Raw genomic sequence first — 485480 nt, forward strand, 5'->3', positions numbered from 1 at the left:
TACACAGGTTTCACTGTATAACTTTTTAAGGAAACCATATTCTATATAAACAATTAAAAACGCATGTTCTCCATCCTTTCATCCATATTGCTAAACTGCTGACTAAAGTTAATAGCTCATTTCGGTGTTGAAGTTGATAGACCCGGCCCCTTTAAGTTTGAGAGGATAATTGTTATTATTGTTATTAGTGCTTTACAGTGACCAGCACTGAAGGTCTGACAGCAACATGTGCTGCAGCCTTAGAATTACCTAACCTATAGCTAATTTCAAGGACTTTTAGACTTAGTGACTTATAGCTGAAAAGGTGTAACACAAAAAAAAGAAGAAAAGGGGCCAAAGTATATAAATTGCTCAAACAGTGGGCAGAGAGGCAAACTCTGCCCAATCTTGTGATGAAGGAATTCTTGCTTTGGGTTGTCAATCAATTTGCGGTAACGTGATCCAGCAGCGTGACGTCATCCCTTGACGTTGGTTCCTGTCTATCTATCATGTCGGAATTCCTCTTAACGCTCGTTTTCTCTGCAGTGGTGGGCCTCGCTGTCTTCGTTGTGGTGTACTGCATTGTCAAGTCATCTCGCACTGTGGTGAGTTTTGCTGTACTACTGCTAGTGTACCGACAGTACCTCGGATTTAGCCTTGCCGGAGTCAGTGCCAGCCGGACAGTTTGTGTGGGGGCAGAAACACATACACAGTAGCACAAGCTAAACCGTCTGGCACGCTGGAACATGTGGAGCCACGTGTGATCATGATTTACCGCCCGCCGGCCAGGCCTTGGCAACAGTTTTAATCAGTTGCATGATGTATAAGTCATGTTGCTACAGCTACAGCCTTGCTAATAAAATCTTGTGTGTGAGGGAGGGACATGTAGAGTGCAGCTACACTGCATAAACACTTGGAAAAATATCTGCAAATTGATCCCCATCTTCAGAGTATATTATACCAACTGATTGCTCACTGTAGAGTAGAGGCAGACATTCACAGTGTTGCTGATAGACAAGTTAATTTTTGCCATGCAAGCACGCATGCAAGCTTATTTGCAGTTTATCTTCATCACCCAAGGTTGGATGAAAATTTTTTATGCATATGATCTGAAACACATAGCTATGCAAAACGTAATTTCAGGAGTACAGACTGACCTTATTGCTTCCGTTTGAACTCTTACATATTGAGTGAGCCACATGACTGTAATAATTAAGGTGTAGCTACTGTAATCATATACAATACGCAGGTGTTCAAACGGAAAGTATAATGCCACACTAGCAGTTGAGTTGTTTTAGAATACATTCCTTGTAAAACAAATTAACACATTGTGAGCGAAATTTAATATAGTCTATATATAATGTTTATCCTAGCTGCCATTCACTCCATCAGTAACTGAGTGGGACAAGAAAAATCCTGTTTTTTTTAAGGGACTGAAAGACCATGTGCTTGTGGTCAGATATAGCACTGCATACACTTGTGCTATATAGGGTGGCTACAATATTGATAAGCTGTTGTTTGACCTATGTCAGAAGTATACCAATTTTGCTCTCAGAAAGGAGTATCTCTATGAGCTTTATCCGAAATTACGTCACAGACATAAAAATGGCCGCTGTAGTGTGGGGACATTCATAAAAATTGTATGGGCGACTATGGGAAGAAAATTTTTGAACAGCAATATCTCAGCCAAGAAAGAAGATATCGAACTCTAACTAGCAGGTATGGCTATAAGACATTACAATAAGTGCGTAAAAGCGATTTTCGGTTGATTTTCAAAGCAACGCTAGATTCATATTCTTTCAGCTAATTTATAACCATACCTGCTGGTTAGAGCTCAATTTCTTCTGTCTTAGCTGAGATATCATCATTCAAAAATTTTCTTCCTATAGTCGCCCATACAAATTTTACGAATGTCCCCACACTACAGCGGCCATTTTATGTCTGTGACGTAATTTCGAATAAGAAATATACACATGTAATATTACACCATGCACTCATGTGATTTATAGTGAAGTCAGTGTTCACCATAGTTTGATTATATTGAATTGCATACCAAGCCAACAAATCAAATTCATTTGCCATCTGGGTGTTGCAGTAATAAATCAAATTGCCTTGTATAGTTAATCTGATAGCAAATGGTATGCACTTGTACTGCTGCTACATGTGTTTCTGATGTCTGACAATTTTTAGGTAGCCCTTTCAGTTCAGCTTTTAGGGCTTCTTCACTCATAGACTTTGCTGTTTATACAATCTTCTCAAGCTGTGATTTCTTCATGCAAATTCATAGTGTGGGACCAACAGAAGTCTGGGGCCAATATGTGTGTGCACTTCCAAGCTCTATTTACAAGCCTACAGAAAATGAGGGAGTCGTAATCATTGCAGGGGCGGCGGAACCAGGTAGGCAATGTAGGAATGCATATCCAATTTTTAATGGTAGCTACCAAGCCATGTTCCTAGTCCGTAGAAAGCAGTCTGGTTGCTCCTGTTTTCCAGGATTGCTTTTGGATATTCACTCAATATACTCTAATAGAACAGTCAGTGATACTCTAATAGAGCAGTCAGTAACTATTTATTCTATTTTTAGCAGTTATAATAAATAAAAAGTTGTAGATGTGAAATTGTCTCCAGATTCAATCTCAGAGTGCAATATTTCGAAGGGCTAGCCTAAGCATGCTGCAAATGCTGATTGTGCTTGCACAACTGGTGGTAGTGATAGAAGTGTGATCTCACAGTTGCCTACGATGCTTCCTCCGCCCCTGCATTGGTGAATTGTCCCATACTATCCTAGTACTACCCTGTAACTGGATGCTTGAATTTTAGTTAATTATATAATACCTTATACTATATCACCATATGTAGGCCAGTAAGAACAGCAACAAAGCCAATAAAACAATTCCAGGATGGGATCAAAAGCCAGCTAATCCAGGGTATGTAACTGATGTCTATTGTGTGATTGTTACTGATGAGTGTCTGGACATTTACTGGACTGGAATACTGGGATGGTCTACGGGACTGACATATTTCTGGGTTTTCTTCATTGGATTTATTGAGTCTTGCTGCCTTCAGGAAACCACCAGGAAGTTAAAAACTGTCTTTTAAAGATTTCACCACTGCTCTGCAATACTTATACACTCCTTATTGTATATAGTGTTGGTACATATTACCAACAGACCTTTGGTGTGTTTACACCATAAAGCAATAAAAAAAAATAAAAAAAGTATGTGGTAATGCTGCAGGAGCGTCATGATAGCAATGGTCTCTAGGATGGACTGTGTAGCTTGTGTATCTCAAATTGTGCAGCATCCCCAAATACCATATGTCATTCAGGGTATCATTGACAAGTTGATCATTGGTTGAACAATCTACCTTGTTTAAAAGTTAAACTTTTAATCTACAAAACTATCACACAACTAAAGAGTTTCTCTGCCTGCCATACTAGCATGTGCTAGATGGCCTACTAAATCTGAGACTGAATTTTGTAGACTTGCCACTCTATAATATACCACTAGTTAACCACTATCATGACCTGAAGCACCATACACCAGTATATAAGTGTTGTAGAGTAGTGAAATGCTTAGAAGACAGTTTTTGCATATTCCACTGTTCCTATCCAGCATTTAGTAATGAGCTAAAGGTTCCCTGAATGCCAAGACCAACCATATAGTGTGTAAAAACTAAAAATATGTCATTCCAGTAGTCCAGTCCACTGAATAGTAACAATAGCAAGATTTGTGTATTTATTCATGTATATAGGATGGGTGATCTAGTTGAAGTACACAAACATGGTAGTCTACATGAATATCTACTTCACTTACACAAGAATGGTCACCAACCTATTGCTGCATTTTGGTGGGGTCAGCAAAGAGTTGTGAGTATCTGTAGTCCTGAACTGATCAAGGATACTGTTAAGTTGATTAATAAACCAAGTATGTGAGCTAACACTTATAGTGAAATATATTACGTGTTCTTATTGCAATATTTTCATTCATTCCTTTATCCTTGAATTTGTAAACTCCTTGATGATATGTTTTTAGCAATAATTGAAATTCAATGGATCCTCAGTCATCCAAACACCACCGTTTTTAGAGGTGACAAAGTGAATCTGTTGAAGCCATACACTGTAAATTGATGGTATATGACTCCTGCGGTCACTTAGTATGATGAACATATCTCATCGTCATACTCAAAAGTACGATCATCATGCAGGAGTCATACCATTAACTTACAGTGTATACGGAGCTCTGTACTGCAATGCACTAGTGATGAAACACTCTAATTGAACAGTCTTTTTTTTTTCGATGTGAGATGTTCAGATGACTAAGGTTCAGATAACCAAGGCATGAACTCTCTATATATTGAAACATCAGGAGATATAGTTACGTATCTGTTGTGAGGTATACTGTGTAGCATGAAATATGTATAATTACTGTACAGCAAATCATATACTATCTATAGGATCTCTCTGTGCTGCCATTACAGTGATAGTGCATTACTATTCTCTCTTTGTGTGTTCACTAAATTATAGAAGAACTGATGACATTGTTTGAGCCAGTGACAGGACCAGAAACTATTGGCTATGCCAATGGAGAAGAATGGGAAGAGAGAAGGAAGTGGGTATATGACCCGTTGAAAGGAATGCCTCTTCTAAGCTACATGCCTACCTTTGTTGAGGTATACTGACTATGTACTATTGTAGTAGCTCACTATACTGGCTATACCAAAACAGCCAAGCTGTGAAAAAGGGTGTGACCTTCAAAGAAACCATTGTTTAAAAGCTGTGAAATCAATGGTGGTGAATTAATGTACTCTTAGCTGACTACTGTAAATGATGAAAATTTGGTGTATGCATGGTATTTGCTTGGGGTATGCCAAATTTCTCGTAATATGGTTTTACAGGGTATACAAAATTTCACCTACAATATAGAGGCATGCTTCATGGTGTAGTGGTATGACAGAGGAGACACAACACACGTTAAGTGCTATCAAAAATAATCATGTTTTAATTTAATTGACTTTTTAACTAATGCTTAATTTGATTCTTACTGGATAGTAAAGTAGAATACCTTTATAACACAATTTCTTTCACTCAGCAAGCTCTTCATCATGTGATAACATCTCCAATTGCCACGTATACTAATATCGAACTTCTATGGTTCAGTGTAGTTCACTGCACCATTACATTATGCATAAGGCACTTAAATATCCTCCTAAAGTAGCTTTTTAACTGCTCTATACAAATCCTATCAACTCACATGAGTTTGTTGTACATCCTCTGGGGGTACACTATTTAACCACAAGTATATACGTTGGTGCATAGAGTACACAAACTTTTTCCTATATGTACATAGGAGAGTACACATCTGATTAGAGTAAACTTATACATTACTTTTGCATTCTTTACTGAATCGCAAACTCTGAACTTCATTGTTATTGGTGCAGATAAAGGAGTATGAAGGTACATTCACATATCAACATTCATAAATTATTCACAATTTTAAGAATGATAATTTACATTAAAAGTCAACATTCTGTCATGACTACAGGGCAAAGGGCTTGTGGAAATAGCTTGAAAAAAATTAGTGTGTACATAGAGCACAAATCTTTTCTTCAAAATCGGAGTTCCATGTACAGAATTATAAGGTAAAGACCAAAACAAGTGTAGGATTGTAGGGCTGAGATACATTCTAATAGAACAGTCACTGAGGGATTCAAATAGTGCACAAAAGCTGTCAATAAAAGCTCCAAGTTTTGAATCTGGTACCTAACACCCAAACCCTTATAATTACTGAGCCACCACAGTCAGTTGCTCACCTCACTTAATATATACTCTATGTCATATTCTAGTTTAAATAGTAGTAAAACTTAATAATTTCATAAGCTCTAACACATTCCAAGGCTACGGTGTTGGTAACAATGATATCCTAGGGTGTGGTTTAACTAGCAACTTACCGTATAGTAAAAAAAACTTTGGTGAATTTGGTGAATAGGGATTCAATCGCTAAAGTTTTTTTCTGCCAATTTTTGTAGTAGCAATCACACGAGCAGATATAATGAGACCATGTGTCATCGGTTGAAATCGGTCCTGCAATATTTTACACTACTAGCTACCAAAAGATAAGAAAGAAGGCGCAGTTCACCACATGAGGAATTTGTGCATGATAATCTGCCTGGCACTGAGCATGAGATCACTGCACCTGGTCTCGTGCACCTGACCCATATTGGTCGGGCGCAAGACTACACTGCGCTGGAGTGCAAGGTTCACTGTAAAACTAAACATTGCTCTCAACATTCATAACACCGGAAAATGGCACACTTGCACATGGTACTTTCTACCAATTTTTCAATAGATGGTTTTTGCCAGACTTTTTTACCGCCAAAGTTTTTTTTATTATACGGTATGCAGATTTATCCCACACTTCATTAAAGACACAATTGTTTGGTTTCAAAATTTTGATCATGGTTTGATGTACTCAGACACGTTAATCCAAAAATACAAAGATTCATTGTCCTGGTACTGATTGTTAGGTACTTCTCAATTATTGCAATTATCTAAGCATATAAGCCTAATAAATAATCTTTTCATAAGTGTTAATTGACTCTGGTGGGGCAGCTTGATTTGTAGTCACCACATACATCAATGTTTGGAGTTCAGTTTCTGTGCAAATGCTTCATATGGAGCCTGAGTTTCATAATGTGGAAGACTGTTTTGCTTGGTAACCATAGTGTTGTTATTAGCCTTGTACCACAAGTATTGCACAGTTGACAAACCCTCTAGCTGACTCTAGTATTTCTTCTCTCTTGTATAGCTGCTCCTTATGTTGGAGCTTCATGTTCATCCGCATGTGCGAAAAACAAACATGACAACAAGAAACAAGTATGTATTTAATAAAATTAATAACATGTTCTTAACAACCAGACTCTATTATATATCGTTATCATTTTGTTTGGGAAAGTATAATTGCTGTGGTGTTCCAGAGCCAATTGCAGTAAAGTGCAAGAAACTCAGTTTATTGAAGAAGAGCCTAAGCCGTTATCTCCATCTGCTTATTTTAATACCGCTGTGAGTAGCGAAGTAATACAGCACTCCTTAAAGGAGTGTGTTCCAGCAGGTATAACTAAAAGTGTAAATTAGACGGTTCATGGCTTATTCAGAAACAAGTATATGCCACAAGAAGCCTTTGAAGTATTTGTCTTTGATATTTAAGATTCTTACCTACTAGGATTCAACTTCCATCCCAGTTTAACTCTCAGTTTTTTTCTTTGATGTAGGGATGCTTCAGTGGGATAGAAATCCTCAAACGTGTGGATGCATTTTATTGAAAATATTTAAATAAACTATGACTGTATAATTTCTCTCTTTAATAGCCATAGGGATGAGCCTATTTTGCTTCTTTTCCCACCTATTTTTCTTTCCAGAAATTCTTTTATTTCTTACCTATTTTGCTCAATAATTTGCTCGATATTTTTCTATTTTGCTGAGCATCAGTAAAAATTAATTACAGTATCTCAAGCTTACAAGCATGTGTGACTGCTCTATTAGATTATTGCGTACATAGTGACTGTTCTATTAGAGTATCTCGATCTTTAGTCACGATTTCCTGTAAGTGTATGTTGTCCTAATGCTATGCATGACTGTTAATCTATTAGAGTATCTCGATCTTTTTCATGCAAAATGTGCCAGATTTCCATTCCTTGGTGCCCATTTTTCCAATTTTCCACTTATTTTTCTAGCATTTTGCTCTTTGCTTTTACCAAAGGCGCATCCCTATATAGCCATCATTATATCTGCATATAAGAAGAAAGCATGCCCTTTTGGCTGGTTTTGCAGCTAATATAATGCAGGAAATCCATGCCAATACAACCAAGCTATGAAAATGGAGTACAGCCTTCAAAAAACTTTAAACTCAGCCTTTTGAGGGCACACCTTTTCTCACAGTTTGTCTGTTTTGACATGCATAACGATGCTTCAAAGGTATTTGTTATTTTAGTTAGGATTATAATGACACATATAAACTCAGTACATCAGGTTATGTTTAGCTGCTGTTTTAACACATCTCACTGTAACAGATTGCCAATGAAACTGTGAGTACCTGGTCACAACGTCTTGGTGATGATAATATTGTGGATCTAGAAGAAGAATTTTTAACTATGACTCTTAAAGGTATCACTAGGACATGTTATGGAAGTATGTTCAGTGATGAAGAAGAGGTCCGCAAAATGTCCAGTGTTTATCATAAGGTATGTAAATGTGATACAACAACAAACCAATGATATTGTAACAGTGTATATAATAGAAGGTGCAAGGTACATGTCAAGTAGTACTGTAGTATATAGTTATAGATGTCTAAAATTATTTTGCAAACATTTGTACTTGTATAGTTGAATTGAATTGGTGTTGTTTGTATGTGTGTGCGTGCATGTGTGTGTTGGTGTTGTACTGTATAGATATGCTTGTGTACAGAAAATTTTGTGGACTTTGTAAATATATGCAGATGTGGAATGAAATGGAACAGATTTTACGTATTGGTCCACCTACACCAGGAAGTGACAGGGAGAAAATGTTTAAAGGTTACTCACAACAACTAAGAGATGTTATCCAGGAGGTAGTTAGAAAAAGACAAAGTGGAGAAGAACAAGAAAGTGTTCCATTTATGGATTCTTTACTCCAGTCTGGTGTTCCAGATGAACAGGTTAGTTGATAAACCCATTGTATGGGTAACTTACATTGTTAAATATAAACTATATGTACATGCTGCAAAATTATTTAGAGTGCTAATAAGCAATGCAATAGTTGACAAACCCATTGCTTATAGCAAGATATCAAGAACATACACTGTCTACCGTATAGTGTAAATATTCATATAGTGCAAATATTTGACAAGGGAAAATTTTGATGAATTGGATGGTTGAGAATTTTGACAAGTGAAATGCTTCAATATCATATAAGAGAATACACTAAATGCAAAAATTTGAGAGGGAAATTTTTGACAAAACTGTACTACAAATCATCATTAAACTTTTGCACTATATGATATTTTCTTGCTGTACCCATGTTTGTTGCATTGTACCAGCAGTCAATTGTGCTGCTCTGTAAGACTGTTCGGAGTGCAAGGTAATTTTTCCACACAGTTTTCTTACAATTTAGCTGAATCATGTGTCTTCATGGTTGTTGGGAGGTAGTCAGATAGGTTTTAGAATATCGGTTTTCATTTAACAAAATAAACTTTGGCGAATTCGAGCTCAATGTTTAGCTATGAATATGTTAATCTGAGATGCTATGAGTAATTGGCAGATAAACGTTGGCGAATTTGTGGTAAATCACCAAATTCGCCAAAGTTTTCCCTTGCCAAAGTTTCCCTCTATATGGTATTACTCATGTAAAATCATAGAGCATGTTCTCACCACTTTACTGTCTGTCCAAGACACTCTGCCTGCCCATGCTGTGTCTTTAGATTTATATACATGTATTGGACAATTGTTAAGAATACATCTCTTAAACATGCTGATAATAGCATCGAGTACATGGCATAATACAGGTTTTGTAAAGGATGCTGGGGAACATACACTTAAGATACTCTATTGTAACAGTCACAAACCACAGCTTATACATACATAGCTCTTTACTAGGGAATATAAAAATTGAGATACTCTAAAATCAGTTACTACTATTATAAACTATACTCTTGGAAATCGGCAATGCTGGGCAAACTTTTGTGTAATATATCAAGAGGAAAATGATGTGGTTGCTGGAAAGAAAATAGGTGAGAAAACAAGCAAAATCGACTTATGCCTAACAATTGCATATGCATCATGACAGAAACCATTGCAGTAAGTTTAAGGCATATTTAGTGTTACAGTAGTCTGATGGTGAGTGCTGACCCTTAAGTTGCAAGTAGTTGATTTTGTAAAATCTTGTTAAATTTTAAGTTGCCACTGAGTGTCCCATGTTCCCCTTTCCAGATAACTAGCAGCAATGCTATTGCATTAACCATTGGCATTGTATATACAGGGTTTCTTTTAGTAGATCAACTAAGAAATTACTCACAGATAGCTATTTATTCACTAGATTGCTGTTTCATTACATAATACAATTAGTTACCTTTTAACAAGGACTAGATACATACCTCCAAATAAAGGCCAGCAGCACAGTAGATGAAAGTGTACAAAGTTGTAGGGAACAGCACTGTAAATCACTGGATATTGAACTACGACATAAAAGATCTTAACTATATACACGTATACTGAACTTAATATGTAGGAATGTTGGTATAGCTATAGGCAGTCTAATAGTATAGTATGTAACTTAAACAATCAATCCCTGCCTTAACCATGCTGGTATAACTTTTCATATCAGGTGATATTAGCAGAAACTGAGGTCGTGTCATTGACAATTAAACTGATATACAGGCATGTATTAGCAGTATGCTCTCACAGGTGAGATACAAACTGAACATTGGGTTGAGGGCACCTATCACACAATAAGAAAAGGTGTAGTAGTACAATATGTGGGTAGATTGACTGCAGTCTACCATTGGCAAATCAGGGTAGTGTTGCACCGATATCCCAATTAGCCGATTATTCCAATAACCAATATTAAGCAACAAAATTAGCCGATATCGATATACACTAATAACACTAACACACATCCTCATCATTATTAAATGACTCATCGGTGACATAACCATTGATATATAGCTGATTCTAGGCTAAAATGTAAAGATATACCACAAGTAAAAGTTACTCATGGTAAACAAGTTTTAAGTACATTTTATTACTGCTATACAGTTGAGACAAGTGGTTGGTACTACACAGAAACCTAAAACTTCAGTTTACTGTTGGGCATGGCCTAAAACCTGACAGTTTATTATGGGCATGGCTTGTAGTCATCACTAAACCATCAACACATAACTTAATTAAAATTCCAAATAACTTATGTCTAACCTCCCCCACATCATTATACTACACAGCGCAGTGGAGGTTAATATTGGCTTTGATTTCATCAAAACCGATTAATCGGCTAGTAGCCAATATCGACCAATACCGATTATTGAACCGATTATCAGTGCAACACTTAATCAGGGTAAGAGTTTACTTGCACAAATGTAAGTGTTAAATACAATATCATCACGCAAGCCAGAAACGTACGTGGTACTGTATTAATCCTTTGGTTTGAACATTGTGGTTCCCTTCTACGATGATTTTGAAGACGAATTCGCCTATAATACCCTGGTCTTCTTGTCTTGTACATCTTCTGTTCAATGTGCATCTGAGCGCAGAGGTGCTTTTCGAACAGTTCTTGATTCGTACTGCTGTGTAACCGGTTACACATAGCAGACAACAAAGCGTAATGAATGCTTCACTTTTCAAATATAACTGGGGCACATGGCACCATTTCTTTTGGTATGCATGGATTGCAGAGGTGCTTTTCGAACAGTTCTTGATTCGTACTGCTGTGTAACGGGTTGAACATAGCTGACAACGAAGCATAATGGATACTTCAATTTTCAGACGATAATTGATATAGCTGGGGCATGCATGGTATACGTGGGTTCACCAGTCATAATAATTATTTACAAAAAAAGTTAACTAACAAGTACACAGAAAAATTTAGAATTTTCAACTAGCATAGCACATCGATAAAAAGTACTGAAATAAGTTGGAGTAGTGCACAATATTAAATCACAGTAAAACAATAAGAAGTGTTATATCCCTACTGTGCTCAAGATATCATAATGGAAATGCACAGTAGGGATATAACACTTCTTATTGTTTTACTGTGATTTAATATCATGCACTACTCAAGCTTGTTTCAGTACTTTTTATCGATGTGCTATGGTCCCTACTCTAGTTGAAAATTCCAAATTTTTCTGTGTACTTGTATTATAAAATCTTCTGCAGTTTGTCCTTTTCTTTTGGTTGCCCGCTCACATACAACTGCATTCTGTGAATGAAAAGGTGACTACATACCACGATAAAAATATGCACATATATAAAATGTGTGAAGCAAGCAAACACACATATGCACGCATACCCTCAATTGGAACAGTGATCACCCACTAACCCTATGTACCATATAGAAGGAAACTTTGGCACATACATGCATCCAAAATCAGCAGTAAGTGCTGCTATCAAATACCATACATTCATTACTAATTTAATTAACACATCTTTTGGTGCCAATGGATGACCCCCCCCCCCCCCCCCCTAACTTCTCAAGGTTTTACTGTTGTCAAAAAAAGCCTGCAAATTTTGGGACTAAAATGCTATCCTTACATACATGTGTCTAGTAATTGCTGCTACCAAATACCACACATTCTTTACTGACACATCCTTTTGTACCGATGGATGACCCCCTAACATGATGAGGTACTGTTGTGTGAAAAAAGAGTTGTTTGGGATATAAAGTACAGTCATATGATTAGCCACTTATCATTGTTTCCCTTGTGGTTAGACAATTCACTGGTTTCAACTCTTTGGAATGCATTTTTATGTTATCTATTCATACTTGTATGAGGACTTTCATCACAGTGATTGCATTATTAGAATACATTTGATCTCAGCCAATGTGCCATTTAAAAGTAGCATTTGTGGTAACAGTGATTTCCCTTGTTTAAAGCAATTGTTTTTGTACAAAGATCTATTTACGAAACTGTAAAATTTAATACTCACCTACAGATCATTGCTGATGGCATCACATTTCTGGTGGGAGGACTACACACTGTAGCATATCTGCTGTACTGGACAGTTCATTACCTAATGCTTAATAAAGATATCTACCACAAGTTGATAGCAGAAATGAAAGAGCAAGTGGGAGCTGATCGGGAAGATAAACTGAAACAATATGTCTCTGATCAGAACACGTAAGTTCACAGTTCATAGTGATACTCACTTCATCCTGTTTTAGTCACTACTTGGAAGCTTAATTCCTTTTTAAAACTACTGTGCACTGCTGGCTCACTATAATTCATTGCCTTTTGTCCATCATTATACAGGTGTCATCTTCAATAGCAACAAACTGTACTTATGTGAGGTACATATTTGGTATCCCATTTGTTACAGGGTATATTACTGTTATTTGGACTTAGACAAATCCCCTTTGTAAACGGGTGTTCTTTAAGAAGGGCACCACTGTATGGATAAAATAAATCTCCCATGGTGTCCATCCTAATGAAGCTCCACTGTACTGTATGTCAGACATGGATCCAAGTACTTATACTTAAGTACACTTTTGAAAGTACTTACTTATACATAAATTTATGGATGCTAGTTACTGTCTCTTGACCCTGTTTGATGGGTGGTAAGTTGCATGAAACATGTAATCTCATGATGAAAAATGGCAAAGTAAAGTATAGGACTTAAGCTAGGCCAAGATATTTGTGTGACTTATGGTGTCCTACTATGTCATGAAGGAAACGCCATCATCAGTAATTGGAATTATGGTTATAATCAGCACCTGCCATTTTGGGCAACACGATTACTTTCTAAGCACCGGAAATCATTCTGTATTTTAGATGTATGACTTAATGTGTCACTGCAATAACTTTTGACATTTTAGCAGCTATCCTTGCCCTTGGGCAGTAGTACAACTGGGTAGTAGAGGTGTACCGATAAGGATTTTTCAGTTATACCGATATCCAATTAATCTGTACCTAAAAGAGCCGATTATATCGATTATACCGATCCAATTATTCTATATTCTGTCTGTAAAATGTAAATCAAATAGAACTACAGGTGTAGCTACTGCATGATGCATATTATTCTAATGATTTTTAGAGAAAACAGAAGTGATATAACTATAAACCTTGTGCGTTCTAAGGCATGGTCAGGCAACCGGAAAAAGTTGCTACGGCTTCAAGTTTCACGATAGTTTACGAGAAAAGTGAGGGCAAAAGTATCGAGTGTTCTATTGCAAAAACCTTCCCTAAGTGTTAAAATAATTTGCCATGCCGCAAGTATGTTATATACTTTTACCTAGTAACTTACCTTATACCAGCACTACTCTATCTTTCAGTACAATTTCTTCATATTAGCATTAAAAAAGTTTCCTAGGTATAGAATGCATACGTATTTTGCCCTCAAAAAATGGCGGATGCGTTATTTTGATGATGTAATAAAGTGCCACGCCTTAGTGCGCACATGGTCTATAAGGCACAGCAATACCTGGTTACCTATGGTGGTGCTGCCTCTCATACACAACCCAGACAATTAGGCACCACAAATATTTTAATACATGCTCCCTTGTACGGATTACTCCGTGTTTTGAGTAGGTTTCAAGATGGCTACTATACACAGATTATCAGTTCAGCTTTCCTGTGGTGCAGTTCTTTATTCTTAAAGTGTAACAGCTACAGTTTTTCAGAAGATCTGGGTAAGAATATTCTAGCAGTACTTACATGCACAGTCATATGGCTTCTCATAACTTCACGTTTTAGTGAAATAATAGCTATAGAGAGACTTTCTATTTGTTTGTAGTGAACAAAAAAGCTTTTCATTGCTTTGCTGGTACTCATATTTACCATGTAAACTATCAGTAGCGATATTGGTTCTCAGAGCATTTGTACCGATTACCGATATGGTAAAAATTGCCATATCGGCAGCCAATCCAATCACCGATCCGATTATCGGTACATCTCTACTGGGTAGCCCTTCACGTGTACCAAATGTGGAAGACGTTACTAGTCATACAGTGATCTTATAAGTGGTGATGCAAAAAGTGTGTGATTATGGTCCCTTATGCTACTACTGTATCAGGAAAGATTTTAAATAAGATTGCTATATATAGCTTTACATTAAGATGAATAATTTTGAACGAGTATAGCTAATGTTTATACACCATAATGCTTCTGTGAACTAAAACATTATGCAGTGGAACCTCATTTATCTGAACCCCTTGGGACTAGGGGTGGTCCATTAGTCTGAAAAGTCCGTATCTCTGAAACTGTGTATAAATAACCTTTAAATAGCATAAAGAAAAAAAATTTAAATTGTCAGTATTTTCAACTACCCTAATAGAACAGTCACTACGATAAAGCAGTCATTTCTGAGAATCTGGATAAGTGGGTTCCAGATAACTGAGGTTCCACTGTAGATTTATGTATGCAAAGAACACTTATATGCAACAATATTTTGTACAGTGAAAAGTACTTGTTACTTAAGTACTGACAGAATGTACTTTGTGTACTTTACTTAAGTATTCCTTGGTTTCAACTAGAATACTTGTACTTAAGCAGTTTTAAGTGTACTTGGACCCATGTCTGCTGTATTTTCACCTCAATATGATTATCACAAATGCAAGATCTTTACTTTGTTTATATAAGCTGCACTCTTTACATATAATAATACGTACCACTAATTTAATTTCTCCACAGCCTGCTACGTCAAGTGCTAAATGAGGTTCTTCGTTTGACAACGTTGATCACCTATGCAATCCGTTATTCTGATGATGATATGGACATTGATCATTACCACATTCCTGCTGGTACATCAATCATTATTGCTATGGGAGTATCTCACAAAAATGAAACTGTCTGGAAACATGTTGAGCAGTAAGTTTTTGCATTTAAAATGTTTTAAATTAAGTGTTTTCGACTTTTACAAATGATATTCATCAGCTGTGTGCATATTATATGGCTAAGCACATTGTTAGAAAACTTTAAGTGTAACAAAAATTTAGAAAAATTACAAGCTATATATAACTTGTAAATTTCCTAACTTTTCATATGCGGCTCCAGGATTTTTGGTGACTGGTTTCTGATCAGGAGCATAGCTAGATTTTTGTTGAAGACCAAAAAAAAGGTAACTGTGTGCTGAGAATAACTTTCCTCCACTAACTATATATTAATATCACTGATAAAGTTCATATTTATAGTTGCTACAATGCTTCTCTGAATACTGTGACTGCTTTATTAGAGTGATTGATTGCTCTATTAGAGTGTCTCAATCTGAACATCTTGTGCCTTTGCAAATCAATGCAAAAAATATTTTTAACTGCTTGAATACACTTGACCAGCTTCTGTTCCTTCATGACAGCTTGACAGTATTGGTTAAGTGTAATCAAGCCTAAAAATGCTTTTCAGAACAACCCTAGATTCTTCCAACAAATTTCTATGGATCTAGTTTTATTTTGTTTTTTGACTGACTGACTGACTGACTGACTGACTGACTGACTGACTGACTGACTGACTGACTGACTGACTGACTGACTGACTGACTGATGTCTTCAGCCAAGCATAACTCAAATGGTTGAAACTACTTGCTTGATTTCTGTACTTTTGACATCACTTTGGCCCGAGACATGCCTCTTTGCCAACCTCCTTTGTGTCTCATTTCTTTCTCCACTACTGCTTAGGTGTTGATTAATGGGTAGTACATCATAGCCTCAGTACTGACTATCATGAGAATCATCCATAATCCCCATAGTGACGGGCAGATGCCCTTCTCGTATTGTTCTTGGAACACTGTGTTACAGGTGAGGCAAAAACAGACTACTGGTCCCAATACTAGTCACCAGTGGTCTATTTTGGTCAAGGAAGTAGTCGAGATAATGGTCCTAAAACAGAGTAAGGATGGAGTCATTATCAGTACAGGAGTTTTGGTTTAGTATACTAAGGTCTTATAATAAAGAAAAATGAATGTACAGTTGTAATGCAATCCACTTTATAAAATAATTTGACAGTTTTGTTACTGTTGTATAGTACTAATTTATTTCCAGGTTTGACCACACTCAATGCTCTCAATTGCAAGGCAAAGATACTTTAGCATTTGCTCCCTTTGGTCATGGAAGACGGAGATGTCCTGGATATCACTTTGCACACACGGAAGTCAGTGTATTCTTGACCATTCTACTACAACAGTTTACTATCAAACCAGTTGGGGAAGCTAAGGATGTAGAAAAAATTCATGGTTTGGTCACTACTCCCAAAAAGCCACTGAAGTGTCAAGTATTTGTGATAAATGACTGAAAAGTTTGTTACACATAATAACTTTTTATAACAATTACAACATTTTAGAAATATATGAACATTACATATGTGTATATACCTGGTGTAGTTGCTGATTATAAGTAAAAGCACCCAAAGAAGCATTGTAATATATTTTTTTATGACACAGTGTAGGTAGAATTTCTACACAATGAATGGAACAATAACAGTGCAATTTGAAGATTCACCTTGAACCATTATGGCCACTAGTAGCTTTTTGCTGTAGATGATATTTAAAAAGCATCTTACACGTAATTTAGCTTGTATAGTTATATCAAGCATTCGTGCAGAACCAGGCTGAGCTTATCAATGCATTGTGAGGCTTATAATATCCTCCATGTTAAGCTCAAGATGATCTAAAAAAGCACTCAGTTTCCTGGCTTCCGTCATATACTCTAACATAATACAGTTAGACACCCCTGATCTGAGAGTATGATTAACTGTTTTATAGATTTCTTCATCAGCATAAACAACACTAAAATGCACCATCCATTCAAATTCCTGATTTTCTTCTGAAGGAGAAAAGTTCTGGAATATAGCTACATGGTATTATGAATCAGGTAGACCATGTAGAAATTTTCTAAAAGTGATTCTTCAAAATAGCTGCAACATATATGGGTCGGCATTGCTAGTGGTAACACTATTTGTATTACACCAGATATTTTTATCTAAAAATCTTAAATTTCACTTAAAAGACATCTACAACATTTTTATGCTGTGCCCCATTCATGTATGTCAACGATAGAATTGTTGCTTCTAGAATAACCATTTTCAAACATGCAGGGCATGCCATGTATGATAATAAACATCAATTGTTACTGAACACAACCTCTTGTTTTTTCCTGTGGAAGCATGCTTTGCACATACTGTACAACTATATAAACCAACCCAAAATTTCACTTTATAAATTTTGCTGCTATATATATGTACATTCCTGTAGTACAGATACATTATCAACATCAGAGTTGAAATAGTGTGAAAGAGTTACATTAGATAAGGGACAAAAGTGTGGCTGATTAGCTAGTCATAGGAGAATTGACATGAGGTATAATTGAATCAGCTATGAAATACGTGGTGTCAAGTTAACAATAGTGAACAAATTTCTTTATCAACCAAGTAAAAGAGTATAGTGATGTTATCTTGAAACCTAATGATTGGAGATAGTTCAAAAGACTATATTTATTTAGACTTTTCTAAAACTTTTGATAGTGTCCCGCACAATAAATTGTTATGGTTTAATGCATGGGATTACTGGCAATTTATGGTCTTGGTTTCATTTATATTTGATTTCTCGCTACCACCGTGTGTCTGTTAACGGTTGCCCCTTTCCAATGTCCTACTTGTTAAGTCTGGTGTTCCACATGAGGCAGCATAATAGGACCACTACTATTCTTAATCTACCCTCTACTCCTTAACCTACCCTCTACTTCTTAATCTATCCTCGTTTTGATGATTGACTGGTTTGCTGTTTGCTCTGTACATTTTGACACGGACATGTTGGCTGCTGCAATGGTGCTTGCTGATACAGATTGTGATAATGGGCCATTTTCCTCAGGTAGACAGGTTAGATTAAATTCCGAAGATTCTTTACTTTCTGCCTTGCTACTTGCTGTTTGTACTTTCTTCAAGTATTTCCACAAATTATATAGCTAGCTACTGAAGTTTTGAAATTGTCAAAACAATAATATTTTGGAAATAAAGTTTCAGATAGTGTTCAATTATTGGAATTTTCTGAAAATATCTCCTGAAAGGTTTCCTCCATATGGTTCACGGTGTGGCGCACCAGATGGTATGGTTCACAGTGTAGCACACCAGATGGTTCACGGTGTGGCGCGCCAGCCGCTTTCTTGGCTGCATGACACTACCGTGTCTCTTGATGTTGAGAGATGTATACTTAAACTGATCATGTAAATTGATCAATAGCACACAGTGATGGGTATCTACTTTTCTGTATGTGTCTTCTTTGTCATCATTCTATTGTTTTATTAAAGTTAACTGAATTCTCTATTACAGTATTTTGATCTGCTAGTAGTCACTACCCCACTGTCTTAAGAAGAGAAAGGACTTAAGCTACTTCCCCTTGACATGAGATGGGTCTTTAGTCTACCTAGCCTATAGCTACTTTCACTATATGCAAGCAAATTAATAATAATAATAATTCTCCCATGCAATCATTAATCATTTAGATGATGGAATAATGGTGAAAACTTGCATGGTGTTATAGTAATGACTAGATTTAGGCAGTGAGACATATAACAATGCGGGTGGGGATCTGAAACATAATATAATTACAAATGTAATGCCTTGCCATAATTACAAATGTAATGTACCAATCTGATATGTATATTGCCCATTGAAGTACTCTATGAATTGTGGCTCTTTCTTTTACCATAATGCTGTAAATGCCTTTATATGTGTTTGAAAGGTGGAAGGATCGGGGGTTGTTATAAGAGTACACAGGTACTTCTACTTTATGTACATCATTGGCAACCAGATGGCGAAGATTTTTCCACACACTATTTAAGTTCTATGTGTATAAATATAGCTTGTACACTGTGTTTACCTGTTGACATGCCACCTACACAGCAAATGTATCACATCAGGGTACACTGCAACACATCCTCCAATCATTGAAGGGTCTAGTATGTACAAACAGATTGGTAAGACATCCTCAACTATGTAAGTGTCTGACCATAATCTGTCATTAGTATGCTAATAACAGCATCAGGTACCCTTTTTCTGATAGCAGAAAAGAAGACTGTGTATCTGTCTCTCAATACCTATAATTCCCCAAGCTACTGGTATACCTAGTAAAAATGTATGTAGAAAGGTTATATTCATATTGTGCACTAAACAAAAAAGTGATAAGTGATAAGTTTGTAGCCATACTGGGTTGTTTTGTGTGTGTGGAGTCTACACATCCCAGTGAATGAATTCCTTAAACATATCTGCTTGAAAAGATTTCATTAATACTAAAAAGAAGGTGCTTTCTTGAAGGGATGGATAATCAGCTTTCACTATTCCCTGTGGCTTGTATGCAATGATTGGTGATGGACTTTCTAGCTGCAGCTCCTCTATCCACAGATATTGCATCATTGGTGTGTTGATGGTTAGTGAAGTCCTGAGTCTTATGAATGGCATTACGGCAATCCTGTCATTTGATAAAATGTTTTCTGCATGGTTGCTAATTCATCAAAATCCTGATGCAGGTGCCTTGATCCTACGTATATCCTCTTGGATGTCTGTAATGAAATGTTTAGAATCTGCACATACGCAATATATTCCATACCCTTCATTATTCTCTCCACCAATACTACTTGTGAAAATTTTTGCTGTATATATTTCCTCTTGAACAGATGTGGGTATAGGAATGTGCTTCACTTCTTTTAATCCAAGTGAGTGATTGATGTGTGTGAAAATGTAGTCAACCTCTACATTTCTTGTTGATATATGGTGCTTTACATACATCCTGGCTAAGCAGTACGATCTGGTAAGCTTTTTCATTGATAAATAATTTTTTTGTCTGTTTTTTGCAGGTCTCATTATCTCTAGCTTTACCACCATGGCAGTAAGTGTACAGAAGAGTACATCACAATAGTATAGGTGATACTAGCAACGTTGAAACCGGGTCACTACTGCTGACCCGGATGACCCACTGACCCGGATGTGACCCGGATTAATTAAAGCCGAGACGTGTTTCGGCTAGTCTCGGGTGAGCGAACGAGTCTACATTTTGAGCGTTCGATTCGTGTTGAGTAAATATTGCAACTTCAGCCTAGCTGTAGGTTGAAGACCAAAAAAAAAAAAAAAAAAGGTCTTCACCTACTGACAATAGCTACCCCTCACCATAGATACCCTCAGTTTCGTGCTACATACTGCACTTACTAACAAATAGGCGTGGCTGAGCATATGTTGGTAATGCGATAAGTGGGCGTGGCTCACGAAAGAGCTACGCGATAGCGTTTATAAGTTCCACGTCGTCAAACGAACAATTTCGTTTCTCACGTGATCCAATCCGGGTCAGACCCGGATAAATTGTAAACTGGGTCAGACCCGGAGAAAATGTGACCCGGATGACCCGACCCGGTTTCAACGCTGGATACTAGCAGTTGATATACCATTTACCTTGTAGTAGGCCATGTGATGTTTCTTTACCTTTTGAAGTAAGTATGGGAAGACTGTTCTTCTGCCATGATGGTTTCCAAGTTGTAAATTCTTTCCATGTGGAAAACACTTTGACTGCTGAGTCTGTAGAATTTAATATGAATATTTAATTGCTGTCTGCCACACAGGAAAATAGACTAGATAAACTATAATATGTAATGTGATCCTCTCATGACCAAATATTTCAAGATAATTTATTTTTATTTTTTTGATTTACACACATGAATAGATTGAAAGAAATGCAATAAAGATTTCAGTTCAGGCATGCATATGCGCATGAGTATGAAGATTTTGCTGTAAATACTAACATCATCTTTTTTTATAACCATGATTTTAAGCAGTCCACGTACATATATATATTAAAAAACTTTGTGTGGGAGGTTCAAAGCAAAATCGCCATACAAACACAAGTGTTCTATAATGGGCAGTTATAGAACACCTTTATAGACCACAGTTCTATATGAGGTAGTTATAGGACTGTCAGGTCTATTTTGCAGGCTGATAGCCTACTTTGAGTGAGTAATCACTCATTCTGGCCAGTGTAGGCTGATAGTTTGATTGTACTGGCTGACCAGTCAACCCAACCAGTAAGAGCAATACCACTTGATTTAATTTATAGACACACTTGAAGATTTCGATGATGGTTGCTTGTGGTCAGCAGCAGTGAACATTCTTACATTTTGCTCACATAAACGGACAAGTCCTGATGTTAGCAATATCATGGAAATATGCTTATTAAAGTACCACAATCGAAAAGTTTTAGTTATTGAGAAGACGGACTAGACTCACAAAACGACTAATGAAGGCGCTACTTCAAGACCATCCTGGTGTTCTCCGGGAGCAAGGTATTGCCTCTTCTGACCAGTGTCATCCTGGGGACATTTATCACCCTACAGCTGATATCTCATTGGGTTGTCCAGCTTACTTTGACCTTACTGTCAGGTGCACAGCTCAGCCTGCTTTTATATCCTCTGCTGCTTCTCAGGCTGGGGTGGCTGCTGCTGCCGGTGAGGAAGCTAAGGACAATCGTTATTTAGAATCTGTTACCAATGATGGAGGTGACTTTATTCCCCTAGTATGTGAATCATTTGGTGTTTGGTCTCCTTTTGCTTTGTCCACTCTTTTTACAATTGCTGACCACACTACAGTTAAAAATGGTTTGTCTCGGAAGTTGGCTCGGAGGCAAATGTTGCAAAGGTTATCAGTGACTTTATAGAAATACAATGCCAAAATGGTCCTCAGACACTATGCTCTTTGTTTGGAGGACACTATAGATTTTGTTTAGGTTTTATAATGTAGTTAAGTAGGTGTAGCTTGTAAGTAGTTTAGTTTATTGTAATTAGTGTGGTAGTTTGTAATTAGCTAGTCTTTGTATTCTTTTGTGTTAACTGTATACTATTCTACTGTAGGGTAATGATGTATGGTGAAACTAATGAAGGCACAGCACAGTGCAACACAGGAAAAACACAGGCACAATGCCTATTCTACCAACGATAACACTACTCCGTGAGTTTCTAATTGTTTGGTGTGTTTTGTGTTTACCTCAAGTTGACGGTTCTCTACATAAGAGTGATCTCGAGACGAAATATAGCACTCAGCTTTGCCTCATGCTATATTTGTCTCTCGCCCACTCTTTTCGTGCTATATTTCCCGTATAACACTTGCGGCAGTGCTTTATCTAGTACATAAATATATATATGTACACAAGCGTTACGTATGGATTGTGGCAGGGATAGTGACTCTACATAAGGCACAGTTTAGTATGCTGACATATGTGTAGATGAATGTATGTATTCTAATTAATTTGATTATCACTGAGGTAGTGCTGCTACTTTAGTGCCTTAGCATGAAAAATTGCTTTTTCACAGGTTTTTCACTGACACAGGAATCTTCCTTTTGACTCGGTTTTGCCATGAGCAGTTCTCAAATGATGCTGGAGATTCTTCTTTAAAGTGTAACTACTTTTGCAGCCTTCTTCTGGACAAACATGCTGATTCTACATTTACATACATACGTACGTATGTGTAATTTCAGTCAGTATCAATTTTGAAATTATATGAATAAAAATTGTTTTCATGATTTTTACTATGATATTGATTACCATCCAACTAATTAAGGAGGCTAAAAGCCTGTAAATGCTGGGAATTAGAGCAGAGTCAATTATTACTCCCTGACATAGGCCATTTGTCAGGCAAATATCAGGCACGGCCAACCACAATGGAACCTGCCTGACAAAATGTCAGATAAAAATAGAAGGAAGTTAGAGAGTTTTATAGTGAAGCATTGTCAATCATTTAGGCAACAATGATTGTATTATTATAGGTTGAGTCACACTATTCTATCAATGTATCGTAAGGATTTCCCTGTTATGACAAATTGTGTAAAATAGTAGCATATCAATGTAAGGTAATGCTTTAGGTTGCCTGACATTTTCACTGGAATTTGAAAAAAAATTATAATTGTTTCTGAATTAGAGTCATGAATTATATTTCTGAAAGAATCATAACCAGGTGCTGGTTGATACTGAGACAGCTTGCATTCTTGGCAAAGTAGTCAGGGCCGCAGGGCCCCTTGAATACCTGTTTAAAAGATCGATATACTATAATAGGGCTGTCAGATCTTGATACTCTAATAGAGCAGTCACAGTATTCTTCAGAGGAGTAGTGTAACAAGCTTACAAATAAGGAGATATAGTTGGTGAGGGCAGCTATTGTCATTGTCAGCATGTAATGACCTTTTTTTGGTCTTCAGCTTACAGCTAGGGTGAAGTTGCACATTCAGAGTGGAACCCTCCTTGCCCTTGGGCCCCACCTTAACTCTTTGCCATGGGCTCCTCAATTTCTCTGGGTGGCCCTGAAAGTGGTAACACCTGACCTCACATGTACAGTCACTACATAATAACTTCCACGAGGCAGAATATGAATATGTATACATGCTATTGGAGCACAATTTTACTTTGCCTCAGGTTTGTTGAAATTGTACATGTCTTTCTATACAGTATCAAGAGCAAGGAAGAGAGTATACAGTACCGCTCAGCTACAACTTGACAAACGCGTGCTACCGAAACGCAGCAACTGTTGCGTGTCTACCATAGGTTTGGCGTGTAATAAGCGTTGTCAACTACAGAAGCACGGGTTCAGCACGCGTTACAACGACGTGAATATCATGGCGAAGTGCACACGCATTGATAACTTTGCAGTTTACACGCTCCGGTAGGTGCAACGCGTTTGTCCGTCGTGCCATATTATGCTGCCAGTCAACGCGTTGAACCAGACTTACAACGCGTTGAACCGTTCACATCAAGACTCATTCAGTATAAAAATTACTACAATAACGTACCTTTGTGTAAATTCTTGTTACTTCCGGCGAGCTTTCTTTACCTCCATCATTACCCTGAACTGCACAGTGCAGCAGAGCTATCTTTACGTTTGGAGCAGCTTATAATAAGCGCCACAGTAAATAAATTTAGCTTCTAATTAATGCGAACTGTTGTTCATTTAAGCATGCTCGGACGAGTTATGCGTGTGTATTATCTATGGACGAGCTGTATACCGTCTACATGTTGAACAGGGTGATATCAACGTCACCTCAGCGCAAGTAAGTTTTTCGTATGTCTGCACTCACAGCATATACAGGCGTGTCGTTGTGTTGTGTATCAGCTGGTGACAGGCTTTTATTGCTAGGAGAATAATAGTGTGCTGATTAGATAGGTACAAGAAAACACGCGTAACAGTACAAAATAGCGTAGAAACAACACTCTTAGCAACTGGTACACCTGTAAGCGCATGTGTAGTTTTGCTGACTACTGGAAATATTTCCCTGAACCAAATTCAGGACTGTTAACATTTTGTATACCTACTAGTTTGGCTTCTTGTGGGCTTAATGGAGTTATTTGTTAGAAATAATGTTTCTGGTGGTTGTGATATGAATTAAAAAATTAATTTTGTGACCACAGTGTCTTGCTTTAGGCCATATTGTAGCCATATTTCAGTAACTATACACATTATTCTCAAATCCTCTGTCAGTCCCTCACAAGTGATGTCCTCTAAACCTTAGAACTGTTAGTAAGTTCTGCATTGGTCTGATTTTTGGTTCAGTTTTCACTAATTGGCATGTGGACATCTCTTGTTTCCATAACAACATTTGAATTCCAATGAGAAAAAGTTAAGAATGGATAAATATTTGTTAACAGTGGATTAAGAAAACCAAAAGCCCCAAATCACCAATTGATAGTGTACTTATGAGTTTGCAGTATCCCGTAACCTTGCTTCAACCACTTCTACCTTTTAGCACAATGAATTCCAAAGTGTAGGTGGCTTCATTGCTTATCCAATGGCAAGACTATATATAAATATAATATTATAGTGGCCGGGACCACAAAACAGTAGGCGTGGCCCACGAAGTAACATCACCCAAAAAGCAACCTCAATTTTCCCACACAACAATGAGGCACTATTGAACTTAGCCCAAACAAGCTTTCAGATCAACCCGAAATGCTTTGAACAAGTTGCTACGGAATTTTAAGCTTTTTTATTCGATGGAATTTTCTACTGACTGACTGATTTTGGACAAGCGTATCTTGATAATGGGTAAGGCTATGGGCCTGATGTTTTCACTGTTACTCTTCAATGTTACTTCTACCCAAGAGGTACCTTTAAGCATACCGCAGTACGTACCATGCATTCTTCATGGACTTACCAGTGTCCTCCTTTGTGTGTCATTCATCTTTGCTGATAGCGAAAGGTGTTGATTTGACAGTAGCACGTGACAGGCTTCCCTTTGAAGCAGAAGTTGTCCGTATTTTTCTTAGTGGCTACAGAGGTGCTTTTCAAGCAGTTCAGCCAGTTCTTGATTTATACTGTTGTGAACGGGATGAACATAGCCAACAGCGAAGTGTAATGGATACTTCACTTTTCAGACGATTATTAATATAACTGGGGCCCAAGCACCGTAGTGTTGCTTCTTTCGATATGCGTGGATCACAGAGGTGCCTTTTGAACAGTTCTTAATTCAAATCCTGTGTAACTGGTTGAACATAGCTGACAACGAAACATTAAGAATACTTCACTTTTTCAGATGATAATTGATATAGCTGGGGCACGTGGTGCCAGTTCTGTTTGCATCGGTTCACCAGTCATAATAAAAGTATTTACAAAAAAGTTAGCAAACAAATACGTGCATGAAAAATTGGAATTTTCAACTAGAGCAGGGACCATAACACATCGATAAAAAGGTACTGAAACAAATAGTCCATGACATTAAATCACTGTAAAAAGTGTTATATTCTTACTGTGCATTTGTATCTTGGGCACATTAGGGATGTAACACTTCTTATTGTTTTACTGTGATTTAATATCATGGACTATACTCCAACTTGTTTCAATGTTTTGTGCATACTCTAGTTGAAAATCCCAAATTTTTCATGTACTTATACAGTATATATATATACATGTTATTTTAACAGGGAGACAGGATGTAGTGAGACAGCATCAGAGCTAAAGCAGGATTTTCAGTGCACCCTGAATATTCATACTGTAACTTCACCTTAGTTGGCCTGACCAAATAAGTTATTCATAGGTTCACGAATCCACACAGTATCATGAACCACGATAGTGGGTTCATAATAGGGATCGCCCTGTTTTTTGCAAAAATCCTAATAGAATGCACACCTAAAAACCACCTTGAAAAGCATCCTTCAACTCAAAACAACCCTCTGGTGGTTCTTTGCGATGAGTATAGGTCCACTAGTAAGTATCAAGTGAAAAGGAAACAGTATGTGTATTTCAGACAAAACTGAAATATGCCCGTTTGTTCATATTATTATTCTTATTATTCATAATATTATTCTTTCACAGGCATAGCGAAGTTTACAAGGGGATTTCTGAGATAAAAAGTAGCAGGGCTTGCTGAATGGATCATTGTGCGTGTCCATGACCTATTTTTGATGTCGTTTTTGGATGGAAACAGCCCAAACCGGGCCGTTTCTTCTTGCCAAAGCGCCATTACGCTCGAGAAGCCATACAAGATCGCGCTCAGAGTTTGGTTTTTTGGTGTGCGCTACTTGTGGCTAATAGAATCCGTCTTTATTAAACTCAGTATAGGCCAGGAAGCTTAATCTGGGCTGATGAGTTTGTTGCAAGGTGGTTTATTTGCTCCGTTATTATTGTACGTGGGCGGGTTGTCCAGATTAAATACTCTAATAGAGCAGTCATGTAAATACTCTAATAATGCAGTCAAGTGTATAACAACAATCCTTGCACTGAATTTGACAGCTATTAAAGGCACCAGTAATGTAAATTGTAGCTCATATTGGGAGATTCTCAGTCTGTATGCACATTGCAATTTTATCAGTTTCATGTTTGTACTGAAACATTGACGATGTTACTATGCAGAATGCAAAATTATAGTATTCACAACAGCCTTCATTATCGATCAAATAAATCCATGTTTATTTGTACACATGATATTGTAGTCAATAGTGTGAGAAGATATTGCTGAGGAGATGATATGTTCCAATAACTTGCAGCAAGTACTAATCAATGATATAGGTCTATAGTTCGATGGATTAGTACACGGGCCTTTCTTGTATACTGGTGTTACATATGCCCTCTTCCAGTCTGAAGGGAGTTCACCCTGATGAATAATGCAGTCAAGTATATAACAACAATCCTTGTACTGAATTTGACAGCTATTAAAGGCACCAGTAATGTAAATTGTAGCTCATATTAGGAGACTCTCAGTCTGTATGCACATTGCAGTTTGATCAGTTTCATGTGTGGACTGAAATGTTGACGGTGTTACTATGCAGAATGCAAACTTACACTATTCACCACAATCTTCTTCATAATCCATTACTGGATTAACAAAAAGTACACAAACTAGATGAATAAAAAAATTGGAAATTTTAAAATGGGAATAGGAATCGCTGAAAAAAGCCACAAAACAAGAAGGGATCGCTGGGATGGTAATGTAAACCACAAATCCCTATTTTGACTCTCTGTCAGTGGTAATGTGAACCACAAATCCCTATTTTGAGCCACTTCAAAATGACAGAGCATGTAACTAAAGATTTATGACAGAGAGTCAAAATAGGGATTTGTGGTTTACATTACCACCCCAGCGATCCCTTCTTGTTTTGTGGCTTTTTTCAGTGATTCCTATTCCCATTTTAAAATTTCAAATTTTTTATTCATCTAGTAAAATAACAAGTCATATGAAATGTTTTTTTTTGGAATTTTCACAATGCCTTACTACTGAGAAGTACACAAACCCCAAAAATATGTGTGTAAAATTAGTGTTGCACCGATAACTATTGCTAACAGCTGATATTACAAGTATTGGTATTGGCTAAAATAACTTGCTGATTAACCGAAACCACAATTAGAAAATGGCATGCACAATATGCTTTGATCTGTGGAAGCTTACTCGCTTAGGTCTTTGTAAAGTCTATCCACGGTTTAATAGAAGACAAAAACAGACTTAACACTCTAGAAACAAATAGCACCAAATAGAATTTTCCATGATATTTTTGGACTTCTCCATTTATCGTAGCAAACATACCTACAACGTTAGCACCCGTAATCAAATTCTTTTCGGTATGCCTATAAAATGAATAGATTGGTTAACCACAAGTTTTTTAAAGACCTCATTATCCTCCTTGTAGAAAATTGATTTAGTGCTATGTGTAATGTGGGTGTGGTCCATATTTGAAACTGTACTTGTTCTTCATGCTTGTGATTGTGTCACAACATGTGACAACTCCAGCGTTCCCATTGTTATAAGTCCACACAACCTGCTTCTTCGACACAGGTGTTCTTCATACTGTTGTGACACCATAGGCACTAGCTACCGCTAACCCAGTTCAACATTATCAATCACTGCCATTTCCCTCACCATTTCCAGCACCCAGATCCAAGTCTAACTTGTGAAAGGAGTTTAAAGGACGCTGTGCGGGCTTCATTTTCCAGCACTTCGACCAAAGCATGTTGAACCTTTTTAAATGTTCGTTAACAATTTCAGTATGACATGTTATCCAATCCCACAATAACTCTATCTATGTGCTCATGTATAAATCCATACATTTTCCAAGTCATTTAGAGACCATACCCTCGGATATTTGTGGATTTTAAAAACCGAGCGAACCTCATGCTAGGTCTCTAACCAATACTCAGTTAATGGTGATGGCAAAGAACTGGCAAAGTAAAGAAAGAGGTGAATGCAGCAGTAAGTAATACAATGTTTGTCTACTGTAACTGTTTTGTAGCTGTTTAGGCTTGTTTGTTTGCGAAAAGATGGCAGCAAAGCTGTAGCAGGATGTGTATATGTAGTTGATCACTCTTCACAACCCACTAAAAGTACTGTTTGATATGTTGACTTAGCTGCTTTATAACTATACTTGGCTTCTTTCCATAAAAAAGGTTATAGTGACAAAACTATAGCAAAAAAAGTCAACGGCAATACATTAAATACATTATCGTGACAATTTCAGTTTACACATACAGGCTATATAAACTCTAGGTGATTTTCTGCCCCTACTCTCCTGTTATGAATAATTGGTTAATATCGGTATATTAGTTACAGGAATAGACAAATAATCAGTATCGGTAAAAGTGAAAAATCTTAACTGAGCCAACCCAATCAATTTTCAACATTAACACTAATACTGCAGTACTCAGTCTTGTCGTCTCTTTGTTCTGCAAAGTAATTCTGGAGAAACAGTGCATTATAATGTCCACAGATACGGTGTTACTTTGCATGGTTAACCTACTGTACATAGACTACCTGCCGAGAATTTATTTTTTGGGTTGGCTGGGTGCTGTACACCTTAGATTGTGACTATTTTAAGGCTGTGTGTGCATTCTCTTACTGTATAATATGTACCACCTTAGCTGGCACTTTCTTCAACACACGCTACATACCTAGAGAAGTTAGACTGGGACGATTGCAGTCATTCCCCACAAGGGTGGCACCACAAGAGTGCTTGAATTCAAGGTACGTACTGTACACAGTATATTTTAGGGCTAAAGCAATCATGGTTTTTTGTATTCAACTACTCTCTAGAGAATAATTAATTATAGGGCTAAAGCAATCATGGTTTTTTGTATTCAACTACTCTCTAGAGAATAATTAAATTAATTATTCTCTAGAGAGTAGTTGAATACAAAAAACCATGAAATTAATTATTCTCTAGAGAGTAGTTGAATACAAAAAACCATGATTGCTTTAGCCCTAAAATATACTGTGTACAGTACGTACCTTGAATTCAAGGTACGGTACGTACCTAAAATACTCATGGTGCAGTACGTACCATGAGTATTTACCATAAATTACGTACCATACTCATGGTACATACCATGGGTATTTACCATACTCATGGTACGTACCTAAAATAGTCACAATCTGATAATGATCTAGTACTCATGAATACTAGCTACTTGTAGTCAAACCCATTCAACATTTAGTTTTGTTACAGTTTACAGCTTTTTAAGTAACAACAATGGCAAAAAATATTACTGGTGTTAGTGTCCCTGGCGAAAAATCATGCCTATGAAACTCACTCCCTGACAAATACATCATGTGAGCTGGGTCATGTGATTGTAAACTGTACTCACTGAGTACTAGTATATTTTTAGCCTAGTATATTTGCACTGTAATATCTTAATATGTTAAAGCCTCATCAGAAGTCTACCTACAGTAGTATCATACCAAGGTCTTAACCCTTAAACCAGCAGAGCACTTTTGGGAATGTGTGTTTTTACGCGTGGCGACACTAGGTGGGGAAACTTAATTATTACAGTCTACAAGTATGCATCAACTAAAAATTTGCTCACTGGGCTATGGTTAAATGAACAATGGCTTACTTGTTATGAAGTGATGAGCAGCAACTTGTCATGTCTCTGTGTCAAAATTCTTGCCACATGTTTAATGTCGATTGTGGATTTACTCCCGTGAGTCATATATGGTTTGTTACAAAATTTTACGCAGGATTGAATGGAAGCAGTTTCAAATAACAAGATTTTACTTTCCTTATATAGAAACTAATTGGCTTGGATTATGATGGCACCTGGAGAGGAGCAAGTTATCAAATATTTTATAAAGGTATATGAAAAAGGTTTGCATTTTTCCTTATTTCCTTACTGAAAAGTTATTTTCATGGCTAGTGTTGGCCTCACCATTTAGCGCTGGGGTAAAACCCTAGGTGTCAATTTTTACTCCTTGTTAGATCACAAGTAGAATGACAAATTGCGTAGCCATAGGATGAATGCTTCAAAGGTTATGGCACTTTGTACAAGGCACGCTCATAATTGGTGCAAAAAAATGGGACTTAGTTTTTTTATTCTGATCTAAGTATGTATGGTTGAACCTACCCATACCCAATTCTGATTGGGTCAAGAGAACTGTGTAAACTGTGGTGGAACAATGAGCCTCATGACAATTAACCTGAGGAGGGAAAGAACCTTTTTCAAAAATTCATGGCTATAGGTACAATAATTATGAAATTTCCTGATTAATTTGAAATAGGCAAAAATTTACTTTCCCATCATGTAGTTCAAAGAATGCTTTTATATAAAGTGTGTGTGCCTTGAGGCGACCTTGTGTGTGAGTATGTGACATCAATATTTACCAAGAGTATAATAATAGTAACCAAGAGTATCTAACGGGTGTATTACTCCATGATTAATGAATGCTTAAAGTAACACGGATATTTCAGTAATTGTTCGTTTATATTGCCATTAAGGGTTGCTTTATTTAGCCCAATTTGGCCACTAAACCAAGCAAAAACATAATAGCATGAAAGGGGATGTTTAAGTTCTCTGTGCAAACAAACAATTAGAGAAATATCTGTGTTATTTTACGTAGTCATTAATCACAGCATAATACACCATTCAATTCTATTATTTTCTGTACTCTTGGTTTTACAGGATGGACTGGTTCGACGAGGTGGCCAGGTGTTAACATCAAACACAGAAGTCAGTGTCTATTCCAATTAAAGCCTGGTGCAAGTACCTACAATTGGTAAGTAGTCATGTGATCAATTAAATAACCATGTGATCTGACCTCAGGTGATCAGTCATAAGGCAGCTACTGACTTGAAAGTGGTTGCAAATAGATGATGTTGTTAGCCATACCCCCATCTGCAGATGTCGAGCCTCATCTCAGCTTGACTCTACAGTGTCAGATGCCATCTTTACATGAAGACGCTCTGGGAAAGGTTTCAAGGTCAGTAACTGCCCTTAAGGTATATAATGTTTCTGACCATCTCAACCAAAACCTACATTGTTTGTGCAAGTATGTGTTCCCAGTGCTGGCTCACTGGGCCGCAATAGCTATGTTCGCATGGCTGTCGTAGGCTTTGCTTTGTGTGTGTGTGGAGGGGGGGCTGCTGAACTGACACAAACCCGAGATTCGTTGTCCAACTTATTAGGATATTTCAGCAGAGAATCATCAATACAACTGCCTCCATATGAGTTTGCACCATTACATTTGTATTGGGCTAACTGTCCCCAGTATAATCTGTACTAACGGACTGTCCCCAGTATAACCTACACTGCTGCCTACTTATAGTGTACATGACTAGCCATTTTCTGTTAATTACAGTAAGTGACAGTAAAGTGAAACCATGTTTCGTGTAGAAGCCACCTGTATAATATATTGCCACCTTTCCATATAGGCTATATAAGCTTAAACTCTATAATTGAAAAGTTTATACACTGGTAAACCACCTGCCATGTAGAGATTCTAGTGAAAAGTTAGACAGGTTCCACTGTAGAACCTATTGGAGGGCATCTATTATATCTTTAGAAAGTTGCTTCTCCTGTGTCGTGAAGAAACTTTTGTGACACATTCAATTTAGTAGAGCAGCATACAGTAGTGCTTGAATATATTGATTTTGTGCAGTTTGTAAAGGAAGAAAGTTTCAAACTTGGTACATAAACAGTGCTCCCAATCTCATTTTTGGATAAAAGCCTTAAGAGTTCAACTGATCCCATTTAATGGTAAATAACTAAATATTTAATCGCATCACACTAAAACTTTACCAAAATTGAATATATTTATACACTTACATTTTCAAAGATTTCTTGGGGGAACATGCCCACAGACTCCTAGAATGACAGTAGAATCCTATGTGGCTTACTTTGCCCTCCCCTAGCTTAATCAGAGGAGGTAGAACATGATGTCAGGATACATGTATCCGTACTGTACATTTTGCCAATAGGGTTTAGTTTTAGTAAACGATCAGAGACCTCAACCTGTAAAGTGCATTTGGAGTGAGACCTGAGGGTAAAATGAGGGATATTTGCTTACTTATGCATGGGATCCCCTCGTTTTCTCTCTCTTAGTAGAAAAATTCCTTTAAAACTTGCAAAATTTGCCACGTTTTTGCTATTTTCCCAGCTATTTTTTACCTGTCCATTTTTAGCCTTTAAAGCACTGTAAAGTACTTTACCAAGAATTCTGGAGTGAAATTAATCATGTTAGAGCTTAATTTTCCAGGAGTTGCAAGGCGTGAGATGGGAAACCATGCATGAGACAACAATCCAATGCATGTGTCTCACGTGTAATGTGTGTGTGAGGTGTCTTAACGATGAAGTTCAGCACTATGTTTATTTTCAGAAATTGTACTTCACTGCAGAAGCAAATATAACATTCAGCATTAGACCCACCATAATGCCCTATCATGTGCAAACTTGGTTGGTCGTGGTAGGACATTTCAATCAAGAGTCAAAATGTACTACAGTGAAACTTGTGTATTAAGGACACCTTGGGACCAGCCAAAGTGTCCTGACTGTCAAGGTGTCCTGATTTTCCAGGTCAGTTTACGTGCTAAAGGACCATTGCCAAGTGTCCTGATTATGCAAGTCTCCTGATTAACAGTTTCCACTTTAGTTGAATCAATGCTATTAACAACTGTACACAGCTTTGGTGGTTGTTATTGTTGTGAGCTAACTACTGTTGCTAATTGAATGGGAGGAGGCCTACTGCGTTCATGGCCACTCCCATTGGGTTGTAATACTGCGTTTACACTTCGCGCAGTTTTGGAACCTGGTTTATGAAACTGCAACATCCCGTTTATTGGCACATGTTTAGACACACAATAATAAAGCATGCTGGCCTGGAAGATGCGTAAAGTAGGGCTCTTTTATTGGGTGGTTGAGAAGAAAGGCAGTGGTGAATTGCACGATTGTGCTCTAGGGATGGTTGTTGGCTTATACAAGCCATTAATATCCTTATAACAATGTGGTCGATACCGGTAAGCAGGAGTACATAATATATATATATATATATATATATATATATTTATTTAGGAGAGTATCCAACGCTGTATTGCCCCTTCAAAACGCACTGCATAATAATGTTAAGCAATAGTCATCATCACCAAAGGTGTTAACTTGCTTCAAGAGCTATAAGGGCCTTGAAGTGCTTGCAGGTCTTTGCTTTGGTATATCAATGCCTATCAACAAGTCTTTCATGTTGAAGCCATGTGTTGGAGTTTACTGAAATTGTACTAAAATATTCCAGATATGTTACACAATGTTGCACAATTATTGTGCAGTGTGTTTTGAAGGGGTAATATAGGCGTTGGATACTTTCCTAAATATATATATATATAATATATGTTATGAACTCTTGCCGTAATCATGTGCTCTTCCTGCTATGAAGTGTTGAATTGTTCCGTTTGATATAGTGTTTCTTTTATCTATTTAAGCTTTATTTTGATATAATATCTAGTGGACACGTTGAATATAGAAAACCGAACCAAACCAAGTCGTGCTGGCACACCAGTTTTATGCGGGCTGGTTTGGCTTGGCTCAGTTCGATGGGCGTTTATACTGTAGTGAAAACCGAGACAAGTCATGTCAAACCGAGCCAGTGCGCGACATGAGACAATTGTAAACGCACTGTTAGAATGTAGTGTATCCTAGCAACCAAGTGGTAGTTATGATTAACAGTACAAGCCATAAACCAAACAAATAAACTGTATTCCTTAGGCTCCATCCTTTTCTTTTGATAGCTAGGACATTATGTCTGAACAAACTGTGTTATGGTCAGACATGCAGACTATTTGGGCCATAAATGTTCAGTGCCCGATTGTTATATCTGGCTCTGCACTGGTGTAGAAATTGTTGAGCCCCAGTGATACTGCAGTGGATTTTGCAATAGTGCTTTATTTACAATAAATTCTGATAGTAATTTCAGACACCTGTGTTATTTCGCTATTCTTAATCACCAGTAGAAAATGCAATCAAGTTTGGCGTCTACAATGATAAAGTTTTTCATCATGCAAAAATCATTGTAATTCAATTACTGTAAATTTGGAATTCAACTAAATTACACAAAACTTTACACGTTGTGACATCATGGTCTCCTCTCCACCCCCCCTCCCCCGTTGAGCTTTCAAGCACAAAAATGTCTGCAGACAGTGTTGAGCAAGTTACTTAGTAAAAGTAACTAGTTACAGTTACATATTACTCGTAAAATAAAGTAACTGTGATCTGTGTAGATTATTGCACAAATCAAAGTACCTTTACTATTTCAGACACCTGAGGGTGATTATGTGCCATTCTGAAGGTCTCTAATAATAGCAAAGATACTGTGGGCCATTCTGAAGGTCTCTAATAATAGCAAAGATACTGTGGAGTTGGGCAATAACCGAATTAGACCCATAGTTCGTGTGGCTCCGGTCACTACCAACATTGATAGCTTCCTGATCAAATTAGTGTTAAAATATCTCACTGGTAAGCTTCCTAGACGTATACCATCATCTGTATTATCCAACAATGCTTTCTTGATAGTATAATGATGATTTCTGAGACTAAAATCCAGCAAAACACATGACACACATGACGAATTTTTTTTTGTCACAGGTATCAAAGTTTAGATGCCTACCCCAAGTATCTATTGCAGTTTAAATACCTCATTAGTGACCAAACATCAAAGCATACTATGCATACCATAGTCTATTATTACATATTACATTATTTTGCATCCACGGCCTTAAGCTGTCGTGTGTGCAGCTACCACCTTATCATGTGACATGGTAGTGTTATGTAATGTTGGTTATAAGTAAGAAGCTGGTGAATAAGCTTCATTTAGTAGGCTTCATTACTTCGTTGTGGCTAGGCGTTACTCGGCGGTTAGCAACAAGATTAGCAACTTTGTTACTTGTATTATGTAATATATTAGACTCGTTATTGTAACTTCATTACTTATGTAACATGTCTTTTTAAGCAAAGTAACTCAAGTTATATTACTAGATTTTCTCTATGTTCACCAATTATAATAAAATTATTTACCAAAAAAAGTTAACAAACAAGTACATGAAAAAAAGGAATTTTTCAACTAGAGTAGGGACCATAGCACATCATTTAAAACAAGTTGATACTTCTAAAAACCAGTTGCCGTGCAGCAAACAAACCTAACTGGAATTAATTAGCAGTATACTAATGGGTCTTTCAGTGTGCATAACTGAATTGTAGAATTTGTATTTTTTGTAATAGATTAAATATTTTGTAATTCTGTAATTACGGAGGTGTACCTGAAACGAAACACTTTAACCCACTAATAATGTACAGGAGTATCTTCTTAACTGTTTTATAGTTCGTCTATAAAATTTTCTTGCGCAAATTCTCCAGGCAAAGCCTCAAGGCTGCTCTTCATTTTTGTTCACATATGTACTGGCACGCCCCCTTATCAACTCAAAGGAATTCATTTTATCTGATATCCTAGGTGGTCATCTGTGATGTTTTTTGGCTGTTTGATGTCCATAGAGTCCATTGGGACAGGTCTTCACCTCGTCCTTATAAACTTGTGTCACTCGTATTTCAGCAGTATTAACCAAAGCTTACCTGCCCAGAAGTTTAATAGAGGCTCTATAATAACCTTTATTTATAACATAAAAGCTGTTTTTAACCAACAAAGTTTTGCTCATGTGGGTGCGGAAAGACAAACAAATTATACAAACATACATACGTACACACACACTTTTTGGAAAACAATTTCAGTAACCAGGCGCATGCCCACAGCCGGCCAAAGTGGGCACACGCCTTGTTAAAAAGCGCAGAAACAAGTTGGAGTAGTCCATGATACTAAATCACAGTAAAAGAATAGGAAGTGTTATACCCCTACTGTGCATTTCCATAATGGTATCGAGCACAGTAGGGATATAACACTTCTTATTGTTTTACTGTGATCTAATATCATAGACTACTCAAACTTGTTTCAGTACTTTTTTTATTGATGAGTTATGGTCCCTACTCTTGTTGAAAACTCCTCATTTTTCGTGTACTTGCTTATATCATTACGTAACACGTCACTTATGTAAAGCGGTACTCCTAACACTGCTGCATGGCTACCCAAACCCTTCCAAAGATGTTTTATGATATTTTATTTTTTTAGAACCAGCACAACATGAACTTGTCCAGCCACTGCAGGAGTCTGTTAGGGCACCTGAAATCTGAAGGTACGTGCAGTAGTATTACATAGCTCCTACGGTAGATATTTTCATTGTTTATGTGATCCCTCAGGATGGAATTATCATAAAGTGTTGGATGGGATGACACTACACGTGCCTCTTACTCTTGATTACTAATGTAAGTACATATACTTTCCCTGCATCCAGAATAATACATGTGATGTTTTTAGTGGGAAAGGCTGTCTTCCTGGATTCTACATTGCTGCAACCAGCAAGAATTACAGGAGAATAACTTTTATATATAGGTTTACGTTTAAAGTTAATTTTACATTTCATTTGTATTTCTGACCACATCTTCACAATAATTATTCATTCAGTGAAGCTTAGCTGCTGGTTTATTATGTTGTCTAATAAATAGTATGTAGGGATGGGCGGTATTGATCAATGTCATACCACAGAATATTATTATAAATATTGTGTTAAATCTGTACAAAACAGCCTCATTGTAGACCATACAGTGCTTTCACTTCAAGTAGGAAAAACAAATTGGAGGTGTTAGCCATTTCTACTGAAAAAATCTGACAAAACCAATACATTATCACCATCTTCTTTACAGTAGACAATAAATACTTCAGGGGTTGCTATGAAAATTAAACATAAAAAATGATCACCATATACAGACATCATGCATATAGCACATGCAGAGTCAATAGTACTGATAAAAAGAAGTATCAAAATAACATACAAATATTTGACTAAAATATGTGCACAAGACAGAGCAAACTCGTTGGCTACTGTATTAGCATGATCACACCTACCCAGCGAACCAACACTGAGACATAAGCTGTACACTATTGAGGTGCTATGTGATCAGTGCAGACAAACCCTCCTGGGGCAGGACTATAGTAACCCATATGAGGATGTACCGTGTTCCACGGGTGGAGGTGTAGGCACCTGGACCTTCACCTAATACCAGGGACTGAGATACAACACAAGTCACTTTGAATCCCACAATGGTATCTGGACTTTGGGCAAGAACGGAATCTGGGATCTCAACAGATGTTCTACAAGTCCATATTATTTCTTGTAAATTATGCTGTATATTATCTCATGTGCTGTGCTGTAATAAATTTAGTTACTTGTGCGCTGTGTGAATGTTTACGCAAGCCTTGCTAGTATTCCAATTAGCTTGGAAGCCAGCTCAGTGCTTAAGTAAGATTCAGAATCTTGAACACGATTCTCAGGTGGTGTCTGGCCCTTCAATTTAGAAAGAGGTACCTCCCATGGTAGGCTCTTTGCTCCAGTGTTGCTAAGAAGTTGTGCTATAATACTTTTTGAAAACCATACAGTACGTGGTACATTACTTTAGTGATACAGTTTTTTAAAATATGCCCACCCCTAGGCCCTAGTAGTACTGTACATACATATGTTAGGGGCCTACTTGACATAGATGCCATAATGAGGTCATGATCTGCATATTGTCTGGCCTGTTTGATGTGGTTACTAATTAGATATTAACTGTGACAGTTCTGATAACAGTGCACGTGATCAAGAGTTCATAATACAAAAAAATGTACTCTTGACATGATCAATTTAATTGGAGGGGGAAGCGCTAGAATTATAAAACTTTTATATTAGCAGGAGATGGCAATATGAATGGCCTGCAGTTCAAGCAGTGTTTTCTTCGACACACCGCACAGGACAAGCCATTTTTCACAAACACCCTCATTGACTGTGGCTTGACCTACTGACTATGCATGACATGACTATTGAACCCTCATTGACAATATGACTTGACCTACTGACTATCATCACATGGCTATTGAGCCCTCATTGATTGGTTGACTAGACTTACTCTATAATTGAACCCATAATTGACTGGTTGACATCACCTAGTGACTATTATGACATGACTATTAAACCCTCATTGACTATGACTTGACCTACTGACTATGCATGGCATGACTATTGAACCCTCATTGACAATATGACTTGACCTACTGACTATCATCACATGGCTATTGAGCCCTCATTGATTGGTTGACTAGACTTACTCTATAATTGAACCCATAATTGACTGGTTGACATCACCTAGTGACTATTATGACATGACTATTAAACCCTCATTGACAGTATGACTTGACCTACTAACCATATGATCATATGGCCATTGCACCCTCATTGACTGGTAGACGTGGCCTACTGACTATCATCACATGACTATTTAACCCTCAATGACTAGTATAATCTAGTGACTATCATCCTGTGATTATCGAGCCCTCACTGACTGGTTGACTTGACCTACTGACTATCATCATGAGACTATTGAGCCGTTGACTTGACCTACTGACTATCATTTCGTGACTATCGAAACCTCATTGATGGGTTGACATAACCTTCAGTACTTATTATTATAATATGAATGATTGCTAGGGACATTGGTTTTTTGACCAGCATCACTGATAGTGTTTTCTCATGACAATCTATAGCTAGCTATAGCTAGTTTAAAGATTTTTCTTTATGACACTTCAAATTTTGAAATAAGGTACCCATGTAAGTTTCATCTGTCAAAACAAAATTTATATCAATTTTCTCAGTAATTCCAAATTAAAAATCTGTGAAATTCAGTAATTTAAATTTACAAAATGATTCTCAACTTTTTATCTTTCAAATGCACAAGTAATAATATTATTTCAGTTACATGTTTTGAGACAGCCAACAAGTATACGATTATGAAGTGGAGTTTTTGAAAATCAAGGGTTGCAGTTTGACCACAAGACATGCCCACACTCTTAATTTTGCATTTCATAAAGCTTCTTGGTGATCTAATTATGTCATTTACCACTATTAACATCACAAATACACTTCAGTTAGTGTGTATTAAAAGTCGTGGTCAGGAATTGATCTCGGCAGGAGACCGCCCACCAACCTTGAATTTCACATTGACAAGCTAAACCATAAAATTAATATACAAATGGCAACATAACTGTGATTGTTGCCATGGTAACCTGTGCATATATATGAAGACATGAGAGTAATCATGTACAAAAAACAGAATTAGCATAATAATGATGTGCTGTACATCTGATCATGAAGTTATAATCAAAAAAACCTGATTTACATTTTTGGAAGCTCATGCCAGTTTAATTTTATGAAAGCTCTTACAACCAAAGATTCATTACTGTTAGTAGATTAACTAATTACAGAAGAGGAACAGGAAAAACCAGAAAGGTCAGCATAAAGTCAGTATTATAAAACATTGCTGTTGGAGTTGTACGTTCATGAACTAAAACCTGCAAGACTGCATATGCATGTTGCCTTATGGTTCATCAAGGGTTGGAGAGAGCATATTAAGAGGTAACACTGTACAAATAAGTCACCACAAAACAGTAGGTGGCCATGGAAGCCTGCAGCTGGACACTGTAATTCTCATGTGCACTCCTCGAGGAGGTACTAGATATACCAGAAACCATTGTGACATTTTTGTGCAGCTATAGATAGACCATATGTGCATGATTATAATGATTGCTGCACTGTCAATCAGCAAAAAACTTGAGTGCACTTTGTGGAATGCTTACAAGACTATAGTTTACATCATGTTTGGCCGTGGGTCAACAATATAGTGGTTAATTCTTTGCTTCAGCCACAAACGGAAACAATGGTAGCTAGACATAATTTTTGAGACAACATTATTTTTGATGCATAACTTCCTTTCAACACCAGGCTACAGTGTAGTTGACACATGAACGGCCTGAATTTTATTCTACCATGTTCAAACTGTGGAACTTTGTCTGTGCTTGTGAAAACAGAACAAAACATCCTGCATGCTGCAGGTTAGATGATTAAAAATGGCTAAAGATTTTATTGCCATTGCATGCATGATAAATTAAACAGTTATGTATACGATAAATGGCCTATCATAATAATCACATAAATAATAAAATAGCTTCTGCAGCTTCACTGGGCAATCAGTTTAGTCACAGTCTAAAATAAACAATAGTTTACATTGTGGTAGCTTAGCAAGAACAGCTTAGCAAGAAAGGCTTAGCAAGAACAAGACCAGCTCATCCGTTCTGTTGGTTCTAAAAACTCATACTCACCAGTGTGAAAAAGCTAAAAAGAGCGTGCAGGAGTCTCTCTCCATAGCTGCTTCAAAGACCTTCAATAATGAGAGGAATTATAACGAAACTTCACTAGTTCATTGTCTTGTGTACTTTTTGAGGAGTTAAGGGAGGAGACTGGCCGTTCCTAGCCCTGGGTTTGAACCCTTGCCAGCACCACACTGACTGCTTTCACAGCCAGCTTACCTCGACACTTGACACTAGTTACACGCTCAGAAACCAAGCAAATTTAAGAGCTATTTAAACCGTAATGTTGGTAAAAGCAGGATGAAAAAAAAATCGGGTCTCAGCCGGGAATCGAACTCGTGCCTTTACCCGATCCCTGCGCGATAAACACAACAACTAACCTTTGCATCACAAGGAACTCACATCGTAAGCACTTATTTCTATGGTACATATTGCATACAGTAAGCTAGCTGATCAAGAATCAAGCCAGTAACATTCAGCTGAGAACTCAATGAATGGGAGCCCGTAAATCTGCTGAACTGGGAGGACTGAGTCAGTTTTAGATAAAGCGCTTGTTAGCTAAAGCACGACAAGTTGAGCTGAATCCTGAAAAACAGCTCCAAACTAAAAGTGGATTTTTTCTTAACATTTCATTTAGTCGATTGGTGGTATATAACAGCAAAGCTAGAAAAATCAACATACACAGTGTTGGGAGCCGGTAACGCGTTACGTAATGTAACGCGTTACGTAACTGATATAAGTAACAAAGTAATATAACGAAATACGCTCGTAACGAACTTACGAATTTTGTTAGTTATCCTCTGAGTAACGTCTAGCACAACAAAGTAACGAGGCCTACTGAATGAAGCTTACTCACCAGCTTCTTACTTATAACCAAGATTTGCACATTGTCCAACAACGCAATCATGTCACGTGATAAGGTGGTAGTTTCACACGTGACAGCTTAAGGCTGTGGACACACAGTAATATAATATGCAGTATTATTATAGTTGCTTTATTTTATGGGTAATATGTAATTGTAACTAAATAGTTCAGTTGCAAGTATTATGTAAAGAGTTACTTTTACAAAGTAACTTTCCCAACACTGAACATACATATAGCTCAACTAGTATATATTATATAAGTTAGGGAAAGGACTGTAATGAATACCAGACTTTTATGGTCTCCACATAGGAAATGTATGGTGAAAATTTTGATTGGTCGTAAACAGACATTTGAACGAAAAGATTTTGAAATATTTTTAGCAGGTCAAGCAGTAGCTACTACAAATGAACCAAATTTCAAGATCATACAATTGCATCCAATGCGTACATACTAGTTTAGCTGAGGCTGGGGTAGTCGCAGTCCTACCCATCATGACACAAACAGCATGACACTTGTTGAGAGTAGATACACTGCTTCATAGGCACCGGCCTATTATGCTAGCATAACTTTTAGCATAATAGGTGCTTTGAAGCATCAAGCATAATGCTAACATAATGGGTAGATTTTGCCATACAGTAAACTGTTACCAGTGAAAAATGAACCAAAAATTCACATCATGGAATAGATCAACATAACTATTCTATCTGTAAACTCTTGTGTAGCCATACCACTACTTTCCTACATACTAAAAAGGTGAGTATATTATGGATGTAGCCTAATGAGCAATTCTAGCAAAGCAGTCAGGTACATAAACATTTGACTTAGAGCCATTTATCTGCCAAATAAATTATGGTTAATTTTAAACAATTGCTTTCAGGTCATCCATATACTGCATAAAAGCATAAAATTATTAGTTAAACATGGAGGTTGAAGCGCATAATTTTGAGCATAATGGGTTACATTTTTGAGCACTGCAGCATAGCATAATAGGTGAAATTAAAAGCATAATAGGCTGGTGCCTATTCATGCAGAGATATGATGGGAGTGAGTATAATGGCCATGTAGCCACTTGATCTAGAGCAGGAGTCTATAGCTACTAGCTACTGTATACCTGAAAGAGGACCAGCTCATGCATGATATCACGATAATTTATTTTAACTAATACTTTTCCTCCAGAAGTCAGGACATAAACATTGGTTCTTGTGCGTATATGAGATCCACAGGATTAACACCTCTGAGTCGGTAGTGCATAATTAGGACGTTCACGATCATGATGCAAGATGTCATGCGATTGTTCATGAAGTGGAGTAGCACACCCCCTCCCCTACAGTTTTGTTAGGCACTTACTCATGTGACCTACCCAATTTGAGGTGTCCAATTGCAACCGAACCAACTTGAGGAGGTATAAGGAGTGACCAAAGGCTTATTAATTCAACCAGTTTTAGATCAATCTTATCTTGACCCCCAAAGCTCTCTAAAGCTGGGCACTATGGCCATCTTCAACATTAGGAGATTTAGATCTACAGTGGAATTGTGTTCTCCCAAGAAAGGCTACAATATTGTGGTTTATATAATTAGTGTGTACAGTGAGGCACATTTCAATTTCTGACAACACAGCAGTACACAATTCACTGTCTTATAGCTAATGCTAAAAAGTCATTGTTTCTCCACATAAGCTTTCCACTAACCTTTCCTTTCCTTTTGACTTTATAGCTAATGCTACAAAGTCATTGGCTTTCCACTACTCAAGTAGCTATAGGGAAGAGGGTAGGGTCGTTAACCATATTACAAGCAAACCTGTATGTAAGATGCATTATCATCATGCATCCACAAATAATCCATTATTTAAGAGGACACGATGTACATGTATACTTACAGTAGCTAACCATGTTTGTGATAAGAAGACAATGCAGTTGTCATAGAATGGAAACTGACCAGAATTAGGATTGCAAATTAGGTAATTAATACTAAAATACAAACACATCTATTAATTAATTCAAAGTGATGGCAACACCATCTATAGTCCAATGGACCTCCACTTGGTACGAGATCCATGGATGCACATTCCACTGGCATGTAAGTTGGCAAAAGCCAGATCCACCCCATAACTAGTGCTGAAGATTGCTCCCACTTTAAAGAAAGGCAATAAGCCAGGTGTTTCAGATGACTTCTTGTCTCTGGGCCACAGAGACCATCCCAGAAAAACAAAGTGGAGTAAAGCTTACCCTATGATCACCACAAGCCAAAGAATACTTCCTATTTTCTGCAGACACCAGTACGGATTGCAGGGAATGAGACAAATAAGAACGGGCGTCAGTGTCAATAACACATAATAATATTTCAAACAATGACTCGGGCTGACTTTGCCACATACACCAAGATCAGCAACAAGGGCACTCTGACTTTCATCACTTGTAGATTCCTAAAATTCCTTTACAATATGTTCCTTAATAACCTCTGAAGATAAATCTCCAATACAGTCACGAACCTCATCGTGGCACTTATCAATTAAGCCGCCCTTTTTACAAGTAAGGAGGTGGTCCTAAGTTGAAGGAGAGCCACAACCATCATAACTGGAGGGAAGGCCCAACAGAGGTTTTCGGTATCTCACTGCTAAGGCATCACAAAATTCTTGAGCAGTTAAGCCAAAATGATTCTGCTCAACAGGTACAACAGAAAGCCAAACTAACATAGTGTTATCATGAGCATGTTGAATAGATCGTTGATGAAAAGAATCAAATTGTTGAAGGACACTTGCAACATGGCGTTGCTTGCATGACTTGAGATAATCAGATCTAGCAGAGAACACAGTAGTTTCATGGACATCATTAACCTCAAAATTTGATGAGTGGCCAATGATGGCAATTAATACTCTATGAACACAATATAAATAATGTTGGTTTTCTTGCAAGAAGCTTGCAATTGTGTATTCACTGTAATTTTGATACCCTGCCACTATTCCTTAACTGCTGAGGACGAATTTCTTGACTTTGGTTAAGTATGCATGGCTCAGAAACTTGTCAAGTATAGTGTCAGCTTTACAATTGCCAATTGTTTTCAGTGATACAGTTCACTTCAAACAGAAGTGGAAAGGAAAGCAAAAGGTTACCATAGTGACCATCAGACCACACTTTCCACATAGGTGGTAAAGAATGTTCTCTGTAAGCGTATGGTGAGATTCATTCTTTTAAGTGCATGCATTTGTGTCAACACTTGATTATCTAATGCATGCACAAGTACATACCATATAGCTTCAAGTCGTACATCAAAAATAATTCATGACTTCATGCAAGTAAAAAAAGCTGTACAGCACTAAATATACAGAGATATAACATCAATTATTCATTTGTAGTTTTTTCACATCACAACGTCCAGACTGTATAGACGCCTGCTATGAGTCATACAACAAGTATGTTCCCCTTTTGCAGAGAGTTGTCTGGTGAAAGTAAATATGAGCTTAGTAAACAGACCACATTATTACCTTTGGGAATTTAGCAAACGTTACAGATGTTTCCAAAACTGACTCTCTGTCATCCTGCACCTTGAATCTAGTCACAAAAAAAATAAGTATCTAAGTATAAGCAAGTATTTAACATACGTACTTAAGATTAGATATAAACAAATACAGGTACTATACAGTATTCGTACTTGTTCAAGTTTGCTTTCCTCTTTGGGATGTAGGTAGCTGTGAACGTCCCGGAAGAGCAGAGTCTGACAAGCGGCAGATAACCCATGTTCTATGATGATGCTGCAGATACATAAGCCACCATAACTAAAAGCATGAGAAATTGACATCCCTTTATTACCTGAATGCGTTAGATGGTCTTAAAGAAGTCCTGCTTTGGGCCCACATTCAGTAGTTGGTGTATGTCAGCAAACCTTGGAATTTACCAAGTGTTATAAACGATGAGCTGACTGCAACACAAACATGTGACATTACTAGCATGATACACTGTGTGGTACCTACCTCAGAATTGCTTTGCCCAGCACTTGTGCTCAACACTCAACTGTGTCAGGATATCAGTGGCTGAAATGATTGATGACTTAAACTCCAGACAGTCAGCAATAGCCGTTCTTCCCTGCAAGAGGTATAAACACACACACATTACAATCCACAATGCATAGCCATACTACAATAACAACTACAGCAACATACACGATAACATATACAATAAATATGCAATAAAATGTAGGAGACAAAGTCACTATATGATGCTTCCCTTACTTCCAAGGACAAAGAATTCCACATTTGAATAGATTTATAACAAAAAAAATCATTGAGTAAATGAAAGATGACAAAGTGGAACACTCGCAGGTCTTCTAGTATTGTATACATGTTGGAGTCCAAATACAATTGGTGGGATACAGCAGTCAGTGCTGACGGTACTGAGCAAACATAGAATATAGACAGCAAAACTGAATAAGTTCCTGTAAGGGTAGCAATCCAAGATGGTTAAAATAACTTGGAACGTCATATTTATGGAGAGAAACAGTAATACGTACTACTCTATTGAGCATGAGACTGCGATTATATGTTCAACTGTGGTCTCCACACTGTGAGAGCATAGAGGAGGTGTGAAACAGTTTATTAGCATTTTCAAAACAGCAGAATTCATAACATGTCTATGCTTAATGGTGACAGTATGCCATTTTATCAAAAATTAGTCTCAAGTACTTCCATCCATCAACAACATAAAGAGGAGAATCTCCCACAACAATGAATCTCCCACAACAATAGAGGGATATATATTGGCGCCTTTTAGAGGCTTTTACAGAGAACCACATAACTGTAGACTTCTTCAAATTTAGTTTAGCTCTTGAATATAAAGACAATTGAGTATTTAATGTGGCAGCAACCTCGTCAACTGTAAAACCACTACACATAAGAGTGGTATCATCTGCATACTGAACCATTAGTGATCTGAAATGGAAGATCATTCATGTAAACCAAAAGCAAGAGAAGCCCCAGAGCACTGCCCTGGGGTACACGGACAATTAATAAATTCCCGAATGCAACTTCCAATACCTGTGTGTATTAATGCCCCCTCAATAGCGGACACCCCTCTACTACGTAAACCGAACACTACATAAATCTCAAACATGGTAAACACTACAGTACAACACCTCGCTAATCGCAGACGCTAGCAACAAAGGTTAATTGCCAGTTACAACAATCAATCAAACTATATCATTTAATGCAAAAAGCATTGTCTCTGTAACTATTGTCTGTTCTACAAAGTGCAAGACAAAGTGCTGAAATCAGAAGCCATACAAATGCACATATAGGTACAAGCACTGCTGTTACTATTCTTAACAGAGTCTTCTGAAAATAGTAGCTGGTGCACTTTAAGTAATAGTTAGACACTCGCAATAGGTGTCTTCGAGGATTTAAAAACCTGAGGTGACGCCAATAATTACCTAGGCGCAACCTGAGGTCACGTCAATAATTACCGAGGCGCAGCCTAGGTAATTATTGACGTCACCTCAGGTTTTTAAATCCTCGAAGACGCCTATTGTGAGTGTCTAAGTGTTTTAGACAATGGCGTAGTAGCAGTGAGTTAGTATAGAGTTCCCATTGTAAACACCTAGGGTATTTCAGCGAGCAAAAGATGTGAGGTCGCGCAAGCCATGAAGCGCGACTAACTGAAGGTTTGTAAAGTCGATAAAAAGTATGTTTGAGGCATTATGGATACGTGTGAATGGCAGCAAATGGGAATAGCCAGTGCCAACATGGCTGTCTTGGTCTACAGAGCGTGCTTTAATATGGCGAAGGCCACAAACTGAATTAATGGCTTGTACCACGATGGTCTATAAATCCACTGAGCTACCCACAATAACAGCGTACCTGAGTGTAATTTCTTTGTAATAATCTGCTCACAATCACTTGGTGTTTACTGATGTACGAAACACTAATTGTCCACAAAAAGCTAATTGCATTACTGTAGGCCACATTGTGGTTGTAAACAACTGTCGGGTGTCTTACCAGTAAGACACCCGATACCAGGTTTCTTCGCAAATAAGAGACCTCCACACATCAAACGAAACACTGCATACCATTGTCTAAGTAATAGTTAGACACTCACAATAGGTGTCTTCGAGGATTTAAAAACCTGAGGTGACGTCAATAATTACCTCGGCTGCGCCTCGGTAATTATTGACGTCACCGATGGTTTTTAAATCCTCGAAGATGCCTATTGTGAGTGTCTAAGTGTTTTAGACAATAGCGTAGAAGCAGTGGACAATAGCGTGTTTTGGACAATAGCGTAGAAGCAGTGGACAATAGACAATAGCGTATGTAATTTTGTGGTTGAGCAAGTCTGTACATAACAAGATTGATAGTCAATATCATACTGTCGAACACTTCGAACTTGTGCGAGCTTCGATCATGCTTGAGTTACTCATTTTCTCTGCAGTGTTAGGACTCACTGTATTTATTGTTCTTTATCTCATCATTAAGCCGTCCAGCCCTAGGCCTTCGTCGGTAAGTTATTGCTAGCTAGCTAGCTACATTTTGCAGTGCTTAGTAGCTACTGTACTGACCTATACTATACACTTGGCAATATTGTTATTTTGTTATTTGTGCGGGCAGTGTATATAGTCTACATGTTTATATCAAATGTAGGAAAGAGAGACAAGCAACAATGACAAAAACACTAAAGTGATCCCAGGGTGGAATCGGAAGCCAGCAGATCCAGAGTGAGTTGATTATTTGAATAAAATGAATGGCTACCATTAGTTATTAATGCAGTCTGGCAGTAGCTAGGTAGTACCAGTAATATGGTAGGAATGGGGCATTAATATTCAGTGGACTGGACTGCTGGACTGGAACACTGGACTGGACTGCTGGACTGGAACACTGGACTGGACTGGCATATTTCTTGTTTTTGCACATTATATGGTTGGATTTATTGAGTTTCACCAGTTATTGGTGTTTGGTAGCTTGCAGCCCACTATTGAACACTGAATAAGGGCAGTGAAATGTACAAAAACTGTCTTTTAATAATTTTGCTACTGTTCAGTTATGCTGTTATACAGTATGGGGCTCGATACAGCACTTACTCCGGCCTAGCTTACTCTTTAATACTGCTATGTGACAGCGATAGTTAATCAGCGATCATCTTTCCAGTTGGCGATGATATCCTTAGAGCAAGCTTAACGAGCAAACTGTGTAATCTTTTGTGGCATCTATAGGGCTTAGCTTTTCAGCACTGGTGCTTATAATTTCTAATCATTAAGCTCCTGTGTTGAAACAGATGTCTGGCCACGAAAGACTACACAGCTCGCTCGTTGAACTCTGCTCTTCGTTAACTGGAGCTGATTAACTATCACTGTCACATAATGAGTAGCAGCAATACAGGGTAAGGAGTAAGTGCTGTATCGAGCCCATAACTGAACAGTAGCAAAATTATTAAAAGACATACATTTCACTGCCTGTATTCAGTGTTTAACAGTGAGCTGCAGGCTACCAAACAGCAGCGACTCAATAAATCCAACCATATAATGTGCAAAACAAAAAAAATATGCCAGTCCAGTGTTCCAGTCCACTGAATGAATAGTAACACCAGATATGGATGGTTATAGGGTGTAACTAATTACTGGACTTGACTACTGGACTGGAACACTGGACTGGACTACTGGACCGGCATATTTTTTTGGTTTTACACATTCTAAGGTTTGTTTTATTGAGTCCTGTTAGCTAAGGGTCTTTAGAAAGCTTGCAGCCTCTAAAATGATGAATGTAAGGAATAGTCGGAGTAAGCAAACACTGACTTCTAGTGATCTTACTACTATTTACTATGCTCTACAGTAAATATACTCTTATCAATCAATCAATCAATCAATCAATCAATCAATCAATCAATCAATCAATCAATCAATCAATCAATCAATCAATCAATATGCTGCAGGGAATGTACTAGCGAAGGAGCAACGATAAAGTCTTGGAGATAGCGGCAAGCTCTAATAAATTAATAATTATTTTTGGTCGCATATATGTGTAGGCAAGCTAGCAGTGCACATGTAAGAACTATCATGATAGCAGTCATCATAATAGCTACAATAGATTGGTCTAGGATTAATAGCTTACATATGTCTCAAATGGTTTGCCATCACTTTGCTTCATTCAAGGATATCATGGTAAGTTAATTTTTGGATAACCATCACTATAACATTCCCTGTAGCACAGCAGTAAGAAGTGTACAAGTGCCGTAAAGCATGATCAGAAGTAGTGAAATCCTAAAGTTTTTGCTTATGTCACTGCTCTATATTTATAGTAGTAGCAGGCTGCAGGATCACTAAATACACTTAGCTAGCACAACTCAATAAAACCAACCTTACCATGTGTAAAAACCAAAAATATGTCAGTCCAGTAGTCCAGTCCAGTGTTCCAGACCAGTAGTCCAGTCCAGTGATTAGTTACACCCATGATTATATGTGATAAAGTAGGTAGCAAGCTATAGGACAGTAGTAAAGTTTGCTAGACCCACATATTTTTACCACAGGCAATAGCTATCACTTTTATGTCTGCATACCTGTAATTAAATCATGTACAATTAATCTATGGACTTATTTAGGTTGATTTACTTCAGCCAAACAATATAGCATGGTCAAACCAATTAACACACATGATATAGTGTGTTGTGCATGACAGACAAGGGTGTGCTTTACAGGAACCTGGCAAAAAAACGTCATTTTCATGCATCCATAGCTTAATAGTGCCTCAACGGAAATTAACAATTTTTTCTGTGGAAACTCCCTCAGGATGAGGCACCACCATGTCAAATTTGAGCTGAATCTGCCAAGCCATCACTGAGATATGCACCTTCAAATTTTATCTTAGTTTCTTCTTCATCTTCTTTATTTCATTTTTATTAATTAGCAAAGTCCCTAAAGGTTATATAGTTAGTATGCATTCGCCTGAGCTCCCGCCAAATATATTAATATCAAAGAGGTGAACATGTGTTCACTCCCAATGGTTTTGTACTGGAACAAACATGTTTTCATGTTGTAAACATGTTTGTGTGCTTGAATCGTCCATACTAAATGTATGAGATAAGTTTAAAGCCTCATAACTCACTTGTTCCTACTAAATGTTTGGGCAGCTGGCACATGTAACAAGAGTTAATAACAATAAACAAGGGCTAAGGTGAACACGAACAGACTTTAATGCAAAACTATTAAATTAATTATTAGTTAATGCATGTTTAAAATCTGCAAGGGACAGGTTGTTAAAGTTGTTACTGATTTGAAGAGTAGGTATTATCCTGGGGAAGAATTAGGAGAATTTGTAAGTATCACAAGAGGTTTGGACATAGTAAAATTTGCAAGGATGATGGGACCTGCTAGCCTTTGTTACAGTATGTTACCATTTCTTTTTATTGTAATTTTGCATAATTTCATTCTTTCAATTAGGAGCTGTGTTCTTAGGATTAGGAACAGCACCCCTAGTATTAGAAGCAGCACTCCTAGGATTAGGAAAGCTGCCCTTCCCATGGGATTAGGAAAACTGCCCCTAGAATTAGGAACAATGCCCCTAGGGTTAGGAAGAAGAGCGTGAGTATAGGATTAGGACAACGTTTAAAAACATTAGGTTAGAGTATGAGTTAGATATTGATATAATTATAGTAATTTGCATTTGTAACATTTAAATATGGCAAAAATAACAAGAATTGGCATCTAGCACTGGTGGTACAGTGAAGTGTTCAGCCACAAACAAGTCATCTGTAGAGTTCAGCTAAAAAAGTCACCCTAGAAAGAGTTCAACTGCAAACAAGTCACCTTGTAGAGATTTCAGCTACAAACAATCACTCTGTGGAAGGCTCAGCCACAAACAAATAACTCTGTAGAGAGTTCAGCTACAAAACAAATCACCCTGCTTCAATAACAAACAAGTCACATTGTAGAGATTTCAGCTACAAACAATTTACTCTGTGGAGAGTTTAACTGCAAACAAATCACCTTGTGGAGAAAGCAGGTACAAACAAGCAAACAAGTCACCCTGTAGAGATTTCAGCTACAAACAATCACTCTGTAGAAGGTTCAGTCACAAACAAGTCACCCTGTAGAGAGTTCAGTTACAACCAAATCATCCTGTGGAGAGATCAGCTACAAAAAGTCACCCTGTGGAGAGTTCAGCTATACAAGCAAATCACCCTTCAGCCACAACCCCATAAAGGGCTCAGCTACAAACAAGTCACCCTGTGAAGTATTCAGCCACAAACAAGACACTCTGTAGTAGGTTCAGCTACAAACCGATCACCCTGTGTAGAGAGCAGGTACAAACAAGTCACCCTGTGGAGAGTTCAGCCACAAACAAGTCATCAGCTAAAAAGTCACCCTTGATAGAGTTCAGCTGCAAACAAGTCACCCTGTAGAGATTTCAGCTACAAGCAAATCACCTTGTGGAAGGCTGAGCCACAAAAAAGTCATCCTGTAGAAAGTTCAGCTACAAACAATTCACCTGTGGAGAGTTCAAGTCACCCTGTAGAGTCACCCTGTGGAGAGATCAGCTACAAAAAAAAGTCAGGGTTCAGCTATAAACAAATCACCCTGTGGAGAGTTTAGTATTAATAATGAACAAGTCAATTTGCAGGGAGTTCAGCTACAAAAAGGGTTGCCCTGTAGAGAGCTCCACTACAAACAAGTCTCCTGGTAGAGTGTTCAGCTACAAACAACTCACCCTGTAGAGAATTCAGCTACAAAAAGGTTACCCTGTAGAGAATTCCGCTACAAAGAATTCACTCTGCAGCCACAAACAAGTCACCCTGTAGAGAGTTCAGCTACAAACAAATCACCCTGTGGAGAGATCGATTACAAAAAAGTTACGTGTGGAGAGTTCAGCAGAAACTTGGAGGAGACAACACAAATTCACTTGAATTGTCATTATTAAACTTTTTGCCATTACCCTACCATCACAGCCATTTCTTGGCCATCACCTTTGATTTCACATCTTTGTTCACCCAGGCTTTTTGGGGATCACACCTTTTTTCACAGCTTGGCTGTTGTTGTATAGATCATATAATGTTAGAGCCAAGTTATATTATAATCACATTTTGAGAGTCCTGTCTGAATGCATTGCATTGAACCACAACAGTACATGTATACAATGTATGTTGAGTGTAGAATGCACATTTGCATTGCTCTTTATATGGCTATGTACTCTGCAAAATCAACAGTCTTGTACTTTGCAAACGATTTCTTTACATACAGTATGTCATGAGCTAATGGACAAGTGACATAGCTATATCTCACCCATGCAGAGAATGAGAGAAAATAATTATTAAAAATCTACAAAGACTTATGGAATACGGATGATACAATGTGCTTATGTTAGTTAATCATGACAGCATGATTTTCCCCCAGTATATATTGTAGTTGCCATTTGGTACCATTTTCACCACACCTCATGTGATCAATTTGTATCAGTGATCATGGCTTTTGGAAAGTTCATAGACATAGAGCTGTTTACTTAAAACATAATGAATTAGAGGTGCACTGATATGACTTTTAGCCAATATTCTGATAACTGACATTATCTAGCCAATAAATGAACAAAGCTAACCCAATATAGTAAGCATAGTCAACCTTTCCCTAGAAATTTGTATTCTATAAATTCAGTTATTAAGTGACAGTGTGGGACTTTAATCAATGGTTGACCTTACACAAGCATTACTAGAGCACAAGTGCTCATGTTAAATATACAGTGGAACCTCTCTATTATGGACATTTTGGGACCCAGAATTTTTGGCCACTTTTTGCTATAAGATAGAGGTTTTCCTCTTTCAGAGGTAAAAAATGTATTGACCAGGGACCAAAATTTTTGTCCTTATTATGGAGGTTTTTTCTATTGTATCCTTAATTCGGGGAGTTTGTTAAGAGATGTTCCACTGTATGTTTGTGTATATATCTGCTGCTTGCTTACACATGTTACCGATCCAATACTAGTATGCAAAAACAAGGTCAACAGAGCTGATAATCTGATTATTGGTACACATCTAGGACTTCCAATTTTCCAGGAGAGCATACTACATAGAGATTTGTTTCTGCTGAAAACATTCACTGTGTCTGAGGAGTTCGTGATTGATCTGTTATGTGTGTCTAGCTAGGCTTTGATTGAGTTAAATACACAAATGTGTAAAGCAATGACATTCATTATAGATCTGAATACAATAAATGGTGTAACCCAGGCAATGTTTCAGTAGGTATCAGTTTTCACCATGCCCTCCAAGCATCGTAACTATATATCAATGATATATAATTGTATTGCATTCAGGTTTAGCAGTTATCAAACTCAGTACTTCAATAAAGGTTTCATATACACCTTACCTATATTAAATAACTAATCATTGCAGTACACTAATAAATAATAAGGTAATTGCTGTTTTATGGATGATCACAGAGAAAACCTCAACATGTCAGAAGAATCCATAAAGTTGATAGCTACGTAGTTCTACTTCAAGTATATATAGTAAGTGAACTGAACTGTGGTTGATTATGCCGAGCCAATTTCTGTCTGTCAGTAGACATCACAAGGATATACAATGACTTTGGTGGCATATTATACTACTTAAAATGTACACCTTCTTACACAATTATGCATATATACATGTACATGCTGCATCATCTATGCAAAAAATATATATATAAAAAATACATAGATTTTTTTTATTATGAGATGAATTCATAAATTTTGATAACTTTTCTTTATTATAGCTGATAACAGTTCTGTTTATAAATCAATACATGCTGTCTGTGCAGGTTAATTCCACCAGTTCAGTATTTTTTCCTGAAAATAGAAAAGAGATATCATATCGCTATACTATAATGTGATTGGGCCTGCAAAAATAGGACATGTGGACACAAACTACACCCCATCACATAACAGGTCATATCTCAGTACTGGAATGGAATTCTGTAATTTGTATTGTATAGCTATGGAAATGTTTAATATGTGATGAAAATGGCATAGTTATAGCATAGTGACATGATAAGTTGTAAGTCAATAAAGTAGGCAAATTTTATGTGCTAACATGCCCTATTTTCACAGGCCCAGTCACATATGCTGGTTTTAAAGCAAGTAAACATAAGATAGCACTTTATAGAAGAGAAGACACTTAATGCAGTCTTGTTCTGTTTCATATAGGAAAGGTGACATGGTTGAAGTACACAAACATGGTAGTCTACATGAATATCTGCTTCACTTACACAAGAATGGTCACCAACCTATTGTTGCATTTTGGTGGGGTCAGCAAAGAGTTGTGAGTATCTGTAGTCCTGAAACTTTTAAGGATACCATCAAGTTGACCAACAGACCAAGTGAGTGGTATAACAGAGTAGTGTGAAAGTGTTTGTGTTATGTATACCGCCAAAATCCACTTTGCGGGCTATAGCACACATGATGAGGCTATGGGAAACCTGCCAATGTGGTGGAGGCCAGACAGAATCTACTCAAAACTTGGAAGTACATACCTCTTGTATGCGCATTATACCTTTCGGCTACAATTAAGGCGACAGGCCATATCTGAAATATTTGAGACCCGGCACCTGCTACTATCCAATCTCCTGGGAGTTTGCTTAGTTGCTCTAAATCTCAAAGTTTTGTATTAGTTGCTCAGTGGATGTCTGTAGCCAGGTAGGAAACTTAGTGGAGGATTGGGATCAAGACAATCTCCAGACAAGTTTTTTTAAAAGATGCATGTGTGCACTATAGTTTATCCTTATTGACTGGTTAACTGGGAAAGCACCTACTGTATATGTGTCAAATAATTAGGCTTGGATAGGACTACATACATGTACCTAAACCTTGACCCATGAGACATGGTGCAGGTTTTGGTAGGGTATATAATTCCTGCCCACAGGAGGATTTGCACTACATAGTTATGCTACTTCAACTGTGTTATTGGATGCTATATTTGTAAGGTGGCCTGTGGCATGCAATTTAGTCTGTGTTGTTGCTATACGACTTAACAAGGATATAGGTTAAAAGTCACTCACTAATCCACATTTTTCATATTGTAGTTCCTTGAAGGCCTGCATATCGGTCAATACACTCTAATAAGTTATCATTGTTTATTCTAGCTCCCATCATTTTATGTCATTTACCCTTTGCTATATATATTGTGCACCCATTGCCCTTATCCTTACAAATTGCCTTGTAATGGCTTTTAAAAACATCTAGAAGATAGAATCTCAGTGATTAATTGTGGCCAAAAGTGACTTGATTGGTCTAGTCATTAACCAAACAGAAATGCAAGGTATATTATATGCTTTAACTGAAATTGACTTGTGTGAGAATACCTATACATTAGCTTTTTAGCTGTAATAACCAGAGGATTTGGAAAGGGAGGTGCACCATGACCAACATAGTAGGTAGCTATATAAAGCAGGAGTACAGAACTACAGAAGCTAAAGGTATTTTATATGTATCATGACTGAAAATTTTGATGTAGGGTATTAAAAATCATCCTTTTTAAGTCTGCATTGATCAAGAGTTGTAGGGATCATGCAGTGACAGTCACGAGTCCAGTTATGAGCCCAAAGTAAGTTGTCGTATAAAATGAGTTTAAATGACATACAAAAGACCAAATGCATTTACATTCCTAGCAGACTGTACAACTAAGTGTAAATATGTCCCTGGGTTAGTGCAGCGGATGCAAGTTGCAATAACTCTACAGTGGAGGATTCTTACATGTATGTAGCAGTGACTGTTCTATTAGAGTATTTGACTGACTGACTGCTCTATTAGAGTATACTGATCTTTTGTATGGATTTTTTGGAGGGGGGGTGGGGGGAAGGCATGTGAACGTATGTGTATGACTCATTTATCATGAAATACTTAACAGTATAATTTACTTCTTGGCCTTCCTCAAGGGATAGAGATATTTGAAACTTGAAGTGTGTAGGTATGTACATTGAATTGTTAATGATTTGTAGTGTATAAATGTGGTGCAATGAAGTGTGTACGTAAAAGTAAACTTTAACACGTTATAGTGCAATTATGTAAAATATGACTTTGCCAAAAATAAACCTACTACTGTATTAAGTAACAGCTGCTTCTGCTAGAACTTAGCTTTATATCTAATACATACTGTATAATATTATAATGTTGTATGTTTAGAGGCATTAGTTCCACTGTTTGAGCCAATAACAGGACCACTCAGTATAGTCTATGCTAATGGAGAGGAATGGGAAGATAGAAGGAAATGGTTGTATAAATCATTAAAAGGAATGTCTCTTGAAAGTTATATACCTATGTTTATAAAGGTAACTGTACTTGGATATAGTGTATAAATGAGTGAACTATTATGATTACAGTGGAACCTCTATAATGCAAACTCCCTATAGTAAGGATAAACTATTTTTATCTCAACAGATCTGACTCCAAACCTTTTTTTACTTCTGAAAGAGGAAAACTAGCAAGTATAGGCCTAAAATGCTAAGTGTTCATTATAGAGATCGAGGTATCACTATATTTTGTTTCATACACACTTATTTTTAAAGAGAGTGCGAACAGCATATAGTTCCATATATTTTATACAACATCACAATTGAAAGGATTATATCTTTTTATCAATTGTGTAGCTAAACATTTATCTATAGTAAAGGTTACATGATATCTACATGATACACAATTGATTATTTTGATATGCAGTACGCAGTATACGTATATATATTAAATGGTGCACTTGAGATACATCTATGTGTGCTTGTGTTTTTGCTTTATAGATAGCCAATGAAACTGCTGATACTTGGTCCCAACTTGATGATAATAACATTGTGGATATAAAGGAGGAATTTTTAACTATGACTCTTAAGGGAATTACAAGGACATGTTATGGAAGTATGTTCAATGATGATGAGGAGGTCCGGAAAATGTCTAACATATATCAGAAGGTATACACTGGGGTTATAGGAGATTTCAATTTTTCAATTATTCTCAGCCTTAGTGTATATTTCATTTGCCAGTGTTGAGATCTGTGACTGCAAATTGTATATTTTGCTTATTTTATGTGCAGATTTGGGGTGAAATGGAGCAAAATCTACATGTTGGTCCACCTAAGCCAGGAAGTGAAAGAGAAAAATTGTTTAAAGTCTACTCACAACAATTCAGGGATGTTATGCAAGAAGCAGTTAGAAAAAGGCGAAGTGGAGAAGAACAAGAGAGTGTTCCGTTTATTGATTCTTTACTTCAATCTGGTGTTCCAGATGAACAGGTTTGTTATTATTGATCATCAAAATCATGCACATTTTATATGGATTTCAGTTATATTAATAAGCATGATTGTTTACTATTAGATTCAGGCTACACTTTTAAATGTGCTAAATCTATGTAGCCCACTTTGAGTGCCACGAAAAGCATTACCAACAATAATGGCACCAGGTAGAGAGGGTGACTATTGTCTGTTTCAATATTAACGCATTCAACTGTGGTATTCATGTCAATTGAACATGTGCATGCTTCATATAATTATAGTCGATTATCAACATTTAAACTGGAATTTATGCATGGGTTGCAGTTTTGACGTCATAGTGGCATAGTCTAAACTGACTTAGTGATCAAGATGCATAAGCTAATATTCATGGCTACAGTATCTTATATTTCAGTGGCTTTACATGGTAGTTCCTGTGGTAACACAGCAATTAGACAGTTACTATGTCACCTCCATTGAATGATTTGTAACACAGATGGTACTTTTAACCCACCCACACACTGAGATATTAGGCAGAGTATATGAGACTGGATTTGGAAAAACAATCCAAATCACACATTAGAAGTTTTGAGATAAACGGTTTCAAGTCAGTATAACTTGCCAAGGATAGCCAGCCAAAATGGAGGCAAGAGACACACCTCAATTGAAGTCCAGATACGACATTGTAGGGGTGTGTTGGCTTCTTAGTGGCTGATATGCAGCAACATCAACAGAAAAAACGTTTGGCCAACCATATCAGGCCATCCAGTAGTACACTTGCCAAGCCATGTAGGTCCTTCACAAGGCCAGAAACCCCCATTCGAGTTCAGCACACCACCTAGAAAAGACATCTCTTAAAACCAACCTTGAGTAGTTTGAGTAATACCGAGAGTCAAAGAATGATAGTGCAGCTATCCACTGTTGGTGTTTGCCTGATGTGTGATTTGGATCAGCTTTGTAATCACACCTAGTAACTGACAATCTTAATTAAACTGGTCAGATCATATTTTAACAAAACATTTATATACCTGTATGTAGTATATGAAATCCATCCATGGTGCTACAAAACTATCAGCTTTAATAATGCTTTCTGCACAGGTATAGTTGAAATCAAATCATATGTTGTTCTGCCACTACAGATCATTGCTGATGGAATCACATTTATGATAGGAGGTCTCCACACCTCAGGATATTTACTGTACTGGACAGTTCATCACCTTATGCTTAATGAAGATATCTACCACAAGTTGGTGAAGGAGATGAAAGAGCAAGTAGGAGCTGATCGGGGAGATAAACTGAAACAATATGTCTATGATCAAAACACGTAAATAAAAACTGCATGTACACATGTACTTTGCTTGTGGTGCATAATTAATCTCTGCTGTAGGCTGCTTCGTCAAGTTCTAAACGAAATTCTTCGTCTGACAGCATTGGTTACCTTTGCAGCTCGTTATTCTGATGATGATATTGTTACCAGAGGTTACTGCATACCTGCCGGTACACCAATTATGGTTGCTCTGGGAGTGTCTTTGAAAAATGAAGCTGTCTGGAAACATGCTGAGAAGTAAGGTGTATTACCTCTTTATAGAGTTATTTATACATACTTCATAAGTGATGCTGGCAAATAATAGACAGCTCATTTATGATGCATGCATGTAACCAGGTTTTGCAAAAGAAAACCTCTAAACACATTTTTGTAAAGAATTACAAAATATGGTTTACTATTATATTTTAGGCTTATACATATTATACAACCAAGTATCCTCCAAGGTTATTTCACAAGTGACACATGGGAGATAGCTAGGTAAATGGTACACAAACAATAGAGTGAATAATGATGGGAAGGTCAGTTATACTGCATGCAATCCAAATATTGCAGATATAGTCATGCACTGCCAAGACAATGTACACACAGCTAGAAAGTCAATACATTGGTGGTAATGGTATAAAATTAATTCTAAAGTTGTATATAGAAGTTGTGTTTTTATGTGGCTATCTGATGACTTCATTATGTGTTTATCTGTATATACATATGCAGATTTGATCACACTCAGTGTCCTCATTTGCAAGGAAAAGATACAATGGCATTTGCTCCTTTTGGTCAAGGCCCTCGCAGGTGTCCTGGATATCATTTTTCATATGTTGAAGTCAGTGTGTTCCTGACAATTCTACTACAACAGTTTACTATCAAACCAGCTGGGGAAGCTAAGGATGTGGGAAGAGTTCATGGTTTAGTCACTACTCCTAAAGAAGTGATGAAATTCCAAATTCATTCAATAAAGTGCTAAACAGATTGTCAGCAGTAGCTAACAAAATTATATACCATATTTGTTATTTGTCTTATTTCTCAAGATGTATATGCATGTTGTGATGTTGAACATTTGAGCATGCACAATTACAAGCTTATTTTTGTGCAAACACATAGAGCTCTAGTTACTACAGTAAAATGTGATGGGTCTGTGATATACAGTACACAGGGGTGTATATACAAAGATAATCACCCAGACAGTGTAACTGTTTTGATGTATATATCATTAATTTCCTAGGGAAGGCAACTAATTGTAGATGCTGTATTCATAATCTGCACACATAAGTGTAGACAAGCTGGAGTTGATACACATGTCGTTTTGATTCACAGGCACAAATATACAGTGTAACACATTGAGTGTAGATTTATAGGGTGTTAAATCTTCAAATGATTCTTTATGCTGGCTAGGAAACTAGTAGAAGCTACAGGTGCAATTGCATTTTAAGCATAGACAATGAAAAGAGGTGGCTAAAATTATAGTTAAGAAGTAAGACTAAAATTTAAATATTATGGCTAACACAGCCTTCAAAATGATTTCATCAAAGCTCTTCCACACTACATATATATAGGCATGAGGCTATTATGTTCCAAAAATTGAGAATTATGCTTTTGAGCAGTGCTCAAAAAATCACCTATTATGCTTTTGAGAATTGCCCATTTATTATTACTGAGCAGCCCAAGGGAGCAGCCAGCACTGCTGATGTGCTCAGGAAAAAAAATCATACACGTAGCTACTTAGCTACTACAATAATTAGAAACGTTAACTGAGAATGAGTCAAAGTCATTAGGAATTGTGGCAATGAGTTCCAGTCTTGAGCTGTTCTGGAGAACACTTTTTTGATAGGCTGTTATACCAAAGGCTGCCACTGGCACTAATATAGCACTCTATTTGCATACATGGACATTTCAGTCTTGCTAGTGACGTCACAGCAGGTTTCATACGCATAGCTACATGTTATGTATACTGTTGAACACTTTATTATTATTATTTATTACTATATAGGCCTGGGGCAAATACAACCAAGTACAATCGCACTACTAATGGGCATGTACAAACAGTGCATGGCCAACACAGTGTGTGCAGGTAGAAAAGATGCATAGTAATACAATTCTAGAGGAATTGAATGGCACATAAACATAAGGGATGTATTAGTATGCAATTACAATCAGTGATCATCCGACCATGGAGATGTGAGGATGTACCAGCACAGTGTGTGTGGATGAAAAAGATGCACATACAGTAAACATAAGTGATATATGCAATTATAATTGTGAGGGCCTGCTACTATTACGTTTTATTCAATACCCGACCATGGAAGACCACATAACGCATTGTCACCACCCCTCCTGCATGATTCTCATAAGTTGAGGTGCAAGTGTATGCTCTCATATCTATGGTATTGTATCTCATGAGTCATGCATACCTGCTAGCAATGAAGCTTATACATCCATTAAACAGTGCTAAAATTATAATGTTTAATGAGGATGAATCAGGGTACTGGATTAAGATATGCATGGCTGCTGAAGTTTCCAAGAGCAGACATCAATGGTAAAAGAAACAGGGTATTTCACTAGACACTGTTACCTTACCTTTTTAAAAAAAATATGAGCTGGGCCATATGTCCTAAAATGATAACATGATATACTACAAGATGAAATTACATTTACAGTGGTATGGCAATGGTACAGTAATAGCAGATACACAATACAGGAGATACAATGCAGATGATACACAAAACTGTATGCAAGCCAATAAAGGGAGACAGCCAAGCTATCCATAAGCCAGGAGAAGGCAAACATACAAGAAAACATACGCTCTTTACAATACATTTACAAACACCAGAGGTAGCCAAGCCAACTACAATCTAGTAAGCCAGGTGTAAGTACAAAATAATACAAACAAACATACCGCTATTAATCTTTTTCCTGGTCTTGTGCAGCTGGCATGGTGTTGGGCGTGGCCGCCTTGATTACTTTCCTTTGCGTGGAGTGCATCCACTGGCAGCTGGCATGACGACTTGAGACTTGGTGTGCCAGCTGGCAACAATTCCAAAAACAAATGATCAGACAGTAGTTCGTTCGTCTAAATCGCTGTTTGAATCCGTCTGGTCAATTAACTGCATTGTAGTGGGCATCACGTGCTAGCTGTTTTGATCAGCGTTAAATAGAATAGTCGTACGTTTTCTATCACCTCCACGAAAACTCCTGCCCATTATACAATCGCCTCTTTGTTCAACATGGATTCCATTCCTGGTGAGTGTTAAGCCTTAGGCCTTGTAGTTTTCTCAAACATTATTTATGTATTAGTTAGTCTAGTTATTTATTTAATTTATTTTATTCATTCATTCATTATTATTAACTTCTCTCCAGTGTCTCCAAATCACAGGAATAGGGGGTAATGTACTAGAAGTTGGATGACGTGCCGTTGACTTTGGAATGTTAACAATAGACCATTGGTAATCTGGTTATCATGTGAGATCACGTGACTTCAAGCTAACCATGTCTTAATCCCAAAGTAATGATCAGGGTTTTTACCCCTATTTAGTGGGGACCTACATACCCATACAAGCTAGACAGAAGGTCTAGCATTTGTCCCCACTAGAAAGGGCCCATGAAGCACTCATCCATTCATTCACACAAGCAATCACTGTAGGTGATTGTACTTAGATGTCCCTCCAAATACAATTACCATTATGTTCAATCATTGCCACAACTAACATTCGCCTCGGTTTCTAAAACCATGAGGAGCCAATCTTGAAGTTAAACATGATACCCTCAAAAAACTGCTTGCGGAGACTGAGGTGTTACAACATACATGCCACAATGCATAACAGCTTAAGTTCTGCTTACGTTACTGATCCATTTAGACACTATATGACTACTTCTTTCTGATCCCTTACTCTACCAAGTGCACTTTGATAAAGTCCCGAGACTCTGCTACAATCTGAGGAGGCCTATCTAGTCCAGGTGTACAGCTCAGTACTTGAGGTCTGAATAGTAGGGTTTTCACCTAAACCAGTTGTAACTGTGTTAATTAACTGCCCTCTTCTACTGCTATGTCCTGTGTAAAAATAAATAAATTAAACTGCATTGAAGGCTTGTTAGAGTTTCAGTAGAGTTAGTTGCATTCTCCCCCTGAAATTAAACATCTTGAGGGTTTCCTCTTCTTGCAAGGAATAACAATGCAGAAGAGTCAGCATCTATCCTTTCCAGATTAACTTGTATGTCCTTGAGCTGAAATGAACTGCTCAAAAAGCCAACAATAAAACTAGTGGTTGTCCACTGTAAATAGTGTGTAGCTGAGTGGTCTTAACATTGCTGTCGCCGACATACTGACTTAGTTCTTTCACTGGAATATGTAAACTGGGACTACTCTGTAGGCCTTCTTACAAGCAGTGAGCCTTTTGCTATTACGTATCTGGGGAGCCAAGTACTTAATTCATTTACACTGTACTTCATTTACACTACACTATCCTCACTTAGAGAGAAAATGTTGGATATCAAGTACTGCTTTCTTGGCTTATTTTTCTAAGGAATGAGACCCACTCAGCAGCAAGCCTCTAGATCTACACGTCTTGGTTGCTATTATAAAGTGATCCCTGCACGTAGGGCAGGTACCAATGCTAGTGTTGTATAATATCAAACTCAATGCTTCAATAAAACACAGTAAAAGTTTCACACACACTTTGCATACCTTTGTGAAAGTATAAAGTATCTAATCATTGCAGTACACTAATAGATACAATCGCTGTTTTATGGATGATCACAGAGAAAGTCTCAACATGACAGACAAATACAAAATCCATAAATTTGATAGTTAGCTCTACTTCAAGTATTAATAGTAATCAGATATGGGTGAACTGAACTGTGGTTGATTATGTCAAGGCAATTTCTGCCTGTCAGGTATAGACATCACTAGGATAAACAACAATTTTGGTGATATATTATATCCACACAAAAACAGTCAAGCTGTGAAAAAATGGTGCGACCTTAAAAAGCCTCAGTGAAAAAGTTGTGAAATCAAAGGCGGCAGCCAATTTATGATGTTAATGCTAAAGGCCGCACCAATTTTTCACAGCTTGGCTGTTTTTGTGTGGATTTCACTTCTTTTTGTACTTTATAAGGCCCTAAAACCAGCCTATAGCTGACTTAGAGATTTGTTTTTACTCAATTTCTTCTTTTCTATTTGTAGATACAATGATGATTATTGAAGACAGACTTATAAATGTATTTCATTGCATGATTTAATTCAATATTTGATACTATTATTGTAATACTCTAATAATTAGAGTGCACATTTTTTTGAGGATTTCTAATAAACATACATAGGATGTTCTAGAACAATCCAGAACTTCTATTGGTAGATCTGTGAAATTATAAATGTTTGATTATAAGCAGATTTCAACTAGAAATTTCATTTATAAAACAGAAATTAAATGAGGTGATCAGCCAAGCTAGCAGTGGTTCAGTGGTTAAGGATGCGGGTGTTAGGTATGGAGGTCCCTGGTTCGAACTCTAATAAGTTGGTTTTTTTTGACATTTTTTGCAGTGGTTGATTATGTCAAGGCAATTTCTGCCTGTCAGGTATAGACATCACTATGGTAAACAATGATTTTGGTGATATATTATATTACTTAACCTTCACACACAATGACACATACATGCATGCACATGCTACATCACCTATGCAAAGAATTGTGTAGATTCTTATTATGACATGAAGTGATAACTTTTCTAACCAGCTGTACATTATAGCTAATAACAGTTTTGTTTAGAAATCAATACATGCTGACTGTTCAGGTTAATTCCACCAGTTCAGTATTTTTGCCAGAAAAAAAAAGAGCTATCATATTACTATATTATATGTGGCCAGGCCTGTGAATGTGGACACAAACTACACCCCATCATATAGCAGGTCATATCTCAGTCCTGGAATGGAATATCTGCATTGTATAGCTAATGAAGTGTTTAATAAATCAATGAAGTGGCATGGCCATAGCGTAATGGCATAATAAGCTATGTATGCTATGAGTCATGAAAGTTTGAAAAATTAGGACAGTTTTATGTACCCACATGCCCTATATTTCACAGGCCCAGTCACATATATGCTTACAGCAAACAAACATAAGATAGCACTTTATAGAAGAGAAAACACTTAATGCACATCATGTTCTGTCTTGTGTAGGAAAGGTGACATGGTTGAAGTACACAAACATGGTAGTCTACATGAATATCTACTTCACTTACACAAAAATGGTCGCCAACCTATTACTGCATTTTGGTGGGGTCAGCAAAGAGTTGTGAGTATCTGCAGTCCTGAAACTTTTAAAGATACCATCAAATTGACCAACAGACCAAGTGAGTGGTATAAAAAGGTTGTGTGAAAGTGTATGTGGTATGTATACAATGGTGGATCCAGGATGGGGCATTTGGGACAAATGCCCCATCCCCCTCTCACCACCTTGTGGAAGAGCCAGCCATACTTGTGATTAAAATACTAAACTTTATGTCAGGCCAAGATCAGTTTAGCTATAAAACTCATGAAAATATGCACATTTTACTAGCACTTAAAATTTCACGAAGCAAACCAATGTCAAACTAGCTGTTAAATTGTTATACAGCACCTTCGTGCGTACTAAGCGCCTCTAAAATTAATTATCGTGTTGCTGTTGTTTAAGACGTTTGGAGCCTTTTAACAGCTTTTAAGATTTCACAACCATCTTCAAGGGCCAAAATGGCAAAAATCAGTGAGACACTACTAAGAGGTGATTATTTGCCACTTCAAAAATGCAGCAACTGGCAAGAGAATCTGGATCTCCCCAATCACCTACAACTTAGCCTGTTTGTGCCCCTCCCCTTGCTGGCTCCTGGATCTGCCCCTGGTATATGCACTGCCAAATTCCACTTCGCAGGCTTGATAGCACACATGATGAGGTTATGGAGAGACTAGCCATGCGGTGGAGGATCCACTCAAAATTGTTCCTTGCAAGTACATACCTCATGCATGCACATTATACCTTTTCACCATAATAAAGCTGCATTAAGGAAACATTAGCAACTGGGCCATAATTATCTGAAATATTTGAGACCCAGGTACCTGCTACTACCCACTCTCCTGGGAGTTTACTTATATGTTCTAAATCTCAAAGTTTCTTATTTGAAGGAGGGATCTATTTAATAAAAGGTAGTAAAACAAGAGATGAATGATGATATTACAGCAAAGCTCAGTGGGAAAGTCCTTACTTTGGCATTGAGCAACATAATTGTTATATATAGCTAATGTGAATGCCAAAGTAGGGACTTTCCCACTGAGCTATGCTGTAATATCACCATTCATCTCATGTTTCACTACTTTTTATTGCATAGATCCCTACTTCATTTTGAAATTAACATTTTTAAAAAATAGTAGTTTGTTTAGTTTTTGTTGTAGTACAGCTAACTACAATGTAACTTATGACTGTTGTATTACAGTGACTGTTGTATTAGAGTATATCTCGAGTCAGCCAAGGGGTGTGCAGCAAAGCTATACCAATAAGGGGTGAGGTCATCTTGTTTACTGTTAAGTAAACAGCTAGATTGTTAAGGAGGTGCGGTCTCCATACTCTATCACTATTAGTCCACCTAGACCTTTAATTGATGGGCATGGTCACGAACCTATTGTGAACAGGATCCCAATTGCAAACTTGCAGATATCTAGCTAGTACCATACGCAAGGAAATTTTGATGTAAGAAAAAATTGACAAATTCACACTTTAGCAGATTTGACGAATAAAATGTTGACGAAAATCAAGAAATTGTAGACAAAACCTGTACTTTTAAAGGCGCTTATAAACATTTGATGAATTTAAATTTGAGGAATTAAACCGATTTGTCAAATTTTTCTGACATCAAAATTTCCTTGCATACGGTATACCTCTTATAGTAGTACTGGGACTGAAACACTTCTGAAATCCAGCTCTGAAATAATCCTTTGGCGTCTATTATGCTGCTGAAAGAAAGTGTTGATACGGAAATTAATGCCTTGGTATGGATTTGCAGTCGATGAAGAAGAAGACAAGCAGCCTGATTGAAGATCAAAGAAAAGACAAGGCGCAGAGGGCCTACACTCGTTGGAACCCCAAAAGGCACATCCCACTGGTGAGTTTGATATTGTGGCATAAAATGGTGGCCGTGCACTGCTTCGTTTGGCCTCTATCCTTGTGACTGTGGTCCGTGAGGCAGTCAGGCAGTGAGACTAAAATTCTAGTTTTAGTGATTTTTAAAAATTCTATATTCTGCCACCTGTAAGTGTTTTGTTATATTTAATGATATTATATGGTATTCCGTAAAGGTGATTTTCATTGCGTAAAATGTCTCTAGGATGATTTTTAAAGGCAGAATTTTGGGCAGCGTGTGAAATTTTCAGGGCGGTCTCTACTTATCGGTACTACTGTACTGTTTTATATAGTGACCTGTGGCATGCAGTTTAATCTGACAGAGTGTGTTATTTCTTAACAAGGATTTAGGTCAAAAGACACTGACTGATCCATATTTTACTGCCCTTGCATAATTATAGTTCCTTGAAGGCCTGGGTTGGTGCATTCTATAGTTTAATTCTAGCTTCTATCATTTTTATGCATGTCATTTACCATTTGCTATGTTGTTCACCCATTTCCCTTATTCCTTATACAGATTGCCTTGCAGTGGCCTTTAATAACATCTAGAAGATAAAAGTCTTTGTAATTAGTTGTGGCCAAAAGTTATTTGATTGTAATCAAACTGAAATGCAAGGTATATATATGTTATACCCAAACTGAGATTGACATGTGTGAACATACCTATACTGTATAACTTTTAGTGGTAACAACATTTGTACTGATGGATGATCAAATATTATAAGAATTTTAAAACTATTATTACTTAAAGTATAATTTACCTCTTAGCCTTCCTCAAGGGATAGCTGTAATAGAGATATTTGAAACTTGAAGTGTGTAGGTATGTACATTGAATGATGAAACAGCAGGCATTGTATTTGTATGTGGTGCAGCGAAGTGTGCGGATAAAATTAAACTTCAACACTTTATAGTGCAATTATGTTAACTATGACTTGACCAAAATAACTGTATTAAACAACACCTACTTCTGCTATTAATAATAGAACTATCAAATGGCTATATACTGTAATGTTGTATGTTTAGAAGCATTAGTTCCACTGTTTGAGCCAGTAACAGGACCACTCAGTATAATCTATGCTAATGGAGTAGAATGGGAAGATAGAAGAAAATGGTTGTATGAATCATTAAAAGGAACATCTCTTGAAAGTTATATACCTATGTTTATAAAGGTAACTGTACAGAATTAGATATAGTGTATAAATAATTGAACTATATAATTACAGTGGTACCTCTACAATACAAACTCCCTATAGTAAGGACAAACCATTTTGTCTTAACAGATCTGACTACAAACATTTTTTACCTCTGAGAGAGGAAAATCTAGCACAAATAGGCCTAAAATTCTATAAGTGTCCATTACAGAGAGGTTCCACTGTATTTCGTTTCATGTTTATTTTTAAAGAGAGTGCCTTGTTTGAGGAACAGCATAGTACTGTACATGTAGTTCAATATGATATATAACATTGTCTATTTTTTTGTCAATTGTGTAGCTAAACATTAATCTGTAGTATAATAAAGGTTACATGATATCTACATGATACACAATTATGATTATTTTGATGCGCAGTATGCGGTATACGTATATTAAATGGTACACTAGAGATACATCTATGTGTGCTCGTGTTTTTGCTTTATAGATAGCCAATGAAACTGCTGATACTTGGTCCCAACTTGATGATAATAACATTGTGGATATAAAGGAGGAATTTTTAACTATGACTCTTAAGGGAATTACAAGGACATGTTATGGAAGTATGTTCAATGATGATGAGGAGGTCCGGAAAATGTCTAACATATATCAGAAGGTATATACTGTGGTTATAGGAAATTTCTATTATTCTCAGCCTTAGTGTATATTTCATTCACCAGTGTTGAGATCTGTGGCTGCAAGAGGATTGTATATTTTGCTTATTTTATTGCAGATTTGGGGTGAAATGGAGCAGAATCTACATGTTGGTCCACCTAAGCCAGGAAGTGAAAGGGAAAAAATGTTTAAAGATTACTCACAACAATTCAGGGATGTTATGCAAGAAGCAGTTAGAAAAAGACGAAGTGGAGAAGAACAAGAGAGTGTTCCATTTATTGATTCTTTACTCCAATCTGGTGTTTCAGATGAACAGGTTTGTTATTGATTTAAATTATGCAAATACAGTGAAACCTCCACTTCAGTAATAAGGCCACCTCGTTATAGTGGCCGGGTTCAGTAATTTCAAATATATCTTCCATACTATTACATTGATTTAATTTTCATTAATAAGGCCACCTCATTAATAAGGCCTGTGGCCACATACCGTAGGACCAAACTGCGTGGTAAAACTAACATAATATTACCTCAATAAAGGGGCCAGCTGAGTAGGAAGTTAGATGAAAGCCAAGGTATCACTGCTAAATTTGAGTGCTTAATTTGGCTACTAATGGCTAGATCTACTATTCTGGCAAAATACAGAACTTTATGCTTTTACCAGCCATTGTTGTCAATAATAAATAGCTGTTGCAGTAACTATCCTGTTGTTAGTTTGTTGCAGCCTTGATAATAAGACCACTTTGTTTTATGGTTGCAGTAATTAGGTTTTCAGTAATAGGGCCACCTCACTAATAAGGCCACTCATAGTGGGTCCCATAGGTGGCCCTATTAATAAGATTTCACTGTATTATACGGGTTTCAATTACATACATTCTATATAGCATGAAAAGCATCACCAAAAATATTCACCAGACAGAGAGGGTAACTACCATATAGCCTAAACATTTCGAGGGGGAAAATTTTGCTGTTTTCGCAGTTTTGGGGGTTATCAGCAAAAATGTTAGCCTTGAAATATTTAAGCCTCCATATAGTCTAATACATTTTGGGAGTGCTTGCAAATTTGCGAAAATTTTATTTTTAGCAGCATTGCTCAACCTCAAAATATTTGCCCCTCGAAATATTTAGGCTATACGGTATTGTGTATTTCTAGATCAATGCATCCAACTATGGCATTTGTGTCAATTGAACATGTATATACACACATACTTCAACAATCTAAACAATTCAAGGAGTCAATTATTAGCATTTAAACTAAGCACAGCGCAACGAGAGGCATAGACTGATCAGTATAGCAGCGTCTACAACACGTATATAAACAAAGACTGATTACATATGTGTAGCGTCAACCCAAACGTGTAGATCAGTCTGTCCCAAACCTGGACTCTTAACTTAGACGGCACCTCTGTATATGTCACGAGTATAATCGTATTATAGACCCACACAGAGTCACACATACCTCAATACGGTTGCATACTATCTCTCTATACGGCTGTATACGCTTCTGCTAGACCCACGCCTTGCCCTCAAGACGGCCCATATCCCTTCCGAAATACCCTTTTAATTAATGACGTTGCTTTCAATTTTTTGTTGCTATTTCACGTGAGCCAAAACAGTTGTACAATAATGAAACTGAAAAAAAAGGGTAAAACAACCTCATAGTCAATGAATTTTCAGTTATATCTGTTCTGCCTGATCATCACTGAGCTGTGTAGCAAGAACTCACAACACTAGCTACCCAATCCTTGCTTTCTTCATACTGAGAACAATCACATCATTTCTTCATCTGCAAATAGTTAACATCAATGTTCATACTTCCATGTTGTAAATATACTTACCAACGCCAGTTTCAAGGTGAGTAGGTGCATTGAACTTGAGGAGTCATTGATGGGGCATGAGATAAAAATTAGCAAAACCATACAGTATAACTCTACTCACATCGGTATCTCTCAAACTAACTGCTCTTGGAGTGCTCTATATAAAAACATATATGTGACCCGCATCTTGCATGCCACGTACCACGTTGTGATATTCAGCCCCTGTGCACCTTGAGGATTCAAGATTGCTAGAATCACAGGGTCAATGTAGCACAAATAACTTACTAAATAACCCAAGCAGGTACATCATACAGAGTTTACAAAGGAGTAGACAATATCCACTTTCCTTCAATACTTTATTCAATGTTCCAGCATTTCAAAAATGGAGGCAGTCCAAAGTCTATATTGCATAAGTGCACAGTCACCAATTATTATAGGGTACACATATACACATACTGTCAGATCTCCACAGTGGTTAGTAGGACGTGTAACACCTGATTACTTTCATCGTCCCTCTTCTCTTAGGTCCATGTCCTACATGTAATTCTTCTATGAAAGGACATATGCAGTCAACATAATACAGCTTGCATATTACAGTATCTGACTATCTGTAGTTTATGTGCACCTCTTTTTTAACTGTTTGTACGATTCACTCACTCCTTCACGGTTGACGCTGTAAATGGTGGTGTCATAGTGTCATAGTGTTGATGTGCTGCTCTGTGAACAAAATTAGAGATATAAGACAAAAGTACAACTTAAGAAAATAGTCACCAATTATTATAGGGTACACATATACACATACTGTCAGATCTCCACAGTGGTTAGTAGGACGTGTAACACCTGATTACTTTCATCGTCCCTCTTCTCTTAGGTCCATTCCTGCATGTAATTCTTCTATGAAAGGACATATGCAGTCAACATAATACAGCTTGCGTAATACAGTATCTGACTATCTGTAGTTTATGTGCACCTCTTTTCTAACTGTTTGTGCAATTCACTCACTCCTTCATGGTTGACACTGTAAACAGTGGTGTCATAGTGTCGATGTGCTGCTCTGTGAACAAAATTAGAGATATAAGACAAAATTACAACTTAAGAAAATAGTCATCAGCTTTCTTTCTCATCTTGAGTAAATTCGTTAGCAAGTAATTGAATATAACAGTCAAAAAACCTATAATATTTATGAAGTTGTTGTAAATTAAAAAATTGTGATAATAACACTGATTGGTAATGGCTCACTGCATGGACTTTCCCTTAATGCAATCTCGTGTTGGTCATCTGACTTCACAGCTCACCAACATCCTTCCTAAGAGTTAAAATTGCTTGTGTCATCATTTGGCGTTCTACATGCAGCTATATAAGTAGAGGATATTGTACACAGGACATGGTATACACAAGTAAAATTCATACAGTGAATTATTATTTATTCTTGCCAATACTATTAACACACAAAGCTAAGGGGTATATATGGCCACATGTTGTCTTGGGCTTGGGCTAGGCCAGTCACATACATCACACCCAAGAGAGATGAGACAAAGATGCAACAGTTACACTTTTGTCTGTAACCGTAGTTATTATATTAATAACTAGCTGGGCACTTTATAATAACATGGTACAGAGATTTAAAATAAAGCACACTACAGGAATATCACAATAATAAATATTTGTAGGGGACTTATCTGATACAGATGGGTCTCTCAATACATTGTACCAGCTCCCACAGATGCAAAGCATCCCACAGAATGCCCACGCAAGAGACCAGACGAGTAGAACTGGTTAAGTAAAGCATATTGACAATTTTATGAGTACGTGTAAAGAATGACCCCTTACAATCCCACACTCAAGCAATCCCATGCATACTACTGCGTGTGTGCAAGCTTCTGTTGTTCTTTTTGAAGGGGTGAGCATTGCCAGACTGACTCAACAAAATTTAATTCTGCCATGGATTCACCCTCATTGACCCACTCGGACTTTTACACCTCTGTTCCAGGACCACAGAAATCAGGCCAGCCTAGATTCTATGCTGGGACCATTGGATTGACTCTACTAGTCTGTTGTGGCCATGTCACTTTCTCTTCAGACAACAGATGAAGTATGCTGCCATATATGGATTGGCGGTGAGCAACTAGTCTATAGCCAGAGCACTGTTTTGTCATTGGGTCAGCAAAAAAACAGATGTTTTACTATGTGATAGCAGTGTTGGGCCACTACTAGATATCTACCATTAAGAATCTGCTAACGTTTGCACCTTGAATCAAATTTACTAATAACATGATGCTGATATTTCGTACATCACAAAAAATCTCACTAGCTAAAGTTTGTGTAAAGAGTGGCTAGGAATTCATATTGTCTAACCAAATTCATATAAACTGAAAATAATTATAACTAATATACGATCTGTAGCATTTAAGTCTGTTCCATGTCCACCGAGACTGTAGCTACATGACACTGTTTGTGGCAGCATGTTACCCAAAGACTTTCTTTTCTTTCTGAGTGTAGCTATAGCCGCATGGTTTTTCATCCATTGTTCATTCTCTTTTCCTGACCCATTGACTAAAAGAATAAAAGGGACAAGTGAACAAGAGCGCCTGAGTTACCCAAGAGTGGGCAAACCAGCGGTTCTTCCTTCCCGTTGGGCCGCTGGTAGCTCAACAAGGACGGCGGCTAACTGCTGTTATATTTGTACATACAAACTAGTACTCACTCGAAACATCAGTCACTTCTACCATCTGTGCTTTGGCTGCACCATACTGCCACTCGAACATCAGTCAATCAGTAGCTGCGGCTGGTTCTTTGTCACAATAGCGATTCGCCCCTGATGACGTTTCACACAATGCAGTCAGTCTTGACCACAATTATGTGAACAGAAGAAGGCGTTCACGTATATGTAACATCATTCATTGGCAAGCTATACACCTGTATATGGCCTGCCATCTTGCTCCGTCTCTGTATTTGTCTGTATATTCTCTGTATACGTCTGAAAATGACAGTTTTGTATATATCCGTATATGCTTCTAGTTGCGCTGTGGAGGTTACAGTTTTGACATCATATGACATAGTTAAATGTTGCCTAAACTGACTTAGCGATCAAATGCATAAACTGGTACACCAATATTCATGCATGGCTGCAGTATCTTATTGGCATGATTGGGAAAATTCAATGGTTTTACATGGTGGCTCCTGTGGTAACATAGTAATTAAAACAGTTACTATGTAATGAATGATCATGACTTACAACACTGGTGGCACTTTTAATCCACCCACATACTGAAATATTTGGCAGATTATAAAGTAATTGAAAATCTTATACCCTAAACTAATATTTTTACAAAATATTTATATATCTGTATGTACTATGAAATTCATTTATGTGTGGTACTTCAAAACTCAGAGCTTTCTGCACAGGTATATCGCTGAAATCAAATCATATGTTGTTCTGCCAATACAGATCATTGCTGATGGCATCACATTTATGATAGGAGGTCTCCACACTTCTGGATATTTACTGTACTGGACAGTTCATCACCTAATGCTTAATAAAGATATCTACCACAAGTTGGTGAAGGAGATGAAAGAGCAAGTAGGAGCTGATCGGGGAGATAAACTGAAACAATATGTCTATGATCAAAACACGTAAATAAAAACTGCATGTACACATGTACTTTGCTTGTGGTGCATAATTAATCTCTGCTGTAGGCTGCTTCGTCAAGTTCTAAACGAAATTCTTCGTCTGACAGCATTGGTTACCTTTGCAGCTCGTTATTCTGATGATGATATTGTTACCAGAGGTTACTGCATACCTGCCGGTACACCAATTATGGTTGCTCTGGGAGTGTCTTTGAAAAATGAAGCTGTCTGGAAAGATGCTGAGAAGTAAGGTGTATTTATTAACTCTTTATAGAGTTATTTATATATACTTCATAAGTGATGCTGGCAAATAATAGACAGCTCATTTATGATGCATGCATGTAACCAGGTTTTGCAAAAGAAAACCTCTAAACACATTTTTGTAAAGAATTACAAAATATGGTTTACTATTATATTTTAGGCTTATACATATCATACAACTAAGTATCCTCCAAGGCTATTTCACAAGAGTGACACATGGGGGATAGCTAGGTAAATGGTACACAAACAATAGAGTGAATAATGATGAGAAGGTCAGTTGTACTGCATGTAAGCCAAATATTGCAGATATGGTCATGCACTGCCAAGACAATTTACGTACAGCTAGGAAGTCAATACATTGAAGTTGTAGAAGTTGTATTTTTATGTGGCTATGTGATGACTTCATTCATGTGTGTATCTATATATGTATGTATGCAGATTTGACCACACTCAGTGTCCCCATTTGCAAGGAAAAGATACAATGGCATTTGCTCCTTTTGGTCAAGGCCCACGCAGGTGTCCTGGATATCATTTTTCATACATTGAAGTCAGTGTATTCCTGACCATTCTACTACAACAGTTTACTATCAAACCAGTTGGGGAAGCTAAGGATGTGGGAAGAGTTCATGGTTTAGTCACTACTCCTAAAGAAGTGATGAAATTCCAAATTCATTCAATAAACTGCTAAACAGATTGTCAGCAGTAACAAACTATATATACCATGTTTGTTATTTGCCTTATTTCCTGAGATGCATAGGCATATACTGTTGTATATTGAACATTTGAGCATGCACAATTACAAGCTTATTTTTGTGCAAACACATAGAGCTCAGTAGTTACTACAGTAAATTGTGATTGGTCTGAGATATACAGTACACAAGGGTGTACAAAGATAATCATCCAGTGTAACTATTTTGATGTATATAGCATTCTCCACTTTTCAAACACACTTTATGTAACAACTTGAAACAGGCTGTAGGACCAAGTGTCCTACAGACCTTCAGCACTTGTGCTGTAAAGCCTTAACAAACAAAAAAATAAAATTAATTAATTAATCTGCACCATACAGAAAGAATGGAAATAATGTACCTATATTTTTAATATATGAAATATGTAAAAGAAATGTTAATAATAGAATTTCTTGGAATGAAAAGTAGCTAGAAATAGCAACAGGGTGTTTGCCTTATGTTGCTTTTGAGTGAGCTACATATGTATGAAAGATCAGCTGAAGAATTGCTATGCAATGATTGTTCTGACAGTTCCTTTAAAACCTCTGATAACTTACATATTATGATGTACTATTTCTGCCTGTAACTATGTATTTAATGTAAATGTACAACAAGTTTTGAAGCTTTAGGATAGTGAGAAGTATACTAAAAGTCGGTACATTTTTGTGAAGTTAAAAACCAATTAACCATATTCCTTACCAGCAATAGAAAATGGTATAGTCATAAAACGTGGACAATTACATTTGTAAAGTTTAGGGAGGCGTTCTTTGATTGTTAGGCAGTTTTCATCTGCAAAACTGGGGAAACTAAGGCTTAATTTCTTACGGAAGGCAAATGGTTATTTGCTAGCTATAAATTTACTGAGCTCGAGGCATACTACCAACCATACAACTAAGGTGTATATAAAGAGAACTATTAAATATTCTGAGATCTCAAAATATGAAATCTTGACTTGATGTGGAAAGGGTTCATGGTTTAGTTACTACTCCAAAGAAAGCTCTGAAATTTGATGAACTCTGAACAAAATGGTGTTTATTTACCACACAACCAGTGACACCAAGAGTTCATAAATATTATGAACTCTTGGCGACACTAGTAAAAATGCATTAATAATCTGCACACATTTAGTGTAGACAAGCTGCAGTTGACACACATGTTTTGATTTGCAGTTACATACATTATAGTAACACATTGAGGGTGGATTTGTAAAGTGTTTAAGGTATCCTCTTCAAATTATTTTACTGTGTGTTAGCTAGGAAGCTAGTAGTAGCTACAGGTACAGTTGCATTTGTAAGCAATAGACATTGAAAAGATAGCAGAATTAGAGGTGGTTAAAATTATGGTTTAGAAGTAAGGCTAAAATTTAAATACTGTGGTCAACTACTCTAACACAGCATTCAAAATGACATCAAAACTCTTCTAAGCTACATATCATTAGGCCTGTGGGAATTATGCTGGAATTATTTTGGGAATTTTGATTGCAGAAGCTATGCTGGAATTATTCTAGTATAATTTGGGAATATTATGAATAACACATGAAAAAATGAGAATAATACATGAATAATCAGCACATTCAACTAACTCCAGACAAACTAAGTAACAAAAAACAATACATTGCAGCCATTATCAGCAGCATCTGAGTGAGTCTTTTCACTGTTGAAGTAGTCTCTTTCAACTCCCAGCAGCAAATTAAGTTCATTACAAGACTACATAGACGTGTCCTTATTAATGCTGCAGTATAATAGTTGTTAAACTTTACCTATGAGCAAATCGGATAGCTGCAGGTTCGAGCCTGCCCAGGTCCAGTCATTGATGTTTTTCAACTTTTCAAACACACTGAATAAAGTTAATGTGTTTGTTTAAATTATATGTGTATAATAACACGGTTTTTGACAGTTACATAAGAAATTAGTATGCAGTGTTTTGCTAGACTTTTTTTTTGCATGTGTTAGACTACTTTGCTATGTTTTGGTGTCTAACTAACTGTACTTCAGTGGGGAATAATGATAAAATCAGAAACATAAAAAGAATAAAAATGAGCATATTGATGAAATTTTAGGAGATGGAAATTTGGAGATTGAACCTCTTTGTTTATTTTAACTTGTCTTATCATTGTGCATGTCAATCATCCTGCCATATCAATGTTGCTTTAAGGTTGAAATTTTATATAAACCTATATGTACTGAACCATAATCTTAAGCAATGCTTTACACTGGTGTATGAAGACCATTCTAAAAATATTTTCCTTTGACTATAGCATTACATATGTGTATCAAGACACACGGTAGTGTGTCGTGCGGCCCAAGAAGCCGGCGCGTAACACCCGTGAGTATATTGACAGGAAGAAAGAAAACGCAATTTTCGCACCTCCGTAGCTCCGTGCTTCCTTGATGAAACAAGACGATTTTTGCTGTGCATGGACATGCCCTCCAACTGCAGCACTCCACATTCCAAATTTGAGCGAAATCGCTTCGCGCGTTCCCGAGATATGCGACTTCAAAAATTGGCTCAGTTTCTTCGGGTTTTTTTTTCTTCTTATTTTTCTTTTTCTTGTCGCACACTTACAAAAACTGCTATAAAACTCGAATGCCAAATCCGATTGTCTTGAAATGTGGCACACAGAAGGGGGGTATAAAGGCGCATCTCGGTACCAACTTTGGCTGGAATACGATAAACAGGCAAAGAGTTATGAGCGATTATTTACGAAAAATAACACCAATATGTTGTCACGCCTACAGGGTAAACCGCGTATGGGAAGAAGCTGAAAATCGGTGGGAGAATAGGTTAACTATTGAACCTCAAACCTTTTGTGGTTTGAAAGAAATCGAGCTAAAAAACAGGAAGATACAACGAAAAAACCAACAGTGTGTAACAATTACGCAATCGAGATTAGCTAATAAAAAAACGACTACTTGCCACGCCTACCAGATAAACCGCTTGGGGTAATGCTTTGAAAATCGTTGTACAGATGAAGTAATCATCTTAGAAAGGCTCATCAATGGTGTAAAAGAATCAGACTTAAAGCCACGGAGTTATAACACGAAATCCAACTTGGTGCAGCAAGTGCGAGATCGAGATACTCTAATAGAGCAGTCATCCTAATAGAGCAGTCACCCTGAAGAGAATTCAAGAGATCAGCTAGAAATAAGAAACCTGTATAGAGATCAGCTACACACAAGTCACCCTGTAGAGAGATCAGCTAGAAGAAGTTACCTTGTAGGGAGTTCATGCAACTATGGAAAGAGATAGTTCAGCTAGAAAAAATCACCTTGTAGAGTTCAGCTATACAAAGAAACCACCATGTAGAGAGTTCAGCTATACAAACAAATCGCCCTGTGGAGAGATCAATAGAAGAAGTTACCTTGCAGGGAGTTCAGCTACAAAGAAACCATCATGTTTTAGCATCCATAAACACATTGCAGGAGGTGGGGAGGGGGGGGGGGTGGGGGGGGGGGGGGGGGGGGGGGGGGGGGGGGGGGGGGGGGGGTGCAGTGCTATATGGAAGACTAGTGTCTTTCCAGTACTTATAAATAGAGCATTCAATTACTCTAACAAAATCAGATGCATTTGAGGTTTACATGACAGCATGGATACCTGTGTGTTATAATCTCATTTGATTTCTGCACAGTATTATATACATTATTATATGAGCAATTAAAGCATATACACCATCCCTTTAATTAAAAAAAATACAATCTAAAAGAAGACAACAGTATGAATGAGGTATATAGACCAGAAATTCCCTTCCATAAGGGATGCACTACCTCCTCTGGTAAAACTTAAAGAACAGTTGCAACATAAATTTTAGTATTTATTCAAAATGAGGTGATTCACAATCCATGTACATGCACATATGTATGATGAAGTGACTTGCTGACTCACAATAATATGCATGCACATATAACAATCCGGATGATGTGGCATAGATTTAGCCCAGTTCAATTAAAGTGCTGTGTTTAATTAATTTGTACTCACTGCTACTCATGTCTGGCTGGCAGCAAATTTATGCAAAGCCATTGTAACTATAAGGGATGTAAATTAATTACTTCGTAGAGTTGTGAAGAGCAAACATGTATGATGGTTTGCAAATTTAGGAGAGGCCAGGGTCATACTAGGCTGTTCACTTTATAAATAAATTTATTTATAGTGAGGTGAAACTTTGATTGATGTCATTTATCATAAATGTAATTGAATGAGAGGATTTTGTAAAACATCTGTATTCAGTCGAATGGAATGGTGGACTGGAATGGAACGGTAATTAGGTAATTTCACTTTATGGTCACCTCTTTATAAGACCACCTTCTAACAAAGATCACCTCTTTATAAAGACCTTTTTAATGTTTAAATTGCTGTTATCTTGTTGTTTTAGAGTAGTTATTGATCAGTCGTGTGCCACATGTTTAGAAAAGTCAGAGTGCATGATATCTTTGTAATACAGCAATAGCCCCATATAAAACAGCTTGGTTGTACAAAAACGATGTGTCTAAAAGTAACTGACAACTAATATCTATTGAGGCCAAGTAATGAATGTTAATACCGGCAACTAACAATAATATAAATTTATAAAAATTGGTCCTTTATCATTGACTCGTGCAGTCTTGGTGCATTCCTAATTAATTCCCTGTAACTCTAATAAGCTAGTAATTTGGCCACATCTTTTTCTTCTACAATGACTATTGAAAAAGGTACCAATTTGCTAGCCAATTAGAGGGAATTGCAGTCAGACTCCATGTAAAGGATCAACGTTATATAGATTTTTGTAAATTATAGTTAGTTGCCAGTATTAACATTCATTTCTTGGCCCCACCAGATATTAGCACCTTTAGTTGCTTAGTTTCTTGGACACATTTTTTGTACAGTTAACTGTTGTATGCATTGTTGCATCATACGTAAATCCATCATTCTGGCTTTTCTAGGCATAACATCAGGAGGTAGCGAATTCTATAACCGGATGGTTGAAGGTAGGTAGGAATGGAGGTATGCATCAATTCTGGTAGGGACTTGCCTGTATCTCAAGTTGTGACCATGCATGTGTGCTGGATGTATTAGGATGTAAATAATTTTGAAAGTATAGACTAACATGACCAGTTAGCATCTTGTAAAACATTGGTAAGTTTTACAAGATTATGTTTTACAAGATGCCAACCTTCAAAACTATTTACATCCTAATACATCCAGTACATGTAGTCACAACTTAAGATGAGGCAAGTTCCTATACCAGAATTGATGCATACCTTCATTCCTACCTACCCTCCACCATCTGGCTATGGAATTCACTACCTCCTGATGTTGTATATACACTCACAATCTTTAACTGTACATTACATTCAATAATTGAGGTTTGTACATTACCCCCAAATTAAATTAAATTAAACATGTGGCACATAATTCATCGATAAGACTGTCCCATGGGGATACACTCTAAAACAACATAAAAACTAAATGGTCTTTATAAAGAGGTGGTCTTATAAAGAGGTGGTCTTTACAAAGAGGTGACCACTAAGTGAAATTATCTAATTACCGTTCCATTCCACCATTCCGCGGTCCATTCCACCATTCCATTCCTCCGAATCCAGACGCCCGATTTTGTAGTGGGTCACGGGTCAAGCAGTAGCTTTGTATAACAAATGAGTTAAATTTTAAGAACTTCTGCAGTCATTCTATCCATATTATTATTAAAGATAATAAAGAATCAGCTCAACTATAGCAGTGGCGGATCCAAAGGGGGCACGCCCCCCCCCCCCCCCCCCCCCCCCCATCCCTTTCAATAAAAATTGCATACGAGATTGAGATACTCCAATAGAGCAGTCACTCTAATAAAGCAGTCACAGTGTTCATGAGGCAGTGTAGCTTAACTACGAAGCTATGAATAAGGATCTGAATAAGGATCTTTATATACTTTATAGTAAATACATTTGGTAGCTAAAGGGCAGACCTCTTTTTTTTTTGGTGTTCAACTTTTCAGCTAAGTGCACCCCCCTTTCCCAGACTCTGGATCCGCCCCTGTATAGCTAGTCTATTTAGCTACAATGCTGGTAGCTATATAGAACTCTGTCTATGACTACGAATACGGTATGGTCCGCATGCACATTTATAACGCCGCGACACATGCATGATCAGTTATACGTAATTTATACTGAGTGCGCTATAATATGCGAGATAATAATGCCAATTGCAAGTTGTAAGAATATTCTGGTCCGTGTTTTAAGTCATGTTTGAGTTCTTCGTTTATTCTGCAGTGATAGGTCTTGTTGTATTTGCTGTCCTGTATCACATAATATCATCCAGACCTAAAAGTGCTCTGGTAAGTACCAAGTTGCTCATACGTAGTATAGCGGCTATAGCTACGTAGCCATAGTTTGTTATTAGCTATATAACTAGCTACAAGGTGTTCAGTTGCACATTTGGATACAACCCTATATACGCCTGTTGCAGGCTCATGCAGTACAATCTAGCTATTATATATAGTGATAATAGCTAAACCATTAGTATAGCTATACAGCATTGTCATGTCACGGTATGGTCTGTTTAGCTACTCTGTGTGGCTATAGGCATGCAGGGGTTAAAGGTGTATAGTTATCAATATCAATATTGCAGGAAAACCAAAAACTGAACAACAATGATAGGAACTGTAAGGTGATTCCAGGATGGGATCAGAATCCAGCAGATTCACAGTAAGTTGGTTAGATACAAAGAAAGATTTGTATATGCAGCCATTTTGGTGCACCTTTGTTCACACATATCAGATATCTCTATTATCTGTCTATGATTAACTAACTCCACGCAGCATGTCTATATAGGGTACTATATTGTGTAGCTTAAGTCTTCCTTATAATTAAGTCATGTAATCAAATCAGACGCATATTAGCTAATTCTCTTGACTATATTTGTACTCAAGCTAACGAAACTACAAATCAGTCAAGGGCTTTAGTGTAATGTAAACTTGATTTTAATTTTGGTAAGAAGACTACTTTTGACGGTGTCTTTCATGTTAAATGATTCATTACCACCATCCCACTGGTACATAGGACATTATTACTAAGAACTGCAAAAACAATTGAGTTTGTTATATGTACTAAGTTGATAGCTACACTTTATAACTTTGGTCATGAAATACATAGGTAAAAGTATATACATGCAAGTTTTCTCCTCCATACATACATGTTAGGGCTGAAACAAATACTAATACTCGACAAGTACTCGGTAAGGATTTGTTACTTGGATAGTAAAATTGGTACTCGAGTACTCGTTAAGATCATGTGACCTCACTCATATGATGTATTTGTCACCAGGGAGTGACACATTGAAGGTTGCAGAGTTTGATTGGCATAATTTTTTTTGTCAGGGACACTAACATCAGTACTTTAATACATACAGTGTGTGTATCATTGCTGTTACTTGAAAAGCTGAAAACTTGGTACAAAACATATCAAATGGGTATGACTACATGTAACTAGTATTCGTGAGTACTCGATCATTAACTCTAGAGAGTACTCGAATACTAAAAAACCATGATCGTTTCAGCCCTAATACATATAAAGTGCTTTTACAGATAGACTCTATAAGAGTATGCAGAGGTATGTAGATCAACCTTTCCAAGTATCTGCATACTATAATATAGTATATCAATTAAGATCCTATACATGTACATCTAAACATTATGGGGAATAATACATTCTACATAATAATTATGATTTAAGCAAACAAGTGGCTATCAAGATAAGTTATGTGATTTGATAAGTAGTTAATATCATACTCGCTGCATATACGCATGCTGTGCATTAGCGTTGCCATGTACACAATATTTCACTATGTACTAAACACGCGTCAACACTAATTGGCGCTACATTGTTAACATAAATTCTAGCCAATGAAATTGCAATTACAACCTTTTCATTGCTACCAGTGAAATACGGGATAAATTTCACTGCTACTATTGAGACTTTTGTATGGGCAGTGAAACAGGTATGGTATTATTATATATATACAATTCATATTACATGAAAATGTGCTAGATTTAGCATGCTATAATAATCAGAGTATGTATATATACTGAACATACACACCTACTCCCCATCCTGTACATAATAGTACAGAGGTAAAAGCGTTATATATTTTTGTCAGCTCCATGATTGTTTTATAGGATGGGTGATTTAGTTGAAATACACAAATATGGTAGTATACATGAATATCTACTTCACCTACATAAAAATGGTCACCAACCGGTTGTTGCATTCTGGTGGGGTCAGCAAAGAGTTGTGAGTATTTGCAGTCCTGAAACTTTTAAGGATACTGCTAAGTTAACCAAAAGACCAAGTAAGTACAGTTCAGTGTCGTCATGCATATAAATAATTTGTATATAGGATTATAACAGAATTACATTTTATAACTAGCTATGGCTCTTTAAAGAGGATAGCGAGGTTTGAAATATATTAATTATAATGTGTTCAAAACTATTTAGTTAGTCCATTTAGTCAGGGGAGGATCTAGGGAGATTTCTGAGGCTTCCAGAAACTGGTCAAGTATATAATTCACATTGATTTGCAAAGCTATTATTAAATATTCAGATCAAAATACTTTTAATAGAGCAGTCAACTACTCTAATGCAACAGTCAAGTATTTAGTTTCAAGTGTCACATACGTAGCTATACTTCTTAACTGTTTAGCATGCTCTTGATTCTATATATGCCAGCAGAATTAGCAAGCATAAGCAGCCTATGTCAGTCAATTTTCTAATGTAACATCTTACAAGCTTTATGATGATCTCCCTGGCTATCATGTAAGTGTTAGTCCATTACGTACTATGTCATCTAACCTCTCTTCATCTTTCAGTAGACCAGATTTGATATTGGTTTCTAATGATGCCAACATTTTATTTGAACTGTCAGTTGTTACCAATACTAAACACCATCTGCATGTCAGCTGCTAATAGCAGAAAAGTAGTAGATCGCTATAGCTCATTATTATTGAACCTTCCATGTACTGGCCTGTATACCCAGTTGAGATTGGTTGCTTAGAACACTTTACACCTGTGGCACTGACCAACATATGTTGATCATGCAAGTTACCATCCAGAGCTATTAAGCCAATGTTTGATCAAGCTGCCAGAATTGCAACATCCTGCTCATACAGAATTTTCAATGCTCACTCCTCAGAACTGTGGGATCTGACAGATCTGTTACACTAATAATTGATGTATGTGTGTGTGTTTTGTTTATGTGTGTGTGTGTGTGTGTGTGTGTGTGTGTGTGTGTGTGTGTGTGTGTGTGTGTGTGTGTGTGTGTGTGTTTGCCTTGCCAGGGCTCCAGCTGCTTTAAAGTTTCTTGGTACCCCTGCGTCTAGACCCTTTATTTCCTGTACATTTGTCTAAAACCATAAGACGTATAAATCAATCATTTATGTATGGTAATGTCAGCTTTAAAGATTTCTGGAGAATATAATAGTTTCAGGGGGAGCATGCCCCAGATCCCTCTAGATTTACTAAGTGCACATGCAACAGATAATTATGGAAACCATGTAGTCACCAAAATCAGGGGCGTCGCCAGGATTTTTTGAAGGGGGGTTCCAGCAGCAGCATTGAGTTACCAGAAGCAGGGGTCTGGGGGCACAGCCCCCAGTTGCTGAGAGACTTTCAATATTTTTATGAATCAAAACTCAGCAAATTACTATATTTTATGTGAAAAGTACATTAATCATGATACATATAAGTGCCCCGCGATGAAGGTAGTACTACATAAAGCCACCTAGTGGAAACAGACAGCATAACACATATAATTATAGAGACACATAGTAATCTGTAAAATAATGATAGTTATCTCACTGTGGTATAAGAGCCATGAATCCACTGATACAAATGGAATGACTTACAATCAAAACAATATAACTATACAAATATGCATAGCATGAATTCATTTTGCATAACACAAGTGATAAATTACTGGAGCTCTATATCTTTAAACACTGCGCACCAAAGCTATAGCAGTATAAGGTCATGCTAAGTTTTGCATTTAATGTTAGAATGTCTGAAAAACTTCATATGGACATGGATATATTTACATGCATGTTCTTTTAGAGTATACCTGACTGCTCTATTAGAGTATATACTTGACTGCTCTATTAGAGTATATCGATCTTTTTAGCAAGTTTTGAAGAGGCCTAGGGCTCATGTTACCTCTGTAAATCCTTCCCCGAGAGATGAATGCAATCTTTATCAATTATTGTGCTGTGCTATATTACTCACTCATTTTGTCCTGCCACACTAAGTGGTGTGTTAGGATCCTGCTTGCAGAAGTCTAAATTTTACAAGGGGGGTTCCTGAACCCCTCGGAACCCCCCCCCCCTCCCTACGCCCCTGAAAATTCCTGGAGCCACCCTTGTTTAGCCTAACACTGCAAATATAGTCAGAGAGTTACTTTAAATAGTTAGCTTCTGTGGTTTTAACTGCTTGCCAGTGAAACTGTGCGCACTGCTGCATCCATAAAACAAGGTTTGTATACATTTAATTTTTTCTGACTTGACTGCTCAGTAAGCCATTGGCCCAAAATTTTCATACAATTTTTCCATAACACTGTAAAATACTAGGTAAAAATTTGAAACTAATGACATACTCTTACTTTGAGCTATGATGCTTCAAAGTCATAAAAGTGGATGTGTATAGAAGCCTTGTTTTGTCAAATTTGGTCATGCACATATTCATAGCAGACATAATAAGTGTGTAGCTAAAGTACAATAATTATTATTGCTATTCTTCAGTAACTATATTCATTATTATTATAATGTGTACTGTGCAGGAATCATGTATGATTATAATGCACAGGTGTAATTATATAAGTCTCTAAATCATTACAAAACTCGAGCGTTAGTTATGTTCTGAGGTAGTTGGTTCCATAGTTTAATCACTGAAGGGTAAAAGAGAATTGTGAAACTGCCACTACTGTCAGTACTACCACTATGTACTTGTTGTAATACTATTATCATTAATAGAAGAACTGATGTCACTGTTTGAACCTGTTGTGGGACCGCAGAGTATAAACTATGCTAATGGAGAAGAATGGGAAGACAGAAGAAAATGGTTGTATGAGTCACTAAAAGGAACATCTCTTGAAAGTTATATACCTAAGTTTGTAAAAGTACGTAAGCATGTTCAAAAATACATGAGAAATGTTGTAGTATGATTATGTAATGTTGATTGTAAAGTTGTATGGTTTATAAAGCTATGCATATAGCCATAGAAGTTTTCTACATGTGTCTGAATCTAGATTGCCAATGAAACTGCAAACACATGGTCCCAACTTGGTGGTGATAACATTGTGGATATAAAGGAGGAATTTCTAACTATGACACTTAAAGCCATTACTAGGACATGCTATGGTAGTGTGTACAATGATGATGAGGAGGTCCGCAAAACGTCTAACATATACCAGAAGGTATTGGAACATAGTTGCACACATGTGACCAGATAAAATAACTGGTTTGGTTTAAGGCCATTGTAAGTAAACATTCTGCTTTACACATACACACAACACTATGTAGCTAAGTGAAAGATACATCATGAAATATCTTAGCAAGATTATTTACAGTGTTGCTGTATAAAACATATAACCTCTTATTTCAATATTAATGGTTCTCCATTTAACACTTCTGATTTAGCAGTCAACTTACACTAAAGGTATCCAAATCAGATGTACTTATCATGTACAACTTTCGTATGATAAATTGCTGCATACATGCTTTTTTTTTCAAAATGCCATGGTGATATAAAACAATTTTGAAGTAAAGCTATATCTACCTGTCTACTCTCTTTTATGTATACATGTACATATGTGACCGGATTTGCAAAAAAGGGTCTTCCACACACATCCAATTTTATGAACGTGGAAGACCATAACTTAGTGTTCAAATAACATATAAACCTGAAATTTTTTCCATCCATTAAGCTATGTTGGTACTCACTGCTGACTGAATTTCAAGTCAATAGCATTTTCCAATCTAAAGTTATGGATTGTCAAAGTTGATAAATTGGATGTGTGTGGAAGACCCATTTTCGCAAATCCGGTCACATATAAAGAAACTTGCATTAGTTATGCATAGGCTTGTATATGTACTTTATGTGCAGATATGGAGTGAGATGGAACAAAATGTGTGTGTTGGTCTCCCTACACCAGGCAGTGATAGGGACAAAATGTTCAAAGGTTACTCACAACAACTGAGGGATGTTATCCAGGAGGTAGTTGAAAAAAGACGAAGTGGAGAAGAACAAGAAAGTGTTCCATTTATGGATTCTTTACTTCAATCTGGTGTCCCAGATGAACAGGTCAGAAATAGAAATAATGATAATAATCAAATTGACAAGTGTACAGAGAAGCATTATAAATGCATGACCATATATGTGACTGGATTTTAGAAAATCAGTCTTAATGTCACACATGAAATACAAAGAAATCCACACTTTTATGTGTCACCACTGAAGTAGTTAAAATAATAATTTCGCAGAATTTGTTGTTGTTGTTGACTTGTGATTTTAGTTGCTGTGAAGCTGAATGGAAGTTTGGAATACCTCATTTTGATTTTAAAATATTTGAGTTGTAAAATGTGACTGACTTTCCCAAACCTGGTCACATAATACTTAGATCCTTTTTGTGGTGAATTTGATGGATTTTGGAGGTGTCTAAGTTACTTAGACCCTTTTCATGTTTACTTACTAGTTAGACCCTTTCATGTTTATTACGCGCACCTACACTGGTAGTGTTGGCAACGCATCGCCACCTGATAATTAATTTTAAACCCGTAACTGTTGTTACGGGTAGAGTATTGGCTTGTTTCTACTAATGAACACTACACTTCTCTGTTACAAGCAGCTGTCAACAATGTTAAGGTACAACAACTACATAAAGAGTCTAAATAACTTAGACTTCAGATCACAGGGGTCTAAGTAATTTAGTAACCCGATCTCCCTGTGTTGTGGCGCCTGAGCGAAGCGAAGGCGCTACTACAGGGCCTGAGGGCCTAAGCTTTGTTTTTTCAGAACCACTAATAATAATGATAATAAATAAATAAATAAACTTCAACTTCTTATTAGCTAAGGGTTTTATACGCATATTCATCCTAAATTTAAATGTATACAAGATAAAGGAATTACTATCCTGAAACCCATGAGAAGTCTTACAGCTTGTAAACTCAGAGGGTCAGAATCTTAATTGTACATCCAGCAAAGTTTTAAAAGAATGTGTTAGTGGCCATAACAATGTCAGATGGTAAAGAATTCAATCATTTATTACTCTTGCAGCAAAACTATATTTCTTCATATTTGTTTTCACATGAGGTTTCAGTAACTTCAGTCCATTCAATCTTGTACAGCAGGTGTTGTATTGAAAGTAACTCATCAATTGGTACATCCACAAGTCTGTGCAATATCATAATCATATCCATCCTCAACCTTCTATGATACAGTGGGGGCAGGTTTAAATATTTCAGTCTGTCAGAATAAGTCAGGTGTGCAAGATTAGGTAACAATCTAGTAACTTTTCTTTGAACAGCTTCCAGTGCTCTGATATCTTTAAGATGAGGTTACCAAACAACACATGCATAGTCTAAATCAGGTCTCACAAGAGATGTGTACAACAAATGTAAGTGTGTAAAGTGAGCGTACAATAAATAATTCCAACATTTCAGACACTTTATGAATTTTATTATTGATATGATGGGAAAATTTTAAATCGGTTGTAAATGTAAAGAGAAAGTTCTGGACTCTAGCTGCTGTGGCACTTTAGTGCATGCCTAGACTGCATGCTGCTATAGAAGGTCAAGTCACCACTGGGACTGGGATATTTTATACATTCAACAGCTCTTATTGATGTGATATGAGTGCATGCATGTATACGTAGCTGAATCAAAATACCCTTGTGCTTTATTTTTCACTTCAACACTCAGTTGTCCATTGCACTAGTCCAAATTCTTGCTCATTTTTTGTGTCAACTTTCAATTGTCCAAAAATGGCAATGATAACATACTTAAATGGATTACAAACCATTTGAAAGTGATGCATTTGAGACTAGACTAATTGCAATGGTTTTAAAACTGCATTCAGTGTATAGTCATGTTCTGCTTCACATGCTACAGTTTATTGTAGATTGTATCTGACGGGATCACATTTATGTTGGGAGGTCTTCATAGTTCAGCATACCTACTGTACTGGACAATACATTACCTAATGCTTAATGAAGATATCTACCACAAGTTGGTAGAGGAGATGAAAATGCAAGTAGGAGCTGATCGAAGAGATAAACTGAAACAGTATGTCTATGATCAAAACACGTAAGTACAAGGAGTATATAGCTTTGTTGCTAAGATGTTGTACCTAATATAGTTAACAAACAAACTGTTTACTCTGACAGTATATAATTAATACAGTGACAATAGGAAGATAGTGATTGAATTTAACAAAGCATGCATAAAATCTCTGACTATAATTGTTGACAGCAATGCTATTAAAACCTTGCAATTATAGTTAGTTGTATTAAAATTGATTCTTGACTGCTCCAGCTCTTTAAGTTACCAGTTATTTTTACTTTCATGAGGTCTTTCTCTAAAACTGAGTTGCTTTTACATTGGGTTACAGGTACTTGTAGTTTCTTGGACCGGACATACCTTTTTTTTTACAGTGAAAGTGGATAGCACTATACAGTACCAGGGATGGTGGAGCAGGCCAAGAAGTGCATGGTCTAATTTTCAAAATGGAAGTTACATAGTGGAAAATTTGGAGCATATAACCAAGACCCTGTTGATACAACAGAAATATGGGGGACTGGAACATGCCCTGGGAAAGTTTTCTAATTTTTGAAGCTCTGATACTATTTGTAATGTAAGTAGGGCCTAAAAAAGTGGGTGGCATGTCTACCGCCTATGCACATATGTACAGCACCATAATTATTTATTATTGATAGGAGTAACAAATACAATGTAGTAAACTTTGAGTAGAACCTATATGGCTATTGATGTGGTGGAAACTGGATGTAACACTTTTACCTAAAATTCATTTACCTCTGTTTCAGGTTATTACATCAAATTCTAAATGAGATTCTCCGTCTGACAGCACTGGTTACCTATGGAGCACGTTATTCTGATGATGACATTGTAGCTGGAGGTTACAACATACCTGCTGGTACAGCAATTGTGATTGCTTTAGGGGTGTCCTTGAAGAATAAAACTGTCTGGAAACACACTGAGAGGTGAGGATTTAATTAATGTTGCTTGATAAAAGTCAAGCACAACATCTAACTGTAATGAATATTGATAATTGATGCATACATTTATTTGAGTGTAATTAATGTAATTGTATCAGATCTTTATGTACATTAAGAAATCATGCACTGTATCTGAATATATATAATTCATTTTAATGGCATCCACTACATATGTATGTAAATGTGCAAACCTTTAATGATACTTCAATCCAGCGAGCAACTACAATGATACATGTATAGATCAGGTTTTCAGCTTTTCAACACGTGTTTCATTGTCAAAAAATATCGCAGCCTAGTGTTTGGTGACATACTCTCCCTTAGTTTATGTTATAGCTATCACCTGCCTCCTTCTTGATCAACTTGAGATCTTCAATCCCATAGAATATAATATTAACACAGTCATTGTGTCCACAATTTTTGCGTGGGATATTGTAGAGGACAATTCAAACCAGTACACTAAAAATAGCTTTATGATGTAATCAAAGGATACAAGGGCAAGACAATATAGCACAAGGAAAAAAAATTAATTACATCAAAGGTCTGTCTATCCAGTACCAACAGCCAAATTACTTACTTACACTACAAATCAAAGTAAAATAAATTACACATTGTTTACACTCAGGTGGTTAAAATTTGTTACAGGAGGTTTCCTTAGATGGCATGATGAACATAAACATAAATAATGTAATGTGCATGGATTAGTGTCGTCAAAAATTTCAACAAAATGATTCCAGAAATGTTTCTTAAATTTTGATTTAATACTATAGCTGGACTCACAAAATCTATGAATTGTGTGTTAGCCCTAACTATGAATAACTCTAAAGCACTTTACTCATAGGCAACAATCAATCTGAAATTAATGTACTAACATAGTCATACCCTGTGATGCAGAATATTGAGTTTTTTGCATGCATAAAATGCCACATACGTATGTGTATAATCATCAACAATGTTTTTTGTAGGTTTGACCACACTCAGTGTTCCCATTTGCAAGGCAAAAACACCTTTGCCTTCTCTCCATTTGGCTATGGTCCACGCAGATGTCCTGGATATCATTTTGCATACACGGAAGTCAGTGTATTTTTGGCCATCCTACTACAACAGTTTACTATCAAACCAGTTGGGGAAGCTAAAGATGTGGGAAGAATTCATGGTTTAGTCACTACTCCTAAAGAAGCTTTGAAATTTCAAGTTCACCTGATGAATCAATAGCCAAAACAGTAACAATATCACATAGCGTTTTAACATCGCATGCACTTATTTTAACATGAAAACTGTAGACAAGCATGCATATGTACACACACATTCTAATAAACACAAATTGCAAATTGTGGTGAGACTTCAGTGGTAGTAAACTTACAGGGCTACAAATTAATAAAGTGGCTTCAAAAGTAATGCATGATCACAAAAATAATTGAAACCTACTGGTACCTGACATGTTTGTTTCATGAGGTGGTGTGGCTGCTAACAGTACTATGTAATGTTATACAACTACATAGCATAATTCACTTTATTTTCATGCAAAAAAATTTTTGTGATAAAAATTTTGTGTAAAAATATGATTTAGCTCTATTAGAGTAGTTTGATCTTATGTCCTAGCTGTTTAACACCAGGAACAATGCTTGGTTATGTAATTTCATGTCATAGGATTATGATGCATGACTGACCTCCTGTGATTGCAAATATTATATGCTTCTGTACCAAGTTTCATTAGCTTGAGGACCTCCAACAGTTTTCTAATCATCAAGTAATTCATGTGCAAACTGCTTTATTGACATCAACACAGAGAATCCTTTATAGCTTCTAAAATCACAATACTCTTTTATCCCAGAATGGCATGTGTTCTGGTTAGCCTACATATTTCAAGAAACTACTGTATCAGTTTCATTGTTTGGTTGTCCCTACACCTAGTATTGCCTCCACTGTAGATTTATAGGTGATTTCTAAAATGTTGGTCCTCAATACTGACAGTGAGCACCCAGTAGGAAAGTGATAGAAAATGACAGATTTCTATTTGTACAGGTACACCAGAGAGACCATAAATTTAATAAATTCATTGTCAAACACCTCAACCAAATAAATATACAAACATAGAGTGGAGCAGCCAGCCAGAAGGTGAAGTGGGGGCAGACACCCGCAAAATGCTCAAAGTCATTGTCAAAATAATTGCATAAAGGCTTATGACCCAAACATGGGCAAGCCAAGATACGGTGTTACATTATGCCAATAATAAACCATAAGTACTATGTAGCTACTTTATTATGAATAATCTATGTCATCATTGCAGGTAATACTCATTGAGCCTTTCCATTTCACATGCCCTCAACTGTATTCCAACACATCTGTCTACAATCAAGTAGAACTGTATAATTGTAGTACAATTACCGATGTATGAAGCAGTAGCTACTTACATTAATAGACACATCCTCTGGTGCACTCCTGGTCACACTGATTTCATCCATACTTCAGCCTTAGCTCTATCCCCTATTCTCCTCTAGTAAGCCAGAGCTTGCTTCCTTCAGTTTTATAGCATTGCATGGTGAAACTGTTAAAGTACAATAAATAGATGTAGATAATTGCCTGGTTCCTTTGGTGCCACAAGCACACCCAGCATACTTCCACTAAGAATGACTAAACTAAGCATGGCTCTTACATTAAACTCTCAACATCGACACTTTGTCACCTCATAGTGCTGTCTTCAGTATCATTGAATAACAGTTTCAGATGGTCACTGGTCTCAGACAAAAATTTGAAAATGTACTATCACGTGAGTAAGCGTAATGATTAGCGTGCATGACTAAAGTTAGATAATTATTACTATTATGCACTAGATAGCTACATGGTGAGTTTGTGATGGAAAGACAAACAATGATTGAATTGGTGATGGACAGTTGCTGATGTAGGGCTATGCCACTGCAAACACACCACATTCATACCAATCCAAACCAGTACCATGCATACAGTACAAATTTTACTCACTTCATAAGTGATCTCACTGTACATGTCTCAGTACACAAAACACTTATGTTCTGTTGTGCTAGACCAGCTGTTAACTGACTCTTTAACAACTGTCTTCCAGTCCTGCTCCATGAATACAGGAATATTTCACAAGGCTATTCACTACCCTTGTACTTAGCATGTCCTGGAGTCTCTGATGTATTAAAACTGAGTAGCTATACAAACAGCCCTATCAGTGGTCAGCCTTCTTGACTAGCAACGTTCTAATTTGTCTACTTTGTAACTCTTGATGTAACCATTTATTAACATGTTTGGTTGCTGGGGCCCACCCCTGGGAATAGTGGCAACTGCCACCATTTATAGAGGATTAAATTACACATATGTGTTCATATATATAATACATTTATTTACCTAGCTATCCACCCTTCCACCGCACCAAGCTCTCTACATTGTCTACTCTTTTTCCTAATGCTAATCACATAACATTTTCCCACATAACATTTTCCCACAAAGCCAGTAGTGTACGTGACAATACACAAGTTCAACAATCATGCAACAAGAACACAATGACGCCATAATAGCAAAGTAAGATTATATCTACATGAGATCATGCATGACCTGATAGATAATATAATATGTGATATAGAGATGACGAGTTTGGATGAATAACGGGCAACTGAGAAAATCATAGGGCAGCAGCAAGTTCTTCCATAAATAGGGTAGATGAATGAACATAACATTTGCAAGTGATGATAGCAAACTGCTAAGACACATCAAATCGCAGCAATTGCTCACTAGCAACCAAAATGACAGACCAAGCTATGTCATGAACATTAATATTGGCATCAATTGATAAAGCATTACAGCTACATAACTAGCATCTAATTCACCCGGTGTGTCATGTGACCGCAAACCTGTTAAACCAGTTTGTCAATAACACAATACTTGAAGCCATCTCAACAGTATTTCACAAGCTTAGATCATAGCGCACCCTTACGCTATAGTGTGCACTTAGGTCACAGCAATTATGTGCAAGTTCTTAGTGCTATATCTGCAGCATGCATGTTAACTTCAATTTATTGTGATACAATAAGTTACATTTCATTTATTTATTATAATTACTGTACAAACTCAAAATTGAGTATAATTGTACAAAAAGAAAAAAGTAGTTAAGTAATTAAGGTAGTTACTCAGGTATAGTTACATGTTCAATTTACTCTTAAAAGTTTCAAGGCTACTGCATTGGTTGGCAAACTGTTCCAGAGTCTAATAGCATGAGGATAAAATGAATATTTATAAGTCAACATGAGTTTGCAACTGTGTGAATCAAAGCGGATGACCCCTAGTAATACTGTTAATTAGCTGTGAGCACCCTTCGGGTGGATTGATACATGTCAATTATTAACTATTATATACATTGTGATGGCACCCACTGCAGATGTTGCAGCATATCTGTCACACTGGCATTCCAGTCATAATTATCAGTCACAAAACGTGCTGCCCTTCTCTGTACCATCTCAATTTTAGACCATCCATGGTTCCACCCATAGGCAATTCTAAGGGGGGCATGGCCCCCCCCTGCTGAAAAATAACTGTTTAAAAATCTTGGGGAAAAGTTACAGTATAGATTGGAATTGTTATTTTTAGCATTTTTCATGTTTTTAGCATAAATTTTAGGCTGTTTTCACATTGCAAAAATCCTGCAGCTTCTGAGGGTTGCACCCCCAGAAATTCTACTTTATGCTACAGCCAAACAACAATAGCTAGTTATGCTGTTCCCTACTTGGCCCGGTATAGAATCGCCACTGCACTGGTTCCACCGTTCTAAACGGATTTCCTGATGCACGAGCCTCATGTCGAGTGCACGGATCACGTGATCTCCAAAATAGACTATTCAGTAATCATCCATTCTATACTGTTTGAAATTATCTGGCCCTTCTCATAGCCCCTATAGGTCGATTCGGTGGGTTTCAGGTGACCGTTGGCAGGGGCGTAGCTAGCCAGGTGATGGAGGGGCAGGCATGCCCCCCCCACGAAACACTCAAAATCATTCATAATTGCAAATAAGGCTAATGACCCAATGGTGGGCTAGCCAAAATACGGTGTTGTATTATTACAGCTTAAATAACTAGCTACGTAACCATTTCAGTACTGACTGCTTCCAATCGAGGTAGCTATATTCGTCGAGCATCATCGCACGTGCCACAACTGTACTCCAACAAATTCATCCACAGTCCGGTAGAGCTAATACTTTAGTGCAAATACAGGTTACTTTACGTTAGCCACAGCCTGTGCTGCAGTCCTAGCACACTGCTGACAGGATGACGTATTCACTCACTTCACTCAGCGAAATTCAAATGCCATGTATTGCACGAAATCCCACCTGTCTTGCTAGCAGAACTTGTAAGCTTGACTGATCCACCTGACCGGCTGGCTGACAAAGTAAAAACAGACTGCACTGCCGTACGTACAAAGGTCCAGTGTGATTGACTAGGTAAAATAAAATTGGTACATTTATTTAGCTAACACTTTATCACCTCGTAGACAGTAGGTTCGTAGCATCATCTGGTCTCCTTTGTCACTTGTGAGTTGTGACTCCTGCCGTGGAGAAGCGGGTCACTCTTTTTAGATTCAAAAATGTTCTATCACGCGAGTAATCTAGGCTAAATATAGAAGTATGTGTCTAATATTTTCGTTCGATGGATTCACGAGCGAGTTGAATGTTGTGTGTGCGCATTCACTAGCAACCCCTGGTGATACCGCGTAGTAGTGTACATAATTTACAGTCATTTGCGTGTCAGTTTAATACTGGTAAACTTGTGACGAAGGTTTTAAAAAAATCATTTAGTGACTGATGGGGGGGGGGGGGGGGGGGGGGCAAATGCCCCCCCTTAGCTACGCCCCTGACCGTTGGTTCAATAGCCGGGCTTTACTCTTTTCACCACCTTTCTGATTCATAACCCTTACGTAATATTAAGCTCAAAAGCATCCAGACTTCCTACTGTAGTTGTTGCTCTCTCTCTTCGACTTTAGGGCACTCGTCTAGTAGTTGCCGCGAGTAGTCGACTTTAGGGGGAGCGTCCAGTAGTTTCCGCGAGTAGTCGACTTTAGGGGAAGCGTCTAGTAGTGTTAGGGTTAGGGTTAGAGTTCAGCTTTGGTTTCTTCTTCACCTTTAGGGTTAGGTTCTTCTTACTATATACAGCTTACTTCATGAGTCACATTTATAAGATAGAAAAGAAGGGAATCAATGGATCTGTGGGAGTCGCTGGAGTCCATCTACCAGCTCTTGGACCATTTCTTCGAATGATTGTTGTTCCCAACTTCACCTTCCTTCTCTCCAGTCAAGACGAAGTTTCCTTTCGGTCAGTTTCCTCAATGACATATATCACCAGCAAACATCTATTACATTTAATAGTCACTGTTCATTTAATTCCATAGCATCTACCAGAAGTCACCATCTTTCACTAGTCTCTCCACAGTCCACCATTAATTCTAGGAGATATTCTTTTTTTGTCAACACAACTTTCTTCTGGAACACTGTGCCATTATATATCCTTGAAGACAGTAATCGAAAGTCTTTCCGGCATCACCTTTATAATTACTTATGTGTCAAGTAACTTCTTAATCACTGTTTTGTGTTTTGTTGTGTACTGTTTAGTTTGTAGTGTACTGTAGGTATATGTATATGTATGTTTGTTTTTTGTAGGCGGACACCTTGTACAGGCTTTGCCTTTTGTGTATGCCTTCCTTTTTGGTAAATTGATAAAAATAATAATAATAATAGCTAGCAGCGGTAGCATAATCGGTAGACGGTAGCACACTGGACCATCACACTGGGATCCAGGGTTCGATCCCCCTTCAGGATTGTACTTTTTTTTTCGCCCTTTGGTTCACCGTTTTTTGTCTAAGTTCTACAGAGATGTGAAATAGGGTGAAAAGAGTGATACCCCTCAATAGCCCCGGCGTTATTGAACCGACTTTCGGTTCAGTAAACACTGCCTTAAGCGGATAATAAAGAATCAGCTCAACTATAGCTATTTACAATGGTGCTGGTAGCTAGTGCACACAGCTCTATGACTACGCATGCACATAACGACACATGATCAGTTACGTAATTTATAGCGCGCTATAATATGCCAATTGCAAGCTGTAAGGACATTCCGCTCCGTGTTTTAAGTCATGTTTGAGTTCTTCGTTTATTCTGCAGTAATAGGACTAGTTGTATTTGCTGTCCTGTATTACATAATATCATCCAGGCCCAAAAGTGCTCTGGTAAGTTGATCATGCGTAGCTATATAGCGGCTATAGCTACGTAGCCATAGCTTGTTATTAGCTATATAGCTAGCTAGCTACAAGGCGTTCAGTTGCACATTTGGATACAACCTTATATACGCCTGTTGCAGGCTCATGCAGCGCAATCTAGCCATTATATATAGTAATAATAGCTAAACCATAAGTAGCTAGCATTGTCATGTCAGTTTACCACTGCTTTATAGGGTCTGTTTACTCTGTGTGGCTATAGGCATGCAGGGATTAAAGGTGTATAGTTATCAATATCAATATTGCAGGAAAAACAACAAAAACTGAACAACAATGATAGAAATTGTAAGGTGATTCCAGGATGGGATCAGAAGCCAGCAGATTCACAGTAAGTTGGTTAGATACAAAGAAAGATTTGTATATGCAGCCATTTTGGTGCACCTTTGTTCACACATATCAGATATCCACATCATGCATCTATGATTAACTAACTCCACGCAGCATGTCTATATAGGGTACTATATTGTGTAGCTTAAGTCTTCCTTATAATTCAGTCATGTAATCAAATCAGACGCATAATAGCTAATTCTGTTGACTTATTTGTACTCAAGTTAACAAAGCTACATATCAGTCAAGGGCTTTAGTGTAATGTGAACTTGATTTCAATTTTGATAACAAAAATACTTTTGATGCCAGGTGTCTTTCATGCTGATTCATTGCCACCATCCCACTGGTACATATGACATTATTACTAAGAACTGCAAAAACAATTGAGTTTGTTATGTATACTAAGTTGATACACTTTATAACTTTAGTCATGAAATACATAGGCAAAGGTGTATACATGCAAGCTTTCTCCCTCCCTACATACATATAAAGTACTTTTACAGCTAGACTCTATAAGAGTATGCAAAGTTATATAGATCAAACTTTCCAAGTATCTGCTTACTAGTACATTAATACCCTACATGTGCATCTAAACATAAAATTACTTGTAACTATAGGGAATAATACATTCTACATAAAAATTATGATTTAAGCAAACAAGTGGCTATCAAGATAAAAGTTATTTGATTTGATAACTTTATATACTAGCTATATCTGTATTACATAAAAATGTACTAGATTTAGCATGCTAGTTCAGACGTAGACGTATACGTATATACTGAACATATAGTTATGTACACCCTCCGTACATAATACGTACAGAGGTAAAAATCTTTTATATTTGTGTCACATGATTGCTTTATAGGATGGGTGATTTAGTTGAAATGCACAAATATGGTAGTATGCACGAATATCTACTTCACCTACATAAAAATGGTCACCAACCTGTTATTGCATTCTGGTGGGGTCAACAAAGAGTTGTGAGTATTTGTAGTCCTAAGACTTTTAAGGATACTGTCAAGTTAACCAACAGACCAAGTAAGTATAATTCAGTGTCGTCATGCATGCATATAAATAGTTTGTATATAGGATTATAACAGAATTACATTTTACAACTAGCTATAGCACTTTAAAGGGGATGATGAAATTTGAAATATATGTATATAACAGCTATATTGTGTTCAAAACCATTTAGTTAGTCCATTTAGTCAGGGGAGGGTCTAGGGAGGTTTCCAAAAACTAGTCATTTATATTCAGGCAATTAAAATTGATTTTGCTAAATGTCCAGATGGAAACATTCTAATAGATCAGTCCACAGCCATAATGGAACAGTCAAACCTTTATCATTTAGTTTACAACCAACACAGTAGACCTGAAAATTTTCCTGGGGGAATGCTCTCAGACCCTTACAATGGCATCCCTATCTGTCGTATGCTTCAAACGTCACATACGTAGCTATAGCTATAATACTGTTTAGCATGCTCCCTATATATATGCCAGCAGAATTAGCAAGCATAAGCAGCCTATATCAATGTAATTATGTATAATAATGCTGATTTTTTTTGGAGAATATAATATTATTATCTCAGAATACTGGGGGAGCATGCTCGCAGACCCCTCTAGATTTAAGTGCACATGCAACAGATAATTTGGAAACCATGCAGTCACCAAAATTCCTGGAGCAGGGGCGGATCCAGAGTTTGGAAAGAGGGGGGGCACCTTTCTGAAAAACAGTTGAAGACCAAAAAAACTTGCTGAAAACCAGTTGAAGACCCAAAAAAAAAAAAAAAAAAAAAAGGTCACAACAATAATAGCTAGTTATCCTTACCAACTATATCACATCTGTTATGTAAAATAAAATCCTATTTATAGCTTCATAGGTAAGCTACACTGCCTCATGAACATTGTGACTGCTTTATTAGAGTAATTGACTGCTCTATTAGAGTATCTCAATCTTGTATGTAATTTCTTGAAGGGGGGGGGGGGGGGGGGAGGGGGGCATTTGCCCCAAATGCCCCATCCTGGATCCGCCACTGTGGAGCCACCCTTGTTAGCCTAAAACTGAATCAATACAAATATAGTCAGAGAGTTACTAAGTTTTATGGCTTTTAACTGCTGCCAGTGAAACTTTGTGATTTGTTAGCTGCACTGCTGCACCCATGCATGCACTGTATTCATAGCAGATATAGTAATTGTGTAGCTAAAGTACAATAATTATCATTACTGTTCTTCAGTAACTGTATCCATATTGTGTACTGTGCAGGAATCATGTATGATTATAATGCACAGGTGTAATTATATAACGTAAATATCTACAAAACTCAGTGATTGTGGGAGCATTAGCTATGTTCTGAGGTAGTTGGTTCCATGCATAGTTTGAAGGGTAAAAGGAAAATTTAGAACAGTCTACTACTGCCAGTACTACCACTACTTGTTGTAATACTATTATCATTAATAGAAGAACTGATGTCACTGTTTGAACCTGTTGTGGGACCGCAAAGTATACTATATGCTAATGGAGAAGAATGGGAAGACAGAAGGAAATGGTTATATGAGTCACTAAAAGGAACATCTCTGGAAAGTTATATACCTATGTTTGTAAAAGTAAGTAAGCATGTTCAAAAATACATGAGAAATGTTGTAGTATGATTATGTAATGTTGATTGTAAAGTTGTATGGTTTATAAAGCTATGCATATAGCCATAGAATTTTCCTACATGTGTCTGAATCTAGATTGCCAATGAAACTGCAAACACATGGTCCCAACTTGGTGGTGATAACATTGTGGATGTGAAGGAGGAATTTCTAACTATGACACTCAAAGCCATTACTAGGACATGCTATGGTAGTTTGTACAATGATGATGAGGAGGTCCGCAAAATGTCTAACATATATCAGAAGGTATAGGAACATAATAATTGCACACACTTGAACCTAAAACATATAACATAACTGGTCTGATTTAAGCAACAAGGCCACGGTAAGTAAACATTCTGTGCATATACACACAACACTATGTAGCTAAGTGAATGATGCATCATAAAGTGCTTTCTTAACTGTCTCAGACTATCATGCTTTCATACACATATCCACTAGCCAAGAAAAAAGGTTTAGACACCTGCACAACCTGTGATTTTTGAAATGCAGCTCATCCATGGCCACTACATAGACCTTATTACCTGCGTGTCCAATTATTAAATAGAATAGTCCATCTTTTAAACTTGCATGATTATTTACAGTGTTGCTGTATAGAAATGTAACCTCTTATTTCATTATCAATAGTTCTGCAGTTCACCCTTATGATTTAGCAATCTTGTTTCCCATTTAACCCTTCTAATTTAGCAATCATCTTATACTAAAGGTGTCCAAATCAGATGCATTTATTATGTACAACCTTCATATGATAAATTGCTCATAAAAATACCATGGTGATATAAAACAATCTTAAAGGACAGAATAAGACCAATTGAGAAAAATGAAGCTATAAAGCCTGGTGCATTTAATGGATTCTTGCAAGACACCTATAGATGAACCGGCTACATATGGATGAACATGTGTATTATGTACTTTATGTGCAGATATGGAGTGAGATGGAACAAAATGTGCGCATTGGTCTCCCTACGCCAGGCAGTGACAGGGAGAAAATGTTCAACGAATACTCACAACAACTAAGAGATGTTATCCAGGAGGTAGTTGAAAAAAGACAAAGTGGAGAAGAACAAGAAAGTGTTCCATTTATGGATTCTTTACTTCAATCTGGTGTCCCAGATGAACAGGTCAGAAATAGAAATAATAATTATGACAAGTTGTACAGAAAAGTAGTATAATGCATGAACTTATAGCTAGACTGCATGCCCATTGACTTTGAGTCTAAGAGCTTTTCTACACGATGATTTTGACTCTCTGTGTTTACAAGCTTTGGGTCCCAGGATAGTAATACAAATAAAGCTTTTATATCATAGTTTGTCAGAAGTTGATATGCTAGTGAAGAGAGATCTAGTTTTGGACCCTAGCTGCTGTGGCACTTTAGTGTATGCCTAGACTGCATGTTGCTATAGAAGATCAAGTCACCACTGGGACTTTACATACTTATTGATGTGATACAAGTATATATAATTTTATTATGTAGCTGAATCAAATTACCCTTGTCCTTTAATTTTCGTTTCAACACACCATTGTCATTTTTTGTGTCAACTTACAATTGTCCGTAAATGGCAACTCTCAGATGATAACATACTTAAATAGATTACAAACCATTTGAAAGTGATGCATTTGAGACTTGCATTGGTTTAAAAGTTACTTTCAGCGTATAGTCAAGTTCAGCTTCATAATTATACTGCAGTTTATTGTAGATTGTATCTGATGGGATCACATTTATGTTGGGAGGTCTTCATAGTTCAGCATACCTACTGTACTGGACAATACATTACCTAATGCTTAATGAAGATATCTACCACAAGTTGGTAGAGGAGATGAAAATGCAAGTAGGAGCTGATCGAAGAGATAAACTGAAACAGTATGTCTATGATCAAAACACGTAAGTACAAGGAGTAGCTATAATATGCTGCCAAGATATTGTACATAATAACATTATAGTAACAAAAACTGCTTAAGTGAGAATTACTCTGACAGTATATATGTAATTAATAAAATGACAATGGGAAGAGAGTGATTGAATTTAAAAAAAAAGCATGTATAAAATCTCTGACTATAATATTATTGTTGACAGCAATGTTATAGTTCTATACAGTACCAGCAGTGGTGGAGCAGATAAAGAAGTAGTTTTGATAATTACACAGTGGAGTTTGAAGCATATAACCAAGACCATATTATTAACTGTTGATACAACAGACATATGGAGGACTGTAACATGCCCTGGGAAATTTTTGAAGCTCTGATACTATTTGTAATGGTAGGGCCTATAGAAGTGTGTGGCATGTCTGCCACCTATGTATGTACAACACCACAATTATTTTATTAATAAAAGTAATACATGTAATGTATAGTAAACTTTGAGCAGAGCTAATGCCTATGGCTATTGATATGGTGCAAACTGCATGTAACACTTTTAATAAAATTCATTTACGTCTGTTTCAGGCTATTACGTCAAATTCTAAATGAGATTCTCCGTCTGACAGCATTGAGTACCTACGTAGCACGTTATTCTGATGATGACATTGTAGCTGGAGGCTACCACATACCTGCTGGTACACCAGTTGTGATTGCTTTAGGGGTGTCCTTGAAGAATAAAACTGTCTGGAAATACACCGAGAGGTGAGGATTTAATTAATGTTGCTTGATAAAAGTCAAACACAACATCTAACTGTAATGAATATTGATAATTGATGCATACATTTATTTGAGTGTGATTAATGTATTGTATCAGACCTTCATGTACATTAAGAAATCATGCACTGTATCTTTTTATTTTTTTATTTTATTATTGTTTTTCAGTACATAAAATTATACTGAAAGCCACTGGCAAGTGCTGCCAGTGACACACTACATAAAACAAAATTAAGAATATTATAAGTAATTAGTCACAATAGTACTTCATATATTGGTGATGGTGACACTGTTGAACAGTGGCAGCAAGGACAAAGGTAATGCTGTTTGAAATGATCCCACAAGAAGTTGTAGAGTTTGTGTTTAATGGTGTTTGTAGATAGAGACAGATCTATTTTAGGCAGTGAGTTCCAAATGCGTGATAAACGATGGAAGTAAAAGTTCCAAGCTATGCTGGAGGAACATCTGTGATGGATCATTTTTTTGGATAAACCAAAATGCGTATTAGAAGAACTAAACTGGACATACTCAGTAATGTTGAAATGTGATGACTGTTGCTTGTAAGACTTAATAAAGAACATAATATCTGAATACATACAGTATGATAGTAGTCTCGCGTGGCCAGACCGCGTTTTTCCATGTATTGGGTGGGGAAAGCATGGCCAGACTGCTTTTTTCCCGTATATTGGGTGGGGACTTTTTTCCCCACCCACTAAGCTATTTCCCCACCCAATACACGAAAAAAAGCGGTCTGGCCATGCGAGACTAGTAAAGTAGTACTGTATAGTAGGAACCACAAAGGAATAAGCGTGGCCAATAAAATAACATCACCCAAAATCCAGCCACAATTTTCCCAGATGACAATGAGGCAGTATTGGTTAAGGCTGAACGATACTACCGTTTTAGCGATATATCGCGATATTTTGAAAGTATCGATATCGCGATATTTTGTTATTAACTATCGTGATACCATGCTGTACATTACTGTCATTAAAAATCCATTTGTTATGCAGTACTAGGCTAAGAATCCTTGTAAATGATAAAGTCCACCCATCTGGTTTCCCCTGCAGAGAGGTGTGAACACCATAACAACCTCAAAGCATGCATGTGTTACAATAACTGTTACTGTAAACAAGGTTGATAGTGGCTAGTTTGCTATCACCTATAAGGACTTCCTGCAGGAATGCTGAGCAATATGCTATGTAGCACCAGCTATGATTGACTTATTTGTAAGTATCGTGAACTATTCAGTATCGTGAATAGTGGCTTTAGTATCGATCGTGATACTAAAATGGCAGTATCGCTCAGCCCTATAGTATCGGTTAGGTAAACTAAGCCCAAACAAGCTTTCAGTAGAGATTTCCAACTAAATTAAATAATTAACATTCCATGCATTCATTAGTATGAAAAATATTGTGCTATTTTCAGGATCATTTTAGTGCAAACCCCACCTCAATTGGTGGTTCCTATCAAAAGATGCAAGCAAAAGAAGTTGACAGTGTGATTTTTGTGTACAGTATTTTCAATGCTTTTTAAGTATAGCGCATGGCACCAAACACAATATTCAAAGTGTCATAAATCTAGATAGGAAACTATTAATAACATGAAATTTTCACCACATATCTATTTTATGGAGAACAGCATATGAGCTAGGTAAAACCTCTCAAGAGTGACCACTTCCTTGTAGACTGACCACTCAGATTATTACATGAACAAAGCAAGTGATTCACAAATAAAACTGTGTGTATTGTGTAATACTAAGTATTACCCAATGTATTTTCAGGGATAGCTAACTAGTAATATTATATAACATGGTAAGTACTGGCAACACAAGTCACAATTAACAAATACTTTGGAAACATGACAATCAGATAACAAAATGTAAGACCGGTATTATTTTAAACTAGATTTGTTTGGACATTTTTCAGCTTTACTTGTCACATTGTAAGGATGATAAATATCATATAATATGCAATGACACCACTATGCTATGAAGAGAAATTATAAATAGTTTCTGACCAAAATTACAATCACTGAAGCTGCTATAAAATGGATCAAAACAGCATTAAATACACCAATATGCAGGTAAGTGTTAAACCATGTAAGGCTGGTATCACGTGCCATGCAGTCTCCACTTTTGAAAAGATTATGCTCAACCTTGAACAATTCTGCGCAAGACAACACAGGGGCGTATGCAGGATTTTTCCAAAGGGGTTTCCACTAAGGTGTAGATCTGTACTAAGAGAGGGGACAGTGCACACCTGGAGGAGACCACTGTTCAGTGTGCGAAGCACACTCTGCGAAATGCAGAGCATGAGCTTTCTAGGGGGGTCTGGGGCATGCCCCCCCCCCCAGGAAATTTTTAGAATTTTAGCTGCCAGCTAGAGATTGAATCTGGTAGCAATTTTGACAGTAATTTAGTATAAAAATTGTGTACACCACATAGATTATTTACTGAGGCCTCATCACTATAAATGCCACAATTAACCACATAAGATCTGCATGCAGGCACAGGGTTACCAATATGAACTCAGTAATTTAAGTGTTTATGCTAAGAATGGTCAATCCGTGAATAACACTGCTGCATATCACTTTTTAGTATCTTAATATCCAATAGTATAGAAGCTTCCTACGTGAGTATAGCAATTTGTTATGCATAATAAATGCTGAACTGTACCAAAACTGAATATGTCTTATAAGTGCCTACAGTTAGGTACCTCTACCACTAATGTCAATGTAAAGCTCCATGCAGAGACACTCAAGAATACTTGTAAAAAAATAATCATTATCTGAAATGTTAAAACTTTACACAGTCATTATGTAGCTAAATATGATAGCTTTTATTCTATATAACTGCAAGTCAACTGTCTATGAGTGTAGACTCTAGTAATCGACAAAAGAAACTCTGCTTTCACTTCCAATACTGATAGAATGTATTGAGTACCACTGTACACATTACGTAGTGCCAAACCATTCAATCTATCATTGCCCATTGTTGTTCTTTAAACTGTTGTGATTCTGTGCAAAGCACTAAAGGATCGCTCAGCTTCACATGAGGTTACAGGCAAAACCATAATGTGTATTAACATTTTTCTAATATTAGGTAATATCATCGGGTTTGCAAACTCAAGAGCAGATTGTGGAGAGTCTGGAAGAACTTCCTTATCTTTAAAATAAGTGTGCCACATTTCAAGTTCAGCTTTTGCTGATGATTTACAATCTACTTCCAAAAATTCCAACATTTCATCATCACTAATACCACTATTTGAGGTAAAGCAAGAAGGTACAATTTTCAAACACTTTAATGCTAAAATTGAATGTTCAGTAAACCTTGATTTTATTTCAGATTTCAAATGGTCTATAAAAGGAATAGCTAGGGACCTTCTGTAATACTCTTCAACAAATGAAGCTGGATGATTCTCTCGTATTGTTTGTCTACGACATAATCGTGGGGTAGTTATAGAAACATCATGTTTGTTAGCACAACGTGATGCACCTTCAAACAATGAATGAAATTGACAGTCAATATCAGATCGTGCATCTGTTAGGACTTGTTTCAAAACATCAATGTGATTAATGGCTGCTACTATGTCTGTAGCTCTGCCCTGTAAAGATCTAGTTAATCCTTCGGTGTAGGATAGGTATCTTTCAATAGTGTGCAGTGTTATAATGAACTCAAAATCAAGAATTGTCTTGCATAAAGGATGTAGCATCTGTGACAGCATCACGTGACCACTCTGTATGATTAGATACAATGTGGTCAAATGCCTGTACCACAAATCCATAAAAGTGTACATGAAAAGCTTCAATACGCTGTTTCCACCTGGTTTTGCATAACGACTTAAGCTTTGAATTTGAATTTTCACAAAGATTGTCAAGTACATATTGCTGCTTTGGATGACTATCATAAAACTGATGAACTGTTGTCATAATAGCATAAAGATTGCGCGTACTTGAATTGAATTACAAGAATTAACCACAGCCAGGTTCAGCACATGGGAGCAACAATGAGAATATAATGCTTTTGGATGCTTTTTCTGAATTAATGCTGCACATCCTTTGTATTTTCCAGACATGTTACTAGCCCCATCATAAGCTTGTCCTCTCGGCAATGTAGGGTCTAACTTGCATTCAGAAATAGCATTCTGTTAGTGTATAGTTGCACATACAGCTTCACCAGTCGCACCATGTTTAAGTTCATAATATCCCACAAATGATCTACAGATTTTATCTGTAAAAACAAAGCGAAATGACATTGAGAGCTGTTCTTTGTTTGCACCATCAGTGCATTCATCACAGATAATAGAATAGAGACCATTTTGTTTAATTGCACTACCAATTTTTTCTAAAGCTAGAGAACCACAAATCTTGATAATTTCGTTTTGAATTCTTGAACTGGTGTACTGTGCATTCTTATAGCACCTTCTAGAAGATGCTTTTGTAGTTGTGGATCACCTAGAGCTCTGAATTCTAGAATAGCTTTGAAGTTTCCTTTGTTTTCAGCTTGAGGTGAATTAGAATCACTGTGACCACGTAATGGAATGTTTTGTCTACCACACAGAAGCACACAATCGATTATATTGTATCTAATTTAGGGCAATTTGCTTCACAGTTTTTCTTATGACTTTAGTTGTAAATTGTATCCACTGTTGGTTGCTTGCCTAAGTGAGCATCTTTGTAGTTTTCAAAGACAACAACAGAATTTAGGTGAGCTGATGAAGATGCATGTACTTTAACTTTTTCGTTCAGTTTTGTCCAGTTGTAATACACTTTCTGTACTAAATTTTTTGATTGACTACCAGAGGAAAATAAGCAGCATGGAAGACTTTAAACACGTGTTTCATTGTCAAAAAATATCACAGCCTAGTGTTTGGTGACATACTCCTCCTTAGTTTCATCTGCCACCTTCTTGATCAAGATCTTTAATCCCATAGAACATAATACTATTATTAACAGTCATTGTATCACAATTTTTGTGTGGGGTATTGTAGAGGACAATTCAAACCAGTATGTACTATAGCCAGACTCACAAAATCTATGAGTTGTGTTAGCCCTAACTATAATTAACTCCAAAAGCACCTCACTCATAGGTAGCAATCAATCTGAAATTAATGTGCTAACATAGCCATATATATACCTTGTAATGCAGAATATTGAGTTTTTTGCATGCATAAAATGCTACATATGTATGTACATAATCATTAACAATGTTTTTGTAGGTTTGACCACACTCAGTGTTCCCATTTGCAAGGTAAAAACACCTTTGCCTTCTCTCCATTTGGTTATGGTCCACGCAGATGTCCTGGATATCATTTTGCATACACGGAAGTCAGTGTATTTTTGACCATCCTACTACAACAGTTTACTATCAAACCAGTTGGAGAAGCTAAAGATGTGGGAAGAATTCATGGTTTAGTCACTACTCCTAAAGAAGCTTTGAAATTTCAAGTTCACCTGATGAATCAATAGCCAAAACAGTAACAATATCACATAGCGTTATAATTATAGTATTGCATGCACTTATCATATTTTAACATGAAAATTGTACACAAGCATGAATATGTACACACATTATAATATACACAAATTGCAAATTGTAGTGAGGCTTCAATGATAGAAAACTTACAGTAGTATACCATTGCAGATGTTTACCATGCACACAGAATGCGCAAACAAACATATAGTATCAATGGTACGTAGTGTGGTTATGGTGTATGCAGTCACTGGACTGGACCAAAGTAATGCACGATCACAAAAATCGAGACCTACTGGTACCTGCATGTTCGATTCATTTCATTGTACTGGGGTGGTGTGGCTGCTAACAATTCTATGTAATGTTATACAACTACATACCATAATTCACTTTATTTTCGTGCAAAAAAATTTTAGTGATAAAAAATTTTAATGTAAAATATTTTTGTATGATTTAGCTATATTAGAGCAATTCGATCTTATGTAAAAAATTTTGTGTAAGAAATTTTCATACAACTTTTGCATAGAAAATTATTTTGCAACGGAAAAAGAAAGCATATTACGTATACGGTATATACTACAAATGTTTGCATATGGAACAGTTCTGATATATCAAGTCGTAGCAGACACTGTATATCTGTGTAACTATCACTGGCGATGTATGATGATACCTTCTCAACATTGTAAAAAGTTACAATAAAATTGATCACCAGATGATATAGTCTTTCAGATCATGAACAGTTCAATTCCTGTTGGTGTGACCTCACCAACTCAACATAATTATACATTATCAGCTCACGTATAATATATATATGGCTGTCACAGAATTTTAACACTTTGAACACAGCTTAAGTAGTATACCATTGCAGATGTTTACCATGCACACAGAATGTGAGAACTAACATATAGTACAACTTTATCTTTTATCAATGGTACGTAGTGTGGTTAGGGTGCATACAATCACTGGACTGGACTCAGTTTTTCCCCCAAATATTTGGGCAACTGGTTGGAACAGAATATGTTAGTCTCATATGGTTAGGCCACTTCTCTCCCCCCTTTTACACACATACACACAGAAAGCAATGTGGCCATGCCAAACTTATTGCTACAGCTATACATCACTTTTACCAATGGATAGAATAGCAATCAGCTGTTACCACTTAATTTTGTTCTCAATTTTGTAGACTGAAATGATCATTAGGATGCATGGCTACTACTATTCTACAACATAAGCATGTGCTGTATAATTTATACCCTAGAGTGGTAGTCATATGCATACAATTGAAAGAAAAGCTTGACTGTAAAATGGTAAATGGATCTTTCATCATTAAAATATGAAGTCAGTGATTTAGCTAACAATTGCTGCTGAGAATTCAAGAATGATTAGCAGACGATACCTGCTCAACTAAATTGCTACACAATATGAATATATGAACAGGCAGTGGCAAGTAGACAGGTCAACCTGCATAGTCTGTATTCAATGTAACAATAGCTACAACCAATTAGCCAAATGTGTGCTTTAAAAGTCCAGTAGTTCAGTCCAGTGATTGTATACAACCATTATAGCGTTCAATAGGCATTGAGGAGTTGAATACCATAAAACAGCCAGTAGCTTAATATTCCTGGTAGTGTTCAGAACACATAGATGGATTTAGGAGACACTGTCAGGGGGGCGAGGGGGCAAGGGTAAAACAGTGTTTTTTCCACTAAGAGCAGAAGAATGGAACTCTAGTACACAAGTTATACTCATTCGCATAAACTTTGTTTGGTATAGCTGGATGAATGAAGGACATACACTTTTATGGACTCTAGTTGGATTTAAAATTAAATCCAAATTTGGGAACATTATTGATAGCATTTAGCTAACAAAGTGTATGCTTTGCAAAGCATATAGAAATTAGTTAGCCTATCCGAGATAACACCTGTACTATGTTTGATGATAAAGTGTACTATACATTGAAATAAGGTAGCTAGTTTCGTTACAATTTAAAAATGATAACATTAGAATTGCAAGTGTTCTATTAGACTAGTGACTGCTCTATTAGAGTATCTCGATCTTGGCACAAAAATTCAAACTTAGCTATTTGCCTCACTTTCTTCATAGTGTACGGTTTGTAGCTGTAAAAGCATTTATAACTGTTGTCTTCTATTTGCCTATTAATTGGCTTTTCTGGGAAACTTGTACATGCACACACACAGAAACCACCCATCCTTATCAAGGTAGATACTAGTTCACAGGAGCATGTTCGGATTACTAGCCAATCTTTCATCTCTTTAAAATCAAACACGTGATTAATCCATAATTATTCAACATTTTAAAAGCATACACGTAATTTAACTCCCTCCCCTAGTGTACTTCTTGCTTAAAAGCTGAAAAATAATGGATGACCACTGTGAATAAATACCTGCCTACCTGCATTGCTATTTTGAGTATTCGTGGATGAAAAGCTAATGATTAAGTTTATGTGGTCTTATAACAATCAGATATTGTTGAAAATTACTCACTTATACCATACTGACATAATATCTAGTGCATTTTGGTGCTACAATGTTTCTACTACTATCAATATAGTGCATGCATGTATGCATGTATGTATGTAAGTAGGTATGTATGTATGTATGTATGCATGCATGTATGTATGTATGTATGTATGTATGTATGTATGTATGTATGTATGTATGTATGTATGTATGTATGTACGTATGTACTAAAAGTGCTAAATGTCAGTTAGATGCCAGTTCAAGCAGAGGTTCTTGAAATGCATTGTAGTTTTGATGGTCCGATCCTTCCAACTCATTGATGGGATCCACATTCCTACAAACATAAATACAATATAATCACATATAGCTAGTGGTGGAATGTATGTGTTATAAAATTAGCTACAATGACTCAAGTGCATAGATGAAAACCGACATGCCTGTGCACATAATTATAATCACAGATACAGACACATACATATAATCATACTGCAGATAGTTTACAGTTTCAGTAGTGCATTGTATTGATGAATTGCACTGCACCCTTAAATGGTACCTCACGGCAGTGCTATTTGAAGGATTTCACCATTGTTTTCTGTGAATGATTATAATAATTATTGTACCACACCCTTGAATAGTACCACACCCTTGAATAGTACCACACTATACTTTTGTAAACATATGTTACAATTGTTCATATACCTTTAAGTATGATAGTGTCCTAACAGATTTATACACCCATCAATTAATTAGAATTCCAGATATTAGTTAATTAACCTTCTGAGTACAGTGGAACCTCAATTATCCGAACACCGATTATCTGAACTCTTAATTATCCGAACACCAAATTGACTGCTTAATTAGGTATTTTGTCAAAAAGTGTATGCTTTATTAGAGTAGTTGAGCAAAGCTAAGTATATAAATGTATGGATATTCGGTCTTACGTACTTTCGATTATCTGAACACCCTTCCCCCCAATTAGTTCGGATAATCAAGGTTCCACTGTAATACATCTCTTAGGTAAATAATTGATGATTTGTTGCACTTGCAAGTATGTAGCAGTGTGTTGTGTTTGTTTATTATGCAGTATGGTAGTAGGGTATATTAGGGATCATGGAAGTTTGCACTTCTCACAAAAAAATATTTACCAGAAACCAGCCTCACAATAACTTCATGGCATCTTGGCAGCATTGGTTAGGTATAACCAAGCCCAAAAGTGCCTTCAGTACAACCCAAAATGCTTCCAATAAGTTGCCACAATTTTTTTTTAATTGTGAAAGTTTCTACTGATTGACTGATGCCTTCAGACTAATGGTTGGCTACAGGTTTGATTTTTCACTGATGTTGCTTCAGGATGCCTTTTGCATACTTCCTGTGTCCTCATTTATCTTTGCTGACACCTCAAAGTGTCAATACACATATGCAGTGCATGATGGCTTCAATACATTTATAATGGGAATTGTTTGAATTTTCTGTTGTGACTTGATTGATTGCAGAGGCCCTTCTCGTAGTAGTAAGTGGCTAAGCAAAAAAAAATCATTCAGTTTTTGATAAAAGCACCAAACTTGGTACAATAAGCAAGAGATGGTCATATCCAAAAGCTGATCAAAGGAGGTGTCCATCCAGGTCATTAACTTGCAATGTTAATGAAGCATGGAGGGTCGAGGCATACAAAACCATAGATATGCAATATATTATTTCTATTGGATTGCTCCCGCACTTTTTACACTGAAATATTGGTTACATTAGAAATGTTTAAAAACAACACATTTTGAAAGATTTCTGATTGCACTTGCAAATTTGAACTACATCATGCTGTGTAGGCAAAAACAAAGATTTGAATGTGCTTGTATGGTTACATGACCACCTAGTTAAAAGTTTCCAAACATGCTCTAAGGAAATGATTTTGACATGACACCGTATCTGAGCATACCTTACTCAACTTCCACACAAAATTTGGTCACAAAGTGAATGATTTCATCAAAATTTGTTGCTTAGCTGCTCTACTATAGTGTTCTTCATTCAGGGGCGGTTCTAGAAAATTTGCTGACTGCCATCCAACTCAAAGGCAGAAAAGCAGGGTTCATTCTGAGACATTTTAATTACAGCAATTTTAGAATAAAAACACCGTAATCAATTATTTCACAGTTAAATCTTACCACTCTAAGTGTATACAGAAAGATTTGATGCATTAAATTATTGAAGAGTTGCTGAAGTCACAATAGCTTAATCAACAACTATTTCTAGAGGCGCTTAACACGTTTGAGGCCCGGGAGAAGCAATTTTATGTCGGAGAGAAGCAACGTACCGTATATGACCGTATTAAAGCCGGGCTCAAATACACACAGGGGCTCAAATATACGCTGGGTACAGCTAGGGGACTGTCATAATAAACGCCGGGGCTCATTTAAACGCCGGGGTGCTAATGATATGCACTGAAAGAGGTTCTAAACTCGTGTCAGCTGCCAACTATACAGTGATGTCTCGTCACCAGTCTTATGATGTCTTGTGTTGTTCGACTATGCCTTCTCTTCTGGTGATGGCCATAGCGTATTTATCGTGGTCATTGTCATCTTTCCGCCCGACTTCCAATGTTTCACCCAGTAGAGGAGTCCAAATGGGTTTATGCATGTGATGGGCTATGGGTTTCGTATTTTGTAGGTACTTGTACTGGCACCTGTCATTCTCAACAAGTGGCTAGTAAGAAATAAACACCCGGGTCCAATTAACACCGGTCTCATTTAAACGCCAGGTCAAAAATGATTTATAGGAAATAAACGCCCGGGCTTCTATACGGTCATATACGGTATATAGTTTAATCGCTACAGAAGTTACTATCTATTTAGTAATACACCTCATTTTAGACTTAAATTTTGCTTACCACTTTAATTATTTTTTTGATTTAAAAAAATCTGACTGGTTTCCAGAAACCGGTGAAACCCCCTTAGAACCGTGCCTGTCTTCGTTTGTAATGCATTAATTGTGATAGTTGAAAACAAAGCATAATGGCCACTGACTATTTCAGTAATGATTGATAGTTCGGATGCATATTCAGACAAAAATATGCCTGGTGTCATTCTTCTTGTAATGTGGTAAGTGTGGGTTCACAAGTCATAATAATGTTGCCAAAAAAAAATAATAAAAACAAGTACAAAGAAAATTAAGAGCTTCAAGTTCTTGATTAGGCATCAAAGAAATACAAAGTAGTGAACAAGGAAGGTCGCCTACACCTGAAGATATACTAGTGGATAGTTAATTACTAATTCAGTCATGGGGTAGACTGAAGTAGGATTACATGCCAATTGGTATATCTTTAGGTGTAGGCAACCTCCTTCGTTTCACTACTTAATTATTTCTTTAATCCCTAATCAAACTTAAAATTCCACTTTTTCTTTTATTTGTTCAAGTTTTTGCAACATGCTAGAGACTGGTAAACCCACGCAGACCACAGCCATTAAAGAATGGTAGACATATTATAATTTATTATAATTAATTTTGCATCTAAACATGCACCTCAACTATCAACTACCAAAAATAAGTGGCCATTATTGTTTTCTGCTATGTTCAGTAGTCAGTCAGTAGAAAACTCCAATGACTAAATAATTTGGAAGTATTCCGAGATGTGCTGCATAAAGGCTTGGCTATACCTAATACTGTCAAGATGCCATGAAGATATGGTAAGGCTGGATTTTTAGTCGATATAAGATAAAGAAAAAATTGAAAAAATTATTAGAGGGAGAATAGGGATCGCTGCCATGAAACAAGAAGGGATTGCTGATGTAAACCACAAATCCTTATTTTGACTCTCTGTCATAAATCTTTAGTTACAGTACATGCTCTGTCATTTTGAAATGAGTCAAAATAGGGATTTGTGGTTTACATTACCATCCCAACAATCCCTTCTTTTTTCAGCGATCCCTAATCTCCCTCCTAAAATTTTCAATTTTTTATTCATCTAGTTATGTACTTTTTATTAATCCAGTGATGGATTATGGATTTCTTTGGTTGATAATGAAGACTGTTCTGTAAAGTAACGCTGTCAAAGTTTCAGTACACACATGAAACTGATCAAATTGCAATGTGCATACTGCATACAGACTGAGAGTCTCCTACATGTAATATGAGCTACAATTTACATTACTAGTGCCTTTAATAGCTGTCAAATTCAGTGCAAGGATTGTTATTATACACTTGACTACATTTTTAGAGTATTTACGTGACTGCTCTATTATAGTATTTAATGTGGATAACCTGCCCACATACAATAATCACGGAGCGAAAAAACCACCTTGCAACAAAGTCTTCAGCACAGATTAAGTTCCTGGCCTATAATAAAGACATATTCTATTAGCCACAAACACAAACAGTGCATACCAAAAAAACTTAACCCTGAGTGTGATCTTGTATGGCTTCTATGCGTATTGCATTTTGGCAAAAAGAAACAGTCCCGGTTTGGGCTGTTTCCATCCAAAAACAAAATCAAAAATAGGTCATGGACACGCACAATGATCCATTCAGCAAGCCTTGCTATTTTTTATCCCAGGATTCCCCTTGTTAACTTCACTATGCCTGTGAAAGAATAATATTGTGAATAATAAGAATAATATAGATGAATAAAAAATTGGAAATTTTAAAATGGGAATAGGGATCGCTGAAAAAAGCCACAAAACAAGAAGGGATCGCTGGGGTGGTAATGTAAACCACAAATCCCTATTTTGACTCTCTGTCATAAATCTTTAGTTACATGCTCTGTCAATTTGAAGTAAGGGAGTTGTGGTTTACATTACCACCCCAGCGATCCCTTCTTGTTTTGTGGCTTTTTTCAGCAATCCCTATTCCCATTTTAAAATTTCCAATTTTTTATTCATCTAGTTGTGTACTTTTTATTAATCCAATAATGGATTATGAAGAAGACTGTGGTGAATAGTGTAATTTTGCATTCTATATAGTAACACTGTCAACATTTCAGTACACACATGAAACTGATCAAATTGCAATGTGCATACAGACTGAGAGTCTCCTAATATGAGCTACAATTTACATTACTGGTGCCTTTAATAGCTGTCAAATTCAGTGCAAGGATTGTTGTTATACACTTGACTGCAATAATACATCAGGGTGAACTCCCTTCAGATGGAAGAGGGCATATGTAACACCAGTATACAAGAAAGGCCCGTGCATCCATCGAACTATACACCTATATCATTGACTAGTATTTGCTGCAAGTTGTTGCAACACATAATCTCCTCAGCAATATCTTCTCACGCTATTGACTACAATATCATGTGTACAAATTAACATGGATTTCTTTGATTGATAATGAAGACTGATGTGAATAGTGTAATTTTGCATTCTGCATAGTAACGCCATCAACGTTTCAGTACAAACATGAAACCGATCAAATTGCAATGTGCATAGAGACTGAGAATCTCCCAGTGTGAGCTACAATTTACATTACTGGTGCCTTTAATAGCTGTCCAATTCAGTGCAAGGATTGTTGTTATACACTTGACTGCATTATTAGAGTATTTACATGACTACTCTATTAGAATATTTAATCTGGATAACCCGCCCACGTACAATAATCACGGAGCGAAAAAACCACCTTGCAACAAAGTCATCACCCGAGATTAAGCTTCCTGGCCTATACTGAGTTTAATAAAGACAGATTCTATTAGCCACAAGTAGCGCACACCAAAAAACTTTACTCTGAACGTGATCTTGTATGGCTTCTCGAGCGTAATGGTGTTTTGGCAAGAAGAAACGGCCCAGTTTGGGCTGTTTCCATCCGAAAACGAAATCAATAATAGGTCATGGACACGCACAATGATCCATTCAGCAAGCCTTGCTACTTTTTATCCCAGGATTCTCCTTGTAAACTTCGCTATGCCTGTGAAAGAATAATAATAATATTATGAATAATAATAATAATACAAACAAACTGGCAAATTTCAGTGTTGTCTGAAATACACATACTGTTTCCTTTCCACTTGATACTTACTAGTGGACCAATACTCATTGCAAAGAACCACTAGAGGGTTGTTTTGAGTTGAAGGATGCTTTTCAAGGTGGTTTTTAAGTGTGCGTTCTATTAGGATTTTTGCAAAAAAACATGGGCGATCCCTATTATGAACCCACTACCGTGCATGGTTCATGATTAACAAAACAGCAAATTTCAGTTTTGTCTGAAATACATGTACAGTTTCCTTTTCACTTGATACTTACTAATGGACCTATACTCATTGCAGAGAACCACTGGAGGGTTGTTTTGAGTTGAAGGATGCTTTTCAAGGTGGTTTTTAGGTGTGCGTTCTATTAGGATTTTTGCAAAAAAAACATGGGCGATCCCCATTATAAATCTATTATCGTGGTTCATGATACTGTACTGTATGTAGTGCTGTACACTTACACCGGTTAATCGATTAATTGTGATAAAATACCAATAACCGGTTACGAAATTATAATAACCGATAATTGATTACTTTGTGCGGCGGGCGCAATACATTGATTGTTTAGAAATGGCAGGACGCTATGATGAATTGGAAACGCCAAAGAATAAAATGTCGAAAGTATGAGAGCATTTTGGGTTTCCCAAAGGCGAAGCAGAAGGTAAGAAAGCTTACTGTAAGATTTGCAAAGTAGCAGTAGTTCACGCGGGAGGAACCACCAATTTGAATCATTTACACACGTGACACAGATTAATTCATGATGAACTCTACAAAGATTCCTCAAAAGAGTCCTCGTCATCGTCTCCTTCTACTATGGATAATTTCGTGAGCAAACGTGTGTCGCTTTTGCCACCATCTTCGGATAAAGCCAAGAGGCTAACTTGTGCTGTTTGTGAGATGATAGCAAGGGATATTCGCCCCGTCAGCATTGCTAACGATGTTGGATTTTTGAATTTGCTAAAGGAAGCGGAGCCACGATATGTCGTTCCATGCCGACCAACTGTTACAAGAAGCCTGAGCGATTTGTACAGTGAGAAGCGGCGCATCAGAGGAATTGTGGCGGGTGAGGAGTTTCTTAGCTGTGCAACTGATATGTGGTTGTCACGTAACGGAGATGGCTATATTGCCCTCACCTGCCATTTTAATCCTGATTTCAAAATGTGTTGTCATAATCTTCAGACTCATCATTTCCCTGGAACACACAACCACACTACAATTGCTCAAGCTCTGAATACTGCTGCCAAAGAGTGATGTATTAGTTTTGATAAGCAGCTTGTGGCATTTAGCACAGATAGTGGATCCAACATAGTTAAGGCTCTTGAAGATATGGATGTGCTCAGGCTTGCATGTGCAGGCCACACTTTAAACTTGGCTGTCCAGAAAGCCTTGCAAATACCTCAAGTTTCCATACCATTAGCAAGATGTAGAAAGCTTGTTAGCCATTTTCACAAATCACATGTGGACAGTGATGAATTCAAAAAAAACCAGCTGTTGTTTAGTGACATTCCGAAATGCAAACTTATTCATGATGTGGCAACTCGCTGGAATTCTACTTACGACATGATAGAACAAGTCTGTGAGCAGCAGCTGCCTATCAGCAGTGTATTACTGCAACGTCGAGATAGTTTGATGCATTTGGAACTACTCCCAAATGAATGGCGTATTTTGGAAGATATTGTCAAACTACTAAGGCCTTTTAAAATTGCTACTCAGCACCTCACTGGTGAAAAGTATCCCACCATCTCTACATTGGGACCTCTACATGAAATTCAAATCAAGGTAGCTTTCCAAGATGATAGCGAGGATTTAAGAAAGCTTTACAAGATGATAAGGATTCTAGATACACAGATCCCAATATTAAGTTTTTAATGTACAAGTCCTCATTTCTGGATCCTAGGTTCAAAACCCTGACACATTTATCATTGACAGCTAAACAAGAAATTTTTGATTGGGTTTTAGAAGATATTCTAAACTTAAACAATGATAATGAATCAAATCATGTTCAAATTGAGTGTGTTACTACCACAGAGTCTTCAGAGCCCTCCACTTCTTCCAGTAGTGACTGCAATGGACCTACAAGAAAAAAGAAGAAAAAAGTGCATTAATGGAGCTTATTGGAGACAAATTTCAATCTGAAAATGAGCAAACTACTGATACAACAACTTTTAAGGACATCGTGCATTCAGAACGACTTCGTTACAGAGGCGTAGCTAAGGGGGGGCAAGGGGGGGCATTTGCCCCCCCATCACTAAATGATTTTTTTTTAAACCTTCGTCACAAGTTTACCAGTATTAAACTGACACGCAAATGACTGTAAATTATGTACACTACTACGCGGTATCACCAGGGGCTGCTAGTGAATGCGCACACACAACATTCAACTCGCTCGCGAATCCATCAAACGAAAATATTAGACACATACTTCTATATTTAGCCTAGATTACTCGCGTGATAGAACATTTTTGAATCTAAAAAGAGTGACCCGCTTCTCCACGGCAGGAGTCACAACTCACAAGTGACAAAGGAGACCAGATGACGCTATGAACCTACTGTCTACGAGGTGATAAAGTGCTAGCTAAATAAATGTACCAAGTTTATTTTATCGAGTCGATCATACTGGACCTTTGTACGTACGGCAGTGCAGTCTGTTTTTACTTAGTCAGTCAGGTGGATCAGTCAAGCTTACAAGTTCTGCTAGCAAGACAGGTGGGATTTCGTGCAATACATGGCATTTGAATTTCGCTGAGTGAAGTGAGTGAATACGTCATCCTGTCAGCAGTGTGCTAGGACTGCAGCACAGGCTGTGGCTAACGTAAAGTAACCTGTATTTGCACTAAAGTATTAGCTCTACCGGACTGTGGATGAATTTGTTGGAGTACAATTGTGGCACGTGCGATGATGCTCGACAAATATAGCTACCTCGATTGGAAGCAGTCTGTACTGAAATGGTTATGTAGCTAGTTATTTAAGCTGTAATAATACAACACCGTATGTTGGCTAGCCCACCATTGGGTCATTAGCCTTTTTTGCAATTATGAATGATTTTGAGTGTTTCGTGGGAGCATGCCTGCCCCTCCATCACCTTCTAGCTAGCTACGCCCCTGCTTCGTTACAAAACTCAACCTTCAATATCAGTAGATCATCCTCCACTTCACTGGTGGTCTGTTTGTCAACACTTGTACCCAAATGTGAGTAAACTGGCATGCAAGTATCTTTGTGTGGTGGCCACTTCTGTGCCATCAGAGCAATTGTTTAGCACAGCTGGTAATGTTGTGTCTGTTAAAAGTGCTGCACTGCAGCCAGAAAATGTTGAGAAACAGATTTTTTTACATGACAATCTACCACCAGTGTCTTTACCTTACAGGCGTTGTGTACAGGATGAGGCATGTGACTGTGACTCTTGTAAAGCTTAGAAGAACCACCCAACATGTACTGTTGTGGTTTCTGTTGAACTATTGAGTAACTGTGTAACATTTGTGGTATGTTGTTTAAACTTGTTTTCATTTATGCTTGAAATGTAGACACTTGTACAAGGGGGTGTTATCACAACAACAAAGTTCATGTTTAGCCAATTAACCAGTGACAAAAATTTTGTAGGTGTACAGCACTAACTGTATGATAATGTAATGCAAATATAAAATACTGTATAGTGCACTCTTGGGTGCAGTACTGTTTGAAGGGTTTCATATATGGGCAAAAAATTAGTAGCATTCCTGCTGCTAGGGCTGAGACAAATGAGCGGCAATGAAATATTTTGACTCAAAACAAACATTCTTAAAATTCTGGGTAAAAGCTTGTAAAGGGAATATAACCAAAACCCGAACATTTTGATAGTCTGGAACATAACATGCTAATTGATGTGGCAACACAATGGACGTTGTGTACTTGGAAGGTTTAAGCAGTACGCACCCTCAGGGGTGTGGTCACCATTTACCATGGATTCATATATGTGACCAGATTTGCAAAAGAGGTCTTCCCACACACATCCAATTCTATGAACTTGGAAGGCGATAACTTATTGTTGAAGAAATGTATACATCAACCTAATTAACCTATAAGTTTTCTCCATCCATTCATCTATGTTGGTGCTCACTACTGACTACATTTCAAGTCAATAGTGTTTCCCTAGCTGAAGTTATTAAATCATCAAAGTTGGTAAATTGGATGTGTGTGGAATTCGCCTTTTTGCAAATCTGATGTACCACATACAGAAACACAGCATGACTATACATTGTCAATAGTTGTCTAGCTATACACAACACCCTTCCACCACACCTAGCTCTATATTGCCTACTTGTGTCCTAATTCTAACAACATAACTTTTTCTGCAGAGTCATGAAGTGTACCAAGCAAATAAACGCTTATAAATGCATATATTTATATAAATTAGTTTGGGGAAAGGGCAATTGAGGACATCATTGGAGGGAGGGGGTGTAATAAACTTCCACACAAGCTGGGTAGATTAAATGGCACAATACATAACTGGATTCAGAGGCAGATCCAGGGTTTGACAAGAGGGGTGCCCATGACCAGGTAGTTATATAAAGCTGGGGGTCTGGGGGACACAGCCTTCCAGAAGCTATAGGTACTGAATTTTTTAATGTAGAATAGTTTTATGCACAAGCATCTAAATCTAGTAATAAATCATACTTTCTAAGTGGTCTACATTAAGGGCTACATGTAGGGATCAGTGACAGTCATGAGTTCAGCTTTAAGCTTAAGTATAATTGTCATATACGAATGACATACAAAGGACCAAGTGGATTTAAAATCCTATCAGGCTGTGCCCATGCATTAGTACTACAAATGCAAGTTTTTTCAGTGGAGGATTGTATAAAGTTTTACATACAGCGACTGTTCTATTACAGTATTTGACTGATTGTTCTATTACAGTGTCTCAATCTTGCGTATAGTAAATTTTTTTGGGAGGGTGCTGGGATTAAACAGTTGACGAAAAAGCAAATAGGTCTTCCAATAAATACAGTAGTACCAATGTAGTACTGTGTAGTAGGGACCACAAAGGTGTGGACGAGGCCCATGAAAAAACATCACCCAAAAACCAGCTTCACTTTTACCTGACGACGATAAAGCAGTATTGGTTAAGTAAAACTAAGCCCAAACAAGCCTTCAGATTGACCCAAATGCTTTCAACAAGTTGATATGGAATTTTAAACTTAAGTTTTTACACAGAATTTTCTACTGACTGATGACTGAGTATTAAACTGACTGACTGATGCCTTCAGACAAGCATAACTCGATAGCTGCTAAGACTACGGGTTTGATTTTTTCACTGTTCGACGTCACTTCAGCCATACACATGCCTTTTGGCATACTGCAGTATGTACAATGCATTCTTCAGAGACTTACCAGCGTCCTCCTCTGTATCCCATTCATCTTTGCTGACAGCGAAAGGTGTCGATTTGGCGGTAGTGCGTGATGACTTCCCTTCGAAATGGAAATCATCCATATTTATCATAGTGGCTACTTTGATTGCAGGGATGCTTTTCTAACAGTTCTTGATTTGCAATGCCATATATGTAACAGGTTGGGTGCACAGTGCCATTTCTTTCTTTTGATGCAGTATACGTGGATTCACCAGTCATAATAATTTTATTTTACAAAAAAAGTTAACAAACAAGCACACAAAAAATTAGGAATTTTTAACTAGAGTAGGGACCATAGCACGTTGATAAAAGTACTGAAACAAGTACACGATATTATAAATCACAGTAAAACAATAAGAAACATATATCCTTACAGTGCTCAAGATACTATAATAGAAATTCACAGTAGGGATATAACACTTCTTATTGTTTTACTGTGATTTAATATCATGAATATTATAGTTGTCACCACTGATGCTGTTATATCAAATAAGCTGACTTTTGTATAACTTGCCATGCACAAATAATTAGTGCTTCATCTGCCTTCCCTTGATCCTCAGTTGCTGTCTACTGTGTTTGTATAATACATACATCTTATAGGGTTATGTATTTATAACTAGACAACCACACGAAGTAGTTGGTGGGAGGGAGAAAATGATTTCTGTCTGTCAACATTATATGCGTCTGCTTGACAGCGGGTGTCATGATCATAAACCTGCCTGGCTAGTCAATGAATTAGTGTGACATCATCACTTTTCGCTTATCCTATAAGATTGGTTTATATTCCTAAATCACCAAGTATGTCACATGTAAGTTCAATTCATCATGCTATGGCAAATCACAAATGGGTTGCACGCATGGTTTGTGATTTACTGTAAATCAGGAAAAATTCGGCATAGAAAATTTTTGTCTATTAAAATTTTGACGCAACACATTTTTGTCACTGGCATAATCAATGAAAAAAAAATTTGACGGAATAACTATACATTAATATTTGTACGCATAAATTTTTCATATAGTTAAAAATAATTTGTCATTTTAATTTTTGTCGATACAGCCAGCGATGAAAATATTTTGATGATGAATTTTTGTGTTCTTGAAGTGTATTAACTTTATATACTGTGGTATGATAGAATCGTATTCCATGAAGCATGCTAACTTTGATTTTTTGCAAGGCAATAAACAGCAGCCTATATAACTAACTACAACCAATGTAAATAATTGTACACTTATAGTAGGACTGAGACAAATAGTTTGAAGCTTCAAAGCTCCGCTCATCTTCATAACATTCAGATGGTACTTTACCCCACCAAAGCTTCATTACCACAGATACTAACAAGTTGAACCAGTTGCACAAGTATTTTCACTCCTTGTGGAAGCTGCCAATTACACATTTTTTGGTATTATACTACTGGAGTTATAACAAAGTGTAGGAGTTTGTACTATAGTGTACACCCTAATAACCATCAATTGTGTTCATTAATTGTTGACATGACATTTGTAACAAAGCTTCGAAGCTTTGGTAACATTTTCAAAAGAAGCTTTGGAGGATGTATTTGCACATTCGTTCCAGCCCTACTTTGTAGTAAGTTAAATTTATCAGTTATCAAACACAAGAAAAACGAATGCCAGTAGTTTAGGCATACATATACAAGGAATCAAATGAGAACAGATAAATTATTAGAACAATTGTCCCAGCCCTGCCTGTGGCACAATTCAAGTAATTACAATATATTATGTACTCACAGGTATGCTGCTTTCACGTTTACATGCACATGTTCTTAGACAATATTAGCATCATGTACTATATTTACCAAGTACTCAATATGCACCAACACTATTATCAGTACTCTGTGGTGTTATTCAATGTGACCAATAAAATCTATAACTTCACAATTCAGACACAAGATCAGTCATATAAATAAGCACATTATAAGCTATATTATGATAATATTATACATACATGCTATGGTGACTCTTACTGGTTAACAGCATTTTCATCAGCCACTCTGTTATCATTACCAATGGGAACGTAGTGATGACGACGTTTCTTTTTTGCAATGTAAGAATGCATCGTTTTTCTGATAATGACCAAGCAAAACAGAAGCAGTGGAAGAATGAATAAAGTCAGTGATATTTCTGTGGTCACACTGTGTAAAAAAGGAAATGTGTTAATATTAATAACCAGCACCATCACTAGCAATATCAGTCCATCCAATGCATTCAATAACTCATCTTGATATGGCTGAGCCCACATGTGGATCATTGCAATAACAACTAAAGTTGTCTGTAGGTAAAACAACATGTTGTAATAGTTACTGTTACCTACAAATACAATTAACATGATCGCTTGACGACATATCAGATAATAAGCAGCAAACCAGCGATACTTGTCCTTGTAGCATCCTTGAAACTGATCCAGTAATGGTTTGATATTGATAAAGTTAATTTTCCTACTTAACAATGGCTCCAGTAATAACAACAGTGGTAAACCAATCCCTACGACCAGTTCACAGGTTACTGCCACAATACCATATATGGCATGATGACCATGAAAATATCCAATGTGTGGAGATGCATATGTGTATACTTCATTAACATCAGTAAACTTGAGTGGTCTCAGTAACTGTAGTGAAGTGGATGTTAATGATGTGTAAGATAGTAATAGGAGAAGACAGATAACACGAATGATACATCTACTGACAAGTACTGTTATTCTCACTGAACATCTAGCTGCCAGTACAATTACCAATGTCAGTATCGAAACAGCAACAGCATGAGAGTAGTGGATAAACAACTGGTCTATTCCACTTAATTTTTTTACAAAGCAAAGTTGTCCAAGAAATTGAGGAGATAGTTGTGCAAAACTTGATAGGATAGAGACAAATTGAAATGCACCATCTGAAATGTATGGATTGTTATCCAACAAGATACTCATCACACTGTAGTAATAGATTATCCCATACACATATCCTGATGATATCTGAAAGTTAAAGTACATTAAACTAAACACACCAACTACCACTACAATCCAATACAAGCAGGTCAACACTAGCACTAACACTGTCATTCCAGTGCTACAATGGTCTATACTGATACAGTCAGTAGAGTCATATGCTAGAGTGTATCCTGGACCACATTTTCCACAAGCACTTCCTAACCTGTGATCATTACACTGACCATTAACTGTCTTGGGTAATTCAAAATATCCCTGTGTAGTCTCATTACGACCAACAAATTTACAGTAATGGTTAGGACACAATGATGTAGTTGGTGTTCCCCCAACACTACCAAACCAGTAACCTCTTCTGATCTCATTGTAAGTGTCAGAACACCGCACATTGTGATAATAGCAAATACACATATCTTTCTTTTCACTATAAACATTTCCAGGATGACCAATACAAGGTAATAATTCCACTATTAGTGCAGTACTAATCTGCTTGAATGTAAGAAAGTTAGACCTTAGGTACAATGTAACATTTATACCATTTTCTGTAATTCTTTGTCCGAAAAATTTTATATTAAGATATGAAGAATTATCAATTAAAACATGCTCTAAATCTGGCTTGACAGAACCTGGGCAATCAATACATTCTATACCAAACTGTGTTGGTTCAGCAGGTTTTCCAAAGTAATCGAAAGTAGCACCATTAAACTTCACCTCATGACCAAGAATATTGTTCTTTATGTAGTAAATGTTGTGATCAGAGTTAGATGATATGTTAACACCACCATTGTTTGGGAAATATAATCTCAGTTCATGTGGTGAAGTGACTATAGGAGATTCTGTGCCATTAAAATAGGTACAATTGTGATAGGTGGTGATACTGTGAATGACTTGAGAATAGTTAAACTGACACGGCGTATAAATGATTGAAGTAGAACTACTGACATCTGTGTCAACTTCGCATAATTTTGGAATGCTGAAATATATAGAACTACCCGAAATTCCAGCTAAATTGTTTGTAAACACAGCCGAACTGTTATCCAACTGTGAAATACTAAATTCAGGACAATCATATGGCAGAACTACATATATAGCTCCTCCATGTTCTATTGCTGAATTGTTAATGAAGTGAAGTACTGCTCCAATATCTATTGTAATTGTAGATCCTTGATCAAGGTATAATGCTGCTCCATTGCTAGCAGTATTATTTTCAAACAAAACTGATCCACACAGTATGCTAGATGAGGACAAGTGCATAGAACTACCAATGTTATTTATGAAGGTTGAAGAAGTCACCTGAATGTTTGTGCATCTTTCCGCATAAACAATGCTATCATCAGCATAATTTTGATGAAATACACTATGGGAGATCATCACAGTAGAATTGGTCACATCCGTAGCTATGACAATATACAATGCTGCACCAACACCAGGTGAGCTATTATTAGAAAAATAACATTCACTGATACATAGGTATAAAGTATCAACACCAGAATTGAACTGGACATACACAACACCTCCTGTGTCTCCTGCGTAATTGTTTGATTGCATACTAACCCTGGTTAAATTGAGATATACAACACTGCTACTCAATACCATAAAGACAGTACCACCACCACCACGGTACGCTGCAGTACTACAGTTGACAATTTGCACATCTACTAAAGTGAACATAGCAGTACCACTTGGAAAAAATCCCACTGTAGCTACTCCATCGTCATCATCAGTTGATGGTGTGTTGTTAGTAAAACTAGAATTACTGATTAAAACAGATAGGTAATTACCAGTAGGAGACAACCACAATGTGCTACCAGCATTTCTGCAAAACACTGAAGAAGATACTACCATTCTACTGCTGGTATCAGCACTTCCTAAATAACCAATACCAGCTACATACGAAGCGCCGACTGCAACATTATCACACACAAAGATTTCTATCAGTTTGATTAGCAGTGATCCATCAGAAAAAACTTGGAAAAATGCTGCACCATTGTTAGAAACAAAGAGAGTTCTAACAACAGTGATGTCTAGTGAAGCAACATTATTTTCTGAGACCAAAACCAAACCACCTGCAGAACCAAATAAACTATGCATATTGCAAAAATGTCCATTGCTCAAGAAATAGCTTTCGCAAACTGTTACAGTCAGATGCTTGTTATCTATTCCTATACTTAGTCCACCACAAGTATCATTTGATGCAGTAGTCTGACTGTTATACAAAAATTCAGTTTTGTTTATTACTACATATCCAGACATTTTTAATATAGAAACAGCTTGTATTTGAGAATGTTGAAAGGTACAGTTAAGCAGTGAAATATTACTGGTAATATTAAATGTCACTCCTGCAATATTTGTTCCATTAGGATCACCACACCTGTCCCATGTGATCCCCTCAATGACCACATTATCACATGACTCACAGTACACACCCCCACTATTGTTACACATGATTGTAGTAGCACCATTACCAGTTATTGTGATGTTGTTTAGATCACCTGATCCCATTTTGATGTTATCTTCTAGTGTAACTGATTCTGATGTAATGTTGATTACAGTGTTACTGGTCATATAGAGTAAAGCAGTGGATAGTGAAGAACAAGAACAGTTCTTTCCATCTATGCAACATTCAGTACTGTTCCTACCACTGGTAGTGTTGATGGTGATGGCCATGGCATGAACATGTTGACAGATCATGATTAAACTAATCCACATCAAGATAAGTGTTACAATCCTACATAAGAAAGAGATCATGGGCAATTTAGTTAAATGCTTTAGGCTATATCACACAGTATGATAGTACTATATATCAGGGATCACAAAGATTTGTAACTTCCCAAGAAAAGAATTATTGACCGAAACTGGCCTCACAATAGACTCTTTCCAAAATATGTCATTGCTTAGCAACATCTTTCTGACATTTTGATTAGGGCCACTATCAACAATTACAACTGTGCTACATTGAAATATGGTGGTGAAAGCAGCTCGAGCAGAGTGGTATTGCTGAACAACAGGACATGGAAATCTTCGACGTTGCAAATTAGTGTTCTGGCTAGAGGCAGGTGGCTATCAGGGTTGAACAAGGTGTGAAACATCAACAACACTACTTTCCTCAAATTTCCTTGCCTATCCAAACAAGAAGCTATTACATAGCATTTTAGTCTTGGTGATCATTAGTACTGTATTGGTGATAGCAACTATAGCGGTGGCTGACCACCCACATGCTATTTAACAGTTTCTTGTACTGGCAGACAAGGAAATCAGTGTTGTCGATCTTTCACCCTGATAATCACTTGCCTCTAACCAGAAAACTAATTTGCAACCTCAAAGACTTCCATGGCCTAGCTGTTGTTCAACAATACCACTCTGCTCGAGCTGTTTTCACCATTGTATTTCAATGTAGCGCAATCATGATTATTTATAGTGGCCCCAATCAAATGTCGGAAAAGTGTTGCTAAGTGATGGCACATTTTTGGAAAGAGTCTATACCTTCACAGTGCTTTGGTCACTGACTGAGACTTCCTTACTACTTACTTTTTAGTGCTTACAGACAGTATAACTCAAAATGGGCTTGATTTTTTTTGCTGTTAGGTTTGATGTTGGCAGGTGCCTTTGGCATACCACAGTAGTATAATGCGGAATTACCTTTGCCCCCATTATTTCCTTTCTACAGCACATTCGTAGTATAGCTAATCTTTGTCACATAAGGATGAAACAAAAATTGTCCATTATACAATCAATGATTAAGGCTCACAAACATGTTTACAACATAAAGACATACTTGTTCCACTGGAATGAAACGCATGTACCTTTTAGATATTAGTGTTTTTGGCAGGGGCTCAGATGAAAGCAAACTGACTATAGTTTAGCTTTCAAAGTATAAGGTATACTGAGTTTGAAACCAAGCTGCATACATCGTAACAACTTTTCTATTCACTCTGGCAATATTTTTGGTGTAATTTTTCTGTTATAAGCACTTTTTCATTTCATGTATCCCTTTTCTCTGATTCTGAACCTTTGTATGCATACTTTTTCATGCTATCAAACAGTACGGTAGTACTGTTTTTAGATGCTCGGTGCTTAAAATGCCACTTATAAATAATTATCATCCAAGAGACATCTTATGCGACGAAAATCACCTTTGCTGAATATTAGTCCATCTAATTTCAAACTAAAAACAAGAAAGGACTTACAGGCATCCAGATATAGAATTTCAAAAAAAAAATCACTGAAACTCAAATTTTCATTTACCTGCCTACCTGTCTGTCTGCCTGCCCGCCTGCCAGACCACAAATGCAAGGCTGGAAGCCAAATGAAGCAGTGCACAGGCACAATTTTACACTACAATTAACAAACACTCACCAGTGGGATGTGCCCCTTTGGGCCTCTGCACCTTGTCTTTCCTTTATCTTCAATCAGGATGGTCTTTGTCCTTCTTCACACAATGAAACCATAGTGAAATTTTCCCTATCAACACTTTCCTTGAGCAGCATATTTAGACGCACAAACTTATTTAAGCTTTAAGCGCTTACACTTGGTAGGTACCTGTAACTTCACAATAAATTCAAGACCATGCCTATTAACACAATCTTGGTTAATTAATAATGGTCGAGCACAGAGACCACACCTCTTAACAATCTATTTACTTGATCATGATGCCCATTTTTATTGGTCTAGCTGTATTCATAATGCTAAATATGTAGTGACACACACCCTGGTAGGGTGTAAGGCTGACTTGAGATACTCTAATACAACAATCACTGAAACAGAATTGTCACAAGTGTATAGCTGTGTGGTATAATAAAAAAACCAAACTAGTATATTAAAAATTATTAATTAAAAAAATGAATTAGGGATCCAAGTGATAAAAAGTAGTGAAATAAGAGATGAATGATGGTATTACAGCATAGCTTGGGGGGAAAATCCCTACAGAACAAAAAAAAACATGCCAATGTAGAGATTTCCTATTGAGCTATTTATTCATTTCTTGTTTCACTACTTTTTTATTGCTTGGATCCCTACTTCATTTTTAAATTAATCATTTTAATATACTAGTCTCATTCAAAACACCTGTGCACATTTCATTGTACTTGTCATCAATAACAATGAATGAAGCTGGGAACGACACGTGTAGCTCCAATTTACTTACTTTAACTGTTTGAGGCGTGGAGCAAAAATTACAGTTGTAAAGTCATGTTCTTGTCCGCTCCATATGAAAACACTTTTTCAATAAACAGTTCCAGGCTTCACAGCACTATTAAATGTTTGAACAAGAGTTGTTAACAAATAACAAACACACAAACTGACTATATGTTGAAAGGTCCGTGTTTACTTCCTAGTAGAAATTTTCAAAGGGGGTATCAGTTTTTACAACAGAGATGTAGTTCTAGGATTTTCAGGATGGGGAGAGGGCAGAAGTCACTCAACACAACATGTGAACATGCCCCCACCCCCCAGAAAATTTACCCTACTGAGATTTAATTTGGTAACAATTTTGACATTCTGAATCACTGTATGTGAATCACTGAATGTATACAAATACAGGTACGTATCTGTGCTATTTCAGAGACCTGATTATTGTGCCAATCTGAAGGTCTCTAAATAACAGATACCTGGATTCGGGCAATAAACGATTTAGACTATGGCTCGTGTGGCTCTGGTCACTGCCAGTAATAAAAATAACTCACTGGTTGGTTTCCTATGAATACAATCATCCTTATGATCCAGCGAGGTTTTCTAACTACACCTTTACACTCTAGCAATGATTTCTGATGGCTGTTGTGACTGGAATCTAACAAAGTACGTGACACACATGACAAGAAGTTAACACTCATACAAGTTGCAAAGATTTGAAAATTGACAGTAGCTTTCCATCTATACGTTCATGATCTTGGATAGCCATGGATAGAAGGAAATTGATTTGGATTCCTGTAAAAGTATTGACTGTTATGCACACACAAGATATTTCAAGCCCACTAGTGTTCATTGTATCACAGAAGGTATTCTGCTTACCATCCATCAAGGATCACTCAATGTGATAACACTACTGAATGGGCTTGAAGTATCTTGTTTCAGAATAGTCAGCACTTTTAAAGCTATAAATACACGAGACCAGAGGAGGTTGGTCAGAGGAGGTTGGTCACGTGTCATAATCCTATGATGCGAAATTATGCAACCAAGCGTTGTTCTACGTGTTAAGGCTTGTTTAGCAGCTAGGGAAGCAGCACATTGTACTGAGAAGGCTTGTAATATCACTGGGATGCTCTGGTATGGATATACAATTTGTCATTTAGAATATTAAGAGGTGTGAAGGTTGAATTAGTTCAACTCTTCCTTTGAGATCACGAGATGAATGATGACGCGTGACCAACCTCCTCTGCACTGAGACAACATACAGTCACATACTACTATACTGTAGTATGTACTACACATTTTGATGATGGCTGCTAAACAAGTGAAGAAGATTGTCAATACTCTCAGTTGTCCAATATGTTACAAGTTATTCAAGAAGCCCAAGTATCTACCTTCTCACAATTCCTACTGTGAACAGTGTCTAGAAAACTGACCACATGATCCATGAAGGCTCGTTAATTTAAAGAGCCAAGAAGTCTCTAGTTTGGGATCTGCAAGAGTAGATCGCTGGTAAAATCTGGACAAATAAGTTAATGATAATTAAGATCTTATGGTAATCTTGAAATCTCACTTAAAATCTTTAATATTTCAAAATCTCGTCCTGGGTTTTGTCGAGTTTGTCGATCCTTCTTCTGAATCAGTGGAGCATCACTAAATGTAATAAATGTTACAATGGTTGAAAAGAATTTATTTCTATCACTTTTGTACATTGAGAATTCATCAAGAAGCGAGGATGGCCAAGACAAACAGCAAATGTTGCCATAACATTTTTAATAAAGCACTTGCGGAACAATCCACATGTTTCATTTGTTAAATTCATCAAGAGAAGCCAAATGGCACCTTGTTGCTAACCCATGAATGAAATACGCAGCAATTAAAGTGGTAACAAAAATTTGCACAGAGCTGCACATGACAACTACAGTAACCCTCGGTGCCCTGAGACTTAACAATGTTAATATGCATGTTAACTAAACACCAGAACCACTAACCAATAATTATTATCAAGACATGTGCAAACTATGTGGCACTAGTAGTACCTATCATAACGGTACTGTAACATGGTCAACAAAGAGAAATGAATTTGTACCAAAGTGTATAAAGCAGTACTATTCTCTGTAGCTATACTGCAAATAGAGAAATCAACACACAGTTGCATGCACACTTCCTGGCTCACTGTTAGGCAAGCAGTTAGTTAAGACAATAAGCAATTGAAATCTATTAACTCTTAACCCAAAAACTGGACCAAATATGCGTTCCTTGGACAAAATACTGTAGCTTTTGAAGCATACTTCCTATGGCTACACAATTTACGCTCATCTGCTTGGATGTATAGATTAAAATGGTACCTAGGGTTTTACCCTAATGCTAAATTGTAAGGCCAAAACTTGCTGTGTAAGCAGCTTTTTGGTAAAGATACACGCAAACCCTTTACATACTTTTATAAAATGATCCGCAACTCGATGGTTGCTCCTATCAACTTGCAACAAACGTCTTTCAGCTGTCCATTAAATTCTCCATCAGGCCATACATGACTCACATGATTAAACTCACAATCAAAACTAAACAGGTGGCAAGAATATGTAATCATGGAATGCACATTGCCATCACCTAACACTTTATAACAAGTGAAGCCTTTGCAGTTACAGTGTTCATTTAAACTTCTCCAAGTAGCCCAGTGAACAGAATTTTAACCAATGTTTAGTTTTAGGCTGATATGCTGTGAAGTGATACCAGGATGCAATGAACTTACTATGAGCAAAAAAGGAAAGCATGTATAAACCTGCAAAAAAAAAATGTTGAGGTAACCAAATGATGAGCGTTTTATTTTGCATATGAATTGTTGATACGTGCACAGATTGGTGAGTAAGTGTCATCATGCACCAGCAATAGCTGACATATGAAAAAGTAGATCAAGTAACCGAAAAGAATAAGTAGTCGTGTCACCATACTAATTAATAATGTAGCTAATTGGCATCCATTGTCTGCTTGAGTGATTCTCTGTGCGATGATCCTAAAGAAAGAGATGATTGCCATTGATTCAAAATATGATTTAGATGAAATGCTTAAATTATAAACAAGGTTGTGAGCTAACTAATTAGGTAAAGAAGTTAGGCTATTATAATTAACAGTGATGTTGCTAAAATATACATTATGTGTAACTAAGTGCCCTTGATCTTAGTACCGTCACAACATTCAAGATGGGAATCAGAAGTTCCCACTTGGTGTAGAGTTAATATACTCAGGTCAGTTGGCAATCTGGGTTAACTATTCATAAATGATGATATGTGGTAAATTAATCACATGACCCCTATAGCCAAGCCACACTGGTTATGGGGAAGATTGATAATACTGGTGAAATGAACATTTCTTCCACTTCTGTTACTCCCTAAAAGAATGAGACAGATGTAAATAAGGTAGTAAACTTTGTGTTTAAAGGTTTACTGTTGGCGTGGAACTGAGAAATCACTTTGTAAATGTCTACAAATTTAACGTTTCTCAAAAATCACAGTGTTCAGTATAGGATCAAGATTAGAGATCTACAATACATATCAATATGACAATATATTGATACAGCAAATAAGTATCACGATATGATACTGCACTTAGAAAAATTTTAATGTTGATATATCAAAATACTCTAGTAGTACAGTCAGTGATAGCTATATAGTGTAATACTGTCATACTGTAACAGCGATCTCTTTCTTACAAACAAATAGAAAGCCTCTCTATTATTTGTTCTATAAAGAACAGTGTAACAAGAAGCCATACAAATACACATGTATAAGTATATACAACTGTTACTGTTTAGTGAACTTCTATGTAATGCCCAACATCAGGTGATAACATTTTAAGATTTAGCGGTTGAGGACCTGTGCTGCAATTGGTGAATTACTTAGTGGACAACAGTACTGGATATAAAGTTTACTTTGTCAGACGTCTGATGGTAGACTGATAAAAAAGACAGACAAAAGCCAATTCCTATTGTATACCAGGAACGGGAGCCGATTGTGGTGCCCGTCTTACTGGAGGCGGCACTGTAAGGAGGATCATTGATTATTCAAGCTTTCTCAATGTTGGTTATGAAGTATACCTAAAGCACTCAGTGCAAGTAGAGAAGACAGAAAGTAAAATAGAAGCATATAGTAGCTTGCTAGGTACATGAACACATTTATGTACTTTTAAACAGTTTTTCAAAAGCAACATACAATAAAGAGTCCAAAGAGATGGGCTCATGTTTCTTACTAAATAGTTTGCATGGGGACAGTCAGATCTTGTGCCGGCAATCCTGAAAGCTGGCTACGCCCCTGATAGTGGTTAGCTAAAATGACTGGTTACGCTAGCTAGTACTAGCCATAACAATCCATGACCACTTCTTTATAACATTGTGATACAGCATCGTATCAAACAGTTTTTTAATTGTGATACGTGATACACAAAATGCACCATATCACAGAACCCTAATTAATAGAACAATCAAATGTTCTATAAGATCAACAAAATGTGTTGAATTGTGTAGCAAAATTCAGAATTTCAAGTTTAAAAAGGAATATAACATCATACTTACTGAACCAGGGTTCATATTAAAAAAACAACTTTGGGTAATGACAGTCATTAATACAACATTTACAAGTACCACTTTCATCAATTGACATGTTTAGAAATCACTCCATGCAAATACAACATCTCTCCAGACGCAGTGCACTAAGACTGCAATGAAAATTTCTTATTTTGGCAATAACTTCAGGATCATCAAACTGTGGAATAGAGCTAAGCGGTATTGATAAAAATAATACCTTTAGTATTTTTCACTTGATATAACTTGATATCAGGTTGCTTGCAAATGAGCTCAAGTTTTCATTTACTATAAATGTAACCCACAAGTAGTGATATGGCAAACTAACACTCTTGTTTGCTTATTTTGGTAATAAAGCGCAAGTCAGCTGGCTTTCTATGATCTCTAATCCAAGGTTCACAAGGGTATTGCTAAATGATAAAAATTAAATACCCCTGTGTTCACAGTTTTCATAAATACCTTGGTTAATTCATACCTTAATATACCAGTATACCGCCTACCCCTAACGTGGTCATACTAGTATTAGTTGAAAGTAACAGATCGTGCAGTATTGAATTGATCACTTTTACCATTATTAACTCTTGTTTTTACTGTTGACATGAAAGTCATGACTGCCATGCATCATCATTACTGTAAGGCTAATTACTCCATGATGGCACCATATTTCCAATAGTAAATTACACCATTGCAAACAATAAACTAAAGTAGAACTGAAGTATGTATCGCTCCCCTTACTATAATTTTTGTAGACTGAAGTGTCTACATGTTTCCTTACTGAAAAGTTACTTACACGGCTATTTTTGGCCTCATCGTTTAGCATTAGGGTAATTCCATAGGTATCATTTTAATCCTTGTTACATCAAGAGTAGAATGACATAAATTGTGTAGCCATGCATAGGACAGGCACTTGAAAGTTACAGTGCTTTGTACAAAGCACACATGTTTAATTCCAGTTTTCTGGATTACGCGGGTTTAAGGGTGAAAAATATCCTATTCACCACTCAGTGCTGAAAACGTTGTCACAAGCCATCCAAGTGTACAATAACCCCACCCTTTAAAACCAAAACAAGTCAGTCCAGTATTCCGGTCCAATGATTACACACTACCCACCTGCATCTTTCATTACAGGATAACACACCCATCAAAGGCGAATCGTGACATAGCTATATAAATTATCCCTATAAAGAAACGCTTCCACAATGGCTGTACCAAATTTTGAGAGTCCATGCATGCATAGTACATAAATATAAAGATATTGGTATTCACGAATTGTGAGACAGTGTAACTGGCCAGGGCGAGCTCCATAAAGCAGTAATCATGCAATGACAGCTGATGTTTGCCCGTGAATTTACCAGAGTTTTGACTAGGTGATGGCAATCAAGCACTATCACAATCCTTGATCCTGGTCGCAAGTGTACCAACTGGCTAGTGTGGCAGTGACTACCCCTTGGAAAACTACAGTAGAAAGCAAAGCTCTTTAAAATATTGAGATTGTTAGGCTACTACTGTTGATACAAGTAACGCTATTCATGTACTAACCAACTTCATCAGTCATTCTATAGTTATCCAAGGGGTAGTCACTAGAGATACACCGATAATCGGATCGGTGATTGGATCAGTTGCCAATATGGTAATTTCTACCATATTGGTAATCAGCACAAACGCTCTGAGAACCGATGTCGCTGCCGATAGTTTGCATGGCAAATAGGAGTGCCATCATTTGTAGCAATGAAAAGCTTTTTTACTCACAACAAACAAATAGAAAGCCTCTCTATACTATTCCATAAAAGCACTAAGTTACAAGAAGCTATATGATTGCTCGTGTAAATACTGCTATTTGTGTTAAAATATTCTTACCCAGATTTTCTGAAAATGGTAGCTGTTACACTTTTTAACAATTAAGAACTGCACCACAGGAAAGTTAAACTGATAATCTGTGAATAGTAGCCATCTTGATAACTAATCAAAACAAAGAGTAATGCAGACAAGAGAGTATGTATTAAAATATTTGTGGTGCCTAATTGTCTGGGCTGTGTAATAGAGGTCACACCAACCAAAGGTACTGTGTGCCTTACAGCGTGTTTATACTAGACGCAGAATTCGAGCTATTGTGGCATAATTCAATCCGGAACAATTAACGCTTCAGTGTAAACACATGCTGAATCGAACCATGCAAATTCAATGGAGCTACCTACCTGAGGTGGTCCAGTTTGATTCAATGCGACTCACATCTGCGTGTAAACAGTTGTGACCTTGCAGTTCAATTTAACTCTTAATAAATGGAATAAAAGTACGGACAGTTACAGCTAAAATGGCGACTGTAATGATGAAATGAAGCAACAGTGAAGTATTTAGGCGATGATATGGAAGGACAGCTTCAAGAACAACACTAGGGCTCAACGTAAACATGTGCGCGTGTGAATCAATAGTTAACTAACTACACGGAGTTGCGAGTTGTCGCCAACACTGAGGCCAACACTTAAAACTTTATCATGTCTACTAACTAACAATCATGATACCTCTACAAGGACAAGGACCAGAACCATTGTTCCCCCAGCAAGGTATCAATCTGGAAGTGCTTGAGGACAAGCTCAATTAAGGGGAGGATGATGTAACAGTGTTACTTATTATATTTAGTTACCATTGTAGACTTTTACTAGTACTAGTTAATATGTTGTAATTGTGATTATCACGCATGCATGTAGAGTGGTCATTAATAAGATAGAGGTACCATTGTCTTAGTCTCGCGTGGCCAGACCGCTTTTTTCTGTATATTGGGTGGGGAAAAAAGGGTCTGGTACAACTCCAATAGCTGTTTACTTCTGAGCCGTCCCCACATTCCGGGGACGCTAATTGAATAACATTGGTCACAAAGGAGGTGCCATGACGTCAGTAAAACTATGAAGTATTCTTACACTCCTGCTCCGGTTGTGAGTCTTGTTACACGATGAGGATTAACTTTCAAGAGGCTATAAAAGAGACATTGGAGCAAATTAAGATTCGTTTAAAGGATAAACAGATCTCTAGTTAACTTACTGACGTCATGGCACCTCCTTTGTGACCAATGTTATTCAATTAGCGTCCCCGGAATGTGGGGACGGCTCAGAAGTAAACAGCTATTGGAGTTGCACCAAAACCTTTTTTCCCCACCCAATATACGGAAAAAAGCGGTCTGGCCACGCGAGATTACCATTGCCTCGTGTCAACTTTAATAACGCAACAGCGTTCCAGCCCATATAAAACATTTTCTAAGCCGGTTAGAGACCACGCCCTCGGATCTTCGTGCTAGGTCTCTAACCTACACATACAAAACACGGCAGAAATGCTTAATAATCTCGTCACCGAGTATAGATTATTTAAGCCCACCTCAAATTAATGAATCACCAGTAAATACACACATTCACACACAACTTACAAGTGTTTTTCCGAGTGGCTGTTCATGGTAAAATCATGTACCATGCGAGAGCATTAGCGAGCCAACTCCACACTGTGCTGTATAAACGTCACCCTGGCACAGTTGGGTGATCACGTGCCTTTGTTCATTTTTTTACGGTGTAGACTATCTGACTATATAATTTTATTTTATTGTTTACCCACAAAGTGCATCACCTACCAGCAGTTCTGACAGTTTAATTGTCGGTTAAGCTAAACGGGAAGTCGAGGGACAAACCATGTTGGATTTCATCATCCTGCTAGCCTTTTCCATCGTGTTGGGATCGACTATTGTAGTGGTGGTCCTCTACTTCAAAACGTTGTTGGATCTAGGCACAATTTTTGTGCATTGGTTATCAGAGAAGCCAAAACTGCATATTTTGCATGATGTAGAGTGATAATACAGGAAAACAGTATTGTTTTGTATGCTTGTTCAGGGCACAGCTGAAAAACAGCTTTTGCTGATGCTGTCTCCCTGGTTAAATAACATTAAAAAATAAGAATAAAACAAAACAAAAAAAGAACCAGCTAGCTACTTGTGAAAGGAAGAGTGGCTACTGAAAGATAGAGATACTCTGAATAGTACAGTCAGCGCATGCTGAATATCCTAATAGAACATTGGACATTAGATAACTTAATAGAACAGTCAACATGCAATTTTACAAGAGCATGTTTGGGGCACAACTGGAGCATAATTTTGGAGCAGTGCTCAAAAACATATAGTAGGAAATTTCATAAGCATAAAAGGCTCAAGGAGAATGTCACCATATGGAGCTTATACTTCTGTGTTAGTTGAAGATTTTGAAGCTCCATATGGTGACTATACTTCTGTGTTAGTTGAAGATTTTGAAGCTCCATATGGTGACATTCTCCTTGAGCCTTTTATGCTTATAATAGTGGCTTGTCAAAGAGAATAAAAAGTGTATTTTGAATGTAAGGTCAAGAAGAATATCTAAAACACAGGATTGGATCTAAGCTTAAAGTTGAGCTTCAAGGGGTTTGATAGTGCAAACTCCAGAAGCTGCTATATTTAGATAAATGTATGTAGCATGGGATTTGATCAAGTGAGGGAAAAAATAAAAACAGCTCTCAGATGTTGCAGCCTTGTGAACTTTATAAATGCTATATGAAATATTATATATGACTAGATTGTTTTATTTGCAATAGAAACATTTCACTGCATGACCCAAGAATCAAGTTTATAGCAGAGCCTAAAAAAACTTAAACTATTTGACAGAAAAAGTTGTTTTCAGAATAGATTTTCAATGAATGATGTTTTATACAATTTAGTACATTAAAGGTATAAATCTTTCTAAAGTGATTGGTATATGGTAGGATGTTTGGTACAGTGGTAAGGGTAGCAGTGCACAGGTCTAGAAGAATAGGTTTAATTTCAGCTTATACACTCTGGTAACTTCTTGAAAATTATAGTTTTAGTGATGGATGTTCTATTAGAGTAGTTGACTGTTCTATTAGAGTATTTCGATTTTAGCAGCTTCTAAGGTAAGACTTACTCCAAAAGTATAATTTTGAACCCCTCTTAATTCTTGGATAAGATTAGCTATTCCCCTTGCTCTTTTCATCTTTTCATTTCCCATACATGTGCATAAAATGCAACTGCACCTGTACTACAGCTTTTAGAAGCTTCCTAGCTTGCTCATTGTAAAATTTTGGAGGGGGGTGCTTCAACCCCCCAAGCACACCCCTAAATCCGCCCTTGGAATTTCCCAAAATTTTCACCCGTTATGTTCTTTCAGTGTTCCTATTATGCTTGTATTATGCTCCTAAGTTGGCAACATTTATTACAATTATCTTGGAACATTTGTTACAATTATCTTGGAACATTTCACGGTTACAATTATCTTGAAACATTTTAGTCAGTGAATGCTCTATTAGAGTATTTCACTTTAAAGTGACTGTTCTATTAGAGAACATCAATCTGTATTTGAGTACTCGATTGCAGTTTCCACTGACTGCTCTATTAGGGAGTATCAATCTATTTTCATGAAATTAAGCTCCACAGTTTAAAATATCCACCTAATATGCCATTATGCTGGCATAGCACTCCAGCCTTATGCTTTCCATTATGCTGGCATATATATTTGATGCAAACCTATACGCATACATGTACACACACAGAATTTTTAGTATTGTATAATATGTGCAACACTGAAGAAATATTAAAAATCATTAACATACTAGGCAAACATCCTACAAAACATTACTGCATGCTTTCCTACACAAACCACTCTTCCACCCTTTATATAGACATTATGCAACATATGACCACAACATACTACAATGCAAATTCTACACAAGAGGTTGACAGATGATCATATACAGGTATTATACTGCAGTCAGCTAACCCCACAGAAACTAGCTATATGTAGCCAGTTAACTTTGCAACAATCTACATCTATACTTTTTGCTAAGCCTAAGCCTCAGCCACTTATAATTAGGACCACAAATTAAAGTGATTGTGGCTTCAAAAGCAACACAGTAGAAGATCTTTAAGGTCTACATACTTGATGTGTTGATTATACTGAGGTGGTAGTATCAAAAGGCTACAGTACATAGCTGCTAACAGATCAATATTAACTGCATTTGTTTGCATATGAACTATAATTCTAATATACATATATAGCTATAAGCCAGTTGCAGCAGACTGTAATATACATTCCTTCCATTGGCATGATACCTTCTCTGTGTGAAAGTAAGCAAATAATATGATGTTATGTCTTTCTAGGTTTATACATTAATTCCTGATGGTGTATACATGACTGCACCAACTGAGCCAATTATATAGTTCGTGCATTGTTGTCACAAAGGTTTTGATTTGTCAAGTTATTTCAATGCACTTCTTTACTGTGTGCACATAATGCAAACCATATATAGGCATAGCAAGATTTCTTTTAATCAAGAGGGATAGCTAGATGGAGATATCTATATAATACAGTTTCTTTCTAGGGAGCCTCCCACAGGTGATTTTAGCTACCTGAGACAATTAGAAGGGAATTTTACCCACTGACCATTCTATTGGAGTACCCAACTGTTCTGTTCAAGTATCTTGAATCTGTTAACACAGAGGGGGCTTGCTACACCTATGATTATGAATTGCAAGCAAAAATTAATAGCAGTAGTGCAGTTAGTGTTCAGCAGTTATTAACTTTAACCAATAGCTATCTATAGCTCCAATTTTTTGATTTTAAAGTCAATGGAGGGATGTGGTACGATTACCAGTTTCAAAATTTGCTCATAATATACATGCAAGGAAAATCAGGCATTTCAAGTATATCTAGTCAAACTTAAAATTCCTATTTTTGCCTTTATTTGTTTGTTCACTTACTATGAATGGTGAACCCACACATACTGCATTAGAAGGAAGAATGGCACCAGGCTTACTGTTTTTCATCTGAACACATGCTCCAACTATCAATTACTGATCGTAGAGTGGCCATCACACTTTATTTTTTGGCTATATATGTTTAGCCTGTTACACAGCGGAACACTATGAGAAGGTCCACTGCAATCAATCCAGTCACAACAGAAAACTCAGACAATTTCTGTTACAAATCTAGGGAAGTGATAATGTGGTGCTACTGCAAATTGACACCTTGCACTTTCAGCAAAGACACAGGTAAGTCCATGAAGCATGCATTGTATGTACTGTGATATGTCAATAGGTACCTGTTGGGCTGAAGCAACGTCGAACGGTGAAAATGCCAAGCCCATGGCCTTAGACATTGTCAAGTTACGCTTGTCCAAAGGCATAGTCAGTCAGTAGAAAATTCTGATTTTAATGTTTAGCAACCTATTGGAAGTCTTTCAGGTTGCACTGAAGGCAACTTTTGGGCTTGGTGATACCCAACCAATACTGCCAAGGCACCATGAAGGTTAGGGTGATATTTTAGACCTGAAAAGCCCAAACATTCATATACAGTACTATTGCACTTTATGATACTATAACATTATGTAAAACTTTTGGGTCAATGGTATGCTGAAAGATCAAGTTGTAGTTGATTGATGTCAAAGTGTGGAAGCCTAGCTGGTTTCGTCAAATTTCAGACATACAAGTTGAATTCTTGAGTCATGTGAACTATCAAAAAATTCCCAGGTGCACCTGCGTTCCCATTTTGAGTACTGGATGAAGTTAATGATTAAGTCCTTATAGCAATCAGATACTGACAAAAGTTACTTACTCATATATACCATATAATATTGACATAATATCAAGTGCATTTTGATGCTACAATATTAAATAGTGCACGCATGTATGTATGTACAAAAAGTTGAATGTCAGTTAGATGCCAGTTCAAGCAGGGGTTCTTGAAATGCATTGTAATTTCGACGTTCAAATCCTTCTAACTCATTGATGGGATCCACATTCCTATATTACATACATACGATATAATCACGTATAATGTGTGATGGAATGCATGTGTTATTAACTATACAATGGCTCAAATTATCCAGTGCATGGTACATATTAAAGATTAAACTGACATACAAACAGTCAAATTTTTGAAAAGATGTCCTGGTGAAATATCTTGTTATATATATATATATATATATAATGATTTTAAGTTTGTGACCATGAACAGATACGTACAGACACATTCATGTAACCATACTGCAGATAATTTTACTACTACACAATTTCAGTAGTGTGCATTGTATTGACAAATTGTACCGCACCCTTGAACGGTACTTAGGGTCAGTGCTATTTGAAGGATTTCACCTTGTTTGTCAGAATGATTATAATTGTACCACATCCTTGAATAGTACCACATTTTACTTTTCTAAATACTTGCTACAATTGTTCTTGTACCTTCTCCACAACGTTTTAAGTATGGCAGTGTCACAACAGATTTATACACGCATCAATTAATTAGAATTTCAGATATTAGTTGATAAAACTAGTAGGAAAGTTTAAGATACTGTATAGTGCACCATTGAGTGCGGTACTATTTGAAGGGTTTCATATTTGGGCAAACAAATTAATAGCCAGTGTTGGGAGTAACGCGTTACGTAATATTATTACTTTTGTGGTGACAAAGTAATATAACGAAATACGCTATAAAAACAGGTAATATAACGCAAGTTACTTTACTTACAAATGTAACGTGTTACCTAAGTAATATAGTTACTGTAACGAGTCTAATATTATGTAATATTATTACTACATGTAACGAAGTTACTAATCTCGTTAGTTATCCTCTGAGTAACGCCTAGCCACAACGAAGTAACGAGGCCTACTGACTGAAGCTTATTCACCAGTTCTTACTTATAACCAAGATTTGCATATTGTCCAACAACGCAATCATGTCACGTGATAAGGTGATAGTTTCACACGTGACAGCTTAAGGCTGTGGACACAAAGTAATATAATATGTAATATTATTACAGTTACTTTATTTTATTATTATTATTATTATTGCGATTTTGCTGCTGAAAGACATGGATACAAACTAGGGGGTTGGTATAAAACTAAACTAGACTATAAAATACAGCAGCTGGTGTGCTGATAAGAGCTATCAGCACCCAATTATAAGTTAAGATTACAAGGGAGCAACTAAAAATTACAAGTAAACTAATTAATTAACAAAGGGGTAATTGGGGTGGAACTACACCTGTGACAAGGACATACAACATGATAAGTACAGTAATTATTGTCATCAAAGTTTGAAGTGAACATGGTCCAGAAGATGTTGTTTAACTGTCTCTTTAGTGTTGCTATAGATAGATCTAGATTTAAAGATGGCAGTACATTCCATAAACGTGGTAAACGGTTAAAATAAAAGTGGCGGGAGGTGTTATATTTCGTATAATTATGAACTAGCTTGGAATGGGTTGATGATCTTGTAGAACTGTTGCTGTTAAAATGGACCCACTTGGAGATGTCAAAGTGTAAAGATGGATTCTTGATGGATTTAATAAAAAATAACAAGTCATTTAGTTCATAAGTAAACATGAGGGGAAGCATCGACAACTTTAATGGTCTAGTTTTATAGGATGAAGTGTAATCATTAAGAATGTACTTTGTGGCTCTCCGCTAAACCCTTTCCAAAAGCTGGATATCTTGAACAAGATTGGGTCGCCAGATTTGGGAGCAGTACATAAGTTGAGAACGCACCAAGGAGATGTATAATTGTTTCTTTGTCGAGGTACAGTTGGTTGTAAAACTACGACGGATTAAGCCTAGCTGTTTGTAGGCTCTGGACACAACCATATTACAATGAGCAGACCAGGAGAGGTCAGTAGATATCATGATCCCAAGGTCTTTAATCAGTTCTGTCGATTCAATATTGTTATTGTTGAGGAAGTACTGAGCTGTACTATTATTGTTGCACCAAAAGTGTAAAACAGCACATTTGGAGCAATTAAATGATAAATTATGCAACACGGACCAGTTGCTGGCTATGTTAAGGTCCTCTTGTATAATGTTGAAGTCTTCAGCAGTCTTAGCTGTATGTATACACTTGGTGTCATCAGCAAATAAAAAGGGTAGTAATTCTTTAGCGAAGGAAAATCATTGATGTAAAGAATGAACAAAAGAGGACCAAGGATGCTGCCTTGTGGTACTCCTGATAACACAGGTAGCACCTCTGAAATAGAATTGTTAATACGTACTCGTTGCTGTCTGTTGAGAAGATAAGCCTGAAACCAATTCCACAGGTCACCACGAATTCCCAGGGACCATAACCTGGTCAATAAGTCGTTGTGGGGAACAGAGTCGAATGCTTTTCTTATATCAAGATATATTACATCAATGGGAGTGGATAATTCATGGGCTTCAATTACAGAGTTGATAAAGAGGAGTAGTTGTTGTAATGATGACCTGCCTCTAACAAAACCAAATTGTAATGGTGAAACAAGCTTGATTACTTTGTCAACTATCTTGTTGTAAAGAATACAAAGCAGTGAAATTGGACGATAATTTTTGATGTCTGTCTTCGGACCTGACTTGTGTATGGGAACTATAAGATGAGTCTGCCACTCTCTAGGAAGAGAGCATGAAGTGATGGACAAGTTAATTAAATGATGGACAATAGGAGTAATTGGACCAGCACATTGTTTCAGTACCTCAGGGCTCATGGGATCAATCCCAGCTGCTTTACTAGCATCCAAGGAAGACAGACATTCAAAAACTTCCTCAGGTTGGATATCAATTGAGGACATAGCAGGTATGTCAGAAGGGTTGTCTGCAGTCTGTGGTTGGTCCATAAAACTTTTGGTAAAAACTGAGTGAAAGTATTTATTAAAACCATTGGCTATACCAAGATCATCATTACAAGAATCAGAGTCAAGCGACATGGCTGCTGGAATAGACCGACTGTTTTTAAGGCTTGAGATAAATTTATAAATTCTGTTGGAGTTTGATGAGGAATATTGTTCCACTAGAGAGGATTCATAGGCTTGCCTTGAAGATGTTATGAGCTGTTGTAGGTTTTCCTCAGCTGATTTCAGAGTAGATTTATTGTGTTCTGTTGGATTACGTTTAACCTTTTTACGTATTGTGTGTAATTTGTTCAGATAGTGTTGTATTTCCGAAGTAAACCACTGGGGCCTATTGGGCGGACGTTGTTGTTTCTTTGGGATGTACTTGTCCATAGATTCATGTAATAGGTCCTTCAACCTTGCCCAAGCAACCTCAATGTTATCAGAATAGAAAATGGCATCAGCGTTATTGAATGCAATAAATTGATTTAGGCCCAACCAGTCTGCTTTATTCATGCTGTATGTAAGTTGCTTTCCATTTCTAGAGCTATGATGGTGAACAGAAGCACAAATAGAAAATATTATTATGGGTAATATGTAACTGTAACTAAATAGTTCAGTTGCAAGTAATATGTAACTAGTTACTTTTACAAAGTAACTTGCCCAACACTGTTAATAGCATTCCTGCTACCAAGGCTTGGCAGGGGTGGATCCAGACTATTAAAAGGGGGGTTCCATTTTTGGAATTGCCTCTTCAGCCTAGCTGTAAGTTGAAGACCAAAAAAAAAAAAAAAAAAAAGGTCATCACCTACTGACAACAGCTACCCCTCACCATAGATACCCTAACCAACTATATTTCCTTATGTATATCCAGATACATAACTTGCTACACTGCTCCTCAAAAGACTACTGTGACTGCTCTATTAGAGTATATCGATTTGACTGCTCTATTAGAGTATCTCGAGTAAGAGAGGCTCTTTCAAAAGGGGGGTTCCATGGAACCCTTGGAACCCCCCCCCCCCCTGGATCCGCCCCTGCTTGGACAAATGATCTTGGCAATGAAATATTTTGACTGGAAACTAACAAACATTATTTACCATTAAAATTCTGAATAGAAGCTTGTAAAAGAAATATATCAAATAACATGAATATTTCTTAATTGATAGTCTCGGAATTTCTGGTCACAGAAAAAACATTAACTTGCTAATTGGTGTGGCGACACACTAGATGGTGTGCACTTAGCGTGCACACCCCCAGGAGTGTGGTCACCACTTACCATGGATTTCACATAATACGCATATCACATACAGAAACACAGTATTACTATATAATAGCAAGTAATACTGTGTTTAATACTGTCTATAATAGCAAGTAATACTTGACTAGTGGGGCAAAAAAATTATTAATTTTCAATAAGTAGAATAGGGATCAAAGATTTGATTTTGAAAAAAAACTGCGTAAACAAGAAGTAATAGGGATGATAATCCACAAAATTCTATGCATCATCAGTTCAAAGCAAGTTATTTGAATAGTGTACACTCAATTTGCGATTCCTATTTCAACATTTTAACAAAATTTAACCACAAGTTGAAATAGGAATCGCAAATTGAGTGTACACTATTCAAATAACTTGCTTTGAACTGATGATGCATAGAATTTTGTGGATTATCATCCCTATTACTTCTTGTTTACGCAGTTTTTTTTCAAAATCAAATCTTTGATCCCTATTCTACTTGTTGAAAATTAATAATTTTTTTGCCCCACTAGTTTCATGATTTTTTTCATGTCCATGCACATGGACTACTTCTTAAATATACGTTCAACAGTACATGATTGTTTAATAAAGAAACCCATTGTAATATCAACTGGCAATAAACAATTACATAAATAAGTTTAATAAACAATTAGTTAACAATACAGTTAACAATACAGTAAACAATACCACTTTCCTTTGACGAGTAGATAAATCCACTAGTGTGACCGTTTACTGCAACGAAGCGGTGCGAAATCTCAACACGAGTAAAACACACGCTTGACAAAACGTGGTCGACTCCAATTAAAGTGCTGAGTATACGGAGTATCCCGCTTTTTATTTTTCAATCGCGTACGGAAGGGACACACCCCTTTTCAATTCGAAATTTACCAGTGCGGGCCACACCCCCTTCACTGTCTCGTAATGAAGCAGGGGCGGATCCAGGAGTTGGCAAGGGGAGGGGCACAAACAGACTGTTGGGGAGAGCCAGATCTTCTTGTTAGTTTGCTGCATTTTTGAAGCAGCAAAATGTTTAATAATCACCTCTTAGTAGTGTCTCACAGTTGATTTTTGCCATTTTGGCCTTTGCAGATGGTTGTGAAGTCTTAAAAATCTTTAAAAGCAACAACACGATAATTATTTTTAGAGGCGCTTAGTACACACGAAGGTGCTGGCTGACAATTTCACAGCTAGTTTTACTGATTCGTTTGGTTTTGGGTGAATTTGTAATAATAAATGCTAGTGAATTGTGTATATTTTCATGATTTATAAGTTGATTATGGCCTGACATGAAGTAAATATTTTAATCAAAAGAAGTAGCTAGCTATATATGGCTACTCCACAAGGAGGAGGGAGGGGGGGGGGGGGGGGGCATTTGCCCCAAATGCCCCATCCTGGATCCGCCATTGTGAAGGAAGTCTAAAACCCGAGTTTCAGTGAACAATAGTTATGTTTAATGTTTAGTGTGATACAACTTGATGCATTTTAGTCCTGTGAGCTAAAGCAATGGAATTTTAAACAATTCTATATTATCATCTGTATGGCTTCTCGATCGAATGGCGTCTCGAAGAGTGATTCTTGCTCTATATCTCGCAATCGCATTAGAGAGGGAAGATTTTAATACCACACAGACCTGGGTACGAATGTTTTTTAAATACGCCATACGTTTTTAGGGCTGATATCTACTTCCTACGAGCTGTAGGCGCGCGAAACAAGAAAGAAGAAGATGGAGAATCTAACCATTTTCAAAATTTTAAAAAACACCTAAAACCATTTCCCTTACTTTTAATACTTGTTGGCTAGTGTTGTAAACACAAAAGAAAGGTCTAGAATGTTTTAGAAATAAAATCTAAAGCCCGGAAGGCTGCTTTTGGCGTGCGTTCTATTAGAGTGTTTTGAAAAATTTCTGCCTGATCCCTATTATGTACCACTACCGTGGTACATGATAATAGCCATACACCTTTCCACCACACCTAGCTCTATATTGCCTACTCCTTAATTATAACCACATACGTAACATTTTCCACAGAGCCATGAATCAAAGTGTATGTAATGACACTAAACAAAACACTTATGCAAACATCTACACAAACTACTTTGAGAAAGGAAATCATTGAGCAGGGTGTAATATTCTTTCGCACAAAACAGGGTAGACAAACATTGAGTAAAAATATGGCACAATGTATAACTGGATTCAGCCAGGGTTTGACAAGGGGGTGCACCATGACCAGGGTAGTAGGTAGCTATATAAAGCAGGGGGTCTGGGGGACACAGCCCCCCCCCCCCCCAGAAGCTATAGGTATTTTACATGTTTCAGGTGATATAGTGTATTTTATGCACAAATATGTAAATTTAAAATATAAATTATACTAAATGGTCTACATTAACTAAGAGCTGCATGTAGAGCATGAGTTCAGCTATAAGCCTAAAAGTAAATTGTCATAATTATAATGACATACAAAAGAACAAGTGATTTAACATTGCAAAAAAATTCCTAGCAGGCTGTGCCCATAGGTTAGTGCTGCAGATGCAAGTGGAGGACTCGTAATGGTGTTACATATGGTGACTGTTCCATTGGAGTTTAACTTGCATATTGCTTGGAAAATGGGAATGTGGTTTGCTCATGGCTTTTGATGCTCAACCAGTTCAAAGATATGATATGCTTTGACTCGTTATATTGAATGACATAAAGCATTAAATTACAGGTTTAGGTTTTACAAGTTAGGCTAGGCTCAGCGTAGTTGCTAAGTTTCGACTAGTTGGTAGTTACTAAATGATGAATGATCAGTAAAATAATTGTTTGGACAATGCATGGATGCGTATTTCTACCCACCATGTGTCAGCCATTGAGCATACCACGGAACAACACAAAGAGAATAACTAGGTTTAAATAGGTGAGTAACTTATAGTCCTAACACTTAACTCAATGTATTAATTCATTTACTGTACCAATAGCCAAGGTCGTACCAATAGCCAAGGCCATACCAATAGCCAAGGCTTGGTAACATCAACTTGTAGGTAAACCAACAAGTTGAGGTTACACTACTTCTAAAAATCAGATTCCCAGTTTACACTATCCCATTCTACTTAAATAGACCACCAATTAATCAACCTTGTGTTTATAATTAACACTACGCTATTATTAATTCAGCTAGATAATTAAATTCATAAATACTGTGATATAGCGTATTTTGTAATTTGATAATTACATTATTATGCATTGCTAAGGAAGTGTAACTCGAACAAGCCACAAATTACGAACAGATAACTATCTTCTCAACTATCTATAGTGTGTCTATCGTGTTTTCTCATGTGAATTGTTTAGAGAAAGCCTTGGGGCTGCCCTTCATTTTCTTTCACATCAGTATGGTGCCCACTTTCTCCTCGAAGAAATTCATTATTTCTGGAAGCCTACAAAGCCAGATATGCCATTTTTCGGTTGTTTTATTCCCATATAGCCCGGTTGTGAAAGCCATTCATAATGTCTTCAGGAACTTACTTCATTGATTTTTCAAGCTGTAAACTGCCTCAACGTGAAAGCTTACCTACCAGGAACTGCGGGCAGGAGCCTTCATTATTTTCTCACATACAGGTTGCTTTTAACATAAGCCATTTGCTCATGTGGGTGTGGAAAGACAAACAAATATACATACATACAAACACACACATGTTTTTTTTGGAAACAATTTCAGTGAACCAGGCACACGTCCACAGTCGGCCTTAGGGCACATGCCTGGTTTTAAAATCTAGATCCCACAATCACAAATTTTTTGACATGCACAAAGCATAATGATGTATGAATAATGTTCTGAAAGCTAATAGCCCACACTATTAAAACCACTATCAATCAGGAGATACTGATGCATAAAAGAAACAGGGTGAGTGCATTGTAGTTCTTTCATCTATCAGGTAAGTATGACTAGAATGGTATATATATATATATATATATGTGACCCAGTCTGACAAAACTGGGCTTATCGCCTATTTAAAAGTATCGAGAAATGCCGGTTTTAAGTATTTAGTGTGTTGCAGCTCGCCAATGGTTGAAGATATGCGTACCAAATTTTCACACGTTTTACACTAATTCCTTACCTCCAAGAGCATCCACTGTGCAAGAAGCCAACAACTAAGTTTCCTGCCATTTTAGATAGTTTTTAAACCGAGGTTGACTGTATCAGGTGAGCTGCAAATTGGGTGGGAGGCGGGGGGCCCTGGAAGGCGGGCAAGATGGTGTTCAGAAATTGAAAAGGAAGGCCAAAGGATGAATTAGGCCACGTTTTGAGCCATTGATGTCTCAAAAGTGGCTAAAATGAAAGGAAATTTACAGCAGAGGTACTTATTCAACACCACAGAGCTGTACAGCCACATACAGTCATTCCCAGGCTGACCAGAGATTAAGGCCCCACACCACACACACGGATCGCCACTGGGCTTAGGAAAAGCAGCCAGCAAAACCAGACCACTAAAGTCTAGCTGATTTTAAATGTGGAATTAGATAGTTTATTCATGTAGCTGTGTGTCCTAGGTGAAAAATTGAATCTGCTGACATGGGCGATAAGACCAGTTTTCTCAGACTGGGTCACATATATTACTTATACCACAACTGTGTCAGATTATGCAAATATACACACTTGAGCTTTTGGGTATATATATATCAGCAAAATCCCTTGCAGCCATGGTATAACTATTATGTAGAAAACCACACAAAGTGCATACAGTGATACATATAAACTGGCACATATAGTATAGCGGCACAACCAAAAAATTGTGCACTTTTTCATAAAGCCATGAAACTTTCCACATAAATAGTTCTCCTCAGTACATGTATTTTTAGATATAGTGCCATTGCTGATTTGACCTTTGGTGACCTTTACTGCCATTTATGTACAGAAAATTGATCATTTTTGTCTTTAACTCCCTGAGGCAGTAATTAACTTGTTAAAATGTGACACCAAACAAAAGATCTTGCTAATAGAAACAACTTGGTTTTTATTTGAAGTCAATAGGTGATTTCATTCTTAAGTTATGAGTGTTTTTATTAGCTAAGAAATTTGATAAATTTATGCATAATTATCTGCCCGCAGGTAATTTACACCTCAAGGTCAGGTAAATTTATCAAATTTTGCAGCTAGTAGAAAATGATCATAACTTTGTAATGAAATCACCTATTGACTTCAAATAAAAACCAAGTTGTTTCTATCGGCAAGAAATTTTGTTTGGTACCATGTTTTAACAAGTTAATTACTGCCTCAGGGAGTTAAAGACAAAAATGATAAATTTTCTGTACAAAATGGCTGTAACGGTCACCAAAAGTCAACTCAGCAATGGCACTATATCTAAAATTACATGTCATGAGGATTACTATTTATGTGGGAAGTTTCATGGCTTTATGAAAAAGTGCACAATATTGCTAATTTTGGGGGCTACGCTGCTATACTAATATGTGTAGTTGGATGGGAGGGAGGGATTGATTTCTGTCTGCCAACACATCAGGTCTGCCTGGGAGTGGATCTTAAACCTGCCTAGCTGCACGGTTAATGAATTATCTAATGAATACGACATCATCATTTTTCACTTATCCTACAAGATTAGTTCATCTACACCAAGCATGTCAACTTCAATTCATTGTGCTGCGACAAATCACAAATGGCTTGCATGGTTTTTGGTTTATTCCAGAAGTGTATTAGCTTCATATACTGTGGTACGATGGAATCATAGTCCATGCCCACACCAAGTACTTTATTGCATGGCAAAAAATAGCAGCCTATGTAACTAACAAACCAATGTAAATGATAAGAATTATACACTTCATGGTATATTAGGTTTATCAGTTTTAATCTTCAAATACAAGAAAAATGAGTGTCAGTAGTTTAGAATCAAATGAACAGGTAAATTACTTGAACAATTGTCCCAGCCCTGCCTGCAGCACAATTTAAGTAGTTACAGTACATTATGTACTCACAGGTATGCTGCTTTTTCGTTTACATTCGCACATTTTCAGCATAACTTTTGCATCAAGTACAGTATCTACCAAGTATTCAATATGCACCAACACTATTATCAGTAATGTGACAATCAAATCTATATATAACTTCATAATTCAGACACAAGATCAGTCATAAAAATAAGCACATCATAAGCTATCTTACTACAATATAAATACAATCATACATACATGCTATGGTGACCCTTACTGGTTAACAGCATTTTCATCAGCCACTCTGTTATCATTACCAATGGGAATGTAGTGATGACGACTTTTCTTTTTTGCAATGTACGAATGCATCGTTTTTCTGATAATGACAGAGCAAAACAGCAGCAGTGGAAGAATGAATAAAGTCAGTGATATTTCTGTGGTCACATTGTGTAAAAAAGGAAAGGTGTTAATATTGACAACCAGTACCATCACCAGTAATATCAGTCCATCCAATGCATTCAGTGACTCATTTCGATATGGTTGAGCCCACATGTGGATCATTGCAATAGCAACTAAAGCTGTCTGTAAGTAAAACAACATATTGTAATAGTTACTGTTACCTATAAATACAATTAACATGATCACTTGACGACATATCAGATAATAAGCAGCAAACCAGCGATACTTGTCCTTGTAGCATCCTCGAAACTGATCCAGTAATGGTTTGATCTTGATGAAGTTAATTTTCCTACTTAACAATGGTTCCAGCAATAACAACAATGGTAAACCAATCCCTACGACCAGTTCACAGATCACAGCCACAATACCATATATGGCATGATGACCATGAAAATATCCAATGTGTGGAGATGCATATGTGTATACCTCATTAACATCAGTAAACTTGAGTGGTCTCAGTAACTGTAGTGAAGTGGATGTTAATGATGTGTAAGATAGTAATAGGAGAAGACAGATAACACGAATGATACATCGACTGACAAGTACTGTTATTCTCATTGAACATCTAGCTGCCAGTACAATTACCAATGTCAGTATTGAAACAGCAACAGCATGAGAGTAGTGGATAAATAACTGGTCTATTCCACTTAGTCCTGTCACAAAACAAAGTTTTCCAAGAAATTGAGGAGATAGTTGTGCAAAACTTGATAGGATAGAGACAAATTGAGATGCACTATATGAAATGTATGGATTGTTATCCAACAAGATACCCACCATACTGTAGTAATAGATTATCCCATACACATATCCTGATGATATCTGAAAATTGAAGTACATTAAACTAAACACACCAACTACCACTACAATCCAATACAAACAGGTCAACACTACCACTAACACTGTCATTCCAGTACTACAATGGTCTACACTGATACAGTCAGTAGAGTCATATGCTAGAGTGTATCCTGGACCACATTCTCCACAAGCCCTTCCTAACCTGTGATCATTACACTGACCATTGACTGTCTTGGGTAATTCAAAATATCCTTGCGTAGTCTCCTTACGACCAACAAATTTACAATAATGGTTAGGACACAATGATGTAGTAGCAAATGGATTAGAGTCTCCTCTAACAATTATGCTACCAAACCAGTAACTTCTTCTTATGGCATTGTTATCACCAGTACAGTCAATATTATGATAGTAACAAATACACATATTGTTCTTCTCACTATAAACATTTCCAGGATAATCAATACAAGGTATTAATTCCACTATTATTGTGGTGGTGATTATTTTAAATGAGAGAAGAGTAGATGATATATCCACGGTAACATTGAGTCCTTTGTTTGGGATCCTAGCTCCAACAAACGTAAGGTGAAGAGAAGTAATATTGTCAACTAACACATGCTTTTCAACTATAGAGATGTGAAAACAATTAGCACAGTCTACATTAAACTGTGTTGAACCAGCAGGCTTTCCAAAGTAATCAAAAGTAGCACCATTAAACTTCACCTCATGACCAAGAATGTTGCTTTTTATAAAGTAAATATTGTGGTCAGAGTTAGATGACATATCATTGAAATACAATCTCAGTTCATGTGGTGAAGTGACTATTGGAAAACCAGTGTCGTTTAGCATGCTGCAATTGTGATACTTTGTGCTGTGGATAGATTGTGAGTAGTTGAATTGACATGGTAAATATAGGAGAGAACTAGGATCACTAACATTTGTCTCAATCTCACATGTTGCTGGAACATTGAAATATATTGCATTACCAGATATCACAGCTATGTTATTTGTAAAAGCAACAAAGGAGTTGTGATTATACAGAAAACCACTATTAGAACATAAGCGCTCCAATCCAATGAAAATCGCCCCCCCATATTCTGCAGCAGAATTGTTAATGAATTGAACATTTGACCCATCATCAATGTGTATGGTAGATTCCTCAAGGTATAACGCTGCTCCATTATCAGCTTTGTTATTTTTAAACACAACAGTTTCACACAATACAAGATAGCAACTTGATAAATGCATGGAACAACCAATATTGTCAGTGAAGTTTGATGAAGACACATTAATGGAACTTGATTCTGCATACACAACACTGTCAGTACTTGCAGAGTAAGCAAATGTACTATTAAATATTAACACATGTATATCACTTAAACTCGATGACTGATAACTACCAATGTACAAAGCTACACCACGGCTTTGAGCGCTACTGCTATTAATGTAACAGTGGTTTAAAATTAAGCGTAGAATACTATTGGTATAGACATAAACAGTGCCACCATTATTTCCTTCATATGTATTTGCTTGCAAAATGACTCTAGTCAGATTAACAATTCCAGGTGAATTTGGTTCTATGCATACACTTCCACCTATACCAAAAGGGGAATTTGGTGAAATGCAGTTGGAAATTTGCACATCTACAAATGTAATTGTATTAGATCCACCAGCATAAGTCATTATAACAGGATATAATTCGATTGTACATTTTCCAGTTTTGTTAACATTTAATGGTGTGTTGTTATCAAACAGAGAATCAATGACTAGTATTGATATAAATATGCCACTAGAATACCAACACAACGCACAACCAACATTATCCCTAAACCTTGAGGAGGATATTACCACATGGTTGGGTTCAGCAGTCCCTCTAAATAAAATTCCAGCTACATCTGTACTTGATGCTGCTGTGTTATTAAACACAGAAATATCTACTAGGTGGATAATTTGTGAATAAACTGAAGTAGATTGGAAAAATGCAGCACCAATGTTGGAAAGAAATTGTGTTTCGGCAATAAAAATGCTAATAGAAGAGCTATATGATGAAAATACATTTAAACCCCCTCCAACTTCATTATTATAATTGCAGAAATGCCCATTGGTTACAAAGTAACTTTTGGAAACTGTTAAATTCAGTTGCATACCATTTGCAGTTTTGATATCTAGTCCACCACAGTGATTGTTCCATGCAACAGTCCGACTGTTATACAGAAATGTATTCCTCTCTATATTTACATATGCTGACACCTCCAAAAAGGAAACACCCCATAACTGAGAATACTGAAAAACACAGTTAAGTAGTGAAATATTACTAGTGATATTAAATGTCACTCCTGCAATATTTGTTCCATTAGGATCACCACATCTGTCCCATGTGATCCCCTCAATGACCACATTATCACATGACTCACAGTACACACCCCCACTATTGTTACACGTGATGGTAGCACCATTACCAGTTATTGTGATGTTGTTTAGATCACCTGATCCCATTTTGATGTTATCTTCTAGTGTAACTGATTCTGATGTAATGTTGATTACAGTGTTATTGGTCATATAGAGTAAAGCAGTGGATAGTGAAGAACAAGAACAGTTTTTTCCATCTATGCAACATTCAGTACTGTTCGTACCACTGGTAGTGTTGATGGTGATGACCATGGCATGGACATGATGACAGATCATGATTAAACTAATCCACATCAGGATAAGTGTTACAATCCTACATATGAAAGATTTCACTTAATATAACATGGGTAATTTAATTAAACACTTTAGCTATATCATACAGTATGGTAGTATAATACTGTACAACAGGGATCACAAAGATTTATACCTTCCCAAGAAAAAAGTATTGACCAAAAACCAGCCTCACAATACCTTCACAGTGCTTTGACAGTACTGGTTAGGTACACCCAAGCCCAAAAGTGCCTACACTGTAATTTGAAATTAAAGTTACTATAAAATTTTAATTTTTCGACTGACTAACAGACTTCCTTACTCACTTTTTACAAATGCAAGCATAATTCAATGGAATTACACATTTATGTTTTATAGCAATTTTTGCACAAAGTGTGCGAAAATAAATCAAAACCCAAATTTTAATGCCCATATCTCACAAATGATGTTGCAAATTTGTTGTGTGGCCTACCTTACCTGGTGGGCAGCTGTAATGCAAAAATGGTGTGCTTTGGAGAAGGCACCATGGAGCTATGCACACATGAAAAAGCTGTTTTCTTTCTTCCTGTCAATTTACCATATGGATGGAAATTTTTGGAAGCATAAATTTTTGGAAACCTCTGGAAATTGCATTCCGAAAATTTAATTTTGAAAACAGCCAGCTAGCCACTACTTAGACAACAGCTAGCTAGCTGCTACTCAGACAATAGCCAGCTGGTCGCTACTCAGACAATAGCCAGCTGGCTGCTACTTAGACAATTAACATAGGGACGTGCGTAGTTTTACTGCTATAGTTATCACAAAATTAATTATACAGTGTTGTGAAACAGCTGTCAACACTGCCGTTTAGTTATATGCGGCTACTGAGTAAACAAACCAAGAGCATGGAGTTTAGCACTGATACTGTCAATAGAGGGCATCATATTTACAAAGAAATTTGGGCGCCAGTTATAGCTGAGTGTGTTCGATGCGAGATAGAGCCAGGTAATGATCACGATTTGTATGTAGCGGCTATGAGAAAGCATGACAGGATTGTTGGCCACGTGCTGCAAATAATATCCACTCTATGTCACTTATTTCTGTCTAGTGGAGGGACGACCAACTGTACTGTCAATGACCAAAAAGACCGAAGGATCCACCTAGTCAGATTGTAGTTAAGCCCTCTCTTGTACAAAAAACCCATTGAAAATGGGACAGTGGTGAAATCATATGAAACCATTGAAGAATGAACAGTGAAGAAGCCATCCATGTCTTGAGAACTGCATACCACCACGAGGCAACTCTGTGCCCACGCACAGTTCTGACTTGTGTGATAGTGGTTACACTAGTGTGCAAGGGAAGAGCAATGGTGATCGCAAAGAGCCTGCCGAATAGACCACAAAGCCAAATGTTGCGGTAGATGCAGATAAAATTGTGTCGTTGAAGATGTGCCATGTTCAACTATCTGAAACAGATTGACTGCTTACATTTGGCTGTCAGCTTAACAACAAACACATTAATTTAGCTCAGAAACTCTTACAAAATCACGATACTTAATTATGAACTGTATACATGTTATCAGACTAATTGTTTTATCAAGCTCCTTATATATATAGCACACGTATACCTGTTGCATATTTTCATGATCTTTTTTGTAATCATACATTTTGATCAGTCTGAATGCCTGAGATATACACTTATTCAAAATGCATACATTGACAATGTACATAACAGTTTCAAACTTGTGTTTATTTTAAGATATATGCATAACTATATATACCACATGAAAAAAAGAGAAAAATGGTACAGTAGGACCTCCATTATCCGAACACTTGTGTGCCAGTTAAATCATAAAAGTGTTCAGATAAGTGAATTTGTTTGAATAAATGAATCCCATTCATTTATACAGAGTTCTGTTCAACTTCTCTAACAGAACATACACTTACTCTAATAGAACGTTCAACTAATGACGAAATACTCTAATAGAGCAGTCACTTATACTGTTCGGATAATCAAGGGTTCAGATAATCGAGATTCAGATAATCGAGGTTCTACTGTATTACAATAATGAAAAAACAGTGTACTGTACCTATTACGGCATACAAACATTATGTGTATGCACTGTATCCAACAATCCAGCCTGCCTAAAACCATTCATGATTATTTTGGGCCTTGCCAGCATGCAATCATACAAATCATGTAACCATTGTGCATCCAAGGGTTTGACAATGCTCAAAGCCAGATCAACCATGTCACTAGAATTTCCAGCAGTAAGTTGTGTGTTTACTTGACTTGCATACTGGCTACTTCTCATAAACTCCTTTGCAGCTTTATTTTGACTGACACATCGAAAGGTTGTAGCCTGTCCGTACAACAAGCAGGAACTATCGGTATGTGGACATTGTTATCTCTGAGTACTTTTATTACTGCATCTGTACATTGGGCTTTGAACTTGTTGTAAGTCACGAGGGCTGGAAAATTATTTGACAAGTGCAACTCATGCCTCCTTCTGTCTATATAAGGTAGCAAGACTTTGCATATAGGGTTTTAAGGATAGGTTGAACCTAATTATTCTATACTGTCACATACACACATCAGTTTTGTGATTTGCCGAATGTGTCTCAATGTCAAAGAGCAATTGTGCAAGGAGTTGGAATTGCAGTACCTAGCACTGATGACTGATTTGTGGACTAGTAATGCAACCGAAGCCTACCTTACAGTTACAGCACATTATATCGATGATAACTGGAGGATGGTCAGTTGAGTGCTCCAGACTCGTGAAATTCCCAAACGACATACTCGGGTTAATATTGCAAGCAGGCTTCAAACTGTTGCATAAGAATGGAACATACTTGATGATCACATTGTAGCAATCGTTCATGACAATGCAGCACTCATGACAGTGACTGTTGAAGAGGTGGGGTGGGATGATGTCAGTTGTTTTGGCCACACATTGCAGCAACTGGTGGTCTGCCAAACAGTGTACTTACTTGGCTGGCAGCTGCTGTACAAAATTTGGTAGGGCAATTTAAACACAGCAGTAATGCCATGGCAGCTCTTAAGCAGAAACAAACTAATGTACCTGAACACCACCTTATCCAAGATGTTACCGCAAGCAGAGGTGGGCTGTATATGCTGTGTTATTTGATGAAACTGTGAGTAGCACTGATTTTAAGCACCTGTACCTAAAAGATGATCAGTGGGTGATGATGGGACAAATGGTGAAGATTTTGAAGGCTTTGCAGGTGGCCACAACAAAACTTTGTGAGGCCAAGGTAGTGGCAATGTCGTTGGTTTGCCCTGTTGTTAATGGTCTCCTTAAAATGCATTTGATTACTACCAGTGGTGACATAACAAATGTACAGAGATTTAAACAAATAATTACAATGGAAATCAAAAGACGATTTAATCCAAATGGATCAGACATTGTGACCAAAGTAGCCACATTATCTTCTGCACTTGACCCAAGATACCTTCAGCTGAAGGTTTAGAGTGAAGATCAACAATCTGCTGTTGTGGATAGGCTTAAACAGAAAGTTAAAGAACTAGAAGCAGATTCAGAAGACAATGATGATACTGAACAGAGCATGGTGAAGATGAAGGAGTTGGTGAACATGATACCCCTGTGAATACAGAAAAACCTCCAAGTGCCTTAGCATTCTTGCTGGAGAGTGACAACAACAATGCAGATAATCTAAATGATGCTGAAGTGCAGGTGAATAGACACTTAACAGAGCCTCCTTTGAAGTGTGGTGAGCCCAGAAATTGTTGCCTAGATTGGTGGAAAATTAATGGTGGATGTTTTCCTCAAGTAGCAGTTTTGCTAGACGATACCACCAATATCTCTACCGGCTGAAATATTTTCTACAGCAGGTCTTGTTATAAACAAGCAATGAAGCAGTCTGACTCCAGAAAATTCCAAAATGATTATTTTCTTAAATAAAAACCTCAGTGGAAGTTGATTTTAACCTGCTTGACTTTGAAAGATGTTACTTAAATTCTTATATCTTAATTCCCAGTGATCCAAGTCATACATGTATCAACAAATTATGCATTTGAGTGAACTGACATTGTTGGTATACAGAAGTACTGCTTTTACTTCTCATTTACAAATGTTTTAAACTTGATAATTCATTTAAAAGTTTATGCAATAAAACGAAGTGTAATTATTTGGGTAATAATTGTAGATCTTCACTGCATTGTGGTCAGTTGCTAAAGTGAATAAAGTAATGCAAAGTGTAAACATGCATATGTGACTAGCTATACTAAATAGCAAGTATTCGTGAGTACTTATTGTTAACATTAAAGAGTACTAAAAATCCATGATCGTTTCAGCCCTATTTTCAACATACTGTGTCACATTGGAGAAATTAATTGCCAAACAACCTTTTTCATATTCCAACTTCCCAACCACTATTTATGATCATTTGTTGTTATATGAGTAGTAGTTTTACTTTGTAATCAGCTTGTTATGTGCATGTCTTGTTTTGTTTTGTAGTTGTAATTGTATACTTATTCCTTTGTTGGTTTTTTGTAATGTGTATGTATGTGTGTGTGTTCACTCCATTAAGGAAGAACAGCTGTGCCGATTACCGTGAGGTTAAATCAATAATCAATCAATCAATGGTAACTACTCCAGATGATTCTACATCAAATCTCACTGACTGCAGCCAAATTACCCTGGCTAACTTTTCTGTAATACATCTTCCAGTTCTCCTACCAGTTCATTGTCCACTCCCATAAATCTCAGTCTTACCTCTACATCCAGTGTGACTTCTTTAGACAGTGAAACTGAAATAGATGACAGCTGTGTAACTGAAGACCCATCCACCACTGATGCTGACTCAGCTATTACAGAAGATTGTATTCAGCAGTTCCTAGAAGAGCAACAGGTAGCATGGGAGGATGCTACCAGCACAGAAACAGTTTTAAGTTTGGATCCACCCCAACCCATCAACCATTAGATGACATGTGATATACAAGCTATTGCAGGCAGGCTAGCAAGCAAATCTCTGCAATTACTAGGTAAGTGTAATGTACAAGTGTATTAATTGGTGAGCAGGTAATGTCACCACTAACCTAGCAGAAGGTAACATGAATGTCAGGAGCAAATTTGATGGGGGCAAACAAATTAATGAGGAGGAGTATGGAAGAGAAAATGTGCTAGTGCTGGTTTGAGAATAAATGAAGGTCCGGCTTGGGGTCCTGCCATGTGGGAGAAGATTACATCCACATCTCCTAGTACTACTCTTGCAGCAGTTGCCACTATAAGGGTTCGCCAGGCTGACAGACAGAAAACGTAAAGCTAAGAAGGAGGTGAAAGAACATCGAAAGCAAGCTAAATGGGATAGACAAGCAGATAATCTAAGAGAACTAGAATGGATTATTCTAGGTATGACGGGGGGCCAAATGCAACAGAGGTAACAACTGATATATCTCCTCAAAACCTATATGACCTCATGGAGAAGCGTTACCACGCTGAGGTGACAGTAACAAAAGCAAGGAGTCAAGAAATTGCTCATGACACAAGTGGCCAGGGGGTACTTCCAAATTCCAGGTAGTTATGGCTAGATGAGAGAGAATAACTTCTTCAAACAGTGGCAAAATAGCAAAAAGAAGGGCCACAACAATAGTCACAACTGCAATTACATATTTGCTATACAGCAAATTTGAAGGCAATCCTACTGAATGGGGCATAAACCAGGAGACAGCTACCAATCCATAATACCTGCAGAAAAAGAGAAAAGTATCTCCAAATATTAGTACCTGTCAGACAGGACTGGCAGTAAGTCCAGACAATCCTTGGCCAGCTACTAGCCCTGATGGTCTAGTTTATGACTCAACTGAGCCATACCCAAATGGAGTAGTAGAATTTAAAAATCCATATACGTACTGCATGGAATATAACACTCAGAGAAGCAGCTGACAAAACTACATTTTGCCTACAACATGACAAGGACTCTAACACACTCAAGTTGAAAAACAAATATGACTACTACTATCAGGTACAGTGCACTATGTATTGCACCCAAAGGAAGTGGTTTGACCTGTTTTGTTCAGGACACTGTCAGAGTCATTTCCTCACATGCGATCTTTTCAGAGTAATGGAGAGAAAACCATCATTAAAATTATTTGTGATGAAGAAAATGTACAATAAAACAAATAGGTACGTAAAACCTCGGGAAACATGCACCCATAAAGTGAGCCATGAAGAAAACACACTATGGGCATGGCAAGGTAAAACACACCAAGAGAAACAAAAAGACTACCTACTGTATTACAAAATAAAGAATTTTTAAAAAATCCTATTACCACTCCTTACAGTTTCTTGCCAGCAAAATTCTCTGAGAGGCAGAAACACTGGCAGAGGCAGCAGCATCTAACCATTCCTTAACAACATGCTTTGATGTCCGTTTAACAATTCTTGATTGTGGATGTGAGTCACAAAGCAAACACTTTACTTCACAATCTCTGTAAATTCAAAGTTGTCAGATGCTGCACAAAGAAGGAAAGACAATTGAACAGAGTGAAATCCCCTCAGTAGCCTTTTACAGGTGTTTTCTAACTCAGCGGAACTCTCAAACTTTGACTGAACTGCTAGTGACTGTCAATGATCTTCACATTGAATTTTGGTATGATCTCTCAAGTGATTCTTGCTGTTCATCGTTTACTGGTTTAAAGTCCACAGCAAAACAACTTGCTAGAATTAATCATAGATACAGCTGTATACTGTATCTATGAATTAATCTACTGTTTTTTACAAATCTTTCATGCAACAGCCATTTCATTATTACGTATTCATGATTGATCTATTCATGACCACATGACACAATAAAATAAATTCTTGTGGGTTTTGCTAAGGCTTCCTGTTGAATGCTTTGGCTTGGTCTGGCTTCCACTACTACACCCCCACCTTAAGGTTATAGTCAACTGGAAATAGGTCAACCAGAAAATGGATAAAATACCACATGCTATACTTTAGGTACTCACCTTTGCCAATAAGCACACATCATTACTTACTGGCCCATTACAGCCCATAGACTAGTCTAATAGGTTGGGAGATTTGAAGCTGCTAGTATTAATCGTTCAAGAGTTATAGTGTGGTTTGTGAAGGGCTTCAAAGCATTGCTACAGGTCAAATCGCTGGGAAACTAATAGCATTTTTGCCAAGATGATTAGTGAAAAACAGCCAGCAGACACATGGGCAGGGATAGAAAGCCATTAAGAAAGGCTTACTTTACGGATCAGTGCAGTGCAGTGCATGAAAACAGTTAATTTTCAAAGTTTCACACCACTACTACTGAACTGTTCTAAGCCACAATACCTAGCCTATCTAGTAGTATACTGTAGAAAACTGACGTGAAGTAATAGTATACTAAAGTGAAATGCCAAAGAAACCACAAATAATTAGTGACGTCATTCAAGCGCCACACACTAACTAGAACTGACAATGTACCGTGTTTTTCAGGTTTCTTGTGAAAATCAAAGCACAAACACGTGATCTGTACTTCAATATCTCGAACTTGCAAGGCATTTAAAGTGAATATTCGCACCTTTTGCTGATCATTGTACATGTTCAAGTATTGCTAGTATGCTGCAAGTTATGTAAGCCTTGCTAGTTCGAAGCACAGATCACGTGTTTGATCACGTTAATGCTTTGATTTTCGCCAGAAACCTGAAAAACACGGTATCACACCCAACAAGCTTTGCTGATGTTAATTTGCTACAAGCCTTAGGGAACTAATTACAGTGCTAACGCCTTATAGACATGGAGTCATCATGCCATACTACAATTAAACCATTACCAAATATATTAACAAGCTACACAACATTTATGCTATCCTAGTGGTAAATAGCACTAAAAACCATTTTTGGCATTTGGCATTTGCCATATGCGGTCACATGTGTCCGTGGACGCATTACATGAATTATTTATTTTTTCATGCCTTTCAGTACATCAATAATGTTTTTTCCTCCTTCTAGCCTTGCCATTTAAAGTTTATGGCATATTACGCAGTGTGGTACAGTTAATGACTATTTTTGCGGTGCACACATTGGCTTCCGTAGATTGAAGGGCTTCGACTTGACCCTTGAGACCACAGCTTGACTTTGCAGTTCTGTCATAGCTATACACCCCTGTAGGGCCGGGACATAGACGCGAGAACTGCTCTGATATATACTCTAATAAGCTTTGATCAGAACTTGGAAGCTTTACTATAAAACATAAAATCGTACAATCCGTGACACCATAGATGTGCCGGGGTCCCGGCCGGGGTATAATCTATGATCACACACAACTTACAAGAAGTGCTTTTCCGAGTGGCTGTTCATGGTAAGATCATGTAAAATTCGAGAGCATTAGCGAGTAATTATCCAACTCCACACTGTCCCTGCTGTATAGCTAAACGTCGCCTGGCACAGTTGGGTGGTCACGTGCACATGTCATAATTTTACGATTATATTTTATTTAACCACAAAGGGTATCACCTACCAACAGTTTTGACAGTTAAGCTGAACGGGAAGTATGTTGGATTTCATCATCCTGCTAGCCTTTTCCGTGGTGTTGGGATTGACTATTGTTCTGGTTCTCTACTATGTTCTTCAAAACGTTGTTGGATCTCAAGTAAGCTTTTATGTCACGTGCACTTTTGATATCTTGATCTCGCTTTTTGATACTAGTCTGGCGTAATCAGACCACTACATGCTTTTCTTTTGGGAAAACAGAAAAGCTCACTACAATTGTGTTTTACTTTTAGTTACTGAGCAATATAAGTTTGTATAGTTTCGGGGCGCCCGACCCTAAAACGAGGGTCTGGTGAAACTCCGTACAAAAAGTTTGAGCTCTGGAATGTTTATTGGATGACGTTTTACGTGTTATGTTTATTGGATGACGTTTTACGTGTTACGTAAGTGCACTGTTTACGTCACAACATTCATTCAACCAGATCCGCTTACAACACCAAACTAACAGCGCTACTTTATTTATTCAACATTAAAACGAACCCACCAGAATTGTATGGCTGTTTTCTCAATGGGTTTAAGCGGCAGAGTCACCGGATGTAATTAACCGTTAGCCGCGAATCTTTTGAAATGTACGCATTACATAATCAATTTGAAATGGAGCGATCTGATTGGAGCTTCCAGCATTCTGGCAGCGCCAAACTTTTTGTACACAGTTTCACCAGACCCTCTTTTTAGGGTCGGGCGCCGCGAGACTAAAGTTTGTAAGGTGGGTTTACAGAGATGCCAAGGTTCACAATCACTTAGGGGTGAGATTGCCCCGAGGGGTCCGCCACGATTTGGAATCACGTCGAAGACCTCAGGAATCACTGGAATCAATCAAGGAATCATGGATATCACACTTTACAAACAACCAACACCACATTAGTTAGTATATAATTGTACCTAATACTGTGATTCCCTTTTTTTTCCTGGGCACACCAGCTGTGCTGACTGCCCAGTAATCATAAATAAAATAAATAAATGGAATTATGGGAATCTGAAGCGGAATCAACTTTGTAATTAGAAATATTTTGAAATAAATGTTATGAAAATTATATCGTAAATTACCGTTTAACACAGTATAACACACTCATAAGCTAAAGACGCTAACTCTCACTTGTTTTGCACCTGGTTTTACACTTTGTGTATACGCCTACGTGTATTACAGTGAGTGTTCCTGTGCGTTTCTAGTGAGGTTTAAGTCTTCGCGAGTGAGTGCGAGCCGTCGCAGAAGCAGCTAACTACAGCCACTATATACTAGCTAATTCATTCTCCGTCGGCTGGCTGTTGGATCGAGGTTTCCCGGATTCCAGAGCATCCTGTAATCTAACAATTTTCAATAACAGCTCCTACAAGTTCTCAGTGGGGCCCGGATCTGGTGTTCCCAACGAGACTTATACTAACCCTTAGCTAACTAGCTTGTTAATGAGTTGCAATACATTCTTACTATAATTATTGCAGAACTCATATGGGTGAGTATATTACAATATAGATGTAAAATCATGAGGCTACAAATATAAGCTATAAAAATAAATTACAATGTAATATGTTTCAGAAGTTCCTTAAAAGTATCTATATTGTCACAATTTATATCACTAGGTAGAGTGTTCCACAATCAAATTGAAGCAGGAAAGAAACTGTATTTATAAGAATCAATAGCTGTGTCTGGCTGTATAAATTTAAGTTCACTACTTCTGGTATACCTTGATCTATGAGCTATATAATCAGGAAGTGATACATCTGCAATGCTATGAATAATTTTATGGAACATCTGAAGCCTTAAATGTTTGAAATGAGTTTCAATGGTGCTCGAGTTAAGACGTGATAACATGTTTGATACACTGCTGATTTGATATTAATCATTCATTACAAAGCGAGCTGCACATCTTTGCACAGACTCAAGTTTGTTTTTTGACCGTCTGCTGTAAGGAGCCCATGCTGCAGCTGCATATTCCATTGTGGGCTTGACGTAAGTAAGAAACAGGTCGATTTTACAGGAGCAGTTTGCAAAATTTCTTCTCACAAAACTTAATACAGACTTTTCCTTTTTGCACACATTGTCCACATGTTGGTTAAAAGATAATTTTGAATCAATTGAGACTCCCAGGTACTTGGCACACTGAACCACAGTAAGTTGTTCTCCATGAAGGTGGTAACTGGAGTATATAGGGTTTCGTTTAAGAGTTATAGATACAACCACGCATTTGTCAACATTGAAAGACATTTTCCACTTTTTCTCCCATAGCTCCAATATCTGTAAATCATCTTGCAAATCTTTAACATCTGTTAAACTATCAATTCTCCTATATAGAATGCAGTCATCAGCGTATAAGCGACAAATAGAACTTAATTCGTTAGTGATATCGATTTGATTGATTGATTTGATTTTTAAATTAGCCTCAAGTCAGTCGGCAATGCCGTTCTTCCCTGACTGAGGAGGAAACACAAAAATAGCATACATATACACATATAAATTACAACTGCACACACACAAAGACTGAACAAAAAATTACAACACACACATAGCACATACGAAACAATTAAGCAAACAATTTACAAAAAAAAATCAACAAATTTTACACAAATAAGAAAATAAATCATCCTGAAAAATTGGAGATGTTAACATGTCGTTAGGAACTGCATTCCACCAGTGGGCAGCTTGAGATCTAAAATGCTTTTGAGTAAAAGAAACTCTACATCTTGGTGGCTGTGCAAATAGCTGTGTAATACGAGTAGCATATTGATATCATTTATGTATGTAAAAAATAGCAGAGGCCTTAGTACAGAACCTTGTGGGACACCACTCAAAACATCACAGGGGGTGGAAGTGCAACCACCACACACAACACTCTGTGTACGTCCAGTCAGGAAAGATGTGATCCAGTTTAAGGTCTTTCATCAGGGTTAGCTAGTGTTGTGACGGTGTCCACTGACACTTTTGCCAGACGCAGAAATATAGAGCTGCCTGCCCAGTAATGATAAAATAAATAAATAAAAATAGGCTATTGCCAGCGAATTTCTAGCGGCTCGCAGTGGCTCGAGTCCATGCCGGGTGGAACTTAACATGACTTCAATACTCACCAGTAGGTTCAGCAGAGGTAGCTAAAGTGATAGTCACCATTCTGGCTCGCCTATAGTACAGAATCCATTCTAGGGAATCATGGAATCAACTTGGAATTACAGAATCAGCCTTGGAATCAGCCGGAATTATTAGGAATTATAGGAATCCCTTTTGGAATTAGATGGAATAAAGGAATCGCGAGGAATCGCTGGCAGAATCAGAGGATTCAACGTTCGGAATCTAGGAATCAACTGGAATTACACGGTGATTCCGAATCACGTCGATCATAATCCTGAGTGGCGGACCCCTCGGATTGCCCTGACCAGACGTAGATTTTTTCAATGCGCCACAGAGCCCCCATTGTTATAGCTATCTTAGGAAAGCTCTGCACAAAAGTTACCATGCACAAAGCAACAAACAAGTTAATAGAGTAATTGTCATTTACAGGATGTAATAGTGTAATGCATATTAGCTGGTACATAAACAACTTGATGCATCTATTATATTAGTGTAGTTGGATAGCTAACTAGCTTCATTTACTTTTCCTCAAATTCAGCTGCATGTGGTCACTTCATGTCTAGCTCTCAGCTTTAGATTTAGATTTAATTTGATTTGATTTGTCGCCACGGACAGGATGAGCGCTGGTTCACAAATTCAACTTATTACAATGTTAACCACACTAAAACGTGTTCCTGGTACAATAATTAGGATAACCTAAAAACTAGTTCAACCAGTTACACTATGACTTCATTAGTCCTCATGTGATCCTATTCGCAATATGGATTGCGACATATTTAACCTCTGAGCAATTGGCTACAATAGAACCCATCACACAATGAATGGTAGTACTGCCACACACTCCATCCTTGTAAGCCCACCAAACTCGATCTAATGCCCACTTTAGTGTTATTTATAACTTTAATGTTTAAAACTAGAAGCAAGCGCCAATAAGTATAAATACTGTATTCAGTTATAAGCGTATGTAGTTGGACTTGGAACTTGTAATTGATGGTAAATGTTGAAGAAGACTATAGCCACTCTGTAATGCGTGAGATTAGCAGTTCCATGCGTGTGAGCGTGAGATTGCATGCAGTTGAGTGAGACTCATGCCCAATGCGTGAGACTTGGTATGTCTGGGGTTAACAAAGTGCAATTATTTTTTATGGCCTTCCCAATAATGAATTGATTCAATTTTTATAATCTTATGGGCGTGGTCTTCATTTACTCCCTTATATTTTTATGTATGATGTTATTTGTCAGTGATGAAGAGTTTGGAGAAGTGAGTTAGCTGTAATGACCTCTCTTAGCAGTAGCAACCTTCTTGAAGTGGATTTCTAGTAAATTGTGATTTCAGTGACTAGATGTTATGACTGAACTTTCTACTGTTGCTAGTGTACATAGCGTTTTCTCTTGAAATATCTGCAAGCAACTCCACTGTCTAGAACTTCACTTTGCTGTGGTGATATCAATGTCATGATAATCGCGATACGAGATATAATTGCGGTGTAGTGCAATGCTTATGATTATACCGTATAGCGGGTTATTTTCGAAACAGAAAATTTCGCACAAGAAGCAAAATCAGAATTTCTAAGGATTTTAATTTCGAAGAGTGTATATTTCGAAGTCCAGATGGATTTCAAATAAACGGAAATTTGTATCACAAATTATGAAGATGTGTGAATTTTTGCCAAAAACTGACTTATTGATGGAATAACCCCATCCCTGTGCACTGGAGAGAAGCCTGAGGGAGTTTCGAGTGGAGTAAATTCACTGGCTCAATCATGCTCAATCGTAGCTAGCATAGATTCTAGAGCAGACGACATCAATTCCTGTTCTGGATCACCTGTTTCTGGTTATTGGCACAGTAATGATACAGTTTACCCATTATCATCAGTAACACTGAGCTAAAACTCGAGAAATACACAAGCGAATCACTGAAAGTTGGATCGTTGCTTTCACTTGTGGGAATTATTTTCGAAGAGCAACCAGACGTGAGAATTTATTTTCAAAGAGAAGGGCCTCTTCGAAATATCCAAAAATAAACACCTTTCAAAAATTACTAGCTATACGGTATTGTGATATAACTATTGTAATTTAATTAAGGATTGTAATCTGCTAAACCTGTACTAAGGCCATACCTATTGAATCTTATGTTGCGTGGGCAAAATCTCAGAAAATATGGGTAGGTAGTTCGATATGATAATAATAATTATTACATAATAGAAAATTCAAGTATTATTGGTGAAATTTATCATACAGAAAGGGCCACAACTACATAAAGCCTTGCATGAATCATAGAACTGCTTCAAATTAATAATCCAGTGGCAGATCACTCCCCCTCCAAAAAATGATCCAAGATCAAGATACTCTAATAGAGCAGTCAGTCAAATAGAACAGTCACCACACATAACACTATTGAGAATACTACACAGCTATTGAGTATGAAAATTAACATCTGCAGCACTATCCCATGTGCGGGCACACTTAGCACCTGCTAAGAATATTTTGCAACACACATGGTCTTGTGTATGTCATTCTTTAGGCTCACGTATAGCTACGTAACTAAACTATACTCATGACTGACTGTCATTTGTACAATTCTTGATCAATGCAGTTCACTTAGAAAGCCGTACGGTTTATGTAAAGCTGCTCTACATCAAAATTTTTGCCCCTGAAACAAGTACTTTAGAGTCTGGGGGAACTATCCCCAGACCCCTAGGGTTCCACAATACAGTGCATTTGGTGTATCACGTATCACCATCAATAAACTGTTTGATAGGATAATGAAGTGGTTATGGCTAGTTGTGCTAGCATAACATGCAGCTAATAGTTGTAACAATATCCAATTTATCTGTACCTTAAAGAGCCGATTCTACATTCACTGTGTATACAAATTTGTGCATTAGTATGCACAGTGAATGTCGATAAACTATGGATGTATTACTGATGTGACAATTAGCTAATGTGATTTTTTTAGTATGAGTACTGTTACAAAGCATATCTCTACCTGGATACCTATGGTGGTGTGGCCTCTATTACACTACCCAGACAATTAGCTACCACAAACATTTTAATACATGTGCTCCCACAAAGGCTTGTCCACACATGAGTTGTACTGTGGACTTTCTGTCCGTTTGAACATTGCGTGCTTGAAATGCATATTGCATGGATTATAATGCAATACTCAGTATGCGATACGCAGTGTGCAATGTTCAAACGGACAGAAAATCCACAGTACAGCAGATTTAGTATACAGTTCTTTACACTTGAAGTGTAACAGGTACTGTTTTCAAAGAAGAAAATTAAGAATATTTTAACCATAATAGCAGTACTTATACACATGTATTTATGTGGCTTCTTGTAACACTGCTTTCTATATATTTGTTTGTAGTATATCTAAGAAAGAGATCACTAGTAGAGCAGTGGCATAGCCAGACTTTTTGCCATATTTCAAGCTGGCACCAATAACCCATCACAAAATGAAGGCTTACCTACCTGGAAGGACGATACTGGTGCTGTACAGCCTTCATTTCTCACATACTGGCTGCTTTTACACAAAACTTTTTGTTCATGTGGGTAGAATGACATGGACACAGACATATGCACAGTAACCAGGCCATCAGCCAGCTACAGGGTGTGTGCCTTGTTAAAATGTTGTTTACTGCTGTTTTGCACACTATAAAAGTGTACTTCCAACTAATTCATTGTAGGACATCAAAAATATTGTGTCCAGTCCATAAATATGCATCAATGAATGTAATGTGTATTGTGATTATTGTGATATTTATTCCATTATATTGTGGTATAAAAAATTCTATATTGTGGCATCACTACTTTGCTGATATCGTGAAAATTAGTAGGAAAGGTAGCAACTAGGTTACTCTATAACCTACTTGCACAGCTGAGTAGTTGTAATGGTTCACTATACTCATATTGTTATCCATTGAGTTACTATTTTGGTACATGCATATTTATTAATTTGTAAATGACTAATATTGATTTTTGCTTAGCAGAATTTCAGGAGGCATGTCATAATCATTATGATGTCTACTTTTATTAGATTTGCCAGTTAAATTGCACTCCATCTGGTAGCATTCTCATAGCTTTCAAGCTCAAGTCGTTGGACCTTGTAGATACAACTAATTTGAGTAACAACATTTTAAGACTTGTTATCACCCATGGCAACAGGGGCGGATTCAGGAGGGGGTCTCTGAGCTCGGTGATGGGTAATCTCCCTAAATTTCACATATGCGGCTCAGCACATCCTACACCTGTAGCATTCATGCATAAAATGTGCCCTTAGGTAAACTTTAACAAGCATGATGTATGTATCTAGCTGACTAGCTGGAAACTGCCGATGCTGCTGTTTGTGCAGCTTATTGCTATACTATGCTATCTACCTTACTACACTACAACTCCTGGCATACAGTATTACAAATGATGGAGTTCTTATTCATCACACTCCTTGCTGAAACTACTGAAGTACGTAACTCCTGTATCACTCCGTAATACATACTGCAGGGAATTCAAGTCTTGTGGGTGAGGTCTCAAAAATAGCTGAGTGATATCACACGACCATATAGACCAAAGGGGTCAGATGCATTGCCACAAAAGAAAAGTACCAGCAGTAAAACATTACTTTATATACAGAAGACACGTACCTATCAGTGACTATAACCACTATTGCTTCCTTGAAGTTTCCAGCTCTTCCATACACAGTAAGCGCATGTCGTCTGCCATTTGGTGAACTTTAAACTATCCATATTGTGTGCGCTACCTTCACATGATGCTATAATTGTTGTCTGATTGTTTATTAGAATAGTTTGTGACTGCTCTATTAGAGTATATTTCACAATCTATTGCTTTTCTCCTTGCTGTTTCCCTCTTAGATTTCCTGATTGAGGTTCAACCTGAAGGGGTTCTCAAGATCCCAAAAACCCTGGATCTGCCCCCGCATGGCAACAATGTAAGAGATGACTTTTGACATTTCCTGTGTAGAAGAGTATCTGGGTAAAGGGGTTCTTTTGTGTAGGCTCCCCTGAGTACTCTCACAATTGTAGGGTGTTTCCCAACAGGGTGACAATCAACTTTGTCATGGGTTGAAGAAATGGCTGAACGGTAAGCTTTTAATGAGCTGTATGAGCTGCCTTGTTCATAGAGCTCTGCTAAGAAATTGGCTACGTCACTTATAAGGCATGGAAAGGGATTTCTACTGTGTCCACCTCATCAGTTAGCCCATTCACTGAAAGAGGAATTGAACGACGTATTGGACTTGTACAAGGTTTATAGCTGTCTTAGAAAGGTGGCTGCCTTCACAGTGTTGACAGATATAACCCACATGGCTAAGTTTGGGATGATGTCCAATAGATCGTTCTGACACACCAGCCAATGTTTGGAGGAACAAGGCATACCAGGCTTGGGCTTTCCACACTGGTGCTACCAGCATGAGCTTCTGAACTCCTTGGGATTTTACTAGGAACAGGATTCTGCCTATCAGACCCCAAGGCAGACTGGCATACAGTTTCTCTGGAAAGGTATTCCAGTCCTGTGTAAATTCATCTGTGACTACTGCCAAAGGGTCTGGCCTCCAACTCACAAACTCTGTGAGCTGAGATAACAATCTATTTGCAAACAGGTCTGTGGACAGTGGTCCCAGCAAAAGATTAATTTCCTGCAAGAAATAGAATTTCTGGGAATGATGGTAAACTCAGTAACTATGGACCTGAAATTACCAGGGGAGAAGATCAGGAAAATCAGGCAGGAAGCTCACCACCTACTATCCTTAGAACAACCATCAGCTCAAATACTCTCCCAGCTTCTAGGGAAGCTAAATGCGACCATTCCAGCCCTGCAAATGGCATCTATATTTTGCTGTACATTAGAAGGCAAGCCCTGTTAGCCAATCAGCAGAATTACCAGGCAGTGGTCCAGTTGTCTCCTCAAGTGCTGGAAGATCTTTAGTGTTGGCAACTCCACCTCAACTCTTGGAATGGATGAAGCCTCTTATGCAGGCATCATCTATTACAATAACATCAGATGCTTCCCTACAGGGTTGGGGAACAACCTGCAGTGGAATTCAGACCAGAGGTCCAATAAACAATCTCTTCACATCAATTTCCTAGAGCTGCTAGCTGCTACATTAGCAGTTAAAACATATGCCAAGAGGAAGTCAGGAATCTCAATTCTCCTGCATCTCTACAGCTATTGCCTATATAACAGAAGGGGTAAAAGGACAGCATCACCAAGTAGTCTCAGCTAACAAAGGACTTATGGCTGTGGTGTATATACCCCTTCAATATCAGCACCTACTGAACACGTTCGCAAACGAGGAGTCCAGAACATGGTCAAACAGGTCGGAATGGAAGCTTTCCCCAAAGAAAGATGGGGATCAGAGACTTGTCATCAACTTGAAGCACCTAAATGAACTGAAATCAGAACATTTCAAGATGGAAGGGCTACACACAGTGAAAGCTGTCCTAAGGAGAAGCAACTGGATGGCCAAAGTGGACCTGAAGGATGCCTTATTTATGGTCCCAATAGCCCCATCAATTTCGTCACCTCCTACTCTTCAAGTTAGGGAGGAAGACATTCCAATTCAGCTGTCTTCCCTTTGGTCTATGGACAGGTCTTTACAAAGATTCTCAAGCCATCAGTGAAGATACTCAGATCTCTGGGTATTCAACTAGTAATTTTTGGACAATATGCTACTGATGGCAGAAGCTAAGGCCACTATTTTCTGTTTTTCATCGGAAAATTCCACATGTATGAGTGCGGGCTGGCGGATCATTACCATTATCCATTATCCCACAATATAGCAAGCTATAGATTTATTTTCATACTTTTCAGGGCCTGCGTAATAGGCAATTTGTTAACTTAGCTAACTCAACATAGCTAGTTTGGTGATGTATGTGACTGGATTTTGGAAAAACGATCCAAATCGCACATTAGAAGTTTCAAGATAAACGGTTTTAAAGAATTCAAGTCAGCATAATTTTCCAAGGAAATCAAGCACACGTATGAAATTTACACAAAAGATGCATCAATCTATTACCTTTCACACCGCTTCCAGTACTTGTAGCTGCTTGCAGAGTTTCCCACCAAATAAGATAGAAACTCTGAGCAGTTGGATGAGCGAAGTAGTACCACGAGTGCTCACAAAGGAGTGGAGGGTGGGGGGTGGCGGGGAGGGCAAGAGATAGACTTCAAAATGGAGGCAGACAATGATTGGAGTCCAGACACAAGATTACAGGGCTTTTCTGGCTCCTTAGTGGCCAATATGTAGCAAAATACATCTGGCCAACATTATCAGGCCATCCACCAGTATACCACTGATTCTTGCCAAGCCAGACCCTTCACAAGGCCCTATACTGCCATTCGAGATCTCTACACCACCCAGAAAAGATGTCTGTTAAAACCAGCCTCGAGTAGTTTGAGTAGTACTGAGTGTCAAAACTAATAGTACGATAGTGTGGCTATCCACTGGTGATGTTAGTTTGATTTTCCTGATGTGCGATTTGGATCAGTTTTGTAAATCTGGTTACATATAGTCGTCCTTCATCACGTGATCAGTTCCACTCAACGACAAGGATCACCTTCTTATTTGTAAACTTCATTGCACCAATCTTTCGCATTCTCTTGACTACAATGTGCAAGGTAGCTACTGTATGACTGCAGCAATCTTGAAAACTGAACTGCACATCCTCAATATTTCGGTTAATCAGATGAAATAATGGTTAAATCTTTAATAATGGGGAAATACGTGTAGCAGTAAAAATACCTGTGGGTGCTGATAGAAAACAGAAAATCAGTAAATAGAGGCCTAATGGATGTGATCCAGATGTCATTGTTCCTCCTCGAGAACCTCAGGTTCATTATCAACAGCAAAAAATCTATCCCGTCCCCATCCGTGAACATATTCGAGTAGAACCCCTCTGTTGTAGCTGAAATTTGACAAATGGCCTGCTTCTGCAGGAGGGACTATATCTCCTCCTGGGCTCCTCCAGCATTGCTGCGTCTTCTGTGGACAAGTGAGGGTTGCAGGTGGAGGTTGTTGGAGGGGAGCAGACTAGAAGGGAATGTGATAACCCTATAGTATCGTTTGAATGACCCATGGCTCATGGGTTAGGGCCTTCCAGTTCGATCTGAATAGGCTTATTCTGCCAAAGAGGTCTGACTGGTCTGACAATGGTTGGTAATATGCCTAGCTGAATTCATGGTGGATTCTCTAGTACTAAGGGTAGACCCAGGATAATGGGTTCTGCCACAGGCCAAATTTCCTGGGTTGGCTTCTCTGAAGCCTTTTGTGTACCCTTCAGAACATTCAGTGGTGTGACCTGTTGATTGTCTAACCCCTGTAACTGAGGTGCTCTCTCATTCTCTGACACCCTTTGTCTTTGTGTACACTCTGACACCTTTAGGGTCACCATTGGGTGTATTGGCGTCCTGGGTGGACCCTTGACACTTGTTCTGACAGCCCTTTGAACGTTTAAAACATTTTATTGAATTGTTCAAATGACATAGAGTTATGGTTGTCCAGTCTTGTGAGTTTTTGTGACTCCTGCCCCTGCTGTTGCATTTCATGTACGAACACATACAAACACTTGGTGGATAGACATTTCCATAATCTTACTATCTCACTCCACCAATATTATGTTTTGGTGAGACAAGACCTTAAGAACTTTACAGTGGTGGATTCTTGCAAGTAGTGTTTGTTGAACTTCATGTAGGTATATGCCTGGTCTTTTGATTACTATAGAGATAATATATGGTGTTTTCAATGTTGGGCAGATATTTTAATTTCTTAATTTTTTGTTTCTGCCAACATACAGTTTCATTGTCCTCTGCATAGTAACATTCAACTAAGACATGGCTCTTTCTCAACCCAACTGCTTGATGTATCATTCTTAAATGTATAAATCATTACTATAAGCAGTGCTGTGATGTTTCTCGCAGCTATACATTATGTTCCAGCTATACAGCATTGATATTTGAAATATCACATCACAGATTTGCACGTGAACATACAGCCTGATGTTGCGAAGATTTGGAAATTGTCAGTAGCTTTCCATCCATATGTGATGTTTGGTAACCATGAATAGAAGGAAGGAAATTGCTTTGCATTCCTATCTGTTGTGCACACACAAGATACAGACGATTGCGGAATCTATGCAACACAGGAAGTCAATGGAAACGTGAGCTTGTTATGTAATTCGGCACTTTTTCAAAGCAAATGGATCACGTTTTCGGTTTTCGCTTGACGGTTTTTGTTGCAAAGATTGCGCAATCGTCTGTATTTCAAGCCTGCTAGTGTTCATTGTATCACAGAAGGTATTCTGCTTACCATATCACTCAATGTGATAACACTACTGAATGGGCTTGTTTACCACATGTGCATACCTGTCAGAATAGTCAGCACTTTTAAAGCTATAACTACACTGAGACAACATATAGTCACATAGTATCACTGTATTATGAACTCTTGATAGTATTGTAGTATCTACTACTACACATTTGATGATGGCTGCTAAACAAGTGAAGAAGATTGTCAATACTCTCAGTTGTCCGATATGTTACAAGTTATTCAAGAAGCCGAAGTATCTACCTTGTCACCATTCCTACTGTGAACAGTGTCTAGAGAAGATGAAGGAAGAGTCCAGGATTACATGTCCTCAGTGTAGGGAGGTAGCAATAGTTCCTGCAGGAGGAGTGAATAAGTTTAGTAATGCTTTCATCATTAATCATATGGTGGATCAGTTAGTCCTAAAATGTTCGCTTGAAAATGAGCCAGAGGTCAAGTGTGATGAATGTTTCACAGATAAACCAATTGGGGCCTTCTGTCCTGAATGTAGCTTTTTCCTATGCCATGGCTGTAGTGAATATCACAAGTATGGTGAAAGGCTTCAAAGTCATCATTTAGTACTCTTGACGGAGTCCAGCAAACCATTAGTTGTATCAACTGCAGCACCAGATCGTCAACGCTGTCAAGCTATAGATGTTCCCAAAAGCAGCATTATTGGTAAGAAGGTGGAGTTCACCATGATCACAAGGGACAATAATGGTGATTGTTGTTTCAGAGAAGGTGATCAAGTCAGTATCCAGTTAGAAGGAGTTAATAACACAACATTGGTCTCTGATAATAATGATGGTGTTTATGTGGCTTCTATTGTAGCACACAAAGTTGGAGAAGTGAAGGTGTCAGTGTGTGTCAATGGAGAGCACATCAAAGGAAGTCCTTATAGTGTTGTGGTTGGTCATAATTACACCTCACTAAGCAAGCCCAGTAAAACACTGGGCATTGGTAGTGGTAGGGATGTAGTTGTTGGTGGCATTGCATTTAGTAGGAGTGGTGTGTGGGCTGTGACTGACTTACAGAAAGAATGTGTATACTTGTATGATGGCGGGGATCAATTGATCAGAATAATTAATAGCAGTGAAAACAGCACTTGCCAATTTCAATTTTGCTGTATTTCATTAACTACATTTGGTGATGAAGATCACCTTTATGTTGCTGATTGCTACAGGGTACAAAAGTTTACTATCAATGGTGACTACTTGCTACAGTTTGGATCTGACAATGACGAAATTAAATATTTTCATGGCCTCACAGTACACAATGGTAAAGTGTATGCTACTAATAGTGATCAATACATATCAGTGTTTCTAACTGATGGTACGTTCTACCAGACCATCAGGAGAGAACAAGTGGGTATAATTTATGATAGGACTTTTGCTCGAAGTGTAAGAGGCCTTGCTCATGATGTAGCAGTTACTAGTAATGATGAGCTGCTTGTGGTTGACTATATTCATAACAGTATACACAAGTTTACATTGGATGGTGACTACATTGGCAAGTTCACTCAATTTGACGGGCTGAGTAATCCACGTTGTATTGCCATTGACCCCCATGGCTTTGTCTTTCTGACTTGTATGAATCAGCAAAATGCAATTGTGATTTTTGATAAGGATGGAAACTTTGTACACAGCTTTGGAGTTAGTGATGGTTCAGTTGTAAGGAATAGCAATTAATAAGAATGGTGACATTTATGTTAATGATTCCAAATATCGGGCGGTTCAGATTTTCTCCAACTACTAATTGTAAACATTATTCACTTTGTTGGACAGTAACTTATTGAAAACACATAATACAACTTGCTGTGTACATTAATATGCAAAACTGGTATAGATTAAAGTTGTACGCTCGGTCATAAAACAATGCATTTTCACTAGTACTGTAGCACTACTCCTATTCCCTTAACCCATTAAGGGCTACTGCTACCATATGGCACTATAACTCATTCTGGTATTATTCGTGATTGTTTGATGTTGATTAAATACGTAACTGTGATGTTGTGACATCACATGCACATGTGTATTAGTAAATTCAAAATGATGGCATGCTGTGATATGCCAAAGGGCACATCTCGAGACAAAGCGACATCGAACAGTGAAAAAATCAAGCCCGTAGCCTTAGCCGTTATCGAGTTATGCTTGTCTGAAGGCAGCAGGCAGTTAGGTAGTCAGAAGAAAATTCCATTGAGTAAATTTTTTTTTAGATTTCGTAGCTACCTATTCGAAGCATGTAAGGTTGTACTGAAGGCACTTTTGGGCTTGGTTATACCTAACCAATACTTCCAGGTATTGTGAAGCTGGTTTTTGGGTGATTTTTTGGCCAGTAAAACCCAAATCTTCATGATCCCTAATATACTACTACTGTACTGTATGGTAGTACATTACAGATAGATCACAATACAAGTATCTCTTGGCTATCACCAACAGTACAAGGTGAAGCCAAGTACAAGTGTTGATGTGATATATTCTACAGCTGCTATGATATAACTGTTGTTTGTACTAGTAAACTCACGTCAAAAGTTCTTAAATTTTAGTTTGTATTCATGATGGTTGTTGATGGATGTATATATATTCTTGGAATGTGGCTTATGTGTTTCTTGGTCCTTCACTACTCAGAACAAGAAGAGTTCCGAAGGAAGTGATGGCACATCCAGTGTAAAGCTTGTACCAGGTTGGGACCGGAAGCCATCTGACCCAGAGTGAGTGAATGTTTTACATTTTACAAGCACTGTTCAGATAATGTACAGATTGTGTTGTTAAAAGTGAATGGAAGATACTTCCATGTGTCATTATTTTTTTTTCTCCAACAGGAATGGTGATTTGGATGAGCTCAGCAAACATGGTAGCCTACATGAGTATCTGCTCCACCTCCACCAAAATGGTCGACAACCAATCACAATGTTTTGGTGGGGCCAGCAAAAAGTAGTGAGTATCTGTAGTCCTGAACTATTCAAGGATACCATCAAGTTGACTAACAGACCAAGTGAGTTAGACATGTACATGCATTATCTGTACACTTACACATGTATATATTATATGTGTGGCTGTGCATGTACTTATGACCCACTATATAAACCTCCAATTCTAATATGGCAAAGTGTCTCTAAAGGTATAACTATATAAAGTTTTAACAAATACTCTTATCATTTTAAGTTAGGAATCCTCTTAAGATGGGATGCTTTTGAAGGGAATAAATTGGTGGTCAGGGAAAGTATGTATAGATATTCTTTACTGCAGTACTGTCTGTATACACATGCCTCTTTGTGTATTTCCACAGAGATGCTATTTACGCTGTTTGAGCCATTAATAACTGCAGACAGTATCCAGTATGCTAATGGACAGGAATGGGAGGACAGAAGGAAATGGTTGTATGAGTCACTGAAAGGAACATTCTTAGAAGGATACGTGCCAATTTTTGTAAAAGTGAGCTAAATGTTATGCTGCATTAAGTTTAAATGCATGAAATCTCCATCTCACTTGAGTCTTAGTTGTTTACTTGAAATATTTTGCATGCATGTCATAAACCATAAATGGACAGGGTACAATTGTGTATTCTTTTCTTTTGCTACTGAAATACATTGGGATACAGATTTTTACATCTTTAGGTGAAAGGATTAGATTATAACCATCTTCTATCATTAATAAATTTCTTTACTGAGCCATTTCCATATGCTACCGTATAGCTGGTAATTTTCGAAAGGTTTTTATTTTCGGATATTTCGAAGAGGCCCTCCTCTTCGAAAATAAATTCCCACGTCCGGTTGTTTTTCGAAAATAAATTCCCACAAGTGAAAGCAACCGTCCAACTTTCGGCAATTTGTTTGTGTATTCCTTGAGTTTTAGCTCAGTATTGCTGATGATAATGGATTAATGGGTAAACTGTATCATCACTGTACCAATAACCAGAAAACAGGTGATACAGAATGGGAATTGATGTCGTCTGCTCTAGAATCTATGGTAGGATAGCCAGCTATGCCGGATCGAGCGTGATTGTGTCAGTGAATTTACTCCACTCGAGTCTTCTCTCCAGTACACAGGAATGAGGATTATTCCATCAGTAAGTCAGTTTTCAGCAAACATTCACGCAAATTATTCTTCATAATTTGTGACACGAATTTCCGTTTATTTGAAATCCATCCGGACTTCGAAATATGCACTCTTCGAAATTAAAATCTTTCGAAATTCAGATTTTGCTTCTTGTGCGAAAATTTCTGTTTCGAAAATAACCCGCTATACGGTAACCCTGGCTTTTTACAAGCTGCATCCTTTTTTAAAGCTTGATAAATTGATTCCTTGCATATCCCTATAACTACGTAGTTTGTTTTGTACTCTAATACAATACTAATTTTTTGCATTCTCATTTCTGGAAGGTTTGAACTAGAACTATATAAGCATAAGTGGTGATTTAGTGGCTATTTCCCTGGTTGTTAGGTGTACCGTGTCTGGCTTGAATTTATTTTGATCTTTTACTTATTTATGTCCTATCACTGTTGGTATACACATGTCACTTGCTTGATTCCATGTCTTTATATGGCCTTACTCTGATTTCTAATTGCAGTACCTCCTACGTACAATTTTTAATCCATCTATAGACCAATTTTCAACTTATTCTCTTGAGCAATTCATTCTGTAGGAATGTTAAATTTGGTCATGTATGAATAAATGGAAATTGTATTTTAACTTGGCATGTGGACTACTTTTCCTGGTGGGAAACTGCACTGTAGAATTTATCATATTTGGACAAGGTAGCATGCAATTACATATGTGTATGAAAATTGTTGTATAACACATGGTGTAGCATGCTGGATAATTGGGCTACGTGATACACTACTACTTGTCTTGATATGAATGCAGCCATTTGTGACCGGATCTGCAAACACCCGACATAATCTCACATTTATTATGAATTCTTTGTTATTAAATGATAAAAATAATCCACTTAGCCAAGTGTATGTATGCTCTGGTGAAGTTTAATTCAGTCTCATATGACAAGAACTGTTGGAGTTACAGCCCTACAAAGTGGCAAACACAGTGTACAGTGAAAATAAGTTACAGGCTCTTCCTATAATGGTTATATCTTATGAATGCAACGATACATGGAGTTGAGACTTGCACCATCGTGTTCAATATAAACAGTAGAATCCATTGCTAGGTAAGGTTTTCCTTGTATCACCTTTCTTCACTGCAGACAAAGACAAAATCAGTGAAGAAAGATCAATTGTGTACTATCTCTTCGACGTGATGTAATTAAAACTAATGCCCATAACTTTACATAGAATGAAACAAAACAAATTTTGAATTCCTATTGAGTAAGCAAATATGGTGATATCCAGGTTATTTCCATTAGGCCCTTTCAAAGAACAAAGCGTTTTATTAAACCCGGCGCACACCTAGTTCCCTGAAATTGGTTTGGCAAATTCTCTGTGTGTGCGTGTCAGTATGTCTGTTCAACGCCCATGTGAGTAAACCTTCATTCAATGAATAAAAGCTGTTTATGTACTCTTTGAATGAAGGGTTAAAGCTTAGCTTTCTGTTTTCATTGTGTTTGCTTGAAGGGGTATGGCCAATCACTGAAACCATGTTGAACAGTTCAGAGGGGCTAGCCTACATGCTGTATCAGGTGTATAATGACTGAAAAACAACATAACAGGCCATGTAAACTACCAGGAAGAGTGTATCTTTTCCAGTTGAAAGGGGCATGTTCCATTTGTATGCAAACCAAAATTAAAAGCAGCCATGAGGCTTTGTGTAGAGAATTTGTGTATGAAAACAAGATAGACAAACTATGGAACAGTTATATTTCTATGCGTAATTGGTTTGCTCAAGTTATGCTTCCTTAGCAATGCATAGCAACATAATTGATGAATTATGAAATAAGGTGAATTCTGAAATACGCTGTTTTAACGTACTGCATGTATTGTTACCAAACAAGGTGAGAAACAAAGCTACAACATTATTATATCATTTTAGTAAAAAGACAAAAATAGCCAGTACACCAAATCATCATACAATATAACAGTACATGTTGTCAGTCCAACACATATCCAGCTTAGCCTTGAAGGCGTTGTGCTAAATTATTCCATACATTCATTACTTTATAAGAGAAAAAGTTACTTCATAACAGACAAGATGAACAACACTTGTAAATTTTTAATTGCTGTGTTAATGTATCAATTCAAGGGATAGTATTTACTGGGTGCCTGGTTTTTAGAGGTAGCACTGCATCAACTTTTTTTTTTTAACAATACACACAATCAATGCTTTGTGCTGTAAAATTAGGCTTGCATGATTATGTCAGGTTTTCATCTGGTCACATTTGACTAATTTCTTCTGTGTGGTTGTGATTAATCTTTGCTTTGTGCTAGCACAATTGTATGATTTTTGTATTGAATGTTCATACATTTTAGATAGCTAATGAGACTGCACGTACTTGGTCAAAATTTGGACGTGGTGATGTAGTGGAGCTGCAAGAGGAATTTCTGACCATGACCATCAAAGGCGTAACAAGGACATGTTTCGGGAGTGTGTTTAATAATGAAGATGAGATGCGCAAGATGACTCATATCTATTATCAGGTATTTTAGTAGGCTCAGTGTATATCCATGCAAGCTGTATAAAAGGGTGTGGCCAGGTGAAAAAAAGTTGTGAAATAAAAGGTGGCAGCCAAGAAATGGCTGCAATGATGTTAATGAAAATAATGGCTTTGTGCATTATTACAATTTATATCATTACAATTTATATCATTACAGCCATTTCTTGGCCGCTACCTTTTATTTCACAACTTTTTTCTCCCAGGATTTTGAAGGTCACACCCTTTTTATGCAGCTTGGCTGTTTTGGATAGACTTCACTTCTTTTTGTATTTTAAATACCCCAAAGCCAACCATAAACTGGTTTGAGGCTTGTTTTTACTCAAATCATTGCTCTTACCTACAGATATAATGAAGATGATATAAGACAAACTAGTCCTCTACCAATACAGGAAAATACATACAGATCCAATACCAAAGCCAAAGAATCTATGTTAATACTGATAATTGCTCTATACTTTTGTGCTTGCTTGTTCATGGCTGTGCTGCTATAGTTATATAAAGGTGCCTGTATTTAATATTTTATAATAAAGTAACAAGTTAGGTATGCATGATTGTACTATTTGTCTATTAGGATTTTTATTTTGCAGTGACTGTTCTATTAGAGTATCTCGATTTTTCATGCAAAATGTGATAAGTTGCAGTTGCCCAACTTTTAACAAAGCAAACCTTTTTATGCTAGAAAATGATTTCCAGAGCACTGATTATGATGATGACGATTGGTACAAGTGGGTCTTAATCATAGTGTACTATCCCACCGATTGGTACCAAAATGTCTATAATATTGGGTTCAATTTGATGGAATACTAGAGAAGTTACAAGAGTGTTGTATTACAAAGTTTAATTACTTTTGTAATACTCTAACAGAGCGCACATTTTTTCAAGGATTTCTAATTGAACACACATAGAATGTTCTAGAATAGTCTAGATTTTCCATGGATAGATCTAGAGGTCTATGAAATTATAAACTATTGGGTAGATGTTAGCTAGAATGAGGTGAACAGCTGTGATACAGTAGCAGTGGTTCAAAGTGGTTAAGGGTTTGGGTGTTCAGTATGGAGGTCCCTAGTTCAAATGCTGATAAGTTTTTTTTGACATTTTTCATGCACCTTTTTACCCTGCGGTGACTGTTCTATTGACCCCAAAATTTACAGTTGTTTGGTTTTTGTCTTGTAACTCTATAGCTATCAAGGTAATTCATTTTAAACCACAAAAGGTTTGAGCTATAGTGGTTAACCTATACGAATACCGATTTTTAAGCTATTCCCATAAGCAGATTACCCTGTAGGCATGACAACAAGTCAGCCTTTTTTAATGCAAATAATCGTCCATAGCTCTATGACTATTTATCAGATTTGTACCAAACTTGGATGTGATTTTGCAGCAATACATCCTTAAAGTGTACCAAGCTCAAGAAAATCAAGTTACGCATCCCCCTAAATGAAGAAAAATAGAAGAAATTAAGCTGAATTTTGAGGGCTTGTATTTCATGATTGCATTAAGTTTGATTTTTCACCATGAACACAAAGCTACATAAATACACTGTCAAATTTCAATATCAAAATCAGCTAGTCTTGAATGGTCTGCCTTTGCTAGTCAAGCCCAGTGGTAAGCTGTACGAGCAGTCTGGGGCCTTGATAAAGCTCTGGCTAATCTGGGGGTGACTGTATGTGGCTGTACAGCTCCATGGTGATCTGTGCTTTACTTTAAATTTACTTTTCATTTTAGTCAGTTTTGAGGTCTAAATGGCGCATAATTTGGCCTAATTCATCCCTACGCATTCCTCTTTGTAGGAACAGCAAAATAGTCACAATGCATATCATTAAATCACATGTCAATTACAGTATGAATACAAATAGTGCATATGCACGAGTCAGTCATATACGTAGTTCCTACATCTTCCCCAAACATTTGTGGTGTGGAGTACAGAGTAATCATTTTCATTTTGTAAACAACCTCTTGCGCTCCCCTCTACCCCCACCCACTACTCCAATTGGATCTTGCAGTCAACCTTGGTTTAAAAGCTATCTAAAATGGTAGGAAACTTTGGTGTTGGCTACTTGTACAGTGGATGCTCTGGAAGTTAGGGAATTGCATGGTGTAAAATGTGTGAAATTTTGTACACAAAACGTCAACCATTGGTGAGCTACGTACAACACTCTAAATACTTTAAACTGGCATTTCTCAATACTTGTAAATAGGTGATAAAACCGGTTCTCCCAGACCCAGTCATATATTACAACAAGCTCAAATTATTATTTATTTTTGATGTACGACTCATTAAATAGACCCTGGCAAATGCCTTTTTTGGGAGTGAAAATGTTTGTAGGCTACAAAATGTAAACTACTACAGGATGTTGTTTAGTTATTTATCCAAAATTCATTACCCAAAATGTTCAGAGTATTTTATCGTTAGTGTATATATTTTATTAGACAATGCTCTACATGAATGGGATTCATTAATTTAAAAACTGAATGCTTTTGCTAAAATGTGAGAACAGTATTTCAATAACCAAAAATTGATAGGAGCACCGGTAAAGCTATAAATTGAACCATTGCCATGCTATTTACATTTTAGGTATTCCAAGAAATGGAGCAAAGAATGCATATTGGTCCTCCTGAACCAGGCAGTGACAGAGAGAAGGAATTTAATGATGGTGTTCAGCAAATGAGAGATAAAATACTAAGCGTGGTTGAAAGGAGACAAAGTGGAGAAGAAAAAGAGGACATACCATTTATCGATGCTTTACTTCAGTCTGGTGTGTCACATGATCAGGTAATGTTTGTTTTATTAGTGTACTGGTACTGGTTCCTGCCCTATGGTGCAGGGACTTGCTTAGTAAGTATGTTGTGCAGATGATTGGTTGTGACTGGTACCTGCCCTGCATGCAGAACTTTATTGCCCTGTAGTTACACTACTGAAAAAGCCAAGCATTGACATTTAACATGATGCATCCATTGTATCTGCTGCAGTAGGCGAAAAGGCATGTCTTGGGGCCTAAGCAACAGCGAACAGCAGAAATCAAGTCCATTCCATTATCTACCCATAGTTGAGTTATGAAGGCATCAGTTAGTCAGTTAGAAATTCAATTAAATAGAATTTTTTATAATGTCATAGAAATTTGTTGTAAGTGTTTGGAGTTGTTCTGAAGATGTTTATGGGTTTGATTTTGCCTAACCAATACTGCCAAGCTGTTTTGTGAAGGAAACATGAGGCTCTGGTATTTGGGTTATATACTTTCAGACAGGAAAGCTCTGAACTCTACTATACAATACAATGTTACCATACTGTATAATAAATACATCCCTCTTCACATCTCTTTGAAGGTAATAAATATGTACTAGATGAATATTCATTGTATTTCATTTAAACATAAAATCAATTCAGTTCTAGCAAATAATAAAATGATGCCTTTGTGTCTGCTGGTTTTGACACAGCTGTGTTTATTGCAAGTATACTGTTATGCTGTTGGTGCTTTTACCATCTAGATAATTTCAGAGGGTATAACATTTATGGTGGCAGGTCTACACACTCCAGGATATTTGTCAGTATGGGCAATACATTACCTAACACTAAACCAAGATGTCTACCACAACTTGGTGGAAGAGATGAAAGAGAGAGTGGGATCTGACAAGCAAGGGAGACTCAAGGACTATGTATATGATCCAAACACGTATGTACTTCCTCAAGAATTTATTTTAAAAAGTCTAGCTCTCTATTTAGACTTTAATGCCTTTATTTGAGACCAGGCATTTATTGCTAAATCTTTCAGGAGTCCAGAAAAGGCAGAATACAGAATAGCGGAATAAGCGAAATTTTTATTCTAAACATAGTATACTCTCTATAGGTTTATATTAAAGGTGGACCGATACCAGTATCGGTATTGATGCCGATACCAGTGGTATCGAATTGGATTGGTATCGGTAATGCAAGGTACAGATACCACCAGTAGACACTCACCACTTTTTATTAAACCATCTCTAGCTAAGTTTCCAGTAACAAATAACTTAGTTGGGCTAGCAAAGTAGTGAAAAAGGCCTTTGTTACTCTTTTCCAAGTAGTGCTACAATTGCTCCGTGTGTATTCTAATATATTAGAGCACGTGAATCCTTTGTAATTAAATGACAGTGCAGTTGTTTCTCAAAGAATACGTTTATGGCTACTTTGCTTGCTTTTTCATGAAATGCTGCTTTTTCATGAAACGATTTGGTTGCAAGGCTGTAACAGACATTGTAGAATTATCAGCTGCCCATGCAATTAATTACCTAATCAATAAACTTACTAACTCAAATCAAAAAATTGGTAATCCACAATGATGTTTATCAGTTTAGACAATGAATATTTTGAAACCTGATTGAACTGAGATCAATCAAACTACACAATTACTAATAGATATGTATCACAACAAGCTTCAATGCTTGGTATCGGAATCGGTATCGGCAGATAATTTCAGTACAAATACTCGTATCGGGAGTATGGGTAAAAAGTGGTATCAGTCCATCTCTAGTTTATATAGTGCTCCTCTTGTAGCAGCTCCGTCGAGAATGCAATCGCGATGTTTGAATAGTAATGCGGCGAGCTTTAAGTAGAATGTGCACTAAACTGTCCACTCTAGAACAATCAAATTAAGCTATACTACCTTCTAATACACTTCACTACATAATTATTATAAAACTACAAGTTCTTTCTACTATACTTGCTTACAGTAGGGTGGGCTTTAAAAAAAGCAAAGCGCTTAATTCACTCAACAATCTACCCCAGAGTATCTATATTTCTAATTTTCCTTAACCATCCTCCTCCCAACTGACATACTCACAATAAATTCAAAGGTCAGATGCTAGTTTCATCTGCTATCACTTAGTACAGTATGACTCTAATAAATTTGGGCACTTACTTGTAAGTGGCAGTTGGTATATGCAAGTATAAGAAGGATTCGCCACCTTGGATTCAACCATTGTGATTGCATACTTGACGGAGTTGCTACAAAGTAAGCAGTGTATGTATAAACCTAGCCATAAAGGTTATAATATTTAGATAATAAAATTTTCACTTATTCCATTATTTCGTATTCCACCTTTTCTGGACTCTTTTAAACCTGATTTACTGAAATTGTTTTCATAAAACTGTGTGTGTACCTATCAATCTACCTACGTTTGTCTGTGCACACCCATGTGATCAGAATCATTAAATGGTAAAAGCAGCTTTTACATAAGAAGTAAGAGCGAAATGAAGTCTGTATTAAACTTCTGCGCAGGTAAACTTTGCTCTGAAGTGGTTTCTTTTTGGCAGTCTGAAATATGGGTGTGGCAACTCTCCTTAGACTTTGTGAATTACCTTCCCTTTGGTGCAGGCCTTGTAGACTACCAGGAATAGCCTATCCCTTTTAGTTGAAAGGGGGCATATCCCCTACGTAGACAAATGAAAATGAAAAGCAGGTTTGAGGCTTTGTCGAGAATTTATGGGTAAAAATACGATAGTCAAACTATAAACTAGTTTGGAAGATACTTCTGTGTATAATATGTTGGTTAATTCCAGATGAGTTAGCCAGCTATATGGCGCCTGGTTTTTAGAAGTAGCACAACATCAACTTGTTCTGATTAACATTATTGAAGTACACTGTAAATTTAGTTATGTCAATCACTGTGGTGACTGTTGACATGTTTATTAAAGAAAGTCATAGATTGAATCCATATGTTAACACAATTACTAAACATGTGCTGCTTGCACTGGGGCTGGTAGGTGCTTCAAGTAATCAAGATTACCATTCTTGAGATTCAAACACAAAGATTCGAGAGTCCGTATAAAATTAAACCAATTCCAGTACAGGTTCTATGCAATGTATTTGCATACGTCATAGAGTGAGCTTTGTACTGTTAAGTTGGTCCCTGAATCTACAATAATGACTGTAGTTTTATTATATATAAAATATTCAGTTAACCCCAATATCATTTGTATTCAGTTAATTTATAACTTTATTAATTAGTGCTGAAGGTCTTTAGAGCTCCTGGTCCTACAGCCCGTTTAAAGTTGTTACAGAAAGTATGCTTGAAAAGGTGGAGAAAGGAGAAAAATCCATGACTGGACCTGGGCGTATGATACCGTACCATCCATAAAGTTCAAAGGGAAAAGTGCGCTTTATCAGAATGTGCTTTATTTTCCTTTGTATGCCAATAATAAAGTCACACTGTGTGGATGTGACACAACCCACAGATACACTGGAATGACAATTACCCCCACTAACAAAGCTGTCAACAACATTACCATAGCAAGTAACAACAATTAATGGTTACACACACAAAAATGTTTGTAATTCCATTACAATAATCATATGATTCAGTCTTAAATTGTTCACTAAACTGTCCATCATTGTAAGTCCAGTGAATTCTTCAGTGGTCGCTTGATATTGACACTTTCAACTGATGGCCGCACTCACAGACAACAATCAAATAGTTGTATGCAAACTGTCTATTACTCATGTACACTGTAGCTAGTAGGAATGCACCGATACTGATATTTTTATTGGTATCAGCCATTTTAGTGGCATTGGAATGACATTACTTATGGTAGAAGTGACCGATACCATAACCAATACATTGTATGATGTCATTTAATTGTTTTTCAAGATGGCTGCATATGTATAGCAAGTGGTGGAATGGACCATTACTCCTATGGACCATTACCGAAGAACATATAATCATGAATTACTTGAAAGAAGCCAGTGATTATGATTGTTAGTACAGTTAAATGGACAGTAAGCCACGAAACGAGATTCAGTGAAGCCATATGTGATGATTGATCTTCATGATGGCCACAAAACCAACAAGCAGAGTGCTATAAGACAATAGCAAGTAAATTGGCTTAATAAATAGCAATGGAGCTGTTTCTTGTAAATCATGCCTCTATGGAAAGTATCGGTGTTGGCCAATTTTCCACCAAAAATGTATCAGTATTGGATCAGCTGGTAAAAAATGGTATCGGTGGATCCCTAGTAGCTAGCCTATTCTCAGTCATTCTCATCCTCCTGTCCCACTACTAAGTGAATTCTGAATCTGACAGATCACAAATTGTGTGATAACTCGGCATTAATCACTACAAATTAACCTTCTGCTAATCACAAGTAGGCACTAGTTTTCTCACTGCCATCGTGGCATTCCAGGTCATGTGTATTAAACAGTTTCCTTCTTGATTGCAACTCCAGATTCATACGTTAACCAGTTAAAGCACTGTGTATGCTTGTGTGCTACGGAAAATATAGCACTCAGCTTTGCCTTGTGCTATATTTGTCTCTCGACCACACCCTAGTGCTATATTTTCCGTATTGCACTTGCTGTGGTACTTTAAGTAGTATAAATGGTATTGTTACATTCTAATCAACTGTTACACTGAATTGCTTCACTTTTATAGATTACTACGTCAAGTATTGAATGAGACTCTTCGGCTCTCTGTGTTAGCTCCATATGCAGCTCGTTATTCTGATGATGATATTGTAGCTGGAGGCTACCATATCCCTGCTAATACACCAATTGTGATTTCTCTGGGTGTGTCTCTCAAGAATGAAACAGTCTGGAAAGATACTGAAAAGTAAGTCATTATGAACATCTTAAGACCATACTGAAGTGACCCTATTAGAGAAGTATCCAGATTCAGGGACTTACGTATCTATGTCCACCAATACAAACTGGACGTTTTCAAGGTGTCCACCTTTCTGGGAGTCCTTTTTGTGGAGTTCTGGTTTTTACACGGTTTTCATTAGACTTACACTCTACATGTAAATTCAGCAAAATCTGGTTGATTTACTACTGCATATCTCATTTGTAGATTTGACCACACCCAGTGTTCTCATTTACAAGGAAAAGATACTATGGCATTTGCTCCATTTGGTCATGGACGTCGTAAATGTCCAGGATATATGTTTGCATATGTTGAAGTTGGTGTGTTCCTGACCACTCTACTACAACAGTTTACTATCAAACCAGTTGGGGAAGCTAAGGATGTGGGAAGAGTTCATGGTTTAGTCACTACTCCTAAGGAACCGCTGAAATACCACATTCATCCTATTGAAAAATTGTGAAAACCTAATAATTTTGACATGAATATTAGTTTCTTGAATGAGAGAATTTTAGTAGAATTTTTGTATTAAGAAAATAGTAATGTAAATACTTTTACTGTTCAAACTATAATAGCTGTGGTTATACAAAGACATGGGTCAATTGAATGGCATAGGTGTTATGTAGTCCTTGCAGTTACAAAAAGAACTCTGCCGAGTATTGCTCTATATTCAATGTTCTGTATAGAAGACAAACAAAAGCTTCAACTCCAGATGATAAGTGCTTTGTTTGGTACAAAAAACCACTTGATACACATGAATTAGCAAGATAAATGTTGTCAAAGGAATGTACGTATATTAGACAGACGGATGGCTTTTCAGTTTTATCATACAGTGTGGTAGTCTGGCACCACGCACCCCTTTGCAAAAAGTAAGGGTCTAGTGAAATACAGATGCCATATCAGTTCAAAGGAATGCATACTTAACTGCTGGTTACATCAGATAATTGCCCTTTAATTTGAATAAAAGCATTGTATTGCTAAGGTGTGAATGTCATCAGCACACATTAATTGGCTAGTGCAGAATTTGCTGATATGGGGTCTGCATGTATTTCACCAGACCCCTACGTTTTGCAAAGGGGCAGGGGCTGGATCATGGAGGTTTGGACTGCCCAAATGCATAAAGTTCAAAATATTCAGACTAGTAAGACATATTCAATTGAGTTATGAATGTACACAAGCTAGCTAGCTAATCATATAGCTCTTATGTACACCATGCAGACATGCTTGCTACATTTGTTTGTGAGAACTACAAAATGTATTTTAGAGAGGCAGATCCCTTTACAAGAAGCACTGCAAAAATAGTTGAATTGTGCATGCATTATAGTGGCTTTGTGCATTTAAAGTTTATTAATTAATTAACCATTTCATGACTGCCATTTATGATTTCACAACTTTTTCACCCAAGCTTTTAAAGGCCACACCCTTTTATACAGCAGCAGCTTGGCTGTTTTTGAGTGGATATGTAGTCTCTAACAGACAAATAAAAACAAAAAAATCATTAAGTAGGGACCGTAAAGCCACATAAAGTTGGTTTTTTCGTCCCTGCCTGCATTGCCGTTATTTGTACAACTGCATCAATGATGTTTTATACTACTGGTGGCTGAGTGCAGCCATCCAGCACTATTTAAAGTTGGTAACTAGCTAAGAAAACTGCATTATGAGTTATTAATTTTCATGCTATCCAGTTAATAAAACAGTAAAATAAAAATCTGCCCTCCTGTACTGTTAATTTGAGTATTGGAGGATGAGAAACTTAACCTAATGGTTGGGATGCATTCAAGTTCAGTTAATTATAGCTTCAACATTTGCTGTAGAATTGAGCACTGCTTTTGTTTACATGTTTGTACATTTGTATAACTCATTGTGATTTAAGCTTGTTCTGCATGTTTGGTCCAAGGGGGGAGGGGCAACTTAAATAATGAACGTTATACAGTGAGATTTGAAGCATATAATATTTTTCTATGGCTTTGCAATTAGGTTGGTCTATAATTACAGTTTTAAACAGATATATAAGCTACTGCTCTACTAGAGTGACTATTAGAGTATATCTCTGATTGACTGCTCTATTAGAGTATATCTCAATGTTTTTACAAGCAAAATTTGGGGGCTGCTCCCTGTTTCCACTGCCTATGGTTTATCTAAATACATGTATGTGGTCTATTTACTATAGCAGTTATACATGCATTGATTGCCATGCAATATAGTGCAAATGAATGTAATAGAATCTGAATGCGCAGTCTGTGATGATATGTAAACTCTCACATGGAAGAACAGCCCTGCCGAATGTGTTGAGTTTAAATAAAAAATCAATCAAATGTAAACACAGTGTATCAACTTTGAAACTTGAAGTGGATGCAATCAAGACCAGTACATTTGGTTGGGTTCATCATTCAGTGGCTTCAATAAAATTTTCACTAGTAATCAATGAATCCTTAATATGATTATAAAAGCTTGCAACAGAAACAGTACAATGGCCATTTGTGGCTATACAACATTTTGTGACGTTCTCAGCACACTTGCATGCTCCTATAAAATAACACGCAGCAGGCTACTATGACATGTCTGGGCAATTGTCAGTATGACCATGCAGATGATTTTTTATTATTACCACTGAGCAGTCATCTCTGCAGTACTGTGCTCAGGAAAATAAGATTAAACTACACAATAATAACATTATTGTTGACGTAAAGGTGGAGATGTTTATAATGGCAGATCAGAGTGTTCTGTTTTTAAGTAGTTCTGGAAAATACCTGCTATATATGATGCAAAGTGTATTGTCTAGTTGTTCTCATGAAATTGGTCATATCTCTTAAATTTAAAGAGCTATATACTTGGCTGCTGTATTAAAGTTACAGTGTGTTTTATTAGAGCATGCTAATCTTTAAAGTTTCCAAAAAAGACAGTTAACTTTTTAAAAGTTTTTCACAAACTCATTATTACATACAAATTTGATACTGGGGAACTGAAGCAAAAATATTGAACATAGTTATGTGCACAATAGGTTGAATTTCTGAGCACTGCAACATAGCATAATAGGTAAATTTAAATCATACAGTAGAGAAGCATAGTGCAAACATTGTGTCATATGTGATACAATTATGAAACTTTCCACATAAATTGTACTTCTTGTTACATTCATTATTGATATAGTGCTGTCGTAGATTTGACCTTTGCAGCCATTTTTTGTATTGAAAATTCATCATTGTTGTCTTTATTTCACTGAGTTATTGGCGTAGCGAACTGGTTAGATAAATGGGCACTGTGCTGTTGACCGTTCTACTTAATGAAGTGAGACCTTGCACTAGTTTGACAAGTTTGATAGTGGCACAATTACCAGCATTTTAACAGCTTAATTTTGCCACAGTATGCCTCCACTCACTATTGCAGTGATGTAATCATGCAGGCCATAACCTGGCATTATTTTACACTGTTAAAATATGGTTTAAAATTAATGGTCTTGCTGAAAAGAAACAACCTAGTTTTTATTTGAAGTCAATAGGTGATTTCATTCCAAAGTTATAATAATTTATAGTAGCCATGAAATTCTATGAAGTTTACTGCCCAATGGTAATTTACACCCCAAGTGCAAATAATTTCAGCAAATTTTATGAGTAATAAAAGTAATCATAACTTTGCAGTAGAGCAAACTATTCACTTCAAACAAAATTCATATTGTTTCTTAGAACAACACCTTTAACATGAAAGCATGGTTTAACAGTGTAAAGTAATGCCTCAGGGAGATAAAGACAAAAATGATGAATTTTCAGTGCAAAAACTATAAAGGCTGCCAAAGGTAAAATCTGCAGTGGCACTATATCAAAAAATAAATGTCACCAGGAGTACTATTTGTGTGGAAAGTTTCATAATTGTATCACAAAGTGCACAATAAGGGTGCGGTAATTATGCTGGAATAATTTTCAGCATAATGCCAGAAATCATTATGCTAGCATTTTGAAAGAATTATCAAAGATTTTATGAATGAACGATCGATATACTCTAATAGAACATTCACCTATTATACTCTAATAAAGCAATCAGTCCTATTTTTTGCATACTACTCTATTAGAACAATGAAATATCTTGTTTATGTGCAATAATTAACCATAGAATTTTAAATAAACAGTCAATTCTACATTTCTATATCAATTTATTGGAATAATTATGAGAATAATGCATAAGTTTTGCAGCATAATGCAAGCTTTTTCCAGGAAATTCTGAATAGAATAATGCAAAGAATCATGAGCATAATTATACCTCAGCCCTAGTGCATGAATTGCCCATTTTGTGCACTAATCCATTCTACTACATAATAGACTACGTGTATGCAAAGCTTGGAAAACAATAGCTAATTAATTCAGTACTAATGGGAAAGTTTCATTGTCTGTACTGTTCTATGAATTTTGGCAGTGTTAATTTTAAAGTGAGAATAGCTTTATTTGCAGTCATTTCAATGCATTTTCAATAAGCAGAATTTCTAACTTCATGTGCTCTACAATGAAGTGTAGCAGCTACCCTTCTAAGTGTTTAGAATAGTCCATGAAAAGATTTAAGATGCATGTATAAAACTGTTCACTTAATTGAAATTCTGGGATAGCTGTACAACTTAATATACATAGTACTTATGTATACGATCATTAATAGGCTCTTGACCTATATATTCAGCCTTGTTGTGATTCTAATTATAGCTCCCTCCTTTCTAGCTCCTCACTCACAAACAAGAAATTCTCAACCTTGATCATCATAATTGCTATCCTTCTAAGGACCAGGCTACGTATTTAAGGTCTTGTGAATATGTACAAGGAGTCAAATCATCAATTTACTGAATGCAGAGAAAATAAGCAAACAATACTTTTTGTACAGAGAACTGAAAGTGTCTTGTTTTGTGGTTTTTTCAGCAATTCCCGCCCTACTTCCCTTTTAGTAAATTTCCTATTATTATACATGGACCTACATACATGTACAGGTAGTTATACAGTGGAACCTGTTAATTCAGACACTTGAAAATGACAATACCTGCTTAATCTGGACACTGGTAATAGTCCCAAAGTATATCCCCTAGAACATAAATTGACCTGGAAAATCGGGACAACTTGATAATCGGGACACTTTTGGCCAGTCCAAAGGTGTCTTAATACACAGGTTTCACTGTAGTACATTGCAATTTTGCATAGTAAATTGCTTAACATATTATTGCTTTACAATACAGTTGAACCATATACGTAGTTGCTTATTACATCAACTATACATACCAATATAAGTTAGCTATGACAAAATTCCATGCAAGTTTAAATGTACTAGCTAATATGCAGCAAAGTGATTATCAAGTCAAGACTAACAGAGTCATGAGGCCAAGAAGACACAAAGCACACGTTGCAAAAGATAAAATGCAGCCACTACTATGAGTCATTTACATGACAGAAAGCTTATGCAATCTTTAAAAATCTGCATGGCAAAATCTCAGCCTCACCAAAAGATTCTGCCTTGATACTAGGGGCATGTAACCTTTGTATTATGAGTACCTAACACACAAAAAGTCAGGTGAATTATTGGAGTAATTTATTTGTAGTTATTTATTTGTTGTTCGCTTCATTCATCGCCCACCAGTTTTGGCCAGTTAATGAAATTATTTATTCAGAACATGCATCAGTTTCTTTCATGTTCTTCATCTTTGCATCCCTTTGGGACGTTGTTCTTCCATCCATGAAGTCATATTGTAACAAGGCTTTTATCACTGGGAGAATAATCAAATTTCCTATGGTTCTGCGAGTTCAGGAAACTTACAGGAAACGTAGGCCACAGATTTCCAGCAGATTTACTGTACTTTCCACATGAATTTCTCTTGCACCTTTCCTTTAATGCGGGACATTCCAAGTACACCTGCATGTACTAAACCTTAGTGTAGGACATACCATGAATACTTCCACCGTAGTACACACCAAGTTATTTGCATGTGGAAATGTATCTATCATGAATATCTCTTACACCCATCCTGTAGTATATAGAGGATATGTCAACTGGGCCTTTGTATTGGAAATATCATAAATACAGTACATAATATTATTAATTTATTTTTCACTGCATGCTGAAGTTAAAAAGCATTTTCTTGTATTTATTCTCTGTATGTAGCATAAAAAATTCTACATGCAATAAGCTATATGCATACATGCACCATGCGCACTTTAGATAGTGAATGCACACATGGATTTCTCTTTCATTTGTCCATTAAAAGCTAGCTGATCACAGAATTCTTGATATTATTGTAGTCTGTGCTGATCATCATCATGAGTCTTGAATGCCGGTAGTGAGCAGTATATACAGCCTACTTTAATGAAATATAACTACTAACAAAGATGTCCTTGCTAGCTGACAATAGCTATAGATCACATGCAACTAGCTACCATGTACTGGAATGATTGGCAATGCAGTCAAAACTAATAATGCAGGTTTCTCATATGAATGCATATCCTGAACTAATGTAATAATATAGGCAGGATGATGAGTTCTCAATAATTTATACTGAACTGAATGTGGCCAATTTTGAAAATATCCGACTGATCTGAGCTACACTAGCATCATGCAGAACCTAGTTAACTCATATAAACCAATTACACTTACATAGTAGCTAGCTGTATTGCTGCAGTTGACTGCTTTACTACAACTGCTCAGTGCTCTACTATATTTCCAGTCCATGCAGGAGCTGTTGGATGTCTACTTGAAGTCTTGAACTCAACACATGCATGAATGCCGGATCGCGTGGGCATCATGCCAAAGTGACAGACAGTTTCAAATTGAATGCTTTATGCACCTATCAATATTATGCCCCACCACCCCCCTCCCGGGAAAGGGTGGGGGAAAGGTGGGGATTTGACTTTTTCAAAAATCAAATTCCCCACTCGGCCAGTGGGGCATGACGAGTAGTCAAATCCCCACGTAGTGTACTTTGGGAAAGTATGTTATTCTTGCAGGAGGTGTAGAGTAGTGGTGGTAGTTATGAGACACTTAACTTCAAAGCATTGAAGTTACCTAAAACTGTAACCCTGGTATTTCACACTAATACTATGGAAAAGTGTACCCATAAACTACATTAACCTAAAAATTCAAAAAATTTCCTGCTTTGTGGTGGTCTGTATGATAATTTTTCTGGAATACTGTAGATGTGTGTATTATGAGACATATGGGGGTATTATGAGATGCTGTGCTTGAAAGTTGAATAGTTTATATTTAATTACGGTAGATTTCATATGTAAAGGGTAGCAGGGACACTGCAGACAGTCGAAAAAGATTAGTTGACTTCATATGTCTACTTTACATCTTTGTACTCTTAACTACATAGTGAGTGGTACAAAGAGAATCATCGACAGTATGCCAATATGATGTAGTAAATCTAAGGAGCTATATCATCTCATAATTAGCTTTGTGGTTGACTTCTAATCACTATCTGTGATGATCTGAATAGGTACTATCTCTTCACTCCTAAATCTGCAGGATTTAACCTGCTCAACTGGTTTTAAGCTATGCGACCCATATTACCCCCTGTCCCACAATACCAGCCTCTACTCTATAGCTTATAAAGTCAAGCAAGTGCTAAAATTTTTGAACCGTCAAATGCCCCACTAGATTTTTAAGGTCAAATCGGATCAAATCCCCCACTATTCCCCCATGTACGCCCGGGAGGGGGGTAGTGGGGCTTAATATTGATAGGTGCATTAGTCCTCAGGCTATAGCTAGCTAGCAGTTAGCTATTGCAGCAAAGATAGCCTAGGGGCGGATCCAGACTTTTTAAAAGGGGGATTCCACTTTGGAATTGCAACTTCAGTCCTAGCTGTAAACCGAAGACCCAAAAAAAGGCAACTATTGCTGACAATAGCTGCCCTCCACCAACTGTATCTCCTTATTAATAACTACATACGTAGCTTGCTCGGAGACTCCTATATTTAGGGGGGGGCTGGGGGTCTAGTTTGGTGATTCCATAGCCTATTTGTAAGTCGAAGACCAAAAAAAAAAAAAAGTAATTATTTACCTGCTGGCAATAGTTGCCCTCTACCAACTAGACTATATCTCCTTATCTATAACTACATACGTAGCTTGCTGCACTGCTCCTCAAAGAATACTGTGACTGCTCTATTAGAGTATCTCGAATGATGCTGTAAAGCTGGGCTCTCCATCACAGCTACAGATAATTTTAGGGGGATTTTTTTCACAGGGGCTGCAGCCCCCCTTCTCCGCCGCCCCTGCTTGCTACACTGCTTCTCTGAATACTGTGACTGCTCTATTAAAGTATCTTGACTACTCTATTAGAGTATATCGAATTATTGAGCCTTCCAAAAAGGAGGGTTCCATGGAACCCTCCCTGGATCCGCTCCTGTACATATAGAAATCTATGGCAAGTGAGATGGGTATACTGAGCTACTTGCACAGTTAGACCTCAGCAGGGGCTGATCCAGAAATAAATTAAAGGGGGTGGCTGGCTTAGTTTCATAGTTTTTTTTATACAATGAGTACTGTCATATAATGAAGTGGGGATTTATCAAAGTGTTTTGTGTTAATAGGTTCAGTGTGCGAAGCACATGGCTCAGTATGCAAAGCATGCTCTTACTAGGGGGTCAGGAAAATTTTTGAAAATTGCCCTCCTGAGATTGAATCTGGAAGTGATTTTGACTGAAAATTATAAACGTAGATTTTGTGCTGGCCACTTGTACTGAACCTAAAGAAACACTGGTAAGTGACATGTTAGTAGCTATTATAACTAAAGCTTAGCAAATTGTTGGTAGCTGTGCTATGATGTCCAATTAACATCTAAATGGAGTCATTTACTGCCAGCAGAAGACAACCTTGGTAGTGAGCTTGCTAGATGGAAAACTCACTGCAGTAAATTCTGCACAACTTTAAAGGATAAGTCTATAACTCACTTGTTGAGTGAAGATGCAGATCCTATATTCTTCCCCAATATACAAGAACTCCTCTGCATATTGGCAACACTACCCATCAGAAGCACTGAGGCAGAAAGGACCTTTTCTTGTCTCAGGCAAATCCATTCATGGTTGCGCACCACTATGAGTGATAAAAGACTGGGCAACCTCGGAGTGTTGGCAATGCAAGGATTTAGTTTCCCACTGAATATTGAACAAATATGCAAAGAGTTTGTGACTAAACATAACAGGAATATGTGTACTACAAGTGTTTTATATGATTAGTATGAGTACTGTAGCTATTAATGCTTTGATTTGCATGTGTAAGTAAAGTATTTCAATTCATGGTGGGTGGCTAGCCAACCCATCCCCCCCCCCTCCCCTGTATCAGCCCCTGCTCAGCGTAGCTCAGTGTTAGGCTAGCTCACACTCAGTCACTATTATGTGACCATGGCCAGCTGTTTATAGTTAGCACCAGGTAGTGACTTGCAACTGTAAACTAAAGTTTTTATGTACGTGGTACTGTCCCTGGCATTTGCTACTTCCGACATGATGAAATTTGGCTCGTTATTTGGAACAAAGCAGGGGAATATGAGGGGATTTGACCAAATTCTAAGTCTAATTCCCCTACTGTGACACTGCATGGGGCAAAATTGTGGGTCTAGTCCCTTCCTTTCTCCATTAGAATATCTCAACCTTTTTTTCTAGCATTGCCTAAACCCCCACACCCGGGGCCTAAACTGATTTTTGTCTAGCCCCCTCGTTATGCCCCGCGTTTCCCATGGGGGTAGGTGGGGCAAAACCTTGATAGGTGCATTACAAGCAGGGGCGTAGGAAGCATGGGTGCTTGGGCACCCTTAAATATTTCCAGCAGTTGCGTAACTAATGGGTGTCAACACACTGTACTACATATTAGGCCCTTATTTGGTGATTATTAGTTTCTCATCCACCGCCCGCATCCTTCTTAAGCTACCGCATGGTAAGCCATTATTTACTCTGTGAATGCTCAGAAGAACACGTGATACCAACTGTTATAATTTTTTGTTGATGAACGCTACAATGCACTATATATCGCCAGGAGAACTGTTGTTTCCTTAGCAAATTGCTGCAGTGCCAGTTGCAATCGTGCTCTATCGACTTCATCAAAGCAGGCTTTCAGTTGACTGTCGAAAAACAGTTGGCGATCACGAAAAGTAGAATCAGCTGGTGCCGAAGAAAATGTTTGTAGTAAGAAAGAACGACAATTTGGACAAGGTCTGTACATCAGTGTGTAAATATTATAAAATAATGGCATAATGGTAATACCCTCCCGCCCGCATCATAATAATTAGAAAGGCTGGATGAGAAACTAATGATCACCAAATAGGGGCCTTACTGAAAAGATCGAGATACTCTAATAGAGCAGTCAATGACTCTAATAAAGCAGTCGTGACCTTTTTTTTTTTTTTGGTCTTCAGCTTTACCACTGGGCACCCATAAGTTAAATATCTTCTACGCCCCTGACAAGAAGTGCTTTTCCGAGTGGCTGTTCATGGTAAAATCATGTAAAATGCGAGAACATTAGCGAGTAAATATCCAACTCCACACTGTCCCTGCTGCATAAACAGAGAAGTAGCCTTGCGTGGCCAGACCGCTTTTTCCCACGGCGCTTATTGATTGGAAATTATAAGCGCCTGCTTGAAATTTTCAGTTGATAAGCTCCGTGGGAACGCGAGACCACTGAAACGTCGGCATACACCCTGTACATCAAAAAGCGAGATCAAGAAACCGCCAACACCTGGCACAGTTGGATGATCAAAAAAAAGAGAGAAAAGGATGATCAAACAACAACAAAAAAACGATCACGTGCCTTTGTTCACTTATTTTGTTTAACCACAAAGGGTATCACCTACCGACAATAGTCGGGTTAAGCTGAACGGGACAAGCCATGTTGGATTTCATCATCCTGCTAGCCTTTTCCGTCGTGTTGGGATTGACTATTGTTCTGGTTCTCTACTATGTTCTTCAAAACGTTGTTGGATCTCAAGTAAGTTTTTATGTCACGTGCACTTTTGATCTCTTGATCTCGCTTTTTGATACTAGTCTGGTGTAACCAGACCACTGCCTTTCTTTTGTGTGCGTGAGCGAAAACTACATACAAAAGAAAAGCTAGTGGTCTGGCTATGCGAGACTAATTTGATGAGGGCTACTTAGCGCCATTGTCGATGAAATGGCTCGCTACAATTGTGATTTAATTTAGTTACTGAGCGATATAATGTAAAGGTGGGGTGGTATTTTAACGAAGTGCAATTATTTTTTATGGCCTGCCAATAGTGAATTGACACTTCATAATTTTGTGGGCGTGGTCTTCATTTAGACTTTTTGCCATGCCTCCCTTATGTATGATGTTTGTCAGTTGAAGAGTTTGGAGAAGTGTGTTAGCTGTAGGGACCTCTGTTTTAGCAGTAGCAGCCTTCTTGAAGTGGATTTCTGCTAAATTGTGATTCCAGTATGAGGCTAGCTAACCAGACATGGGGCCAAGTACATTTAAAAGTACTTAAGTAAAGTACAAGTACTTTTGAATTTTCCAAGTACAAGTACTCCAGCAGCACTCAAGATAGTACTTAAGTAAAGTACAAGTACATGCTGGAAGTACTTAAGTAAAGTACAAGTACATTTTGCTGTGGTAAAATATACACTGTATTCAGTGTATTGTAGTATGTAAGTGTGCCTAGAGGGGTTGATACTTTCAGGTTTTTGTCAACCATTCTCTCTCTTAAACTCTTAAAATGCACTGCCTTGAACAGCAGCATTGTTTTTGTTTGCTCGTGGCAACATGATACATAGTATGGTTGGGGAAAGCAGTAGAAGAATCGCAAGTAGTTGTAAATTGCACCTTCATACAATTTTGTTATTCTCATTGTACATACCCACTGTGTACAAACTACGTACAATGTTTGCAGTACTTACAAGTACTTAAAGTACATACAAGTACTTAGTGAAGTACTTAAGTATAAGTACAAGTACATTGGGGAAATTAAGAAAGTATTTAAGTAAAGTACAAGTACTTTCAAATTTGTACTTAAGTGTACTTAAGTATAAGTACTCATGTACTTGGCCCCATGTCTGTAGCTGACATAGTGAACTTTCTACTGTTGCTAGTGTATGTAGCGTTTTCCTGGAAATATCTGCGAACAACTCCACTGTATAGAACTTCACTTTGCTGTGGTGATATCGATGCCATGATAATCGCGATACGTGATATAACTGTGGTGTAGTGCAATGCTTATAATTACAAGTACATGAAAAGATTTGGAATTTTCAACTAGAGTAGGGACCATAGCACATTGATAAAAAGTACTGAAACAAGCTGGAGTAGTCCATGATATTAAATCACAGTAAAACAATAAGAAGTGTTATATCCCTACTGTGCATTTCCATTATGGTATCTTGAGCACAGTAAGGATATAACACTTCTTATTTAATATCATGGACTACTCCAACTTGTTTCAGTACTTTTTATCGATGTGTTATGGTCGTCCCTACTCTAGTTGAAAATTCCAAATTTTTTTATGTACTTGTTTGTTAACTTTTTTTTGTAAATAATTTTATTATGACTGGTGAACCCACGCATACCGCATCTGAAATGGTGCCGCGTGCCCCAGCTATATCAATTATCTTTTGAAAAGTGAAGTATCCATTACGCATGGTTGTCAGCTATGTTCAACCAGCATTTCGAATCAAGAACTTTTCCGGAAGCACCTCCTACAATCTACGCATACGGTGCCGCGCCCCAATTTATTAATTATTGCCTGAAAAGTGAAGTATCCATTACGCTTCGCTGTCGGCTATGTTCAACCCGTTACACAGCAATACGAACCAAGAACTGTTTGAAAAGCACCTCTGCAATCAAAATAACCACTATGAAAAATACGGACGATTTCTGTTTCGAAGGGAAGCCATCGCGTGCTCGCACCAAATCGACACCTTTCCCTGTCAGCAAAGATGAATGGGGCACAAAGGAGGACACTGGTAAGTCCATGAAGAATGCATTGTACGTAGTGCGGTATGCCAAAAGGCACCTGTTGGGCCAAAGCGACATTGAACAGTGAAAAAATCAAGCTTGTAGCCTTAGCCCTTATCCAGTTATGCTTGTCTGAAGGCATCAGTCAGTCAGTTACTTACTTACTCAGTCAGTAGAAAGTCCCGTCGAATAAAAAAAAATTTAAATTCCGTAGCAACTTGTTGAAAGTGTTTCGGGTTGATCTGAAAGCTTGTTTGGGCTTAGTTTTACCTCACCAATACTGCCTCATTGTTGTCAGGGAAAATTGAGGCTGGTTTTTGGGTGATGTTATTTTGTGGGCCACGCCTACTCCTTTGTAGTCCCTACTATACAGTTACTATTGTACTGTATGATATTGTGATATAACTATGGAATTTAATTAAAGATTGTAATCTGCTAAACCTGTGCTAACAAGTTGATGTGTTGTGCTACTTCTAAAAACTAGGCGCCCACACAATTAACCTACCTTGTATATAATTTAGTGCTGTGCTTTATTAATCTAGAGAATTAGTAAAATTACTTGTAAAATTAATAATTCAGTGGCAGATCCCCCTCCCCCAAAAATGATACAAGATCAAGATACTCTAATAGAGCAGTCAGTCAAATAGAAGTCACCACACATAACACTATTGAGAATACTCCATAGTTGTTGAGTATGAAAACTAACATCTGCAACACTATCCCATGTGTGGGCACACTTAGCTTGCTAAGAATATTTTGCAAATGAAATGCGCATGGTTTGTGTATGCCATTCTTTAGGCTCATATATAGCTAGCTGAACTATACTCATGACTGTCACTTATACAACTCTTGATCAATGTAGTCCACTGAGAAAGCAGTACGATTTACATAAAACTGCTCTATATCAAAAATTTTAGTCCTGAAACAAATAGCTTTAGTGTCTGGTGGGGTTATCCCCAACTACTCCATATTAGGGTTCTTGTGATATGGTGCATTTTGTGTATCACGTATCACCATCAATAAACTGTTCGATAGGATAATGGAGTGGTCATGGCTAGTTGTGACTAACATAACTTGTAGGTTATAGTTGTAACAATATCCAATTTATCTGTACCTTAAGTTAAAAAGAGCCGATACCGATTCTACATTCACTGTGTATACAAATTTGTGCGTTTATATATTTGTGCATTTGTATACAAATTTGTACATTTTGTATACACAGTGAATGTTGATAAATAAGCTACAGGTGTGTGTATTACTGATGTGACAATTAGCTAGTGTGTTCTGATATGATTTTTTTTAGTATGGAGACACCAGAAGTACTGTTACAAAGCACATCTCTACCTGGATACCTATGGTGGTGTGGCCTCTATTACACTACCCAGACAATTAGCTACCGCAAACATTTTATTGCATGTGCTCCCACAAGGCTTGTCCACGTTTGAGTAGTACTGTGGGTTTTCTGTCTGTTTGAACATTGTGTGCTCGAAACACATATTGCATGGATTATAATGCAATACGCAATACTCAGTACACGATACACAGTATGCAATGTTCAAACGGACAGAAAATCCACAGTACAGCAGATTGTTTAGTGTACAGTTCTTTATATTTGAAGTGTAACAGCTACTCTTTTCAAAGAAGAAAACTAAGAATACTAGTATTTTAAAAATTGTTAATTTAAAAATGAAGTAGGGATCTATACAATAAAAAGTAGTGAAACAAGAGATGTATTTTAATTTAAAAATGAAGTAGGAATCTATGCAATAAAAGTTGTGAAACAAGAGATGAATGATGGTATTACAGCATAGCTCGGTGGGAAAGTCCCTACTTTGGCACATCAGCTATAATTTGTTCGACGCCAAAGTAGGGACTTTCCCACCGAGCTATGCTGTAATACGATTATTCTAGTTTGTTTAGTTTTCTGTTGTAGCACAGCTAGTTACAGTGTAACTTGTGACTGTTCTATTAGAATATCATACATGACTGTTGTATTAGAGTGACTGTTCTATTAGAATATCTCGAGTCAACCAAGGGGTGTGCAGCTAGTTATACCAATAAGGGGTGAGGTGATCTTGTTTGCTGTTAAATAAATAGCTAGAATGCTAAGAGGTGTGGTCTCCGCACTCTATCACTATTAGTCCACCTAGATCTTTATTTGATGGGTGTGGTCTAGTGTTGTAATTGTAAGGCATTCTCATTTTAGTTGTTATTGTAGGGTTCCAAAAATTAAATTAGTTATAGTTATTAATTGTTAACAATAAGTCAAACCATAAAGTTGTTATTGTTGTGTACTATTGTTTTATGTTACTGTTATTGTTTTGTATATATAGCAGCTTCAAATTCTTTAGCTGCAGGTAAATATTATGTAAAGTGACATCTGAGGTTAAAATGAGCAAGGTATGCTTATGTGCGTATGAGCGGCATCCTTTTCTAATAAATTTTCCTGTGCTAAGTGCAAATTTGGCATGGCTATAGGTAATCTCTCCATTTATAGTTTGGTTTGAGCTATGAAAGCACTGCCGGTTTAATACTTTTACATTGATTTTAATGACACAAGAAGCTATTGAATTGCATTGCACAAGATGGAAAACTACATAAATACCAAATGTATGTGGGTACCTTACACATAACACGTGAGAGCTAAGGTGTCTGCATATATGCTTTGAGCTTTTTCAGCTATTATGTAAATATATAGCACAGGGATCTATATGGGTGGTTTTGAAGGCATGTATGGTTTAGAACATTTTGCTAGGCAGGTGCCTAATTGTCAAGGAAGTGATGCAGTGTTTTGTGTCTAGCATGGTGCAATCTGTTGCGTATTCTCAACCTACAATTACTTTTAGATACATTTGTAAGGTAACCAATATTTAAATAAACTGTTTAGGATGGACTGCTACTGGTCTTGTGCAGGTTGAAAGCTTTCCTACAATACTGGTGCTATACAACCTTCAATTCTCACATACAGGCTGCTTTTTACACAAAACTTTTTGTTTGTGTGGGCAGAATGACACAGACACAGACATACACACAGTAACCAGGCCCGCAGCCAGCTGCAGGGCGTGCGCCTGGTTTTACTGCTGTTTTTGCATGCTGTAAAACACTTGTAGTAATTCCAACTAATTCATTATAGGACATCAATTATGAACAAAAATATTGTGTCCAGTCCAAAAATATTGTGTCCAGTCCATAAATATGCATCAATGAATGTAAATGTGTATCATGATTATCGTGATATTTATTCCATAATATCGTGGTATAAAAATTCTATATTGTAGCATCGCTACTTCACTGATATCATGAATATTAGTAGGCAAGGTAGCAATAATCTGGTTATGTAAGGTTACTTAGTCATATCCATGCACAGCTGAGTAGTTGTAATGGTTCACTATACTCATGTTGTTATCCATTGAGTTACTATTTTGGTACATGCATATTTATTCATGTGTAAATGACTAATATTGATTTTTGCTTAGCAGAATTTCAGGAGGTATGTCATAATCATTATGATGTCTACTTTTATCAGATTTGCCGGTTAAATTGCACACCATCTGGTAACATTCTCGTAGCTTTCAAGCTCAAGTCGTTAGACCTTGAAGGGCCTAGTTAGACGCAACTAATTTGAGTGACAACATTTTAAAACTCGTTATCACTCATGACAACAGGGGCGGATTTGGGGGGGGGGTCTCTGAGCTTGGTGATGGGAAATCCCCCTAAAGTTCACATATGCAGCTCAGCACATCCTACACCTGTAGCATTCATACATAAAATGTGCCCTTAGGCAAAAGCATGATGTATGTATCTAGCTAACTAGCTGGAAACTGCCTATGCTGCTGTCTGTGCAGCTTATTGCTATGCTATGCTATCTAACTTACTACACTACAACTCCTGGCATACAGTATTACAAATGATGGAGTTCTTATTCATCACACTCCTTCCTGACCAAGTTGAATAATTATGGTATGTACATGTTGAGCTGGATCCTCAAAAACATTTAATAACTCACGGATACAATTACACACCATCTTGAAATTTGGCTCATTTGTAGTACTGCTGACCCGCTAAAAATATTTCAAAATCTTTTCATTCAAATGTCTGACACAATAGTTACAGCCAATCAAAACTTTCACCATACATTTCCTGTAACCCTTTCCCAAATTTGTAATGGACCCAAACCGTACATGTCTGTTGTTGACACCTTTGCTGTCACCACTAATCATCTAGTTGGCTGAAAAAAATCCACTTTTAATTTTTACCTGTTTTTTCAGGATCCAGCTCAACTTGTACATACTATCACTTCATAATACACACTGCAGGGAGTTCAAGTCTTGTTGGCTGGCGAGGTCTCAAGAATAGCCAAATAATATCATATGACTATATAGACCAAAGGGGTCAGATGCATTGCCACAAAAGAAAAGTACCTGCAGTAAAACATTACTTTATATATATAGAAGACGCGTACCTATCAGTGACTATAAATGCTATTGCTTCCTTGTAGTTTCCAGCTCTTCCACACACAGTAAGCGCATGTCTTCCATCATTTGTTGAACTTTAAACTGTACATATTGTGTGTACTACCTTCACATTATACTATAATTATTGTGTGATTGCTTTATTAGATAGTTTGTGACTGCTCTATTAGAGTATATTTCACAATCTATTGCTTTTCTCCTTGCTGTTTCCCTCTTAGATTTCCTGATTAAGGTTCAACCTGAACGGGGTCTCGAGATCCTAAAGACCCTGGATCCGCCCCGGCATGGCAACAATGTAAGAGATGACTTTTGACACTTCCCATGCGGGGGTCTTTTGTGTAGGCTCCCTTGAGTACTCTCACAATTGTAGGATGTTGCTTAACGGGGTGGCCATCAACTTTGTCATGGGTTGAAGAACAGTAAGCTTTTAATAAGCTGTATTTGTAGCCTTGTTCACAGAACTATGCTAAGAAATTGGCTACGTCACTTATAGGGCATGAAAAGGGATTTCTACTCTGTCCACCACACCAGCTAGCCCATTTACTGAAAGAGGAGTTGTACAACTTATTGGACTTGTACAAAGTTTATTGCTGTCTTAGAAAGATGGCTGCCTTCACATTGTTGACAGATATAACCTACACGGCTAACTTTGGGATGATGTCCAATAGATTGTTCTGACACACCGGCCTACGTTTGGAGGAACAAGGCATACCAAGCTTGGGCTTTCCACACTGGTGCTACCAGCATGAGCTTCTGAACTCCTTGGGATTTTACTAGGAACAGGACTCTGCCTATCAGACCCCAAGGCAAATTGGCATACAGTTTCTCTGGAAAAGTATTCCAATCCTGTGTAAATTTATCTGTGACTACAAAGGGTCTGGCCTCCAACTCATAAACACTGCGAGCTGAGATAACAATCTATTTTGCAAACAGGTCTGTGGACAGTGGTCTCAGCAAATGATTGATTTCCTGCAAGAAATAGAATTTCTGGGAATGATGGTAAACTCAGTAACTATGGACCTGAAATTGCCAGGGGAGAAGATCAAGAAAATCAGGCAGGAAGCTCACCACCTACTATCCTTAGAACAACCATCAGCTCAATTACTCTCCCAGCTTTTAGGGAAGCTAAATGCGACCATTCCAGCCCCGCAAATGGTGTCCATATTTTGCCACTCACTAGAAGGCAAGCCCTGTTAGCCAATCAGCAGAATTACCAGGCAATGGTCCAGTTGTCCCCTCAAGCGCTGGAAGATCTTTAGTGGTGACAACTCCACTTCAACTCTTGGAATGGATGAGGCCTATTACGCAGGCATCATCTATTACAATGACACCAGATGCTTCCCTACAGGGTCGGGGAACAACCTGCAGTGGAATTCAGTCCATTAAACAATCTCTTCACATCAATTGCCTAGAGCTGCTAGCTGCTACATTAGCAGTTAAAAGGGGAAGTTAGGAATCTCAATTCTCCTGCATCTCTATAGCAGTTGCCTATATAACAGAAGGGGTAAAAGGACAGCATCACCAAAGTAGTCTCACCTAACAAAGGACCTGTGAGTCGTACACAATGTCACCTTGTTTTGTTAATGCATACAAAGTTGTGCATATACAATGCTATTGATCCATGTAGTTATCACATCATAGTAGTTGTCATAATCGTGATGTGTTGCATCCTATAATCATAAAAGCAGCAAATTTCACAATCATAGTACTCACCAATTTCACAATCGTAATACTCACCAATGGAATAAACTCATTTTAACTTTTAAAATGCATTTCATAGCAACATGTGCTAGCTAGCATTGAAGCAGACACGCCCATAGAGGTCCCATTCCTGGGATCATCGGCACCTTCCTGAATGAGTGCATGTCATGTATATAACGTTTCATAATAGGTGAGGTAATGAGTTGAGAAGTTATTTAATAGGTAAAAGTCAACAGTCTGCTGTTTTATCCTGGACATGGCATTGTGGACATGAGTGCATTTATACACATGCACAACAACGAAATGGGGAAGAAACCAGCTGGGGAATGGATCACACTGTAAGTAAACTGTATATAATAGTTCTTTGGAGTGTAAGACATCTTTGTAAATAGTTAGTTGGGTTTCTGTTGTTTGTTTGACTAGGCTGGCTTTTATCAAAGTTTAAACCTGTTTGATAACTTCTTTGCAGTTACTATTATGTACACAGCAACAAATCAACTTCCTTAGTTTATGGCGAGTATTTAGATATAATATGGTGACCAAGTAGTTCTGTGTAGTGGACAGTTATGAAATTTAGCCAGTGCTCCCTGAGAATTTGGCTGTGCATGGGTTTAGATTAATGGCTATATAAATCAAAGATAAGAACACAGCGTACTGGCTTTTCAGCTTATAGTCCTATGAAAAACTTACTGACATGCCAATTAAAGAGACTGTGATTGTCACTCTAGATGATTAATGTACAGATATACACAGGATAAATAAAGCAGCAAAAATCTCCTAACTAGAAGAGGTTATACATGGCATGTTAATGCTCACATTCTAATAAGTATGACTAGCTGGTTATCCATGGAGCCTTGTGATATATTTAGTGAACCATCAGTGGTGATACTCTTCTGGCTACTGTCTTGGTGGCGAGTTTGTGTGTGTGTTGTGATTATACAATCATATTAATGACACTTAACCGCATGGCACAAGATGTTCTTCACTAGTCCCAAGACATATTCTCAATTGAACTGCTAGTGTAATGTACATTTTGTGCTAGTAGCAGTGTAGGAGTAATTACTGTATACACTTTTGGCTTGTTACTATTGGTGAGTGAGCCCTAACTGACAAGTCACCCACCAGGAAGACATACAGGTGAGGAAACTACTAACAAGTAGCTCAAATACATTGCATTGTAGTATCAATATGAGGTGGACAGTATCGGTGATTAAATAGTTGGATACATGATCATTTGGAACTGTCTATGTATTTAAAGACTAAATTATGCTGTTGTTAGGGTTATTGCAAGGATAGCGCCAGAGTTAATGTTTTCATCTGAACATGCCCCAGCTATCAATTACTGACTTGAAAGTGAAGTAGCCATTTCGCTTCGCTTGCAGCTATGTTCAGGCCGTTACACAGCATTACAAATAGAAGTACTTCTGCATTCAATCCAGTCACCACGAAAATACTGACAATTCTCATTTATTAATACAAACATATAGGGAAGCCATGCACTGTGCCACCACGAATTGATACCTTGCGCTGTCAGCAAAAAGAAATGGGACACAAAGGAGGACAAAGGTAAGTCCATGATGTGTGCATTTTACATGCTGTGGTATGCCAAAAGGCACATCTCGAGACAAAGTAACATCAAACAGTGAAAAAAATCAAGCCTGTAGCCTTAGCCGTAATCAAGTTATGCTTGTCTGAAGGCATCAGGCAGACAGGCAGTTAGTCGGTCAGTAGAAAATTCCATTGAATGATTTTTTTTAAATTTTGTAGCTACAGTACCTATTGGAAGCATTTAGGGTTGTACTGAAGGCACTTTTGGGCTTGGTTATACCTAACCAATACTTCCAGGTATTGTGAAGTGGGTGATTTTTTTGGCCAGATCTTCATGATCCCTAATATACTACTACTGTACTGTATGATAGTACATTACAGTTAAATCACAATACAAGTTTCTCTTGGCTATCACCAACAGTACAAGGTGAAGCCGAGGACAAGTGTTGATGTGATATATATTCTACAGCTACTATGATATAACTGTTGTTTGTACTAGTAATCTCATATCAAAAGTTCTTACATTTTAGTTTGTATTCATGATGGTCATTGATAGATGTATATACATTCTTGGAATGTGGCTTATGTGTTTCTTGGTCCTTCACTAATCAGAACAAGAAGAGTTCCAAAGGAAGTGATGGCACATCCAGTGTAAAGCTTGTACCAGGTTGGGACCGGAAACCATCTGACCCAGAGTGAGTGAATGTTTTACAAGCACTGTTCAGATAATGTACAGATTTTGTATTGTTTTGTAAAAAGTGAATGGAAGATACTTCCATGTGTCATTTCTCCAACAGGAATGGTGATTTGGATGAGCTCAGCAAACATGGTAGCCTATATGAGTATCTGCTCCACCTCCACCAAAATGGTCAACAACCAATTACAATGTTTTGGTGGGGTCAGCAAAGAGTTGTGAGTATCTGTAGTCCTGAACTGTTCAAGGATACCATCAAGTTGACTAATAGACCAAGTGAGTCAGACATGTACATATACATATTACTTGTGTACTTACACATGTACGTTAGTGTGACTGTGTGTACATATGATCTGACCACTATATAAATTTCCAATTAGCAAGGCAAGCCTGGCAGTGTCTCTAAAGGTATAGCTATAAAGTTTTCTAATTTTTAACACTCTTACCATTATAAGTTTGATATCCTTGAGATGGGATGCTTTTGAAGGAAAGACATTGGTGGTAGGGAAAGTATGTATACAGTTGTATGAAGATACATATTGTTTACTGCAGTGCTGTCTGTATACATATGCCTTTTCGTGTATTTCCACAGAGTTGCTGTTTACACTGTTTGAGCCATTAATAACTGCAGACAGTATCCAGTATGCAAATGGACAGGAATGGGAGGACAGAAGGAAATGGTTGTATGAGTCACTGAAAGGAACATTCTTAGAAGGATACGTGCCAATTTTTGTAAAAGTGAGCTAATATTCAATACAGAATGTTATATGTACTGCGTTACATAATTTTAAAAGCATAAAGCCCCCATCTCACTTGCTGGATACACGTAAGTCTGGTATGGCATACTGGACTGCACAGCACATGTCCTGATGTGAACGCAACATATGTACCTATCCTTTGACTAATGTTTTCTTCTGTATGGTTGTAATGAACTTTGCTTTGTGCACATACATATGATGTTTTGTATGGCATCCTCTTACATTTTAGATAGCTAATGAGACTGCACGTACTTGGTCAAAACTTGGACATGACGAAGTAGTGGAGCTTCAAGAGGAATTTCTAACCATGACCATCAAAGGCATAACAAGGACATGTTTTGGGAGTGTGTTTAACAATGAAGATGAGATGCGCAAAATGACTCATATCTATCATCAGGTATTTTAGTAGGCTCAGTATAGCATTGGAGACTAGAGATTTGTGATACACATTGATACGGCAATGTATCGATACAATAAATGATTGGTACTGCACCTAGACAATATCAATATATCTAAATACTCTAATAGAACAGTCAGGAGTGCTCATATTGAGACCATAAATACTATAATTAGAGTAATACTGTAATACAGTGATCTCTTTTATTAGTGTACTCATGCCTTTGAAACTTAAGCCTCAAAGAGGATATTGCTTAACTCACTAATTTTTAAGTGAATTCATCATAGTGGTTAGCTGAAATGATTGGTTATGTTAGTTAGTACCAGTCACAACTGAGTTTCATTTATGCAAAAAAAACTTACTCATTTGCTACAATATGAGAAAAAAAAACAGTGTTTTGATAACCAAAGAAGTAAAAGTAAATTGAACATTGGAAGCTTTGTAATGTCATAAATTGAACCATTGCCATGCTATTTGCATTTTAGGTATTCCAAGAAATGGAGCAAAGAATGCATATTGGTCCTCCTGAACCAGGCAGTGACAGAGAGAAGGAATTTAATGATGGTGTTCAGCAAATGAGAGATAAAATACTAAGTGTGGTTGAAAGGAGACAAAGCGGAGAAGAAAAGGAGGATATACCATTTATTGATGCTTTACTTCAGTCTGGTGTGTCACATGATCAGGTAATGTTTGTTTTATTAGCTGCTTAGGTAAGTATGTTATGCAGATGATAGGTTGTGACTGGTACCTGCCCTGTGTGCAGAACTTTACTGTCCTATAGTTAGTTACACTACTTACAGGTTTTTGCAATTGAATTCATCCCATTTGCAATTGAGTTTGTTGCTTTTGCAATTGAATTCGTCCTGTTTGCAATTGAATTCGTTGGTTTTGCAACTGAATTCGTCCCGTTTGCAATTGAATTCGTCCCGTTTGCAATTGAATTCATCGGTTTTGCAATAGAATTTGTCGCTTTTGCAGTTAAATTCGTCCGTAACAAGAATGGCAGCTGGAGAAAACACGAAAACATGATGTAGCAGCTGCTACAAGAACTTGTTCAAGTACAACAGTAGTAAACAACTCTTTATAAGGCAATAATTCTTCCTCTACAGCCTATCCAGCAACATTCCAAACTCTACTGCACCATTTGCGATGGGTGTGGTCACTTGCGAGCAAGCTAATTAACTTGTCAGACAGCTATCAACTTTGTGTACTACCAACTCCAATTACCTTCTAGTGTCTCAAGTGTAACTCTCCATGGCGTAAATAATTCATCTCTTAATGAACGGTTGGTTTCTTGGAGCCGTTTTGTTTATGACGAATTGTAATGCAAACACAATGGATTCTATTGCAAAACCGACGAATTCAACTGCAAAACCGACAAATTCAACTGCAAAACCGACAAATTCAACTGCAAAACCGACAAATTCAACTGCAAAACCGACAAATTCAACTGCAAAACCGACAAATTCAATTGTAAAACTGACGAATTCAATTGCAAACGGGACGGATTCTATTGCAAAACCGACGAATTCAATTGCAAATGGGACGAATTCAATTGCAAAAACCTGTAATAAGCTAAGTATTAACACTTACACAGTAGTGGAGAAAGAAATGAACACAAATGAGGACAAAGGTGGGTCCATGATGCGTCATCTATTGTATCAGCTGCAGTAGGCGAAAAGGCACATCTTGGGCCTAACAATAAAGAAATCAAGCATTATGTACTCGTAGTCGAGTTATGCTTGGCTGAAGGAATCAGTTAGTCAGTTAGTAAAAATTTCTGTTAAACCGAAATTTCATAGACTTACTGGAAACATTTGGTGAAGATATTTTTGGATTTAATTATGCCTAGCCAATACTGCCAAGCTGTCATCAGGAAATGTGAGGCTAGTTTTTGAGTGACAATTTTGGACAGGAAAGCTCAAACTTTCATGATCCCCTACAACACAATGCTACCATACTATACCCCTCTTCACATCTCTTTGAAGGTAATATGTATGCACTAGTTGAAGTTTTGCCGTTGTTTTATTGTTGTCTATCAGGAACAGTGTCTTGCTGTCATTTTAAAATTTACTATCACCCAGTTCTAGCAAATAATAAAATGATACTGTTTTGTGTCTGAGAGAATGCTGGTTGTAGGAACACAGCTGTGTTTATTGACAAAGTATATTGTTATGCTGTTGGTGCTTTTGCCATCCATAGATTATTGCAGACGGTATATCATTTATGGTGGGAGGTCTACACACTTCAGGATATTTGTTGGTGTGGACAATACATTACCTAACACTAAACCAAGATGTCTACCACAACTTGGTGGAGGAGATGAAAGAAAGAGTGGGATCTGACCAGCAAGGGAGACTCAAGGACTATGCATATGATCCAAACACGTGAGTATTTATTTTACACTTGTTTCATAAAGAAAGTCCTAGATTGAATCCATATGTTAACACAATCACTAACCTAAAACATGTGCTATGGCTGGTAGATGCTTCAAATAATCAAGATTACTCTTCTTGAGGTTCAAACACAAAAGCATTTAGCAAAAATTATACCAATTCCAACACAGATTTTGTGCAATGTATTTGCATGTGTTGTACAGTGAGCTTTGTACTGTTAAGTTGGTCTCTGAATCTGCCTAATAATGACTGTAGTTTTATTATAATATTGTTCCATAGGCATAGTAAGCCATCCCTCCCACCAATGATTTGACAAGTTATCTCTTTAAGTAGTCAAATGTCTCCTTACTGACAACATTTCAGATTGCTGTACCATTCACCTATAATCAATCAAAAATCCATCTAAAGTATTTATGAAACATATCTGCTTGCACACCTGACTTCTCAGCAACATTTCAGAATGATGATCACGGCAAGCACCTCTGAAATTAGTTTCTGTATCATTAGCAATCAACTGGCAATGTTGTGTGTGACTGACATAAGGGTTAAGCTACAGAAGTGAGTATACAGTGCTGTATTTGATGGCATGATTCAAGCATGTTTTACTATCTCAGAGAATTAGTTGTTTTTAAATTTTCCTCTGGAAGGGAGGTATGCCCCCAAACCTCCCCTCCCCTCCTAGTTTAGCATGCTTCGTGTGCTCAGTTTGCATCTTATCCTTAACATTGTCTGGCCCCCCAACCATGAAGTGCACTTATGTATTCTAATAAAACATTCAGGTAACCCTACTATCATTTACTAAATTGTTGTTATATTCTCTAAAATTTTGTTACACTAAATTGCTTCACTTCTACAGATTACTACGTCAAGTATTGAATGAGACTCTTCGGCTCTCTGTGTTAGCTCCATATGCAGCTCGTTATTCTGATGATGATATTGTAGCTGGAGGTTACCATATTCCTGCTAATACACCAATTGTGATTTCTTTGGGTGTGTCTCTCAAGAATGAAACAATCTGGAAAGATACTGAAAAGCGAGTTATTATGAACACTTTAAGACCATACTGAAGTGACCCTATTAGAGATCAGGGGACCTATTTATGTGTGTTATGTCCACCAATACAAATAAGGCTATGGACAAGCATCCATATTTTCAAGGTGTCCATCTTTCTGGGAGTCCTTCTTGTGGAGTTATATTTTTACACATGTACACTGTATACATGTAAATTCAGCAAAATCTGGTTGATTTACTACTGCATGTCTCATTGTAGATTTGACCACACCCAATGTTCTCATTTACAAGGAAAAGATACTATGGCATTTGCTCCATTTGGTCATGGGCGTCGTAAATGTCCAGGATATGTCTTCTCGTATGTTGAAGTCAGTGTATTCCTGACCATTCTACTACAACAGTTTACTATCAAACCAGTTGGGGAAGCTAAGGATGTGGGAAGGGTTCATGGTTTAGTCACTACTCCTAAGGAACCGCTGAAATACCATATTCATCCTATTGAAAAATAGAGAGCAACTAATAATTTTTGACTTGGTTTCTTGAATGAGAGACATTTAGTAGAATTTTTGTATCAAGAAAATGATAATGCAACTACTTTTACTGTTTAAGCTATATAAGGGCATGGGTGGCACAAGTAATAATCTTTCTGGTTAACTAAAGGAATTCTGCTGAGTATATTTCTATATTCTTACATTCAAAGGACAAGGCTTTCCTCCCACATGATAAGTGCTTTGTTTGGCACAAAAAAAAAAAAAAACCACTGATGCATTTATGAATTAGCAAGATAAATATCTGGTGTCAAAGGAATTATGTATAGGCAGACAAATGGCTTTTTAATTTTATCATACATTGTGGTAGTCTGCCACTACCCACCCTTTTGCAAAAAGTAAGGGTCTGGTGAAATACGGATGCCACATCAGTTCAAAGGAATTCAGTACACTTAACTGCTGGTTACATCCCTTTAATTCAGGCATTGCATTGCCAAGGAAATTTGTGCATGAATGTCTGACTCATTGGCACACATTAATTGGCTAGTGTGGAATTTCTGCACTGGAACTGATATGGGATCTGTATTTCACCAGATCCTTACATTTTTGTGAAGGAGCAGGTGGCACCAGATCAACATGTGCAGTGGTACTGTAGCTATATATGTTTGGGATGTCCAAATACACTAATCATAGATATTTAGACCTGTAAGGGATATATACAGCTATAATTTAATTGTAAGGAATGCAGTTATGAATGCACAGACAGACAATATCTTTATTTTTTAAAAGCTTCTCACAAGCTCAAAACTTATTTGCAAATGTGATACCAACACTGCTTGAAGGTTCTTAGTTTACTAATTTGTTAAGATGCCTTACTGTAGTTATACTGATAGTAAAGTGTCAGTAAACTTAAGTATATGGAACATAATTATTTTACTAAGTTTTAAACTCTCAGTAAAACATCAGTGAATGCGGGTTTACTGAAAAACTACTAAAATAACAAACAATTAACTGTTCCATATACTGGGGGTATACCACTGTAGTAAACTAAGATACTTCAAGCAGTGCAAAACATCGAACTGAAGCAAACATTATTGGGCATAATAGGCTTTACAAGCACTGCGCACCATCCTTTCCATTTATTCCTTTAGGTGATGACACTGGTTTAATCTTTCCAATCACATTGATCCACAGTTATGAAACAGTACGGTAGTACTGTTCCTGACTTTGACATTGGTTAAGTTAATGCACTTGTCAATTTCATGCCCCACCCCCGGGCGTCCCCACACCCCAGGTGGGGATTTGACATTGCTTCTTGTCCCCACCCCTGGGGCAATTGACAGTTGTCAAATTCACTGACCGATTTTCGGTAGTTGCATTTCTAAGCAATAAAATCGTACTTGCTATATATAATATTACTAGCTACAGGGCAGGCTTATTACTAGTCGCATACATGAAATATTCGCTTAGTCATCCTTGGGGCAGTGGCGTAGCCAAACCCGGGCAAGCCAGGGCATTGCCCGGGCATCAGACTTCTTTGCCCCACCATCAGCTCCTAGAGTAATTATACAGACGTGGGCTGGATAGCTTGAGATTTTGCTAAAGTTACTTAACTAGTCGCTGTACAAGAATAAGTATAGCACAACTTATACAACACTCACCGTGCCATTTTCGCCGATGGTTTCCTTCTTTTTGGCTAAAACAGAGATGGGGTTATCCAAGGGATTTTCCCTACGAGTAACTTGATATTTTTTTCCCGGGCACTTGATTGTGCACAAATAGAGGAGGCAATAAATAGAAGCAAGATCACGTGATTACAAAAAACACGCAGCATTGTGGCAAGGAGTGAAGGACAAAGAATTGGTTTCACTATAGTGGGCTGGACGGTTTACATTTGGATTAAGTGATCACGGTAGCTATCGGTGTGGTCAAAACTCGGGAGGCAAAGCAGTCTAGAGGTATTTGTGAAATTAGCACCCATCTATCCGTGTGGATACTGCTCAGTTCAAACGGTATGGAGTACTTGTTCAGTCAGCAATTCTTTTCTTTTTGTTTCTACTTTTCTAGGCTAACCACTGTACTGGCAGAGCATAGTCATCACGTGATAGAGCGCCTCGTGCTTTAATTCAGGAATCTTTGTGGTCTGGTATTAAGACACATGTAGCTAGATGTATGTAATATGTTAGAAGGCCAATAGCTAGCTAGGCGTTCGCTTCTATTAGGTTGATATTAGTCATCTTGCATACAGTAGTGTAGGATGATACATAATACATTTTAAAAATGTTATATTGATGTCCATATGAAGATGGGCATGTGTACGTGTGTTGCATGGGAAATGGCTTGCCCACCCATTGCCCAGGCATGGCGAAAAGTCTGGCTACGCCACTGCCTTGGGGTGTTGTCAAATCCCCTACTATGGGGGTGGGGACATAGTGGGGATTTGACAGCCGATTTTGCCCCAGTAGTGGGGAATTTGACACCACGATTTGTCAAATCCCCTGTATTCCCCCACCCTCCCCGGGGGTGGGGGGTGGGGCATGAAATTGACAAGTGCATAAGTACGTAGCCGTTATGCACTTGTCAATTTCATGCCCCCCCCCCGGGTGGTGGGGGAATACAGGGGATTCGACAAATCGTGGTGTCAAATTCCCCACTACTGGGGCAAAATCGGCCGTCAAATCCCCACTATGTCCCCACCCCCTAGTAGGGGATTTGACAACACCACGCATATTTCTAGTCTGGCGCCGCCCGCCCCTTCGCAAAAAGTAAGGGTCTGGTGAAATACAAATACCTAATCATTTCGAAAGGAATTCAATTAGACAGCGCACGTAATGCTTGTTACGTCAGATAATTGCACTTCAATTCGAACAAAAGCATTGTGTTGCCAAGGTGATTTCTGTGTGAACGTCATTGGCATGCACTGATTGGCTAGCGCCGAATCTGGGCGCTAGAAATGATTTAGTATCTGTATTTCACCAGACCCTTACTTTATGCGAAGGGGCGGGCGGCGCCAGACTAGCATATTTCATGCATGCGACTAATAATTAACCTGGTATACACCTGTAGCTAGCAAAATCATAGTGAGCACGATTTAATTGTTTAGAAATGCAACTACCGAAAATCGGTCAGTGAATTGGAGAACTGTCAATTGCCCCAGGGGTTAGGATAAGAAGCAATGTCAAATCCCCGCTTGGGGTGTGAGGACGCCCGGGGGTGGGGCATGAAATTGACAAGTGCATAAGTATATAGTTAGGTAATAAGTAGTAGTTTTCAGTATGTACGTGTGTTTCCATCTTGATTTTCCATTGTTTTTTATCAAACAGTACGGTAGTAGCTACTGTTTAAGTAGGGTTTGCATCAAAAGTGACGCGCGACGCGACGCCAATATAATACCGCAAGTGCTCCTGTGGCCTTGGTGCAATCAGAGACTCAGTTTTAAAAATTTTGATTTAATTGTTTAACTGTTTATTTGTATTGTATGTTCTAATCTTATTTTCTTTATATCTTCAAAATCAAAAAATACCACCTTTAGAAACTTCTTACGCGACGAAAATCACCTTTACGGAATAATATTAGCGTCATCTAACAGCATTAAAAACAAGAAAGCGCTTACTGGCGGCCGGATATAGAATTTTTTAAATCGTCAAAACTCGAAATTTCGTCTCACTCACTCACTGCCTGACCACAGTCGCAAGCCTAGAGCCCAAACGAAACAGCGCACGGTCACCATTTTACGCCACAACAACACTGAAACTCACCGGTGGGATGTGCCTTTTGGGGTTCCGACGAGTGTGCGCCTTGTCTTTTCCTTTATCTTCAATCAGGCTGCTTGTCTTCTTCTTCATCCAACGAAACCATATCGAGGCGTTAATTTTCCATATCAACTTTCTTTAAGCAGCATAATAGACGCCACAAAATTATTTAAGGCGCTTAGACTACGCTACTGCACGGAGGTACCAGTACTCCACGATAGGTCACAAGATCACGCCCATTCTTTATTCTACTCGATCGATAGATCGATAACAGTAGTACTGTCATCGATCTATCGATGGAGACCACGATAACCACGCCCCTTTTACGCTAGCTGTATTTGTGACCACACCAGCTGTATTGTGACCAATCAATCCAATATTTTCCGTAATGACTGGATTAACTGCAGCGTGCAGGAAAAAAAATTGTGACCACACACCTTCAAGTTGTTAGGCTGATTCGAGATACAAACCACGATGACCACACCCCTTTTTGGGTAAGCACACATCTTTGCAGGCTGACTCGAGATACTCTAATACAGCGGTCACCCTAATAAAACAGTCACATGTTTATAACTATAGCTGTATGCTTTAACAAAAAAATTAAACAAACTAGTAGCTATATTAAAAATTATAAATTTAAAAATGAAGTAGGGATCCAAGCGATAAAAAGTAGTGAAACAAGAGATGAACAATGGTAGCTATTACAGCATAGCTCAGTGTTAAATCCCTACTTTGGCATGGTATAACAATTATTTTGTATTCAATGCCAAAGTAGAGATTTCCCACTGAGCTATGCTGTAATAGCTACCATTGTTCATCTCTTGTTTCACTACTTTTTATCGCTTGGATCCCTACTTCATTTTTAAATTTATAATTTTAATATACTAGTTTTTGTAAGTCCATATTGTTCGTAATTATATAAATTTGTAGACACATACAGTATAGCTTGATTGGTCATCCTGGTTTGCCTCCTCTTTATATCTATCTTGAACTTTTTGTGTGCATGATTTCAAAATTTGATATTTGCTATGAGGAAAGCAGCCAATTATCATGATCTGTACCAGCAAGCACCATTGCAGCAGCCAACATTTCTGTCAAAATGCATAGAGCGAACCAGTCATCATCAAAACAAGGGAAGTATCAAAGATAGTGATAAAGATACGAACATAATAGGTTAAATTTTTGAGCACTGCAACACAAGCATAATAAGCTGGTGTCTAGATGGTATATGGTGTGTATATGCAAGCTCAGAAAACAATACTTTATTTAGCACTAAGCATTCAGGTGTAAAAGTTTCATTGTCTGTATATTGTTATAATTTCAAGTGAAAACCAGTGGTGTAGCTTTATTTGTAATCATTCAATGTATTTTCAAAAAGCAGCATTTCTAACTTTCATGAGCTCTACAGTGAAGTGTAGCTACCCCCAAATGTTTAAAATAGTCCATGTAGTGACCAACACCTTTTAATAATTAATTAATTAATTAATGTAAATTGTCCACTTGAAATTATGGGATGGCTCCGCAACTTTAATTTTATTTATATATACACAATCATCATTTGGCTCATTATCTATGTACATATTCATGAGCTGTGTATATTATATAGTTATACAACGGCCTCGAGTGCTCTGCCTGATATAAACGCACGAGCCTGAGGGCCGTTAGGCCCGAAGGCAAGTGCGTTTATACAGGCAGAGCACGAGTGCACGTTGTATAACTGTTATGTACCACTCACCTAATAGGTGGGGAGAGTCTCACAAGACAGCTGTAACACTTATAAAGGCCAGGTTTCTAACATCGATTGTGGGTAACCAAGCCGGACGTTGCGATGACGTTCCCCCTGCAGTACTGCAGCCACCTGAGATATTGAAAGCTACTACGCTATGGGTTATATCACTAACCTGCATTCGCTGTTCGACTCTCATCATGTAGTGCTCAGCATGCCAGCGTGCCATATAGGCTAAGCACCAGACTAATCGCCATAGTGATTCTCTCGAGCGAAAAAAAGCAGCTAAATAGACGGTTTAAGTAAACAAAACCTAACTACTAAACAATATTAGTCTAATTCTTACTATTCACACTGGCTAAACTCGAATCTGTTGGCATGACAAAACTGGTTACCACAATCGAACGTAAAGGTGTTAGTATTATTTAGAATATATTTGTTTTATTGAGTCATTGTTGAAGTGGACTACAGTTTAATCTGAGCTAAGATGGCACCAGACTAGTAAGGTGTATATGTACGTTTATATATATGTAGACTAGAGTTGTGGCCACCCGCGTTGGCTTTTTCGATCGCCATTGACTGCTTGTAAACATTATACATATTGGTGACGTTATGGCCCACAATCGACCTTTACATGTCAGGCTATAAAAGAATTCGAGTGATCTGTGAAGCGTCTTTCCACCTATTAGGTGAGGTGTCGTAGTGGTCTTCGCCACCGGCACTTGTGCTATGCTGCACAACAAAACCGCAGCCAGTGCAATATCTGTATATTGCACTGCGGTCGGTGCATTATAACTTATAATGCACTCGTTGTGGTCTACAAAACCGCAACCAGTGCGTTATAAGTTATAATGCACTCGCTGCAGTCTGCAGCAGTGCAATATACAAATTATGGCACTGGCGGTGCCTTTGAACTGCCCACGCAGAGTGGTACATATATATATATAATTATAGCACACTGCTTCTTTTCACAAAGAAATTCTTAACCTTATAGGTCAATCATCATGCCCTCTAGGGACCGGCTGTGAGAAGCCTGTGAAATATGTACAAGGAGTCAAATCATCATGTCAATTAAGCAAATGCAGAGAAAATAAGTGAATAACACTTTTTGTAGAGAGAATGTGCATGGTTTTATCAGTGATTTTCCTTTCAAATTTCTATTTTATATACATGGACCTAGATTATATAATTATTGCAATTTTGCATGGTAAACTGACATGAAATAGTTGCTCGACATTACAGTACAGTTGAAACCATATAATCGCTTATTACATCAACTATGTACACATACCAATACAAGTTAGCTGTGATAAAATAAACTGCCCACACATGTTTTAGTGTACTAGCTAATATAACAGGTTCGTTATGAATATACAAGTTAGCTGTGATGAGTAAAATAAAACCATATAGTCATAGTATACTAGCTACTATACAACAGGATATACAAGTTAGCTGTGATCAGTAAAATAAAACCATAGATTAAAACTATGCCATAGTGTACTAGCTAATAATATAGCTAGAACAAAATGATTACATATTCCAAAGTGGTAAAAGATCAGTACCTTGCTCCCATAACACATCTGAAAGAAATTCTATCCAGTGAAGATCTACCATGCAGCGGCGGAGCAAGTAGTTGATATGAGGGGGAGCTGGGCTGACCCAGACTTATTTCTATAGTTTGGTAAGGTGAGACCAAAAAAAAATAAAATAAAAATAAAAAAAGGTCGCAACCAACTGACAAGAGCTTTCCACCTCACCAGCTACCATTTCTAGCTGATAAACTACATAAAAATCCTTACATAGCTCGCTACACACTGAATACTTTATTAGAGTGACTGCTCTATTAGAGTATCTCGATCTTTATCACGGTTTTCAACCCCACTCCAAGAAAGATAATTTCGGTGTGATATCATTCTGAGGGGGGCTAAGCCCCCTAGCCCCCCCCCCCCCCCTTTCCGCCGCCTATGCTACCATGTAATGACCAACAGTGAACAATTTTCTGTTCCTAAACATTTCCTTTAGTTCGGTATCAAATTTCTTCACATACACATGATCTATAGCTATAGTACACAAATGTAATGTTATCAGTTCGGGAGAGTTCCTCACAAGAGATGTTATACCTTCAACTGTCAAAGATCCTACCTTCATAACTACATGTACCAGTCCACAATGAGCTGAAACTGAGGTCATGAAGTCATCAGGAACATTAGTGTGTGGTGAAAAATGAATAACTATTGTAGACAGTGATTGTGGGCTAAGCTCAGCGATAGCTGATACTGATGACATGAAAATGCACATCTAAGTTTCTTACAATTGTTAATCACAGTCTGCACGATAGTGGGCAATTTATTAATGTGACCTTGTAAATAGCAATAGTTTAGTGATGAAAAATAGGATAACATTACAATGGTACAATCCTTAGAAGCACAAAACTCACATTGTATTCCTTTGATAATCGCACATTTCCGATACAGACAAACTAACATTTCCTTGTTCGCACTTTTTGATCTCAAAACACAAAACTGCAGCGCTAAGTGGGTCAACTTCATATCACTCAATATTTTCCATAGTAGGACATTATCCTTCACTTTTGAAACACGTATACCAAGTAAGTTTAGACCTTGTAGATTGTGACAGCGACTGGCAATAGCCTGTAGACCTTGTAGGCTTTCCAAACAATGAAAGCAAGTATATATTTAATTTGAGTCTCTGAAGATTAGGACAAGCAAAAGCTAGTTGTTCCAAGTGGCCAGAATGAAGCGAATTACAGTGAAAAAAGTTGAAATAAGTAGTATAATGAAAGTTCTCAAAGCAAGCAACACGTGTGGAGTTTAACATGTTCATGATTTTATTGTCAGTTTTATACCTAACTATATTAAATGTCCTTCCACCATACTGACATTCAGTCATTGTAGCTAAATCATGACAAAAACTGCTTAGTTCCACAGATGGAATAGCTACTTTACCCGCAGATCCTTCATAGTGTAGCTGGAAGTATGGGAGTGTGGTAGAAAGGTTTAAGGGTATTTTACTAGATCTATTGTACACTCTGAAGTTAGCAGTGACACAAGCAGGAGTAGATTTAAGTCGGGTAGTATAGTCTAACAAACATTCAATTCCATAATAATATACCGGAACAATTACGTTAACATTTGATGGTCTAAAATCTCTCCTTTCCAGTACTTAAACAGTTCTACAAGATAATCATGGCAAGTGGACAAAAATATTGTGAGTTCTTTCAACTGACAAGCGTTAAGAAGCAATTGTCTAATGGCATTATAATTATCTACCTTAAGTTCTAGTGTTTGCAGATGTCCCATATGATGTATTGTGTTTTTTAGTTGTTCAGGATCTAACTTGGTTGATGGTAGACTAAGGTGTTGTACATTACTACAATACTGCAGCATATCTACCAGTGTTGATGATATGGTTCTACTGTTAGGAAGTGATAATACTCTGATATGTTGTGCACACACCTTCAAAGTCTCCTTCACACTACGTTCCTCATGAATGTCACAATAATGCCACACAAACTCCTTCCACAGTGATGGTGTTCCTTCAATGACACACCTCAACCACTTTGAAATATATCTCAGTTTTACCCTGTCACGCAGTGAAGATAAAAACGAGATGATATAAACTAACAACTCTATGGGAAGTGTTGACAGATTGATGACAGACTTCTCATCAGTAATACTTCGATCCATCCTGGCAATGATCGATGACCTCTGCATGCTTTAGCCTTGAAAGCATGTGCTTTTTATATTGGGCCATGTAAAGTTTGATTGTGGATAACAACGTAAGAATAACGACAAGGTATAACTAGCTGCTAGCTTGATGAAACTCAGGCTTTGCGGTAATGATCAAAGCCTACGATCATTCTCACGCCCCACGTGATCGTTGCGCAATTCGAACACTGCTGCAAAACTTAGTACTGACGTTTGCATCTCGGTCGAACAGCGTTGCTATCGTGACTGCATGGCTGTGCAACGCGGTTAGCGTGACCAAATAATTAATGGCCGATGTATATAATTATTTCAGCTACTGTTAGGCGCAATCTGTGAATTTGCGCAGTTTATAAATTACGAATCCCGATATGCGACGGGAAGCAGGCGCTTATAACCATAGCAATCGCGTATTTAAGCGCTTCTTTAATTCACCCATCCTGCCCATGGATAATAAACCATAGATATTATAGAAGCAATAATATCTATGAATAAACGTTCTCTTGGCGTCTTCCTTGCTACTCCAGCTTCCTATGTGAGTTATAATATGTTGCATTGTTCTGGGCACCATTGATAATAGGGGTCCTTTATCTATGTATGCAGTTATCAATGTCATGGCCCCACCCCAGGATCATATCATTTACAACACTGCAGCTGGCTAGTGTCAAACTTCCCAGTACTGGGGCAAAGAATGTTGCCAAACCCCTTCCTCCTAAGAAGTGTTTATTTGTTCTATATTGATGACCTTATAAAATCACTTTGAGCTGTCATTGTCCCAGGGAGTGTAATCTCTCTCACCATAGACCACAAGGGTCTGGTGACACGCAATGCAAAATCTTGGTAGACACATACAAACGAGGAATTCATTGGTTGCCAATCAGATTCTAGAAAGCCTCTTGTGTCAGTTATTTGGTATGACTAGAGTTCACTTTGTTCTTTACTGTTGTCTCCTGTACTGGTCACAGTCTTCCTACCCTTTTTCAGTGTACTGGTCATAATCTTAAGCTTCTGACATTTTTATCAGACCCTATGCAAAGTTCCATCATCAATTTACACCACACAAATTTGTAATGTGTAGCTGATGTCATATACTGTAATTACAGCCATGCAAGTATTTCTATTGCATGGCACCAGATGCTTATTGTCAGGAGGTGACACTAGCCATGGTCATTATGTAGATGTCAAATCCCTGTGTATATATGCAGTACATGTGTGGGTGTATGAAGGGGGGGGGGGGGGGGGGGGGACTGACGGTCCTATTGGGAAGACATGGGGAAAGATCATGATATACTAAAGTGCTGATGTGAACAGGTGGCCCTTAGTCATGGCAGAAAGAAAAGCTGACACTTCATCAAATTTGACAAAGTATTTGTGCTCATCATGTGTTTCTTCTGTCAAATTTTCTGTCGTATAGTACCTGTCTCTTAAGGCTGCAGCCTGAAGGTGGCGGTTATAGGCATGTTCTACTGTATTTGGACTCAGTAGTATCCTTAATTAGAAACTAGAGTCATTACTACATACTAGCAAATGTCAATTACATTGTAGTCAAAGTACCGTTGGACATGTATATGGAAACACAGCATTAGGGAGTGTGGACATGTGTGGTGTGTTGAGAGACCAATACAGCATGGGGCAAAGCCGACTTCTATATTAGTCTTGAGACACTCCGAAGTGCTGTATTTTTGTACACACAAGCATAGGAAGTGGTTTAAATGTTAATTGTACTTCCTGGTTATCTTGCTCATTACATTTTATCTTGAGTACTTCAACTGCTTCAATTTTCAGAATCTATTTCTACTCACAAAACAAGTTGGTAGGATTGTATTGGTGATTTACAATGTCACGCATGTGCTATGGAATTGTAGAGTTGTTAAGGGATACTATTAGATGGTGTGTCAATTGTATGATGGTCCAATTGTTTTTAGAACACTCTACAGGATGTAGTACATACAGTATGTATTTTAATTTATTGTTGCACCAATAATTGCATTGGTATCGGAAAAGGCTTGAATTGGCAGAAAATTTATTAACTTAGAAATGCATGTTCATGTGCACCAAATGGTGTTTACAAATGCATAGTGTTACATTATCCTACATTATGACGTTGCTATAGCTGCTTAAATGTACTGTTACCTATTGTCACTACTGGCAATACAAACAAGCTATGCAAATTGGTACACTTCTATTATAATTTGCTAAAAGACGGGCATTAAGTACGATATCAAATTGTCTACATTTATCAGCTTGAAAATATGATGCAATATCGGTTATCAGAATATCGGCAAATGTCATATCAGTGCAACACTAATGTACTTATGATTGTACACTACTATTATAGTGAGCCAAAGAAACATGGTTGTCACATAGTGAGATACCAGTAAAACTGATGGGATGGCACATGTACATACAACAAAATGTCAACCTGCAATTTCTCAACTAGGTAAGCCTTCATTCCCTTTTAAAACTTTGCCTACACGCCCTCTTTCCCTTTTTAGCCATGAAGCCAAGCACAGCACATCACATCATTAAAAGCCAGTTCTCTGTTTGCAGACGTTACACGCCTCACATTAACTGACTAGTAAGCTGACCACAAATTGTTGGTAGTGGTTACAACATGTTGTACCCAACCTTACAGCCTTTGTAAAAAGAACCCACTACTCCATGCTAAACCAAACACCATTTGACTAACAACACATGCAAGTTTCACATAAAATTTACTTTCATAAATAAAACCTGTCCATTCTACCAAGAGTAAATAATGGAAGAGAGAGTATCCAACTGCCATATACTGCATCAAAAATGAGCAAGTCAAGTAGAGAAGCCATCCTGTAGTGCTTTCAAAGGCAGTGTTGAATGAAGTAATAAACACCTTCTAGCTCAGACTGTTTGACTTCAAATCATGCCTGGACACTTCAAACAGTCTGAGCTAGCAGGTGTTTATTACTTCATTCAACACTGCCTTTGAAAGCACTACAGGTTGGCTTCTCTACTTGAAGTGCTCATTTTTGTTGCAGTATATGGCAGTTGGATACTCTCTCTTCCATTATTTACTCTTGATTCTACTATAGAGTATTTTTCAAAGTAACCAGTTCCCATCTGTCCTAAGAATAACACATCATGTAAGTATATTTTACTTGTACATTAGTTTATACCTTAAACGTAACTCTTAGCATCAACACATACACCCATTTCAGCAAAAATGTCTCTCTCTCTCTCGCTCTGCCGTCTTGTCCTTCGTCTCCAAATCTGAAAATAAGAGCATATCATCACCTGATGTCCTTCGTCTCCAAATCTGAAAATAAGAACATATCATCACCTGATGAAAGATGATGAATCAGAAATATGTACTGTAGCTGATCAAAACTGTTCTTTTCTATGTGACTAGACTCATTGCAAATGTAACAGTCATAAAGTTCACTCTGACAGAACAGTTTTTAACAGAGTACAACATTTTTTCTTTCACCACACACACACACGCATGCACGCACACACAACCTCCCAAATCAGAACTCACAATAAGACATAGCAAATGATCAACTATTTTGTAAAATAAAATAATAAAAATAAATTCTCTGTCACTAATACAGAATTATTTTTTCAGCATTCAAACATTATTGTGGATTCTGTATACACACATAAATAAAATAAATATGATTGCATCAAAGTTTTATGCCTTTTATGCAATTGTCACCTCTAGATATGGAAACCGATGAAGCTACAGTTGATGACCAGACAACAATGCCCCAGAGACCTCAAATACCTTTGGGAGCCTCCAGGTATGTTACAAGGCCAATTTTGGAAATTATTGGACAGCCTAAAAATTGCCAATTTTGGCTACTTCTTGCAAACAAAAGTTACCACTTTTGGCAACTTTATAAAGCAGTGTAATGCAAAGCTATAGGACTGCTAAGAATTTGCCAGTTTTGGCAAGTTTTGGTTACTAAATTTCTATTTGGCAGTTTAAGATGGTGCTCCAAACTACCAATTCTGGCAATAAATGTACTCTTTTTTATGAAGACCAATGAATCAATTGTGGGATCTAGTTTGCAAAAATGGCAAAATTTGATGCCCACTATTGGACTGTTCATGCATACTAAAATTACTACTTCTGGCAATTTCTTGCAAATAAAAGTTTCCACATTTGGCAACTTTTAAAAGTTGCAAAACTATTGTATTGCTTACAAATTGCCAGTTTCGGCAATTTTCTGAGGTTTCCACTTTGGGCTACTTTTGGAAGCAAGCCAAAAGTTGCCCCAAAACTGAAAACTATGGTCCAAATTTGGTAGCTTGAACATCCACAAACTGTGCTTGTACCTATCCATTCTGCATTTCGGCAATACAACTCAATTTTAACTAAGAAAATTGAGAACTTGGACTTACTTGGCAACTGGATTAGCAGATTTTGTGATCTAGTTCACCAAAAAGATGGTGAAAGGTTTGACTCAATATTGCCAAATTTGGCAGCAAAATATACATATCACAAATTTAGAATACCCTATTCTGCATTATAATTATTGTAGTTTATGCCTGCTGGCTCAATGTATATCTAAACCGTACGATATATATGGTGATTACTGCTGCAATGCACTGTTCTACAATTTACGTATCTTTAAGATTCAACAGAAATATTATTTACAACTACAGTTGATGTACATTTTCCAAATAGAATTATAATTAATGTTGTCCATATCTAATGCGTTTTTAATGGTCCTCTTACATTTACGTTTGGCCAACGGTGTGAAAGCCTCTTGAGGAACCTCTTCTTGGAGATTTGTAGCTATATAGCATGATTTGTAGCTATATAGCATGATTTGTAGCAAGATATTCTTATGACTTTGTCCATTTTATCGCATTTTGGTCAATTCACATTCAAATTATAAGTTTGCTACATAGCTATATTCCTACTGCTGCTTTTAAAGTGAATGTATAGCTAGCTACCTGGCATCCACTGATAATATTGCTAGTAATCATATTTAAATACTTTCAGGCATCATTATAACAGTTCCTCTAAAGTAAGCATAGTTAAGTTAGCAGCTTTGTGAACTTTAACACTGTAATGCTCACTTTCATGCTTAATACCGGTAAACTGTAAGTATCAAAGTTTCCAAAACTGGCAACTTTTAGACTGTTGTTATAATTGCCAAAAACAGCAGCTACTGCACACGCTTTTATAAAATTGCCATTTTTGGCAATTCTAAGAATTTGTCACACAAAATTACCAATTGTGGATAACCGAATCCCACAATCAAATTCTCTATCATCTTTTATAAAAGAAAGTATATTTATTGCCAAGTTTGGATACTTTTGAGCGTCATTTGTGGTTACTCAAAGAAACACAAAAGTTGCCAATATTGGGTTGCCTGAAGTTGCCAATATAGTCAACTTTGGGCGGCCTGAAGTTGCCAATATTGGCAACTTTGGGTGACCTGAAGTTGCCAATATTGGCAACTTTGGGTTGCCAAAAGTTGCCAATTTTGGCAACTTTTAGGCTGTCCAATTGTTGCCATAAACAGCTTGTAACATACCTCTTGGGAGAGGTCTATTGAAAAGGTTGAGATTTGCCTGAGGCTGCCAGCTCCTTTAATAATAATAACAGAGCTTAGAAAATTTCAGCAGTGTGTTTGTAATATTTTGCAATCGGTTGTCTTGTAACTGGGAGTAGATACTATTCATGAGATCTACCACAAAGAAGAGAAGTTGGGGAGACTTCCTTGATTGTGGCCTCTGGAATTGCTTAATAATGCTAAGGTGAAACGGCAACAGTGGCCGAAAGTTCTCCATTGCTGGGAAATCTTTTTGACTGGCTTTTATTTTTATTTTTTTTTAGAGACACGACAACTGCCCAGTATGTACTTAGGAGTATTAGTATTGCTACAGCACATGTGTACTGAAATAGAATAAAGTTTCATGATATAGTAGTGTATAGGTAACTGTCAAGATAAAGTCATGGATAAAAAGACAATAGAGAGATATGGGTAATTATTATTATTATTATTATTTAATGGACAATTAAAATACAAGATTGATTAATAGGCCAAAGGCCTTTGACAATGTCCATGTCCAGTTTCTCTCCAATATTGGTCTAGTGAGTGTTTGAAAGAAGATACTGTTTTTGCCAGAACTACTTCGTCGGATAAGTCATTCCATTGTTGGATTATTCTAAAGTTGGAAAAGTGTTGACCAATGCTTCTGCAAATTCTTTGTTTAAAAAGTTTCATCGGATGGAGTCTTGGCACATAATGAGAATTTGCATTGCAACATTGCCAAGAAGGCTGAGTTCCTGAAGCCGTAAGTCAGTGGAAACACTGACACAAGCTATGTAAACTTAGTGTACTAGTTTGGCTATAGATAATGGCCAGGCCCACACAAAATGTATTAGAAATGCAACAGCAATCAGCATAAATTACCAGGCAGGTGACAATACAAATATTTTCCTGGTTTTCTGCTGCTAAATCATAAAGCAATAGTTGGCTGATATAACTTTTGACATTATGTAACAGCAGCAGTCTTTCACTGTTGCACTAAATTTGAGTTTCCATAGCTATGTCCGTAATGCACTTTTTTCAGGTGCCCTTTTATTGATGGCATTATATTATGAACTCTTGATATTAGGTACCTACGTATGCAATGGCGGATCCAGGATGAGGCATTTGGGGCAAATCCCCCCCTCATCTTGTCGAGGAGCCATGCATATCTAGCTACTTCTGATTAAAATACTAAACTTTATATGCCAGGCCAAAATCAGCTTGTGAAACTCATATTTTACTAGCATTTATTACGAATTCGCCTTAAACTAAAGCGAACCAAAGTCTAACTAACTGTGAAATTGACACCCAGCACCTTCGTGCGTACTAAGCGCCTCTAAAATAATTATCGTGTTGCTGTTGTTTAAGACATTCAGAGCCCTTTAAATACTTCACAGCCATCTGCAAAGGCCAAAATGGTAAAAATCAATAGTGAGATACTACTAAGAGGTGTATTATTTGCTGCTCCAAAAATGCAGCAAGTTATAATAAGAGGATCTGGTTCTCCCTAACCACCTATAACTTGCCTGTTTGTGCCCCTTCCCTTGCCAAGTCCTGGATCCGCCCTTGTTATGTCCACCCAAAGTTGGCAATGTAGCGGATTAATGTAGACCTCTCAACCTGGAAACAGATCTGGTCATGAGAAAGCCAGCCAGCCAGGCACCCACCCCCAGGCAGCTGTGAAGCCTACCATCTTTATGATGGGGCTCGTGTACATTCATGTTTTAACAAAAAAAATATTTAAAAGGCACAACTAGCTAGCTATGTGGGTGCAATACTGCTGTTTACCGCAGCTTATAATATATCTATGCTATAGTGTAGCCTACTCTCCTATAAGAACCTATCTTTGTTCCATCGTTGAATCAGTCTTTTCAACTTGTGGTGCACTAGTTTAGCAATAATTCGTCGTCGAAATCACCTCTCATTGAGTAATTAGTATCCAGCAGTGGATTCGGTGTTCAGCACAAATTCTCCGGATAATGCACCTCACAACTGAAATTAAGCAATAAACATTTGTAATAACACCACTGCACTGGTAGGATGGGAGAGAGTCTTAATGATTAAGACAAAATATACATTACAAGCATACAGGGGCCTAGATACAGGGGTACCATGTGTTGATGGATCAGTACAGGAGCCCTGGCAAGACTTACATTAACTAAAGGTAAATTAAATTACAATACACAAAAAAAACTATATCTACATATATGTAATACTTAAAGTTTACCTAAGGTGGTCTAAAAGATCCCAGCCCAGGGAGGCTCTAGAATTAAAAATTCTGTAAAAACAGGACAGCAATGCGAGCTGCCTGCTCAAACAAGGATCTCACGGTTTTCTTTGGCACTTCACAAGCAGTAGCCATTTGAGCAATTGTTTCTGACAAAAAGTGGCCTAAACAACCAATTTCAATTGGAACAAGATTGACAGTTAACCCAGAAAGCTGGAGGTCATATTGCAAGGAGCTATATCGATCTTCCTTTCTAGCTCTAGCAGCAAGAAGATGTTGTTGGGTATTAGTTGGTACTGTCAATTCGAACAAACAAATGGAATCATTAGAAACCAATACCAAGTCAGGCCTGCTGAGGGTGGAGGAAAGATTGGTTGGGATGGTACTAGGGGGGCTGGAACTAGCTAGATAACCTGGAAGGTCAGCGTAAAGTTTGAATGTTTCAGGTAAATGCTGTTGGAGCCCATGAACAAGGACCTGTAAAACTGAATCATGTCTCCAGGTATACCTGCCTTGATCTAGAGCAGCAGGACAGCCAGTCAAAATATGGTTTGTTGTGGGTTGAGGAACTTGACAAAGAGCACGTCTAGGATCAGTAATGATGTTTCACCTTATTCCTCACCTTAAATGTGTGCTGAATCTTTTTTCCAAAGGTTTTCACCTTTGAGTTTGACAGCGCATTCACTCGTGACGCAGTCAAAACACGGAAAACCGCCAAAAATTCCAGCTCAAAATACAGAGGTGCGCCGATATTCTAATTAAATGATCACATGATACCTGGTACAGAGCCTTAGATCAAGGAGATTTAGCGTGTCTTAGGAAATTTTGCTGAAAATCGTGAGAAATCGTGAGATCAGCAAGCGGTCGTGATATCAAGACTGAAATCGTGTGTCTCACGACCAAATCGTGAGAGTTGAGAGGTTTGATTAATGTTCTTAAGATAGTGTCTCCTGCAAGACACCGGATGTCGTGCTATATAAATCAAATCACCACCACACCGGCACCGGATGTTGTGCAATCAATCATGACACTGGGACAGCGGATCAATAATACGATATAATTAGCGTACGTCACTCTGTTCTGGCATTATCAAAGTGCGGTGCTGTTGCCCGGCGGATTGCAGTATGTCGGATTTTATCATCCTCCTGTCTTTTTCCGCTGTATTGGGCGTTACCATTGTTCTGTTGTTGTATTGTGTTCTTCAAAAGGTCACTGGATCACAGGTAACCGTTGAACCGAGTATTTTGCGAGATTTTGTTCATATACAGTGTTCAGTCATAGATAGTATATGATTCAGACTCAAATTCTGGACACCACTGCAGTGGCGTAACTAGACTTGTACCGACACCAGGGCCCAGTGCAATAAATTGGAAGTCGTATTCACAACTAAAGCTATTAGAAAGTAGATCTAGTCGAATTATCGAAACGATAATTATTTCTAGAGGCGCTTATTCCGATAAGCTGGCAGTTTGAAGTGATTCAATAACGAAGGTAATATAGCCAAAAATGTGTGCTGTTGTCAAGGTCTCGATCGATTATTCGGTGAAATAGTCTTTCTACTATATTGCTAATTCCGTGGGCGTGACTTGATTGCTGACACCCGGGTAGGCCCGGGTTTAGTTACGCCACTGCACCACTGTAACATAACAAGGGACTGTATAAAATGATGATGACGTCATGAAAAAGTATGACAACATACAAGAGAAAATGGGGGCCCAGACTCAGGGGTACCAAGTTGAAATAATAAACATAACAAGGGACTACCTGTAATTCCGGGCACTACTACCTGTGCACCATACTGTATTTATTCGCAGTGGGGGTGGTCTGGCCACAGGAGGTGACGCCCAATTGCCTAGCTGAATAATCACATATGATGTCAACAAGTATAACTCATTGTAAGGATTTCAGAGTGTAGCACAACTTCTATCTGTCCCATATACACTTCCACTATCATATGAAGGGTACAGGTAACAGTGTTGTAGTCACTTCATGATGTATGGTAGTGTCATGTGATACTAGCTACTATAAAGTGACTATCATATGAAGGGTACAGGTAACAATATTATAGTCACTTCATGTTGTATGGTAGTGTCATGTGATACTAGCTACTATAAAGTGGCTATGTCTGGTCCCCATATCAAGTTGGATATATAAACAGAGTTAAATGGTCCAATGTCACCCTACACAGTTTGTGAATAACGACTATAGCAGAACAGCTAGTGTTACAACAACGTTAAACCATCTGAAATGGTCAACTTTAGAGCTTAGAAGAAATCAAGCCAAGCTACATATGTTTTACAAAATTATCAATAATCTAATCTCAGTACCTCATGACCATCTTACCTAGTCATTTGCACCCACCTGGGGTCATAGCATGAGATATATACAGCTGGCAACTAGAACGAATGCATACCTGCACTCCTTCCCTTCTACCATCAGACTATGGAACACCTTCCCAGAAGAAATTGTAATTCCCCAGACTTTGATCACTTTAATTAAAGCACTTTAGAAATTCATCTATTTAATTGTTTACATGTGCCATATACTACGTTACAAATGATTTAGCTAGCTACGCCAGTCCAGCACTGACCCAACAGCCACTTTTCCTAGCTATAAGCCCACTGCAGTAAAATATTTTGTAGCAGTTAGCTATATGTATGTAGTGTGAGATCCTTTGTGTTATTGCTAAAGCTGACTTGAAATGCTATAAACAAACTGTTTTTGATGTGCTTGAATTTGTGCATTGGTGGCCTAGGTATATTTTGTAGCATGATGTGCATGGATTTACTTGCAGTTAGCTAAAAAGATAATGCTTCTTTGCATTGTTGAAATAATTTCTTTCCTGTCCAGTATATGCATCATTTCTCCATTAATTGATGGTCCAGAAGACCTCAAAAAGTGCGGCTCTCAAATCCACAGTGCTTTCACTATGCTCCTACAATGGACAAATTCCATAATATATATATAATATAATAAGGCTTTATAGCTTATAATAATAACTGTTACCCCTAGCAACCTGAATTTCCCATTATTTTTAGGTGATAATGTCTAAAGTAACTTCTCCAAATTTTGAAAGGATAGCATATATATGTCATAAGATATGACATTTTGAAATTTGTGATTTTCCCATACATATCTATGTAAGGGGACTACAGTTGCCCCTTCTGGGCAATCACAAAAATGAGGTATTTCAATGTATGCAAAAACCAAAAATTCAAACGTACATATAACTCAATTTTACATAATTTGTAGGTGTGAATGTCAACAATAATCTCTCCAAGTTTTAAATGGATAGCGTATGTAGATCATAAAATATGACATTCTTTAAATCCCATGATTTGTGTGATTAACGAGAAGGGGCAACTGTTGCCCCTCTCATTGACGGGAAAATTGCAACTTCAAAATGTCATATCTCAAGACTTATATATGCTATCCTTTTAAAACTTGGAGAGGTGATTTAAAACATTGATACCTACAAATAATGTAAAACTTAGGTTGCTAGGGGCAACAGATGATTTTTTCGTTATTATGAAATTTGTCCATTCTAATGCAAGAATGAGCTTCTAAGTAGTTCAGCAGCTAGTAACTGGGTCTGGGTGATATGATGATGTCCATGTGATGGTGTCCGTAGAATGACAAGTTACTCTCCCAATCAAGTTGAACTTGAAAAAGCTACCAGTTGACTGAGTACATTTTGGCTAACAGTGTTCTGGCCCAGTGGTCAATCAGGTGATCTTGACCTTATATCTTAGTCACTATTATACAGTACATTAGTACTGCATGTATTGATCAGTATGGTAGTACTGTAATATTAGAAGGTTTGGGTTTTTCTGGCCAAAAATATCACCCAAAAACCAACTTTACAATATACTCCTGGTGCCTTGGCAGGTATAACCAAGCCCAAAAGTGCCTTTAGTGTGACCCAATAAATTGCTACAAATTTTTATTTTTTATTCAATGGAATTTTCTCCTGATTAACTGCTTGCCTACTTGCCCGCCTACTTGCCTGCCTACCTGATGCCGTCAGAAAAATAAGATTATGGGATTTTTCACTGTTTGATGTTGCTTCAGTCTGACAGGTGCCTTTTGGCATACCACAGTATGTACAATGCATGCACCATGGATTTACCTTTGTCCTCCTTTGTGTTCCATTCCTTTTGCTGACAGCCCAAGGTGTCAATTTGCGGTAGCACGATGACTTCTCTATGTTTGTAATGTCCATATTTTCCGTGGTGACTGGATTGATAGCAAAGACACTTCTAATACTGTTCTTGATTTGTAGCGCTATGTAACGGTCTGAAAATAGGTGAAAGCGAAGCATACTCTGCATGTCTAGTGTTAGCCTATACTGGATAAATTCTGAAGTTCAAGCATCTTTCAATTGCAAATTGGTATAATTTGTCTGTAGCCAGCAGCTCCCATACACTCAATGCACTACAGTGAGTCAGACTGCCTTCTTTGCATTGTTTAATCACCAACTCCAGTTAGAATTTTCGACCAACAGATATCACATACCAGGACTGATCAGAAATTAAATTACAGACGGTTTTTGGGTTAAATACAGTGATTATGTGAATGCTGTGTATGGTGCAGTCACAAGAGACTGCATGTTATATGGTAGTTGTATGACTTCGTGTATAAAAGGTAAAATGGTTTTTCTGTGTATTTAGCTAAATACTAAGCTTGCTTTGACTGATTTTTTTCTAATCTGAGCTTCTTGGCCATAAAGTGTGTGGGTTTTGAAAATAGTGTCGAGGCTATGACACCCCTACCCTTGTACTTATGCATTACTGATATCATACTACCTTGGAACAATGTGTACTTCATGTTGGTTGCATGTTAAGATGTGTTAGCTACCATCACAATTTTGGTGTGCTTACACCTGAAATCCAAAATAGTTTAGCTACGAGTTTGCATAGGATACTTGACTAATCTAGATACACATGCAGACAGCTTATTATACACACAAGTTTAAGGAAAGATTAGAAATTTTATGTTCGATTAGGGATCATAGAAAAAAAAGTAAGGAAACAAGGGAGGTCGCCTACACCTGCAGATACACTAGTGAACATTTAATCCCTAATCCAGTCTATACCCCAAGACCAAGACTGAATTAGGGATTAAATGTCACTAGTGTATCTGCAGGTATAGGCGACCTCCCTTGTTTCCTTACTTTTTTTCTATGATCCCTAATCGAACATTAAATTTCTAATTTTTCCTTAAACTTGTTTGCTTACTTTTTTTGTAACATTATTATGACTGGTGAACCCATGCATACCGCATCAAAAGAAAGAATGGTGCCTGAATTAATGTTTTTGTTTGAGCGCGCGCCCCAGCTATCAAAACTGCTTTGAAAGTGCAGTGGCCATTACGCTTCGCTTTCAGCTATATTCGGCCCATTACACAGCGCTACAGACGAAAAACAGTAGAAGAAGTGCCTCTGCAACAATCCAGTAACTTCGAAAATACGACAATTCGCGTGCTCCCAACTATCAATTGTTTTAATTTATTTATTTATTTTTAGTAATAATACAAAACAAACACATTAAACAGATACAAAATGAAATAAACACATTAAACAAATGAGTCAAGCTGAACCTCTGCCAAGTGTATTTCAGCAGCGGTAGTGGGGCGCTCCACAGGTCTCACGGTCCTACTACCCCAACTATCAATTACTGCCTCGAAAGTGCAGTGGCCATTACTCTTCACTTTCAGCTACAGTATGTTCACCCCGTTACACAGCGTTACAAACAAAGAGCAGTGTTAGAATCGTCTCTGCAATCAGTCCATTCACCATGGAAAATACAGACGATTTCCGTTTACAAATGTACTGTAGGGAAGCCACGCATCGTGCTACTGCGAATCGACACCTTAGGCTGTCAGTAAAAAGAAATGGTACACAAAGGAGGACAAAAGTAAGTCCATGATGCGTGCATTGCACATACTGCGGTATGCCAAAAGGCACGTCTCAGGACAAAGCAACGTCGAACAGTGAAAAAAGTAAGCCCATAGCCTTAGCCATTATCAAGTTACGCTTGCCTGAAGGCATCAGGCAGGCAGGCAGGCAGTTAGTCAGTAGAGAATTCCATTGAATAATTTTTTTTTTTAAATTTTGTAACTATTTATTGGAAGCCTTTAGGATCATACTGAAGGCACTTTTGGGCTTGGTTATACCTAACCAATACTGCCAAGGTGCCAAGATAGAGTTGTGAAGCTGGTTTTTAGGTGAATTTTTTTGGCTAGGAAAACCCAAACCTCCATGATCCCTAATATACAGTACTACCGTACTGTATGATACGCTTATATAATAATTGGTTGACTTTATCATATGCCTGCAATTTAATATGACTGCTACCCACTTGAGCATGTTAAAACCATTTTTTATTTTTTGTTTCCCATCACCACTGCATCATTTTTTGGGTAGCTGCATACAATTACAGTGGAACCTCGGTTATCTAAACCCCTTGGGACCAGGGGTAGTCAATAAATCTGAAAAGTTCGTATCTCTGAAACTGTGTATAAGCATAAAGAACATTTTAAAAATTTTGTATTATCAACTACCGTAATAGAACAGTCACTACTCTAATAGAACAGTCTTTTCCATAGTTCGGTTAACAGAGAATCCGGATAAGTGGGGTCTGGAAAACTGGGGTTCTACTGTATTTGACTTATAGATCACAAGAATGCACTATAGAGGAAGACACGATGCATCTTACAGTACTAACGGTAGTATACTGAATAGTAGGGATCACGGAGATTTGGGCTTTTCTGGTCAATAAAATATGTCATCCAACTCATTTCTTCATAACAGCTTGGCAGTTATAGCTGATTGTATGAGTAATAATCACCTCCTGCCCTCATCTGTTTTTGCTGCACCTAGTGAGAAACAAGCAAATGATGGCCTAAACTTAAATGTTTTCTCATCCCAGCCCATGTCATGCACTGTATCCCTTATCATTTCAATGACTTTTGTACCTTCAGTGGCATTACACAACTAAGAATATAAGTTACGTAGACATAATATAATAACTATAGCTAGAGAAAAATGCATTCTAGCTACTTCAACTATCTAGCTAGTTCATAACCTACCCACCTTCATTGCTATTTTATTGGCTTAATAGCTAGTTCATGTGGCCTAATTTGTAAACTAATTACTTGATCACATGCAACTAATTACTTGATCATATGCAAGGTACATGATTGGAACCTATAATACACAATTTTACAAGCTGTAGGGATCATTGCAATTGAAGTTGCATAAACGAGGGGAACATCACCTAAAGTGTAAATTTATTTCCTACCTTTAGTCTATATAATTAGCAACAAACACCTAAATCAGGGTTTGTACCTCAGGGATTAAATTTGCATTTCCTTATTTGAGCACTTTTTATTGTAATGATCCCTATCTAGCTTGTACCTATCTAGCTTGTACACTTGTTTATTTTGTAACATATTTGCCATTAGTGAATTTCTATAACACCACTTCAAAAGAATGTGGCACCTGATGGATGAGGCTATAGTTGTATGACAAAATGTTTGTCACCATACCAGCCATTTCGCATACTTTTTTCCTATGTTCTCAGCCATACATACGAAGAACAATGCATGCTGCTTACTTCAACTGTTGGAGGTGTGATTTCAAAATTACAAATGATTTTCAACATGTAGTTGTGGGTGTGCTACCATGAGTTGACATCTTGTGCTGTCAGTGAAAAGAAATGGGATGCAAAGGAAGACACCATGATGCATGTATTGTATGTACAGTAGTGTGGTGCCATACTGTGGTGAAGTGATATCTAACAGTGAAAGAATCAAGCCCATAGCCTTAGCCATCTATGATAGTCTGAAAGTAATAGATAAATAATTTTTTTTAATTATGTAGCAATGTGTTAGAAACATTTTGGGTTAGTCCTTGGACACAGTCCTCAGCAATAGTCCCTTAATTAGTGTTACAAATGGGTTCCTTTGATCTATGCATGCTCAATACCACAAAACAGTTGATAACACACCAGCATGTCCACAAAGCCCTTAGCTTTTCAGTGTACTCACATTGTGTACATGCACTGCTTAATAGTATATGTAATTGCCTTTTATGTGCTAGTATGTATAATTGGCAACTTATGATTTTCATAACCTCTACTGCTTAGGACAAGAAAAGTTCTAAAGAAATATCTAGATCTGGCATGAAGCTTGTTCCAGGTTGGGACCAGAAGCCATCTGATCCAGTGTGAGTTGATTATTTACATGCTTACAATTGTTCAGATAGCATACACACATAAACAGCCAAACTGTGAAAAAAGGGGGTCGCCTGCATGGGTGAAAAAAAATTGGTGTGCAAAAAATGGCTGCAATGATGTTAATGCTAGTAAACGTGGCGGCTATTATGTCAATGTCATTACAGCCATTTCTTGGCTGCTACCTTTGATTTCACAACTTTTTTCAGCCAAGCTTTTGAAGGCTGCACCCTTTTTCACTGCTTGACTGTTTCACATGAATTCACTTCTTTTTTGTACTTTATTAGCCCCAAAGCCAACCTATGGTTGGTTTTGGGGTTACATATTTCTTCTTATCTACACACACAAAGATGCTTATTAAAGACTGAAGTCATACCCTGTTGATATATTATTGTAATACTCTAGTAGAGCACATATTTATTGAGGACTTCTAATAGAATGCACATAGAATATTCTAGAACAAATTAGAATTTCTATTTGTAGATCTATGAAATTAGTTTTTAAGTAGCTAGATTTAAACCAGAATGAAGTAGAAATTATGTGAGGTGAGCTGCCAAGATGGCAAGGGCTCAGAGGGTAAGTTTTTGTCTTAATAATTTCCTGCACTCTTTTCCCCCGCAATGACTGTTCAATAAGAGTATCTCAACCCCAAAATTTTACACTTGCTTAGTTTTTGCTATGTAACTCTCTAGCTGTTACTCCTTTGTTCAAGCCATTAATAGGCACTGTACAATGATTAGCCTATGTATAGGGACTGGTCTATTTTGCTTTTTTTTCCACCTATTTTTCTTTCCAGCAATTCTTTTATTTTTCACCTATTATGCTCCATATTTTGCTCAAGAATTATAAAATTTGCTCAGCATTTATCTTTGTTAATTGGATATTTCCAATTGCAAAGCTACAGTTTCACCTTATAGTGACTTCTTTTAGAGTATCTCGATCAGCACTTACTTCTAACATGTAAAGCAAAAGGCTAGCTAATATTGCTTAACATGTGTGATGACTGTTTTATTAGGGTATCTCGATTGTCACTTGTTGTTCCTGTAACAATTAGCTATGCATTGTCAGTATTTTAGCACGTCTGACTGTTCTATTAGAGTATCTCGATCTTTTGTGCAATTTGTATGTCCACTTCACAAAAATTGCACCTATTATGCCAGCATTTTGCTCATTGCTTTTACCAACCCATTATGCCAAAAATTTTGCCGGCAAAATCAACGGGTCCCTACCTATGTACACACCAATTTTCAATTTATTTCCGCATGTGGTTTACTCTGTAACCATGAATTTATTCACATACACGTATATACATTCATAACACTGAGGATATTTATCAGATTCAATAGTTCATCTCAGCATTGGTACCTGCTAGGACCATTCCACATTCTGCATTAACCATAACAACAAATCAATACATTGAGAATGAAGCATTGAAGATCATGTCCTAAAGTGCACTGTATATAGCATGCATGCTGATATCGCCTTTACATGAAACTTACTCCATCTCAAAGTTTATTGCAAGTGTCTACATGCTTTCCTTCATCCACTACAGCACATTAAAGGCCATGATGTAGAAAAAACTTAAATTATGAAAATTTGCAATTAGCCAGGAAGTGTGCACATGTGCGTTAAATTAATGTTGCACAAGCCTTTGTTTGCAGTATAGCTACAGCAAATAGTACTGCTTTAAATACTTTTTGTACTGATTCATTTCTCTTTGTTGACCATGTTACAGTTCTAACAGGTACTATTAGCACCACATAGGCTGCACATACAATGTATTGTCTTGATAATTATTGATTTAGTTTACATGCCATGTTGCTGTTTAGTTAACCTTGCATGTTCACATATATAGGTTTGCAATAGGTAGCTAGATGATGAGCATTATATTTTGTGTGTGAATCAATTTGATACATGCATTGATTGTAGGTAAACATCATCAATAGCTGACATATGATGGTCACAGAAAGGTGGCACTGAGAAGAAAAGAGGAAGGAACTGGATCTTTTGGTTAACAGTTCTGTGCACTAATGCTTGGGCTAAGTATTTGTGTGATTTTGACAGGAATGTAGCTGAAGTTTTCTTCCATACCAATGCCTTCAATGCTCTGTAGATTATGAACGAAAGCACGTAGCAATAATATTATTTGTAATGACAAACTTGGAGTTGCCAGATTATGAGCACTGTTATAGTCTCGTGCCTGCTTTTTTGGCTGCACAACGCACTACTCTGTGTCTTTAAAAGTGCTTGTTCTTTCTGCCTGTACAGGAAAGGTGATTTGGATGAGATAACCAAACATGGTAGCTTTTTTGAGTATCTGCTTCACCTCCACCAAAATGGTCGACAATCTATTGCTATGTTTTGGTGGGGTCAGCAAAGAGTTGTGAGTATCTGTAGTCCTGAACTGTTTAAGGATACCATCAAATTGACTAATAGACCAAGTGAGCAAAAGCAGTGTAGACTATGTGCATTTTATAAGTATTTTCTGTGCGTATTATGTGTGTATGTGTGTGTGCGTGCATGCGTGTGTGTGTGCGTGCATGCGTGTGTGTGCACGTGTGTGTGTGTGTGCGTGTATGTGTGTGTGTATGTATCAGAGGGGATTATAACTCTTAAAGACTACAAGGACATTTGTCCTAGCAAACTGTTAGTTGGATGGACATGAGCCTAAGATGGTCGGACATTGCAAAGAATGAAAGTACAATTGTTATATAAGGCACTAAAATACAAAGCCCCCTCCCGGGGAAATCTTGATTTTAGATGCTCAGAGAATCTGGTTATCTTAACTACATACATGCCAGAGCTCATGCATACACCATAATTATTCTCCCGTCATAATAGTTGAACGCAAATGAAATAATGGTACTTATAGAACTTTGCATGGGCGGGATCAAAAGAAAAAGTGTACTTTAAATTTCAGAAAGCACACTCTCAGCCAGCCAACAGTGCTTCATCGACCACAAGAGTGCTTTATTGCACCGCAAAGAGTGCTTTATTGAATGAATAAAGCACTCTGTGGGCAATAAGGCACAGTTGCCCACGTGTCCTAGTGCAGGCTAATAGCCTGCGGGGCTCACGCCAGTACAACTAATCACCCAAGCCAGTGAAGGCTGATAGCCTCGCCACGCTGAGTGATCAATCACCCCAGCCAATACGAATTCTACCACTGGATTGCTTTTATAGATATACCCAAATGCTTCGATGATGGGTGGGAGAAGGTAACGTTGCTGTTACGTTTGTTAATATCAAGTCCTGGAGATATCACAGAAATATTTCACCATGTGACTCACAATAGAATCGATTGTGGGTTGCGAGCAAAACCTGCCAAAATATGCGATAAACGTCTACCATGCCAAACTATGGTGAACTACGCGTGAGTTACTTTGTTAAACTAATTTGTGTGCATTCAGGCTGCTAATAGTTTTTACAATGTTATAAGTCCTAGTGTATGGTGAAGCTACATGACTAGAAAGTTCCATAAATCATTTAAAGCGTAGCCTTGCTTGTGTTATATGAAAAATAAAGCACTCAGCGCTAGGCCTCGATGCTAATAAAGCACTTAGCATCTTGGCCGCGCGTCTCATGCTTTATTTTTCATATAGCACTCGCAGCTATGCTCTTTAACATATACAAACAGACAGACTAATATAGACTTCTGATAGTTACTTGCTTACATATAACATACAGTATATATGACAACCAACTAGAAAAACAGAGCAGTGTTTAGATGATATAGGCATACAGCCTAGCTAACCCTGGCAATGTGATTTTGCCATAATAACAACATCATGTGACTTCTCAGTACATAATCCTGAGGCTGTGGATGCAGCATTCAGTCCAAAGCTCCAGGCTGAGTCACTGTCTTATAAATATGCTTTGTAAACTTTTTACCTTTGTCAAAGTAGTTAGTTAATTAATTAAGTCTATTTTAAAATTTCAAGAAAATTGCAGCATTTCAGTGTTAGCTAATTCAGTTGTTAGTTAATTATGGCTATAAAATCCGTCAACTGCTCTATTCAAGTAGCTACTTTGATGGTTTTTGTGGCAACACTATAATTCAAACAGTGCATGCAAAGAAGCATTTTGGTCACGTCTATTAAGATAATGAGCTTTTATTAGCCATTTTCTATTGGTCATGTCCGTCCCACTTTCCACCAGTTCCCGTCCATACCTATTTCCCCAGAATTCAGCTGTGTATTGTAGACTTTATTAGTGTTGCACTGATAATTGAATCGGTTATCGGAAAAACCGTATATCGGCTGTGTTTTTGTATATCAGTATCAGATCAGCACCATGAGAGAAAAAGCAGCAGATACAGATATATGTATTATTTAAAAATACATGGCCATGTGCACCAAACTATGTATAGAGTAGCATTTTGCTGCTTTGTAATATTGTTATAACTGCTTAAAAGTACTGTCAGCTATTGTTGTGGCACTACCGCCACTACAAACAAGCTAAATTAGTCCTTCATAAACAAACTTGTGGTAAACTTCACTAAAGGATAGACATGCAGTATTATATCGGATCAGCAAAGTTTATCGGCTTGGAAATATTATCCAATATTGGCTATCAGAATATCGACAAAATGTCATATCGGTGCAACACTAGACTTTATACAATTAACTACAATGACTATAGATAACTCGCTAAGTATGTTATTGCTACTGCTGTAGCTAGGTATAGGTTAATAGGAGCATGAGGTAAGTTGTCATGTGATCAGACAATCATTGTCTGACTTAAATTTGTTTTTCCGGACAAATACCTTGTATGCTTGGTTGACCGACCGTTATAATCCCCTCTGGTCTTTACCCACATTTCTTATCTACAGACAAAGTGATGATTATAATTATACTGAAGACAAAATTAAGTTGTATTGCACATTTTTTGATAATTGGTTATTGTCTCTGTAATACTCTAATAAAATGTACATTTTGAGGATAGAATATTCTAGAATTCCATTGTTAGAACTATAAAATTAATACCTGGTAGAATTTAACCCCTGGACTTTTATTTATAAAATACAATAAAGTGAGTTGAACGGCCATGACAGTAGTGACTCAGTGGTTAAGGGTTTGGTTTTTAGATGTGGATGTGTTTGGTTGGAACTCTGGACAATTTTTTCAATATTATATATTCCTGTAATCAGTACTGTAACATCTCTACCAATGTTGCCAATAAGCTATGTAGTTTCTCTCTCAGGTCAAAGTGAATAATATGTGCTCACTATATACCCATGCCATGATGCTGACTATCCAATTTCAAGTTTGTACAGGAAAGTGCTACTGTTGCAGACTTACATGCCACTAGATATGCTGCTATTACAAAACTGATAAAGCCATATATACATTGCACCTTTTATTAAAGTTGTTGAGTTATAGAGATAGCTATACTTGGAAGTTTAATCGACTCCTTGATTGATAAGTCATCTGCTTGTAGAAATGTATGGAAAGCAAAATGGGTTATTTAAAGGGCTCAAAAGAGTGGAATGCATACAACAGCCAAAATTTATTTCGAAATTACTCATGTGCAGCTGGGAAGAATTACCTCTAATGGATTAATTTTGTTGTTGGTGGCAGTTTTACAACCTCGCACATATAACTCACTATAATATTGTTGTACGGTATACCGGGATCTTGCGTATCACTGCACTCTGTTAATATCACTCACGCCAGTTGAGGAGTTAACTAAAACTGTGTAAAATGCACATCTTTTTGTTGCCTTTTCACAGAGCTGATGATTGAAGAGTTTGAGGCATTACTAACAGCAGACAGTATTGAGTTTGCAAATGGACAAGACTGGGAGGACAGAAGGAAATGGTTGCATGAGTCACTGAAGGGAACATTTTTAGAAGGATATGTACCAATTTTTGTAAAGGTAGCTAATATTGCAACAGAAAATTATTGATGAATTTATTACTACATAAAATCTTGTTTTGTACTTGTAAATGTAAAACAGCAAAGCTGTGATGAAAGGGCTCCACCCTATTTCACAACCTGGCTGTTTTGTATTTACAAGTCCCAAGCTATGTAGCTTACAGCTTTGGAACTGGCTTTCATTAGTGTTTTCCTGTTGTTTCACTACAGGCATAGACAGAACATTATAATATGCTGTATTATGTATCCATACAAAAACAACTAAGCTGCTTCAAATGCCTGGATGAATAAAGTTACAATGAGTTTTGGGGTTTTGAGTTTAGCTTGAAAGTTTTCATTTCATTTGCTAGCCTGTAGCTACTTTTTAGTTAATAGCACAGAGTTTTCATTTATTTTATGCTATTTAGGGTAGATTCCATGTAATTATGCATATAATATATATTCCAACATGTTTTAGAGTTTTAAAGCGTACTTCTTACCTGCTCATACAATAATAAAGTGTTGCATGGTTGTTTATCTCAGAAAGATACGTGACATGTGCAGTTTATTGGTTTACGTGTGGCTACTTTGGCATACAAAGTAGATTGCTAAGTTTCACTACAATTACCTATAAAATCTTAGTAATCAGCATTTTAACTGTTTTGTAGATATCTATATGAAGGGTGGATTATACAGGGTTTATGATGTATCTATGTTTCATAGCAAAGGTGCTTTGTAGCAAGCAAGATGCTTCAGTTGAAAATTTTATGAAGACAGATGTACACAAACCTGTATATCAAGATACTGGAAATTGTAACTTGTAGCACCCACCTTGTCCACTGATGACAATATTTTCAATGCCACTTATGATAGTAATTAATATTATTCACTATGTAATATTTTATGCATGCATGCATCTAGCTATGCATGCTGCACATTGAGTTCCCATACATTTTATATAGATAGCTAACGAGACTGCATATGCTTGGTCAAAACTTGGAAGTGATGATTCTGTGGAGCTGCAAGAAGAATTTCAAACAATGACCACCAAGGGCATAACAAGGACATGTTTTGGGAGTGTGTTTAACAATGAAGATGAAATACGCAAGATGACTCATATTTATAATCAGGTATTGTTGGCACTGTTGGCATAACATTAAATTGTGATGCCAGAAATTGTAGTGAATTTCTGATACGTGCCTTTGATTAATTATAGTGTTTTTCTTATCAAGATACAATTAATTTTTCTTTTGGAAAATAAATTTACAGTAATTGAAATTTGCTTTTGAGGAAAATACCTAACGATATCAAACCAGTCCAAGAGCCAAATTAATTAATATTCATAATAATTTTGTAATTGTATAAGATGATGTGTTCCCCTATGTAAAGTTCAAGTTATCACATTATTAGCAATTAATAATTTGTGTGCGCTATTTAGTAGATATGATGGATTGCAAATTTGGGATTGAGATAGTTTGTATGTAGGTCATAAATTCACATAATATTTGTTAATATTAAGTACAGTATCCTAATTCAATTCACCAACATGAAAGTTACTGTTTAAATTGAGTATGTGCAGGTTGTGCACTCTTTGTAGGTAATGGAGCAAAGAAATGGAATGCCTGATTCATCCTTATATGTGACCGGATCTGCAAAAACCCAACATAATGGCGCATTTTTTCAAATTCTTTATTATTGAATATTTATAATCTACTTAGCCAAATGTATGCTCTGGCCAAGTTTCAGCCTTGTATGCCAACAACTTTTGGAGTTACAGCCCTACAAAATAGCAGCAACAAAAAGATCGATTTGTACAGCAAGTATTGGGAAAATAAATTACAGATGCTTACAAAACGACTGTATCTTACATACGCAATGCAGTACAGAGTTGCAACTTGCACCATCCTGTTCGCCATGAATAGGAGAGTCCATTATGTGGTAGGTTTTTTCTTCTACCACCTTTCATCACTACATACAGAGACGAAATCAGTGAAGAAAAATCGATCGCTTCGACATGACGTAAACAAACGCCCATAACTCACGTATCCTGTAAGCTACTGCTACAAAACAAAGATTTTCTAACTCCCCTTGAGTAGGCAAATAATATGGTACCCATGTTTTTATCATTACACTCTTTCTTCACAAAGAACAAAGCGTTTAAAAATTTTACGAATTTTTTTTACATTTACAGAAATATTTTACTCATTGCAATCAATAGCCTATACTGAAAATTTAGGCTTGTGCCATTATGTCGGGTTTTCGCAGATCCAATAACATATTGCAGTGTGAGTGATATAAGTGACACAATTGTTTTAGTTAATAACTTAAAGTATATCAGTAAACCTACTCATAGTAAGATATTATTGCATTGTTATAAAAGAGCTGGTCAGAAGTATTGCCTATAGAGATTTTCAGAATAATCCAAAAACACATATATTTACAGAAAGCCATTACGTTTGAACTTACATCACGTAATAGCCACGATGTTTTGCCATGATGTTTTGCCACGATGTTTTACAGAGTCTAGGTCACTATGGACATATAAAACATGGGATGTTCTATTAGCATCTCGAAAACCACCAGTGCAAATTGGCTACTGAACGAATATGTTGTTTATCACTATATACCCATATTGTCTATGGAGTATTGTGGCGAATTTTGCATTTGACCAAAAACTTCTTGACGACTAAAGCATACTTAGTCACTGACTTTTCTTCAAAATATGGTGCTGGATAATCTTCGTTTACCATACTGACAAACATCCATCCTTCACTGTTTCTTTAAACATGCAGTCTCTACCAAAGTCAAATTACAAAAATCCATGCATCCGGAAATCTGAAGTGCATCTACTATTTTCACATGGTTTTCAATATTTCTCATAGATTATCGTGGCTATTACATGATGTAAGGTCAGATGTAAGATCAGATGTAAGGTCAGATGTAATGGCGTCCCGTAAATATACATGTTTTTGGATTCTTCTGAAGATCTCTATACTCATTGAAAATGTATGCCAAATATTTAAATTGGTCTAAAACTAACCAATGGCTGGCAAACATCTCTAGCACTGAGAGCTAGCTGAGTAATATTGTTGATACAAGTAGGGAAGTTGTATTTACTGTTCAGTTAGGGCAAGGCTTGTGGTAACTCAGTTGCCGATGCCATGCATAGTTTCCGACCTCCCAATTCACTTTTCTAATCTTTTTGCCTAAAACTGAGCAGTGGAACCCAACACTTTGAGACCATGCTTTTATATAGTAGAAATGCACAGGGGTATGTCCTAATTGCAGATTGTAGGATGTAGGTGTATTTGACGTTTGACTTTTCTAGGTATTGTCTCATTTCATTATGAAACTTTACTAATGACTGTCTCTTAGACTCCTACTAAAACACCTATACAGGACCATCTTCTGTGTTTTCCCTCCAGCACCTAGCTGATGGCTAAAGAAGAGCAAAACTATATAGTGCAATGTAGATGGGCAAATTTCCTGAGTATCACTGTGTCCACATTTCAGTGTTTTCAGTGTATCCTTATTGAGGGTACTGTATTTGACTAACTGCATGAAGATCCATTGCAGATGCATCTGCAAAATTGACAGCTCCCCTTGAATTTTTGACTAAGCTCTTCCCTATTGTAGGTATACCAAGAAATAGAGCAAAGGATACTTGTTGGTCCTCCTGAAACAGGTAGTGACAGAGAGAAAGAATTTAATGATAGCATCCAGCAGATGAGGAATAAGATATTAAGTGTGGTTGAAAGGAGACAAAGCGGAGAAGAAAAGGAGGACATACCATTTATTGATGCTTTACTTCAGTCTGGTGTGTCACATGATCAGGTAATGTTTGTTTTATTAGAGTACAGTAGTGATCTATTTAATAATGTCTTCAACTCTTCATATTGTAACTCTAATGTGTTATAATGTGACATTAACCTCATGGTGACTCAACTCTGTTACTTCTCAACTTCACATGTATACTACTGTATAATACAAGCTATCGTGAAGGAAAAGAGAGGCTGATGTTGTTGGGAAATGTTTATGATCTATACTATACAGTACTACTTTCTATTATGGAATCTTGGTACTACCATGCATGCTGACAGTATTGGTTATGCATAACATGCCTCTAGAGCAATCTCAAACACTTCAACAAGTTAGTTTCAATTATATTTTACTAAATTTTCTACTAAATGACTGACGCATTTAGTCAAGCATAACTCAACTATGCTTAATTTCCTCACTGTTCAATGTCACTTCTGCCCGAGATGAATCTTTTTACCAACCGCAGCAGCTACTGTAACAATGCATGCATCATGGACTTACCTTTGTCCTCCTTTGTGTCCCATTTCTTTCTCCACTGTCTAGAAGTTGTTAATTGATTGATTCATGATAACATGTGGTCGTTTCAGTGCAAGCTGGTTGTTATGAAAATCATCCATATTAATTTCTGTAGTGAGTGGATTGATTGCAGAGACGCTTCTTGAACTATTCTTTGCTTTTGTAATGTTGTATAACAGGTAGAACATACCTGAAAATGAAGCATAATAGCCGTTCATTTCCCAGTAATTGATAATCAGGGTACGTGTTTTACTCTATTACTGTAGTGACTCGATTGATTGTAGAGGTGCTTCTTGCACTGCATGTTCTTTGTTTGTAATGCTGTATAATGGGTGAAACAAAACTGAAAATGAAGGAAAATAGCAATAACGTTTTCCAGTAATTGATAGTTGGGGGGGGGGGGGGCTAGTTATGTCTGGCCAGTGCCATTCTTTCCTTCAATGTGGTGGTAAGATTATTAGTCACTATCCCACTAGGGACCTGCAAAGGAGGCTACTACAAGCCTGTGTAGCAGGGAGTCAGAAACATTTTACAAAAACTGTTGAATGCAGAAAAAAATCCCAGACCAGGTGGTGACTTGATCCACAGACAGCTTGCAGTCTAGGCAAGTGCCTGAGGAGTATACATTGATTTACCAGTCATTGTTACATGTATACAAACAAATATAAGGATATGTTATGAGTGAAGTAGGGATTGAATGTCTACAAGTGTAGTTGCAGGTGTAGATGACCTCCCTTGTTTCCTTGTTTTTTATATGATTACACCTCAAATATACAATTTTATCTTTACACTTTTGATTATTAAATGTGGCCTGAGTCAAATATGCTCAAAATTTTACCCAAAATGCTTTCAAGAATTTCCATGATTTTTCACCTGTTATGCTCTTCAGTATTCCCATTATGCCTGCTAGGTACATTTTAATCAGTGAATGCTCTATTAGAGTATTTCACTGCAAAGTGACTGTTTTATTAGAGAGTATTAATCTAAGGAGCTATGTACAATGCATTAAGTGCTCTATTGCAGTGCATTTTCCACTGACTGCTCTATTAAGAAGTATTGATCTATTTTCAAGGAATTAAATTCCATATCCACCTTATGCTGGTATAGTACTCTAACTTATTATGCTCTTTATTATGCTGGCATATTTGACACAGGCCAAATTAAAGTATATGTTAGTGCTAATACCCGATAGTAATTCTGTCCTTGATACACTTGCTGCTATTGTGTGCAGCTGTAGTTAGTATAATAGATAAATACACATATATAAATTATATCACCATACAAAGAAATTAGCACTGGGAAATAGTATACCCACCACCATGATTATGAAGTGCAAATATGGTGATAGTACGTAATTACTACAAGATATATAGTCCTAAAAGATATATAGTCTAGTATAATTTTGCACTATGATAGCTATTATCCTATCAATATTGGTCTTCTATCCAGATTATTGCTGAGGGTGTAACATTCATGTTAGGAGGTCTACACACCTCAGCATGTTTGTTGGCATGGACAGTACATTACTTAACACTAAACCAAGATGTCTACCACAACTTGGTGGAAGAGATGAAAGAGAGAGTGGGACCTGACCAGCAGGGGAGACTCAAGGACTATGTATATGATCCAAACACGTAAGCACTGTAGATTTCTGTATTTGTAAACGCTTGACATGAAAATTACATACTGATAAGCCAAGGATTTCAAGGATGCTGTGGAAATAAAATCATAACTTTTAAAATTGATGAGCAAAGATATACGGATGGCTGTAGGTTCGAGGCTGCCCAGGTCCAGTTGTGGATTTTTTTCTCCTTTCTGCACCTTTTCAAACATACTTAATATAACATCTTTATAGGACCAGGTGTCCTACAGACCTTCAGCACTTGTGCTGTAAAGCCTTAATAAATAAATAAATAAAATAAAATACCACCACCTAGATAGTATAATGACAAGTTTTATTTATTTCATCCCTTTTAAAATTTGTTTTATTGTGCTTTTGTGTAACTATTGAGCAATGGCATTGCTATGCACCTCATAGAAATTGCACAGTTAGTATGCATGGGTAGGCTAATTATAATATATAAGTTTCTGCACACAGTGATGGCACCACTGCTATGCATGGTTTAACAAATATAGTACAATTAATTTAGGTACTCTAACAAAGCAGTAGGGCTGTGAATCGGTTATGCAATAATCGGTTAATCAATCGGTTATTGCTGAGGGTGATTGATAATCGGGCTATGTATGCAACAACCAATTATACAATTGGATCACATGACCACAGAATTGCTTACAGCTTTGGTCATAAAGAGTGCACTAAAGTGAGTGAGGAGGCTGTTTATTGTTTGTTTGTTTGTTAGGGATCACACATCACAAAGCCACTCTTTCCCCTTACTTTTTATGTCAAACAGCACGTTTGATTAAGAAAACACTGTTAATATACAAAAATGACATTGAAAATGTAAAAATAATCATTTAGTCAATTAATCAGTTAATCATTCGGTTATTGGGAGCCAATAATCGGTTATGTACATTTGGTGCAGGTCACAGCTCTACAAAGCAGCCAATCATTTTATGGTTTAGTTGATCTTGTACCACTGTCATTATTGTCATTTATGTAGCTATAAATTCACAGAAAACTATGTTGCACACAATTTCTATTATAGATTACTACGTCAAGTATTAAATGAAACACTTAGGATATCTGTAATAGGACCATATGCATTTCGTTATTCTGATGATGACATTGTAGCTGGAGGGTACCACATTCCTGCTGGTACACCAATCGTGATTGCCCTGGGGGTATCACATAAGAATGAAACTATATGGAAAACCCCTGAAAAGTAAGTCATTAATACACCTCATGTTTTGTGCATCATAAAGTACGATAGTACTGTATAGTAGGGACCACAAAGGTGTAGGTGTGGCCCATGAAAAAAACATCACTCAAAAACCAGCCTCACTTTTCCCTGACGACCATGAAGTAGTATTGGTTACATAAAACTAAGCCCAAACAAGCCTTCAGATCAACCCGAAATGCTTTCAACAAGTTGCTACAGAAGTTTTTAAAAAAAATTATTTAACAGGATTTTTTAGTGACTAACTGACTGATGCCTTCTGACAAGCGTATCACGATAACGGCTAAGGCTATGAACTTGATTTTTTCACTGTTCGATGTTGCTTCGCCCCAAGAGGTGCCTTTTGGCATACCGCAGTACATACAATTCATTCTTCATGAACTTACCAGTGTCCTCCTTTGTGTCCCATTCATCTTTGCTGACAGTGAAAAGTGTCAATTTGGCAGTAGCACGTGATGGCTGGAAATCATCCGTATTTTTCATAGCGGCTACTTTGATTGCAGAGGTGCTTTTCGAACAGTTCTTGATTCGTACTGCTGTGTAACCGGTTTAACATAGCTGACAACAAAGCATAATGGATACTTCACTTTTCAGACGATAATTGATATAGCTGGGGCACGTGGCACCATTTCTTTCTTTTGATGTGGTATGCATGGATTCACCAGTCATAATAATTATTATTTACAAAAAAGCTAACAAACAAGTACACAAAAAAAATTGGAATTTTCAACTAGAGTAGGGACCATAGCACATCGATAAAAAGTACTGAAACAAGCTGGAGTAGTCCATGATATTATATCACAGTAAAACAATAAGAAGTGTTATATCTCTGCTGTGCATTTCCGTTATGGTATCTTGAGCACAGTAGGGATATGACACTTCTTATTGTTTTATTGTGATTTAATATCATGCACTACTCCAGCTTGTTTCAGTACTTTTTATCGATGTGCTATGGTCCCTACTCTATTTGAAAATTCCATTTTTTTTGTGTACTAGATTGCATCCCTTACATGGGTAATTGTGTAAAAAATGATTTTACGTTTATTATAATTTATGCATTTGTTATTATAGTAACAACATATTTGAATTCTCTTATTGTATATATGTAGATTTGACCACACCCAGTGTTCTCATTTGCAAGGAAAAGATACAATGGCATTTGCTCCATTTGGTCATGGGCGTCGTAAATGTCCAGGATATTCCTTAACATACATTGAAGTCAGTGTGTTTCTGACCATTCTGCTACAACAGTTTACTATCAAACCAGTTGGGGGTGCTAAGGAAGTTGGAAGTGTATATGGTTTAATAACTGCTCCTAAGGAACCATTGAAATGCTATGTCCATTCCATTAAAGAGTAGTTGGTAACTAACTACATATGATACACAGTTTGACTGATGTTGAAAGTTATTTATTTGAATTCACTGTAGTTGCACAATGGTCAACTTTGTATCCAAATTTGTATTTACATCACTAATCTGCTTATTAAGTAGACATTTGTGTGTGCGTGTGCGTGTGTGTGTGTGTGTGTGTGTGTGTGTGTGTGTGCATTAAGTAGTCTGGGTGGGTGTGAATGTAGTGTGTGTGTGCATGCATACGTTCTGTGTGTGTACATGCATATGTATGTGCATGTACATGTGTATGTGTAGCAGGAATAAGATACTTTACAAAATAAGTGGGAAACTTGTTGGGGAGGGTACTAGGTGACCCTTGTCATTTGAGATATCTGAGTGTTTGTTTGCTGATGATGCAGCTCTGATTTGTACTTCAAGGTCAGAAATGATTATTGCATCTAGGGTAATTGAGGAGGTCACTGCAGAGTTTGGTTTGACTCTTAACATCAATATCCCAAGGACCAAGTTACTTGTTGCTGGAGTTAACCTTCTAGCTGAGTGTGTAGCTTCATTAGAACTAGGTAGTGGTAGTGTAGAAGTAGTGAAGGAATTTAAGTATTTAGAGAGGCTAATAGTAGAAGAGATTAATCACAGAATTGCACAAAGCTTCACAATTCTGTGTTTCAGCTGGCTTGCAATCTTAGTCTGGAAACGAAAAGTTTGCATGGTCTATCAATCTATAGTGGTTGGTATGTATGGTGCAGAGACCTTAGCTCCCACCCAGATAATTGTTAGAAAGTTAGAGACTTTTCATCACCACTGTGTTAGATGTATAATAGGTATATAGGAACAACTGTGCAGTGGGCGCAGCACACCACCACTGGTCAGTTAGCTGAAAATTTTGGTATACAAGAGCGTGTTGGCAATTCGTTGAGCTTGGCCAGGCTAAGATGGCTGGGTCATCTTGCATGTATGTCTGATGATTGCATGCCAAAACAAATCCTCTTTGGATGGCTGTCTCAGGAAGCTAGGATGGCGTGATAAGATTAAACAAGATATCAAGAGCTTTTCTCATGGTACCATCACGCTCAAGAGATGTTTATGGAAACAGATTATTACAAAAGGTCTATAGATAATTTGCTGGTTAAACCACAGTCTCAATCTAACACCTTTCATTGTAAGACTTGCCAACAGTCCTTTAGGAGAACACAAGACATGTCTAGATAACTACCTGTCCTTGTCATGGCCACCGAAGATTGGTTGTGAGATTGTTCAGGATAAGCATCATCTGTTGGATGGCTCCCAAGTATGTGCAAGAATATACAGTGTGCATGTGTGTGATTTAACAGATGTTGAATGATCAGTGAGCTGTTATTTCATATTTTATTATCATCATATCTTCTGATATGATGTAAAATATACACAATGATGTTGCTATTTGTATTGGGAGCACATGGAATATACTTGTGGAAAATTACTATTTAGTACTAGCACTGATGTCATGTTTTCAACCTGAAAATTTAAGTCATGTAAAAATCCAAATGATGTAGTGTTGTATATATCACACAGCTTCTCACAATTAAAATTATTTTATTATTACCACTTTACAGTGACCAGCACTGAAGGTCTACAGCAACATGTGCTGCAGCCTTAGAATTACCTAACCTAATTTCAAGGACTTAGACTTAATGACTTATAGCTGGAGAGGTGTAACAGAAAAAGGGTCAAAGTAAGGAAAAAAATCCCTCCAACCCCAGGATTCGAATTGCAGGTCACCCAATGTATAGTCGGGGCCACACCCAGGAGTGATGGATTTTCTTCCTTAAACCTAAAGTATTTATTATTAATACTTTACGCACTGAAGGTCTACAGCAACATGTGCTGCAAAAAGACAGCTAAGGAAGGAGATAGTTCCCTCAGAGTAAAGTTTGGCTGAAAATGGTGGACATACCTTAATCATAGATTGGTCAATGTTCTAATAATTATAGTCATTACTGAAAGTGCTTCACATAAAAGTGTCCAGAATGCTATTTAAGAAATTTTTTCCATTAACCAACAAAAGCTGCTTACACAATGTACCAAGTTACTGCATGCACTTCTGTACAAAATACAGTTGTTAATGTACTATGTATAGTAATAATTGTAAGATACAGGAATAAAAAAAGTGTAACTTAGATTTTACCTACTTTGTAGAATAAAAAGTTGATGCTGAATTTGATTGATTATGGTAAAATGCTACGATCCCCTTGTAGCGATATTACTTTGTTACCTTTTTATTTGTAATAATTAATTTTGTTGTCAAACCTTTAACAATGTTTTAGAAAACACGATAAGACAACAGAACTAGCATCTATATGTCTGGAGTCTGTAGATCTATTCCTGGGTTGGCATTAAAGACTTGTGGCTAACAAATCACACCCACCATTAACTAAGACATTAGAGGGGACTGGACTGGACTACTGGTGGACTGGGTTTTAATTTTATTTTTACATCCTTTTCATATCACTGCAGGTTTGTCTATGTTGGCTTTTGAAACTTTACCTCAGAAGAGTCTCCTTGGTACATTCTCCAACTTGCAAAGTTCCTTATTTGCAGATCATGGCCACTTGCATAGCATGACCTGTTAAAAATGAAAGCTATATCATGCACACTGACAGTAACTGTTTGATCCCAGCCCAAACGCATAATATATCTAATCCAAAACAGCCAAGCTGTAAAAAAAGTGTGCGGCCCTCAGAAAGGCTATGGTGAAAAAAGATGTGAAATCCAAGGTGGCGGCCAAGAAATGGCTGTGATGGTAGGTTAATGGTAAAAATTTTAATAATGACAATTCAGGTAAATTTTGTGAAGCGGCACAAAAATTCACCTGAATTGTCGTTATTAAAATTTTTACCATTAACCTACCATCACAGCCATTTCTTGGCCGCCACCTTGGATTTCACATCTTTTTTCACCATAGCCTTTCTGAGGGCCGCACACTTTTTTTACAGCTTGGCTGTTTTGGATTAGATTTCATTTCTTTTTGTATTTGTATACCCCAAAGCCAGCCTATGGCCAGCTTTGGGACTTTTTAAACCTATGTTTTTTTTCTTTACTACAGGAAGAAGAAAACATGAAGTAGATGTACGTACTTTAAATATTTTATCAGTAGATGTACAATTATATATATAATACATATGTGACCGGATTTGCGAAAAGGGGCCTTCCACACATCCAATTTGCCAACTTTGACAATTGATAACTTCAGATTGGAAAGAGCTATTGCCTTGAAATTTGGGCAGTGGTGATTTCTTTGCAGCTGAACTCTCTACATGATGGTTTCTTTGTAGCTGAACTCTCTACAAGGTAGCTGATCTCTTTACAGGGAGATTTGTTTGTAGCTGAACTCTCTACAAGGTAACTTCTTCTAGCTGATCTCTCTACAGGGTGATTTGTTCATAGCTGAATTCTGCACAGGTGATTTGTTTGCAGCTGAGCTCTTTACAAAATGGTTTCTTTGTAGCTGAACTCTCTACAAAGTAACTTCTTCTAACTGATCTTTCTACAGGGTGATTTGTTTGTAGCTGAACTATCTACAAGGTAATTTCTTCTAGCTGATCTCTCTAGAGGGTGATTTGTTTGTAGCTGAATTCTGTACAGGTGATTTGTTTACAGCTGAGCTCTTTACAGAATGGTTTCTTTGTAGCTGAACTCTCTACAAGGTAACTTTTCTAGCTGATGTCTCTACAAGGTGGCTAGTTTGTAGCTGAACTCTCTACATGGTGGTTTCTTTGTAACTGAACTTTCTACAAGGTGACTTCTTCTAGCTGATCTTTCAATAGGGTGATTTGTTTGTAGCTTCACTCTCTACAAGGTAACTTCTTCTAGCTGACCTCTCTACAGGGAGATTTGTTTGTAGCTGAACTCTCTACAGGTGATTTGTTTGTAGCTGAATTCTGTACAGGTGATTTGTTTGCAGCTGAGCTCTTTACAGAATGGTTTCTTTGTAGCTGAACTCTCTAAAAGGTAACTTCTTCACACTGATCTTTCTACAGGGTGATTTGTTTGTAGCTGAACTATCTACAAGGTAATATCTTCTAGCTGATCTCTGTACAGGGTGATTTGTTTGAAGCTGAATTCTGTACAGGTGATTTGTTTGCAGCTGAGCTCTTTACAGAATGGTTTCTTTGTAGCTGAACTCTCTACAAGGTAATTTCTTCTAGCTGATCTCTCTACAGGGAGATTTGTTTGTAGCTGAACTCTCTACAAGGTAACTTTTCTAGCTGATGTCTCTACAAGGTGGCTAGTTTGTAGCTGAACTCTCTACATGGTGGTTTCTTTGTAACTGAACTTTCTACAAGGTGACTTCTTCTATCTGATCTTTCAATAGGATGATTTGTTTGTAGCTTCACTCTCTACAAGGTAACTTCTTCTATCTGATCTCTCTACAGGGAGATTTGTTTGAAGCTGAACTTTGTAAATGATGGTTTCTTTGTAGCTGAACTCTCTACAAGGTAATGTCTTCTAGCTGATCTCTCTACAGGGAGATTTGTTTGTAGCTGAACTATCTACAAGGTAACTTCTTCTAGCTGATCTCTCTACAGGGAGATTTGCTTGTAGCTGAACTCTCTACAGGTGATTTGTTTGAAGCTGAACTTTCTAAATGATGGTTTCTTTGTAGCTGAACTCTCTACAAGGTAATTTCTTCTAGCTGATCTCTCTACAGGGAGATTTGTTTGTAGCTGAACTATCTACAAGGTAACGTCTTCTAGCTGATCTCTCTACAGGATGATTTGTTCATAGCTGAATTCTGTATAGGTGATTTGTTTGCAGCTGAGCTCTTTACAGAATGGTTTCTTTGTAGCTGAACTCTCTAAAAGGTAACTTCTTATAACTGATCTTTCTACAGGGCAATTTGTTTCTGGCAGAATTTTCTACAGGGTGATTTCTTTGCAGCTGAAGTTTCTACATGGTGGTTTCTTTGTAGCTGAACTCTCTACAAGGTAATTTCTTCTAGCTGATCTCTCTACAGGGAGATTTGTTTGTAGCTGAACTATCTACAAGGTAACTTCTTATAACTGATCTTTCTACAGGGCAATTTGCTTGTGGCAGAATTTTATACAGGGTGATTTCTATGCAGCTGAACTCTCTACATGGTGGTTTCTTTGTAGCTGAACTCTCTACAAAGTAATTTCTTCTAGCTGATCTCTCTACAGAGTGATTTGTTTGTAGCTGAATTCTGTGCAGGTGATTTGTTTGCAGCTGAGCTGTTTACAGAATGGTTTCTTTGTAGCTGAACTCTCTACAAGGTAACTTCTTCTAACTGATCTTTCTACAGGGCAATTTGTTTGTGGCAGAAATTTTATTCAGGGTGATTTCTTTGCAGCTGAACTCTCTACTTGGTGGTTTCTTTGTAGCTGAACTATGTACAAGGTAATTTCTTCTAGCTGACCTCTCTACAGGGTGATTTGTTTGTAGCTGAATTCTGTACAGGTGATTTGTTTGCAGCTGAGCTCTTTACAAAATGGTTTCTTTGTAGCTGAACTCTCTACAAGGTAACTTCTTCTAGTTGATGTCTCTACAAGGTGACTAGTTTGTAGCTGAACTCTCTACATGGTGGTTTCTTTGTAACTGAACTTTCTACAAGGTGACTTCTTCTAGCTGATCTTTCTACAGGGTGATTTGTTTGTAGCTGAACTCTCTACAAGGTAACTTCTTCTAGCTGATCTCTCTACAGGGAGATTTGTTTGTAGCTGAACTCTCTACAGGTGATTTGTTTGAAGCTGAACTCTCTAAATGATGGTTTCTTTGTAGCTGAACTCTCTACAAGTAAACTTCTTCTAGCTGATCTCTCTACATGGTGATTTTTTTGTAGTTGAATTCTGTATAGGTGATTTGTTTGCAGCTGAGCTCTTTAAATAATGGTTTCTTTGTAGCTGAACTCTCTCAAGGTAACTTCTTCTAGCTGATGTCTTTACAGGGTCACTAGTTTGTAGCTGAATTCTCTATATGGTGGTTTCTTTGTAACTGAACTCTCTACAAGGTAACTTTTTCTAGCTCATCTTTCTACAGGGTGATTTATTTGTAGCTGAATTCTGTACAGGTGATTTGTTTGCAGCTGAGCTCTTTAAATAATGGTTTCTTTGTAGCTGAACTCTCTCAAGGTAACTTCTTCTAGCTGATGTCTTTACAGGGTTACTAGTTTGTAGCTGAATTCTCTACATGGTGGTTTCTTTGTAACTGAACTCTCTACAAGGTAACTTTTTCTAGCTCATCTTTCTACAGGGTGATTTATTTGTAGCTGAATTCTGTACAGGTGATTTGTTTGCAGCTGAGCTCTTTAAAGAATGGTTTCTTTGTAGCTGAACTCTCTACAAGGTAACTTCTTCTAGCTGATGTCTCTACAAAGTCACTAATTTGTAGCTGAGCTCTCTACATGATGGTTTCTTTGTAACTGAACTCTCTACAAGGTGACCTCTTCTAGCTGATCTTTCTACAGGGTGATTTGTTTGAAGCTGAACTCTCTACAAGGTAACTTCTTCTAGCTGATCTCTCTACAGGGAGATTTGTTTGTAGCTGAACTCTCTACATGATGGTTTCTTTGTAGCTGAACTCTCTACAAGGTAACTTCTTCTAGCTAATCTCTCTACAGGGAGATTTGTTTGTAGCTGAACTCTCTACATGATGGTTTCTTTGTAGCTGAACTCTCTGCGAGGTAACTTCTTCTATTGATCTCTCCACAGGGCGATTTGTTTGTAGCTGAACTCTCTACATGGTGGTTTCTTTGTAGCTGAACTATCCCTTTCCATAGTTGCATGAACTCCCTACAAGGTAACTTCTTCTAGCTGATCTCTCTACAGGGTGACTTGTGTGTAGCTGATCTCTATACAGGTTTCTTGTTTCTAGCTGATCTCTTGAATTCTCTTCAGGGTGACTGCTCTATTAGGATGACTGCTCTATTAGAGTATCTCGATCTCGCACTTGCTGCACCAAGTTGGATTTCGTGTTATAACTCCGTGGCTTTAAGTCTGATTCTTCTACACCATTGATGAGCCTTTCTAAGATGATTACTCCATCTGTACAACGATTTTCAAAGCATTACCCCAAGCGGTTTATCTGGTAGGCGTGGCAAGTAGTCGTTTTTTTATTAGCCAATCTCGATTGCGTAATTGTTACACACTGTAGGTTTTTTCGTTGTATCTTCCTGTTTTTTAGCTCGATTTCTTTCAAACTACAAAAGGTTTGAGGTTCAATAGTTAACCTATTCACCCACCGATTTTCAGCTTCTTCCCATACGCGGTTTACCCTGTAGGCGTGACAACATATTGGTGTTATTTTTCGTGAATAATCGCTCATAACTCTTTGCCTGTTTATCGTATTCCAGCCAAAGTTGGTACCGAGATGCGCCTTTATACCCCCCTTCTGTGTGCCAAATTTCAAGGCAATCGGATATGGCGTTCGCGTTTTATAGCAGTTTTTGTAAGTGTGCGACAAGAAAAAGAAAAATAAGAAGAAAAAAACGCCAAGAAACTGAGCCAATTTTTGAAGTCGCATATCTCGGGAACGCGAGAAGCGATTTCGCTCAAATTTGGAATGTGGAGTGCTGCAGTTGGAGGGAATGTCCACAGCAAAAATCGTCTTGTTTCATCAAGGATGCACAGAGCTACGGAGGTGCGAAAATTGCGTTTTCTTTCTTCCTGTCAATATACTCACGGGTGTTACGCGCCGGCTTCTTGGGCCGCACGACACACTACCGTGTGTCTTGATGTAGATTCTGGATTAACTGTTAACTTTGAATAAATAAAAAATTGCAATTCGGTTAGACGTTGAACTAGTATGCACAGTATACTAAATGCATATCAACAAACAGTATTAATTTTACACCTGTACATGTAGTTTCATACATTATACTTATACCAAGTAGCCTTATATAGCGAGCTGTAGTAGTATGTATCATGTGTTGTACCATTATGTACATGTTATAGCAGAATAACTTGGTAGAGAAGGCACCAAGTATATATGACAGATAACACGATGCCCAAAAATCTTGTATATCACCCAATAACATACAAATTAATGGATTATTTTCCTAAAAGCATTATATAGCCATACAGATACATGTTTGGCATATTCACATATAAGTATAGAAAACAGGTGCTGTCTAACAACACTAGGAAGCATAACACCAGTCCAGTCTAGGGTTTGTACCTTCCCCTGATGGTGTTTAGCAATAAACCACTTCAAAGGAGGCCAATTTAGCATTAGTAAATAGAAACCTCAAAACAACTCTTGATTTAATTCTGTCACTTCCTCTGATGTAGTTTAACGCTGCATACCATTTTCAAACATATGTGTGATGTGTTTTTGGTATCTGTATACATAAATTATGTGTAGCTAGTTATGTATGGTGTATCATATGGGGACCAATTTATAGTTTTGCAGAAAGGAAACGCTTTCTATCTGTGAGCCTGTGAGGCACTTCGAATAATATTAATACATTTGTAACAGAAAAAAATGCATGTATACACTTCTTGTCACACTAGGTATATACAAATACTGTATGCTTGTAAAAAGTTACATGTAATTCCAATGCAAAATTGTACATACATTTAAAACAATTCTCTGTATAGAATACTTGATAATCGTAATTAGAGTATTACTGCCATTACAGCAGCCAAAACAAGAACTCCCAATACAATAGGTGGTTTGATGATATTACCACTGTTACCCACAGATTGTTCAGGGGTACTCTCCTCAATGAAGTACACTGTGGCAAATTGGAAAGAAGCAGGAGCTACATAGTGGTCGGAATCACCCCAAGGTAAGTCACCATTTGGTGTCCAAAATGCAATTGCAAAACTTGATTCACTTCCAATCTGAAATTGTACATCAGTGTTTTCTGTTGAATAAAGTGGACGAGAAAACTCGTATGTGTACCAACCATCTGCAGCAGGAGAGGCAAAGGGATAAGCATACGTGTTAATTGCAGAATGGGACCATGCATACTTCAGTTGATTAGCGTAACGTTGTGATGGCAATCGATAATCTGACAAGTGTGCACTAGTCTGACCATCGTCTCCTCTAAGGCAAGGGTGGACTGAAAACTCATCATCGCTATTTGAGGTGTGGTCATTCCCAGTAGTAAATCGTTCCACTCCAGGTTGATAACTTCCCAAGTCATCAGGATTGTAGGCATATGACTGATAAGAATCATCTTTGGGGAATACAACAGGACTCCTCAGTGGATACTGTACTCCAGGAATAGAACCAGGTGATGCTGACTCCATATGCCATACATCAGTCATATAGCTATCACAGGAGCAGTTATTTGTAGAGCAGTATGACTTGATTGCATCACAATCATATGATGCCCCAGTGTATCCAACTGGAGTACAGCCTCCCATATTAAACACAGTTGCATTTGGTCCTACTTGCCACATCACTGCCACGGAATGGGAAAAGCTATTTCCAGCAGTCAAGTTCAAATAATAGTTTGCTCTGATTTGCAGCAACATGTACATGTGGCTATCATCATGAGCAAACCGAATTCTTACAGACTCTCTCAGTTCCATACTACCAGGTAAGCCCACCTGAACCATATCTATACTATCACTTCCAGTTGAGTTGCACGAATTCCAATCATCATCATTACCATCAACATCTAATCCAGTACATATTGGAGCATAGTATTGACTGTTAGCCAGCAAGAGCTGCTGCAATAGTAGCAGCACAAGTACTATCATAACCCTAGCCATGATTTACTAAATATCACGAGCTATCAAAGCCACCGTTAGCTACTTAAAGAGCAAACAACTGTTCCGACTAGCAGTATGCCTGTACATGTACCCAGTTATCCCCTTGTACTATGACCTACACCTTATAAGTGTAAACACATACAATCGCATAATATTATTTTGGTCAAGTATATGCTCACATATCCTCAAGTATAGCACACACAGAAGCACACTTAAGGGTTTAGAGTACAGAATGCTAATGATGTGGTTACCATGATGTCATAAAGGTGTAAACCACAACCCACTATTACCACAATAATTATTTTATTATCATGCAAGCATGTTTTGCCTTTTATACAGTGCTTGTAATAATATGATAAATAATTGTCATCAGACTTTGTAGAGGAAAGTTTAGGACAGACCAGAATGTTCCAGAATCTCAGTGGTCTATAAAAATGCTGACTGGAGTTTAAGTGATGGTTAACTAGTTTGCTTGAGGAGGGTTGGGCACTACAAAATTAATCTGTATCATGTATCATGGAAGCTTTCATTGGCTTTTTATTATGCTTCACGATAGATTGTGAGATGTACTGCACGCACACCATACAATATCTCAAAATTTAATTTCAAGCTTCGTATGCTTTTCTTATAAAGTAAATAAATGCACTTTATTTAGAATGTTGCCATAATGTAATTTCTCTTATGTGTGATAGTGTGTGCTAATGAGATGAGAGGCTTCCAAACTGCATATAGCTATATCACATGACTGATCACATTACATTCTAAAATGAAACTAATACTTTAATTTATGGTACAAAGTACAATGAATGTGAATATTCAAGGGAAATAAATTTGTGGCCTTTAGTGTAAAAGCCACAAAGTTTATAGTGTGAAGTCCTAGTTTATTTTCTGCTGCATGAGTGTCAAGTTATGTAGTTCAAAGTTTTCAAAGTTTTAAAAAATCATGATATTTTCTGTTTAGTTAAAAGTTTTTTGCTGATTGTCAAGTTATATGCTCACAGTCTTGGTTTGTTGTTCCTTGAACTAGTATGGCCTCTATGCATCCTGTGATCAGCAATGTGTATGGCTTCTTGTATTTAGCACACATGCAGCTGGTATTTCCAGTGGACAGTAAAATGGTAGTAGAAATGTATGGAAAGCAGAATATTGGTTATTTAAAGGGCTCAAAGAGTGAAATGCATACAACAGCCAAAATTTATCTAGTTTTGAAATTACTCATGTGCATGCAGCTGGGGAAACATTACCTCTAACAGATTAATTTTGTTGTTGGTGGCAGTTTCACAACCTCGCACACATATAACTCACTGCATATATTGTTGTATGGTATACCGGGATCACTGCACTCTGTTAATATCACTCACTGCCAGTTGAGGAGTTAACTAAGCTGTGTAAGATGCACATCTTTTTGTTGCCTTTTCACAGAGCTGATGATTGAACAGTTTGAGGCATTGCTAACAGCAGACAGTATTGAGTTTGCAAGTGGACAAGACTGGGAGGACAGAAGGAAATGGTTGTATGAGTCATTGAAGGGAACATTTTTAGAAGGATGTGTACCAATTTTTGTAAAGGTGAGCTAAATTAATATTGCAACAGAAAATTATTGATGAATTTATTACTACATAGAATCTTGTTTTGTACTTGTAAATATAAAACAGCAAAGCTGTGATGAAAGGGCTCCACCCTATTTCACAACCTGGCTGTTTTGTATTTACAAGTCCCAAGCTATGTAGCTTACAGCTTTGGGACTGGCTTTCATATATAGTGTTTTCCTTTTGTTTCACCGGCTACAGGCATATAGACAGAACATTATATGCTGTGTTATGTATCCATGCAAAAAACAGCTAAGCCATATAAAAGGGTGTGGCCTTCAAATGCCTGGATGAATAAAGTTACAATGAGTTTTGAGGTTTTGGGTTTAGCTTGAAAGTTTTCTTCATTTCATTTGCTAGCCTGTAGCTACTTTTTAGTTAACAGCACAGAGTTATCATTTATTTTATGCTATTTAGGGTAGATTACATGTAATTATGCATATAATATATATTCCAACATGTTTTAGAGTTTGAAAGAGTACTTCTTACCTGCTCAAACAATAATAAAGTGTTGCATGGTTGTTTATCTCGGAAAGATATGTGACATGCACAGTTTATTGGTTTACGTGTGGCTACTTTGGCATACAAAGTAGATTGCTAAGTTTCACTACAATTACTTATAAAATCTTAGTAATCAGCATTTTAACTGTTATCTAAATTGTAGATATCTGTGGTTTATACAGGGTTTATGAATTTATGATTCATAGCAAGCAAGGTGTTTCGTAGCAAGCAAGATGTTTCAGTTAAAAATTTTATGAAGACAGATGTACACAAACTTGCAATTGTATATCAAGATACTGGTAACTGTAACTTGTAGCACCCACCTTGTCCACTGATGACAATATTTTCGATGCCACTTATGATAGTAATTAATATTATTCACTATGTAATATTTTATGCATGTATATAGCTATGCATGCTGCACATTGAGTTCCCATACATTTTATATAGATAGCTAACGAGACTGCACATGGTTGGTCAAAACTTGGAAGTGATGATTCTGTGGAGCTGCAAGAAGAATTTCAAACAATGACCACCAAGGGTATAACTAGAACATGTTTTGGGAGTGTGTTTAATAATGAAGATGAAATACGCAAGATGACTCATATTTATAATCAGGTATTGTTGGCACTGTTGGCATAACATTAAATTGTGATGCCAGAAATTGTACTGAATTTCTGATATGTGCCTTTGATTAATTATAGTGTTTTTCTTGTCAAGATACATTTCTTTTGGAAAATATATATTACAGTAATTGAAATTTACTTTTGAGGAAAACACCTAACGATATCAAACTATAATCCAGTTCAAAACCAAATTAATTAACATTCATAATAATTTTGTAATTGTATAAGATGATGTGTTCCCCTGTGTAAAGTTTAAGTTATCACAGTATTAACAATCAATAATTTGTGTGCGCTATTTAGTAGATATGATGGATTGCAAAATTTGGGATTGAGATAGTTTGTATGTAGGTCATAAATTCACATAATATTTGTTAATATTAAGTACAGTATCCTAATTCAATTCACCAACATAAAAGTTACTGTTTAAATTGAGTATGTGCAAGTTGTGTACTCTTTGCGGGTAATGGAGTAAAGACTGTTAGAAATGAAAAACCTGATACATCCTTCCTTATATTGCAGTGTGAGCAATGTAAGTGACATAATCGTTTTAGTTAAAAACTTAAAGCATATCAGTAAACCCTCATTGCATTGTTATAAAAGAGCTGGTCAAAAGTATTGCCTATAGAGATTTTCAGAATAATCCAAAAACACATATATTTACAGAAAGCCATTACGTTTGAACTTACGTCATGTAATAGCCATGATATTGATGTTTTGCCACAATGTTTTACAGAATCTAGGTCACTATGGACATATAAAACATGGGACATTCTATTAGCATTTCAAAAACCACCACTGCGAATTGGCTACTGAGCAAATATGTTGTTAATCACTATATACCATATTGTCTATGGAGTATTGTGGTGAATTTCACATTTGACCAAAAATTTCTTTCCTTCACTGTTTCTTTAAATAGTCTCTAACAACCATCACTGAAGTCAAGTTACAAAAATTCATACATCCAGAAATCTGAAGTGCTTCTACTATTTTCACATGATTTTTGATAGGTTGTTGTGGCTATTACATGATGTAAGGTCAGGGCGTCCTGTAAGTATACATGTTTTTGGATTCTTCTGAAGATCTCTATACCCATTGAAAATGTATGGCAAATATTTAAATTGGTCTAAAAATGACCAATGGCTGGCAAACATCTCTAGCTTCGAGAGCTAGGTGAGCAATATTGTTGGGAAGTTGTATTTACTGTTCAGTTAGGGCAAGGCTTGTGGTAACTCGGTTGCCGATGCCATGCATAGTTTCCGACCTCCCAATTCACTTTTCTAATCTTTTTTCCTAAAACTAAACAGTGGACCTGACACTTTGGGACCATGCTGTTATATAGTGTACAGGGGTATGTCCTAATGGCAGATTGTAGGTGTATTTGACCTTTGACCTTTCTAGGTATTGTCTCATTTCATTTACGAAACTTTACTAATGACTGTCTCTTAGACTCCTACTAAAACATCTTATACAGGACCATCTTCTGTGTTTGCCCTCCAGCACCTATAGCTGATGGCTAAAGAAGAGCAAACTATATAGTGCAATGCAAATGGGATGATATATAGCCAAATTTCCTGAGTATCACTGTGTCCACATTTCAGTGTATCCTTTTTGAGGGCACTGTATTTGACTAACTGTACTGCAGGTGCATCTGCAAAATTGACAGTTTCCCATGAATTTTTGACCAAGTACTTCCCTATTGTAGGTATACCAAAAAATAGAACAAAGGATACTTGTTGGTCCTCCTGAAACAGGCAGTGACAGAGAGAAAGAATTTAATGATAGCATCCAGCAGATGAGGAATAAGATATTAACTGTGGTTGAAAGGAGACAAAGCGGAGAAGAAAAGGAGGACATACCATTTATTGATGCTTTACTTCAGTCTGGTGTGTCACATGATCAGGTAATGTTTGTTTTATTAGAGTACTGTAGTGATCTATTTGACACTAACCTCATGTGACTCAACTCTGTTACTTCTCAACTTCACATCTATAATACAGTATGGTAGTACCAAGTGCCCATTATGGAAGGTAGTACTGTATAGTATAGAGATCATAAACATTTCCCAACAACATCTTCCTAAAACCAACTTCTCTTTCCTTCATGACAGCTTGACAGTATTAGTTATGCATAACAGGCTTCTAGAGCAATCTCAAACACTTCAACAAGCTCGTTTCTATTATATTTTACTAAATTTTCTACTAACTAACTAACTGACACATTCAGTCAAGCATAACTCAACTATGTTTAACGTTACAGGCTTGATTTCCTCACTGTTCAATATCACTTCTGCCCGAGACACACCTTTTCACCAACCGCAGTAGCTACTGTAACAGTGCATGCATCATGGACTTACCTTTGTCCTCCTTTGTGTCCCATTTCTTTCTCCACTGCCTAGAAGGTGTTAAATGATTCATGGCAACATGTGGTGGTTTCAGTGCAAGCTGGTTGTTATGAGAATCATCCATATTAATGTCTGTAGTGAGTGGATTGATTGCAAAGACGCTTCTCGAACTCTTCTTTACTTGTAACTCTGTATAACAGGTAGAACATACCTGAAAATGGAGCATAACTAGCTATTAAAAAATTTAAAAGAAGTAGGGCAGGATTGATATAATATACATGCTACAAAAAGTAAGGAAACAAGCTCAAAAATACTACAGCTGAAATGAGAAACAATCCACGCAATAAAAAAAGTAAAGAAACAAGATTAGATGACTACTTGCTAAAATGAGACGTACTTTAATGCCTACATTAGGCAAATTAGGGATTAAAGCGTGTCTCATTTTAGCAAGTAGTCATCTAATCTTGTTTCCTTACTTTTTATTGCGTGGATGGTTTCTCATTTCAGCTGTAGCGTTTTTGAGCTTACTTTTTGTAGCATGTATATTATATCAATCCCTACTTCCTTTTGAAATTTTTTAACAGCTAGTTATATATATATATATACTCTTTGTTTTCCACATAGCATAAATATCACTTGAAGCAGCTATCTTTTACCATATAGCCTAAACATTTCGAGGGGGAATATTTCGCTGATTTGTGAAAATTTCAGCCTTGAAATATTTAGACCTCCATATAGTCTAATGCAATTTGGGAGTGTTTGCAAATCTGCAAAAAAAAATTTATTTTTTAGCAACATTGTTCAACCTCCAAATATTTGCCCCTTGAAATATTTAGGCTATACTTTACCTTCGTACGCAATAAGCGCCACTAAAATAATTAAAGTTTTGTCTTTTAAAACTATTACAGCAACTGTTAAAGGTTTCAGCTGCATTTCTAATGGCCTAAATGTTGATGATTTAACACTAAAACATCGCTGGAGAGTCCACAATTAAGAGTGGAACCCTCGCTTTTAAAAGTCTGGGTCCCAAAGTGGATCCTCCCCCCTCTCCCCTCAAAGGCATTACCAACTGGTAAGACTATAAAACGACTACCCAGCATTAACAAATGCTAAAAACAACCCCTTGGATACTACACCCATTCACCCTCACCTTACGATAGTCTTACGCACACGTACTCACACTTTTTTAAAATCACGTGTTTGGGTTGTGGCATGCGAGTGTGTGCAACTATTAATTATCCTTCGGGAAGAACAAAGAAGTGAGTGAATGATGAAAGTCAAACAGCATGGTAGAGTGGGAAGTACATAATTGGAATGACAGATTCATGAATCCACCGTCATTACCTTGGCTGTCTAAAATTTCTGGAGCTGTACACCTAGCACAACTGGGTCTTACAGCAGGCAGGCAGACGAAATCCAGGTGAATTTTGAAATTTTTAAAACTCACTGTACATAAAACCATTCGACCTTTTGCTTCGTTTAACCAAGGTACAGCATCATTACAGCAGTACTAATGCATTACAGGTAGTTTTTTTGGGTAAAACATATTGCAAGGCTGTTTTTTAAAGTGTGAACATTTATGAAGCCATATGATTTCTTACCAATCCCTATTTATTAAGTACTATGGTACTTAATGATAACCATTCATTTCCCAGTAATTGATCAGGGTGCATGTTTTACTCTATTACTGTAGTTACTGGGTTGATTGCAGAGGTGCTTCTTGCACTGTTCTTTGTTTGTAATGCTGTATAATGGGTGAAACAAAACTGAAAATGAAGCAAAATAGCAATAACGTTTTCCAGTAATTGATAGTTAGTGGGGGGGGGGGGGGGGGTAGCTATGTCTGGCCAGTGCCATTCTTTCCTTCAATGCGGTATGATTATTAGTCACTATCCCACTAAGGACCTGCAAAGGAGGCTACTACAAGCCTGTGTAGCAGGGAGTCAGAAACATGTTGCTAAAATTGTTGAATGCAGAAAAAAATCCCAGACCAGGTGGTGACTTGATCCACAGACAGCTTGCAGTCTAGGGAAGTGCCTGAGGAGTATGCATTGATTTACCAGTCATTGTTACATGTATACAAACAAGTATAAGGATACGCTGTGACTGAAGTAGGGATTGAATGTCTACAAGTATAGTTGCAGGTGTAGATGACCTCCCCTGTTTCATTGCTTTTTATTTTCATATGATTCCTACTCTGTAAAATTATAATTTTTCTTTACACTTTTGATTATTAAAATGTGGCGTGAGTCAAATATGCTCAAAATTTTGCCCAAATGCTTCAAGGAATTTCCATAATTTTTCACCTGTTATGCTCTTCAGTATTCCCATTATGCCTGCTAGGTACATTTTAATCAGTGAATGCTCTATTAGAGTATTTCACTGCAACGTAACTGTTCTATTAGAGAGTATCGATCTAAGGAGCTATGTACAATGTATTAAGTGCTCTATTGCAGTTTGCATTTTCCACTGACTGTTCTATTAGAAAGTATTGATCTATTTTCAAGGAATTAAATTCCATAGTTTGAAATATCCACCTAATATGCTATTATGCTGGCATAGCACTCTAACTTATTATGCTCTTTATTATGCTGGCATATTTGACACAGGCCAAATTAAAGTATGTGTTAGTGCCAATACCTGATAGTAATTCTGTCCTTGATACACTTGCTGCTATCTTGCAATGTGTGCAACTGTAGTTAGTATAATAGATAACTACGTGTATATAAATTATACCACTATACAAAGAAATTAGCACTGAGCAATAGTAAAATTGTATACCCACCACCATGATTATGCAGTGGAAATATGGTGATAGTACGTAATTACTGTAAGATATATAGTCCTAAAAGATATATAGTTTAGTATAATTTTGCACTATGATAGCTATTATCCTATCAATATTGGTCTTCTATCCAGATTATTGCTGAGGGTGTAACATTCATGTTAGGAGGTCTGCACACCTCAGCATGTTTGTTGGCATGGACAGTACGTTACTTAACACTAAACCAAGATGTCTGCCACAACTTGGTGGAAGAGATGAAAGAGAGAGTGGGATCTGACCAGCAGGGGAGACTCAAGGACTATGTATATGATCCAGACACGTAAGCTTCTGTATTTATAAATGAAATTTACATATTGATAAGTCAAGGATTTCAAGAATGCTGTGGAAATAATATCATAACTTTTATAATTAATGAGCAAAGTTAGACAGATGGCTGCAGGTTTGAGCTTAAGGCTGCCCAGGTCCAGCCATGGATTTTTTTCCTTTCTGCACCTTTTCAAACATACTTAATATAACATCTTTAAACAGGCTGTGGGACCAGGTGTCCTGCAGCCCTTCAGCACTTGTGCTGTAAAGTCTTAATAAATAAATAAAAATAAGTAAATAAGTACAGCACCACCTAGTTAGTATAATGATTATTCTAATCAGACATTTAGGTATCTAACAAAGCAGCCAATCATTTTATGGTTTAGTTGATCTTTGTACCACTGTCACTAGTGAACACATTGTCATTTATGTAGCCATAAATTCACTGAAAACTATGTTACATACAATAATTTCTATTATAGATTATTACGTCAAGTATTGAATGAAACGCTTAGAATATCTGTGATAGGACCATATGCATTTCGTTATTCTGACGATGACATTGTAGCTGGAGGGTACCACATTCCTGCTGGTACACCAATTGTGATTGCCCTAGGGGTATCACATAAGAATGTAACTATATGGAAAAGCCCTGAAAAGTAAATCATTAATATACCACATGTTGTATGCATATTATAGATTGCATCCCTTACATGAGCAATTGCGTATAAATGATTTTACGTATACTATGCATTTGATGCAGTGACTATTATAGTAACAACATAATAGAATTCTCTTATTGTTCATATGTAGATTTGATCACACCCAGTGTTCTCATTTACAAGGAAAAGATACAATGGCATTTGCTCCATTTGGTCACGGGCATCGTAAATGTCCAGGGACCAAATGGAGCAAATACACTAACATACATTGTAGTAGAATGGTCAGGAATACACTAACATACATTGAAGTCAGTGTATTCCTGACCATTCTACTACAACAGTTTACTATTGAGCCAGTTGGGGGTGCTAAGGAAGTTGGAAGTGTATATGGTTTAATAACTGCTCCTAAGGAACCATTGAAATGCTATGTCCATCCCATTAAAGAGTAGTCAGTAACTAACTACATATCACAGTTTGACTGAAGTTTAGATTATTAATTTGAATTCACTGTAGTTATGTACATAATAGTAAAAAATCTCAACTTCATATTCAAATTTGCATTTACACCATTAATCTACTTATTAAGTAGACATTTGTGTGGGTGTGTGCATGTATGTGTGTAGTGTAGTGTGTATGTGTTCTGTGTGTGGTGTGTGTGTGTGTGCGTGTGTGTGTGTGTGTGTGTGTGTGTGTGTGTGTGTGTGTGTGTGTGTGTGTGTGTGTGTGTGTGTGTACATGCATGTGTGCATATATACGTGTGTGTATGTGGGTGTGTGTAGCAGGAATTAAGATGCTTTACAAAATAGGTGGGAAACTTGTTGAGGTGGGTACTAGGAGACTGAGTGTTTGTTTGCTGATGATGCAGCTGTTTGTACTTCAAGGTCAGATATGGTTATTGCAGCTAGGATATTTGAGGAGGTCACTGCAGACTAGAGTTTGGTTTGACTCTTAACATCCCAAAGACCAAGCTGCTTGTTGCTGGGGTTAACCTTACAGCTGAGTATGTAGCTCCATTATAATTAGGTGGTGGTAATACACTAGTGAAGGAATTATGTATTTAGAGAGGCCCATGGTAGGATAACAGAAGAGATTAATTGCAGAATTACACAAAGTTTTGGTGAGCTTTGCAATTCTGTGTTTCTGGCTTACAATCTTAGTCTGGAAACTAAAAAGTTGCATAGTCTTATCAATCTGTAGAGCTTGGTGTCCTTTTGTATGTATGTATGTATGTATGTATGGTGCAGAGACTGTAGCTCCCACCCAGGTTATTATTAGAAAGCTAGAGACTTTTCATTATCGCTGTGTTAGATGTATAATGGGTATAGGAAGGGCTATGCAGTGGGACTAGCAGTTCTCAACCTGAAATTTAAGTCATGTATATAATAAATCCAAAATATGATTTTGTAGTGTTGTGTATATCACACAGCTTCCCCTCAAAATTAAAAGATAACTAAGGGAGGATCAAGGGGTAAATTCCCTCAGAGTAAAGTTTGGCTGAAAGAGGTGGGCATACCAATAATTGTAAGATACACAAATAAAAAAAGTGTAACTTTACTACTTTGTAGTAAGGAAGTTGATGCTGAAGTTGATTGGCTTTAATCAATTGTAGTAAAATGATATGATCCCCTTGTAGCAATAATTAATTGTTACCTTTTTATTTGTAATAATTAATTTTATTATCAAATCTTTAACAATGTTTTAGGAACATGTTAAGTAAGACAATAGAGCTAACATCTATATGTCTGGAGTCTGTAGATCTATTCCTGGGTTGGCATTTAAGACTTGTAGCTATATAGCCACCACTTAACAAATCGCACCCGCCATTATCTAAGCTAAGACATTAGAGGGGACTGCTGGAATGAACCACTGGACTGGATTTCAATTTCATTTTCATCCTTTTCATATCACAGGTTTGTCTATATTGGCTTTTGAAACTTTACCTCAGAAAAGTCTCCTTGGTACATTCTCCAACATACAAAGTTCCTTATTATGGCCACTTGCATAGCATGACCAGTTAAAAATTGAAGGCTATATCATGTGCACACTGACAGCAACTGTTTGGTCCCAGCTCAAAAGCATAATATACATATAGTAGATTCTGGATTAACTGTTAAATTTGATGATAAGAGCTTACAATTGGTTGAACTGGTATGCACAGTATACTAAATGCATATCAACAAACAGTATTTACACCTGTACATGTAGTTGCATACATTATAATTATACTTAGTAGTGAGCTCTATGTATCATGTGTTGTTAATGTTATAGTATCATCATACATGTGCATAATACACAGAATGACTTGGTGGAGAAGGCACCAAGTACGGTCATTTCTGACAGATAACACAATGCCCAAAAAAACTTGTATATCACCAATAACATACAAATTAATGGATTGTTCATTTCCTAAAAGCATTATTTATATATTAGTATGTTCACGTTGAGCTGAATCCTGAAAAACAGCTAAAAATTAAAAGTGGATTTTTTCTCAACAGAGTTAACATTTCAGTCAACCGGATGATTATTGGTAACAGCAAAGGTGTCAACAACAGACATGTACAGTTTGGCTCCATTACAAGTTCGGGAAAGGGCTATAATGGACACTGTATTTATATGGCTTCCCCATAGGAAATGTATTGTGAAAATTTTGATTGGCCATAAATATTATGTCAAACGTTTGAACAAAAAGATTTTGAAATATTTTTAGTGGGTCAAGCAGTACTACAAACGAGCCAAGTTTCAGGATCGTGTGTAATTGCATCCATGAGTTATTAAATGTTTTTGAGGATTCAGCTCAACGTGAACATACTATAGCTATACAGATAAAACATTTTTGGCACGTGCACATTTAAGTAGGTATGGTGAAAACAAGTTGCCAAGTGTGCTGGGGCAATTGGAAACCAGAAACAAAAAATGGGAAAATAGTCAACCATTGTATACCGTACGTGTATCCTAGAGTAAAACCCTCACTTAGTGGCCACCTCTTAAAGACACATTGTAATTAGGTTTTTAATGACATATTGATAAGACCACTTCACAGTTACCTTTTCATAATGACCACCGTTTACAAAGACCACCTCTTTGTGACTCATAGAAAGGGGTAAATGTCATGATCATCTACCATATTTTGGTCCACACTTCACTAAGGCTATCTGTACCATGAATGTGTCATTCAAAAGCACTCCATGACCATGCAAGTGAAGTGTAGTTAGTACACATGGTAACCTACTGTATCAAAGAAAAATGAGGCCGCATAAGGAGGTGATGACCTTAAGAGCCTAGCCTTTTTTTTTGGTCGATCTAGCTGTTTTGATAGATGTTTGGAACTGGTATCTTTGTAAAGAGGTGGTCTTTATAAAGGTAACCATGAAGTAGTCTTACTAATTTAAGGTCATTAGTATGCTTTGATCATCTTTGGAATTTAACTACAATGTGGTCTTTGTATGGAGGTGGTCTTTAAAAAAGGTGGCCACTAAGTGAGGGTTTTAGCTAGGATACATCTATATGATGATTTCTGTTTTCAATTTCCATTCTCTGTTCCTAGTTTCCATGCATTTCCACTGTTTCCAATTGCCCGTGTGCAGTCTAACAGCACAAACTAGGAAGTATAATATGGTCCAGTCCAGGGTTTGTACCTTCCCCTGATGGTGTTTAGCAATAAACCAGAGGCCAATCTAGGTGTTAGCATGATGCAATAGAAACCTTGACCTCAGCTCTTGATTTATATTACATCATTCTGTCACTTCCTCTTATGTAGTTTAACTATGCACACCATTTTCAAATGTACGTGTGATGTCTGTATACATAAATTATGTGTAGCTAGTTATAATTATGTACAGTGTATCATATGGGCCACTATGGGGACCAATTCATAGTTCTGCAGAATTGAACACAGTCCTTGAGCCCGTGAGCCATGAGGCACTTTGAATAATAATAATATATTATGTAACAGAAAACAATGCATACACTTCTTGTCACACATTGTATATACAAATATTGTATGCTTGTAAAAGGGTAGCTACATGTAATTCTAATGCAAAATTGTACATACATGATTTTTGAATTAAAACAATTCTATAGAATACTTGATACTCTGGTGTAGCTAGAGTATTAGTGTCATTACAGCAGCCAAAACAAGAACTCCCAATACAGTAGATGGTTTGAAAATATTACCACTGTTACCCACAGATTGTTCAGGGGTACTCTCCTCAATGAAGTACACTGTAGCAAATTGGAAAGAAGCAGGAGCTACATAGTGGTCAGAATCACCCCAAGGTAAGTCACCATTAGGTGTCCAAAATGCAACTGCAAAACTTGATTCACTTCCAATCTGAAATTGTACATCAGTGTTTTCCGTTGAATAAAGTGGCCGAGAAAACTCATATGTGTACCAACCATCTGCAGCAGGAGAGGCAAAGGGATAAGCATACGTGCTAACTGCAGAATGGGACCATGCATACTTCAGCTGATTAGCGTAACGTTGTGATGACAATCGATAATCTAACAAGTGTGCACCAGTCTGACCATCGTCTCCTCTAAGGCAAGGGTGGACTGAAAACTCATCATCACTATTTGAGGTGTGGTCATTCCCAGTAGTAAATCGTTCCACTCCAGGTTGATAACTTCCCAAGTCATCAGGATTGTAGGCATACGACTGATAAGAACCATCTTTGGGGAATACAACAGGACTCCTCAGTGGATACTGTACTCCAGGAATAGAACCAGGTGATGCTGACTCCATATGCCATACATCAGTCATATAGCTATCACAGGAGCAGTTATTTGTAGCACAATACAACTTGATTGCATCACAATCATATGATGCCCCAGTGTATCCAGCTGGAGTACAGCCTCCCATGTCAAACATAGTTGCATTCGGCCCTACTTGCCACATCACTGCCATGGAATGGGAAAAGCTATTTCCAGCAGTCAAGTTCAAATAATAGTTTGCTCTGATTTGCAGCAACATGTACATGTGGCTATGGTCATGGGCAAACCTAATTCTTGCAGACTCTCTCAGTGCCATACTACCAGGTAAGCCCACCTGAACCATATCTATACTATCACTTCCAGTTGAGTTGCATGAATTCCAATCATCATCGTTACCATCAACATCTAATCCAGTACATATTGGAGCATAGTATTGACAGTTAGCCAGCAAGAGCTGCTGCAGTATACTAGCAGCACAAATACCATCATAATCCTAGCCATGGTTTACTGTGCAGTCAAAGCCACCGTTAGCTACTCTAAACCAAACAATTGTTCCGACTTGCAGTACGCCTGTATTTGTACCCAGCTATCCCCTTGTACTATGACCTACACCCTATAAGTGTAAACATACAATCACATATATTTTGGTCATGTGTTCTCACATCCACACATGCAGAAGCACACACATGCACATACAGAGTACAGAATGCTAACTGCATGCTTACCATTATGTCATAAAACCACAACCACCACAATATTACTAACAACCACCACAAGTTGTACAATATTACTATCATCATTAATGTTTGATACACATACAGGCATGACATACATGTCAGCTACAATTACTCAGTCATGCACATGTCATCAAAATTGATTCCATTACAATAAATGGGACTTGAGAGGAAACTTTAGGACAGAAAAAGTCAATACTATGTTGACTGGTGTTTGTTAATTAGTGTTGGTGTAACTAGCTAGCTGAGGGTTGCATGCAGGCACTACAAAATTAATGGGCATCATGACGTATCATGGAAGCTTTCATTGGCCTTTATTTTGTAAGCAATCCTTCATGACAGATTGATATTCAGGGGTCTTGTAGCTAGGACATAACAAAAGCTGTGTTCTTTATACCACACACTTCAAGAGCTCAAAAGTTTAATTATGATTAAAGCTTCATATGCATTTTTTTATTATGCATGTTAATAAACACTTGAGAATGTTGCCATAAAAGGTAATTTCTCTTATGTGTGACAGTGTATGCTAATGAAATGAGAGGCCTCCAAACTGCACATAACTATATCACATGACTGACCAACAATATCAATAACAGGACATCTAAGAGCTACTGTAATATTTTAATTTATGGTACAAAGTACAATAAACCTGAATTATGGCATGTCAATAACATTTCAAGAGAAATAGATGTGTGGCCTTTAGTCAGGTAGTGTAAAAGCCACAAAGTTTATAATGTGCTCTATGTCAACTAGGTGCCAATTTTGTGATAGTGCTGTTCCAAATACTTCCTGTAGTCAAAGTAGCTAGGTACATCTACTTGCCATCACACATGATCCACCACCTGTACTGTGACCATTACATATACCTTGATATTCATAAAACTGATATAGGCCACTACTATAAAACAGTAGTCTCACCAGCCAGCCAGCCAGCCTGTATTTCTGTCATTTTTTAACCAAGTGACAAACCAGGCTGGCAAACTTGCAATCTAAGAAGCACCTAAGGAGTCACACAGCCAGATATCTGGATTGAACTCCCTCTACATCCATGTTAACTACAGAATCTTTCACATAGAATTCCTTTAAGTATCAGATCACAACCATACACTATGCATGTGTGGGAAGATGGAAAGAATAATGGTTCTGCATTCAACAATGTTTCATTATCAAGTGCTGGCTCCCTAGGCTGTTGTACCAGCTAGCTTCTCACTCTATACAATTGAAACATATTTCCAGTGGTAGTGAACCACCAAGGTAAGAACCTTGAACCCACACTTAGTTTAAAGCTTTTAAAACATTATGGTATTGTCTGTTGAGTGTCAAGTTGGTATGCTAGGTTTGTTTTCTTGAACTAGCATGGTTTCTATGCATCCTGTGGTCAGCAATGTATGGCTTCTGGTATACAAGGTCTCAGGACTAAAGTACTAAAAGTACTAAAAGTACTTTAATTTTAGTAAGGCATTTTTCATATCATCAGGCACTGAGTTGAGTATTGCAATTGTGTAACACATTATCGTGTTATGATGATATTTTCATCTTAAAAGATCCTTGATATCCTGTTTCAAGAAGCCAAAATTATCATGCAGTTTTTATAAACTGTTTGTATTGCCTGAGTAGCAATGTGAAGCAAATGTCTTACAACATTTGTGTGTGTGCGTGCATGCATACGCATGTGTGTGTGAGGCATGTGGTGACCGAGTGGCCAGAAAAAATACTGCATAGATGCTAAATCCTTTGCAAATTCTCAAAAAGTACTTTTGTTAATGCAACCAAGCCCAAAAACTGATACAATACTAGTGATATACTAGTAGTTACATACAATGCTCTCTTGTAGACTGATGTACGGTTCATGTACACCCATTCATATTGTGTTCCACTCTCGTCCATTATACACATATTGCACTGCACAATCCTCATGAAATTATGGCCTTATTTGAAGTGTTATCTCCAATAGTCAGTTGTTTTTGAGATTAGTACAAATGCAAGAATATAAATATCTCAATTATTTTGCAGCTAATTGGTGAAATGTTAAATGCTACACCAATAAAGCAAAATTATTAACATATTTTTCTGTAGGAGGCATGTTCCCAGCCCCCATAAATAGAAGATGTTTCACAAGCTTTGGCACACTTGGTGCTCAAAATAACAAAAAACTTATGCACTGCAGTGAGTGCAGATCAAAACAAATTTTGGTTTGCAGTTACTGACTACTGGTCTGCAGTACTGCATTTTAACAGCATGTATTCAGAGTGTAACCTTGATGGCATACATCAGTATGTGGATGCCAAACTACGGGGTGTCTGCCACTGTCTAGAGGCATGCAACCAAGGAAAATTTGAAATTACACTTCATGAAATTGAATCTGAGAGTGATTTCAGCAACACTACTATGACACATAAAAGTTATTAGTTTCACATGCTAACGCTATATGCAAATTGTATCCAGTTACCACTCTTCTTAGCCCTCTCACTTAATATTTTGTTGCTACGCACCTGAGGGATGAGATGTATGTACTAACTATTATGGCGGCTCAGATGTATACAATTTAGAGTAGACCACAAGTACACCTATGGTATTTTAAAACTGGCAACTGTGTGGTAGTATAGTACATCACCCTACTGAATACATACTTAGTTCTCTTCCTCTACATCTTTTAAATCCGTCACACTAACTCAGAACATGAGCATTTGCATCCTTGAAAATGCAGACCTTGAAGTCCTCATGATTGAATTATCAAGCTTCTTTATATTAATTAAAATGCATCTGAAGAGTACACAATCGGTAACTGGCTGCTCGGTTAGAGTATCTTAGAGTGGAGGAGATCCCTTGATTTGTTTAATTCACTTGTTCAATACAGGTAATTGCTCATAATATAACAACCAATATTACCAAGCTTTTTATTGCAACTACTGTAAAGTGTAAACATGCTTGACAGCTTTCCCATGCTAGTGAGGTACTTAAACACATGGGACCAAATAGACGTCATACATTTTGTCAATATACTTCTGCTTTAAAAGCTGGTATGTCAAAGTAGTTATTATTTGATAAACGCCCAGATACATGGATGTACAAAAAGTATACAAATGAAGGTACTGAACCATTCACTGAATTCTAAGTACCCTGACCTCTGTATGTTTCAAGAAGTACCACTCCAATGTCACATACACAAAAAGACACCCAAGCTTGAATAGATGCCAGGCCTTTTATTGCTGGCACTATTTAAATGCAGGTTTCAAAATTGTTTATAAGAAATAGATGACTGTGTGTTTATATGGATAAACAAGCAGAAGAATAACAAGCTCCCATTTCCAATGCATTATAACAAAGCAGCAACATTTTCATTCGATATGCTTATACACCCTGATCAAAAGTATGAAAACAACAGTATACTATACTCAATACACATTTAAGAAACATGAAAAAAAACATTATCCATGCAGTTTCTACACAGAATGTGCTTCATCTAACATTGACTTATTTGAACTGGAGACCTCTAGGTTTCCATACTGCATATAATAACATACAAACAGATATGCATCCACTTAGGTGACTGTGTGCAATAATGTTAGTCTGCTAAATCATGTTTCTTGAAGCATCACAAATGCCCCAGATATTTCACTGTACTGTTTATTTTCCAATATAATTTTATGTACCTTGGCACTCCCTTCTTTAGCAGCTGTCAGCTCCTGAACACAAATCATCCAAATTTCAAACACCTCATCCCAGTCAGCGGTAACAAAATGTTCTGGCGTTTTGTGAAGAGGAACGCAACAATTATGCAACGCTGAGATGATGTAGTTTATAATGGTAGTGAAAGTAGTGTCATCCAGTTGTGAGCACAAATGAGACTTTATGTTGATAAGCAGTACCACCAATAAGACATAATACATGTTGGTCTTTGGCTTCAAGGAAGAACCTTTAAATGGACAAGGAATTAAACTCCAGAACAGTTCATCAAACGACTTATATTCAGTCAAGACCTTTCTCTCAGCTATACAAATGTTCTGATAAATGCTCCAACACATACATAGTTTGGCTTCCACTGCATCTCCAGTTTCATTTCTGTTAAGCTTATCAATAAGGTACTTCATGTATTCCAAAATGACTTTGTGACGGGTTTTACGTATTATCACTTTCCGTGATTTTTCCTCCATCGTCAGATGAATGAGACCTGGTAACAGAAACTGTATTATATGAGGAAACTGCACTGAGGAAGACGGCACATCAGGGTTTAGTTCAAGTTGACGGTTATGACTATGATCGGCTAAAGCAAGATCCAACACAAATGGTAGCACCTTACATACCTCAGGAAGCAATGATAAGTCATCTTCAGCAAGCCAGGCACCCAACACTCGTACTGTGGCCAACATTAGTGGAGATAATAAGGTGGAAATGTCATCTAATATGGAGCATTGTTCTAGAAACTTCACAACAACTGACAATGTCCTGCTTAATACCTGATGCAACTTGACCATATCTTCTTCGGAAATTACATTTTCATCAGATGCCTTAGCAAGGTAAACAATTGTCATTTCAATTACAGAATAACAAGCTGAAAGAAACTCTGAGTCATTGTTTATCTCTGTTATTGAATTATTGAGTATGACATGTATTTCTACTTCACATAAATGAATGAACAGTTGAAGTAATTTTGTATCACACTGTCCAGTATTAGTCTTATCACTAACAATTGTCCATTCTAAGCCAACACAACTACACACCAGAGATGACAAACAAAGACTTGACCTTCTATGATCCACCGTAACCTTGCTACTGAAAATGTCTGTCAAGCCATGACGCAAATCGGAGAGCCATTGGTAGTCAGTGAAGCACTCAAATACACTGGGATCCATTAGTTGTATGATTTTATATAAACTTTTTGCTAGCTCAAACTTAAATAGGTCTTGTGAAGATTTAAATACATAGCAGAAAAGATTTAACAGTGATGTTAATGGTTTTTGAAATACAGGTACACTCTGCTGTACTTTACCTAATAGTTTGACTAAAACCTCATAAGCTTTTTCAGATCCTGGCTTCTGTGTAACATACGCCTTACCAAGTGCTTCAGTTACACCTGCAGACATTAGAGTATGTAGACCTTCCTGTACATCACCTACTGCTTCAATACATTGGAGGACATCATCAAACATTTCTACTGAGACTGATGGAAAGCTGTTCATTATCTCCACAAAAGTTGTAATATTGTTGATCATTTCTGAATGTGCTGCGAGTTCTTTGTCAGTACAGTAACAAGCTAGTAATGTCAGTGCTAACTTTTTATATGGGTTGTCTTGTAGTACACTAGCAGAGGCCGCTACATCTGGATTACTCATTATCAGTAATCTACTGATAAAGGCGAACCCGATCGTGTCAAAAATGCTTTTCCTTGCTGTGTCAGTCAGCTGGTCAGATTTCACAAGTTTCGCTACTACCAGCAGTGCAGCAAACAGTTCACTATCATTCCGAGAATCCTTTATTAGACGAAGGCACTTCGTAATATCCATATTGCTCCTAGGACACGTTCAGTAAGTTCAAACACTACCGTCGAATTCCAATTAACGACACCCCAGAATTCACGTGATCCACCAATTTTGGGGAGTGGTGTTTCTAGTTCGTAAATAATGAAAATTGATGGAGTACACAGAAGAAAAAGAAGTACAAAGAGTTTACAGGAAGTTTTATCCCAAGCTGCTAATAGTTTTACCCGTTGAAGGTTTGGTTTTGGATTTTTATCATCGAGAGCTTCTTTCTGACCATCAAAAGACCACAGTTGATCATTACTCGAATGAGAGAGACAAGATAAAATATTTCCTAGATAATGTGATCTATCGTAGTATACAGGTTGGTGAATATACTCAGCTTAACGAAATGCTGACTGTTATGGGAAGAAGCGATGATGTTGTAGTCAAGTCTTTAGCCAATAAAATCAAGAAAGCTTTATGTGGACCAGTTAATCACTCTCCAGCTTCATCCAATGGTTAGTCAAAATGTGTATTGATGAGATGCTCTAATAGAACAATCACCATTTTCCTAGTCTTGCTGCGCCCGACCCCAAGTTGGGGTTGGGCGCTGCAAGACTACCGTTTGTCTTGATCGTTTTGTCCCTCTCTTTTGAGAATTAATTCATAAAAAATATGCACAATTCACCTAATCAAAGAGCGATCATATATATCAGGACTTTCACAACCATTTTCTGAATGTAGTATTGTCTTCATTCAAACCAATGCATAAGTAAGTAATGGTTTACTTGACATACATGTACAGCTTGACGTCATTTACTTAGACATTAGCAAGGCTTTGGACACAGTCTCCCACCCACATCTTCTCACCAAACTTTCGTCCTTTAACATAGGAGGTGAAGTTTGGTTGTGGTTTCAAGCCTACATTACCAATAGAAGACAATATGTATCTATTAACAACAGTAATTCCTGTTTACTTCTGGTGGAATCTGGAGTACCTCAAGGCAGTATATTGAGTCCCCTTTTATTTATCATATACATGAATAACATTCCAGATTCAGTGTTCTACAGTAATATCTATTTGTTTCAAACGTATAATAGTACAAAATGACATGGATCTCTTGCAAAGTGATATCAACTGTCTGTTCAATTGGAGCTCAACAACCCACTTGTCATTTCATCCTTCTAAAAGTACCTGTCGTTCAACCAGAAATTTCCAACATCTTGCACAATAAATGGAACCACTATCAATTCACTTCCAACACACAAGGATCTTGGAGTTTTAATTTGCAATAATCTAGAATGGAGTCCCCATCAAGATTTTGTCCTTACTAAAGCCTACAAAACACTAGGTCTTATACGAAGAACTTTTAGCCAATCAATTTCATCCTCAGTGAAAGTCAAACTGTACATCTCACTAGTAAGATCTCAAATCATGTATTGCTCACCAGACTGGCGTCCTCACCTTATGAAGGACATTGCTAAGATCGAACAACTACAACATAGAGTCACTAAATACATCTTCCAAGACTACATCTCTGATTACAAAACACGTTTAACAAAACTCCAACTACTTCCTTTAATGTATATATTAGAAATATCCGACATTATGTTTTTTATTAACAGCATCAAGAACCCAACCTCAAGTTTTAATATCAATTCCTATGTATCATTTTCAAACAGCGGAACAAGATCCTCTGCTCTAAAACTTAGGCACAATACATCTTTCACCAACAAACAATGTCACTTAACAGTACTACCGTACTCTTTGATATTGTTATTGGCTTAGAGGGTGAAATGAAGCCCAGAAGTATATTTTCAATCTCCATAAAGATGAAACATCCTTATGCTTTTGTTGATAACTATGAATTAACTTTGTCTGGCCCCTTATGATATTCCCATACAGACATGGGAAGCCCCATACATGTAATCAATTGCCCATACACTATTTAGGTATAATACACTGTAGTATCAAAACACAAGACAGTGTGTCGTGCTGCTCAAGAATCTGGTTTCATGACAGGAAAAACAATAATGTGATTTCACACATAAACTAAACAAGTCACCACTGATTCAATTATTTTGCCAACCCTTCTCTTACTGTTTGCTTGAAAGTTTTATAGAGCTTCCCAATGGTGGAATGCTATACCACCCTTTTCATCCTGTCTTCTTCATTGATTCCATTATCAGCAATTCTGCTATTATTACCATTGTGATCTGTATTGTAATATTTGACTTGTTACTGGTTTTGTACTTTCGTGTTCAATTACATGTTCTTGTTTTTTGTATTCTGTAATTGTATGTATTGTTACCAGGAAGAACAGTTTAACTGATTGCATGGAGTTGAAACAATAATTCAATTCAATTCAAATCAAACCTTGTAGTTACAAACAAGTTGCTTTGTGGAGAGTTCAGTTACATTACAAGTCGCCCTCAGAGGTATAGGGAGGGGAGTTCCCAGGGGTTCATGAACCCCCCTGTAAAATTTAGGCTTCTGAGTTTACAGCAGGACCCTAGCACAAATTGACAAAATGAGTGAGTAATAGTTGATAAAGCTTGCATTCATCTCTCAGGGAAGGATTTACAGAGAGTATGTTAGAAATCACCCTGTAGAGAGTTCATGTTCATGTGATAATTTTACATAAAGAACACAATAGTATAATAGTTCGAATGGACATACGTACTGTACGTATGGACCACAATTAAAAACTCTGCATTCAGGGGCGGATCCAGGAGCTGATCGGAGCACAAACAAAATCAGATCCACACCATTAAAAGGGGAAGCCACTCTGAGCAGCTAGTATCATATTGCTAGTTGCAATCTGTTATACCGGTAGTTGATGTATACGCATAGCAGCAAACAATAACCTCTCAGTGGTGTTTTGCTGTTGAATTTTACCATTTAAGCCATAATATGATTGAAGAGGGTTGTGAAGTCTTATAGCTGTTACAAAGCTATCAATGGCTTAAACACATGCCAAACAATAATTATTTTAGAGGTGCTTACTATTCACAAAGGTGTGGGTGACAGTTTAAGTTTGGTTTCAAGTGAATTTGCAGTAAAGGGGAGGAGATATGTCTGCTTTTTTCAAACTATAGGTTTTCAATATGATTCTTGAGCAATAAACTGATTTGGTTATCAAAGTAATATGGCTATAGCTCCTCCTAAAAGGACATGGCAAAAGATGGTGAGGGGGGATTTACTTTTTTTCACATTCCTGTAGTAAAGAAAGAAAGACAGGTAAAAAAGTAAGCCAGTTACATCAAGGTTTGTATGCAATTACAAAAATGATATTTATATACCGTATAGTAAAAAACTTTGGTGGTAAAAAAGTTTGGCGAAAACCCATTATTGCAAAATTGGCAAAAAAATACTTTGGCAAATGGGGCTTCACCTGAACTTTTTTATGATCTATGATAGAACGTAACTACCACGTACTGTACTGCTTGAATGGAACATTGCTACACTCGAGTGCAAGTGAGTAAACAACTCGCCAATTAAGGGACACGACAGCTGTTTAGATCGCAAGTCTCTATCCCTTGCATTGAGGGATGGCAACTTACGATGGAAATGGCTGCCACACCGGCAAGTCTTTCAATCGCTTGCAGTTGCGTGTAGCAACGTTGCATTCGAGTGGTAGCTACCATACAAGTGTAAGCATTGTTCGCTGGTTCTTGTATAAATATCGAGGGTAATGTTTGGGATTTTCCGGCATGAATTCTTTGTGGGTCAACAAACCTTGCGACAATCAAACGGTACCTGTCACAATACTTCCTATCAAGATAATTTGCTCATGTGATTGCTAAAAACAATTGGTGGATAAAACTTTGCCAATTTTAATGCTATTCGCCAAGGTTTTTTACCGCCAAAGTTTTGTTACTATACAGTATACCAATACGCCAAGCTGTAAAACAGGGTAAAGCCTCCAAAAAAGCTAGGGTGGGAAAAGATGAAATCCAAGGAGGCAGCCAAGAAATGGCTGTGATGTATGTAGGTTAATGGCAAAATTTTTAATAATGACAAATCAGGTGAATTTGCAAATCCTTGGGAGGAGGCAACACTGAATTGAAAATTTTTGACACCATCGTAATCTTTTTTTGGCTGCCACCTTGGATAATGGATATCCTTTTTCACCCTGGCTTTTTTGAAGGCTGCACCCTTTTTACCGCTTAGCTAGCTGTTTTGATACAGATACTATTATCTAATACTTCGTACTACTAGGGGTAGTGTAAAGTGATGCAGTGCAACCATTCCAACAGGTAATTATAATCTATTAGTTGATAATTCCCAGCATGGTGCAAAAGTCTTTGTGTACCAACATATCTATCCCTGTTTTTCATGAGATTACTATGTAGCAATCATGTGCTCTAATAGAACATTTACGTACAACTACCCCATACTCCATTTGTTCATTACTCTGTACTGTTGTTGTAGTAGGGTCTATAGTTCTAGTTACAGAGTGAAGCTTATCACTGCAAAATTTTATCACTTGCATTGGTAGGCATGTGTTTATTGCATTTAAGCAACAGAGTATTCATGGGAGCAGTGGTATATAAATGTTGTTCATGTGCATACATGCTGGCTGTGCCCATACACATACGAGGTCCTATACACTCGCAGATTCTGGTACACATAAGGCACATGAGTTATATGTCAATGATTCGACCCATTCACATATGCACATTACGGCAAGCATCGCAAGGGAAGCTGTGATCCTATATACCACAATGCAATATTGCATAATAACAGTCCGCACTGCATAATTATAACAAGTATAGAATTTTAAATTAGAGTAGGGACAATGTAGCATCCCAATAAAAAGTACTGAAACAAGCTGGATAGAGTAGTACATAATGTCCTATTACTGTAAACTAATAAGTGAATATCCCTATACTGTGATATGGAGATTCTGTAGTTGAAATGCATATATTTGACAACATGGAAACTTATAAACGCTATTTGCATAGCTCTTTTGTGAGCCACGCCCACTTATCGTGTTACAAACATGCTCAGCCGTGCCCATTTATTAGTATGTAGTGCAGTCTGTAGCACAAAACTGTGACCGTTGTTGTCTGCAAGCTTACGTGGAGCCACGCCCACTGATCGATTATTGTACAAGTTGCATATAGTCTAGTGCAGCAGGATAAGTATTTTTGTGAGCCACATCCACTTTAATACATCGGGAAATTGTAATACTAGATATGCACAAAGCCACACCCAATTGCTGTCTGTAAACTCACAGTAGCTACGTGAACCAAACCCACTGACTGATTTTAAATTATAAACTTACCAGCTTAGTTATCATATAGCTACTCATTTACTCAACATGAATCGAACGTTCAAAACGTAGTCTCGCTCGCTTGAGACTACCCGAAACATAGCTCTTATAGCATGCCTTGGCTTTAATTAATCCGGGTCACATCCGGGTCAAATCCAGCCAGATTACTATCTGGGTCAGTGGGTCAGCAGTAGTAGCCCGGTTTCAATGCTGGTCCCTACTATACAGTACCACTGTACTGTATGATAAGTCTTAAAAGCTTTGTTACTATATTAGCCAACCTTGCAGGCTCGTAGAGAATCAGCAAACATTACATGTATTGTGCATGTATCGTTTACAGATGTACCTTCTCGTCCCATTAAATTCACTGCCAGTGAGGGTATAGAAATTGCATTTCAACAGTTGTTGGGAAAATTTCTGGAAGAATTTCAACAGTATAAGCGGAGTCTTGTTAGAATGTGGTGTAATAACTACTGTAAGTTTCACCATCATGAAGAATATGACTTTGATGTCTCTTCAATCGATGTTTTGTTCTCAAGTCCTGCTAACCTGACTTATTGCAACTTATTGAATGTCGGACTGCTGGAATACCTAGCAAAGGTCTCTAAAAATGAGTGCCTGCAAGAGTCTGTAAGCAATTTTAATGATACATTCAATGATGTAAAATTGAAAGAAACCATAAAGATAACTAAGTTCAAAGTGATGAAACATGACTATCACAAACAAAAGTATGATACTGTATTTGCCAAGCTGATCAACGAAGGAATGACTTACGGAGAGCTGAAACAATTTACTGTGACTCTGTCTCATAGAGTTCTACATGTCCAGAGCAATTCAATCATTAGAAAGACGTACAAAAGAGGGTGTGTGTGTATTGGATTACTGATCCCCTCATGTTTGACTGGTGCTGCACTTCATGCTGCTTGCTGTAACACTGCAGTGTTTGTGCAACTTGGAATTAAATACATAATAATTGGGAAATACAAGATTGAGCCTCCTGTGACAAATACAAGAGGTATGCTCACACACACACACACACACACACACACACACACACACACACACACACACACACACACACACACACACACACACACACACAAACACATTCTAGTTGCTCACCAGGAACTTGTTGACACTCTTCAAGTGCTTATGACCTCCAGTGCTCAAATTTGGAGTAAATTCTCAAGTCCAAGGGTTTTTTGTAATGGGTGTATGTTCCAAAACCGTACAGTACAATAGTACTGTATAGTAGGGACCGCAAAGGTTTGGGCATGGCACAAAAAAACATCACCCAAAAACCAGCCTCCCTTTTCCCTGATGATCAGTATTGGTTAGGTAAAACTAAGCCCAAACAAGCCTTCGGATCAACCCGAAATGCTTTCAACAAATTGCTATGAATTTTTTTTTTAAATTATTAAACGGAATTTTCTACTGACTGATTGACTGTCTGACTGACTGACTGAGTAACTGATGCCTTCAGACGAGTGTAATTCGACAACAGCTAAGACTACGGGCTCGATTTTTTTTACTGTTCGACGTTGCTTCAGCCGGACACGTGCCTTTTGGCATACTGCAGTATGTACAGTGTATTCTTCATGGACTTACCAGTGTCCTCCTTTGTGTCCCATTCATCTTTGCTGACAGCGAAAGGTGTCAATTTTGGCGGTAACACGAAATGACTTCCCTTCTTAACGCTTGTCTTAATGGAAATCACATCATAGTGGCTACTTGGATTGCAGAGGTGTTTTGTGAACAGTTCTTAATTCGTAATGCTGTATAACGGGTTGAACATAGCTGACAATGAAGTGTAATAGATACTTCACTTTTCAGATGATAATTGATAGCTGGGGTGCACGGCTCCACAGCTATCATTTACTTTCTTTTGATGTGGTATGCATGGGTTCACCAGTCATAATAATTTTATTTTACAAAAAAAATGGTAACAAACAAGTAAACAAAAAATTTGGAATTTTCAACTAGAGTAGGGACCATAGCACATTGATAAAAAGTACTGAAACAAGCTGGAGTAATGCATGAGTAAGAAGTGTTACCACTATGGTCCCTACTCTGGTTGAGAATTCTGTGTACTTGTAATATTGTACACTTAAGACCAGATTTCCTAGCTCACGCAAGAGTCTTCAGATCAGGGCTAGCAGCTCATGTTGTGTGCAGCACTGCAAGTGCTTAGCTAAAAATCACGGTACGTTTCAAATTTGCAGCACCAAGTATGCAGAATATTCCTGCAAACATCCCATGTTCATTTGTCATACAGTACAGTAGTACTGATAGTAGGTGCCTGCCAAAACACTACTGCTAAAGAGCACCATAGAAATATCTTACTCAACGAAAAGCACCTTTATGAATGAGGACTATCTTACACCAATATAAGAGGGAGTAAATAGTGGATAGCTGCACTTACAATTGGTCACTAGAGAAATTGAGTATAGCAGCCATGTACCTTAATGATTTAATGATTAATAAAACAGGCAACAGTGACCATGATCTAGCTGACTTATACGATATGTAACAATCGATTTTGCTGCAGAAAACAAGGCATAGCAACCATGCTCCTTTGTTATCAATAAACTACCAGAGGCTAGCACACTTGAGATCAGCAAAGCGGTTGAGATACTCTATTATAGCAGTCACCATAGACAACTATATGATAATCCAATAGAACAGTCACACGTGTATATCATTGCTATGCTATAACAGAAATAATAAACAAGCTAGTATATTAGAAAAATAAGAATCCAAGTGATAAAAAGTAGTGAAACAAGATATTATATGGAAGATGGTAACAACATACAACACACTTTATGTAACAACTTTAAACAGGCCAGGTGGACCAGGACCAGGTATCCTACAGACCTTCAACACTTGAGCCTTAATAATAAATAAATAAATGGTGCTACAACATAGCTATGTGGGAAAATCCCTACTTTGGCAATGAACAAATATGATTGTAATTGTAGGAATTTTGCCACATAGCTATGTTGTAATACCATCATTTATATAACTCACTATCATGTTAATCCCAGCTAGTGTATAAAAAATTGTTAATTTATAAATGAAGTAGGGATCCAAGTGATAAAAGTAATGAAACACCACAAACCCCAGACTGGTCCTGTAGTGCTTAGCCATGTACTATAGTTTGCATGCCCTTCTTTAGGTAAATTCTTCCAGAATACCAAGGAAACCTGTAATAAGTACCAGCATGAGTATATAATGGGCTTGCATAATACTTTAACCATTCATTGCTATCTACACATATTAGAGAGGTAGTTGAAGGTTAGCAGGTTAAATGTAGAGTTGTGACAAGTGTCTTACAAAAAGGAAGGACAGATCGTATCCACATTTATACCTCTACAGCTGGTGGCTTTGTTGCCCTATCCTACTCCTGTAAAATAGATTTTGTAATACTATCCGCTATACATATGTATATGCCACTAAACAGTTTGTAGTTCCTCTGTGAAGTCCACTGATTGCAAGCAAACAAGTATGTATACAAGTAGTTGTGGATGTGTTGATATTTTGTATGTGCTGAGTTTTACTTATGTTTTAAATTAGTATACACAGAAACTCCTTTGGATGTGGTTTTGTACTACTACCAAGATCTTCTACTAGCATTACACCCCATGGAGGTGGCAGATAAACTGATGTTAGCATCATTATTAACTAGTAGTGATCACAAAATGATCAACAATGCTCCATGTGATTATATCAGAAACAAGATTATTGTGGAACAGCTTCAACAAATGGACATATCTTGTTTATTTATATTTCTTGAGGTACTGCAAGAAATTGGAAATTATGGAGTTATTTATGATGTATTGATGAAGGGTAAGGATTGATACACATATACTGTATGTATGAAAGGTGTATTACAAACTTATACAGTAACTCAAATGTAGTAGTATACTGAAACCTCTCTAATGCGACACCTCTGTAATCCAGAATACCCCTATAATTTGACATTGTATACCAAAAGTCTTTTTATATGTAATACTACCTCAATAATCCAACGTCCTGCTAATCCGACTTAATTTTCTAATCCCAATGAGAGTCGGATTATAGAGGTTTCACTGTATATACGTAGGTACATTCGTGTTTAAAAGGTGGCGCGCATTGCTTTACATACTATAGCTACGTACATATGCAGTACTTATAGCTTAAGGGTTGTTTAACCAGACCATCGTGAGCGAGGATCTGGTCTGTATCAATACTAGCACTTGTGCAGCTGGAGTGTAGTTAACAGCTGTGCACAGCCCTTGTGCTTCTATGAATATAAAAGCTTTATTAGATTCATGATCATCATATCCTGCTACAGGCCATATCCTACTACAGGTCATGACCTCACTCATGAATATAATTATTTATTTATTTATTATACTGGACAGCCAGTAATTACTGATGTGTCCTGGGGGACCAGCCCCAAGAAATATCAAATACACACGTACATGATTGGTTAACTACTTACATACATGCAACTACAGATTAAAACTAGAAGTTGTTGCCAAGAATGGTAAGAAGCCACAGTCATTGCGGAGAAACCTTATCAATTTTGAAAATGCTGCAATCTGAATGGTACTGCATCTATATATCAGGAGCTTATAAGGGCCAAAGGAGCAAAGAAGCATGAAATTTCCATGAGGTTGTGTGATAACAGTAACTGAAATTCAAAATTACCTTATATGGAACCCCAGTAATAGTGTTGAAACCTCGTCAACCACAGGCCACACTACACCCCTGCTTAGTGGGCTTCTGTTGTTGTTACACTTATTAAACAAATTCACTAGTAGCTGTGCAGCAGTACCAGTAAGAGAAAGAAGCAGCCTGAAGTACTAGTAATTGGCAAACACTTGCATGAAGTTGACATTTTGCAAGGTGTCCGCAACTCCCTTGAAATCTCAAGAAATCTTGAAATCCTTAGCATCTTTGTTACCGTATATTTTAGGTTGTATTAGTAATCTTTGATGTAATCCTACATAACGGACAGTAACATCCAGATTCAACAGATAATATTAGCTCCTACATTGTAGTTATGATGACGATTCTTTTATCCGTTTCTATAAGAGAAGTTTCCTGGGCTATGTAGCTAATGAGTTAGTAAAGTAGCTTGAAAGTTGCTACTCCTGAAGGTGCGATGGCAGTACAAGTACTGGCTGGCTAGCTATGTAGCACAGTAACAGCCATGGTTATTGTATTCCCACCAAGACTCACAATTATTCTGGGTGACTCCATCAACTAATACCCTTGGCTATATAGCAAGAAGTCTAGGCTGAAATCCCAGTGGGCTACATATTCCCTTAGACAGCCATCTAGTTAAACTCGAGACGCTCAAATCGAGAGGCAAAGAAGATGGCACACACCTACACAACCAATGCTGAACATATAGCTTTATAATTAATGTCATACTACTGGAGTAAACCTCCAGGGCCACTTTTCATGCTTTAAAACTTGATCTATCAATCTTGAAATTCGAAGAAATCAGTCCAAGAATCTGTACTTAATACAAAAATCTTGGAAATCCCTAGAAATCTTGAAATCTCCAGATTTTGAAATACACAATTCACTGGATTTTTGCCTAGTTGCAGACCCCTTGACATTTTGATAATGAAAGAATTTGTTATCAAGCAAGTAGACGATACTGAACATCATGTTTGTTTTGCTATCCTTCACGCCTAGCACTTAGAGTTTCTTCTAAGTATGAAATTCTACACTTTGGGCTACTAGCAGCATTAAATGTTCCTGAGACAGTGAGTGCTGGTAACTAGGACAAGTGTTGCTAACCAACCTACTAGCAAACGGGCTAAAACTGTTGATCCACGCACACTCTTGCACCTTCGGCACTTATAAGCTCCTATATATATATATATATATACCACACAAAAACAGCCAAGCTGTGAAAAAATGGTGCGGCCTTAAAAAGCCTGGGTGAAAAAAGTTGTGAAATCAAAGGTGATGGCCAAGAAATGGCTGCAATGATGTTAATGCTAATAAATTTTAACAATGCACACAGCCATTATTAAAATTTTTTAGCGTTAACATCATTGCAGCCATTTCTTGGCCACCACCTTTGATTTCACAACATTTTTCACCCAGGCTTTTTAAGGCTGCACCATTTTTTCACAGCTTGGCTGTTTTTGTGTGGATTTCACTTCTTTTTGTACTTTATAAGGCCCCAAACCAGCCTATGGCTGACTTTGAGGTTTATTTTTACTCACGTTTCTTTTCTATGTAGATACAATGATGATTATTGAAGACAGACTTATAATGTATTTCATTACATGATTTAATTCAATATTTGATAATATCATTGTAATACTCTAATAGAGTGCACATTTTTTTGAGGACTTCTAATAGAACATACATAGAATGTTCTAGAACAATCTAGTACTTCTATTGGTAGATCTATGAAAATTATAAATGTTTGATTATAAGCAGATTTCAACTAGAAATTTCATTTATAAAGCAGAAATTAAGTGAGGTGATCAGCCAAGGTAGCAGTGGTTCAGTGGTTAAGGATGCAGGTGTTAGGTAAGGAGGTCCCTGGTTCGAACTCTGGTAAGTTTTTTTTGGCATTTTTTGCACACTTTTTTACCCCATTGTGACTGCTCTATTAAAGTATCTCGATCCCGTGATTTTACACTTGCTTAGTTATAACTTTGTCGCTGTAACTCTACTGCTATTCAAACTATCAAAAGGCACTGCTACGATGATCAGCCTATCTACACACCAATTTTCAAGTTATTTCTATACTTGGTTTACCCTATAGCCGTGACAGAAATTTGATCTTTTTGTACATGAATAAATGCTCATAATTCTTTGAATATTACTCAGATTCACAACAGACTTGGTATGTGAATCCACCATTACACACTCTTCATTTGTGCCAAAGATCGAGGCAATCGAGTTACACGTTTGCATTTTATAGCAATTTTTGCAAAGTGTGCGAAAAGAAATCGAAGCCCCCGTAGCCCCCCGTACGGCATAAGAAGAAAAAACGAAGAAATTAAAACAAAATTTTGAATGCCCATATCTTGCAAATGGCAGTTGCGAATTTAATCAAATTTGCTGTGTGGCGTATCTACTTGGGGGACAGTTATAATGCAAAAATGGTGTGCTTTGGAGAAGGGCCATGGAGCTATGCACGCATGAAAAAGCTGTTTTCTTTCTTCCTGTAAATATACTCACGGTGTGGTCGCCGGCTTTCTTGGCCGCACAACACACTACCATGTGTCTTGATATTTGAAATTTGTACAAGTGCCAGACTAGTTTATGAAATGGATAACTTGTACACATACATTACATAGATTTTCTAATGTGTATAATATCATGATAATATCAATTATTGTCGAAAAGTGCATTACAATATTATCGTGATGCACTTTTTTCAGTATCGCCCAACCCTATTTATATACCAGTACCATAAAATGCATTTAATTACCACACTACAATGCAGTTCTGTCACATGTACAGTTGAGAACAAGACCATGCACAGGTAAGATATTTCACGGCATAGTGAGCATACTTGCAGGCTTCTCAGAATACTTCACATTGTAAAGGGAAGAGGCTACTATCGAGCTCTGATTGGATGTTAATGCTTCACAGACTTATCTTCCTGAAGAAGTGTCACTGTAATCACTTATCTGAACTCTGTGAGAACATGTTTGTATGGTCTTGTAGCAAATGGCAATTACACTTTCAAGAAAAAGGAAGATGCTATACGCAATCTAAGGGCAAGGAGTGCTACTTCAGCCTTGACTAATGCTACAACAATGCTCAAAGGAGCTCACACAACAGAATCCCGTAATTTTATTGTTATACAGCTACTTTCATATACAGAACTGTTTCCATTACAGTAATGGTGAAGAAAACTTAAAAATTTATCAAGGTATAGGGTGGTTGGTGATCTGTGGAATACAGGTTTATTAATAGGACTACTGGTCATGGACTATATAGTTTTTAGCATGGGAAAGTGGATAACTTTTGCTGTAGACCTGTAAAACAATATTATGAATATCTATATGAACAAAACAGCGAATTTCAGTGTATTTCACAAATATTTCACAAATTTCTTTTCACCTACGTACACTCATTGCAAAGAACCACCAGAGGTTTGTTTTGAGTTGAAAGATGCTTTCCAATGTGGTTGTAGGCATGTGTTCTATTAGGATTTTTGTAAAAAGCATGAGCGATTCCTATTATTAACCCACTATCATGGTTCATGACAAACACAATTACAACAACAGGAACTTTGGGAAGTGTCAAAGTCCAGTACCTTAAAATCATGCGGGCATTGTTAAGATGGACAATCGTACTACTTTATAAACAAGCAACTGTATAACAGATGAAGCCCAACGTAAGGGTACTCCTAGATGGTGATACTAACTACATACAGTGTATCACAACTTTGGCTAGGCGAGAGGACAAATATTGATAAAAATACTTGCCCAAACAGGGGATCGCAAGAACTCCAAACCCTCACTGATACACTAGTGGGAAATTCAGGGAAGAGTCACCAGATGGCCATGTAGAGTCAGACGGGCTAAATTGAGGACCATAAAAGGAGAAAGGAGCCAAAAGCTGCTATAAAGAAGAATAAAAATTTCATCATCTAGATATCAAAGATATAACTTGACAAAGTTTGACAAAATCAATAAACTGCAAGAGAACCAAAGCAAAAAACAAAGGTCTTAAAGGATCACCTTGAGGAGGCAACAATATATCTAGAGCCAAAACGAAACTCAGTGGGTTGAGAGTAGCACTGAAGCAGAAATCTGTGGAAAATTGTTAACAAGAAAGCTGATTGGCTACATTCATTGAATATATACTGTATGTTGGGAGATGTAATGATCAATAACATATAGATAGTACTCTCTATAGCCCCAAAGAATTCCAATCCATAGGGAAGAAAAGCACCAAGGAGAGATGGACAAACAGGAAGACAACATAGTTGACTTACCGTAGCTCACATAACTAATAAATATAATAAGTAACTTGCCTTGACACAATCCAGTCTTTTGACATGGACATGCGTATTCTTTGACAGTATTAGTGATGGTCATTAACAGTATTGTTATTTTAAGTCAACGAACAACTGTCTGCTGCTATTATAGTGAAAATACAATTGAAATGATGACAATATGTCCCACTCATGACTCCTCCCAGTCTTCTCTCCACTGTATAGGGGCCATTAGGGGGTGAGGATTATTCAATCAGTAAGCCAGTTTTTGGCAAGCATGCACATATTCCCATATAATTTTACATTTATTTGAAATCCACATGACTTTGAAATATGCACACTTCGAAACTTAAAACCTCTAATGTCTCTTTTTCAAGAATTTTTGCTTTGAAAATAACCCGCTGTATGGTAATAGCAACGTTAGCATATCATAATGATAATGTAGTGAAAAAGTATAAAATGCATGGTACTATTATGAAATAACTAATTTCGTAGCAAATTCCTAAGTTTGTTAAATATTCTGCATGGTCATAAGAACAAACTCCTAGTGCTTAGGCCAAATAAACTTAATTATTAATTCTCGTTCACTATAAATCAAAGTAACAACGCATGCAGGCTGGTGAATTTTTATTTTATTTTGATTAGCTTGATGGCTGAAATTTAGTAGCTAACATGACTTACAATGCAACTATTGTAGTTTGTTCTAACTAGGTACTATTTAAAATGTTGTTTTATGGCTACGTTCAGTCACTATCAGGTACCATTTTTTTTTCATTGCAAAACAATGGTGATGAGAGATGAGGCACTTTATGTGGCCTTAATACTTAATTACTACGCCTTTTAGATACCTCTACAGAATAATGTGTATATCATGGCAATTTATTCATTTGCAGCTCTGCGATCTGCTGGATTTATGGTAGCACCCGACATGTTCGATGTTGGAGAAATTGATCAAGAGCTAATGCATGTAGAAGAGGCAACTTGGCCTTTAGCTAAAAATTATTTAGAGAAATGTACCATCTATAATCATCTAAATATGAATTTATCTTGTATTAAATGCTATTCATTACCAAAGCCCAATGAACTGGAAGAAAATGAAAAATTCAATTCACGAAATGTCCACTGTTTTTATTTACAACTTGTAGACAATTTAAGCAAGTTGTTAGGATCATGTGATCCTAAAGTATTCATTGAGAAATGTGTTAACCTCATGGCTAGTGATATTCACAACATCAGTTTGTTCACTGCTGAGTTTCTTGATGATCTGAGTGAGTGTCACACCACAATTGAAATGGTCAGACACTTGTTAGTTTATTCCAGTTGGTACGATCATTCTCTTGCAAAAAAACTAATTGAAGTTTGTGGTTGTTCAAAAGGCTGTGAATTATTGGAAACATTTAGAAATCAAATCACTTTTATTAAGACACATGAGGATTATTTTTATCCTACTCCATGTTATCTTATGATACCCAGTAGGTCTAGTGCTTACACTGTAATGACTACTCAGTGTATATCAGTTCAGTACATCAATGCAATGAAGTCACTGATATCTGTACACTTTGAAATTACTGACCTATCTTGTTTACTTTTGGCTAAAATCAATGACCCAGTCATTTTGTACTGGCTTATTCCAAAGACTGTTATTTCTCTTATCACTACCAAAGTACATCAGATTTCACAGTATTTATGGGAAGGAGGTATATCAGAAGTAGCTGTGTATCCCAGTTTTGTCTATGCTATATCTGGCTGTATTAACTATGGATCACTTGGATCACTTGTTCCTGATGTAAGTTTGTACAATGACATACACACATGTTACATAATAGTATTAGATACTATACACACACTATTGTTTGTCCTCCTTTGTTCCTTTTGCTTACAGCACAATTAAGATTCACGGACAGCACATCACTGGCAGCATGTATTGTCTATCACATAAGAATAAACTGTAATTTTTGCACCATGCCTCGTCCAACAGTTGAAGTAAACAGATTAATGTTTTCACATATTATTCTATGCATGTACGTACATATGTAAGTCGTAACACAGTGTAATGGACAGAATAGGGCCCAAAACTGAGTTAAACATGGCTACTTTTCTTACTAATTGGTGTAAGAGCACATATTTTGTCATGCAATTACAACCTCATACATCTAGTACAGTTCTTTCTATGATGTGGTGCTATAGAATTTCACTAATGTTGAATTACATATGTTACTATAGTGATAGATTGTGTTGCAAATGTTAACAAACAAGTATCATATAGTTCATGTACGATAATATTTACAAATGGGCTATCTTTTCCTCATTCGCAAGAAAATGTTTGTAATTTAAATTGAATTGGGTACGTACCTACAACCAGTTATCAATAAACTAGGTCATGAGTGCTAAATCCATGCATTTACTGCCAAGCTATGTGCTGTATGTGACATTGTACCAGGCATCTATTAACTAACCTAGCTGTGACCTTCTTTATTCAGTAAAGCAACAGACTACTTATACTGTAATTCCAGTCAACACTGTAGTGATTGAGGTTCCCAACAAGCCAGAGTTTTAGTAAACAAAAATTTTCTGATTTTCTTGCCTAGGTAGAATGCTTACAGAAATGTTTATCATACAGTATGGTGGTAGGGATCATGAAGGTATGGCCAAAAATATCACCCAAAAACCAGCTTCATAATACCATCCTGGCACCTTGGCAGTATCATACAGTACAATAGTAACTGTATAGTAGGGACCACAAAGCAGTAGACGTGGCCCACGAAATAAAATCACCCAAAAATCAGCCTCAATTTTACCTGACGACGATGAGGCAGTATTGGTGAGGTAAAACTAAGCCCAAATAAGCTTTCAGATCGACCCGAAATGCTTTCAACAAGTTGCTACGGAATTTTTAAAAATTTTTATTCTACAGAATTTTCTACTGACTGAGTAAGTAAGTAAGTAAGTAACTGACTGATGCCTTCAGACAAGCATGACTAAGGCTACGGGCTTGATTTTTTCACTGCTTGACGTCGCTTCGGCCCTACGGTGCCTTTTGGCATACCGCAGTACATATAATGCATTCTTCATGGACTTACCAGTGTCCTCCTTTGTGTCCCATTCATCTTTGCTGACAGGGAAAGGTGTCGATTTGGCACAAGCACGTGAGGGCTTCCCTTCAAAACGGAAATCGTCCATATTTTTCATAGTGGCTATTTTTATTGCAAAGGCGCTTTTCAAACAGTTCTTGATTCGTATTGCTGTGTAACGGGTTGAACATAGCTGACAACCAAGCGTAATGGATACTTCACTCTTCAGACGATAATTGATATAGCTGGGGCGCATGGCACCATTTCAGATGCGGTATGCGTGGGTTCACCAGTCATAATAAAATTATTTACAAAATAGTTAACAAACAAGTACACGAAAAAATTTGGAATTTTCAACTAGAATAGGGACCATAGCACATCGATAAAAAGTACTGAAACAAGTTAGAGTAGTCGATGATATTAAATCGCAGTAAAACAATAAGAAGTGTAATATCCCTACTGTGCTCAAGATACCATAACGGAAATGCACAGTAGGGATATAACACTTCTTATTGTTTTACTGTGATTTAATATCATGGACTACTACAACTTGTTTCAGTACTTTTTATCGATGTGCTATGGTCCCTACTCTAGTTGAAAATTCCAATTTTTTTCGTGTGCTTATTTGTTAGGTATAACCAAGCCCAAAAGTGCCTCCAGTACGACCCTAAATGCTTCCAATAGACTGTTAAGAATTTTTTTTTAAATTTAATTTTCTGCCGACTAATTTCCCGATGCCTTTAGGCAAGCATAACTCAATAACATGCAGCTAAGGTTATGGACTTGATTGTTTCACTGTTTGACATCGCTTCATCCCAAGATTTGCCTTTTGGCAAACTGCAGTATGTACAATGCATGTACACGTAAATGCACACATCATGGACTTATCTTTGTCCTCCTTTGTGTCCCATTTCTTTTTGCTGATAAGTCCAAGGTGTTGATTCACAGTAGCACGATGCATGGCTTCCGTATGTTTGTAAGCGGGAACCATCCATGTTTTACGTGGTGACTGGATTGATTGCAGAGGTGCTTCTCCTGCTGTTCTTTGTTTGTAGCGCTATGTAACGGGCTGACCATAGCTGAAAGCGAAGCATAATGGCCACTTGATTTTTATGTCAGTAATTGATAGCTGGGGTGTGTTCAGATGAAGACATTAACTCTGGCATCATCCTTTCTTTTAATGCGGTATGCGCAGGTTCACCAGTCATAATAATGTTACAGAAAGCAAGAATTAGGGATTAAATGTTTGTTAGTATATCTGCAGGTGTAGGTGACTTCCCTTGCTTCCCTACTTTTTTTGTGATCCCTAGCTAATTGAACTTAAAAATTCCTAATTTTTCCACTCTATCTCTTCTTCAGGACTGATGAGTCTGTTTCTGCAGCAGTTTTTCTCAGACCCTGTGAAAGCTATGAGTGGAGGTTAGGCACTATTCAATAGCCACAGCTTTGTTGGAATGGTGTATGGAGGGCTGGCTAGTCTCATTCTTTTTCACTTGAATGCAAAGAGAGTTCATGTAGACCCCAATTTAGACCTCTGGCTTTCACTCTCATCTTTTTATACTACTAAGACATGTAATATTAATACCCGCTTGGAAAAGACTGTCCAAAACAGGGCGTGTGCTTTTTTGACATCAGAAACTTATACACCCACACAGTGATAGCTAATGAATTCAGTATGAATGTTATTTCTAGCTGTGGACACCATAATGAAGTTACAACACAGACAAGTTATAAACAATCACATGCACATAAGTTTCAAAAAAGCAATTTATTATCACACTCACAGGATTAAGTATGTGGATACTTGAATTGTAGTTCAAACCTTTTATGATTGCAGCAAAAGTAGTATCAAAGGTATGGGCCAATGACAGGGTAGCTGTTGACACTATATATGACTGAATTTCCCAGCTCTGATGCACAAATCTTCGTTAGTAGATATGGTAAGTTTAAATCTTACTTCAAAAGTTTGTAGCTTAAGGATTACAAGTGAAGGACTTTGAATAGCTATAAGACTATGGAAAGCTTGTCATTTCTGAACACTAATGTACTACTACTATAAGAATCTGTGTGTATCTTGAACTAATATTGTGTGTATATATACCTTATCATTATGCCGCTTATTACATTTAAGGGTGAGAGAAGGAGTGAGTTATCGGAAGTCAGCTTTCAGTTGAAGATGAAAGAGAGCGAAATGGATGAAATGAGTTCACTATTGGAGATGAAGCAGAGAGAAATATTAAACTTGAACAAAGTCAACAAAGTGCTGATCAGGCAAAAATTTGAACAAGAGGTTTGTGATATGTAGACACTGAACTAGTAAAGAATTACAATCTAATTACCATGTCTCTGTATACAAGTAATGTCAGGACGTATGTAACAGATCAGGATATTGTTGATAACGAATTGTGATTGCTGACTTGCATGATCCATTGGCCTGAATGGCAACACACATGCATACATGTGGCCTGGTGCAAATAATAGTGTCTTTTATTCACTTAAGCCATCCCTACTCACGCAGCAGCTGTCCTTATAATGCTATACAACATTGTTGTGTTTAGCATTAAAAGATCATTGTGTGAGCTGAAATTGAACCAGTTATTGTACCTTTGCAATGTAAATTGAAAACCTCTCTGTGTACTGATTCAAATTCAAAACAGTTTCATAAAAAATCATTCCAAAAATAATCCTTTTAGCTAAATGTATCACAATTTTAGTTACAAATTAGATGTTTCGGGGGAGAGGAATTTAAAAAAAGGGTTTCCACTACAGCTAAGTGGCTGTTCTATTAGAGTAGTTAATATTGCTTGACTGCTTAAATAGAGTGTGTCGATCTTTTTCACTAAACTTTTTGCTCTAACGCTACTACACTATATTGCTATCATTGCTTAACGAAAATAAAAAGATTTGTGAAGTGTCCTGTTTCATGATGAATTGTAAACCTAAAGTACCACTTTCTCCATGTTCCAAACGCTATGTAAAATATAAAGGATTTCCTGAAACCCTGGAAACCTCCCTGGCTGATATTTGGGTTGATAATGCTTCCTATGCTGCCAAATATTGATTCTAGTGACTATGCTTACCTTGCAAGGTATAACTTTGTACATTTTACAAAATCCACAGCAACAACTCTCATGCAATGACTAGCACCTAAATCTTATTTACCTGGACAGATAAGCAGGTAAATACATGTAATATAAACCAAAGCTATACATAGTGTATTTCACTTATAATTCTACCTTCTTCCTCAGTCATTGGAACTGTTGAGAAACTCCTCAGCCAAGTAGCTGGATTTCATATGATATATACAATATAATTACCACAAGTTACACAAATTACTATCACCATTATACACCAACTAACTTAACAAAGCAACTCATGCATAGTTTACCACAATTTGGCAAGCTAGACATCTTCTGGCAACTACTGTGTGTTTTTTGACTTGGCTCAATTGATTGTGACCCTTAGTAACATCCATGATATCCCTAGGACTTGTCCATGTGTGTTACAATGACATTCCATAATCAAAAATGAATCCAGTGGCTGCATTCCCACTGGCTAGGGTGATTGGTTGCCCAATGCAGTGCATTCAGACTATTAGCCTGTACCAGCTTGGGTGATTGATCTTACTACTGGCTTGGTCACTAGCTGTGAGCTATTAGCCTGCAATTGGCATAGTACACATTAGTTAAATCATGTGCCCTCAATGATCTCCCTTGTTTGAGCACTCTTTATTGTAATGATCTGTACTACCTATTAAAATAACTTCTAATGTAATCACTGCACTGTTATCTTGTAGGAGTTGACTACACTGCTTGAAAGAAATGCTGAAGAGAAGATGGAGCTACTTCAAAAATCATTAAAAGAGAAGTCAAAGGTAAATTACTCCATACATTGTATATGTACATACTGAGCTCATGTGTAGGAGACTGAAGAGTATAAACTGAAACTTACTCAAATGCATTCAGAGTTCTCAGAATTGGACATGGTGAATAGGAAACTCCAGGAAAAAGAAAAGGAGAACAAGAAACTCAGTGATAAAGTCTCCGAGTTAAAGGTTACTAATGAAAAAGTACAAAAGCAAAAGAAACAAGCTGAAGACATTAACAAACAACTACAAGAAAAGTTGACCCAGGTTCAAGTGGCTGACTCCACTAACATGTCAGATAAAGTGGAGGTGATAGTAAAGAAGTTCCAAGCAGCGTGGGAAGGTGTCAGATATAATCTTCAAAACATTCCATTGATTGCAAGCCACATGGTATGACTATTAATAGTAGAATACTGTTGTTAACGTATGATATACAGGAGGAGACTGTTGGTAGTGATTGGTTGAAACATGTTGACATAGTCGGTGAGGACTCAACATATCTATCTAAGCTGGATAACATTTGTAATGAGATCCAAGACGTGAAGGTATGAATGATAAATTGTGATAAAACTATCTGATTCAGTTTTAAATTATTTGTTTATAGGAATGGACCACATTGTTTTTGCAAGGCGAAAAGAAGAAAGTTTACCATCAGGGAACAATTCCATCATTAGTAAGCCAGCAGATATTCCTCCTACTTGTGTAACACATTTATATGTACAGGAAGGAGAACAGTATAAAGTTAAATCAAATGAAGAGAAAATGACTAAATTTAATGTACACAAAGCAGACAAAGACACTGAGGTGCAGACAGGTGACATTAAGCATTTGGAGAAAGTCCATCATCTTGGAAATGGTAGATATGGAGAAACCTCTGAAGCCGTAGTTAACCACAGAAAATGTGCTGTAAAGGTTTTGCATAAGGCATTGCTAGACTCTAGCCAGTCTGTTACAGAGATGGTAGCTGGAATGAAAAAAAAGTGTTCTCAGTGTCTTGATCTACATCACCCAAACTTGTCAAAGCTTATTGACATCACTGAAATTAATAACCGACCTGCCCTCATAACAGAATTAATGGAGGTAAACTTGTCCACATACATTACAAGGAAAGGAGGGAGTGTATCATTAGACCTTCAGGTGTTGTTGTCATTGGACATGTCCCAGGGATTGGAAGCATTACACAGACACTCACTAATACATGGTCACCTCCATGATCACAACATACTTATCCACGGAGATCAGGCAAAGATCAGTGACTACTATTATCCACTGTTAGGACTAGAAGATCATCATGTTGATATCATCCACGAAGATCAGGCAAAGATCAGTGACTACTATTATCCACTGTTAGGACTAGAAGATCATCATGTTGATATCAGGAGAGCTCTACCTTATATAGCACCAGAAGTTACTGAAGATAAATCATTGCTGTCCACCAGCTCTGATGTTTATTCACTTGGAGCGCTTATACTTCAGGTGGTCACTGGAGCAACTCCGGCAGAAGATTCTGCTAAAAATCTTATTAATTATGTCTCCCAAGCTCATATTCTATCATGGCTAATTCAACAATGCTTGAGCAAAGACAGTGGAAGAAGACCATCAACAACTAAGATGTGTGAAGAAATCCGGATTTTGCAAGAAAGCACCCAATATATTAGCAGTAAAGCTATGATGCAAACTATGATGCAGACAGTAAGTTGTACACTTCACGTTTAAAGGAAATAGCGAGCACTTATTTATTAATATCAAGACACACGGTAGTGTGTCGTGCGGCCCAAGAAGCTGGCGCGCAACACCCGTGAGTATATTGACAGGAAGAAAATGCAATTTTCGCACCTCCGTAGCTCTGTGCTGCCTTGACATAGGCGATTCTAAGGGGGGGCCAAGGCCCCCCCTGTTAAAAAATAACTTTTAAAAAATCTTGGGGAAAAGTTGCTGTATAGATTGACATTGTTATTTTTAGCATTTTTCATGTTTTTAGAACAAATTTTAGGCTGTTTTCAAGCCTTTAAATTGCAAAAATCCTGCAGCTTCTGGGGGTTGCACCCCCAGACCCCCCTGGAAATTCTACTTTATACTATAGCCAAACAACAATAGTTATGCTGTTCCCTACTGGGTCCCCCTGTAGGTCAGGTCTAGAATCGCCACTGTGCCTTGATGAAACAAGACGATTTTTGCTGTGGACACGCCCTCCAACTTCAGCACTCCACATTCCAAATTTGAGCGAAATCGCTTCAAGCATTCCCGAGATATGCGACTTCAAAAATTGGCTTAGTTTCTTCGTTTTTTTTCTTGTTTTTCTTCCTCTTTTCGCACACTTACAAAAATGTCTATAAAACGCGAACGCCATATCCGATTGCCTTGAAATTTGGCACACAGAAGGGGAGTATACAGACGCATCTTCTTACCATATTTGGCTGGAATACGATAAACAGGCAAAGAGTTATGAGAGATTATTCACGAAAGAGTTATTCAGAGTTATTCGTGACACCAATATGTTGTCACGCCTACAGGGTAAACCGCGTATGGGAAGTAGCTGAAAATCGGTGGGTAAATAGGTTAACTATTGAACCTCAAACCTTTTGTGGTTTGAAAGAAATCGAGCTAAAAACCAGGAAGATACAACGAAAAAACCAACAGTGTGTAACAATTACGCAATCGAGATTAGCTAATAAAAAACGACTACTTGCCACGCCTACCAGATAAACCGCTTGGGGTATTGCTTTGAAAATCGCTGTACAGATGGAGTAATCATCTTAGAAAGGTTCTTCAATGGTGTAGAAGAATCAGACTTAAAGCCACGAAGTTATAACACGAAATCCAACTTGGTGTAGCAAGTGCGAGATCGAGATACTCTAATAGAGCAGTCATCCTAATAGAGCAGTCGCCCTGAAGAGAATTCAAGAGATCAGCTAGAAACAAGTACCCTGTATAGAGATCAGAAGTCACCCTGTAGAGAGATCAGCTACAAACAATCCTTGTAGAGAGTTCAGCTACAAAGAAACCATCATGTAGAGAGTTCAGCTGCAAACAAATCACCTGTAGAGAGTTCAGCTACAAACAAATCTCCCTGTAGAGAGATCAGCTAGAAGAAGTTTCCTTGTAGAGAGTTCAGCTACAAACAAATCACCCTGTAGAAAGATCAGCTAGAAGAAGTAACCTTGTAGAGAGTTCAGTTACAAAGAAACCACCATGTAGAGAGTTCAGCTACAAACTAGTGACCTTGTAGAGACATCAGCTAGAAGAAGTTACCTTGTAGAGAGTTCAGCTACGAACAATTCACCCTGTTCAGAGAACAGTTAGAAGAAATTTTCTAGTAGAGAGTTCAGCTACAAACAAATCACCCTTTAGAAAGACCAGCTAGAAGAAGTTACCTTGTAGAGAGTTCAGTTACAAAGAAACCACCATGTAGAGAATTCAGCTACAAACTAGTGACCCTGTAGAGACATCAGCTAGAAGAAGTTACCTCGTAGAGAGTTCAGCTACAAAGAAGCCATTCTGTAAAGAGCTCAGCTGCAAACAAATCACCTGTACAGAATTCAGCTACAAACAAATCACCCTGTAGAGAGATCAGCTAGAAGAAGTCACCTTGTAGAGTGTTCAGTTACAAAGAAACCACCATGGAGAGTTCTGTAATAATTATATGTATTATATTATAATTTGTACATTTACTGATAAAATCAGAAATATTTAAAGTATTTAAAATCTGCTTCATCTTTTCTTCTTCCTGTGGTAAAGAAAAAAAGATAGGTTAAAAAAGTCCCAAAGCCGGCCATACAAATAAAAAAAGAAGTGAAATCTAATCCAAAACAGCCAGGCTGTAAAAAAAGAGTGCGGCCCTCAAAAATGTAATGGTGAAAAAAGATGTGAAATCCAAGGTGGCGGCCAAGAAATGGCTGTGATGGTAGGTTAATGGTAAAAATTTTAAGAACGACAATTCAGGTGAATTTTTGTGCTGCTTGGTCTTGGCACAAATTTCACCTGAATTGTTGTTATTAAAAATTTTACCATTAACCTATCATCACAGCCATTTCTTGGCCGCCACCTTGGATTTCACATCTTTTTTTCACTATAGCCTTTTTGAGGGCCGCACTCTTTTTTTACAGCCTGGCTGTTTTGGATTAGATATATAGTATTGGATAAAACTGTTGTTCTGTGAGTGTACCCATGCACAGTTAGTTTACCATAGACTCATACAAAACTAAAATAGGATGGTAGTTATAGTTGATTTTTTTCAGGCCTGCATGGCAACCTGTATGTATTCGTGATTTGAGATTACTACTATGTGTCTTACCATCTCCTAAAAAGTGACCATATAGGCTTTTTAAAATGTAGTTGTACTACGTTGGAAATTGTAGTGCATGGACTGTCCAATCAAACTGATATATCTTTAGTTCAACATCTTAGCATAAGAAAAGTGTATTTGCACAACCAATAAGTGTTTCAACGGTATTAATAAGTATATGCAACTTCATGGATAACAAATGTGCAACCACTTAATTCTCCGTAAAAATGATCAGGCAGTTGACTTGAAACATTGAATGATGCTTTCCGTGGTCTAAAGAAAGTGTTATGACATTAAGACATGGTATAGAATATTTAGAAAACAAAGCACAACAGTATAACAAATAAGTCAGCACCTGGTGGCAGCACCTTGCATGCTACTTGCTTCAATGAACCTAAAAAAACTGACTATTTTATTTAATCTAAGGTTATAGCTAATGCTCTAAGACTTTATTTACTACAAGGGATCATTTTGCATGAAAATTTGCAGTTTATTGACTTTTAGCAAAATTTGGTCCATAAAAAATAGGCCCCACTATATATAGATAGCCTGGACTTTAATTTTTCAAGTTTAACCACTTATCTTGTTCTATTTCAGGATTCATTACCATTGTTCCAAGCAATTAAAGATGGCAGACATCAGTTCAAGTGGAAAGATTGCAGCCCACTACCAGCTCCATTATGGGGTGCTACTGCTGTTGTGCTTGACAATATCATTTATGTCAGTGGTGGTGACAGTCGTGATAAATCAGCCAGTCATCACGTGTTCGCCTATCACCTTCTGGAAAACCACTGGAAGAGGCTTCCAGCACTAAGTCATGCCCATGGTGTTCCTGTTGTAGTGGATGGTAAACTTGTTGTTATTGGTGGGAAGGATACTAAGAGTGGGAAGATATCCAATCATGTCAGTACATACAATGAGGAAACTCAGAAATGGGAATCTCCTTACCCCACCCTAAGGGAAGTGCGTTATGCACCTCTAGCTCTTGTCTACAAGCATTATCTGATAGTCGGTGGGGGCAAATACCTTTCAATATTTGACCGCTTTTATGATCAACTGTATGACGACATTGAAATACTTGATACTCGAGATAGTACTGAAAAGTTGATGTGGAGGAGAGTTCCTACAAGATTACCTGCTAAGATGTGGGGACCATCTGCTACTATTTCCAATAACCAACTTTGGATAGTTGGGTATAATAATGACAATTCTAGTAGCTTCAATATAATAGAGCAACGTACTGATGAGACTTACTGGATTGAAGCAGATTACATTATTGATGCTGAGAAGAACTATGAGAAACAATGGGTTACTTTACCACGTTTGTCTCCCTATTATAGCTTCACAGTTGTTCCAAATTACTATCCCATTATCGCAGTAGGTGGTGATACAAAGGACACCAGAACTGTGGATGCCTTGTTGATGTTTGACTCTTCAAGTGACTCATGGAATCAAGTAGCATCATTGTCTGGGCCATCTCGTGCTTACACTGCAGTAGCTAGTCTTGGAGAGCAACAAGCCATAGTTGTGCTGGGAGGATGCACTGAAACTAAGAGCAGGAAGGCACGTAATGAGAGTAGTGTTGTTTTAGTGCAGATTGGATATGCAGCTGAAGTGTCTGTGTAGCTAGGAAATCGTAAGGAGAAATTAAACCCAGTAGTATACTACTATTTTAAAAATAGCTGTAGGATATTTCTAACTATCTTGTAGGTGTAGTAGCTGCTTATGTTGTACGGGACACATTCCAGTTTTATACTTTATTATCTAGTTGTAGTGGTACATGAGTCAAAATGGAGGGTGGGATTATTGTTACACTTGTGGTGTTTGCTTCAGCTACTATACTGTACATGGGTGGTATTTGAATTGATATTTAAGTCTCCAGTATACATTACAGAGGGGTGGATCCATGGTTTGGAAAGAGGGGGTGCACCAGGGTAGTAGGTATAATTTATAGCTATAAGCATGTAACACTGAATCTTATGCATAGAGTAGTGTTTGTGTACAAATATCTAATGGTAGAATAGTGAATTATGCTTTCTGAATGGTTTTCATTAAACATGAGTTGTATAGAACTGACTGGTGATTTTCCATGTATTTAAATTTAGTTTACAGGTGTCATAATTATATGGTATACAAAGGACAGTCACTGCTCAGTATAAAAACTTGCATATATTATATACAGCACCATGCCATGAACATATTAGGCATGCATCCTACAAATCTATTGTACATGGGATTGATGGCAATTTCTGACTGCTCTAATAGAGTATATCTCAAAAAAAATTTTTTTTGGCAATATAATTGTCTCAAAAATTCAGGCCCGTACACAGGAATTTCAAAAGGGGGGTTCTTAATTGAGGCGGTAGGCAATCCCAGATGCGGGGGTCTGCGGGCGCAGCCCCCAGACGCTGAGAAAGGTTTAATATTCAATGTCCTGAGAATAGCCTCAAATTGCTTAAATGCAGAAATGCATGCACTGATTAAATAAACTTCTCACACATCATTGTGTTGGCACAAATTCCACTCAACATGGGCCCATCACACACAAGAGATTAAAATATGGTTGCAGCGCATTTCTAAGACTGCTCAGGGTCATTCATTTCAGCTATAAGCTAAACTTTACATTTCAGCTATAAGCTAAACCTTACATATCACCATTGTCCAAACATGGATGATAGCCACAATAATGTTAATATGAAAACGACTGACAGACTCACACACTTGACACTTAGAATTCATACCATTGGATGCAACAAGCCAGGCTTACTTGTGTTATAGTTGTTGCTATAATTACAGTCTATCAGTCACAGTGTCCATCAAGTCTGGTGCTCATCATTGCTATTCCGGGCTCTTATTAGAAAATATTTAACAAATTACAATTGGAATTAATCGAAATAATATTAACAGTAGCTCTCAGTGCAGTGTGGTCAGGGATGGCTCGATGGATAGCCTTATTAAGATACTGTAAGTAGAATAATAGAAGCCTTAGCGATAGAGAGAAAACCACTGTCTGTATTCATACATCATTAAAGCGGTTTCTATGTTCACTGACACAGATAACCTCAAAGCGCTATGGTTAATACCTGGAAGCCACATGCGGTTCAGCTGGTAGAAGCCATGGGTAGGGACCCGCCGATTATATATGTTGGCATAATAATGAGCATAATAGGTGCCTGAAAGCATTGAGCATAATGCTAGCATAATGGGCAGAAAACTTGTGCAATGCTATAAATTCTTGCTTATCAAAATACATATCCGACAAAAAGATCGATATACTCTAATAGAACAGTCAGTAACTCTATAAAGTTATCAGGTAGCTGACTGTTCTATTAGAGTATATCGATCTTTTCTGTGACATGCATTTTGACAAGCAAGGATTTATCTGTGCTTCAACCACTTACTGTTTTTCCATAAAGTGCAAAGTTATAAGAAAAACATGGGAACTGAGGTAAAAATATTGAGCATAATTTGAGCATAATTTGAGCATAATAGGTAAATATTGAGCATTAATTTAAGCATAATAGGTAAATTTTTGAGCAGTGCAGCATAGCATGAATAGGTAAAATAATGAGCATAATCGGCGGGTCCCTAGCCATGCATGGAAGGCGTGTGATGAATGCTAGAACACAGATATAATATTATAGTTGAAAAGATCGTTTTGCAGTAAAAATAAAATTTCCAGTTTAAAATAGGGGGTTCGGTCGAACCCCCTTGGGTACGGGCCTTTAAATGCCATGATTCCTACATATATTCCCAAAATTAATTCAGCATAATAACTGCTGCATCCCTAGACAAGAGCTAGGGGAGTGAGCACCTTCAATGTACTTGTGTCTCTCTTTGAGTCCACCATGCACTGATCAGTTGATTTGCAAACCACCAAACCAGTTATAATGTAGTAGCTATTGTGAATGGCTCTAATGTATATTGTAGGATTAGGAGATGCAATTAAACCCCTCCTCCTCTCCACCCAGTACAAAAAATATTACAACTTGGTTTTATTACAGTGGAATATGGAGTCTATCTAGTTTTCTAATCTTCATTACAATAATATTTCAATCATTCATCACTCATCTACCACTAATTCAGTAATTACGTAACAGGATGGATGATGTGACCCAGTCTGAGAAAACCGGTCTTATCGCCCATGTCAGCAGATTCGATTTTTCACCCAGGACACAAAGCTACATGAATAAACTATCGGGTAATTCCACAATCAAAATCAGCTAGCCGGACTTGAGTGGTCTGGTTTTGCTGGCTGCTTTTCCCAAGCCCAGTGGCGATCCGTACGTGTGGTGTGGGGCCTTAATGGAGCTCTGGTCAGCCTGGGGATGACTGTATGTGGCTGTACAGCCTGAGCTCTGTGGTGTTGATTAGGTATATCTGCCGTGAATTTTCTTTCATTTTAGCCAGTTTTGAGACTTCAATGGCCCAAAGCTTGGGCTAATTCATCCCTTGGCCTTCCTTTTCAATTTTTGAACACTAGCTATCTTGCCCGCCTTCCAGGGCCCCTACCTCCCACCCAATTTGCAGTTCGCCTTCCTGGGTCCCCACCTCCCACCCAATTTGCAGCTCGCCTGATACAGTCAACCTAGGTTTTAAAATGGCGGGAAGTTGGCTACTTGCACAGTGGATGCTCTGGAAGGTAAGGAATTGGTGTAAAACGTGTGAAAATTTGGTACACATGCGCATAGCTTCAACCATTGGCGAGCTACAACACACTAAATACTTAAAACCGGCATTTCTCGATACTTTTAAATAGGCGATAAGCCCGGTTTTCCCAGACTGGGTCACATATGCATATTATGGAGTTGACCAGCATTATGCAGACCTTCCAACTCACCCGCATTTAAGGCTTTTCACCCACTCACACGCATAAATGTATTCATCACCCGCATAAAATAATTTCCGGCCAGAAATCGCTAATACTTTTACTTACACAACCAGGATCTGAATTGGCATCACGTGAGATACAATTAATATGATTGTGGGTTTAAATTAAATCACGTGAGATGATTTAAAAAATAGTATGCTGATGGCGGGAGTTTATTGGCGATGATATTCAACCATTTCCAGGGCCGTAGCCAGACTTTTATCTGGGTAGGTTCTTTTAGAAGAAAAGTGGACCTTTTTTGAGGCCCTTTTTATATGGATTACATTATGGTGTGTGAAGCACACCCAGCATGTGAAGCACACCCAGCATGTGAAGCACACCCAGCATGTGAAGCACACCCAGCATGCGAAGCATGCTGAAACTAGGGGGGTCTGGGGGCATGCCCCCCCAGGAAATTTCTTGAAAATAGGCACTAAAAGGTTGAATTTAGTGGCATTTCAGTCAATAAAAATAACAATTTTTAGGTAGGCTTAAGACCAGCTATTTGGATGACATCTGGGAAATATCTCTACTATACTACTGTAATTATACCATCTGTGTCTATAATATATTGGAATGTCACAGTGAATAAGAATGGGAAAGATTGAGCGCTCTGTTGGATCGTGCATTGAAGCATGGATGCTATTTATGGGCTCTGCATGGGGGGGGGCTTGCCCACCAAAATTTTTATATTATGAAAGTTCTAGTTAGGGCAACAAACATGGTTTTGTAAATAAATTAAGTAATTACATACAGATTTTAGAAGAAAACATAATTGTGACCGTTCTATTAGAGTGATTGTTCTATTAGGGTGGTTGACTGCTCTATTAGAATATCTCGATCTTGCATTGCATTACAAGCACTGAATGAGCCAGCTACTCGGAGCACTTAATTTAGCTTCTTATTAGTGGTGTTTATTAAACTGGAGCTAATGGACTTTTGCTACTGAAAATTTGGACTTGTATACTAAAAATGTGGACCTTTTTGCTAAAATTGTGGACCTTTTTACTGAAATTGTGGACCTTTTTCCCAAGAGGGCGGTTCTTCCGAACCCCCCGAACCCCCCCTGGCTACGGGCCTGATTTCATTGGATCAACGCTAATTCACAGATGATTATTCTACTATTCTGAGTTGATATAATGATATTGTAACGTATGAGCACTAAATTTGGGAGGCATTGATTGAGAAAGTACAGTTATGAGTCTTAACAGAGTCTCCAGAGTGCATTGCATAAAAGGAATGCTACCTGTTGAGGAGTTAAAAGACGATTCATTGTGTATAGCATAAAAGGACCACTACCTGTAGTCTGGCGCCGCCCGCCCCTTCGCAAAAAGTAAGGGTCTGGTGAAATACAAATACCTAATCATTTCAAAAGGAATTCAATTAGACAGCGTACGTATTGCTTGTTACGTCAGATGATTACACTTCAATTCGAACAAAAGCATTGTGTTGCCAAGGCGATTTCTGTGTGAACGTCATTGGCATGCACTAATTGGCTAGCGCCGAATCTGGGCGCTAGAAATGATTTAGTATCATTTTGTATTTCACCAGACCCTTACTTTATGCGAAGGGGCGGGCGGCGCCAGACTACACTACCTGTTGAGTTAAAATACGATTCGGACTTTTGCATCACGTGATATGGAACAGGACCGTCGCGGAGGATAGCAGATGGGTAAAATGATTGTAGCTCAGTCATGCAGTAGTAAATAAGCTGCAGATAACAGCAGCGTATAGGTTTAGCTAGGAGCAATGCACTTTGACAACCAATTTGTGTATGAATACTTGTTTTCAGCCCTCATGAATGTGGGCTCTGCATACACTTGGCTAGTTACAGGTAGCTGAGGGTTAATTCACCCGCACAAAACTTTTCCAAGGTTGGAAACTCTGCATTGTGGGTGTGACCCTCTGTGGTTATCGTGTATGTATCCAGTCATTATGGACACCCTTAAATTGCTCTAATAATGGAACAAAAGTACACCATTATGATTAGGTACCCACCAATTATGCTGGTGTAATGTAGTGTTGGGCAAGTTACTTTGTAAAAGTAGCTAATTACATATTACTTGCATGCAACAGAACTATTTAGTTACAGTTACATAATTATTACCCATGAAATAAAGTAACTATAATAATATTACATTACTTCAGTTGTGTCTACAACCTTAAGCTGTTGTGTGAAACTACCACCTTATTATGTGACATGATTGTGTTGTTGGACAATGCAAATCTTGGTTATAAGTAAGAAACTGGTGAATAAGCTTTGTAACTGTTGTGGCTAGGCTGTACTCAGTGGATTACTAACAAGACTAGTAACTTCATTACTTGTAATAATATTATGTAATATTAGATTCGTTACAGTAACTATATTACTTAGGTAACGGGTTACATTTGTAAGTAAAATAACTTGAGTTATATTACCTGTTTTTATAGCGTATTTCATTATACTATTTCCTCATGATAGTTACCACAAAAGTAATAATATTACACTGGTAATTAATGTATATAGTTGTCTAGTATAAAGTACATTATAATGCTAATAGGTACAGTCAGTAGAGCAATTTGTCATTAGGCCATGACAAGTTAATTGTGGTGGGTCAGAGTTTTGACAAATTCAAAAATATATAAATCACATGATGTCTTAAAAACGAGTGGTAATATATTGTAGACTCTTATTGTGCAAGCAATTGCTGGTGTAGTAGCTATAAATAGAGAGGGAAATAGAGCCTGCTCACTATATTTTTAATGCTTGCTAAAACCTGCGCATGCATTATTGGTCTTTAGCCCTTGAACCTGTCAAAATACTCTAATAGAGAGCAGTCATATAAACAGTCAGCTGAAATGATTTACATTTTTTTCAACCTGCTGGCTCACTACTATAGATGGCAAATAGTCCATGAAACATTGGTATGGCCTTAGCTGAAAGCTGCCAAATAAATGTTTCCATTTGCAATCATGATTTTACTTTGAAAAGCACTAAAAATGATTTTAGTTAAATTTTTATTTTTCAATAGTGCAAAATGGTTATAGCAAAACTTGGTGATTGAAGCATGCATAAAATTAACATTCAGCTATTGACTACATGAATTTTACATGTATATACTACTAATTGTTTGCATGCATGTGTTCTTTAAGTACCATCTCCTTGCCACTTTGTATATGATACCCATTCCCAACAAAGAAATACTATACCAGAGACACAATTTGATTAACAGCAATTCTAAAGTGTTAAAATGGTCTGTTAAACAATTATTGCTACCTATTATGCACACACACACACACACACACACACACACACACACACACACACACACACACACACACACACACACACACACACACACACACACACACACACACACACACACACACACACACACACACACACACACACACACACACACACACACACACACACACGATTGAGTGCTACAAAGAGTAAAACACAAGGCACGCTATTGTAGCACGAGGCGAGCTGAGTATATTATTAGCCAAAGTAGTGAAAGCACTGAGCATTTTAAAAGCAATTATTTATAGCACTTTCTTAAAGCTCAGTATATAACACACGCATGGGTTGCACTGGTATTATAAACTTAGCTATAGCTACACATTAACAGTACTAATCTAGATGAAAGTCATTGCTGGTTATAGCCTTCTTGTAGTGTACACTAAGCCTTTTGATTAAGACTTGACTGAGTTCTGGCAGAGAATCTGGAGTGCTGGATCAGAATTATGCCAGCTGCTCTGGGAGGGGGCTTACTCTTGGTGGTCTATAAAGTACACTTCACACATCAACTCTACTTAATAAAATTGATTTGTCTGTGCGAAGCTCTAGTTGTTAAGGCATATACATATTACTATGTACATACATACATCTAGTATTGTGGTCAATACAAGTGACATGATTAATCCATGATATTACTGTAATCCCAATAGACTACACATATCCAAATAATAGTGCTAGCCCCAGTGCTTATTCAAGGGTTGCATTTATGCAGCAACTATTTGAGGTGCACATGTGTGGCATTTAACCAAGTAAATAATATAGCAATTGGAACAGCCAATATTACTACTACTGAAAGAAAAGGCCACAATCAATTAAATGAATATGCTTCACAGGCTTCCTGTAACTTCTTTGCAGATTCCAGCTGTAAGGTAACATGATTTTGTCAGTGGGTCCATTTAAAAGCTGGGATGTCAAAAAGTGGTTAGAGTTAAAAATCATGTCTATATATGAAATAAATGCCTGTGCCTATACATGGATGAAATATGGTGACTGTACTGTAGGTTTCAAGCAGCAGAATATATCAATTTGCAAGCCCTCTGAGGTCAACATTTACAGTTCACTATGAACAATAGGCAATACATGTTTCACTTTTATTTACTTAGTAGTTGTACATCCTGAAAATATCAAGTACAAAAGTAACAGTATACTATGCCCAATACATACAATTTGCACACATATACACACTGATACTGCAACTCCACAGTAACCTCAGAAACATAGAAAAAAAGATGTAGCATTATCTGTGCAGTTTTTATACTTTGTCCAAACATAAGGATTTAAGAGTTTCCAAACTGCACAAAGTAACAATACAAACAGATATTCATGTTAATGTTTGTCCGTTACATATGTTTCTTGAAGTGTCACAATGGCCCAGATATTTTACCATACTGTTTATTCTCCAATATAATCTTATGTACCTTAGGCACTCCCTTCTTTAGCAGCTGTTAGCTCCTGGGCACAAATCATCCAAATTTCAAACACCTCATCCCGGTCAGCAGTAACAAAATGTTCTGGCGCTTTATGTAGAGGAACACAATTATGCAGGGCTGAGATGATGTAGTTTATAATGGCAGTGAAAGTAGTGTCATCCAGTTGTGAGCATAAGTAAGATATTATCTCGACAAGTACTAGCTACCACCAATAAGACATAATACATGTTGGTCTTCAGCTTCAAGGAAAAACCTTTAAATGGACAAGGAATTAAACTCCAGAATAGTTCATCAAATGACTTATCTTCAGTCAAGACTTTTCTCTCTCCTATGCAAATGTTCTGATAAATGCTCCAACACATACATAGTTTGGCTTCCACTCCATCTCCAGTTTCATTTCTGTTAAACATGTACTCCAAAATGACTTTATGACGGGTTTTATGTACTATACTATCACTTTTCCCTTCATCATCAGACGAATGAGACCTGGTAATATAAACTGTATTATATAAGGACACTGTACTGAGGAAGACTGCACATCAGGGTTTAGTTCAAGTTGATGGTTATGACGATGATCGGTTAAAGCAAGATCCAACACAAATGGTAACACCTTGCATACCTCAGGAAGCAATGATACATCATCTTCAGCAAGCCAGGCACCCAAGACCCATACTGTGGCTAACATCAGTGGAGATAATAGGGTGGAAATGTCATCTAATGTGGAGCATTGTTCTAGAAACTTCACAACAACTTACAATGTCCTGCTTAATACCTGATGTAACTTGACCATATCTGCTTCAGAAATCACATTTTCATCACACACCTTAGCAAGGTAAACAATTGTCATTTCAATTACAGAATAACAAGCTGAAAGAAACTCTTGAGTCATTGTTTATCTCTGTTATTGAATTATTGAGTATGACATGTATTTCTACTTCACACAAATGAATAAACAGTTGAAGAAATTTTGCATCACACTGTCCAGTATTAGTCTTATCACTAACAATATTATTGTCTATTGTAAGCCAACACAACTACACACCAGAGATGACAAAGATTTGACTTTCTCTGATCTACCATAACCTTGCTACTGAAAATGTCCTCAAGCCATTGGTAACCAGTGAAGCACTCAAGTACACTGAGATCCATTAGTCGTAAGATGTTATACAAACTCTTTGCTAGCTCAAACTTGAATGTGAAGATTTAAACACATAGCAGATAAGATTTAACAGTGATGTCAATGGTTTTTGAAATACAGGTATGCTCTGCTGTACTTCACCTAGTAGTTTGACTAAAACCTCATAAGCCTTTTCAGATCCTGGCTTCTAGTGATGTGCAATATATTGATTATCGTGATATATTGATTTTTATATCATAATTGTTATAAAAATTTATATCGTTATATCGTGAAATATGATGGTGTAGCAATTTCATCAGAAAATGATGTTCAAGACAGTATTAATATTTTTATAACAGACTTACTTGCAGAGGAAAGTGCACGTTAGGGACTATTTATACTCAAATACTAGCAATTTGTTACCATGACTTCATGCAATTTGTATATTGCAATAATTTATCGTAACGTGATAAAAGAGAACAATAATCGTGATAGGCAATATACAAAATTTGCCATATCACACAACACTACTGGCAACATATGCTACACCAAATCTTAAGTGATTCAGTTACACCTGCAACATTAGAGCAAGTAGGCCTTCAATTCCTGTACATCAACTTACATTGGAGGACGTCACCAAACATTTCTACTGAGACTGATGGAAAGCTGTTCACTATCTCCACAAAAGTTGTAATCTTGTTGATCATTTCTGAATGTGCTACTGACAAGTTCTTTGTCAGTATAATAACAAGCACTGCTAACTTTATATACGGGTTGTCTTGCGGTACACTACCAGAGGCCGCTACATCTGGATTACTCGTTATTAGTAATCTGCTGATAAAGGCGAACCCGATCGTGTCAAAAATACTCTTCCTTGCTGGGTCAGTGAGCTGATCAGACAGTTTCACAAGTTTCCGCGCTACTACCAGTAGTGCAGCAAACATTTCACTATCATCCCGAGAATCCTTTATTAGACGAAGGCACTTCGTAATAGCCATATTGCTCCTAGGACAAGTCGAGCCCCGGGACAAGTTCAAGCATTACCCTCGAAACAGTCGAAAGCAACAGGGTTAATTCCAATTAACGACACACCATAATTTACGTGATACACAAATTTTGGGGTGTAGTGTACGAGTGTTCTTCTCTCAGTCAAAGCTTGTCTCAGTCTTTCTGCTAGTCCGTAAATAATCACAATTGATGGAGTACACAGAAGAAGAAGTACAAAGAGTTTACAGGAAGTTTTATCCCAAGCTGCTAATAGTTTTACCCGTTGAAGGTTTGGTTTTGGATTTTTATCATCGAGAACTACTTTCTGACCATCAAAAGACCACAATTGACTATTACTCGAATGAGAGAGATAAGGCCACACCAAGTCAAACCTTAGTTTCTGGTCACCCGCCCGCATGGTAAACCTGAAACCCTAGTTTATGAGGACTATTATTAATATTACAGGTGCTTAAGTGCACGTGACCCAGCAAGACACTTATTTTTTACTGCAAAAGATCGATATACTCTAATAGAGCATTCATGGATTCCAATAGAGCAGTCACACTACTCTTAACTCTAATATTAGGTATATATTAGGTATATATGCCACACTAATAAAATGTTTCTAACTATAGCTAGTTTTGTCCTTGATTATATAGCTGTTCAGATTATAACTGTTACTAAAGCTTCTGTAACCAAAGTAATTTCAGTAGCATTAACTACTAGTCCATGCAGATGGGCCATAGCTTTAACTTTATAATTCAAATGTAGTCCTCTAATGATTAGTCTAATTCCTTATCACTGAACACTACAGGGGTATGGAAAGCCGGCAACATTCGGTGAGCTTAAACTTAAACTTTTCCATAACTAAAATTAGATTGGCAAGTAGAAACCCTTATAGTTTAAACATTCCCAGATGATCACTAAAAAACAGTAGTCTGGAGCACTCAATGACTCAAAACTTTGACAGTTACTTTTCTCAAGGTTACTGAATAGAAGGCTGGAAACACATAGCTAGTGGGCTAAGACTTTACATTTGAATGAAGAATTTCTGATGTGAAAATAGAAGTTAAATTTCATTGTATATCATGATCATTTGAACAACTTAGCTATAAGTCATATAGTAATACTTTCCTGACATAGCTAATGAGACATTTATTTCACTTGGAAAGCATAATAGCTACATGAGCAAAACATTTCCTATAGTATATTCTAAATAAATAAATAAATATATACTTAAATGCTATACATCAGTGTATAGCTAGCCATGATCCATCAACAACTTTCCTAGTGCATTTTTTGCCGAAGCACAACTACTTATGTTGTTGGTTAAGTATAAAATCAACATGAATTTGCTAAATTGAGCAAATAATAATACCATACAGTATATTGTCACAGTAGAGTCTATAGTCCTGAAGTCCTGATCATCCGCCCGCCCGCATCCATTTGTAGGCTTGGGAGTGACCAGAAACTAAGGTATGACTTGGAGTGGCCTAAGATAAAATATTTCCTAGATAATGTGATCTGTCGTAGTATACAGGTTGGTGAATATACTCAGCTTAACGAAATGCTGACTGTTATGGGAAGAAGCGATGATGTTGTAGTCAAGTCTTTAGCCAATAAAATCAAGAAAGCTTTATGTGGACCAGTTGATCACTCTTCAACTTCATCCAATGGTAAGTTAAATGTGTATTGATGCAGAGACCTCAACCTGTAAGGCCACTCCAAATAAATTCTCTGTTTCCCGTCCTGGACTCAAGCATATTTGCATGCGGGCGGGCAGTCCATTTCCATTATTTCATTATAAGATTGGCAGCTTTTCAAGCCAATATTTGCCTGGCACAACCATAAAAAGCTGCATAAAAGCATGCTTAAGCTTGATCCTTCCTTTTTTAAAGTTAAGTTGCAAAAATAACACAAATGTGAAGTTTGTGCTGACTTGATAGCACTGCTGACACGTGAGCTTTACTGAGCCTGTCAGTATGCAAGAATAACCGGGAATACGGAATAATGGAATATTTAGAGCTGACAGTAACCAGATGCGGACGGTGGACAGGAAACAGAGAATTTATTTGGAGTGGCCTGAAGTACACTTGGAGTAAGACCTGAGGTTAAAATGAGTGAGGTCTCCTCTTAGTAGAAAAATTCCTATAAACATTGCAAAATTTGCTACTTTGGCTAATTTCAGTTTTACATCTCCATTTTCAGCCATTAGAGCACTGTTTAGTGCTTTGCCAAGAGGTATGAAGTGAATTAATTACGTGGGAGCTTAATTTGCAATGCGTGAGATGGAAAACCATACGTGAGGCAGCAATCCGATGCATGTGTCTCACGCATAATGCGTGACAGTTGAAGTATCTGATTATACTCTAATAGAACAATCATCATTTTCCATATGTGTTATCTTTTTTTCTGGCCCATGCATGTATATCTATGGGAAATCCTGTATTCTTATACCTTGAAAGTACATACACACACAAGCTCAGCTGTATAATGGGGACCTGGTGGCCTGAGTGCTGGTTTGCTAGACAGCAGTAGCTATATTTTGCACAGTTACAGGAGGCTTTGCTTTGCTCTGTTTTATGAAGAGAGAAGTGAAGATTATGGTCAAGTCCAATTAACAGGAAATGTTTTAACTCACCTGCAGACACTTACATCTGTAGTGAATATTTTGTTGGAGGTAACGAAGTGGCATAGACATGGTATATCTATAAGAGTGTTTTAAGCTTATTTTATTAGAGTAGTTAGCTGTTCAATTATAGAGTAATTGGTTTGGTTGCTCTCAGTGCTTGTGGTTCTATCTGTTGTTCATGTGATATCAATATCTAACCTAAAACGTTGTATTTCTTGTATAGCCATTTAGTTTTAATTTCAATTCTACATTGCAGTATTGCGTGCACCTCTAATATGAAACTATTGACATTGAGTCTGTCACTGTCTAGGTGGAAGGGGTTCGGATTTGAAGTGGAATGTCTTTGGGGGGAGGCCTGGGTGCTTCCCCTGGAACATGTTTGGACATGCACAAAATGTGCCCTTAGGCAGTAACATTAAAAGGTGCTGTTTGTTCATCTAACTAGATAAAACCTGCACACTGCTGTTTATTAGCTTATAGGCACTATTAACCTACAGTTATACTAACTAATCTTCACTTCCAGACAACATACTGACAGCCAACTTCAACTTCCTAGCACACGGGAGCCCTCCACACTTGTTGGCAATACTTTCTTCTGAGTGTAAACGTTATTATCGGTCCTCCTGTTGATGGACAGTAATTTCAGACTTGGCTTGTACTCCAATATATTTGAGATATGATGTACCCACAACATGTGACAAATAAACAAAGCATTCATCATGTAAATATATATCAGCTATGCACAGTTTGTGCTAACCTGACATGTTACATGTACCACTCAAGTTTATCGAGCTGCTACCTGTAAAAAGTCTCAACCAATAGTCCTTCGCGCCATTTCCACCATGTACCACATGTGCAATTGATCATGTGATGCAATACTTGATTCATCAATGATTCAATGTGACCCTCAAAAGTAGCTGAGCTGTACCAGTAGGAAGTGGCCCCACATAGCTGTAACATCATTACATCAATGGGTACCTGAGGAAGCAAATGCCCAACTGTCCTTGTCTTGCTTAGCGGTGTTGGGGTCATTGTGGAACTTCAGGTTCCATGGCCTCTCTCAATATGAGGCTGGTATAGTCCTCCTGTGGGCTACTAGCCCTGCCCCAGGAAGATTTACCTGTACAAGACTTGAAGTGCCTGAGTGGTGCATAGACATCCCGTGCAAGTAGCTACTGGAGACTGAGCTCCAGGGCTGTAAGCTTGGTGTGATTTTAATTTTAAAGGTTTGTACCTCTGAAGGGGGTTTGTCCGAAGCATCCAACCCTCCCCTGGCTATACCCTTGACTATATAGTTTGTTCATCTGTTATTATGCTGAACGAAGAATGGCAAAGTGTAGAATAGCAACTTTCTGAGCCTTTTAGTGGCATAACTGTTTTCTGCATGTACACTGTACTAAGAAACATTTATGTACACTGTACTAAAAAACATTTGCATATAGTGATCAAAACACGTGGTAGTGTGTTGTGCGGCCAAGAAAGCTGGCACGCCACACCGAATATATTTACAGGAAGAAACAAAATGTGGTTTTCACACATGTAGTTCCGTGTTTCCTTCTCGAATTGGAATCATTTTTATACTGCAAACGCCCTCCACCCTGCATACCAAATTTGAGCATCATTGCCTAATGTAATCGTGAAATATAAGCCTTCAAAGCTTGGCTTAATTTCTTCATTTTTTTCCTCGTTTAGGGGGCTCAGAAGCTTATCAAGACACACGGTAGTGTGTCGTGCGGCCCAAGAAGCCGGCGCGTAACACCCGTGAGTATATTGACAGGAAGAAAGAAAACGCAATTTTCGCACCTCCGTAGCTCTGTGCTTCCTTGATGAAACAAGACGATTTTTGCTGTGGACATGCCCCCCAACTGCAGCACTCCACATTCCAAATTTGAGCGAAATCGCTTTGCGCGTTTCCGAGATATGCGACTTCAAAAATTGGCTCAGTTTCTTCGTTTTTTTTCTTCTTCTTATTTTTCTTTTTCTTGTCGCACACTTACAAAAACTGCTATAAAACTCGCACGCCATATCCGATTGCCTTGAAATTTGGCACACAGAAGGGGGATATAAAGACGCATCTCTGTACCAACTTTGGCTGGAATACAATAAACAGGCAAAGAGTTATGAGCGATTATTCACGAAAATTAACACCAATATGTTGTCACGCCTACAGGGTAAACCGCGTATGAGAAGAAGCTGAAAATCGGTGGGTGAATAAGTTAACTATTGAACCTCAAACCTTTTGTGGTTTGAAAGAAATCGAGCTAAAAACCAGGAAGATACAACGAAAAAACCAACAGTGTGTAACAATTATGCAATCGAGATTAGCTAATAAAAAACGACTGCTTGCCACGCCTACCAGGTAAACCGCTTGGGGTAATGCTTTGAAAATCGCTGTACAGATGGAGTTATCATCTTAGAAAGGCTCTTCAATGGTGTAGAAGAATCAGACTTAAAACCACGGAGTTATAACACGAAATCCAACTTAGTGTAGCAAGTGCGAGATCGAGATACTCTAATAGAGCAGTCTTCCTAATAGAGCAGTCATCCTAATAGAGCAGTCACCCGAAGAGAATTCAAGAGATCAGCTAGAAACAAGTAACCTGTATAGAGATCAGCTACAAACAAGCCACCCTGTAGAGAGATCAGCCACAAACAATTCACCCTGCATGTAGAGAGATCAGCTAGAAGAAGTTACCTTGTAGGGAATTCATGCAACTATAGAAAGAGATAATTCAGCTAGAAGAAATCACCTTGTAGAGTTCAGCTACAAAGAAACCACAATGTAGAGAGTTCAGATACAAAGAAACCACCATGTAGAGAATTCGTTTACAAACAAGTCACCCTATAGAAAGATCAGCTAGAAGAAGTTACCTCGTAGAGAGTTCAGTTACAAAGAAACTACCATGTAGAGAATTCATTTACAAACTAGTGACCCTGTAGAGACATCAGCTAGAAGAAGTTACCTTGTAAAGAGTTCAGCTACATAGAAACCATTCTGTAAAGAGCTCAGCTGCAAACAAATCACCTGTACAGAATTCAGCTACAAACAAATCACCCTGTAGAGAGATCAGCTAGAAGAAGTTACCTTGTTGATAGTTCAGCTACAAAGAAACCATCATGTAGAGAGTTCAGCTACAAACAAATCTCCCTGTAGAGAGATCAGCTAGAAGAAGTTACCTTGTAGAGAGTTCAGCTTCAAACAAATCACCCTGTAGAAAGATCAGCTAGAAGAGGTCACCTTGTAGAGAGTTCAGTTACAAAAAAACCACCATGTAGAGAGCTCAGCTACAAACTAGTGACCTTGTAGAGACTTCAGCTAGAAGAAGTTACCTTGTAGATAGTTCAGCTACAAAGAAACCATTCTTTAAAGAGCTCAGCTGCAAACAAATCACCTGTAAAGAATTCAGCTACAAATAAATCACCCTGTAGAAAGATGAGCTAAAAAAAGTTACCTTGTAGAGAGTTCAGTTACAAAGAAACCACCATGTAGAGAATTCAGCTACAAACTAGTGACCCTGTAAAGACATCAGCTAGAAGAAGTTACCTTGAGAGAGTTCAGCTACAAAGAAACCATTATTTAAAGAGCTCAGCTGCAAACAAATCACCTATATAGAATTCAGCTACAAACAAATCACCATGTAGAGAGATCAGCTAGAAGAAGTTCACTGGTAGAGAGTTCAGCTACAAACAAATCACCCTGTATAGAGATCAGCTAGAAGAAGTTACCTTGTAGAGAGTTCAGCTACAAAGAAACCACCATGTAGAGAGTTCAGCTGCAAAGAAATCACCCTGTATAAAATTCTGCCACGAACAAATTGCCCTGTAGAAAGATCAGTTAGAAGAAGTTACCTTGTAGAGAGTTCAGCTACAAAGAAACCATTCTGTAAAGAGCTCAGCTGCAAACAAATCACCTGTACAGAATTCAGCTACAAACAAATCACCCTGTAGAGAGATCAACTAGAAGAAATTACTTTGTAGAGAGTTCAGCTACAAAGAAACCACCATGTAGAGAGTTCAGCTGCAAACAAATCACCCTGTAGAAAATACAGCCACAAACAAATTGCCCTGTAGAAAGATCAGTTAGATGAAGTTACCTTTTAGAGAGTTCAGCTACAAAGAAACCACCCTGTAGAGAGATCAGCTAGAAGAAGTTACCTTGTAGATCGTTCAGTTACAAACAAATCACCCTGTAGAGAGATCAGCTAGAAGAAGTTACCTTGTAGAGAGTTCAGCTACAAAGAAACCACCATGTAGAGAGTTCAGCTGCAAAGAAATCACCCTGTAGAAACTTCTGCCACAAACAAATTGCCCTGTATAGAGAGATCAGTTAGAAGAAGTTACCTTTTAGAGAGTTCAGCTACAAAGAAACCACCATGTAGAGAGTTCAGCTACAAACTACCCACCTTGTAGAGACATCAGCTAGAAAAGTTACCTTGTAGAGAGTTCAGCTACAAAGAAACCATTCTGTAAAGAGCTCAGCTGCAAACAAATCACCTGTACAGAATTCAGCTACAAACAAATCACCCTGTAGAGAGATCAGCTAGAAGAAATTACCTTGTAGATAGTTCAGCTACAAACAAATCACCCTATTGAAAGATCAGCTAGAAGAAGTCACCTTGTAGAAAGTTCAGTTACAAAGAAACCACCATGTAGAGAGTTCAGCTACAAACTACCCACCTTGTAGAGACATCAGCTAGAAAAGTTACCTTGTAGAGAGTTCAGCTACAAAGAAACCATTCTGTAAAGAGCTCAGCTGCAAACAAATCACCTGTACAGAATTCAGCTACAAACAAATCACCCTGTAGAGAGATCAGCTAGAAGAAATTACCTTGTAGATAGTTCAGCTACAAACAAATCACCCTATTGAAAGATCAGCTAGAAGAAGTCACCTTGTAGAAAGTTCAGTTACAAAGAAACCACCATGTAGAGAGTTCAGCTACAAACTACCCACCTTGTAGAGACATCAGCTAGAAAAGTTACCTTGTAGAGAGTTCAGCTACAAAGAAACCATTCTGTAAAGAGCTCAGCTGCAAACAAATCACCTGTACAGAATTCAGCTACAAACAAATCACCCTGTAGAGAGATCAGCTAGAAGAAGTTAACTTGTAGAGAGTTCAGCTACAAAGAAACCATCATTTAGAAAGTTCAACTTCAAACAAATCACCTGTAGAGAGTTCAGCTACAAACAAATCTCCCTGTAGAGAGATCAGCTAGAAGAAGTTACCTTGTAGATAGTGAAGCTACAAACAAATCATCCTATTGAAAAATCAGCTAGAAGAAGTCACCTTGTAGAAAGTTCAGTTACAAAGAAACCACCATGTAGAGAGTTCAGCTACAAACTAGCCACCTTGTAGAGACATCAGCTAGAAAAGTTACCTTGTAGAGAGTTCAGCTACAAAGAAACTATTATTTAAAGAGCTCAGCTGCAAACAAATCACCTGTACAGAATTCAGCTACAAACAAATCACCCTGTAGAGAGATCAGCTAGAAGAAATTACTTTGTAGAGAGTTCAGCTACAAAGAAACCACCATGTAGAGAGTTCAGCTGCAAAGAAATCACCCTGTATAAAATTCTGCCACAAACAAATTGCCCTGTAGAAAGATCAGTTAGAAGAAGTTACCTTTTAGAGAGTTCAGCTACAAAGAAACCATTCTGTAAAGAGCTCGGCTGCAAACAAATCACCTGTACAGAATTCAGCTACAAACAAATCACCCTGTAGAGAGATCAGCTAGAAGAAATTACCTTGTAGATAGTTCAGCTACAAACAAATCACCCTGTAGAAAGATCAGTTAGAAGAAGTTACTTTGTAGAGAGTTCAGCTACAAAGAAACCATTCTGTAAAGAGCTCAGCTGCAAACAAATCACCTGTACAGAAATCAGCTACAAACAAATCACCCTGTAGAGAGATCAGCTAGAAGAAATTACATTGTAGATAGTTCAGCTACAAACAAATCACCCTGTAGAAAGATCAGTTAGAAGAAGTTACTTTGTAAAGAGTTCAGCTACAAAGAAACCATTTTGTAAAGAGCTCAGCTGCAAACAAATCACCTGTACAGAATTCAGCTACGAACAAATCACCCTGTAGAGAGATCAGCTAGAAGAAGTTACCTTGTAGATAGTTCAGCTACAAACAAATCTCCCTGTAGAGAGATCAGCTAGAAGAAATTACCTTGTAGAGAGTTCAGCTACAAAGAAATCATCATGTGGAGAGTTCAGCTGCAAAGAAATTACCACTGCCCAAATTTCAAGGCAATAGCTCTTTCCATTCTGAAGTTATCAATTGTCAAAGTTGGCAAATTGGATGTGTGTGGAAGGCCCCTTTTCACAAATCCGGTCCCATATGTATTATATATATAATTTGTACATTTACTGATAAAATATTTAAAGTACATCTACTTCATCTTTTCTTCTTCCTGTAGTAAAGAAATAAAACATAGGTTAAAAAAGTCCCAAAGCTGGCCATAGGCCGGCTTTGGGGTATACAAATACAAAAAGAAATGAAATCTAATCCAAAACAGCCAAGCTGTAAAAAAAGTGTGCGGCCCTTGAAAAGGCTATGGTGAAAAAAGATGTGAAATCCAAGGTGGCGGCCAAGAAATGGCTGTGATGGTAGGTTAATGGTAAAAATTTTAATAACGACAATTCAGGTGAATTTTTGTGCCGCTTCACAAAATTTACCTGAATTGTCATTGTTAAAATTTTTACCATTAACCTACCATCACAGCCATTTCTTGGCCGCCACCTTGGATTTCACATCTTTTTTCACCATAGCCTTTTCAAGGGCCGCACACTTTTTTTACAGCTTGGCTGTTTTGGATTAGATATTATTGTCTTCACACACTTTACAAAAACCATTATAAAGTTCAAATGCGTAGCTCGATTTTCTTGAGCTATAGTACACTTCGCACAATCACATACCAACTTGGTGAAAATCTGATTAATAGTCATAGAGCTATGGACGATTATTTGCATTTTAAAAGGCTGACTTGTTGTCACGCCTACAGGTTAAACTGTTTATGATAACTTATAAATCAGTATGTGCATAGGTCAATCATCATAGCTCAAACCTTTTGTGGTGTAAATAAGAAATCGCATTGACAGCTACAGAGTTACAAGACAAAAACCAAACAACTGTAAATCGCAGGGTCAAAATACTCTAATAGAACAGTCACTACAGGGTAAAAAAGTACACGAAAATGTCGAGAGAAAAACTTACCAGAGTTCAAACCAGGGACCTCCATACTGAACACCCAAATCCTTAGCCATTGAGCCACTGCTATCACTGCTGATCATCTTATACTTTGTAAATGAAAATTCTAGTACTCAGTAGTAAAAGTTCATAATTTTGTAGATCTACCAATGGAAAATCTAGATTGTTCTAGAACATTCTACGTATGTGTGTTCTATTAGAAATCCTCTTTAAAAAATGTGCGCTCTATTAGAGCATTACAAAAGTAATCAACTAAACTTTGTAATACAATACTAACTTTTCTAGCATTCCATCAAATCAAAGCTGATATTATAGCCATTTTGGTACAAATTGGTGGTATAGTACACTACTATTAAGACCTACTTGCACCAATCGCAGGTCAATCGTCGTCACCATAATAAGTGCAGCTTGTGACAACAGGCTGTGGATTGTATTCTAGCATAAAGGGTGCATGATTTGCTTTGTAAAAATTGAGCAATTGTAACTTATCACGTTTTGCATGAAAAATTGAGATACTCTAATAGAACAATCACTACAAAATCTTAATAGCTTGGAAGGAATTTACTTTGTTATAAAACACTATTGCCAAATGCAGGCACAATATTACAACTTTATATAGCCATGAACAAGCATTCAAGCAAGCACAATATAAATTGGCTTTGGTTTTTGATTGGTAGGTATTTTTCTGTATTGGTAGAGTACTAGATTGTTTTATATCATTTTCTGATAATGATTTGTGTAAAAACAAACCCCAAGCTAGTTTATGGCTGGCTTTAGGTATATATTTAAAATGCAAAAAGAAATGAAATCCATGCAATAACATCCAAGCTGTATAAAAAGGGTGCGGCTTTCAAAACCTGGGTTTTAAAAAGTTGTGATATCAAGGCATGAAATGGCTGCAAATTCTGCAATAATGTTGATGATAATAAATTTATTAGTGCACAAAGTCATTATTAAAATTTATTATCATCCACATCATTGCAGCTATTTCATGGCCCGTCACCTATGATTTCACAACTTTTTCACCAGGCTTTTTGAAGGCCGCACCCTGTTTATACAGCTTGGCTGCTTTTGCGTGGATTTATATTGTGCGGCCAGTAAAGCAGAAACGTATGCCGCAGACAATAAATGGCACGACCACTACACGTGAGGATTTTACAGGAACGAATGTCAGATTCAGCCTGCCTGTAACTCACCGTCATTTATGCTATCCCTCTGAAACTCTATAGTTAAACTCATCGTGTCACTAGTAACTACTACACAAACAGTGAAGCAAATCCATGTCGACTGTTTTGAGATCGAGATTGCTGACATCAAAGGGGATTTTTTTTAAAAATTTTTATCGCATGCGGATAGACGCAACCGCAGATGTATGCCATGTGTTCCTTTGTGCATTCGGAACATTGATTGCCCTGCTATCGCTTCCACATTCTCTTAATCGCCTCAAGATTCACATCATCGATTTTGCCATACATTATTACCCTACAGTCGTAATTTTAGCACCAAACAAAGTTTCAGTCACCCTCAGTCGACCTAGAGGCAAAATACAAAGCCCATATTGTTGTTTTTGCAATACTCGCTTGGCATGTAGGGAATGTGTCTTTAAATTGTTCTAAAAGTTTCGTTGATATTGTTACATAATATTATGTTTTTGAGAATGGCTAGTTTGAAATTTGAATTTAGTCTCCCCCACGTAATTTGCTCTCTGAGAGCACAGCTTGAAGAATTTAAAGAATGACACACAACTGCGGTCACCGGTTATTGAAATGGGCTGTGTGTGAATAGTAAGTATAGCTAATCAATACATGTAGCTAATCAATACATGTAGCCATAAAAAAGTGTGCAAAAAAACTATGCCATCTTACACCAAGCATTTAGAGCTGTAATGATGCAAATCACTTATAGCCTGTAAAGGCAACCCCACACAAATGATATGGGTACAAGTATGTACATATACATATGCAGTTACAGCATACACAGGACACATGAATACCCAACAGATTTTAGATACACAAAAATAACGTACAACTGTCTGTGATATAACTGCTATGAAAACAATGTTTCTACTTCTCCAGTTTGGCCCAGCAGATTCTACCACAGTAGCAGGTCTCACATGATGGCATATTCATGGTGCTTCTCGAAACATAGATAAGCAATGATCAATAGCTGGGAGTAGTCTACTGACAACAATGTGTGACTCCATTTGCAGAATACAGATGAGTGGGTGTGGCTCCAGTATGTCTAGACACTTAACACACATTCTTGATAACTGGGTGTGGTTCACATAAGTATGTACTAGAGTTGCAACAGTATCGATACATAGTCTCCATTCAGGCATTACATCACAATGCAGCAATATATCAAATGACACAAAGAGCAGCATATTGTTGCATCTCTAGTATGTACACTCCATCAGAACAGCCAAGCTTGTTGCAGTGAAACCTGTCTTAATGGCCACCAGTATAGAAAGACAACCTCTCTAGAAAGGCTAATTCCAAATCCCTTTAGTAAGAATTTATACACTGCCACCTACATATATATTGAGCAAAGGTGGCAATGGACAGGTTCCACTGTAATTTATTTTTACATGTGATTTGCTTCATCAGGAGCTTGCAAGCACTGAAGGAGAAAATTCTTATACTCTGGGCTGCCAGCCATTGTAGCCAACTTGAAATGTTCCATCTGTAATGACTATGTGGATCAACATTTTTAGCATTTACTAACAGGTTGGTTAGCAACACTTGCCCTCTTGCTGCCAGTCTAGCTCACACGCTGCCACACACTAAAAATCCATTACTAAATATAGTAGCTAGTTAATAATACAAGAAAAGCTGCATTGCAGATGATTCTCACCAATTGGTCTGTGGATTTGTGGTGTTCCAAGTAAGACAATGTTGCACTATATAAATATTGCATGGTTAAATCTTCTATGCTTATATGCTTCTGGCTTCATATATCCTTTAAGTACGGCTTTAAACACAGTGAAAAACCTATATACATAATGAGGTACCTGTCCAAACTGGCCATTATATAAATCCCCTCATGTGCCAACTGTGTATACAAAGCGGCTACATAGTGAGCCATCTCCTAAACCCTTAAACCCGCATAATCCAGAAAACTGGATTTAAACTTAATAAATACACGTGCTTTGCACAAAGCACTGTAACTTTCATAGTATCCATCCTATGGCTATGCAATTTACGGCATTCTGCTTGTGATGTAACAACAATTAAAATGATATCTAGGGTTTTTCCGTAACACTAAACGGTGAGGCCAAAACTAGCCATGTAAATAACTTTTAGGTAAGGAAACATGCAAACAAACCCTTTATGAAATTGTCCATAACTCAATGGTGGTTGCTCCTATCACCTTGCAACAACTTCCATTCGATTCACCATTAGATGTTCTATCAGGCCATATATGACTCACGTGAGTAAACCCACGATCGAAATTAAACACGTGGCAAGAATTTTGGAACACAATGCAACTCTGTTGTTCAGAACAAACAAGTCACTGTAGTTACAGTGTTCATTTAACCTTCTCCAAGTATAGCCCAGTGAACAGACTTTTAACCAATGTGTAGTTGTAGGCTATAAGAATTAAGTTACCCCACCTGGTGTTGCCATGCATGCCCATGTTATGTAAACATGCATTCCCCAAAGTTCTTTGTGGGTTTAAGGGTTAATAAGGTCAGAAGAAATTTTGTCCCTACAATGACATATTTTCATTGTACTAGTGAAGGATTATCAAGATAACGCTGGGACACTACAGTGTCATCTCCGGACAACCTCCAAATATAGCAGTAAAATTTTCATCCTGGTCCAATAATTTTTGTGTAAAATACATGTTGTCTTGGTATGCCCTAATTAAATGAACTTTGCTTACGTTTTACAATTAATTTTTACAACACAAATACATGCACGGCAACTCACCAATTGTGTCTCAATCACTGCAACATGAAATGACAACCTTCACAACAGCCAAAGATCCTTTGAACACGTCTGAAAGATCACAGCATATTCTAGTGCACTTATTTACAAGTAATATAAACTTTTATGGCATTTATTTAAGACAGATAATTACGTGCCCCTCTATTATCTCTGGACTTACTTGCCATTTTCTCTACCCTTCAATTCTTCAGTACTGTAGTTAGTGTTGTAATTGTAAGGAATTTTCATTTTAGTTAAAGTTATTGTTATTGTAGGGTGCCAAAATTAAATTAGTTATAGTTATTAATTGTTAACAATAAGTCAACCCATAAAGTTGTTATTGTTGTGTACTATGGTTATTTGTTACTGCAATTTTTTTTGTTGTATATATAACTATGGCATGCAAGAATTAGTTTGTAATATGAAATCTCTAATAGGTAGCTTCAGTGTTAATAGTAATTTTCCTTGTTAAACTCTGCTCTGCATGGCTTCAGATTCTAAGGTGCATATATGTGTACACTTTCAGAGACCTTGACCTATAAAGTGACGTTTGACTCTGAGGCTAAAATGAGTGAGATATGCATACTTATGCAAGAGTGGCATCCTTTTCTATTAGATTTTTTCTGTGCTAAGTGCAAAATTCTATAAAATTGGCAGGTATTTTAAATGTTTTACATTGATTTTGGACTTTAATGACGAGAGAAGCTGTTTTGTCATGAATTGGAATACACAATGGAAAACTGGATACGAGATAACTACCAAGTGCATGTGTGTGTGTGTCTCACATGTAATGTGTGAGAACTGTGTATCTGTGTATAATACATTGATATTTAAAGTATTATGTTATGTAGAAATTTAGCACAAGGATCTACATGTAGGTGGATTTTGAAGACATGTAGGGTTTAGAACATTTTGCTAGACACGTGTCTAATTGTTGAGAAAAATGTTACAGTGTATTGTGCCCAACAAATCAAAGCATACATGGGGCAATCTGCCACTACCTACAATTACATTTTGAAGGTGTAACCAATATTTAAATAAGTTATTCATGATCAGTAAGTGTTTAACTGTTTTGAACGAACTGCTAATGACTGATACAACTTTTGTGTATAAAGCTTAACTTGCGCTTAAGCATCCCATACATATGATCTTTATGTATGGTCTGATATTCTGTTGTAATTAAGTCAAAAGTGCATTGTTAAAAATTCATTGCCAGTGCAATAATTTTCCTAATGTTACAAAAAAGATTTTAGAATTCTTGTTATTGTTATTAATTGTTATGTTGGATACAAAATATTATTGTTTTTTATATTGTTATCAAAATTTTAAGCCGCTACAAAAACTATTTTTGATATAGTCAATTACAACACTAACTGTAGTATGGGCAGTGGCGCGGCTCCTCCACTTCAATTAGTCAAGTAGATCAAGACACGCTAATAGAGCAGTCAATCCGCACTCCAATAGAACAGTTACATTTCTACAAGTGCAGTGTTTTTATATTGTAAAGTCTGTAAGCAGCTAGCAGCTTAACTTCCTGTAACAACACAATGCAATCCTAGGCAGAAGTTGTAACTAAGCTGTAACTTTGACTACTTTATTAGAGCTGCTTTGTGACTGCTCTGTTAGAGCATCTTGATCGTTTTAATGCAATGCGAGATGAAAAGTAAAGTGTTACTAAGGATTTAAAAGCTAAATTGGATGTTAGCTGACTGTAGTTGCATGCCACTAAAATTATAGTTATATTTAAATCAGTGTTGCACTACGAAAAGTTGTTTACCGTAATATTATGTCATTGTATTCTAAATTTAAATGGAGTTTCTGTCAAAACCATGGAAACCCACCTAGATCTGCTACTGTTTTCAACATTGACAGTATGCTTATTCTAACAAAAAGGTTTGAAATCCCACACATGGCCGCACTGTGGTATATCACTACTTTTTGTCGCAGTTAACTCTGCTTTACTTGGACGCGTACTACATATATAGAAATTATTGTGTATATGCCTTTTATAGATGTACCTTCTTGTCCCATTGAATTCACTGTCAGTCAGGGTATAGAAATTGCATTTGGAAAATTATTGAGAAAATTTCTGGAAGAATTTCAAAGACCTTCTCCATATCGGCCAAGTGTTGCAGCAGTTAAAATGTGGTGTAATAACTACTGTAAGATTTACCATCATGAAGAATATGACTTTGATGTCTCTTCAATGGATGATTTGTTCTCAAGACTTGCTAACCTGACTTATTGCAACTTTTTGAATGTAGGACTGCTGGAATACCTAGCAAATGTCTCTGAAAATGAGTGTCTACAAGAGTCTGTAAGTAATTATAATGATACATTCAATGATGTCAAAGTGAAAGAGACCATAAAGATAACAAAATTTAAATTTAGAGTAATGAAATTTGACTGTCATCAACAAAAGTATGATACTATATTTGCCAAGCTGGTCAAAAAAGAAGGAATGACTTTCGGAGAACTGAAAAAGTTTACAGTGGCTCTGTCTCATAGAGTTCTTTATGTCCAGTCCAACTCAGTCATTAAAAAGTTTTATAGAAAAGGTTGTGTATGTATTGGATTTCTGATCCCCTCATGTTTGACTGGTGCTGCACTTCATGCTGCCTGCACTAACACTGCAGTGTTTGTACAACTTGGAATTAAATACATAATAATTGAAAATTACAAGATTGAGCCTCCTATGACATCTGTAAGAGGTACGTATGCCGCTATACATAAACATATGATGGTCTATTGTTGTTGTTGTTGGGTGTTGGTATCTGTTGTTAAAAGCACTACAAAGGCATTGACAATATGATGTTACTGTATAGTAGTATCCACACAAAAACAACCAAGCTGCTGCATTATTAACATTTACATCATTGCAGCCATTTCTTGGCTGCCACCTTTGATTTCACAACTTCTTTCATCCAGGGTATTGAAGGCTGCACCTTTTTTCATAGCTTGGCTGAACATTTTTGTGTGGATAAACTTTACTATTGAGTAGATTTTAGCTAGAATTTTCTTTTATAAAGTAGAAATTAAATGAGGTGAACAGCCGTTATGGAAGTTGCTCGAGCTAATGTAATCAAATTTGCTGTTTGGCCTACCTGGAAGACACCTAAAATGCAAAAATGTTGTGCTTCAGAGAAGGAACCATAGAGCTATGTAGGTGTGAAAATTACATTTTCTGTAAATATATATATACACAGTGTGACGTACCAGCTTTCTTGGCCGAACGACACATTTCCCTGTGTCTTGATGACTTCATCTCACGAAGGTTTGTACTTTCTGCCAAAACTATTGATAACCAAGGCTTGCTATGTTGGCAGTATTGGTTAGGTATAATTAAGTCCACATTAACCATAGCCAAGTTATGCCTTCAACCAAGCATAACTTGACTATGGTGAACATTACAGGCTAGCACAGTAGCTAAAATGCATGCACTTACAGTATCATGAACTTACATTGATACCTTTGTCCCCTTTTGTACCCATTCCTTTCTCCACCATGGAAATCCACTTAGATGTATACTGCTAATCTGAACATCAATTAACCAAAACATCACCAAAATGACCATTCAATTAGGGTATTTTATCAAGAGGTGTAGAGTAATAGGTATAAGGCAAAGGAATAGGTGAATGGCTGTTAGATTTATGTACTTTTCAGTTCTTTGTCCACCCTTCCCCCACATTACTTGGGATGATTGATTCTCCATATTTTAATTAGCAAGTCATCTTTGGGTGGGTCACATTGAGATTGGCATTTAGGTCAGTGTGTCATCTACATACGTAGGTCAGCAAGCCTAATTAGGTTTCTATCAGACTACTGTGTACGTAGACTCAACCATCACTGTCTAAAATTAAATATCTACATCACATTTACTATTTGTAAGCATTTCAGTGTCTCTGATATCAATGCTTGCAGAGTGCTTTTGTCATTCACTTTGAATTATTATGGAGGTGACTATTATAGCCAAATCTTACCAGTGGGGGTAATAGTACCGTAATACAGATTGCAGACACCTTTTAAAGGGAAGGCAGATATAGTATTCTTATGTATATACCTGTGGATTTCTTACGTATACGTGTCCTGCCATTTGGTGCCCCTGTAATCATCACTACTCTAATATAATAACATCATTCTCTATGCTACTTCTAAGCAGCATTTGATTGCTCTGCGAAATGGGTAAAGCTAGAAGATTATCACTTAGTTACATAGCTTTTGGATAGTATGACCTGTACCAGATGTAACTTTGTATGTTTGTGTTTTAAAAAAACTACTTAGAAACTCCTTTGGACTTGCTTGTGAAGTACTACCAAGATCTTCTACTAGCATTACACCCCATGGAGGTGGCAAATAAACTGTTGTTAGCATCATTATTAACTAGTAGTGATCACAAAATGATCAACAATGCTCCATGTGATTACATCAGGAACAAGATTATTGTGGAACAGCTTCGACAAAAAGACACATCTTGTTTATTTATATTTCTTGAGGTACTGCAAGAAATTGGAAATTATGGAGTTATTTATGATGTATTGATGAAGGGTAAGGATTGATATACATATACTGTATGTATGATTATTACAAACTTATACAGTAACTCATATGTAGTAGTACTGTATATACGTAGGTACATTCATGTTAGAAATGTGGTGCACATTGCTTTGCATACTATAGCTACATATGTAGTGCTTATTAAATGGTATGGTAGTACCGTTTAAGTAGGGATCACCCTGAAAATTTCGCGCGCCGCCCAAAATTCTGCCTTTAAAAATCATCCTAGAGACATTTTTACACGACAAAAATCACCTTTACGGAATAGTACTAGTCCATATAATATATGTACTAGTAATAGCATGGGTAGCAGTGAAATTTGGGATAAATATCATGAGTGTTGTATTGGAAATGGGGATAAATTTCACGAGGCGAAGCCGAGTGAAATTTACCATTTCCAATACAACAAGAGTGGTATTTATCCCAAATTTCACTGCTACCCATGCTATTCCCAGTTAATACCATACTCGCTGCATATGCTGCATTAGCTTTGCTATGTACGCAATTTGTCACTATGTACTAAACACGCATCGACACTAATTGGCGCTACATTGTTAACATAAATTCTAGCCAATGAAATTGCAATTACAACTTTTTCACTGCTGTCAGTAAAATACGGGATAAATTTCACTGCTACTATTGAGACTTTTGTACGGGCAGTGAAACAGGTATGGTATTAAAAACAGAATTAAATATAACAAAACACTTACAGGTGGCCGGTTATAGAATTTTTAAAAATTGCCAAAGCTCGAATTTTAGTCTCACTGCCTCACTCACTGACCACAGTCGCAAGACTAGAGGCCAAACAAAGCAGTACATGGCCACCATTTTATGCCACAATAACAAACTCACTAGTGGATGTGTCTTTTGGGGTTCCAACAAGTGTAGGCCCTCTGCACCTTGTCTTTTCTTTTATCTTCAATCAGGCTGGTTGTCTTCTTCTTCATCCAACGAAACCATATTGAGGCATTAATTTTCCGTATTTACACTTTCTTTCAGCAACATATATAGATGCCACAGAATTATTTCAGAGATGGATTTCAGAAGCACTTCAGTCCTGGTACTACTATAAGACTAGATATGTGCAAGTTCGCGACTGGGATCCCGTTCGTGATAGGTTCGTGACCACACCCATCAATTAAAGATCTAGGTGGACTAATAACGATAGAGTACGGAGACCACATCCCTTAACAATCTAGCTGGTTACTTAACAGCAAACAAAATGACCTCACCCCTTATTGGTCTAGCTAGCTGCACACCTCTTGACTGACTCAAGATTATACTCTAATACAACAGTCATGTATGATATTCTAATAGAACAGTCACAAGTTACATTGTAGCTACCTGTGCTACAACAAAAACTAAACAAACTAGTATTTAAAAAATTGTAATTTTAAAAATGAAGTAGGGATCTCTGCAACAAAAAGTAGTGAAACAAGAGATGAATGATGGTATTACAGCATAGCTCAGTGGGAAAGTCCCTACTTTGGCACATTAGCTATTATTTTGCTCAATGCCAAAGTAGGGACTTTCCCACTGAGCTATGCTGTAATACCATCATTCATCTCTTGTTTCACTACTTTTTGTTGCATAGATCCCTACTTCATTTTTAAACCAGGCACACGCCCACAGCCGGCTGTGGGCGTGCACCTGGTTTACTGAAATTGTTTTCGTAAAAGTGTGTGTGTGTACTTATCTACCTATCTATGTTTGTCCGTACGCACCCACGTGAGCAAAATCGTTTAATAACGGTAAAAGCAGCTTTTACGTAAGAAGTAAAAGTGAAATGAAGCCTGTATTAAACTTCTGCACAGGTGAACTTTGCTCTGAGGTGGTGGTGACTTTCCTCAGACTACCTTCCCCTTGAGGTTTTCAGGCATTTAGCAACTGAAAAACAACGGTGCAGGCCTCGTACACTACCAGGAATAGCCTATCGCTTCGAGTTGAAAGGGGGCGTATCCCTTACGTACGCGAACGAAAATGAAGAGCAGCTTTGAGACTTTGTCAAGAGAATTCGTGGGAAAAAAACACGTTAGTCACACTATAAAACAGTTTAGAAGATAGTTTTGTGCGTAACATGTTGGTAAAAGCGGTTTGTTTAACAAACGCTTCCTCAGCAGTGCATAGCAATGTAATTGAACGAATTACGAATATTTCATGAATTACTAAATACGAGAATTAGCTTATAATATTATTGCACAACTCAAAACTACCCTATTGTAAAGTAGTAATACATAGTTGGTTAATTCATAGTAGTATATACTGTCTATAGTTATTCCAGATGAGTTAGCTAGCTGCATGGCGCCTGGTTTTTAGAAGTAGCACAACATCAACTTGTTAAATTTACAATTTTAAAAAAATACTAGTAGCTTAAGGGTTGTTTATGGGTAGTTTGGCATAGTCAGACCCTCGCGTGTGAGGATCTGGTCTGTATAGCACTTGCACAACTGAAATGTAGTTAACAGCTCTTGTGCTTCTATGAATATAATAGTATTATTAGATTCATGATTGCCATATCCTGCTACAGGTCATGACCTCACTCATGAATACAATTAAAACTAGAAGCTGTTGCCAAGAATGGTAAGAAGTCACAGTCATTGGGGAGAAACCTTACCAATTTTTGAAAATGGTGCAGTCTGATTGGTACTGCATCTATTCTTGCAGTTCACACAAGTGCTAGTATTGATACAGACCAGACCAAATATGCCAAACTAGTTTATGGGATGGATAACTTGTACACATACACTGTAGATTTTCTAATGTGTATAATATCATGATAATGATTATCGTTGAAATTATTAAAGTACATCATTATATTATCGTGATGCACTTTTTTCAGTATCACCCAACTCTATCTACCAGTACCATAAAATGCATTCATTACCACATTACACACTATAAGAAGAATGCAGTTCTACCACATGTATAGTTGAAGACAAGACCATGCACAGGTAAATGAAGTAGCATACTTCACTGCATAGTGAGCATATTTGCAGGCTTCTCAGAATACTTCACATTGTAAAGGAAGATGCTACTATTGAGCTCTGACTAGATGTCAATGCTTCACTGACTCATCTGCCTGAATAAGTGTCACCAGAAGAGAAAAAGCTAATGTTTTTCACACACATGCACAGTGCAACACGCACACACACCATGCTGTATTTTCACATTCTACAGTATGTAGCTAGTCTTTAGTAGAGCAGCTAATCTTGCTGCACACATTATTCACAATAACAAAGTCAGATACATAGTAGAGGCAACACATAGAAACCTGTCCATGGGGTAGTTGGAAAGGCGGGTATGGTCGGACACAGACGCGGACGCGGACATTTTTAAAATACACTTTTACATTTATACAACAGTTATTTTTCATACCTAACATTGTTCTATGCAGTAGTCTTCGCTTTCAGACACAGAGATCGACTTCGAGTAGCGCTTATCTATTTATAATCGCATGTGCAGAGGATAGGCTAGCATGATACAGAGTACCATACACCATATACTGTTGTACACACGCTATAGAAATCCAATGCATACTCACAGAGATTCAGCTGGCATGTCCCAACTTAGCCTCGCAAGCCAGGACCTTAGTAGGTATAAGCGCCTGTGCCTTATACTGAAAGCTGAGAACTCCTGGATCTGGCCTACGACAGTAAAACTAGGGTGGATCTCTACAATTGCATAACTACATTAGATTTCTAGAGCACTTGTACAGCAGTACATCGTCTATAATACTTGTAGCGTGCTAACCAATCCTCCGCACATGCGCTTATAAATGGATAAGCGCTACACGAAAACCATGTCTGGGCCTAGAAGCGAAGAGACGTTAGGTAGATGTAAAGTGTATTTTGAAAATGTCCATGTCCGTGTCTGCCCATATCCGCCTTTTCCAACTACCCCTGTCCATGGTTTGGCAACAAAGCCTGCTCAGCATGAGGTTATGTTGTTTACACAATGTGGTCTGACAATATGGCACCAACAAATAGCTATGCAGACACGCTATACGCAATCTTCTAAGGGTACTAAAGATTTTCTGTCCGTTCGAATATTGCGTATTGCATTATTATCCATGGAGTACGCAGCACGCAATGTTCAAATGGACAGAAAGTCCTCAGTGAGGAGTGTTGCTTCAGCCTTGACTAATGGTACAACAAAACTCAAAGGAGCTTACACAACAGAATCCTTTATTGTTATACAGCTTCTTTCATTATGGAACTGTTTCCATTACAGAAATGGCAAAGCAAACTATCAAAGTGTAGGGTGGCTGGTGATCTGTGGAATATGGGTTTATTGATAGGTCTTAAGCTGTATAGTTTTTAGCATGGGAAAGTGGATAACTTTTTGCTTTAGACCTGTGAAACAATATTATGAATATCAACAAAACAGCAAATTTCAGTTTTTTTCACAGATACACACACTGATTTCTTTTCACCTATACAAACCACCAAAGGCTTGGTTTGAGTTGAAAGATGCTTTCCAATGTGGTTTTTAGGCACGTGTTCTATTAGAATTTTTGTAAAACACATGGGTGATCCCTATTATTAACCCACTATCGTGGTTCATGACAAGTGCAATTACAACAAGAACTTGGGGAAGGGAAATCAGTGTCTTCATACTGCAAAGTCCAGTACCTTAAAATCATACGGGCATTGTTAAGGTGGACGATCTTACTGCTTCATAAACAAGCAACTGCATAACAGATGAAGCTCAACGTAAGGGTGCTCCTAGATGGCGATACTAACTACATATCTTGGCAACCACAACTTTGGTTAGGTGACAGGACAAAGTTGATCAAAAAACTTGTCCAAAGTTCAAACAGGGACTCCAAACCCTCACTCATTCAGTTGATACTACAGTGAAACCTCGTTAATAGAGCCACCTATGGGACCCATGATAAGTGGCCCTATTACTGAGGTGGCCCTATTACCGAAAACCTTATTAATGCAGTCATAAAACAAAATGGCCTTATTGAGGTTTTCAACAAACCAGCAACTGTAACATCAGTGTACAATTGATCTAACTAAATGTACTATGTAGAGTTTATCATTATCACAGAGAAAGGTAGGAGCATATGATGTACCAATTATTCCAGCAACACTTGAGACATAATGGCTGGAAAAGCATGAAGTATACTGCCAGAATAATGGGTACCGCTTTCAGTAGTTAAAATGTGCACTTAAGAGCAGCAACTTTTGCAGTGATACCTTGACTGCCTGCTCAGCTGGCCTCTTTACTGAGGGAACATTGTATTAGTTTTACCAGTTTGGTCCAGTGGTATGTGACCACTGGCCTTTATAATGAGGTCGCCCTATTAACGAAAATTAAATAAATGTAATATAATGGAAAATACGTTTGGACTTGCTGGACCTGGCCACACTATAATGAGGTAGTCTCATTACTGAGGTGGCCACTAAGTGAGGTTTCACTGTAGTGGGAAATTTGGTGAAGGGTCACCAGGTGGCCATGCAGAGTATTTTACACTTGAGCAGGTTTAAATAAGGGCTAAATTGAGAACCATAAAAGGAGAAAGAAGCCAAAAGCTGCAATAAAGAAGAATAAAAGTCTCATTATCTAGATACCAAAGATGTAACTTGACAAAATCAATAAACTGTAAGAGAACCTAAACAAAAAACAAAGGTCTTAAAGGATCACCTTGAGAAGGCAACAATACACCTAGAGCCAAAACGAAACTCAGTGGGTTGAGAGTGTCAGCCAATCCAGAATAACTGCTATAGCAAAAATACAATTGAAATGATGACAATTTGCTCCACTCGAGAGTCCTCCTAGTCTTCTCTCCATTGTATCAGGGTGAGGATTATTTAATCAGAAGCCAGTTTTTGGCAACCATGCAATTATTTGACACAATTTCACATTTATTGGAAATCCACCTGACTTTGAAATATGCACTTTTCAAAATTTAAAATCTTTTATAAATTTTTTTGCTTTAAAAATAACCCATGCTGTACAGTAATAATAACACTAGCATATCATAATGATAATTTAGGGACCAAGCATAAAATGGTACTATTAAATTTTATAGTAAATCCCTAAATATTTTGCATGGTCATAAGCTAGTGCTTAGGCCACATAAACTTAATTATTAGTTCTCATCTTCTATATTATAAGACTGAAAAGCTGTCCGTCCGTCCGTCTGTCTGCATTCCATTTGATGTCAGGCATGTACTCTTGAACCGCTGCACGTTTCAAAGCATCTTTGTGTCTAAATAAGTGCTCATTATCCAGCTCTACAAAGACGGTTTCGAAAAGTTCGTGCAAGCTATCGTTTGTCCGTTACCGCTCTTTAAACGGAAGAAAAATGGCTTAAATTCTTTCTATAAACCGCAAGTAAACACCTATCTCAGTCTATTTGTACAGGTCTTTATAAGACAAAAATATAGGTATAATCTTGGGTGTACAACAAGTAGGTGAATGGGTTAGACAGCTGTCTTACGTGCAGGAGGTTGTGGGTTCAAGTCCAGTTTGTGGTAACTTTTTTTTCGATTTGGGCACCTTTTCAGTGCACCTTTTTTTTCGTTCAGGTACCTTTTCAGTGCACCTTTTAGTCACTCTGGGTACCTTTTCAGTATAACTATTTTTTCTCTAGGTAAGTTGTTGAAAGTTCAATGTGTAGCGTGAGTTCGAATCCTGTACTGTATATGACTGTAAACACATGGTCATACACGTTACATTTGCCGAGACTGTACACACGTGATATTGCAAATTCAAATTTCATTTAATGTGCTGTGTAAGCATGCCACCTAAGCGAAAACGATCGTCTACCTTTTGTGCATCTCAAGCGAAGAGACACAAGCAGAACCAAAGATTGGATCCAGCGAAGAGACAGGAAGAAGCAGAACGACAAAGACTGTGCCACCAGGAGGCTTCCACTCGAGCTACCACCTTGACCAGTGCCAGGGTCGACTCAGAACATAGACGACGACAACGTGACGCAGAAGCCCATTGTGTGGCCCGCCAGGACGAAGAAAGAAGATCACAGGAACGGATCCGCGATGCATCTGCCCGTCGACTGGCCCGTGAGGACCCAGCCACCAGAGAAGAAAAACAACAGCGCAATACAGCTGCCTGTCGACTGGCCCGTGACGACCCAGCCACCAGAGAAGAAGAACGACAACGCAATACAGCTGCCCGTCGACTTGCGCGTGAAGACCCAGCTACAAGGAGGGAGGAGCAACAACAAAATACAGCTACTCATCAATAAATTCGGGCTGATCCACGCTACAGAGCTCACGAGCAGCAGGCTAACACCACACGCAGACAACAGGTACGTGCAAGCACACACCCAAGCTTTAGGGGGCTTAACTATCAGCCACACAACTTCTTCAACACTACAGATGTAGGCGCACTTAGTGTAGAATGCACACACTGCGGCGCATTAAAATTTCCCGAGGAGACGGAATCCCTTTGTTGCTTGAACGGTAATGTCCAGTTAGAGGCATTTCCACAGCCTCAGTCATTCTTAAGACACCTGTATGAAGGTACAGACACGGCGGGTAAACATTTTCTACGTAACATACATAAGTACAACAGTGCATTTCAAATGACGAGCTTTGGCTGTAACGAGATAACTATGGCTGGCTTCAATCCTTCTTTTAGAGTACAGGGTCAGGTCTATCATCGTATAGGTAGTTTAGTTCCATCAGCAGGTGAGTCTCCTAAATTTTCCCAAATTTATTTTATTGACAATCAGCAAACTGAATTAGCTACTAGATGTGGGATAGTTGATGGGTTAAGGCTTGACATAGTTAGGGGCATTAATGATCTTTTGCATGACAATAATCACTATGTTCAGCTTATTAAAGTAGCTAAAGAAATATTTGAGCAGCATGATGAGCCAGCGAATGTTAGGGTAGTAATTAACGAGAACAAACGGCCTGTAGGAGAGCATGCTAGGAAGTATAATAGATGCTGGACATCCATCACAAACTGCCATCTATAATGTTGCACTATATACATAGTAGCTATCTTGCACAATCCCACTGCATAGCTACCAAGTGAATTCATATCTATATGACTCAATAACCCTATCACTTACAGTGTATACAAATACAGTAACCAAATCCTTAATTGTATGATATGCAGTGTCTACAAAACCAGCCGTATGCCTGGAATGACATTCTTACAGTGCCTCATGTATCATTACTGAATTATCACCAGGCCATTACTGATATAAACAAATATATAGTAATGACCAACTGTAATTTCATTTAATTTCTATGTGTATACTACCCTGCACGATAGGGCAGGTACTACAGCTAGTTCACTAAATCAAAGTAGCAATGCATGCAGGAAGATTGATTTTTTAATTTTATTTTGATTAGCTTGATGACTAAAATTTAATAGCCAGAATAAAACTATCATAGCCTGTTCTAGCTAGTTACTACTTAAAGTGTTGTTTATGGCTGCATTCAGTCACCAATGTGGATGAGAGACTGACTCTATGTGGCCTTAATACTTGATTACTATACCTCTTAGTTACCTCTACTAAATGATGAGTATTTCATGACATTTTCTATAGAATTTATCATTTACAGCTCTGCAAACTGCTGGATTTATGGTAGCACCTGACATGTTCAATGTTGAAGAAATTGATCAAGAGCTAATGCACATAGAAGAAGTAACTTGGCCTTTAGCTCAAAATTATTTAGAGAAATGCACCATCTATAATCATCTAAATATGAATTTATCTTGTATTAAATGCTATTCATTACCAAAGTCCAATGAACTGGAAGAGAATAAAAAATGCAATTCAGGAAACATCCACTGTCTTTATTTACAACTTGTAGACAATTTCAGCAAGCTGTTTGGATCATGTGATCCTAAAGTATTCATTGAGAAATGTGTTAACCTCATGGCTAGTGATATTCACAGCATCAGTTTGTTCACTACCAAGTTTCTTGATGATCTGAGTAAGAGTGGAACCACAACTGAAATGGTCAGACACTTGTTAGTTTATTCGAATTGGTATGATCACTCTCTTGTGAAAAGACTAATTGAAGTTTGTGGTTGTTCAAAAGGTTATGGGTTATTGGAAACATTTAGAAATCAAATGGCTTTTGTTAAGATACATGAGGATCATTCTTATCCTACTCCATGTTATCTTATGATACCCAGTAGATCCAGTGCTTACACTGTATTGACTACTCAGTGTATATCAGTTCAGTACATCAATGCAATAAAGTCACTGATATCTGTACACTTTGAAATCACTGATCTGGCTTGTTTACTTTTGGCGAAAATCAATGACCCAGTCACTTTTTACTGGCTTATTCCTAAGACTGTTATTTCTCTTATCACTACCAAAGTACATCAGATCTCACAGTATTTATGGGAGGAAGGTATATCAGAAGTAGCTGTGTATCCCAGTTTTGTGTATGCTACAACTGGCTGTATTAACTATGGATCACTTGGATCACTTGTTCCTGCTGTAAGTTTGTACAACGAAAGTCAAACATATGTTACATACGAGTGTTAGGTACTATGCATGCACTATTGTCTATCACATAAGAATAAAATGGGAATCATCTGTAATTTTTGCACCATGCCTCCAACAGTTGAAGCAAACAGATTAATGTTTTCACATATTATTCTCTACATGTGTGTAGCCTAAGGGCTGTGTAATAGACAGAATAGGACCCAAAACTCAGTTAAACACAATTAAAGCCTCATACATCTAGTACAGTTTTTTCTATGATGTGGTGTTATTGAATATATTATTTACTTTTGTTAGTACCCATGTACATGAAAAACTGCCCTAAACAGGGTGTATTTTTTTGACATCAGAAATGTATATGCCCACACAGTGATAGCTAATGAACTTGGTATGAAATTTATTCACAGCTGTGGACACTACGTACATGAAGTTACAACAAAGACAAGCTATAAAACAATCACATACACATCAGTTTCATAAAAGCAATTTATTGTCATGCTCACATGGTTAACTGCATGGTATGACTGTGGATAGTTGAATCATAGTTCAAACTTTTTATAATTACAGTAAAAGCAGAATCAAAGGTATGGGGTTATACGTACATAGCTGTTGACACTATATGTGACTGGATCTCCCAGCTTTAAAGCTTCATTAGTCAATTTTAATTTGCACAAATCTTACTTCAAAAGTTTGTAGCTTAACTCATTTGAGGATTACAAGTGAAGGACTTTGAATAGCTGTAACATGCAGGAAAGGCTTGTCATTTCTGAACACTGCTGCACTACTATAAGAATCTGTGTTTGTCTTGAACTAATAGTGTGTTATCATTATGCTGCCTATTACATTAAGGGTGAGAGAAGGAGTGAATTATCGGAAGTCAGCTTGCAGTTGAAAATGAAGGAGGATGAAGTGAATGAATTAAGTTCACAATTAAAGATGAAGCAGAGAGAAATATTAAACTTGAACAAAATCAACAAAAGGCTGATGAGGCAAAAAATTAAACGAAAGGTTTGTGATATGCAGAAACTTGAATGTAATAAAGAATTACAACCTAAGTACTATGTCTGTGTATGCAAGTGATGTCAGGATGTATGGAACAGATCAGGGTACTGTAGATAACAAACCATGATTGCTGACTTTCATAAGATCCACTGGTCTGAATAACAACACACATGCACACATGTGGCCTGGTGCAATTAACAGTGTCTTTAATGCACTTAAGCCATCCTTACTTTCATATTAAACAAGTGCACTTGGAACTTTCAACTAGAGTAGGGAACATAGCACATGCATTGATACTTGGGGTCAAATACTTTGAAAAGTATTTTAATACAGATACAAAATGAAATATAAATACAAATACTTATACTCAGGATGTATTTCAAATATATAAATACTTTTAAAAGTGTTTAAAATACTTCTGTACATTGATCTGAACTAAACGTTACACAACCACCCAATAGTACACACCTCTGTTTTAATATTGTTCTAATAAAATTTCAAGTGTATGGTATAAACAACTAACCGCTCGTAATAGCTTAGCAACTAGCTAGCTACTTAACTTATTGATTACATCTTACAAACATAAGTTTCTCAAATCGTTTGTCAGCTAGACAGCATCAATCAGGGCGAAATACTTTACCAAAGTCTTTCTACGGGTGCTGAGGATGTAGGTATGCAGAGCCATTATGGCTAAAGGTTGAACTTTTACAGATTTTACAAAAATTTTACAACCAAATAAATTTTACAGATTAGGTCATACAGATTCTTTTCCAAGCAAAGTATTTGAAATATTTGCAGATAGTATTTTACACAAAGTATTTAAGTGCAAATACAAATACATGTTGTTTCAAAACCAAAATACAGATACCAATACAATACTTAAAAACAGTATTTAAATACAGCTAAATACAAATATTCATGTAATTGACCCCAAGCCTGACTGAAACAAGCTGGAGTAATACACGATATTAAATCACAGTAAAACAATAAGAAGTGTTATATTACTACTGTGCATTTCCATTACGGTATCTTGAGCACAGTAGGTATATAACACTTCTGATTGTTTTACTGTGATTTAATATCGTGCACTACTCCAGCTTGTTTCAGTACTTTTTATTGATGTGCTATGGTCCCTACTGTAGTTGAAAATTCCAAAATTTTTACATATCTGTTTCTCATATTTCATCATGATTGATAAGCACATGTGGGTGAACACATGTAATGACTGCATTCACACCACCCCAAGAGAGTGAATCAATAATAATCACAATGAGACTTATTTATTAGGCACATGCACTTAGCAACTATATGACTATATGTTAATCACAATATTTTTTTTGCAAACTTTTATTAGGCATAAGTGCCTAACGACCAGGCTCTACGGTACTATTATAGGAAAAAACTAATTTAAAAAGTAGCAACTGTTTTTCTTGTACTGTATAGTAGGGACCACAAAGGTTTGGGCATGGCCCATGAAAAAAACATCACCCAAAAACCAGCCTCACTTTTCCCTAATGACAATGAGGCAGTATTGGTTAGGTAAAACTAAGCCCAAACAAGCCTTCAGATCGACCCTGAAGGCTTGTTTGGCCCCTTACTTTGGCCCCTTTTCTGTTACACCTTTTCAGCTATAAGTCACTAAGTCTAAGTCCTTGAAATTAGGTTAGGTAATCCTAAGGCTGCAGCACATGTTGCTGTCAGACCTTCAGTGCTGGTCACTGTAAAGCACTAATAACAATAACAACAAGTTCTAACCAGGGAAGACGCAAAGAAATGATATGCTTGAAAATCTTTTTTACATGAACAAATAGTGGACCAATTAGAGTTGGATGCTTGCAAACATCATCCTTGGCAGTCAACAACAGATGACGGTAAGTGGTAACAGTTACATCAAAATCTCCGAGACTAAAAGTAGGATTGATACCCAGAATACTAAATGAGGTAGATGGTGTGCAAAACCTGACAAGATCATCAAGTGTCCAATCAATTGCCAGCATCATCATAGGAAATGGTACTCCAGTTACAATTCGAACAAAAGCATCTGGCGATTTGAAGCTTTCGCTTTCTTTGCACATCATCATTAATGTGAACAGTGAGTCAAAGGATGACATTTCAACCTGTTGTCATCCACGAGGCATACCTCCTACTGAGTGTGCTGTTGTTATGTCACTTGTAAGCAAGCTAAGTGCACGCTTAGCAGAATTACTTGAAGAGATGTCCTTTAATTTGCTCATAACACTGGGCATAGTCCACACATATCCTTCGAATGTCCATGTGGAGCTACTTTTACTTCGTGTTCTTCAGAAGAAAATGTATATTGGACCAAAGCTAGGTTTAGAGTGTCATTCTCAGAATCTACAATGATACACAAGTGTAGCTATAACATGTGGACTAGCTAAAAGTTGAGACTAGATATATAAAATGTAAACAGATCTGCGAAAACCAAACATTTTCATAATTTTCAAATTCTGTGTTATTGAATGTTTATAATCTACTTTGCCAAATGTATGGTGTGGCAAAGTATGCCAAGAACTTTTCAGTAGAGTTGCAACCCTAAAAAGTAGCAATATCAGAAGGATCAATTAGAATGGGAAAAATAAATCACAGGCACTTCCTAAAATGGGTATAATTATAACTAACAAATTACACTATGACATACAGAGTTGGAACATAAATTGATCATCATGTCAGCTATAAAATGTCCATTGCTGAGTACATTTTTCCTGTATCATTATTCTTCATTATAAACAAAATCAATTCATACTAACACTTCGACATGATGTAAACTAATGCCTGTGACTAAAGTTTGGCTTGGTCTACTGCTATGATACAAAATAGTTTGAACTCCTGTTGCGTATGAGAATAAGATTATATCCAAGCTTTTACCGTTTGACCATACCTCATGGTAAACTAAGCATTTTAAAAATTTATAGAATCTTTTAATAATGTGCAAGTATTTACCCATTGTATTCAATGCTTTATACTGTAAAAATTAGGCTAGGCGTGACTATGCCCAGTTTTCACAGATTCGGTCACAAATATACATGTAGTACAGCTTTGCTTACCCTCCATAGTTACAACCATTTTGTTGAGGTCCTTGCTGGATTTACTCTGATAGTACCGCTTATAAATACAGTATCTTCAAGTGATTTGCCTAAAATTTCAACAAAACCAGCTTCATCAATGCTTAGATATCTTCTGTAGCTCCCCTTCCATATCCACACTTCCACATCATCACATACTACACCCTTAGGGCAGACAGTCTAGCCATATCAACTATAAAGACACAGTTACAGTTGATGTCAAAAGGAACTCTCGACCACATTGAACCAGATGATAGTTCCGGATTGAGCAATGTATTAACACACTCTTTAGTATTTAACTGCTTAGATGTCTGACAATAAATAGGAAGATTTGGCAACCTGTGTAAGAATTTCTGGGGTTTATCATGAACAGTAGGCTGTTGTTTCCTAAATATAATATTACATACATGCACAATAAACAATCAAAATATTTACACGTAAGGCAAAAATGTGTCACAGCATACATAAGCTATACATATACTATGAGTACAGTCGATCCTGTCTCAGCGGCCAATTTTAAAACCTGTTTATCTCTGGGGATTATACCGTCCATGACTAATGCCATATAAGCTATACTGTACACTTCAACGGTGAGTGTAGTTTCCCGTCCAAAATCTAGTGCGGGCATGACGCCCATTATCATTATTTATTACTAAAGCCAGCCCACTTTACCTGCATATTTACTATGAAGTGACTTCTCTATTAGAGTATTACGATCTGAGGATTGTTAAAGTCATGAATTTGCCACCGTGGGAGCCAGTTTTATAGCTACGACTACAATCAATTTTTCTTTTTAGCCTTATAATAAACTGTTGTTACAGCCAACACACAATTAAGTGCAATGCTTCATAGTAAAGTCTTCAACATTGCATTTTTTTTGCTCAATTTTAAAGAATAATGACAATAAGGACCATTCAATGTGGGCGATCAGGTGTGACGCGGACAGAGGACGGGAAACTGCAGTCTCATTTGGAATGGCCTAAACTACTTGGTTACCTCTACACAATCGCTATACCCTAAGGACCTTGACTATGTTGTTTTTGTTAACCACAAAAGTAATTACAATACAACAAAGCCACAAAATACAGTAAAAAGGTAAACATAAGGGTGTAATGTATTTCACGGACTGGACTCGTGGACTGGACTCACGGACTGAGCTGGAAATAGCTTTAAACAATAATCCAGGCATTATCCATCTCTTGCAACACTGGAGACACCATTATCAAGCTACAACTGCTGGTACTGTTTTTCTTTACAAGTCACAAAGGTTGCACATGCACTAATTTATTAGAATACACTTACGATACTTGTTTCCTAGTAGTGATAAAGCATGATAGAGGCTATTGTTGTAGTGCAGATGTTTTCCTTTGCTGCTTCAGTACTTAGCACTTGTGTTAAGGCTGTAGCTAGTAATGAGCCAGTAATTATTCTCAGGCTCTCAGCAGGTGGGCGGCATGAGGTGATGGACTATGCTAATAAACGGGCTCATCACTACAGCCCTAACACAATACTGAAGCAGCAAAAGAAAACATCCACACTACAACAATAGCCTCTATCATGCTTTATCACTACTAGGAAACAAGTATCGCTGCTTCAAGTATTGCAATTCATAAAAATATTTTAATAGTCACAACTATCCATACTGAGAAATTGTTTTCTTGACTGGTCTCTTAGAGCTTTACTCAAAATTTGTATACACATGTGTACATGTACACAAGTGAATCACGCCACATTTCAGAAAAACAACCTATCATCAAGCTACAAAGACTCGTACACAAAACCACTGGCTATCATGCTCCTCAATCAGACAGTGGGTTTAAATTACATGCACTTGCATGCACATGTAGCGATGTTACATCTGAGTGGTACCATAAAAGTTGAAACTGCCAGACTACTGTGCTTTCAGGTTTTTTGCGAAAATACAAATGGCAAAAGGATCATGTTCAAATGTTCACGTGTGATCATTTGAATTTGCACACCTGGGTACAGGTACTGGCTGTGGAGTTCAGTGAAGGGAAGACCATGCAAAATTTCTCAATAATTATATAATTATCCCTTTCAACACCAGGGATAGCCTTAAACACCCTCTGTAACTTGCTGCCAAGAATTAGTCACACGCGTGATGTGGTCATGTTTGTACTTGGATTTTGCCAGAAACCTGAAAAACATGGTATGTGCTGCAAGTTCCACATGCTTCAACAAGAATGGATAAACACGTGATTCCATAAGCCTCCATTCAAGTCATAACAATGACCAATCAGCACAAGTGAAAACAAAATCCCATGTTTGCAATCACACCCATTGGATACAACCACCAGACTAAGGGCAACAGATCTAAAGCTTTAAGCGAGGTCTTACTCTTTAATGAACATTCTTGTGGCTACCCATGCATGTATATAGTGTGAAGTGTAGCTATAGTAGAATTTAATTCCTATTAGAGTATGCCACCTAAAGTATGCTTTGATGTAGCCAACAATGAGCTTTCAAATTAAAATAGGTAATCTTCATTGGGTCAATGAAGCTTAACAAGCAGCCTGCAGCATACTCAGGAGTCATTATCTACTTATAGCATCGTTGGGCTATGCCTGAGGTATTAAAGTAAAAATATTATGCTTGAATATATGGTGTATACCATAGTCTACACCAAATAACACAGTGCAGCAGATAACTGTTATCTCTGACTGTTCAGTACACTGGCAAAACTAAAGGCAGGCCTTAAAGCACATTGCACATTCAATTCAACTATTTACTAATGGTAAACTCACTTTACTGGAGACTCAACAGTTTTCACTATGGCTGGTCCAAATGTGTCACAGCCATCTGATTCACTTCCACTGCCACTGCTACTGTACATATAAGTTCATAGATAGATAATACGGCATTTGACAGTGAGCAACATACCTTGCAGAACCGTAACTGTGACTGTCATTAGTCGGCAGCCGCACATTATCTTTACTATACCTGCAAGTATAAAAGGTAATCGCTGTACTAATCACATGCAAAAATAATAGAGCGTACACATTAGCCTCAGCCGAAAAAAGCTCTAATAAAAGCTACATTTTAGCAGATGCAAATGCTATACCTGTAGCTACGTACCTTGGGAACTTAACTGGGGTAAATCCTCGCTTTCATCCCCACTATCACCAGATGAGATTACAATAGCCTGATGGCTAGTACTCATATCTGGCTGGATCTTGGGCTGGGCAGTCGACTCTGTCAGATCTGGGTCCGGCACAGCCACTAATTCTAGACTCGTCTGACACCACAAATGTGACAAAGTACGGTAAAGCAAAAGCCAAGCACAATAAAATATTAAGCCATGAGGCATTCAACAAGTAGCTAAACCTAAAATATTTGCACCAGAAAGGTAGAATGAGCTCACGAGACCACCCACTCATTACTACATGATTTCCGTTTATGACTGATTGTGTTATTACAGTGCTAATTTAGCAACGATAAGTATGGAAATGATGCAATGATGATGATGATGATGAATAAGCAAACGAGGAAACAAATCAGGGGATAGCAATTGGTTTGAAAAAGGGTAAGTAGAATTCTAGGAAAACGGGAACGGGACGGGAAGTGGAAATGGGAAAAACCAATGGAAAATACTCACCGTTTTTCATCAATAGCATTCGCAATTGTGCTTCACTATTGGCGATGGGTGTGGTCATTGAAGTTATTTGTAATTAGCTTGAATGGTTTCAAGCTCCAGTTACCCTGTAGTGTCTCAAGTCAAGTCAAGTGATATTCTCCATGGCAAAAATGATCCACCTTGTGATGAGCGGCTGGTTTATTGCAGTCTTTGTAATTATGACAAATTCTAAAGCAAAAGCAACGAATTCAATTGCAAACGGGACAAATTCTACTGCAAAAGCGATGAACTCTACTGCAAACGGGACAAAATCAATTGCAAAGGTGATAATTTCAATTGCAAAAACCTGTAAAATTGGTCATATACAGTAGGCTAGCTAGAGCATGCAAGTGGCTATGGCAGGCAAAAAGAGCTCTTAATTTACGTAATGATTATGTGTATTAGGTTGTGTTTCAAGATAGATAACTCATATCTCAGATTGACTATTGATCACTCTCTAGGATATATGTATCACACCTGGGTATCATCAGCAGGCAAATTGATAGCTGATTGACTATCACTGTTACATTCCCTGCAGCATTATTACTAGCATATTTTAAAGAAAATGAAGTAGAGATCCAAGCGATAGAAAGTTTAAAAAGGTGGTATTACAGCATACCCTGTAGCTCTGTGAGAAAATCCCTACATGGCATGGTATAACAATTATTTTGGTCACTGCCAAAGTAGGATTTTCCCACTGAGCTATGCTGTAATACCATTATTCATCTCTTGTTTCACTAATTATTATTGCTTGGATTCCTACTTCATTTTTAAAGTATCAATTTTAGTTTGTTTGGTTTTCTGTTATGGCATACACCTATACATGTGTTAGGGTGACTGCTGTGTTAGTCTAGAATATCTTGAGCCTGCCTTGTGCTTTAAATAATTTAAATATGCTGCTCAAGGAAAGTGGTGATACAGAAAATCAATGCCTCAATATGGTTTCATTGCATGAAGAAGATGATGAGTAGCCTTATTGAAGATAAAAGGAAAGACAATGCGCAGAGGGCACACACTCATCGGATTCCCAATAGGCACATGCCATTGGTGAGTTTATTATTGTAGCATAAAATGGTGGCCGTGCACCACTTTTTTTGGCCTCCAGCCTTGCAACTGTGGTTAGGCAGGCAGGCTGGCAGACAAAAATTTGAGTTTCAGTGATTTCTTTTTAAATTCTATATCCAGTGTTTTCTTGTTTTTAATGCTGTATTTGATGTTAAATAAACTAATGATTCCGTAAAGGTGATTTTTGTCACGTAAGATGTTTCTAGGATGATTTTTAAAGGTGGTGTTTCAGGCGAAGTTCATCACTTTTGCAGCAATCCCTACTACCGTACTGTTTGATATACCAGAATAAAGGTGTAAGTGTTGTAGAGCATAATAAATGGTAGATAGTTTTTGCCTATTTCACAACTCGTATTCAGTATCTATCAGTGAGCTGCAGGTTCCTTACTCCATAAATCCAGCCATAAAATGTGCAAAAATTAAGTAGTGCAGTCCACTGAATAGTGACAGTGTTTGTACATAATGGTTGGTATACATATGATGTGTTTGTCATAGTCTTGTGAAGTATCCATGCATTGAGTACTCAGTCATTATCAAGCATTCATCCTACTAGATCCATTTATTACATTCTGTTAATTTTACGTACACCTACTAGTCTGCTAAAGTAAAAGTAGACATATTGTTAAAAGAGTAACTAGTAAAAAAACAAGCATTCTACAGGTGAATTTCATTGTGTAGTCTACTTTTCTGTTATTGTGTTGGATTAATATGTATGTATGTACATAATAGGTACTTCCCATTGAATATAGAGACTTACCAGGGTGCTAGCAATCCCATCTCAGTGAATCAACAAATAGGGATACCGCAATAGTCATGAATGTCATATCTAGTAAACAAAGTTTGATAATACAACACGACATAGCTAGCCATGTTCATGTCAACTTCATACAAAATTGGTTATAAATATAAAATTGAACATTGAGAACACAAATTATCAGCAATATTACTATGCAATGTTGTGACAAGATTAATGTAAATGTGCTGGCTTTGAATTAGTACATAAACAAATGTCGATTTAAGCTTTGAAGGTTTAAATGCAGCATTTGAAGCTTTGATGAATATTGTATGTAGCTATAATAGCTACAGTTAGCTACATGTTATGCAGATGTTACAACTACAACAGTAATACACAACTCACGAATATTCTTTCTCTACAGCTTGTCCAGCAACATCCCTAACTGAACCTTGCCATTAGCGGTGGGTGTGGTCACTTGTGGCGTGAGCTAATTAACTTGTCAGGCTTCATGTACAACCATGAATTGCTTTATGTAATAGTTGAGTTGGTTTAGGCATTTGTAACTGCAGAGTGTTGTTCAACTGGTATATACAATAGCTTCACATGGTATCAATGAAAATTGATTTAATAGCAATTGTATTTGCCATTTGAGCTAAGCAATGTGATTGCCAGTGCTGAGCAGAAAGTAATCTTACTGTCTTGGTTAGTCAACAAACTCAGTAACTATACATACATAGTGGTTCTTGTGATGAAAAGCAATTTGTTAAACTGGTTTACCAGTGGTTTGTAGCAGGCAGCAGTCTTTTGATCCACATACACACTACAGTACTAGAATCCAGATATATATATCTAGAGGTGCACCAATATGAAAATTTTCCAATATACCGATAACCGATATATTGGCTACAAAAATTACCGATTCCGATATCGATACCGATATCTGAAAATAAAAGGTTTTCAGTATGGACACTACAATAAATGTTAAAAAATGTGGCAAAAAGCTTAAAAGGTGGTCACTTAAAATCTATGTAAACAAAAAAACAAAGAATTGTGAAAAGGTGATGATAAAAAGGTGTGCAAAAAAGAAAAAAAGTAAAACCAATTTAGGATTTGAACCCTGGCCATCATGAAAACCTCTACAACTTCAGCCCCACACTTTAACCATTGTGCTACAAAGTCAACTATAACATAGTGTGGACAATTATAGTACTTACGTGTATTATCTGCTCATATCTGCTAAAGTCAACTTTTCACCGATATCGCGATATCGGTACCAATATCGGTGCACCTCTATATGTATCTACATGCAGGTCACTACTGCTGAGCCAGATGACCCACTGACTCATATAGTAATCTGGGTCTGACCCAGATTTGACATGGTCAGGTGCGCACCAAAAGCTATATTTTTGCATTCGTATTAAGCAAGATACTAAGTTTAGTAAATGGATATATAGCTAAACAAGGTCATTTGGGCATAATTTCATGTAAGTTTACTGAAACACATTTTCTATTGGTGGGTGTTGTTTACAAACTTCAACACACCTTACTGATAGATTTATAGCATGGCTCCATGTATTTCTACAAACTGTATCACACATTTCCCGACAAGTGGGTGTGGTTCATGAAAGAAGCTGACTTGTTACATGACTAGACTATAACTCGTACTATAATTGATTAGCAGGCATGACATCACGTAAGCCTGCAGACAGCAATAGACATGGATTCATGCATACCAACGGACTGTAATGCACCTACTGATAAGTGGGTAGGGCTCCATGTATGCCTACAGGAAGTAACACATACTCCTGATAAGTGGGCAGACCTGTATGATCCGGGTGCCTGACCCAGTTCAACCCTTTGCATACATAATAGGTATGTGTTTGTATGTATGTAATTTCTTATTTCTTTACATTGGCGTTGAATCAACAGTCATAATGGTATTATTTCAGGAATCAACAGATGCGTCAAGATCAGAAGACAGTGATCATCACACAGATATATCGGGTGATTTATTATCAGAAAGCTTCCTGTAAGTTTCTTTAGGGGGGATTCACCTAGTCTTAAGGATACAATTTACACAAATATAACATGTTCAATACAAAGAGGGAGGACTGTACACTTATACAGTGGTGGATCTCCCCTTTTGAAAATTAACAGCCTACCACTTATTAATCGAGCAATTTTAAATTTGGTAAAGCCATATAATCAGCAAATTTATCATGCAATTTTCAGTGGCAATTACTTTATAAAAATTTTATTTGCGTTTGGTGCAGTGAACTGCTACCATATGACAGGAAATTTTGACGAAAGAAAAATTTGACGAATCTACACTTCATCATTAAATATTGACAAAAATCAACTTAATCATATATCTACACACGTACTTTAGAGGCGCTTATTTGTTTTTATGGATGTTTGACAAATTTTAACTTATTTGTCAAATTCGTCAACTTTTCTTTCCCTGTCGTATGGTACCTCATACCTTTTTACATATTAAGTGCCTAAAAATAATTATTGTATTGTTGATTTTAAAATTTAATGTACTTCAAACCAATGCTGCAAATGCCTGAATAGAAACATTTAATAGTGAAGACAGTACTGCCATGAGTTTTGCTACCACATATATACTTCGCTACAACTGAATCACTTTACTTATTGTAGTAGTAATAATTATTATGCCTAAGAGTGGAGCCCTGTTTTTAATAATCTGGAGCTGCCATTGTTGTATCACTTATCAAACTTACGTATGAGTTTATTATGATGATGTGTTTGTACTATGTAGCATGTGGAACTATTACACAAATTCTTTAAAACTGTATTAGTCAATTTATAAAGTAGAGACCATGGAAAGAAGACTCTACTCTTATTTCTATTTTGTAGAAAGTCTTTAAAATTCATGGATAAGAAAATATGATTATCACTTTTTACTTTGTGGAAAAAGTCTGGCCATGCGAAACTACAATGGAACAATGAAACCTGTCAATCCTATGGTGAATCATATACAGTCTAATCATCAAGATAGTCATTAAATTCACCATTCCATTTCACTATTACATTGCACCATTGCATTCCACTTTATCTAGATGCCCTGCCAAAATGCTGCCAAGGCACGTTGAAGCTAATGTAAGGCTGGTGTCTGGCCAATATTTTAAGTGAGAAAGTGTAAACCTTCATACTTAATATATATACAATATTATGTACCATATTGTATCTATCTATTGTAGCTAGCCCTCTTACACTACCATAACTACAGTAGATGGTTGTAGCTATACATTTACGTATAAAACGATCACTACCAACCATGCTCTTTAATGATTAGAACACGCTTCCCTGCACTTAAACGGTCGCTGCACTCTCTTAATGATCTAGCTGTAATCAACTACAGTTATGCTATCGGCAACCAAGTACTTTAATTTATTGCATGGTTCACTCAAGATAAGCTTAGAGATTTCCTAATAAAACAATCACAGGTACCCTTTTGGACAACTAGCACCAACTAATGTAGTTTTCTTTGAAAAGATTGGTTTGATACTTATATACACACACCTTTTAAAACTAACTGCCCAACACTTATCCCTACCAGGTGGATGGTTGAAGCATTATCATTGTTATTGCAGGTTTAAACACAAGTTCATTCAATAGAAGCCAATAGCAAATGAAGTCTTTAAAATCCATGCACTAATGGAAAGATTCTCTAAAATGGTTAGCACCCTCTCTTCCACTAACTCCACCGTACTAATGGATTCTATGAATCAATCCAGTCACTACAAAAAATATGAATGATTTGTGCACTCCAACTATCAATTACTGAGGAAACCTAGGAAGTGTCATTACACTTCACTTTCAGCTATGTTTGGTCCGTTTCATAGCATTACAAATGAGGAACAGTAGGAGAAGCGCCTCTGCAATCAATCCAGTTACCACAAAAAATATGGACAAGGAAAACCATCATGCTACCTTGAATCAAGACCTTGGGCTGTCAGCTAAAAGAAGTGGGACACAAAGGAGGACAAAGGTACATAAATCTATGATGCATGCATTGTATGTACTTCGGTATGCCAAAAGGCACATCTCGGGATGAAGAGACATGAAAAAATCAAGTCCGTAACATTAGCCGTTATCAAGCTATGCTTACCTGAAAGCATCAGGCAGGGAGGGACAGAGGGAGGCAGGTAGGCAAAGAGGATTCTGGTTGGATGGCTCCCAAGAACACAACCAGCTCATGGAGTAAAATTACGATGGTGAGATAAAGTTACACAAGACTTGAAGAACTTTTCAATTATGTTACCAGCAAGCTCAAGATCTATGGAAAAATTAATTAATGGAGGAGTGGAGGATTTGTTAGCTGCACCACATTCTAAACCTAACTCTTTTCACTGTCAGACCTGCCAAAGGTCTTTTAGAAGAAGCCAGGATATAGCTGACACAAGTGTGTGTGTGTGTGTGTGTGTGTGTGTGTGTGTGTGTGTGTGTGTGTGTGTGTGTGTGTGTGTGTGTGTGTGTGTGTGTGTGTGTGTGTGTGTGTGTGTGTGTGTGTGTGTGTGTGTGTGTGTGTGTGTGTGAGTGAGTGAGTGAGTGAGTGAGTGAGTGAGTGAGTGAGTGAGTGAGTGAGTGAGTGAGTGAGTGAGTGAGTGAGTGAGTGAGTGAGTGAGTGAGTGAGTGAGTGAGTGAGTGAGTGAGTGAGTGAGTGAGTGAGTGAGTGAGTGAGTGAGTGAGTGAGTGAGTGAGTGAGTGAGTGAGTGAGTGAGTGAGTGAGTGAGTGAGTGAGTGAGTGAGTGAGTGAGTGAGTGAGTGAGTGAGTGAGTGAGTGAGTGAGTGAGTGAGTGAGTGAGTGAGTGAGTGAGTGAGTGAGTGAGTGAGTGAGTGAGTGAGTGAGTGAGTGTACCTACTGTACCTATCTACAGGCCCAGTAATTAAGTAATGCCAACCCAGTTGTCTAAATCCATGAAGGTATCCTTGTAGTTTGGTGAGAAACACTGAGAGTTTGAGTTAGTGACACTGATTGAGTGGCTGTTGTGGACATACTTACTGGCATCACATCACTATGGCCTGATGGGGACTGATGAATAATGTTATAAGGAAGACGAGCCATAAAGGCTTTAGTCCCAGTGACAATGAGATTGCGTGAAGATAAATGAAGACGGAGGACTTTGGCCGGTGGGCAAGTAAGCTGTTGAATAGTGCATTGTGTTACATCAGTTATTCCGTTGATGGATGTTGTGCAAGTGGTCTTGGGTATGATAGCTAGTTTGTTATGGCTTAAGCTTGATACGGTAGGAACAGTCATACAGAGGTTGTCTTGATGCACAGAGTTTACTTGCTAATACAAGACTTGCTGATACAAACAACTTGCTGATGCTGATACACTGGGCCATCACAGGATGACTCCCAAATCACTGTAGCCACTGAACTCCAGGTGCCAATGCAGGTTGCTGGCAAGTGGTAGCTACAACCCACTGATGTGTGAAACTGCTATCCCATGACATGCAGAAAAGTGGTGTAATGTTTCATTAGCACATTCCATATGGCCCGTTTGCACATGTCTGCTCTATGCCCTGCCATAGTGCCTGTTCTGTTAAATTTACTAGGGTGTATTGGTATCAAAACCCTACACAGTTGTGGTATAAGTGATACGTATATATTTTAGGTACACTCACTTGATAGGTGAAAGAACTACAGAGCACTCACCCTGTTCCTGTTATACATTGGTATCTGATGATTGATAGTAAATGACAAACAAATTTATACACACATTTTTGGAAAAAAATTCCAGAAAATTGACCAAACATGTGGCATTTAGAAACTAGTCACATATTGTATTGCAGGTTTATTTGCATGCAATATGTTTACTTCATTATAGAGAAACTGGAACAGCCTATGTGGATGCAGAATCTATAGAAAGCAATGTAAAGGATAGTGGTGATAGTGATGAGACAACTATTTCAGATACTATAATAAAAGAAAAGGAGCGGTGTATTTTGTATCGATCCATGGAAAGAAAGAGAAAAAGAAAAGCTAGTATTAAGGAGTCTAATAGTAGTGATTCTGATACATCTGATCATAGAAGGTTAATTGCATTTGTATGCTTGTGCATATATGTGTCCGGTTTTTGTGAACATGGCTGAGCTCATGCAATTATACTCAGAATATAAGCTACACAGAATTATATTTTAAGTATTATGCTAAAACTTGCTGACATGACAAGCTAAACATTACTACAAGAATAAGTTCGATTAGGGATCATAGAAAAAAGTAGGGAAACTAGGGAGGTCGCCTACACCTGCAGATATACCAGTGGACATTTAATCCCTACTTCAGTCTATACCCATGACTGAATTAGGGATTATATGTAAATGTCCACTAGTACATATATCTGCAGGTGTAGGTAACTTCCTTGTTTCCTACTTTTTTTTCTATGATCCCAAATCAGACTTAAAATTCCTAATTTTTCATTTGTTTACTTTTTGTAACATTATTATGACTGGTGAACCCACGCATACCACATCAAAAGAAAGGATGGAGCCAGAGTTAATGTTTTCATCTGAACGTGTGCCCCAACTATCAAGTACTGATTTGAAAGTGAAGTGGCCATTGCACTAGGGATGCCACGATAGTCGTGACATATGACATGTCGTGACATAAAGCTCCATGATATGATATGACATAGGCTTCTTTATGTCATGACATAAATGTCTCTTAATAATGCACACTTTTCCATTCATTTTGATCAACTTTGATGCAATAAATTGACAAAAAGTAAGCGCCATGTTGGTTGTTGATGTCGTAGGTAATATTGCTGATATTTAAGTTGATATTTTTGCATGTTTGAATCAAAATATATAGCTATACAGTTTCATAAGTATCAGATTCAGATGCAAAACTTTACGAATTGCTTATGTCGTGACATACGACATGTCGTGACATAAACCTCTATGACATGTGACATAAAAATTTCTATGTCGTGGCATCCCTACATTGCACTTCGCTTTCAGCTATGTTCAGCCCGTTACACAATGCTACAACTGAGGAACAGTAGGAAAAGTGCAAAAATATGGTTGATTCACATGTCCCAATTAACTATCGATTACTGAAGTGACTTAGGAAGTGACCATTTTTCAGTATGTTTCACAGCATTACAAATGAAGAAGAGTAAGAGAAGTACCTCTGCACTCAATCCAGTCTGCATGAAAAATACATCCTGTTTAGAAACATAGGGAAGCCAACACTACTGCAAATGAACACCTTGGGCTGTCAGCAAAAAGAAATGGGACACAAAGGAGGGCAAAGGTAAGTCCATGATGCATGCATTGTATGCACTGCTGTATGCCAAAAGGCACATCTTGGGATGAAGCGATGTCGAACAATGAAAAAATCAAGTTAGCTGCTACGGAGTTACGCTTGCCTGAAGGTATCAGGAAGGCAAGCAGTTAGTCAATAGAAAATTCCATTGAATAAAAAAAATTAAAATTTTGTAGCAATTTATTGGAAGCATTTAGGGTCGTACTGAAGGCACTTTTGGGCTTGGCTATACCTAACCAATTACCACCAAGGTGCCAGGATTGTATTGTGAAGCTGGTTTTTGGATGATAGTTTGGCCAGAATAACCCAAACCTTCATGATCCCTAATATACAGTACTACTGATATAATGTCAATCCCTCAGTACACAAGTACAATAATTATTAATGCATGGCTGTTTAAAATTTGAAATGAAACTTGAAAAAGAGAACCATCATCATCTATTACTTAACATTCTTTCCCTATTTCTCCATATTTTATTTTGTTTAACATAGGGATGTTTTGGATTTCTTTTTTTGCACAGCAGATCTGCATAATATACCACACAAAAACAGCAAAGCTGTGGAAAAATGGCGTGGCTTTAAAAAGCCTGAGTGAAAAAAGGTGTGAAATCAAAGGTGGCGGCCAAGAAATGGCTGCAATGATGTTAATGCTAATAAATTTTAACAATGCACACAGCCATTATTAAAATTTATTAACATCTGCAGTCATTTCTTGGCCACCACCTTGATTTCACAACCTTTTTCACCCAGGCTTTTTAAGGCTGCGCCATTTGTGTGGATTTCACTTCTTTTTGTACCTTATAAGGCCCCAAAACCAACCAATGCTATGGCTGACTTTGGAATTTGTTTTTACTCACATTTCTTCTTTTCTATACAGACAAAATGATGTATAAATGTATTGCATTGCATGCTTTACTTCAGTATTAATTTTGGTAATATTATTGTGATACTCTAATAGAATGCACACATTTGAGGGTTTCTAATAGAACATACGTAGAACATTGTCAATCTAGAATTTCCATTGGTAGGGCTTTAGACACAAAAAATTAGGTATTTTCAACTAGAGTAGGGAGCATAGCATATCGATAAAAAGTACTGAAACAAGCTGGAGTAGTGCACGATATTAAATCACAGTAAAACACTAAGAAGTGTTATATCCCTACTGTGCTCAAGATATCATACAGTACAATAGTACTGTATAGTAGTACTATTGAGGAGTAGGCGTGGCCCACAAAATTTTCCCTGACGACGATGAGGCAGTATTGGTTAGGTAAAACTAAGCCCAAACAAGCTTTCAGATTGACTCGAAATGCTTTCAACAAGTTGCTACGAAATTAAAAAATATTTATTAACAGAATTTTCTAGTGACCGACTGACTGAGTAACTGACTGAGTAACTGACTGATGCCGTGTAACTGAATAATGGCTTAGGCTACGGGCTTGATTTTTTCACTGTTCGACATCGCTTCGGCCCAAGAGGTGTCTTTTGGCATACCGCAGTATGTACAATGCATTCTTCATGGACTTACCAGTGACCTCCTTTGTGTCCCATTCATCTTTGCTGACAGCGAAAAGTGTTGTTTTGGTGGTAGCACGTGATGGCTTCCCTTCGTAACGGAAATTGTCTGTATTTATCATAGTGGCTGTTTTGATTACAGAGGTGCTTTTCGAACAGTTCTCGATTCGTATTGCTGTGTAACAGGTTGAACATAGCTGACAATGAAGCGTAATGGATGCTTCACTTTTCACATGATAATTGATATAACTGGGGTGCATGTTACCATTTCTGTCTTTCGGTATGTGGGGATTGCTGAGGTGCTTTTCGAACAGTTCTTGAGTCAAAATGCTGTGTAATGGGTTGAACATAGCTGACAATGAAGCGTAATGGATACTTCACTTTTCAGACAATAATTGATATAGCTGGGGTGCGCAGCACCATTTCAGATGCGGTATGCGTAGGTTTACCAGTCACAATAATTATTTACAAAAAAAGTTAACAAACAAGTACACAAAAATTTTGGAATTTTCAACTAGAATAGGGACCATAGCACATTGATAAAAAGTACTGAAACAAGTTGGGATAGTCCGTGATATTAAATCACAGTAAAACAATAAGAAGTGTTATATCCCTACTGTGCATTTCCATTATGGTATCTTGAACACGGTAGGCATATTTTTATTATTAAGGCTTTACAGCATAAGTGCTGAAGGTCTGTAGGACACCTGGTCCTACAGCCTGTTCACATCGACATCTTTCGCTGTCAGCAAAGATGAATGGGGCACAAAAGGAGGGCACTGGTAAGTCCATGAAGAATGCTTTGTATGTACTGCGGTATGCCAAAAGGCACGTGTCCGGCTGAAGCGACTTCGAACAGTGAAAAAATAAAGTCCGTAGCCTTAGCCGTTATCAAGTTACGCTTGTCTGAAGGTATCAGTCAGTCAGTCAGTCAGTCAGTCAGTCATTCAATCACTAGAAAATTTTGTTCAATAATTTTTTAAAAATTTCATAGCAACTTGTTGAAAGTGTTTTAGGTCAATCTGAAGGCTAATTTGGACCTAACCAATACTGCCTCATCGTCATCAGGGAAAAGTGAAGCTGGTTTTTGGGTGATGATTTTTCATGTGCCACACCCAAACCTTTGCGGTCCCTACTATACAGTACTATCGTGCCGTATGATATTTGGTATTATTATTATTGTAATACTCTAATTGAGTGCACATTTTTTGAGGACTTCTAATAGAACATACATAGAATGTTCTAGAACATTCAATCTAGTACTTCTATTCTATGAAAATATAAACATTTATGTTTAAACTAGAATTTTCATTTATAAAGCAGAAAATTAAGTGATCGGACAATACAGCAGTGGTTCAGTGGTTAAGGATGCGGGTGTTAAGTATGGAGGTCCTGACGTTTTTGTGTACCTTTTTTACCCCACAGTGACTGCTCTATTAGAGTATCTCGGATACGTGATTTTACAGCTTGTTTGGTTTTTGCTTTATAACTTTATAGCTGTAAATCTATTGCTATTGAAACTATCAAAAGGCACTGCTATGATGATCAGCCTATGTACACACTAGTGTTACACCAATATGCATTTTTTCACATTTACCGATACCAATTATTTGCGTATTCCTGTAACTGATATGCCAGTATAAAACCGATATTCTTCAATTCTTCAGAACAGGGGAGGAGGAGAAAAAAAATCACCTGAAGTTTATGTGTGTAAATTGGATTTGTAATGATAATGTAATCAATGTAATTAATTGCGTGGGCAGCCAATTTTTACGATGTTTGCTACAGTTTTGCCACTAACAAAAGGAAACCAATAGTAAGAAAACAATGAAGCCAGCTTATCAAACAGTGGGATTCCAGACCCTTTGTGAAGAGTGATTGACTAATTGCATGGGCAGCTGATAAATATACATAGCTGTAGCCTTACAGTAATACTTTCGCAAACAAACAAGCCTAAACAGCTATAAAAATAGTTACAGCAAAATATATATTGTACCGCTTACTGCTGCATTCACCACTTTCTTTACTTTCACCTGTTCGTTGCCATCATCAATATTGATTGTGGGTTTTGCTTATTTGGTGAATTATTTCGCTTTCATAACCAATACCAATACTTATAAAATTATATAATATCAGCTGTTACCGATAATTCAACCGATTATTGGTGCAACACTAGTGCACACAAATTTCAAGTTATTCCCATACTTGATTTACCCTGCAGCTGTGACAAAAGTTTGATATTTTTATGTGAATAATCAGATTCACAACAAACTTGGTATGTGAATTCACCTTTATATGCCCTTCATTTGTGCCAAAGATTTACACAATCAAGTTACACATTTCCATATTATAACAATTTTTGCAAAGTCTGCGAAAAGAAATCGAAGCCACCATAGCCCCCCATGGCATAAGAAGAAGAGAAATTAAATTGAAACTTTGAGCATCCGTATCTCACAAATAACTGTTGTGATTTTAATCAAATTTGCTGTGTGGCCTACCCTACCTGGCGGACAGTTATAATACAAAAATAGTGTGCTTTGGAGAAGGGGCTATGGAGTTATGTACGTGTGAAAATGCTGTTTTCTATCTTCCTGCTAATATACTCACGGTGTGGTGCCCAGCTTTCTTGGCCACACGACACACTACTGTGTGTCTTGATGTAGGTACATAGGAGGCGGAAATGTACTAGAGTTGGGGGTGCCCAAAATTTACAGTGGTAATAGTACGTAGGTGCACACTAATTCTAGGGGGGTCTGGACACATGCCTCCCCCCCCTCCAGGAAAATTTAGAAAATTAAGTGTCGGGAGATTGAATTCGGGGGCATTTTTAGTGGTTTTAACTGTTAATCAAATACTATGTATTTAATACTTGCTTGAGGGTGACTGCGCTATGAGAGTATCTCGATCATAATTGACAAGTTTCTGAAAACCTTGTAGGAGTTCCATATGATGACTATTGCATAATACAGCTTTGAATTTGGGGGTGCTCAGCACCCCCAGTAAAATAGTTGGGGGTGCTCCACCAGCAACCCCTCTTCCGCCGCCTATGTGGTAGAAAGATGTACTGTTGTGTTATGTATGATGACAAGACCCAAAATAATGAGGTGGATTTATGCAGTGTCAAGACACATGGTAGTGTGTCATGCAGCCCAAGAAGCCAACACACCACACTATAGGTACATTGACAAGATGAAAGAAAACACAGTTTTCACATATTTGTAGCTCCGTGATCCTTTATTTGAATGGAATGAATTTTATACAGGAGTTTCCTGCCTGGTATGGCAGTTCACATGCCAATTTGAAGGAAATCCCGTAGCCTATCCCGAGATACAAGGAACCAAAGTTTTGGGTTTTTCTTCGTTTTTTTATTCTACTACATACTTCTTTTCACACACTTTGCAATAATTGCTATAAACATAAATGAGTAATCTGATTAAGCCGAAGTTTGGCACACTTATAGGCTCCAAATGTGAACCCCTGTGAATCTGATGAACACTCATGGAGTTATGACCATTTATTTGCATTAAAAAGATTGAACTTCTGTCACACCTACAGTGCAGACTGCTTCACGGATGAATTGAAAATCAGTTTGTAACCATCATAGGAGTGAATTTGGAAGGAATCGAGGCAAAGACCATAGAGATACAACTCAAAGCTAAATGTGTGTAAAAATTGTGCTATTGAGTTCTGTGAATAAAAATGCATTAGTTGTCGAAATGCATTAGTTGTCGCACTTACCAGGCAAACCTCTCAGGGGAGTAAGTTTAAAATTGGTGTATAGATGAATTAATCATAACAGAAAGTCCTTTCAGTGGTACTGAAGAATCAGATTGAGTTATAAGTGAACATGTAGCAAGTGCGCAATCAAGATACTCTAATAGTACAGTTACCTTTATCCTTGATGGTCCGACTGGGCAAGTCAGGCAGAACTGCCAACATATTACCGTTGTGCCACTTACCTCTTCCTACCATAGAACTGAGACTAAAGGTGCTTCAGGACATACCAGTTTACGTTTCACTCTTATCTCAACCAGATGGGACTGTTACACATCCTCCTGACCATTTCCGCTTCTAGAGAAGGGAGGATGTTCAGTAGAGAGACAGACTTATTATAGTTATTACTTGTGATTATTGTAATTATAATTATCATTGTAGCTGTATGCATGAGCTGTATGTGATCATAACCTTGTGCTGGTTATTCCAATTAACACCATAATCCTACAAAATGAATTTTTCAACAATATCAAATCACCACTTCAAAGAAGTAGATTCATAAAATGGACAAAGTTGTACAGTGAAAAGTAGTATGCAAAGTATATTTGTCCCAAAACAGCCAAGCTGTAAAAAAGAGTGGGGCCCCTAAAAAGGCCAGGGTGAAAAAGTTGTGAAATCAAAGATGGCAGCCACAAAATGGCTGTGATGGTAGGTTAATGTAATGGCAAAAATGACAATTCAGGTGAATTTGTGTTGACTCCTCCAAGTTTCACTAGGATTTGTCACCAAATTCACCTGAATTGTTGTCATCAGAATTTTTGTCTTTAACATACCATCACAGTCATTTCTTTGCTGCCACCTTTAATTTCACAAGTTTGTTCACCCTGGCCTTTTCGAGGCACACCCTCTTTTACAGCTTGGCTGTTTTGGTAGAGATATCACATCTTTTTGCAATTACTTTTTACTTTCCTTTTCTCTTACTACAGAAAGAAGAGAAAAGTAACATAGCTGAACTATCAACAGGATGACTTATTTGTAGCCGAACTCTCTACAGGTGACTTTCTCTACACGGTGCAAGGCATGGCGAGCTGCAATGTAGCTGAAGTCTCTACAGGGTGACTTGTAACTCTCTACAGAGTGACTTGTTACATTGACTACATGGTGACTTGTTACATTACTGAACCCTCTACTGGGTGACTTGCAACATAGCTGAACTCATAAAGGGTGACTCGATATGTAGTTGAACTCTCTACAACGTGACTTGTTAGGTAGCTGAGCTCTCTACAAGGTGACTTTGTAGCTGAATTCTCTACTGGGTTACTTGTAACATAGCTAAACTCTCTGCTGGGTGACTTGTAACATAGAAACGTACTTTGAAACATAGTTGAATTCTCCACAGGCTGAATTGTTTGTAGCTAAACTTTCTACTGGATGACTTGTGATGTAGCTGAACTCTCTACAGGCTGACTTGTTAAGAGGTGAACTCTCTAGAAGGTGACCCCCTACAGGATTCTTGTTATATAGCTGAATGGCTATAGAGAATTTAACTATGTTGATAAGATACTCTATTAAAGCATTCAACTACATAACAAGTCACCTCTAAATAGTTCATCTATGTCACAAGTCATCCTGTAGAGAGTTCAGCTGCAAACAAGCCACCATGTAGAGAGTTCAGTTGCTTTACCTTTACAAGTCACTCTTTAGAGAGATCAGTTTAAAATCACCCTGTAGACCATTCAGCTATATAACAGAACTGTTCAAGACTGGAACTTATTACCAATTACCACATTTGAGTAGACTGCTTTTCAATTCAGTTGTGTAATGTTTAAGTAATTATAATTAAATTTTTAACTGTTATTGCTAAATGGGGTAAGATCTTGGTGTATCTGCTTTCGAATTAAGTTTAGCTAGCTGTTGGCGATCATCTGTTTTCATTCAGACGTGTACATTGTCCTCCAGGGTATGAATAGGCAAGATCCATGCACAATGATGTCTGGGCTTATTGTTCAGCTTTGAACTGAGCGTTTTTCTGCTGCAACGTTTGAAGGTAATTCCTATTTGGGACTAACTGTAACTTGATCTGTGACAATTCTGTTCTCATTTTCCTTCCCATCAACAATTCCACTGGACTCAGACCACACAAGGGGAAGGGTGTTGCAGTAGGGCTAAGCAGTAATCATTTGATTTACTTAGCAAAGCCTTCACAGTTTTAACAGCTTTTTTTTCTGTTAAGCTATTTCCTTGGGGATAATGTGCTAGTGGTGTGGTAGAAAACATATTGTTTGGCAAAGTCATTAAAGTCTTGGGAGCTTCACAACCTCTGGGTATCAAAAAAAAAAGTTCACTACCAGCAAGTAAGTGTGTCCCTGAAACTGAAATAAGTTGGAATTCACTTTTTTCCAAGGGTAATCAGGAAGGATTGAGGAAATCATTGATTCTCATGGTGGTGCTAAGTATTTAGCACAGTCTGGGCATGTTTGCACCATATCTCTGATCTGACTGGATATTTTCAACCACCACACTGCTGCCCGGGCTCTAGCTGTGTAACGCTGAAGGGGCCTTGATGGACTTTCATCAAGGTTTCCTGCTGAAGGGGTTCTGGTACTACAATGCGGGAAGCATACAGTCTGCAATACTGAGACAATGGAGAGCAAATGGGGTCTGTCTCTTGAGCAACTTGATATTGCTGTAGTCTGTCACTACTAGCATGGAGAGTAGTTACCATGGAGGCCATATATGATTCAATTTCTCGTTGAAAAACAATGCTGTTTACTCCTGGTGGAGTATGTGGCACTCGGGACAGTGTGTCTGCAGTATACAGCTCTTTGCCGGGTATGTGGTGTATGGAAAAGTCAGACCTGTCTAGGTGTAATCTGAAGCGGAGCATATGGAGTGGCAAAGTGTCCAGGTGCTTAGTACCCAACAGGTGGCACTAGTGGCTTGTGATCAGTATCAATCACAATTTCTAGTAAGTAGCTGGAGAACTTCTCACATGCCCAAGTAGTTGCCAGTGCCTCCTTCTTGATTTAGGTAAAATGGCACTCAGCATCTGTCATGGTTCTGGAAGCAAGCACAATGGTTTCCATGTGTTGTCAAGTCTCTGTAAAAGCTCTGCTCCAAGCCCGTAAAAAGATGTGTCCACAGATACTTTTGTATCAGCATTTGGATCATACAATCCCAGTACTCTATTCCTGCTTTACTGCAATGAATGCTTCCTCTTGTGCTGTGTCCCATGACCAGGTGCAATTCTTCTTGAGTAAAGCCTGTAGTGGATGGAGGTCAGTCAAATTACGAGAGAATTTACCAAGGTGGTTAGCCATGCCAATAAAATGGCTGAGCTCAAGGTGCCTTCATTTGAGTGATTGCAGTGACTTTCTCTGGATCAGCTGACACCCCATTCTTGTCAATAATGTGCCCAAGGAACTTCAGCTTTCTCTGACCAAAGGAGCATTTCTCTCTATTGAGTGTAACTCCAGCTACCTTAATTCGGTCAAATACTGCAATTATGCAATTGTCATGTTCTTTGTGTGTCCTACCAAACACTAACATGTAATCCATATGACACACCACTCCATCTATGCTTTGTAGGATGTTGGACATTCGTCGTTGAAAGTGCTTTGGTGCACTGGATATTCCCTCTTGACTTAGAGGGATTTGCCAGACCCCACTATTGGCATCCAGCTAGCAAAATTGTTGCTCCAGCGAGTTGCACTAGTGTTTCGTCAACTTTGGAGAGGGGGTTTACTTCACGTTGGACTCCTCTATTTAGGTGCTTCAGATCTACGTAGATACAGTACAGCTCACAGGTAACATCGCATGTACATGCATGACACGCGTGAGGTGCACTTGAGTGACACGCGTGGATACAGCAAGGCTACATGAAGTAATATTCCACGATAGCAAATGTCACTCTAGAGCGTCACGCAAGACGAGATATAGCAGACTTACCTAATGGTCAACCGAAGTTTCAGCTCTAGAAGCCAAGAACTTTTGAAGTTACAGTGCTACAAAGTGGCAACAGCAAAAAATCGATTGGTACAGCGACAATAAACTACAGGCGCTTAATAAAATGATCATAACTTACGAATGCAGTCCTCTACCAAGATGCAAGTTGCACCATCGGATTCTCCATGAACAAGCAAATCCATTGCTGGGTAAGTTTTGTCTTCCAGGCCTTTCCTACGACCAGGGCAAACCGGCAAAGGCAAGGGCGAAGGCGAAAACGTGAGAAAGAAAGCGATAGAGAACCGCTCATCCAACGCAAGGCAGACTAACGCTTATATCTTCCATTCCTTAGGAGTACTGATATGAAACAAAGATTTTGGAACTCTTGCTTTGGGGATCACAATGTTACCAAGGTTTTTGGTGTTATCACTTTGCTTCATTGCGAAACAAGCACTTTAAAATTTACGGAATGTTTATTTCAATTTTGTAAACATTCCACCTGGGTACCATTCCACCCATTGCGTTCTGCGGGCCCTGTGTTTATTGCATTCTACCGGCTGTAAAATTATAGCTAGCTACTGTAGGCTGCACGAACATATGGGATTTTCTTGCAGATCCGGTCACAAATGTTTATGTGACTTAAGTGTTGTATGAAGTTACTAAACTCAGTGGCGAGTATTCTCATGCGTGGCAAGTTTCTTGCGTGGCTAGTGCTTATCCACATGATGTTCCACAGGTCTTGTACAGTGCATTGCAAAGAACGATCCTGCGAGAAGACACGAGCATTACTTGCATGTGTATACTCGCAACGTTACCTGTGTGCTGCACCGTACGTACTGACCCATTCCTTTTTGGAATAGCCACCATCCCTGCACACCACTGAGTTGATTGTTCTATCCTAGCAATCACCCCAATGAATTCCATTCTGTTAAGCTCTTCACAGACCTGATCTCTTAGTGGGAGTGGTACACATGTAGTGCATGTGGCTGCACATCCGGCTGGAGCTGTATGACATAAGGCTCACCAAGATTTCCAAGACCTTGAAACACTGTGGGAAAAGACTCCACAATCATGGCTTGGTAGTCTGTAATAACATCGATCCTGGCAGCTAACTTGAATGCTGTGATGGCAGGGAGGCCTAGCAGATTGATTTTCAGGCCCTTGACAACAAAAACAATTCATGGAGATGATCTATCTTTATATTGGAGGGTCTCCATGAATTGTTCAAGTACCTGGACTGGATAGCGACCTGAGTCATACAATAGCTGTGAAGGTTTCTGTGTAATACAACTGAGTATGTCCAAAAGAACTCATCTGAGACAGCAGTGACTTCCACCCCTGTGTCTAGCTTGAATAGTGCTGGATTTCCCCCTACTAAATCATAGCTGTCCATGACTATTGCTGGGTAGATGTGATACAATCAAGATAACGTCTGTCTTGTGGCTGCTCTGTTGTGAATGTTGTGTCTTCTTCAAAAGATTCTTCTGTTGGCGAGTCTTCCAATGCAACTGTTGACACTGTTTTTGAGAAGCACTGTGATTCATAGCATGGCCTTTGCGACAGCACCGGTGACAGGTTGTATCACAAGCAAGGCACTTGGCTTTTCTGTCATGTACTTTGTCACATCGTGTGCGCTGCTTTCTAGACAGGCTTGATATTCTAAAACTAGCAGATTGTTTCTTGGCAAGAATGTCACGATTTGCCCATACTCCATCTAAACTTATGGGGTTCCCCTTGGTATCACCTTGAAGGAGCTCCTGCTGTTCGTGAACTGCTTCCTTGATTCTAATGGCTTTCTTGGCCTTGTTGAGTGTCAGCTTTTTCTCTGCTTGTAGGTGTTCTGACAGGCCAATATCACGTATACCGACCACAAAGTGGTCTCTAATCAGTTCGAATTTCATGGTGCCAGCCATACTCACAGGATTCAGCAAGATTGTATAAAGCTGCGATATATTGTTCAGCAGACTCACCCTCTTGTTGTACATGGCGATTAAATCTTGCCCATTTTTTCATCACATGAGAGAAGGAGTCGAATTTTGAAAGAACATCACTGTATCATTGCCTTTGCATTTCTGTAATATTCGTCGAACTGAGAATGTTATTGGCCTCCTCTCCGAGGCAATACAACAATGTGCTGATTTGTCTTTGGTCACTCTCCTCTCCTAGGCCTGACGTGATGCAGACCTTTTCTTCCACCGTGGCCACTTCTCTGGTTTCTTGAAGTCGAAGGGCTCTGGAACTTTAAGCTGCAGTGCTGCCATCATTCTTAGACAGATCTCACTCATGTCACCATGTAGGATTATGCCATTAATTGGAATAATCAGCACAAGGTTATGACCGCATACAGCACATGCGTACAACTACAATGATAATTATAATTACAATAATCACAAGTAATAACTACAACAAGCCTGTCTCTACAAAAGTGAGGTCTTACTCTATGTAGTTATGAAACCAGGCACATGCCCACAGCTGGCTGAAGGCCGGCTGTGGGTGCGTGCCTGTTTATTGAAAATTTTTTCCGAAAAGTCTGTGTTTGTGTGTCTGTGTACCTATCTATCTATGTATGTTTGTCTATATGCACCCACGTGAGCAAAACTGTTAAACTGTAAAAGCAGTTTGCACGTAAAAGTAAAAGACTAAAAGTTAAATATAAGTTTGTATAATAAACTTTTGCACAGGTGATCTTTGTGGTTGCTTTTGGGCGGTCTGAAATATGGGTGTGGCAACTCTGCTCAGACTTTGTGAACTACCTTAACTTCGGGTTTTACTGGTATATAACAACTGGAAAACAACAGTACATGCCTTGTAGTCTACCAGGAATAGCTTATCCCTTCAAGTTGAAAGGGGATGTGCCCTGTACTTACGTGAACAAAAAAGTAGGGCAGCCTTGTGACATTGTCGAAAATTTAAGGGGAAAGCTTGATAGACAAATTATAAAACAGTTGAGAAGATACTTGAATCTGTGCGTAATATGTTGTTTAAAGTTGTTGTGTTCGAACAGTGCTTCCTTAGCAGTGCATAGCAATGCAATTAGGGAATTACAAATAATTCACTAATTATAAAATATGAAATTACAATAATTTATTTTTGATAATTCTGTATGCATCATTACAAAACAATAGCCTATAAGCAATAACATAGTATGTTACATTGTTGAGGCTATATAGCTAGCTGCATAGTGCCTGGTTTTTAGAAGTAGCAAATCAACTTGTTAAACTGGAGTGTGGACAGTATATAGCTATTTAATAAATGTGACTGGATTAGCAAAATCTGACACAATCACACATTTTTGTATACCTGTTTATTAAATCTAAACTAAAACAGCCAAGCTGTAAAAAGAGTGCGGCCTCCAAAAAAGCCAGGGTTAAAAAAGTTGTGTTGGCTTTTTTGGGGGCCGCACTCTTTTTACAGCTCGGCTGTTTTGGTTTAGATATCACTTCTTTTTGTATTGCAAACCACAAAGACGGCTATAAACTACCTTTGGTGCTTCCTTTTAACTTGTTTTTTTTTTCTTCTTTACTACAGGAATTGTTGAACAAAGAAGCAATTATTGTGTATATAGCTTTTTGTCTGATTAAATATTTAACACTGAATAAAATGAATGATTATTTAGGTGACTTCTTACATAATTGAACTGCAGCTGAACTCTCTTTGTTTGTAGTTGAACTCTATACAGGGTGACTTGAACTCTCTACAGAGTGACTTGAAATGTAGTTGAACTCTCTGCAGGGTGACTTGATCAAGCTGATCTTCCTATAGGGTGACTTATTTCTAACTCATTTCTCTACAGGGTGACTTGTTTCTACTTTACAGGGTGACTTGAAATGTAATTGAACTCTCTACAGGGTGACTTGATCAAGATCTCTCTACAGGGTAACTTGTGACTAGCTAAACTCTCTACAAGGTGACTTGTTTCTAGCTGATCTTTCTACAGGGTGACTTGTTTCTAGCTGAACTCTCTACAGGGTGACTTGTTTCTAGCTGAACTCTCTACTGGATGGCTTGTTTCTATATAGTTGTTCTCTCTACATGGTGATTTGTTTCCAGCAAATATTTCTACAGGGTGATTTGTTTGTAGCTGATCTCTCTACAGGGTAACTTGTTTCTAGCTGATATCTCTACTGGGTGACTTGTTTCTAGCTGGTCTCTCTACGGGGTGATTTGCTGGTAGCTAATCTCTCTACGGATTACTTGTTTCTAACTGTTCTCTTTTTAGGATGACTGCTCTATTAGAGTATCTCGATCTCGCACTTGCTACACCGAGTTGGATTACGTGTTATAACTCTGTGGCTTTTGGTCTGATTCTTCTATCTAAACTATTGAAGAGTCTTTCCAAGGTGATTAATCCATCTGTACACCAATTTTAAAATCATTCCACTGAGCAGTTGGTCTGGTAGGTGTGGCAAGTATTCGTTTTTTAATTAGCTAATCTTGATCGTGTAATTATTGCACACTGTTGGTTGTTTTACTGTATCTTCACGGTCTTTAGCTTGATTTCTTTCAAATCACAAAAGGTTTGAGGTTCAATAGTTAACCTATCCACGTACCGATTTTCAGCTTCTTCCCATAAACGGTTTACCCTGTAGGCATGACAACATATTGGTGTTATTTTTCATGAATAATCACTAATAACTCTTTGACTGGTTATCATATTCCAGCCAAACGTGGTACCAAGATGCGCCTTTATATCCCCCTACTGTGTGCCAATTTTCAAGGCAATCAGATATTGTGTTCGTGTTTTATGGTAATTTTTGTAAGTGTGCAAAAAGACAATGAAGAAAAAACAAAGAAACTAAGCCAATTTTTGAAGTCTGATATCTCGGGAATGCTTGAAGCAATTTTGCTGAAATTTGGAATGTGGAGTACTGACATTGGTGGGCGTGTCCACAGCAAAAATCGTTCTGTTTCGTAAAGGCCGCACAGAGCTATGGAGTACTGACATTGGCGGACGTGTCCACAGCAAAAATCGTCTTGTTTCGTAAAGGCCGCACATAGCTATGAATGCGTGAAAAACACGTTTTCTTTCTTCCTGTCAATATACTCATGGTGTTGCATGCCAGCTTCTTGGGCCACACGACACTTGATATTTATAATCTACTTAGCCAAGTGCATGCTCTGGCAAAGTTTAGCCTCATATCCTAATAACTTTGGGAGTTACAATCCTACAAATTAACAACAACAGAAAGATCGATTTGTACAGCAAGTGTAGGGAAAATAAATTACAGTTGCTTACTAATAGGGATGCCACGACATAGAAATTTTTATGTCACATGTCATAGAGGTTTATGTCACGACATGTCGTATGTCACGACATAAGCAATTCGTAAAGTTTTGCATCTGAATCTGATACTTATGAAACTGTATAGCTATATATTTTGATTCAAACATGCAAAAATATCAACTTAAATATCAGCAATATTACCTACGACATCAACAACCAACATGGCGCTTACTTTTTGTCAATTTATTGCATCAAAGTTGATCAAAATGAATGGAAAAGTGTGCATTATTAAGAGACATTTATGTCATGACATAAAGAAGCCTATGTCATATCATATCATGGAGCTTTATGTCACGACATGTCATATGTCACGACTATCGTGGCATCCCTACTTACTAAATAGACGGTGGTAACGTATGACATACGAAGTTAAAATTTTAACCATCATGTTTGCCATGAATAGGGGAATCGATTACTTGGTAAAATTTTCTTGTATCACCTTTCTTCACTATACAAAAGTAAAATTAGATTGATCGTGTACTATCATTTCGATGTGGCATAAATAAACGTCCTTACCTTGCGTATCCTTGGGTCTACTGCAATGAAACAAAGATTTCCAAGGTCTTCTTTAGTAAGCAACTACAATGATATCCAGGTTTTGATTGTTAGACCCTTTCTTCACCAAGAACAAAGCGTTCCAAAAATTTAAGGAAGTTTTTAATGCGCAAGTATTGTATTCAATGCTTTATACTGTAAGTTTAGACTTGTACGATTGTGTTGGGTTTTCGCAAATCCAGTCACAAATGATATTTATATGCATATGAGTCGAATTACAATTGCATAATTATGTTTAGGTCAGTCTACTCATCAAAAAAGAAAAAGAAATACAGTGATACTACTGTAAAATGTATGTGACAATGTGTCGATATATGTATGTAACTAATTAAAGTATATTAGTGTTAAGGTTGCAAGTTTTAAAAGATGATATTGTTATAAATTAAAAACAAAGTACTAATGATAACTGTGACATCCATTATTTGCTTTGTAGGTTAAAGAATTTATTTAAATTTCATACCGTTGGTAAATTTTATACCATGTGTACCTATAAAGTTCTTTCATTGCTTATCTTAATTTTGTGTACAAACTTTATAGTCTAAGGTTAATTTTTGTTAATCATAATTGCTCAAAGTATGTGCTTTGTATGTATATGTATGTATATATGTATGTATGTATGTATGTATATATGTATGTATGTATGTATGTATGTATGTATGTATGTATGTATGTATGTATGTATGTATGTATGTATGTATGTATGTATGTATGTATGTATGTATGTATGTATGTATGTATGTATGTATGTATGTATGTATGTATGTATGTATGTATCAAATAAAATTACTGTAGTTCATAGTAGAAATTATTGTACAATAATAGTACCAAGGCATTTCCATCTATACAGCATTTATATGCTCAACCATTTCCATGTACACTGTATATGTAGCTGCTGTACATTCAGAAAATAATTCATTGCAACCAATCATGATCAGTGATGGAGAAAGTGCTAATGAAAGCGACAATAACAATAGTGATGGTGAACAATCATCTGATGATAACAATAACAATAGTGATGATGAACAATCATCTGATGATGAACAATCATCTGATGATAACAATAACAATAGTGATGATGAACAATCATCTGATGATAGTGAGGTATGTACATATATATAGGATACAAATGCAATGGAGATTTATAAATTTTAGGTATGTATATATACCTGAAGCCCAAACGCTGAAAGCCTTAGGGCTGACAGTGTACCATAGGGCTACTTATTTTTGAGGAAATAAAATTTTGCAAACTCTCAAATTTTTGTTTTAATCCTTAAATCACATACGCCAATATATCGGTGCTTTTTTATAAAGCTAATTCCAAATCCCTTTAGTGAGAATTTATACACTGCCATCTACCTGCTTATTGAGCAAAGGTGGCAATAAGACAGGTTCCACTGTAATTTATTTTACATGTGATCTGATCTGTGAGTGCATGAGATCCACTTGGCCAGGTCAAAATGTTACCCAAATGTCCTGACTAAACCCACTTACAACCCAGTGGCAAAAATGGAACTGAGTATTTATAGGAAACAATATGTCTAAGATGTGTGGACACATTACAACATGTGCATACAATAAACGCTATGTACCTCAAATCACCACATTATGCACGGACCAGTCAACAAAGCACAGTGCCCATCAGTAAACCTGAAGTGGAAAAGTCATGAAGAAGTAAAAGTGCATATAAATACGTACGGTTAACAATGGTGAACAATATTAATGGTAACAATATATACTGAAACGTTACACTGGTCACTTTACAGCCAAAATTTTCTAACCTTATTGCTGATTACAAAATGACACATTCAGGGATTGTGTTTAGACGGATGACAAGGTGACTTGATTAGACGTATTGTAACATAAATACTATGATATAGTATGAGATATACAAAGTGTCACTGCTAGGCAGTATACTGATATGGCTACCATACAGAGCATAGTAAATTAGCTAAGTAGGTGCAGTGGAACCTGTTTAAGATGGCTACTGTTGGGCCAAAATTTCTTGACTTAGTAAGCAGGTAGCTGCTTTAGCAAGGCACTAGTTTAACAATAAAGATGTCTTACAGGGGAATTTAAAAAGTTGGCTTTCTTAGAGAGGTGGACTTCTATACAAGTGGCCACCAAGGTAGGTTCCACTGTGTAAGACTTAAGATGGAAGCCAAGGATTAGATATTTGGAATTTCATGTTTTGAAGGGCTTCTGGTAGTCTGAAAACCACCACAGTTTACTCAGGCAATGTTGTGGTCACCACTAAACCACTGGAATGCTGGAAGTGAATGTTATTTTTTGTCTTCTGCTTGGCTACTATATAGTAGAGCTGAAACAGATATCCTGAAAAATATCCTTCTGGGTACTCTATGGATAATGACATCATCATTTGCTTCGTCAGGAGCTTATAAGCACCGAAGGTGAAAATTCTTACACTTTTGGCTGTCAGCCAACTTGAAATGTTCCATCTGTGATACTATAGCCTACGTGGACATTTTTAGCATTTACTTTTACTAACAGGTTGGTTAGCAACACTTGCCCTCTTCACACGCTGTCACACACTAAAAATCCATCACTAAATCCTAGCCAGTTAAAAATACAAGAACAGCTGCATTGCAGATGCTTCTTACTAATTGGCCTGTGGATATGTGGTGTTCCAAGTATGGTAATGCTACACTGTATAAATTTTGCATGGTTAAATGCACCTTCTGTGCTTAAATGCTTCTGGCTTCACCCTTTAAGTGTGGTTTTTAAACACAGTGAAACCTGTACAATGAGGTAACCTGTCTAAACTGGCCATTGTAAAAATCCCCAACCGTGTACACAGCAGCTGCATAATGCAGCCACGTCCTTAATAAGGTTAGAAGAAAACTTTGTCCCTACAATGACATGTTTTCGCTATAGTAGTAAAGGATTATCAAGAAAATATTACATTGCCATCTCTGGACAACCTCCAAATATAGCAGTAAATTTTCATCCTGGTCCAATGTCAAATTGTAATTTTATACTATCATGATAGAGATTCAACTGTACAAAATACATGCTGTCATGGCATGCACTAATTAAATAAACTTTGCTAACGTTTTCAATTAATTTTTACAACACAAATACATGCACGGTCAACTCACCAATTGTGTCTCAGTAACACCAACATGAAACAACAACCTTCGCAACAGCCAAAGCTCTGAAAGATCATGACATATTCTGGTGCACTTATTTAATAGTCATATAAATTGTAAAGGCGTTTATTTAAGACAGAGTTAATTATGCGCCCCTCTATTATCTCTGGACTCGTTTCTGGACCTACTCGCCATTTTCTCTACCCTTCAATTCTTCACAAGGACTCATACTGTAGTATGGGCAGTGGCATGGCTCCTCTGCTTCAATTAGTCAATGCTCGTAGTAGATTGAGACACTCTAATAGAGCAGTCAATCACTCTAATAGAACAGTATGTTTCTACAAGTGCTGTGTTTTTATATTGTAAAGTCCATAAGTAGCTAGCAACTAACTTCCTGTAACAGCACAATGCAATGCTAGGTAGAAGTTGTAACTAAGCTGTAACTTTGATTGCTTTATTAGAGCTGCTTTGTGACCGCTCTATTAGAGTATCTTAATCGTCTAATGCAGTGTGAGATGAAAAGTAAAGTGTTACTAAGGGTTTAATACCTATAATGGATGTTAGTTGACTGCAGTTGCATGCCACTAAAATTACAGTTACAATTGAAACAGTGTTGCACTATGATAAATTGTTAATGCAGCAATATTCTGCCACTGTAATCTATTAAAAAGGGGTTTCTGTCAAAACCATGGAAACCCATTTAGATCTGCTACTGTTTTCAACATTGAGAGTATGCTTATTCTAACAAAAAGGTTTGAAATCCCATCCAAGACAGCTTGTACGTAACTGTAAAAAAAGTGCGGTCCAAGTAAAACAGAGTTAACTGCAACAAAAAGTAGTGATATACCAGAGTGCAACCATGTGTGAGGTATGCAAGCTGTGAATATTAATCAGATAATACAATTGTAAAAGTATTAATGAGAATGAAGTGGTGCTGCTAGTTTTTAAGTCCTGCAAGCATCTTCATAAATGCCACTCAAATTTGATTCTCAATAAAGCAAAATGTATAGATTTTCTGATAGCAATAAATAGGCTGCCTTTCCTGTATACAGCAATTTTATAAACAAAGGAGAGGCAGCCAAACTCTAACTATTTATTGCTATCAGAGAATCTATACATTTGCTTTATTGAGAATCAAATTTGAGTGGCATTTATGAAGATGCTCACAGGACTTAAAAACTAGTAGCATCACTTTGTTCTCATTAATACTTTTACAATTGTACTATCTAATTAATATTCACAGCTTGCATACTGCACACATAACTGCACTCTGGTACATCACTACATTTTGTCGTAGTTAACTCTGCTTTATATTTGGACGTGAACTTTTTTACAGCTATAAACTGTTTTTGTATGGGATTATAGGTTACAGGCAAGCAGCAAAAATTTACGAATGCTCGATCAATGTAGCACATGGCGACGATTTAATCAATTTGAGTACATGTTGGTGATCTGAAGGCATCAAGATATTTACAGTAAGATGGCCCAGAGCCGAAGAGAAGCTGACAATGAATATTATATATATATAATTTTTTTTTTGCTGTGGCTTTTATTGAAAATGGTACTATTGTTGGGTATTGAATACTGATGAGGACTGTTTATACAAACACATAATATTGTGTCTCCTTTCTTCAAAAGCAAATCACATGGTACTGAAATGGTTTGAGGCACATCAAGAGATCTGGCAAGATGTTCCTTGTAAATTGGTATTCAGTGGCCCTGTGAAAGAAGATTTCAAACGATAAGTGCAAGGTTTATTGTAGATGGTACCCAAACTAACATTTTGGTAGCCTTGCAATTACCTCACCAAGTGAGTAGAATGACACCCAAGCTACAAGTAGTAATGCACCATAAGCAAATGTAGCAATTTGTAAGCTATCAAGTGCCCATGTGTCTAGTGCTTCCATCATTGAAATCAGTGATACTGGTTCATCAAGTAGGTGACAAATCCAATGATGAAGAGAAAGATAGTAATACTCCTAAAAAGAAAGCTCATGTTGATGGTGAAAAATTCTAGATCTTTTGGAACGGTGGTGGTCTCAAATAGAGAAGTGCATTCTTACCCAATCAGACTAGAGCTTAAGTGTAAAAGAAAAGCAGCTAAATGACCACAATATAAAGTTTGCACAGTGTTTGCTAAGGAAACAGCGCATAATCAAAATCCTGTCAGTGTACACATCATGTACTGAGAACTGAGTACACACACCTTATACACATTTTAATTTGATTTTGCTGATAATAATACTTAAAGACAAGTTATGTTATATATTGCAATTAATAATGTACAATTATGTTATTTCATCATTTACTATTGATGCCACATTTGGCCCAGTGTGTTGAAAGTTCTAAATGTCCACCATTCTCTGTTAACCAGTGGCTGTTGTGTGAACGAAGTTGTGAAATCAAAGATGGCAGCCAAGAAATGGCTGCAATTATGTTAATGTCATTTGGCAAAGAAATGGGTGCAAATGTCAATCATCATTTAAAATGTATCACTTCTTTTTGTTATTGCAAACCTCAAAGGCTGGCCTATGCCCAGCTTTGGGGGCTATTAGCTGGCTCTGGGACTTTTTTTACTGGTCTTTTCTTTACCACAGGAGTGAAGATTTTTGTCTATATCTATTTTATTGTATTTTTTGTTGCTTGTATTTGAAAATAAGTTTACAATTATAGAGAATTAAAAATTACTTTAAAGTCACCCTGAAAAGAGTTCAGCTACATTACAAATCTTTCTGCAGACAGTTCAACTTCATTGAAAGGTATTCTAATACATAGTTACAGATGCACTAAAGTTTGGCATGCTAAGCAGCTGACTGATCCACAGGGCTACTAGTTATATAGCTGAACTCTCGACAAAAAAACTTGTAACTGTAGTTTGCAGGATAGCTGAACTCTCTACCCTGCCAAAAGTTCAGCTACATTGCATGTAACCCTGTACAGAATTCAGCTAAGTTACAAGGCACCCTGTAGTAATACCCTGTAGAAAATTCAGGTACACTACTAGTCATCCTGTAGAAAGTTCAGCCATGCTAATAGTTACTATGTAGAGAGTTCAGCGAAGTTGCAAGTCACTGTGAGAGAACAAGCAGGCCAGCTACAGGCAACCATATAAGGACATACCTGAAATTTTGACTGAACAACATTATTGGTTATTTTGGAAGGTTCAGCTAAGTTGCAAGTCATTCTGTAGAAGGTTTGGTTATGTTACAAGTAACCCTGTAGAGAGTTTAGATAAGTTGCAAGTCACCCTGTTAGAATGTTCAGCTACATTTTAAGTTATCCTGGAGAAAGATCAGCTACGTTTCAAGCTACCCTGTACGGCCTGTATAGAGAATTTAGTGTTACAAGCCATTCTGTAGAGAGTTCAGCTAAGTTATACGTCACAGGGTGATGTAGCTGAATTTTCTACAGGGTGACTGTGATAGTTTCCACAACGCTAGCAACTCACAAGTAGATTAACAGCAATTATTGACTGACCAAATAGAGAAGGTACACAATAGAATACAACACCTATATTTATGTGAAAATACTAAGAACATTCTAGAATATGCCAGAACTGTTGCAGGGTGACATGCAATGTAGCTGAACTCTCTACGGGGTGACTTGTTTGTAGCTGAACTCTATACAGGGTTACCTATAGCAGAGCTAAATTTTCTATAAGGTGATTTGTATCATAACTGAACGCTTTTATAGAATTATTTATTTCTTAGCTGACTGCTCTATTAGGGTGACTACACTATTAGAGTGTCTCGATCTTGCACTTGCTACACATAGTTGGTTTTTGTATTGTAACTCAGTGGCTTTAAACCTGATTCTTCTAAATCATTAAATGGACTTTCTAAGATGATTAATCCATCTATACACTGATTTTTCGCTCATTCCCTTGAGCAATTTGTCTGTTAGGCATGGCAAGTAATAATTTTTAATAGCAAACATTGTTATGCACTGTTGATTTTTGTGCTGTATCTTCACAATCTTTAACTTGATTTCTCCTAAACCACAAAAGGTTTGAGGTAGTTAACTTATCGGATACCGATTTTCAGCTTCTCACTATAATTGGTTTACCATGTAGGCATGACAAAATGTTTGCATTTTTTTCATGAGTAATCCTGCGATCTTTGATTGTATTCCAACCAAACTTAGTGACAAGATTTGCCTTTATACCGTGCCAAATTTCAAGGCAATTGATTAACGGGTTTGCGTTTTATAATAGGTTTTGTAAGTATGCGGAAGAAGAAGAAATTTTTTAAGGCTCATATCTTGGGAAATACTTAAGTGATTTTGCTCAAATTTGGTATATGGACAGGGCATTTCCATAGCAAAAATTGTCTTATTTTGTAAAGGCAGCTCAGAGCTATGTATGCAAGAAAATTGCGTTGTTGTGCACAAACTTCCTGTCAACATAGTGGCATTGAATTTTTAGGAAATTGTTACAAAGCAGATAAAAGCACAATTTTTTTTCTGAAGGTTTGTCGAAACATTTGGACCATTTTTAAAAGGGGTGCCACGCCCCATTATTATTATTGGTCACTGCTTGTAGCAAAATATCTAAGTACTCTAATAGAGCAGTCAACCACTAACAGATATATCTCCTTTAAAAGCTATAGCTAATAATTTGTTGGTAAAAACACAGTAAGAACAGCCTAACTTGTTATAACAGACCTTCTATAATCTAAAATATTCCTGGGGAGTATGACCCTATACACCAGAATGACATCCAAATCAGCTGTATTATGCAAACTTCACTGTGTAATTGTATTTTCAAAGCTACCCTATCCCCCACTCTCTGGATTGTAGCATATTAAGAGTACAAGGGTAAGGAAAGCAGTGCTTCCTCTTAAGTTGCTTATGCAGTGAGCAGTAAGTTTAATTTTTGATCTGTTTCCCTTAACCTTGCAAGGACCATGAAAGTCTCATGGTAGCACAGCACAGTGGAAATATTGTAACAGTTTACATCTTCGGTGTACTTCCAACTAACTTTTATATGTGACATAATTATGATGATGATCTCAAAACCTATCATGCTGGGGATGTCTAGTTTGTAAGCATTTTTTGAGTTTTTATGAGAATGTTCAGCTACTGCATGTCATGGATAGTGCTGTAACTGATTAAAATCTCCTGGAGTTGGTCCCCCTGTTATGACTACACAAAGTGCAATTTTACCACCATGCAATTAGATGAAACAATAAGAGTGTCACATGAATAGACAGTATGAAAGGAAAGTTAGATTCAATAAGGTGAACGCTTTTAAACATATACAGTACATCTCAGTATGTACCTGGTTATAACTGGAGGTACTTGAAATGCAAAACAGAAAACAAACTGAATTGTCCATGTGGTTACTTCAGAGCTTATGATTCTCCATGCAAACTATAATTTACTACTGAGCATTTTATCACGACTAAAGTGGTGGTGGCTCTGTGGCTAAACATGCCACATAGTAATAATACAGCATGCAGATATGCGTACTCTGGAAATTTTTGCAGACCAATGCAAAGCAAATGCTTGAAATGCCATAGTCATCTTATTGTAGTACAGTGTGTCTTATGAGCTATAGCCACTTGTGGCTCAAACATTGATATATGTAGATTATTAGTTTGCTGATGGGAATGCATTTTCTAAAATGCTGAGGCAATTTCAAAAAGAAGACCTATGTTACAGTACTATAGTATGTACAAGTTGAGCTGAATCCTGAAAAAAACAGCTAGAAATTAAAAGTGGATTTTTTCCCAAAAGAGTTAACATTTCAACCAACCAGATTATTAGTGGTAACAGCAAAGGTGTCAACAACAGACATGTACGGTTTGGCTCCATAAAAAGTTTGGGAAAAGGCTGTAATGGACACTGTACTTATATGGCTTCCCCATCGTTAATATATTGTGAAAATTTTGATTGGCCGTATATAAATATTATGTCAGACATTTGAACAAAAAGATTTTGAAATTTTTTTAGCGGGTCAAGCAGTACTACAAATAAGCCATATTTCAAGGTCATGTGTAATTGCATCCATGAGTTATTAAATGTTTTTTAAGATTCAGCCCAACGAATACATACTATAGAACCTAACCTTTTGTTTTCAAGGGGAAAAAAAAGCAAGAATGTGTGTTTGGTGGCAAGTGTAGTTATAGTAGCCATCCAAGAAAGCTGTCTAGATTCTAGACAACTTTTATACATCTTTCCCAACTCCTATTGAAGTTTCCAGCAAATGTGAAAGACTTAGTATTGTCTTTATGATGAGTTAGGTAGGTTTTCAGCAAATTGCTGAACAACCTACCCTTGCATCTTGTCATAAAGACAACACTATAAATCTTTCACATTGGTGGAAACTTTAAAGGGTGCTGGGAAAGATGTATGAAATCTAATTATGTGTGGGGTGAAAACAAAATGGCCATATATGTAGCGTACATTTACGGTATATCATATACTTGAATATGGAATAAAATACACTTAGTTGGTCTTGGCACAAAGTTCACCTGAATTGTTGTTATTAAAATTTTTACCATTAACCTATCATCACAGCCATTTCTTGGCCGCCACCTTGGATTTCACATCTTTTTTCACCATAGCCTTTTTAAGGGCCGCACTCTTTTTTTACAGCTTGGCTGTTTTGGATTAGATTTCACTTCTTTTTGTATTTGTATACCCGACTTTGGGGCTTTTTAACCTATCTTTTTTTTCTTTACCACAGGAAGAAGAAAAGATGAAGAAGATGTTAAATACTTTAAATATTTCTGATTTATCAGTAAAATTGTACAAATTATATATATATATATAATACATATATTTATTACAGAACTCTACATGGTGGTTTCTTTGTAACTGAACACTCTACAAGGTGACTTCTTATAGCTGATATCTGTACAGGGTGAATTGTTTGTAGCTGAACTATCTACAAGGTAACTTCTTCTAGCTGATCTCTCTACAGGATCACTTGTTTCTAGCTGATCTCTCTACAGGGTGAATTGTTTCTAGCTGAACTCTCCACAGGGTGATTAGTTTGCAGCTGAACTCTATACATGGTGGTTTCTTTGTAACTGAACTCTCTACAAGGCGACTTCTTCTAGCTGATCTCTCTACACGGTGATTTGTTCGTAGCTGAACTCTCAACAGGTGATTTGTTTGCAGCTGAACTCTCTACATGGTGGTTTCTTTGTAGCTGAACTCTCCACAAGGTAATTTCTTCTAGTTGATCTCTGTACAGGGTGAATTGTTTGTAGCTGAACTCTCTACAAGGTAACTTCTTCTAGCTGATCTCTCTACAGGGTGATTTGTTTGTAGCTGAACTCTCTACAGGTGTTTTGTTTGTAGTTGAACTCTCTACATGATGGTTTCTTTGTAGCTGAACTCTGTACAAGGTAACTTCTTCTAGCTGATGTCTCTACAGGGTCACTTGTTTGTAGCTGAACTCTCTACATGATGGTTTCTTTGTAGCTGAACTCTGTACAAGGTAACTTCTTCTAGCTGATCTCTCTACAGGGTGATTTGTTTGTAGCTGAACTCTCTACAGGTGATTTGTTTGCAGCTGAACTCTCTGCATAATGGTTTCTTTGTAGCTGAACTCTGTACAAGGTAACTTCTTCTAGCTGATCTCTCTACAGGGTAATTTGTTTGTAGCTGAACTCTCTGTTTGCAGCTGAACTCTCTACATGATGGTTCTTTGTAGCTGAACTCTCTACAAGGTAACTTCTTCTAGCTGATTTCTGTACAGGGTGAATTGTTTGTAGCTGAACTCTCTACAACGTAACTTCTTCTAGCTGATCTCTCTACAGGGTGATTTGTTTACAGTTGAACTCTCTACAAGGTAACTTCTTCTAGCTGATCTCTCTACAGGATCACTTGTTTCTAGCTGATCTCTCTACAGGGTGAATTGTTTCTAGCTGAACTCTCTACAGAGTGATTAGTTTGCAGCTGAACTCTATACATGGTGGTTTCTTTGTAACTGAACTCTCTACAAGGCGACTTCTTCTAGCTGATCTCTCTACACGGTGACTGTTTGTAGCTGAACTCTCTACAAGGTAACTTCTTCTAGCTGATCTCTCTACAGGGTGATTTGTTTGTAGCTGAATTCTCTACAGGGTGATTTGTTTGCAGCTGAACTCTCTACATGGTGGTTTCTTTGTAGCTGAACTCTCTACAAGGTGACTTCTTCTAGCTGAACTCTCAGCAGGTGATTTGTTTGCAGCTGAACTCTCTACATGGTGGTTTCTTTGTAGCTGAACTCTCCACAAGGTAATTTCTTCTAGTTGATCTCTGTACAGGGTGAATTGTTTGTAGCTGAACTCTCTACAGGTGATTTGTTTGCAGCTGAACTCTATACATGATGGTTTCTTTGTAGCTGAACTCTTTACAAGACAACTTCTTCTAGCTGATCTCTCTACAGGGAGATTTGTTTGTAGCTGAACTCTCTACATGTTGGTTTCTTTGTAGCTGAACTTTCTACAAGGTGACTTCTTTTAGCTGAACTATCTCTTTCCATAGTTGAACTCCCTACAAGGTAACTTCTTCTAACTGATCTCTCTACAGGGTGAATTGTTTGTAACTGAACTCTCTACAGGGTGATTTGTTTTGTAGCTTATCTCTATACAGGTTACTTGTTTCTAGATGATCTCTTGAATTCTCTTCAGGGTGACTGCTCTATTAGGATGACTGCTCTATTAGAGTATCTCGATCTTGCACTTGCTACACCAAGTTGGATTTCGTGTTATAACTCCGTGGCTTTAAGTCTGATTCTTCTACACCATTGAAGAGCCTTTCTAAGATGATTACTCCATCTGTACAGCAATTTTCAAAGCATTACCCCAAGCGGGTTATCTGGTAGGCGTGGCAAGTAGTCGTTTTTTATTAGCTAATCTCGATTGCATAATTGTTACACACTGTTGGCTTTTTCATTGTATCTTCCTGATTTTTAGCTTAATTTCTTTCAAACCACAAAAGGTTTGAGGTTCAATAGTTAACCTATTCACCCACCGATTTTCAGCTTCTTCCCTTAAGCAGTTTACCCTGTAAGCATGACAACATATTGGTGTCATTTTTCGTGAATAATCGCTAATAACCCTTTGCCTGTTTATCGTATTCCAGCCAAAATTGGTAACAAGATGCGCCTTTATACACCCCTTCTGTGTGCCAAATTTCAAGGCAATCGGATATGGCATTCGTGTTTTATAGCAGTTTTTCAAGTGTGCGAAAAGAGGAAAAAAATAAGAAGAAAAACGAAGAAACTAAGCCAATTTTTGAAGTCGCATATCTCAGGAACGTTTGAATAGATTTTGCTCAAATTTGGTAGTTGGAGTACTGAAGTTCGAGGGAGTGTCCACAGCAAAAATCGTCTTGTTTCATCAAGGCAGCACAGAGCTACGGAGGTGCGAAAATTGCGTTTTCGTTCTTCCTGTCAATATACTCATGGGACATAAGTGCCTGCCAGGAAGGGGAGTATACATACTAAATTTGGAGAGAATTGTCCCGGCCATTTCCAAGATAAAAGTGGCCAAAGTTTCATTTTAATTTCTTCATTTTTTTCTTCTTCATTTCGCACACTTTGCAAAATCCACCATAAAACACCAATGCGTGCTCCACTTGGGCTGAAATTTGGTACACTTAAAGGGCTCATTAAAGTGGATCTCAGTACCAAGTTTGGTAGGCATCTGATGAACATTCATGGAGTTATGACCGATTATCGTAAAATAAAGCCGAGCCCACAGGGTAAACCCCTTGGAGGAATGAGTTGAAATTGCTATGTAGATGGTTTGAAAAGAATCAAGATAAAGACCATGGAGATATCAAAATGACACAAAACCCAACCTGTGTCACAATTACGCGATTGAGTTTCGGGAATAAAAGAATCTATTAATTTTCACGCCTACCAGGTAAACCGCTGAGAAGAGTTAGGAGTAATCATCATAGAAAGTCCATGGAGTAAAGTAGAAGAATCGGAGTAAAGTCACCGAGTTATAATACGAGATCCAACTACGTGTAGCAAATGCATGATCAAGATACTCTAATAGTACAGTCACCCTATTAGAGCAATCAGTTTGTATGCAGTTCAACTTACTTATACAGTTACTTCATTGTGTTCTATTATTACATTTTTTTATTCATTTGATGCTGTTTTTGTTGCTGAAGAAAAAAGCACAGGGCTTCATGGCTACCGGCAACTGTATACACTGTAAATAAACTGGGTGCTGCATGAACGGAGAGTTCAGCTACAAACAAGTCACACTGTCAGGAGTTCATCTAACCCATGAGAGTTCAGTTACATACCAGTTATCTGGTTAGACAAACAAGTCATCCAGTAGAGAGTTGAGCTACAAACAAATCACTCTGTGGAGGGTTTAACTACAAACAGTCACCCTGTAAAAATAAGAGTTCAACTACATATAACCAGTAGAGGTGTACCGATAATCGGATCGGCTATAATATCGGCCACCAATATGGCAATTTTTACCAATATTGGTATCGGTACAGAACAGCAGGAGGACCGATATCGCTACCGATATTTATACAGTAGCAATAGTTTGTACATAAACGGATTGTGCATTGGTTTTCTACATTATTCCTGTGGCTCTTTAGTGCCAGTGGCTTATTGTTCACTCTGAAGCAAGCGCTACGCTACGAGAAGCCATATAAATACACGCGATTCTACTGTCTGTTGCTGGAAAGCTTATCACAGACACAGTCTTTATAAATGAAGCAGTTATAGAGTAGCTACCTTGTAATAAAAAGAAGGGTCACAGGATAACCAAGGAAACTTGCTGTCACAATACCAGCTTTCTCACAAACGATTAGAATGCAGAAATATCCGTATAAGGCTTCATGGGAGTATACATAAAAATGTTTGTGGGTGCCTAATTGTCTGGATTGCACAATAGAAACCCAAGCTGTGTACCACCACAGACAGAGTATAGCAATGAATACATGCACATGTTGTTGTAGGGTAGGTAAATGTACACTTTTAACTATAATGCAAATATCGGATCGACTATCGGTTATCGGCCTCTTTTGGTGGCACCAATATCGGATATCGGTACATGCCAAAAACCCATATCGGTACACCTCTAATAACCAGTAGAGAGTTCAACTACAAACAAGTTACCTGTAGAGAGTTCAGCTACAAACAAGTCATCCAATAGAGAATTCAGCCACAAAAAGTCACACTGTAGAAAGTTTAGCTACAAACGAATCACCCTGTGGAGAGTTCAATAATAAGCCACCCTGTAGAGAGTTCAGCACATGCATCTTGTATATAGAGATTTTAGCTAGAAATAAGTTACCAGTAGAGAGTTCAGCTACATACAAGTCATACAGTAGAGAATTCGGCTACAGAAAGTCACACTGTAGAGAGTTCAGCTACCAATACTGTATAGCAGGTTATTTTAAAAGCAGAAAATTTCGTGCAAGATGCAAAATCTGAATTTCAAAGGATTATAATTTTGAAAAATGCATATTTCGAAGCCCGGGTGGATTTCAAATAAATGGAAATTCATGTCACGAATTACAAAGATACGTGAATGTTTGCCAAAAATTGACTTACTGATGGAATAATTCCCATCCCTGTGCACTGGAGAGAAGACTGAGGGAGTCTCGAGTGGAGTAAATTCACTGGCTTGATCGTGCTCGATCGTAGCTAGCTGGCTATCTACCATAAATTCTAGAGCAGACGGCATCAATTCCCATTCTGGATCACCTGTTTTCTGGTTGTTGGTACAGTAATGATACAATAATGATACAGTTTACCCATCATCATGAACTAAAACTCGAGGAATACACAAGCGAATTACCGAAAGTTGGATCATTGCTTTCACTTGTAAGAATTTATTTTCAAAGAACAACCGGGCGTGGGAATGTATTTTCGAAGAGAACGGCCTCTTCGAAATATCCGAAAATAAAACCCTTTGAAGATTGCCAGCTAGTCACCCTGTATGGAGTTCAGCTACAAACAAATCCCCCTCTAGAGATTTCAGCTACAAAAATGTTATATGTAGAGAGTTCAACTACAAACAAGTCATCCAGTACAGAGTTCAGCTACAAAAGGTCACATGTAGAGAGGTCAGCTGTGAACAGGTCACCCAGTAGAAAGTTCAGCTTCAAACAAGTCACTCTGTAGAGAGTTCAGCTACAAGCTAGTCACCCAGTAGAGAATTCAGTTACAAACTAGTCACCCTGTAGAGAATTTAGCTACAAACAAGCCACCTGTAGAGAATTCAGCTACAAACAGGCCACCCAATAGAGAGTTCAGGTCACTAAATAGAGAGTTCAGCTACAAACAAATCACCCTTTAGAAAGTTCACTTACAAGCAAGTCATCCTGTAGAGAATTTAGCTGCAAACAAGTCACTTGTAGAGAGTTCAGCTACAAACAGGTTACCCAGTAGAGAATTCAGCTACAAACAGGTCACCCTCTAAAAAGTTCAGCTACCAACAAATCACCCTGTAGAGAGTTCACCTACAAACAAATCACCCTATATATGGAGAATTCAGCTACAAAAAAAACAAACCATCATGTAGAGAGATCAGCTACGAACAAATCACCCTGTAAAGAGTTCAGCTACAAACAAATCACCTGTATGGAGTTTATTTACAAAAAAAAATCCACTGAGTAGAGTGTTCAGCTACAAACAAGTTACCTTTAGAGAGTTCAGCTACAAACAAGCTACCCAGTAGAGAGTTCAACTGCAAACAAGTCACCCAGTAGAAAGTCCAGCTACAAACAAATCAAAGTTCAGCTATAAGCTAGTCACCCGGCACTACAACAAGTGATATAGTAGAGAGTTCAGCTACTAAGTTATGCAGTAGATTAAAGTAACTATGGTATTGTAACTAGTTACATAGTAATTTGTAACAAGGATTAACTGTCCAAAATTGCAACAAGTTTGATAGTTACATTCTGTTGGCCTGTTGAGAAAAGTTCATTATATAAAAAAATTGTACAATTATTAAAAAATGTATGTTCAACTCTACAACTACTTTACATCTTGTTTCTCCTTCTTGTAGTAAAGAAAAAAGACAGGTAGAAGAAGCCCCAAAGCAGGCCATAGGCCAGCTGTGGAGTATACAAATATAAAAAAAAGTGATATCTAATCCAAAACAGCCAAGCTGTAAAAAAGAGTGGTGTCCCCAAACAATAATGGTGAAAAATACGTGAAATCCAAGGTGGTGGCCAAGAAATGGCTATGATGGTAGGTAAATGGCAAAAATTTTAATAACGACAATTCAGGTGAATTTGTTGCACTTCACCCTTTTTTACAGCTTGGCTGTTTTGGATTAGATAGATATTGCATAGATCTTGACCTCTCATTTAAAGTATTACCAAAGAGCCATTTCACCACCACGTGTACAAAAAGCTCCAGTTTCCATGGAACACATACAATGTCAGAAAAAGTTACAATTGTGGAATCAAGCTTTTAAATTTATCAGTTAGTACTACATTAAGCCTACTAATTTCACTATTAGGACAGTAAGTAAGTTACCATATTATGTAAAGTACTTAGTTGCTAAACTATTTTATTGTAGCAGTCTTAAATGTGTTGTTCCATGGTCTGCTCAATGGCTGACATGTGGTGGGTAGAAATATGCATCCATTCATTATCCAAATGATTGATCATTCATCATGAACCACGACAGCAGGTTTATAATAGGGATCACCCTTGTTTTTACAAAAATGAAGGAAAGCATCTGCCAACTCGAAATAACCTATGGTGTTCTTTGCAATGAATATAGGTCCACTAGTGAGAGACAGTATGTGCATTAGTGACAACTAAAATTCACCATTTTGTTCATCTTCATGATTTTTTATTATTTTGTTTCACAGATGCACAGCAAAAGTTACTCACTATATCCATGCTTACTGAGTGCTTCTGCCTATTAATAAACCTGTATTCTGCAGATTTCCAACCACCCTACACCTTGATAAATTTCTCTAAGTTCACTTCACTATTACTGTATTGGAAACAGTTCCATATACATAAAAAGCCATATAACAATAAAATTACAGGATTCCGTTGTGTGAGCTCCTTTGGGCTTTGTTGTAGCATTAGCCAAGGCTTAATCAGAACTCCTTACCTTTAGAAGATTGCGTATAGTGTCTCTGTGTGGTAAGTCCTTCTTCTTGTAAGTACATGATCACGATTTGCTACAAGAGACCATAAAAATGCACTCCCATAGAGTTCAGATACTGTAAGTGATAGCAATTATATATTGTTTTGAATATGATTTCTATAAACTTTATCGCCTAAAATGGATTGCTTTTAAATTGAAACTATTTGTTGGTGCCATATTGTCTAACCACATTGTGTAAACAACATGGCCACCAGGCTTTGTTGACACACTGTAGTTTCTATGGGGAGTGTGTAAACAGTGGAATGGACTACTGGAATGATAGAATAGTGGAATGGTGGAATGGAAGTTTTTAAAAGTCCAATATCATTTTTTTTACATTCAAATAAAGTACAATTTCCCCCAAAGTCAGTTCTTTTTTTAGCATTTTTGTTAAATCTAGTTTACCATTGGAATGTAGTTGGTTATGCACACAATAGCAGTTCATCTATTGTTGGGAATACCAAGAAGACTTCTGACTTAACTTCTGTTCCCAAATGGGAAATCAACAAGCTAGCTGATTATATGTATGCATTGTAAAAGTATTGTATTTCCTTGAGTAAACACCACACCTTCAATAGCCGCACTTGAGTGGTTCCACAATTTATTTTGAAAATAAACATTGTTTTTAACATCAAGTAATGGTCAAATTTGAATAGTCACCGCATTGATTTTTAAACCAGGTGTGTGCGGGTAGTTGGAAAAGGCAGATACGATCGGACACAGACATGGACATTTCAAAAAGCACTTTTACATTTATATAATAGTTATTTTTCATGCCTAACATTGTTTTTACAGCAGTTTTCGCTTCCAGACCCAGGCGTCGATCTTGTTATAGCACTTATCCATTTATAAGTGCATGTGTGAAGGACTAGACCAGCACTCCACAGAATGCCAATGACTATATAGTAGTGTACACATGCTCTAAAGTCTAATACAGAGTTATATAATTGCAGAGATTAGTTTGTATGCCCCATGCAACTTAGCTTAGCAGGCCAAATCTTCACTTTTTAGTATAAGGCGCAGGTGCTTACACCAAGCGTTGAAGACTTCAAGGACCTGGCCTATGAGATTAGGTTGGGACATGCCAGCTTAATCTCTATGACACTGAATTAGATTTCTAGAGCATGTGTACAACACTATATGGTCTTTAGAGTGCTAGTCTATCCTTCACACATGCGCTTATAAAATGGATATGTGCTATGACAAGATTGACATGTGCTATGACAAGATTAACACCTGGATCTGGAAGCGAATGCTGCTGTAAAAACAACGTTAGATATGAAAAATAACTGTTTTGTAAATGTAAAAGTGTATTTTAAAAATGTCTGTGTCCGTGTCCGACCGTATCCGCCTTTTCCAAGTACCCGGTGTGTACCCACAGTTGACCAAGGCCAACTGTGGCATGCTCCTGGTTTACTGAAATTATTTTCATAAAAACATGTGTGTTTACCTATCCATCTACCCATCTATCTACCTATGTTTGTCCATATACACCCACATTAGCAAATCCTTTTGCTGATAAAAGCAGCCAGCCTATGAAAATTAAGCACTCCTGTATTAAACTTCAGCATGGGTAAGCTTTGCATTGAGGCAGTTTCTTTTTGCCAGCTTGAAATACAGGTGTGGCGACTCTCTACAAACTTCGTGAACTACCTTCCCATTGGACTCTTCAGGTATTTAACTACTGAAAAACCTTGTAGCACGCCTCTTAGGTTTTAGGTTACTAGGAAGTTTGTATCTCTTTGACTCGAATGAAGCATGTCCCCAACATACATAATGAAAATGAAGGACAGCCTTGAGGGTTAGTAGAGGGAATTTGCTGACAAAAAACACTATAGACAAGCTATAAAATAGTTGAGAAGATACTTCTGTGTATAATATGTTGTTGAAAGTGGCCTGTTTGGATAGCACTTCTTTAGCAATACTTAGCAACATAATTACAACCATAAAAGGCTGCATAAAGCCATGCTTAAGCTTGTACCTTCTGTTTTAAGTTGCAAAAATAACACAAACGTGAAATTTGTGCCGACTTGATAGCACTGCTGGCATGTAAGCTGACACTGTTACAAGATGGCTTTTACTGAGCCTGTACAGTATGCAAGAATAGCTGAAAAATAATGGAAGAATGCAGAATAATGGAATATTTAGAACTAACAGTAACCAGTGGACAGGAAACAGAGAATTTATTTGGGGTGGCCTAAATTGTAGAGCCTGGGTTTTAGAAATAGCATAGGTTGATGTTGTTTGAACTAAGGTAATAAACGCCAGAGTGTTTAACCAAGTAAATATGGTACATACAATGATATGATGACGTATCTTGTAAGCGTTCACCCATTGCATTTTTATATTATACAATTTGCGTACTTACATAAACACAGCAATTCAATGAAATATATGTAAGCTCTGACATAAAACATTTTGTGGAGCATTGTACAGAACGTGCAAATGCAAGTCATAATGGTCTGGTTTTGTAAACAGAATTATAGCATGCAATGTTATGGGTGCACCAAATGTTCCATGTGCATACTGCAAAGACTAAATAATGGAGAATTCTGTGTAAATCCATTATTTATTTTTACATTTAGTATGTAGCTTAATTCATAATCTTCATTCTGCTGCAGACTAATAAATTAATTTCTTTGCAGTTAGCATAAAAATATCCAATCAAAATTTCCATTGCATCATTCCACTATTCCACCATTCTGGTAGTCCATGCATTCCTCTGTTTACACACTCCCATTTACACTATGTGCTTACTCCTCTATGTATCTACTTGGCAGCTATCTGACTTTGTTATTATGAATAATATGTGCAGCAATATTAGCTACTCTATTATAGTATAGAATGTGAATATAACACAGTGTGTGCTTGCATTGTGCAAAAAAAAAAAATCCACTGACTTATTTTCCTCTGGTGACACTGATTCAGGCAGATTAGTCTGTGAAGCATTGATATCCAATCAGAGCTCGATAGTAGCCTCTTTCCCTGTACAGTGGGAAGTATTCTGAGAAGCATGCAAGTATGTTCACTATGCTTTTAAGTATGCTAGTACCTGTGGTGATCTTGTCCTCAACTGTGGCAAAACAACTGTGGCAAAACTGTACTGTGTAGTGTGATAATGAATGTATGCACATTAATTTTATGGTACTGGTAGATTGTACCATAACCACCATATTAGGGATGGGCGGTATTGACATTTCTGCCATACGATTATTGTCACGAGCCATTATCACAATTATCATGATTATTGTCCACTTAACCACTGTAACAAAAACACTAAGATAAATGATTATTCTTTTCAAAAATTCCTCGATTATCATTGCCAATTTTGATTATCACTAGTTAATGAAAATTAGACCTTGTTGATTATTACCAACAAAATAATCATGGTTATCACGATAACTGAATAATTGCCCATCCCTACTTGACTTACTTATGTACATAATGCTGCACTATCACATTACTAGTTTTGACCTTCAGCATTAATCAAACTACTCGAGGCTGATTTTTAAGAGATATCTCTTGCCCAGCCCACCACCCCACCCTCCACCCCTTTGTAAGCACTTGTGATACTACTTTGCTTGTCGAACTGCTCACATATTGTATCTTATTTGGCAGGAAACTGTACAAGCAGCTACGAGTATACTGGTAGTGGTATCGTTGCTTTTGCTATCCTTGGCAATTTATACTGACTTGAAACCATGTACCTCGAAATTTCTAATGTGCCATTTGGATTGTTTTTCCAAAAACCAATCACCTATGTATGCTGCATAATTCAATCTACACATAATATTCTCTTGTGATTTACAGCACGAATCACTGAATTATTTTACAGGTTGAAAATGCTTGCTGGTATAATCCTATACTAAGAAAACACATGAAAATAAAATTTTTCTATAAGGATCAAATTGATATGGTTAAAGGAGATCTGTTAGGTGTATTAAAGGTATTACTACAGTACAGTATATATGTATGTACGTATATACAAATGTACACAGTCACATGCATGCATATGACTGTACATATACAGTATCATGTAGAAGAAGGCATCCACCATAGTCAGTATTTTGTATGACTTCCATAAATTTGTGTTGACACATTGTATCTAGTTAAGTGCAGTTATACAGTGATATTGGTAAGCAAGGATATTTCTCTATACTTTCAAATTATGAACATTTAAAAGTTTTGCAGAATTCTTATAATTTTTGAAGCCACAGTACTGCTGCTACTTGCACCGGAATACAATGATCAGATGTTTCTCAATAGTCGCACTGTTTTGCTGGGCCCAGTTACAATTCTTAGATATTATAATGTGTTGGCCTTAATGAGAGCCTTTTATAAGAACCATGAACAATATTTGAGGCAAGTGTAATGACAGTTTTGTATCAGGAAAGTGTTATTTGTGCTATCAAAATTGCTTGCCTTTGGTATAACATAGATCATTTGTAAATTAATGAATCTATAACCAAACTTACTGCTGCTGGGACCTAATACAAACTAATATTTTAACCACAACAGTACTAATTATAACATAGAAATTCTTGTAGTATGTTAGTTATTGCTAATAATGATCTGTCATGATTCCATTTTATATATGTATTAGGGATGCAACAATATGAGTAAACACCATATTGCATATTGTGTTTAAAAATATTGTAGTATATTGCTGTATTGCAATTGAATGTATACTTGTGTAAATAACTTATATCTGTATGCTGAGGTACAGCAGACAGTATAATGCTCACAAGTCAAAGTGACAGTTATCAAATATGTTTACAAGTAAGCTAGTACTACAATTTATTTGTCAGGTTATAGCCAGTCACCAGTAAATCATCAATAATTACTTTCTGATGGCTCTGATGTCTAGCTACTAGCTGAATATATGTAGTAGTTGTAACAGGGGCACAAGTGATTTTCCTGAAATATACGTATGAACACGAGGGCACAGTCCGAGTGCGAGTGTGTATATTTCAGGCAAATCACAAGTGCCCATGTTACAACCACTTGGGTGACTCACTTGCAAGTGTGGGAAACTACAGGAATGCTTCGCAAGTGTATTTATATGGAACCATGTAAATTTCAATTGTGGATAACGTCGTAAGAGCAACGACAAGGTGCTGCTGAGAGGCTGAACGTAAGTGTATCGACACGAGCATGTAGATCGATTCAATTGTGGGTACGCAATTAAACACAGGAAACCCAAATGCGAGCTGAACAGCTCATAATTAGAGTTGCACCGATATGCATTTTTTCACATTTGCCGATACCGATTATTTGCCTATTCCTGTAACCGATATGCCGATATTTACCGATATTCTTCATTTCTTCAGAACAGAGGAGGAGGAGCAGAAAATCACCTAAAGTTTATGCGTATAAACTGCATTTGTAATGATAATGTAATCAATGTAATTAATTACGTGGGCGGCCGACTTTTACAATGTTTTACACAGTTTTGCTACTATCTCCTTTCATGGAAAAGGAAGCCAAGTAGTTATAAAACAGCTAATCAAACAGTGTTTTAGTGGGACTACAGACTCTTTGTGAAGAGTGATCAACTAATTGCGTGGGCGGCCGATAAATATACACAGCCTACTATAGCCTTGCAACCACATTTGTGCAAACAAACAAACTCAAATAGTTACAAAACAGTTACAACAAACCACTTACTGCTACATTCACCACCTTCTTTACTTTCATCTGTTCATTGTCGTCAACTTAACGATTGATTGTGGGTTTCGGTTAACCGGCAAGTTATTCCGCTTCGTAGCCGATACCGATACTTGTAAAATTAGCTAATATCGGTTGTTACCGATAATTCAACCGATTATCGGTGCAACTCTACTCATAATGAAGCTTAAGTGCACTATAAAGTACTTACTATACTAGCCATGAATAAACTGAAGCAGTGAATATGTTTACAGTGCTATAATGCCTAGTCAATTAAGTGCCATGCCCAGTCACTAGCACGTGTGTGCCGGACATCGTGCCAGGTGTCAAAACAGCAATATAAAGACGATTCAAGTGCACTAAAGTACTTACTTTACTAGCCATGAACAAACTAAAGTAGTGAATACGTTAACACTAATGGCCAAATCAATTAAGCACTACGCCCAGTGTCTGGGCATTGCCACGTAACTAGAAGTAGAGATTTCCAACTAAATTAAGTAATTAACATTCCATACATTCATTGGTATGCCAAATATTGTGCTATTTTTAGGGTCATTTTAGTGCAAACCCCACCTCAACTGGTGGTTCCTATCAGAAGATATAAGCAAAAGAAGTTGACAGTATGATGATTTTTGTGCACAGCATTTCAATGCTTTTTATGTATATCGCATGGCACCAAATGCAATATTCAAAGTGTCATAAATCCAGATAGGAAACTAATAATGACATGAAATTTCACCACTTATCTATTTTATGGAGAACAGCACATGAGCTAGGTAAAACCTCTCAAAAGTGACCGCTCCTTTGTAGACTGACCACTCAGAATATTGCATGAATAAAGCAAGTGGTTCACTAAGAAAACTGTGTGTATTGTGTAATACTAAGTATACACAGGTACCCAATGCATTTTCAGGGATACCTAACTAGAAAAATCAGTAATCAAGATACACGGTAGCGTGTCGTGTGGCCAAGAAAGCCAGCAACCACACCGTGAGTATATTGACAGGAAGAAAGAAAACAGCTTTTTCATGCGTGCATAGTTCCATAGCCCCTTCTCCAAAGCACACCATTTTTGCATTATAGCTGTCCCCCAGGTAGGATATGCCACACAGCAATTTTGATTAAATTCACAACTGCCATTTGCGAGATATGGGCGTTCAAAAATTCGTTTTAATTTCTTCGTTTTTTTCTTCTTATGCCGTACGGGGGCTGTGGGGGCTTCGATTTCTTTTCGCATACTTTGCAAAAATTGCTATAAAACGCAAACATGTAACTCGATTGCCTCGATCTTTAGCACAAATGAAGAGCATGTAACAGTGGATTCACGTACCAAGTTTGTTGTGAATCTGAGGAATATTCAAGGAGTTATGAGCGTTTATTCGCGTAAAAAGATCAAACTTCTGTCACGGCTACAGGATAAATCAAGTATAGAAATAACTTGAAAATGGGTGTGTAGATAGGTTGATCATCGTAGCAGTACCTTTTGATAGTTTGAATAGCAGTATAGTTACAGCGACAAAGTTATAAAGCAAAAACCAAACAAGTATAAAATCGTGGGATCGAGATACTCTAATAGAGCAGTCACTGTGGGGTAAAAAGGTGTGCAAAAAATGTCGAAAAAAAACTTACCAGAGTTTGAACCAGGGACCTCCACACCTAACACCTGCATCCTTAACCACTGAACCACTGCTACCTTGGCTGATCACCTCATTTAATTTCTGCTTTATAAATGAAAATTCTAGTTGAAATCTGCAGCTGCTTATAATGTAATTTCATAGATCTACCAATAGAAGTACTAGATTGTTCTAGAACATTCTATGTATGTTCTATTAGAAGTCCTTAAAAAATGTGCACTCTATTAGAGTATTACAATAATATTATCAAATATTGAATTAAATCATGCAATGAAATACATTTATAAGTCTGTCTTCAATAATCATCATTGTATCTACATAGAAAAGAAGAAATGTGAGTAAAAACAAATCTTAAAGTCTGGTTTGGGGCCTTATGAAGTACAAAAAAAAGTAAAATCCACACAAAAACAGCCAAGCTGTGAAAAAATGGTGTGGTCTTAAAAGGCCTGGGTGAAAAAAGTTGTGAAATCAAAGGTGGCGGCCAAGAAATGGCTGCAATGATGTTAATGCTAAAATATTTTAATAATGGCTGTGTGCATTGTTAAAATTTATTAGCATTAACATCATTGCAGCCGTTTCTTGGCTGTCACCTTTGATATCACAACTTTTTTCACCCAGGATTTTTAAGGCCACACCATTTTTTCACAGCTTGGCCGTTTTTGTGTGGATATTATATAACATGGTAATTACTGGCATCACAAGTCACGATTAATAAATACTTCGGAAACATGACAATCAGATAACAAAATGTAAGACAAATATTATTTTTTAAATGGATTTTTTGGTCACTGTTCAGCTGGTAGTTGTCACATTGTAAGCACTAAGGATGATAATTATTATGTAACACAATGACATCACTATACTATAAAGAGAAATTATAAAGTTTCTATACATTTACTTAAGCTGCTATAAAATGGATCATAACAGTAGTAGATACATCAGAATATCACAACAGGTAAGTGTGAAGCCATGTAAGGCTGGTATCACATGTCAGTCTCCACTTTTGAAATGTTTATGCTCAACCTTAAACCTTATATTGCAATTCTGCGCAAGACAACAAACTGCTCACCTTCAAACTATACTTGCATTGATGCAGATGGATGCCTTGAAGCCCAGGGTGAATGAAATGCTGAATTCTGAATAGTGATAGATGGCGATTTACCTTCAAAAAGGCCATATTTTCATCGTAATCCAACGTCAGTCGTCCTCCAATCAAAAAACAGAAAATTCGAGATCAGCATGTACAGTTTGCCCAGGAACACTTTGTTTGTCCTCATCAGCCACAGATTCACGTGGAAACACTCGGAAACTTTGGCTATCACCGGTGCCATATTCTTCCAATTAGAATTATGTATGCAATTATTTGTATGGGCTCCCTATGGGGATATTTATTTCTCAAACTTTGATTTGACATATTTCAATAAATACCGCATGGATTTTAATCCAGTAAAGTGCATTACAAAGTACAAAGCATTAGCTACGTACCATTAACTGGAACGGCAGCTTGTGAAACATTTATTGAAGGTGTGTAATTTAAGTAGCAAAAATATGTATGAAAAAAAGGCAGGTTGGAAATCGCTACTAGAATGCAATCAAAACAGCAATGTAAACTAACCTGTGGCCTTCTTCATTTAGTAAAACAATGAACTATCTTCTTCTCCAAGCCCACAACTTATTTATGCTTTGGCTCACTTTACAAAACCCACTATTGATCCTGTGAAATGTCACTGTATTAAAGCAGAAGAGATCACACAGTTTTATAAATCGGATGATTTCTGAGAATGCTTGGAATGCAATAGTGAGAATAGGAAGTAGTATCCTCCTAGGAGGGATATAACTTGTATATACTACCTCCATTTCTCGTTAATGCATTCCTGAGCACTGATAGCAGTGCTATATACACCTTCTCTTCCCTATGAAGTGAGGTGTGAAAGTGGTATATAGAGTAATTATTTACAGTCTTGCAATATATTGCAATACAGCAATATCCATATTGTATTGTGGTAGAAAATATTACAAAATATCTATCAATGTATTAAGCATGCATACGTACATAACATTATGTTGCTATCATGCTGCAATGATATACGTACGTACTACCCATGTTAAACATAATATAAGAGTACTTACATGCTTTTATATATCACTACAGGAAGCAATCAATGAGACATCAGCTGCAAAAATGTTGAAAGCAATAGAGGAAAATGATGCTAGGAAAGTTGAAGACACTTTAAACTTCATCACAGAAGAAATAACTGGTGATTGCTGTTCTAAGGTTGTCCAACTAGTGTTGCAGTTGGCAGTTTGCTATGGCCATCACAGCATAGTACAGGTTGCAATGCAGTATGAGGTGTGTTAATGTTACAAGTTACGTAGTTGTAAAGCTCACTCTATTAGCGTTAAAATAATTTTATATAAAGGTGCTATATGTTTAATTACTTTTAAAACTGAGTTTAACTTACTTACTTGAACTGTGGAAGGTTAAGCATTATTGTTGGTGATTGTCGGCCAGCATTACAAAAAGGATTTTTGTGCTTGGTTAAGACTCATGGTAGTGTGTCATGCTGCCAAAGAAGCCCAGCGGCAGCACCAAATTTTATACATCACACCTGTGTCTTATTAACTGAAAAAGCAATAACAGTTTTTGTACATATAAGCTTCATGGTACTTTTACAAAGCAAGACAATTTTTGTTATGGAAATTCCTCCACCTTTAGTAGTCAGCACCTCAAGTGTGAGCAGGCATTCCTGAGATACAAGCTTTCAAAAATTGGTTCTTAGCATTTTTTTATATTGTTTCCTCTTTTCATACTCACAAATGCTGTCTTCTTAAAACACAAATGCATTATCTGATTACCTTCAAATTTACAGACATAAAGGGGAGTCCAAAGGTTAACCATGCTACCAAGTTTGGTTTGAATATGATAACGGAGTTATTAATAATTATTCACATTCAATAAGACCAATATGTTGTCATGCCTACAGAATAAATCACTTATAGTAACTTGGTTCGTGATTAGGGTAATCATAGAACCTCAACCTTTTTGTGGTTTGGTAGAAATCAAGTAACAGCTACAGAGTTATAACAGAGAAACAAAGGTATCCTTAATACTTTTTGTTAATTCAGAAGCCACCATTTAAAAATCCTAGATCCGTCATTGGTTGTGAATTAAAATTAGCAGCTAGCAGGCTACTTTTGATATTTTTTTAATATCCATTCTAATGATACTTAGAAAAAATAGAAGACCATGCCCCCCAACCCCCTTCCCGAGATGCTGTACTCTAATAAAGCACTCAACTACTCTAATAGAACATTCACATTTTATGTCTGTAATTGGCTACCTTAATTATTGTACAGTAAAAAAAAGCTATTTCAGAAGTTCTTGAGATATGTCCCCAACCCCAAATGGCATCCATGTGACTAATAACATGAAACAGAAATGGGCCAAAGAAATGAAAAACCCTCAAAAACAGAGCAAAAAGTACTTAAAGCAAAGCAAAAATTAACTGCTTGAACCAAAGCAAAAAAGCCAGCTGTGTGACACATAGTTATTGCCACCCAGCGAACCACTGGGATGCCTGTGCACCACTCAGGCACTTGGTCTTCTTGTGCTGGCAAATCCTCCTGGGACAGGACTAGTAGCCTGCAGGAGGACTGTCCAGGTCTCACAGAGAGAGGTCGCAGAACCCAAAGTTCCACAACGACTTCAAAAAATTTTATGCAACACAAGGACAGTTGGGAATTTGCTTCCCCAGTAAACACCAGGTTTCCATTGATGTACAGCTGGGTGGGCTGCTTTCCCAGTTGACACTAGGCTACCAGGTCCCCATTATACAACTGAGTAGACTGGAGCAAGGTAAGTAAAGTTTTTGATCAAGGAAATAACAACACTAAAATGGCATAACCAGAATTGAACCTGGAACCTTTCAATTTGCTCTAGCCACTTGGCTACGCTTCCTTACAACTACTTACATGCATACGTACATCCATTACAAGTGTGATTTTAAGTTTGTGGTGGGTGGGTTTGGTTAGTGGCACCTTGAGAACAGGAAAAGATATTGTAGTGCACAATTACCAGTCTCATCAAAATTACTTAGAAGGTGACCCCACAAATATTGGTTCAGCTTGGATTTTGTTATGGATAATTACATGTTCAAGTCAAGTACATGCATAGCATTCCATACTGTGAAAGTAAGAGTGTTGGGATACATTATTTAAATGGCAAGGAGATATAAGCTTTATTACTGGCAGTGTGGAAATGTTGTAAATTAAGCTGTTTCAGTTGTGACGCTTCCAATAGTACATGCTTGGTTCAATAAATCAATATACTACACATATACAGCTTCGCATCTATAATTCTTAAGATTGCATGTGACCTGCTGAGACCTCTTTGCTTGTCAATAAAGATGTTAGCAATGTATGCCATTTAGATACTTTTAGGCTTCCCATACATTTTCTGTTGCTTTTGGTTGTCAGGTTCTTTGTGAGACTTAGGGATACCGTAAACCCACATGCACACTATAAATCATTTTACATGATTAGGCTTTTGTTTTTTTCTTAATCCATTATTATCAAATATTGATGCATTCTTAACTTCTCATTAACTGACATGGAAATCAAATGTTGTCATGGAAACACGAGTTGTCTTCATGTCAGTTAGTGAAAATTATGAACCAAAATCAGACCAATGAAGAACCATGGGAACTTACTAACAATTCTAAGGTTTAAAGGACGTCACTTGTGAGGGACTGATGAGAATATTTGTGATTAATGTGTCTAGTTTCTGAAATATGGCTACAATTTGATCTAAAACAAGACACTGTGGTCACAACATCAAACTTTAAATTCATACTAGAAAGTTATTTCTTACAAATGGCTTGGTCAGGACCTAGACAAGAAGCCAAACCAATAGTTTGTTTATACAGAATGTTAACAGCTTGTTTGACAGTCCTGATTTTTGCTTCAGGAAATATCACCATTACTAAAGCAAAATCACAGTGCACTTACAGATGCGTCAGTTGCTGAGTATGTTGTTTCTATGTTATCTTGTACTGTTACATGTGTTTTCTTGTACCTTGTGACTGTCCAGTCAGCATGCTATTATTCTCCCAACAATTTAAGCCTGCTACCAGCTGATACACAATGCAACAACACCAAGCCCACCTTAATTATGAAGTAATAAAATTTTTGTTTGACAGTTGCTCACTATCCCGTAACCTTAATGGTACACTCATCATACAGTATGATGGTACTGTATATTAGGGATCATGAAGGTTTGGGCTTTTTTGGCCAAAAATATCACACTAAAACCAGCCTCACAATACCTTCATGGTGCCTTGGCAGTGTTGGTTAGGCCCAAAAGTGCCTTCAGTACGACCTAAAACGCTTCCAATAGGTTGCTACTTTTTTTTTACTTATTCAGTGGAATTTTCTTCTGACTGACTGACTGATTGATGCCTTCAAACTAGCATACCGGTAACTTGATAATGGCTAAGGCTATATGGGCTTGATTTTTTCACTATTTGACATTGCTTCAGCCCGACTGGTGTCATGGCATACTGCAGTATGTATGTATACAATGTATGCTTCATGGACTTACCTGTGTCCTCCTTTGTGCCCCATTTAACTTAGCTGATAACGTAAGGTGTCGATTCGTACGTGCATGCACCGAAACAATAAGCCTGGCTCTATTCTGTCTTCTAATGTGGGTTCATCAGTCATAATAATGTTACAAAAAAGTAAACAAATCAAGTACAAGTAAAATTAGGAATTGTAAAAAAGTTATGAAACAAGGGAGGTTGCATACACCGGAAGATATACTAGTGGACATGTAATCCCTAATTCAGTCATGGGTATTGAGTCTATTGACTGAAGTAGGGCTTAAATATCTGCTAGTATATCATCAGGTGTAGGCAACCTCCCATGCTTCACTACTTTTTATTTATCCCTAAAAACTTGATTTTCCAAAGTTTTACTTGTGCTTGTTCTTATATGAATTAGTATGGATCAAGCAAATGTTTAGCCAAGTTTTGCATCTTATCAACAAATAAGCAATTTTTCCTCGTAGCTGCTTTACTAAATGACAAACAGCCAATTATTCGCCCCTACCAATCCAATTATTGATACAATTCTAGTTAATTGCTCAAATGTTTAACAGCATTACAATTAAAAATACATAAACATATGTGCCCACTTGTGGTTGAAAGTTAAATTCTTGAGATGATAATATTGTATGCTGTGCTTGCTGCTTTTCTGTCCTCAAAAGCAACCAGCTTAAAGCTTTTTGCACTGAACCTTTGTGCATTGTCAACAGGTTGATGTTGTGCTAATGCTTAAAAAACTTGGTGCTCTCACAGTGAATTATGTACACTAAATATTTTGCAAGTGACATTAGTAACCACGTGATTTTCCAATGGAAGGTTCTGGTGATATCTTATAATATTTTGCTAGTTAATTTAGGTAAGCATGTACGTATATAAGTATATTTACGCAAGTTGAGCACAGTGGCATATTTATTACCACTATATTGTTTGCATACATAGAATTTATAATGTATATATATTTTACTTCAGCCAGACTTTGATAATGTACTGTCATTTTATAGGCTGATGCTAGCACACCAGATAGTAGAGGGATTTTTCCACTCACCTACGCAGCTGCTAGTGGGAACTATGAATGTTTTAAATTATTACTGAAACACACAAAGTTGAGGTCGTATTTAGCAGAATATCCAACCTTGCTACATGCTATAATAGAATCTGCTCTTAGCAGCAAAAGGACTGATCCTATTGACATGCTACAGCTGTTCTATGAAGAGAAAAGAAAAATGTTTAATAAAATGATGTCATGTAGTAAGCATCCCAGTTTAGTGGAATTATCAATCTGGCATGGACGAGTAAAGGTACATAAATATTATGTGTATATGTACAGTCCTTAGTCCAAAACTAATCATCCTCATAAATTTTCTCACTATCATGCAAGACTTCCACTCCTTTTCCTTCCAAGACAATCCCGGAATGAAATTGTCTACCCTTGATCTAGAAATATACTTGCTAATCTAATTAAAATTAATTGTTGTATATTCCCAAGGGTTTGTAAATAAATTAAAGTTGATAGTTGCATTTTACGTATGTACATATATAAAAATATGTGCATGTATGTAGCAAATAGCCAACCACTCATCTAGTGCTGAGTAATGTTTAAAAATTTGCTACCACAATACTACTAATGTCACAATAGTGAATACTACCTCATTACATAGCTTATGAAGTTTAAAACTAGTAGAGAAATACATGAAGACAGACAGTAATTTGTAGCACAAGTGCATATGTATTATACAGGAACCACAAAACATGATATTCACATGTTTGTAATAAAATGGGCTATTTATTGTGGAACTTCCTCAAGTAATTACAATTTATTTTTGTTCAATTCCAAATTAGATATTTCCTACATAGCTATGGCTATTAGGATGACTTGTTACATAACTGAAACATGTTATATATGCCTAAACTCTACAGGGTGACTTTTTACACTCTACAGTCACTACTCTACATGGTGATTTGATTGTAGCTGATCTTTCTAAAGGAGGACTTGTAACATAGCTGAACACTACTGGGTGACATGTTTGTAGCTGAAATTTCTAGGGTGATTTTTTGTGGCTGAACTCTCTACAGGATGACTTGCTTGTAGTTGAACTCTTTATAGGGTGACTTGTTTGTAGCTAAACTCTCTACATGGTGACTTGATTGTAGCTGATCTCTCTATGGGGTGACTTGTCTGTAGCTGAAATTTTTACAGGATGATTTTTTGTGGCTGAACTCCAGGGTGACTTGAACTCTCTACAGGATGACCTGAATGTTCTAATAGGGTGACTGCACTATTAGAGTATCTTGATCGGGCATTTGTTATATACATGTAGTTGGTTTTCACAGTATAACTCTGTGTTTTTGAATTCTTCTAAACCACTTAAGGTAATTTTACGATGTTTAACCCATACTCATAACCGCAGCAGGTCTCCAAGGTGAACGGCCTCTAGTCGATGGAACAATGTAGGTAAGGGAAGTTGACAAAATAGATCTATAACTTTTGGGAAAGGATTGGCTTTAAGAGCTTAGTACATGTGGCAACTAAACATTTTTTATTAATAAACTTGATCATGTGACTGTTACATAATAGTCAAACATCAAGGACCAGAGTTCTATAGGATTTAGAAAACTCAAAGGCCCTGGGCTGTAGTAACCATGCGCAGTAAGGATGATACTAAAGGCCTGAGGGTTTTCTAAATCCCATTGGTTCTTGATGTTTAACTATAGGTAGTTATTGTATCTTGAGTTGACAGCTGCTTGTAAATGAGAAATGTATCATCAATTAGTAGAAACAAGCCCTCTACACCTCCCTCTAATTCAACATGGCTGTTGCTATCCATTTAAATTGCCCATGTGTTGCCAATGTTACAGGCACATGCTTGCTGTTTTATGTTTTGAAGTACTACTAATCAGACTACAACTCACTGTTGTGCCTTGACAGCTACTTGTAAACAAGAAATGTAGTGTTGATTAGTACAAACAAGCCCGTTACACTTCCCTCTAATTTGGTATGGCTGTTTGTATCCATTTAAACACCCACGAGTTGCCAATGTTACAGGTGCATAATTGCTGTATTTCGCATCACCTCAGAGTGTGGGTTCTATAGGACATGAGTGTGGCACTACAGGATTTAGAGACCACGTTTTCAGCCAATCAAATTTCAGTATCAATCTTGTTGTAGTCTAAACACTGTTGGTTTTTGTGTTGTATCTTTGTGGTCTTAATCTTGATTTCTTTCAAGCCAACAAAAGGCACTCTTACAATGGTTACTCTACATACGTATCAACTTCCAACTAATTTCTCAAAGCAGTTTACCTTGTAGGCACGACAGAAGTTTGTTCCTATTTTACGTGAATACATGGTCATAACTTCATGAATGTTGATTTTACTGATATTTGCTTTAATAACCCCTTTAAGTGTAACTGTGGCTACTTGTATTTCGGAAATGGCTTGAGCATTTGGCATTATCCGCCCTACCTGGCGGGCAACTCTACAGCAAAATTGGTCTCAATCAGTTAAGGGATCACAGAGCTACATATATGATGAAAATTGCATTTTCTTTCTTCCTTTCAATATACCCACGGTCAGGGCCGGAGCCCAGAGATTCTGAGTGGTCAGGCCATGGACTGCAATGGAGGTCATGGTCATGCACACTACATTTTATTGATTTGAAATTTAAATCAGATTATCTACTGTAATTTTGTGTTGTGTGTGCTAGCTACAGCATGCATTAACATGCTAAGCTAAGGAAGTCTGGGGGCATGCTCCCTGGGAAAAATTTTGAAAATACATGTTCTGGAATGGCATCTGGAAGCTATTTTACATACATGGTCTCTTTCTGCTTTTAACACCAAGAATATATCCAGGTAATTTTGAGCTACTGTATACCAATTAATTCAATTTAATATATAGCTAGTAGCTAATTTTACTTTCATGATACAAAGTGAGTTTAGTTCTTGAGATACTGAAGCAATTTTGATTGTAATTGTTAATACATAACATGCATTATCAATTAGCCTATTGTACAATTCTATGCAGATAGTTCACTGGAAAGTAATTTGAAGACAATTAAAATGGATATAATGGCTTAGATCAACCAGACTGAACCAGTGTAATAAGAGTATTGATGAATGCTCTATTAGACTATCACGATGACTGTTCTATTAGAGTATAATGTGATGACTGCTCTATTAGAGTATCTCGATCTTTTTGCAAATTCAAGTGACTGAAAAGTGGTCCGGCCGGTCCGGCCCTGCCCACGGTGTGGCGTACTGGCTTCTTGGGCTGCACTACACACTACCGTGTGTCTTGATATATAAACCAGCATCAGTAATTAATTAATTAGGCAGGTTATATAGAGCTAGTAGTGAGCATATTTTTTTAAAATACTTAGACAAAAAGAACAAGTCAGAAAAAAAAACCACAATGGTGTAGTCGGATTGTGGATTTGAGCCCAACACTACTCACTCTGTAATCCATGCACATTACCACTGTACCACAGCACTGCCAACTAGGGCTGGAATGAAGATCAATTTTTATCCTCTGAAGGTTTGGTACTGCCAATGAAGAAAGGTTCAAAGCTTTGAACAAAGAATACATACTACATACAGTGGAACCTCAATTATCCGAACCCCTTGGGACCAGGGGTGGTCCATAAGTCTGAAAAGTCCATATCTCTGAAACTATGTAGAAATAGCCTTGAAATAACATAAAGGACATTTTTTTAAAATTCAGTATTATCAACTACCCTAATAGAACAGTCACTACTCTAATAGAGCAGTCACTTCCGTAGTTCGGTTAACCGAGAATCCGGATAAGTGGGGTCCAGATAACTGAGGTTCCACTGTACTGAAGAAGCATGACAAGACTGAAGCATGACAAGACTTGGCATGTCAATAACTGTAATTAAAAAGGCACGTGTGTCACCTGTTTTCTTCTACAATGTGTAAAGACAAAGATTTACAACTTTGCAGCTTAGGGATTATCACTGGAATTTTCTTTCTACTAGGTAAGTCGAAGTCCACCTAAAACTAATGTAAGACTATGCAATTCATGGAATCTGTTCTCAGTTTCTACTTTTGTAGTGTAGATTGCACCTACCAGTCCATAATACAGCCAACAATATACATTTCGGATGTAATACTCTTTGCATCACCTGTTTCAGCCTGGTCTATAAGAGAAACGTACATCTGCTTCTGCATTCCGCGTCTGTTCAGCACACGTCACCTGTCACGTTGCCACTTAAATTTATTCTAATTAATGCTCTCCAAAAAAACACACGTGATCTAACAACAATATTATTAAGTAACACAATCTATCACACTCCCCATGTTTGAGAGTGACTAAAGGAGAAAGATCAAACAGTTTTGTGTTCTTACAAGAATCAACAAATGTTCAGTTAAACATGCTGAATCTTCTTCTCAGCTCTCCAGCAACTGCAGCAGTTCTTCTCTTCCTTCCTGTATTTGACGCCTTATCAGGCCCAGTTTGTTCGGTAGTCTTATCCTGAATTGTAGTCTCACAATCACTGGTCACGGCATTATCAAAGTTCTCTGCAGAGGATACCTCAAGAGGGTAAAGATGCTTAACACTCCTACGAAGCAACAGTGGTGAACCTTCAGATTTTCCTACTCTTACCACAGCGGCACGAACTTCTCCATCCTTACCAGTAAGCAAACTCTCTACTACTGCAACCTTCCAGAAGGCTCTCTTGGTAGAGTCATCCTTTAAAATTACAATATCTCCAAGAGAAATCTTTGAAACGTTTCTACTGGGAGACCTTGCCTTCTGATTTTCCCTCAAAGAAAGTAGATATTCCTTTCGCCATTGTCTAGTGAACTGTCTTAAGAGGTGTCTCTGTGTCCGGGATCGTTTTGATAATGTTTCATTAGTGCTAACGACTTCAAAATGTGAGCAATTCGGACTGCTAGTTACTCTTCTTCCATTTATAAGGTGGGAGGGTGACAAGGTATCTAGGTGAGACCACTAGTGTCATCCTCAACGTCAGTGAGAGGCCTAGAGTTCAATATACACTCAATTTCAATCAACACGGTGCTCAGCTGGTAAAAATTAAGAATTGATCGACCCAAGGTCTTGCGAAGACAACGCTTGACACTGCGTACAAGACGTTCCCAAAAGCCCCCCCACCAGGGGACCTTCTCCACGATGAACCTCCAAGAAATTTGATTACGAGCTAGGAACCTTTGCACTTCAGCAGACCTTGATACCTTCGTCACCACCTTGCTAGAAGACTTGAAGATTTTTGCATTATCAGAAATCAAGGTAGCGGGTAGGCCCCGACGACCAGCAAATCTACGTAAAGCCAAAAGAAAACTCTCCACTGCCATGTCATGTGTCAATTCCAAATGTACCGCACGTGTCAAGGCACATGTAAACAAGCACACATAAGCCTTCTCCTGACGATCTGACTGTTTCAAAGAATTAACATCGGCAAAGTCAACCCCAACATACGAAAAAGGAGGGTCTTCAGAGACCCTTTCTGCCGGCAAATCAGGAGGGGAACCAGTTGTGTATGGCCATGGGTTTCCCTCAATTCTTCTACATACTACACATGATCGAATGACCTTGCGTGTTACTTGACGGCCCTTTAACACCCAATACCTCTCCCTGAGTAAGGTGAGTGTTTGGCTCACTCCACTGTGTTTAGCTAGTTCGTGTGTATGGCGTATTAATAAGGTTACAAGGGGATGTCTACATGGTAAGAGCAGTGGGTTCTTACTGGATAGAGACAGTTAGGAATTGTTTACTCTTCCCCGGCATTGTAGAAGTTTATCCTTATCAAGGTAAAGTCCAAACTGTTCAAGCAGGAGAGGACGAGCTCCTACAGGTTTCAACAAATAATTCAACTCTCTTTCAAAGAAACCTTGCTTTACAGTTTGTTTCCAGATATTCTCTGCCCTTTTTATTTCCTCAGCTGTCACCACTGAACTCTCTTTGTCTACACACCTGCCCTTCAAGGCATCAACAAATCTGAACACATAAGCTGTGACACGCAACAAGGTTTCAATGCTGCTGTAGCGATCAACATTGATCAAGGTAGCCATCCCAGACTGGTTAGGTACAGTAGGTACAACTAAGGAGTGTGTGAGGTTAGGCTGTGTCTTTGCCAACTCAAAATAAAATCAATGTCAGGAGTAGTGGGTGGAATGACTTCTTCCCTTCCAATAAACTCGGGTCCGGTCCACCAAAGAGCGGAGTCAACAAGCTCTCTTGCTCCTAAACCTCTTGAAGGCAGATCTACTGGGTTCAGGATTCCTGGGCAATAATTCCAGCATTTGCTGTCAGTCAGTTTTCTTACTTCATTTACGCGACTCTGAACATAAGGTTTCCATGTCCTTTTATTGCGAACCCAGTGTAATGCCACCATCGAATCTGTCCAGAGGTAAATGCAATCAAGGGTAGGTAGAGAATCAGCAACAGAAGATACAAGTCTAGATAACATCAAGACACCCAATAATTCCAAGTGAGGAATTGTTTGTTTACTGGTAGGAGCCACTCGGGTCTTGCTACAAAGTAGCCTAGTCTCAGTGTGACCATTATGGGATATTTGGAGGTAAGGTAAAGAACAGCTGCGTAAGCCCTTTCGGACGCATCACTAAACCCATGAAGGAAAACTGAAATACTGTAGGGTACTGATCAACAAGAATACAGCCTCATGGTATCTTCACCTTACTAAGTTCCTTAAAATCGCTTACCATGGTTTCCCACTCCTTTGTCAATTCAGCCGACAAGAATTCATCCCAATTCACTTGGTTGGTACAAAGACGTTGAAACAGAACCTTCAAGCTGATCACGAAAGGACTTAAAAGACCTAACGGGTCAAACAAACTAGCAGTTAACGTTAAGACTGATCTTTTTGTCTTGGGAAGCTCATGGGACAACTGGATAAGACCACTGAATTCAAAGATAAGTTCATCATTCAAGCTATTCCAATTAACCCCCAACAACTTACAAAGATCCTTTCCACTGCTAGGAGAGGGCTCATCGGTATTCTTCTGTGTAGTTGCCTTGGAAGATCCACACTCAGCTTGGCGAATAAGCCTTAACAATTCTGAGGAATTTGAATTCCATTTCCTTAGATTGAATCCTCCCCGATACATCACGTGTTTTGCAACCTTGTACAACTCAAAGGCCTCCTGCACATTCACACCTCCAGATACTAGATCATCGACGTAAAGGGACTGATCTATATTATCAACTAAACGGGGATATTCACAACGATATTAAGCTAAGTGCAAGGAAATGACAGCCCCTAAAATAGCTGGAGAGGGTCTCAAGCCAAATACAAGTCTCGTGAACCAAAACTGGATTATCTCACTGTCCACCTTGAGAGGGTCTTTCATCCACAGGAACCTCAGCATGTCTCTGTCCTCCTCAGCAACACTTACCATGAGAAACGCCTTCTCAATATCAGCAACCAGGGCAACTCAGTGACAACGGAATTGTATAAGCATATTAAATAGTTTTGGGATCAGGTTTGGTCCTACTTGCAAACAGTCATTCAGTGAAATGTCATCACTGGCAGAGGCAGATCCATCATAGACGATTCACACCTTAGTGGTGCTTCGATCCTGCTTAATTACCAGGTGGTGCGGGAGGTAGTGAACATACGATGTGTTAGAGTTCTCATCATCAACAGGTTCTATAATACCTAGATTGAGCTGCTCACTAATCAGACACTGATATTCCTTTAATAGGTTAGGATCTTTGATCAATCTTCTCTGCAAGTGTTTAAGCCTATTGAAACACAAATTGTAGTGTTGAGGAACCTCACCCTTCTCTCTGAGCCATGGAAGCCCAACCTCATATCTCCCATCATGAAACCTTACATTGCTAAGGAAAAGCTCTGAACTTGACTCAAGACTACATATCTCCTTGACATCCACAGATTCAGTCTCCCAAAATGGCCTTACAATCTCAGTGAGACTATCAATACTGGAACCCAATTGTGTAGTTGCCATGGTTCTTTGGCATACAGTTAAATGTGTCCCTACAATGGTAGGGGAATCAGAAGTCATTGTGGGCCCAGACAAAAGCCATCCCAATTTACTCTTGACAACTGTAGGGCCACCATCTGTTCGAATCACTTCTTCACCTACAAAGGTCCAATAGTAGTCTGGGAATGTCAATACCTTCAGGGGCACTGGAGGGCGGATCCGCTAAATCAAGTGAAAGCAACTTAGGAAAGTTGTTGAGATTGACTGCATTGGGTACAGACGAGCAGATGGTAGGAAACTGCAAGGCTTGTAATTGTACGACTTCGCCTGTGCCAGGTGCCTGCAAATGGACCTTCACCAAATCACAATTTCTGCCTTTAAAACCTGGTCCACCAAATGTGTTCAATTGTAGCTTCTCCTTCTTCAAGGGTTTGAGGTTTAGACGACTAACTAGAGTGTCAGTCACATAGGACCTTTGACTCCCTGTATCAAACAAGACACGGACATTAATAGTCCTTCCAGTGTCATCGTTGAAGGCTACAGCACGAGCAGTTTGTAACAAAACTAATTTTCCCTCCCTTGTAGTGTTCGAAGTATTGGCCATAGTTTCAGTGGAAGTCACTGGTTCAGAAGGTGGCTGTGGCTTGTCCCCAGCAGTCTTATCGCAAATTGACTAATGATGTTTCCTGCGACAGTGTTTACACTTCTTGGTCGATTCACAATCTTTCACACGGTGTTGAGGTTTCAAGCAGTTAAAGCAACGCCCTGCTCGAAGTAGGAATTCGCAATGGTCCCTCACTCCTGTGATGGTAGTACACATTGATGGGTAGTGGTCACCTCCACAATAAACACACTTTGACGGCTGGCTGCCTGCATATAAGGAACTGGCTGTGGGATTTAAGGGACGTTGAGTGGTGTTCGTTTTGTGAGAGGGCGTTCAAGAAATGTGAGTGGCTTCTCTAGCAGTCACCTCAGATTGAATGGTGTCTAAGAGATCTTGAATTTTCCAGACTTGGCCAGGATGATTCCGTGCCATAATCAGCTTGATCTCATTAGGTAACTTCTGCATAATTACAGGAATCAGGAGTGCCCCGTAATGTTTCAAGTCTATTCCAAGAGAGCTTAATCCTCTCACATGAATTGTGACACAGTCATAGAGGTGTCTTAAAGAGGAAGGGCGATCTAAGTTGCAGTCTGGGAGTTTCATCAACTCCTCCATATGAGCGGATATAATCACTTGTTGGTCACCAAACCTTTCTTGCAACAGAGTCACGGCAGCATTGTAATTTGCTTCAGTCAGTGTTAGTCCTTGCACCACCTTGCTAGCTGGACCATCTAGGAGAGAAGACAGATAATTGAATTTATTAACTGTTGATATTTCTGGGTTTTCATGCACAGTGGCCTTGAAGGAATCCCAGAAAGGCAACCAGTCTATAGCAGTTCCACGAAACTTAGGCAGCTGGAGTTTAGGTAAACGAGTCCGTACAGTCGTCGAAGCAACAGTTGGGGGCGGGGTTGCAGCAGCGGCCTTGAAGGAATCCCAGAAAGGCAACCAGTCTATAGCAGTTCCACGAAACTTAGGCAGCTGGAGTTTAGGTAAACGAGTCCGTACAGTCGTCGAAGCAACAGTTGGGGGCGGGGTTGCAGCTGACACGTGAGATGCTGGCTTCAGAAATACTTCAATCCGCCATTTGCATTCAAATATCTTGGCGCTAATCTCTTCAGCCTCTTCAATTTCGTGTTCTATATCCTTGACATCACACAAGCCTAATATGTCGTCGTCGAGCTTACACAGAACACTCAGCTTAGTTTGTAATTGTTCAACAATAACCTTTTAAACGACCGACCTTTTCTTCCGGAGCAGTGCCTGTCAGAGTTTCTTCAACTTCATGTACCAGTTTCGTTACCAGTCCCCGGTTAGCAGATCGGACGGCCTTCAACCTTTCCAGATTCATTGTTCTAGTCAACGACAACTACTAGAAGGAAAAGAAACAAGCGAGAAATCACTCCAATCAGTAGACGGGGTACCTTTACTGGTGCCTATCAACCTGGCACCAAGGAATTTGCGTTTGTCTTCTTGGATATCGTGCCCCACGTTGGGCGCCACTTGTTTCAGCCCGGTCTATAAGAGAAATGCACATCTGTTTCTGCGTTCCGTGTCTGTTCAGCACACGTCACCTGTCACGTTGCCGCTCAAATTTATTCTAATTAACGCTCTCCAAAAAACACACATGTGATCTAACAACAATATTATTAAGTAACACAATCTATCACATCACCTTTGGTGTAGCCTTATAATGCAAGTCTATTGTAGTTGCTTATTTGAAAATATTGTTTATGCTAAAGTCTTCACCTCTGGTACACTTTTATGATACCTCACAGAGTTAAATGTCCTTGAATTATTCCTGGAACAAAATCAGCCAAGTTGGTATTAAATATACAGTTGCTCAGAAATAAGCAATTCTCCTATGAAAAAGTCAGCCAATTCCAGGTTAAGTTCCATGAAGGCACCGTTTCGTGGTGCGTACCGTTTGCAAGCTAGAATGGTTGTTTGACTGACAGTCCAACATTTTATGCAACTATCAAACACATCAGTTATATGGAGGTTAGTTTATGGTGAGTTTGAGGCAAGCTAGTGTTGGCCTGGCATTGCCAGAATGAGCGCTTTGCCAAAATGAGCGCTTTGCGTACTTCGCACTCTCTATGCTTAATAAGCAAACTTTAGTTAGCATTAAGGTTAGGGTCGGGTTCAGCTTTGGTGGTTTCTTCTTCACCTTTGTCACTTTTGTTGCACATTGATAAACTAAGGGAGGTAGTTGGCAGTGGGTTGGAACATAGCCTTTGAACATTTCGAAGCATTGAAAATTGCTGTGACTCCAAAGCAGCTAAAACCTATTTGAAGGTTTGCATGTTCAGTTATATGCATGCGCACATTAACACATGGTGTTAATTAAGAAAATGGCATTATGAGATGCCAGCAGTACTTTGAGCAGCAGCCATGGAGAAAATGGTGATTCGAACACTGGAAACGTAAGAGTTGAAGACACGTACTACTTGAAGAAAAGTTTCAGCCTTTATCAAAATGGCATACTGGAAACAGACAGTGTATTCATTTGTGAGACAAAGAGCTCTCATATTCAAGAGGGACAACTAATTTACGAGACCATTTAGGGACGAAGCATTCACTTTAGCATTCCGCTACTATATAGCAAGCCAAGAACTGAGCATGCAACCTTGGATGATTTTGTAAGACAAACAAAGTGCATGCTAAGAAGATTACTGATCAAGTTCAAGTAAGTCAGATGATAGTATGAGATTTGCAACCGATTTGCAACCAATTAAATAATGTGAAGGGTTCAGAAGTTTTTAAAGTCATTTTTATATTTTTATTTACATTAACCACGAATTTGAGATGTGCAGAGATAAATTAAAAAGTTGCCTGGAATCAGAAACACCTCGTGTGTCATTACACCTACATTTGGACAAGTGTAGTCACTGAAGCATTCATGATGGTGACTGCTCATTACATTGATGCAAGATAGAAGATGCAGAACAGTGTATTAGAAACAGTTTTATTTCCTGAGAGACACACTGGTATGAACATTGCTGAGAAGTTGAAAGAGGTAGCTGAGAGGTGGGTAATTCATCATTTGTGTTGACAGCCAGTCACGACCAGGTAGCTATGTGTATATTGACAGAAGAATAGAGTTGGCAGCGCCTTCTGTGTTCAGCCTTAAGCATTAGTGCTACTGACAGACTAACAACAGTTGTTAAGAAGATTGTTAGTCATTTCAACCGCAGAGTAGCCCTGAAGGGAAAGCAAGAGCAAATGAAGATTGATGCAAGGAAGCTTATCAATAGCTGGGCTACTAGGTGTAATTGCACATACAAAATGCTTGAGCACATCCTAAAGCTTTGTTGGCCATATCATTGCAGTGCTATCTGATAAATTAGTAATGAAAAGAAGTGACCACTGTCCTCACTTGCATACATCTCCATCAATTCTTTGAGAAACTCCTTAAATTCCTGACTTAATTCACTTTCCTCTTTGTGTTTTGGCAGAGTAATGTGTTTAAACCGGGGGTCAAGTAATGATCCCATCAGAATAGGATGTGCTGGATGTGGCAACCTCAACTCAAAGCTCTCTATTAATTGTGCTGCCACAGTTTCCTTAAAATTTCTGATCACTTCTGAGTCAGATGATTCTTCTCTTGGTTAGCAAGCCATATACAATGGCAAACACTGAAGAGATAGTAAAAAAATGTAGTTGCAACACTGAATTGCTCAAGAATAGGCACAAGATCCTCAATAAATTTCCACTGTTCAGTCTTGAAGTCCAGGTAATGATGATTCTTTTTCTCCTGCCACTCCAGAAAAACAAAAATTGACTGCTTTAGACAAGCTACCTGGCCCTAAGAACCTTACAATGGAGTGATTGAAAAATACTTAGCTGAATCACCAATATCATGAAAGTAAAACCCTGCAAGTACGGTACTGCTCAAACGTAACATCGCACTCGTTCGCACTGCTCGATTGCGAGTGATTAAAAAACTTGCTAATTAAAGGGCATGGAACCCATTTCCTTTGTGAATATTCATCCCGTTTCGTATGGGACAAATACTCACAAAGGAAACGGGTGCCACACCCTTTAATTATCGAGTTTTTAATCACTCGCAATCGAGTGGTGCAAGCGAGTGTGACATTATGTTTGAGCAGTACCATATGTCCTTAACAACTCCCTAGAGTATAACCGCTAGCCCAAGTGCTGCCATGCAAGGGCTTGGTGTAACTGGTGGTGCTGTGATGACGTTGCAACATCAAAATGCAATAACATTATACAATGTAAAGGAATACTTATATTATACTATTCTCATGCATTTCACTAGAGAAGTACCAGCATAAGCACAAATACTTCAAAACAGCAGAACTAATGCTTGAAATTACTCTCAAGCACTTTAAAATAAGTGGTTAAAGTGTTTAAGTGCTTGACCCATATCTGTAAAAGAGACATGACACTATATGAGTTCAAAGCCTCCTGAGAGTATTAAGTCCTTAGCCCATATATTAAATGGACATGTCAGTGACAGTGAAAAAGTATCCAAGCACTTAATACTTTGATCTTTGGGAGATAATGGTGTCTTTAAATCCACTAAAAGACCTGCTAACAGGTTCTTAAAATGGTTAAAACCTGCTAGCAGAAAAGACCTCATACATCGCAAATCTGACTTTTGATCATTGATTTGCTATGCTCTCCCAAGCATAGTACAGCCTAATAACCTGCAGTGGGTGAAGTCACCCAAACCACTCCTTTTCTTTATATTAGCATCCCTAAAGCAATTTGATTATTGAGGTATCGTTTAACATTGTAGCTACATTTGTCAGGATGAACAAAGAAGTCCAGTAATATCACAGAAAAATTCTGTTTAGTGCCCACCTGTTTTCTAGAGTGCTTTAAGCATGTTTCATCTTCAAGTAAAACTGTAGATAAACTTTACCAAAGACCTAGATGGTGAGCATGGTTATTTTGCATTATTGGGTAATGTGGGTGTGGTCCGTACACGAAACTAAGCCTGGTCTTATACTGTTGTTGCATCATAAATACAAATACTTGTGACAACTCATCATCATCGTTATCACTCACACCAATTGTTACATTAATGCATCTGTTCTTCACACTGCTGTGACACCATTAGGCACGGTTCTAAGGGGGTTTCACTGGTTTCCAGAAACCAGTCAGCTTTTTTAAATCAAAAAAATAATTAAAACGGTAAGCAAAATTTTAGTCTAAAACGAGGTATATTACTAAGATAGTAACTTCTAGTGATCAAACTGCTTCTCTCCAGCACAATATTGCTCCTTGAACATGTTAAGCGCTTCTTAAAATAATTATCAATTAAGCCATTGTGACTTCTACAACTATTCCATAATGCATCTTTATAGACTTAGAGTAGTAAGATTTAACTGTGAAGCAATTCATTAGGGTGATTTTATTTATATTTAGCTAAAATAACTGTAATTAAAATGGACCCCACCCCTGATGGGCTTTTCTGCCTTTGAGTTGGAAACCTGTCAGCAAATTTTCTAGAACCGTCCCTGGACACCATGGCACGTATAATGGCAGCAACTGATCAGTTTCCTTGTTGACACAATTATCTTGACTAGCGTCCATCTTCAGGAAGCAGCGATAGGTGCGAGGTTTGATTTCTCTTCATCTCTTCAATGAAACATGTTTAATCTTCTGCACTCATATTAAGACCATGTGACAATTTTAAAACAACATCTAATTCAATCCCACAATGACTCCATTTATATGCCCATATAAAACATCCAATTTTCTAAGCCAGTTAGAGACCATGCCCTCAGATCTTTGTGCTTAAAACTTAAAAAACCTTGGCTTTGCCTCGGTTTTTAAAATCCACAAAAATCCTCATGCTAGGTCTCTAACACACTTAACACAGTGACATCAAAAATGTGCTAGCAAGCAAGTCATATTTATTTCTTCTGATGTTCTGGCTTCTTGCATTATACAAATTGGAATCGTTACACTAATAATTGTACTGCAGACAGAAAATGTCGCCTTTTGTACACGCTTGTAAGTCAATTTGATTTTCTTGATTGTATGGATGGCTTTTTTTGGCCACATGTAAACACTGTCCCAAGACAATATTTGGATCAACTAAAGTTACATGGACATATGTGACTGGATCTGGGAAAACCAGTCTTATCGCCCATGACAGTAGATTTGATTTTTCACCATGAACACAAAGCCACATGAATAAACTATCAAATTACAGTACACCATCAAAATCAGCTAGACTTGACTGGTCTGCTTTTGCTGGCTGCTTTTCCCAAGCTCAGGGTGATCTGTATGTGCGGTCTGGGACCTTTATGGAGCTATAGTCAGCCTGGGGATGGCTGTATGTGGCTGTACAGCTTCATGCTGTTCAATAAAGACCTGTGCTATTAAATTTCCTTCCATTTTAGCCAGTTTTGAGACCTGAATGGCCCATAACCTGGCCTAATTCACTTTTGCTCAAATTTGAAATAGAAGTTGTCCAACCCCAAAGGACGTTTCTCTAAAAGCAAATTATGCATTTCTGTTGTACTGTACTATAACTGAATTACAAATTTACGAAAACCGTATTTTCCTGGTTTCTCACATATTGTCTGTTGTCCATGTACATAACAGCTTTCCTTGGCTGCATAAGGCACTATTATGTGTCTTGATTTAAAGGATTGCCGTGCTCATGTTATATGGGCATGGGAATGCTTTAACATGTGCTTAAGGTGGCGGTTACCTGGAAGTTGTGGTTTTGAAGCCATTGCAAACAAAGCCATACGTCCTGCCACAAAAATTCATTTATTGCATCATGTGATTTAGTGTCTACGTAATAATTAAAATGGCAGTTGCACATACTACGGCCCATTGCCTTGTAACAAGAAGAATTTGTTACTGTTGTGTGAGTATATTTGAGAAGACATTCACTAAAGTAAGTAGAGTTATTTAGAACCTTTGTTCACAGGGATTCGGGTACTTTGCATGAAACTTTGGTGGCATACGTCATTTGTGGTTTTTGTATGGGATGCTAAACTGATAGTACAACTTTCTGTGTCAGTTTTTCTTGTATACTAGTGAGGGAGACCTCTGTATTAGTGTAAAATAAGCGATTGGTATTTGTAGCAGGGCTGCATGTCGGGAAAAAAAGATTTTTGTACTGCCTGTCGATGTTACAGCAGGTTTTAGGCCCCATCGCAGTGGCCAAAAGGACTTCAAAATCCCATAGCTGTGTTTCAGCCTGGCATAGGCTAAAGTTGTTTTGATGGTGCCCTGCTTATGCTGCTAAAGAATAGATTCCATGTTTTACTTCGCCATAATGTGCAACAAGCTTTGCGTAAACTGATGCTGAAAGTATTTTCACATGCTCTTACAATCGACTGTATAGCGTTGTTGTTCAACATCTAATGGCCATACAAATCAGCATGTAGATAGAGGAAGAGCTGGTCTACAACGTAACAGTGTTTGCTTTAGCGTAGCTCTCCAAATGTGTTCACAAATGAATTTTAAAAATATCTTTCAAACCGGAAATTGTGAGGTAACCGCCACCTTAACGATTGTATAATTTGTGCTTTGATGTAAACTGTTATGTGATTTGCTATATTGCTTGCAGTGTTTGTCATTTTTACTAAAACATTACTCTGGATTGCTAAATGATAATAAAATCTCTGATAAAGCTGATGCACGAACATTTCCTCCATCACTTTATATATTAGCTGTGTGTAGTCCATTTCAAGGCAAGATTGGTAATGCTGAAATTCTGAAACTACTGTTAGATCAGCACTTAGATGCCATCAACTTGAAGGATCGTGAAGGTAAGCTTACATGCTTATATGTATTGAAATATAGCACCTCCAAGCATTATGTACTTGAAAACATAAGAAAATTAAATGTGTTACAGCAATATAGAACATGCACATAAAGCCACAGTAGCACACGTTTAATCCATACTTTTAAATTTTAATGCTCTAAATAATATTGTGGCAATGCTTTTTGCCTTGATTAACATCTCTACAAGCATTTAGATTCAAATTTTTAACACTTTAAACCAGGCACACACCCACAGCAGTCCACAGACCAGGTGTGCGAAAAATTTATGATGCTGTGCCTCCATATGGTGGCTATGACCATTAATGGGTTAAGCACTTTTATTGCAGATCCTTACTACTGTTAACTACTTATATTGATGTTTGCAAAAGCAGGGGAGATCACCTGATATGTAAATTTGTCACTATGTTAATTAATTGCAATTAGAAAGGGATTAAAATTACACTTCAGGTGATGATCTCCAGCACTTTTATAGCTACTACAGTAGCTTTCCTTATACATAGATCAACTACTACCATGATTAGTAACTACAATGCTATTATTAATAGGTAGAACAGCTTTGCTGTGTTCAACTAACAATAAAAACATTGACTGTATGAAACTAATGCTACAATGCAACGCTGCAGTAAACTGTCCTGTAAGTGTTGTGTACATATGTGTGTGTGAATCACTACATATGTATGTATGTATGTTGTGTTTGTAAGCATATGTATGCATGTATGTGTCATATTTATCTGTAGTATAGCTGAGCTCAAATGCATGCATGGGCTCGATTTATACACCAGGTACTTCATCCCAAGCTATATATAGAATATATTGCCGAGTTTGTATAAATGCTGCGGTACTAAAAACTGGGCTATTAATTTTAGAGTAACATGTTATACACATTGGATGAACTTGTGTTTCATTGTTGATCCCAAACTGTAAGTTGATTGTCTCAGCACCACCTTATCCACTGCTCTAAGAAATAAATGCCTGGGCCTAAATAGATGCCAGGCTTGTTTAAATTCCAGGTCTAAAATCACTTATAGGTGTAACACATAAGTTCCCATGCTTTTGTATGGATAGATACAGTATGCATCATGTGTGGCTAAGCTATTTCTGTAAGAAAATATTTGAATATGATTATGATAACAATCAAACAGATCAATTGTCATGCGAATTTGATAGTGTATGATTGTGCTTTATCAGTATATAATCTTGTACCTATATAAGTGTCTCTATCTTCAACAGTAATGATTAGTCTTATAATTTATCAATCAAAACATTAATGTAGTATTCAAAATTTGATTAATACAACACAGTATATACTGTACTCTGATGCCCTTGTGGATATGCAAATACTGTTCCATCTCCCTGAGTCTTGATGATTGAGTCCTCTATTACTTTCTCTGCTGCTCCAATCCTGAAGCTGTGATCACAATGTTTAAAATGGTCATGATAATAGCAATTAATTTAAGGACTCTCTAGTAATAATAACATGTAAGTATTTAGCTATCAACAGTTGTGTATCCAAGGTATTATTACATCTGCATACTAGGTATAAACTGCTATTCCATGTACTATGAGAAATGTGCATGAGGCTCTATAGCTCAGTAAGAATCAGAATCTCAGCATTAAATGTTCTGTACAATGATATATAATTAGGCACATTCCAATTTATGTAAAAATTTGAACAACATAAGGTGTCTGAAGCATTTACCACAGAAATGAGATATTGTAAATTTTAAAACAATGTTACAGTATAAAGATAGACTTGATCTACTCTAATAGAACAGTCAGTATACTTCTGGTGTAATAAAACAGTCAGTAGCATGTATGCCTTTTTATAACACTGTCAAACAGGGGACATGACTAAAACGCGGAATGGACTAGGAAACAGACTCATAAACGAACTGACTCAAACAAGCCTAAAACGTGGTTTTATCAGTATAGCTCATAGCATAGCATCTCAAAAACAATACTACGTACAACAAAGGTCTTACAAAAGCTTTTGGTGATTTTAAAGCATGTTCGAGCCAACAAGCTCTACACTTAAAACTAGTGTTTAGTAAACTTGGGAGATAGCAGTCACAGGCAAAATTTTCACTATCAGTGCTGCAAACGTGGTTGAATTATAATTAATTGACTGTTGCAGTAAGCCATACCAGCTGATGAAGCCACAACGTGATGTGACTTTGAAACCTACCCATCACCTGTTACACTGAGAAGCAGCCGTGAAACTAATTGCAGCAACACAAATCGTAGTAATAGCATCTCTTCAACAAGTCTTGAAGCTTGTATTTTGGCTTGTTTACAGCATTTTAGTTGTGCCATGAAGAATGCACTTTAAATTCAGCATAAAAGAATGAAAATCAAGAGCAGTTTTAAGCACAGTGCTTAATATCGGCTTAAGTAATCTTTGAGATGATGTTCAAAGGTTTATTTACTGTCACTGCAGCGTATGATATTGTTTTGGAGTGGGTAACTGTGATAGCTAATAGACATTTTGGAGTAAGTTTTCCCAGTCCGTTTTCCACCAATCCGTTCTGCATTTTAGTTACGTCTATCAAATAGGATGACAGTAATCAATGGGTGCATCTCAAGATAATAATTATTATGCATTTTAATTGCTCATTTCAAAATATCATTTAACCTTTTTGTACCAATTTGTTGTTCCCTCAGTGAGCCTATCACTGACCAAAATGAGTGATATCCACCCCAAAACCATCTTCACTGTAAAAAAAGGCACAAACTACAAGTATCTGTAACCCAATGTAAAAACAGCTCAGTTGTAGAGAAAGACCTCATGAAAGTAAAAATAACTGGTAACTCAAAGAGCTGATATCTGGAGCGGCCAAGAATCAATCTTATATATAACTGCAATTACCAAAGTTTTAATCCATACAAGAACACCTTGTCTGTAAAACAGGTGCACAGCCATTAAAGTAAAAGTAACTGGCAACCAAAACAGCTGATATCAAAAGCGGCCAAGAATTAATGAATGTTGATATACAACCAATTGCAATTAACAAAAATTTAACATTGACCTTTAACATTCAGCTGTGTCCTATATTCATGCACTTTTGCTGCATCTTGAATTAATTTCTTTAACTCTAATTGGCTGGTAATTTGGCCGCCTTTTTTGCTCTATACACTGACTATTAAAAAAGGTGACCAAATCACCAGCCAATTAGAGTTAAAAGAAATTAATTTAGGATGCAGCAAAAATGCATGAATATAGGACACAGCTGAATGTTAAAGGTCAATGTTAAATTTTTGTAAATTGCAATTGGTTGTATATCAACATTCATTCTTGGCCGCTTTTGATATCAGCTGTTTTGGTTGCCAGTTACTTTTACTTTATAATGGCTGCACACTTGTTTTACAGACAAGGTGTTCTTGTATGGATTAAAACTTTGGTAATTGCAGTTATATATAAGATTGATTCTTGGCCGCTCCAGATATCAGCTCTTAGAGTTACCAGTTATTTTTACTTTCATGAGGTCTTTCTCTATAACTGAGCTGTTTTTGCATTGGGTTACAGGTACTTGTAGTTTCTTGGACGTGCCTTTTTCACAGCAAAGGTGTTTTTTTGGGTGAAGATATGTTACCATTTCTTGTGTTCATTACTTAGGACAAGCATGGCACTACCTGTCTGCATATTGCCGCATCAAATGATTTTACTGAGGGTGTACAATTATTAATTGATTATAACCATCCTGTTGATTGTGTTGATGATAAGGGATGGCCACCACTTCTCTATGCAAACTTCATGTCTAATAAAGAAAGCATATTGCTTCTTATGAATTCCAAACCTGATCAGGTATGAAATTCTTTTAAAGGTCCACTGAACTGAGGATTCACATGTCATTTTATTGAATAAATAGGTAGACTGTATCATGCTATGCACAAAACGCCTTTTTAATGATTTCAATTATGAGATAATAAACTAGTTACATCACATACAACCAAGCACACTGTGATGTAAGACCAAGAATCAAAGGTACTGTTACATACACACTTAATAAAACAAGAAAGCGCACAGTATGGATGGCGATATTAAGCTCTTTCTTCAACATTGTAACAACATTTTTAGGTGTACCTGATTCACTTCTCAGGGCAATATCCTCATGCATATATGACTTAAAATCTTGTGAGAATGGCTGAGCAAAAGTGGTGCTATCAATGACAATTACTTCTCTACCTCAATGAATATGCCTTTAGAGATATTCAAAGCAGCCGAGGACAAACCCTTTGGCTTACTCCTAACATTGTACTGTTGATTTACTGCCCCTTTCACAAGCATTCTTACATTCTTCACCATTACACCAGTGTATACACTAACCCACTCCTGTAGGCTTGTAACTGGCTGCAGTACAAGTTCTTACAAGTTAGTATGACTTGAAACAAAATTGAAACTGGCCATGTATAGACTGACATGTACACTTTTGTGTATTACACACATACTGAATTTTCTTGTTAAGATGCATTATTAATTTAATTGACTAACCACAATATACTAAACTATATTATATCTACTACACAAAACAAAATCTGACTTAACCACATGCACCAACCTATCACACTAGTAGCAAGGAGTGATAATAGTGTATTTTACCATTTCAGTGGACCTTTAGTATATGTAATACATACGATACGTACATAATAATTTATGTCAAAATACATCTATACATATCTATATTATACATAATGTGTGTGTGTACTTTTAGTATTAGGAATCATGTAAGAGAGTATATGTAAGTAAATAAGTATTTTAAAATTGTCAGAAAGTCTTTAAAATCTCTGTACTGAATGAAATATCATACAGTACAGTAGTACAGTATAGTAGGAATCCCACAAGAAATATGAATGATAGCATTACAACATAGATATGTGAGATTATTATTGTAGTAATTACATGGATTTTGCCACGTAACTCTATTATAATACCATCATTCATCTCTTGTTTTACTACTTTTATTGCTTGGATCCCTACTTCATTTTTAAATAATCAATAAACAAATGCTAGTATTGAGGATTTGTTGTAGTGTTTGAATGAAAACTACAAATTAATAGTTTAAATGTTTCTAGTAAGTAAAGCCCACATTAAATTAAAGTGTTAATCTAGAATTAAAGGCCTATTGCTATATATGTAAATTCTAAGCACTTGCTTCTTGAAATACTCCTTCAGTAAAGTGTGTGTAAACAATAGCTAAGTAAGGGTTTTGTTACTGTAAACAGCTTGACACCGCATTCCTGCATGGCAGGTGCATGAAGCACGTTGGGCTTCAAGTGCACCAGGACTCTAGACATCAAGCTGTAAAATAATAATAGTAAGTGTAAACAATAGCAAAGTACATGCTGTAAGCAGGTATGCATCATGTCCTGTAGGACTTCCAGCTGCATGGGGCGGAGAACAGTTCTCAAAAGTGGGGGGCAAGTCATGTGGGGTGGATGTAAGTTACAAAGTGTTTTTAAAATCATTAACTGTATCTTAGTGCGCAAAGCACACTAGCATGCAAAGCATGTCAATACTAGGGAGTCTGGGGGCATGCTCCCACTGGAAAATTTGAGATTTGAATGCTTCAAGATTGAATTTGAGACCATTTTCAGTGGTACATGTCTAATTGAATAGGATATTCCTATAATCAAGAGTTAATAATAGTAGGGAGGGAGAGTGTCTAATGCTCAATAGGCGTGTGTAAAATGAGCGCGCAGGACAATATGGCTTCTTGGCCAGACCTGTTAATAACATGAAAAGAGATGTGGAATGAGGCACGCCGCAGAAACAGAATATCGATATAAAATTATATGACTATTGTGTGCTGAATCTCGTGATCACCAGTTTATAGAACCATAGATTGAACGTGTTTGTTCAAGACGAGAATGTCGAAAAGAAGCTACGACGAACGACCTGAAGAAACTACTATCCAGCCCAAGAAGAAACGTCGGCAGATTAGAACTACGAGAAGAAGTGGCAATGGAATAGAAGTTGAAGGATAAGACAGAAACTATGATGAATGGCCTGAAGCAAGGCCTGAAAAAACGATCCAGCCCAAGAAGAAGCATCGGGTTAGAGCAATGAGAAGCGGCGATGAAATAGAGGTTGAAGGACACGACCTTCCTCAACAATCCACTGCCAAGCCAAAGAAGAAGCGTCAGACAAAAACAACGACCAAGAAAAGCTGTGGCGATGAAATGCTGAGTGAAATGCAACCCGAAGAACCTTAGAAAAAGTGTCAGACGAAAGTTATGAACAAAAAGACTTGGAAGACTTTGCAAGATTCAATAAGGTCCTTTGATGCAGCCGCTCTTGTTAAAGAAGGCACAACTGCATTGACAGAAGAATTTTGCGATGGCCACTTGACTGCTTTTATAAGTGATGTGTGTGAATCGAAGGAGTTGTTGACCGAGTTAGTGGTGTACCTCCGTGAAACATTTGCAACACTCCATTTTGAATGCAAGCAGCAAAAGAACTCACAAATGCAGTTCCAGCTTAAATGGTATTCATACTGCAGTGCATTTCTCCTCGATGAAAAGCACTCGATGAGTGCCATCAATCTTGAAGAAGCCAAGCATCCTATATTGGCAAACCTTAGACAGCAGTGGCTAGACTATTGTAGAGAGCAGGCTATAGAACGAAACTCATTTATGACAACATTGTCATCTGCTATTTACAATACTCTCTTGGAACATGTTGCCTCATTACAAGAATCCCAGAGTAGCTGTCCAAATATCTCACCAAGTGTACCTTTAGAAGAAGATGGTGTCTATTATTGGTTTGGTGGAGGAACCCTCTGTGAGATACTCCACAATCGATACAAGCAGATAAGCAGTGCAAGTGACAAGAACTTGATGTCAATTGAAATTAGTCTCTTGCAAACCATCAACACAAAGGACAAATCAGACATTCCAGATTATCTAAAATATCTAGATCGTGGATTTATGTATTTTCCACATAAAGTTTTTATTCCATTCTTACAGCAAGTTGATCAGAATGTGAAGAAGGTTACAAATCTAAAGAGTTTAAATGAACATGGAGATAATTTAGTAAAGGTACAAATAACTGCATGTACAATAACTGCTTGTATTTATTTGTCTCTGTAGATTGCTCATGAACAGTTAAAACAAAACCCATGCAAAGAGGAGTTTGTAGTGGCCTTGAAACAACGGTTACCAGTAACATATGTTGACATTGAAACAGAAATGGCCATAGATAACATCTACGAAGAATGGACAAGAAAGCTCTGTAATGCCAGGATACAAGAGTTTATACTAGCTACAAAACAGGAATTTGCGTCAAAGAAAGGACTGGCATCTACTACAGATGTGAACTTGCGCACTACTTTGTTAAGCACACACATAAAACTTTCTACAAAAGTAAACAAGTGAATAAAATGTGAAATAGTGAATAAAAAATTAATATCAACTTGAAGTATCACTCATGCATGGTGCCATATTTCTTCTTCTTTAATGGAATTTCCATGTAACTAAGGGTCTGGTCATGGTATCCTGATCCATTGTGGTGTGTTGAAGAACACTGTTTCACCAAGTGCACACACCTGGCAGTGGCATAGTTGCATACGTCCAACTTCCTACCTGAGTTGTGTTTGAGTTGGCTGAACAGGCTTTCTACAGCTGAGCCAGATATCCTCAGTGGGGAAACAAAATATCCTGGATGTCGGTCAAAGAAATATTTGCAGAAGGCTTTGAACCCATAAATATCAATACGGAGAAGATCCCATGTTGTATTTTAAGGAACTTATAAATGAGCATCGAAAACAAACCACTTACTTTGCCAAAAAAGGAAGGACTTTTGGGTATTTGATGTATGTGGAAATTCCTTATCTAAAAACAATGTTATGAATGTGCAGTAATTATATAAGTCTTGAAAATACCTTCAGTGAGAAGCGTAGACGTTGAAAAGTAGCTGTAGCCATTTGCAGTACTGTCGAGTCCAAGCTACAAATCTTCTCATGACACAGGAAGCCCTTTTCAAATATCCGATTGCATGCTTCCAAATACTGATGAGTTTCGATAGTCATGCCTATGTCAACAGGCAGGGGATCCTGGTGTGTATAGGAGTACAGCTCCATTAAAACTTGTTCTTGCTGTAGTGACATAAATACAATCTACACACATGACAAAAATTAATGAAAGTACCTGCATGATTTTTGCTGGAGAAACATTCAACTTTGCCCAGGCGTCCCTGAGTACATGCACTTCCTTTAATCGAGGAACCATATGGGTCTGTTGTTGCCTTGCTCGGTCTACCTCCCGTGTATACATATCAACAATGGTGGCCCAACCAAAAGAACTCTTATCTTTCCCATGCCGAAAAAGCATAGTTCCATCACTCTTTGATGAGAAAAGAGCATTAATCATGTTCTTTAGCTACAAAAAATATTAAAGATACACATCACACAAGTATGCACTGCACCTGGTGTGTGGGGCAGATGATCCAAAATATGAGATCTGGTGGTGCAAAGGGATTAATAAACCATGGCTGAACTTCAAATCGGTGCATCATCTAAAATTGAGTATGCACCAGAGTGCTCATGCGTCGCCTTGATAGCGGCAAGATTAGCTGCACAGCCATCACAAATTAACAAGCTGGTCTTGAGCTCATGGTGTTGAAATAGCTTGATCGTCTCCAGCACACATGAAAGAATAAACTTAGAATCTACAGAGTCTGCACAGGTAAAGTAAGACCCAACAGTGTCATAACTACTGGTTAGATCACGCTGCAGGAACTGAAGAATATATGATGTCTGTGCTGCAGTTTTGGGAGTCTGCAGGAGCTGGTAAATATCTGTAAGAGAAGACGACATTGCCAAGCCGGTCAAAGTTTGATTTCTTGAATTCCACATCAGCTGGCACCCTACTTTAACTTCGTCAAACACCAAGACTCCGTCTGACTGAGGAGGACGCTTTCCCCATTTTTCACACTCTGACTTAAACAGCACATACTGGGCAACCTGGTCTACAATACACTTCTTGCTGGCTCCTGGTTCATGTAAAAATGTACCAGTGTATGACTGTAGTAATGACCTTGACGGTAGCTGCAGTATATCAAAACTTTTTAAAGCTTCATATGCTGCTGCACTGCGAGTAAAAATTGCCAAAGCTACGTTTAAAAGGACATAAATTTCATTTTGTTATGGCACTATGTCTTACCCATCCTGATTGTCACCATGCTCCACTGGTTACTACGTTTGCCAGTCACTAAAAACACAAAAAGTGACCTCATACACTAGTCATGTAAAACACTCACCATTTCTTGCTTGATCTTTTTGAAATTGCTATTTTTGCTCTCTCTTATCTGTTGTCCATATCTCTCTCAATTTCTCTCCAACACCATGAGCTTCTCCTTCTTCAAATATGCGTTGAAGATCATCTATAGCCACTTGATCAATGGCATCCACCACTTTACACATCTCTGTGTGTTGCTCCTCTGCCAGTGCAACTTCAATTGCTTCATACCTTGCCAGCTTCCTTTTATCAATGCCTCTTTCCATTGCAGCATGTTGCTTTCTCTTCAATTGACTAGCAGGAGACATATATGTCAACCTAGCCCTTGATGAAGCAGCTTGCCGCTAATCTTTCTGGAAGGACTCTCATCCGTGGTACATTTCAGCTGCCAGTTCAAGTGGGAAAGCAATCATTTGCAAGCTGAGCACGGAACTTCAGGGAGAGCTTTGTCTGCAAGTCTAGCGTTAGATGGCAATTCAAACCAAAGCTTGCAATTTACCGAGTCCACCCGGTAAAATGGGGCCTTTGTACGTCAAACAGTTTTCACATCAAACCTGATTACATCAAAATAGTGTTCTTGGTAATGTGTCCAGTCTATTCCAGGGCAGAACTTGCATGAAGATATACTTGAAAATCTTTCCAGTATCTCATGTACATCTTCTTCATTATTCACAAAACCATCTTCCAGCTTCCGCATCAGAATATACACCTGATATGTGCAATCTTGTTGAATAGTGATGTGCACTCGAGAAGTGTAGCCAAAAGGTGGGTGATAAGATGGCCTACACATTGAGTGACAAGAAGAATTGGCTTGTTATCATCACTGGTGTTTCCTTCCAAGTGCAAAGACTAGCTCTGGAAACTTACTTTCTTCAATGCTGAGTACATGTTCTAATTGAAGCACACTGGGACTAACTGCTGCTTCGGACCTTGTTGTGTTGTTCTCGTTTTCTTCAACGGTGGGAAGAGTTAATTCTAATGGCTGTCTTACTGGAGACGGTTCTGAGGACGATTCTTCACGGATTCCTGTGCCATTTCTTTCACTAGATACAAAGCTTGGGCAGAGCGATCCTTGGAGAAGATGAAGTGAAGGCGATTTCTCCCTGAAGCCTTCGTGCACTGGAGTTCCCATCTATAGCACTAGCTGTCATAGCCAACATATCGATTTTGTAAGGCCATACAAATCATTAATGAAACGTGTTTAATGTGGTTATTTACATGTTTTAAAACTACAAAGGAATGCAATAATAACCGGGGTGCTATGCGCGCTCATTTTACACTGGCCTATTGAGTGTTAGACACTCTCCCTCCCTACTATTATTAATTCTTGCTATAATATTATGGCAATGACTATCATTAAGATACTGTACAATTAGATGCACCAGTTATTGAAGGCATTTCAGATCGACTCATGCTCTTGATTACATATAGATATATGTGTTAATGAAGATATATTGAATTAATTGTATAGCAGAATCAACATATGACTCTGCTGAATGTTCTATTAGAGTAGTTAGGTGACTGCTCTATTAGAGTATATCGATTTTGTGCACTCCCAGCATAGATTCATGCAGTTCTCCATTCTTGCATAACCTTTTGCACAAATCCCAGTAAATTCAGTAAAGCAAAATAAGTTGGCTAATAACTACAATAGTTGTTTTACTTTGACAACTGGGCATTAGAAAAGTGAGGGGCACTGCCCTCCACTGTTGAAAGTGGGGGGGGCAGTTGCCCCCTCTGCCCCCCCCCCCCCCCCCCCCCCCCCTTATTTCCCACCCCTGAGCTGAATACGCACCTGATCATTTACATTGGGTGCCCACCAATAGGATTTGAGAGTTTTGACTTTATATTCAAATGCTCTTAACCCTTTGAATTTTTGTCCATTTGTTTATGCACCAGAATAAGTTTTTAAATTAACAATTTTTTGAATATATTAGTATGTATTTGCATTGTGGTAGAATAGCAGTAGCAGTGTTATGGTTTTCAAATTCAAAATTAGAAACTTTGAAAAAGTGAAAATGTAATGCTTTGATATTATCTCCAATATTTTTAATGGCAATTTTATGCATGATAGTCGCACAATTATTTTCTGATGCTGTACAGTACATGGATAAGCATATAGTACATGGATAAGCATATAGTACATTACATACACATGATCATGAAAACATTTCATTTTGTATTTTGCAGCTATATCTGCTAGGAAAATTACTAAAAAGAAGTAGAAATGTAGTAGTTGAAGCTAAAGAAAAAACTTATAAAGTAAGCACTCCTCAAGAAATAGCTATATGCATATACACATAACTACTTATTGTCTGCAGCAAGTACAAGATGTATTAAAAATAATTGCTCAGGATGAAGTTTACTACAGCACATTTAATGAGATGTTCAGTAACTTTATCTGTGCCAATCCTGATGTTTTAACTGAAGGAAGCAACATAGCCCTTGTTGAAGAGTATAAAAAATTATTGAATTTTACCAACAAAAAGAAATGGTTCAGAGCAATTTTGGAGAGCAAACTGTAAGTACTTTCTTTACTTATAGTCAGTATAATAGTATTGTCTAACTATGTAACTTTAGTATTGATAATCATTACTTCTTAATGTACATCACTGCAGTCTTTTCTTTGCTGCTGTCATTATCATCAATTTCTCACCTTATCCACTTTCAAACAGTATGGTAGTACTGTTTATTGGGGTTCCCCTTAAAGAGACACGCACCATCCAAAATGCCGCCATTAAAAGCCATCACAGAAACACATTTCATGCTTTGAAAATAACTTTTACGGAATAGCCTTAGTGTTTCAAATCCAGTGCTAAAAACAAGAAGCACTCACAAATGGCCAGATAAGGAATTTTAAAAGAAAATTGCCAAATCCTGAATTTTGGTCTGCCTATGTACCTGTCAGCCTGTCTGCCTGACCACAATTGCAAGGTTAGAGGCCAAGTGAAACATCATTTTGTGCCACAGTAACAAACTCTCTGGTAGCATGTATTTTTCTGGTTTTGATGAGTATTTGCCTTCTATGCTTTCCCTTTCCTTGTAATTACATGGTCATCTTCTTCTTCATGCTAGAAAACCATACTGAGGCATTAATTTTCAACATCAATACTTTCCTTAGAGGAGCATATTTAGATACCACAAAACTATTTGAAAGCCACTGTAGGTAGAGTAGACACATGTGGCTGCACTCATAAAATGATTGCTGGTCTGACCACACCTCTACATGATCAGACCATGCTGCCTCACACTTAATGATCAAAGCACACTGTGACCACACCCCTTAGTAATTTAGCTGCAGTTCTGCTGTAGAAAGCTAGACATGACAAACCATGCTATTGTATATAGCCCACTCAAAACAAGCAAGGTACTCCAATAAAGCAGTCACAGTCACACGTGTATAACATGACTATGTATCCTATAACAAAATAAGGTTACATACTAGTAAAATGAAGTAGGGTTCCAGCGATAAAAGGTAGTGAAGCAAGAGATATGAATGATAATAGCTACGTATTGCAACATAGCTATGTGGAAATATTCCTACATTGGCATGCAATACCAAAGTGGTTTTTTTCCGCATAGCTATGTTGTAATAGCTATCATCATTCATATCTCTTTCACTACTTTTTATTGCTGGAACCCTACTTCATTTTTAAATTAATAATTTTTTATTGTACTATTAGCTATTATAATAGCCTTTTATTTGAAGGCCATATATTTGTACTAAGTAAAATTTGAAAGCTTTTCTTATGGTTTTTGTTAGTGAGTATGATGATGATCAAGGAGACAATGTTACTTTTGTTGTTAAACGAGGAGAAGTTTTTATGTCAGCCTATAAGCAGTTGCAGAACAGAAGGCCATCCAGCTTAAGGAGAAGTTTTGACGTCACTTTTAGTGGTGAACCAGGTACGTATGTATGTCAGTACAAACCCCATGTCATTATCAGTGTGTAGCTATATAGCTTAAATTTCTGCCATCAATCAATATAGTCATGCTAACACAAGCATCTAAATACACTGCAAACTTCAGCTGTACCACTAATTTACATTATTGGAGATACAATGATGCAACAATTATATACAGCAATAATTTGAAGCAGTATAATAAGTCAGAAGGTCAATATCTCGTAGTACCTGTATAGTTGAATTATTAAAATGGTGTTTTGTGCATTGCTTGATACAAACAATACATCCATACAATAAATCATACATGAAATTTTCATTTCAGTTGACTTTTAAGTTCTACCAACAGTGTTCACATGTCACTCTTTGTCGATGTGCCAGGTCATTATAACAAACATTTATAGAAATTTGGAATTTTATCAATGTATATGTGGCATTACCAAAGACCTGTTACATTTTTAATGTACAACACATCATGATAGAAGGAATTATGCAACTCTATAACATTGTATACAAATCATGTCTTTGTTGGAATACTCCTTGACCAATCATAGCATTCAAATGCATCAGTAAATTATTGGTTTGGATGCCACTGTATGATGTCAGTGCGACAAATAGCTGAAGTACGTGCAGATGCTACTACAGTATTCACAAAATAGTACACAGCAATAGTCTTAGTAACAAGCACATTTTGCATGGGCACAACTAGTATGGACTAATGTAAATTTGCACTTTTGGTGATGACCCCTCTTGTTTAAGCATTTTTACACTTTTTACAGTAAAAATGCTGAAGCAAAGGATTATGAAAATCACATGTAGCACAAATGTAATTCCTACTTTAGCTATGCTTTATCACTAATTATTCATATGGGCTAAGATATGGATTACATTTTCACTTTTTACTATAATGATATCTATACTAGCTTTTTCTTACACTTGTATTCTTACCCAAAGTTTGATTGTAACTTTGTTTACTTTTTCTTTTAAGTTTTAGCACAAACACCACTGTAGGTTGACACTACTAGTTACAGTATGATAATTTCATAAATAGAATACTTTTCAGTAAGACTAGATGAATAAAAAATTGGAAATTTAGATGAATAAAAAATTGGAAATTTTTAAATAGGAATAGGGATCGCTGAAAAAAGCCACAAAACAGGAAGGGATCGCTGGGGTGGTAATGTAAACCACAAATCCCTATTTTGACTCTGTCATAAATCTTCACTTACATGCTATTTTGAGGTGAGTCAAAATAGGGATTTGTGGTTTACATTACCACCCCAGCGATCCCTTCTTGTTTTGTGGCTTTTTTCAGCGATCCCTATTCCTATTTAAAAATTTCCAATTTTTTATTCATCTAGTTTGTGTACTTTTTATTAATTCAATAATGGATTATGAAGAAGACTGTTGTGAATTGCATTCTGCATAGTAACACCGTCAACATTTCAGTACACACATGAAACTGATCAAATTGCAATGTGCATGAGAGTCTCCTAATATGAGCTACAATGTACATTACTGGTGCCTTTAATAGCTGTCAATTCAGTGCAAGGATTGCTGTTATACACGTCACTTGACTGCATTATTAGAGTATTTACATGACTGCTCTATTAGAGTATTTAATTGGATAACCCGCCCACGTACAATAATCACGGAGCGAAAAAACCACCTTGCAACAAACTCATCAGCCCAGATTAAGCTTCCTGGCCTATACTGAGTTTAATAAAGACGAATTCTATTAGCCACAAGTAGCACACACCAAAAAACTAAACTCTTGTATGGCTTCTCGAGCGTAATGGCATTTTGGCAAGAATAAACGGCCTGGTTTGGGCTGTTTCCATCCAAAAACAAAATCAAAAATAGGTCATGGACACGCACAATGATCCATTCAGCAAGCCTTGCTACTTTTTATCCCAGGATTCTCCTTGTAAACTTCGCTATGCCTGTGAAAGAAGAATAATAAGAATAATAAGAATAATAATAATATTATGAATAATAATAATACTAGACATATTAAAAATTTAAAATAAGAAATAGGGATCGCTGAAAAAAGCCACGAAACAAGAAGGGATCGCTGGGGTGGTAGTGTAAACCACAAATCCCTATTTTGACTTTTTACACTCAAATGGAGCATTTATAGAGAGTCAAAATAGGGATTTGTGGTTTACACTGCCACCCCAGCGATCTCTTCTTGTTTCGTGGCTTTTTTCAGCGATCCCTATTTCTTATTTTAAATTTTTAATATGTCTAGTTTGTGTACTTTTTTCCAAATCCATTTATGGATTATAAGTTAATTGGCACATTAGTGTAGTAAGCTAACAGAGATTCCTTGGTTTAAAAGGCTAACTCATTAGATATGTTAATGCAATATTAATTTTGTAATCTATGATAAAGACTGTATTTTCATCCTGATTCATTTGTACACGCACAAAATATAAGGCAGGATACATTAATTCCTAGTCTATACTCAGTGTTTGAGCCATCATCGTCACACTTGGTGCCATCGCTGAAAACACACTGCTATATGAGCTACCTACCTGTCAGAAGAATTACTGATTGTGCACCTATCATACAGGAGACAGTGTTGATGGCAGCACAGGAGACTTGAAGAAGAACAAGATGTCTTAGGTGTTTATTCTAACAGAAGGACAAGAATGAAACTCTATGATACAAGTTATAAGAATGGTAACTGTTAGTGTTATAATTCCTGTAGAGTCCAATTTTTTTTCATAAATTTTCACGTGATATAATGATGCATACATCAAGCACGTACATTATAGGTGTAGAGTTGTCTAGCAGAATAGGTAGTGAAGAGATAGCTATACATTGTAGCTGTAGCGCTATTACTGTAGCGATGACGCTTTACAACACCTTTGTATAAATGCACGTATGAACAGGGCTGAATACAGCAGCAACATTGTGAGTTGGTATTAATCAAGCTAAATAGGAGATGGCTAGGCTTGGCCGAAAAGTCTTCCTATGCCGGTGTCTGCATGTACAAATCACAATGTCACTACCAGTGGCCAGTGGCGTAGCCAGTCTTACATGATTACCAGGGATTTGGCAGTCATTACCGTAACCCATACATGCAGGAGTACTTTAAACTGGCATATTGAGTTCCAATTGCCAGGACTTAGACTGGGCTCTAGCCCTGGAAAGCCTAGGTGTAGCCTGCTAGCAACAGTGCATCACAAAGTGGAACACCATAGGTATAGTCAGCAAAGTCTGGTTAGCATGCATGTGGTCATGGCTAAATGTTTGCAACTGTCAATGTCACTAGCTGATCGGAGAGTGTGCTAGAATATGTACACAGTAGCTAGTTACAGTGACATAATCACAGTAGCACACAATCCTCCCATATAAGACTGTCAGGCTTCACACTCTGTAAGTTGTTTATGACATGGATACCATATGGGAGGGTTGTTGATGATATGTGGTTAGACCACAAAATATTTTTAAATGGTAGGGTTGAAATAAACACCCCACCCAACCTTTTTTGCGTGTGAAAAGCAGCCATGATATCAGCGCTACCACAAATCCCTATTTTGACTCTCTGTCATAAATTTTTAGTTACATGCTCTGTCATTTTGAAGTGAGTAGGGATTTGTGGTTTACATTACCACCGACAGAGAGTCAAAATAGGGATTTATGGTTTACATTACCACCCCAGCGATCCCTTCTTGTTTTGTGGCTTTTTTCAACGATCCCTATTCCCATTTAAAATTTCCAATTTTAATTCATCTAGTTTGTGTACTTTTTAATTAATTCAGTAATGGATTATGAGATTTCTTTTATTGATAATAAAGACTGTTGTGAATAGTGTAATTTTGCATTCTGCATAGTAACACTGTCAACATTTCAGTGCACACATGAAACTGATCAAATTGCAATGTGCATACAGACTGAGAGTCTCCTAATATGAGCTACAATTTACATTACTGGTGCCTTTAATAGCTGTCAAATTCAGTGCAAGGATTATAGTTATACACTTGACTGCATTATTAGAGTATTTAAGTGACTGCTCTATTAGAGTATTTAATCTGGATAACCCGCCCACGTACAAAAATCACGGAGCGAAAAAAACCACCTTGCAACAAAGTCATCAACCCAGATTAAGCTTCCTGGCCTATACTGAGTTTAATAAAGACGGATTCTATTAGCCACAAGTAGCGCACACCAAAAAACTTAACTCTGAGCGAGATCTTCTCTGAGCGTGATCTTGTATGGCTTCTCGAGCGTAATGGCGTTTTGGCAATAAGAAACGGCCCGGTTTGGGCTGTTTCCATCCGAAAACGAAATCAAAAATAGGTCATGGACACGCACAATGATCCATTCAGCAAGCCTTGCTACTTTTTATCCCAGGATTCTCCTTGTAACCTTTGCTATGCCTGTGAAAGAATAATAATAATTAATAATAATAATATTATGAATAATCAAGACACACGGTAGTGTGTCGTGCGGCCCAAGAAGTCGGCGCGCCACACCGTAAGTATATTAACAGGAAGAAAGAAAACACAATTTTCACACCTATGTAGCTCTGTGATCCCTTATCCGATTGGAACCAAATTTGCTGGAGACGTGCCGCCCAGTTAGGGGAGTCTACATACCAAATTTGAAGAAACTCGCTCCAGCCATTTCCGAGATACGAGCGAACAAAATTTCGTTTTAATTTCTTCGTTTTTTTCTTCATCTTCATTTCGCACACTTCGCAAAATTCGCCATAAAACACGAATGCGTGCTCGGATTCGGCTGAAATTTGGCACACTTAAAGGGCTCATTAAGGCGGATCTCCGTACCAACTTTGGTAGGAATCCGATGAACATTCATGGAGTTATGACCGATTATTTGCGTAAAATAAGGTCAAAGGTCTGTCACGCCTACAGGGTAAACCCCTTGGAGGAATCAGTTGCAAATTGATATGTAGATGGAGCAACCATCGTAGGAGTGCCTTTTTGTGGTTTGAAAGGAATCGGGATAAAGACCATGGAGATATGACACGAAACCCAACCTGTGTCAAAATTACGTGATCGATTTTTATGAATAAAAAAACTATTAGTTTTCTTATCTACCAGGCAAACCGCTTAGAGCAACGAGCTGAAAATCAGTATGTAGCTGGAATAATCATCATAGAAAGTCCTTGCAGTAGTACAGAAGAATCGGATTACAAATCACTGAGTTATGATTCGAAAGGCAACTACGTGCAGCAAATGCGAGATCAAGATACTCTAATAGAACAGTCACCCTAATAAAGCATTCAGCTGCAATTATGATTTACTCAGTTATATTACATTGTAAGTTATTCTGTAGGGAATTCAGCTACAAACAAGTCAACCTGTAGTCAGATCAGCTAGAAGAAGGTACCCAATAGAGAGTTCAGCTACAAAGAAGCCATCATGTTGAGAGTTCAGCTCAAATAAATCACCCTGTAGAGAATTCAGCTACAAACAAATTGCCCTGTAGAGACATCAGCTAGAAGAAGTTACCTTGTAGAGAGTTCAGTTACAAAGAAACGGTCATGCAAAGAGTTTAGCTGCAAACAAATCACCCAGTAAAAAGTTCCGCTATGAACAGATCACACTGTAGAGAGTTCAGTTAGAAACAAGTCATCCTGTAAAGAGATCAGCTAGAAGAAGTCACCTTGTAGAGAGTTCAGTTACAAAGAAACAATCATGCAAAGAGTTTAGCTGCAAACAAATCACCCAGTAAAAAGTTCCGCTATGAACAGATCACACTGTAGAGAGTTCAGTTAGAAACAAGTCATCCTGTAAAGAGATCAGCTAGAAGAAGTCACCTTGTAGAGAGTTCAGTTACAAAGAAACAATCATGCAAAGAGTTTAGCTGCAAACAAATCACCCAGTAGAAAGTTCCGCTATGAACAGATCACACTGTAGAGAGTTCAGCTAGAAAAAGTCATTCTGTAGAGAGATCAGCTAGAAGAAGTCACTTTGTAGAGAGTTCAGCTACAAAGAAACCACCATGTAAAAGAGTTCAGCTACAAACAAATCACCTGTAGAGAATTCAGCTACAAACAAATCACCCTGTAGAAAGATCAGCTAGAAGAAGTTACCTTGTAGAGAGTTCAGCTACAAACAAATCACCCTGTAGAGAGTTCAGCTACAAACAAGCCACCCTGTAGAGAGATCAGCTAGAAACAAGTCATCCTGTAGAGAGTTCAGCTACAAAGAAACTACCATGTAGAGAGTTCAGCTGCAAATAAATCGCCCTGTAGAGAATTTAGCTATAAACAAATTACCCTGTAGAAAGATCAGCTAGAAGAAGTTACCTTGTAGAGAGTTCAGCTACAAACAAATCACCCTGTAGAGAGTTCAGCTAGAAACAAGCCACCCTGTAGAGAGATCAGCTAGAAACAAGTCATCCTGTAGAGAGTTCAGCTACAAAGAAACTACCATGTAGAGAGTTCAGCTGCAAATAAATCGCCCTGTAGAGAATTTAGCTATAAACAAATTACCCTGTAGAAAGATCAGCTAGAAGAAGTTACCTTGTAGAGAGTTCAGCTACAAACAAATCACCCTGTAGAGAGTTCAGCTAGAAACAAGTCACCCTGTAGAGAGATCAGCTAGAAACAAGCCACCCGTAGAGAGTTCAGCTAGAAGAAGTTACATTGTAGAGAGTTCAGCTACAAAGAAACTACCATGTAGAGAGTTCAGCAGCAAACAAATCGCCCTGTAGAGAATTCAGCTACAAACAAATTACCCTGTAGAAAGATCAGCTAGAAGAAGTTACCTTGTAGAGAGTTCAGATAGAAACAAATCACCCTGTAGAGAATTCAGCTAGAAACAAGTCACCCTGTAGAGAGATCAGCTAGAAACAAGCCACCCTGTAGAGAGTTCAGCTAGAAGAAGTTACATTGTAGAGAGTTCAGCAGTTTAGCTGCAAACAAATCGCCCTGTAGAGAATTCAGCTACAAACAAATCACCCTGTAGAAAGATCAGCTAGAAGAAGTTACCTTGTAGAGAGTTCAGCTACAAACAAATCACCCTGTAGAGAGTTCAGCTACAAACAAGTCATCCGGTAGAGAGATCAGCTAGAAGGATCACCTTGCAGAGAGGTCAGCTACAAAGAAATCACCCTGCTTCATCTTTTCTTCTTCCTGTAGTAAAGAAAAAAATGACAGGTTAAAAAAGCCCTAAAGCCGGCCTATGGCCGGCTTTGGGGTATACAAATACAAAGAGAAGTGAAATCTAATCCAAAACAGCCAAGCTGTAAAAAAAGAGTGCGGCCCTGAGAAAGGCTATTGTGAAAAAAGATGTGAAATCAAAGGTGGCGGCCAAGAAATGGCTGTGATGGTAGGTTAATGGTAAAAATTTTAATAACAACAATTCAGTGAATTTGGTGCCGCTTGGTCTTGGCACAAAATTCACCTGAATTGTCGTTATTAAAATTTTTACCATTAACCTACCATCACAGCCATTTCTTGGCCGCCACCTTTGATTTCACATCTTTTTTCACAATAGCCTTTCTCAGGGCCGCACTCTTTTTTTACAGCTTGGCTGTTTTGGATTAGATAATAATAATATGAACAAACGGGCATATTTCAGTTTTGTCTGAAGTACACATACTGTTTCCTTTCCACTTGATACTTACTAGTGGACCAATACTCATTGCAAAGAACCACTAGATGGTTGTTTTGAGTTGAATAATGCTTTTCAAGGTGGTTTTTAGGTGTGAATTCTATTAGGATTTTTGCAAAAAACATGGGCGATCCCTATTATGAATCCACTACCGTGGTTCATGATGAACAAACGGGCATATTTCAGTTTTGTCTGAAATACACATACTGTTTCCTTTTGACTTGATACTTACTAGTGAACCTATACTCATTGCAAAGAACCACCAGAGGGTTGTTTTGAGTTGAAGGATGCTTTTCAAGGTGGTTTTTAGGTGTGAATTCTATTAGGAGTTTTGTAAAAAACATGGGCGATCCCTATTATGAACCCACTATCGTGGTTCATGATACATACCATACGTATATCATAAATAATCTAGAAATTAATGTAAATATTGTATTTAAAATCCATACAGAGTATTGTCCTTAAAAACTCCACAATCTTGTAACTAGAACTTTTGAAATGATGATTGATTGTATTTGTAGTAAGCAGTCCCATATGTGAGGGTCTGGTCTTACAATTACCCAAATGCTATTATATATCATTCCTCATTGCAGGCTTGAAATTTGATCAAGATACACGTTAGTGTGTCATGTAGCCAAGAAAGTTAGCATGTCGCACCATGAGTATATTGGCAGGAAGAAAGAAAATGTGATTTTCACGCCCGCATAACTCCATGGTCCCTTCTCCATTTTTGCATTATAGCTGTCTACAAGGTAGGATAGGCCACACAGCTAATTTGATTAAAGTCATTCCAGCCATTCATGAGATATGGGCAGCCAAAGTTTCAATTTTTGTTTTTTCTTATGGGGCCTATGGGGGCCTAAATTATTATTTTATTAAGCGCAAACGCGTGATTTGATTACCTTGAAATTGGTACAGATAAAGAGCATTTGAAGGTGAATTCACCTAATGTAATTTATTGTATCACAATAAATTGAAGTTAACATGCATGCTGCAGATATTGTGATATAGCACTATAAGAACTTGGACATAAATTCTGTGACCTAAGTGCACGCTATAGCGTAAGGGTGCGCTATGATCTAAGCACATGAAGTAATGTTGAGATAGTTTCAAGTATTGTGTAATCAACAAACTGGTTTAACAGGTTTGCGGTCACTTGACATGCCACATTCTTGAAAGGTGAATGTCCTAGTTAAAGAAAAGTTCTAGTAGGTGAATCAAGACCACTAGTGTTGCATTGTGTACCGGGGACAGTGGTTGGTGAACAAAAAATGTGCCACTGGCACGAATTGTGTATGAGCCGAGCTACCATGGCCAGAGGTTCTTTGTAGCAGTCCATTCAGCCTACGGAATCAATCAAGATGGTAACAAGAAACAAGGTCATCATCGCTGGATGTTCACTATAACCGGTGAGCTCGTTCCTTGTGTGACACGTGTTGCATGCGGCGCACTAAATTGAACAAAAATGATTGCACCATTACAATAAGACAAACGGCTATCGAGGGATACTGGCCAAGTTCTCACACATGTTCTATAAGAAGTTTAGCATAATTAAAGTGACGCTGCAATGAATTGCTGTACTGGCTTAGTCTTGTCGTTAGCTTTCAAGCTTGTCCTTTAACATTGTATCATTACTGAGCTTCCGGGCTTGTCTGTTCAAGTCTGTCATAAACCTCTGGGCTTGTCTATTCAAGTGTTGTCAGCTGTTACGCTTGTTGTTTGAGTTGTTTAATTGTTATCAGGGTGTAATAATCTTTCGCCATAGCATGTTTATATGCATAGCTAACATGTGCCTTGATTTGCATGAGGTCTTGCTGTGTTCATTTTATATGCTATGTATGCCACTACTGTTGCTCATGCCTTAGTTAAGTGCTAGTGCTGCATGCTGCTATCGCATAAGGCACTGCTGCATGATGATGCCGCATGAATGTTATTGTGCTTTAATAATAACGTGTTACATCAATGATTTGCCAGCTGTAAGTGCTCCTACCATTCAGCTTCTGTTGGGTCACTGACACTAGGCACTACTTATGCTGGATACATATAGGCACTGGCTAGGTTACAGCTAAGGGTCACAGATGGTGTTATCAAGCATATATTGCTGGTAAAAGCAAAAATCAGAAACTGGTAATGGCTTAATGCTATCGCATTGAGAATGCTGCTGCATGATATGCTGCCATTGCATGATTGAGAGTGCTGCATTGCATGATATGTTGCTGTTACATGTTTGGCTGAGAGTGCCGCTGCATGATATGCTGCTGTTGCATAATTGGCTGAGAATACTGCTGTGTAAATGTAGTGCTGGCAAAAAAAAAACCTTACATGTTCTAATTACACTGTTTGTACACTCCTCCATATAGTTTGGTGGCTGAGGGATGAGGATGGGACCACAACCAATGGGCAAGTATTTACTGGACCAGCTTTCTACAGTAGCATGCTATACGACAGTATACGTAAGGCTTACAACTTTGTATGTTTGATGGCTGGTCGCTCACGAGTTGTTGCAAGTATATGAGGCCATTGTGCATTTACGCTATGCTAAGTATGTTGCATGATTCACTTAAGAGAGTACTGCTGCATGAATGTTATTGCTGCTACTATTGCGCTGAGGGTGCTGCTGCATGAATATTGTTATTGCTGCTGCCAATGCACTGCGGATGCTCCTGCATGAATACTGTATTTACTTGATTAAATGCAACGTCGTTTATTACCTTAGTTCCAAAAATTGATGTGGCAACTATTCAAACTCAACTACCATTCGATTCTTGTGAACGATGTTTAAGCCATTATTTTCACAATCGATTGTGGGACCACTCAAGTGCTACGACTATTAAAGGTGCAGTGTTTAATCAAGTAAATGCGGTATTGCTGCTGCTGTCGCCGCTGCCACCACTGCTGCTGCCGCCACCGCTGCTGCTGCTGCTGCTGCTGCTGCTGCTGCTGCTGCTGCTGCTGCTGCTGCTGCTGCTGCTGCTGCTGCTGCTGCTGCTGCTGCTGCTGCTGCTGCTGCTGCTGCTGCTGCTGCTGCTGCTGCTGCTGCTGCTGCTGCTGCTGCTGCTGCTGCTGCTGCTGCTGCTGCTGCTGCTGCTGCTGCTGCTGCTGCTGCTGCTGCTGCTGCTGCTGCTGCTGCTGCTGCTGCTGCTGCTGCTGCTGCTGCTGCTGCTGCTGCTGCTGCTGCTGCTGCTGCTGCTGCTGCTGCTGCTGCTGCTGCTGCTGCTGCTGCTGCTGCTGCTGCTGCTGCTGCTGCTGCTGCTGCTGCTGCTGCTGCTGCTGCTGCTGCTGCTGCTGCTGCTGCTGCTGCTGCTGCTGCTGCTGCTGCTGCTGCTATTGCACTGAGGGTGTTGCATGTGCTGCATGAGTATTGCTGCTGCTGCTATTGCACTGAGGGTGCTGCATGTGCTGCACGAGTATTGCTATTGCTGCTGCTATTGCACTGAGGGTGCTGCATGTGTTGCATGAGTATTGCTATTGCTGCTGCTATTGCACTGAGGGTGCTGCATGTGTTGCATGAATATTGCTATTGCTGCTGCTATTGCACTGAGGGTGCTGCTGCATGAATATTGCTATTGCTGCTGCTATTGCACTGAGAGTGCTGCTGCGTGAACGTTATCACTGCTGCAAGAATGCTATTACTGCTGCTGTTGCTGCTTGAATATTATTGTCGCTACTGCTATCACTCTGAGGGTGACGTTGCATGAAGATTACATCTACCACATGCATGTTACCACCATTAGTACTACTTCCGTTAAAGCGTATATATTCCAGACATCAATTGGTTGATATGCAATACTGCCCAAGTATGGCTACTATGGCGTCTAGTGACCCCAACCTGATCCCTTCTGTTGCCCAATCCCATTTGTGGCTGCTGCATGAATGTTACTATTGCTGCATGAACGTTACTATTGCTGCATGTATATCATGGCCCCAGCAACAAAAAAAAAGTTATCACCACTTAATGAAACATTATTGCGACCACGTAAATGTAATCACTGCTGTGAGCTTAAGGGTGCCACTATTGCATGATCTACCGAGAGTGCGGAGACTAGCAGAGTACTGTACAATGCTCTTGCTGCTGCATGATATGCAACCTCATGATATACCTAAGTGCTGCTACATGAATTTTATGGCTCCTGCATGTCTGCTATTACTTTTGCTGCTACTATTGAACTACAACTCTGCCGCATGCATGCTCTTCACTATAGCCTTGCAATTCATCACTGCTTCTGCAGACAGGCATGTCCTAACTGTTCCTTTCATGTAATACCATGCTTATGCGACTGCTATGCTATTTAGTGACCACCTCAGTTGTCTAATCCCACTCTTATCTTACTAGCTCATGCTACTGCCACTGTCACTGACATCATTATACTTCCATGATTGACCTACTACAAATGTGTAACCACTCTCCAATCCCTTCTACACCAACCCCCCCTCCCCCACTCTATGCTATTAATTATGTACCTAGTGGGTATATGTATACATCTCTATGGTCAAAAGTGTTTCTTCTTTAGTAATACTATTATCTCCTTAAGCATGGCAGTTCTTAGACGTACTTGGGTTATTCCATTTCCACCTTTGTGTACGTGAAATTGCCACCGGTTAGTTACATTGCAGTAACTTTCTGTCGTTGAACATGCATGTGTGACCACTGCACTTCAGCTGTGTTACTTTCTGCAGGCTTGCTCCATGCCCATGCATATGCAGGTCCATTGGTGGCTACAGGCAGTTAGGAGGTGTACATATCTACACCAAGGTTGCACATCCCTTCTCCATGTATATCATAACACCTTACTATAGGATTTCCTTTCCCTGGTTTAACAGTAGGATAGGTGTATTGTCTAGGGCCCCTTTACAAGCTTTCCATACCTCTGCAACCTATCTACGTTCTTATGCAATTAAATATTTCGATTGGTTGCTAATGTAACTTGTAATACCTCCAGTATACACCAACTGTTGCATACCTGTATAGCTCAATGGCTGTTGCGTTCGCAGGCATGCTCCATACTCAGGCATATGCATGTTCATGGGTGGCTGCATGCAGGTAGGAGGCTGGGTGCGTATATCAACATTTACCAGCTTGTTTTCAAGGTACATACCTCCAATCCTCAGTTGCACTTGCCTTCGTCAGTACATAGTGTCTGTGTGCACAAGAGTACTCTTGTACTTTAAACGTGAAAGCATCTGCATACAATATAAACTGCTACATGTCTGAAATCATTGCAGGCTTTATGCTACATACGTAAGTAACCTCTTTAGCTCTAATTGCAAGTTTACTCATGCTTACCAATGTCTGTATGTATAGTATTTGGCTGTATTCAGACTTTGAATACAACCGTTGCTACTGCTTATGGGCTTTTACATTTATGTTCTGCTTACATGCTTGCAAAAATGCATATCAGTATTTGCAAAGTCACTTAATGCTCACTAATATTTGCATACATTTGTTGCTGCATACAGGTAGTTGACACTCGCATACAATCAATTGGCAGGCCTACTGTGTACACTGCATTCATGTCATATTTACACACTCCTTTATACTTATGCTATACCTGCACACTCCTTGGTACTCACAAGTTCTCAGGCATTAGTCCCTGCTGGTCCTGTAAAAACTCTGCTTAGTGAGATGCTTACCGCTATCGGTACACATACAGGTTCACTTAGTTGTAGTCTCATTTGGTATTGTCGTAATTTTCTATATACCATCAGGATGTGTCATATACTTCATGCATACTTGTGCTATGTGTGGTTACTATAACTACAATAATATTACTGTCTGTGTACTATTATAATTTTATATGTGGGGTACAGCAAGCTCGGGAAACTGGGGAAATTTGGAGGAATTTGGGTGAATTAAATGCTAGTTATGTAGCTGTAATGCTGTATCAATTGCTGCCAATATTAATGTTCATGACATAGCTTGGTGTATCATTTTGGTTGCTAGTGATCAATTGCTGCAATTTGACATGTCTTAGCAGTTTGCTATCATCGCTTGCAAATGCTATGTTCATTCATCTACCCTATTTATGGAAGAACTTACTGCCCACCCTATGATTTCCTCAGTTGCCCATTATTCATCCAAACTCATCCTCTCTATATCATATATTATATGATCTATATATGTGACCCAGTCTGAGAAAACCGGTCTTATCGCCGATGTCAGCAGATTCAATTTTTCACCCAGGACACAATGCTACATGAATGAACTATCTAATTCCACAATCAAAATCAGCTAGACTTGAGTGGTCTGGTTCTGCTGGCTGCTTTTGCCAAGCCCAGTGACGATCCATACGTGTGGTGTGGGGCCTTAATGGAGCTCTGGTCAGCCTGGGGATAACTGTATGTGGCTGTACAGCTCTGTGGTGTTGAATAAGTACCTCTGCTGTGAATTTCCTTTCATTTTAGCCAGTTTTGAGACCTCAATGGCCCAAAACTTAGCCTAATTCATCCCTTGGCCTTCCTTTTAAATTTTTCAACACCATCTTGCCCGCCTTCCAGGACCCCCACCTCCCACCCAATTTGCAGCTCGCCTGATACAGTCAACCTCGGTTTAAAAACTATCTAAAATGGTGGGAAACTTAGTTGTTGGCTACTTGCACAGTGGATGCTCTGGAAGGTAAGGAATTGGTGTAAAACGTGTGAAAATTTGGTACACATAGCTTCAACCATTGGCGAGCTACAACACACTAAATACTTAAAAACCGGCGTTTCTCGATACTTTCAAATAGGCGATAAGCCCAGTTTTCCCAGACTGGATCATATATATATATATTGTCATGTCATGCACAATCTCATGTAGATATAATCTTACTTGCTATTGTGGTATCATTGTATTCTTGTTGCATGATTGTTGAACTTGTGTATTGTCACGTACACTACTGGCTTTGTGGTAAATGTTATGTGATTAGCATTAGGAAAAGAGTAGGCATTGTAGAGCTTGGTGCGGTGGAAGGGTGGATAGCTAGGTAAATAAATGTATTATATATATGAGCACATATGTGTAATTTAATCCTCTATAAATGGTGGCGGTTGCAACTATTTCCAGGGGTGGGCCCCAGCAACCAACATGTTAACTGAGTTTTCAATGAACCTGATAAACATCCACAGTGCTATGAGCACTTATTCTTGTAAAATAAGATCAAACTTGTGTCACAGCTACAGAGTAAACCACTTATGGAAATAACTTGAAATTTGTGTGTATATTCATAGCAGTGCTTTTTGATGGTTTGAAAAACAAAGAAGTAATAACTACAGAGTTATGAAGCATAAACCAAAACAACTGTAAATTGCGGGGTAAAGATATAATAGAACATTCACTGCAGGTAAAAACAAGTGCATGTATAATGTCAAAAAAAAGACTTACCAGAGTTTGAACCTGGGGCCTTATACTGAACATCCAAACCCTTAACCACTGAGCCACTGCTATTACGGCTGTTCATCTCACTTAATTTCTACTTCATAAATGAAAATTCTACATAATAGTTTATAATTTCATAGATCTATACTAATAAAAATTCTAGAGCAATACATTCTGTTAGAATTCCTAAAAAAATGTGTGCTCTATCATACAGTACGATAGTACTGTATAGTAGGGACCACATGCAAAGGTTTAGGTGTGGCCCATGAGAAATCATTACCCAAAAATCAGCCTCACTTTTCCCTGATAATGATGAAGCAGTATTGGTTAGGTAAAACTAAGCCCAAACAAGCCTTCAGATCAACCCGAAATGCTTTCAACAAGTTGCTATGAATTTTTTATTAAACAGAATTTCTAGTGACTGACTAACTGACCGATGCCTTCAGACAAACATAACTTGATAACGGCTAAGGCTTGATTTTTTCACTGTTCGACGTCACTTAGCCAGACACGTTCCTTTTGGCATATCGCTGCATTCTTCATGGACTTACCAGTGTCCTCTTTTGTGTCCCATTCATCTTTGCTGACTGCGAAAAGTTTCTATTTGGCGGTAACATGTGATGGCTTCCCTTCGTAATGGAAATTGTCCGTATTTTTCATAGTAGCTACTTTGATTGCAGAGGTGCTCTTCAAACAGTTCTTGATTTGTAATGCTGTGTAACAGGTTAAACATAGCTGATAATGAAGCATAATGGATACGATAATTGATAGCTGGGGCATGTGGCGCCATTTCTTTCTTTTGATGTGGTATGTGTGGGTTCACCAGTCATAATATTTTTATTTTACAAAAAAATTTAACAAATAAGTACACAAAAAATTGGAATTTTCAACTAGAGTAGGGACCATAACACATTGATAAAAGGCACTGAAACAAGCTGGAGTAGTCCATGCACAATATTAAATCATAGTAAAACAATAAGAAGTGTTATATCCCTACTTTGCATTTCCATTGTGGTATCTTGAACACAGTGGGGATAAAACATTTCTTATTTAAAAAATTTAAATAAGAACACAGTGGGGATAAAACAGTGGGGATAGAACACAGTGGGGATAAAACATTTCTTATTACTGTGATTTAATATCGTGCACTTCTCCAGCTTGTTTTAGTTGATGTGCTAGGGTCCCTACTCTAGTTGAAAATTTTTTTTTATGTACTTGTCCATGAGAGTATTATATAAAAGTCAAAAACAGACAAAACAATTATAACTTCTTTCTTTCAATATTCATGTAGATGTGAAGAAATGTGGATAAACACAAACCCTAAAGCCAGCTATAGTCTGTGGCTGGCTTTGAGGCCAATAGAGTACAAAATGAAGTGAAATCCACACAAAACAGAAAGCTGTGTAGAAATGTGCAGCCTGGGTGAAAAAAAGTTGTAGTGAAGTCAAAGGTGGCAGCCAAGAAATGGCTGTTAATAATGCACAAGCATTATTAAAATTAACATCATTGCAGCCATTTCTTGACCACGATTTCACAACTTTTTCCACCCAGGCTTTTAAGGGCTGCACCTTTTTTCACAGCTTGCTGTTTTTGTGTGGATACACAGTTACACCAGAGTACTGAGACACACGATGATGTGTCATGCAATCCAAGAGCCGGCATGACAGACTGGTGTGTCATTTACTGGAATAGAAATGAATAAAGTGATATGTGCAAGCATTATGCATGCTCCATGGGAGAAATTTTATATATAGAACTGCCTTGCAAGTTTAACAATCCAAATACCAAATTTGAACAAAATCACCCTGAAATTCTCAAGGCATATACTGTATGTGCAGCCAAAAATGTGTAACTATTTTTTTCATACTTTCCATATAACATGATTACATTGTCCAATTCCTTAAAATTTAACACACTTAGAGAAAGTCATGAATTAATCAATCCATTCCTATAGTGCTATGCGCAATAATAATTATTCACAGAAATGGTCAGGTACATACTTATCACACCAGCCAATACATTGGCAATCAAGCCTAAACATGTAGCTTAACCCACATGTGGTTGCTAGTAAATTAGAATAATTATATCTAGGGTGTGTTGTTTCTATAGGTACAGGTGTTGGCCCATGTAAAGAGTTTTGGACCTGTTTTTCTCAAGAAGTTGTCAGTGAGCCCCAGATGGGTTATCACCTGTTTGTAAAATGTGACAACTCACATTACACGTAAGTGATAACCATAAGTCAATATTTATATTTATATGCTGTCTTTTGTGAAAGGTTTGTTGCATATGATGCACTGTTCAGTGAAGGAACCCACAGGTGTACAGATTCCCAACATGTTACTGTGACAAGCGACCATCAGAAGATTTTGAAATTTATTGGAAAAATGCTGGCAGTTGCATTGTGTCACAGAAATGTGGTTGACTTCAGATTAGCACAGCCAGTTCTAAAAATGGTAGGTACATTATTACCAAAGAAAAGGGTTATAAACTAATAAAGAATTGTAAAGATGAAAGGTGATGACAATTATCTTACCCTTGCAGCCAGACAGATATCATTTAGTTAGAAGATAGAATGCTTCTTATAACCTTGAAATAAAGCTCTGAACACTGGTTACTTTTGTTTAAAGACTGGTGTATACCAGAAAATAATAATACTTGTTAAAATGCTAGTATGCTATGAAAAGTTGACATTTGTCATTTCACCAGATGGAGAAAAGGTAACAGTTAAGTTGGTGACACTATATCTGCACAAAAACAGCTAAGCTGTGAAAAAAGGTGCGGCCTTAAAAATCCTGGGTGAAAGTTAAAGGTGGCGGCCAACAAATGGCTGCAATGATGTTAATGCTAATAAATTTTAACAACGCGCACAGCCATTATTAAACTTTATTAACATTAACATCATTGCAGTCATTTGTTAGCCACCACCTTCAACTTTTTTTCACCCAGGCCTTTTAATTTAAGGCTGCACCTTTTTTTACAGCTTGGCTGTTTTGTGTGGATATCACTTCTTCTGTAATTGCAAGTTCCAAAGCCAGCCTATGGTTGACCTTGATACTTTCTCTTGAAGTTTTTCCCCTTTACTACAGGAATCGTTGGAAGCTGTGTGGCTATGTCTGTGTATAGTGACAAAGAACTGAAATAAGACAAATTTTGAAGGCGCGTATTATCCCAATGATAGCTTAAGGCTGGACAGGTTTGACTCAAATTAGGAATGGGAGATGCCCTAACCCGAGGAAGCTTCCACAGCAAAAATGGTTAATTATACTGTTCAAGTACTATGGAGCTACAAATACGTGAAAACGGCATTTTCTGTTCCGTGAAACGAGTATGTTGTCCGTCCGTACCGGCTGTACCTGCCCACATGACACACTTGATATTCATAGTTTTTGTAGTACTCTAATAGAACACACAATTTTTCTGAGCACTTCAATGCAACACATATAGAATGTTCTAGAATTTCCACTGATAGATCTACGAGTTATCATTCTAGAGTACTAAACCAGAACTTTCATTTATAAGGTAGAAATTGAGTGAGGTGAACAACTGACAGCAGTGACAGAGTGGTAAAGGGTTTGGGTATATAGGTGTGGAGGTCCCTGGTTAGAAACCTAGAGACTGTTTTCCAAGCACTTTCTTTACTACTCAGTGACTGTTCTATTAGAAAATCTCAATTGCACTTATTTTCATGTTTGGTTTTGCTTTATATCTCCTTAGTTAATATTCTCAGTACTTTCAAACCACAAAAGGTTTGCACTATGATAGTAACTTCATGTACAGACCGATTTTCAAGTTATTCTGTCAAGCGGATTGCCCTGTAGGCGTGACAAAAAAATCGCTTTTGCAATTTTCAAAGTCACGCATAATTCTGTTGTTCTTAGTTTGATCTGTAAGAAAATTGGACTGTAAATGTGCTGCATTATGTTCTTACTGCCCTCCAAATTTGAAGTCATCAATCAACTACAGCTCGCACAAGTTATTGCAATTTTTCTAAAGTGTGCAAAAGAAAATTTGCGTAAGAAGATTAAGAAAAAAAATATAAAGAAAATAAGACAAACTTTGAAAGCGCATACCTCAGTGATGGCTAGGCAGATTTGGAATCTACCTCGAGGGAATTTCAGCAAAACTGGTTAATTTCCCTTCAGGCACTATTGAGCTATGAACGTGTGAAAACAACATTTTCTTGGTTCATGTAAAATACACACCTGTCTGTTGCACATCTGCACTAGCTGTACTTGGCCACAGGACACACTATCATGTGTTGTGATTCATGAGTACCTGGTATACAATTTAATTGATTTTGATTAGTTTATTCACACAAGTTGGATGAAAGCAGAAGCTTATAATTATGGATACCACCTACTAGAATCTAGAATAATTACATTCTACAGCTATCGATGCAGAGAAAATATTTCGACCTGAGAGATGTAGACTAACAGATAAAGATTTGAAGAACTGATGTTAATTAGATGCAATCAATAGTGTACATGCACCTCCTGTGCATACATACACCTCCTGTGCATACATACACCTCCTGTGCATACATAGACACTTTGGTAGAGCTGGCATGTACCTAACAATTTAATCTCAATAGTGACAGTGTTTACAAAAATTAATAAGCACAACTAGCATGTGTACAGCGTAGATACTAAATTAGAGAAAATAAAGTATTTAAATTGCATTTAAATACTATGGAAAGTATTTGTATTTGTATTTAAATACTGTCCTGACCAAAGTATTTGCAATTGTATTTATATTTGGAAAATTTATAGTATTTGTATTTGTATTTAAATACTATGCAATGTATTTGGACCCAAGTCTGGTTATGAATATTGTTTCTATGAACCATTTCCTTTCCACACAAAGCCTAAAGTTGGGTAGAGTCAGTTAGTCTTGTTAATTAAAACATAGATATTATAGGGCGTTACTATTCAGTGGACTGGACTACTGGACTGACATATTTTTGGTTTTTGCACATTCTATGTATAGATTTACAGAATCTTGCTAGTGAGTACCCTCATGGCACCTGCAGCCCACTTCTAAAAGGTTGAAAATGAACAATGGAATATGCAGAAGCCATTTCTTAATACTTTCACTACTGTTCATTATGCCACTATACACCACTTCCCTGTTTTTAGTAATGCTGCAAGTATAAGTGCAGGGAAATGAATGTGACAACAATAGTCCACTAACAATCAACTTTCCAGTAGACAATATCCTTCAAGGTATCCTTGTTAGAGCAAGCTTGAGGAGCAAGCTAGTCTCGCCAGCGTGGCCAGACCTCTAGACTCGCCTCTAATTCAGTGCAGGGGCTTACCATTTAGAGAGTTTTAGTGTGGATGCTTATAATCTTTAATTGATAATCCCAACAGAAATCTGGCAGCAAGACTAGTGAGACTAGCTTGTTCCTCAAGCTTGCTCTAAGGATATCTTGAAGGAGTAAGTTGATCGAAGGTTGACTATTGCTGCACTGCCTGCCTGTGGCATAATGAACAATAGCAAAATTACCAAGACTAGAGACAGGTTTTGCATATTCCACTGTTCGTCTTCAGCATTTACAAGTAGGCTGCAGGTGCCCTAAGGGTGCCAACTAACAAGACTCCATAAATCCAACCATAGAATGTGCAAAGACCAAAAATATGTCAGTCCAGTGTTCCAGTCCAGTGTTCCAGTCCAGTGTTCCAGTCCACTGAATAGTAACCCCCGATATTATATATACTATGCTTGATTAAAATTAAAATTATTTGTGAGTGTCATAATTGTCTGACCACATTGTGTAAACAACATGGCTTCATGCTGCTGATAACCCATGATTGACATTGCAGCTACATAGTATTAATTTTGACTTTGTTGTTGTGATTGATACGTGTGTATCCAAGATTAGCTACTCTATAGTCTACAAACTAGCTGTGTATAGTGTGGTGTGTGAAATAATCATGTTTGGACCCCGCCATAACTACAACACATGCTGTAAAGACAGTTTTGCTAATCTGTTGAATTATCATCGATCAAGCACCAAGAAGTACTTCCATTCATCTGCTTCTTCTTAGTGGAATTCATTAATTACAGTAAATTGTAATTATAATCCTCTCATTTTTATTTATATATTTAATCTCAAGGCAATTGGCTACAGCCGTTCTCCCTTGCCCAGAGGAACATATTACATATACACATAAGTACAACATCAAAACAATACAAAAATGACCAAAAATAGCTAGTTATAGCACAATTACAAAAAAAAAAAAAAAGGGCTACACACATATAATCAATAAAATGAGTCTGCAAAGGAATTCTATCTTCAAGCCTCAGTTTAAGTTTTTAAGTGTTATTGAAATGTTGTTTGTTGCACTCTTTTTATTACCTGTTGCTTCTTTTGCATTTTCTGTAGCTGCTTGGTGTGCCACTAACCCACCCAGATGACCTGGAAAGTATAAATGGGGAATTTTATCAGAGTTTCTTTTCCAGCTATGATAAAATTGGTGACTTGGATCTGAGATTTTCTGTTAACATAGAGTGTCCCTATTGTGGACAACCACAGGAGATCCAATTAAAGGATGATGTTTATGACTATGATGGTGATGATGATGATACTGTGACTGATAACAATAAGGTTTAGTACTATGTATAATATTAAAGGAATTACTAGAATATACTGACTGTGATTGATGCCTTCAGGTAAGTGTAACTCATTGTTTAGCTTGGTTATTACATCACTTGGGCTTGGCACAGTGTACCACGGGAGATACAATGCATTCATCATGGGCTTATAGTTTTTACTCATATCTGAGCAGAAATGATGTCAGTCATATTAGGATATTTATTTAATGAAGTGACCACTGTAACCCACGCATGATGCCATTGATACACTACCCCCAAGAATCGACACATTTGCAAAAGAAAGGAGATAATGAATGACAAACAAGTATAGGGAAAAATTAGGAAATTATATTAATTATGGATCATAGATATGAAAGGTAGGTCATCTATATACCTACAGCTATACTATAGTGTAGAGGTGTACCGATATGAGTTTTTGGCATGTACCGATATCCGATATTGATGCCACCAGAAGAAGCCGATAACCGATAGCCGATCCGATATTTGCATTATAGTTAAAAGTGTACATTTACCTACCCTACAACATGTGCATGTTATACTCTGCCTGTGGTGGTATACAGCTTGGGTTTCTATTGTGCAATCCAGACAATTAGGCACCCATAAACATTTTTATGTATACTCCCATGAAGCCTTAAACGGATATTTCTGCATTACTCTGCATTCTAATGGCTTGTGAGAAAGCTGGTACAGCAAGTTTCCTTGGTTATCCTGTGACCCTTCTTTTATTGTAAGGTACTCTATAGCTGCTTCATTTGTAAAGACTGTGATAAGCTTTTCAGCAACAAACACTAGAATCACGTGTATTTATATGGCTTCTCGTAGCGAAGCGTTTGTTTCAGAGAGAACAATAAGCCACTGGCACTAAACAGCCACATGGATAACGTAGAAAACCAATGCATAATCCGTTTATGTACAAACTATTGCTACTGTCTAAATATCGGTAGCGATATCGGTCCTCCTACTGTTCTGTACCGATACCAATATTGGTAAAAAATGCCATATCGATGGCGGATATTTTAGCCGATCCGATTATCGGTACACCTCTACTATAGTGTACATTTAATGGGTCTAAAAACGGCAATAGTCCTAGATAGCCATATAAACAATTTACTTGGCTATATATTTACAGTCTCTCCAATAAATATCAAGTAATGTCTTAAAAGAAATAGCACCCAAAGCATCAACTACATCAGATGGTAGGCCATTAATTATCTGGTCGTTAAAAAGTTTTATCTATTATCTTCAAACCATTGGATCTTGTGGTGTTACAGCTTAAAACACCTCTACTTCAGTAGTAAACAAGCTTTTTAACTGTAGCAGGATACTAGCATAGCTGCAGCTGTAGGTGACCTCCCTTGTTTCATTATCATACAGCACAGTAGTACTGTATATTAGAGATCATCAAGGGGGGGGGGGGCATGGAGGGTTGAAGCCCCACTCCCTCCAAAATTTTAGCTAGAAAGATAGTAGAAGTTACAGTGCAGCATCTAAAGCATACATGGAGATGGAAAGAGCAAGAAGAGCTAATTTTTTTCTAGGAACCAACAAGAGGAGTCAAATTTATATTTCAGGGGTAAAGGTGCTAAAAAATTGTTAAATACTCTAATAGAACAGTCAACTACACTAATAAAACATCCATCGTTAAATTCTTTAAAACTAAAAAGAACAAAGACTATCTCCTAGACCTCTTAAAATTCAACTTTGAACTCAAACCATACTGCATGCAGCATTTATGTTGTGGCCATTACAAATTATGAAAGCTAGTTACCAAATGCTAGAAAATAATTAGTAAAGTGGCTCACAGTGCTTATTCAATGAGGTCAAATTCAATTTTGAATTTGCAAAATTTTCCTGTGAGGGATATTTCATACCCTCTGCATGCTGAGTATTCTCTGCACACTGTACTACCAGTTGCATCTATAGATGCCCCTAGCTTAGCACTCCCCCCTTTGTTAATCCCCTGGTCATGAATGTTTGGGCTTTTCTGGCCAAAAAAATATCACCCTAAAACCAGCCTTCATGGCACCTTAGTTAGGTATAACCAAGCCCAAAAGTGCCTTCAGGACGACCTAAAAAAGTTGCTATGAATTTTTTTTTTTAATTGTTTAGTGGAATTTTCTACTGCACCACTGACTGACTGACTGACCGACTGACTGGCTGACCGGCTGACCGACCGACCAACCGACCGACTGTCTGACTGACTGACTGACTGACTAACGGACTGACTGACAGACTGATTGACTGGCTAATGCCTTCAAACAAGTGTAACTTGATAATGGATACGGACTTGATTTTTTTACTGTTTGACGTTTCAGCCGAACAAGTACCTTTTGGCATACCGTAGTACATGCAATGGATATATCATTGACTTACCCTTGTCCTCCTTTGTGTTCCATTTCTTTTTGCTGACAGCCCAAGGTGTCCATTTGCAGTAGCTTGATACCTCCCCTACGTTTGTAAACAGGAATCTCCATATTTTCTGTCCAGACTGGATTGATTGCAGAGGTGCTTCTCTTACTGATTTTGTTTGTACAGTTTTCTAATTGGTTGAAAGCAAAGTGTAATGGCCACTTCCACTTTTAAATCAATAGCTACTTGATAGTTGGGGCACATAAATCATCCGTATTTTTTGTGGAGACTGGATTGATTGCAGAGGCGCTTTTCCTACTTCCTTCGTTTGTAGTGCTGTGTAACAGGCTGAACATAGTTGAAAGCAAAGCGCAATGGTCACTTCACATTCAGTTTGAGTCAGTAGTTGATAGTTGGGGAGCAAGTTCAGACAAAAACATTACGCGGGTTCACCAGTCATAGTGATGTGAAACAAACAAGTACGAGGAAAAATAATATTAGGAACGTTGACTAGGGATCAAAGAAAAAAGTAGGGAAACAAGGGAGGTCACCTGAGGTTGCCTACACCTGCAGATATACTAGTGGACATTTAATCCCTATTATTATTTTTATTATTATTAACACTTTACAGTGACCAGCACTGAAGGTCTACAGCAACATGTGCTGCAGCCTTAGGATTACCTAACCTAATTTCAAGGACTTAGACTTAATGACTTATAGCTGGAAAGGTGTAACAGAAAAGGGGCCAAAGTAAGGGAAAAAAAATCCCTCCAACCCGAGGATTCAAACTGCAGGTAACCCAATGTCTAGTCGGGGCCACACTCTGTCTTCCTCCAGGAGGGATGGGTTTTCTTCCTTAAACCTAAAGTATCACGATTACTGAATTAGTGGGAATAAATGTCCACTAGTAATGTCCACTAGTATATCTGCAGGTGTAGGCGACCTCAGGCAACCTCCCTTTTCCCTACTTTTTTTCTATGATCCCTAATCAAAGTTCCTACTTTTTTCTTATACTTGTACTTTAATTATGATGCCTATTCAAATGAAAATTTCCTACTTTTTCTTTATACTTGTATACATAAGTCTTGTGGAAGCTATATATGTGCCAAGCCAGCACTTATAACATCATAAAGCTTTCATTTATAGCTATATAGATAAAGGTACGCTTTCTCTCTTGTAGGATGATTATATTAGAGCAGTTTCTACCTTCAAATTGGAGACCTCCATCAAAAGATATACAGAATGGTTTTTGAGAGGATTTTGGAAGGTTTGTAGATGTATAGAGATAATTATGCACAATAAAGTACCGTGTAGAAAAAAACTTTGGCAGTAAAAAATTTTGGCAAATTTGGCGAATAGCATTGCAATTGCCAAAGTTTTATCCGCCAATTATTTTTAGCAATCACATGAGCAGATTAGTCATGTTGAAAGGATGGGTATCAAAGTTTCATGACAGGTATCATGGGTAATTTCAAGCATTCCTTTCAATTGTCGCAAGGTTCATTGTCCCACAGGTGTTCACGAAAATCCAAACATTGCTCTAGACATTACAAGAACCAGCAAACGATGCTTACGCTTGTATGGTAGCTACCACTCAAATGCAATGTCACTACGCACAAGTGCAAGCGATTAAAAGACTTGCTAATTAAGGAGTGTAGCAGCCATTTCCATCGTGAATCATTCGCAATTGAAATGGCTGCCATGCCCCTTAATTGGCGAGTTGTTTAATCACTCACAATTGCATGTAGAGATGTTGCTTTCGAGCGGTACAGTACATGGTAGCTAAAAAAATTTCAGGTGAAGCCTCATTTGCCAAAGTTTTTAACAAACATATTGTGATATCTATGAGAGCACGCATGCATACACTTATAGTCATCTAAAGGAGTTGACTGTTCTGCACTGTAGCAAAATATCCTAGATTCTACTCATTCTAAAGTATATTATGCACTTATATACTGTTGAGTTCTCTGCCATATTCTAGGAGTATGTAGCTAATTCTGTAAACAAAAATGCAAATATTTAATATCCACAGCTGACACTTAGTGATCACATAATTTTTACCTAATCAATTTCCTGCATTTATTACTATATATCAAAACAGCCAAGCTGTGAAAAAGGGTGTGACCCTTAAAAGGCCAGGATGAAAAAAAGATGCAATATCAAAGGTGGCGGCCATGCAATGATGTTAATGTCATCATTTTACCATGATGAGTGCGACGTGCGTGCATGGGTGTGTGTGCGTGCATGCATGTGTGTATGTGTGTGCGTGCGTGCGTGCGTGCGTGCGTGCGTGCGTGCGTGCGTGCGTGCGTGCGTGCGTGCGTGTGTGTGTGTACCTATATGCACCCACATGAGAAAAACCATTAAATAGTAAAAGCAACCTGCACATAAGAAGTTAAAGGAAAATGAAGTCTGTATTAAACTTACACACAGGTAAACTTTGCTTTGAGGTAGTTTATTTTTGGCAGTCTGAAATACAGGTGTGACGACTCTCCTATGACTTTGTGAACTACCTTCCCTTTGAGTTTTACAGGGTGACTTGTAACATATACATAACTGAATTCTCTACAGGGTGGCTTGTAATAAAGCTGAGCTCACTACATGATAACTTGTAATAAAGCAGACCGGTAATGTAGCTCTACAGGGTGACTTGTAATGTAGTTAAACCATCTACAAAGTGATTTGTAATGTAGCTGAACTCTCCACAGAACGTAGTTGAACTCTCTAGAGGTTGACTTGTTTGTAGCTTAACTCTCTACAGGATGACTTGTTATGTAGTTGAACTATCTACATGGTCACTTGTAACATAGCTGAATGCTCTAATTGGGTGACTGTGCTATTACACTATCTCAATCGTGTACTTATACACCTAGTTAAGTTTCACATTACAACTCAGTGGTTTTAAATCCGATTCTTCAAAGTATTGAAAGGCCTTTCTATGATGATTAATCTACTCATACACCAGTTTTTTGCTCATTCCATTTAGCAGTTTGCCTGGTAGGGGTGATAAGCAATTGCTTTTTATTAGCAAACTCGATCACACAATTGTTACACACTGTTGGTTTTCATACTGTATCTTCATAGTGCTTATCTCCATCTTTTTCCAACCACAAAAGATTTGGGGGTTGGCAGTTACATAGTCTGTCCTTTTACTGATTTCAGCTTCTTCCCATAAGCAGTTTACCCTGTAGACATGACAACATATTGCTTTTATTTTAAATGAATGATCAAGACACACAATAGTGTGTCGTGCAGCCAAGTACAGCCAGTGCAGGCACACGACAGACAAGTGTGTATTTTACAGGAACCTCACACATTCGTAGCTCGATAATGGCTGGATGGAAATGGGTTGCTTCTTAATCTTCTTCTTCTTTTTCAATACTTCATAATAACTCGTGCATGTTATGGTCGATTTACTTAAAATTTGGAGGGCAGTAAGAGCATAATACTGCACAATTACAGTCCAATTTTGGTACAGATCAGACAAAGAACAAGGGGGTTATACATGATTTTGCAAAATTCCAAAGGCGATGTGTTGTCATGCCTCCAGGGTAAACTGCTTGACGGAATAGCTTGAAAATTAGTCTGTAAATGAGGTAGTGCAAACATTTTGGTTTAAAAGAAATTGCACTAACAGTCATGGAGTTGTAACAAAATTGCCAGCCAGGTGTAAAAAGCGCATGATCAAGTTTTGTTAATAAAAAAGTATTACTTACCATGCCTACCAGGCAAACTAGCTAATGGAATCAACTGAAAATAGGTAGATAGGTAGATTAATTATTTTAGAATGATCTTACAGTAGTTTACAAGGAATCAGATTAAAAAACCACTGAGTTACACTATGAAAGCCAACTAGGTGTGATCAAGATATTCTAATAATGCGCCCTCGTTAAATGATTTCAAAATTTTACTTGGCTGTAGCTGGTCTACTTTGTTGTATAATTATTAATTAGTTGATTTGTTGTACAATTATAGTTATAGTTTTTGCTCTGTAATTATTAAGTAACTATTTTTTGGTAAAAATCAGGCTTTACAGGCTTTACAGGCTCTCTGAGCCTTCTTTGCCTGTTACAATTAATAATAGAGCAGTCACCCTAATAGAACATTCAGCTATGTAACAAGTCACTCTATTAGAATGTTCAGCTACAATCAAATCACCATGTAGAGAGTTCAACTACGAGCAAGTCACCCTGTAGAGAGTTCAGCTACAGACAAATCTCCCTGTAGAGAGTTCAACTATAAACAAGTCACCCTGAAGAGAGTTCAGCTGCAAACTAATCTCTCTGTGGAAAGTTCAGCTACAAACAAGTCACCCTGTGGAGAGTTCAGCCACAAACAAGTCACCCTGTAGAGAGTTCAACTACAAACAAGTCACCCTGTAGGAAGGTCAGCCACAAACAAGTCACTTGTAGAGTTCAGCCATAAAGTTACCCAGTAGAGTGTTCAGCTACAAACAAGTCACCGTGTAGAGAATTCAGCTACAAACAAATCACTCTGTAGAGAGTTTAGTTATAAACAAGTCACAATGTAGAAATTTTAGTTACAAACAAATCACCCTGTGGAGAGTTCAGCCTCAAACAAATCACCCTGTGGAGAGATCAGGTACAAACAAATCACCCTGTGGAGAGTTGAGCTACAAACAAGCTACCCTGTAGAGAGTCCAGCTGCAAACAAATTCCCATTTGGAAGGTTCAGCCACAAAAAGTCACCCCTACAAAAAAAAATCACCGTGTGGAGAATTCAGCTACAAAAAACCACCCAATAGAGCATTCAGCTACCAACAAGTCACCCTGTAGGAGAGAAGACATGTGATAAATTTCATATAGTATTAAGTTTTGTAAAAAAAATGCATCATTAACAAAATATCCAAAGAATTCAGCTCTTGATGTCTTCCTCTATTCTGCAGTAAAGAAAATGACAAGTAAAAGAAACTCCAAAGCTGGCCACAGGTCAGCTTTGGAATACAAAAAGAAGTGATATCTATCCAAAAACAGCCAAACTGTGAAAAAAGAGTGTGGCCCCAGAGGTCAAAAAATGACTGATGGTAGGTTAATGGCTAAAATTTTAATAACGACAATTCAGGTGAATTGGTGCCAAATCCTAGAGAAGGCAACACAAATTTACCTGAATTGTCATTATTAAATTTTTTGCCATTAGCCTACCATCACAGTCATTTCTTGGCTGCCACCTTTGATTTCACATCTTTTTCCTCCTGGATTTTTGGGGCCACACCCTTGTTCACAGCTTGGCTATTTTTGTATAGATTGTTAATAACTCCACAATTGTTTGTCATATTCAAGGACCATGATTTGCCTTGCACCCCCTTTATGTGTGCCAAATTTTAAGACAATCGGATAGTGCATTTGTATTCTATGGTAAATTTTGTAAGTGTGCAAAAAGATGAAGAAAAAGAAGAAAAATTAAGCTACTTTTTGAAGGCACGTATCTTGAAACAATTTTGCTCAATTTGTTATGTTGACTGTTGAAGGTGGAGGGCATTTCCATAGCAAAAAAATTGTCTCATTTTTGTAAAGGCAGCACTGTGCTACATATGTGTGAAAATTGTTGTTCCTGACAATAATGCACTGGTGTGACACTCCGGCTTCTTGGGCTGCATGACACACTACCATGTGTCTTGATCATTGTTACCCTAAAATGTATTCAATAATTTCTCATTATACAATGGAATCACCTAAATCTTAAACAACAGAAATTTAGCATTAAGTGATTGTGTTAGCTCTTTGTTCTGTGATGATGTTGATCAGCTAAATGTCGTATCCTAGGCTGCTACACATACTTTCATAATTATGCTTACTTGCCATTAGACAGAAGTGCACATTTATGTTAGTAGAGTTTAACTAGATATATACCACTTTAGCGTGGGCATTCAAAGGCACCGCTCGGTGTTTAACTCGCATATTTCCCGGGAAATATCATGTGAAAGCGGTTTGCCAATGACTTTGATACCCAGCCAGTTCAAAGAATCGATGCACTTTGACTCATTATATTGAGCAACATAGAGCTTTGTATTGTGGGAGTCACTTTTGTAGTGGTTGCTAAGCTGAGCATATTTGCTAAGATAGACTAGTTGGTTGTTACTAAAGGCACAAAATGATTGTTTGGGCGAGATATTTCTACCCACCGCGTATCAGCCTTTGAACAGACTACGGAACAGCAAAGCTACTACTACTACGTTGAAATAGGTTAGTAACTTACAGTCCTAAGTACTTAATAACTTACTTACTGTCCCAATAGCGAAGTTAGTTGGCTTAACTTAGTACAAAAAATGATAACAATATAAACTCCATCCCACAATCGCAAGTTTACTAACATTGCATGTTGAAGCATAGTAACGTATTAATGATGTTTTAACATATGGATAACGTTCTGATGGCTATTAGCCCACACTATTAAAACCACGATCGATATTCAGACGCTACTGTTATAAAACAAACGGGATGAGTTCTCAGTAGTTCTTTCACCTATTAGGTGAGTGCGCCCCAAGTGATATATATCACTTATACCACGGCTGCTTGGTATTTGCTGATATTATACACCCACAGTGCTCGGGCTTTGGGTGTATATATCAGCAAATCCCTCGCAGCCGTGATATAACTATTAAGCAGACACTGCAATTTCCCTAGTTTAAAGCATAACAGGAAGGAAGCAAACACCTGGGATTTTATATATTATACATATGGACCGTATGGTAGTTGAGTTCATACACATCACTGTTACGTATGTATGTAACTGCTCTACAGATTCTTCCTAAAGAATTTATACAGATATTTACTCCCGATCAGCTCTCACTATTACTGTCTGGTGTTCCAACCATTAATGTTGATGATTGGGAACAGAACACTGAGGTATGTATGCATAGCTAACATATCCTAATAGTACATTAAATATTCACATGAATGCCCTTAACCTGGCCTATTAGCTATAGCATTTTCTATTTCCTTGTTTACATTAAAAGCTTGTTGATAGATGTTTATTTGACTGAACACTAGGCACCGGCCGATTATGCCAGCATAATTTAAAGCATAATAGATGACCAAAAGCATCAAGCATAATGCCAGCATAATAGGGACGATGTTTGAAAAATTAATTAAATGCGCAATACGCGCACCTGAAAGAAAGCAAATATTCACTGCCAATAGTATTATTAGTGCATTTCATATTTTAAAACACGTAATATAACTTAATAATTGTTTTTGTGTTGGTTATTCGTACTTTGCAGAAATAAGATCGAGATACTCTAATAGAGCAGTCAGGAAAGGCTGATATACTCTAATAAAACAGTCAGTTCTAGAGCATAATCTTGATTTTGAAAGCATAATTTTGAGCATAATAGGCTTAATTTTTGAGCAATGCTCAAAAGCATAATAGGTAAAATTTTGGGCATAATAGGCCGGTGCCTACTGAACACTAGTAAATCTAAATGATACTTTTACATGTTTAGTAAAGTACAACATGTTGATATGTCTGCTATAGAGTTTATAGAGTTTGAATTAAAATTAATCACATTATAGTAGAAATTTTACTCATAACTACCTATATTACAGTAGGAGTGTATTGCTTATTTTAATTCATGGAAACAATTGAAACAACTAATTCATTTACTACAAAAACAGACATCTTTTGCTTAATCATGACAACATGTGCACAGATTTTACCAAAATTTGTTTTGTTTGATCATAGCGAGGATTAATGGGTGTCAAGATACCAGTGTGCCATCAGAGCATTCACCCTTCCAATGTCCACTGTATATACAACCAGAAAGTGATTTTTAACCTTACAATTACGTGTTTTAATGCAATATCCTTCTACTACATATTGAAATTTTAAAAACGAGAAATAGGGATCACTGAAAGAAAACCACAAAACAAGACAAGAAGTTATCACTGGAGTAAATCAACAAGCCTCATGGCTACATCAATAAACCTATAAATTCCTTTTTCGACTCATCATGACACTAGTAAAAAATTAAATTGGAGATTTGTGTGTTTACTAGGTGTAACCATGAGCCTTGTTGATGTACTCCAGTGATAACTTCTTGTCTTGTTTGTGACTTTTTATAGTGATCCCTATTCCTTATTTTAATTTCAATATTCTACAATATGCCTAGTTTGTGTATATGCCTTTTAAAGGAAGGATTAACTTGTTAGACACCACATAAAGCTATAGAATGACTAGAAACATACACAAGATGCACTTCTTAGTGTTTTACAGAAGTTACTGTATGTAAAATAGTGCTGTACAAATAAAGTATATTATGTTATTGTATTGTACAGACTTCTCAAGTGTATGCAATAGTAAGAATGATTGCTACGTTTTGTGCAAACTTTAGCTAACAAAGTAGATTTATATTCCCCTACCAAGATTGTTATGTCAAGATGTGCCAATACAGGATTTAAATACATCATGTGACTGGATATGCAAGAATCCCACGTGTTTGTACATTTTCCAGTGCCATTCGATTACATTTCCTTTTTCTACATAGATAGCTAAATTATAGGAATGATCAACCAAAGTTTCAGCCCTAGAAGTCAAGAGCTTTGGAAGCTACAGCACTATACAAAGCAGTATCAGCAGAAAGATTGATTTGCATGGTGATAATGTACTACAAGCGCTTATGAGTGCACTTTTATGCAGGTATATGTATACCACTTTAACGTGGTTGTTCAAAAGTGTCACTCAGGGTTTAACTCGTCGTATATTGCCCAGGCAATATCATGGAAACTTTTGGTGCCCAACCAGTTCAAAGATACGACACGCTTTGACTCATTATATTGAGCAACATGGAAAGTTTAATTGTGGGTTTAGATTTATAGGTTAGGCTAGGCTCAGTGTAGTTGTTCTTAGTACTTGGTTGTATAATTATTCTTCCATACAGTATGATACTACCATGACATCACCCAACTTTCTGTGTGTTCGCAACTGGTTTTGGTCACTGGTAAGAAGCCTTTCAGAAGAAGAGAAGGCTTTGTTACTAAAATTCTGCACTGGATCACCACGAGTGCCCGTTGGTGGTTTTGCTAATCTAGAGGTATCCACTATCCAGTTACAGTGTATATTGTAGTAATTATTTGGTCTTTATTTTACAGGGATTATCTGGAGTATCAAAATTTCAGATTTCCTATATGCCTGGTGAAAATAAAGTAAGAAATTATCATTATAAGTGTTGGGTGTATAACTACAACAAAAGGTTGAAAACTGGATTGGTGTGACTGATTCATGCAATTTAAAATGTCATGACAAAATTTTCCAGGTAGAACCAGTTCTATCAGGTCAAATTTAGATACCAAAATGGTCTCTGGACCAAATGTGTAGACCAGACAGTGTTGTTTTTTAATCATAATAATATTAGATCTCTAACCAACCATAAGATAGTGTCTCTCTCATGTTATTTGCACAGGGTTGTCGAAATATTTACTGCCCAAATGTACAGATGAAACAGTGAAAATGGGCATTATGTCAATCCAGGGGCATGGGCAGTGAAAATGGGGTTTCCGGAAACCAATCAGCCTTTAAAATGAAAAGACAATGCAAGATTGATATACTCTAATAGAACAGTCAGAGTAAACTGAAGCAATTTTTTGGGATAAATTTTAGATTAAAGAGGTTACTTATTCTTTCAAAGTGGTCAAACCTCATAAAGTAACCTAAAATGCTTCTCCAGCACCTCTTAGTGAATTAAGCACCTCTAAAATTAATTATTTTGTTAATCATGACCTGCATAGGTTATTCTTCTATGAATTTTTAGAACCACTGCTGATGCGTGTGCTTCAAACACATGCACCTTCTTGTCAAAATTGCCCCCACACTTTATCACCCCTGATGTTGATTACCTATAATCCACCATGGCTGTTTATGCCTGTACCAGATATTGCTTCCTTTCTTACTACTTGGTTTGTGAAATGATGTGAAGTGTTCCTGGGTCTTACATTACTGTACCAAAACAGTTGGTCGGAGTTATTTTAGTCAGCCCTCTATACTCAAAATGGCATGGTTGTATAAACCAGGAGAGATAAGATTACTGGAAATGCTTTTAAACATGGACATGGCCAATTCTCCAGGGTTACACAAACAGCATGATAGTACCCATTTAATACCTACTTCAGTCTGTCAGCTTAAATACTATAACTGAAGTAGAGATTAAGTGCATATAGTATTGGCACTTCCTGTTTAATGTTTCAAAGAAACTTCTCTGGTCTTGTCAGTACAAAAAAGAGAATTAAAGAAAAAGAGGTGGTACAAAACCTTCAGTGACAAAAAAAAAAAACCTGACCAGCATGTGATTCCAACCCACAATGCCAAAATTCCCACCAATACATACTATCCTGGAACCTACCAATAGATCTACAAAGTCAGTTGGGCTTGATGTAGGGCAAATCAGTGGAATTTCCATTGATTTTGTAGAAACTCATTGGACTGTTCCAGGTACTTTTAGACACACTGGGTACCCAAACAATACAGCCAAGTCATCATGAATAAAATAAGATGCTGGTTTGTTTGTTTGTAGTCCGTATCATACAGTACAGTAGTACTGTATATGTGACCGAATTTTGGAAAATCATCCATATGGGCGCATTTGACACCTAAAATATTAATGATCAGATTACAAACTTCATAGTGCAAATCTACTTGTTGATGGTTTTAAGCCATTCTCAATACCTTAAATTACAAGAAAATTCTTGAAATATTTTTAGAACTGTTTCCTGCTCTTATTAGCAACCCACTAAAAATGAAAATTCTAATTATTTCACGTGTGCCCATACGAGTGATTTTCCAAAATTCAGTCACATATTAGGGATCATGATGTTTTGGGTTTTCTTGCCCTTCAAAATCACCTGAAAAACAGCCTCTATTTTCCTTCAGACAGCTTGGCAGCATTTGTTAAGCAAAAATGCCTCCAAATCTTTCCAACAAGTTTCAATGAAATTTTTAAAATTTCCTATGTAACTGAATTTTCTACTAACTGATGCTTGACAATGCATAAGGCTACCGGCTTGATTTTTCACTGTTCAACGTCGCTTTGTCTCGAGATGTGCCTTTTTGCCAACCGCATTATGTACAATACATGCATCACGGACTTACCTTTGTCCTCCTTTGTATCCCAGTTCTTTTCACTGACTACACAAAGTGTCAATTCGTGGTAGTGCAGTATGGCCTCTCTGTGGTTGTGTCAATAGCTATTATGTTTATCTCCTCTATTTTCTGTGGTGAGACTCTCATTGTACTGATCGCTGTGTAACGGGCGTGAACATAGCTGAAGGCAAAGGCCACTGCACTTTTCATTATTGGGGTATGAATTCATATGCAATATCAGTTTTATAAAAAAAAAATTTTTTTATGCTGTATGTGCAGGTTCATCAGTCATAACTGTGTTATTTAGAAAGTGAACAAACAAGTAGTAGAAATTTTAAGTTGGATTAGGATCAAAGAATAAAAAAAGCAAGAGATAGCTACCTGCAGCTAATTTATACCATAGTGGACATTTAATCCATAATTCAGTGGCGTCTGCGAGTAAATATAGGCAACCTCTCTTGTTTCATTACTTTTTTGCTTTTCCCTCTTTTATTCTTTGATCCCTAATCCAACTTAAAACTTCTAATTCTTCCTTCTACTTGTCAGAAATACAAGCCTTTGCAATACATACTACTGTACTACTTAATGATTTTGTACTATTAAATCACAACTTTATAGATTCCTGAAGCTGCAACTTGTTTCAACAACTTAAAGCTATCACATTATTCAAATGAGCAACAGTGCAGAGACAAGATTCTTATTGCCATTAGATATGGATGTGAAGGATTTTCATTTGGATGAGCATCCGGTCTTCATTAGTTGCAAACAACACATAACAACATTAGCACATAAAGCTGTAGTAATCAATTGCTGCTTTTAGATTAGTTTATATTAGTAGTATAGTAGTACACACAAAACTGTAGTAACAAATAATTGCTGCTACTTTTAGCTTATTTTTTTATTATTAGTATGCATAAAGCTGTTGTATCAATACATTAGTTTTTGTTTATTTCTTGCAGTGTATACTGCATGCATTATCCTTTGCCAATACTGGTCACTACATGCTTAGTTTACAACCATGCATACTGTGGTATGAAACTGCAATCCTAGTTAGAGGGCTAATCAGACATGTGGATGCTTTTTTGCTGGGTGTCACGTTTGTTATGTTAGCATGTTTGTCACAGGAAATAGCATTGAATGGTATATTTAGTAAAATATATGCCAATTTTTTATCACACATGCAGTAATCAAAATGAATATTATTGTTGTCATACTTAAGTTATGTAGCTACTAGCTATAGTAAACATGCATGTATTGTACTGTGGCAATGCGAAGTTTATCTGCAAAACCTGATCTAGACTCTACACAAAAGACATGCTGTGCATTATATATGCAGTGAAGTCCATAAAAAATAATGCCTAAATAAAATATGTTGTCATCCTATAATGTACCACTCTGCATGGGCAGTTCAAAGGCACCGCAACATTCATCTCTGTCACCCACAAACGATGTTAGAAACCTGGCCTTTATAAGAGTTGCAGTTGTCTTGCAAGACTCTCCCCACCTATTAGGTGAAATGCACCTGTAGGTGAGTGTGTTTATATTGGGCAGAGCACTCATGCCCATTGTATAACTATATAATATGGAACTGTTAATTGTTAGGAATTTTAGTAGCTTTTCAGTAAACCTGCATTCACTGATGTTTACTGAGAGTTTAAAATTTAGTAAAACAATTATGTTCCATATACTTAAAGTTACTGACATTTTACTATCAGTATAACTGGATACAACTACAGTAAAGCAGCTTAACAAATTAGTAAACTAAGAACCTTCAAGCAGTGAGCACTATGCTGCTCTACTACACAAGGCAAATTATTATTTGTCTAGTCTTGCCAATTACAAAGGCTATAAGACTGGTTTTGTCAGACCAGACCGTTAAAAACATTTTAAAAAATGTAGTGATCTTTTTATTGATTATTACATTGTACATCTTTACAGCTGTTCATAATGAGGCGGCAAATATGCCAGCATAATAAAAACCATAATAGGATGGAGTGCTATGCCAACATAATGTTAGCATATTAGGTGGATATAATAATTTCAAACTATGGAGCTTAATTCCAAGAAATTAGATCGATACTCCCTAATAGAGCACTCAGTGGAAGCTGAAAGCACTCAAATGTACATAGCTCCATAGATCGATACTCTCTAATAGAACAGTCACTTTGTAGTGGTCTAATAGAACATTCACTGATCAAAATATAATTGCATTCCAAGATAGTCATAAGAAATTTTGCTGACTAGGAGCATAATGTGAACATAATGGGAACACTGAAGAGCATAATAGGTAAACAATTTGGCAAATATATTCCTGAAAGCATTTTGGGTAAAATCTTGAGCATATTTGACTCAGGCCTAATATAGGTATATAGAATTTTTTAGCACTACAGCCAGTACATATAGCATGATGATAGAAAGCATTATAGGCTTGGTATATACCTAGTATATAGTAATTGCAAGTTGATGTATAGTCACTTTTTAAATTATATTATGTCACACTCTACATCAGCTATAGGACAATTTATATATTATAGTATAGAGACCCACCACAGGATATAATGTTAGCATGCAAGGGGTAGCTATACCCATGCCATTAGTCACCAATTGCAAGCTGCAAAACCGATGTCATGATCAGCTTGTTCTATATAATAGGTTTGGAAAGTCCTTCGAGCATATAGTAGGTTAAGAAATGGCTGCTACTATCAAGACTCACCCTTACAGTTGATAGTGTCAGCACCACATCTTGACGTATGCATAAAAATATTAGTGTGTGCAACAGTGCACTGGCAGTTGTCTTGTTCATAAAATATATAACTCTATAATATAATATTTTCGTTTTTGGCTGTCAATTTTCATTTGATAAAATTGATGTAGTAAACAACCACATGATAGACTTTTTTTCGTTGTAAAATAACTTTCTTATGCAAAATTTGTACGAAAATTTTTATCTAAGATCAAACTATAATAGAGCAGTCATTTACATAAATAATTTTTACATGAACATGTTTATATATCACGAAAATAAAGCAAATTACAGTAACTAGTTAGTAACCCCAGCCAGCTGTAGGTTTCTTTCTACATATCCAGACATCAAAGGAAATCATGTACAAATACAGCATACAGATACATACGAAGTTACTGCAAACACCTGAGAAAATTACTTGTCTAAGCATTAACATTTATAAATGAACAGGGTAATCTGGTAAGTTTCTCAGATTATACATTAAGTAACAATCATCTCGTATCAGGTTTCCTGAAGCATCACAAACACCCCAGATATTTCACCACACTGTTTATTTTCCAATATAATCTTGGCACTCCCTTCTTTAGCAGCTATTAGCTCCTGGACACAAATTTCATGTTCTGGTGCTTTATGCAGAACAATTATGCAGGGCTAAGATTATGTCGTTTATTATGGCAGTGAATGTAGAGTCATCCAGTTGTGAACATAAGTGAGACTATGTTGATAAGCAGTACCACCAATAAGACATAATACATGTTGGTCTTCGGCTTCAAGAAAAATTCTTTAAATGGACAAGGAATTAAACTCCAGAATAGTTCATCAGATGCCTTATCTTCAGCCAAGACCTTTCTCTCACCTATGCAAATGTTCTGATAAATGATCTAACACATACATAGTTTGGCCTCCACTGCATCTCCAGTTTCATTTCTGTTAAATTTATCAATAAAGTACTGCATGTACTCCAAAATGACTTGGTGACGGGTTTATGTACTATCACTTTCCGTGATTTTTCCTCCATCATCAGATGAATGAAACCTGATAATATAAACTGTATTATATGAGTACACTGCACTGAGGAAGACTGCACATCAGGGTTTAGTTCAAGTTGGTGGTTATGACGATGATTGGCTAAAGCTAAATCCAACACAAATGGTAACACCTTGCCACAGGAAGCAATGATAAGTCATTTTCAGCAAGCCAGGCACCCAACACCCATACTGTGGCTAACATCAGTGGAGATAATAAGGTGGAAATGTGGAGCATTGTTGAATATTCTCAACAACTGACAATGTCCTACTATGCAACTCGACCATACCTTCTTCAGAAATCACGTTTTCATCACACACCTTAGCAAGGTAAACAATTGTCATTTCAGTTACAGAATAACAAGTTGAAAAAAACTCAGAGACATTGTTTATCTCTGTCATTGAATTATTGAGTATGACGTGTATTTATACTTCACACAAATAAATGAACAGTTGAAGAAATTTTGTATCACATTGTCCAGTATTATATACCTCAGGAAGCAATGATAAGTCATCTTTAGCAAGCCAGGCACCCAACACCCATACTGTGGCTAACATCAGTAGTGATAATAAGGTGGAAATGTGGAGCATTATTGAATGTTCTCAACAACTGACAAATGTCCTGCTATGCAACTCGACCATATCTTCTTCAGAAATCACGTTTTCATCACACACCTTAGCAAGGTAAACAATTGTCATTTCAATTACAGAAC

At 37.5% G+C, this 485480-nt stretch overlaps 16 protein-coding genes and 6 long non-coding RNA genes across 40 annotated transcripts; 13 read left to right on the forward strand and 9 right to left on the reverse strand.

Moving 5' to 3' along the window:
• Nucleotides 1-459: 459 nt before the first annotated feature.
• Nucleotides 460-17082, forward strand: LOC136243314 (cytochrome P450 20A1-like). The gene is made up of 9 exons (XM_066034839.1): nt 460-584; nt 2839-2906; nt 3733-3905; nt 4505-4650; nt 8047-8217; nt 8472-8669; nt 12655-12839; nt 15348-15524; nt 16691-17082. Exons 1-9 carry the CDS (start codon nt 489-491, stop codon nt 16938-16940), a joined length of 1464 nt encoding a protein of 487 aa, XP_065890911.1. The 5' UTR covers nt 460-488; the 3' UTR covers nt 16941-17082.
• Nucleotides 17083-19209: 2127 nt separating this feature from the next.
• On the reverse strand, nt 19210-24554 carry LOC136243315 (uncharacterized). Its single transcript, XR_010694836.1, has 5 exons — nt 24462-24554; nt 20248-21206; nt 19651-20200; nt 19522-19597; nt 19210-19474 (listed from the first exon to the last, which is right to left on the reverse strand). It is a non-coding gene; the product is annotated as an uncharacterized lncRNA (long non-coding RNA).
• Nucleotides 24555-24581: 27 nt separating this feature from the next.
• On the forward strand, nt 24582-37922 carry LOC136242681 (uncharacterized). 4 transcript variants are annotated; one of them, XR_010694610.1, is made up of 8 exons: nt 24582-24719; nt 29212-29345; nt 30011-30113; nt 32045-32138; nt 32186-32342; nt 37521-37584; nt 37649-37714; nt 37767-37922. It is a non-coding gene; the product is annotated as an uncharacterized lncRNA (long non-coding RNA). The 4 variants fall into 4 exon arrangements; XR_010694612.1 differs by having other exon boundaries at nt 29212-29333; XR_010694613.1 differs by lacking the exon at nt 30011-30113.
• A 7824-nt stretch (nt 37923-45746) lies between these two features.
• On the reverse strand, nt 45747-48568 carry LOC136243325 (uncharacterized). Of its 2 annotated transcripts, XR_010694842.1 has the most exons (7): nt 48334-48568; nt 46714-47409; nt 46456-46567; nt 46295-46403; nt 46137-46236; nt 45970-46036; nt 45747-45924 (listed from the first exon to the last, which is right to left on the reverse strand). It is a non-coding gene; the product is annotated as an uncharacterized lncRNA (long non-coding RNA). The 2 variants fall into 2 exon arrangements; XR_010694843.1 differs by lacking the exon at nt 46714-47409 and having other exon boundaries at nt 48334-48480.
• An 87-nt stretch (nt 48569-48655) lies between these two features.
• LOC136243320 (cytochrome P450 20A1-like) lies at nt 48656-61144 on the forward strand. Of its 4 annotated transcripts, none has more exons than XM_066034847.1 (9): nt 48656-48684; nt 49111-49184; nt 55630-55802; nt 57604-57749; nt 58212-58379; nt 58502-58699; nt 59815-59999; nt 60063-60239; nt 60714-61144. In XM_066034847.1, exons 1-9 carry the CDS (start codon nt 48676-48678, stop codon nt 60961-60963), a joined length of 1380 nt encoding a protein of 459 aa, XP_065890919.1. In that variant the 5' UTR covers nt 48656-48675; the 3' UTR covers nt 60964-61144. The 4 variants fall into 4 exon arrangements, with proteins under 4 accessions (XP_065890919.1, XP_065890920.1, XP_065890921.1 ...); XM_066034848.1 differs by having other exon boundaries at nt 48659-48779; nt 55245-55802; nt 60714-61143; XM_066034849.1 differs by having other exon boundaries at nt 48659-48779; nt 60714-61143.
• On the reverse strand, nt 54936-60312 carry LOC136243328 (uncharacterized). The gene is made up of 4 exons (XR_010694846.1): nt 59704-60312; nt 59562-59649; nt 59335-59513; nt 54936-55272 (listed from the first exon to the last, which is right to left on the reverse strand). It is a non-coding gene; the product is annotated as an uncharacterized lncRNA (long non-coding RNA).
• Nucleotides 61145-63218: 2074 nt separating the features above from the next.
• On the forward strand, nt 63219-76610 carry LOC136243323 (cytochrome P450 20A1-like). The gene is made up of 8 exons (XM_066034851.1): nt 63219-63236; nt 66169-66341; nt 69161-69306; nt 69775-69942; nt 70060-70257; nt 75204-75388; nt 75452-75628; nt 76082-76610. Exons 2-8 carry the CDS (start codon nt 66179-66181, stop codon nt 76329-76331), a joined length of 1287 nt encoding a protein of 428 aa, XP_065890923.1. The 5' UTR covers nt 63219-63236; nt 66169-66178; the 3' UTR covers nt 76332-76610.
• Nucleotides 71941-74712, reverse strand: LOC136243326 (uncharacterized). Of its 2 annotated transcripts, XR_010694845.1 has the most exons (4): nt 74460-74712; nt 72726-73061; nt 72212-72304; nt 71941-72155 (listed from the first exon to the last, which is right to left on the reverse strand). It is a non-coding gene; the product is annotated as an uncharacterized lncRNA (long non-coding RNA). The 2 variants fall into 2 exon arrangements; XR_010694844.1 differs by lacking the exon at nt 74460-74712 and having other exon boundaries at nt 72726-73094.
• A 5932-nt stretch (nt 76611-82542) lies between the features above and the next one.
• On the forward strand, nt 82543-92945 carry LOC136243322 (cytochrome P450 20A1-like). The gene is made up of 10 exons (XM_066034850.1): nt 82543-82552; nt 82611-82675; nt 82969-83045; nt 84515-84687; nt 87355-87500; nt 87630-87797; nt 88487-88684; nt 90500-90684; nt 91422-91598; nt 92576-92945. The coding sequence occupies exons 4-10, from the start codon at nt 84516-84518 to the stop codon at nt 92823-92825; spliced, it is 1296 nt and encodes a 431-aa protein (XP_065890922.1). The 5' UTR covers nt 82543-82552; nt 82611-82675; nt 82969-83045; nt 84515; the 3' UTR covers nt 92826-92945.
• A 5760-nt stretch (nt 92946-98705) lies between these two features.
• Nucleotides 98706-110100, forward strand: LOC136243319 (cytochrome P450 20A1-like). 2 transcript variants are annotated; one of them, XM_066034844.1, is made up of 9 exons: nt 98706-98843; nt 99140-99219; nt 100084-100256; nt 101677-101822; nt 101952-102119; nt 102797-102994; nt 103571-103755; nt 104316-104492; nt 109724-110100. In XM_066034844.1, exons 1-9 carry the CDS (start codon nt 98751-98753, stop codon nt 109971-109973), a joined length of 1470 nt encoding a protein of 489 aa, XP_065890916.1. In that variant the 5' UTR covers nt 98706-98750; the 3' UTR covers nt 109974-110100. The 2 variants fall into 2 exon arrangements, with proteins under 2 accessions (XP_065890916.1, XP_065890917.1); XM_066034845.1 differs by lacking the exon at nt 109724-110100 and adding an exon at nt 107608-108796.
• A 2319-nt stretch (nt 110101-112419) lies between these two features.
• Nucleotides 112420-139967, reverse strand: LOC136243523 (uncharacterized). Of its 2 annotated transcripts, none has more exons than XM_066035035.1 (3): nt 139855-139967; nt 125769-129467; nt 112420-112791 (listed from the first exon to the last, which is right to left on the reverse strand). In XM_066035035.1, the coding sequence occupies exons 1-3, from the start codon at nt 139896-139898 to the stop codon at nt 112701-112703; spliced, it is 3834 nt and encodes a 1277-aa protein (XP_065891107.1). In that variant the 5' UTR covers nt 139899-139967; the 3' UTR covers nt 112420-112700. The 2 variants fall into 2 exon arrangements, with proteins under 2 accessions (XP_065891107.1, XP_065891108.1); XM_066035036.1 differs by having other exon boundaries at nt 125750-129467.
• A 4108-nt stretch (nt 139968-144075) lies between these two features.
• Nucleotides 144076-158194, reverse strand: LOC136242271 (uncharacterized). Its single transcript, XM_066033684.1, has 2 exons — nt 154536-158194; nt 144076-144258 (listed from the first exon to the last, which is right to left on the reverse strand). The coding sequence occupies exons 1-2, from the start codon at nt 158192-158194 to the stop codon at nt 144168-144170; spliced, it is 3750 nt and encodes a 1249-aa protein (XP_065889756.1). The 3' UTR covers nt 144076-144167.
• An 8426-nt stretch (nt 158195-166620) lies between these two features.
• Nucleotides 166621-193868, forward strand: LOC136242149 (cytochrome P450 20A1-like). Its single transcript, XM_066033562.1, has 9 exons — nt 166621-166790; nt 181695-181777; nt 181889-182061; nt 182356-182501; nt 185486-185653; nt 188246-188443; nt 189157-189341; nt 193073-193249; nt 193487-193868. The coding sequence occupies exons 1-9, from the start codon at nt 166692-166694 to the stop codon at nt 193737-193739; spliced, it is 1482 nt and encodes a 493-aa protein (XP_065889634.1). The 5' UTR covers nt 166621-166691; the 3' UTR covers nt 193740-193868.
• Nucleotides 193869-203866: 9998 nt separating this feature from the next.
• Nucleotides 203867-219773, forward strand: LOC136242150 (cytochrome P450 20A1-like). The gene is made up of 9 exons (XM_066033564.1): nt 203867-204211; nt 214522-214604; nt 214707-214879; nt 215196-215341; nt 215591-215758; nt 216244-216441; nt 217961-218145; nt 219011-219187; nt 219425-219773. Exons 1-9 carry the CDS (start codon nt 204113-204115, stop codon nt 219672-219674), a joined length of 1479 nt encoding a protein of 492 aa, XP_065889636.1. The 5' UTR covers nt 203867-204112; the 3' UTR covers nt 219675-219773.
• Nucleotides 219774-231912: 12139 nt separating this feature from the next.
• Nucleotides 231913-237335, reverse strand: LOC136243294 (uncharacterized). 2 transcript variants are annotated; one of them, XR_010694825.1, is made up of 3 exons: nt 237231-237335; nt 232009-232148; nt 231913-231957 (listed from the first exon to the last, which is right to left on the reverse strand). It is a non-coding gene; the product is annotated as an uncharacterized lncRNA (long non-coding RNA). The 2 variants fall into 2 exon arrangements; XR_010694826.1 differs by lacking the exon at nt 237231-237335 and adding an exon at nt 232173-232594 and having other exon boundaries at nt 232009-232126.
• A 363-nt stretch (nt 237336-237698) lies between these two features.
• LOC136242151 (cytochrome P450 20A1-like) lies at nt 237699-259365 on the forward strand. 3 transcript variants are annotated; one of them, XM_066033565.1, is made up of 9 exons: nt 237699-237831; nt 244756-244835; nt 247111-247283; nt 250574-250719; nt 251660-251827; nt 254334-254531; nt 256482-256666; nt 257699-257875; nt 259000-259365. In XM_066033565.1, the coding sequence occupies exons 1-9, from the start codon at nt 237733-237735 to the stop codon at nt 259247-259249; spliced, it is 1476 nt and encodes a 491-aa protein (XP_065889637.1). In that variant the 5' UTR covers nt 237699-237732; the 3' UTR covers nt 259250-259365. The 3 variants fall into 3 exon arrangements, with proteins under 3 accessions (XP_065889637.1, XP_065889638.1, XP_065889639.1); XM_066033566.1 differs by having other exon boundaries at nt 237780-237831; nt 246772-247283; XM_066033567.1 differs by lacking the exon at nt 237699-237831 and adding an exon at nt 238081-238099.
• Nucleotides 259366-260302: 937 nt separating this feature from the next.
• On the forward strand, nt 260303-278326 carry LOC136242152 (cytochrome P450 20A1-like). 3 transcript variants are annotated; one of them, XM_066033569.1, is made up of 7 exons: nt 260303-260528; nt 270379-270524; nt 271497-271664; nt 273375-273572; nt 276933-277117; nt 277587-277763; nt 277918-278326. In XM_066033569.1, exons 2-7 carry the CDS (start codon nt 270384-270386, stop codon nt 278213-278215), a joined length of 1167 nt encoding a protein of 388 aa, XP_065889641.1. In that variant the 5' UTR covers nt 260303-260528; nt 270379-270383; the 3' UTR covers nt 278216-278326. The 3 variants fall into 3 exon arrangements, with proteins under 3 accessions (XP_065889641.1, XP_065889642.1, XP_065889640.1); XM_066033570.1 differs by lacking the exon at nt 260303-260528 and adding an exon at nt 268651-269515; XM_066033568.1 differs by lacking the exon at nt 260303-260528 and having other exon boundaries at nt 269912-270524.
• A 3368-nt stretch (nt 278327-281694) lies between these two features.
• Nucleotides 281695-319095, reverse strand: LOC136243324 (uncharacterized). Of its 3 annotated transcripts, none has more exons than XM_066034852.1 (2): nt 318981-319049; nt 281695-283089 (listed from the first exon to the last, which is right to left on the reverse strand). In XM_066034852.1, the coding sequence occupies exon 2, from the start codon at nt 282817-282819 to the stop codon at nt 281869-281871; it is 951 nt and encodes a 316-aa protein (XP_065890924.1). In that variant the 5' UTR covers nt 282820-283089; nt 318981-319049; the 3' UTR covers nt 281695-281868. The 3 variants fall into 3 exon arrangements, 1 of the variants encoding a protein (XP_065890924.1); XR_010694840.1 differs by lacking the exon at nt 281695-283089 and adding an exon at nt 304691-304847 and having other exon boundaries at nt 318981-319095; XR_010694841.1 differs by lacking the exons at nt 281695-283089; nt 318981-319049 and adding exons at nt 304691-304847; nt 316908-316987.
• Nucleotides 286525-288782, reverse strand: LOC136243318 (neurochondrin-like). Its single transcript, XM_066034843.1, has one exon. It carries the CDS (start codon nt 288712-288714, stop codon nt 286789-286791), a length of 1926 nt encoding a protein of 641 aa, XP_065890915.1. The 5' UTR covers nt 288715-288782; the 3' UTR covers nt 286525-286788.
• On the forward strand, nt 288783-316016 carry LOC136243317 (uncharacterized). Of its 2 annotated transcripts, none has more exons than XM_066034841.1 (11): nt 288783-289187; nt 294289-294963; nt 297522-297794; nt 303813-304705; nt 308122-308280; nt 309787-309864; nt 309913-310245; nt 310293-310400; nt 310460-310528; nt 310579-311547; nt 314738-316016. In XM_066034841.1, exons 1-11 carry the CDS (start codon nt 288842-288844, stop codon nt 315764-315766), a joined length of 4932 nt encoding a protein of 1643 aa, XP_065890913.1. In that variant the 5' UTR covers nt 288783-288841; the 3' UTR covers nt 315767-316016. The 2 variants fall into 2 exon arrangements, with proteins under 2 accessions (XP_065890913.1, XP_065890914.1); XM_066034842.1 differs by having other exon boundaries at nt 297531-297794.
• An 8211-nt stretch (nt 319096-327306) lies between the features above and the next one.
• LOC136243316 (uncharacterized) lies at nt 327307-481989 on the forward strand. Its single transcript, XM_066034840.1, has 26 exons — nt 327307-327503; nt 341612-342310; nt 343881-344144; nt 352706-353598; nt 354454-354612; nt 365074-365153; nt 368985-369191; nt 385676-385728; nt 386326-386537; nt 406469-406579; nt 412087-412284; nt 416539-416835; nt 432648-432849; nt 433411-433499; nt 436479-436667; nt 444287-444358; nt 444418-444617; nt 445860-446002; nt 463054-463165; nt 463220-463397; nt 467330-467551; nt 471089-471175; nt 476670-476774; nt 478805-478957; nt 479016-479069; nt 481618-481989. Exons 1-26 carry the CDS (start codon nt 327395-327397, stop codon nt 481738-481740), a joined length of 5211 nt encoding a protein of 1736 aa, XP_065890912.1. The 5' UTR covers nt 327307-327394; the 3' UTR covers nt 481741-481989.
• Nucleotides 438560-440249, forward strand: LOC136243410 (uncharacterized). Its single transcript, XM_066034919.1, has 2 exons — nt 438560-439900; nt 439952-440249. The coding sequence occupies exons 1-2, from the start codon at nt 439097-439099 to the stop codon at nt 440234-440236; spliced, it is 1089 nt and encodes a 362-aa protein (XP_065890991.1). The 5' UTR covers nt 438560-439096; the 3' UTR covers nt 440237-440249.
• Nucleotides 481990-485480: the final 3491 nt, after the last annotated feature.

Source organism: Dysidea avara, chromosome 13, assembly GCF_963678975.1.
Source record: "Dysidea avara chromosome 13, odDysAvar1.4, whole genome shotgun sequence".
Classification (NCBI taxonomy): Eukaryota; Metazoa; Porifera; class Demospongiae; order Dictyoceratida; family Dysideidae; genus Dysidea; species Dysidea avara.

Coding starts and splice junctions, on each gene's coding strand:
- LOC136243314 (XM_066034839.1), top strand. CDS start 489: ATGTCGGAATTCCTCTTAACGCTCGTTTTCTCTGCAGTGGTGGGCCTC. Junction 8,670..12,654: donor CTGGTGTTCCAGATGAACAG/GTTAGTTGATAA, acceptor ACTCACCTACAG/ATCATTGCTGATGGCATCAC. Junction 12,840..15,347: donor TATGTCTCTGATCAGAACAC/GTAAGTTCACAG, acceptor ATTTCTCCACAG/CCTGCTACGTCAAGTGCTAA.
- LOC136243320 (XM_066034846.1), top strand. CDS start 48,874: ATGCTTGAGTTACTCATTTTCTCTGCAGTGTTAGGACTCACTGTATTT. Junction 57,750..58,211: donor ATATACCTATGTTTATAAAG/GTAACTGTACTT, acceptor TTTGCTTTATAG/ATAGCCAATGAAACTGCTGA. Junction 58,380..58,501: donor TGTCTAACATATATCAGAAG/GTATACACTGGG, acceptor TTTTATGTGCAG/ATTTGGGGTGAAATGGAGCA.
- LOC136243323 (XM_066034851.1), top strand. CDS start 66,179: ATGGTTGAAGTACACAAACATGGTAGTCTACATGAATATCTACTTCAC. Junction 70,258..75,203: donor CTGGTGTTTCAGATGAACAG/GTTTGTTATTGA, acceptor CTGCCAATACAG/ATCATTGCTGATGGCATCAC. Junction 75,389..75,451: donor TATGTCTATGATCAAAACAC/GTAAATAAAAAC, acceptor TCTCTGCTGTAG/GCTGCTTCGTCAAGTTCTAA.
- LOC136243322 (XM_066034850.1), top strand. CDS start 84,516: ATGGGTGATTTAGTTGAAATACACAAATATGGTAGTATACATGAATAT. Junction 84,688..87,354: donor TAAGTTAACCAAAAGACCAA/GTAAGTACAGTT, acceptor TATCATTAATAG/AAGAACTGATGTCACTGTTT. Junction 90,685..91,421: donor TATGTCTATGATCAAAACAC/GTAAGTACAAGG, acceptor CCTCTGTTTCAG/GTTATTACATCAAATTCTAA.
- LOC136243319 (XM_066034844.1), top strand. CDS start 98,751: ATGTTTGAGTTCTTCGTTTATTCTGCAGTAATAGGACTAGTTGTATTT. Junction 100,257..101,676: donor CAAGTTAACCAACAGACCAA/GTAAGTATAATT, acceptor TATCATTAATAG/AAGAACTGATGTCACTGTTT. Junction 101,823..101,951: donor ATATACCTATGTTTGTAAAA/GTAAGTAAGCAT, acceptor GTCTGAATCTAG/ATTGCCAATGAAACTGCAAA.
- LOC136243523 (XM_066035035.1), bottom strand. CDS start 139,898: ATGGTACATGATTTTACCATGAACAGCCACTCGGAAAAACACTT. Junction 129,468..139,854: donor AGCCACTCGGAAAAACACTT/GTAAGTTGTGTG, acceptor TTTCTTATGTAG/GATTGTAACACTTATCTTGA. Junction 112,792..125,768: donor GATGAAAATGCTGTTAACCA/GTAAGAGTCACC, acceptor TTATGTTTGTAG/GAATGTGGATCCCATCAATG.
- LOC136242271 (XM_066033684.1), bottom strand. CDS start 158,194: ATGATCTGTCATCATGTCCATGCCATGGTCATCACCATCAACACTACC. Junction 144,259..154,535: donor GATGAAAATGCTGTTAACCA/GTAAGGGTCACC, acceptor TATGTAATATAG/GAATGTGGATCCCATCAATG.
- LOC136242149 (XM_066033562.1), top strand. CDS start 166,692: ATGTTGGATTTCATCATCCTGCTAGCCTTTTCCGTGGTGTTGGGATTG. Junction 188,444..189,156: donor CTGGTGTGTCACATGATCAG/GTAATGTTTGTT, acceptor TTTACCATCTAG/ATAATTTCAGAGGGTATAAC. Junction 193,250..193,486: donor GTCTGGAAAGATACTGAAAA/GTAAGTCATTAT, acceptor TCTCATTTGTAG/ATTTGACCACACCCAGTGTT.
- LOC136242150 (XM_066033564.1), top strand. CDS start 204,113: ATGTTGGATTTCATCATCCTGCTAGCCTTTTCCGTCGTGTTGGGATTG. Junction 215,759..216,243: donor TGACTCATATCTATCATCAG/GTATTTTAGTAG, acceptor TTTGCATTTTAG/GTATTCCAAGAAATGGAGCA. Junction 218,146..219,010: donor TATGCATATGATCCAAACAC/GTGAGTATTTAT, acceptor TCACTTCTACAG/ATTACTACGTCAAGTATTGA.
- LOC136242151 (XM_066033565.1), top strand. CDS start 237,733: ATGTCGGATTTTATCATCCTCCTGTCTTTTTCCGCTGTATTGGGCGTT. Junction 250,720..251,659: donor ATGTACCAATTTTTGTAAAG/GTAGCTAATATT, acceptor CATTTTATATAG/ATAGCTAACGAGACTGCATA. Junction 254,532..256,481: donor CTGGTGTGTCACATGATCAG/GTAATGTTTGTT, acceptor TCTTCTATCCAG/ATTATTGCTGAGGGTGTAAC.
- LOC136242152 (XM_066033569.1), top strand. CDS start 270,384: ATGATTGAACAGTTTGAGGCATTGCTAACAGCAGACAGTATTGAGTTT. Junction 271,665..273,374: donor TGACTCATATTTATAATCAG/GTATTGTTGGCA, acceptor TCCCTATTGTAG/GTATACCAAAAAATAGAACA. Junction 277,764..277,917: donor ATATGGAAAAGCCCTGAAAA/GTAAATCATTAA, acceptor GTTCATATGTAG/ATTTGATCACACCCAGTGTT.
- LOC136243324 (XM_066034852.1), bottom strand. CDS start 282,819: ATGGTTCAGGTGGGCTTACCTGGTAGTATGGCACTGAGAGAGTCTGCA.
- LOC136243318 (XM_066034843.1), bottom strand. CDS start 288,714: ATGGATATTACGAAGTGCCTTCGTCTAATAAAGGATTCTCGGAATGAT.
- LOC136243317 (XM_066034841.1), top strand. CDS start 288,842: ATGGAGTACACAGAAGAAAAAGAAGTACAAAGAGTTTACAGGAAGTTT. Junction 297,795..303,812: donor TTATGATGTATTGATGAAGG/GTAAGGATTGAT, acceptor ATTCATTTGCAG/CTCTGCGATCTGCTGGATTT. Junction 310,246..310,292: donor CATTGATTGCAAGCCACATG/GTATGACTATTA, acceptor TATGATATACAG/GAGGAGACTGTTGGTAGTGA.
- LOC136243316 (XM_066034840.1), top strand. CDS start 327,395: ATGCTGACTGTTATGGGAAGAAGCGATGATGTTGTAGTCAAGTCTTTA. Junction 385,729..386,325: donor CAGTGATACTACTGTAAAAT/GTATGTGACAAT, acceptor CTGTATATGTAG/CTGCTGTACATTCAGAAAAT. Junction 444,359..444,417: donor CTAAAGAAAAAACTTATAAA/GTAAGCACTCCT, acceptor TATTGTCTGCAG/CAAGTACAAGATGTATTAAA.
- LOC136243410 (XM_066034919.1), top strand. CDS start 439,097: ATGAACAAAAAGACTTGGAAGACTTTGCAAGATTCAATAAGGTCCTTT. Junction 439,901..439,951: donor ATGGAGATAATTTAGTAAAG/GTACAAATAACT, acceptor TTGTCTCTGTAG/ATTGCTCATGAACAGTTAAA.